Source organism: Rhopalosiphum padi, chromosome 4 (assembly GCF_020882245.1).
Source record: "Rhopalosiphum padi isolate XX-2018 chromosome 4, ASM2088224v1, whole genome shotgun sequence".
In the NCBI taxonomy this organism is placed as follows: Eukaryota; Metazoa; Arthropoda; class Insecta; order Hemiptera; family Aphididae; genus Rhopalosiphum; species Rhopalosiphum padi.
In genome coordinates, this window is record NC_083600.1 from 41130317 (window position 1) to 41583952 (window position 453636).

The 453636-nt window shown below is 26.0% G+C and overlaps 48 protein-coding genes and 1 long non-coding RNA gene across 87 annotated transcripts; 26 read left to right on the forward strand and 23 right to left on the reverse strand.

The window, feature by feature from the left end:
- The first annotated feature begins 1026 nt into the window (after positions 1 to 1026).
- On the forward strand, positions 1027 to 24550 carry LOC132929576 (diacylglycerol lipase-beta). The gene is made up of 15 exons (XM_060995024.1): positions 1027 to 1593; positions 13471 to 13554; positions 14971 to 15082; positions 20669 to 20881; positions 20952 to 21061; positions 21149 to 21376; positions 21461 to 21610; positions 21668 to 21836; positions 21897 to 22164; positions 22233 to 22344; positions 22430 to 22522; positions 22593 to 22747; positions 22961 to 23212; positions 23329 to 23432; positions 23536 to 24550. The coding sequence occupies exons 3-15, from the start codon at positions 14988 to 14990 to the stop codon at positions 23729 to 23731; spliced, it is 2145 nt and encodes a 714-aa protein (XP_060851007.1). The 5' UTR covers positions 1027 to 1593; positions 13471 to 13554; positions 14971 to 14987; the 3' UTR covers positions 23732 to 24550.
- A 130-nt stretch (positions 24551 to 24680) lies between these two features.
- On the forward strand, positions 24681 to 29102 carry LOC132929577 (tektin-1-like). The gene is made up of 4 exons (XM_060995025.1): positions 24681 to 25280; positions 25703 to 25975; positions 26846 to 27068; positions 28158 to 29102. The coding sequence occupies exons 1-4, from the start codon at positions 24910 to 24912 to the stop codon at positions 28512 to 28514; spliced, it is 1224 nt and encodes a 407-aa protein (XP_060851008.1). The 5' UTR covers positions 24681 to 24909; the 3' UTR covers positions 28515 to 29102.
- A 13908-nt stretch (positions 29103 to 43010) lies between these two features.
- Positions 43011 to 51048, forward strand: LOC132930257 (uncharacterized). Its single transcript, XM_060996023.1, has 9 exons — positions 43011 to 43958; positions 44036 to 44299; positions 44369 to 44556; positions 44636 to 44886; positions 44951 to 45214; positions 48814 to 49002; positions 49112 to 49153; positions 49221 to 49497; positions 50528 to 51048. The coding sequence occupies exons 1-9, from the start codon at positions 43708 to 43710 to the stop codon at positions 50740 to 50742; spliced, it is 1941 nt and encodes a 646-aa protein (XP_060852006.1). The 5' UTR covers positions 43011 to 43707; the 3' UTR covers positions 50743 to 51048.
- A 529-nt stretch (positions 51049 to 51577) lies between these two features.
- LOC132930258 (protein-L-isoaspartate O-methyltransferase domain-containing protein 1-like) lies at positions 51578 to 55444 on the reverse strand. 3 transcript variants are annotated; one of them, XM_060996024.1, is made up of 6 exons: positions 54915 to 55444; positions 54041 to 54396; positions 53806 to 53940; positions 53273 to 53373; positions 53051 to 53204; positions 51578 to 52992 (listed from the first exon to the last, which is right to left on the reverse strand). In XM_060996024.1, exons 2-6 carry the CDS (start codon positions 54354 to 54356, stop codon positions 52097 to 52099), a joined length of 1602 nt encoding a protein of 533 aa, XP_060852007.1. In that variant the 5' UTR covers positions 54357 to 54396; positions 54915 to 55444; the 3' UTR covers positions 51578 to 52096. The 3 variants fall into 3 exon arrangements, with proteins under 3 accessions (XP_060852007.1, XP_060852008.1, XP_060852009.1); XM_060996025.1 differs by lacking the exon at positions 54915 to 55444 and adding an exon at positions 54726 to 54847; XM_060996026.1 differs by lacking the exon at positions 54915 to 55444 and adding an exon at positions 54761 to 54781.
- Positions 55445 to 60185: 4741 nt separating this feature from the next.
- LOC132930256 (uncharacterized) lies at positions 60186 to 70626 on the forward strand. The gene is made up of 13 exons (XM_060996022.1): positions 60186 to 60435; positions 63356 to 64691; positions 64764 to 64936; positions 65011 to 65107; positions 65185 to 65654; positions 65718 to 65904; positions 66932 to 67155; positions 67625 to 67877; positions 67935 to 68246; positions 68517 to 68715; positions 68799 to 68909; positions 69881 to 70226; positions 70295 to 70626. The coding sequence occupies exons 2-13, from the start codon at positions 63386 to 63388 to the stop codon at positions 70448 to 70450; spliced, it is 3834 nt and encodes a 1277-aa protein (XP_060852005.1). The 5' UTR covers positions 60186 to 60435; positions 63356 to 63385; the 3' UTR covers positions 70451 to 70626.
- A 6349-nt stretch (positions 70627 to 76975) lies between these two features.
- LOC132929706 (exportin-6) lies at positions 76976 to 85722 on the forward strand. Of its 3 annotated transcripts, none has more exons than XM_060995233.1 (18): positions 76976 to 77272; positions 77364 to 77564; positions 77647 to 77844; positions 77913 to 78072; positions 78210 to 78361; positions 78420 to 78583; positions 78655 to 78861; positions 79386 to 79476; positions 81238 to 81327; positions 81410 to 81669; positions 81754 to 82033; positions 82089 to 82295; positions 82362 to 82546; positions 82629 to 82820; positions 82888 to 83101; positions 83174 to 83407; positions 83472 to 83554; positions 85592 to 85722. In XM_060995233.1, the coding sequence occupies exons 1-17, from the start codon at positions 77252 to 77254 to the stop codon at positions 83538 to 83540; spliced, it is 2925 nt and encodes a 974-aa protein (XP_060851216.1). In that variant the 5' UTR covers positions 76976 to 77251; the 3' UTR covers positions 83541 to 83554; positions 85592 to 85722. The 3 variants fall into 3 exon arrangements, with proteins under 3 accessions (XP_060851216.1, XP_060851215.1, XP_060851213.1); XM_060995232.1 differs by lacking the exon at positions 85592 to 85722 and adding an exon at positions 84030 to 84151; XM_060995230.1 differs by lacking the exon at positions 85592 to 85722 and having other exon boundaries at positions 83472 to 84007.
- Positions 85723 to 88486: 2764 nt separating this feature from the next.
- On the reverse strand, positions 88487 to 93121 carry LOC132930247 (tetraspanin-9-like). Of its 4 annotated transcripts, none has more exons than XM_060996010.1 (7): positions 92485 to 93117; positions 92319 to 92418; positions 92040 to 92228; positions 91792 to 91962; positions 91240 to 91470; positions 89182 to 89326; positions 88493 to 88840 (listed from the first exon to the last, which is right to left on the reverse strand). In XM_060996010.1, the coding sequence occupies exons 2-6, from the start codon at positions 92379 to 92381 to the stop codon at positions 89261 to 89263; spliced, it is 720 nt and encodes a 239-aa protein (XP_060851993.1). In that variant the 5' UTR covers positions 92382 to 92418; positions 92485 to 93117; the 3' UTR covers positions 88493 to 88840; positions 89182 to 89260. The 4 variants fall into 4 exon arrangements, with proteins under 4 accessions (XP_060851994.1, XP_060851993.1, XP_060851992.1 ...); XM_060996009.1 differs by having other exon boundaries at positions 88498 to 88840; positions 89178 to 89326; positions 92566 to 93116; XM_060996008.1 differs by having other exon boundaries at positions 88498 to 88840; positions 89178 to 89326; positions 92485 to 93116.
- A 4914-nt stretch (positions 93122 to 98035) lies between these two features.
- LOC132930246 (cytochrome P450 315a1, mitochondrial) lies at positions 98036 to 103730 on the reverse strand. Of its 3 annotated transcripts, none has more exons than XM_060996004.1 (8): positions 103577 to 103730; positions 102388 to 102803; positions 101990 to 102171; positions 101108 to 101311; positions 100717 to 100850; positions 100415 to 100630; positions 100132 to 100344; positions 98036 to 98475 (listed from the first exon to the last, which is right to left on the reverse strand). In XM_060996004.1, the coding sequence occupies exons 2-8, from the start codon at positions 102756 to 102758 to the stop codon at positions 98371 to 98373; spliced, it is 1425 nt and encodes a 474-aa protein (XP_060851987.1). In that variant the 5' UTR covers positions 102759 to 102803; positions 103577 to 103730; the 3' UTR covers positions 98036 to 98370. The 3 variants fall into 3 exon arrangements, with proteins under 3 accessions (XP_060851987.1, XP_060851990.1, XP_060851988.1); XM_060996007.1 differs by lacking the exon at positions 103577 to 103730 and adding an exon at positions 103349 to 103514; XM_060996005.1 differs by lacking the exon at positions 103577 to 103730 and adding an exon at positions 103345 to 103514.
- Positions 103731 to 103976: 246 nt separating this feature from the next.
- LOC132929627 (ubiquitin carboxyl-terminal hydrolase 30 homolog) lies at positions 103977 to 110576 on the forward strand. 2 transcript variants are annotated; one of them, XM_060995109.1, is made up of 9 exons: positions 103977 to 104250; positions 105579 to 105728; positions 105838 to 106010; positions 106089 to 106258; positions 106336 to 106450; positions 107847 to 108044; positions 108124 to 108305; positions 108665 to 108799; positions 110263 to 110576. In XM_060995109.1, the coding sequence occupies exons 1-9, from the start codon at positions 104136 to 104138 to the stop codon at positions 110360 to 110362; spliced, it is 1338 nt and encodes a 445-aa protein (XP_060851092.1). In that variant the 5' UTR covers positions 103977 to 104135; the 3' UTR covers positions 110363 to 110576. The 2 variants fall into 2 exon arrangements, with proteins under 2 accessions (XP_060851092.1, XP_060851093.1); XM_060995110.1 differs by having other exon boundaries at positions 108665 to 108784.
- Positions 110577 to 112851: 2275 nt separating this feature from the next.
- Positions 112852 to 116315, forward strand: LOC132929630 (ribonuclease P/MRP protein subunit POP5). Of its 2 annotated transcripts, none has more exons than XM_060995115.1 (4): positions 112852 to 113114; positions 114803 to 114948; positions 115459 to 115628; positions 116121 to 116315. In XM_060995115.1, exons 1-4 carry the CDS (start codon positions 113095 to 113097, stop codon positions 116214 to 116216), a joined length of 432 nt encoding a protein of 143 aa, XP_060851098.1. In that variant the 5' UTR covers positions 112852 to 113094; the 3' UTR covers positions 116217 to 116315. The 2 variants fall into 2 exon arrangements, with proteins under 2 accessions (XP_060851098.1, XP_060851099.1); XM_060995116.1 differs by lacking the exon at positions 112852 to 113114 and adding an exon at positions 113909 to 114430.
- A 1638-nt stretch (positions 116316 to 117953) lies between these two features.
- Positions 117954 to 123433, reverse strand: LOC132929625 (lysine-specific demethylase 5). Its single transcript, XM_060995106.1, has one exon. The coding sequence runs from the start codon at positions 121658 to 121660 to the stop codon at positions 119393 to 119395; it is 2268 nt and encodes a 755-aa protein (XP_060851089.1). The 5' UTR covers positions 121661 to 123433; the 3' UTR covers positions 117954 to 119392.
- A 197-nt stretch (positions 123434 to 123630) lies between these two features.
- LOC132929626 (CCR4-NOT transcription complex subunit 3) lies at positions 123631 to 130659 on the forward strand. Of its 2 annotated transcripts, none has more exons than XM_060995107.1 (11): positions 123631 to 123717; positions 125042 to 125274; positions 125337 to 125492; positions 125727 to 125906; positions 125970 to 126117; positions 126273 to 126529; positions 126603 to 126834; positions 127319 to 127588; positions 128430 to 128698; positions 128762 to 128971; positions 129027 to 130659. In XM_060995107.1, exons 1-11 carry the CDS (start codon positions 123687 to 123689, stop codon positions 129123 to 129125), a joined length of 2085 nt encoding a protein of 694 aa, XP_060851090.1. In that variant the 5' UTR covers positions 123631 to 123686; the 3' UTR covers positions 129126 to 130659. The 2 variants fall into 2 exon arrangements, with proteins under 2 accessions (XP_060851090.1, XP_060851091.1); XM_060995108.1 differs by lacking the exon at positions 123631 to 123717 and adding an exon at positions 124467 to 124674.
- Positions 130660 to 132482: 1823 nt separating this feature from the next.
- On the reverse strand, positions 132483 to 135106 carry LOC132929628 (cytoplasmic tRNA 2-thiolation protein 1). Of its 4 annotated transcripts, none has more exons than XM_060995114.1 (6): positions 134936 to 135106; positions 134708 to 134824; positions 134321 to 134552; positions 133693 to 134000; positions 132848 to 133052; positions 132483 to 132782 (listed from the first exon to the last, which is right to left on the reverse strand). In XM_060995114.1, exons 2-6 carry the CDS (start codon positions 134753 to 134755, stop codon positions 132574 to 132576), a joined length of 1002 nt encoding a protein of 333 aa, XP_060851097.1. In that variant the 5' UTR covers positions 134756 to 134824; positions 134936 to 135106; the 3' UTR covers positions 132483 to 132573. The 4 variants fall into 4 exon arrangements, with proteins under 4 accessions (XP_060851097.1, XP_060851096.1, XP_060851095.1 ...); XM_060995113.1 differs by having other exon boundaries at positions 134708 to 134827; XM_060995112.1 differs by having other exon boundaries at positions 134893 to 135106.
- A 72-nt stretch (positions 135107 to 135178) lies between these two features.
- LOC132930935 (Golgi reassembly-stacking protein 2) lies at positions 135179 to 141703 on the forward strand. 4 transcript variants are annotated; one of them, XM_060997056.1, is made up of 10 exons: positions 135179 to 135412; positions 135530 to 135610; positions 137666 to 137869; positions 137948 to 138165; positions 138231 to 138348; positions 138895 to 139356; positions 139426 to 139621; positions 140884 to 140946; positions 141244 to 141297; positions 141385 to 141703. In XM_060997056.1, the coding sequence occupies exons 1-10, from the start codon at positions 135350 to 135352 to the stop codon at positions 141525 to 141527; spliced, it is 1602 nt and encodes a 533-aa protein (XP_060853039.1). In that variant the 5' UTR covers positions 135179 to 135349; the 3' UTR covers positions 141528 to 141703. The 4 variants fall into 4 exon arrangements, with proteins under 4 accessions (XP_060853039.1, XP_060853041.1, XP_060853040.1 ...); XM_060997058.1 differs by having other exon boundaries at positions 139426 to 139507; XM_060997057.1 differs by having other exon boundaries at positions 138895 to 139507.
- LOC132930934 (FACT complex subunit spt16) lies at positions 141613 to 159327 on the reverse strand. 2 transcript variants are annotated; one of them, XM_060997053.1, is made up of 22 exons: positions 159081 to 159327; positions 158051 to 158155; positions 154811 to 154969; positions 154195 to 154347; positions 153970 to 154116; positions 153754 to 153908; positions 153581 to 153695; positions 153368 to 153516; positions 153104 to 153290; positions 152808 to 152981; positions 152543 to 152741; positions 150205 to 150400; positions 149902 to 150140; positions 149698 to 149840; positions 149445 to 149627; positions 149061 to 149362; positions 148304 to 148484; positions 146041 to 146122; positions 145784 to 145970; positions 143314 to 143400; positions 141939 to 142109; positions 141613 to 141871 (listed from the first exon to the last, which is right to left on the reverse strand). In XM_060997053.1, the coding sequence occupies exons 1-22, from the start codon at positions 159147 to 159149 to the stop codon at positions 141865 to 141867; spliced, it is 3390 nt and encodes a 1129-aa protein (XP_060853036.1). In that variant the 5' UTR covers positions 159150 to 159327; the 3' UTR covers positions 141613 to 141864. The 2 variants fall into 2 exon arrangements, with proteins under 2 accessions (XP_060853036.1, XP_060853037.1); XM_060997054.1 differs by lacking the exon at positions 143314 to 143400 and having other exon boundaries at positions 159081 to 159325.
- A 144-nt stretch (positions 159328 to 159471) lies between these two features.
- LOC132930938 (NADH dehydrogenase [ubiquinone] 1 beta subcomplex subunit 11, mitochondrial) lies at positions 159472 to 162500 on the forward strand. Of its 2 annotated transcripts, XM_060997061.1 has the most exons (3): positions 159472 to 159613; positions 160105 to 160267; positions 162041 to 162500. In XM_060997061.1, exons 2-3 carry the CDS (start codon positions 160130 to 160132, stop codon positions 162332 to 162334), a joined length of 432 nt encoding a protein of 143 aa, XP_060853044.1. In that variant the 5' UTR covers positions 159472 to 159613; positions 160105 to 160129; the 3' UTR covers positions 162335 to 162500. The 2 variants fall into 2 exon arrangements, with proteins under 2 accessions (XP_060853044.1, XP_060853043.1); XM_060997060.1 differs by lacking the exon at positions 159472 to 159613 and having other exon boundaries at positions 160019 to 160267.
- Positions 162423 to 163507, reverse strand: LOC132930937 (zinc finger protein 761-like). Its single transcript, XM_060997059.1, has 3 exons — positions 163143 to 163507; positions 162774 to 163079; positions 162423 to 162701 (listed from the first exon to the last, which is right to left on the reverse strand). The coding sequence occupies exons 1-3, from the start codon at positions 163190 to 163192 to the stop codon at positions 162488 to 162490; spliced, it is 570 nt and encodes a 189-aa protein (XP_060853042.1). The 5' UTR covers positions 163193 to 163507; the 3' UTR covers positions 162423 to 162487.
- A 4707-nt stretch (positions 163508 to 168214) lies between these two features.
- Positions 168215 to 175376, forward strand: LOC132928542 (hyccin 2). Its single transcript, XM_060993298.1, is given in 13 exon segments — positions 168215 to 168467; positions 168595 to 168733; positions 168860 to 169055; positions 169768 to 169902; positions 170247 to 170372; positions 170921 to 171144; positions 171220 to 171357; positions 171789 to 171919; positions 171978 to 172094; positions 172474 to 172634; positions 172636 to 172881; positions 173006 to 173084; positions 175100 to 175376. Coding segments are annotated over 10 exon segments (1470 nt in total). The 5' UTR covers positions 168215 to 168467; positions 168595 to 168733; positions 168860 to 168905; the 3' UTR covers positions 173048 to 173084; positions 175100 to 175376.
- Positions 175377 to 175892: 516 nt separating this feature from the next.
- Positions 175893 to 181503, reverse strand: LOC132928544 (protein ecdysoneless homolog). The gene is made up of 3 exons (XM_060993299.1): positions 181288 to 181503; positions 177822 to 178197; positions 175893 to 177608 (listed from the first exon to the last, which is right to left on the reverse strand). The coding sequence occupies exons 2-3, from the start codon at positions 178188 to 178190 to the stop codon at positions 177063 to 177065; spliced, it is 915 nt and encodes a 304-aa protein (XP_060849282.1). The 5' UTR covers positions 178191 to 178197; positions 181288 to 181503; the 3' UTR covers positions 175893 to 177062.
- Positions 180054 to 180626, reverse strand: LOC132930007 (methylosome subunit pICln-like). The gene has a single exon (XM_060995666.1). It carries the CDS (start codon positions 180624 to 180626, stop codon positions 180054 to 180056), a length of 573 nt encoding a protein of 190 aa, XP_060851649.1.
- A 4027-nt stretch (positions 181504 to 185530) lies between the features above and the next one.
- On the reverse strand, positions 185531 to 191130 carry LOC132930454 (sphingosine-1-phosphate lyase). The gene is made up of 11 exons (XM_060996337.1): positions 190543 to 191130; positions 190040 to 190211; positions 189063 to 189278; positions 188793 to 189001; positions 188490 to 188726; positions 187449 to 187658; positions 187219 to 187354; positions 187039 to 187141; positions 186190 to 186336; positions 185769 to 185889; positions 185531 to 185704 (listed from the first exon to the last, which is right to left on the reverse strand). Exons 2-11 carry the CDS (start codon positions 190185 to 190187, stop codon positions 185606 to 185608), a joined length of 1626 nt encoding a protein of 541 aa, XP_060852320.1. The 5' UTR covers positions 190188 to 190211; positions 190543 to 191130; the 3' UTR covers positions 185531 to 185605.
- Positions 191131 to 191902: 772 nt separating this feature from the next.
- On the forward strand, positions 191903 to 202976 carry LOC132930453 (protein flightless-1). Of its 2 annotated transcripts, none has more exons than XM_060996335.1 (22): positions 191903 to 192050; positions 192171 to 192400; positions 194745 to 194855; positions 195065 to 195315; positions 196507 to 196668; positions 197194 to 197414; positions 197914 to 198130; positions 198207 to 198448; positions 198522 to 198610; positions 199030 to 199100; positions 199167 to 199416; positions 199485 to 199670; positions 199747 to 199922; positions 199987 to 200125; positions 200300 to 200472; positions 200544 to 200793; positions 200872 to 201200; positions 201257 to 201496; positions 201561 to 201687; positions 201742 to 201924; positions 202123 to 202236; positions 202634 to 202976. In XM_060996335.1, exons 2-22 carry the CDS (start codon positions 192338 to 192340, stop codon positions 202766 to 202768), a joined length of 3729 nt encoding a protein of 1242 aa, XP_060852318.1. In that variant the 5' UTR covers positions 191903 to 192050; positions 192171 to 192337; the 3' UTR covers positions 202769 to 202976. The 2 variants fall into 2 exon arrangements, with proteins under 2 accessions (XP_060852318.1, XP_060852319.1); XM_060996336.1 differs by having other exon boundaries at positions 194745 to 194847.
- A 3736-nt stretch (positions 202977 to 206712) lies between these two features.
- On the reverse strand, positions 206713 to 210401 carry LOC132930455 (protein phosphatase PTC7 homolog). The gene is made up of 4 exons (XM_060996338.1): positions 209914 to 210401; positions 209524 to 209703; positions 207527 to 207982; positions 206713 to 207065 (listed from the first exon to the last, which is right to left on the reverse strand). Exons 1-4 carry the CDS (start codon positions 210140 to 210142, stop codon positions 207016 to 207018), a joined length of 915 nt encoding a protein of 304 aa, XP_060852321.1. The 5' UTR covers positions 210143 to 210401; the 3' UTR covers positions 206713 to 207015.
- Positions 210402 to 214543: 4142 nt separating this feature from the next.
- Positions 214544 to 215627, forward strand: LOC132929425 (exosome complex component RRP40). The gene has a single exon (XM_060994761.1). It carries the CDS (start codon positions 214848 to 214850, stop codon positions 215556 to 215558), a length of 711 nt encoding a protein of 236 aa, XP_060850744.1. The 5' UTR covers positions 214544 to 214847; the 3' UTR covers positions 215559 to 215627.
- Positions 215628 to 216176: 549 nt separating this feature from the next.
- On the reverse strand, positions 216177 to 222464 carry LOC132929424 (lissencephaly-1 homolog). 2 transcript variants are annotated; one of them, XM_060994759.1, is made up of 9 exons: positions 222266 to 222464; positions 221163 to 221254; positions 220552 to 220705; positions 220171 to 220474; positions 219931 to 220108; positions 219727 to 219862; positions 219501 to 219656; positions 217300 to 217495; positions 216177 to 217244 (listed from the first exon to the last, which is right to left on the reverse strand). In XM_060994759.1, exons 2-9 carry the CDS (start codon positions 221198 to 221200, stop codon positions 217171 to 217173), a joined length of 1236 nt encoding a protein of 411 aa, XP_060850742.1. In that variant the 5' UTR covers positions 221201 to 221254; positions 222266 to 222464; the 3' UTR covers positions 216177 to 217170. The 2 variants fall into 2 exon arrangements, with proteins under 2 accessions (XP_060850742.1, XP_060850743.1); XM_060994760.1 differs by lacking the exon at positions 222266 to 222464 and adding an exon at positions 222038 to 222187.
- Positions 222465 to 226236: 3772 nt separating this feature from the next.
- Positions 226237 to 239736, forward strand: LOC132929397 (ubiquitin conjugation factor E4 A). The gene is made up of 14 exons (XM_060994729.1): positions 226237 to 227264; positions 227486 to 227722; positions 228845 to 228988; positions 229048 to 229362; positions 229428 to 229768; positions 232178 to 232381; positions 232454 to 232745; positions 234757 to 234902; positions 235873 to 236022; positions 236760 to 236843; positions 236905 to 237064; positions 237314 to 237485; positions 238965 to 239172; positions 239243 to 239736. The coding sequence occupies exons 1-14, from the start codon at positions 226722 to 226724 to the stop codon at positions 239367 to 239369; spliced, it is 3123 nt and encodes a 1040-aa protein (XP_060850712.1). The 5' UTR covers positions 226237 to 226721; the 3' UTR covers positions 239370 to 239736.
- A 2466-nt stretch (positions 239737 to 242202) lies between these two features.
- LOC132929399 (thioredoxin reductase 1, mitochondrial) lies at positions 242203 to 247441 on the reverse strand. 2 transcript variants are annotated; one of them, XM_060994734.1, is made up of 9 exons: positions 247236 to 247441; positions 245561 to 245781; positions 245370 to 245494; positions 245062 to 245291; positions 244781 to 244998; positions 244545 to 244718; positions 243761 to 243949; positions 242595 to 242764; positions 242203 to 242515 (listed from the first exon to the last, which is right to left on the reverse strand). In XM_060994734.1, exons 1-9 carry the CDS (start codon positions 247252 to 247254, stop codon positions 242386 to 242388), a joined length of 1476 nt encoding a protein of 491 aa, XP_060850717.1. In that variant the 5' UTR covers positions 247255 to 247441; the 3' UTR covers positions 242203 to 242385. The 2 variants fall into 2 exon arrangements, with proteins under 2 accessions (XP_060850717.1, XP_060850716.1); XM_060994733.1 differs by lacking the exon at positions 247236 to 247441 and adding an exon at positions 246626 to 246780.
- Positions 246926 to 251349, forward strand: LOC132929400 (C-signal). Its single transcript, XM_060994735.1, has 5 exons — positions 246926 to 247212; positions 248968 to 249016; positions 250240 to 250430; positions 250500 to 250646; positions 250998 to 251349. Exons 1-5 carry the CDS (start codon positions 247084 to 247086, stop codon positions 251220 to 251222), a joined length of 741 nt encoding a protein of 246 aa, XP_060850718.1. The 5' UTR covers positions 246926 to 247083; the 3' UTR covers positions 251223 to 251349.
- Positions 251350 to 253690: 2341 nt separating this feature from the next.
- Positions 253691 to 272820, forward strand: LOC132929398 (matrix metalloproteinase-2-like). Of its 2 annotated transcripts, XM_060994730.1 has the most exons (11): positions 253692 to 253976; positions 254049 to 254195; positions 259563 to 259678; positions 262821 to 262982; positions 264698 to 264822; positions 264899 to 265054; positions 268328 to 268590; positions 269395 to 269548; positions 270051 to 270192; positions 271222 to 271343; positions 272632 to 272820. In XM_060994730.1, the coding sequence occupies exons 1-11, from the start codon at positions 253842 to 253844 to the stop codon at positions 272745 to 272747; spliced, it is 1638 nt and encodes a 545-aa protein (XP_060850713.1). In that variant the 5' UTR covers positions 253692 to 253841; the 3' UTR covers positions 272748 to 272820. The 2 variants fall into 2 exon arrangements, with proteins under 2 accessions (XP_060850715.1, XP_060850713.1); XM_060994732.1 differs by lacking the exon at positions 270051 to 270192 and having other exon boundaries at positions 253691 to 253976.
- LOC132929402 (uncharacterized) lies at positions 262989 to 264547 on the forward strand. 2 transcript variants are annotated; one of them, XR_009662097.1, is made up of 3 exons: positions 262989 to 263997; positions 264050 to 264252; positions 264338 to 264547. It is a non-coding gene; the product is annotated as an uncharacterized LOC132929402 (long non-coding RNA). The 2 variants fall into 2 exon arrangements; XR_009662096.1 differs by having other exon boundaries at positions 262989 to 264252.
- A 432-nt stretch (positions 272821 to 273252) lies between the features above and the next one.
- LOC132929401 (essential MCU regulator, mitochondrial) lies at positions 273253 to 274173 on the reverse strand. Its single transcript, XM_060994736.1, has one exon. The coding sequence runs from the start codon at positions 274028 to 274030 to the stop codon at positions 273779 to 273781; it is 252 nt and encodes an 83-aa protein (XP_060850719.1). The 5' UTR covers positions 274031 to 274173; the 3' UTR covers positions 273253 to 273778.
- Positions 274174 to 285135: 10962 nt separating this feature from the next.
- On the forward strand, positions 285136 to 296383 carry LOC132928471 (clustered mitochondria protein homolog). The gene is made up of 23 exons (XM_060993163.1): positions 285136 to 285419; positions 287229 to 287584; positions 287649 to 287810; positions 288662 to 288803; positions 288875 to 289005; positions 289354 to 289490; positions 289552 to 289781; positions 289890 to 290026; positions 290099 to 290293; positions 290370 to 290582; positions 290661 to 290835; positions 290901 to 291006; positions 291088 to 291193; positions 291250 to 291409; positions 291500 to 291708; positions 293918 to 294124; positions 294187 to 294494; positions 294594 to 294723; positions 294779 to 295051; positions 295114 to 295239; positions 295327 to 295542; positions 295604 to 295812; positions 296143 to 296383. The coding sequence occupies exons 1-23, from the start codon at positions 285362 to 285364 to the stop codon at positions 296237 to 296239; spliced, it is 4083 nt and encodes a 1360-aa protein (XP_060849146.1). The 5' UTR covers positions 285136 to 285361; the 3' UTR covers positions 296240 to 296383.
- Positions 296384 to 297909: 1526 nt separating this feature from the next.
- LOC132928472 (uncharacterized) lies at positions 297910 to 301587 on the reverse strand. 2 transcript variants are annotated; one of them, XM_060993165.1, is made up of 5 exons: positions 301182 to 301587; positions 300959 to 301113; positions 299508 to 299724; positions 298951 to 299424; positions 297910 to 298343 (listed from the first exon to the last, which is right to left on the reverse strand). In XM_060993165.1, the coding sequence occupies exons 2-5, from the start codon at positions 301103 to 301105 to the stop codon at positions 298246 to 298248; spliced, it is 936 nt and encodes a 311-aa protein (XP_060849148.1). In that variant the 5' UTR covers positions 301106 to 301113; positions 301182 to 301587; the 3' UTR covers positions 297910 to 298245. The 2 variants fall into 2 exon arrangements, with proteins under 2 accessions (XP_060849148.1, XP_060849147.1); XM_060993164.1 differs by having other exon boundaries at positions 300959 to 301181; positions 301266 to 301584.
- Positions 301588 to 305246: 3659 nt separating this feature from the next.
- LOC132929141 (protein spinster) lies at positions 305247 to 324256 on the forward strand. 3 transcript variants are annotated; one of them, XM_060994263.1, is made up of 9 exons: positions 305247 to 305647; positions 318492 to 318688; positions 318755 to 318906; positions 318984 to 319187; positions 319253 to 319387; positions 319502 to 319763; positions 320371 to 320469; positions 320801 to 321047; positions 321572 to 324256. In XM_060994263.1, exons 1-9 carry the CDS (start codon positions 305428 to 305430, stop codon positions 321589 to 321591), a joined length of 1536 nt encoding a protein of 511 aa, XP_060850246.1. In that variant the 5' UTR covers positions 305247 to 305427; the 3' UTR covers positions 321592 to 324256. The 3 variants fall into 3 exon arrangements, with proteins under 3 accessions (XP_060850246.1, XP_060850244.1, XP_060850245.1); XM_060994261.1 differs by having other exon boundaries at positions 323622 to 324256; XM_060994262.1 differs by having other exon boundaries at positions 323625 to 324256.
- A 6018-nt stretch (positions 324257 to 330274) lies between these two features.
- On the reverse strand, positions 330275 to 332233 carry LOC132929934 (probable nuclear transport factor 2). Its single transcript, XM_060995579.1, has 4 exons — positions 331976 to 332233; positions 331734 to 331805; positions 330545 to 330643; positions 330275 to 330483 (listed from the first exon to the last, which is right to left on the reverse strand). The coding sequence occupies exons 1-4, from the start codon at positions 332090 to 332092 to the stop codon at positions 330370 to 330372; spliced, it is 402 nt and encodes a 133-aa protein (XP_060851562.1). The 5' UTR covers positions 332093 to 332233; the 3' UTR covers positions 330275 to 330369.
- A 4328-nt stretch (positions 332234 to 336561) lies between these two features.
- On the forward strand, positions 336562 to 341642 carry LOC132929933 (uroporphyrinogen-III synthase-like). 2 transcript variants are annotated; one of them, XM_060995578.1, is made up of 5 exons: positions 336562 to 336911; positions 337169 to 337369; positions 337457 to 337704; positions 340794 to 340950; positions 341116 to 341642. In XM_060995578.1, exons 1-4 carry the CDS (start codon positions 336719 to 336721, stop codon positions 340914 to 340916), a joined length of 765 nt encoding a protein of 254 aa, XP_060851561.1. In that variant the 5' UTR covers positions 336562 to 336718; the 3' UTR covers positions 340917 to 340950; positions 341116 to 341642. The 2 variants fall into 2 exon arrangements, with proteins under 2 accessions (XP_060851561.1, XP_060851560.1); XM_060995577.1 differs by lacking the exon at positions 341116 to 341642 and having other exon boundaries at positions 340794 to 340999.
- LOC132929932 (zinc finger MYND domain-containing protein 10) lies at positions 340932 to 347629 on the reverse strand. The gene is made up of 11 exons (XM_060995576.1): positions 347474 to 347629; positions 347296 to 347404; positions 347100 to 347213; positions 346285 to 346418; positions 346053 to 346196; positions 345833 to 345954; positions 345587 to 345735; positions 345249 to 345386; positions 343894 to 343997; positions 341120 to 341239; positions 340932 to 341049 (listed from the first exon to the last, which is right to left on the reverse strand). Exons 1-11 carry the CDS (start codon positions 347557 to 347559, stop codon positions 341001 to 341003), a joined length of 1269 nt encoding a protein of 422 aa, XP_060851559.1. The 5' UTR covers positions 347560 to 347629; the 3' UTR covers positions 340932 to 341000.
- Positions 347630 to 353956: 6327 nt separating this feature from the next.
- LOC132928386 (hydroxymethylglutaryl-CoA synthase 2-like) lies at positions 353957 to 371316 on the reverse strand. Of its 3 annotated transcripts, XM_060993010.1 has the most exons (6): positions 371035 to 371316; positions 370777 to 370953; positions 358294 to 358459; positions 355113 to 355299; positions 354797 to 354939; positions 353957 to 354709 (listed from the first exon to the last, which is right to left on the reverse strand). In XM_060993010.1, exons 1-6 carry the CDS (start codon positions 371119 to 371121, stop codon positions 354507 to 354509), a joined length of 963 nt encoding a protein of 320 aa, XP_060848993.1. In that variant the 5' UTR covers positions 371122 to 371316; the 3' UTR covers positions 353957 to 354506. The 3 variants fall into 3 exon arrangements, with proteins under 3 accessions (XP_060848993.1, XP_060848991.1, XP_060848992.1); XM_060993008.1 differs by lacking the exons at positions 353957 to 354709; positions 354797 to 354939; positions 355113 to 355299; positions 358294 to 358459; positions 371035 to 371316 and adding an exon at positions 360292 to 363030 and having other exon boundaries at positions 370777 to 370915; XM_060993009.1 differs by lacking the exons at positions 353957 to 354709; positions 354797 to 354939; positions 355113 to 355299; ... (1 more) ...; positions 370777 to 370953; positions 371035 to 371316 and adding exons at positions 360292 to 363030; positions 364652 to 364806.
- A 4671-nt stretch (positions 371317 to 375987) lies between these two features.
- Positions 375988 to 384270, reverse strand: LOC132929910 (kinase suppressor of Ras 1). The gene is made up of 15 exons (XM_060995547.1): positions 383978 to 384270; positions 383767 to 383907; positions 383550 to 383694; positions 381513 to 381728; positions 380429 to 380635; positions 380243 to 380353; positions 380058 to 380182; positions 379394 to 379570; positions 379172 to 379312; positions 378058 to 378231; positions 377811 to 377996; positions 377611 to 377744; positions 377412 to 377549; positions 377069 to 377198; positions 375988 to 376996 (listed from the first exon to the last, which is right to left on the reverse strand). The coding sequence occupies exons 1-15, from the start codon at positions 384128 to 384130 to the stop codon at positions 376844 to 376846; spliced, it is 2331 nt and encodes a 776-aa protein (XP_060851530.1). The 5' UTR covers positions 384131 to 384270; the 3' UTR covers positions 375988 to 376843.
- Positions 384271 to 387120: 2850 nt separating this feature from the next.
- Positions 387121 to 388999, forward strand: LOC132930650 (NADH dehydrogenase [ubiquinone] 1 alpha subcomplex subunit 6). Its single transcript, XM_060996631.1, has 3 exons — positions 387121 to 387410; positions 387471 to 387586; positions 388742 to 388999. The coding sequence occupies exons 1-3, from the start codon at positions 387281 to 387283 to the stop codon at positions 388874 to 388876; spliced, it is 381 nt and encodes a 126-aa protein (XP_060852614.1). The 5' UTR covers positions 387121 to 387280; the 3' UTR covers positions 388877 to 388999.
- A 4316-nt stretch (positions 389000 to 393315) lies between these two features.
- Positions 393316 to 394558, forward strand: LOC132930653 (mediator of RNA polymerase II transcription subunit 30). The gene has a single exon (XM_060996635.1). The coding sequence runs from the start codon at positions 393487 to 393489 to the stop codon at positions 394153 to 394155; it is 669 nt and encodes a 222-aa protein (XP_060852618.1). The 5' UTR covers positions 393316 to 393486; the 3' UTR covers positions 394156 to 394558.
- Positions 394559 to 395286: 728 nt separating this feature from the next.
- Positions 395287 to 397134, reverse strand: LOC132930711 (uncharacterized). Its single transcript, XM_060996728.1, has 2 exons — positions 396736 to 397134; positions 395287 to 396494 (listed from the first exon to the last, which is right to left on the reverse strand). Exons 1-2 carry the CDS (start codon positions 396825 to 396827, stop codon positions 396077 to 396079), a joined length of 510 nt encoding a protein of 169 aa, XP_060852711.1. The 5' UTR covers positions 396828 to 397134; the 3' UTR covers positions 395287 to 396076.
- Positions 397135 to 400540: 3406 nt separating this feature from the next.
- LOC132929256 (serine/threonine-protein kinase Chk2-like) lies at positions 400541 to 405099 on the forward strand. 3 transcript variants are annotated; one of them, XM_060994468.1, is made up of 8 exons: positions 400541 to 400742; positions 401852 to 401995; positions 402100 to 402372; positions 402440 to 402564; positions 403791 to 403886; positions 403953 to 404156; positions 404239 to 404465; positions 404540 to 405099. In XM_060994468.1, exons 2-8 carry the CDS (start codon positions 401860 to 401862, stop codon positions 404892 to 404894), a joined length of 1416 nt encoding a protein of 471 aa, XP_060850451.1. In that variant the 5' UTR covers positions 400541 to 400742; positions 401852 to 401859; the 3' UTR covers positions 404895 to 405099. The 3 variants fall into 3 exon arrangements, with proteins under 3 accessions (XP_060850451.1, XP_060850453.1, XP_060850452.1); XM_060994470.1 differs by having other exon boundaries at positions 400546 to 400742; positions 403791 to 403880; XM_060994469.1 differs by lacking the exon at positions 400541 to 400742 and adding an exon at positions 401036 to 401533.
- Positions 405044 to 407446, reverse strand: LOC132929257 (DNA repair protein RAD51 homolog 4). 2 transcript variants are annotated; one of them, XM_060994472.1, is made up of 6 exons: positions 407239 to 407446; positions 406764 to 407038; positions 405998 to 406113; positions 405730 to 405943; positions 405506 to 405665; positions 405044 to 405446 (listed from the first exon to the last, which is right to left on the reverse strand). In XM_060994472.1, the coding sequence occupies exons 2-6, from the start codon at positions 406899 to 406901 to the stop codon at positions 405160 to 405162; spliced, it is 915 nt and encodes a 304-aa protein (XP_060850455.1). In that variant the 5' UTR covers positions 406902 to 407038; positions 407239 to 407446; the 3' UTR covers positions 405044 to 405159. The 2 variants fall into 2 exon arrangements, with proteins under 2 accessions (XP_060850455.1, XP_060850454.1); XM_060994471.1 differs by lacking the exon at positions 407239 to 407446 and having other exon boundaries at positions 406764 to 407232.
- A 48-nt stretch (positions 407447 to 407494) lies between these two features.
- Positions 407495 to 429172, forward strand: LOC132929255 (helicase domino). Of its 4 annotated transcripts, none has more exons than XM_060994467.1 (37): positions 407495 to 407758; positions 408693 to 408828; positions 409320 to 409479; positions 409553 to 409882; positions 410104 to 410219; positions 410298 to 410483; positions 410557 to 410697; positions 410796 to 410976; positions 411128 to 411321; positions 411385 to 411519; positions 412255 to 412434; positions 412508 to 412609; positions 412677 to 412854; positions 412942 to 413578; positions 413658 to 413844; positions 413919 to 414125; positions 414312 to 414405; positions 414476 to 414529; positions 414593 to 414745; positions 415702 to 415871; positions 415936 to 416619; positions 416679 to 416875; positions 416936 to 417050; positions 417223 to 417519; positions 417666 to 417902; positions 422683 to 422727; positions 422788 to 422941; positions 423145 to 423452; positions 423536 to 423672; positions 423786 to 423858; positions 423954 to 424427; positions 424499 to 424643; positions 424786 to 425282; positions 425356 to 425469; positions 426766 to 426924; positions 427374 to 427511; positions 427900 to 429172. In XM_060994467.1, exons 2-37 carry the CDS (start codon positions 408751 to 408753, stop codon positions 428071 to 428073), a joined length of 7431 nt encoding a protein of 2476 aa, XP_060850450.1. In that variant the 5' UTR covers positions 407495 to 407758; positions 408693 to 408750; the 3' UTR covers positions 428074 to 429172. The 4 variants fall into 4 exon arrangements, with proteins under 4 accessions (XP_060850450.1, XP_060850449.1, XP_060850446.1 ...); XM_060994466.1 differs by having other exon boundaries at positions 424789 to 425282; positions 425356 to 425475; XM_060994463.1 differs by having other exon boundaries at positions 407496 to 407758; positions 425356 to 425475.
- A 1424-nt stretch (positions 429173 to 430596) lies between these two features.
- On the reverse strand, positions 430597 to 433767 carry LOC132929501 (uncharacterized). The gene is made up of 4 exons (XM_060994886.1): positions 433385 to 433767; positions 431407 to 431526; positions 431153 to 431331; positions 430597 to 431059 (listed from the first exon to the last, which is right to left on the reverse strand). The coding sequence occupies exons 1-4, from the start codon at positions 433443 to 433445 to the stop codon at positions 430970 to 430972; spliced, it is 450 nt and encodes a 149-aa protein (XP_060850869.1). The 5' UTR covers positions 433446 to 433767; the 3' UTR covers positions 430597 to 430969.
- Positions 433768 to 434309: 542 nt separating this feature from the next.
- LOC132929500 (ARF GTPase-activating protein GIT2) lies at positions 434310 to 439869 on the forward strand. Of its 2 annotated transcripts, XM_060994883.1 has the most exons (13): positions 434313 to 434979; positions 435653 to 435783; positions 435882 to 435982; positions 436044 to 436218; positions 436276 to 436406; positions 436462 to 436654; positions 436711 to 436783; positions 436852 to 437028; positions 437086 to 437189; positions 437273 to 437497; positions 437554 to 437727; positions 437962 to 438132; positions 439295 to 439869. In XM_060994883.1, the coding sequence occupies exons 1-13, from the start codon at positions 434928 to 434930 to the stop codon at positions 439454 to 439456; spliced, it is 1869 nt and encodes a 622-aa protein (XP_060850866.1). In that variant the 5' UTR covers positions 434313 to 434927; the 3' UTR covers positions 439457 to 439869. The 2 variants fall into 2 exon arrangements, with proteins under 2 accessions (XP_060850868.1, XP_060850866.1); XM_060994885.1 differs by lacking the exon at positions 437273 to 437497 and having other exon boundaries at positions 434310 to 434979.
- Positions 439870 to 442337: 2468 nt separating this feature from the next.
- Positions 442338 to 444438, forward strand: LOC132928982 (derlin-2). The gene is made up of 6 exons (XM_060993974.1): positions 442338 to 442712; positions 442808 to 442873; positions 442940 to 443107; positions 443498 to 443620; positions 443754 to 443917; positions 444180 to 444438. Exons 1-6 carry the CDS (start codon positions 442620 to 442622, stop codon positions 444301 to 444303), a joined length of 738 nt encoding a protein of 245 aa, XP_060849957.1. The 5' UTR covers positions 442338 to 442619; the 3' UTR covers positions 444304 to 444438.
- Positions 444180 to 449444, reverse strand: LOC132928981 (palmitoyltransferase ZDHHC8). Its single transcript, XM_060993973.1, has 9 exons — positions 449012 to 449444; positions 448791 to 448909; positions 448548 to 448705; positions 448323 to 448495; positions 447736 to 447930; positions 447511 to 447682; positions 446670 to 446860; positions 446443 to 446592; positions 444180 to 445710 (listed from the first exon to the last, which is right to left on the reverse strand). The coding sequence occupies exons 1-9, from the start codon at positions 449101 to 449103 to the stop codon at positions 445149 to 445151; spliced, it is 1812 nt and encodes a 603-aa protein (XP_060849956.1). The 5' UTR covers positions 449104 to 449444; the 3' UTR covers positions 444180 to 445148.
- Between the last annotated feature and the right edge of the window lie 4192 nt (positions 449445 to 453636).

Genomic DNA, 453636 nt, shown 5'->3' on the forward strand with positions numbered 1-453636 from the left:
TTTTAATTCATCACTTTTTTTTGTAATTAAATATATAATGTCATCGTTTTTAATATTTAACAGCATATCTTTTTCAATGTGACAATGTTCATTAATAAAAATGTATTCAATTTCTCTTGACTTAACGTGTTTCGGAATCTATTGAAAACGTATTTCAGTTTTGAAAATGTTTCATATTTTACTTATGTAAACGAGTGTTAAAATAAATTTGTAGGACATAAACAAAGAAGAATATTTTAGCAAGCGACCCATGCATCATAATAATCTTGCGCCCATTCTGGGCCTGAATTAATTACCTATATATCATACATATATTATATATATATTACATAGATACCTAGATACTAAATATTAGTATAATATATAGTTAAATTATAATAATTATAAAATAAATCAGTTTTTTGCTAAAAAAAAAATTAGTGTCTTGCAGATAAACTTCATAAATATTTTCTTTTCGTTATTGAACGTCTATAGGTTATTCATTCATTCAATGGCCGAGTAACTAAACTCTGCAGAGGTTTATAGCTTTAAGAAAATTTATTGTGCATTGTATCATGGTCCACGGACTTATTTAATATATTATTACATAGTACTTATATAATTTATTAAATTATGTAATATATAAATTTGTATATAGTAGGTATACTAATTAATAACACATTTACTTTATAAATAACTCAAATTTCGAGCAGCGCTTTAAAAAAAAAATTCCAATTCCACTGTAATAGTCAATAGGTAATATTATGTAGGTAAACGTACAACTGTCGAAGAAGTACCTACACAAGAAGTAGTAGTCAGTAGTAGACGGTAGTCGATTATCTATATATGTGTATATATATATATATATAATATATATGTATATATATATTATGGTATGTTATACCTACTTATAGGCTAGTGACTACACTACTACAACAGCATATTATTATAGTACTGTAAGTTGTACTGCTATGTCGGAGTAACAACAATATGAGTATACGGTGAGTGGGGATTCTCTTTAAGGCGGCGGCCGTTCGTCGTAGCGGTCTGTCGCACTGCTGCCGCGAGTCGTGTATCTGTTACCTCCACCCCGGTGGTGTCGGGCCGTGCGCTGTTTCTCAGTTGCGTTTCATTTTTCACTTTTTTAGTCGCTCCGCAGTTCGCAATTGCGCGCGCAACAGTTGTCACGACGACGTTTTCGCCGATAGTTCGTTATCACTATCCGTCCGCGTTTTTATCAATCTCACAGTTACAAAAACGAAAAAATTTCTATTACCAGCGCTTCGAGCATTTGAATAATCGAAAACGGTTTTCACGCGGCTCGGTTGTCGTAAAAATTCTTGACCATTTTCCTGCTCATCGCCGTGGGCAGTTTGCGTGATCGGTTTCTGCACAATAAGTTAGCGGTTTTTTTTTGTCCGGTGAAATTTTGTGCAATAAATGAGTTTTTTTCTCGAAGTAGGTCGCATCGATACCTTTTTTTTTCTTTCGCGACATACTAATAGTGTTCAATATTCCGCGTAAGCTAATAAATAACTCCAAACGGCTTATCATTGTTAACTCGTTTTCCGCGTCTTTGACGGAGAACATTAAACAGTGGACCTATCTATTTCGGTGAGTAGGTAGTCTACACATTATAATTTCTTGGTAATCACTAATCATCATTACTGTATTTTACTACGATTGACTGTGTACAATTGTTGAGTTAATCAGTTAATGTTATTCACCTACCTACTTATATTTTATTATAAGCTAACAAACATACAAATAAAACCTTGTGCTAAAATAACGGTTTGACATGCATATCTTTGTAATTATACCAACTTTTTTAAATTTTATAGCTTAGAACCATGTACTAATGTCTAATGGACAGACACTAGGAATTTATGTATTACGATTGTACCTAGTACCTACTATTAATTTTAAATGTTTAAACGTGGTTTGGTTACAATATTTGTTCTACTTTATTGTTTTAATCTAATTAATCTACTATTATAGTACTACTGCTCTAAAGCTAAAATATAATACATATTTTATGTGTACCTATGTGTAAATAGTATATTTACTTAATTAAAATCAATTACTGAGGCATTTATTGATACAAATTATTGAGCTAAATATTAACACTATAATATTCATAAGTAATTATTTTACAAATAATATTCTGTGTTCTGATACCTAATTATACAAATATATAGATATATTTTATTGACAGCAAATTATACTGTAATGTGTATGCTACCTATGCATTTATAAAATAAAACAAATTATCAGCTTACATTTTTTTTAAAGTGTGAATCTATTTCTAATAACATATATTAGTTATTTCTTTTAATATTCATTACATAATTTAAATTTTCCAATTTTAAATTAATTATCTCAATTATTCTCATTGTTGAATTTCAGTAGTCAAATTTTTCAGTTTGTACAAAATTTGTATATTTTTTTTTCAATATAATACTAAACACCTCTTTTTTTAAATCTAAGTGTCAAGATGAACTGGACAGGTTATATAATGTACATTTCAAATGTATGTTTAAGATATATTTTATGATTCATTATCTTTTCTTAAATTAATAATTTATGAAACAAACTTACTTTTTAAATATAAAATCATTATAAAAAAAAAAAAATGTAAATAGCAAAATGATTTACCTAAGTTTAAAATTTGTACATGATATTTTTAGTTTGTATGTAATATAGATATACAATATTTTATTATCTTTTAACGTGATAGGTTATTAGAGAAATTTAGTTTTAGCTATTAAATAGTTTACTAATAATCATGCCAAATAACGTATTAAACCAAAATGTTTTGAGATAGAACTTTAAATTGAAAAAACTAAATATTAAAATATTAAAATCTAATCTTATTTTGATAATTTATTATACTACAGAATAAAATAATTATATATAAATATTGTAATTTGTAGGTACCATTAATTGCCATGTAAAATTTTTTTGTTATGATGTATCTTTCTAATATATTTTATAATATTTGTATACTTAGGTGAAAGCAATGTATTCTGTACTTATTTATACATTTTTAAGCTAATTACTTTTTATCTAAATTTAGATTCTAATGATACTATTATTAATAACTTATTACACCTCTAAACCTCTATGCTCTGCTTATAGAAAATCCTCAAGGAAAACTTATGCCAAAAACATTGTTAATTGACACAGATTATAACTATTAGCTTTCAATAGCATTGTACATTGTATATTTACATTTGAATCTCGATTTGAATATATTATGGCGTATTTATTAATTTATAATTTTTTTAATTTGAGTATAATTTTCTCACAGTATCTTAAATAATATATATTTAATCAAAGTTAAAGATTAATAATACATATTACCTAATTAATTTTATTTTTTATAAATAATTTGTCAAAAATTGAAATAGGTAATTACTGATTATAATGTGCCTAAGACAATTATGTAAATACCACCTTATATGATTATAAATAACACTGGACTATGACCCTAGATATAAATATAATAAAAGTTCTAAAAAAAAATTAACATTCACTTATCTATGTGACTAATAAAAGTGATGTATGATTCTAATTAATATTTTGTGGTTAATTTTAAATATTTTATTGTTACCTATATTTAATAGGTATTGTTTTAATGTTATGCGATTACAATACCTGATAGTTAAAAGAATAAAATTTATGGTTTTGCTATTCATAAAAAATAAAATATACTTAATTCAATTTATTAAGATTTGGTCTATGATGTATTCTTGCTAATTTTTGGGTATCATTTAACCTTTAAAATACCATAATTTCCAAAGGATTTATGGCATTGGCATTTTAGTCAGAGTCTAGTTGATCTGATAACAATTTTTGATTGATAGATAATTTTGGTGAAGTAAGTGTTGTCTAAATTATTAAAAAACAAAGATATTTAGTCAAAATAATATTTTTTATTATTAACCAAAATTTGATTGTTTTTAATCAGTGAGAACCAGATTAAATGTATAAACAGATTGTTATAAACATCTACTGTTTTCAACAGAATGTTATTGAATTTTTCATTAAGAGATCTATTTTTAATTTTTTTATGTTGTCTTATAAAGCTACAAGGGCAGGTTAAATAATGTTTATGAAATTTGCTTATATGTTATACATAACTTTAATGTCTTCATTGATTACATTGTGTAAAGATGGTATTTAATGATATAAAATTGTGAAGATCAGCTAATTAGAAATCGAACCACTGTATTAAATTTGAAAATGTCCCACTAAAGTAAAACATTTGTATATACAAAATCACGAATCATAGGGTTTGTAATTGAGATGATAAAATAGTAGATTATATCCTGTTAGAAAATGTTATGTATTTGATATTTTAATTTTATGTATAAGGCTGTTATATTAATTTTTAAATTGACAACTAATATTTTGTTCGAGATTTCATTGAACAATCTATAAAGTATTAAAAGTAAAAAAAAAAAACATTTTCATCAAAAAGTTTGTTTTTCATTTGTATCTATTTAAATGTTGACTATAGTTCCTATATTAAGGTTTTGATACTATTGAGCTATTGTTTTTTTTTTTTTGTAACTTACTAATGTAGGCTTATTATTGTATTTTTATTTTTATTTCTATAATATTATTATACTTGAAAAAAATATATTGTGAATCTCCAATTATTTTAAAAGTCAACATATTTCTTTATTATTTATAAATTGATAAAATTAAGTAAAACTATTACATTATTATCAATATAATTATACTAATTTTTAGAATTTATTTTGAATAGAATAAATAAATAATAAAAATATGTTTTGTAAATGAAAAAATTATTACCCTCCATATAATTTAAAATGTATTAATTATAAACTATAGTTAAACTTTTATGTTATTATTGTATAATTGTTATAATTATATATGGGTAAAATAAGTTACACAAACATTTACTATCTTAATTTAAGGTAAATCCATGTTTTGTAAAAAAAAAATAATTTAAAATCATATAAATTGTTGGATATGTGTAATTTTTTAATAAGTCTAAATATTTTGACAATTGAGTACAGGAATAATTATGCATTTTAATTTTTATGTTTAGAGTAAGTATATATATTATATAAATACATTATTTGCTAAAATCTTGATCTCAAAAGCTCAAGGAATAAAAATAAATTCAAGTCATAGTCAAAATAAAATATATTTATATTACAATTTATATGCCAACCGGCATTACTAATAAAAATAATATGCACAAATAAGTCAATGATGTTAATTTTTTTTGATTTATCAAGATTCTATACTATCAACTAAATTTGTATATAAAATCATAGATTATAAATTCTACTATAGTATTGTATAGAATCAATGAAAATATATTATTGTTAACATCATTATCATATAAAACAAATTAATAACCAATTAATATTAATGAGTTTTGAGCTGTAGATTGATTGTCTATTATTTTTGTAAATTTTGTTATAATAAAATTTTTACTTCCGTGTATTATTTTTAGGCTCATTCCATTGAAGATTCTAAATTGTATTTGTTAATTTAATTTAATTAAAGTAAAACGTATTGTAGTAAAAAAATATTTGGCTCATAGACAAATTTTACGACCATAAGTTATTTAAAACTTAATTAAATTTACATATTTAAATACATTTTATAGGTATGATTGAAAAATCTATTAAGATGAACAAGCCATCGCTATGTTGGTATGACGTGGCGAGAAAGTGGCCAACATAGCTATATTTTATTTATAAAATGTACAATAGTATTCTATATAATTATGAAATCCGTCATAATTAGTCACATTTATAATTTTGATTTATTTCTTTTTAATATCTATTAAATAATATTATTTATATGATTAGGTATATTCAATAATTTTCATTGTTATCATTACCTTTTCTTTTAATACTTTTTTTGTTGTGTACATATATTCATCTCGTATGTGCGTATGTAGAAGATCTGTGAGACCGCGTGTACTATGCGTGTCCTTTGGAGGTGAACACTGACTGAACAACTTTCACAGTAGCACACCCTTCTCTCGCGAACACGTGATGTAACTATGTCATCAACATACACATTACATGTATATATTGTTCTTTAATAACTGATCGATTTGTATATTATTATTGATGTTTCAACGTTAAAAGACTGTTTGACTTATGACAATTGCATATGTTAATACAATAATACGTTCAGTATTTTAGGAATATTTTACTTTAGAAAATCAATTACATCAATAAATAAGAAATGCATAAATTGTATTTGTCTTTTTAAGTATTAATACTCTAGTACCCAAAACACAAATTTTATAATATAATTTAAGTTAAATATATTTTTTTGCGAACAAAATTAAATGTCCCATGTCCAAGGTCAACTGGTTTTTACTTGCTATTATGTATTATTCGTGGTATCTACACATACATTCACAAATAAAATATCAAACACATCATTGTTAAAGCACTTAATAATTTATTTTTAGAGGATCTCGTTTAGTTGGATTTAGGTCCTAAAATATAGTTATTATAATTAAATAACTTGATATAGGTATACGAGTATGTATTGTATTTTATCCTTAGAGGATGTCAAATCAATGTGTGTTGTACTATATTGTCTCCGTCTTACGAGCATATACATACCAAATTTGTGCTTAGCAAAATCAAAAACTAATTCTGTGTGGTTATCTTTAATAGCAGAATACATTAATTTATTGTATAATTTAAAGGTAATTATCTATAGAATCTCATTGTTTTTTTAATTGATTTCTAAATTCGAAACCCAGTTATAAAAATGTTAATATTTTACATACCTATTATAACTCACGTTAAAATTAATGGTAAAATTAACAAGGCAATAATGAGCCTATAAGGTGCTATAAATTCTTACTTATAAGTGTAATAGTCAATAAAAAATATTCTGATATTAAAATTGACAACACAAAAACCTAACCGTATTACACTTAAACTGAAATACGCAGTGGTAATAGGAAAATGGAATTGTCGGACTAATAATTTTTTCCCGAGCGAAGTCGGGTAATAAGTACGTTGCTAGTTAATATATTATATTATATTTATATTTCAATAACTAAATTAATAATATACGCAATTATTTTATCAAAAATTAAAGTTTTATTACTGATACAATAATAATAAAATTACATATTATAGCAACTCCTTGTTATAAATATATTATAAAATATCCCTAGGTATAAATTAGTGGTTGACATAATATGGTCTCCGCTCATAATTGTTTTTCGTATACAATGATTTATCATTGAGTTAAAATTTAACATCCATTATAGTGACTACTTAATGACGAGGTGCATTCGACACCTACTATGCAACAAAACGTTTTTTATTTTATGATTGTTCATTTTTTCTTGAACGAAGATGAATAATATATAGATATTAGCTATATATTATAAAATATGCGAGTACCTTTACTAAAAAATACAAATTATAATAATTTTTTTGTGCAACAATATATTTTATGCAATATAATATATTAGTAACGACAAAATTATTTGATATGCAAATTATATTTTTCTCCATTATTAATTTATGTTTTATTTAAATTGTCAATAACCTTAAAAAAATTAAATATTTGTGTATTGTGCTATCAATTGTTATTTTACATTGTCTGTTAAAATTAAGTCATTTTAACTATTTGTTAAAATCATTGTAAAAACAAAAAATAAGATAAATATATACGTATATATCGTATAATATAAACAAATTTAAGTCGTACATTTTTATGGTCATTATTAATTTATGTAAAATGTATAGGTGTTATTATTACAATTAAGTTTATTATTTTTTCAATTTATTCAAAAACTAATGGACATTTTTAAAAATAAAATACTTTTAGTATACCTTAAACAGAATTTGATCCATTATGTCTTTTTTCGAATCTATTTGAATGTGTTTAAAAATTTTAACTGTTCACAAAAGTATTTTTTGAACAACTCATATTATAGTATAACTATAATTTAATAATATAAAATCATATTTTGCTAAAATAATTGTCTACCGTCTACGAATAATTTTAATTGCCACGACCTTGGGTCGATCTGACAGTGACCACTAACCATAAACAGTTTTATAAAGTCTAGTTTCCTTTCACTAAGTATCGTATGAGAATATTTTGATCATTAAGATCACTTTTAAACTAAGAAAGTAAGAAAGAATGCTAAAATAAGTTTTTGGTATTGATTTTACGCGGGAATTCAAAACTAATAAATTCTTCATGATCTTGAAAATTTGAAAATTATGTATAATATTTTAAGTTTGAACTTTTAGTATAAAGTTCCTTGTAAGTTTTTCTTACCTCAAAAATATCAAAAATACATTAATATGAATTTTTTTATAAACATTTAAAGAACTACATTTGATATTTAAATAAAGAATAACGATTTTAGTTATTTTATTATTTTATTCATCTTTATATCGCTTTTCTCTCCCGGCTCGAGTACGATCGCTTATACACCTCCAAAAAGCTCTATCCTATACACTTTTATTTTATTTACACCCAACATTTTCATGTATTTTTCCGATTTTTCTATTCATTTCTTCTTTAGTTTTCCTTTCAACATTTTTTCTATAGCGATTCTCAATAACTGGTGAGTCACCTCTCCTCATAATAAAATGACCAGACTTATTAATATAACCTATACTACCCTTAATGAATTAGTTTCTTATTTTTTCCTCTCTAATGCTCAATGCATTTATCTTAGCATTCTCCTAAACAAGACATCTCTGCACTCCGCTACACCTACTTTCTGCTACATTTATTAGCTACTACCACATTCCTAACCATATAACAGTATATACACCTCACAACTGTTATATACTATCAATCTTTTAATCACAGTGGCGGTGCCAGATATTTTGTATTGCGGGGGGGGGGATACTGGGCGAAATTTTTTTTTGTTTTGGGTATAATAATATAATATGTAATATTTCTAAATAAATAATCAAAAAAGATACCTATAGTTTATTATTATCACAAATGTACTACTCAAATTTCCTCTGTTTTCTTTCATTTGTATGTAGCAATAAAAAATCTTTTTATTTTTTTATGTATGAGATTTTAGAAAGTGAGCCGTTAATTCTATTAAGAATATTTGTTTCTAAATATGCAAAAAACAGCATATTTAATTTTAATATTACAGTAAAACTTAAAATAATATTACTAAGTCTAAAAACTCTTTAAAATAATTAATACTATTTTACATATTGATAATGATATACAATTTTTTTATTTCCTTACATATTTTTAACATTAAATTGTTGGGGGGTGCACTTGCTCACCCTGGCCCCCGTGTAGCGCCACCCCTGTTTAATCTCAATGACACACAAAATGCTTGACGTTTCTTTCCACTTTATCTATCTAAACATAGTGCACTTCTATTATCATTCTAAAAAACCGTTATTAATTTATACTACTGTGAACGATCATTAGTAATTTAACCTATTAATTTAATGCACTACATCATCCCCATCTTCATTGCATGCCTTCTCTAAACATTTAGAAATATACTGACCGTCTACTCTCAGAAGTTCGTACCTATGCAATGATTTATCATTGAATACAATTAAACACATCCACTATAGTTTGTCAACGACGAATACAACACTCAAAATAATAACGTTCATTCCATATCTTATATTATAAAGTGTATCGAGTTTCCAGTTTTATTTTTATTTATTACAGTTTGTCAACATTTATTATTATATTATATAATATTCGTACCTAATAATAGATGAGTTGTATTTGTAATACATCTTATACTAATAAAATAGACGATTTGTGCTGTAAATAATTAGTTATTACTCATTTTTCAAAGGCAATTTATAATAAATTATTACCTAAGTCATCATAGAACATGACTTAACCATATAGAGTTACATACACTTTGAACTACAATGTTAATTGTTGAGTAAATCTCATTGATATTTCAATGCTATCTCAGTTAAATAGTATATATTATAATATACTAAAATGCATCAAATACTCAATTATATATTTTAATGCCATAGTTATTCTCAAAGTCATACCAAAAATTAATGATATTCAATTTATTTAATCAGTTTTTTACACTGACTACTATAAGTTATCATACGTCACAATAATTGAACAAAATTTAATAAAAATAATTATGTAATTGTTATTGATTGCATTATATTAGTCATATTACTCATATTAGATATTTCGATGAATATATTAATATATTTTTTATGTAGCTTAATTTATATATAAAGTAAATAACAGTATCTACATTCTAAAGTATTTTAAGATAAATAAAAACTAATAAATAATCAATCAAAAACCTGGGAACTATCTTTTGCTGTATAATAGGTTTCGAATGTAGTACGTCATTGAGTAGCATTTCGTAATGGATGTGTCACATTTTAATTCAATGATAAATAATTGTATACCTACGAAAAACGATTTTGAGTGATAGAGATGAATAAATCAGCATCAGATTTAAACATTTTAAACAGCTTCTTATTTTATATTATTAATATTATTATTATTTGCATTTTGTTAATTGGATAGGTTGAACTAATTTTTGATAAAAAAATGGCGCAATATAAGCTATAGCCTATAAGTTATAAGGTAATACCAACATACCATAGAAATATAAACGATTTAATATAATTATTAATATGTCAAAGTATTTTGAAAATTTCAATGTGTATAAAAATAAATAATTTATACGTATGATGGAAAGTTTCAAAATCTTATAACGGGCTACGTTTATTATTTTTTATCACATCATCAATTATTAAAATTGATTCTGGAAAAATCATTAACCATTTTTGTCAATACTTAAATTTTAAGTATTTATAAAAAAAAAATTGCGATTGTATTTTCAATATTTTTAAATTTCTGTTTAAGTTGTGCATTTTTATAATTTTAAGGATCTAGAAACTTTATATTAAATAAACAAAAAAATTAATCGAAAAATAAAAATTGTATTATTATTAATCTAAAATTACAAGATTTTCAAATGTTAGAAAAGTGTCAAAATATTTTGAAATCTAACTAGGTATATCGTAGCTATAAAATAAAATTTTTTCAATTATTTACTAAAAATTTTAACTTTTTACGGTTTTTTTTCTGAATTATAACACAAAAATAAATTTGATTTTGTAAACCTATGGCGACATGTCGTATAATTCCTATTTTTCCGCTATTTTTGTTAGTTTTTAAAATTATTAATAAATACTTTAATTATACTATTTCAATTTTAGACTCTTTAAGAAAAACTAGATCAAATTTTCTAAAAACAACCCCAATATTAAAAATTGAAGCACGTTGTCTTCCAAGAAATCTACAGGTACATTCTTTACTTTGCACAAAGTAAAATAAAATTATTTTTGGATGAATATACTTCGTACTTTGTGTATTAATTTCTTGCTAGGTACTAAATTCAATTCATCGTTATATAATTTTAATGATTTTATGTGTAATTGTATTAATATAGTATTATTTGCAAATATTTTAATGACATGAGTTATTTAATAGTTAATAAGTATGATGACCACCGGGTATTACGATGCAATATTGATGGACTAAGCAATCGAATTCAACAATGAATACTAAACCCCCCCCCCCCCCCAATAACATATGGAATTTTTTTTAATTAATTTCTTCAAAGTTCAAATAAAATGTATTATACATCGAATCTTCGAATTTCATACACAGTGTCACATCATCTTTTGTAACCCTATTTCCGGTTTTAGCATAATTTAACTAAATCAACATTATTATCGAAATTATTAATATCTAAATTTCTTTTCGATTTCACTTCCATTATTCATCCCCTCCATTCTTTCCTTAGCACAGTCTTCAACAAAATGTACTTATCCGGTATAATAATCATAATACTTCGGTCTACATTACATTAAACGATTGCAGCATTAAAGTAACACAATTCGATTTTTATTGTCCATGCAACATGTACGATTAAATATACCAAGTACCAGCTAATCTAAACTACAGTTGTACACTTTTTCCATATTATTTTTAAAATTGTGATTTTGCAATATTGCACATAGTTAGATTATCAGAATAATTTTAAAAATTATAAAAAATGTGATTTGGTATTTAACTTGTCAGTTTATGCTCTGTTTACCTCGACGCCGCATACTGTAGGTATGTAATGATGTTGGAGTCTTATATACATCGGTGATCAATCGTCCCTACTCCCTATTGAAAAACATTTATTTTTATATTATTATTTAAACTCGTTTTATTTTGGGTTACATTTTAGTTCTTAAACTAATCAAAAATTGTAAAAATATTTAGTGTTTTTTTCTTATTTTTATGAAATGATGAATAATATATTTATACTTACATTCAGCCTTCAAAAAAAAAACTATTCATCATTATTATATTTATTTATCATATTAATATAATAAAAACCAATTACATTAAAAATACATAGATAGGTACAATGAATATTAATTATTCGAAAAAAGTATTATAAATATAAATTTTAAGTTGAATTTGAATAAGCTATAATGATATATTAATTATTCAAAAATAATAAATTATTTCCCTAATAATATTGGTATGATGTTAATTAATTCATATCAATTTTAATTGATTTATTTTTGGTAGTAACAAATTATAATTTATTTTGTCCATTGTAAGTAATATATTGTACATTGAAAACCAAACAAATTAATATTAAATCGAATATCTATAATGTATTCATCTTATTTAAGTCAATGATAAAAAAATAATACAAAATTTAGATTATTTTTTTTTTTATATTTTCGTTGATAATATAGTGTAAAAATTAAAAGCAATTTTTCTTGATTCTAAAATATGTTATAATTTTGGTACATTTATTGATTTTGCTAATCTAATAATTAAAAGTGTTATACAATTATTTCTAATATTTCTATATCATTAAAAAATTGTTTATAAATTTCTTATATTTGTTAACACAGTTTATTATGCCTATAATTTGAACTATATAATATTTTTTATTTAACTTTTTAATCTGGATTATTATACTATGATCAAATTTAGCACAACTATTAATTTATTTCTATTCGTTAATTACAATTGAAAAAACTTGTAAATGTTGAATGTTATATATATATCATTACACTAAATATGTCGGAAATGAATATAAATAATATTTTTCACGCGTTTGTAGAAAGTAAACATAGTTCAAGGAAGATTAGTTACGGAATTTATATTTTCCCTTTTATTGCACGTGCTTGAAAAATTATAGAAGTTTTTTATGTATATTTACTCATATTATACTATATTTCAATAATACATAAATGCTTATAAATTATAGACTATAGTGAAAAATAACAGATCTAATTTCGGTAATTTGCATGTATAAAAAATGTTAGTCAATTATGTTATGGACAATGGATCTAATAATCATTATATTGTTTATTATTTTTTTATAATAAATAAAAAATTTGCTAAAATAATATTTAAAAATTGCTCTTCATTTTAACTTGTTTCTAGATGCGGCCATTTCAAAAGATATACATCCGATAAAACCGCACAATATGTATTGTGACACTCCAAGCTAAAGTTCAACAACTAGAGGTAAATTATTAATTGTGTACTATTTATGTTAATATTATATAAACAACAACAAAACTTTTTCATTAAAAATAATTTATCAGTAATTATGATTATTATTTAACTAAAATATTCATAAATTATTTCTAACTTCAAGAATATATTGCTTTATTATATGATTTAAATTTAGATTAGTTATTATTAATCTAGTCTAATGATTTGCCAATTTTAATTTATTAGATTTGTTTTTGCTGATTTTGTGAAATAAAAATAATATGATATACAAACATAATTATGACTAAAGAGTGATTATTTTGAATTAGTTTTGTTTAATAAGTAGTTTTAATTTTTATAGTACTTTAGTTAACTCTGCCAGTTATTATATTTTCTTATGTATAACTTATTAATAAAATAATTACCAACATATGTGATACTATTTGTACTTGTTCAAATGTATCGTTAAATATTTTAAAAATAAAACATAAATATTTAGGTATGCAATTCATGATAACGAATAATGGTTAATTGTCCAACAACTTAAAAATTTAATCTATTCTGTGACTTAACCATCTAAGAATATTTTTGTAGCATAATGATTAATGACTAATCTTAAAATATATAAGATCTAACCATACGGTGTAATTAAATAATGTTTTTTAACTAAACACACACTCATTCACTGGGTATCGCCGATGACTCTGGACCCGGGATCCGGAGTCAAGGCCATCCGAGGTATCTTTAATCGCAAAACCTTACCCAACTTAAACTTTACTTGTTAAATAAATGTAAATGTAAACGCATTTGTTTTTTCTCTATTGATCATTATTACGTACATTCAACATAATATATTATATTATATATTACCTTCTAATAAGTATACACAAATAAAAACAAAACAAAAAGATAAAAACTCTTTTAGAATTTTAGATTATAGATGCTATTTATGTGTTCAAACCTATTTTTACTCTCATAAAATTGCTTATGTACCTGAATAAGTGCACGAATGCTATATGGATTGTTCTAACGACATTTATTTTGTTATCTCCGTCTTTCCGACGTGCGTTATACAAATGACCTTACTCTGCGTTACCATCATTACCTTATAAAAATAGATGAAACCTTTTTAGTTTAGAATACACATTTTAAAAACCTAATACTAACACTTTTCTAGTATGTATGATTATACGAATAAATTAAATTATCTATTTGGAATCCGCTATGAAGACTAACCCGAATAAATTCTCCAGCTTTATTAAATATTAAGCTAAAAAAATCAAAAATAACTGTAATCACTGCATTGTATAATGCATGGAGATGAAATTGATAAATTATTTAAGCAGTATAAGGTTTTCGAAAGAACTTGAAAAATGTATCCATTACAGTTATTTGTTGTGACTAAATAAAAATGTATTATTTATTTTTGTATGATTTAATTTTTAGGGCGTCGAACTACCACGATGCCGTCTATGCAAATGTTTGGACGTAGATGGCTTGCCGGTACAGACGACTTGGTGTTTCCAGGATTATTGGAACTTTTAATGCGGGGAATATGGTAAGTTATTGTTATATCCTTATCTATGTTTTTCTCTAAATAAAAAATTATTGTAAAAATATTAAATAATTTAGTATATATTATTTATCATTTAAAAATGTTTTTGAATGTTTTTGTAATAATAAATACATAATGTATGGCAGTATAAACTATCAATTTTTCCAAAAATGTATACATCCTTTTTTTAGTAACCTACTCCAATGTTATAAAAAGTACAATACGTTTTTACGTACCTATTTGTTTGAAATATATTTGGAGTAGGTGCTTAAAAAAAAGATCTATTTTTGAAATAATTTATACTTATAAGTTATATTATATGAGATTTTTAAATGAATATCAAGCTGGTGGAAAAATGTCTTTTCAAAATGGCACGATTGTCACTTGTCCAATCATTAGTGATGTACTGACATCGCGCTAAATGTTAGTACTTAACACTAATTGGTGAAAAACCACATACAATTTTACAGATTCTATACTTATACTATTTTAACATAAAAAAACCACCAGGCATTTAGGTAAAAATGTGTTAATTAGAAATCATCATATTATATGTAGAATAAATCCGATATTTGTATATATATACACTAATTATTATATAATAATAAATTCTGAGATTCTTTTGCTAAATAATCTTCTCTTCATTAACTTCCATGTCATTGTTTTTAATTGTCTGTTAACTATGTTAATAATTGTTTTATTCATAACAGATTGTAAATATATTTTAATATTTATAAGAATAATACGATAATAACGATCTAAATAAATACACGAACCGTCTATAATGATCTGAGTAAACAAGAAGTATCATTAAATCCTATAAAATATCCACACTTACTTAGCATTCGAATACCCTCCTTCTTCCTGTCAAATAACCATGTATCTAGTTTGTTATTAAGTTAAAAAAAGTTAACAGTGTTAAAAAGATTGGTGCAACTGGTCATTGGTCTGGCAAAAATCATCGGAATATTCTGGTAATAACACATAATATTATATAATCATAAATTAATTAACGAGCATACGAAAACATAATTTTTATACGCAAGCATAGCTACTAACCCACCAACGAATCTTATTTCAACGTTATAACAATTATTTACTCCCATAATCATATAAAAAACGATCTATAAAACGATGCCTGGTTAAGGTGTCATTCCTTCAATGAATCGAAACCAAAAATAAATGTTCTGATGCCGATACGCTAGCGGTTTTCTATATGATGGCTGGCTGTCTTAAGTATTACTATTATTATTATAATATATCTACTATATTATGTCTTTGATATTATGTATTTAGGCTATATATAAATAAATTTTATTCTTTAAATGTATTCCCTAAATCAATGGGTTTTATGCGCTTGTTATGTCACGAAACAAATAATTAATAAATTATTTACATAAAAACCACATAAAACCTATTGATTTATATGGAATTATTTGAATTAATTAACGATTTATTTATTTTCATTCATAGATGCGCCCATATGTTCATAATATAATGTATAAAAACGGCATTTATTGCGTTAAATATTTATGAAATGTTATACAATATGCACGCGTGTGTCGCGTTTGTAATACAATATACACAATTGCAGTTTAGGGTACAATCTTTCAACAAATTAATTCGCACATATTTATTGTACATTAGTACCTTTTGTGAAAATTATATGTTACCTTTTTAAAAATTACGTATTTATAAAATTATGTATTATATTTATTTAATTTATCATTTCTGACTTTATGTCTTATCCACCGGAAACTATACAAATATTTCAAGGTGGCCGTCTAATTTTTACTTTTGATAATATGCCTCTAGGTAGATACATATATTTAGATATAAAAAATGTTAGTATGTAACCAACGTAATTGCATCTAATTTTGATGGCAATCATATACTTACGTCTGTACTGTGTATACCTATTAAATATCCATAATGCCCGTAATAATAAACTGTATTATGTCAACAATAATTTTTTTTTTTACCAACATCACGCATATAAGAAAATAACGTCATGTATTATCCTTGTCCTTTTTAAAATGTCTGTACAAATATATATTAGTAAGTTGGTACATAATAATAATCATAATAACTATCACTATTGTGTTTTAGAATTTCTATATTAACCTCGAATAAATATTACTCATGTTTATGGTATAGAACACAGTTTCTTATAAACTGTACCAAACTTCATAAAGGAAACTCAAAATTTCCAACATCCTGTCTGAATCCCTTTTACAGTAGACAATAACAAATTATTTTGTTCATCAAACGGTTCTAATTTATAAATGAAAAATAGTAAAAATTATCTAAAACATTTTATTTAGTATTTTCTTTAAAAATGTTTTTAATTTTCTTTGAAACTATTAGGAAATTTGACAAATGCTACTTTCTGTTTATTACATTAGTTATAAATTATGTATCCTAATAAATTATGTGTAACGTATTTAATATCATTTCTAATAGGTAATAACTTCAGTATAAATAAACAGTGTTTATACTTCTATACTATAACAAAAATGTAATTTAAGCTGTGAATTCATGTCAGGTTCGTTTATCTATACAGAGGTTAAATTGTCATTGAAATTTTATTTGTATGCTAAATTTTTCCAAAAAATTTAAAATTTAAATTCTTGTTTTCTGTTACACATTATGTATAATTTAGAAATAAATTGTCAAACTACTACAAATAACTCTATAGAAGTACATTTATATTTTATACATATTACAAACCTATTAACTAATGCGTTGGTACTTATACAAATAATTAATTCAAATTGTTAAGGATAATAAATAATTTTTACATAACATTCCAACTTGATAGAATATTATTTACACTTATGACTTGTATTGAAATATAATAAAATCAACTAATGTTATCAATAAAGATGTGTATCAATGTACATATATTAAAGTATTAATGTATTATATACATTTGTTTGTATTTAAATATTTAAAACATTATGGCTTAAGATAGAATATTTAGATTAAATACTGCAGAGAGGGATGGCTAATGTATTGTAACATATCACACTTTCTATGGCCAGATTCAAACGATTGTTATATTTGACAACGTTTTTATGGTAGGGCCAACCACAAACCGAAACCGAAGTCGGAGTTTTCTGGATTGAATTATCATATAAAGTTTATATATTAGATATTTATATCTAGATAGGTAAGAAAATAAAATTCGAAATAAATAAAAATAAAACATGTTAGATAAGAATTGAAAATAAATTATTATAGTAATCTGGAATATATAATATAAACTTGAAGAAAATCCTCGTGGCATAAAATTTCGATAAATGGTATAATAATTAGAATAATGTAGGGTTATTTGACATTTCTTCATGTTTATGATCGGCAATGACAAAGAATGAAAGAACCATACTAATATTATATATCAATACGTGTTTAACGTTCGTTATTGATAATAATTATACTAATATAAAAGGATAAAAATCCTTATATATAAGGTGTTTCTCGAAACATTCAAAAACACGATAATATTTTTCGGGGCTTCAGGCCATAACATACGCGTACGACCATGATACCGAAAATAAGGAAAATGTGTGTGTTTATATAACCAATATGATCTTACGGCTGCAGCACACCATGGCTGCCACTTAACATAATAATTATAACGATATTGTATTTAAGAGATTATAATAATATGCACAAGTTAGAAGAAAAAGAAAGATAAATACTGGCCAAGGTGTGATTTTAATATAATTTTAATGCTGTACTTACATCATTCCTGAAAGTTCCATCTATAAGGAACTTTATAAATGTGACTATTTCATATGATCTTAACTAACCGGGAAAAGTCGTGTGAAGTTGGTTTTACACACGGGCCGGAACAAGAACGATAAAATATCGTCGTCGGGAGAAGACAGCGAACAATCAAGAGAAAAAAAGATAACAATAATAAATAGATAATTGGCCGGTATTTGACATAATATACGGTTAAATTAAAATAATCATTGCATCGATATATGCCGTTGTGTTATAGTCATGAAGCCTATTCAAACGCTACAGTATATTTTATATATTAGGATAGGTGCGTATATTTTTTATTTTAAAATCTAAATTAAATCCATGAAAATATATTATCATAGTTATGTTTGATTAGCGTATTTAATATAGGTAATAACTGCTAGAGTTTATCGGTTAATATAATGTACATTATTTTTATATTAACCTTAAAAACTGTTCTAAACTAACAATTTTTTTCCTCATACAACATTTTTCCACTAGTTTAACATCTTATCAAAACATTCGCAGATTGGGTTTTTCTGACTTTATGATGAGATAAAAAGTGAATAACAAAAATTCTCGACAGTAATAAGTGACCATTCATGTAATAAATATACGTTTAAAAAATATTTAAATTGATTGCTCTATTTTATTAAAATTAAAATTTATATTAGGTATGTAAATATCGACCTCGAAGTTTGCCTGGTGACAATTATATTTAAAATGCATAGTAATATTAATTAACTCGAACAATTCTAATAAGTTACTTACAACTTTATTGGTGCCTAATTGACCTTAAGTAACCCCGTTATAGGTAGTAATGAATTTGTCCGATTGAGAAAGAAAATTCTTCTTGAGGTTGTTACATTCCTATACCAATTTGTTTTTAATTATAGAATGTAGCAGGCGTCTTAAGAAAACAAGTGTTTTATAAAAAGTACACCAGAAAATACCATAAGTTAAGATATTTAAAGGAAAAGCGAAACGTGTAAATTTTATTATAAAATATAATTCATAATATTCATACAAGAAAGGAAATTCAAAAGTGTAAAATTAAAATCATATAATACTGTAGTTGCGCATACATTATTATAGAAAAGCAATGTGCGTTAGCGGACACGGTCAATCAACCGGAAGAAACGGTAGCGCACAATTTTAAACGACTCCGTCTAGTCCGTCTGGTTCCGGTATGCGTATTAACAAATATAGTGATAGCTAATATATATAGTGGAGGTATATTTTAATTTACAAACCTATGATGTGTCGAGTGGGAGGTGGGGAGTCTAGGTGATAGTAGAGAAAAGCTATTAAGTATTAACTATTTCACTATCAACGGGTGCGCTGAACAGTAAACACGTCTCTGAAAAAACGGTTGTGAGTTGTTCTCATACAATATTTCGATTGGAAACGATAGATTAAACAAACTGCGGTATTTAACGGTATTTCCACTGAATCGATTCGTCCATGAAAATTTGAATAGTTGAATTATTTATCGTGTCGACCTCAGAATAGTCGTTGCCGGAGTGCCGGACGTCGGCTTTGTAATGAAGTGATAGAGACAACAATAAGTCGAAATAATTATGATACGCACATCACGAAACGTTTCCTCGTTTAACCCAAAACTGCACACGTACCAAACAATAGTAACGCTGTTATAAAATTTAATATTATACAAAATACCTATTATTACCTATACCCAATAGCTAATATAGTTACCTACTAACGAATACATCATTATTATTTTAAGATTAAAAATATATTTATACCTTATTGCGTATACCCACTGTGTCTTAGCTATTAATAATTTACTGAATCTGTCTATTTTGTGATTTATAGGCTGACATTGATGAGTTGTGTATTGTGCCGCTACTACCAATGGACATTCAATTGTTTGACTGGTGGCCTGTTGGTCCGAGTTTACTTGATTGGGATAGTAGTAATGCATTCCATAATCATTTTGCTTGTAATGGTTTTAGTGAATCGGAGTGCTCAGGGTGCTATATACGATACAAAAGCTAGAAATATCGTTCCACATCTATTAGTTGCTAAGTATGAGTTATTAAGAACGGTTGATCAAACTTGTAGTTTTTATATATACATGTATATATTTTTTTTATAGGATTATTTTACTCTTACCTGAGATTGCATTAAATGTGCTCGGAACTATATGGACCTATACAAATTGTATACAATGTGATAATGAACATTTTACGAGTACCGTAGTGGAAAGTAAATATAATTCATTGTGTGTTGTTAATTTTGATTATAAAAAAATACTAATGTATTAATGATTAAAAAATGTATCGATTATTTTAGTTGGAGTACTATTCAATTGGGTTATGCTGGGAGGTTTGATATTCGTTCTAGCCATGGTGTTAGATCCAGTTGGGTCATTAAAACTTCAAGAAGGAGCCAATGGTAATGTAGATACAGATATGGTGTTACACCGAAAAGTCACCCGTATTTGGGTGAGGCGTTTCAGATGGTTCTTTTGTTGGTTGATTAGAGATGAACATTCGCATGAAGCGTTTTCTCAAGCCGCCGGTCAGTAATATGAACTTTGAATTTTACATTTCAATAAATAAGACATAACCAATTTAATTAAATTTTTTATCTAATTATTTTTAGGTTTGATGAGTTCTATGTTTAGAAATACAGATATTGTGCCATCCGACTTTATTGCTGGGTTTGTGTTATTGAGAGTAAAACAAAAGCGTGAATCCAGAGAACAAAGAAGACTTGCACTCTTAGCTGAGCAAAGATACAATTGTACCTCTAGTAAGTCAAAATAAAATAAAATAAAATAATTTAAACAATTTAATGTTTGTCTTTCAGTTGTAAATGAATGTTTTACTGGAAAACCAAATTGGATGTGTCTTAAAAAAGCTAGACATTACCTACAATTATCTGTTGCTATTTATGGTTGGCCATTCTTGATTTATCGTTATTGTATAACAGGGTTATTTAAAATGATGCCAAAGTTTTTTTGCTGCGCTTGCTTTAGGTAAATTATTCAATTTTATTTAAACTAGAGTAAATCGATCATGGTTAATTTTTTGCATAGAACTAAACCAACTGTGGTCAAAGAGGATAACTGCTGTCTATGTAACTTTGCAGCAATTCGATACATGTCAAAATTACATTCTAAAGATATTTTATTTGCTTCATTTGTCAATCATATATTTGAACTACCGTTTTTTGTAACTGTTGATCATGAAACCAGTAGTATAGTAATCGCTATAAGAGGATCATTGTCAATGCGAGATATATTTACTGATCTGACTGCGATAGTAGAAAAATTAGATGCTCATGGTGTTCCATCCGACAGCTATGTAATACTAATAAATTTTAAAAATAACTAGAGGCTAGTCTTATAAATATATGAATTGTTTCAATTTAGGCTCATAAAGGAATGTTATGCAGCGCAAAATATATTAAAAAAGAATTAGAAGATCATAATGTTATAGAAAAGGCTTACACCAATTTTCCAGAGTACAATCTTGTAATCACAGGTATGAACTCTACAATTTTAATCATGAATATATATAGCATTATTAACTTATCATTTATGGATAATATTTAACTTATGATACTCAGGACATAGCTTAGGTGCAGGTACTGCAGTACTCTTAGCATTTTATATGAGGCCGCTCTATCCTAATCTCAAAGTATATGCCTTTGCTACACCAGGTAAATAACCCAGTTATAGGATATATTTTACTAAAATTACATATTATAAAGTCTTTAACATTGATTTTAGCTGGATTGTTGAGTCGGGAAGCAGCGCGAATAGCTGAAGAGTTCACTCTGTCTGTAGGTGTTGGTGACGATATGGTTATGCATATGACAATCGACAATGTTGAAGATTTACGAACAAACATGTTACAAGTACTACAATCATGTAGATTGCCAAAAGTAAGGTTATTTTTAATATTTCATAATTAAATTATTACATTATTCCCATTAAGTACACATAGGATTTAATATAATTTATATATATTCTAAATGTTATATTAATATTTAATATTTTCAATATCTACTTTTAGGTCAACCTGATATCTATTTGATTTTAATCTATATACATTTTTGAATTTTTTTCTTAAATTATTTTATTATATTTTGTTTTAGTACCGAGTATTTCTAAATGGCTTTGGATATGCATTATTTGGCGTACCATCAAGGGATCTTGAATCAACATGGCGCCATCGGACTACTTCAGAAATGCGTAATTCTCCATTATTGTCTACGCATTCACCTGTTCTGTCTATGATTACACAGAATGATGGCTTTCCAACTGATACCATTAGTAACCATCATCTAGTCCCTACAACATCATCATATCCTAATGAACAACCAATTTCTATTTCATCTACTTATAATGTAATTATGCCCTTTAGTACACATTTAAAATTTATAAAAAAATATGTATTTTATTTGAAACTTTTTAGTTAATGTTAGTTAATAAAATAATGAAAACCTATTAATCTTACTCTTAGGAATTAGCAGCCAGAAGGTACTCGAAAATTCGTTTATATACTCCAGGGCATATACTCCACATAACTAAGAAAAAAAAAAGCAAAGAACAGAAAAAAGCAGATAAGTATGTTCATATACAGCTAGTGAAATTTTATTTTCACTTATCACAAATATTTAAAATACTATGATTGTACTGTACTATACATGTTTATTTTAATTATTCATAGAAAATCTGGAACAAACAGTAATGAATATAATTATGAAATGCGATGGGCCACACCTGAAGATTTTAAAGAACTAAGAGTAATGCCCCGTATGCTATTGGATCATTTACCAGAAAATGTTTTAAAAACTATTGACAATGTGCTCGAAGAACAAAGAACAGAAATCGGATTTGATTTAGCTCAATTAACTATGATCTAAGGACTAAAAAACAATTATTTACTTTAGAAAACTAGAGCTTTATTAAGTTCATGCTCAAATTCCTCTGTCCAATAATACACAAGTTTAGGTATTATTATATTATTAAGTATAGTAAACAACAAAATTGTAATTTATATTTATTTTAAGTATTAAATATTTTTGATAATATTTACTTAAAAGGGAGTGGGGCATAATATATTCCTACAAATATTGTACCTACAGTATTTTATGAATTTATGGTCTGATTACTGTGTGAAATATGGTTGTTTATCTTAATTTATTATTAGAATCTCCTTAAATATAGTCATAATTTATTTGATTATAAAAAATTCATATCAACAAGTCAATCTCTAAATGTCGAAAATAAAATTAAACTTCTATAGGTTTGTATAAAATCTAATAGTAAAGTTTTCGATTTAGATATAAGTATTATTATTATTATTATTTTTTTTTTTTTTACTATTTTTTATTTTCATTTTCATTTATAATTATTGTTAATATTATTATTATTTCATATATATATTTTATAACATTGTTTTGACCTCAATCCCTAATATATTTTTTTCAAATTGTATGTACCTCCTATACAATTTTATGATTTTTATTTCAAAAAATCTTGATAGTATTATTATTTATATGTATGTATACTGATGTACTTAAACTCATTGAATCCATTCAATTGAAATTTTATTCTGTTTGTTGCCAATATATGTATTGGTTAACAAAACTAATAATCTGTGATAACTTTTATGTTTTAAGAAAAAAATTTACTGATAAGCGTATGTATTTTGAATAAATTATTATATTTTTTATAACATATTCTGAGATTATATTTAATTTACAATGGCCTGAATTATATAAATATTATATATATTTTATTATAAAATAATAACAATATTTTTATAAATACAAAATGTTAAATGTTATTGTATTCTTATTCTATTTATACATTAAGAACAGATGTACATTTCTATATTTTTTACTTTCCTAATTCATATAATAAAATCAATATACTCCTTAGTTCTCATCCTTATAACCATAGTAACTATTGTAAACAAAGCAATATACTGTATCTGACATCAGCTTGTTTCACTTGAACAATAAAAGAAAAGAATAAAATAAAAAATATATCTATCTTATTTAATTAGTTTTTAAGTCATATCATCATCATTTTCAATATGAATTGTAATAATTATTACAATGTATATAATTTTAATTATCATACACCTACAGAGTGGCGATATAACAGTGAACAAGAAATCACAGCAGCGGAAGAACAACGAGAATTGGCCCAAAGGTTAACACTTGAAGCTGATCGGTTATTTGGCCAAGCTAAGGATTCTGTGACGAAAAATAAATTGGACATCGACTACCGGTCTAAGGTGATAATCAAGGACATAGAGTACAAATGTAAGGAAATCGAAAAACAAAAAAACGATTTGGATGAAGAAATTTGTTTGCTGTTGGGCTATCAGGTGCGCATTGACAATGCCAACAAATTGCTTGTCGGTGACGCGCTTGATGCCATTGCTGAGTGTCTTAGGTTAAGGTGAGAATGACATAAAAAAAACGCAATTTAAAATTACTTGATATGTATATGCTTATTGTCTGTAAAAGATTAGGGTGATCTATTAAACTAGCTACGCAATATTTAAGTTTTTTATTTTTTAAAAAAAATCTAATTTTTACTACCTTTTATCATAGTGGTTTTTTAATAGACATACAATTGTTGTGGTTTATTTTCCCTCATCCAAACTTTTAAAAGTTTTGAAGAAAAAATAACTATACAATTTTCGATATTTTATAATATAAACATCGATATTTTCTAAGTAGGTTTTGCTTGTAAACAGAAATTAAAAATATTGTAAAACCTAAAAATCCATTGATAAAGTATAGTAAATTTTTTATTTTTTATTTTCAAAAATACAAAAATTGATATCTCCGTATAATGTTATACGTTCCTACGCACAGAAATTATCGTCAGAGCATAGATTTGGTGTTTGACGATGTCGAGAAAGAACTGTTACGAGAACGCGAACTGATCTTGGGCATCAACGATCAACTTGAAGATTTACAAGATAAGGTCGTGCTACAGATCAGGAAACTGAGAAAATTCGTTTACAACTTAGCTGTGGATTTACATTGTAAGAAAAGTGCGTTAAAAATTGAAGAGCAAAACAAAAATCTTAACGAAAACACTATCAAGAAATCGATTTTGAACAATAAAAACATATTCAAACCTGCGTGAGTATTTTCCCGTTGCTATGAAGTTTGCCCCACCCGTGGAGGTTAGCAAAGATCTCACCAGGGTTATTCACAGAATGAGTACGTCATAACATCAGTGTTTGCACCGCGATTTTTTTTAAACTAAGATTTTTATTTTTTAACTATTTTATAAATAGTTATTATAAGAAGGATGATAAAGATGCCCTACCGATTTGTCACATATACCCAGGGTCCTGGTCTTTACTTCTTATTACCCACCCTCTAAACAAACATTTTACATTTATAGTATTACTGCAGTTTATTCGACGATAAATTTAATACGATGAAGTACATGACCTAGAATTTGATTTGGGTTGTTTTCCCTACATACCTATACTTATTATAGAAAATTTTTAATTTTTAACCCTTTTCCATGTTTGCGAAGCGAAACAAAAATTATAGAGTTGCAACACCGTTTTTTGAGCGTAAATTTAAACTAAGTATTTTGTTTTAATAATTAAAAAATTAATTGGTTAAAAACAAGTTAAAGTTTCAAATAATCATAATATTATATGAAATCACTCACTCACAATCAATTTTTTTAAAAAAAAAAAGCCTTTACTAGTAAAAAGAATGTAATTAAAAAACAATCTTCAAAATACTGTATTCTGAGAGCATGTGTGGAAAAAAAAGGTTGAAAATAAAATAATTATTAAGTCCGATAAATGATAATAGAGATAATCTTTATAAAGATGGAGTAAAAAAATATGAATCAAATTCAAGGTCACATCGTCGTGCATTTCAAATATTTCGTGTTACCTTTATATTATTGAAGACACTACAAATGTGAATATAATAATAATTATTAATATTTAATAAACATAATTATATTTCTCTATACCTATGCAGTACGATTTCGACCACGGAATGGGATCGATTCACATTAGACATAATTTCGGCAGCTAATAAAGTACTTGTGGATGGACGACCCATTCGTGCATTTTTTGACAAGTGTCTGAATAAAATGTTCGAGGACCTAGTAGGCCAATCGGCCGCAGTCGACTTAGCATTTAAACTGCGAGTGGAAGAATACCTTGAAGTGATTGAAAAATTGAACGAACAAAGAGTCGAAGTATGTTTCTGAATTTCTGATCTCACTATATTTATATACCTACCTATATATTCTAAATCGCGTATATTGCATGTGGATAATGATAATTACATTGTGTCATTATTATACAAAATATGAATACATATAATATGTTTCTTATTAGTTTTCCACTTATACTTATAAATTATAATTTATATAGTTATACACAAATACACGAATATGACATTGACATATCACGTATATAAAGTATTATACGCATATGAAATATAGGTTTTTCGTGGATAATGAATGAGTAATGATTTCCGCTTAATGTGCTCTTGTCTGTTTATATATTTATAATTTATAGTACCTACTATCTACTACAGACGTTCCGTTATCCGTTTACATTAACATTTTTCTGATATTGTTATGATTTTTAAAAGAAAAAAGCTATTAATTATTATAGTAATTGGATAAGAAATTAAGAAAGAGTAAGATATGGAATATCCGGATATCCGAATACAAAATTTAAAATACAAATTATCCGAATAATTCAAATGATCTTTGAACACTTTCTATTCTAAACTTACATTGCAAACACATATTAAAATCGTATATGTATGAGATAATATTATAATATTCTGATTATTTGGAGTTTATCCGTCATGTGATTAGGACTCGGATATCCGGATTATTCGAATAGTATTGGAATCCGGATATTAGTGACACCACTATGTGGAATACCACTCAAACGTTGTGAATCTAGATAGGTACACTTTATTTATCTACTCTGTTCATAAAAAAAAATATTTGTATAATATATAATATATTTTAATTTACTTAATACGATATTATACTAACACAATATACATCAATAATTTCTGCTTTCTGCGATTAGATAAAATCAAAAACATAGTAGGTTGTCTTTAAAAAATATATTAAAATATCGTTACCGATTAAATTTAATTAAATCGATTACAATCCAGTATTTATATATACCATAAGAAAAAACCATGTCCCTGTATAGTGCCGCCACTTCAATGTCCATGCCAATGTATAGGTATACAGTGTGCTTATATAAATGAAAACAAGCAGCAGTTATATATTATGTGTATGCGATTCGATTTACAGACGGTCAAAAATGTCGGAGAAGTACAAGAAACAATCGAAAAATTAAAAAGAGCTATTGACGACAGGGAGGCATGCTTAGCACTAGCTCACACGCGGCTGTTGAACCGGACGCGCAGAGAAGGCGTCGAACTGTGCCGGGATGAGCTGGAAGTGAGGCTGTTTGACGAGGTGGTTCAACTGGAAAACGACGTGAAAAGTCTGCAAAATATGATGGCCGAATCTGTGGAATGCCGTAGACGTCTTAAACAGTCCACCGCCCGTATCGATGTGCAGCTGCAAGTCAAACAGAATTCATTGCGTATCGATAACGAGCTGTGTACCGAGCAACGGAAACGCGTCAACTACCGAGCTTTTTAAAATACTCGTCGGACGCGGATCTATAGGTTGTTGTTTTTTTGTGTGTGAGGGGGGAATTAAATCGTATACTTAATTTTTTCTCCCCAATCCTACCTTTATTACATTTTAATTTACATATTTCATTAAAAAATTCTCAAATCATATATAAGTTTTGTCGTAGAATTATGATCATATGGGCGTTTTGTATAGACTACTTAAGGTACATCATTGTTGTCTATGCATTTTTTAGTTAAGCAATTTTATATCCTTCGAAAAATCCTATGTTGATACACAAATATCATATACTGGATATGAAATCTGGTAACGAAAATAGCACGTTAAACTTACATTACAATTAATAGGAGCAATATAAGGCACTACTTTTATCCGTTTCAATTACACAATTTACAGTCGAATTACTGCTACAGATTACAGGCTTTTACGAGCCATTAATTATACAGCGACATTATATTATAAAATACTAGCTGAATTACCTTTGCCACAATTTAAACAAATCTTTCTTTCGTTTTCCGTCTTATTTTAATTGAAATACATAACACAAATTACATTTATTACTTTATTACCTACAGTGATTAATTTTCTCATTTTCCACTTTTGGATCTTCCATTTTTCTGGGCATATTTTTCAACGATTGCTTAAAATTAGATACAAATTCAATATCATTAAGATTAGTATTCGTCCTAACGTATAAAAAGTATTTAAATCAAAAATATTTCCAAAGTTAAAAAATAAAATCATTGTAATTCATCATATTTCATTGAATACATTTATAAAAATTGTTTATATTATATTTCTATTAATTATAATAAATTATAATATAATCATTAATCTGTAAGCAATGGCAACCTATATAAATAAAGAAAATATATTCAGTTTTAGCGAGCCAAACTCGCCTCCCCCAATAAGTGAAATATGTATAATAAATTCTTGTATAGAATATTACATTTATATTTGGAATAAACATATATATACCATACATAAAAAAATTCTGCGTACATCACTGTTACTTAGTACGTGATGGTTGCATATGAGAGTGACATATTAGGAAAAACACAGCGTATAATATAAATTGTGTGCACACGTCATAATGGCAATATCAAGCATGCAGTGATGGTTAGTAGCGTGCCAGGAATTTTCATTAGGGAAAGAAAATATAATATAAACTCCAAAAAAACTAGCTAATTTTCCTAAAAAAAAAAAAAAAATTGATAATATAAGATCATCATTTTTTTCTATTATTGGTTTAATGTGTAAGTAGTACCTATATAAATTTAAAAAAAAGTCATTGGGGATCCATCCCCCATACCACCCCCCATGCTAAGCTAGATTTTTAAAGTATACATATGAGTGCTGAATTGATTAAATTATTAAGATTAATTTTCTGTTTTTACATAGAAGATATAGTGTGGTTAAAACTTAAGCTATTGCTTATTGGACTAAATAAAACATTCTAGATAATGCCATTACGAATATAATTATTTATTGGTCTTTATTACAGTATTTCCAAGTATTTGTTATTATATTAATTTTAAATTGTTTTCACTTTTCAATGATATACTTGTTTTGTATAGTGTATACGTAGCATGTTTCTAATGAGCGTAGTTTATATATTTAAGTAAGTAATATTAGTAAATTACTATTTACTAATAAATAAAATGTAATATACTAAATATTAGATTCGCAATTAAGGTACTTAAGTACACATCTATAGTATCAAATAATGTTGGTACGTTTGTTTTATTAATGATGTATAGACTTATTAAAACTTAGCTAAGCACAAGAGTCAACAATTTCATACAACAGATTATATAATGTGTGGTTATGACTTATTATCACGAATGTTTTACATAATATATTTAACATAAACCAAACTTTCAGTGAACGTGTCTGTGTTATTGATTACTTTGAGTACATGGCAATATAGCAAAGATGATAGGTACTATCGGGGTACGCAGCTGTAGAACATTATAGCTGCAGTCAAATCGATGGCACGTGTCATTTGTCCTCGGGGTATATCCACGCCAAACTCAGCTATACTGTACAGGGTGATTCATTAAATATGCTCACTCTTTATTTCTTCAATAATATATTTATTCAAAATAGGATTTTAGAATTTTTAACTATAGATTATAAGTAATCACCATATCTTTAAATTGTTTAGATTTTTTTACTACTTAATGAGTATCTTGCGAATATGACAATTTTATATCAACGTTTATAATTTTTATAAAAATGGGTAAAGTATAAAAATTATTATATCCAATATGAATTTTATTTTATATTATTATGTTTTTATAAAACCATTTTTAAGAATTATTATTCTTAATATAAACATTTTAATAACTGCAAAGAAACTACAATAAGTACTCATTAATTAATTTTTTCAAATAATTTACCCATTAAGGCATTAAATAATTTACATTAAAGGGAGGGAGTGGTGTATTCATTTGAAAAACAAAAATTTAAATCACCATAGAACATTGCTCAAGTACTATATAGGAACAACAACTCTACAGAATTTAAAAAAATAGTCTATAAATATACTTAAAAATTACAAAAATCAGAATTTAAATATATTCATTATTGAAGGAAAAAATAGGAATGAGCGTGCTCAGTGAATCAATCATTCTGTATAAACGTCTTACTGATACTAATTGTAGATGAAGATACGCAGGTCTCGGCGATCGATCGATACCTATTATAAATGGTTGCTGCGCAGCGATTGTTGCTCCCTCCCACATACAGAATGTACTATGAAGGTTAGACAGTTTTACATTGATTTACATTATGGTGAATGGTGATCAATGTCTTCGTGATCTGATGTAATTTTAATAATTGAATTTTTGTAATTTTCCTAACACCATGTCGTGTTTAATATAGATATACATTTCTTTTTAAAGCCGCAAGTAGTAGGACATACAATGGGACTTTCATCTGATATCCATATTCCATAATAAATAAAAACGTAATTTTATAGTTTTTTCAATTTAGTATCTATACCTAATTTCCAATTGTGTATCAGACATTTGTATACTAAATACATTATATTGGTAGCGTGTATTTTATATATTTTATTATTACCATTTTACAAATTACGTCATTTATAATATAATTCATATAATAGCTAAAAGGTATGAGGTATAAATTTATAATCTAACCATTATTTTTTTATTTCGAATATGTATTACAGATTATATAATGTATATGTTAAGGTGTATGACCTCATGGCAGTGAATGTTGACAGTCACCGGTGTATGTTGACATTTACCGATCATTTTAGTGAATGTTATCAATTTTTACAAATATCTTAGAATGTAGACTTTTACCAGTGTTTGTTGATAAACGCAATAGTTATTTACTGAATATTGACATGCCTGACAACATATATAATCAAATATATAGGTAATAAATTCATAAATAAATATACTCGTAGTTTAACAAATTAATTTTTTAACTTATAGATTAAGTAGTATTAATTTTTTAAGTTATATTTATTACAACACGGTTAACTATCGTGGCATTTAGTATTTACTGTTACAGAGTATTCCCCCATTCTTATACAGTTATATTTGTTTGTATTATATTTTTTTATAATATATTTTTGAATTGGTTCCGCAATTCGTTGATCATATGTTTTTATATGAACTTCGAGTAGTTCTTCGGTCTTTACATATAGTTTTAGTTTCAACGGGACGATTAGTCTATCCATAATATCATTCGGATTATTTCATGCCAATCATGCCATAACATTATACTAACGTTAAAACGTCTCCAACGCATATTGTGACTGGACAATAACGTCTTAATTCTATAAAATAATAATAAAATACCTTCTAGTATAGTGATTTACATCGTGCTTCATGTGTGGTCACTGGTCAACATTTGCCAACATTAATTATCGAAATTTGAACAATCACCGGTGTAAGAACGCGTTAAGACCATATGTCAACATTCACTACGATTTTTGGTAAATGTCGACATACACCGGTGACTGTCAACATTCACCTACTGCGGTCATACACCTTAACATATACAGTCATGCAGATCGTTTGTAATATAAATATAATAATTTCGATCGGCGCTATATCGAATTAAACCGATCGAGATGGCAAATCCGTTGGTGGCAGATTATATCCTATAAAACTTGGTATATTTTCTAACTTGGTTCAATGTTTTGACTCTAAAAAATGTCTTGATATCTCTAAGAACAATCTCTGACATTTTCATAGTAAAAATCAACAAAGTAATTTTTGAGTCTATAAGCAATTAACTACGACTAAAACAAGCGTAAGAATTAAGTCCATTCCATTTTACTATACATTTGAATAACAAACAAATAATTAATTATTATTATTCTTTATTATTATTTCTTAACCGTTGTCATAATTGACAATCCTATACATAAACAAAATAATTATTCGATGTTCGTTAGCTAAAACTAATTTCACAGGGGATTAGATGGATTAGTGTGAGCCATCCAATGCTACGTGAATTGAAAAATTAAGCTTAGAACACTATCCAACTTCAAGTTTTAAGGAATCTATTGATATTCATTTATAATTTAAATCGATCCAGTAGATTCTAAGATTATTAAATTTATTCAAGCATTCGTATTCTTCATCTTAATAATAATAGTGAAGATAAATAAACGTTAAAAAATAATCACTCCGCGCGTTTGGTACTAGCTGAAGTGATAAACACTATATCAACGCGTAGTGTCTACCTACATTTTAGGGGTGTTCCATCCCACTAGCTATTTAAACTTAAACCAAATCAATAAAAGGTGGCAAATAAATAATAATTATAGTAAGTATGCAATCAATGCCTTAGTGGTAGTCAACAACATGCTGTAGCCATGTTGGTTTCATAATTTTGTAGTTTCCCTGTAAAATGCAGTATTGAACATTTATTGAGTTTTGTGCTTCGATAATCTTTGTTATTAAGTCAATTATTTTTATACCGAAATATTTTTGTAAACCATATTTATATAATCACTGTTTGGTGTTTACATATTATATTATAGGTATTAGTAAATATTATTTAAATATACTACAATACGTGCCAACAATACTAAACAGTCGACGAATATTATGAAAACAAAATACTGCCTATGCAAATCGGAGTGCCTCTACTAAAACTAAATCGAATAAATAAATATAGGTATCTATATATAATAATACAGGTGTACATCAACATCTTTTGCAATACTAAAGAATCAGATAGGTAGAGTTAAGAGAAGGGAAAAATACAAAAATGTGAAAAAATATGTATACAAATCATAATGCACCTACCGTCATATCGATAATAAACAACTATACTAATAATATATCCATTCAAACAAGAATAATATCATTTAACTTTGAAGCTGTATGCTATAGTACTTACAACATAACGTTCAACATCAGTAAATATTTAAAAGATCGTGGCTTTATTTTTAAATAGTTGTAAAAAAAAATATATTACTTATGATAATATTTATAAACTATCAATTGTACAAGAAAATAATAAATACTATTTAAGTAGACACTCTATAACACTGTAGAACGTTAAAATGTTAAAAAACATATTCTTACACTATATTATACGTATTTTATAATTTATATAATATATTCAGCATGCACTAAATAATAAATATAAATACTATTATTTATAGGTACTTTTAAAGTTTTTATACATTTTGTAAATGGCTTATTATTATTGTTAATAATATATTATAATAATATGTACAGTATCTACGTAAGTAAATATTAGGGAAAATATGTGTACGTCAATACATCTAATCTCTTGCTCTGTGAATAATACATTAATACTTAAAATTTTATAAAACATATCGAAAATAATAATATGGTAATAAAGTATTAAAGTTCACAAGTAATTTCAAATCCTAACACAAAAGAATGTTTGAATTTATTCGATTTTAAAATTAATACTTACACCCTACACCAATGCATGTATTGCAACTTTTGTTTCAACAAATTTTGCAAAAATTTGACTAAAAGCCCTATAATCTATCCAATTCCTTATCGCTTCCTTCCAAAAATCTGAATTAAAATTTAATGTAAACTGAGGAAGGACTTAAGCTTGTGTGTGGGTTGATATCACTTCTTGAATGAAAAACGATGGTGATGCATGGTTCAAATTTCCCTATAAAATTATATTGTAATATAAAATAAGTTTAATATAAAGTACCTTAAGTACCTATATGGCTTTATAAGTATTTTACTGCTATACGATAAATTGTAAATGTTATTACCTTTTATCTTCATTCTTCTGCTTCACCAAATTCCTCTGGTATAGGTACTCTCCTAAATCTAAGTTTCGCATTATGACAATTGACTATATAGTTTCTGAGAAATATATATATAGTGTTGGTAACTTTACATACTGTAAACAGTTAATAGGATATCGATGATGTTGTGGGTAACCGACTACCGAGACTGTATGAATATTGATGGAGAAATAGTGATGTACACATGGCGGTGTCAACTGAGGTCGTGTGACTGTGTGAGAGTAAGATTCCAGAACTGTATCTTACATTCTTATGTACTACTACTTGTACTAGGTACTTCTATTGTACATTTTATAACATTTATGCACTAAGTACCTACTACAAATACTAAAATAGTTGTAGATAATTTTATAAATTTTATACATTTAGTAATTAGTATAGTAAATACTATATAGCAACAGTGGGTAAAATTATTTGGCGTCAAGTCAAACATTTTTTCCTCGACGTTTGGTGAACCCCGGGGGGTACATTTATCATCGATTTTATTTTCACTATTTGTCTATATAGTATTCGTATTGTTTTGTCTTTTTGTAAATTACTATGTTTCGCAGATGACATGAAACTTTTTATGGAAATAAACTCAGCTGCTGATTGAGCGAATCTTCAAAATAGTCTTGATTGTTTTGCTAGTTGGTGTTTTGAGATTTGTTTGTTTTGCATTCCCCATTTAGCTCACAATTATACTAATATCACTAATCTATTTGACCTACCTACCCTTGTAGAACGCAGAAGACTATTAAATATAAAAATTATTCGTAGTCTAATAACTAAACAAATTGATTCCCCATGTTTGCTATCCCAAATAAATTTTAAAGTCCCTTCCTATGCAACTCGTTCCCAAAAAACCTTCTATATTCCTAGCGCCAAGCCGCCAACACAAATCATTTACAAAATGAGCCTCTAAAACATATGATGTCACTCGCCAATGAGGACCTCTCATTTGATAATAATTTGTATTAATGTTTTTTTGTTTATAATTACTGTTAAAATGTACTGTTAATAAATTGTTTTATTAATTTAACTATATTAACTCAATATAATACTGTTTAATATTTTTACTTCTGTTACTGTATTAGTATTACATATAATATTAATAAGTTATTTTATGTCCTACTATTATTCTAATTGTTGTATTGTTACTTTAATGCTAAAGGGGAAACCCGTTTTATTTGTATAAAAATATAATTCTTTACAATATTGAATATGTACATTGTACAGTACCTATGTATAAAGTTTATGTTATATTAGGAATAAATGTGTGCACGTAATTACGTCCATCCTCTACTGAGATGTAGGTTAATGTAGACACCTCCTTCTCCTACTTTAGTTGATTATATTGTTATAAACAAATTATAAATTTGTTTTTGTTTTTTTTATCTTATAATATAGTGTATATTTTGCAAATATAAATACAAAGTACTGTATTATGTCCAATTGAGCTTCCCGTAAAATAAATAAATAAATATTTAAATTAGAATTATATAAAACGTATCGGAAATAATTATACGGGGATAAAGTTCACAACTGATTTAAATTCAAACACAAAAGTGTACCTATTAATGTAGTGTACTTTACATAAACAAATAAATATTATTTACATGCCAATTTTGTTTTAAATAATTTTATAACCTAGTGCCTTCGTCTTACACGTCCAATACTTTCAACTTGACTTTTCCATTTTTTTTATTACCTAACTTTACCTAACCTATGACTGAATATTAGCGTAAATAGGAAAAATGTTGTTATCGAGTACCTTTATAGCTCCGTTCGATTAAAATCTGTAGGTATTTTTCACAAACATTTCATCACAATTTAAATAATAATCTAACCACGAGTGTCGAGTATATAAGCAAACAATAATCGATAAGAATTATTATACATTTATACCTATCGCGAATCAATATAAGCTTACTCTCATGGCTTTACAACTTGTTATCATAATAAGGATGATTCACTATAGCACGCTTACTCTCATTTTAAATTCCACAAAATCCGACACCTATGTTGTACAACAGAGTAATTAGTAATCACTGATTACTTATTTCCATCTCAAATTACCTTAAAATAATGAATTTATTCAATTTCTGATTTTTAAAATTTTTAAATAATAAACTTAAATACCATATTTTTAAATTCTTGACAACTTTTGTATTACTTAAAGAGTATCCTATATCGCGTGGTAATACAAACTTCTGTTTTTTAAAAGAGAACCTTTTTTTTTTACTGTAAATTGTTTATGTAATAGATATTATTTTGTTGAAAATGTTTTCGTACTCGTGTCTAATTTAAAATTCAAACAAGTAGTTTTATCAGTTATTAAAATGTTTATATTAAGGATAATAGTCCTAAAAAATGATTTTACAAAAATATAAAATAAATAATAGATGTAATATTGAATTAAATATTTATTGTTCTTGGGCCATTTTTACAAATTATAAACGTTAATAGATTAATATTAATTACTACATTTTTAAAATTACCATAGCCTCCACATTTTCGAAGCCCATCATCATATACATTTTATCCTTAGTACACGAAGTTGAAAAACTCAAAAAAATGTCAGAAAATGTATTCGTTAAATAATAATGTATAAAAGAAAAGTGGAAGGAAGTTATTCACTTGAAAAACAAAAGTTATTTATCTTTCATAGACTCCTTTAGTATTACAAAAATTTTAAGTTTTAAAATTTGTTATTTAGCTAAATATATATCTAGGTATATTTAAAAATTCCAAAAATCAGATTTTGAATGACTGCATTATTGAAGAAAAAAGAAGTATCTAAAAACTGAGCATAATTAATGAATAATTCTGTAGTGTATACACTGTACATACGAGCTATTTTATTTTAGATACATATAACATATATATGATAATATGTCGATATGTCTATTAAAAAACACTAGTAAGTTATTTTCTATTTTACAGACACTATTTGAATTTCACTCTAGGATCTCCCTCATCGATAAATGTTTACGAGAACGCCCTATTTCAATAATGGTATTGCCCATTATCGTGTTTGATAATTTAGTACACTAGCTCAATAATTTTGAAAATGCTATTTCACCGTTTTTACTTTTTAATTGCATTTCCACGTGACGTACCACGCGTATAGGTACATATAATTATATCATGTTAAGCAAATTTTGCTGATAAAAACGAATAAATAAAAAACAGGCACAGAGTGGCAGACGGAAATTACTAGGCGGCTGTGTTGTCTGGACTCAATATTTATTATGTTATATTATACCGGTATACTGTATAGGCATAGACCAATGCTTTAATTCAGTGGTCGGCAACCTTTTTGGACTCTCGGGCCACATACAAAAGTTTGCGGGCCGGACAAAAATAAAAATTTTACATTCTTAAATTATTTACTATGAAAAAAAAATATTGCCTGAAACTTTAAAGTCATGAAATGTATAAAAAAAATTAGTCATTCTAAAATTTAAAGCGGCCCGTATACATTAGCGACGTGGGCTTAACACTGCATGTCTACATGCTTTAATCAGTGGCAGAGGGGGTTACCCCACATAAGTAAGACATGTATACTAATTTCTTTTATGGAATATTACATTTACATTTAGAAAAAACATTTTATATATATAAATTATATATGGTAACCTCCACCCACCCCCATAAACTAATTCTGCGTACGCCACTGGCTTTAATGTTAAAACATTTTCATTTTATTATAGTTATTCTGTATTTCTATGTTACCACTTACCACAATCTGTACTAAAACAAAATTTAAAGCAATGTTGATATGGTGGATACAATATCAAAGAGTAGTGTAGGTTGTATTTATACACGTATATACCTAATATATATTATTATATAGTATATTGTGACTACGATTTATTTATAAATTTATTAATAAGTAGGTAAGTATATACTATAAAGTATAATAAATAAATAATTATATAATACATATACGTATACACAATTCACTAAAAAATATAAAATATTAAAAATAAAAAAACTTAACGTTATAAAAACATGATAAAATACTGCATCAGGGAAATATTCAAATATAGCGTACCTACTTCACTTCTATCTATTTACAGAGAAGAGGACACTAAATAGTAGCCTATAGTAACTCTACATGCACGGCCGGTTTACAAATGTATATTACAGCTGGTAGATGGCATAATATTATAGTATTATAGTCATAACTCATAATCGATGAAATTAAACTATTATACCTATGTATCGAAAAAGATGTATAGTATCTTAAATAAGTATCTAACAAAGTAACAAAAGTATCAATGTATCTAACATGATTAAAATAACTTAACGCTTTATTGGTTTTTATACACGGCCAACAAGCAATATAACGTATTATCTGCACCAGCAAAACTGAAAAAAATCAATTTTCCGTCCAACTAGTAATCCGGTAATCGAGGTGAATATATTATGTATAGGTACATTTAAATTTGTAATTAATGATTAAAATGGGTATTAGAATTTATTTGTATTTATTTGTACCTTTATTATGCACATATTATTCATAGGTACATAATATATTAATATACATATGTATATATAAATATATAATATATATTATACATACATAAACAACGAAAAATTAAGATATAGTCTTAAAGATAAGTCCGTAGGTTTAATATAATTTTTATACTACCAATCCAAGACCAGTATTACAACTCTTTAACTCGACAACCATGATTTCAAATATATACTATATACTATATTTAATACAGTGACCATGAAAATCGAAGAGGAGAAATAAAATAAAATAAACTTTACTATAATATATCTATATGTTGATAAATGATAAGCATAATATTATGTTACCTAGCTGTGTTCCATGTGTATAACATAAATCATTATATAATATAAGTTATACTGGTTATAAGACTATATACAGGAAGAATAAAAAATAATAATATACATATAGTGGTGTATCAAGTATTCTAGTTTCAGGTAAATTCACGAGTTAATTTAAGTACTTTGAAGGTGGGGATAGCTATATTTCAGACCTAGTAAATAATAAGTAAAACTTTCTTGTTTTTATCTGGATAAAATTGCATGATAAATTATATAGCAGTTATCTTAAAGTGTAGTATACCATATAATAGCTAAAACACAATACCTATTATAAATTTGTATATTATAGGTATACCAGGAATGAACCGAAGCCCTCAATCGGGTGTAAGTCTCCCGCTCCCACAAACATACGGCAAGAATACTTACAGTCGGCCGGCAGTTGAAACTTGATCAATTTGTTCGACTTTTCAAAATCTAATCAGTGATTTAAAAGACTATCCTTCCCTGGTCCACTATAATATATTTAAAATTGTCCATGGAAATACTTGTATACCAAATAGCCAATAATGTATTGGTGTCGTAAAAAATCGTAAATATATGTTAATTTCATATAAATATATGTCCAAGCGTATATCATAATGCAACTGCAGTTTATTATTATAACTACGAGTCAATTGCTCGATTACTTATAATTCTACCTATACGGCTATACAACATATTAAGTCCATATAACACTAAACAGTATCTGCATCATATGACATATATCCATATGCTATTGAATGTACTTACCTCAGGCGCGTAGGTACACAAAAAACAATTGGGGGGGTGAATCCCCAAGCCCCCCTCCCCTGTATACGCGCCTGACTTACCTAATTGCTCAAGTTATACTGTATATCTTATTCAATATAATTATCATTATACACCGTCTATTCTATACTTATTATATCTAATATATCTATTATTGGATTACCGCTCCCAATTTTGAAACATATAGTCTATATAGAATAGGTATTACATATAATAATAGTTAAATTCCTACCTTTAATTTATTTGTCTAACATATTATTACTCAATAACGTCTTATACATTGTACTACTTACTCATTATTTATTTATTTCGATCTTTTTAGTCATTCACATTAAAAACATGTTATTATGGTATGTGATCTAAATTTAATCAATGTTGTTGTACAGATTACAGTTGCAATACATCGATTATATTTTAATATCTTAGCTTTCAAATAAATGATTAACTCATTCTAATAGCTACTATAAACATCACACTTAAATGCGGAAATGCAGCATTAACTTAATATTATAAAATAAATATATTATATTATATACCTATAGTTATTCCAAAAGTCTCTTATCACCCAATTATTTATTTCAAAAGTCTAGGTCAAATCAATATTAGTAACATTTAATTAATTTAAATATGTTTTTAATAGTCAATAATAATCTATAAAAGAAAATTTTTATTTGATAGATTACATTAAAAAAAAATTATAGGTACCTATTAATTAGTTTTATTATTAATTAATTATGATTTATTATATGGTAAAATACTAAAATGCACGAATGACTATTATTGTAGATATTCTTCACACAACGACACAGTGCAATAAAATACATATCTACCTATCATTAAATCATTTTATCAATATAATGATATAAGTAATATAACCTATATAATAAGTTGACCTAACCTACCAATATACGAGCCTTACTTTCTGAACGAGTTAAACGACCCTTGAATTTAAAAATTAGAGAATACGAGACGAAACTTAACGAAAGTATAGAAGTAGCTAGGTAGAATAAAAACATGTCTATAAAGTATAAACGGACAAATGGTTGTCTAAACACTATACGCCATTTGGCATTTATATTTTATAGTTTATACACTTAAATTTTTATTATATAATTTTATCGATTGCAACAAATAACAATTAGCAGTTATTTAATATATTAAATAGGTACTATCTTATCAGCTATTTATTATAATATAAACTTTATTTATAGAAATAATTAACCTACAGGACACAAGCACGTGCCACGTGGTCATGTATCTATTTAAAATTATTATAATAAGAAACTGCGTATTTACTGTAATAAATGACGACTATTAATCATTATATAAGATCCCGTTGGATGTCAGTGATGTCACTATTTTTGAGTAAATTATATTTTTTTAACAAATAAATGAAAACAAGAAGACTGGTGTCTGGTAAAGTGGTAAATAATAACTATAAAAAAAACCATGATATCGATTTTTCTCGGAAAATGCACTATGATTTATAACGATGAGGCATAATTTAAAGATTTGTTTAGAAATTGAATTAAACATAGGTATATATAACGTTCTAATATAGTTCTGCTCACATTTTAAGATTGTGATTTTTTTTTATATTTATCTCGTGATCAAATTGCTTTTGTACTTATTATAATATGCACTGCAAATGCCTGTAAATAATATATTTAGCACAATATAACGCTCCTCGAATATCATCGAAGACCTCGATAATAGATTTAAAAATTATAGTTAAACTTTTAAGTAATTTATCTTAATGTATTAGCTTTTTATGTTAGTAATAGTTATAATACTTTTGTAGTACTATATAACGTCTATAACCGTTTAGTACACCTACTAACCTACTCAGATTATAGAAATAACGAGACGGTGACAAATTCCTAACCAAAAATAATGATGAACTTTTTGTAAAATGTGAACATTTTTAAGCTATAGAAATTATAAATGTATTATTATATAGGTACTGTGTTTGTGTTAGCTTTATGCTTTATTTTTATGGCGTTGGCTGTCAGATTTGTTATTTATTTACATATTGTTAATAATAGATGTTTTTTTTGAACTTTAAACGTGTTATACTGCAAAGTCCACTAAGTCCAGTTATAATTAGTACGGGTGTAACTATAGACACTATGAAGTTAACATAATTCTAATTATTTCTTATCTAACTGGTCATATTTCATATTCATCATCATTATATTGACTGAATAATTTAAATTCAATTATTTGTTTACTAACTTCTTAGTTTTTTCTTAACACGAATTGACGCATCGAAGAATAACAAAAACATAACCCTACCAAATGTACCTATTCATATTTTTATTTTTTAAATAATAATTTTTAAACAGTTCAAAACCTAAATAAACGGTACATTTGCAATATTGTGTTAACATAATATTATAAAATCAAATATATAAGCAGTACTGCAGTAATAGGTACAATACAAAATAGAAAAATGAAAATTATTACTTGTGCTCGTACCATAGACGTATAATATACATATATATATTATTATCTATGACTGTGGCATGATCACTCGACGTTATCACTGATTAAATTTTTTCTTTATCAAATTTTCTTCTCAAGGAAGTCAACAGACAATAGACATATATAGATAATAAAGAAAAAAATCAACAACCGGAAATCCATCAGCTCACAAACAATACAAATAATACCTTTACCATATTTTTATAACACAATATATCACACTGATACACTACGAAATCGTATTCCGTGAAATGTACATCCGTGGCATTCAATTTCCGTACGTCTTGACTGTTTTTGAATAATATTAAGTTGTCTATAAGTTATATACTGTCTCGAGCAATATTCCTATCGCGGGCTCAAATATCCCGTAAGGTCTATATTTCTGCAAGTTGTAACTTGCCTACGTCGTTTGATTATTATTCGCATTTGTCGTTCGTCATGCTGTTTATTTACAATAATTGAGGAGGAACTTACTAGTTACTTGTTTTCAGTATTATTATTATTGTTGTTGTTGTTGTTTTCGTGTGTGAACCGTGAGTGCGCTTCGTTCGTGACCGAGGATCGCGTCTGCGACGACGCACTAACGACTTATCATCATCGCACTTACACTGTGAGTTGTGACGGCCGCCGCTCGGGGTTAATCGGAACTGCGCGGGCACTGACGCACTGCAATTTCAACAACCATTGGGGTCTTGTGCTCCGATTTTTGTCTGTGAAACGTTTCTCTCGGAGGAACGCAATAGGGCAGACTCTCGGAATACATACGGCGTAATTTTCGTTGTTGTGTGATCTATCTGAATGGAAATTTGAAGATCAAAATTCGGTACAATGACGACCAACCCTCTGAAACGACAACGCGAACCCGACGACGAGAACGTTGTCGCTGCTGCTGGCTCATCCGCCGAAACTGCTACTACCACAATCCTGGACTTGCCGACCGAATTGATTGAGTACATTTGCTGTTGCGACTCATTGAAATTGATTGACGTCTTTAATCTTGCTGTTTCGCATTCCAAACTCAACAATTGCTTGTTCCATGAACGAAACTCTTGCCTCTGGAAATCCAAATTCATACAAAAGTATATTATATTATAATATCTAGTTGTGTGTTGTACATTTTTTTACTTACTAATAATGGATATTTTATTTATGTAAGGTACGGTCCCTTAGACAATGATGAATATGAAGTTGTTATTGACGAACAAAATACTTGGAAGGACGAGATCATGTTGCGTATGAGTTTGGATAAAGCTGTACCTGCTGAAATTGTACAGATGCCATGCCGGTACATGAAGTTTAAAAATGTACCATATCATATGTATCCATTTAGTCAATATTTGAACTCAGAAAATGAAGGGCATAGATATTATATTCTATCAGCCATTGCAGCTTACTACAAACAACTTCAGACTAACGAATGGTATTTTTGTGGTTCAGAGTAAAATAGAACAATTTTTGACTTATCAACATTTATTTTTGTCACTTTCAGTCGCAATGAAAATTATGATTTATTGTACATGGCACATCAATTTCTCATTTACTCGTGCCAAGTCTATTTTGGTTACAAGTTAAGTCATTTCTTAAGTTTACCACCAGCAGAACAAATTGTTGAACGAGGATTTTACTTACTTGGACGTTGGTGGTGTCCTACTGTTAACATACCATATCGCGATATAAGTAAGTATACTAACAAAAAACAATTATAATACTTTTGTAATAGATGATAAATTTATTGTATTACTTTTATTTTTCGCAGACAAAAGCTTGAACAAAATAGCTATTGATGTGTGCAATCGCATTCGTTCAGCTAACCCAGCTCATCCACTATTTGAGTTTGAAGACTGTTTGAAACAAGTGGTTAAACGTGGAAAATTCAATCTTGATCATGATTTATTTGATGAAACCAGTACAATGTTTATACTTGACAACATAAGACAAATCATATTTTCTGAAGATCAACTGGTTTGTTATTGTAACCATGACTTAAATTGCTTTTTGTTGCAGCAGGTATATTTTTATCTCAATGATTTCATTATTTATAATTAATAATAGAACAATTGATTCAACCTAGGTTATTGATCGGAGAAAAGGTTCTGTATTTTTGTTGTGTGTGATATTTGAATCAGTTGCTAGACGATTAGGAGTAAAGGTTCGTTTAACTGCAACATCTGTTCACAATTTTGTATCTTGGTCTTCTTCATGGCCAGGAAACAAACGTAAAAATCCTACATGCTACTTGGTCGATATTGCTGGTGGTGGTATCATGCGTAAAGCTACAGTTTGTCCAGTCTCAAGAAAATTGCCTGAACATTATAATGGAAATTCTATACTTGATGTAAGTATTAACTCATAATTTATAAAAAAATATATTAAAACTCAAATTTGTAAATAATAACTTACATTCAATTTTATCAATTTTATGTAAATATTCATTGTATAAACAAACTGCTTTAGTACAATTGGAATTGTTTACACATATTCATAAAATAGTTTAAAATTTATATATATATATATTATATAGATAATTTTAAGATATTAAGTTATTTGTATATTATTATATATTTTTTTTAATACTCAATCTCCTAGCTAAGTATTTTTTTAAGGTGTTAACTAATAATTCATTAACCCTAAAGAAAATTTTTAAATTGATCTTTACTTTATTCAAGTTAAGGAGGCCAACTTGTGCAGGGACATGGTATTACTACATGGTTGGTGTACAAATAGTGTAACTCGGTAGGGAGTAACAAATGGATGTTGCCTTATGAAAATTGGTTATCGCAAAGTATTATTTTTAACTTGAATAGAGTATAGAAATTATTTATTAACAATTAAAGCTGTTTTTTATAAATTGTGGCAGCTTTAACATTTAAGTAAAGATGGATTCTTGAATTAAGAAATTTAAACTGTTCAAAATTAGAAAAAAATTTAATTTTGAATTTGAACTTCTCAAAAATTCAAATAGTTTGAGTAAAATCACTTGAAATATTCAAGTTAAGTATAAAAAGTTAATTGAAAATAATGTATGTTTTATTTCAATAAAAATTTTAAAGTGTAATTCAAGTTTGAAAAATGATGACCCATTCTTGTTTTTTTGTATTTGACTTCTGAAGCAATTACCTATATAATTGGATGCAACAATTTACTTTCTAATTGCAGTAGCACTATTCTCTGTACTTAAAACCATCTATAAATGTAAGTTTTAAATAATATAAGGAAGCGAGTGAATCAAATCAATGTATAAGACCATTACTATGAACTTCCATGATTATTACTGATAGTTCCTTATCAGGGCTGTTCCTAGGGCGGAATGAACAGTACCTTCAATCTATGATAACTGGTGATCGAATTTCTTATTTATAAAAAAAAAATTACATATTATGATTTTAATAAATGTATTTTAAGTATTCAGTACTTAAATATGTTCATAGGCAACATTGAGAAGGGTTGTTGAAGGAGCTTAGCCCCTCTAAAAAATTGTATTAAATTCTTCATTAATTATGTAATCTACATAATATAGTTAACATTGTTTGAAGAAATAATTTTTTAATATTTAAACAATAATTCATTATTTATGTATTTTCTATAGTAGAGATCAGATCCACACACAAACACAGAACATAGTACCTAGAGGTTTAATCATGGTTAACTACATTAAGCCATGAATTAAATAATAGCATTACAAATAACAATTCATTAATAATAACATTTTAATTTGTCTAGTGTAATTTTAATACTGGTTTTGGTTTTTACAACAGCCCCAATCATTACATTAAATATTTGTATTTCTATTCGACTATTCCCAATTTTGTTTATCATAAGTCATGGTGCTATTTCTTATGGTTTATGAATTAATAATTGGTTTATAAGTTAAACACAACCTGCAATTGAAAGATCTTTTAAATTTTAGTTTTGTGATATCATACAATTTTGTTATAGTTTATAAATTATAATATTTTCTTACCAATGTTAGCCCTGCAACATGTTGAACAACAAGAAAAATTTAAAATAGGCTTTGAACTTCCATGAATCAGGATAGATTTACTAATTTATCAACAATTTATACTGAACAGGATTTGTTGAATAAATAAATCATCCAATTAACTAATCTTGAATAAATTTACAATTTTGAATAAACGGTTATAATTATAAAATATATTTAAGTGCCTAAATATTGTTTTATTAAAATATTTTTCATTTTAGTAATAAATGTATTATAATATTATAAATGTATATTAAATGTAGGAAAATGAGTAAGAAAAAAAAATATTATGTTAAATAATATTACAAAAATTATTATATTTTATTCATTTATTGGTATTTGAACAAAGAGTATAGAAGACAGCCCACGAGCCTATTTCATTTAAAAATGTAAAACCCTTTCAAGTCATAAATTGAAAATACGCTATGAATAAGTTAATAATATATTTTAACCTTGAGTTGATACTGGCTAAGTTCTGGGTTTTGTAAATACTGTTTTGGATATATCAGAATTTATAATACAAATGTAGACATTTTATACATAAAGTTTTATGTTACTTAAATAGATATTAGTTTGAATAGTAACTTAGATAATTAAAAATAAGAATAAGTTAAATTTAGATGTACCATGCATTTTTAAATTATAAATTTTAATTTTACAAGTATTATGATTTAATGTAGAATATAACTTTTTTTAGAATTGTATTTATATTTCTTTAGAAATATTATTTAAAACATCTCAAAAACTGTTAATTAAAATTATCTTAAGCTAAAATATTTATGATATTTTTATAAATCTATTTATTTTGCCTTTAATTTATTTAACATAATTTTAAATCCAAATATATGATGCACATAATTTAAAATTATTTCATCCAATTTAGCTTGAATGATTTAAGTAATATACACAAAATACCAGCGCCGGATTGGGAAGAAATTACTTATCGGGCTGTCCAACTAGACCGGCCCAAGTCCCTAAACAATTTTTTTCTAAGCCTATACAAATTTTATTAGTACATAACACGATTTAATTTACCGACCCTTATTGTAAATACAAACACTACTACTACTTCTCTAATTTTAAATCAAACATTTAAACACTAGGTATTATAATTACGATTTATGAACAGCATGAGTAAAATTGTAATAGGTAGTTTATTTTTATTATTATGATTGTACGACAGTAGTGTCGCTATTTCTTTGTAGACCTGGGGCAGAAATAATTTGAGAGGCTTCCCAGACAACGATAAATTATAAACAACTGTTTTAAAAATAAAATCAAGGAAGAAATTAAATACAATTTATGAGCCATGAAACTATGAAAGGGACAAGTATTTAGGTAAATTTTTAAAAAGATAAAATAATACCTAATAAGCTAAGAAAAGTTATAATAATACCAAATAACATTTAATTTTTATAATTAAATTATATGTTTTAAATAGGTACTATAATTTCAAACAATTATCATTAATAATGATTCATTATATATCACAGAACTTATTAATTTACTAAGCTGACCATAAAAATAAAATAAAAATACGGGACACTCATGTTTTGATGCAACTGATAACGCCAATAAATATTTTTTCTCTTTTGTAATATGTTGTTATTTCTGAATGTCTATCATGTTTTATAGAAAATACCGATTGACATATTGTACAAAATATTTTTCGAACCTCATAAGTATCTTTTAAAAAGGGAAAATCTGATTATAAATTTGGAATAAGTCTTCTTTAAATTTTGAGAACAAATTATTATCGAATCTGCCCAAATCTTTCGAATTTTTAGCGGCCCACCAGGTTTTGCCCGGTAGCCCGCCAGCTCAATCCAGGCATGCAAAATGCCTATTTTTCACTGCTCACTTAACTACCTACTAAATTTCCAAATAATATGTTATAATATGAAAACAAAATAATTATATAGATGCCACAAAAAAATTAATTAAATTTTTTTTAGTTGTTTTGGACATTTAGTAAAACTGTGGAGCAACTCACAATTGAAAATATGGCTACATATAAATATGTATTGGATTTTCAAAAACTCTTAAAACCTGATGATTCTGAAGTTGAATTTAAATGTCAAAAATTTCATCAGTATTATGACTATTGTCGTTGTCCCTTGCTCAGAAATCCATCTAATCCTTATGTGAGTATTCTTCTATTCTGAAATATCTTACATTTAAATCATAAGTATCATATAGTTATCTAGTAGACATTTTTGATTTCTCAAATCATTATTATTTTACTATTTCCAGGCTCCAAACCATGCAGATGAGAAGAACATAATGTACACAGATGTAAGTCATAAAACTTATTATATTTAATAATTAAAATATTTAACATAAAACTTTTTTTAACCATCAGTGGGAAGAAATTTTCCCCTTAGTACCTAAAAAGCGTGGTGAGATTCATGATCCAAAATATTCAATTGGCATGATGATTGATACCATTGCAATGGGTAATAGCTCTTGTTCAAGTATAGTGACTAAACGTGGTGTTGTTGTTGGCTGGACAAGAGTTCCCAGTAATAACCCATTGCCAAATCCAACTGTGTACCATGTGCTCATCAGACCTGATCATTATTTCAGTACAGCTAAATATCAAAACCCTGTTATCAAAGCGATATGGGAAGGCAGATATGGTATGTTGGAATTTTTTTTGATTTAGCAGAAAAGGTTTTATCATATCAAATTTTTTGTCTTTTCTTATTCTTTTTTATTTTATTACTTTTGCATGACAATATTTTCTGAAAGGGCATATTGAAAAAAAATAAAATAGATTTTTTCTATGATTTAAGGCAAGGTGTCTTAAGTTTTCACCAAATATACAAATATATACCATGTAAGACTTCTACATTAATAAAAAACAATATTACATAATTAATCTATTGAAGCCATATTCGCATATGAGGTCCAATTGTTTTTGTTTTATTTTGGTAAAATGAAAAAAGCAATAAAAAAAAAAAAGATTCATGATACAATTAAGAGGCTCATTTACTAGATAATTAGTGAGACAGAAAGGAACACGGAAGAGGATGTATATTTATGGGCTGTATAACAGTGTACAAAGAGACTTTAAACTTGTTTGGGAATAGGAGAGAGGAGAATCACACAGGAGATGAAGTTTGAAAGATAAAAATATGTTACGGGAATAACAAAGATAAGCTAAAAAGGTAGATTAACGTTATTATGGACTGATGCATAATATAGAGTAGTAGGACACGGAATATTGAATTTCACCCGTAAGCATTATACGGTTTATAATATATATTAAACGATACTAATGATAATTAATAATATTCATTATTCAGAAACTTTTGATTCATTTCAAATTATTATAGCATTAGAATATAACTAATACAATCTAAAAAATTGTTTCTACATTGTTTATTAATATAATTTTATGCTTGGCTACTGAAAGTTATGATACAAGTATATTAATGTGACAAATATATTTTTTTATATTTTTTCAATAACTAATCTATTGTAAATAATGTTATGAGCCGAATTCAATTTGTATAATTATTTAATAATCCTTTTATAATCTCATTTTAAATGAGTTTATTTTCTGTTTATAACTATTTTTGTTTCATGCTATGTTGCAATTAAGTATAAATTATACACATTATCATTAGATATAATTTTGGAATTATCACAAAAATGTTGTTACAGAAAAATTGCAAAGACAACTGAAACCATACGATTACAATTTCAAGAACATTGGCAAGTTTTTCACTCATTACAGTCATGAGTTGTGCGCTTTCGTGCCCATTAATGATTTGGCACAACTTTATCCCGATGATCTATCATACACTATCAGTAAATCATTGAACATTGACTGCAAGGTTAAACAGTTCACAGGTCCACATGTTGTTCCTAAGTATTAATGTTTTTTTTTTATGTATAAATAATTTATTTTGTTTTGTTTTTCTCATTCAAACAAAACCTAAATAATAAATTTTAAATATATACCTAGCTATTAGTAAATAAAAACCTTTTTTGGTGGAGAAATGTTATAGGACTCTAATACGCACTACAACCTTGTTTGTCATTCACATACTATTTATTCTCTATTATCGGTGTTGCTTTACTTGTGTAAACTTAACGCATGAAAATGACAACATTATCCTACCCCAGTCCTGAAGACTTATAATTTATAAGTAATAAATGTTTTATTTTATCCTAACTGAAAATTATGACTAATTTATTTAATTTTTAACAAATTAATATTATGCACTTCAAAATGATTGACCACATAAGAGGATGTCATTCCCACATGTAATCAATTTTATGCTGTTAGCATTAATATTAGTCAATTTACTTATTATCAAACTTAAAGGTAATAATATTATCTAGGGCATCTCATAGCCTTTTATTGATATCTTAATTTTTAAGTGAGTTATAGTTATGTAAAATATTAAAATGCTCGTAACTCACTTAAAAATTAAGATATCAATAAAAGGCTATGAGATTCCCTAGATAATATTATTATTTATTACCTTTAAATTTGATAATAGGTAAATTGACTAATATTTTAAAACTAACAGCGTAAAATTTATTCTACTTAACGCAAATTTGGTATGTCTTATGTTTATGGAGACAACACATACAGGTATGATGTACGTCCTTTTAAGAGTACAATATTCACTGCTATAAAACTATAAAACATGGTTTAGAAAATAAATCTAAATAGTGAATATTTAAAAAAACATACACTGAAAATCACCTTGAAAACTTTCTTTTATTGACACTAACATTTATCACATTTGAATGATTATAAATTATAATTTATAAAAATGATCATTGCAACATTTACTTGTCAAATAATATTATGATATTCTGGTTATTTTAAAGGTAAATAAAATTATGTAAATTATTTAACAAAATTTCAAAAAATAAAACAACATAATAATAAAGCTTCAAATAAATCTTAATGCAACACAAAATAATATGTATATCTGTTTTCTTTTTTTACACATCTCAAAGAGTTTGGATGTTCTGCCTGTATTCCTAAAAAATAATTGTTGCTTTGTTTAAACGATAAATACTTAAAGAATTCCAAAATTAATATGTTTACAACTATTAGTTAATGTACAAATCATAATAAAGTTCTTATAATAACAACTAAACTAGAAAAATGTATAGTTTATAAATATATATTATATACATAAAAAATTTAAGAACTAAATAATCGAATGATAATATAATAAAAAAATGTTTTATAAACCACCAAAAACCAAATTATGTTTTTATATAATTTAGAAACAACTTGAGTAAAATTGGTATTGGTAACAGATCAATTTTAACCTTTAAAAGTTTGCTCAACTCATTATCTTTGCGTTCACTGAGAAAGCGGTATAATACCAAATCTCTAGCAGCTTCACTCTCAGAATCGCTTTCATGGCTACTATTATCATCACCATCAAATAAAGAATTATACATTCCACCAAAATGACGATTTCTCGTTCTGTTATCATCATTATCCTCAGTTGATAACCAACTTAAAGAATCGTCGTCACCATCATCAGACGATGAATCGCTAGACATAGTATCCCATAATAAATCACTAGTGCTATTGGAAGATTGGCTGTTATTGTGATTTTTGACTGTTGAAGATGTGTTCATTCTCATTCTTTTTGAGTTTTTTGGTCTTCCTGGCAATGTTCTATTTTGTTTAGAGCATCCAGCTTCTGATGATTTCCTTTTAGTATCTAATTTAACTTTCTTATGTAAAAATTTATCACGTTGTTCACTTGTATTTTTTTCTTCATTGTCATCATCATCTTCATCATCATCATCATCATCATCATCATCACTGTTGTTATCACCATCATTATCTTCTCTGTTAGCTTCAGTCTCTGATGTTGAACCCACATCTGATATAGCCTCATCTAAACCAGCAAACGTATCTACAATGTTCCGTAAACTAACCATTCCTTCTTCGGTGGCACCATATTGTAAGCGAACAAATTGACCCAAAGGATCATCAGTATTAAAAAATTTTTGATCATAACTTTTATCTGGCTTACACTTGGTTTGCATTTGCAATTCGGGAAAACTTTCATTCAGATTATCTCTTATGGATGCACGTATATTTGATCTGCATAATTCTTGTAAACTTAATGGTTCAACAGAAGCTAGAAAACAATAAAAGTTATAATTTATTTATTTGAAATTAATAATATATTAACTTACGAAATTTTGCAACTTTTAAAATATCGCATTTTTCTGGCACAACAAGATCTGTAAATGATACTTCCAAAACATCAATTGTTTTCCATGAATATTCACCTATCCTTATGATTTTCACGAGGAACCCTTCCAATGGCATAACTAATACACCACCAATCTAAATATAGACAAGAAAAGTTTGTTTAATTTTATCACTAAAGTTTTACTTTTGAATAAAAATAATACTTTAATAAGAGCTTTCATAAATGAAGATTCTGCTGGTGGTACTCCAGCTCCACAATAGACTCGATCATAGTAACCCACTGACAACAACTCGCATGCATTTCCTATACAATAATATTTTCAAAATATTCAGTTTAATTTTAAACTTCTATGGTACATTTGATATTGACTTATAAATTAATAAAATTATATAATTAAATAAAAAGAACATATTATATGCTACATTTTTGGTAAAAAGTAGTTCAATCTACTGTATTTCATGTAGAAAAACTATTAATAAAATCAAAACTAAAAGAGAATGCAACCTGATAACAGGTTGAAATAATAGTTACCTAGTATGCTATATCGAGAAAACCTTAACTATTATATAGCAAAACACCCATTTTTTAAAATTTGTACAACACATAATATTACAAATACTTTCAAGAGACAATTATAGTCCATTTTTTTAACAATTGATCAAATCTATTTTCATTTGATTCGATTTATTTATAAGTAGGTACTTATACAATTAATATGAATAAAATGTATTATACCTTCAATGAATATTGGTTCACAAAATTCAAAATAATCAATTGCAGCGGCATTTTGTTTAAATTCTTCCAACTTTGTATATGCAATATCTATTAGAGAATTATGAATTTCAATTCCATGATTAACTCCATTAACACCTATAAAAAATAAGGGACAATTTTGACAATCCATTTTGACTAGTGTTAAAAGTATAAATGGATAAGTAGTACAATAAATAAATATTATCATAAAACTTACCCAATAGAAGACCAGCTAGAGTACTAAAGTACCCTACTCCAGAACCAATGTTTAAAAACTTATGACCTTTGTGCAAATCCAAACATTCTAAAACAGTAGCATAAACACTCGGTGCAGACAAATGAATTTTATCATATTGCCAAGCAGTGTCTCTATAGGCATTTTGTTTATTATCACTCGTATAATATAAGCCACGGTCAACAGATCTGAACGCTTTTTCAACATTAATGGTGTGTATATACTCTCTCTTAATTAATGTATTAATAAGCTCATCATTGCTTTTGTCATTGCGATTTGAACTTATGAATTGACCCATCTTGATTGATTGTCAAACAAATAATATGTGTTGTAATCAACTGAAAACCAAAAAACAAATTCAAGTAAACACTAGGTAGTGAAAATTTTAAAAAATTTTAAATTCGAAAACATAATATAATATATTATATGCATATTGAAATATGTAATTTTCTGACATGCTTCACAATCTGCAAAAATGTAAGAAGCCATGGACAAAGAGGAGTTCAATGTGAGCACAATTAACATCATATTGCTATTTTTTGTAACAAGTCTAAGCAAAAACTATTGACAAATAGGTACACGACACAGAACATGTTCACTATGCGATCAGACCACATAGACCGTATAATAATAAATATTAAATACATATTTTTACAAATTTACATACATATACATCATTTGAAATTACCAGTTTACACGTACCAACAACCGTCGATGAAATCTTACAAGACGCGTAAACGAAACGATATAAAAATTAAACAACAACACTACCAGCCAGGCCAATAATAACAATATAGATAAAGTAATACTTATTCTAATCATATCATGTTAAACTATTAATAGCGAGATTTACTACCTTTTATATTTATACCGTGACGGCAAGTACGATGTCGTAGCGATATCGTTAGCGTTACCGTAGTAGTAGTCGTTACATATTATTGATATATTTCAACGTCGTTTGATGATGAATGCAAATCGTTTTCACACCATAACATTAATAATATAAAATAAAACAAACAAAACGGACTCCTATCAACTCTTACCGATTAAAAATTGAAGGTAGGACAATTAAATAATATACTATTTATAAAGAAATAAAACAGTGTTATTATACACACAATTACTAATAATATGCATCTACTATTGACACATTATGTCAGTGAACGCCAATCGGTAATTGTTGAGTATGAGAGTATGACTACTACGACTATTCAGACTATTGACTAGTATGAGACAAGACCAGTCGGCGCAGCATATGCAGCTGATCGATGACATGTCGTAGAAAAACGGCCGATAAACAGAAACAGACCTACATTCTACAAAACAGAAGAAATTGTATCGTCCTATCACAAGACTCCTTTACCAAAACAGTAAACACTAAACACATCCCCACATATTGTCAAGTTGGTCCCCGGGAAATCCGCTATGCGGACACGACTGTATAACAACTTTACTTATTACGAGCATTGCGCTGAACCAAAATATAAATATAATATTATTGTATACTGATTACTGATAATCTTTATACCGTGGTACAGCCTGCTCCAGCAGCTGTGTGAGTACAGGTAGATTGTCTCGGGGGGCTGGAGTGGTACCACTGTGAAAACAATAAAATCAGACGCACTCTAGTGGTTTAATTTCCAACCAAGGCTAAACTAGTTAATACCGGAGTACCGCACTGAGGTTAGTTGTTTTTTACTTTTTGCTCTTTTGCTTTTATTGCAGTTTGAAGTATAAATATTTTTCATTGTTATTATTTCCACAAAATTACACGTAAGTATTTATAGATATGTCATATGTATTGAAGTTTTTATTACTTATTATTGCTTTGTTATAGACTTATAGTTATTATTATCTTTATCTCATAAAATCATATAATAAACAAAAAACATCTAATATAATTATAAAAAAAATTTTATTATTTATTTTTGTAGAAATATATTCACAAAAAAAAATGTTAAACTACTTATTTAATTAATGGATGAGATGATAATTAAAATTTATTTAATTCATTTATAGACTTTGTGTAGTTACTAGTTATATCTATTATATTTTAGAAGAATAATGTCTAATATTATAATATTAAAAGCAGTTGTTGACAATCCAACATTAAAGAAACTATTTGAAATAACTTAGACCTAAAAGTATAAATAATATTCAGTGTTCCATCAAGCATGCTCAAGCATTTTTTCTTCAATAATGGAATTATTAAAAATATGGTTTTTGAAATTTTTAAATATATTTATACCATTTTATTTTTAACTTATTGAGTTTTTTTGTAGATGAATGTCTCGTAGAACAAGTATTTTTAGTTGTATCCAAGTGATGAAACCCTTCAAAGAATTGATTTATTTATCAACTAATTTAATAGGTCATGGCACCAACGTCTTTTGAAGTGTCGTGTTAGGTTGTCAGAAAAAGTCGTGTTTTAGGAATATCTAATATATCATGTATGTAATATATTAAATAAATCGGGTGATTAGTCACTTTCTTGAAAAACCATGGCAGTGATTGGGAAAATAGGAAGTATAGTCGGGGACACGAAAAATAAGCGCTGGTCATCATGCGCCAAGCGACAGTTTTTCGATAGTGGTTGTCAGAAATAGCCCGTGGTCATTTGGATTCGATGGTTACTTCCATAGACCTATTAACTAGTTAATAATTAATAGGTCTATAGTTAATTCATTAATTGGTTGCTGAAATCAATTGTTATATGGTTGGGACGATGGGGGACTAGAGACGAGCGCTCATTTTTCGTGTCGCCGACAATTCTAACAGGTAGTCTTGGAAATATTTGGGTAATCGAGATAACACGGAAGTATCCTTTGTAAGACAATATTATTAGATATTTCAGTGCTATAAAAAATAATTTTATTTAGTAAAAATGCCATTGTGCTGCCACTGTGGAATGATTGAACCACGTCCAGAAAGAATTCCAGGAAAGTTTTCCTTATTTTCAAATGAATTTTTAATTTGTCCAATAAGCCTATGTATTTAGTCTACCTCACGGACTAAGATATACTATCTCTATATCTTAGTCCGTGGTTTACCTATAGTGTTTAATGTTAATTATGTGTTTTAGTTCGTTTAGGCTTATGTTTTGCTGGGAGTGATCGACAATAGATTACTAAAGAAATTAGTTGTATCATCAGTGTTTAGATTTGAGTTAATATTTTTGAAAGACGATCTCCGAACGACAGCTTTATCTTAGTTTGAGAAAGCTTTTAGCTAACATTCAATTTGATCATAAATCGAGGTAATTTGCTTTTTGACATGAGTATATTTTTGGTGGTTTTCCACAACAGTCATTAAAATTTAATGATTGATATTTTACTTATGTTTTATTCATGTTTTAATTAAATTTGATAAATTATTTAACATTCAACATTCACTTATCAATATAAATGTTGAACACTTTTTTCCAATTAATTTTTGAATGTGAAAAGTTACATTTTGAATTTTTAGTTGTACTTGTTTGGTGCAGACTAACTGACAGAGGCGAGGCAGTGGCAGATCCAAGATTTAATTTTTTTTTTTTTTTTGGGGGGGGGCATCCTAAATGCAAATCTTAAATTTTTTCAGTAACTAACAAATACATACAAATAGACAATAATTTTAAATGTGTATTTAACTAATAAGGGGGCAGAGGCCCTTCGGCCCCCCCTTAAATCCGCCACTGGACAGAGGTCAGAATTTTCGGTTAATACAATCTTTTTTAATTACTATTGTAGTTTAAAAATTAAAGATAATTTATTAATATCATCCATTGAATCCAGGTATGAAAGCAATAATTACCTTATATTTTCAGCAATTTATATACTTTATTCAGAGAAAAAAAATTAGTTCACGGATTATTATGGAAGGAACAGCTGCCTAATAGACAATAGTAATACCCACTTTGTACCTTCCGTGAGCACTTCGTTAGTTATTGGTTTATCATGCTAGCTTATTTTTATTTTTTATTTATAATTATTATTTAAAATTTAATGATTTTATCAAAACTTTTCTGAATTAAGTTCACGATTAATGACAATTTATTAAATATATATTGTGATATATACCTACTAAATTAGTAGAAAACGTTATCTGAAACAACGCCTCTATCCATTGTTTTGTATGTTGTGCGATGAAAGTAATAACGTACTTATATAATACATTAAACATTTTTTAATTCTTTAGGTACCTGCAATAATAATTTTTGAATTTGCTTCTCTCCCCATTTCTCGACAAAATACAGGAGCGTTCAGCGTCACTAAAACGATGATGCGCCGGCGCATATAAATATTTCCTGAATGTTTGATAAAAATATGATTAATCATTTAAACTGAGAAGAAACATCTATCATAAGTTTAAAACTGATTCGTTAATTTTTCTACTATTTAAAGTATTGATTAAAATAAATTCATTATTTGCAAGTAAGTGTGTATTTAAATTTTAAAATTTTATAACAATTATGTTGTAGTTTACAATAAAGCAATAGATATTTTACACTTATCTTTTTAGTTTTGTTACGTAGTTTTCTACTTTAACTATATTTAAGGATCGTAATGATCCATAATAAAACAGATATAATTTAAGTAAGCTATTTATAACACCAACCAGGTATATTATGCATTTTATTTTCATTCAATCTGTGTTTATTTTATGAAATAAAAATAACTGTGATAAGGTGTTATGATAAAATAGTATCATTGATTTCAAAATTTAAATATCATTTATCATCGCTACTGGTCTGGTTTAAATATACTACAATTTAAAAATGTATAAAGACCATAGAAATTTAGAATTAATGTAGTTACGAGTTGATGAAATTTTAAACTAAATAAATATTTCTTGTAGTATTATGAATTAATTAATTATTTACCAAAATATAAGCACCTATATGAATACAATCAATGTATAGTTGAGGTTATGCCATTTTAAAGTCAATATTTCTGGTATAATATTATGAACAAATTAATTACCTACTTCGTTATATGTACAATTGTACATACAACTTTTTCTCTATTTTATTCGTTTTAATAAAAAGTAAATTACCTTTTACCACGATAATACGGTATGTCGATTGTCGGTATATATATATTACAAGTATACACATGTTTATTATATACTTGCATAGCTGCATTGGGCTCAAGAATGTTGGGTTAGGTGGGGGTTTGGGTTGGTGTTTATTGTACGGTCAAAATCTAGAGAATTTAGTGCCTACTTTTTTTTTCCAGTAGGCACTACCGTCTACCACCATGATTGTCAATTTTGTCATTCGCCGAGTCCTGATTCTCGACTCCTGAGTGCCCCTCATTTGGGATTGCCTAAGGCTTATCGAGATCAGTATTTACAATAAGCCTAAACTATGTCGAATCTGACCAGTGCTAACAAATAAAAATTAATCAAATTTTTCTTATAAGCAATTTTATGTTAGATAACGTTTTCTTAGTTTCTTCAAGGCACATTATAATACTATAATAATATAATACTTATATTTATATCCTCATCTCACCTAGGCATGCGTAAACATTTTTTTATAATTTTTTCTTCCCAGTCTCTCATAAGACCTAAACGAATACAACTAAGACATATGAATATTAAATAGAATAATACTAGGCATGAATACTATTGTTTTCTAAACAGACAAAAATAATTTATTTTGTCATGCATTTAGCCTACAATCAGTATCTGACACCTGTACTCGTGTATATACTGTGTAATATACTAATATGATATATCATCCATTATCGATGTAGTTATATCAATACTTAATGCTTATACTTAAGAACATTTTATTGTTTAGATTAGTTTATTTTATCTGTATAATATTTGTAGTGTGGTTGTAAGTCGTAACCACCAACTTAGTAACTTGTACTCCATAGTCGTTATTTCGTTAAACCCAATGTAAAATAGAATATAGATCTATTTTGTCACAGTTAAATCGTTGAATCATTCAGTTTTGCACGTCTTGTGTAATGTGCATCAGTTCAAAAAATATTAAATGGTCATTGTTTTTTACTCCATGACATTTTGTTCTGTGGGCTCCACTTGTGTTACCAACAACTACCAATACCAATAAATTATACTTTTTATCATTTAACTCGTCTTCGTCTATGGTTAATGTATATAGAATTTTCCAGTGACTTTATTTTTATTAGTTATTAGTTATATTAGTACACTAAATATTCAAATGAAAATATTAAAAATACATGATATTGAATACATAATACAGTCACTTTTAATTTGCTTTACTCGCTCTCATTTACGGTTTTTATATATTTATTTTATGAAACTAATTTGAAATTAAAAAAAAAACAGTGTACTTTAAAATTCTTTATTTTTATTGTGTCTAAAGTTTATGGAGACTTCTTAATGAATAATCTTGTTTACATGTAAGTTGAAGTATAACAGTTATAAATAAATAATAATAGTACCTTATAAATAAAGCAATGCAAATAAAAATAAATACATAAAAACTATTTTATTCTTAATTTTTGATATTTTTTAATTGTTTAGTATAACTAATAAATTTTTTTTTCTTCATAAACCTATTAAATTATGAACAATTCAATTCAATAAATATTATTTATTCTTCTTGTTATATCTTATACTTGAAGTTAAATCGGGGGATACATATTAAAATGTATTATGAAATCATTTATTATTGTCAGACATGAATATATTTATTTATAATTTATATCATTTAATAAAAATATTAATTATTTAAAATAGTTTTTATTTTAAAAACCCATCGTTTAATTTTTAATGTTTTTATATAAATTTTGTAAATTTAAAATGTTAAGAATCTTTGTAACCATTTAAAATGTATATGAGTTTTGAACTACACAATTAAATTTAGTATTAGCGTTTCAGAAATATTATTTATGCTTGTAAATTTAGCAAGGCTGGGCAAGTTAATGATTTTTTTTAACTCAGTTAAGTTAAGTTAATATACATCAATAAGAAAAAGTTAAAAGCTAAAAGTTAATAAAATTTTTGGTTAACTCAGTTAAGTTAAAAGTTAATACACATTTTTTTTAAACTTTTTATGAAGTTAAAAAAAAGTTTTTTTTTTTACATTCGCGTACTTTATTTCTTATCAACACACAACTAAATTATAGACTATAATGCTTATACTTCATACAACATACAATATTTCTATATAGTATGTGCAGTTTTATTTAATTTTTTTTCGTTTCATTTCTAAACAAATTCACAATAAAATATTTTTTGACATGAAAACGACTGAAATAGTGAATGTAAAAAAAAAAATTAATTAACTTAATTTATTTCTTAAAATGAAAAATAAATTCGTTAATTTCACGTTAATTAAAAAATAAATTTAGTAAGTTAATAGTTAAGTTAATGAAAATCCAAACATAACTAGTTAAGTTAATAAGTTAAAATTAACTTAACTTTTAACTTATTAACTTGTTAATGCCCAGCCTTGAAATTTAGGATGGTGTATATATTTTTTATTAACTATCATTAATTTAAAATTTACAATTTATTCAATATAATTATAAAGTTCCTATAAATATAAATAAAAACATTTGATATGAGGAATTATAATATATTTTTACTCATTAAAATATATCTAATGATAAATACGTTTTAAAGAGGCTACTAAACATTTAAAAATGTATTTAAATTTTAGCTCTTTAAAGTATTAAACAGAGAGACAAAATAATTATGATAATGATGTATTGATGTATATTCAGGTAAAAATTTTTAGATAGCTATCTTTATAAAGTTTTGTTTGAGATAAAATATTAAGTACCAGCTACTCAATGAGATTTAAAGACTATTTTTATGTTAGGTGCTAATTTAAATGCTTTAATATTAACTTAATATCTAGATACCGTCTCAATTAAAAATTTAGAAATCATTAAATATTATATTATGTTTTTTCAAGTTATTTAAAAATATATGTTTGTTTTTTTTCTAGTGGTTTAGAATATACATAACTTATATGCATACAATATGTTATATGTTAGAATGTTAATTAATTGGGCTGAAGCTTGGAAGATATAAAAAAAAGTATTGTGTAGTTTTACATTTTTCTAGATTAGTAGCAATTGATTGAGCTATTTTATTTATTTAGTGTATAAGTATAGTGTAATATGGATACTTGGGAAAACAGTAAAAAGTTAAAAGTTATTGGGCATTCATCAGAAAAATAAACACCTAAAATTTGCGGTACTAGTTTGTTACCCCACCACTCAGGTTTATTATATCTTTGGCATCCATAATAATAATAAACACATCTAATAATTTGACGTTATATTGATATTATAATTTAATGGAAATAACGTATCTATCATTTCTATTATTTATTGATATTTATTAATCTAATAATTCGAAGGAAAAACTGTCATAGGTAGTATTATAAATCAGGAGTGGCCAACCAGTCGATTGCAAGATGAATTTGAGTCAGTCGCGACACCCTTTCACATTTTCTTAAATTTTTGAATTTTTTTCAGAAAACAATTAAAATATTTTTTTTTTGTAAATTTGTACCTATATCTTTGTATATCCCACGAATATAAAAATTATATTTAGCAAAAAAGCAACGAGATTATACACAGCTATCGAATAAAAAAAGTGTAACTCGCATGTACATATAATATATGGTTTGTTTATTGACTACCTTTTTTTTTCTTTTTTTTTTTTTTTGGTCGATCGCAACAACCTAGAAAATCTCAGAGGACGAACACAAGTCTATTAATGTTGGCCACCCCTGTTATAAATGATCAAATATTCAAACAGATATACCATACAGTACATCTCAGTGCATATTTGTTTGTCGTAGAATTTTTTTTTAGACTCGTACCAGGCGGAATTTATGTGGCAATCAAAACTAAATAGTAGTGATCTGTTTGAAACAATTTTAAAATATTTTGTAGAATTTTGGTAATCACAGAAAGCATAACAATTTTTATTTTTTATTTATTTTTAGATTATAAAAAAATTATTAGATTCATAAATATCAATAAATAAACTCATTATTTTGTATTTATATGATGTGTTGGGGAGATAACAAACCTGAGCGACAGGGCTATAACAAACCAGTACCAAATTTGCTTCATTTTTAATAGCTATATTATTAAATCATTTCTGAAATATAGTTTTTTTAATTTGATTCTTATCTAACAAAATAAACTTAGGTAGGTGCATATTTTTTAGAAATGTAATGAATAATGATTCTGATAAAATTTGTAAATATTGCTGTATCCTAAATATTTTCTTATTAATACTACTGTAGAATAATAAAATATGTATTGACATTATTTTAATAACACATTTTTTCAGGGTTTATATGACAACTTTACTGAAAAAAACATGGAAAAATCTGATGAAAATATAGAAACTATTATGGATGTAGATTCATTCGAAGATCATGGTTCATTGTTATATACTGGTTATGACAATACAAGTGAAACTAATTTTCAGTGCGACTTATCTCAATACTCTTTGGATAATGAGTCAGTAATGGTAATTGATGATGATGATGATGATGATGATTCATTGAGTGATATCAGTAATAGTGAAATTATAGATGAGAAAAATGAATTAAATGTACCTACTTCAATTAAAATGCCAGAACAAAAAAATATTGTAAGTGATGATTTTGAAGATGATTCAGAAGATGATTCTGAAGATGATTTTGTAGATGATTCTGATACAGAAATATATGAGGAAACAGTTTCAATAAATAAAAATTTTTTATCTGCTGCTACTAAAAATACAAATGTAATTACAAAACAAAAAGAAAATGATTCTTTAAATGTAAAGAAATTATTTATTCCTAAAAATGACTCTTCTATTGCCAAATCAAATCCTTTGTTAAAATCTAATCAAATTAAATTAGCATCTAAAGCTGCAACTAACAGGCCAAAAACTACAACAATGAATTTACAGCCAGAGTCATCGAGTAAAAATAAATTTAGTCAAAAAGGTTTTTACAAACTTAAATCTTCAAAGGGTTCTTCATCAGATGTTTTTATAATCCCACACAATGGTATGAATTATATGATAACCAAAAAAAGTCCATCAATGAAGTCTAATCATTCTTTATCAACTACATTAAAAGCACCAAGTACTGTAGTTACACCAAATGAACAAAATAAACAAGTTATATCAAAAGCTGTATTAAGAGGTGAAAAAAAAGAGGAGTCTAACTTTGTTGCTCGGATACAACAACAACTTGGCAAAAAATATAAAGTGGTACCAGATCAAGGACAGGTACCTATTAATTTAGACCGTGTATTCAAACGAAACCCTAATTTTACTAAACAAAAAATGGCAACAAATTCTACTCCAAACAGACATAAAGTTGGTGATTTTTTTCGTCTAGGAAATTCATGTCAATTGGCAAATAATAAGGAAACTAGAAATGTTCAGCATAAAATAGTACCTACACCTGTTAAGTCTTCTTGGAGTAAAATGTCTAAAACAATTGATCTAACCAATGAGAATAAAAATAAAAAGTTTATTCCTCATACTATTACAAGTAAAGATGCAACAGAAAAGAATACAAGTTGTTTTGTTAAAAATGGCAATGTTTATCCCCAAAAAATAATTCCTACTCCAACTGAAATTATTGACCTATCTGATGATAGTCCACCTTTAAGTCCTACTAAATATGGTTTGTATAAATAATTATTTGAAATCTATTTTCGTTTTTTCTATTAATTACCTTTTGTTTGTTTCAATTCAGATAAAATAACTAACAATGATCATAAAACAATTCAGTCACCATCATTAGATTTTCTTAACAAATCAAAAACAAAATTGAAGTTTTTTGAAACGCTAAAAAACGGTGATAATGATTCAAATGGCTCTAGTGATGAAATATTAGAAGTAAATTGCAGTAAAACTGGTACATCAGAGGTATTGTTTGTTGTGATTTTTTTGAACTAAAGAAAATTCTGTTTACACATTTTTCATTTTTTTTTTTTTTTTAGAATTCAAATATTAGAAGAGCAGTTAAAAACAATTTGAATAAGAATAAAGTATTATTATCTGAAGAAATTATTAATTTAAGTGATTCTTCTAATGAAGGTAAAAATATATATATGTCTAATTTATATGATTGTGTAAATTTAAAAAAAATACATATTTAAAATGTTTATTTTCAGAAAATGATGATACATCTAATCAGTTTATTTCTTGCAAATATGAATATTGTGATACATTAGTGTATGAACCTGAATTGATTGATGATTTATATTGTAGTTTAACATGTAAAAATTTAGACATGAAAAAGATAGTAACTGAAGAAGAAAATGTTGTTGATGAAACTACAAATCTAACAAAAACATCTATAGTTGATCGAAAACATTTATTAACAAAATTGGAAAATAGAATAAATAAGAGGAAACAATTGCTAACAACTTCTTGTCCAAAGGACTCAGTTAAAGAAAATGATTTTGATCAACAGTTGATAAATTTTTTTAATAAACCATCATTAGAAGACAATCAATCTTCTTTAGAATTAAATAAAGATCTTAAAGGCAGATGTAATATTCCAGATGTAATTGATATTGATGATGATGATGATGATGATGATGATGATGATGATGATGATGATGAATATTTTGATCTTAAAGTATACTTTTATTAATAATAATTTAATTTTGTAATCATTTTTTGTATTTATATTTTGTTTTAGCCTTTCATAGAAGACAAAGATGTATTAAATTATATGGTTAGGATGCAATTTAAATCTGCCCCCAAAAAATTGTTTGATAGACCTTTTCCGTCTGAGAAGAACTTATTTGTTGTAGGACAAAAACTTGAAGGTATTGATCCCAAACATGAAGCATTATTCTGTGTAATGACTGTATCAGAAGTTTGTGGTAATAATTAATTCAATTTAATTTAGTACCGTAGATGCAAATAAGAAATTACTTTGAGGAGAGTTAAGCTCTACTATTTTTTAACTAAAAACATAATACACCAGGCTTGACTTCAAATATCACTATAATTAAAAAAAAATGTTTTTATTGTTATTTTTATACAGGGTGAATCTTTTATCATAAAACACTCATTATTTCAAAAAGTATTCATGGTTTTGAAAACATTTTTTTACATAGTTTCAAATTGTTACTTTTTTGAATGACAACATAGTTTTAATTTCATATTTCAAAGCAGAATAATTTTCTGAGTATTTTGATATATAAAATTTGAATTTAGGGCGAGTAGTTTATGAGTTATACTTTATACTTATTTAAAGTTTTGATGCGTGGAATGGAGTGGTAAACCTGTAAAATGTCCGCTTATCTAAACTTTGAATCTAAACATGAATACTTTTTGAAATAATGAGTGTTTTATGATAAAAGAATCACTCTGTGTACAATATTAAATGAACAAATTGTTGGACTTCAAAAAATATTTTATCATTGATTTTGTACCAATATTTATTGTATATTAATTTTAAGCAATCGTAAACTTCTAAACAGCTCTAATACCATTATCAATATAATCCATTTTTCAATTTTTGCATAGCAAAAAACTATCTTTTATAAGTGGCAAAATTGCCAAAATGTATTAACAAAGTTATTACTACATCAGAAAATGTTGAAAGACTTATTGAGAGTTATTAATTACACTAATTGTTTAATATATTAGTAATATTACTCATTATTTCAATTGGGTTATTGAAATTACTAATAACACTATCTAAAATAAAACAAAAAACAACATTTATATGTATAGAACTGAGTACACTATGTGCTGTTGAAAACAATAAATATACTGATAAATTATAGGGCTAACTCTCTCCTCAAGCTATTCATACTTGCATCTATGCTTGTCACCCTATTTTGGTAGAGAATTTTTACTTAATTTAATTTTTACTGTTTGATATGTTTATATTTTTATTAGGATATCGCATTAAATTACATTTTGATGGTTATCCGGATGATTATGATTTTTGGGTAAATGCGGATTGCCCAAATTTGTTTCATCCAGGATGGTGTGAAAAGAATTCGCGGATTCTACAACCACCACATAATTATGAAAACGAATTTAATTGGATTAGTTATCTTAGAGAGTGTCAAGCTTTACCAGCTCCAAAACACAATTTTATCTCTACTAAAAACATTAATGTAAGTGATAGAAAATTACAATTTTATACCTGTAAAGATGAGTGATCTTCAACTTATATAGTTTGCAACCCACTTGGTGACTTAAAATATATTTTAAATTGTGAAATGTAATTAAATTCAACCTTATATAAGGTACTTAAAAATCATCTCAATGGTTTTTACACAGAAAATCCTATATTGTTTCATTTATTCTGTCATAATTTTTGTGTACTTATTTTCCTGATAATTGGACATATTTTTGATACAAATTAACTGTTAAGAAGTATTGTTAAAATAGAAACAACTTTGTCTCCTAGTTTTGTAAATCTATATACATTGTGCACATTTTTCTAAGATGTTCAATTACATTGTTTTATTATGTGTATGATCATAATAATTATGTATAATTATACAAATGGTAGAGATAACATTAATTTTATATATAATTCCCATTATTTTATTAAATATATCATTTATTTTTTGTGTATAGAATTATAAAAATCAACATAAATTTCATATCGGAGATAAATTAGAAGCATTAGATAAATTAACCCGCACACTTCCAAAACAATTAATATGTGTTGCCACTGTTGCTGATATCTTGGGTAATCGCATTCGTATTCATTTTGATGGATGGACAGATGATTTTGATTATTGGACGGATATTACATCAACTAATATACATCCCATTAGATGGTGTGATAACAATGGTCGAATTTTGTCTCCTCCTAGTGGTTATAATGGTTAGTTTTTATTTTGAACATCACTAAAGTTACACTAAAATGTTACATTTTTTTTAGATATGAAAGGAAAGAAACCCTTTAATTGGACTCAATACTTAAAAGAGACAAATAGTAATCCTGTGCCTGAAGATGCATTTGTCCGTAGACCATTAAGAGACTTTTCTAATGAAATGATAATTGAAGTTATTGATCTTGTTGTTCCAAGACTGTTAAGAATTGCTAGGGTAGTAGATGTTAGAGGTGATGAACTAAAAATTGTTTATGATGGATTTAATGATAATTATGCATACTGGGTTGAAGACGATAGTCCAGATATTCATCCTGTTGGATGGTCAGCAAAGACTAACCATCCAATTGAACTACCTCCAGGTATAAAAATACCAATTATATAAATAAGTATAGATAAGTTAATACATTTAGTATCTAGTCTTATATTATGTTTAATTAATTATAAGCACATGACTAAAGTAAACAATAAATGAACACATTAAAAAGATTAAGTTTGCCCATTGATTATATATTTAATTATTAATTCTGTGTAATTTGTATTATCAACATTATAATATTTGTTATTTTATTTAAAGTGACTTAATCATTTTCCTTATATTGTTACTTATTTGTTTTTATGTACATTTTAAGCACCTAACACACTATGGAATTGCAGTATCTTTGGCTGTAAAGGTTATGGAAATTCATCAAATAGATTGAAAAATGATCATGTTGATTTAAATGATTGCCCATATGAAATGGATTCATGGAAAACAGCTGTAGCTGGGTTGGCAAAGATGCCTGATCGATTAAAAGCTAATAATGTTTTAATTACCACAACATTGACATGGTAGTATTAAATTTCTATTTTTAAATGTTTTTTTATTGATTTATACCCATCTTAAACAATTTAAATTATTCAATGTTTTATAGTTCAAAATCAAAAGGCAATATACATCAGGATAATGAAAATAATATAAAAAATAGAATAAGTACAGAAATCAAGAGTTTTTTTACGATCAAAGAAAAGATAAATGAAAAAAGGTAGGTTAACTTATATAGGTTATATACCTATAACTAGAGCTCAGAAGTTGATGACCTTAAAAACATTAAAAAATGATCTAAAAAATATACTTATATGACAAAAATGACAAAAAATGTCCTTAAAAATAAAATAAAAAAATTTCAATTATAGTAGACGTTTTAAGTAAGTTATCGGCATAATGGTCGACATGAAAAAATGACTTAAAAAGTAATTAACACTAAAAAATGAAAAATGCATCAACTTCTGAGCCCTATTTATAACTAGGGAGCAAATTTTAATTTAATATAAAATAAAAAATTGTTATTCTGAATTATCTAAGTATTCTTCATGAGGAAACCAGTTAGAAACGACATATAAGTTGAAATTTTCAAATTTAAAATGATGGCGTTTAGATCTTGGGATTGCTTTATAATAGCTGAATGACTACATAAACGGAAGTGTTTGGTTTATATTTCATACATGTTAATTCTTTTTGATTGTATTCTATTTCTGAATTATCTTTTGGAGCTTTGTAACATATCCCTTGTCGACAATTTAGAGCGAGTAGTTGACTTTATGAGTTATACTTATTTAAAGTTTAGACAAGTGGAGTAGTGGACAAACATTTTGCGGGGTAACCCCGTACCACTCCACTCCGCGCATCAAAACTTTAAATAAGTATAAAGTATAACTCGTACACTACTCGCCCTAAATTTGAATTTTATGTATCGAAATACTCAGAAAATTATTCTGCTATGGAATGTGATTAGTGATTACTATGTTGTCATTCAAAAAAGTAAAAAACTTAAAAAAATATAAGGATAAAAAATATTTTCAAAAACATGAATACTTTTTGAAATAATGAGTGTTTTATGATAAAAGAATCACTCTGTATACAAATATTTATTTAAATTAAAATCCATTCACTACTTATAACCATAAGTGTCATTATTTTAATTATAATTGATTATAATAAAAATTAATTTTTTAGATTAAATCTTATGTTGGATACAAATAATATCGAATCAGAACGTGATTCTGATAGTAGAAATTCATTTTGTAATAACATTCCAAGTAGTAAGAACGAAAAATTGCGCAGAGCAGTTGGTTTATCTCTTGTGGGATATAATTTGGGCTCAATATTTATGGAACAACAACGCAATGATTGGATCAGACATAATGCTCAACTAGGTATACCATTCTTCGATACAACTGATGCAATAAAATGGTCTGTTCATGATGTGGCCTCATATGTTAAAAAAGTGGTTGCAACTTATACCTCAAAAATTCATGATACCAATGAAGAAATCAGTATATCTGATCGGTTCATTGATCAAGTATAGATTTATTATTATACTTATTACCGTTTTACAAATTCTTTTTAACAAATGATTATTTTGTATAGGGAATTGATGGTGAGTCATTTTTAATGTTAAATCAAGATGATATAATGAATATATTAAAAGTTCCACTTGGTCACGCATTAAAAATAACTAATGCCATTATACTATTAAGACAACGGTCTTCTGGAGTTCATTTATTTGACCTTCCTCAACATTAAAATATTGACTATTACTAACAATATGAAATTTTATTTTATGCTTCAATCAACTAGTGTTATATTTTTATTTTTAACTTAAATTTTAAGTATTTTTTTGTAAGTATTTTTGTGTTCTACATGATAAATTATAGTTACCTTTGTATATTCATGTTTTGTAAATAAAACAACTGTTACAAAAAAAATGAATAGATTTATTATTTTTAATCATTCACTTTTCTTAGGTATATATTTGAAGTTTATTAGGTAAAGTTGATGGGCCAAGATTATGGATGTATTTTTAACAATTTAGTTTTTCTTTTTTATTATTTTATCACAAAAATTTAAAACTTGATGATTACAAAATCTACAACTATTTAATGTACTGCTATATTTAATAAGACTTGAATACATTTAGGTTAAATCCGATCAATGATTATTATAACTACAAGTATTTTGTTTGTCAATATTCTTATGTTTTGAGTCTATAAGCATTGATTATAGAATAGACTAAGTAAGGTAAAAATTTACAATTATACCCGACGTTATATTTTGTACGTGAAATTTCACAAAAAAAAAACATGTTTTTAATATTGAGTATGGTTTTGGTAAGAATTCGGATTAAGTTTTTAATTAGGAGTGTTAAAATCTAATTTTTTTGTTATTAAAAAATGTGTAATCAAATACTTAAATTTTAACCAAATATATTATATACTAGCTGTCCCCGTGCACTTCACCGTCCGTACAAAATGCACCCGCGTTAAGTTTGGTTGCCTTTAACTGTCCCGCCTATATAGAGTTGCATTTTTGCAATCGATTAACCGATTATGTATCATTTGTTAAAAATAATATATTATTCGAATAATCCATTAAATAATCGCACAGCCCTAAACATAATATATTGAGGTCATTAACCGGGATAAAAACTATCCTATCTAGTATCTTATGACGGATATAAAATTATACACATTGATCATAATTTCATCAAAATCGGTTGAGTAGTTTCGGAATGCATCGAGAACATATTATATATATATATGAATGGGCGTAAAATTATACATGAAGCTTAAATGTTAGCAAATATAATACATTTACACATATACTTATACTTATCGAATATTCTGATATATGGAATTACATTTTACATTATATAATTTTCTCTAAAATATAAGTAATACTTTAAAATATGTAAGGGGGCTAAGCTCCCCTAAGTCCCCCACCCAATTTACGCCTATGTGTATATGTACTAGTATATTTATAAGTATACGATTTATAAAATTAAACCCTTTAATAATACATGTTTCTTTAAGTAGATAACTCAGAGGATTTTTAATTTAGACAAATGCTATTGCGATAGAAACCTCCTCCGTGATATACTCTTTCGTTTAAAAAAAAAAAAATCAAGAAGATTCATAATATAATTAATATATTATTAGTTGGATTGAGTAATTTTAGTTTATAATTATTTATAGTTTCGGAGTTCATCCCGAGTAAACATTGTGACACATGATTTCTATATATGTATAAGAATATATTATGAAGATAGAAGATAGTATATAGTTAGATTGTCGAGATTTACTTCTCGGAACAATTCATCCCTACACGCTGCTGACGACAAAACATACACAAAAGAAAATAGGTCAGGTTACAGGTAGCTGGAAACCAGGTCGGTCACGGGAATATCCGAATACACCATGCAAATAAGCATGTAAATTTAAATTTAATATTAAAAAATTAATTCCGAACATTTTCATATTCTCTTACCTTTTCAACCTTCTCCACAAATAATTTAAGACCAAAATTCACTAAATCGGTCCAGCCGTTCTCGAGTTTTAGCGAGACTAATAAACATCATTAGATTTATATATATATATAGATTATCAATAATTTTCTTTACATGAGTGTCACTAGTAGGCGGCATCTCTACTATATTTTCTGGCAGCAACCTTCTTATAATATGATCACTAAGGCTGTAAATTGAATGCATTTGCATGTTTTTTTTTACTACACCGTACAAAAAAATGGATTTGGCCAAAATTTGTTTTGACTTGTTTGTAATTCAAATACCAAATCTTATTTTGCATATTTCATGGGTCCGGGGCATATAAATGCATGTTTCATGATTTTTTTGTACTATTTTATTTTTAGTCAGGTATTTAGCGTATATTATTGACTATTGTACTATTGAAGTCGAGATTAAATTAATTTAATGATATAATGTTTCTTATTCGCATTGATTTCTTTGAACACTGAACACTTAAATTTATACAAAAATTACAAAATATGTATAAATTGTTTTATCCAAATAAAGTACAAAAAAACTATATTTTCTAAACATAATCTGATTTTAAAAATATTTTAGCCATTTCAAGACGTTTAAAATGTTCTGCTTTTTAGATTCTGAGCAGCAGTGATGAATGTATTGATTTTACAATGATGTATGTTTTTTTTTCTGTTATCATCACTTTTTGGCCGCAGTGGCACAATTAGGAGAGGGGAGCTTAGCACCCCCAAAAATACCCTGTATTGTAAAATTGCATTTTAGGAATAATTATTGTCAATTGGAAAATAAGAAAGGAATATATAGTTAAAACATGGTTACGGTCAAGGTCAACTATGATACAAGAACGATTTTCAAATTTATCCACCATTCATATTGAGAGAGACATATCCAATAATATTGACAGAAAAGAAATTTTAAACATTTTTGCAAGTGCTAACGATACAGTGGCTTAAGTATAAAAAATCACCCCCAATGCGAAAAAGTTAGAGGGCCCCTTTGTTATTCGGTTTAAGTATAAAAGAATAAAACTAGGTGTATGCAGACATGCAGAATCTCTTTAATAGTGTATTTTAATAGTCTTTTTTTATAATTTTGTATACATACAATGATAACTTATTAACAAATAAGTAATAACAGTTACATACTTTTTACAGTTAAAATTTAAAATTTACGATTTTTTAAATTTGTAAAGTTATCAATAAGTTGCTAAACGTTCACGAGTTCTGCTTCTCCAGCCTCTATATTTAACTCGAATGATAATTAAATAACTTTATTATTGATTATATTTTTTTTTAATGATAAAAAAAATAATGGGTATTCTGGAAAAGATACAGTCAATCTACATCCGTGATTTCTACCCAAAAAAAAAAATAAATAAATAATTTAAAATATTTTTGAGAACCCAAAATCTAAATCCGAAAAATGTCAAATAGTAATGATTACTATGTATGTGTCTCACTCCGTTTCAAAGATATTAATCATAACCAATTATCCGTAATTCCGTATCTTATCTTACTCCTAATTATTTTTTGTAAACATTTGAACTAAAATTTTATTAGCAGTCCGTAGTTACTTTATATCACTCGGACACTCAATATTCTCCGGCATTCTAGATAATTTTTTATAATTTTTCGTTTACGTTGTCGCAGACCGAGACTGTGGTTTAAATTGACAGATTTTAATCATTTAAACCATAAGGGATTCTCAAAAAATATCTTAAATATTTTTTTTTTTTTTGGCGGAAAACGGTTACGACAAAAAAAATGTACAGAAACAAATTAAAGAATCTATAAATAAATATAAACATTTTTTTACAGACATTTTAAGATTAAATTTAGACAGAATTACATATTATTACATATTATATTTAAATGATAAATTATGATGTTTTTTATTTTATTATAATTTAAAAACATTTTTCTTGATGTATCCAAAATAATAAATATGTATAGGTTAATTACCTATTTATTTCATAAACCTATTCATACTATTGTATATGGTAGTTGGTAGAATATTAGGACTTCTTCCCGCGCCTTCCTCCGCGGATTTTAACGTAACTGGACGTTTCCTGGTTTCCTCCCTGGACTGCAGAGACATTTCCCCCCTAAATCAATATATTGTTATGTATTTTACACAAAATAGGTTGGAAAATAGGTTCTCTTGTTATATCCGAAATATACGGGCATCTGTCGACTATTATTCGTGTTCTATTTAGAACGTGTTTCAATTAATTAAAGCTGATATACTCGTAGGTAGAACAAAGAACATTTCAGAAATATGTAATAATAAATTTGCAACAATAGTGCAAATTAATGATCCAAATATTTAGCTTTTTATTGAAGCTCTACAGATGAGCAAATTATGTACACCAATATAGAGCAGGAGGTTTTCATAATAATTTGGCAAATGAAGACGGTTAAAAAAAGTTATTTAATAGTTTTTCAAATAATGATATATAAAAAATTTTAATTTTCGTTAGCTATATTACTAGAATAAAAATATTAGTTTGGTTTTTTTAATTTGTATTAATTAATTTTGTATTTTATCAATAGTGTATTTATTTGAATTTGTAAGTTTAATAATAATATTGCTTTGTATTTTTAACATTTACATCAGAAGATTTTAATGGAAATAGTGTTATTATGTCGAATTATTGAACTATATTTATATTTTAATATTTATATATATTAATTTAATATAATTGATATAATAAAATAAACATATACCAATAATTGTAAATTTATTGATTTACACTAATACCCTATATATTATTGCTTGATATTTTTACTTTTAATTTTTTGTCCGGGGAAATTGTTCCATTCGCTGTCGTAACGTCCAATAAATCAGGGGGGGGACGTCCTAGATTCATTTGGTAGTAACCCAAAATCTTATGACAAAGATATAACATGAATATTGTATAATAGTATAAATACTATAAATATATTATATGTATAATATATTATTATTAATTATTATTAATGTTTTAGGAAAAAGTAATCAACTTAGGTACCGTAATATTAATAGTAATATACTAAAATAAATTACTTTAAAAATGTAATGGCTCTATCAGTGAAAATATTATGAAATATATTTATGTAGACTTATGATTGTCTCCGCTCAGAATTGTTTTTGTATACAATGATAATCAGTTTGTCAGTCAGTCAATGATAATTAGTAGGATATATTATATTATTTATATTACCTTTATTTAAATTGTAATATATCGCGATTTCGTAAAAAATTAAATTTCATACGGTCATAAAGTTTTTTCTATATTAACGCTGGAATTAATTTTGACTACACTTACTTGAAGGAAAACTTATGGAAAACTAACCTTGTATTGGGTTTTAATCTTAGGTATAAATCACAAAAATTTTATACATTTTCAACTTCAAAATTCCTTACAAATTTTCGTGATTTTAATATATTTCGTAAACATTTGAACTTTAAATGCTTATAAACAAAAATTGTGACAAACGATTTTTAATTTTTTTTTACTAAGATAAGTACAACTTATAATAAACCTTGTATTAAATTTTAAAGATTTTTTGGAAAGCCAAATTTTTTTAATCGGCATTTCAAGAAAAAAAATTTAAAAAAATTTAAAATTTTAATGGTTTATAAATAGTTTAAAAAAAATCTAAATATTTTGAAAATTTAATCGTAAATATATAATGCTAATGTTAACATTTTGTGAAAATTTCAAGTATTTACAATGATTCGTTTTTGAGTTACAGCAAAATCAAAAAATTGATTTTGTCGAAAAGCGGTTATGCGTAAAAATTCCCGTTTTCCGTTATTTTTTCAGGGGTTTTTCCTGACTCCCCCCCCCCCCCCCCCCAAAAAAAAATACCAACTAAATTAATTTCCTTTTCAAAGAGGGGCTGAAGTTAAAAATCATGTGATATAACAGACACAAAAATAAAAAAAAAACACATCATCGTAGAATCAATACATTCATCACTCCGTTCAGAACCTAAAATGGATAACAAATAAAATAATTTTGCTAATTTGACTTAATAATAAAATATTATCAATGTTTATATTATATGTATGTAGTATGTACCTACATGGTTACATACCTATATTACAATGGAACAGATTAAAGTATTAATTGTTATTGGTCTCAACAGAGGTACAGTAAATTAGATGTTCAATGTGAGAGTTTCGATGTTACGAATTTACGATAAGTTATAAAAGATTTATAAAGAATTGTATTCAAACGATAAACTCAAACTCTTTAAACTTGCGCCGAATAAAAAAATGGTTACGCCTTACACTTTTTAATGGAACAAGATAGATTTTAAGATTTGTACAGTATTTTAGTAAAAAAAAAAAAATGTAATCGAATTATAAAGTAATATCATAAGGTAAGAAAATATGAACGGTGGTAGTGTGGGAGCAAAGCCCCTCATGGGTCTCCTTACCTTTAATATATTCAGCCCCCCCAAATCAAAAATATTTGGTAATAACCAAAAGGCAAATACTCGCCCAAATTTGAATTTACTAAGAAGTACATAATAATATAAGATATAAGATCATAAAAATAGATATTATGCCATGCATAAGATATTATAATATACCTATTAATCAATGGACAATATTGAATATAAATTATAATCATAGACTTATATTTATATATATATATATGTCTATGAATATAATAATTTAATATTATGCACATTTCAATGACAATAGCATATCACGTAGTCTTACGGTTGGTTACACTGATCTGATAGTAACCGAGATAACGTTCGAAAATGTTTTTAATTTTGTTAGAAAATTAAAAATACAATGTTACATTGTGCTTTCTGCTTACCACTTATTGCTTAATGATTTATTAAATAACGGTATGGTTTCCAAAGACTTGAGATCATGTAAATTGTAAATGATGTACTGTATTAAACTTCGCATCCTCGTCAATAATAATATATTTTGACGCCACCGGGCGATCGTCAAATGCACGGAAATCGTTGGCCAAACAAATTTTTTTCCTGATTTTTTGGAAGTTTGAACTGTCACCATTAATAATAACCATCATTATGAACGGTCAAGACGTGGTCGTAAGTATATGTCATTATGTTCTACATGTGACATATCAGGAGTGAGTGTACATATTATTATGATTGACGATTATTATCTCATGTTGTTTAGGTATACGAACACGAAATGAAAAACTACGAGATGATGTTGACAGAGTTCTATGATGCTAATTCCAGTAACGCCGTAAAGTTATGTATGCAAGAAGAATTCGACAAGTTTGGTGAGCGAGACAAATGTTGGGTACAGTGTTGCTACAACCTGGAGAACAGTAAAAACCAATATTTGTTAATGTTTAGTCTGAACATAATGGAGGTAAGATATTTAGTTTTTTTTTTTAACTAACCATGGGTGCAAAAGTATTAATTTATACTTTATGTAAATGTTTGATAAATAGATGATTATTAATAAAAAATGGGAAAAAATGACTTTCAAATCCCAAGAAACATTAAGGGAAGCAATTTTTAACCATATTGTAATGAAACACAATGAATATCCAAAATATATGATCAGTAAAATGATTAAATTATTAGTTGATATAGCTCGTAATGATTGGCCTTTACGGTATCCAAATTTTATTGATCATATTGCACAAGTAAGAGTTCTATTATTAAAATTCAAAAACAAATAAATAAGTTATTAATATATTTGTATTTCATATAGTTGCTTGTAAATCCTGATCAAGTTCTTTTGGGCTTATCATTTTTGCTTTTGTCATCTGAAGAATTTATTAGCCCCAAAGAAGATCTTTTAGGCAAAAGAAAACATGAATTAAAAGTAAATTTTTTGAAGCACATTCCTAAATTGTTTGAAATACTTTCAGGTAAAATATATTATAGTTATATTACTAAAGAAATGTTACTGTTATACTGGAAAAATTTAGTATTATTTATTTAATAACAATTATAACAGTTAGTACTTATTACAAATAGTTAATTATTAAAAATAAATTATTTATAGACATTTTAAAAAATGCCCATAAAACTTCAAATTCTGATGAAATATACGAAGCAGTTACAAAAGTATTTTCTGATATGTTTACATGGCTTCCATTTGAAAAGCATTTAACTCCAGATTTATTACATGTCTTGATGCCCTTAGGAAAAAAAGAGGTATATTTTGTATAATTTAATAAATTAATAATATTAAATCATTAATTTTATTGTCTAGAATGCTACATCTATTAACACTTTGACTATATTTAATGAAGTTCTTAGTAAATCATATACTCAGACAGAAGATAGATATTTCATTTTGTCAGAGTTATGTCTTTATACATTCCGTTTAGTTGAAAATATAATTTCTGTTCCTGAAATTGGTTTTGTAAGCGAGGCGTAAGTATATTATATAATATATTACTCAACTTTTAATAAACATTTGTCTAATAAACTTTATATTTTTTCAGTTACATGATTATAATAATTGAAATTCTTTCTGTAGTCATTAGAAAATATTGGAATTACCTTGATAATCATTTTAATAATGGTGAATTCTTAGAATTACTGTTACAATTTACATTCCGGCAAGATGTTTTAGATTGTTATTATCAATGTTTGGATATATGGAGTAGTATTTTTGAAGCATTATCTGATCGTCCTGAATGTATTGAAAAGTAATTATAAAATTTAATAATTATTTAAAACATTTAAATTAAATTAAATTAAATTTTAATATCTATTAATAATTTAGAATTATATCAATTTAATACATTTAAAATTTTAAACTTAATATAAAAATTAAATTAATGACTTGTTTAGTAATGGAAACTTCTACAATTCTTCATGAATTTTATATTAGATGAAAAACAATAGTTATTTTTAATTAATTTAATAATATATTCAACACTGGATTGGCAAGGTAGGTGTTCATCTACTGAGTAAAGATTTCTAACGTTTGATTACAGCTACAGCTACTGTAAGGTTTAATAATTTGATTCAATTATATTCTCTACTAATCTTTATACTAATTTCCCATTATTATATAAAAAAAAAAAAATTACGACCAAATACTCATAAACGGCCAATCAAGTTTTACTTGGTAACTCGCTCAGCCAATCTAGTCCTAAATATACTGACTTGATTTAATTATATTTTTAGTAAGTACTTTATTAATAATTAATACATTTATATATTCTAGGTATCGGCATTTATTTTTAGATCTTGTTGAAAGAGTGACACAAAAAATTAATACTTTTGGCAGTATAAATGATGAAACATATGATGATGATGTATGTATTAATATTGATATTGTAATTTACTAACATTCTCACATTGTTTGCGAGTCTATTTCTTATGTTTGACCATAAAGTGGACACCAATCCCGATATGTTGTCTCAGTCTTACAAAAAGTAACGATTATGAAATTAACTTGGTACTTTTCTATAAGTTCTAAACGTATATGCATAAATATGTCAGGCCCCAATACTCCTTCATTGTGTTTATAATTTTATATAATATTATAATATTGTATATTGTTTTATACATTTTTCCTTTCTAAATCTAGCAGATGACTTACTACTCCTCATAATTAACCAATTCTCAATAGGCCTTTTATTTTATTAATACTACTTAAATTAAATTAATTAATTATTTTGCTATATTTTAAGTTGTAAAATATAATCCAACAATACTTTATTGTTAAAATAATTAAAACTACATGGATATTTTAAGGAAGGACATTGTCTCCTTTTTATCCTCTGGGAAAACTATGACTGTTTACAAACGTAGAACATTACAAATCTGTATTTATCATATCCAATTTTGAGTTATTTGCTTTAATATAAAAATGAATTGACCTATAAGTCAAACTTAAAGGTAAGAAAATTATCTAAGGCATATCAAAGGCTTTTATTAATCTTTTAATTTTGCATTGAGTTATAAGAAATTTAAAATTGTAATATTTTATATAGTATGACTCACTTTTAAATTGAAATATTGAAATAGCTTGAAAGAGTTGTCCTAAATAATATTCTTATAATCTTACATTTAGGTTTATTGGTCAATTTAATTTAATATTATAGTAAACAACACAAAATTGGCTATGCAGAAATTAAATTGAGTAATGTTATACTGTTGTAAGATAAAGAAAATACATGTGGATTTGACATCCTCTTAAATATACAATTTTATTTATCAAACTAAATAAAATAAAGTAATAGTAAAATATATATTTATATTTTAAGTACAAAATCATAATGTACAATAACCATTTAACACGTTGACTGCCACATGGCTGCCGGCGGTCATTCAATTGGTATTTGTTTTATGCCAAGAATATTTTTCAAAGTATTCTAAATTTGTATACCCAAATATTTGAAAAAAATTGAAAAAAACGTATTATATAAAAAAAAAATTGTAATAATTCCCGCTACGCCACGGTCCTTATTTTAGTGCATTATTGTAGCGCCATAGAGAAATTAATAATATAAAACCAAATGCATTTATGGTTGCCGGCGGTCACAAATGCATAAAATTTGAGGATTACAGATGACCGCCGGCGGTCATGTGGCAGTCAACGTGTTAATATTATACTAGTATAGTATAAAAATTATTAGATTATCAAATTATTTTTTTATTTTAAAACTGATTTTTATTATTATGACATTTTAATCAAAATTAATTTGGTAATAACAGTAAATGTTATAGTGTTATACAGAAGTATTCATGCATACAATTAATTTATCTTTAAATGTCTGAATGAATATGGTTTATTAAAATTGCATACAATATAATTACTAATCATTAATTATTGTGGTATTTGCTTTCGAATTCATCTGTACGCTTAAGGTACTATTAAAGACTTAGCTAGCTTAGAATTTCTGTCAATTAGATTATAAAATTTAATATGAAAATAAAATTATACAAATATTTTAATTTAATATTTATCTATTAATATAATAACATTGCATATCATTTACAATTTAAAAAAAAAAAAATTCTCTACTATTGAATAGGATTTTTCATTGTTTTATTTATTTAAATTTTTACAGGGACAAACCGAATGCCAAATATTTTTGAATAAAAACATTGAAATCATATCAAATGTAGCACATCTTTATCCAGTTATTGCTGTGCCTGTGGTAAATAAAATATAAGGATTGTATTAAATTTTCTAATTTATTTACAATGTTTATTTCATTGAATTAATAATAATGGTTCTAGGTCGATAATTGGAAAGTCTACATAAATGATTATATAACTATACTAAACTCACCCATGTTATTGGAAAACTTTAAAGATTCCAAGTGCATGTTTTTAGTTCCATCTACTAGGACTTTAACAAGCCTGAGTGGATATTACGAAGATTCTATGAAAATTGCAATTACTAAAATGCTCAATGACATTGCAATTCAAGGGGTCGCTACTACTCCACTTTACCAATTACCTGTATCACAATCAACCACAAAAACTCTGATTCAAATGTAAAATATTTAAATTTTTATTTTACTAAAAAAATACTAAGTAACAAGAAGAAACTTATATTATTGTTATTTTTTTTACATTAGTCAGAGTGAAATACTCACGGCTTTATCAAGATGGATGCATTTATTAAACAACAACAAACAATTTTGTATGGAACAGAATCGAGAAAAACTTTTTTCCGTTTTGGTTACATCTTTACAGGATACGAGTCAACCCACTCAGATTCATGATGCTTGTGGAGTTCTATTACCAACAGTTACTGAACCTATGCTTGTTCATATTAGAGGGTACACATCATTACTAGAACAATTATTATCACCATTTTTAGATGGTTCTATTACACTTAATCATTTAAATAAAAAGGTAAAATTTGTACAAAATATTTATGTACTTGTGTTTATGACTTTTATACTTTTAGACTCGTCTGTCTGTAAGAGTAACATCATTAAAATTTCTTTTGACTTGTCCCAGTCAAGAAGAAGAAATCAAAGTATTGGTTCTTATGAATTATTTAAAGTCATTAGCACCATCTGGATTAAATGATTTAAAAATGTTAACTGATGTTCTTGTCAGCAGTGGACCTTACAAAATTTCTACTAGAAGAATTATTTATCGCGCTGTTGAAGTAACTATATTAGTCATAATTCTTTAACTTTAATAAACCTTTATTTTTTTTATCAAAATTTTATAGCCATGTTTGGTTGAAGCGGTTACTCACTTGAAAAATGATATGCAATCAGAGTCCTCATTGAATCCACAAATGGAAAAATGTGAACGAGTGATTACATTTTTGTCAGAAATGTATGAATTGTTGCATGATACTATGTCACCTCAATTTGTACAAATTCTTATGCAAACATTTGTTGACTTGGATATGTAAGTATCAATTTTAAAATTAAGTACATTAATAAAAATAAGCTAATTATTTTGTTTTTTATTTTTTTTTTATTTTATATAGGATATGGTCGGCTAGTACAATGTTGACAATTAAAATGCTTGAAGTACTATCATTAATTGTTAAACATTCTTCTAAATCAAATAAAGAGTTTACATCTGTAGTAATAAAATTAGCATTAGAGAAATTAATTCCTTTGGTAGCTTCTAACTGCTATCCACCAACAGTTTCTGCACTTTATAATTTGCTCTATTGGTAAAATTATTTTTATTTTAGATAATATTATTAAGACTCACAGACATTTTTTTGTTTGTTTTTTTAGTGTTTTGATGTTTAAATGGAGATATTTTTTTCCTGCTTCTCCATCTCTCTCTGTGCTGCATCCTACTAATGATAATAACATTGACAATTCTGAACAGTTCACTACAATATTGGAAGTAATAGGATACTCATTTATGACAAACGATATAAGTATTTTTTCACAAAATCTTAAAGCCATTGAAGAACTACACATGCAATGGAATTTATATGCAAAGGTATTAATTTAATTAGAATAAGTAATTTATATTAAAAGAGAATTATAATTACTTAATATTATTTTTCTTTAGGAATATTTCAAACATTATTTTCTTAGCAAATACATGACTGTATTATTGAATGTTATGGTTAATAAAAGCCACACAATACTATCAGACGAGATTTCAATAGCTATTTACAATATGGCTAGTGTTGACTTTGAATACTTCTTTTCTAAATTTTTACCTGATTATTTGAAACAAACAGATAATATACGTAACGATCAGCGTCAATTTTTGAGGCAAAAACGCATGCAACCAGTCAAAGTAGTTATTATCATATTAATATAGGTTTAAAAATGTATCTTATGTTTTAATTTTGTAATTGCAGGAACTTCCGACATTTATGATTAATCTCGCTCAGCTAACAAATGACATAAGATGTTCAAAACAAATTTGAACGAACTCAAAAAGGTAAAATGACTGATTTTTTTTACTTTGTCCATGTACTTCTCCCTTGAGTAAAAATTGATTTTTAGTCTTAAGGTTATTGTAACAATTAAGTATTGATAGTAAAATTATGATTATTTTTTATAAATATTTAATTAATTATTAAAAATAAATTGTTTCTAACATATAATATTATGTAAATGATTCAAAAAGTTATGTTTTTAATTTTGTAATAAATATTGTATAAAGTATTTTAATCATAAAAAAAAAAAAAAAAAGTCATCTTTAATTATAATTTATACTCTTACTGTGTAAAGAACGGTGTAGTTTACTGTGTAAGGTTAATGGAACAGGACTTAATAGATTAGATGTCTTATGATTTTTTTATTATTATTATTATTATTATTATTATAAATACGAGAATATGAATTATATAAATCTTGTAACACTTGTTAATAATAATTGTTTATTAATTAATTAATATATTTAATTTTTTTAGCGTATAACCATTCGTTTTGGATACATATCTTTTAACTAAGGATTATTCGTTTAGTATTTGGCAGTATTAAACCATTTTAATATATATAATGACAAAAATATATTATAATATTTATTATTTTAGTATTTGAGTTTTGTCAAGATCAAATATTTCCACCAAAAATCAGCTGATCAGGATGGTACTTTAATTTACATAGTCATATAATTAAACTTATATTTCAACATCATCCTAATCTAATTAAAACAACTATTGAATTACATCAATTTGTTAATAACTAATGCTTTACAATACCTGCATTAGGTAACAGTTTATTTTCAAATCGATAAATAGAATACTTAGTGATTTAATTTCGGTCAATAAACATGATATTGTGCTTAAATTATTCGATAATAGTTCTTTAAAGATTCTTACCAAAAATAATTGATAAACTAAATTCAAACTGAGATAGTTTTAAATAATTTATTGAGAAACAAAACTATGTTTGCTACATGGAAGGTAACTGTAGCTGCTAAAGTATTTAATACTTAGTAATGGGACATGTAGAAATTGCTACTCAATCATAATAGAAATAGTTTGGTATCATTTAATTAATTTCTTAATGCCAACTAGGTAAGGATTTTATAAAATTTGTATTTTAAAGAGGAACTTGTACAAGGATACGTTGTAATAAAAAAAATTAGTTTATAAAGGGTAGCTAATGGTCACCGGAAATAGAACAGTTATTATGATTGGACAAGTTTAAGAAAAGTATTTTATACTTGGTCAAATCTACTCATTTAATATTCACACTCAACACGTAGGCTTTATAAAAATTAATTTTTCTTTACCAATTTTATGGTTGACTGAGAAGCAAATAATTAAAATATATTAAACTTTATTGCGTAAATTTACACTTAAAAAGACTTTAATTTGAGTTACATCCAAAAGAAGTTGTTTATCGATTTTTTTCCTGGTCAACTCCGAAAAATTCAGCTCATAAATACAATTTTTTTTTAATAATTTGTGTGTTACCTATTTTAGTAACACGGATAAAAAAAAAACATTTATTAATTTTCATTAGAAATAAGTATTTAAGTTAATATATGTAAAGTAGATATGTCAAAAATATCATCTATAAACAAAAAAAAGAAACTAAAAATATAGTTTATTCATACGCGTTACATTGTAATTTGAAATTATATTGTCACAATATTATCATGTATGAATTAATTGTAACATAATTTAAATATTATTTAAAAATATGTTTTTAATAGTTAACAAATATACATTTATTGGTATCAGGTGATAATCAATGTAATATTTACATTATATATAAAATACATAATACTTATACAGTTATACCACATACTGTACATTCAACAATGATTTTAAAATGTTATATTTTCATTTTATTTTCAACGATTGTATACGCAGTATATGTGATAAATTCTACACTTCCAGTGCACATCATGAAACATTTGGAACTATATGTGCCACAACAAAGCACGCGCCTAACAATTTTTCGTATGATAGGATATTTACCATAGAGATCAACGTTTATAATTAGTAATTACCTGTTACAGGTAAGTTGTAGCTTTCTACGTCGAGTTCTGTTAGTCGTTTTGCTTTGGGTGGAACAACTGAAGAATGCGACGTCTTTATACCGGATTGTTACATCATAAGCAAGGCTGTGAATTTAATGCATTTGCATGTTTTTTTTTTTGCTACACGGTATAATAAAATGAATTCGGTTAAAATTTGTTTTGACTTATTTATATTTCAAATACCAAATCTTATTTGTTATATTTTTGCATACATCATGAGTTAGGGCATATTTTAATGATTTTTTTTCGTACTATTCAATTTTTAGTCAGGTATTTAACGTATATTATTGACTATTGCACTATTTAACTGATTGAAGTCGAGATTTAATTAATTTACTGATATCAACTTGTACATAATGGATGACAAAAATCGTTAGACAATTATTTTTAGTTTGGTGCGATTCATTGACCAACGTGCATTGTGCCTGTGTTCAATTTATTACAATATATAAAATGACAAGCGAGTAATTATTATTAAAAATGTAATACGGCGCTTCGGGTATGCAATATTGATACTTGCGCGTGTTTATTACAAAGATGCAAATATAGCATAACAATATAATATTACAACTTTTCTTAGATTGTTATCACAGCTAGCATAGAAGAAAAATATATCAAGTGTCACAAACACGATTGTGTTGTATTTAAACAATGTATTAGTTCAAGGTCATAGATAATTTTAGCCATTTTAGGAACGTTCAAAAAGTTAAAAATATAAAGTTTATTATAAACCGTTCAAAACGATAAACAAAGCCCAAAGGTGAATATAGAAAAAATATAATACTTAATTTTATTTAGTAGTGCATGTAATATTGTAATTTATTATAATATTATCCGCCTTGTCCTCAACACACCGCGAGTTGTAACAGAAAACTACTAAAGTCGCAAGAGCTGTCGCGGCATACACAGTAGTAGATGTTAAAAATCGTATTAAACCCTGCTACAATGAGGCCGATGATGCCATACGTGCTATCGACCTATCGTTGAGTCCTAAATAAAATAAATGGTGTGATAAGAGGTTGTGCCCAGTACGTAACCTGGTATATTTGACTATAACAGTGTGATTAATTTTTAGTGATTGGAAACATGATCGGGTAGGGATGTTTTAGATATTGATTTATAACCAGATGAATAGGATTCCGGGTGATTATACCATTCCAGTTTCCAGTGTTTGGATAAATCGGTGGTATATCGTATATGGGGACTATTTCGATATAAAGGCACAACTGAGGACCCGAGTGAGAGTAATTTGGTGGTCGAATCAAATAAAAGGTCACCATGCTCATTGCCATTGATACGTAAATTCCCGGGAGCCTGCAAGAAGAAGATGGTGAAAGACCTGATTTGAGATACAACAGAGAAGCACGGATTCTTAGGATAATAGGAAATCACTTAGAAAGGAAGTAGTTATTGGCAATTGCTAAGAGACTGGCCTGAGAATCTGAGGTAATATAAGAAAATTTCCGAGAGGAAAAAAACTAATACAGACAAGAGCTTCTAAAATAGCCCAGCATACAACCGTGAAAGAAGGGACTAATGAAGATAAGTTCGAATCAGACTGTATACGGAGTCCTTGATTGCGTGATCGAATCATTTGCGAAGACCAGAATGCTTGATTTAAAATTGTCAGCGATAATTTGCCAAAATAATCTATTGATAATATTTGGAAGCATTGAATGTAAATCGTTTGTGGTATAACACAGGAAGTTTGGAGCAGTTTGAGTAAGTGCATAGAAGAATATAACATAAAATCATTTATTATAGAATAGTCTATTCAATAATCAATGATAAAACAGTTGTTTTTGGAGTTAGTAAACATGCGTGAGAATTACTGTAACATAACTGAAAGTAATCTGCGAACGAATCTCCATTTGGTGTTAACCGAATTAAATATATCAATTATTGGAGAGATTTATTGGGATGCACATTTCATGACAAATTTGATTATAAGTCAACGATATGTGATGGTGATTGGAGGGCAGGAGGATGATTCTACATTCAGTATCTGTTGGGGGTTGGTTTTAGAGCCCCAAGCGCTGTGCGTAGCTGATCTGTAATGAAATTAGGAGCAACAGAGGCAGTTGCTTCGGGGTGCAAAATAACAAATAAATTAATATTGGTTTTGTAAATTTATTTTTATTTAATTTAAAACAAAATATTTAATGTGATATAATTATATAAGTGTGATTGGGTTATTAAATTGGCCACGGCAAAGTTTTAATGACAAAGATTAAAGAATCGAATTTATATTAGGTAGGACGAAAAATATATTTTGCCTCAGGTCACTAACGAGGGTAGTTACGCTACTGATGAATTTAGTCTTTTTTCCTTTAATTTAGATTTCATCAAATGTATTTGCTGACACATATGATATGTGACATATCGTAACAGTCGTAACATTATTCTGGTAGTTACCAGACCGTGTTCTACAGATGAATGTGCATAGTCTATCCGCCAGCATACCAGCAGCTAATAGCTATATATAACACCATAGATTACCATGTTGGTAATATAATAATAATTATTATTTATTAATATTAATATTTTTATATAAATAATAATACTTGAACATTAAACAAATTAAGATACTATTTGTTCCCGTTTTTTCTGTAAGTATTTACTTTCTAAAAAAACGGAAACATAATATCACTATGGCCCATTTTGTATATTATGTTTAGTGTATGAAACATACCTAATATTTTGATTTCAAAAGAAGTAAATTTTAATAAAGACTTATCTTCACATTTTATAAGTATATTGTATATAATATATAAATTTAGTACCTATATAAATGCATTTCTGCACTGTGAACAATAATATTAAACCTATTTTGATTTTATCAAATAGGTATTTCACTTGTGGCTTCATAAAAACCTTTTATTATAGATTTATAATATATAAAATTAAAATAAATTATGCATTTAACGAAAAAAAAATAATAATTTTAATCTCACGAGAAGAAACGAAGTCTAAATAAACAGTACAAAGGTATAAGATAATATTATATACAATTAAAAGTATTATAAAAAACGAATAATACATGAACACCCTTAAAATTTCATTTTTTTTCTTTGTTTTCTTAATGCATCTAATAAATTGTTTAATTGATCTTTACGGCTTAACGTGTCTCGTGAATACGTATTTTGGTTGTAGGATTTATTTAAATAATTTGTATCAAATCCTACGTCATCCTGCTGTCATCTGCTTTGAATAATACTATGTGAATTTCTAAAACATACAACATTAATTTAATATATATGTATAATAAAATTAAATATAGGTATAGACATAAAAAATAATGTAATTTAATTTAATTTTTAAGCTTGTTGGATGGTAAAATATGATAAACTATAAAAACTGTATGATATATTTAAAACTATAGTCTATAACTATATCTATTAGAACTAAATAATAAGATGATAATATTATTAATATATAACTACTTATTAATAATATAATTATTATAATAATATTATAAATATAATGTAGATGGATACTTAAAAAAATATACATTTTTATACATTAAATTCATACTTCATACAAAAATATTTTATATGGCACCTACCTACTTGTTTTATATACAAGTCGTATGATGAGTATATGTACAGCAATTTTACAACTTCTCATTTAAAATAAACTATAATTATCTTACTTGCTTCCTTGGCCATTTTTCAATAGATACGTATAAAAGCAAGCTAATACAATGCCAACCACCTAAAATATATCAAATTCTTAAGAATGTATAGGTAGTGGTGTAATTATTAAGAATTTATCCTGTAGCGGAGGGGGGAGGGTTGAATTTTTTTAAGTAGAAAACTGAAAACTTTATATCGTTTCCAAAAAAAAAAAAAACCTTAAACTGTACTAAAAAATACTTAATTTATCTATAATATTATAGTTGGATCACTTGGATTACTACTAAATTGTAAATAGGTATTGCAAAATATTAGTAAAATTAAGCTTTGGGGGATCTATCTTCCTAAGTTCCTAACCCCCCTTAATTACGCCCCTACCTATAAGACTATAAAGTATAAACAATAATTATGTTGCGGTACTATATATTGTAATTTGTAATAGTTAAATAGTATATTGTATATACACAATTGCATATTATAAAATATGAAAATAATAACATATTCTATTAAATCTCGTTTATAGATTTATTCAATCGTTATAAGCATTAGAAACTTAGTAAAAAAATTATAGATATACAGTGCATTTATATTTATTATAATGTATATTTATATTCTCTATACAGTATACATTTCATTTAATTTATTAAAATAGTTATGCTAATAGTTAAAAACGTCTTAGAAAAACCGGAATTTTCACGCTAAACCAGATTTTGACTAAATTGATTTCTTTACTTTATTACGACTCAAAATAAATAAATAAAATAACCACAAAAGCTTGAAATTTCCACAAAATATCTGAATTATCATTTTCTATGTATGATATACTTTTCAAAATATTTTGATTTTTCGAATTATTTATAGACAATAGAAATGTTCGATATTTTTTTAAGTTTTTATTTGTACAATCTATTACGCACAGAAACAATAAGTACAATAGATTATACAATAAAAAAAAAAGTGTCATAAATTATGGACTGTAAAGATTTTCTACCTTTCATTGAAAAAACTACGGCATGAATATTAATTAATTAAACGTGCAAGTCAAGACACTGCTGAAACATTTGTACAGCGAAGTTTGGCTATTTCAGTTATTATTTTGAGGTCGGTAGGTGTGGCTATAGTAATATTGAAGGGGGCTTTAAAAATTAAACGGAGTTAGTACTTTAGTTTGAAACCTTTGAATACGAGTAATATTAAAAAAGTTGGCACCTCTTGGCAAGAGCTGAATACCGTAGGTCCCACATAATAGGTTTTGATAGTTGTTTGTAGAGCCATAGAGAAAGGAGTTTAACAAGAAGTTTTAATTGGTTTGATGTAAGCATTAGACAAAGGAGTCGGAGTCGAGCGTTGAGTAGTCGGGTTTAGTGGTAACCAAGTAAGCTGACGGTCAATTATAAGATGTCAAGATAGCATAATTTTTTTTTTTTTGGTATTGAATCAGTTTTTGCTGTTTTACGGTATTTATGGAAAGATACAACTAAATCTCGAGTTGTATACATTCTTATAATATAATGGTATAAATGCATATTTTTATAATAATTAAATACTGCATTATCCAAGAAATTAGTAATTACTACATTATTCAAATTTACTACACCCATAGTAGCTTGACACCAAATGAACAGCAGAGTGGGTAACCCACTTGCCAATCTTTTTAGTTTTAATGAAGTAGGTAACCTATGAAGAATCTTGTTTTAAATTTTAAAGTTAAGTAAAATTAAAAATTAAAATTTCTTTATAAATGGACAAAGTCAAATAATATAAACTACGTCAACAATTATTTTTAATTTTCCTAAGTATTTTTAAAAGTACTGTGAATTTTAATTTTTATACTCATATAAGTAATAATGATCCAATAAATAGTTGAAAAATACAAAATTATTTTATCTTGGGTTTTTATAGTACAAGTAAATTATAATGGTGATAAATTCATAATCGAATATAAATTGTAGTATTTTTTATAAATTATAGCATTAAAAACATTTAAATTACCTGGAAAAGACCAAATGCCAAGGCAATATACATTATAATGGTTAATCTAGATTTCACTCGATTGTTTAATCCATTATAACATCCTCTTTGATAAATTATTCTTTCGTCAAATAAATTTCTGCACAGTGCACCTAATTCAACTGGTAAATTTTGACAACATGAAACAGGAACTAGATTTTCCGGAAATATAATAGACCAATCTCTAGGTGTATCAACTCCACAACATTCTAGCTATATTAAATTATAAGAAACTGAAATTACACATTTTTGTAATTTACTACCTATTCAGTTCAATTTAATAGTTTACCTTTATATTTATCGTACCTAGTTTAATTCAATTTATTATTTATTTTGATATATTACTTGATATTAAATTAATCTGATAAAATGTGGTTAAGTATGTAAAAGAAATGAAAATAATACATAAATTATATAAATTAACTAAATATTGAATTTCGTTTTAGTTTTGAATAAAAATTTTAATTTTCGTTTAAGATTCGCATCAAACCTTAAAGTGTGAAACATTACTATATTTAAAATGTATTAACATACTTTTCGTTGAACCGTAGACCACGACTGCCGATGAGTTTCATCAAACGAATATTTTCCCATGGACGTTTTTAGAGAAAATCTCAGATCATTATTAAAATTTTCTTTGGAAACAGAAGACATAATAGATAATAACACTTCAATTACTAAAACCGCTAGTAAAATTAATGTAAACTATAAACAAATATAACATTTAATTATTATTTATTTTTAATAAATATAACTATTATGATGATTCTTTATATGCCTACCATTATTGATAAATTGAAATTTTGTTTGTTAATACAATAAAATCCAAATATACTCGATATTATAATACATATACCTAATATAATAAACAATATTGGTGGTGCTATAATTGAAGCATTCAAATAATTTGAAAAACGTCCCAAATCTACAATAACAATGATGCCAATAACTATTAAAGCCACTCCTGTAATCTAAAAATATAAATAGGTATTTTAAATGTTGTAAATATTAGGAAATATATCTACATAGATTTAGTGATGGTATTTAAAATATTTATTTACCCCATATATCACATTAAAGATGTATAACAAATATTTTACCACATTAATACTTCCAGATTCCATTATATTATCTTCACAAATTGTGTATACTTATGTGTTTCTGAAATTGATTTACATAAACATTTTACATTTACATAATATATTATGTCTGTAAGAAAATACATACAATACTTTCAACTTAGTGTGTCTATGTGTGAACTACCATATAAAAAATAATGTGTAGTTCTATATGAATAATTTAAATTACCTTTAATAATGTATATAAAACCTTTAAATCATTTATAATTTTTAAAAGAATGTAAAAAAATCATTTATAATTATATATTATTTATGTAGGTATGGTTTGTTACTAAATTTAATAATACGAGTATGCCTAGTTCAAACGACACGATTCGAATAATATACAGACAAAAATAAATTCGAGGGAAGAAGAATATAAAGTGTACATCAACGTGTAGCTATAGTTATAAGGTGATTGACACATTTTTGATGTGTTAATATATGTATAACATATTATATAAGCCTATAGGCTGTATTAATCATTTATTATTCTTTTTTAACAGTAGTTGTCTAGGTGATAGTAACCATACACACGTATGTAACATAAATATCTACGTTAAAAAGAAAAAAAAGCAAGTCAATAATATTAAGTTGAATAATTTTGTTATGTTAAAAAAGGTCAACACTTGAAATTGTTTTCTTATTCAGTAAGTGCTCTAAAAGAATTGAATATCTTAAAATAAGTTATAACATGTTCAAAATATTATATAACATCATATTTGAGATGTAATGTTCATTATTGATTTTCGATAGGTATTATAAAACCACGCATACAGATGTATAATATATAGTCGATAATGCTTATATTATGTATATTAATTTAAATATTTTGTCATAATTTAGTGATAAATGGGAAAGCAGATTTAAAAACCAATAACAAGGCATTATAGTAATCAGTGAATACTGAATGTTGATGATAAACACAATTGAAAAATAGTCCTCGTGTACAGTATACGAAAATAGAAATGAGTATACCTAGGTCTAAATACGAAATGAAAAAAAATGTAAATTTCCACTTTGCTACATTATATTATAAATGCGTTCGAAGTTCACAAAGGATTTTTATTTAATTCCATCACCCCTTCAAGCAAACATTGCAAACCCACAACATATAAGTTTAATTATATGCAGTGGATAAATAAGAATACATGAGGTACGCATAAAAAAAAAAGAAGTGATTAACAATGCAAAAATAGTGAAGTATAAATTAATGATAACCTAGCAGCTTTTTTACATATAATAACCACATAGCTTGGTTTTTAAAAAAAATTTGCAATATAAAAATAATGGATCTCTATAAGTTATAAAATTTTAGCACCTCATAAACTTTACCTCTATAAACAAAATACGTAGTTACATATACCTTACATCGAGTCATCGAATGGTCCTTATACATTGCCAGTAATTTGCCATATCGACACTTGTTACAGTTTATACATAACATAAAATAATTCGTGGAAATAATAGGTGATGAGTAAAGACCGGATTTAATTGATATTGCAACTTATTTGTATCATCAAATAATTCGAATCTGATCAAATATGTACACGATTTGTATTAACTACAGTCTTTCTATTTAATTTTATGTTGCAATTTATTGCAATTTTTAATGTTTTTGCAATTTTGTATATTTTACGTAATTAAATGTACAAATCAATATATTTCTTAACTAATTTTATAATATAAAATAATAACATTATTATGGATTTTCATTATTGTTTAGATTATAATATGATCTAAGAAGTATAAAGGTGTAATATATGTATAGATATACGTGGCGATATGGACTTCTATGGGTTATAATTTATTATTATTTATTTATAAAATATTTTTATATATTTTTATAATTAATTTACGTAAACAATTACAGAAAAATGTATGTAAATGTTATTATTTAGGTTTGAGTATTGCTAATTTATAAATTAGTAAATTAGATGGAAACCCGGGAAAATCATATTTAATTTTATGTAAAGAACTAGTGGGTACCAATGAAACTATGTCAATTTGTAAATTCTTCTTTAAAAATATTTCCCGGTATTGAACAGAGTATTACTTTTTATAAGCGATTCTGGTACTTATATGGTGAAAGTAGCGAAAACATTAAAAACATTTTATCCAAAATTAATTCATATCCTGTGTTTGCCGCATGCAGTTAACAGAGTATTAGAAAAAAATTGTAAATTATATCCAGACATTAATAAATTAATTAACTATGGTATTAATTTATAAATGTTCACAATTTTGAACATTTTATTTATTTATTTTAGGAAAAAAAGCCTTCTTAAAAGCTCCATTTCAACAAATATAAAGAATTATAAATAAATAATATATTTTAATTATTGAATACCTCCAAGAACTTTTTTATTTTATAATTTGTAAATGTCTATCATAAGAAAATAAATAATAATTATACATTTTGTAATATTTCAAGAATACATTTTATAATGCAATTTGTACATTTTTTGAAGCAATTATATGATTTTATTGTATTATTTACATTGCAATTTTAGCATATTTTTAGTGTAATTAAATCCGGTCTTTAGTGATGAGTGATGACAGAAACGAAGAATATATAGGTACCTACCAGAATGAATAGAATAATCTGTTACAATCCTCGAATTCAATCAGTCTGAATTACGATGTAAAGAAGCGCATATATTATAGACTCTTATTGTAACCAAATAAAATTGCAATACAAATTTACGTACACTATATTGCACATAAAAAGTCTATTACTATCTTATTACCAGGTTATACAATAGCTGCAGATATCGAATAAGAAATATATACAATCGTTTACACTATATGAATATGTAAAATAGAAATAGTTTCAAGCATAATATAGTCAATTACCTTATCTTGAAATTAAATTTGTTATATCAAAATCTAAATTATATTTCAATCATTATTCATTGATTAAATATAATAGTATATTTAATCAATGGTTCAATCATAAAAAATGAAAATTAATATTTACCAATATCCCAGTATTCATTAGAAAACACATATTTGCATCCCAGGAGTTGTATTTTAATCTACAATGATATTGTGTATCTATAATTACTACATTCCTAGACTCCTATTACAATTTTGGTTAGAGCCCAGAGATTTATGACCATTACTTCCGGGAGGGCTATAAGGCTATAGCTACTAGATAAATGTGTAATATTATCATATATTATGATTTATTTTTAATATTTATACATAGTTACTAATAATATGGGCGATTGTAATTTGTAAGCTCTTCCGATTTTAATGACCTTAGACTTGTAAACTCTTAACTCTTCTTATGGTACTCTCCTGGGTCTACTTCAATACAATCTAAAAGTTAAGTAGGTACATGCAAACTCTCCTATAAGTCTACAATAATTTCATTTATTTACGTTAAAATTAATTGTTTATAATGATATGAACATACAATTTTTTTTTTTTAATTTAATATAAATATTAACTTAATTTAAAAAATAGTCAAATATATAAATTTTACTATTTTATTAGTAAATAATAATAATATGAAAAATTTAAATTTTAAATTTTAAAATAAAATGAGCATAAAGATTTAAAAAAATTTAGGGTGTCTTTTTGGTTTTTAGTCTATATTTTTTGTGATTTGCATTTTCTATAAATTTTTATAAAAGTTTTTATACTTAATTTAATTTATTTATTGTAATAATACATTCGGAAAATAAGGTTAGTGACATTGTGACCTTCGCGCAGCCTTGTGGTCGGTAAAGGTATTAATAATGTATGATCACCTAAGTTATTATATATGTAAACATCACATAATATAACGACCTTAAGACTTAAAATAGTATCCCTGCCAAACCAAGCAATGGAATGACCTATAACATTTTACATTGGTATTGGTGAATAATATAATGTCACTATATTTTTTCTTACTAGCCAAATCACTAAGATAAATGTATTAGGTATTTATTATTTTACCTTACGTGATTTTTGATAAAATAAAACTTCTAATATAAACGAAAGGAGACATCAAGAATTTCTCAGTACCTACGTAATAAATATATTGATAGTATAGGTAGAGCCCACTTATTAATACTTATACTTACTTATACATAGTTTCTGCATTTTTAAGCTTTGTATCCAATATACTATATATTTTAAGAGAATATTTAGAAAGAAATGAAAAAATTATGTAAATTAAGTAAGTGAACTGTTATCTTTTATTCATAACATGTATTATAAAAATTATTAACTCAAAATCTATTTATTTGAACTTCGATTTAAACGACTTAGAATATTTAAACTAAACATTAAAAAAAAAATTCTGTTAGTGACAGTAAATAATGTAATTTTAATTTGCAAAATAAATGCTTGTTAACCCATAAATATATAAACGTAAAAAAAAAGATGTCTTTAAAATAACTTAATAAAATTAATAATTATAAAATGCTAACAAATGCATATTATACCTATACTGGAAATAATCATACGATGCTCGGTGCTTTATCTTTATATAATATTGGTCGTCTAAAATGGATAGGTATCGGAATATGATATTTATAGTTTTTTCTACAATTTTACTAGCACTGGCGCTTAGTTAAAAAATAATGAAAATATTAGTCTATTTTTTTAGAATTTGACCCGACAGGTACCTGTTTTCTAATCAAGGAAAATAGAAATTACCCTAGCATTGATATTTCCACATTTTAAAACACATTTGTTACATTTATTTTTATTTTTTTTAAAACAAGTAATCATCGCAGTGCCTCCAAAACAAAAATATTTATGCAGGGTGTCCCACGAAAATCTGTCAAATTAAATAATTAAATAACTTTTGTTCTAATCAATATTTAAAAAAAAATTCTTTTAAATATAATTCAGACACTTGCGCTACATTTTTTATTTTTAATACCGAAAATAAAAACTTTAAAATTGATAAAAAATTTTTCCAAAATATTCAAAATAGCCAATTTGTAACTCTAATTTTTAGAAAAATTTAGATGGTAAAAATATTTATTTAAGTTAGATGGCTGAATATTCTTGTTAATTAAATTACATTATAATAGATACGTATAATAAATTAATACACCGTTTTTTTTTTCAAACGTTGAGGTGGATTTCCAGGAATTGTGTGAGTGGCTATATTAGATTTTATAAAAGTGGGTTATAATGGAAAGGAAGTTCATTATAAAACCATCAATAAAATATAAACATAAGAATAAGAATAATTTTTAAGTCTTTTTGACTGTGTAACGTAAAATTGGAAATGTATAATAGGACATTAATGATCGTGTATAAAACTTTTTTTTCTGATAGGGAGTGGTCGCGGCGATGAATAACTATTGAAATCTTAACCGTTTGAGAAGATTGGAATTGGGATTTACTTAAAGAGGCTTCAGAACACGGAGCAAAAATATATTTTATAAACAAAATTTAAAACTACAAGTAGGAATCTAGAAAGATTGAGTTTATACCTTTTTTTTGCCCCTTCTCATAAAAGCGTTTACGGACACTGAGCTTACCAAAATATGGTAGGGATTAAAAATAGATGTTGTTATTTATAAATGTAAAGTCATTATACGGAAAAAAGTTCCCGCGATACATAGTAATAACAAAAAAATGGATATATTTTGCAGATTAAAATTGAATTGAAAAAGAATCCAAATGAGCAGCTGAAGCCCAACAATCAAGAAAAATAAGCAAGATCTTTAATAATTTTATTTATCATCACACATTAAAATAAAATTCTAAAATATAACATTATTTTAAAATCAATAATTAAAGATAAATTTAAATATATGTATACTAACCAGTTGACAGTATATATTTTAAAGTAAAATTAAATAATGAAATGTAACTAAAAATAAGTTGTAATCATATAAAGTTATCACTTGGTATGTACAAATTACCAGTAGGTATACTTAATAGTTAATACTTAATATTATACATTTTAACAGATAGGTACCGATTGAAGATATTAGATATTATATTTGTATAAGCCAATATTAGTAAGTAAATTTAAAAATTATATCTTTTGTATTTTTATATTTATGTGATTATCTGGAACTGTAATTAAATCTAATGCAATTTTCGCTGGTTTCATTGTCTGCATCTTATATCTTTTGATGCACTACATTGAAAAATACACAGATTATTATATAGATTAAAATGAATCTATAATAAATAAAAATAAGAATATTTTGTAACGTGTTTTAAATATTTTGAATATAGGTAGAGATTATTTTCATTTTTATCGTATATAATATTTAATATACATTGTATAACTATGTTACATATTTATTTCACATTTTCACCACACAAATAATAAAAAAGTTGAACTATCTTATCAAAATATGTGTAATTCTTAATTTTCATACTGCCTAAGGTTATTCTAATAAAAAATATATTAATAAATAATATTTTATAGTTATCTCATACTGTAAAATTTGAAATTATAAACATAAACAAAAACCTATAATCACAGATAATGCATCATGTAGTAAAGATTGTTAAAAGTACATCACACCTGCATGTATGTCTTCGTCTTATGAACGTAAAACATAACAAATATGCGTTCAGTGAAATCTATTTTATGCTGTTAGCTTAATATTAAAGTAAATTTACATATTATCAAATTTTAAGGAAATAATATTATTTAGGGCATCTCATAGGCTTTTATTGACATTTTAATTTTAGTGTTAATATTAACTATCTCATTTAAAAATTAAATATCAATAAAAACCTATGAGATGCCCTAGATAATATTATTTCCTTTAAAGTTGATAATATGTAAATTAATTATAATATTAAGAGGACGCCATACCCGCATGTGTTGTCTCTGTCTTACTAACGTACATCATAACAAATTTTCGTTCATCAGAATATATTTTGTGATGTTAGCTTTAATACTAGAGTAAATTTACCTATTATCAAATATAAAGGTAAGAATATTATCTAGATAATGACATATGATTTTATTGATATTATCATTTTAAAGTGAATTATGAACATTTTAAAGTTGTAATATTTTACATAGCTATAACTCACTTTAAAATAATATCAATAAAAGCATATGTATGCCATTGTCTAGATAATATTCTTACCTTTAAATTTGATAATAGGTAAATTTACTCAAATATTAAAGCTAACATTAAAAAATGTATTCTGCTGAACGAAAATTTGTTATGATGTACGTTAGTAAGACAGAGACAACACATGTGGGTATGGCATCCTCTTAATTGGATAATAAATGTTACGAAACAATTATAATTTTTCTCGGGATAAAGTATTAATACTTATTAACTTGAAATATGCAAAGAACAAGTCATATCCATGATTTTTTTAGTATTAAACCGTTATCCAAACCCCATATCTCCAGTAGTAGTTTTATTAATGGACTAATTGAAGAAACTATTGATGCAACCTATTTGGTAGAACGACTCAACATTTATGTTCTTAGTTGCACTAGGTTTAAGGGATTATTTCGCCCACCAGTAAAGGTTACGGGTTATTCCGTTGACCAATTTCTATCTCATATTATAATTTTAAATTTAGGTATATTATCTGGTCAACTAATTATAATGTTAATTGTTTACGTAATTTGAATTAATTTTATTATATCTTATTTTTGTTATTTAATTTACAACTTATATGATTGTTAATTTTGTAAAATTAATATTATTCTCAATAGCCTGAACACAAATTTGCTGTTGAATTTTTGTTAAGACTAGATGGGCATCTTTTTAAAATGTTTTGTTAGCTTATATAGTTTTCAGTTTTGTTATACCTCTGCTAGTGTCAAACACATCTGAATATGTGCCATTTTTTGTCCAATGCACGATCTTGCACCAAATCCGTAAGGAAGGGTTGCAAATGGCTCATTTACACCATTATATTTATTACTTTTTAGACGATTCCAGCGATCTGGTCTAAATTCATCGGGGTTATTGAAATATTTTCCATTTCTACCACTTGTGAACATTGACATAACAACTAAACTCTATAACCAGTAGTAAAATTAAAATAGTTATTTAAATTTATAAAATAAAAGAATTTTTATATAAACATACATTTGCAGGTATTATGTGATCTGTTAAATAAATATCATTTGGAGAAATTCTTGCAATAAAAGGTGCCAATGGATACATTCTTAAAACTTCTTTTAAAATATTATTTAAATAATCACATTCCAAGAAATCTGTTTCTAATAAGCTATGTCTTAAATTATTTTGTATACTCTTGTGAAGCCCTAGAGTATATAAAGACCATTGAGTCGAATAAGCAGTCTTTAAAATACAAACATATAATCATACATTAATAATAATTAAACAGTTTATTAAAAAAATATAAATATATTTTTTTAAATTCTTACAGTATCACCAGCTGCGATTATAAAATCAATTATTAGCCTCTTAATCATATCAATAGGTATATCATGAACATTTAATATAGAATTTAATAAACCATCACTATCAAAACTCATTAATTTTGACACCAAATTATTTGCTACAAACAAAATATATATATTAGTAGTTAGTACTGACTGTCTTGAAAGTGATAAACTAATATTTTTTTAGTTGTAGTAGTTTTTTTTTATAATACTGTCATCAGCGCAATTAATATAATTAAATATTTGTAGAAATTCTTCATTATAAATTTCTTTAGATTTTAAGTTTTATATATCACATACAGATCCTTATGTAGTCTGTTTAAAGTAAGTTACAATATAAAAAACGTTTAGTTAAAAGTTAATAAAATCTTACCACTTTCAATAGAATTATCAACAGCAAGTACAAAATCATCCCAAATTTTCAGTTTTAATAATTTAGAAATTTTAGCAGGGATAACTGTAAATTTGGCAGTACACTGAAATACTTTTTGTACACATTGTGCTAAACAATTTACATCATTTGATATGTCATTTTTATAATTATCATAAAATCCTCCAACCAAATGTGCCACCATAACTGTAAACCATTCAACTAAATTATTTAATAATTTGTATATATTATAAACTATTAAAAATAGATTATGATTTAAATAATTAACTAATAAAAATATAATGTACTTTATAAAACTATAGTTTGGATAATAACATAATATATAACAGATCTTTTATATCTGAGTAACAAATACAGAAAACATTTTTCTCAAAAAAAAAAAAAAATAATAACTTATTTTATTCAAATATTGTTTGTTTAATAATGTATATTATTATTCTAATCTATGAATAATAAATATTAAATACACAAAGAGCGAGAAATAGTATTCAACCCAATGTAATTAAAAAGGTACATACATTAATAATACAAAGAGGTAACTATAGTCTGTCCAGCGAGAAAACGCGCCAATTCTGCGCATCCCCCCGTGATTTTGGTCGGTTTGAGGCGCGTTCTCTTGCTGGATAGAGTATAGTTATGTAATGTGTTGTTATTTAAATATTGTATACTTTACAAGGAACCCCAATTATATCAAATTTCTATCAGTAAAATGACACAACTTAAGTTTTAGAATTCATTCTGAAATATATAAAATGATTAGATATCAATGTTCTTTTAATTGTTATATTGTTATATTCACCTAATGAAGACAACAATTTAATATTTATTATTTATTAATTTAAAGTTAAACATTAAAAAGCTTACACGATATTGAAAGTTTGTATAAATCTCCTATAAGATTTGGAAGCACTTGTCCATCACTCAATTCCCATTCATTTAATAAATCATTAATTACAATTTTATAAGATTTGATAAAATTCACATTCAAATCTTTTAACATAATTTTATTAAATATTTGTCTATATTTCCACCATTCTTTTCCATCCCTAAAAACAAATAAATTATAATATTAAAATGAATAAAAGGATAAAGATTAGAAATGTTAAAAATAATATTTTTATTTATATGTAATATCTGTATATAAAATTATAGTAATTTAATAATGATGAAGTTGAGGATTATTTAATATTTATTAATTTTATAATAATTAATGATTATACCTATAATTTGTAATAAGAAATTATTAATATTATATAATTTACATGAAATAGAGTCCACGTTGTTGGCCATATGTGTCATTGTAAAGTAACCATGCTTCAGGTAAAATATGTTTGGGAAATTTTCCTTCTTGTGCAAATAATAATTTCATATCCAATGGGTTGCTAATCCAAATCGCATCAACAGGACCAAGTTTTTCTCTAAATACTGAACCATATTGTTGATGACGTTTATCAATATATTCATGTAATTTACGACCACCGCCAGCAGCCAAAATTGAAAACATTGTACCAACTACTGGTAAACCCTTAACAATAGGTATTTCTTTTTTGGATATAGTTCTTATATTTTTTAAATTTGAAGTGGACATAAATCTTGTTTTAGTAGAATTTACTAAAACTAATGAATTAGGCATTGTAAAAATACTTTTAAATGTTGTGGACTATGATACTGCTATAATCTATTAAATAAAAACAATTTTTAAATTAAATTAGTTGGAAAAAAATCAACATAACAAGACAACAAAAAGTGAGTGTATTGAAAATTTTTATCTTTAATTGATACTAATGAGAGCATATGATTTAAATCACCTAATTAAAAAATAGACATAATGAAATGTTAAAGTAAGAGGCAATGAGTTGAGGATAAAAAATAATCATGTAGAATGAAATAGTACAATGTGTTTTCATTAGGTAATGAATAATGACTAATAAACAGTTTAATATTACAAATAGTATGGTACATTCAATGATTATTGATTATAAACAATGTAAATAAATGTGATACCAATCTATTAAAATGTAGTAATAATGATCTGATTAGAAATTATCAAAGTCCATAAATTAAATATACTGTAACCACGGATATAGATACTAGTATCTATATCCGTGACTGTAACTGAAATGTCTATGATTATTAATAAAATGTTGTAAATGCAATATTTAGTAAATTTATTTACTTTAATTTTACTTTATTTACTAAACTGAAATATTTTAATTTACCTACTGGTTTTGTTGAAGATAGGGCATAATATGATGTTTAGTTTTTTTTTTTTATAATATTTATATTTTTACTTTTTAGATTTTGAACTCTCAAAGTCTCAACTCATCTTAATTAATTTATTATTATTAATAATAATTATATTAATAGTATCACTATATTTTAATTTACAATAGAACATTAATAAAATAGAAAATAATTAAGGAATAATTATCCATTCTTATTTAAGTTTACCATAGACTAGAGAGGCAAAAACCCATAGATAAGTACATATACCACGAGTGACGAGTACAAGAACGACTGTATTGAGTCTGAGTGACGAGTGAATTGTCTGTGTAGAATTCTATTGAAATTTGAAATTGAACAAACCACGGAAATAGATAATATTATCTATATCTGTAGAATGTGGTGTTTATAACCATAATCTTAGTTCATGTTTATAACCAAGGCCAAAATATCAACAAAAATCATAAATCATAATTAACAGTATAGTCAAAACGCAATAAAATGAATTATGTTAAAAAAATACCCACACTGTTTTTTTTTATCACATCATCATATGGTTAATTTTGCCAGGTGAGGAAAAATGGGTGTTATCTGATAATCATGTGATTGCTAACTATAATTTATAAGGTACAATTGTACAAAGTTCATTTGGGTTTTCAATTTTTTATTATACCTATTTTCTAACTTTATTTTTTTTAGAATAGTTGTGTTTTCTTTTTAATGTATAGTTATTGGTGAATGATGATTTATTTTTTACTATAACAACTATGAATTTATAAATTTTACAATGTTTAAGATAAATGGAAACCATTTAGCTTTTATTGGTGTTACTGGAGCTGGATTAGCATTAGTAGCTTATGTATTATTTGGTCCATCAAATAAACCAAAATCTTCAAGAAAAAGTTAGTTAACCTAAATTAACAACTTAAATATTCAATAAACTGAATGTATTTAAATATGAATTGAATGGAAATGTACCTAAAAACTATTATTGTTAGGTATTTTAAATATATAAAAAAAATTATTTTTTTTATTAATTTTAATCAATACATTTTTAACAGTAATTAAGAATTTACAAAATACAAACATTTTACCAGGTACTTTATACTAAAAATTAAATATCAATAAAGATTATTCCTACAAAAAAAAAACGAAAATAAATTATCTTCTTTATCATATCAATGAAGTTCTTATAAGCTTTAATTGTATTAGTTTAAATTATGCAAATACTTAACATTTAGTTTCTTTTTCATTAAAATTTTTATAAGGATATTAATTTTATAAATTGAATGCTATGTGATGGCTTCATTTGTCCGATGCTACAAAAAAATATTCACGTTTAAAAATAAATTTGATTATGACAGCCCACAGTTATACTGAGTAAAGATAATAACAATGTGTGACCGCTACCGTCCATAGAAATACTCTTTAAACTCTTCACACTAAGTGAATAGCTTTAAGACCATCAACGTAATAAAATCATTTAATACTCTTATTTCTATTTATTTTCTTTGTTTTATACTACATATAAACATAACTTGGTCAATAAGTATTCGATAAAATTCATATTATTTCTATATTTATAATCCGGTTTTGTTATTTTAAATATTGGAATAAATGCAGCTTAGTAGTAGCTATGCTCATTAAATTTTTTTTTAAATATATTTAAATATTTTACGGAGCTGAATCTGAAAATATTTGAAATAAATTTAACTCTTTATGAATAATCAATAACCTGACCTAACCATTGTTCTTAATTTTTAAGGTATAAATCACATATTCACTCTGCTTCCTAATCTCTTTCAGTTTTTTTTTTACTTATAATTTTTATTAAAAAAATTATTTTTATTTTAGTTGATTAGGTAATTTTAAGTTTTTTATTACATTAAATTGGACAAAAAATATTTGATCTGTAATTGACCGATTATCAAAGTTAAATATTAAAAATTTATTTATAGTTAGGAAATAATATTAGTAAGTAGTTTTATTTATTTTTAGTACATTATTGTTCTTCAAGTCAAATATTCCCACCATTAAACGTTTAATGATTAACTTAATTATTAAAAATAACTGAACTATAAGCATGAATCATCTATTATGTCTAACAAATAGTTTATAATATTATTAAATTTTGTGAACCTACGCAACTACGCAATGTAGTAAAAATACAGTTATTATATTAACTTAAAATTACATACAATTATATAAAATTAATGATTTCTGTTTACAGGTGGTTTTTGTGGATTACAAAATTTAGGATCTACTTGCTATTTAAATACTTTATTACAGTCACTTGCTTCTTGTCCTATGTTTGTCGAGTGGTTAAATCAACAACCAAAGTCTTCAACTGTGTCCTACACTTTGAATAAAACACTTAAATGTAAGATGTTTGAGAAAAAAAAACATTTGTATTACATTTATTCGTAATACCAGATTTATAAAAATATGTATATAAGTTATAATTATTATTATTTTTTTTTTTGATAAAGTTTTAACAGGAGCTAGGTACAATGATGATGGTATACTTTCTCCAATAGAATTAGTAACTATATTGACTAAAGTTGGATTTCATTTCAAACCAAACCTTCAAGCTGATGTTCATGAATTATTTATTCATTTATTTTCTGTGATTGAAGACGAAGCATACAAAACAAGTTGTAGTGTAAGTTTACTCTTTAATCAAAAATTTAATTTATATACATTGTGTTTAACAATATTTTATAATAAAACATTTTTTTAGTTGGCTGATTGTTTAGAAACTAATGGGAATTTAATAGAAAAAGGAAGCATTCAAAATCCAATAAAAATTGTAAATAATGTCGGTATTAATGTATACAATCCATCTAAAGCTGAAGGAAATTTATTAGAAAATACAGCTGTAATATCTAATAATATTCTTAATATATCTGGGTAATACAGTTATTTTAATTGTTATAAGTATTTTTTTATTTTATTCGATCAATTAATCTTTAACAATTATTTTATAGAAACATAGTCTTACAAAGTGACAGGAAATCATTGGACAAAAATCAAAATGTTAAACCAGCTCCATTTTTGGGTTATTTATCAAATAATATAGAATGTTCATTATGTCATCACAAAGTAAGTTTTTAATTAATAAGTAAGATATTATAACTTTTTTTCACGAGAAAACAGGATCATTTTCTGCATGTTGAATGATCTTTTGATGTGAATCTCTCCCATACAGTTGACATATAAACAAGACCATCCAGTGGCAAGGAATTCCAGAGTTTTACCTATGACATTAGACACCTCTACATAAAATTTTTACACTCGCCAAGGTTAGATTAATGTAAATTTATACACTCAATGACAAAAGTGATATCCTACCAGCTAAATTCACCTATGACAATTGTCATTGGTAAATATATATTTTGGCGCCACTGAGACTGTGTCAATATATGCTCGAGTACGTGATGTACCCAGTCCTCAGTATGATGAACTCGCACACGTCTTCATTTGCGCTCCATTGCGCATTTATCACAACTGTAAACCTTAATTTCTAATTAAAAATTCAAGTTATATTGGTGTTGAAGTAACCAGTTTTCATTCGTCAGTACATGGTACTGTTGTTTCGTAAAAAAGAATATAACTTGTTTACTAGCTAGAATTTCTACCCTTGTCACTAATTATTTTTCTAATAAAAACTTAGTACAAAATGAACAATTTTTATATAAGTAGATGTTAATATATTATACTTTCTCTCTTTAGGACATGTATAATATATCAAATTTGAGTTTAACAAAACAAATTTTGTGTTTTTAACTTTAAAATAAAAGAATGAATTGATTTGTTATCAAAAATAAAGATAAAAATATTGTCTGAGAATCGCTTAAACTTTTATGTTTATTTTAAAGTGTATTATAACTATGTAATTTTTATTAACATTTTTAAATGCCCATAATTCATCTTAAAATTAAAATATCAATACAAATGTATTATTATCATAATAATCTTACCTTTAAATTTAATAATATTTATTTAATTAAAATTATAACATCCCAAAAGGGTAGTAAATAGTTAATATGTTTACAAAAAACTAGGTATACATAAAGATATAAATAATACATATTTAAAAAGATGTCTAATAGATTAATTCACTAATATTAAAGCTAGGAACACAAAATCAATTTTAATGAATACAAATTTGTTATGTCACTCATGGGATAGAGAGAGAAAACAAATAATGCACTGACATTATCTTAACTAATCATACATATATTGTTCTAACTTGTTATGCTTGAGATTACTATGCTTTAGATACTACTGTTATCTTGGCATAATTTTTTTGTGCTCATTTGTATATAATCAATTTGTATTTTCAATAAAAAGAAGCCAAATGTTATTTGTTTATAAATAATTGAATATATTATAATTTAAAAAAATTAAATATTAGTGTGAAATTTTTCATATTTTAAAATTAATTTATGATTTTTTTATTGGAATAATTACTAATTTTATTTTTTAATTTTTTTAGTTATCCTTAAATTATGAAAAATTTTATGTTATATCATTGAATTTACCCGAATATCCTCAACTGAAAATTGAATTAACAGATATTTTAGAACAATATATCAAAAAGGAGAAGCTGGATAATTTACCATGTACAAATTGTGATAAAAATAATACCAAAACTGATGGCAAATCATACATAAAAAGTGTCAAATTTGGAAAAGTAACCTTTTTTTTTTATTTAACTAATTAAACAGTTATATATTATAATAATAAGTAATTATAATTAACAAATATTTTAGCTACCTTCATGCTTATGTCTACACTTAGTAAGAACTCAATATTCTAAAGATAGACCATTAAAAAGAAAAGATTTTGTGGAATTTCCAGAATATTTACACATGGATAAATATACCAGTGTTTATGACCAACTAAGCAAACTAAGACAATCTAGAGAAAGAAGTTCTTCTGAACCTTTAGAAAGGTAATAATTGTACATAATTAAAAGTTGTCTACATTTGAATTTGAAAATTTTCCATGTTGAAATTATCTAGCTTGAATACAAGAATATATTAACTGTTTTAAAATTCTCATAAAAATACTTCATTAATTTTTTTAACACAGTATTACTGAACAATTATAATTTTATCTTAAAATTTGAATTTTAAACTAAGATTATGTGTTTTCTCAGTGGATTTATTTTACCATTTATTTATTATAGTAATGGTTTGATGATAACACGGGCTATATATTTTTACTTTGTGTACCTTAGTATTATTCATTGCTATTTATTTTTCTTAGTTACCTTAGTTAATCTTATTTTTAATAAAATATATTGTTTAGGTTAAGAGGAAATAAGTACACATACAGATTAAAAGCTGTCGTTGTCCATGTTGGTGAGCATAATACTGGTCATTTCAGTACATACAGGAGAGGAACCAAAACAGATCATTCTAGACACAGGTGCAGTGAAACAAGGTATTTCAATATTTTGCATGCTCCCATTTTTAAATCCCCTATTAAAATCTGCATAATACATAATATATTAAAAAAAAATTACTTGCATTATTAGTATATTTTATTAACAAATTATATATTTTATAAACATACATTCTTTTGCATTTTTAACAGACCTTGCCAAGCAATATCAATTAAGTATACTTCAAATATTTTATGAAATTTTAAAAATTTAAATAATTTCATTTTTTTAGAAATTTTAATTTATTTAACAAAGCTGACCCATAGTTGATTATAAATGTTATAAATTAAGCTTATATAGTTATATCTATTTACTAGAAAAAATCTTATTTAAATCATATTTACAAATTGATCATTAATAACTGATGTTTTTTTTGCTACTTTATATTGTATGATAATGTTTGAGTTGGTTCATAATAGTCTACCTAGCTTGTATCAGTTGTATCTACTATCTATATCAGGGGTCACCAATCGTTTCAAACAAGTGAGCTACATTCAAAATTTAAAGTTCCTGGTGATCGAAATCTAGGAAAATTTAGGTTTTTGGAAGAGATATGTTTGATGAACAAAAAGGTTTAAGCTTCAACAATTATTAACCTATATTCCTTGAAAGATCAACCAGAAATGATTGGTTGGGGACATCTGTATTATACCGTGTACTATCATCATACTTCCTATAAAAACGTGCATAACTGTAATCTGTTTGAATAGTTAAATTATTAACTAATATTTTTAAATATTAAAATGAAACATATCTTTTATTTTTAAAGAATAAGGAACAAAGAGGTTAATATACAACAAAATTATTCTTTAAGTTATACGTTTTTCTGTGACTTTAATATCTAATTTATTTAACAGCTTTTTTAGAAAATATTGAGTGATTGACATGTATAAATACTAAATATAAAAATTGCTATGCAAATTAATTGAATTTAGGTTTGAAGAGAATTTAATATAAAAACAATGTATTGATGTTTAAATTATATGAAAAATTATTGATAATTACAAATTATGTTTCTCAATTAACATCTTAAGCTATCTAACAAATTAACTGCTTGAAGTCCTACCAACCAATTTAACATTGTCATTAGTCATAAAAAAAAGACAATACTTACTTAAAGTCTTAAGTAATCATGACTTTGTCTAAAAGTATTTGAACATTTTATCAATTTTCCCAAAGTCATTACAATAAATAAAAAATAGATTACAAATGATCTGAAAGATCTTTAAAGTAATACAAATGTAGGTATATTTATTAATTCTATCTATATAAATTCTGTACTGGTGAGCCCTGCCTGTTTATAATAAATAAACAATGAACAATTGGTTGGTGGGTATTTATTTTATGTAGTTGCTTCATAGAAACAAAAGTTCACACTAACACTTATCAATATGGATCAAGTTTTAGAAATATTTAACAAAATATACTAAAAAATAATGGAAAATATTAATATTATTTGTAGATGGTTTTTCACTTCTGATGCACACATCGAAGAAGTTACATTACAACAAGTTCTACAATCAGTTGTTTATATGTTGTTTTATGAAAAATGTGACACATAACAATTATACTAGTTTAGAAGCAAATTAAAAAATTAAAAATAGTATAATTTGTTTTTCAACTGAAGACTGCCTTTATTAAATATCAAGACTTACAATAGTTGTTTTCTTATGTACAGTAATACTGTTTTGTTATAATGTGCATGTGTATTAGATTATAATTTGTTTAGAAATTAAATGGTTGTATTATTGTATAATATAATTCTATTAATACCTATTTACAATTTATTGTTCTAACAATTGGTTACAACTATTTTATATGGTTGTGTGAACATTTTGGATACACTATTCATTTGTTTATATTATTCTATAAATATTTATGAAATTATATTATATTTATTATAAGAACTCTATAATTTACAACCTCATTTGATGTCATACAAGTACATAACAGCAAATATACGTTCAGCAGTTCATGTTTAGCTCCGTGAGCTTTAATAATGGTGTAAATCAACCTACTATCAAAATGATAAAAATTTGATCTGTGTTCATATACAGGTTTTTTTAGAATAATTCAATTTTTTATCGAGTAACATTTATTAAATAGTAGGGTTTAAAAATACTCATTTCACTTAAAAAACATTAAGCATTTGTAAAATGGAAACAAATAGCGTCCTCTTATTAATGTTAACATGAACAATAAACACATACTTATATTAAATATCTCAATACCACTTAAACCAGATATCAAATAAAACAAATAAATGAAAACAAATCAGTTATCAGTACAAGTAAATTTCACTCTCAACAAAACATACCTATACCAAACATGAAACCAATTATTTAGGAGTATTTTTGGACAAAAGATTAACCTGGGCCCAACATACAAAATTTAAAAGAAATCAGTCACCTACACACCTTTTCCGACCCATATTATTCTCATCAATGAGTCTAATAAATTAAATTTTAATATATGAGACAATTATAACTCCGCTCTAGTCATATGATATCCAAATCTGGGGCCTAGCCAAACCTTCAAATATAAGACCAATCCAAGCCTTTGAATCCATATACCTTAGACCAGTGGTCTCAAACATACAGATTGCGGGCCACATGTGGCCCGCAATAAAAATACATTTTGAACAAAAATATAAGAAAAAATTGTAAAAATGTTAATTTTTTTTTACGCATCATTAATACATTGAATGTTATTTTTATATTAATCGTCCAGAAATTCTATTATACTCGATAAAGTATTTGAAATGCGGTATAAATCTAATCTACAAAGATAAATATCATTTGTACTTCGGGTTAGGTGCTGTAATAATGGATAACTGTTTTGTTTTGTTCGTACTAGCATTGATTAAAATACAAAGTATTTATAATCAATGGCACTAGTAACTAGATGCTATTCAAGTGTAATTTTAAATTTCCGTTTATACCCGTAAATTGATAATATTTTATCTAAGTCATTTGAATATTTTAGATAAATGGATTTTATGTGTATCTTTGCCTTCATTTTGTCTTCAGTTTTTAGTGTTATGTGTATAAGTAAAAAAGAGGACACTTACAATTTGGCCCGTAACTTTTTTTGGAAAAATATATGGTCCGTAGATAATTTGAGTTTGAGAACACTGCCTTAGACAAATAACTGGGGCTTCGTGGTACACTGGGACATAACAAACAATACCCTACATAATGATCTACAAATCCTAACAGTTAACTAAGTAGCAATCTATCATTACAAAAAATTTCATACCTAACTCCACTCAAACCAAAACTCACTAATATCTTATATGTCATCAATCACCATTCCCAACAACCCTCCGAGGTCTTACCTACGGTGAGAGTTTTATATCAAGAACTAAATGAAGACTGTAAATAGTACATCATAAATTCATAACTACCCACAAAGGATATATACTAAATTGTTATTTTTATAATAAGTAAATATTATTATACACACCGTCAAATACTGTATATATATATATAAAGTATTTGACACCGTGCTTCAGGCCTAATCACATAACACGTCATTTGCGCGTCAACATTTAACTAATGATCACAGTAGGTATGTATAACATGTGTACTGTGTAGTACATACTACATATGTGTGTTCATGCTATTATCCTCAATATGAACAAAATACACAGCCTTACAAAAATCATTTTTTTTAAGACCAAAACAAGATTTTAAGGTTGCCATTAGAATAAATAAAAGCTGTAAAAGTCAAGTTGTTTGGTGGGTAGTGGGTACCATGACAAAATAGATCCATTTAAAAAATTCTAAGTCTATCTAATTGGTAGGTACTAGGTAAGTTACCTACCTTTACTCAAATATCAAATTTAAAGTTTAAATTTTAAATTAAAAGATACGTTATATTAAATTTCCTTTGAAATTGTTAACCAATGGAAATATATTGAACTACGCCATCTATAAGGATAATTCTGTACGATTGAAGTAGATATATATATTTTTTTATATTCAACATGTGATACCACATATAGCTACTATATCCATGATACCTACTATTGCATCTTGATCAGTAAAATTAAAATATGTGATAATGGTTTGAATTTAAAATAAAAATATTTTTATTTATTATTTAAATGTAAAATTTGAAATTAATCAAATTAAAAATTTTTTACGGAACGTCTGAATCATCTTTATCTTCACACAGAAAATATTAGTTTTTGAAGTTTTTTAAATTATAATAATTACGGAGATAATTTTATATAATTTTATTAAATTATTAACACAAGTATTATTTCTAATAATTCTTACCAAACTTGAGAATGGTACGATATAAAAACCGGTAAGTGTTTGAACAGTTATATATGATATTTATCTAATCCCTTTTTGCATTGTTAAAATAAACCAAGTGATAGCGTTTTATACTATAATTCTGTTGTTTTCTATGTAAATAAAAATCAATTGTTATCAAGCTATTTTTTTAAAACACACGGGATGCAGAAAATAAATAATTTCTTATTTAAATTAATTGAATTCAACAAAATTGAATACCACTATGCTAAAGGGTCTGAAATGGATAATAACCTATATTTAATCATCTCCGATATTAATGTAAAATCTTGGATCACAATTTTAAGTAATTATTCTATAACAAATAGGATTCATTGTTATATTCCTATTCATGAATCAAAATAACATGAATAGGTATGATAAAACTGTATTTTAGGTAAATTGCCATTGGTTAGGTTCATAGGCGTAATTTGGGTTAAATGTATGGGGGTGCTAAATTTATGTTGACCAGTCATCCGTGGAAGTTTTGCCCCCACACTCCCCTTACAACACCATACATTTATTCATTGTATTAACTTATTATCTATAATTAATAATAGTTTATACTAAGAAAACACTAATGTATTTTATTTTCATTTTCATTTAGTGAGATAGATATCTGTAACCAGAAAGCAGATCTTTTTGTTTTGGATCTTGTTAGATTCACATTGGCAAGGAGAAGTGCAATGAAGATTTTCAGAACTTTATCTTTTATAGTTAATTCACTACAGCTTCAAAAAAAATATTATTGGTCGTTTTTCAGCTCTATAGCTTTGTAGTGAGTTAACAATTAAAGATAAAATTCTGAAAATCTTCACTGCACTTCTCCTAACCAATGTGAATCTAACAAGACCCCAAACAACAAAATCCATTCTCCAGTTTTGGTAATCTAGCATGCTAAATAAAAATCTAGCATAAAATAACTATTTTTTTAACTGTGAAAAAATAAATAATTTTTTTGAAAATGTTTAATCTCATTTTTTGTATTTACTTGATAATCCCTTTTTAATGAGCTATCGATCAACTTTTTAGCTATAATAGTTTTGGAGAAAAGTTAAAAAAATAGAAATTTTGGGACTGTTCATGCCGACGTTTTTGTAGATACAAATCGTTATACCGCTTAGGTGTGATATCGGATCTTTCTTATTAATATTTTATGTTAAAGCTAGCTTAATTATCCTCCTACTCATTAAAACTGAGTTACATTTTTATCATTTTCCTATTTAACAAAAATTCTTAAAGTTTTAAAAATTCAGACTTTTTTCATTTCAATTACCATACTTACTTGATTAAAAATCAAAGTAAAAAAAAAAACATTTAAATGTACAGGTAAATATATTTTTTATTTTTATTTAAATATTATATTAAATATATACTTGTATGTCTTTGAGATATAGCAAAATGATTTATTATTTTATGTTTATCAATTTTATTGCTTAAAGCTCTCTCAATATTAATAACTGACAAATCTGTCAAAAATTTGACTATTCTATTGAAAATTTGAGGGTGCTAAGCACCCCTCAAATTGTGCCTATGGTTAGGTTATAAGTATTATAAATTATAATGTACATTAAAAAGTAGTATTGGTTACAGTAGATTGACTAATCTAATAGCTACACTTTATATTTCATTATGATATAAAGTACATTTTCCTTATATTTTGACTATATTTTTTATAAACTTAAAAAATTTAATTTTCAGTTACATGGTGATTCAATTAAGAACTTTGGAAGATGACAATTTAGATTTTAAAATTTCTGATAAAGAATTGCAAATAACAGTATTAAATATGATTAAATCATTACATGGAGATTTTGGAGCTGGAGCTATTAAAACATGTTTTAAAGGTAAAAACAATTTATTTTATTTCCTATTATAGTAATAGTTAGAACTAGAATAAAAAAAATAATAAGCTTTATGGTAAACCTTAGCCATAACGTAAAAGTAAAAATCAATATTGTGAAATTTTAAGACTATTTAGGTATGCTCTAATTTTTTCGATTAATTGATAATATGTCTAAAGGCTATTCTAATTATATAAAAAAAATTTATGAAGCAACTATTTCCTTTATTCCCAGTTGATAATTTAATGATTATAATTGTTTAGAAAATCTATACATTTTCTGTCGCATCTTTTAAATTTTCTAAGAAGAATATTTGAGTTATATGACAGTTATCATTAATTTTCCTAAGACTTTTAATAGTATATTTAGTAATTTTATTATTTACAATAAATATCCACGTGATTATCCAAATCATCAAATACATAAAAATTAATAATAATAATTAGTTAAGAATGTTTATTAAATATTTGCTATATTTATAATGATTCTCTTATTGTTTTAAATGTATTTCAGTTCGTTATTGTAATCCAACAACAAAAATTCTCATTTTTAAAACCAGACATGGTCCTCATCAATTTCTCTCTTCTGTTATACCATTTATTAACAAACTCCAGGAAAAACAAATTCAATTATCAACACTTTATACTGGTGCATCCATGTTTCAATGTTATAAATTTATTCAGGTAATTTTACTATACTATATTCTAGTACTATTTGATATAACATTATATCAAATTAATAATAATATTAATTAATATTAATTTTGTTTAACAATATCAAGTTTTATTATTCATATTTTAGAATGTCAAAAATGTAGTAGGGGACTTATTATAAATGTGAAATATCACATTAAAAAATTAATATAAGCAATATATTTGAAAGCACTATAGCTTATTTTTTTTTCAAATATATGTAATAGCACAACAAAAATTTATTTTAAGCGGCTATTTTAAAGCTGGAATAACTATTAATAAATTTTAAAAAACAGATGCTCTGCTAAGATTTTATCATCATCAATATGAAATTATTAACTTTAGACTACATTCTCCATTACATTAATTACTATCTTTAAAATAGGGTTTTGAAGAATTAATTAATTAAATATTATCTGTATTAGTAATAAATAATAATTAAATAAAATAAGTTGAAATTAATTCAATATAAATTTGTTTCAGAACTATCAAAAAGATCTTGTAAGAAAAATGACTGATATAATAAGTGAGAAAACCAAAGAAAAAATGTTAAATATCACTAATGTAGCAAATTTCTAATTTTAAAAAGTTTGTTTGAATTTTTATTTAAAACCCTATTTTTTTATGTACTAGGGAGTACAGATGATAAATAATAAATATTTACTCTTATACTTTAAATACTTATACATTTTTACAAAGTATAAACATAAGTGTGCACAGGGGGGAGACAGCTGCCAATATGTTCAAGTGTTCAATATTGGTATACTGGTACCTTGCTATTTGAAAATAGTAAATATTAAAATCCACAATTTGTGTGATATCACATAGGTTAGCAATCCTTATAAAAATTTCATTTTGGATCCAACTAACATAACTCATTTAAAATGCATGAAAAAGTAATAGACATTTTTAAAACATTAGACCCTACCGCTAAACGACATATATGAAAATGTTTTAATCGATGTTTTTACCCAGTTTTAAATGGAATCACTTTTAATAACTAGAACCCATACCATATATTTATGTAATATATTTGTACATATTATTTTTAATTATAACATTTCAGAACTAGTTTAGTTTATAATCAAAATGATTTAATAAAACAATAATTTCTACAAAATAATTCTTGTAATATATATACATTATTTGTATACATTCAAATTACCACCACCCTTTTGGACCGTTAGAATATATTTGTATATTTTATAGCTGTTATCATGCAGGTATTAGCTATGAACAATTAGTCCACAATTAACTATTGATGCTTAAATATTAATATAAACTAATATCTGGAAAAAAGTTAATTAGTACAATTAATAATTAGTTAGTTTTAACCAGAGCATGGCAAATGTAACTTATAATATAAATATAAATAATTCAATAAGAACTAGTAAAAAAAAAAAATTTTAAATCTAAACCTTAAAAAATGGCTGGTAACATTGATGATTAACCCACTTAACAATACAAAGTATAACAATTATAATAGTAAAATCAAAAAAATGTTGTTTTTTTTAACTAATTTTCTTTAGTGAAAATATTTTGAAAATGTTAATTACATTAATAGTTTGAAAACTTGAATCTGCGGCCTTTACAAATGTGAGTTTAAAATTATTCTTAGTTCAGAGTATTTTATAACCTGTGCTCATTAATGTAGGTCAATCGACAAAATAACAGATAGTTCTGCCTCATCTTAATATCTATACAACTCATTGAAATAAATTAAAATATTTCACAATACAGTACAATTTATAATTATGTCTATATTTATGTAAATTTACATGCTAGATAAAAAAAAATGTATGTACAATATATTACATAAAACATTAAAATCTCTGTTCTGAATTTTAATTTTACATAGTATTAGATAAATTAATACTTCTAAATATTATATGTCATCACCAAGGCTCATAAGTTAATGCATTTTCAAATTAATCTTGTTAAATTATATTAATGATAAGTCATAAAAATTTGTTTCAAATTAAAAGGATTTAGTCTAGGATATTTTATTTTTATTATTTTTTTTAAAGATCTATTAAATATTTGAATTATAATTTTCATTGCTACATTATAAAAACAAAATTTGTTTGGAAACTTTAAAAATACTATCCATGTATCAATAGATAGTTATATCAACCAAATTAATTGATGAAATATTTTTGTATATATAATATTTAAGGGATTTTTCTGTAGGAGGTTTCACTAAATATTTTGGTGCATGTTAGAGTATTTTTAAGAACATTTAGTGCATTAACTTACTACCCCTGGTTATTAAAATACTTTTTTCTAAGTAGGTAATGCAAAATGAGTAATGCATGATTTAGAGTTTCAAACAGTGTTTTAAGTATTTTTATTAATTAATCCTCAACAGTGATATAAACATTAAGTACACACAAATTAAAGTTAGTACAGTTAAATATTAACTATAACTACACTTAAAAGTAAAAATAAAATATTTTGTACTACATTGTAATCTATATTTATGAAGATGTGTATACTAATCATTAAATACACCTTACAAATTAAAGAAGTAAATTCAGTTGTTTTTCATTTAAAATATAATTCATTTTTTAATAATTAGTTTTTATAAAACAAATTACAATACACTCATTATATTGATTGTATTGTTAATTCGTTTTAAATAACTACAGCTCTATTTATTAGAAAAAATATAAATTTGTTCAAATTAATTTTAAATACTGTATATTATTTTAAAATTATAATGAAAGTAACGTAAATACATTCAATTTAACAAGATATAATATCAACTTGATCTTAATAATTTTTATAGAATTATATTTGCACAGAAAAATTATTTCTTATGTAAAAACCAAGATACAATTTATGAGATAAATATAATTAAAATTAAAATATACTAGGCATAAATAAATCAATCAAGTATGATACAAAATATGATCAAAATATATTCCATAAAAGAAAAAAAACTAAAATTAAAATCCAGGAAGATGACAGATTGATATAAAAAAGTTTAATATTTATATAGGAACTTAAAATTCTATCTTTGAAAAAAAAATCACACAATCAAACATAATTTAACATATTACACAAGTTTATATTATTGTAGAGATCAATTAATGGGCCAACTTGCATAATTTCATCAGCAGTTTGTGTAATAAAAATATAATATTTGGTGATGTCTGGCAATGATATTAATTATATATTTCTAGGTAATAAATTAAATATTCTATTAGGTTGTTAACATTTTTAATTGTTAAAGATACACCTTAATTAATATAATGATAATAATTAATAAGCATATATCAATATCAACATCAATACTATAATAATATTGAGATATAAATTTTTAATAATTAGAACCTATCTAGCACTTAAAAGATAATACTAAATTCATTCAAATATATATCAAATTACATCATTAGAAATGTTACATAAATAATTCAATAAGAAAAAGAGTTCTAACTATTTTAGTAGGTACATCAAAAACGTTAAGCTAATGTACAATATTAAATAATGAACATAATTTTTTTTTCATATTAAATTTTAAAATACATAGTCTTTAATATTTAGGTAAACAATTAACTTCTAAACTAAAAAGACTTAAATATATAATATAACTATGAGATGCAAAAATATAGTTTTTTAACATATATATTTTTATTAAATCAACCTAGTTTTATATTTGTTTCTTTATTTCATATTTTGGTTATATTTGTCAAAAACGGCTTAAATTATTTACAGCTATAAAAAAAAAATATTAATGTAAATATATTCAATCATCAAGCTTGTTCAGCTTTAGCTTTAACCTTTCGCAATAAAGGTGGAAACTCATCAAGGGTATACCTGTATTTGAACACGTGCATTTGTGCAGGACAGTCACAAAGTTGTTTAAAATGCCGAAGACATGCCAGTCTTTTTGGATCACATGAACAGGATACAGCAGACACATACAAAGTGGTATTACAAACCATACATTGTCTAAGGTCATCTACTTGATGTTCAAATTCAACAAAATCCGCTTCAGTAACACCCCAATCTAAAAGTGCTTTACGTTGAACTCTTTCAAACTTCACCATTTCATTCAAATCATCATACACAAGTTCAGCTGCTTTTGGTGTCAAGTCATCACAAGAGTTCACCATTTTACATATAAGTTCATCATGGGAAAATACACATATTCGTTTGAGAGAGGAATAATGATTAACACATTCACGACCTATTGAAATCCAATCAGCAGGAGCAAAATTCACAGCTTCAGCAAAATTATATCCTTGATTGAATCCAGTATGGTAAGATCTTGGAAAAGTAACAACAAATTCTCCAGCATTCTGATCAGTTCGATAGATTGGGACATTTGCTTTCATCAATATATTTGGATTCAGAATAGTAACCAACTGATGCAAGAGATCTGGCTGTGAATGAAATAATTCTGGTGTTGTCTCCTTCATAACTTCTTCAAAAGCTTCGGCAGAGGCTCCTGGAACTCCATACCACGTTTTTGGTTCACCCCAATGTAAATAGTTGATTGAGTAGCTCCAATGATCTTCATTATGCCAGCAAAATGTTGAAAAACACATGCCAACATACATCCATGGAATTTTCATACCAGATATATCAGCATTAATAAAACTAAGAACAGAGTCCTTAAGTATTGGTATATTATTTAAATTCCAATGATCTTCTATGTAGGACTTGTAAAAAGTATTATCTTCATTTCCACTAAGCGCAAGACCTGTAGGGAATCCTGACCCATGATCCATAGTATGTAAATCAGCACCATATTCTGCTATTACCGTGGAATCAATAGATGAAACAATTTTCCAATACTCCTGTTCAACTTTGTCTGTAGGCACAAGATGAACTGGCATATTAAAGTATTTAGATTTAAATTGGTCTGCCATTTCTCCAAATTGTTGAAGTGTGTATTCCCGCTGAGCTTGTTCAAATCCAAAAGCATCACTAGGTTTGATCACTTCATTAATTACACATTTATGACATCTCCATTCACCCTTTGGAACAGTAGTTAATGGTATGATTAAACATTGCATGTGGAAACTTAAATCACATCCATCACAAATTAAAATAGTTTCTTCAGATTTGCCACTTCCGCATTTTTGACAATAATATTTATCCAAATAATCTACAGCAGGTTTACTTCTTCTTTTAGACTTCTTAGATTCTTTTGACTTTAAATGTCCTATTCTACACTTGGAACTAAATCCGGCCATTTTAGGACCAGCACCAAAAAATTGTAATTTTCTTAATTCTTTATTTTCCATTAGATAAAATGGATCCTTAATATAATCATCAGATTCATTATCGTCATCAGGGCTAAGTCTAGCTCTTTTAGTAGGTGAATTTGAAACAGAAGAATTTTCTTCTTTAATATTTGGAACTTTACTCTCTCTTTTAATTGGTTTGTTATAAATTTCATCTTTAATGGTAGCATGAAAAAGTGAAAATGGATTAAGCCACCTTTCATGATGACTTTTTAACACTGTACCAGAAGATTTTTCACAAACATAACCCATACGACTAGCAACTTTTCCCCATTTCTTTTCTGCACATACTTCATCAAAACCTCCTTCAAATTCTACAATTTTATAAAGAGAATACAAATCTACAGCCCTTTGTTCTAATACTGGTATTTTAATACGGATCCCCTGTAAATGCCAGTACTTGGCAATTTTTTCCAAGAAATTGAGTTTAACTCTAGTACTTGCATCTAGTTCATTTAGTTTTTGAATCCTTGGTGTAAATTTAAAGTTATCAACATCAACACAAAATGGAGGATGCCAATTAGAAGGAGGTCTAATTTTACAAATTCCATGTTCTTGTGCTACACTTCTAATTTTAGCAATATATTTCAATGGATCTTTAAATTCTTCTGCTGTAGGTTCAAAAACTGGAGCTTCTGGTGGAACCTTGAAAACAAACTTGCCTTTTTCCATAAGACTAACAGGATCAATAAATTTTCCTTCAGGACATTCTTTTTGTTTTGGTTCATCAATTTCAAGTTTACACTTTATATCTCTTTTTACACTCATTTTAATGTAATATTATGGTATAAAGATAATATTATATACGTATATATAATATTTATATATATATATATATATAAAAAAAATTATAATTACTTACTTAAACAAAGATAAAAACACTTTCTAAAAAAATTTAAAACAACTTGATCGAAAAAAGTATCGTATGTACAACATAATGCTTATCGAACATTAGAAGTTGAAAATGTACGTTGCATTGTAGACTAAAGAGCCAAGGATTGCGTTTCGAACGATGGACGTCCATCCCGCATTTCTAAAATGTCACGTAGTCCACCACACTCCACGCCGCCACTACCACCACGCAACTGTGGGTGATCCGTTTAATGATTTTCAAAAAGGAAAGGAAATATATCTTCGATGTACCTCGAGCGAGTATTTTGATCAGTCAATGTTGCTCGGTTACGCCAAACCAGATCAAAACAAATTGAATATTTCGTAGGTATACGCACGGAAATAATTTAAAACTAATTTTTAAAGCCTTTTGTTTAAAAGTAGCAATTTCACTATGGAAGATAGAATGCAGCCAACATACACATTGCACACAAATAGAGACACGCACACACACACACACACACCCTAACACACGTATACACACGCACAAGACTTCGACACAGGCACGAAAGTGATGAGGTTCGCCGCTCACAGCATAGAAAATAATAATATATTATATAGCTGCTCGCACCACTACCAACTACGGGATATACGGACGCACGCACTCGCAGTAATATCGACACAATTATAATGCCGTACTACGTCCTACAGAACGTGTACTCGGCCACACGGGCAAAACACTACGACAGGAGAACTCCTCGAGTATGATATAATGTTAATATTAAATAAACCAGGACGTGGAAATATTACGACACTGTTCAATCACTTCGATCAATGATATTTTTCAATTTGTGTTGCAGTCTCCATACTAATTCACACTCCTCTGCAGAGCGCCGCTCGACCTACGTCCGTTGTTTGGGCCATTTTGTCTCATACTTAAGAATAACGGCGATCTTGCGAGTGTCAATGATTAATGATATTGAGTGCATGCCGTCACTCGTCGCTTAGTAAATTTATTTGATTCGCGAGTGACATCTCGAGAAACGAAGTACATCACGTTCGAACATCCGCATAATAGATAAATGGACGTAATAAATGTAAAAAATATCAGTACGTCTATGAAATATGGATACAGGATAGTTATATAGTTATATATCCAAACCGTCACTTGTTACTTATAATTTTCAATGTCTCATCGAATCGGTCACGGTCTTAGAAGACCTTAATTCCAACCATAAGGCATAAATTATTGTGATTTGCGATGAGAGTAAATCAAAGATACCTATTACCTACGTTACCGTTGTGCCGTACAACTCGCGTGAGTGAGTGTTGCATACGTAATACGTATCACAATCTAGAAAAAATATACCTACTTAATATTATGCGTCTATTTATACATAACTATTTATCTAACAAAAATAAAACTAATAATCCCTTAAGAGTCACGAATACAAACCATAATTTTTATACGAAGAATAACTATAATTTAATCAACTTAATTCCACGCATGTTAACGATACAAAATTACATAATTATAAATAAATTCGTTCTAAAATTGCAGTTATCAATTCTCCAGAACCATAAATGCTATTAATATTATCAAATTCCCAAAAAAAAATTAAAATAGAACTTACACTATGAAAAATATAACCGGAACAAGTTGTAAAAAGATATGAAATTCCCATGATATATTACAATCAAGAATTGTTAGCAGCAACCGTAAAATATAGTACCCATTAATAAATATTAGTTAATGAAATAATTAATTCGAAAATGTTGAATTAAAAAAATAACAATAGTACATAGAACCTCTTATAAAAAAAAATGTATATTAATATGTATTTCGCAATACTAATATATATGTACATACATGAAATATAAATAGTGATAGTTAATAGTTATCAATAAAACTTTTCGTTTCCGAAATCAAAGTAATCAAAAACGTGATAAATGATTCTAAACCATGTACAAATCAATAAAACACAATATGAAAGGTAGTATATTAATTATATAAAATTAAGTATTATTTAACACAGTATTATATTATCAAGTATATTACATGTACAAATTGTATAGCAAAGCTACCTATTAATTGTAAAATATTTACTAATATAATCTTTTTTGTATAATATTATTGATGGTTAGTTAAAAGTTACAATTATATATTTATTTTTAAACGAGTAGTTTTAAATTAACGTAGACCAACGTACTATGTAGAAGAATATTTATTTTGAGTAAATATTATTTACATAAATTATATTTTTTTCAACGTAATATGATTAATATTATAGAAACATACATACTATACCATACATATACTAAACTAATTCTTAAAGAAACTGAAAAATGAAAAATCTTCCAAGTATCTAATACCGAATATATAAATTATTGTATATTTAATACTTATTTTTGAGTAATTTTATTAATATTTTATACCTTCAAAGTCTCCTCTTCCTACATCTCATTGTTACATAATCTGTGGATTGTGATAATAGATAACGTCTTGAACAGCTGTTTTAATTAAATCCGTACATCAGCAAGATGTATTCAGTCAACAATATATTTAAAATACTCATAGCTAAGTTTATTAAAACATCTTTAGAAAAATGAATTATCTTAATTAATATAAATTTTAGTAGTTATTTCATTTAAAAATTATTATAAAATTCTAAAATACTAAATATAATTAAATTTTACCGTACACATTTAGTCGTTTATCCAATTTTGAATAACCTGAAAATTATCAGTAGCCATCTTGAACAAAGCGTTTACACACAAACACAAACAGTGGTAGTGGTGAAATTTGTATGATAAAAATTGTAATTTTTTTATTAATTTTTTAGTCCAAAATTGTGACAAATTTTTATATTGTATGTAGTTTAAATAATGTTATGTTGATATTCGTATTTGAAATGTTTCCTTAGTTATGGCTGCTTCTAGAAAACTTCAAGGTAAATATGATTTGTACACATTCTATTATTGTTCACTTTCATACTCGAAAACTGTTGAAAAGAACATTATTATAGGGGTATTTCCTATGACCAATATATGAGTGATGGTTTTTATTAAAGAAATTTTGTAATTAAATAACTGCTATTCTAAAATATAATTATTGTAGTTTATGATGTTAACATGTTTATTCATGCTTGTGTGATTAACAAATACATTTATGTCAAATAATTTTAAAAATCTTACATTGAAAATTTATTTATCTTGTATTAGCTATAAATGTAAAACATTAAATTGTAAATTCCTTTTTTTACACAAAAATGTTATTGCTTTAAAGTAATAGTCCAATTACTTGTATATAATTTTTAGGTGAAATTGATCGGTGCCTTAAGAAAGTTACCGAAGGTGTTGAAACATTTGAGGATATTTGGCAGAAAGTTCATAATGCTACAAATAGTAATCAAAAAGAAAAATATGAGGCTGACCTCAAAAAGGAAATCAAGAAATTGCAGAGGTTACGCGATCAAATCAAAAGCTGGATTGCGTCCGCAGAAATTAAGGATAAAAGTGCATTACTTGATTACCGCAAACTTATAGAAACCGTTAGTATATTTATACACTTAAATTAGTTTGTTTAAATGTTAAACTATATTTATTTTTGTAGCAAATGGAAAGGTTTAAAGTAGTCGAACGAGAAACAAAGACTAAAGCTTATTCTAAAGAAGGGTTGGGTGCTGCCCAAAAACTAGATCCTGCTCAAAAAGAAAGAGAAGAAATAAGTGCATGGTTAACACAATCAATTGAGTCGCTCAATATTCAAGTAACTACTTATCATGATTTAAGAAATAAGTAATCAGGTTAGGTTTTCAATTAGGTGCTTTTTTTTAATTTTATAATTATTTAAATCATATATTATGCATGGCTTCCTTAAGATCTTAGTTACTTTTATTATTGAAACTTTTCCCTTTCTAGTGTGATTTAATTATGAAAATTTTCTTATTTAGTTTATAGTTGTTTTGTGTTTAATAATTATTAATAAAATATCAAATGATAGATTGACCAATATGAATGTGAAATGGAGTCTTTACTTGTTGGAAAGAAAAAAAGATTGGACAAAGATAAACAAGAAAAACTAGATGAACTTAAAGCAAGAGTAGAACGACATAGGTTCCATATACGAAAATTAGAGACTGTGCTAAGAATGTTAGATAATATGTCAGTGGAAGTCAAAAAGGTATCATACAAAACTATAAATTATGTAATTCTTAAACAAATAATTTAATAAGCTTATTTATAGATTCGGTCGATAAAAGATGATGTAGAATATTATATTGAAGCATCACATGAAGAGGATTTTATGCATAATGATGATTTATATGATGAAATAATTGGGTTAGCTGAACTTGAATTAGGAGTTGCTGCAAATAATTCTGCAGAAGCAAATGGTAACAATATAGTGAATGTTAATATAATTATTATATTTTTGAGAAGTTTATTATAATAATACTTAAAAAGCTCAAATTTAACTTATTTTTTTTAGAACTTAATTTATATTCAATACATTTATTGTATTTTATGTATCAATGAATTATGATTATAGGATCACCCACTAGTCAGACTGCAAGTCTTAGTGGTTCTTGTCCGGCATCTCCTGCTCCAATGTCACACAATCATTCCATCGAAGAGCCAGTTTCAGTGACTGTAATAACAACTTCTACGCCAGTATCAATAACAACTATTGCTACAATCAGTGAATCAATTCCAATGATCTCTGCAGTATCTACAGTTGTAACTACTGCTACTTCAGCTTCTATTGTTGCAGCACCAGTTCGTAAAAAAAAAGAAGAAACTATTAAAGTGTGTACACCTCAATATTTTTATTAAAAAAAACAACAATTTACTATCAGTTTAAAGTTAATATTTAATTTAGAATGCAATTAAACCAACCCCTGTGAAAGCAAATCCTTCGAATAATGCTAATTCTACGGTGAACAGTAAGGGTCCAACTATAGCTGCTGTTGTTAAATCATCTGTTAGTAATCATACCACAACAACATCCAGTGTATCTACTGTGTCTCAATCTATAACTACTCAAACAAGTACTACTACTGTCGGCAATTTTGCAACTGTAGCAGCTTCAAATATTCACAATAAGCATGCACGTAAGTTTTAAGTATAAAAAACATAATTTATGGATTAAATTATATTTTTTTGATATTATTTTATAGTATGATAACAGTATTTTATCAAGTTATGCAATAACTATATATTATCACAATAAAATACTAATATCCAAATTTTACTTTTTACAGATTAAATTATGATTTTTAAAATAATGCTATATTATTTTAACTTCTAAATTATTAATATATGTGGCCTTCTCATTTAAAATGTTTCACTAGGTTAAAATTTGAATATTTTATGCATTAAAAAAAATATATGGAATCATTTTTATAATTTTTTATCAATAAATTATCTAGAAAATTTAATTTGTGAATATGGGATATAACTATTTATTAGAATGCTTATTTTAGATGACAATTAAAATATATGTGGACAGTAAATATGTCCTTAGTATGAAATCAGATTTTTAGTTTGCTATTATTATAACATTATTGTTTGATTTTTGAACTGTTATTTACATAGAAGCACAATCTGTTGAAAATACATCTGTTGTTACATCTATACCAACTTCTCCATCATCTTACCATACAAATGTGTCAACTGCACAAGGAAATGTGAATAATTCTGATAGTGTGGTAAATTGTGTGTCTACTACACCTTCGTCATTAAGTTCTACAACATCACCAGTACAAGTGGATTCTCATACAGCTCTGTCATCATTAAAGACTATTGCCCAAAAAGCTATTGATCAAGCTGGGATTGATATATCACAACAGTCTACTGATACTAAAAGTAATTATAAAATATTGTAATTTTTATTTATTTCTAATTCTTGATGAAGTTTTTAAAGTTATTTTAAATATAAAAAGGCTTCATTTTTCTTTCTATTAACACCTATGTACACATAAAAATAAAGTGTGTAGAAACTCCTAATACCCTTATACCTTCAATTGTTTAATTGCTAAAATAAAATTAACTATATATTTTTTTTAAATAACCATATAATCTAATTGGGGTATATTAAAATTATTTCATAAATAAGTATGCGCTCTATCGATACTATTACTTTTAAATTATGTTTTAACTATTTACTTGCATAAATTATAGTAACATTAATTTATAATTTTATTATCAACTACTTCCAGTGCAGCTCATAAATGAATCTTTTATTATATTGATACCATTAATTGTTTAATACTCCAAAGCATGTTTAGTTTATTATGTATGTCAAATAGATTTATAGTTAAAGCTGAATTAGGGTTTATGTGACAAATTAAATACAGCACCCAGTGTATTTTGGTTTGAGTGTACCTAAAATAGAGTGCAAATCAATTCAGGGGTATTTGCTCATAGTCAAATAGTATGTAAGTGTTTCTAAATGCATCTATGACAAATTCAAAAACAAAAAAGATGTATTACCCACCCTGCAATATAATGATTTTGGGATTCCGACTATTATAATTATCTTAGCTATTATTTCAATCTTAAGATTATATGATTAGTAAAGTATTTGTCTTATATTAACATTATATGTTTATAAATAGTATTGTCATTTTAAATAATCACTCTTGTAATCTTGTATATTTTAAAAAACAATTTAATGTAATTTAAATTTATAAATTTTATTTTGAAGGTTTGAGTTCAAATATAGTTCAAAATTCAAGTAGTCACCTAAGCTTACAGCAACAACCATCACAACAGCCACCTGTTTTGTTTGAAGCTAAGATTTCTCCTTTATTAGGAGTAGCTCCACTGGGTCCAGTGCCACTTTCTAAAGACCATCAATTTCAATTCACAATGCTTGAGTCTGCATTTGTACATTTACCTCATCCGTCAGATTCCGAACGAATAAAATTATATTTACCTCGAAATCCTTGTACAACGCCTCATTATTATAATCAAGTAATTAACTGATTATAATTGATTATAATAATATTTATTTATTTACACATTTTATGTTTATAGGGACCTCTACCCCATTCTGACAGTTTAGAATTTTTCCAAAGGCTTTCAACAGAATCCCTTTTTTTTATATTCTATTACATGGAGGGGTCTAAAGCACAGTATTTAGCTGCTAAAGCATTAAAAAAACAAAGTTGGAGATTCCATACAAAATATATGATGTGGTTTCAGCGACACGAAGAACCTAAATTAATTAATGAAGAATATGAACAGGTTTGATTACTAAATAAAACTTATTTTACGTTTTTAATTTTTATTATTCAAATAGGGCACCTACATTTATTTTGACTATGAAAAATGGGGTCAACGGAAAAAAGAAGGCTTCACGTTCGAGTATAAGTATCTGGAAGATAGAGAATTAAATTGAAATGAAAATAATGTGTTTTCACATAGTCATACACTAAAAAAAAAAATACTTAGAATATAGTCCATGAATACAAAAGGATTATTTGTGCCCTTACAACATGTGATATGATGTGAACATTTGGAGAAAAGGAATTTGGAGTATACTATTTTTATTTTTTAATTTTGAAAAAAAATAACTTAATATAGTCTTTGTTTATATGTATGTACATACTAACCAAATGTTGTACATATTAACAGACTGCTTCAATATTTTTTCTAAATTATTTATTCTCTAACCAAAAAGAAGTACTAAGGCTTACGTCCCATTTGCATTATTCCTTGAAAAATGACGTATTTTCAATAATTTTGTTTTTGTTTCAAGCATAAAACTTACGAATAGAAATATTATTAGCAACATAGTTAAATTTCTCATAGTTTAATTTAAATTTTTTCTGTATTGTACTTTTTGTACCTCAGATTTTTTGTCAAATTTGTTATTAAATCTGTGATACCAAAAAGTTAATTTTATTTGGTGTCATTCAAAAATTATGTAAATTACTTTTTCTTTTTTTTTATGTATAATTGTCCATTCCCTATCTCTTGAAATTAGTTTTTTTCTTGATTATAAAAGTATGTAAATAAAAATTTAATTAATAGCACTTTAATCAGGTATATACATTTTTTTAATTGAATGAATATAAATAAAATAAAACCATATATTTTTTTAATAATGAAATTGTATGAATTTATATGAGATCAATAGTTTTTATTAAGTTTTTAAATTGATTTATATATTAAATAATTTTTGAATGACCCTCTTTTATAAACTTAATTTTCCCGTTTCCTTAAAGTTCAATGAATGTATAACTTACATTATTGGTTGTAATTTATATTTTTGTCAAATTAAATTGAATAACTATAGAGCAAGCAACATAAATTAAATCTCCTACCTTGTACTTAATTCATTACTCACTAGAACAAAAATGTTAGCTACTATTTTTTATACTATTATGTATAATAACATTCAATAATTCTCACTTGTAAACAAATGATTTTTCAATGAGCGATTTAAAATTTGTATATTATAAGAGTCTTTCAAAAAATATAATTTATTCATATTTCATCAATAGAATTAAGTTTTTTATAATTATTTTTTTTGTTTTGTATAATTTTTTTAATCCATTGGTTAGGCACAATATTCTATCAATTGTTGATTATATATTCTAAAATGTTTAAATAATTTTTGACCGACTCTTATCTCCATTTATTAAAACCCAAACAACCTCACATTAATAATTAATTATTATTATAGACCAGGAAAGTATTATGTTTAAGTTACTTTTCCTTTTGTGATTTATGTTAGGGACAAAATGATCAATATTTTTTTTTATTATTATTGTTGGCTGTTAAGTATTAAGCTCTGATTGTGTTTAATGCATGGAAAACAATCTTGATGTTTTGTTCCTACAACATCATCTTAAAGCCAAACAAATGAATGATAGATGTACAAAAAGTAAGCTATTTAATAATAATAAAAATAAAACTGTTTGATATTATTATTATTATTATTATTTCGATCTCTTAATTTGACTAAAGTTAAGTTAATAATGAGTACAAAATTTGCAATTGTCTTATTTTCTTCATTAAGTATCAATATTCATCGTCACAATTACTAGTTTTGAAATAACTTGATTTATTTTTATAATAATATGTCAATAAAAATTGTTTATTATATGATTGTTTATTTCAACGTTCATCATTACAATTATTAATAAATCAATAATTTGGTGCTAGATAAATTGTATAAAATCTCAAGTTTAAATTAAACAAAATATATTTAAAAACGGGTTTCCGAGTTCTCATTCATCAATAATACATTTTTTTTAAACATTGCGAATGAAAATATTAACAATTTTGAGTGGCACCATTTGATGGTTATTGGTTACAACTTGCAGTGTGTACTTTAGTACCCTTTAATTTGTCAATGCCCTATTGCTTATTTGTTCCGATACAATTATTAACAAGTGTTGTACTTGTACCTAGGCAAGCTTACAAAATTAGCAAAATGTTCTAATCTATATAGACTGACAGATTGTAGTTCATTAACATTTAAAAGTCTGGTGTCATCAGCAGTGTATAATAATGAAATAATAGAGCAAATAAACTACTGAAAACTAATGTATGGTAGCACAAAAATATGGGGGAGGTAATTTACAAAAAAGTTTCAACCTAAATTGCCAAGTATCTCGCTGGTTTTTTTTATCATAAATTGAGGTGCTGATTGGACAATTTGCAAGTAGTAATGTCTGTAACAATGGTGAACTAAGTCGAACCAACTGGTGCAAAGGTACACAATCTGGTCGATGTAAAATCCACCGATGTTTGACGAGTTGTACAACAGCCATAAATTGGATCATCCATAAAAGCTTATATAAAAATAACAAAAAATAACGAAAAAGAAAAGTATATAAATACATAAGTGTTAATAATATAAATAAATGCATAAGTGATTAATATCCTAACAATAGTTGTAAACATTTAATATTTTTAATTTTGTTGTAGACAAATAATTTAAAACTGCAGGTTATATAACATTTTAGAATTTTAAGATCATTTTTCCAAAATTTTTACTGTAAAAATATGCATTGTACTATTATTTATTGTGTATACTTCACTGAATTTAGCATAGATATAGGGTTTAGTAAGTGAATAAAAATAATTTGTTTTTATTTTTATTGCCTGAAATATCAGACAAAATACTCTTTAACGTATTTAATAAAGCTACTTGATACACTACCTATACATTTTATGTATTGATACTCATATCTTGTATGTTAATGGTTGATAAATTATACATGCTATGATTAAATTAGAAACCTAGACATTTAGTTATTTAAACAATATGATATATGAAGTATAATCTTCATCAAATACATGATTTTATGACTTATAAAATATGTTTTTATATTAGTTATTTATTGAGCATATGTACTAAATAGAATAATACATAGATCCAGCCAACCAGTGGCATGTTGAATTACTTTTACATAAGGAGTGAAGATTCTTACATATGTACCATCCACCCACCCGTTCTATTAAATATCTCTACATACCAAAACTGCTCACTTTACTAAAATTCATTATAAAAAACATATTAACCACCCACCCTTAAAATATTGATGAAGCGGCCGCTGCTAAAAAAACATTGTCAAAACGTTACTGCAGCCAACCTTTACCCAATATCCAATTACACATTAATTCAACAGTCTTATGAAAAATCTTTTACATACAGATAATCAACATTTAAAAAATAGGTGAGAAATGCATTGTAAATAATATAACAAATGCAAATATGTGAAAAATTATAAAATAATACAGATTTACAAAAATATTTATATTTACAATTCTCTAATTATAATAAAGATTGTAAAACAAACAAAATTTAACTTTTCGCAAAATAAATTAATATTTTAAAAATGTAGTAGTCTTGGGTCTGGTAATGATGCCAATGCCTTATTAGCTTTGCTGCTTTTGCCAATTCCAAGTTTAGGTAATCCTCGATTTAATCCCTCTAACAACATACAAGCTTTACAAATGTCTTGACTTGACACAAATCCACATTTGGTACAAACACCAATGTCCGGCAATTTTATATTCTTTTTAATACACATTGTCTCGCCTTAAAAATTTTAAAAATATTAACAATTATTAGAGGGAAAAATATATTTATTATATAAATAATACCAGAATGAATTATATCCATAATAGATGATGGTTTTAATCTTTCTAAATCTTTTAAAAATGTCCTAGCATATCCTCTGTATGCATTTGGTGCAAAAATACATTCAGTTGAAAAATAATTCAATTTCTTGAAATATGCATACATTACTATTTCTTTTTCATATGTGTATTTTAAAGGTTTACATCGAGGAATAGTGCCTTCTGTAATCTAATAATTAATGCATGTTGATAAAATTAAATATCTTTACAATAATTATTTATAGTAATAGTAGTAATAGTTCAATACAATAATTTACAGTAGAATAAGGTATGGTGGATTAGTTGGTTGGTTTGGTTTTTGGAACATGTGTTCCCATATATCAGAGGTCACCAACTGACGGCCCGCAAACACTTTTTTTACGGACCCTTATCCGTGGAGTAGATTTTAAAATTGTTATAACGTAAATAAATAAAAATTATAAGTGTGTCATATAAAATTTATATTACGACAAAAAATTAAATTAATCTGTATTTATTAACACGTGTAAATTATTAAGACTGTTAGGGACTGCGGCCAGTATGGTAAGTTTCAAAACAGACCTGCATAAAAATTAATTGGTGACCCCTGCCATATATAGTATATATCTTCGGAGAGGTAGCGATACCGAAAGTGCTAGACCATCATTTAGTTACTAGGCCATATTATTCCCCATTATTTTAATTATTTAAAGTAATGTAATAACAATGGTTTATATTTTAAACATGATAACTGTATAATATGGAAAATGTTCATATTCAGAAAAAATATTATAAAAGTATATTAATCCTCTGCTGGCTCACTCAAGTATATTATCTTTTGTTATACTTACGGTAATGATATTAACACATCTTTGTAATCTTGCAACATCTCCTCTTAAAATATTCATCAATACAGTTTCTGCAATATCATCAGCATTGTGTCCAGTAGCAATACAGTTCACATTTAATAGCATTGCACCTCTATCTAAAGCTTGTCTTCTGAATACACCACAGAACGTACAATTATTCTTACGACCAACTTCAGCAACTATTTTGTCCATTGACCAACCATATAACTCTTCGTATGATAATATTTTTAAAGGCATCTGATATTCATCTTTATTTTCTTGTACTGTTTTTAGACTATCATCCCTATAACCTATTAAAATAGCATGCAATATATAATAATTTAAATAACTGATATAAATTATAATAATTTTTTTAGTAATAATTAAAATCTCTTAAAAAATCCAGTAGCAAGTTAGCAAGTAATAATAGTTCAGTCATGAGCAAAGAATTAAAATATATAACAATTATTTTTATGTTCTCCTTATATCTATAATTAACAAAAAGTTTAGTATCCAATTTGACTTTATTGTACAACATGAGTTAACGAGAAAAATAATTAACATATCTTAGTTCTCAAAAAATTTCCAAGACTTTAGTAATTTAAATTTAATAAAATATTTATAACATTACCAGTAATTCCTTCATCGATAGACAATAATACTAATTTTAGTTCATAATTATAGCGTTCATTTAAGGTCTTAAGAACTTGTGCTAGTACTGTTGAGTCTTTTCCACCTGAAGCTGCAATTGCTACAACGTCACCCTTTTTGAATAGTTTTCCATTTGTGATGGTGCTATGAATTTCAAGTTCAAAAGCCCAATAAAAACATTCTTTACATAATGTATCTCCAGTTTTTGGGCGCTAAAATATAAATTTATTTTATATGTCAGTTATAATATTAATATTATAAAAAAAATTATATTAATAAATGGACAAGTTTAAGTTGATAATAATCATTATTTGTTTAAACATAATATGTAATAAATAATATAATTATTTATCATTATTAATTTTACCTTTAACACTGCGTATTTACCACATTTTGCAGAACATAAGATAGGCATTTTAACTTTAAAAAAACTAAGAACTACAACAAGTGTCTATAACAGCAATAATGAACACCTGCCAAGTACCTACTAACAAGTAACAGTAAATACAAAAGTAATTAAGTATTAAAAGAACATAATAAATAATAAATTACAGTTCATAAAGTTAGAAGTTTAATCATAGTAAGTATCACACACCATGTCTTGACTAATACATCAGTTTGAATTGTATGAACTTCTGAAGATTCTGTAATTTGTGACTTCAGTCTTTTAAATATATGTATAAGTATAACACTAAGCAATTATATGCTACAATACTATTGTAACAATAGTATGCAACAATATATTAAAACCAATATTTTTAAAATACACATGGCATATTTTTAGATGATAATATGTTATCTTAGATATAATCATATTTATTGATAAGAGATAACACATTGTAGTTACACGTCATTTGCTACAACTAGTAAGTGAAAATTTAATAGAAACAAAATTTCCACAATTAAAATTAATTACGGTTGTTGTATTCAATATTTCAATGTACTATGCGAAGACATTTCCAATACTTAAATTAAATTAAACGTTATTAGTGTTATAATATACATTAAAATGGGATCTGCCAATAGTACTCAAATTCCGGGTGGAGGAACAGAAGGATATCATGTTTTAAAAGTAATGAAAAGTTTTATTAGAATTTATTTTTGTGAATAATTTATAATTATTTTAATTAATATATATAGAAGTATATTAAAAATCTTATCCAAATAATTCTATTCAATTATTATTTAGGTTCAAGACAATTCACCAGGTCAAGCAGCAGGTTTAGAAGCTTTTTTTGATTTTATATTGGCTATTAATAACACACGACTTGTAAGTTATATTAAGTTAATTTAGTGTTAAAACTTTAAAACTTACTATAAATGTCTAGATAGTTTAATAATAATAATAATAATTTCAATTACTAAGAAGTAGGAATTTATTTGCTTTGTATGTAATCAATATTTGATCAAAGATTTATTTTTAATTTGCTTTTTTTAATAACCTTTTTATTAAAATGTATTTAAAATTTTTTTTTATTCAAAATTTACAATAATAATATCAGTAGTAACCTTGACATATTATTAAACAATATTTAAATAAATTTTTAATATTATACAAAGTATGTTAAAAATGTGTTTGATCTTTATTAATTTCACAAAATCTAATAATAGATAGTATATTTTAGTTTAGGTCAAAATTTTGATTAATACAATATTAATATTATTACTAAAGACTATATCATAATAATAAATATTATTTGTCCATAAACTTTTTAATAATATACCGTTTTAATAGACAAAAATAATTTGGTGATCTAGAACTTGGCTTAATATAATAATCCTACATATTGTATCTGTATTACTCATTAAGTTGATCTAGGATTTTTTTTTTTCTGAGGGGGGATTAAAAGTTTTCATATTATTATATTCATAACATAGTTAACACAATGTATAGGATTTTATTTTAGGTCTTACATGCATAATATAACCTCTCGGCTCTCGCTCCCATCCCCCCTTGAATCTGTCACGGCTACATATGATTTTTGTTTGTTCATTAAACTAAAATTGTAATTGAAAACTATCCGACTTAACTCTTATGAAGGATATGATGGCCCCTATTTCCACAAACAAAATTCAATGATGCTTTTGATATTAAGATATCAAAAGATATCCTAAAAGTTTTGTACTTTTTCTAAAAATTCGGATAGTTTTTGAACACATTTTATATATTTTATTATATATACATAAGTACTCAATTAGTCAGTATAAGTAGAAAGTATATGATTAGTAGGGTTCAGAAATTTTAGAAGTTGTATATTGTTCTATTTGCTCTCAATTTTTGCAAGTTCATACTAGAAATCTAATCTATACAATAATGAGTTTAATAGTTGAAAATTTATTTTGCATATGTCATTAATTGTAAGGATAAAGTACATATTTAAGTAATATTCAAACACAAATTATACAATCAATCTATGTTTTGAAGAATATTAAAATTAAAACTCAATATTATTTAACATAGCTATTTATTATCATTGTTGCAGTTGAATATTAATTAAACAACAACATTGTGATACACTGATGTCCATTTAATTTCTATTGCGTTAATATTCCTCATTAATATCTTATTGTCATTATGTTATTAACTTAACTAATCTTTTTGTGTATTTGTTAGTAAAGTTGTTATACGGGTTTGATATTTGACAATATTTTTTTCAACTATTTGTACAGTTTATTATAAGATGTAAAAATTCCAACCAGTTTTCCACCATATTTTACATTTATTTTTGGTGCAGATGATGCTTAACAATATTAGATGTTTTTTTCTTTCGGAACTTTGAACATTTTTTCATGCATATTTCACAGTTTTCTTCTTGTATAATTTGGTTTTTTTAGCTCCTAAAACTTCTGATCTGTAATCATTAGGCTTTTTTAATCCCTAACAAGTTCAATTTATGGAACTTTTAAAATGATACAACTGAAAATTAATATATTTTTACATATTAATTTTTTTTACTGGGATATTTCAGAGTTTATTTTTTTCCGTGTTAATAATTATTGTTTTACTAATATAATTATAAGTTATAAACTTATAACCTTTATGACACATTATGTAATGTTATTTAAATTATCTACTTAACATGGACACTCATTTATGAACAAGCAATAAAAAGCAACTAATATTTTAACTCATGCACTCCATGTTATACGTCTAATAAAATAGGTCTTAATTTATTTAGTTTTAATATACTAATAACTAATATGTAAATTTAAAATTATTTTATTTTATTAATTTACAAATACAATGGATTTAATCATAAAAAATTATGTATTTATTGATTGATATAGTGGGAATTTATATTTATTGTACTATAATTTTTTTAAGGATAAAGACAATGATACTCTTAAAGAAATGTTAAAGAATGGAGATGGCAATGAAATTATATTAGCTGTATACAGCAGCAAGACACAAATAGTTAGAGAAGTCAAAATTGTACCAAATAGTAATTGGGGTGGTCAAGGATTGTTGGGTGTGAGCATACGATTTTGTTCTTTTGCTGGAGCCAATGAAAACGTCTGGCATATTCTTGTTAGTAAATAATCAAATAGTACTTAATAGTTTTGATTGTATGTTTATTTACATTTTTTTAAATATACAAATGTTTAGGATGTTCATCCAAATTCTCCCGCTGATAAAGCTGGCCTTAGGTCACATACAGATTATATAATTGGATCTGATTCTATAATGCATGAAAGTGAAGATTTGTTTATGCTAATTGAAGCACACGAAGGCAGGCCATTAAAATTATACGTCTATAACGTTGAAATGGATACATGTAGAGAAGTTTCAATTACACCAGATACTGCATGGCCTGGTGAAGGAAGGTAATTTTATCTGGCGCTTAATTTGTTTAAATAATATTAATTCTTAAAATTGTTTATTTTTAAAGCTTGGGCTGTGGAATAGGTTATGGGTACCTACATAGAATACCTGTTAGACAAGTATATCAAAATAAGGATATTCCAGCACCACCTGTTATAAAACCAGCTGTTGTCAACAATGTGATGGTAAGCTAATTTTTTATTAGTACGGTAGAGCATCAATTATTTGCTCAAATTGGGACCGAGAGGGTATAGATAAACAAATAACCATTTGATATAAGGTTAAAAACAAATTTACTGAGTGTATAATATACCTATAATATGATACATTAGACTCATTAGAGTGAGCCATAGTAGATAATAAAATAATTTTGTATTTCATAATATGTAAACGATAAAACAAACATAATGAATGATAAAATAAAATAAAATTTAACTAAAAATAAATTCATACAACAATTTTGTAGTGTGGATAATTGATGTGCGGATACTCAATGCTCTAATGTGTATAAAATTATCTTAATAATTAGGTTTGGGAACACTTGTTTCATTCTACCTTCTATATGCCTGTTATGGAGTGGAGCAAGGCTAGGTGTAACCCAAGCCCTATATATAATTAGGCTGCTGAGTATGTTTCATAATTAGAATAGAATATTATTATACAATTTAACGAAAGACTAATATCTTGTTTATTTTCATAAAATAATTTAGCTAATTTATTTCATTTTATAGGCATCTGCTGCTCAAGTACCACAAGTAATTAATCCACCAGTTCTGACACCACAACCACCTATTATTTCTGATCTTCCAGTGACTGTTAATAATTCAACTATTGAAGCAGAACAATTTAAGGAACAGCTACCATTGAATGAAAGCATTCAAACTACATCAATACCATTTATCAACAATACAAAATCTGAAATGCCTGCAATCACGCCAACAGATCAACAAATACCTTATTCAAGCAATTCAGCGCCTTTACCTTATTTTCCTCCACAAATAACTACATTTCAAAATCCTAATATTCCCACATTCCAAGTTTTAAATTCTCAGTATAGCCCCCAACAACCAGGTTCTACTTCTGAAACAATAAAACCTTATGTATTGACACCCCAAGTAACAAAATTACCACCATTTACATCACAAGAGTCTACCACTGTTTCTGCATCTGAAGAACAATCATCCATAACACCCGTGAGCCTCTCCGAAACTGCTACAATTCAAGAATTGAATAACCAGTCATCAAATGTATTTTCTCCACAGAGTAGTTATTCCCCCCAATCCCATCCTACTGATATTGGAGGTACTACAACGGTAGCTGATGTACAGAGTTCTAAAGACATAAGTAATTACTTCACACAGTTTCAAACTCAAGTCAGCCAATCAAATAGTTCAAGTACTATACCTATGTTTTCTGTGAAGAATTTTCCACAGATGTCACCTTTAGCACAACCTCTTGGTATATTTAATTTTTAGTTTAAGAGTACATCGCACCCACATATGTTGCCTTCGTCTTATACACGTATGACATAATACATTTTTGTTCACCAATTTCAATAGTGTGCTTTTAGTTTTGATATTAGAGTGAACTGACCTATTATAAAACTCTTAGGTAAGAACATTATTTGTGTTCTCTCACTTGATTTTACGATATTTTAATTTTTAAGTTAATTTTGAGCATTTTTAAATACTTATATTTTTCAAATATTGTAAAAAACCAAAGATATAACACAGATAATTTTTTTCCCTAAAAGTTTGATAATAGGTCAATTCACTTTAATATCAAAACTAAAAGCACACTATTGAAACTGGTAAACAAAAATTTACTATGTTGTACGTATGTAAGACAAAGACACGTGCGGGTGCAGCGTCCTCTTAATATTCAATATTCAATTATTCATGCTATTGACTTTTTTGAATCAAACTGAACTGTGAAAATTGCAAATATTTTATTTAAATTAAATTACCAATAATTTGATTTGAAAATTTATATGAACTTTAATCTAATTTGATAATTTATTAAAACTACTTACTTAATATTGTAAAAGAAGTTTTAGTGTTAAAGTTTATTTTAGGCATCAAATACAATTTAAATAGTTCAGTTCATTAAAAATTTGTTAATAAAAAAATTAGTAGTTTGGTTTTGTCTTTAGCATGAGTTTCTTACATCACTAATAATATCACCACAAAAAAATAAGTTTGCCATAATTAGGAATCTAGCATAACATGGATCAAAAATGAATTCATTATTACAATAAATATTGTTAGTTCTTAAATCATCACAAGTAATAGAATATTAATACAAATCTTAAGGAAGCATTATGAAGAATTCCTTTGCTGTTATCAGTTCTAAAGAGAAAAATAAGGAATATAACATAAAATTATTTTATTTTTAATCAAGTTATAAATTACATTGTGATAATTCCAATATTATTGATTTATTAACGTTTTATACAATACTTAAAAATATATTATATTATTTTATTTATTTGACATTTAGGTCTTTTTTTAAATTACATTAATTTGTGATTAATGGTAGACTGATACTAACAATTACAAAAATAATAATAATAAATAAAAAATAAAATATTTTAGTTATCTAAACTTAGCATCTTTAATTTTAGATAAATATACATTTTTCTAGACTATTTTGATAAATTAAATAAATCATATTATGGCAAAATTGTATGTATTTTATTTAAAGATCAATGATTTTTTCAGGAAATAATTATTTGAAAATGTCTGATCCTCAAACACAACCAGTAACTCCACAGCCTCAACCAGGTAATCAAAAATAACTGTGAACTCTACAGTGTGTGTTATGTATAAAATATTTAAACTAGTAACTTACCTTTATATTTATAATTTAAAATTACAAGCATTTAATTTAATGATCTAGACTATCCTGTGTATATGGAAATAATATTTTTGAATTTTTTACCCCCAATAAAAATAAGTTTAGAATCTATTCTAAATGTATAGAAATATGACAATACAAATCGGGATGAAAATAAAATAAATCCATATATTTTAACACTATTTTAATAATAATCATTAAACTATGGTTTATTTATTTTCCAGGAATCAATTATTCGGATCAATTTCAACCTTTGCAGCCATTACAATACCAACCAAGTAATTTATAACCATAATAACTCAGCTTTTTATTATTATAATTTAAATTGATATCACAAAAAAATCTAAAAATTAAATATGTTACAGATGTTTACTCAGGAATGCCACTTACAACTCCAATATCTTTACCTGGCATGCCACCAATAACTGTTAGCGCAACTTTACCTTATTCAGCTATAGAGAGCTTACAAATTGATCAGAAGAAAAATATTTTAAATAGTAATAGTTAAACACTTTTTATTTAGGTCATTTCTACTTGTTTAATTAAAATTAAATATTATATTTTTATCTTAATTATTCAAATTAAACCACAAATTGTAATATAAGAAAAAAATATTCAAATATTTATTTATTTATTTATAGTTATATAAGGACATTAAAATAAAAATTACACAAATTTTGGGTCTATGAATGTTTTTTTTGAAAATGCAGAAAATTAAAATGTACTTAAATCTAAGAAATATTGTATAAAAAATATATAAGAAAACAAATCATAAATTGGTAATGCTAAATTTATTTATCTTGATAAGCTTTATTAGTTAGTGTTCCCCATGTCAAGTTCTATAATTATTTTCTGAAAAAAATATATATATAGTTGATAAATATTATATAGTTAGAACTTAAAAAAAGAAATTACTTACCTGTGTTTTTTAGAAGAATGACGATCACCACTATCATCATGGCGACGTTTTTCACCTCCCGAAGAACGTTTTCCATGGCTTCCGCTGCTACTACTGTGGCGATTACTACTGCTATGATGATTACTGTTGCTATTTGATTTATGATGAGATGATGATTTATTTTTAGACGGACTAAAATAATAAAAAAAAATAATAATAAATAATAAAATATTTATATAATTATATATACTGGAACTCTAGCAATAAACATCATCAAGAGGTTTAAAAAGTTTTGAGTTGCTATAACAAACTGTAATGATAAAATTCATAAAAAATATTAGCATACTTTTTTTTAAAATTAAACTATAGAAATTATAACTTAAGTAAGTTATCCAGCATTGTCCAAGAGATAAAAATTTATTTACCTATTTAATTTCATATATAATATTATAATATAAATTTTAACAACTTATAAATAAATCTTAATGTATGGCACATAAACTATTAAAAAGTCAAGATTTTTTACTGAAAAACAAAATTAATGCCCAAAATTTCTCTAAAAAAAATGAGAAAAAAGTGATATTTGAGATTGATTTTGTGGTGAATCTTAGAAGAAATCAATTTACGATAAAAGAGGAATTTCGTCAAAATTAAAAATCAACTATTGCACCGACATTTAGAAGGGTTAATTAAAAATAAATTCAAAAAGTATTTATTGGCTTAAGAAAATTGGATCAAAAAACATCCATAACATTTAACAAGAAATAAGTTATATTATATTTGAAATAAAATAAAAATTTCTCCACAACAAATAAAAACTAATAACTAAATTAAATAGTTTACTTAATATCTAGTAATAATTTCCATCTTCACAAAAAAAAAATATAAACATAGAAAAATATGTTTTTATAAACTACTAAGAACAAACAAAACTATGCTATTTTTTTAAAAAATGTTTAATTGAATAACTAAAATACAATGATTAATATCATCATTTCTAAATACTTAAAAAAATAAAATAGCTATCAAATTTACCGATTTACATTAAACATACATATTTTTTCTTTCAAAGTAGTGATATTTTATTTGTAAATATATAAGCATTTTAAATGACAGATTTAATTTTGCTATGGTTAGAAAAAAAATTGCAGGCCCAATTTGATAATAGAGCTATGACCTATGACAAAATATTATATAACAAAAGAAAACGCTATAAATAAATTTAAAACATAAATTCAGCCATGAAGAATAATACAAATTATTCAAAATAATTTATTCACATATGAAGAAACTACCAACATACTATATGTGATTTAAAATACTCAAATACTTTTATTATTTAAATGCAGTCAAAATAATATAAAACATTATTTAACTGATCTAAATAATACTATACCTTGAATGACTGCTAGAATAAGATTTGCTTTTTTGAAATAAATTCTTTGGACCATTATTTGATTTTGAATTTGATAAAGAAAAATTTCTAAAATGTAGATATAATGCTATCATATTATCATGAAATACCTTAGATACAATCTTGATTTAAAAAACAAGTTCTTTATTAAAATACCTCTATATATAAAGAAAACAAAAATGTAACTTATATTTATTATTAAATATAATAATTTTATATTCTAATTTTTGCAACCATAAATTGTTCAAAATGTTAACATCAATTACATAATTTTGTACTCAATAATTTTTTTTTAAGTTAAAAATAAAAAAAAAACAGATTTACTTAATTGGAAATTAAAACTCCTTAAAATTCAAAAGAATCCTCAATTTAGAATATTATACAACATAAAACTACATTACTATCTGCGATAGTCTTATGCCAAACTTTAAATTTATTTAATGAAGTTTTATTGAACCGTTAAATATTTTTACAGACGTGTTTGGGTAGCACAAATTGTACAATAAAAATATAGTGGTATTAAACATGATAACAAGATTTGTGTAGAAACTTATCACAGAAAAAGTACTATAAGGTCTATTGTGACAATTTACTTCTGACACATACATGTGATAACTGAAGGATTATCGAATGATTCAACTTTAAAGAGCCGAAATCGACCTATCAGTGTTTAATGAGCTGGTAACTTATATTTTAATGGCTCGATAAAACTATTGAACATTTAAAAATTATTTAACGAATTAATACAATTTTAATCATTCATTAAGGCGCTAACGTTTAGTGAACGTTCATGCAACCCGGTAATAGTAATGATTTTTTAGAAAACAATTAATAACTTTTAACATTTTTATAAAAACATGGCTATTGTTAAATAAACAATCTATCTTTACCAAGTCAATAAATTATTTTTCCTCACATAATTCTCTAGTAACAAAACTGATCATGTAGCTTTATAATGCTGTCAGAGAAAATTATAATATTTACTTGGAAGATAGGTAAAAAATGTAATTCAAATAAACATTTTAATTAGAGCTTAAAAGGTTGTTGAAAATAAGCCAACGACTAATGTTAGTTTTTATCATTTTTTAACCAAAATCATAACCAAAACTGATAAAATATCTACTTATTATTTTGGTTAATTAACAAGAACAATTTTAGGTTTAGTTTTTATTTATATTGAAAAATTAATTACAGATTTGTATTATTCTATTAAACTTAACATAAACACTTCAATAGTTAGATGAGATTTTATGATCCTACAGAAACAAATATATTCTTATTCATTTCTTTCAAAATTCTATAAACTTAATTTCTAAATAATAAACTTGTATACTCTGCATACAGAAAAATTATACTCTCAGAAATTCACTTAAAAATTACTAATATTTTATAAAATAATTTATAAATAATACAGTGCCCAATATTATCAAGTGTTGCAACAGTAGGATAGTCAAAGATATTTTTTACATGAAACCATTGAAAATAAAACTACTATACTAGACTATTAGAGTATTATTTTTTAAGCACTTATACATTGCTATAACAATAGTAATAAACATACACCAACTTTTGAAATTATAGCTATGATAGTACTTGTTCTCAAATATATTGATCGGTAATTTTAGAAACAAATAATCAAAATATATTGGTAAACACATTGTAATGGTATTAGATATATACAGAAGTTAGGACTAGAATATGGAGCAATATAAAATTCACAATAATACAAATATTTCCATACCACTATTTGACGTAAATTTTGCTAATTTTATGAGGCAATAAGTTCTACTTAATGAAATCACTTAACTATAGAATCTTTAAAGAATCCATAACTTATTAGAATTAAAAATAAATACCTAAATGATACCAAAAAATCATATTATTTATAATGTTAAAATTACCTTATATTACAGCATATCAGAGATAATTTATTTATTTTAAGAACACTTAAAATCAATTTTAAAATTATTAAGTAAGAATTAAGCTTTAATAGTCAAAATTAGATCAGTGTATTAAATAATAATATATATCAGAAGTGGCCAACTTTAATAGACTTGCGATCGACCTCCGAGATTTTCTAGGTTGTCGCGATCAACCAAAAAAAAAGATTGTCAATGTGTGTTAGTTCTTTTATTCGATATCTGTGTATAATCTCGTTTTATTTATTGCTTTTTTCTAAATATAATTTTTATATTCCTGAGATATACAAAAATATATAAATTTACAAAAAAAAAAAAAATATTTTAATTGTTTTCTGAAAAAAATTCAAAATTCTATGAAAATGGGAAAAGGTGTCGCGATCGACTCAAATTCATCTCGCGATCGACTGGTTGTCCACCCCTGATATATATAATAGGTACCTAAAGTTTTGTATATACTATATGTTAATATTTTATTATAGATATAAATGAATTTAATTTTTAAAATTATTAATATTAATTATGATCTGTACCTGTGCTTATCACTGCTTGACTTTTTATGTGATGAGGAACTGTTGTAACGACTTCCACTACTACTACCCATTTTCTTTTTTGAATATTCGTCTTGAAAATCATTTCTATCACGATCTTCCTCAGCTGCTTCTCTTTCTAAATCTGACCAATCCTTTCCAGATTCATCAGAAGAACCAAGTTCTTCCTCTGTAAGTTACAATTATTTATTTCCAAATCAATAAGTTTATATATATCAATAATTTGTAAAATATAATACCATCACTATCTGAATCTTCTGAAGCTTCTGAATATTCAGATCCATCATCATCTGACTCTTCAAATGATTCTACATCAGATGGCTATAAAATAATACAAAAATGTTTAAGCGGAATGATATTCAACAATATTTTTAGACATTGAAACAGAGCAATGAATTAATTGATTATACAATGGTGTGTTTATTTTTTATATCAATCTTTGAAATTTGAAGCAGTAAAAATTATTACTACTAAGAACTTAGGGTGGTGGTTTCTAACAGCAAAATGTATCTAGTTGGCATTATAAGGAATTAAAAGTAAAAATTCTAGTACTTTTCTTATAAATTAAAAAAAAAAGTGGGTATTGCACTGCTGTATAGTAGATATGGAGAGTAGGTCACTATAATGGATATTTGAATGCAATGACAGGTATTATTATACACGAAAAACGATTCTAAAAAGATGATTTGTCAATCTAGGATAATTAGTAGGATATATTATATGACTACCTATATTTAAATTGTAACAAATCGTTATTTTACTCGATTTCATAAAAATATTAATTTTATATGCTCTTACATTTTTTTCTATATTGACGCTGGAGTTTTTTTTACAGTTATTTGAAGAAAAAGTTATGGAGAACATTGTGTTGGGTTTTTAACCTTAGATATAAATTACAAAAATTTTATGAATTTTCAACTTCAAAATTCCTTGCGTAATTACGTAATTTTGACATACATTGTAAGCATTTGAATTTTTAATGCTTATAAACAAAAATTGTGAATGATTTTTGTTTTTTTGTTTACTACAATAAGAACAATTTATAATAAACCTTAAATTAAATTTTAAAGATTTTTTTGAAAGCCAAATTATTTTATCAGCATTTCAAGAAATAAGATTTAGAAAAATCGAAAACTTCAATGGTCTATAAATAGTTTAAATGTAAACATTTTGTGAAAAATTCAAGTATTTACAATGATTCGTTATTGAGTCACAGCAAAATCAAAAAATCAATTTTGTCGAAAAATGGTTATGCATAAAAACTCCTGTTTTCCTGTTACTTTTTCAGGGTTTTTCCTGACATTTTAGAAAACTACTGGAATTTTTTTACTTTGATCTCCCAAAGTACCAAATAAATTCAATTTCCTTTTCAAAGAGGGCTGTAGTCAAAAAATAAATCCCTATTATTACTCCAAAACGTAATGATACACAAAAATAAAAATAATAAAATAAACACATCATTGAAAAACCAATACATTCATCCCTCTGTTCAGAATCTAAAAAAATAATAAAGAGTATATTTATGCGGAAGCAGTTTTTGAAAAAAACTATTTTTGTATAGACATTTTATATCATATTAGGACGAAATAATATATAAAAATGAAGAATAACATTATATATTATTTGGTTATAATTTAGTAATTATTCATGTTTTAAATATAAGTTTTGGGATTGATTGATGTCCAAACAGTATAATACCAATTAAATAAAATTTTTTTTTTTTTTTATAGTACTATACTGTGGAATTTAAATTACAATTTTGGTAAAAATATTTATCAAATTTACTTATCCAATAAAAAAATTACAGATTGTAAATATTTCTTTTTTATTAAAAATATATATATATTTACTCATACATAATTTTTGAAGAAAATATCTGTCAGTAAAAAGTATTGGACATGTATGCCTGCGATAACAAATATCCAATAGATATAACTGGCTATATTGATACCAAAGCTAATTATAAATATAATTAGAAAATTAAAATTAAGAAAGAAAATTACATTTAAAGTAACTTTCTATCCTAACGAGTTGAATACAATGCATAAAATAATCTAAAAACAAAGTAACTAGTTTTTTTCTTAATAGTATTTTTATTACAAAAACGTATATTATTTGGTTATAACTTATAATTTAGAAATTATTCATGGGGGATAATTTTTTTTTGTATATATTGAATAATAATTAAATAGTTAAATAATAATAAAATAAAAAGTACAATGTTTTTTGGAAAAATGGATTTAACCTGCTGTTATATGAATAGTAAAACAAATTACTTTAATAGTAATATCAAAAAACACAATACTTAGTTGTATAATAGATCTTCTCTACTCAGAATTGTTTTTTGTATACTAGATATATCATTGAATAAATTTATCAATACTTTCATTACAGTGGTCAGTAACCCACTCAACATCTACAATATCATACAGTGGTACCCACTTTCCTATATTTTTTCGTAGATTTTTATTGAAGGTCTTAAGATAAGATGAATATAATTACCTCATATGGTTCATCTTCTTCTTCTTCTTCATCTGCTGCTCCTTCTTCTTCATCAGATTCAGGATCAAGGAAAGTCCAACCTCCATTTTCAAAAAAGCCCTCTGGATCATCAGTAATTGTTTTCATAATTTTGGTCCAATTTAATGACTGAATACCTTCAGAATATCGAATGTCACATGAACTATTAAAAAAACCGAGCAATTAATTATATGTAGAAAATTATGTATAATTTCTTATAACTTAACTGCAAAACAATAATGTTTATTTTCTGAGGTAATTTCATTGGTTAAAAAGTATTTCATAGTTTTATTTAATATGTACAATATTATCTAATCTGGACAAGTTAATATATAATATATAATATTATGATAAAAAAATAACTATTGATACTAATATAATAAGTTACAGCAAACCAGCCCATACCTTACACAACACTTGTATTTCTTTGTATAAATTATATTTTAAGTTTTTAAACATTAATAGTCTTACAATTTTTTTTTCATATCATTGTATAGTAGTATGTTTACCCTAGGTAAATACACTAATTTGTAAAATTTAACACTCAAGTTTGAACATTTTTTAACTAGCAAAAAAAAAATAAATGAAAATTGTTTTCAAAAAAATAATCTATCTAAATCTATAAAAACAAATTAATTCTTAGTTTAAACACACAGTATACAATGTGTCCCAGAAATTCTATATCACTATTAGTATTATTGTAGAAAATCAATTTTAATATAAATTAGTAATAACATACTTAAGCCATTCTTTAACATGATCCAACATATTCATTGGTATAGCATTAACCATGACAACTTTTTTTTGGTAATCTTTAAAAACAAAAATCATGTCAAAGTTTTTTAAATGGAATTGAACTCTTTCAAAATGAACCAGTTCAACATCTTCCAAAGTAATAACAAATGGTGGCCACTCGGTAAAATTAACTAGACACCCACTAGTAGGTTGCAAAAGAACTGTGCTTCTGAATGGTGCACCAGGAAAACCTAAATCTCTAAATGGAGTATCAAATTCTATTTCTTGTTTTGTTACAGTTTCCACCTAAAACCATTGCAATATGTATGATTATACATAAAAAAGTTGTAAAAAACTATAATTATTCAATAAATATAAGTAAAATTACTTTTTCACAGAAACTTTTAAATGCAGTTTTTAATTTCACACGCAATTCACGCTCTGATTGTTCGGCAGCTAAATCATCTCTATCGTGCATATGTTGGTGTTTACCCAAGTCTGTGGTTATTTCTCCAACTTCGGTATAGAATTGTACATCTAAATGCTTTTTCTTACCAAACATGATAGCATGCTATCAAAAAAAAAAATAAATAATATTATAAATGTATTTTTTATATAATATATTTAATGTAATGATTTACTTTCAAATGGAAATGTAACAATATAATCATTTCACCATCACAAGGTTGGAAGAATGCATTTTTAATATTGTTGTATAAAATGTCAACTTTATCACCTCTTACTGAATTATATCTAAATCCATTAGAATGGGCTTCCAAAGTACCTAAATTAAAAATATTAATTTAGTTATATGATTAAGCAGTTATTTTAATGATATATGTTACCAGTCATCCTTTTGTTTACAATATTTGGTCTTATGTACAAGTCTTTCAACTTAGGATTACCCTTGTTAACAGATAATACCAATGTATCTTGTTTTACTAAATCTTCCTTCTCTTTTTCTTCAGCTTCTCTAGTTTTAAATTTCTTTTGTACTTCTTTTATTATACGATAGGCATTCATTAAATTTGTAGAAGCTGTTATTTGTTCACCAGGTTCTCTTGTATTAGAACTTCGATAAGTTCTAAAAAAAATAAAAAAAAATTCATAAATGTAAATTTTTTAAATTGAATATTTCCATTACTTACAGTTCTTTAACAAACATTGCTTCAGGATTTTGAAAATAACTTTCACCCCTTGCCAAGGCAGCTCCAGGATGGAAAAAGTTAATTCTTAAATAAGTATAATCGCCTTCAACACTCTGAGAAATATTTTTGATAGTAAATATATGAAAAGGAACAGAAATACCAAATACTGGAAGTATAACGGTTTCATATTTTTTGTCTAAAATCAAAATTTATACAATATTTAATTAAAACTAAAAGGTATGATACTAAATAACTATGTTATTGCGTTTAAAAACTAACAATTATAAATCTAAAATTATATATTATTTATCCTATTTCTGTACTTGTTATTTGTTACTAATCTACTTGTTCTTATGCACACATCAATTGATAATGAAAACTGATGTTTTAGACAGCACACTACATGCATACACTATTGACCACATTCTGTATATATAGACCTGCCATTTTATGGATTTGCCTAATAAATAACTCCGGAAACTAAGTCCCCGAAAAAAAACCCTATGGTAAAAATCCATAGTGTTTCTAACTAATTATAAATGTGCAATACAATGTCAATAATTTATAAATATAAAACAAATAGTCAATGTTTTCAATCACGGTAAATTTGTTTAAAACAGTGGTGGCCAACTACGGCCCGCGGGCCAAATCCGGCCCGCCATCATTTAATATCTGGCCCGCGAAAGAAATATAAAAAAAAATTTAATATAAACTCAAAAATGTCTGAACTAAATCTATCTCCACCAATTGGAATTCACTGCATTGTTCACCAACAAGCACTATGTGGGAAAGTTTTAGATTTAGAAAATGTTATGTCTATTGTAGTACAAATTATTAATTTTATAAGATCACATGAATTGAATCATCGCCAATTTCAAAATTTTCTTTCAGAAATAGAGTCTGAGTATAAAGATGTTTTATATCACAGTAATGTACGTTGGCTAAGTAGAGGAAAAATTTTGAAAAGATTTTTTTTCCTGCGCCATGAAATCGAAATTTTTTTAATTGAAAAAAATAAACAATATACACAATTAAATGATGGTGAATGGCTATGGGATTTAGCAATATTAACTGATATAACACATCATCTGAATTTGTTAAATCTAAAACTACAAGGAAAAGAAAAACTCGTAAGTACATTGTTCGGTTCAGTAAAAGCTTTCCAAAATAAATTATCTTTATTTCTAAATCAAATTGAAGAATTAAATTTCTCCCATTTTGAATGTTGTGCTACTTTAAAAACAGAAGATTGTGGTATATTTCCAAAACAAAGGTGCATCAAAATTATTAACACACTTATTCGTGAATTTGAAAATCGTTTTAAAGACATTCGAACTAAAGAACCAATTATAAATCTATTTGAAAATCCATTTAATATAAATCCGGAAATTGTCGAAGCTTCTTTACAATTAGAAATTATAGAACTCCAATCTAATAATTCTTTAAGAACAACATTTAATAATTTGACAAGCTCTCAAAATCTTGTTCAGTTTTATTCAAATTTGTCTGAAGAAAATTTTCCAAATGTTCGGAAGTTTGCTGCTAAGATGTCTTGTATATTTGGTTCAACATATATTTGTGAGCAAGTATTTTCAACGATGAAAATTAACAAAAGTAAAACTCGATCTCGCATCACAAATGAACATCTACACGCCGTTCTCCGAGTAAATTCTACCAAATTAGAACCTAATATTAATTTCCTCTGTCAACAGAAACAAGCTCACAGTTCACATTAACAAATTAATACATTTTAAAATATGTTTTGTAAATATAAAACGATATTTTGTATAGTTTATATTTATTTTTATATGTGTTTTAATAATTTATTTAAAAATCATTTTTAAAATTGAAGCTGATTTAATTTTGGCCCGCGGTAAAATTTTTTTTTTTTTTTATGGCCCGAGTTAAAAAAAGTTTGGCCACCACTGGTTTAAAATATCAATAATATATAAATAAATAAAAATTCATAATAAATATATAATACAATTTCATTAATAAAATAATTTTAAACAAATAGTCAATTTTTTCACCTCACGGTAAGTGTCTGTACTTATTGTATATCTAATCGATATGACAGACAGAACTTGGCACTGTGCTCCAAATCATTTTTTGTAAGTATACAATGATTTATTATTGAATCCAAATTTAACATTATTTATGGGGACATAAAAATTGTACGTACGCATGTTATAAATTGTATTATACGCAATGACATAATACTAATATGTATTTAGATTAATTTGCAAAATCTTATACAAAACCTCATATGGGGTTATTTTTTTGTGGTACCTATTTAGTGGGATAACAGAGTGCCCCTTATTTGATACTATCAACTTACCAACATAAATTTTAAGGTCTTTTACTTCTTTTTCTTGTGGCATTTGGTTACGATTTTTATAAGAGACATTAGACTTTCTTATTTTTTGAGCTTGCTTGCCACTTGATTGTTCAGCTAAACGTTGTTTTGCAGCTTCATTTAAAGCAACAGCCAATTCTTTTTGATGTAATTTACGTTTTTCTTCACTTGAAGAATCCATCTAATATTTTAAATTAAAAACATTTATGTTAATACCTTTCAGATAAAACTTGAAGATGTAAATTACTCTAAGTTTTGATTCTAGAACTGCTGTTCTCTTTCCTCGACTGACAATTGGCTCTTGTTTTGGTTCATTTTCTTTTTCATCATCTTCTTCATCATCTTCATCATCATCATTTAAATAAATAGCAATATTCTTAATCTTTTTTTTAGATGGAGTTAATAAGGTTGCTGCGGTGTCCTAAATAAGTTTATGTTTAAAAATAGAATACTGAAATATTTAGCAATATTTTGTATTCACTGATTGTTTTGATATAATTGTTTCATGCAGATTTAATTAAAAAAAAATTGAATAATGCTTACTTCATTTACTAAAACTGTATCTCCAACATATAAAGCATACACTTTGCTTTCTTTATCAGCTCCATCCTTGTTTGTTAATCCAGATAAACCAACACATAAATTATAAACTTGACCTTTTTTAACACAAGCAGTAGTCTTAGGAGCTATCATTAGAGAACTTTCACGAAATTCAATACCCATTACAAATCTAAAATTATATATTAAAATATTTAATACAATTTTGAAATTGAGTTATTAAATTATTTATATAATAAAAACTAATACCCAAAATTTTTTGTTAGTAAGTCTACAAGTTTTGGTTTTTCCTTTTTAGCAAATTCTATTCCAGAATTATAAACATCACATAACTTATTACCAGATTTTAATTTTGACATTAAGATTTCTTCCAAACTTACTAAAAACTCATAATTTGACTAAAAATAAGAAGACAAAATAGTTACAATAGTTATAGTTTAAAGAAAAATATTTAATATTTACTCGTATTTCTTCAGTAGGATTGACAATCATTGTCCTTATGAGATTTGAACAATACGATTTGTATCGAGTTCCTAAACTGCATATTATTACTCCAAAATGTAAAATATTTTTATCGCTGTAAAAATAATGAAAAAATATGATAAAATTCATAAGACAATCAGGATTTAATATACCTAGTTGCAGAAAATTTTAAACTATAATTTCCTCCACTTTGAATAATAGGAGGATAACAAAATTCTAATTGAGATGGATCAACATTTGCTGGCAAATATTTTTTGTCTGTCAGTGCTCCTTCTAATCCTTCAACTAGTTTTGTATGTTTAACTTTCTAAACTTATAAACATATAAATTAATAAAAAATTTAGAGAATTAAAGATAGATGTTATTACCTTGTCAGCATCGATTATTTCCATGATTTGTTCTTTAAGGTACTTAGTAAACATATCAACTGAACTTAAACTAGCTTTTTTTATCAGTGTGATTTCATTTTCAGATTTTATACTTAAAATATAACCAATCACAGAACTTATATCCACCTTTATATAATATAAAATGAAACAATTATATTAATAATAAAAACCCTATTTAAAATATAAAATATAAAAACAACATACATTATTAAAGTTTTCTTTATCAAATTCTGTTCTCCATGCATCCATAAATGTACCTGGATATTTTTCTTTCCCAAAAATACCAACAGATTTACCATTTTTACTGTTTTTAATAGCTTTAATAAGTTTTTCAATGCTATCTTTATCATTCCCACCCTGAAAATAATAACAAAATTAAAAATATACACAAATACTATTCATAAACTCTTGATGGTAATTTGTGAATCGATAATATTGGGTAATAGATATTATGCTTTCAGAATTAAAGCAATCTACTCTTTATAATGTATAATTATTTAAAAAAAATAACAATAGATTTTCTAATCTTTAATAATAAACTGATTATTTTAATTATGTTAACTATTAACTTATATTTTTTACATTAAATTAAAATTAAAATGAATTACTTTTTAGCTTGCAATGTTCACAAGCAAGCACTAAAAATTATTTTAAAATACTTTAAACAAAATTGTATCAAGTACAATAATATTTAAAATATTACCTGTCAAAAAATACTTAACATGAGGAAAATATAAATAAAATGCATTAATAATATTAAACAATTGTAAAATTATTTTATAGGTATACAAACTAAGGTTCTTATTTTTACTAAACTTACTTTTTCTCTCGTAATAAGTTTGACAGAAGGACAATCAGCATCTTTAACATTTTCTGCTGGTTTTAAGAACTCAACTTTTTTTTTACTAGCTATGATATGCACTCCTTCTGATGTAAAAACTGATACAGTGTCAGTTAGTTCATAACCAAATAACCAAATCTGAAAATAAAAAGTAGTAAGTTAAAGTTATTATGTTAAAAGTGAATTTATAATACTAATTTTATAAATTATTTAATAACTTTTAATACAAAGATGAGCCAGATACAAACTGCTACCACTCAAATATGCAATTAAATAAAATAAATTAACAAGAAAAATACATATTTGTAAACAATTTATTTTATCGCATATTGAATATATTTTAAATATTTGGTAAACAATATATTAACTCATAATAATAAGTATTTAACTATTTTGCAAAATTATATTATAGTTATATATTCCAATTAAAAATGAATTCCATCATAATAAAAATAAACACAAATTTAACTATTTAAAATTAATGTATTGAATAACAATATTTTTGAAAAGAAATTGTTTTTTTCTGTGATAACATTTTTTGAACTTTAGGGGAGTTTTTGATAGAAAATTACACTTGTTCATTCTTAGAGCAGGAAAATTTACATACTATCAAATTTCAACAAATTTGATTTCACAGTGATTCAAAAAGGAAAACTTTAGAAACATATGCTACACATATTATTTTAGTTTATTCGTGTTATTAATACAAAGCATGTATTTCTTATAATTATTTAAAAAAATTAGAAAATATGAATGCATAATGTTTTAAATATAAGTTTTGGGATTGACTGATGTCCAAACAGTATAATACCAATTAAATAAATTTTTTTTTTTTTTTATAGTACCATACTGTGGAATTTAAATTACAATTCTGGTAAAAATATTTATCAAATTTACTTATCCAATAAAAAAATTACAGTTTGTAAATATTTCTTTTTTATTAAAAATATATATATATTTACACATATATAATTTTTGAAGAAAATATCTGTCAGTAAAAAGTATTGGACATGTATGCCTGCGATAACAAATATCCAATAGATATAACTGGCTATATTGATACCAAAGCTAATTATAAATATAATTATAAAATTAAAATTAAGAAAGAAAATTATATTTAAAGTAACTTTCTATCCTAACGAGTTGAATACAATGCATAAAATAATCTAAAAACAAAGTAACTAGTTTTTTTCTTAATAGTATTTTTATTACAAAAACGTCTATGATCTGTAAAACGTAAAGCTTCTGAGTAACAATTGAATTTAGAATTTTTCAATAATAGTTTGGTACATTTCTTATATTATTTTCTATAAATTCTTTGTATTTATTGTAATGCACAGTTTAAACATGGCTATATATTACATAATTTATAAACCTAATAAATATCTAATTATTCATTTAACAAAAATACTTTACACTTGAACAAACCGGTTTAAACTTTAAAATAAATAAATAATTTCTAACCTCGTAAGTTTTTTGTTATTTTGTTTCAAAGTTTAACTAGTTAAAATAAATGTCTAACCTCTCCAACTAAGTTGATACGCTATAATAAAGTGCAATATAATTTGCCACAAGAATAATATTGACATTTAAATAATAGGTATACTAAAACTGTATTTTCATTTTTTGTTTCTATTTTGTCACTATTCTAATTTTTGGCTTAACATTTTAAGGCTTTAGTATGTTTCACATCAAATGTGACTTAAGACAACCTGGGTGATGGTTTATACTTAAATCAATGATTTGTACATTTATAATACTAAATAATAGTTGTATATATATAATAATTTTTAATTTCCCATTTTAATTATGAGTTACTAGAGTGATCCTACCAACGAGAAATTGTCTCTCGGTGCTCTATGACTGAGTCGAATTTGATGTCAAACATATTAGTGTTTAAATGTATTTTTTTTATTTTATTTCCTTTTATAAATTTTGTCATTCAAACTACTTGACTCACATTGATTACAGTAGAATCCGCTTAATTGGGACACATTGGGCGGTGACATATTTGTCCCCATTATACAACTGTCCCGATTAACCAAATAACTAATAAACCGATACATTCGTTCAGAACTATGCAATCTGTCCCTATAAAGCGGTTGTCCCTTTTATGTGGTGTCCCAAATAAGCGGATTCTAGTGTATATAATCATTTTTTTATTTTTAGCTAGACACGATTTAATTTTCAGTGAACATTTAAACAAAAATGTAAAAGTGCTATGAATTCATTTAAAATACAAACAAAAATACAAGCTTACATGAAAAATAACTATTCATTATTGTCTCAAGTCTCTTTCATTTAATGATAGGGTTGAAAAGTACTGGTATTAAAATTAATATATATTTTATTATTTTATGTTTCAAATAAATCCTAGTCCTATTGACTATACTTTTGATCAAAATTTCAACAGTGGAAAAAAAGATTTGTGACGATGTTTCCCTCTTCATAACTCATTTATGTACACTGTTAAATTTTAGTAAAATCTAGTATCAAAAAAAAATATATCTAATTGATAAATTAACGTTTACTTTTTAAATAATATTTTTGGTACTGGTTTGTTATCTCCCCACCATCCATAATAATAATAAACACATCATATAAATACAAAATAATGAGTTTATTTATTAATATTTATGAATCTAATAATTTTCTAATAATCTAATAATAAATTAAAAAATGTATAAAAATGTTTATGTTTTCTGTGTTTTCTAAAATTCTGCTACATCTTTTAAAATTGTTTCAAACGTATCACTTTTATTTAATTTTGATCACCACATAAATTCAGCCATGTACAAGACTAAAAAAATGTCGAACAAATATGTACTGTGTGGTATATCAGTTTGAATGTTTGATCATTTGTAATACACATCTATGACAGTTTTTTTCTTCAAACTTTTTGATTAATAAATCAATAAATAATAAAAATGGTAGGAATGTTTTTTCGTTAAATTATAATATCAATATAACGTCAAATTATTAGACGTATTTATTATTATTATGGATAGTGGGGAGATAACAAACCTGAATAGCTATTGGTAATAGCCTATTACAAATCAGTACCATATTTTCAGCTATTTTGTACTTTATACCGATAGATTTTTAGACAAACATTAAAAGATAAGTATATTGATTTTTTTTTTTAATTCCATAAACTATAATTCAACTATTTTTTTAGTATTGATTGTTCAAGTAGTTTCTATTACATAGTATATTTACCTGCAGAGATGATGATTTACTATACATAGTATAGTCATCAACTCCTACGGCACATGTAAAAGCATCTACATCACTTAAAGCTCGTACGTTTTCATCTTTACTATTCTGAAACATAAAATATTAGCAAATTATAAAATGTTTAAAAATACCATAAAACCTATAAGTTATAATTTTTTAATAATTGTTAGTGAATATAAATATATTCACTAACAATTATTATTATTATTTTTATTCTAAATAGAATATAAAATTGGTTTTATTAGGTGATTAAAATTAATGTTGGTTTATAAGAAAAATTTTATTATTCATTAAAAATAAAAATATAAATTTTGATATATTATAGATTATTTACTTAAAGAAAGTATAAAATAATACCCCTTAACCATAATATTTAATCCAGACTTATATGTTTGGAGTATAAACAATTTCACTATGTTTGCGTAAAAATAGAATAAGTAAAAAAATTAATATACTAAATTTTGGTGTTATCATGATCAAAAAATTAAAATATAGAAAATAACCATAGGGTCCCAGTGTGAGTAACGGTACCTCAGACTTCAAATAATTATAAACCTACATTTTAAAATATACTATATGCATTTATTAAAGGATTATTAGATAATTGTGAGCTAACTAAACAAAAAATTATATTTTGCTTTGATAATTATTGTTTATTCAAATAAATGTAAGATTGACAATGTTTTTTTTTCCTATACTATAATCCTTTAAGGCTAATTATTTTATTAGTAGCATCAATATGTTTAAAACAAACTGTTATTGATAATTAGCAAATATCTATTTCATTTATGGGTAATGAAAATATATTTATATTTTTAAAAAAAATGCAAGTAATCATAAAAGATACTTGGAATAATTTTATTATTTTATTTTTTATAGATTCTCTCTATACCAGCACAAATTAACGAAAGTGACAACTAAGAACGCTCCAACGGCATACATCTTCAAACTAATGCCGTATCAGTAATATTAGGAATAATAAAATAACGTTTATAAACATAATTATAATTACCTTCCAATAATCGTATAGATGTTTTAACCGCCTAAAAAATGTTTCTTTATCTAACGCTAATGACGGCATTGCTGAAACACATTCAAACTTAAAGTAACTTCAATTTTTTTAATAACAAGATACCAGAAATTATACTAATGACAAACACGTCAAGTTGACGACAGTATTAAGTTATAGCGTGTCTGCGTAAGACATCGACATTTCCCTCTAAAAAACCTATGTATTCTTTAACCTATCCTATGCTCGAACATCAAGTACTAACCAGAAATTTTATTTACTGGTTAAAATATCAACAAAACAAAATAACGTGATAACGCTTACAAATAGTTGTTTGTTGTAGATGTCGCTTATTTTATGTTCAACTTTACAGTGATCCCAACCTCAATATAATATTTAAATATGGCGATCTGATCTAACCAAACAGTCATTAGGGGATTTGTGGAGCTCTCGGATCACTCCAATTTCCCAACCACGATTGTTTTAGAAGACCGTGGGTCCGTGGAATTACCTAATCAGAAAAAAACAGAATATAAGTATGTACATCATACAACTAGAGCTATTATTAATTATTATTATTATAATTAATAATGACCACAGCCATTGAGTAGTTCAGAAGATGACAATATAGTCAATATAGATTATCTTCTTTACATCATGGCTCTAAGCTCCAACATAATGTAATATTGTCATTTGTCAACTATTATAGATTACAACTACTAGTGTGGTAGTGTATTGTTATTTGTTCTTACTTAGAACACGATTTCACGATTTCACGATTTCACTATTAATTAAATTAAAAATTTATGGTTTGATACTGTGGTGACCTTCAAAATGCTATAGATGAAAATAATTATTATCTATAGACATGTACTAGCTATCCCACAGCTGTTATTTTTCATATCAACTGAAAAAGTGATCATGATTATGATACCATCATATTCATTATTAATAAACCTATCATATTGTACTTCTTGACCGTCGTTTTTTTTTTAGTTGTCTTTAAATTTTCTCAATTTTTTTCAAGCTTTCAAGTGTCCAAATCGACCAAAATGAGTTCTTTAGTTAGACTTGCTCAAGTTACAAAGAGAATCGTTCGGCCGATTCCATTAATTCAACGTCATATATCAACCTCTAAAAAAAATCAAGAAGTGTGCGTTACCAATACCGAACTAACTGAACATGAACCAGTAATATTTTAAATAAATATAAAAATTTAAATGTATTTTAGTCTTATCGATGCCATTACAACAAAGGTCTATACTGTAAATATATATATATACGTATTTGTTAAAGGTTATTTTCATAAAATACTATTTATTTTTTCATAATTTTTTTCTTTATCTTTAATCGCCATTTCTATTTCAATTTAATAAATTTAGAAAATTAATTAACACAATTACTTAATTTTTCAAATTATATAGCCTTATAATTTATTATAAGAGTTTATATTGTATTTTAATTAATGCAATATTTATAACAATGGTCTGGATTTCAACAAAGTGCATTTTTTTGGGTAGTTTTCTAAATAATTCATAAGTACATTATTTGTTTTATGTATCAGATGCTTCAAAATCAAATTTTTGCTTTAATTAGTTGTAAATTATTCTTCATATAAACTAATTTTAAATTTGTTTTGAAAATCTTGATACAACTTAAAGAATTAATAATATATTTATGATTAATTTTAACTGGCATTATTGCAGTTATAAATTTATAATCAAAAATTTATAGCTGTGTAATTACCTTACAATGGTTACATTTAAGAGAATTTTTTGATTATTTTTGTCATTTAAACCTGGGTTCAAATTATACTATTTTTATCTGTTTAAACTCTTAAACTCCGTCAATAATTTTTTATTGCAAACTAAAAAGTATACACTTAAAATTTAAATTATATCTTTTTATCAATTATTTATTATAAGAGAATTAATATTGTACTTAAAAAAAAAAACGTAAGTCTTAAAATATATTAAAATGAAATTTAAAAATAATTATTTAATTAATAAATTAAAATTTCAAAAAAAGATGAGAATCTAGGAAAAAAAGCTCTGTACCAACTAAATACATTATTCATTATTTTATTATGATTTACATAATTAAATACAATCATTACATTTATCTATGTATAATTGTCATTTGTATATAATATAAAACAATTTTTAGCTAAAAATTTAAAATAATTAATCTCTTTTATTTTAAATGTATAAATTATACCTGTAATTTAAAATATTTGGTGTATAGTGTTATGTATTTAGTGGGTACGTGGCTCTTTTTTAAATTTTTAGCTTAAAATTGTTCTATATTATAAACAAATAACAACTATACATAGATAAATGTAATGATAACAATTAATTATGTAAATCATAATAAAATAACAAATAATGTATTTAGTTGGTATGACACTTTTTTTGTCCTATGATAGGGTTTTTTTTCCGAATACCCAAGATGATAGGTACAGAATATTTTTAAGTATAAAAAGAAATAATTATTAATGTCCTTTTTAAAAATAATTAGTAAATTATAATAGTTATAACTATTTATTTTATTATTATTTGTCTATAGAAGACCAAAGACCAGGGTAATCAAATGTAATTTTTGGGTTTTTAGTTTTCAGGCATTTTAAATAATAACAATTTAAAATTTATTGTATATTATGCATACATATTTTTTCATGGATTAATATGCTGTTCAAGTTTCCAAATTAGTTAATCAAGGTTTTATTGTAGTTATTTTTTATTAAAGTTTTATTTATCTTAATTTATTGATATATATTGTTTGTTTACAACAAAAACTGTAACAATGGTATATTAAATTAGTTATTTACACCATATTATGGAGTTTTTGTTTCAAGCCAGAGATATTTTAATAATAAAATATATACACCTAGTTGAATATATAAGTTATATTATTTGATATAATTATGCTATAATATAATAATTTTTAATTTATTATTTTTTTAGCAAAAACGCAACTGGCAATCATATGGCTTTGAAAAGGATAATGAAACAGAAGACTTGAATGCTATGCACGCAACTGGTTTTTTTTCAGTCACTTTATGTATAGTAGGTGGTATATTTATGTTTGCATATATGCCAGATTACAACTATAAGAATTGGGCAGAAAGAGAAGCTTTTCTTGAACTGAGAAGAAGAGAAGACCAAGGCTTACCACTCATTGACCCTAATTACATACACCCAAGTTTGATTCAACTACCCACCGAAGAAGAATTAGGTGATACAGAAATAGTGATTTAATATTATTGGTATCATAATGTTATAAAATTACCAATTTTCATGTTTAGAGAATAAAATAAGATAATTTTCAATAAAAAGAAACCAAATGTTTCATTGTATAATAAATGTATTTATTTCCCAAGTCTATAGAGTATAGACAAATAAATTGTTTTATTATTCATTAAAATGATACTTTTTTTTATGTTTTATCATGTGATACATTTCTGTAAAAACTAATCCACAAATTCCACATGTAACCAATTCATTTATGTTGTGTAATTCTCGATGTTGTTTTAAAGTAGCTAATTCGTTGAATATATTATCACATAATACACATTTAAATAGTTTTTCTCCTCTGTGAGCTCTGAAATGAATATCTAAAGCACATCTAAAATTTTTATAAATTTAAATTAACAATTAATAAATAAATATTATATTTTTAAATAATACACTAAATTACCTAGTGCGAAATTGACCTAAACACACACCACACATAAATCTCATTGGAATATCATAACTTTTAAACTCATTAAAGCATTCTGGATCATCTACAAAATCTAATTCTGGTTCCCACATCATTCCAATAATATCATTATCTGCAGAAGCTGAGTTATCAATTTTAAAATGTTCATGTATTTTTGTTGGGCTATTTTGGTTATTATTAACTTGAACTGCAAAATCTATGTGTGTAATCGGTTTAGATTCACCTTGCTTTATTCCATATTCTTTATGCAGTGATTTCATTATAGCTGCATCTATTTTAGCTCTATAAATATAAATATTATTTACTTATTATTAATAAAAATTAAACGTTTATGTAGATACTTGCCCATAATCTAAAATGCACTCGCGATTATCAACTTTATCTATGTTCATCATAGTTTGAAAAAATTTGATCAATATACAAGTTGCATGTTCCTGTACTAGTTAACAAATGAATAAGAAATGTATCAGAAACAAGATTTTTTTTCTATTCTCGTAAAAGGTGTATTTGAATCACAATAGGGGTAAAATTACAGGCTCAACCGTGACAAATTTTATAGTTTTGAAGAGGGTAATCTTTTTTTTCATGAACCATAAAATGTTTCTTGGGGATATTTTACAATGTCCAACGGTCAGCTGAACAATTTAAAACGAGGTCAACTTATTTTGTTGTATATATAAACTAATAAAACTAGTCGAAAAGGGTTATTTGTGAGTTGTTTTGTTCGCGGTCAATATCAATAATGAATAATGTCGGTTAACGAAAATAATACAAATAAAATAATAATACTAGGTGTTTATAAATATATAATCCAATAAATAAACATGTTTGAATTGGGAAAAAATTCGATAACACAGTTTATTTTTAGTTAATATAAATACTTGGTATATTAATATAATAATATTATATTATAATATACAAGGTGTGACAGGACTATTTAACAAATAAAGTAACATTTGTTATGGAAGTTTATTAAATAGTCTTGTTACACCTTATGGCTTATATATCAAACATAGAGTGTTACATCATTTTAACTGTTATTATTTATTTTAAAATAAAATATAAAATTGTACAATATACATACAAATACAACAAATAGTTTAGGTACCTTCTAACAACTAAAAACTAAGAATAACATAAATTATAAAAAAAAGGGGAGAAGTCAATTTTTTTACATGTCAAATATAATAGTATCACGAAAAATAACCACCAAAATTAAGTCCCTGAACAAATAAAACCCTATAGGAGATGTTGCAAAATTAAAAAAAAAATGGAGACAAGTGGGTATACAATGATTACTATTTAATTATTATAATAGTATTTTTTTAAATAATTAATTAAAAATATAAAATATTCTTGGTGCTGACTGTGCTGAGGAGTTATTTAAATATTTTGAAGAAACCTACGTGAGTGGAACTATACATCGATTACATAAATAAAATACTACATTTAACTATTCGACGTTTATCAATAATGTTTCTTCCTAGTTCCGAAAACATGAAATGTCCATCAGACTATTACAGGATTTAATAATGGAAAAATGTACTTTAAATTGAAGACAAGGGCGGATAAGAAAAATTTTTCGGCCCGGGAAAATGATGTAAACTGGCCCTCTATATTACCTATAATATCTTATATTATACATAAAAACGAATATTAGGCACTAGTGTTTTTTTAAGGCAATAGGTGGTTTAACTCCCCCCTCCCCCCATGTACAATTTTATTTATTGACTTATATTTATTAAAATAAAATTTGCACATAAATAATATAGCAAAACACTTTAATATGAACTCTTTATGGAATGCACTTTTTTTTTAAAAAGATTGATAAATCCAATTCCTTTTCACTTAATTTTTCATAATATGTATTTTAACATAAATATTTATATTTCAATAAATAAAAAGTTGAGATCAAAATAACAAATAACATAAGCAAACTTAATATATGTACAATTTGTCAATGCAATAACATGATATAAAAAAAAACTTATGTTTTTATATTATATCTTATTATTATTATTTTTTGTTAATTTGTTATTCCTACTTACAATATAGTTAACTTATAGTTCCTTTATTATAGCCCGATTCGCGGTTACAACGTTATTATTATATGTAGGCATATTATACACGTATAATCACCGTAACCTTGATAAGAAGTCAGAAATCACGAACTAAGATATACTTTTAACTAATATTATATATTAAAGACCTGCAAGGACCGGTAAAACTTTTCGGGCCGGACTCAAAATATTTAAACCAAGGATGGACTGGGCTTTTTTTTAGTAGAACTTTTTGGGCCGGGCCGTGCTGGACTTAAACCAAGGTTGGATCAAGCTTTTTAAGAATTGTTTATATCTTGCCTGGCATTTTTTGGTTTTTTTTATGACAAATAATCATTATTTAAAACTTAAATGATAAGTTTACAATTCGATGTTGAATAATCACGAATATTTTATTGGATTGGACCGGACTGGGCTTTTTTTATCAAAAAATAATTTGAACCGGATCGGACCGGGCTTATAAAATAATATCCTTGGACTGAAACGGGCTTTTTAAGAGTTTAGGGTGATTTGCAGGGCTTTTTTTACACAACATTTCTTGGACCGGATCGAGCTGCAGGGCTTTAGAAAAAATCTATAGGACCGGGCGGGCCGTAAGTCTATGGCCCTTGCAAGTTGCAGTTCTATACTAGATAATATAGTATATCTTAGTCTGTGTCAGAAATTAAAATAATTATAATGTGATAAATTAGTAGATAATAAATATTAATAAATGTAAAAAAAAAATTCATGCAATTTATGGCAAATAAAAACCGTTTGCGCCGTTTGCCGTCATGCAGCCCCCTGCAAGCATACCGGCCCACCAGGAAGTTTCCCGGTATCCCGATGGGCCAACTGGCCCTGATTGAAGAAATATTAATATTATATCATTTATTACATTATTTTGATACAACATACGTAAATGGCAATTATATAGGCAAGTTAGAAATTAAAATAATAAAATATTTTTGAGAAATTTCCCACCTACTTTTCCACGATATTTATGGAACGTACACGAATCAACTTTAAATTACTTATTTACATCAATGACGAAGAACGTACAAATAATTCAACTGAAGGATGGAAATGATGGAATCATAGGTTTTGTAAATTAGTATTACAAACACTACAAACACATCCAATGATTTGGACTACTATAATTACTATAGTCTATAACTAAAATAAGGTTAGAAGTGGCAGCTGATGAAACAAAGCTAGCCCAAATTTACACGATAAAAAACTTTGCACAAAAAAATACAAATCCGGTTAAAAAAATACACGCGAATCGCGATATTGAAGACTTTTTAATGGCCATTTATCATTTCTTATGCAATAAGATATCGATAATTTTATTTTTTTTGAACCTATTTCATTTTTTTGAACAACCGATTGATTTATTAATTTATTTAAATTCTAACGGATCGTAAGATCCAAGTACAATATATATAATAGACAATAGTACAATATTGAAAATAATATTAATAATACAAATAATAATAACAATAATAATAATAATAATAATACAAAATACATTAAAAACATAAAAATCTTTTTACATAATTATTAATCATTAATGTGGGCAAACAGGGCTGATCCCAACGTGCCCAATGAAGTGGAATTCACTATACCTTTATCGGCTATAGCATTAGTAGTTGATGGTTGATTAATTAACGTATTACGCATATCATTTATATCAATTTTGTTTATAGTCGTTTTAGGTACCTACCTAATATACCTAACTTATTTATGTAAAACTAATATTAAAGTACCTACCTAACATGAAACAATTAAATTTTTCATAAATAGTAGAATGGAATTGTGGAAAAAAGTCTGTTATCCTTATACAAAATAAATCTATAAATCATTTATTTAAAAAAAGAAAATAATAATTATTATTAATTATTAGATCGTATTACATAAAAAATCGAATTAATTATTTATACAAAAAAATAATATAATATGGCTATATAGGTATATGGCTGTTGTTTTTTTAAACTAATAAACTATAATAATATATCGTATTAATTGTTGAGCTATCATTGTATATACAAAAGGCTAATTAAAAAAAATTAAAAAAATATATGACTGTTACCTGTTTGTTATACAAGCATATTATAAAAGTATAAAACTTGACAAACGAGATAATTTGTTAAAAGCAATTATTATTCAATATTACGTGGTCCCCAATAGCTGATTAGTGGTGTTCAGTCCAAACTCCAATGACAGTAGTTATATACTTATATATATACAATATATACAATATACTTATATCAATAACAAGTTGTAATATTGCCAATGTTAAATAGTATTATAGGTGTTTACAAATTGTAAATTGTTATTATTAATTTTTAATTTCGTCGGGTAATTTATTTAATTACCATTTATATTCAGTAGTTTAACACTTATTGGTATATTGATATCACATATTTCCCATAGACATATAATAGAATAATAGAATTCTATTATATGTCTATGATATTTCCATTTACCTATAGATACCTTGTTATTATACAAGACTATTTATGCTTCAGTCTTTTTTACTACAGGCTTATTTACTCGAATTTTTTTCAAGGGCTTTTAAACTCAAGACTGGTAGTCTACCATTGTCCACTAAAATGTACTATCTTCTATCATCATTGATTAAAATCACGGACTACTACATATTGTAGTTGTTCGTGATTAAAACTTAATTTAATAATTTATAAAGGTAATAATTTGGTATTATTTAGATGGGTAGTAGGTACGTGCTGCTATAGTAGCTTGTACAGTTGTTTCTATTATCTGCTATATATTCAGACATTCAGTAATTTTAAATATTGGTTTAGATTTTTACCTATAAGGCTAAAATTAGTAGGTATAAGTAGGTACATCATACTTTACAATAAATTGGCAAATCGAGACATCAAATAATAAGTATACGAAAACAAAATGGTAAAAAAAACCATATTATATAACATTTAAAAGTAGGTAATGAACATCAATATATCGAAATATAAGTCAAATGCAATTTAGTAGTAAGTTAAAATATATATATATATAAATTTATAATACAATTAGTAAACTGACTCAATTCTGTAGATCAAAATCCCACAATTTATTTTTTATTGATTTGTTCTCGCTACGAAAAAAATGGATATTAAAATATAAAATATAGGCAGTGTACAATAAAATACGTAATAAGTAATAACTAATAAGTAAAAATATAATTATACAAAAACATAACATGGTATTTTCGAAATAATGTTAAAACCTAATATCGATATCAACATAATCGAGGTCAATATTAATGACCTCGATGTTTGACAAAAATGTATTGTATAATACTATATCAGTAATCACTAATCACGGTATAGGTTATTCTAATATTCTGTGATATTGCTATAATCATCAAGTATTCAAGTATCATTATATCATTTATCAATCGTTGGAGAGTTTCGTGAAGAACCACAACTGGCACAACTTTACCAATTGCAGTACTAAAACACATAACAGTATAAGTGAATTACTTATTTACCAGTCATACTGATTACAGACCTAGTGAGAGTGAATGTGTTAGTGGTCACTATTCGGGTTATCGGTGTATGGTCGAGTTAAGACTATATACTTTCAGATTTTTTGGTGAGATATGTAGGTAGGTACCTAGATTTTTATAAAACATATTACTTTTTGCAGTTACAATTTACAGTTATAAGTTAAAGCTTTTGGAAGTTATGATACTGAATTATTAAAATTAAATCAATTTTTTAATTTAATTATAGTGCATAACAATGATTATACATGAAAATATTGGAATAATGTTTATTCACTTCCTGTACATGACATTTATTTAATATTCAATATTTCAGTCATATCAATTTGGGTTAAGCTGTAAACTAAAATTCTGGAATTTTAAATAAAGTAAGTGAGAATTAATAGTGAAGTATTATTTTTTTACTTATTACAAATGTATTTTTTTTAAATATTATGATATAAAATTAAATGTTTATTATTCATGTTAATCCTGAGAAATATTTTTAACTTTAGTTTAGTCAAAGTGTAATTTAATATTTGAATGTAATGAGATGAAAACATGGTGGAGAACACAGTAAAAGAATGGTTATCAGAGTTCGCCTCATTGGAAAAAGACGACTGGGCTACATTTGCTATAACAACATCGCAAAATAAGACACTTATAGAATCAATATTTGCTGTACTTGATGATATTCATAAATATTCCAAGGTAAATTTAATAACAAGGAAATATCTTATTTAAGTATAACTTATTTATAGACAATAATTCCATAGGTAGTATGAAAATATTTTTCCTATGTTAATAATAATTTTAAATGATGTAATTAAGAACTACTAATTACTATATCTATTATAAAGTTGTGATTTTTAGACTTACAAACTTTTTGTTTATTAAAATCATAGTACATACTTATAAATTTTACTTACTCCTATGGATTATGGATTTTCTATTTTTTTTTATTTATAATTTAAATTAAGATTAAATTTGTGATTTACCTACCAAAATTACATCAATGCTCTAAAATAAAAAAAATTGTACTATTAATAATATTTGACATTCAGTTAACAAAATTACATTCAACCATCAACTCAAATAATATAATGGCCTTAACATTACATTATACTATGACATTTTTTGAATAAGAAATAATATTAATCTACATAAGTAATATTCAGTTATAAGTGAATTATAATAAAATTACAAAAAAATTAATTTTTTCATATTAAATTAAAATTAATATGTAAATTAGTACATATAAATTAGGTAATATATTCTAGCTTACTCAATTCATATTTATTTTTCAAGTATTGCATTTTATATTGTACTCAAAACAATAATGATATATTTAAAGGAACATTTTAAAAATATTTTATATTATACCTATGTTTAACAACAATTAATTCTTTCATTATTTTTGCAGTTAATTGATCGTATTTGTGGTGCACTTTTTAATTGTTATCGAACTGAAGAAACCGATTTACATTTATTTGTACTACTTTTTATACCACACTTGACATATAGTTATCTTAATTCTATTGCTCATGTTGACAAGCAAGTAAGTAATATTTTATATTTAATACTTTATAAATTATAAATATTTTTTTGTTAAATTCTCCATAATATATATTATAATGTTCTTAAGAATATACTATATTTTTTTTCTATAGTAATTTATTTTTGAAACAAGTTAATTTTTCTTACAAAAAAAAAAAGACAATTTTGTTTTATTATTTGAAATTTGAAAGCAATGGTATCTAGTTAATAGTCTTATGCATATGAAAATAATTAAATAGGAGTTCTTATGAATTTTTGAAGAATGTATTTAGTATATAGTTTTTTAAAACATTATATTTTGAGTATTTGTTATTTATTAATTAATTTTTGTTATATTATTATTAGAGCTGCCGTAGTATTGAAGCATTACTAATTGGAATTTACAATCTTGAAGCTGTAGATGAAAATAATACACCTAGATTTATATCATTTCGTTTGCCGTCATTAGCTCAGCCGTCTATTTACCATGAAGTATGTATTTAAACTATTAAGATGACGTCATACCCGCATGGTGTTATCTCCGTTTTACAAATGTAAAATATAGCAAATTTGCGTTCAGCAGAATCAATTTTATGTTATTAAACTTAAAGGTAATGATATTATCTAGGGAATCTCATAGGCTTTTATTGATATCTTAATTTTTAAGTGAGTTATAGTTATGAAAAATATTAAAACTTTAAAATGCTCATAACTCGCTTAAAAATTAAAATATCAATAAAAGCCTATGAGATGCCCTAAATAATATTATTATCACTAAGTTTGATAATAGGTAAATTGATTAATATTAAAGCTAACAGCATAAAATTGATTCTGCTGAACGCAAATTTGCCATGTCATACGTTTGTAAGATAGAGACAACACATGTGAGTTTGACGTCCTTTTAAATGGAAATTAAATATAGGTATTTTTATAATTTTCTTTATTTTTTAAAGAAAAGAAGTACCAATAACAATTTGACTAACCTATGATTATTTATTTTATTAAAATTAATTCACCTATTTTGTTTATAAATATTAAAGCCTAGTAGTTTGGCACCAACTTCATTAACAGAGACTGCCATTCGTCGTTTAGAACAAAGAGACACACACCCAGTTCGCCGAGGTCCATTTAATCAAATTGAAAGACTATCTGCATCTAACAGAATGGAAGTTCTTAGTAATTTATATTTCATATACTACAAGAACTTAAATCTTCTGCCAGAAATTTATAATCCATTTGATCGCTTTTATAGAGTTACATCTAAGTAATTATATTCATTGTTTAATATTATATTATTACATAAAAATTTCTCATTTTTGTCTTACTATTATTATTATAGAATGGTTACTCAGGGTTATTTTAATAAGCGTTCAACATCATTCAGTAATTCTGATATATCAACATCGACAACATTACCACGTATCCCACTTTCTCCAAAATTCTTAATTCATCTACTCTATTGCTTGTATATCTCAATGTAAGTATCTGTATTAAAATGTTCCAATATTTCTGCTGCTTTTTGTTGGTTATTATTTATTTAAAAGACTAGTATTGACCTAAAAGAAAAATCATTGAAAAATTAAATAAATTTATAGGTTCACTGATTGAACCAATATGTTTTTTTTTATATTATTGGGTTTGATGACTTATAGTTTAGGAGAACTAAAAATACTTACAGACTTAGCTATGTAAAATAGTATAATACTATTTTGGACTTTTATAACCACATATACAGTTTTTCTTATCTAAGTTTTATTTCTAATTTTATATTTAAAATGTTAAAATTAAAGAAATTTGTAAATTTTAATTGATTATCTGATTATAAATCTTCAAACTCAGCATTGTATCTATCACAAACATTGAAAAATGATAATTTAATATTAATTTTTATCATGATTATTTTTAAAGATTTAACTGTGGAAAAGCTGAAGCGTTTCAAACTTTAGAAGATATTTATTACCGTGCATGTTACAGTTGTTATTGTGAAGTGATATTATTAGCTAATGCAATTAAAAATTCTTGTCAAGGATTTTTTGAAGGTCAGTTAAAGTAAACAATAATTTTGTTTTGAACTTTATGTGTAATAAATATATTTAGGTGGACAATCACCTAATGTGACATCAGTGGGTACACCTGTAAGCAGTAATACTTGTAGCACACCAGTATCTAAATCAATGATTACAAATGCATCATTTAGAACTAAAAAGTTACCAGGTAATAAAATAAATAAATATTTTCCTAAAATTGTATTTAACAAAAAATTAAATGGTCGTTTATTTAACTTATGGAAATGTTTGATTTTATTATGCAAAAAAAAGAATGTTGTTAATTGTTTAGTTGGTTTAAAAAAATTGTTATGTTTTTAAATTGTTAATTAAGGCAGAAAACTCTTAATTCTGTTTATAGATAAATATTTTAATAATAGTTTTTTAAGTTTTTTAGTATTTAGTTTTAGTTTTGTTCTCTTCTCAGTCAATTTTATACTGAGTTTGTATTTTTGAGAATTTGTCTGCATCTTTCAATATATTTAGGATATTACAAGATGCTCTATACTAATAGGCAATCATTTTAATTTCAAACTTTTTAATTTTAGACGACATTCCAATTCAAAATCTTCAAGGAACATTTGATGAAAGTGCTGATGCTGTTGCAAATTTATCATCAATAACAGAGGAAACTAATGATTTAAAAGATCCAAGTGCTGAATCGGTGCCAGTTAAACGGAGTTTACCTAAAATTGCTGCTAATTTTGGCAAAAAAAACTGCTGAAAAAATAGCAACTGCTGTCAAAAATTCAGGAAATATGAAAACTTCAAAGTTAAACACTCAAAACGGTTCAGACATTTATGAAACTGATGAAAGTGGTATTGATTTAGCTGGGTCTGACATATCTGATAGTAAAACTGGTTTAGGACATGATGACAGAACCACTATGACACCTTTATTAAATAGGAGAAATCCCAGTATGTCTGTTGAATTAGATTCTTCTAGATCAATTCAGGTAATTATTTTGTATTAATTTTTTATTTTTATTTTAGTTTACTAAATATTGTTTAACCTACCTAATGACATTTTACTTGAAAAACATTGTTACATGTACAATATTTTTTAATACATATTTTCAGATGGGTGTAAACGTTAAGTGTTACAAAGAAAGATTCCATTAACTTATGTTATAACCCTCATTCTTCACTATTCATATTGGTAATACTATTAATGTCGCATAAAAATTAATGTTCTAATCACATTCGCTATTATTTTACATGCGTATAAGTTGTTGTAGTGCTTAAAGTACAATTGAATACTTCACCCTTAGTTGCATGAATATTTTTAGTAGTTACATATTTACTACTGTGCAATATTGTTCCTTAAATTTAAATTTTTATTTTTATTATAAACTTCAATATTTTTATCTACTATGATTTTAATTTTTATTATAAATATTCAATATTTATCGTTGTTTAAAACTAAATAATACTAGTATAATCAAAATAAACTAGTGAGTAGTTATTTTTTTCTAGATCATTGGGAAAAAAAATAATTTACTACTTTATTTTTACTACTACTAAATTATTTATACCAGGAATCAGGAACCTGTGGCTCTTTAGAAAATTCATCAATACATCAATACATCGAGACCAGTAAAATATAAACTATATTATACTTGTGTTATTATAGTATTTCTGAATTAAATTTGTATAAACAATAATAATAATAATGAATCAATTAAGGTTTTTCTATATTTTCTAAATTTAAGACGTATTATTATGTTTATAATGCCTACCAATCTCTTAATGAAATAAAATACTATATTTATTCTTATAATCTATAATCTATACTAACAAATACAAAAAAAAAAAAAAAGTTGTCCAAACCTTGTGTGGCTCTCTGGACATCATGATGGCTTTGAAATTTTCTGAAAAAATGGCTCTTTCCTACGAAAAGGTTCCCGACCCCTGATTTAAACTGACCAACTGATTAATTAAATAGTTTAGGGTTCAGTTCATTATTTAATATTTAATATTGTTTTGTTATGGCACTCTTATTTTGTAAAAATTAATGTTGTAGTTTTATTGTTATCTAACATGTAACAAAAGTTATATCTATATATTGGAATTGTTATTTCTAGGCAGTGGCTTATTTAAATTTTTTTTCTGATAGGAGGTGGGTAAAGATGTATCACATTTAATTGACTTATGAAACTGAGGGTTAATGGTATTAAGGGTTATTTACTATACGGCTAACAGTCAACAGTTGAATCTGATATCTTACAGGAACATAAGATTTATATTTTGCCATATAGTGGTGGCCACTGGGCATCGTATCAACCGATCATTAAATTAAATTTAGACTGTTGGGAACAATGTTTTATATGTACATATTTGGTATTAATAATATTATAAATCTATTTTTTATTATATAAAATTATACTGGGGGGTAGTTAAACCTCTAAACTGTATATGCCACTGTTTGTGAGAGGCACATTAAATAAAACTTTACAATTTGTAAATTTAATAATAGAACTCTTTGTAACCCCTATATTTATTTTGTTATACATTTATTATTAAATTATCATATTTTTTATTTTCCCGTGGAAAATTATTTGCTTAACTATTATTACTTAAACTAACCTTAAGTTACATACTAATCAGTAAATAATTGACCATTTTTTTGTTATAACCATACTTTACGGTTATGTTGAGTGTAATATATATATAACTGCCAATAATCAAATAAAAAAAAGTTATAAGATTCAAATATATAAAGCATTTATACAATCTTAAATTAGAATTAAATGACCAAGGTCGTAAGAAACATGCAATTTTAATTTAGGGCATATTTATTTAAAATATATTAAACAACCAATTTCTTTTAATTATATAACTTATCATTGGCAAAAAAAATTTAGTTAGTAATAATAATAATAATAATAATTAAATATGTTAATCAAAATATTTATTTTTATGAATTTGATGACATTTTTTAATTATAAAATCCATATTTAGGTTTTTAATGATACATGAACGACCTTTCTATAATCATACAATAATAATCTTAATAAAGCATCACAGTGTCTTATAATAATTTACATTTTTAAAGCTTAATTTTTATTATATAACATGTGGTGTTATTTTTTAGTAAGTACTCTGGTTTCTGATGTCAAAATTTAGTAATGTATAAAATGGATTTAAAATTCAACTAAATTCTTCATGTTACAGATGGAGAGTACAGCGTTATGACTTGCAATCAAATTATTTATTATATTGGGCTTATGGACAAGGAAGTTTGGTTTGGTGTGATTTTTCTTAAAATGTATCAAAATTATTTAATAGACATAGAATTTTGTTGTGATAATCAAGATTGAATGTTTTTATTATTTTATCTTATACTGTATGTACTTAATTAATTTTAATCTTGTAATTTAAATTGTTATATTATTTATGAATAACAAATGTTATTTAAATTAAAATCTTCAAAAATTTAAAACAAAAATAATTTAGTTGTTTTTATAGTCAAAAATATTAAAAAGTTAGTTTTATCTAACACCGCAATAACTACTTTAAAATATAATTTCAGACCATTTTCATGAATACTACTGTAGAAAAATTAACAGAGTTCCCACGAGTGTTCGAAGATTTAAACAACTTCTTAAGGATTACAAGCACAGAAACAGTTAGTTTCAGTGGAAAATTAAAAAAATTAATCCTAATTTTTAGGAGTAATACTAAAAATGTATTACATTATTAGCCGTATAACTTAAATTCAATAATTCAATAATTATATAGTATAATATTATAATCAGGCACATTTACAAAAAAACATTTAATATTATATATATTATATAATTTTATATACAAAATATAGCAACACAAATTGTGCTGCAACATAATAAAACAATTTTTTTCGCTACTCAAAATTATTTCGAGGGGAGTGGGGGTGAACCCCTCCACCCATTGTATATGTGCCTGACTATAATTAATTAATAATAAAAATAATAATAATCAATGAAAATATTTCTAATACTTTTATTTGTATCTATATTATATTGTATACAAGGGTTTATAAATAAATATTAATAAAATACGCAGCTAACTAAAAAACTTATCTAACATGTATTATTTCTTCTAATCATTCTTCTTAAATACTATACTGTGAATTTGTAACAAGATATACAACATCAAAGGGGGACATTGTTATCGCACAAGGTTTTATCGACTACAACATAAAAAGAAAAATATTCTAAAATCGTGTTGATGTACATAAAAAAATATTCTAAATTATTAAGTAGTATTATTCCTTATTTGAATACTTATAATTAATAAACACATGAAAAATAACTGGTAGTATACATCAAAATAAACTTAATTACAAAAATGAGAGATGATTTTCTTTTTCATTTATTTGTTTTTAACTTTAAAATTATAACTAAATAATTTTAAATAAATCAATTGTCAATACAATTTATATTGTAAATACCATATATAGTTAAAATAAAATTTTACATATTTTAATTTTTGTAAACCTTATAAGTTCTGTAATAACTTTCTATAACTAATAAATTTCAACTTCCAAACAATTTACTTAATATGATATAGTACTAATATTTCTGCCGAAATAAACACTAGGCACATAATTTATGGATAGTTACAAAATATTCATATCAATTCTGCTAAGGTTATTTAAAAATAATAATAATAATGAATTACAATATAAATAACCGCCTTGACCAATAAACAATAACATAATTAAAAAGTAAATATAGTAAAAATTATGTTTTGGCATATAGATATATGTTGATTTTCAAATAATACTTATTGTGATTTAACATAAATGTATTAACAATTATTAATATTTAACCAGTTTAGAACATAATACTGCATTTAAATATGTAAGAAAAAAATATTAAATGGAACAAATTTTGTTCTTTGATATGTTAAAAAAAATTACTTCTTAAGTAATTTCAAACACTAAATATGTTAAACACAAATGATAATTTGGAACATTATAAATGGTCATAAAATAAAAATAGTAATAAAAAAAAATCAAATTTAGGCCATGTTTTATTTTTGACTAATTCAGTCAATAAAGCTAAAATATTCAATGTATTATTTAACTAATATGAACATACACTTCTTTAAAACAAGAATATTGCAATAATTAATTTATACCTTTTTGCTTCAATTACATTATGTTACAGAATTTTTGTGTATTTTCATTTGTTGAGGTATCCACATTTTCTCCATCTGCCTCAGAATTATTTTGAGTGTTTTTTTCTTCAGTTTTTACACTATCACTATTGTCCTCACTAACAGCTGTCTCAGGTTCTAAGGAATTCTCTTTTTCAACTATGGCTTCAGCTATAGAAATATTTGGTTCATCTTCACTTATTGAAGTACCATAAGTTATTTTTTGAAAAGGATATTTCATTAAGTTCCACAGTTTAAGTATCTTAGTAGCCTTCTGTTCTTGTTCTGGTAAGTCTTCAAATTTTCGCTTTCGTTCGCTAATTAATACTTCTTCATCCAGTAATAGTATATCGTCTTCTAATGTAGTGTCTAAATCCTTGGTAGAATGTAATGGTGCCCTTGAAGATATATTAAAGTAAGATGCAGGTGACCTAATATTATTTAATTCTAAATCATCATCTTCCAAATCATGTGAATACTCATTATCATCTAAAGAATCACTTGGAGAATATGGAATATTTAGACATTTGATTGAATTTACCTGAAAAATTGAATAATTTTTAAACTGAAAACTGAAATATACACGAGTAACATAAAAGTAAATCATAATGTTAGGGCCAGTTGTACCGTCTTTAATTAAACGTAATAGGACTTTAATCAGAGACGGTACAACTGACCCTTAATGTTTTGTGCCATTACTCAAATTTAACAAAAAATTATTAAGCTAAATAATTACAATGTAATTTAAACTTACTTGAATATCTTTTTCACCATTTTTTGTGTCTGCTTCATTTGAATTTTCATTAGAGATATCAATAGTTTCTGATTCTCGATCTTCTTGGGTGCAAATTGAACCAATAGTAATATTACGATCTGTATCACTATCCATTTCTAAATTTGGTTCTAATGAAGATGTATTATCAACATCAAAATTTATACTATCAGTTTTATTGTGGTTTCCATTTAATTCACTGCCATTAGTTTCTACAGATTTATTAAGTTTTTGTTTCTCATCATCTTTGTCTGCTTTTTTAGATACAACTTTTTTTAGAGTCAATAAATCATCACCATTGTTAATGAATAAACAACGCGTATCTTTTCCACTCACCACGGCTTCAGTCATTTTTTTTCTAAAATCAGAAAACAATAATTTATTATAATAAGATTATGGAAATATTTCTCATTTCAAAATGAATTAGCTGGAAGACTTAGCACCATTTCCATACAATAACTGGTCCCCTATTTACTATGACACACTCTTATAACATCAGTTATGAGTATGTTAAGTTAAAAAAACAAATTTCTTAACATTTAATTTGACTCAATTTTACAATAGTTTCTATTCCAAAGACTTGCATAAACTAAAAGTCTGAACTTGAACTTGTGTAGTAATGCAACAGGTATTTTAGATCACATGCAATGCAATTTTTAATGCACATTACAAAAATGTAATAAAGATAATATTAAAAAATTAATACATAATAGCCTAATGAAAATTAGGCATATATATGCCAGATTAAACTAACACTAGGTACAATTATTTAAATTATAGTTCCATTAATTACATTATTTAAACTCGGTAATTTATGTGTTTGTACAATGTTTATTAAATGACTTTATTTTGAATATAAAAAAAATGTTAATATGTATAATTTTTTTTTTAAATTTATTCTGTTAGGTTGATTTTCTTTTTAAATGGATAACATTTAAAAATATTATTTCAACAAGTTTCAAAGGAATTAATTTTTCTAAAAATGTTCATATTTCATGTCAAAAACACATTAAAAAATATGTTATGTAACATCTTGAAAATAAACATAGACAAAACAGATCAGTCTTTACAATTATAATACACTCATAATCATTAAGGGGATTGGAAGCAATGATTTTATGTCTTTGTCTAACACACACGCAACATAAGATTATAGACATTTTCTATTTCCAACGTATCAATTGATATAATGAAGCGATAAGAATTCGTCATCAAGTCTTCTTGAGATTGACTTTCCCACATTTTTGATTTTTACTACTCCAAAAATTGAAATATGTCAATTTCTTAGTATAACGTTTTTTGGATTTTGGGAGGATAAAATCAAAATTGTGGGAAAGTCTATCTCAAGAAGACTTGATGATGAATTCTTATCGCTTCATTATATCAATTGATACGTTGGAAATAGAAAACGTCTATAATACCATGTTGCGTGTCTGTTAGATTAAGACAGGAAATCATTGCTTCCAATCCCCTTAAGTGTGATTTATATGTCAACAGGTTTATTATCCATTAACAAAGATTTAAACATCATTAAAAATTGTAATGTTTTTCTTTAAGCTTGTGATCCTCAACTATATTTTATATAAAACAAATCACCATTAATAACATTTGAAATAAATCACTTCACATAATATTTTCTTGTTCAATGAAGAACTTCAATATAAAATTTTAATCAAAAATGTATATGCCCATGATAATTAAACATATTCATTATTTATTAACAATGTTAATAGAAAAATTGGAAAATAATTTATAAAAAGAATATTAATTGGGTATTAAATGGTATCAAATAACTTTTAATCATGCAAGTACAAAGTATTTCCTTTACTTTAAATTACTTTTATATTTAAAAAAAAAAAAAATACAGTAAAAACATGATTTTAAATAAAATTGTAATTATGAACTTAATTAAAAATATATGTGTAAAGTAAACTGAATCATACTACAAAACTTGTACAAATTAAAACTATTGATATCCTTTGGATGCTAATCAAATAAACATTTATAATATTATTAAATACATTTATTGTATAAAACATTATGAAATATATTCTATAATCTCAATGAAAAAGATAAATGATAATAAGTTATAATAAATAACAAATTATAAATAAAAATGTTATTTTATTATTGTGTGAAAATATTATTATAACATAAGAGGCCTAAGAGAATATAAATACTAAATAAATGCACGAAATGTTAATTAAGAAAACTTTAATTTCTCAATATTTGTTCAGCATCATCTTCATCATAGTCTTCAAATTCATCATTTTCATTATAATAAAAATCATCTTCTTCTTCGGCTTCTTCTTCACTGTCTGCATCATTACTATTATGTAATGGCTGGACACGTGTAAATGCTTCATATATTTCATTTAGACATTCTGGACTATCAGGAACTAGTTTTATTTTAGATTTCATTTCTTCTTCTTCCTCGTCTTCATTATCTTCTTCAGAATTGTCATCTTCATTACTATGATTGTCACCATTTAAGATTTGTCCATTTTCAGGTTGTATACTATCAGAAGGTTTATAAGCAAAATCAACAATTATTTGCAAACAAGGCTTTTCATGTACCACTGGATGATTACATGTACCAAATACACACATCGATTTGTAATCAATACTAACTACTTGATTAGTAGCACCATTCTTCCAATAAAGTTTACTTTCAGCGACATACAGAGTGCCTTTTCCAAATGTAACCTCATCAACTATAAGTGTAATATTAGATTCACAACGCTGAATTGATTCATCTTCTTCATTAAAACTAGCAAGTGTATCCATTTTTATTTTATGTTTATATAATTATTTATTATTTTTATGTGGAAACTATATAATTAATAATATAGGTATCGGCTCGACACTGAAAAACACAAAACAAATAGCCTAAGCCTAAATAGAAAGAAACAATTAAAAACTAAACATTTTAACACTACTCATACAAAAAGCTTGAAACCTTATAATTCCTTATGTTTAATAAAAATTCAGTTATAATAATAAATTAGTAAATAAAAGTAATCAATATTCATATTTAAATTTGATATTCTTGAATAACGAGATCTATAAATTGTTAGCTAAATTCAAAATATGAAACTGCTTTACTTGACTCAAAGAAATAAAGAAAACTATGGGTAAGTATTTTAATCAAGTATAATATTGTTTATTTTTTTTATATGGTAGTTAAATAAAAAAAAATTCAACAAATAACAATCATAATTTATTAATAAAATTATAATATAATAATTATTAATTAGTAAATATATGCACCATGCAGTATGACCTAATGAGAAACGTCTTATAAACAAACAAATTACATTAAGTATAATGAACTGTTTATTTAGGCGGCATAGCAAAATTATGGCTATGGCGGTATTTTTAAGAGCCACGTTTATTACTAAGTCCAATGTGGACTTAATACATTTAGATAGCAACTGTAGTGTCTTACCTTAAGAGATAATAATGCGAAACGTTCAAATCTGTAAAATGTAGTAAAATGCGGATAAAATATTTATAACGAAAAAAGAACGGACCAGACACAATTTACTAAAACAAAATCAAGTTCAAGTGCAATGTGACGGATAACAAGTAATTTAATTCTTAAAAACATTAAATAAGAAATCGGAATTCAGAATACCAAATACCACTATTCCAGACATCGGCATAAGCAATAAGGTTGGTTCATAACTTGTTTACACTCGAGACAGTTTGACCAAATGGAGAATTATAACAAATAATTTCAATGTTCAGTTTGGTACAGGTTTCTTTCTTTTCTTTAATTGAGTTGAGAATGATGATTGATGAGATTATAATACATTATTATACTTATACATTATATTACTAATATTAGTATTTACCACAATTAAAGATATACTTAGTAGTTAGTATAAGTATACTTTAGTATACTTTATAGTTTAGTTAGTATATCTTTAATCGTGTCAATCGTGGTATTTACTATTTTTATTTGATTATGTAGGTATATAAAAATAATTTATAATTATTAATAAATAATAAAATATATAAAATGTAACTGGAATTTAATTATACATAATATTATAAATTACTACTCTAGTTGTCTAGTCTAATTATTAGCCTCTAACCATCCGTCTGTCTACGTATTTTACATATTATCTACCAAGTCCGCGGCATCGACATCAAAAGTAGCCAATTATGAACCTATCGGTAAATTTCCATCATTGTGTACTGTGTGTCATGAATTTAAAAATAATTTTTCACATATTATTAAATTTAGTATATTATATTAAATTATAATTATATGAATCATAAAAGTTTTTTTTTTTTTAATCTGCAGTAGGTACAACACAATTTTATTTACTTCAATACATAAACAACGCAGAATAATTTGAGAAACCATGTATACAGAATACAGACGTTATGTTGAATGTATCGACCACTTTTTGTGTCAGGAACTAGCTAGTAAATTTATTAAAAATCTCTGTAATAAATAATAATAGTTACTTATTTTACTATTAATAAACATTAAACTATAGGTTAAATTGTTTTTACAGAAAACATTGTATAAAATATATAATAATATACTCATAAAGTTATAAGTTTAGCCCCTGCAAATCATTTTTTTATTACAAATTTAAACTTAAAATGTCGATTTAAAATATTTGTGTTTAAAAATGGATTTTTTGGATACAGCATAAACTTAACTTTCTTGTGGGAAACCTTGCTTTAAATTGTTAATCCTTAGCTGTAAAAATGTAACATTTTATATATTTTCAAATAGCTATATATAATAATAATTTATAATGAATTGAGGAATATTATACTAAATTTTCAAATCGATTGAACTAGCAAATATTTCTTTATGGACATTTTAAAGAATATGTCTATAAATAGGTACTTAGTTTAAGATTCAAAGTATTTTGAATGATGCTTATACAAACATTTATTGAAATTCTCAAGTATGTTATTTGTGTTTTAGTAACATCAATGACTCAAATCTCAATGTTAACATTGCTAACTAACCCTAAACTTGCTACGCTCATTTACAAAAAACAATATAAAACTTTCATTACTTATACCTTTCTTATTATCGATTAATGCTTATCATTTATCCAAACAAATTCCTGGCAAAGTGGCAACTCAATCAGGCTCCTTAAAAGGAACTGGCGTAGGGACCTACTCTCTCTTTAAAAACATATTCCACAGGATGTTGCCAATGGGTGACTTCCTCTTCCTGTCATTCGAAAATCATTTTATTTATTCATTTTGTAACTAGATAGGTACCAATGGTGGCTTGTGGTGTTAAAAATAGATGGTACATAAAATAATAATTAACAACTATATTGATATGATGTAACTCGTTTTTATTGTTCTAAATGAATAATGTATCTTATTAATATGTAAATTATTTTATTATTTTATTATATTATTATTTAATAATTGCATTAATGACTTCATTATAATTTTAAAAAAAGGTTGAAAATGCCTCAAAATTAACGTAAATAAAGTTTATTTTAAAAATCTGTTCGCAGTAGTTCAGTGAGTTCATATAGTAAGTTTTGTCTTCACTCTTCAGCACACCAAGTTGCATTGTATTTTGCGATCCCCCACTCATCAATCTTATGTATTTTATACTGGCGTACGGTTGCGGTGCTGTCAAGGTGTTACGAACTGATTGGTGTGTGCATATTGCATAACTCTTTTTACTTTAGGAAGCAATGATATGGTCACGAAATCACGACGTATAAGTAGACAGTAGTTCTTTACCAAAAAATATTTTTGAATAATTTTTTTTTTAGTACTCCGATATTTTTAATGAACAATTTATAACGATCAAGTTCTAAAAAAATAAAAATATTATTTTGATAAAACGGCATGTGGTGTGCTTGCACCTGTTCACGTGCATTACGCACGAGCTGCCACTGCTACAGATACAGAATGTAAATAAATAAAAAAAATTGTCTTAAGGGGTCACCAGTATTTGTTTTCTCTGTCTATATCGCATTAATATAGCACATTATAACAAAGATATTCCATATTTCCACGATTACGATTCTTGAGTTTAGGTCAGTGGTTCCCAACATTTTCTATATTCTACGCCGCTTTGTAGATTTTCAAAAATCTTGCTCCCCCCACCTATAAATTGAAAAAAATCGATCATCTTTTTTTGTGTACTTTGAAAATAAACTAATATTTGGAATGACTACTTTTTTATTGATTATAATAATAGTAAATAATAAAATATAACAATCAATTAAGGTGATATAGTAATAAAAAAATATAAAATGAAATTAATAATTAATGTTATTAATGCTGACAACACTTTTCTTGGGACAGTTTCGTAATAACTGCTTGCGCCTCCCCAACAATGTGTACACGCCTCCCGATTTGGTAAACAATGATTTAGGCCTTAGGGTAAAGCCGCAAAGGTACCTAAGTATTCTGTATATTTTAAAGAAAAATATTTCTTGTGCATTGACTTTGACCGAATTGATTTTTAATATTTTCATTTTTGAATAAGTTTATTACCTATTAATGGTTAAAAATAATCGAAATTAATTTAAATTAAATATGTTTGATGTATTTATAAAAAATTAAAAATATCCAGTTATTTCACAGGAAATATTTATCTTTATGAAATATATAGTAGGTGCCTTTATGGCTCTACCCTAATCCTAAACCTAACCGGAGAATCGTAATCGTGAAAATACGAAATATCTTTGTCCTGTACGTATTATGCTGAAGATAGACAAAGAAAACTTAGAAAACAAATGTTGATGTTATGGCCTCTAATATAGAAATAAATATAGGTACAGGCTGATTCTTCTACCATTAAACACTCATTATTTCATCAAAGTATATTTTTTCAAAATATTTTGTTTCATGCTTTTCTCAAACTATGAAATTTTTTTCATCCTTTTACGTTGACTGCCACATGGCCGCTGGCGGTCATTCAATTGGTATTTGTTTTACGCCAAGAATATTTTTCAATGAATTCTAAATTTGTATACCCAAATATTTGAAAAAATAGAAAAATAGAAAAAAAACGTATTATATCAAAAAAAAATTGTAATAATTCCCGCTACGCCACGGTCCTTATTTTAGTGCATTATTGTAGCGCCATAGAAAAGTTAATAATATAAAACCAAATGCATTTATGGTCGCCGGCGGTCATATGGCGTGGTAGTAATGATGAACTATGGGCGCCAGCGGTCACAAATGCATAAAATTTGAGAATTACAGATGACCGCCGGCGGCCATGTGGCAGTCAACGTGTTAATAGTAAAACCACTATCAACCTTTAAATGGTAACCTATATATTTTAAAATGTATGAAAGGACTATTTTTCATTGAACTTTTAGCGAAATATAGCTTTTCAAAGTTAGGCGGTTTTTGAATTTTTATAATACTTCTTATTTCATATGTCATGTCCGATATGAAAATAATAAATCATTAAAATATGCTCTTATAATCATAAATATGACCCTTAAACCAAAAAATGTCCAAATATGCACTAAAAACTTTGAGTATTTCATCATAAACGTTATGAAATGTATTTTGTACTTAACAAGCATACAATAAAGTTAACCAGAAAAAATATGCAAATGCATGAAAGTCCTTTCTCTACAGTCATGTGTAATAAACTTGTTATGTACTATCGACGCAGTAATGAACTTTGTACCTTTTTCGTTTACCTTTTAAATAAGTTCAACATATTTAATTCTAATTATTGAAGATTATATTCAATTACAGAAATAATTTATTACACTTATACCAACATATAAAACATATTATTTTGGAGTGTAATACATAGCATCTATAAAATATCTTGTGATGTCACCAACTATAGTTCTATCTGGCAATGTGGCAGACATTCCATACATAGCCATCTATAAAATCAAAACACTCAAAATTAAAAAAAAAAAATCTTGTTTAATTAATTAACTAATTTACCTTTCCAGTCAGTTGAACATTTGGAGTTTTTAATATTTCAATTAATTCTAGTCTTAAATCTTCAATAAATAATGAAGCTACACCAGGTTTTGTATGTAAATGTGTAATGCAAATATGTATCCTAAAAATATGTTATTACACAGTATGATCATTATTTCAAGTAACATCTAAGTTTTTGGACGGATTACATTGGGCTAAATTGATAATTTTCCCATAGGATTAAATACTAGAATTTTTCAAATAATTATTTATTTAGGTACGACTAGTTTGTATAAAAAAGCCCAAATTAGATTCAATATAATCTGTCCAAAAATTAGTGCTCCCAATAAAATTATCATACTATATTTATATACATTATTCTTTAAACTTTTATATATTTTAATATTTAAACATTATGATTATTGTAATTAATTATCCTTACCCAATTGGAAATTGTAAAGTATTTAAATTCCAACCTCTTGCATTTAATGCATCAGATAATCGATAAATATTAAAATCATTTGAACCTATTGCTATCACAGATGTAGTAGGTTTTCCAAATATGAAAATACCTTTCATACTACGTAATCTATAAATAACAAAAATAATTTAATATTTTCAGTAACTCATGATAATAAATTATAAAAATCTAAAAATGTAAAACTCATTTAATCATTGTAATTATAACTACATAATAATTTTTAATGTGATGAATAATGACCTATGTAATTTATCACTAAGTCTTTAAGCAGGTACTCAAAATTATAAATTAAAATTTAATTAATCTAAAATTTTAAAATTATTGTAAAACAACATTATTATAATATTTTAAGTTGTAAACCTAATAATAGAAATGCTGTAAAATTAAATTATATCAAAATATCAAATTACTATAATTTAATCTCAATTCAAAATTTTAATTTGTGCAACATAAAATATTCACCAACAGTTTTTAAGTTAAATAAAAAATATATAATTAAATTTTTTGCATCGTAAATACTAAAAGAAATTAGATAATAATGTATTGGAGCCTAGAGTAATATAAGTAAATAAAAATATAATGCAAATGCAGTATTTTGTGGATGACATAGTAGCAAGTAATCTAGTAATACTCTATTAGCTTTAGGTAATAAGTATACTATGACCAAAAAAATTTACTATAAAAGGATATCACATAGATATCAATAATAAAAAATTTCTAAACTGTGATTATTAATCCAATTGATAAAATGATTTATTTATTTTTATTAAACAATAAAAAAACTGAATTAAATATTAATTTTTAACTTACTGTTCTTCGATAAATATTTTAGTGTCCATGATTTCCTTTGTTGAAGTAATATAGCCATTCATACCAAAGTACATTAGAGTGGCCCAACATGCAGCAATTATACCTAATAAATTATAGTACTATATTATACAATTTAGATACAAAGTTAAGCAAGTTTTTAATTTAAATAAATATAATTACCTCCAGACCTTGATCCACTAATAGTTGGTGAACCATAATGACCTCCGGGCCATTCTGTGCACACATAATATTGATTGTGTCTATATTTTTTATCAGAATACAATATTACTGAAGAACCTTTAGGTGCATATCCATACTTATGTGTGATTAAGGGAAATAAAATTTAAAATAAGATTATTTAGTACATTATTTTTATTTTGAAATAAATAATTATAACTTTAAAAAAGTACCTTATGTGTATCGGCAGATATACTTGTAACGCCAGGTAAAATAAAATCAAATGGAGGTAGTGGAAAACCTGCTTGTGGCATAAATGCTGCGATGAAACCACCTAAACAACAATCAACGTGGACTGGGATATTATATTTAAGACCTAAAGCTGATATTGCTTCTATATCATCTGATGTTCCATATGGGAAATTAGGAAATGACCCAACTAGCTGTAAGTATAGTATATAATTAAGTATAATAAATAACAATATATTTTATGTATTGTATCTTTATTTAACAAAAAAATGTATTAAAATTAAAATATTTTTTAAATCTAACATTTTTTGTGCTAAATATTAGATTTACTAAAAATAATCGTATTTTAAAGAAACAAAAATCAATAAGGTAATCTATTAAATTTAATTTTATATAATAAGAATAATTGGCATTTATAATATTTATATATAACGATTAATAAATCTTTCACAACTCATTACAACTTCAGCAGAGCTGTAATTAGGGTGAGGTGATCAAGGCGCATGTTGCTGGGGAGAGTAAAAATATAATATGATTAACTTAAGAAGAAGCATGTGTTGTCTCTGTCTTACTAATGTACATCAATAGAAATTTGCGTTCAGTAAAACACATTTTGTGATGTTAGCTTTAATATTAGAGTAATTTACCAATTATCAAATTTAAAGGTAATAATATTATCTAGAAAATGAGATATGCTTTTATTGATATTATCATTTTAAAGTGAATTATGAGCATTTTAAAGTTGTAATATTTTACATAGCTATAACTCAAACGTACAATCAGTATTGCCTAATCTGGTTGCTTCATATGTTTAACAGAATATAATAAATGGTAATACGACTATTTTTATGGGTACATTTTAAATTCTATTCTCACTACGCCCACCCCTCCTATGATAGGGCCTAGTTAATAACACCCCATCAGTAAAGTTAATTTTAAACAGCTATTTCATTTTTTTAAATTTATTTGTTAACATTTTTAGTATTGCTATGTTTAAAATATGTAATAAGACATAATTAGCTTACCATCAATGTATTCTTAGTTATTGCATTTTCCATTTTTTTTAAATTGACTGTATAAGTATCAGGATGCAAGTCAATGTGTATAATTTTAATACCAAAATAAGAAGCAGCTTTATCAAATGCAGGATGCACTGATCGTGGAACTATTATTTCACCTTTTTTGATACCACTTTCATTTTTTCCAAAATCTCTATAAGCTTTACATGCCATTATAATTGATTCTGTTCCGCCACTAGTCATCTTAAGTAAATAAGATAATAAAATTAATAATCATTTATCTATTTTATTATTTTCATAATATCATACTGTTCCACAAGCATTTGAATCTCCATGAAATAGATTTGCAACTAAACGTACAACTTCTGCTTCCATTTTACAAATTCCTGGAAATATATCTGAGTGTAAAGGATTTGTATAAGAAGCATAACCATATACTTTCGTAAGCAATTTTATTAATTCTTCATCATAATAATATATAGCACCAGAAATAAACCCTTCTTTCCAATTGTATTTACCTAAAAAACGGTATTTTTTATAAATAATATATATTAATTTAGAAAAAAAATTATTTCTTACCAAGATTTAAATATCTATTTACAGTTTTAATTAATTCATCTTGAGGAATTCCTTGCAATGGAAGTTCAACAATGTATTTTTCACTCTTGGTATTTTCAATTACTTCATTTTCAAATAAGTCAGAAACTTTTTTAGTTTCTTCTTCTACTTGTTTTTTGAATTTTGGTATTTTCTTAATTTGTGTAAATGTAAATTTTTTAAATCTGTTATACAAACCTAAAAATTTAGTCAAAAAATTGTTATGATTATTCAATGAGTAAAGAAATGTATTATAAATAGATTTTACTAAAATATTAGAAATATTTTTGTCAATTATTTAGAATAAAATAGTGGTATAACAACTAATACAAATACAATATACAATATTAAATAAACAAAGAACTTCTGTGAACATTAACATTGTTTTATTATATGTTTATAAAAATAGTATACTTTAATACAACAAAGTTATAATATTTTATTAAATCACCTTTTAATTTTGTACCTGTATATAAATTATATTCTTTTTAGTACAATGGATCAATTCCAAAAAATTCAAAACATAGATAAAATACCTACAATATTTAAAATATAAGATCTAATAAGGATAAAATAAAATAATACTACAGTAGGAAATGGAATACTATAAATAGTTAAATAAAAAAATGTATTTGTATTACCACTAGTTATTATCTAGTTAGGAAACATTCTGTAAAGTCATAGATATTTTCTAAGACTATAATATTACAATTAGATATTTGTATTATTATTTTTGAATAAGTACTAAAAAAAATTATATTTTTTTAATAAGTTTAGATTTGACAGTTAATTTTATTAGGTATAAACCATCTATGAATTGTAAAATAGTTTTTGGATTAGAATTCAGAAAGTGAGAAAATGTTATGAAATTATTCTTGCAACACATTTTCTAGGTTAGGTATTACTTTTTTAGTATGATTTGTATTTTAATTGTCTAATTTGCAATAAAATAAACTTGCTTTCATCTTGACATAAAAAATTCCATAGCCAATAAGATGTTAATATACTGGAAGCTGTGATAGAAGCAACTTGCCAAGGTTCACGTTGTCCAAACAAATTATTAACCGAATTTTTGGTTAACAAAATGCCATTGTTAACAAAATCCATACTTAATTCGGTAAATAGAATGATCTAAAAAAAAATATTTAAAAAATGGATAGACAATATTAACTTGTTAAAATTACAAAATAAGTATTTTTTATTTAATTCCTTTAGTCAACAACTTTGGTTAATTTATTATTCATCAATTCCAAAACATAATAGTATAATACTATATAATCTTACTAGTAGTATAGTAAAATGACAAGGTATTTATAGTAGGCAATTAGGTAGGTACTATATTATAAAGTATTTGAACATAAAAACGTGATAAGATCTTATACATTTTACAAAATGTCATGATTAAGCATTTTATTTGAAAAAAGATGTATACATTGAACGTTAAGAAACTAAAAATACTCACTTCGATATATTATATTTGATGACGGTATTTTAACAAGGTAATTGTTACCAAATTATTTTAAACGAGAGTAAAACAAATCGTCATTGAATCATGTAATAATATATATTACGATATACAGCACAGACGTTGCACAATGTTTGTTTTTGTATAATTATTATTGTAATTTTTTAAATTTTATAATCACTAAACATTCAAATTCATACGCAACGGGTAATTTATGGCATTTCCTCGACTATCGTCGTAATACATTAACATAATATTACGAAGTGCACGTCGCTACATGTCGACCACTGACCAGTCGTGGATGTGCGTTATATGCGTGCGTGAACCGTTAATAGCCATGTACTGAGGTGCACTGTTAGTACTGTACGCGCGGGGATCCACGCGTACAAGCATCAGGCTTCGAACCTAGGTACGAAAATCGAAGAGGGAAGGAATCAGGGGGAAAGCGACAGGAAATAGCCTGTAGACTGCCGCAGTAGTGCAGATGTGTAGTGCGGGTGTACCGTGGTACTACACTACACACGGCACTTAACGGCGAGTCGATCGAGGTGTGCTGAGGTGACTCACGATCTGTTCACTTGTTCACGTTTTACCGTGCACAGTGTTACTATAACGTGTATTACGCACACTACTAAAGAGCCTTGACGGGAAAAAATCAAGGCTCTCTAGTTGTGGCTGTATTTTCACATAATGATGTACACATATTGCATGGACGGAGCATGTATAGTGTATACATACGATAATAAATTATCATTAGCTAATAGAACACTTAAAGGCTAAGCCACAATAGTATGGTCTGTCGTCTGTCCGCAGTCTACCTATGCGGACGACAGACAACTCGGCACAACCAGTAGTAATTACACGTAGTGACTAGAGCACACTGCACTAGTGACTAAGTGACAATATAACTGACGAGTGACGAGTAAACAAGTTAATCGAGTCATACTGATTGATACTGTTACAATAGGTAATAGATTGGTTACAAGTCACAACGTTTGTCCGCGACCCGCGTTGCACACTTACACATAACCACATCAATTCACTATTCAGTACACGACCCCACCGCATGCAGACAACAACATGTCAACATAACATATTGTAAATTGTATACCCAAGTATTACCCATAGAGTATGGTGTTACCACAGAACAATATTACCCGGGCAGTTTTCGGCGTTTGAACCTGATCCTATGAGAGTAAAATATGACCTTGAAAAGGTAATACGCCAGTGTGGCCACTAGTCGTATCTTGCATCCCCTCGTAATCATATTACCCATTTATGGGTTATCAATACTCGGGAATAAGTCATGATATCAGGTAAAAATCAGGACATAGTAATAATAAATAAATAAATATTGAATAGTAGTATAGTACTATAATAATACTATAATAGCTGATGTTATTATGTTAAAGTTAAAGAGCTAAATTGTTGAGTAGTGAGTAATGGAAATGTTCTCTGCTAATGATTTTTAATAAATTAATAATGAGTGTACTGTGTAGTAACTAGTAAGTACTAAGTGTTTTCAATATTGAAAATTATTGAATAATATACATAACTAAACGATTATATTATTTTATTGTTATTCACCCAACAATAAATTTAATCTCAGTATTGTAATATTTCAGTTCGCTCAAAATTTTAGTCTATTAGTTGGAGATTAATCAATTAGCAAAGATTTTTCTTTTTATTATTATAAATAAATATATAAATTATGTGAAGTAAATTTATGTAGAACATTAAATACAGTTTTGTATTACTGTTTATCTTACCAACAACATCACACAATATTATAATGGCCAATACTGGAGTATTACCTTTTGTACGAGGTATAGATTTCAGTAACAATGATTTTAAAGTAAGTATTTACTATTTTTTTGATCTATTATTGATATTTATTTATAAAGACTTTTATATCAATCATCGGTCATGCATGTAGTTAATCTTGAATAAGAAATGCTTCATAAAGTATATCAATTAGTTATAAACAACAATTATTTAATATTATAGTTATATTCTATAATACAATCCTAATAAATTTAAATGTATATAGCATACTTATATAGTAAAAAATGAGTAAAAGTAGAAATCATTTGAATATATTTTCACTATTACATGACATATTCTAAATTTATTTGAATGAAATCTAAGTACGAATTTAACTTAACTATGCTAACAGCTTACTAGGACAAACTTAGATTTTAGGGGGTACTGCAAGGTTAGACTGAGTAGCTTATTTATATTGTAAAATGTATTGATTATTATGTTAGAACATTTTTTTTATTTATAAAAACCACTATGTTTAAAAAAGAACCACTCAAAATACATTGATTAGTTGTACTGTTGTACATTTTTTTATATTTTTCTTATCATTAATAAAAAATAGAAAAGGAAAAAGTAGATAATTGCTGATTTGTATAGCAGGTGTCGACTATATCTCATCAATTAGTCAATCATTGTGATGGAAATTACATTTTAATTCAAAATTAATCAATTTTTCCAAGTATATTTGTATTGCCATTAAAGTAGTTTATTTTATAATTGTCAATTAATAAATTGGAAGGTTGAATTAAGTTTTGAATAAATGATCGATTTTGTATAAATTAAAATTTTAGTTGTCCATAAAAATATATATTTGTGGAATTACTCATTTTTTTTCATTTCAAACATAAATAAATATCGTGACTATTGATTATTACTATTATATATTTTGAATATTTTTAAATTGGTACATATGAATAATGTATGAGGAACCTTGTATTTAAGTTTTTATCCACATTTAAAGAAAAAAATCTAAAATGTAAAAGTGTCTTTAAATAACTCATAGAGCATCAAAATATTTCAGTTATGACAAAAAACAAAGTTGATTTTATTGAATACCGGTTTAAAAAAATAATTCACATTTTTGCAACCTTATATGTTTTTGACCTTGTATACACTTTTATTTATCTATATTTATAGAATCGAAAATGTAAAGTATCCATTTATAGCTCAAAAAATGTCAAAATATTTGAGTTAAACAACAAAAAAATAGGGTTGCCATACGTTCTGGTTTTCCGGGACTTAGTGTACCGGTGTCCCGAAAATTAACTTCGGGGGACGCCTATGTGTCCCAGTTTTAGGAAAAAATTATTGTTTAATTTCAACTACTTTTTCAAATGATTTAGTATAAAAATTTCCCTAATTATTTTGAAAAATACTCAGGGGTTTTGACATATAAAAGTACAAATCAGTTTTATCTAATTTGTTTTTAAAAAGTACCCTCAAATAAATTCAAACTATTTTTCCTACTGTAAATTTTGTACGCAAAAAAACAATATATTTCATAGTTGAATTGAATCAATAGAATTTGATGAATATTTCTTTCAGAATCTAAAATGTTAATTTAGTTTGAAAAACAAAAAAATAACGAATTTTTAACCAATGCATAATAACTTTTTGTTTTATTATTCAAAAAAAATAAGCAAATTACTTTACTATGATCATTGGCTGTAGCATAAATTTTTTATTTTTATGCTAAACCTTAACTTGAAATTCTTTTTAAAATGTGGCAATAATCAACAATGATACCATTGTTTACATAGTTATTTCAAATTAGTATATAAAGATATTTAAATTTTTAACTTTTTATATTTTATCCAAAATTGCTTTAAAAAGTAAGTTTGTGGCATCTAATTAAGAGGACGTCACACCCACGTACTTTGTCTCTGTTTACACACATACTATATTTTTGTTCACCAGTTTCAATAGTGTACTTTTAGTCTTGATATTAGAGTGAATTAACCTATTATCAAACTTTTAGGTAAGAACATCATCTGTGTTTTCTTGTTGGTTTTTACGATATTTTAATTTTTAAGTGAGTTATGAGTATGAAAAATATCAAATATTTTAAAATATTAATTTTTCACCTAAAAATTAAAATATCATAAAAAACTAATAAGAAAACAGAGATAATGTTCTTACGTAAAAGTTTGAGAATAGGTCAATTCGTTAATATCAAAACTAAAAGCACACTATTGAAATTGGTGAATGAAAATTTATTATGTACGTCTGTAAGACGGAAACAACATTTGTGGATGCAACTTCCAAGTATTTTTCTACCACTTAATAATTTGCTTATTTCAACTCTAAAAAAATTACAGTAAATCTTTTTTTAATTGTACTAGTTTTATTTACTCTGACTAAAAATTAACTGTTTTTAGACATCAAAATTTCCTTCAGCTGTTATGTCAATGTCAAGTGTTCAATGGCTGAATTTAAATAGGGTAAAATTACATGAAATTCCAGAAGAAATTGGAAAACTTGGTAAATTAGTATGTATCTATTATATTAATATATTTTTGTTTACTTAGCCTCTGAGTAAAACATGTTTAGTGTTTAGCTTAAGTAATAAATAAAATGTTTTTGTTTGACACTATATATTGATTATATTTGTAGTTATTAAATTTGTAACTTATTTTTATTGCACTTATAATCATAATATTTAATATTAAGTAATTTATTTGTATTTAATTTAATTTAGGAGCATTTATCAATTGCACATAATAATATTGAAAGATTGTATGGAGAACTTACAGAACTATGTTCATTAAGGTCATTAATTGCTCGTCATAATTGCATTAAGAGTTCTGGTATACCTCAAGAACTTTTTTGCAATAATCAAACAACAACTGAATTGACAACTTTGGATTTAAGCCACAACCGATTAACTAGAATACCAGATGGTTTAGAATCATCTTCAAGTCTGCTAGTGCTAAATCTATCTCATAATAGGTAATATACAAAATATAAACTATAATACCTAATCTAGACCTACTTATACAAACACTATATATAACTATAAGACTATTTTAAAATATCTTTCGTTATTGTATAATATTTTCCTCAATTTTAAGTAACTTTATTTTATAGATTTTTTTTTTTAATATTCAAATTGATACATTAAGTAATGATTTTAATTGCAGAAAATATATCTTTGTACAAATATTAAATTAATGAAGCTTATATTGTAGAAACATATATATAGAGTGGGAACAGGTTATGGATAAAATAGAGAAACTTAGAAGGTATAGATCAGTAGTTTTCAACCTTTTTAACCATGCGGCACACTTCATCACTTACAACATTTTTGTTGCACACTAATCCATATAATATGTGAAGCATATTTTATATATAGGATGATTCATTTATCATAAAACACTCTTTATTTCAAAAAGTATTCTTGTTTTTGAAAACATTTTTTTTACATAGTTTCAAGTTGTTAAAAACAACATTTTTATTAAAAAAATTATATTTAGACAAGCGGATTTGTGAACAAACCTTTTGCGGGGTAACCCCGTACCACTCCACTCAGCACATCTAAACTTTAATACTTATAACTCATAAACTACTCGCTTTAAATTCGATGTATATGTATCAAAATACTCTGTGTGATAAAAGAATCACCCTGTATATACCTATATATACATATAAATACATACTAATAAAACTATTAATAGCGCACAACGCCGTGGCTCAACGGTTGAAAACCACTGGTATAGATTGTAGACATTTGAATGAAAAACTGTAGATAATGTAGATATAGGAAGTTAGTAGAATTTAGATATAGTGCCATTCTATTATACTGACTAAGTATTCACTTTAATTGAGTTGTTGGGTTCAATAAACGTTAATACATTAAATTTTAAATTGGCAAATAAAAAAATTAGAGCAAAAATAATAATCATTTATATAAGTTTAATGAACAATTTTACCTTGGCGGTAATTTTTTATCATCCCTAAGCTGGGTCTATGTAACCCCGAGACACTATGAAAATCACTGTGTTAAGACACTATGTCAGAAATGGAATATCTTTTGGATAGTGTAGAAAAAAACATCTATTGGCCCCAATGAAAGGGTATATTTTATGTTTGTGTATAGTTAACAATAATTTTTATTATTATTATTATTATTTTTTTTTTTAGGATAAGTTCCATTCCTAATCAATTATTTGTTCATCTGACAGATTTATTGTCATTAGATTTAAGCAATAATGAACTACAAACACTCCCGCCACAAATGAGAAGATTAACAAATTTGCAGACATTAATGCTAAATCATAATCCATTAGACCATTTTCAATTAAGGTAAATATTTATCATTTCTATTATTATAATAATAACATTTTTGAAAGAATATATTTCAATTAAGAACAATTATTAGTTAGGTAGTTTCAAGTATTAAATTTTTGGAATACATAAAAGTTAATATAATTATTGCGAATAGTACATCTCAAAATTGATTTATTTTTTTAAATATTAACCTGAAAATTGATTTGTTTTCTATTAAATATTTTTTTTTTGTTTTTAATAAGTAAATCAAATTGCTTGGTGATTGGAAACATAATAAATACAATTTTATCTGAAAATATTTTAATATTCTTTTGAATCACCTCAAAACAAATTTTTGTTTAAAATAATTCTGTTAACAACATGAAGAATAAAATATAATTTTACAAAAAATGATATCATTAAAAATTATTTGGAGATTTTACTAAATAATTTTGATTATTTTTGCTGCATACTATTGTTAAATATGCATTTATTGGAGTTGTAGTAAATTATGAAGAAAAGAATGTATTTTAAATCATATATTTTTATATTATATTTTAGACAATTACCATCTATGAAAAACTTAACAACGCTACATATGCGCAATACTCACCGGAATTTAACTAATATGCCTCCAAGTCTTGAAACGTTGACATCTCTAACAGATTTGGATTTGAGCTGTAATCAACTACCAAAAGTACCAGATGCACTTTACACATTGACTAATTTAAAAAGATTAAACTTGTCATCAAACGTTATCATAGAGCTTTCATTGGCACTAGGTATATTTTTCTAAGCATTAAGTATATGTATTCAATTTTAGTAATTAGTTTAAATATAAGTAGCAAATAATAAATGTATTTAATGTTTTCATTGTGTATTGCTGAGGCATATTGCATATAATTTTAAATAGATAAATATATTTTTTAAATTTTTTTCAAGTTGAATATCTTATATTTTGCCGCTAACAGATTGGAAATAAAGTTTAAATATTAAAAATGTGTTGTTGTAAATGAACATTTTTTGACAATATATTTAGTTTAATTTTTACAAATCACCAAGTTATAGTAATAAAATTGCATATTTTCTTAAAACCAATCTTTATTTACAAAAGTTATTTGTTATATTTTAAGAAAATGTATTTGTATTTATTAGATAATTATTAGTTTTTTTTTCGAAGAGTACTTTTGCTAAAAATCAACAAATCTATTTTATACTTTTAACTTTATCTCTAATCATAGATTTTTAGGAATATTCTAATTTTATTACTATTTTTTTTAGAGGTTTGGCAGGAACTTGAAGTTCTTCAACTTTCAGACAATGAATTGACATTTTTACCAGCTTCACTTTGTAAGCTATCTTCGCTCAAACGGTTGTATGTAAACTATAATAAACTCGATTTTGATGGTATTCCTTCTGGAATTGGCAAATTATCTGCAATGGAAGTCTTTTCTGCATGTGGAAATTTGTTAGAAATGATTCCAGAAGGTTTATGTAGGTAAGTAATTAGTGTTTCTTTCTCGATATAAAGTAATATAGCTATATAAAACAATGATTATCTATTTTTTTTTTAGGTGTGGTAGCTTAAAAAAACTCTTACTTGGCTCTAATAAATTAATTACTTTACCTGATACAATTCACTTATTAAAAGACATAGAAGTCCTTGATTTAAGTAATAATCCAAACTTAATAATGCCACCAAAACCTACTTGTACTGCAACTGATGGATTACAATTTTATAATATTGATTTTTCTCTACAAAACCAATTAAGACTTGCTGGAGCTGTAGTTCCAAATTCTATACAGCCATCTCAAGGTAAGTTTTTTAAACTGGTGTAATTAATATTTAATATTAAACATTTTGTTAACTTATGATTTTTATTTTCAAGCTTCTAGTCGTGATCCAATTGCTCGTAAATTAAGATTACGGAGAAGTAAAAGGGATCATGAAGAAGAAAAACAAGCAAAAATTCTCAAAGTCTTGAATATATATATTAATTACTATTTAATATAACTTCTATGATCGTCAGTGGTGTATTTATGGTGGGGGAGTACCCCCCCCCATGAATTGATGATTTAGTAAATAAGAACAGGAAGCTTAATTTGACTATATTTATACATATAATATTTAATATAATAAACTTTTAACCCCTCACCGAAAAAAATCAAACCAAAATAAGTTCTAAATACACCACTGATAATCAAAGTAGTCTTTTGACTTTTGCATTTACTAATTATTTGAAATTGTATTATTAATTTTGTGAAATTGGCAATTTAAAATCATTCTATTTAATACTAATTTTTTGGATTTGTATCTTTAAAAAAAATTATATTTTTGAATGATATTTACAATACACATTTTAGTGTGAAACATGGTTAATAGTTTATATCTTATAGGGTATGCAAGACATAGCAAATGATAAAAACAATGAAACTTTTGATGATTGTATAAAAGCAGAATCATTAAAGTAATTTTAAATATTTAAAATCAATTGTGTTTTATAGTTAATTATATTCTTATAAATATCTTTCAGACCTAAAAGATGGGATGAAGGATTAGAAAAGCCTGCAGTTGATTATGGTGAATTATTTGAAGAAGGAACTGGTAGACTTCCTGGTCTTAGTGTTTGGGAGATAGAAAATTTTTTGCCAAACTTGGTTGATGAAGTAGCTTATGGAAAACTGTATAGAGGAGATTGTTATATTGTTCTGCACACAACTATTAATACTACATCAGATAGTTTATGTTGGAAAATTTTTTTCTGGATTGGAGATAATGCTTCTGTAAATAAAATTTTAAATATTGAAATAAGGTATAATATTAAATTTATTTTTCAAATTGTTATGTACAGCTTGATAAAAGAGCATGTGCTGCTATACATGCTGTTAATTTAAGAAACTTTTTGGGAGCTGAATGTAGAACTATACGTGAAGAATTAGGTGAAGAATCAGAAGAATTTTTATCATTATTTGATTCACCATTGGTTTACATTGATGGCGGTCGTACTGCTAGTGGATTTTATACAGTTGAAGATATTGTATGTTTTTTTATAATAATTAACTAGTAATTTAAATATGTAATACAATTTGATTCTTTATATTATTTATTTGTAGACTTATTTTACACGCATGTTTAGAGTACACGCTCATGGTACTTCTGTTCATTTAGAACCAGTCAAGTTATGTTATACCTCTTTGGATATTGGATATGTATTCATTTTGGATGCTGGTTTATCAATTTTTCTATGGCAAGGTACTAAAGCAAAGAACACGCTCAAATCAAAAGCAAGGTAAAAATCAGCTTAAATTTTAAATTGTTAAATTACATCCAAAGTAAAATAATTATTTTTAAAGACTATTGGCTGAAAAAATAAACAAAAATGAAAGAAAAAATAGTGCAGAAATATTTATTGAAGAATTTGGCGAAGAAAGTAAAGAATTTCGTGATTTGTTAGAAATGGATGATACATTTGACTCTTCTGTTGATATACAAGCAAGTAGTATTAGTTTTATAAAATCTTAGTTAATATTGCAGTTATTTTAGTGACATTGTAATTTATTTTTTACTATAACTTTGTGTTAAAACCTTAAGTATTATATATTTTTATGTTTTAGTGATATATTATATATTATTATATTTAAAATATTTTATTTTAATTTGTATTAGGATAATGTGGACGAAAATTTTGAACCACCATGTCCTCGTTTATATCAAGTAAAATTGGGTATGGGCTACTTAGAACTACCTCAAGTTGAGATATTACATAATACTTTAGAACATTCACTTTTAAATTCTAAAAATGTGTATATACTCGATTCCTCTACTGACTTATATGTTTGGTAACATAATCAAATTAATTTAAGTACATTTAATTAGATAAATTAAAGTTATTTGTTATGTTTAATTGAAGGTTTGGAAAAAAGTCAACACGGTTAGTTAGAGCAGCTGCTGTTAAGCTCTCTCAAGAATTATTTGCTATGATTGAACGTCCAGATTATGCATTAACAATGCGAATTCAAGAAGGAAATGAACCTCAAATTTTCAAAATAAGATTTGTTGGGTGGGAAGAAGTTATTGCAGTAGACTTTACTCGAACTGCAGAATCTGTTCAAAAAACTGGTGCAGACCTAACTAAATGGGCTATGAAACAAGAAACTAAAGTAATCATTACAAATAGTAATTTGTATTTTTCAATATTTTTATAAAAATGTATTATTGTTTTATGTTATTTTTATAAGCATGATTTAGCAGCATTATTTACTCCACGTCAGCCACCAATGTTGTTTAACGAAGCATTACAACTGATGCAAGATTGGAATGATGATTTAGATCAAATGGAGTCTTTTGTTTTAGAAGGGAAAAAATTTGTGAGATTACCTGAAGATGAACTAGGACAATTTTATAGCAAAGATTGTTATGTGTTTTTATGCCGTTATTGGGTACCTGTTGATGATGAAGAAGGAAATGAAGATATATCAGATGGTCAACCAGAAGATTTCCAATGTGTTGTATATTTCTGGCAAGGACGAGATGCATCAAATATGGGCTGGCTGACATTTACTTTTAGGTAATTTAAATATTTTACTTTAAACTTTCCTTTTAATATTAATTTTATTACTTTAGCTTGGAGAAACAATTTAAAGCTATGCTTGGTGAAAAACTAGAAGTAATTCGTACTCATCAACAACAAGAAAATATTAAATTTTTGTCTCATTTTAAAAGAAAATTCGTAATACATTCTGGTAAAAGAAAAGTAAAACCACCACCAGTTCAACTTTATCATTTAAGGTCTAATGGTAGCGCACTCTATTCAAGGCTTATTGAAATCAAACCAGATGCGAGAAACTTAAATTCAGCGTTTTGGTAATTTTATTTACAATTATATCTGTGTATTATATCAATTGATATTTTTATTATTAATTTTTAGTTATATTTTAAAAGTTAAATTCGATCAAGAAGATACTAATGGAATTGTATATTTGTGGGTTGGATCGAAAACTGATCCAGAAGATATAAAATTAGCTGAAGAAATTGCTGATGATATGTTTAATGATGTATGTATTACAAAAATAAATAATGAATGAATATTAAATTATTTTAATTATTAGGCATGGACTAGTTTACAAGTAATAAATGAAGGAGAAGAACCCAATAATTTTTTCTGGGTAGCATTAGGTGGTGAAAAGCCTTATGAGCAAGATGCTGAATACATGAAATTTACTAGACTATTTCGATGTTCTAATGAAAAGGGATATTTTACAATATCAGAAAAATGTTCAGATTTTTGTCAGGTTAGTGTTAACATTTTTATATGATTGAAAGGTCATCTACCCCTCCTTATAACTATTTTTTTTGTTAATGGTTTGAAGATAAACTTTTCACTTTTTTTAAATGCTTACAGATAATAAATATTATTTTATTAGAATATAATAATGATTTTAAACCATTATTTACTTTTTCTATTTTTTAATATTTGTCATTAATTTTAGGATGATTTAGCTGATGATGATATAATGGTGCTTGACAATGGAGAGCAAGTATTTTTATGGCTTGGTGCTAGAAGCAGTGAAGTAGAAATAAAATTAGCTTATAAATCTGCTCAGGTAAGATATTTAATATAAATAAGATATTATAATATACTTAAATGATAAACTCCAATATACCGACATAAAGCTTACCTCAGTGGTGAGTTGAGTCTAACTATTTTGTATTTTATTAATATTTCTTTTGTAATATTGTAAAATATGTAATGTAATTAACTGATTTTATTTTTGTCTCTTTTTGGTCAACAAATTAGTATCTTGTCTTATCTTTTTATAAACTACTAATAACTAACGAGTTATCAATAATATTCAATAAAATAATGGATCATAGGTTTTTTTTAAATATAATTTAATTATCTGATTTAATGACACAAAATGTTTAATGTATTTATATAAAAATAAACTTATACCACTTTATAGTTTCATTTAAACAATTATAAATTCAATTTTTTTACAGGTATATATACAACATCTAAGAGTTAAACAACCAGAAAAACCACGGAAATTAATGTTAGCATTGAAAAATAAGGAATCACGTAGATTTACAAAATGTTTCCATGGCTGGAGCTCTCATAAAAAAACACCAGAATAGTTACAGAACTTTATTGTTATATAAATTAAACACTTCTAGATTGTAAAAGAATTTTTAATACCCTTCAGACACTTTTCCCATGTATATGATTATTGATGTATACATAGTAAATTAATATTTTATTTATACGTGAATTTAAATGTATAATTTGTTAAGCATAATATTATGCATTATATAAATATTAATAAGCCCTGTCTTGTGTCTCGAATTTGGTTTTCAAAAATTAAATCCTATTAAATATTAACTTTCCTCAATATCATGTGAAGTCAAAACTACATTAATGTATTAATTTTATTAAGATTTTTTTTTTTTTTGTAGTTTTGATGATATATAGTTGAAAATTTGTTTTGATTTTTAACTATAAGAGTGATGTTTGATAGAATATTGGATCTAGTTTGTACTTTAAATAGGCCAACATAAAAAAATTTCCAGTATTTTTTAACATGCTGGGAATAATAAAAAAAAAATTAGGAATTATTACTCAAAATCTATTTTATTTTATTGTAATTTAAAAACATTAACTGTAGTCTATAGATGATTGAAATTTTTACCAAATATTTATGTGAGCCTTTCTCATACATAGTAATATAATACTAAATTTTGAATACTATTACAACAGTGATCGTGCAATTAACTAGTAATAATTAACACTTAATTATTATTCACTATTCACTATTAATATTATCATCGATTTATCAATGATATTACTCTACTCTAGTGTTTCCCAACTGGTGTTCCGCAGAACCTAAGAGTTCTGTCAGCTGGTACCAAGGGTCCCATGAGAAATTTGGGAAAATATAAATAAATTAATAATATTTTTTATTTGAATTATGATTCTAACATAGAATAGCTCCAAAAATTATAAGGGAGTTCCACAAAATGTTCAAGCTCCTGCAATGGTTCCACGAGTAAAAGAAGTTGGGAAACACTGTTCTACTCGATAGTCATTACAATTCACATCAAGGGAGCTTGGAAAACTTTACATGTTACACAGATGACTACTTGCTAAGGACAACTATCTTTAGAGACACTACTTTAATATACAGTACTTAAAAGTCAACATACAGGTGCAGCCTTTCTAGACGTAGCCCAAGCCTTTGATCGGGTTTGGCATGACGGACTCTTATATAAACTAAAAATGTTAAACACCCCAAATGCTATTTACAATCTAATTAAATCCTACCTCACTGCTCGCTGTTTTAAAGTCAAAATAAACGACACTACTTCACAAATAAAAATTATAAATGCAGGTGTACCTCAAGGTTCAAAAATTTCTTCATTACTTTTTAACCTATATGTTTCGGACTTTCCTACATCAATTAATACGGAAATAGCACTTTATGCCGACGACAGCGCAATATATTCAAGCTCTGCAGACGTTGAAACAGTGACAAAAAATATCCAAGACCGCCTGAATGACATTCAAAAATGGGGAGATAAATGGAAAATAAAACTGAACCCTCAAAAAAGCACATCAGTCCTTTTCACTAATCGTCGCCCCAAAACTCCCGGCAATTTAATACTGTACGGCAATAACATTCCCTGGTCACCTAGCATCAAATATCTCGGCGTAATATTAGACAGGAAACTAACTTGGAACCCACACATCACCTCTAAACTTCAACAAGGCTACCAGAGACTAAAGATACTTTACCCATTGTTAAACCGACAATCATCGCTAAGCTGGAAATGTTCTATATTGCTATACAAACAAATTTTACGACCACTACTTTTATACGCAGTCCCTGTGTGGGGAAATTGTGCTAAGACCCATATACCCAAGATACAAATATTTCAATCTAAAGTCCTCAGGACAATATCTAACGCCCCGTGGTTTATACGTAATGCTGCACTGCACACGGACTTCCAGCTACCATCTATAACTGATTATATAAAGAAATTAACAATCAACTTCTTCAACCACTTACAGTCTGCTAGCAGCGCTAAATACTACAACCTAAGTGTCCCTCCTCCAATACGCTGTCTCAAGCGTGGACGTCCACATGACGTTTATTTTTTTAATTTGATTTACAAGCTAATTGTCTATTGTATTATTGGTTTCTCATATAATAATAATAATAATTATATTAATAATTCTTAATTAAATCTTAATTGTACATACCTATTAATGTTGTAAAAATATAGTTAGATCTAAGCTCATAAAACATTGTAAACTCTAATTTATCAATTCTTACTGATTTTGTAATTTTTTTTTTTTTTTATGTTAACCTTTTTCAAAATGTCAAATATTATATTCTTTTAGCCTTAAGTTTAGATGACCAATTGTCAGGAAAACTTTATAAATAAAATATAAAAAAAAAAAACTTAAAAGTTAAAACCCCTTACCATAAAAATTAAACATTTAATTTAATTTACAAAACATTTTGACTCTTAAGCTATTAATTAGCATTTAAAGTTCTACATTTTATTAAAAATGTCCATAAAATAATTTGTTCATTCATCAATTACTAGCTAGTCGAAGCCTACTTTGACTCATTTAAACCAACGTTTTCTTTATGTAGTTATTATAAAACCAATTTGGACTTATGGTATTTAATTGTGGGATAGTGCCAGTAAGTCTGACATCTAGGTAATACAATGCTGTCAATACCAATATTGACCTTCGAATTATCACTGCAGCTGAGACAACGTGATTCACCGTTATATGATGCTGCCTATAATAGCAGATGAAATCCAAAGATTTCCTCGTAAGCACAAGACAAGGCTAGATCACTATATCAATCCATTGACCATTCAATTTACATATATATTTAGTTATAAGATAAATTATCGATTACGACGTAAACTTCAAATATACCTCAATAACTTCGGCTGACGTCGAACGTTCATTCTCAGTCTTTAAAAATATGTTAATCGATAAACGACACAGCTTTACAGAAGAAAAACTTGAAGTGCATATGATTATTCATCTTAATAATAAATAAAATTTTAAAAATAAATTAAGTTCAGAAAATTCCCTAAATTTTTTTTATTAAGTATTTAAATAATTAATTATTATAAGTTTTATTGTAAATTTTAAATAAATAAAAAATTCTTGCATATTTTTTACATATTTCATGATTTTTACTGCATATTATATGGCATATTTCGATACTTTTAAGTGCATAAAAATCCACGCTCTACTTATAAGTTCTAGATATTTAAAGTTTAGCTGAGAGTGTTGGAATTACAAAAAATTGGCTTCATTGTAATATAAGCATAGTAGAAACAAATGTGTAATACATAGTGAATTACAAATGTAATTTATTAAATTTAAGTTTATACTCATTTTTTGTATTTATAAATATATATACACAATTTTTTTTGCAGAATTTTAATATTTATTTAATTCATTAATACCCAATTTTTGTTCTTAGAAAAAAATAAAATGACTTAATGTAATCTTATATTTAAGTTCATTTTTAGGGGGTATTTTTTAGTACTTTTAACTCAAATGCATTTTCTAAAAAGGCATTTAAATCCAAGCTCTACTCATAAGCTACTTGTCTGGAATTAGATGTATACATATTAAATTACTCAGAATTAATTTCTGCTGACAATTACCTATGTCAGTAGTTGGCAACCTGTTTGCTTTTGAGCCACATTCATGAATTAAAGAGCACAGACCAAACAAAAATAAAAATTTTATATTCTTAAATTATTAACTATGAAAAGAAAAATATTGTCTAAAACTTTAAAATAATGAAATGTATAAAAAAAATGTTGTTCTAAACTTTAAAGTGGACCGTAATAATGGCAACACGAGTCGCGGTTTCAGGCCACTAACCTATGTAAAAAAATGTTTTCAAAAACGTGAAATTGTGACACTGTGTATACTTTAAAAACAGAGGACAAAAATAAAAATTTAATGTTTAATTATAAAAATAATTTTTTCAGTATATACTATATACATTATATATAATATAATGTAGTTTATTATTAAGTAAAAATTATAAAAATAATTTTTATTTCAATTTATATTATTTATATTATATACAATCATATTTACATATAATCTGATAAACATTGTTTTTGTTTTTTTTTTTTTAATTAAAAATTGTTTATGTATAACAAAATTGCAAATCACATTGTAATAAGCAACACACATTTTGTTAAATATATAGTTTCTAAATAATTTTTACACTAAAACAACTCATTGGCTGTATACATATTATTTAAAAAAAAAAGCTAGCTGCTTACTAACAAGTATAATTTCAATCTAGTTTTAATTTTTTTTTCATACTCATTCACATAGCAATGGTTGCTAGAAGCACGGTGATGTCATCTGGCTTTCCACCTTTGAAAAATAAAAAAATTATTAAAATAAAATCAATTAGTTTAGTAACTAATGACTGATAATTAATAAAATGAAAATTCAACATAAAAATTATTTTAAAAATCTTAGATCTTTATAACACAATGTACATATGTATACACTATAATATTATATGGGTAACAAACAAAGTGCTAAATACCAAGTGAGTTAGCAAAATCAGTAATTTAAATGTAATTTATATTATAATTATTAAAAATGTATTTAATACAAAAAATTAAAATTACATTCCTATGAAGTAGGTACTCAAATTTAAAAGAGAAAGATTTTCCCAAATTAATATTAGGTTTTAACTCATGAACGCAAACAAAGGGCAAATATAAGACTTACTCAAGGACCACGATCTACAGACACATAGTTATTAACTCAATTCCAGGTTCTAGCTTAATATATTATACAAATACTATTTAATAATATTAACATACCGACAGTATTGATCCCATTAGCTTGAGCAGAAAGTGCAAACGGTGATAAGAAAGACCTATCAAATGCTAATATTCTAGCCATCCATGCAATTGTGTTAGCAGCACATTGCAATTTTGTAGGATCACGAACACCTTCAACTTTACTTAATTCTTTTAACAACAAATGGTCAGGAACATTATCAAAAACTCCATCAGTGGCTAAAAGAATGACATCTCCATTTTCAACAGCAAAATCTGAAGTATCAGCCGAGTCTGGACTGTCACTTAGTACTTGGCCACTATGATCAGGAGGTGGAACTGATAATTGATAAGGAGTGTTAAAATAGTGTTGTTGTTCTTCAGAACGATGAACAACGTGTCCTCCACGAACTACCATAAAACCACTATCACCAATATTGGCTGTATAAATACTGGAGGTTTCTTTATTGAGCACCACTACACATGCTGTACTACTTCCTGTAAATTATAAAAATGAAAAGTTGTAATAATGAACAATTTGACAATTAGTGAAGTATATAAATGTTTTATTGTTTTGTAATTTTGGTTGTTAGATTAATTTTAAAATATTAATGAATACTGTTTTTACAGTTGATATTTTTATTTTTCATTGACTATAATACAAATAATGAAAAAAAGTGGTATTCTAATAAACTGCATTATGTGTGAAACACATACTTCCACAGCCAAAAAAGCCTGAGGCTAGGAATAAGGCTGGATTCAGACATTTAGTGGCCCAACAAAAATATATTACCTGCCTTTAATATATAAATGATCATTGGAACAACTAGGTCTACAATATTAGGGTGGCTATAGCCCCACAAATAAATACCTAATTTAATTTACTTACTTTCATGCTTTCCAAAAAACTAGGATTGTCTGGGTTATTTTCATTTTCAATAGTTACAACTGTACGAGTATGATTGAATACTTTATTTTTGATATATTAAAAATACTAAAATTTTTTTTTTTTATTCATTTTTAATCACCTAAATAAGATTAAAAATATTGGACAGTGATCGCTGCAATGCCGCTGGCCGCTGCCGTGTGCACGCTTAATACTTATTGGATAAAATATTATTAAATTATATATTGCAAAATAAACTTTAAAATTTTATATTTATACAATTTACTTTTGAATAATTCTGTAACAATGTTGTATACATGTAACTACATCATATTGCCTAGGATGTATCTTACCAGGGGCGTATATAAGAGGAGGTCAAACCCCTCCCACCACAAAAAAAAATCATATCGAGTAACGAGGAAAAAATTGTTTTATTATGTTGCGGCACAATTAATATTGCTATATTTTGTAACCCTCCTCCGAATTTTTATTTTGTATATCTGCCTGTATCTTACTATATTATGCTTAAATTATTATTAAATCTTAAATAATCAAAAAAATTGGGGATCTAAAATACATTTGGAGGGGGTTAAGCCCCCTTAGTTGCGCCAATGCAAATGATACTTTATATACAATAAACATAAATAATATATGTAGTATATATTATTTATGTTTATTAGTATATAATATACTGTACAATTATTAGTCTTTTTCCATGGCTTTTCTTTTGCCATGATTTTGAAAATATTATTATTTTATAAGTATTCCAACATTTTATTTATTTTATCTAATTACTATATATATTTATAATAAATTAAGTCAAGTGCTGCTAATGTATGACTTCTTAATCAACCCTTTTCATGTCTGTACTTAATCTTAATATATAATTTTATTGCATACATTTTTATAAATTATTTATTTAAGAAAAATTTAAAGAATAAACAATTGTATTATTTTATAATTTGGAATTGCTCATTTGTTATACTGTGTTATGCCTACCATAACTATAATAACTATACTAAATATGAAAATTATAAAACTTTAAATATTATCTTCAGATAAAAAAATATAAAATACAATTGATTTAGTCCTTAATTGAAAACTGTCCCAGATAAAAAAAATTATTATAACTATATAACACAAACTTTCTTACCTAAAATTGGTTGTTTATTTTCAAGTAACTCGTAATAACTTTGAGCTAATAATTTATTTGGTTCATTTGGTTTAACTTTTCCTAAAGATACAAGTCTTTCACATGTTGTCATGAGAAAACTTGAAAATTCGCCTGGATCTATGCCATAATGGCGCCAACCTCCAACACCATCAGCTACACCTATTAAATAATATAAAAATAATCAAATATTTAGTGTATTAAAATGTGCTAGGAAGCAATAACAGTATGTTAAATTTTAAAATACACTTTATTTCTTCATTCTTGAAAACATTATTTTTATGCTATAATCCAAATGGTAACATAAAATTGCTAATTGCTAATAGACAATAGTACATAATAGTATGTTTCAGTAAAAAAAAAAATATATACCTAGTACATCAGTTGCTTTTCCTTTAGCAGAAAACCAAGCATCATCTCCAAATTTTCCTTTAATTGGTGGATGTTTACGTGAAGATTCTTTAGGAAAACCACACACAGCATATAGGAATGAAGGCTCACGTTTCTTATTTACGTGTTCAGAATTTGAAGGTGCCAAATTTGTGAAGCCATTCCATAAAGCACGAGAAATCAGTCTACCAGTAGTAACTATTTGCTGCATTATTTATTCAAACTAAAATTGTCATTGTGCTCACTGATTTTAAGACACAAATACAATTACGGTGCGAAATTTTTAACACAATAAAATTGGATAGTTGAACATTTGTTTATATAGTTAAGATGTATTTAAACTTGAACTAAATAATATGTTTATCATGTATAATAACTTTAAAAAAAAAAAAAAAAACATTCGGCTACTTAGCCTTAATTATTATATTGAGAAATGTCTGAAAAGACCTGCGATTCACCATTTACTTAATGTTATCAATTTTTAAGTCTTATCATTTGAGTTTTTATTAAAATGAACTATAGACCTTAGACCATAGGCTATAGATAATAATATTATGATCGAGGAACAGCCTATGCCCCATGTAATATTATATTGTCATAGAATTATGCATTGAGTACGAATATGCTGCTTTTAAAATAGTATAGTATAATTAATAAATTAAATTAAATCAAATTAATATGGGTACTGGGTAGTATTATAGACCTTAATAATTTCTTATACTATAACAGTACATATCTATAGCTATAGTTAATACCTACTTATTATTGTTTATAAATTCATTGTCCTGCTAAACCCTCAAACATCAGACCAATTCAGGCGTTTCAATCAATTGCGCTGAGGCTACTAACCCACGCATCCCATACCCCGTAATACGTATCAAACCATGCTCTACACAACAACTTAAAAATAAGTACTACCACCGAATTAACTAAAATAACGTACAAATGCTTCCACCAAAATTTAAGCATATAGGTATAGTTAGATGATATATGTTATGATCAGTGCCGTATTTAGACATTTTGCGCCCGGATGCAAAAAAAATTGGTGCTCCCTTAACAGGCCTATCTACAGCCTACCCAATAATAAAATTATATTTTAAATTATAACTCAATGTTTTGGTAAATAGGGAAATAAACAAATGAGACGTTTCTAAGTCACACAACTCACACTATTAGTTCATACCTAAATAATAAATATAATATTACTAAAATACTTGGGTTATTTGTTTGTAATTTGTATCATTATATTGTACATTTGTACCTATACTAATTACTTGATTGATAATACAATTCTAATACAAATTCAATTTTAATTTATCTACACATATTTTATCAAGTTTTTATTTTTAGTTGGTTTATTATAGTTTAAGGTTTTAAACATTTTCAGCGTCGTGGAAGTAAATGCGTAAGCGGTCCCCACGACGTCGTCGATTTTTACTGGAAAATAAAAAGGTTTTAAATATTTTAAACTATTTATTTTTGCACATTTTATTATTTTTAGCTTTATAGTGTAAAGTTAAGAGGTGTGATTAATACATAGGTATATATTGTAAGTTGTTAGTAAAATGTATGTTACATAGTATACTTATATATTGACTTTCAACTGTTGAGAGTTTTTACGAAACAAGTCTTGATTTTTTTTTACATTTGTTAATAACACAATTATTTCATCAAAGTTTGCTTCCAATTTTGACAACCACTCGATAACACACGGTACCTACCCAATAGTAACACCCTATAAAATGACAGTAATATAACAATGAAAAATTTAAAAAATTGAAAAGTGTTACTTGGTAGCGACGCCCAGTACTTATTCTGCTCACCTACTAAAGAAGAAGATCTCTATACCATTGTCTTTTTAGTCTAAGGGGTGGGTTATCAGGGAGTGTGTTCGTTGATAATTTATAAGGATTAGTGGATTTGTGTGTGGTTGAAGTTTATTTTGAAATCTGGTGTATAATAATTTGGAGATTTTGGACTTTAAGATCTTTACAGAGATTGTTATTGGTTAAGTACCGAGGTGCATATGAAACTAGGTGAACTAGGCGAAGGCATATTGACTGAAACGCTTGGATTGTACGGGTGTTAGAAGGTTAACGGCGCCCCATAATATTGAACGCCGTAGGTCCATATAGTGGCCCGAGTATAGACTACAGAGTAAGGACTTGTAAATTAATAGTTTGGTATTTTTATTCATTTTAGATTTCAGTAGTGGACTAAGGAAGTGTAGACGGGTATTAAGGGCTTTTAGTTTTGCTTTTAGGTGAGGATTCCAGGTCAATTTATTGTCGAGGATGAGACCCGGCGCATCCCAAACGGTTCCCGTCCATTATTTGCTTATTTCAAAACGGTTCCTGTCGAAAAAAAATTTAAATACAGGTAAATTCCTAAATTACTAACGGTAATACCGGTATACCAATTTGAGCTCCTCTAAGTCACTAGTATGAGTAAACGAATTAATTTTACGATTTTTTATATCAAAAACAACAATTATTAATTTTGTTATCTATTTAGTACCTATATATTGAATAAATTATGCATGTTGATTATTATTATTTTTTTATTTTTTACCGTAACACGTAGGACGTATTACTATCGAGCACTGCATACCGGTATATCGTATTTTTAAATTTAAAATGTACAAAATTAAATACCAAAAATATAAGATATATTGATAATATTGAAAATACCGAAATTATATATTATACATACTCGTGTTCGACAAAAATATTCGTATGAAGTATATAAAAAACTTGTGCCAAAAAAATTTACCTATAATTTAAATTTTTGATTTTTATTAAATATTTTTGTATATACATATATGCTTTACATTTTTTTAACTTTTAAATTGAATTCACAATAATACGATAGTATATGCTTTTTATATAATTTTTATGATTAACTTAGTGTTTACCAACACATTTTTAACCATAATACCTCTTTTGAGACAGTCTGCAGTATAAAGTGATGTTTTTAACTGGAGCTGTTTGGAAATTTTCCTTGCCCTAAAACCTTTTTCGAAGGGAGCCGTTATTTGAGTATTTACTTTTTTGTGTAACGGAAGCCGTTTAGGAAAACGGGAGCCAAATATGTTCCTTACATTCGTTAATTTTAATTTTCCATCTTTTTGTCCAGAGGTCAATTATGTTGTGGTGTCTTTGTAACATACTAGAAACAATGATTGGGTTTTCATTGGAAGCCACAATTGCCGTGTCAGCCGTGTAGGATTCGAGTTTGTTAAAGGAAGTTTTAGGAATGTCGTGTGTAAAGATATTGTATAGAAAGGGAGCAATATTGCTGCCTTGGGGAACTCCGGCTAAGATGTTGAAGTAGTTGTAGAGTGGCTCGAGTTCTGGCGTACGACGAAAGTGCGGTCGCTGAAATACGATTTTACCAATAGGATGTAGCGCGCAGTAATCGGTCAATAAGTCCGGGGACAAAAAGTCCGTTTTAAAAAAGTTGGACTAAAAGTCCGGATTCAGTTTTTATAGTCGGACAAAAAGTCCAAGCGCATTTTAGTGTTGGACAAAAAGTCCGAAAGTACAAAATATTTTATATAATATAATATTTATTTAAAATTTTTAAAATTTTTGTAGACATTATATATGTATTATTACTTATTATATTTTTTTTCGATTTTCTTATTTATATAATTGGCTTGGAGTAACTCTCGAAAATTGACTCACGTGGCGGCCTTACATTTCAACCATAGTCCAACAGGTATACCAGCGCATTCCAGTGCTTTATATCATTCTGAACAAAAATTCAACTACCTATACAGGCTAAATGCTCTCTCCTAATTTACAAACAAATTGCCCACTTCTCATCTACGCATTCCCGATCGATTTGGGGTAATTCTGCATTCTCGCATATCAAAAAAATGCAAATTGTCTAAAACAAGTCCTGAGAATAACTGCAAAGGTCCCGTTTTTTTGGTGGAATTTTTTTACGTGGGTTTCTTTTTCGGGATTCCATAGTAAATATGTAAAAAAAATTATGTCTTGACTCGATTATAATGATAGGGAGGATATATAAAAAACCCATATCACCACTTTAGTTACGCCTACCACAGAATATTCTGTGCGCCTACGGTCTTCGATTATTGCACAGAAGACAGAAACAATACAAAATACAAATTAATGTTCTGTGTTAATAATTATTAAATCATTATTATTCATGGTAAGATCTTAGTCCGTGGTATTTACCAACTATTATAAGTAGACCACTGATAACAGTTTGTTTTGAACCATCCATTTTATCCTCTCCCAGACTCCCAAGGTTTATTTACATATATAAACCTTGCCAGTGGCCGGTGTTGAGTGTTTTTTATTTTATCAGGTATCACAAAGTTACAAGACAACAAGACTCATGACCATGAACTATGAAGTCATGCTCATGACATATTCCACGGTCTTAGAAGATCTTCTAAGACCGTGACATATTCTGTGACAAAGCCATAGATAATAAAGAAATGGATAGGACAAGCATATGTTAAATATATTTGAGGCCGCGTGCCTGGAGGAGAGATTATAAATTATAATCTATAAACCTTGTATGATAACCATAGACTTATAAGTCTACGATGATAACAACACAATACATTATTATTATTCTGTGATAACAATAACAATTTAATTTTTTCATGTTTATTTGATTATTTCATCGCGTGCCCTGTTACAGTATAAGTGAGTAAATTGTTTTTAAACTTTTTAAGTCATATGCCATAGTGCTCATATTTTCTATGATCAGTGTTACTTTATGATATTTCAATATCGGTATTTGAGTGTTTCACGATTTTATATTATAGTAACACTAGTAACTAATAAAGTAATAAGTAATTACTAGTTAAATACGTGGAATCTGTGGTTCTTTGGAGTGTGTTTACTTGTCTTGGAATTTTATACTTTTACTAAACAATGACTTTGGTGGATTTTAATGATGTTGTATTACCAGGCAATGACGTCTCCGATATAGTTCTTAAAGGAGATACTTTTAAAAGAAGTGAAAAAACCATTGGTCCTGGATTGAAGAGTGTCAACAACAAAATAATCGTATGTAATAGTGGAGTATTGAGAAGTAAAGATGACAAATATTTTTGGATAGAATATTTTAAAAAAAAATACTCACCAGCTAAGGATGATGTTGTAGTGGGAATAGTGGCTGCTAAAACATCTGAAATGTATAAAGTCGATATTGGAGCTTCTGAACTAGCTACTCTTCCATACTTAGCATTTACAAATGCTACCAAAAAAAATAGACCTGATATTAAAGTAGGGAATGTTGTAGCTGCTAAGGTTAAAGTGGCAACACCATTTATGGAATCTGAGATCAGTTGTGTAGAATATGCCAATAGCATTATATTAGGTCAGTTAGAAAACGGTTTTTTGTTAAATGTTAGTTTAAATTATGCATTGAGACTAAGGAAATCAAATTCAAAATTACTTTACCATCTTGGACTGATGGTTCCCTATGAAATTGTCATTGGAGCAAATGGAAAAATTTGGATCAATAGTGCGTCAATACGTACAACCATTGCTATAGGAAATGCTATACTGAAGGCAGAACATCTAGAAGAAGAAGATATTCCACAGTTAGTGAAAAATTTTAATAAAAGTTTAAATGTTTAAAAATGTATTTGTCTACTATTTTTCATTGTAAATTAACAATTTGATCAATAAAAGATTTTTTTTAAAAGATTTAAGAGCTATTTATATAATAGGAAAAATCTGAAGACTTGTAAACAATTTGATATTTATTGAATTCAAGAATATTATACTGTGTATAAAATTTTAAATTATTAAGGTAAATTACTAGAATCTAATTTAAAAAAACACATTTTTTTTTACGTATAATATGATATAATGTGATTGGAGTTAGTCTTAAAATAAAATTATTTTTGTAATGTTTGACTTAAAAACCATATATTGTTGTTTTGTGTGTATGGAATATTGGAAAACAATATTGCTATCGAAATCATTGGCTTGAGTGTATCTAAAGTTTAATCAATGTAAAAAAAATATAACTTAAAAACTATCAAAGTTACCAAACCTACAAACTAATTTGTCAGTTTTTAACTTATTTCTTTTTGTTCTACTTTTATTACATTTTTTATAGTTTAAAATTTTAATATAGTATCAATTATTTATAATTATTTAAAAATACTCTCAGTCAAATAAAATATAATAATAGTCATGTTCTATTTTTATGTTATTAAGATAGGTATTTAAAGAAAAAAAAACAATAAATCCAATCACTAAATTTAATACAGTAAATTATAAATTAAATTGATTATGAAAAAGCTTAATTGTATACAAAAGTTATGCATTTAAGAAATTATAATAATTCCACTATAATTAATGGCACTGGACCTGTTCTGGTAAATAGGTTTTGGTAGTTTAATTGCCTATAAACCATTTGCAGTGGCTTTGTAAAAGGGGATAAGTTTTTTAAGGTATGTTAAGTGGATAATGGGTAATAATTTAGTATTTAATACAAACAGTTAAAAATATGACAGTAAATGCCTTTATCAAGTTTTAGGTGCATTGGTGAATAATCATATTAGACTAGCTTTTGAAATATTTTAAATTTGTCAAGCCACTGATCAAAATATAAATATGATACAAAAAGTTTAATGTTATTTAAGAGACATATAATTTTCATATGGTATAACACAAATGAAAGAAAACATATTTTTAATGAACAAAATAAAAGATGCTTAATTACTTAGATGCAATGACTCTTAATATATTAATATAATAACTTAATATGCCAATATATTAATGGTTTTGTAATTATAAAAGAAACATATTAATAGTAATATAATAAAAAAAACATTTCAATTAAGCTGAATTTGGTTATATCTAAGTTAAGCATTATACAAAAAATAATTATAATTTAAAATGCTTAATTAAAATAAGAGTATTCTAATAAAATTATACATCGTCATAAACGAAAAGCAAGTATTCAAATAAAATAATATTTTATTTTTAACCTATAACTTTATTAAAAACTAGTAATGAGAAAAATAATAAAAATTACACATACCTACAATACATAAAGAATAGAGCATTTCTTTATAAATAAAAAATGCAGTGCTACATTTATACAAATAAAACTTGGGAAATAAACTACCTACACTTCTATGATAGACTAGAAAATTAAAACTTCTTTGTGGAGATACTGTTTAAAATTAGCAAAGAATAATGAACATTATATAAATTTATTGACCAAACAAAAATATTAACGGCAGTCCCAAACTTTTATTGTCTTGTCTACACTACCTGTTATTACAAATGGTTGTGATCTATGGAAATCTAGAAAAAAAAAAAAAATTAACTGTGAGAAAAAGTAATTGATTATATAACTTACCAACTGTGGTACAAAAGTGTCCATGAGCCAATAGTGTTTTCATATTACGTTTATTAGCCAAATCCCAAATTCTAAGTGTTTTATCATCGCTTGCTGATATAACATATTTACCACCAGGATGAAAAACTAAACCACGCACCCAATTATCATGTCCAATCATAGTAAATAAACATGAACGTGATGCAACATCCCACATCTAATACAAAATAAATTTAAGACACATGTCATTTTATACAGTAAGTAATAGTACCGTACTATTACTCTACATTAATTATGTACAAATATATATTTCTAAAGTAAAAATGACGATGCAATATGAGTTTAAGATTTCATAGAAAGATATAGTAATTTTATGTTTGGGAAAACCTCAAACCTAATAAATTCATACATTATGAATACATTAGAATCAGTACAACTAAGTAGGGTACTTACAATAAGTAATAACTTATTGAAAATTTGGAGAGTACGGGAGGGGGGGGGGGGGTAAAAGTGAAAAATATACTGCACTTTTCAAAATGTTAGTGAAAATGGCAATATTTATATAAAATTGGTTTTTGAAAAAATTTATATTGTTCTTTTGTCTAAATTCAAAAACAAATAATCGTTAACACCTAAAATATTTTATATAGATATGATTTTCAAAATATTTTAGCTCTTAGAGATTTAGGAGATATAGAAATTTGAAATTCTTTACTTTTTTAGTTTTTTATCTGTTAACATGAAAATTTGTAAGTTTTAATGACAGCAATTAAATAATATTAAAATACAATTATTATTATTTTTGTAGATTCTGAACAGAGTGATGAATGTATTGATTTTACAATGTGTTTTTTTTTATTTTATTTTTTTATTTTTGTGTCTGTCAATAAAAAGTTTGTTTTGGAGTTGTAATAATGTTTTGATTTTTTTCTTTAAATAACTATAAAAAAAAACAGCGCCAATATAGAAGACATTTTATGAGCGTATGAAATTAATTTTTTTACGAAATCGAGTAAAATAAAGATACATTACAATTTTAATATAGGTAATAATTAGAGTTAGGATGTTTATGACCTTAAAAACACTAAAATATGCACAATAAATATCAAAATATGCCCTAAAAAAAAATTAAATATATCTTTTTAAAATTAGTTTATCATTAATCCAAAATATATTCTTAATTAATTTACAACTTTTTAATAATTTTAAACTTAAATACAAATTTAATATATACAAATATAAGATCCTACTAATTATCCTAGACTGACAAATCATCTCTGTTCAGAATCGTTTTTTCGTATACAATGATACCTGTCATTGCATTAAAATTTAAGGATCAACGTATAATCCGGGAATTTATAAATCTGGACCGTATAAATCCGGACTGTACATATCAGGAACGTATAAATGTGAACCATACATTTCTAAACTCTAGGGTTCTGGACATACATACCTGGAGCGTATAAACCTGGACCCTACAGTCCAGATTTGTATGATCCACATTTATATGGTCTAAATACGTACGTTCTAGAAATGTATGTCCAGAACCCTACAGTCCAGGTTTATAAATTCTAGGTTTATATGCGCCCCTAAATTTAACACATCCATTAGTGACCTACTCATCTCCATCTCTACTATACAGCAGAGTGATATCCACTTGAACACTTTTTTTTATCATAAACTTTTGATGTTCTAATTTTGGCAAAATTGAATATTTATCAAAAATATACAATTTTAGATATTGTTAAAATTTAAAACCATAAAAAGACGAGGAATACAAATGCAGATCTAAATATAATTCCATAAACCATCAATTAAGTTATTTAAATTTTGTTAAGTAATGAATCCTATTTTTGTTAATGTTAAGATAACCTTAAAATAACTATAAAATATCTTTGGAAGTAGAGGTTGAAGCACAGCCTTTGAATAGAATTGTTAATTGCTATTTGTATGCAATACTTTAACATTGCATTGAAATTAAACATTCTTCTTATCTTCTATTTTTTACAGTGGCTTACTAAAGAACTTGCACACTTTGAATCTATTACACAATAGAACAAGTTCCCGTTTTTATTTTATTTATTAAGTGTTTTAATTCATTAATTCTAATTTGAAAACCACGGGGTTATACTTTTTTTTAACTATAACACAATTATGATCTAAATTGCATATTTTTGTGAGGAGAAACAGACTGAATTAAAACAGAATTATGTATCACATACCTTAATTGATTTATCTCTTGATCCAGATATAATAAAAGGACCTTCATAACCATTTTTTTTCTGATCTACTCCAGCTCCTTCATTAATTGCTGATGAAGACGCAGCTGGTGCCCAAGCTATACATTCAACTACATGTTCATGTCCTCGTAAATCAGCCTGTTTTAATGTTTATAACAATTTTTTTTTAAGTTTAATTATATATTATTTGTAAACACTTTAAACTTACTTTACACTGAGTAGCAGAAATTATCCAAACTTTAACAGTATGGTCGTTAGAACATGAAGCTAAAAATTGACCACAGGGGGAAACTTTGACTTTTCTGACCCATTCACGATGACCAGTAAATGTTTTAACACAGTATCTAGAAATGGTATAATATAAGGATATAACTAAAAATACACATTATTAATAATATATTAATATACATACCCTGTATTTACTTCCCACATTTTAATTGTTTTATCTCTTGAAGAAGAAACTATGAAATCTCCTCCTTTAAGAAAACATACTCCAGACACACTATGTTCATGACCATGCATCGAACGGATACATTCATATGTTTGACTGAAATCCCAAAGTTTTATGGTCATATCAGCACTACAGGAAACTGAAAATAAATTTAAACTAAAATAAAAACATGCTAACAATATATTTTTATTATTAAATAACCTAATAGTTTGCCACTTTCATCAAATGCAATATCTTGAATAGCTTCTGTATGACCTTTTAAAGTTCTCTCATACTCGCCAGTCTCATAATCCCAACTTTTTATAGTAGCGTCTTCACTTGCAGACACAAGAATATTAAAAACAGGATGAAATATAACTTTGATGACAGTCTCTCTATGACCAGTTAAACAGTGCGTTTCAGGGGCTCTTGGTATCCAATCACTTGGAGAACGCAATGCTCTTTTTGGAGCTCCGGAATTAATTTCTTTTTCATACTCAGAAAGTTTGGATTCAAGCTCGCTTACCTAAATATCAATAGGGTAATCACATTTTTATGTAAGTAATAATGAATATTTAAAATACTATTTGGAGTATTAATCACCTTCTTTTGCAGTCTAATTACAGATGTCCATTTTTTCTCAAGTAAACCACCATATTTATTTTCTACTTCACCAGGCATATCTGCATCTTTTTTTAATCCTTCCAAGGCATTGTGATAACTATTGCTACTAAGATAATCAGCAATTGCTTTATTTCTAAAAAATAATAATAATATCTAGTTTAAAACATATAATACTATAACTTATAAGATTAATTTAAATCTGAAGTGTTATATAACTTTTATATGATTCTATCTAAAAATAAGTTAACATTATTACACAAATAAATATATTACAAGCTAAATATGCATACAGGTTTAGACAAAAGGTTTGCAGAGTTCAACCAAACTCCTCCATCCCTATAATGTATTATATAATTACATTGTATTGATATTACATGCCTGTCTTCATTGTTGTAAATATAAATAATATAAGGTTTTATAATCTAAAGAGTCGAGACATTTTAAAACCATCTTAAAATAAAAAAATAATTTGTTTAACATTTTATGTACTTCCATTTTTAATAATTTTGTTATTAAAATAAATGTGCATAAATTGTCATTATTTTTTAAAGAATTCTCAATTATAATACATTTATAATAAAATAACTTACAATTCTTCACGTTGTCTTTGTGACAGCACCATTTTCATGACTGTCTAAAAATTTGATTTATTTGTAACTATTTAAATTATATTTTCTTCAACCTAAAAAAAGAAAAGATTAATTAAATTATATAAGTAATTTAATTATAATTATATAGTAAAAAGAGAAAACTTTTAACAATAAATTATATTATTAATAAAATAGTGTAATATAAAAAAATATTATTTAATATTTAAGATGAAATTAAAAAGCTAATTACTTTTAAGCTTTGAATATATATTATTCCGTACATTACATTTTATCTATTTTATTTTATATATATTATTTGAACTGAAACATATTCATAATTTGATGTTACACATATTTTAAAACAGTTTCTATACATTTATAAACATGACAATTCTTATACTTATGTAACTTAACGTATTGATGGGCAGTGAGAATTATTAATATTATAAAAATCATGTTTAAATTAATCAATGTTCAAGTAGTTTTTACATTTTACAGTTATATAGTTTATATGTTCTAATACTGATTTAATATGTTGATTATTATCAATAATATTTCATACAATAAATACTATATAATTAGCAATATAAATGACATTATAACATAATTATTTTAAATATATATTGTCAATACTCAATTTTACAAAATGGGAGCAATAAGATATAGTATTTTATATAATACCACTGCAGCTACTATAGAAGTAGTATCCATTTTAGTTGCTTTTTTAAAGTACATACTGATAGCAATACAATTCAAATGTACCCTGGCGTCATTTATCAACAATACTGCTATCGCTTATATATGATTACATATTCATGACTGACCATCAATGTGTTAAGTCAATGTATAGAACAAAAAGTTTGTATTATAATTACCTGTATTGTAAATAATAAAACTATAGAATAGTTACTAATATACCACAAACAGTATTTATTATTTATATACTAAATTAGATAATTCAGTTGGTGGAGATTATAAATTATTTAGGTTAAATTATTTTAACAACTAACTTTATAAACATTTTTAAGTTAAAATAAAAATATTGAATGCAATAGATTATCTAAAACTAAAGAACTCATTATCATTTAATATTAAAAACTCACCTGTTCCAGATGGTAAATGACGAAAATTATTGTCATATAACAATATTATATTCTATGACAGAATAATTACAAATGATTTATCACTTGAAAAAACCTTAAATATTTTATTCAAAATAGTTATTTAACTACAATTATTTAATTAAGAGAATTTCATTTCAAGAAAACGATATTTTTCACTTTATTTAATGTTTGTTGTATTTTGTCATTTTGTGATATAAAACAATATGGCGTCCTCTAGTGTAGATATGAATACTGATTTATATTGAGAAAAAAATCGTAGTGATAAGGAAATTGATATGAAATCATATTTAATAAAATTATATATATAATTAAAAATATATTATATTGTAATTTGTAATATTGTTCGTAGCTTTATGACCTATGTTTAAAATCTATGAATTATGATACATACAAAAAAACACCGTCTACCCCCGATTTTATCTGCATGATTTGAAAGAGACTATGCATAAAAAATATTAAAATGACGAAAATGTAATTATTAAATGAATACCTACCTATATATAAAATATATAATATAATATATAAAAAATAATCATCTAATAATTACTTATAAAACTTTTATTTTGAAATATAATACAAATTTTTCATATTATTATACTTATGTATCAATGCAACTGCCAACACTATACATAAACATTTTCATAAATTATAGGACTGTATCATTCCAAATAGCTATCAAGTGCACTTCGTCATAGAGTAGATAAATGTAATGTATACCTATAGAGCCGGATCTTAAACTCTGAGGGACCTGGTGCAAAACAAAATTTAGAGGCCCCAATAAAAACAAATTTACGTACAGTATTTTACTTTTGTATTTTTACTACAAATAAAATTGCATTATAAATTTATAAGTTATAACCATATTTTAACATACCTACCTATGTGGTAATAATATAATATAATATTTAATAAATTATTTATTTAACATAATTATTATTCATCACATAAATATCTATAGGAATGCTATACAAAGCAAATAGCTTACATAATATTATCTAGATATAATAAATATAACACGTATACACTGAATATGTTTTAAAATATATTAAATAAAGCAAATAAATTGTTTTCCTTGATTTTGCGTTGGCAAAATTGTCAAATATCTTCTCAATATTTAGAGTTATGGTTCGTTCTTTTATATATTTAAAATTACTATACTAGATAAACGTTCTTGTTGACATGAGTTTCTTTTTTTTTTCTTTATCGCCAAAACCTTAACCTAAAGCTAATAAAGCCCATCTCGGGGCACTACTTATTGGCAAAAAAAATTGAACACAGTTTGAACGGTTTAAAAAAAAAATTGTATTTTATTGTGACACTGCTGCATCCGAAATAACTAGAATACTAGATTTAAATTATCGCTACTGCAGTCAGCAATTGACATACTTGGCTGATGGAACAATGTGTCTTATCCTTGTTTGCACCCCTGAATGTGTTCCACTCATCACAGAAGCTCTGTCTTATCAGTGGCCTCGTCATTTTTTAATATCTAAATCAAGTTTCATTAAAAATTTAAAACGTCTTGGGTAAGGTCCACATAGGTAATCTACTACTGATAGGAATAACTTAAGAATAGTTTCAAACCAAAACCCAATACATCAATTGAAAAAAAAAAACAAATTTCACCAAGGGCAAGTATCTATTTTTATACATGGTATTTTGATGTTTGAATGTTTGATATACATAATGTCGGGGCCCTGGGCGGCTGCAGGGCCCCCCTAATATTTCAAAAACTTGCACTCGCGGTTTATCAGGCACTGAATAGTGAAAGTATATGTTAAATTTGAATTCACGGTCACTGTCCAAATGTTTCAATCAATAACCTATCTAACCCCTCAATACTATGCTGTCTCCGATTTAACCCTCACAATTTATTTAAAACTGGTTTTGAGTAAATATTACTGTTTATGTTTTTTCGTGACATTTCTAACCAATTTACTGCGATTAAATGATAATATTGACTATTATATTAGTTTAAGATTATTATAAATTATTGAAATTGTATATTTGTATTACCTACATATTTATTATGAATTTTTATTTTTTTTATATATTATTGATATTTCAAACAAATTTACCGTGATTGAAAAAAATTGACTATTTGTTTTTTATTTATAAATTATTGACATTGTATTTATTATTAAATAGAAAGACAATAGTTTTTATTATAGGGTTATTTTTTCAGGGACTTAGTTTCCGGGGTTATTTATTAGCTGCAGCCCTGCAGGGATGGGCAAGATACTCAAAAATCACGAATGGATCTTCGCAGGAAAAAATTTTTTGTGTCCGTATATAATATTGCCTATGTTTGGCCCCTTTTCTGCGGCTAATATAATGTGATAAGGATAATATTGATAATAGTAAATTTAAATTATAATAGTTAAATATATATAATACGATCGTCATTTAATAAAATATAATAATACACAATACGCAAATTCACATAATATAAGTAATATACAATTCAATAATAATATTTAGAAATTCATTTTTTATTAACACTTCACTGTAACATCGCGTGTATTATTTAGTAAAGATTTTCTTATTATATTACCTTCACACGTAGTACACGTAAACATGATTAAACACAGTTAGGAAAAAATCAGAAAATGTGTATAGTTACAACAAACTGAATAAACAGAATGAAATTGTTGCTGTTTATTCCGGATCAAATTAAATTATATAATAATCAAATTTAAATGTTAGAAGCTGGATATATGACTATATATATCCATATGACTATGTGCTGGCTTTATATAGAATGGTAGAAAAGTATAGAACCATTAGAACCAAAAGTAATAATAAAGATAACACTTTTATTATTTTCACATCTTTCTATACTTCAAAGATCAAGTTCAAGATTCCATATTATAGTCTTTATTAAACAAGAAGGACAATAAATTAATTGTCAGATACAGCAATACTCATTTATGGCACCAAAATTAAATTGGAAAATTTAGGTTAGTTAAGCTGATAGAGCACAATTGGCAGGTAGCAATATTATTTTATTTTACTACCATACTATAGTACCATCTATACTAGTTCCTATTCAAAGGGTATTAAAATATGTTCAATATTCTGTGGATGTAACAGCATTGAAACCATAGGCATGACCTGTGATATTTGATCTAACTTAAATTTATTATAAATTGTGGTGTATAATATAACCTTATTTTTTTTTTCATTTTCTGATTTCATATATTTTTTTTTTAATTTTTATCATATGGACTTGTAGCGTTTATAAATATAAGACTATAAAAATTGATAATTCTAGTACAATAACCCCATCCTCCTAGATATGCCACTGTTGTGTGTGACCTGCGAATGAGGCCTAAACACGCCTATGATTGAAACATTTACATTATGGGCTTAACAATTAATAAAATGGTCTAAATAATTATTAGTTACTATGATATAAATATATAATACATTTTAATAAAGTAAAAATAAATAATAAAAGTAAATTAATATTATTATTTTTTTTTTTTAAAGTTTGACAACCAATACACAGAAAACTCAGATAGAAAACTGTAAATACTAAGCAGAAAGAATCACTGTTTTTGATATTATGATAAATCAATATCTTAATTAATTGTGGTAAGAACACGGTTTTAGTGAAGTCAGAATTGTGCAATCTGGCTTAGTTTTACTACTGATTTTCAGCTAATTTAAGAAAGGATTTATTATGAATTTTGAAAATGGTGTTTGTCAATGTTTTCGTGTAAAAACTTCAAAAGTAAGTGTGTTAGGTAAGTTTTGATTTCACCAATCTATTAAGCGTTAAAAACCACACATTAAAAAATGCGCGTAATGAAAAAATTAAGTTTTTCATCGATAACTTCAAAACGAAGTTTGAGCGGGCTTTTTTCTTACATTCTTATAAAGCACCCTAAAACAATTTTAAAAATCGATAGGTTTTATATAAATATCTTTAATCGTGGTTATAACCATGTTACAATATATGATTACCATGGTTATCAATTAATGTTAACTGATAACGATATAAATAATGACAAGAACATTTCCATGTCATTACGATAAAACAATATTTTCAATCCACGCAGTAACACAGTATTGTATAATATTGTTATCCTATTTTCTTGTTTTGTATACGTCTTGTCTATGAATCCACGTCCTTGTTTAGTTGTCTTTAAGATTTCAACCATAATTTATACTTGTTTATGATTTAACTATCTATAAATCCGTGATCTGGTGTCAGGTGATAATTAACACTAGCAAATACTAAACCATAATTATACTATACACTATACAACTTATTTGGCGTGATCAATAAATTTATATTCGTTATCGGAATAATTATTAAGTTAAGTGTAATATGCTTGTGTTTAATTCTCTGGGAATTATAAAACTTGTTTAACTTTGTTGGTTGTATACTGTTGATTTGTTATTTTACTTATACGCGTAAAAACTAAAAATGTCGGGTAACGAATTTTCTATATTTCAAAAAAATAATCTTGACAATTCGTGTAAATCCACGGATAACACAGGAGGCTCTAATTCTAAAATTGTAATAATAAAGAATGGCATTGATGAAACTTTTAACAAACTTGTTGAAAATGTATTTCATTTTACGATGATACCTATCCTGGATAAAGAATACAACTCTCCAGTTATTTATTTACCAGAATTATTAGAAATATTAAAGTCTAATGTCAATACTGGGACAGAATTAGAAATTCTCGAACAAGGAATTTTTGAAAGAACACTATTGGCTGATCCAGAAATATATTTGCTGAAGACTAAACACAATATATCAATTTCTTCAAATACTACTGAAAAGGAGTGCATTGTGTATTTATTTCAATGTTTCATTGAATTGACTTTAGCTAAACAAGAAAATCGTTATCCAACGATCAAAGAAGATATTTACTCAAAAATATTTGGTTTTTTGTGTACAAATGTATCTACAGCACTTAAACAACCTGATCTATATAGCCCTCAAAACATTAATGATCAGGTACATTTTAATTATTTGGAACATGTAAAATTAATTCATTAATATTAATATTTTAACTATAACTTAAATCTAAGATGCAATTTTAATACAAAATTCAATATTATTACCAATAAAATGGTATTTTTTTAAAAATATTTACTAAATTATGACCGAATTATAAACAAACTATAGTCATTCTAAAATTAAATGTTACTCGTGCTTAAAACTAATTTTATTTTTAGGTTTTAAAAATTTTTGAAACTAATATGGCATCTTTTGAAGATTATGTAAAATTTTTCACTTCTGTTAATGAACAAATTATTTTGGATGAAGATGACGGAGAGTCACAAATTAAATCTATATACCAACCAATACTAAAGAAAGTAAAGGAAAAAATATTACAATCAACAATTATATTTTTACCACATTGTGAGATTGCATTATTACAAGTATTTTCTGCAGAACCATTATTAGCTAATGTAAGTATCAAAAAAGATTGTTAGTTATTTTAGTTTTATAGCTAGAAACATAGATTGTGGTTGTTTTATAAAAATTATTGTTGCTATTAATGTTAATTTTTTCAAAAGAGCAATTGTGTATATTGTCGGTTGTATGTGGTTTTTACACTTTTAATATAGCTTATTATAACATATACGTAGACTTATCATTCGTCCTGGTACCCAGCCAGTCATTAAGTTTGTCCCGGTTAATAGAATCTGAGAGAAAATTACTAATATTTGTATTATTTAGTATTAAAACATTGAATAATATTGTAAACTTTATCATTATAGGTTATTTAAAAATTTTGGTAATTTCCATATCCAACAACCCTAATAATGTATGTCAAGTAAACAGGACATTTTTATTTAAAAATAATATTTACATAATTATAAGTTATTACATTAGGCATTCAGCAGTACTACTGGCCTTGAATTTTTTTCCTTAGTAAGTCTTTAAGCTAATATCCTTTCAGTTTTCTATGTACATTACTGGTAAGGAAGATAAAGCATAATTGTTTAATTCCTAAACTATTATGAATTATGGAGTACTATAATTTAGCTAATTGATTCAGAGTTGGAATATATAGGTTTTTATGAAGATTTTTGTTGATAAAATACCAAAGAGAGAAATGGGAATATGTTATTTATTGCAAGCAGATAGATTGAAATGTTGTTATAATGTTAGAGTGCTTTATAGAATCCCATAACCTATTACTATATCTCCATACTGGTCAAATTATTAATTGTTATATAGTAAGTTTATTAAATAGAAAAAGTTTGGATTTCAAATGAGGAGTTAGGAGGCAAAGTTTAGAGTTTTAAATAGTGTTAGAAAAATCTCATTTTATTTTTTTATATTTAAATATAATTTATTATTTAACTTATTGTGGACAATATAATATCATAGATATAGCTCATTTTTTAGTTGGTGAGAATTTTTTAAATGGTTCTTTTAGTAACAAGTATATAGGATTTATAAATTTCAAGACATTATAATTATTATTTAAGATATTTGAATTTGTTTTAATATATTCTAAACATACATTTTAAATTACCTTTAACATATAACTTACAATATATATTTATTATTTTTTTTTATAGATGTTGATTGATGATTGTTATGTACCAGATACATCACCTGGTTTCCATTATACAAATACAGTGCTTGGAGCTATTTTTGCAATATCAGGTTTACCGCAAACACCTGAAGGTAGATTTGAATATTTCCTAAAACCTATGGAAGAAGTTAGTATTTTCTATATTCTTCAAATTATTACATGTCTTTAAATATTTATTTTTAACAGTTATCAGGTCCATTGGAAAGTAATATTTGGTCTGGTTTGGAGATATTACATGTTCAATTACATAAAATATTTTTGTACCTCCTAAAAGCTGGACCTGAAGTAAAACACAAAACATTATCTTGGTTGGGAAGTTGCTTAGAAAAAAATATGGGACGTTGTAAATTGTGGAATATTGAAATGTCTATGTTAGGATTTATTTCAGATGGTTTTGCATTAAACTTAAGTGCGGTTCTTTTAAAGCTGTGTCAACCATTTATATCTAATACAGATAATCCAAAATTATTAAAAATTGATCCTACATATTGTGCAGCAAAAGTAATAAGCTAGAAATGTTAATAATCTGACGACAAGTTTTTATTCTAATATATATATGTGTTTAGGTTCATAATAATGAAGAAAGTAGACAACTTGGAGTGCATCTATTAAAATTAAATGAAAACACTATGCTTTTACCAACTGATGTTGAAGGTTGTAGGGAAGATGATAATTCTTCAGATAATAGACCTGTAGCTAAAGGACAGTTCAATTTTATTACGGAATGTTTTTACATGACACAAAAGTCTTTAGAGATAGGTTTTGCTCAAGTACAAGAAAAAATGACAAATATTAATCAAGAGTTAGCAAGGATGCAACAAACTTTCGTAGATGCTCAACAATCTGGTTCAGCTACATCTGAAGTAATGAAACTTATTAATGATCGAATGGAAGGTGAAATGACCAAGTAAGTAAATTTAATTGAATTATTCAAATAAATATTTAGCAATTATTGTTTTAAAAATAAAGTATTTACTGGTATGAATTATAAATTGTTTTAGTGTTTATCTGATTCAAACATCCTAAAATATTTGATATTTTTTATAAGTTTAAAGAAAATAAATTCAAGGTCTTACTACTTTTACTACTATCAAGTGGTAGAATTCAAATCTTCTATACTAATTGTCTAAATTATTTTATTTTGTTTTTTAAATCTTGAATTAACAGTTTATTTACTTCATTTTAATTTCACAAACTTCTTTAATATGATAAAGAAAGATGATTTTACTTTTGACTGTATTGCATTTTAATTAACAAATTAAAAAAATAAAACAAATTCTCTTCAACTCTAATTATTAGGACTAGGATTTATATGCAAAAGTATGTTTTTTCCAACTTCTGATTATTATTTTTTTTATTAATATCCTTGAATCATCTCATAATGAGTTTAATGGGGGTGTTTTTATTTTGCATATTTTATTTTGTAAAAATGCATATTATTGCATATTTTGAATAAAATGAATATGTAATAATATTTTGACTATAAAAATGCGACAATAATATTAATATGCGAACATAATATTAAGGTCTAGCAGAAGATATATTTATTGTTAATTTTAACAGACTAATGCCCAATATAATTATAAAGCATATACACAGTTATAATATGGTTAGTTAATAAACAGTTGAATAAAATAACAACTAAATAATAAATAACACTGCATTTTAGTAAATATAATTATAAACATAATTTACGAATAATAACTAATTATATATTTAAAAAAATCTTCAATAGAATTAAAATAAAATGTATCAATTTTGGTATCATTTGCTAATCATATGGTTCTAATTAAAAGAGCATTCTAAACATAGTTTTTTCTATATAATTGTTTATTTAAAAAGTAAATCTAGTTTGATGTTGATGAGGGACATAAAAATTTATAAAATTAAGTAGTTCTGAACTGTTCGTTTAATAATTATGTTCATTATCATTTTCAAAATATGATGTAATTTTAACTCGTTTTCAGCTAATTATAGGCATAACTGATTTTTCATTTTATTATTTATCTACTTCTAAGGTTATCAATAAAAAATTATTAGCTGGATCAAAATTCTAGAAAATTTAATAAATGATACCACTTAAGTTGTATTTGTATACAAATATTGAAAATATATAGACACTATTTTTGTATAATTGCATTTAAAGTAAGAATTTTGATGAGATTTGTCAAAATCATAACAAATTACAAACTATTTTGTTGTAAGAAATTCATAAAAAATTATCATTTTATATTTAAGTTTAGGAAATTTAATATAAGATTCTTCATAAGTAGTTCATATTGAAACTAAAAAATCTAAAAAATATATGAAGACAATTATATTTTATAAAGTATAGACATTTTAAGTTCAAATTTGGTCAAAATTACTTATTTAAACAATAAATAATAATGTTAATTATTTTATTATAATTTTAAAATATTATTGAAACCTGGAGGGAACTTAAAATTTTAACATGTATCATATTATTGTGAATTTTACTATTCATAATGTAGTTTTGGATTTATTTTAGGATATTATCTATTTATACTATAAATATATTTTTATCGTTTTATGGTATTTATTAAAAGATTTTATTAAACTTTATCTTATATATGTTGATATAGTATAGCAGGGATGGTGAACCTATGTCAATTTAAATATAATTCATAATTTTTACTTCACTTTCCAAAAGAAATTACTGATAATTTGAAATTATTTTTAACTTATTATTGTAATATATCGTAAGATATTATTAACGTAATGTCGTAATCGACGTAATCCGTACTTTCCATTTCCTAATCTCGTAAAATTAAATACGTACAACAAATAAAATCATGTTTAATTTAATTAATTATTTTTTAAGCAATAAAAAGGTCTGAAAAGTTTCTGATGCAAGGTAAATAAAATTAAACCAAACATTTTGATTTGACACGTAGTTATCAAAAGGTTTGCCATCCCTGTAGTATAGCATTAATGCATATTATTTTAATAATTAAATACTAATAATGATATAATGAATGCAGTATTTTTGGAAAAAATTATATCAACCTACCGTAATACTATTGATTATAAAATAGTTTATTCTATAATAAATTAAATGGTAATATTAAAAGTAAAATAAATTACTTTAATAGCTATATTAAAAAACGTATTACGAAATAAATTTAGTGATATAGGCTGACACTTTATAGATCATCTCCACTTAGAATCTTTGTATTCTCTTACCTACCTTTTTTTTTTGTTATCTTCAAATTTAACTATTTATGTTATAGAAAGTTGTGTTATACATGATATTATTGGTACTAATTTTTTATTAAAGTGTATACTGTTGTTTTAGATACCTTTCAATGAAAGCTGCTCTTTTAGAACCATCAACATTACATCTGTTGAGTCAATTTCAAAAAGCAACATGTGTTTGGCTTACTCAAGTTGTATTGGATGTAGACAAAGATTTTAAATCAAATGACCTTCAATCTTATTGTCCAAATAAATTTTTAGTTATTGAATTTCCATTGCCAAGTATTGTTCCTCCTACATTAAAGTAAAGTTACTATTTTATTGTAAATTATATATACCTTACTAAAAAAATAAAAATAATTATTTATGTTTTTAGATGCATTCCAGAATTTTTATTAGAAAATATTTGGCGATATTTAACACTAGTGCGTCGTTTTCATTCACGGTCTTTAGAAGAACCTGGTTTTTCATTAGTTAGTGAATTATTAAATGCTGTTTTAATCTTTATGACATCTAATAGTCGAGTGCGAAATCCACATTTGCGAGCTCGTCTAGCTGAATGTTTAGATTGCTTATTACCACATAAGGACGAAGATAGCTCTGTAACAAATTCAATAGGATCATTTTATAGAGAGTTGTTATTTATACGTCATCCACATCGTAAACAAGTAACTTATTAATAAAATCAAATTCTGCTATAATATAAGTTAGGTTTATTAAATTTTTTTTTTATTTTCACACATTGCGGATTAAATTATAAATCTGTTTAATATAATGTAGGAACAGTTATTTACAGTTTTTTTTTATGGCTTCCGGGCCCTGGTAATAACTAATTAGTAATAAAATAACTATCTAGTTTCCTACTGATTTTAAATTCCCTGTTTAAATTAAATTCTTTGTTGAGCTTTCCATTTTTAAATTTATAAAGTAATAAGTAAAAATTATGCATGTTCTTCTAAAAAATGAACATAGTTCCAATATATCACTTCACATGAAAAAGGAACTATGTTCCTGAAAATTGAACAAAATCATTGGAACAACTTCTTTCCAAGCACTGTATTATATATGGGGTGTACCACGGAGATCTAACAAATTAAATAACTTTTGTTCTAATCAATATTTAAAAAAAATGCTTTTAAATTTAATTCATATACACTTGCGCTACATTTTTAGTTTACATTTTTATTTTATTTTTTAATGCTGAAAATAAAAAACTAAAAAATTTATAAAAATTTTTCCAAAATATTCAAAATAGCCAATTTGTGAATCTAATTTAAAAAAAATTTAGATGGTAAAAACATTTATTTAAGTCAAGTGGCTGATTTTTTTATAATTTTTTTAAATATCAATATTCTCGTTAAATAAATTACGATCTAGTTTATTTAAAACAATAAAAAAATAGTTGGATTTTAACATGCACCTATTTAAAAATGTTCATATAAAATATTTTTTTAAAAAATTATAATGTTTCTAACATAAACTAGATTGTAATTTACATAACGAGAATATTGATATTTAAAAAAATTGTAAAAAATCAGCCACTTGACTTAAATAAATGTTTTTACCATATAATTTTTTTTTTTTAATTAAATTTACAAATTGGCTATTTTGAATATTTTGGAAATTTTTTTAATCAATTTTTAAGTTTTTTATTTTCGGTATGAAAAAATAAAAAATGTATACTAAAAATGTAGCGCAAGTGTATGAATTATATTTAAAAGACATTTTATAAAAATATTGATTAGAACAAAATTGATTTCATTATTTTATTTGACAGATCTCCTTGGGACACCTGTAAATAATATTACTAATATTGTTATAACAAATGCAAAGCATAGATTTAAAACATTGTTTTTATTAATAATCCGATAAAAATATATTTTATATTCTGAACAAATAAAAAATAATACAATTTTATCATATATATTAGATTCCTTTAAACTCACTTATTATATTATATCAGTCTTAAATAATAATGTGATATATAAAATTTAAATTTGTGTTGTCAGCTTTAATATTAGAGTGAATCAATCTATTATTAAATTTAAAGCTATGAATGTTATTATTTAATAATATATTATCTAGGTATCTAAATGGATAATACTTTAAATGGCATTTTAATTTTAATCTGTTTTATAACTATATAAAAATATTAAAAATTTAAAATGCTCATAACTTATATATAAATTCAATTATCTTTAAATACCTATGAGAAGCTAAGAAGCCTTGATTAGGGATGGCAAATCAGGGTCCAAGGTGAAATTTACAAATTAAAATACACTAAGTAAATTAATAAATACATTTAAAGTAATAAATTTTTTCTTATTTTTCTAAAAATATTTTTCATAATTTAATGGCACACAGGAAAAATATAAAAAAATCAGGTAATTTTTGACATATGACGTTAGAAAAATTTGTCATCACCGCCTTGATAATATTCTAACTTTTAAAATTCTTTAATAAATAAATTAATTGTAATATTTAATTTATTAACAACAAATTGGTTATCCTAAACACATTTATTGAGCTGTTGTAAACACATACCTTTGCTTAAGAGTACTTTAATATTGCTAGGTAGATTTTTTTGTATTTTTTTTGTATTTTAAGTCATTCTAGCACTTATTATAGCAAATGTGTAACATATATTATTATTTTTACTAAAATATAATATTTTTTAAGATTGTTCATGCATTATTGGATGTGTTTGTGGGTATTGAAATGACTGGCCAAAGCGTGGAATTTGAACAAAAATTTAATTATCGCAGACCTATGTATGTTGTAATGGATTATTTGTGGAAAATAGAAGAACATAGAGAAGTTTTTAAGTAATAAATTTATATATTATTATTAATATATTTGATGTGGATGATATTAATTGTTGTCATTTAGAAATTTAGTATTGAATCTATAATTTTATTTACAAGATGACCATAATGCTAAAAAGCATTAACTTTGTCAGCATTAAAATTTAACCATTTATAGTTTCTTTTTCTATAAATATTATTTCTATATTTTTATTCTTAAACCAATTTTATTTTAATAATATACAAATAATATAATCCGTTATAAATGTGTTAACAATTTTTATACAGGTGATTCTTTTATCATAAAACACTCATATTTTAAAAAGTGTTAACTTTTATCAATTTTTAGTTTCATGCTTTTTTTATACATTATAACATTTTTATTTTTTTTACCCTTATATTTAATAGTTATATCACTGTCAACTTTTGATTTTTAAATGGCAACCTATATTTAAAATGTCATAATATAGTAGGGCTATTTTTTTTTATAAATTTTAATGTTAAAATTATTATTTTTCATTTAACCGTTAGTGAGTTAAAGCTGCTCAAAGTTGGGTGTTTTGAAATTTTTAAGTGTTTGTCTATAAGTTTTTTTTAGCTATGTGGTGTTGGCAACTACAGGTACAAAGTTCATCACTGCGTCGATAACTTAATAAGTAGTATTATAAAAACCGAAAACCGAATTCATAAAAATAATAGTTCTATTAATTTAGCGTACTTTAAATATAGGTTGCTATTTAAAAATCAAAAGTTGATAGTGGTTTTACTATTGAATAAATGGGTGAAAAAAATAAAAATTTTATATAGTTAGAAAAAAGCATGAAACAAAATATATTGAAAAGAAAAATGAAAAAAGTCAATACTCGACGAAATAATGAGTGTTTAATGATAAAAGAATCACCTTGTATATATATATAATATTATATATATTAACATAATTAATATTATTATTTCATCTAAATATAAATTGTTATAATTCACTTTTTTTAAGATTATTGGCCAAAGATGCAGAAAATAATATGGAAGCAGCTTCTCCACCATTATTTTTAAGATTTATTAATTTGTTAATGAATGATGCTGTGTTCTTATTAGATGAAGCATTAACAAATATGGCTCAGTTAAGACAAATGCAAACTGCTCAGTAAGTAAATATATTTATTACTATTTAACATGATAAACAATTGTATTATTAATACTCGTAATAAATTAATTTATCAAATTATTAAAGAAGTTTAAGCTGGAAGATGATCAAGTAGAATTAATAATGTAAAAATATCTTTATTATTTTACTAAAAAGTTTACCATAGCGTTACATTTTTAATTTAATTTTATATTTTTAATCCCGAAGAGAATGTAGCCATTCTCCATTTATTTTATAATTATATAACATGGAAATTTTGTATTCTGTAGGACTAATTTTATGTTCTTAGGCTTATATTAATGCATTTTATCAAATATTGTCAAAAATATTATATTTGTTTTCCCATTAATTTTGTTAATAATACTATGTAGTGTATTTTTCAATTTTAATATTTTACAGTCATAATTTTTATAACAATTTGAATACTATTAAAACCAATTTACAAAGAAGATAATATTCTTATCTTTTTATTTAATTTGATTGAAATCATTATATTTTATAGTCAAGCTAACGAAACAGGTATACTAAGTTGTACAATTGTATAAATTGAAACAACACATGGTGTTTTCTTAATCAAGAAAACTTTTAAAAAGTTATAGAATTTATTTTGAATAGTTATATAAATACAATAATGCTTTTAACTATATAATACATTTAAAAAATTTTAGCCTAATTTTTTGATACTTGTAATTCAAAATTTAAAGAAAATATGTAACCTATGTTCTATTTAATAATAGTGAATCAGGTGAATGGAATAATTTATCTCAAAGAGAAAGAGCACAAAATATGTCATTATTGCAACACATCGGAATGATTGCTAGGTAAACAGATAATATTTTAAATTTGCTAATTTTTGTTGATATTAATTCATGGTATTAACAGGTTTGATAATATTCTCGGAAAAGAAACGATTAATACATTTAAGTATCTTACATCAGAAATAAAATCAATATTTTGTCATCCAACAATGGTTGATAGAGTAGCAGCTATGTTAAACTATTTTTTATGTCATTTAGTTGGACCAAAAAAAAAAAATTTTAAAGTGAGTACAATTTTATTTATTTGTAATAATTATAGGTATTGTTGTAAATTTTTTTTTATATAACATTTGTATTAATTGAGTAATAATATTTGGATTAATCATATTCAATTTAAATACTGTTTATGACAATTTTAATTTTTAATATTTTAAATTCGACATAAGTACCACCGGTACTTTATTATTTTTTACCTTATTAGGTAATCATTAATAAATTAGAAAAATAAAATTTATACTTACATTTTTATTTAGGTTAAAGATATGAAGGAATACAAATTTGAACCAGCCGAAATAGTTTTGAATATTTGTATGATATATGTACATTTAGGGGCTAGCAAAAATGGTGAAGCATTTTGTTTAGCGGTTTCCAAAGACGGACGATCATATAATCAATTACTATTCAAACAGGCTGAAGATGTCTTAGGTATTATCTATCTTAAAGTATTATTGTGCTTTTTTCATAATCTTAACTCAATTTAGTTTGATAAATGACCATATAAATTTTTTTTAAATTTAATCATTAATCAATTACAGTTATAAAAATATTCATTCTTACAAAAAGCAAGTTTTTATTAAAAAATGATCAAACCTATTTCATAACTATTACCATTAACCTTATATTTGAACTAAATATTCTTAGTTTTACATATTTATTAAACTTTTTATTTGTCAATTTTGCCATTACTATCAGGACTAAGAAATTCATGCTTTTAAAATTTCTTAGAAAGCTGTACAGTGATGTATTGAATTATTTTTACTGAAGAAGCAAAGATTTGAACATACCACCCATTCAGTTTTTATTTAAATCTACTTACCTACCAAAACCGTTCATTTCGCTTAGTCATAGATAATAATCTTGCAGCACAATGTTTATATACGTTCATGTTCATTACAGAATCATAGAACATATTTATACATTTTAGGTGTTAAGTAGTTATGTTTAAACTTATGTAAATTAATCATGTTATTATTATAATATCACAATGTTAAATTTGTCTCTAGTCTCTTTAGTCTTAGCAAAACAGTACTATTAAAGTGTAATGTATGTATCATAATTCATAATATGCTATCGGTTACTCGGTTTGTCCGAAAATTATACTGGTTATTATCTGTATAAATATATAAGACAGAGTCCGGCAAAATAACCTCCCTTATTTAGAAATAGCGCTGTGTGAGTTGTGGTGGTGGTACAACAGTGGAGAGGGTATCGATGGATAGTGGCATACGACATACGTGCCATTTTTAGTAGATGTAATGGCAAGGAATAAAGGAATAAAAAAAAAACGAAATACAAACCTTTTTAATAAAAATAAAACGTGATTTTAAAAAAAATTTCTAAATTTAAATTTTTTAACGTGATCACCCTGTGATTTTGTTCTTTGGGGATATTTAAAGGCACAGTGTACAATCATTGTATCCCAATAAGCACTGAAGGAGCCAATAACCTGGCATTGGCCTCCATTACACCAGCAATGACACGAAGAGTTATGGTAAATTAAATATAAAATCTTCATGAATGTGTTAACAATGGAGGACACCACTTAACCGATATAATGTTTAAAATAAATAATTAAAAATGGCATAATATTTATCAGTAAAAAATAAAAGAATTTTTTCTATTTCTTTGTTTATTTATTTGCAACTGCCTCTTAAAATATGGGAGGTTTTTTTGCCGGACCCAACCTACTGTTGTGCGTTAATAATTATAATGATCAATAAAGCAGTCGTACTTTGTTAATGCGTGTGTTCGGCGCTCTCATACACCTGGTAGTAAATAATGTGTAACATTTAATACACCTAGTAATCGATACTATATAATTATGTAATAACATAACTAATTACATATTATTTGTAAGAAAATATTTAGCTTAATTTTTTTTGTTTTTGTTTTAATGGGTTTTAGCGAGAATTGGTGGAGCATCATTAATTGTTGGAATAACTAATATAGCACAAAGAGTATCACAACTTGCAATACAACAAAGTAATGATGAAGAGTTATTACTTACAGAAGCCCCTGAAAACTTCTTGGATCCTATCATGTCTACTCTTATGATAGACCCTGTCATTTTGCCTTCAAGTAAAATGAACGTCGACCGATCGACAATAGCAAGGTATATATTATATGCATTTTGCTTTTTATACTAAAAACTGTTAGGTTATACTCCTATCTTTTTTTTTTAGGCATTTGTTAAGTGATCAAACTGATCCATTTAATCGTTCTCATTTGACTATGGATATGGTTATAACAAATAATGAATTGAAAAATCAAATTGACGAATGGATTAAAATCAAAAAATCTCAAAAATGATAACTAAAAATTACTATTTTCAATAATATATTTTTTAACCTAAAAAAATATAAATTAATCTATTGTTTAAATGTTTACAATATCAGATTCTTCATTATATATAATATGTAAAACTAAGATTATATAACTGAGGATACTTCTTTAAAAGAAAAATGTTATTGTTAGATTTTCATATAATTACAATGTATTTTTGTGAATTATAACTGTTAAATATATAGACTATTGGTGTATGAAATATTTCATTTAAAGTATATTGTATACTTTTATTATTAATAAACTCTATTTTTTTTTTTGTTATCTGGATATGTTTTAATAGTCACATTATATTATATATTATATATATATATCAATAAAACAATACATATTATTTTGTATTTTTATAGTTAACTATAAGGGTATATACTTACCTTTTATTTAAATTAATGAACATATTTTTATTTACTTATTGAAATATTTATTAGGTATACGGTATATATTTGGACCCAATTATGAATTAATTTAATAAAAACATGTAAAATATAAATAATATTATAGGTATATTAATTTATATACATAAATAGATTAGTGGAATCATGATTTTTAAGCGAATGAAAGAAAATATAACAAAACGGATCAATGTTAAAAATATTTGCAGAGTTCACGATTCTTAAGAGTGGTACATTAGTAACATAATTAGTAGTTTAAATTAAATAAATTTGTTGATCGGGTGTGAGCTGAGGAAACTTTGTAAGATCAACGGCTTAAGAAGTTAGGACAGTTGATCAGTTGATATAGCTATTTAACACGTTGAGTGCCATGCGTGTCCGTATAAAAATGATTATTGATAATTTTTAGACCGCCGGCTGCCGCACCATATCATTCGTAGGAAGCCATACGGCCGCAGGCTGCTGTAAATTAATTTAGTTTTATATTATTAACTTTTCTGTGGCGCTAAAATAATGATCTAGAAAATGCGCTGTGGCGTAGCGGGAATAATTGCAATTTTTTTGATATAATAAACATAATTTTAACATTTTTTTTTGTATTTTTAATTTTTTTCAAACTCAATAGTATATATCCGAGTACAAATTTATAATGACACTGAAAATTGTCCTTGGCGTACCCATGATAAATATTCTTGTGGCCGCATGGCAGTCAACGTGTTAATAATTAATATATAAAATAAATCCTGATTCTATATTATTCCAGCCTCCAAGGATTCAAAATGTAATTAAATAAAGGGTGGTAAGATGTATTCCAATTTTGTATATATTACACTTGAAAACTACAAAAACCATAAGAACTTACTTTGAACTTACTTGAGAGTATTAATCAAATATTATTAAATGGCAACCAGATAATATAACCATATTCTAAAATTGAGCATATTGCATAAAAAAAAAAAAATATATTTTTACCATTGAAGTTGTTGACACCGCTTCTGTAAATAAACCAAAGCAGTTTTAGACCTTTCTCTTTTATGTAACAATTAATATGAGCATTAAATATTAATTTAGGTTCAAAGTGTATATTAAGATAACATCAATATTAAAAAAAGAGGTACACAATTGATATTATAATCGAAAAAAGTATTGGAACATAAATGGAAGAAAGTCATTATTTCATATTTTTTTAGATTAAGCGTAATACAATTTATTTTTTGCACAACCTTAAGATGATCAAGTTTAAATCAGATTGTTATAATAGAGCATCCTTTTTTTTCTTCATGTTTGAACGACGGCGTCGTGGGAACTGCTTTCGCATTACTTCCACGAATAGAGTATCCTTATAACAATTTACAATACCGTAAAATGTAATATCATCAGCAAAATTAAGCATTGAATTAAAATTACTTGATCGAGATGGAGTAAAATTGTGTTGATCAATAATAATTTTGTCTAGTAACTGCCAACTAGCTAGGTATAAAATGGGGCTAAGGACCATACTTTTAACTATCATTTATAGCATTAAAAACTTTGATGATGGTAATTTAACAAGAAAATAAAGGCATTTTAGGCATTTTTAGGTAAGTTATTTGGAGTGTCTACACTTAGATTAATATCAGACTTATCATAATGTTAATAAACAGTAGCAAAATGTTAAGTAAAAGCTTCAACGATAGAATTCAAGGAGTTAAAATTGTAATTATTTAATACATCCAGTTAGGTAGAAATGTTTTTTGCATTTTACATTGATAAATTTCCAAAATTTGGAGATTTGATGAGATTGAATATTTTAGTGATTTGGAATCAATTAGATAGAATATTTAGAGCACATTATCTAAAGGTTTGATGTATAACCAAAAAAAAAATTAAAAACAATAGAAAACAAAAACACAGACTTCAACAAACGCTATCAAAAGATTTATAGTCTAATGATTCCAAAAGTACCTATATAAAAATTAATTCAAGTAATATTTCACACAATTTTGTTTTTCAGAAATGTCAACATAATTTTTTAAAAGGATGTAATACTTGATGGTATAACAATTTTAGTTATCTAAGGATCCTTATCTCATATCCAGTAAGCGAGTAAGCGTATGGTTCATTATACACTTTTACAACCAGCCATTTAAAACAGTTATTATTTATTAAATTGTGATAAAACAATAATATGAACTTTCTTACACATAGTTGCTATTTTTATTTTACAAAAATTGCATACGTATTTACGTAATTAACCAAGGACATTAATTATAAATTGGAAAATTAGTATAAAATGCATTTAGGATATTCCAATCTTAAATTAACAATTAAATAAATCATATTTTTTTTACAAATACTCATTATTTATTGTACTGCTATTTTATTATTCAACTTATATGTTTTTAAAGAACATCGAAAAGCATATTAAATTACCAATTAAAAAAATTATTAATATTTAATTCCAAAGTAACATTTAATTGGTACAATACTCGTACAAATATGTATACTATAATTAATAATTAATACCTTTACACCACATGAATAAATTGGATGAGTAATTATTATATTTAAAATAATTATTGTATATTTTTAATTCTATAAAATAAATTAATTTAACTACAACAACTTTGAGGAGTTGGATCATCACCTGATCGTTTAGTGATACCCACTCTAGTAAATTCTTCAGATATTGTAGGATGAATCCCAACAGTATCCTTTAAATGTTGAAAAGTTAATCCAGCCCTATTAAAACAAATATGTAATTATTAAAAAAATCACTAGTAAGATTGGTAAAAAAATAAACTAATAAATGTGTATTTACTTAATAGCAGCAGCATATCCTTGGATTACTTCGCCGGCTTGAGGCCCAATAAAATGCATACCTAATACTTGTTGTGGTGCTTCTAAAAGAGTTATAACTTTTAAATAACAATGTTTGACATTTTTTTGAGGGATAAAAAACTCTGTAGGCTTATAATATGCATGATACACCTAAAAAATAAAATTATGTAATTAACATAATTATAAATTTTACAGATTAAAAAAAAAACAATACTCGATCAAAATTCAATAGTGATCGTGAATTGGTTATGTTGAAGGTATATTCAATATATTAAAAATATCAAAACCATTTTGATATTTATTTTAATTATTTATACAATTAAATTGATAGAATTTTTAGATAAAAAATATATTGTATATTGTGGAGCTAGCAACACTTTTGTCAAGGTATAGCGAGACAATGAGAGCATGCGAGTGTAGTTGGTTCACTCAAATTGCCTCGCCTCTACTCTGAGTTGGTATTTTGTTCGTGAATCGTGGCGCTAACTAAATCTTGTGCAAATCACAAAGCGATCACGCAAGAGGAGCTAGCCTAAAAAAAATGGATAGCATTGTAAAAATAAAATATATAACAATTACTAATAATAAATTACCATATAATGTATCATTCACGAGTATCAAATATAAATATTATTAAACAACTTAAGTTAATAAGTATATGTATTTCAAATAGAAGCTGTTTGTTTTTTCATTGGTTGGTAGAAACATTATATGATATAATAATCTTGTTTTATTTAAGATTAGTTTTTGGAAACCTCAGAATTATTTAATATACAATTTAATATCTGAGCATTATAATACAAAAAAGATAAAACTTAAAGGAATAATGATTAAAATAGTCAGAATTATTATTATACATAATAAAATAAGTAAGTAATAGATGATGTATAGATAAACTGGAATCCAGAATCAATGAATTACTGTGATAACAGAAAGCAAAAATAATAATAATAATAATTATCTTTCAGATAGATTATAGATCTGTATGAAATAATTGAACAAGCATTTCATAATAAAATAATAATTTTAAAATTATTGATGTTTGTACAAAATGGTGTTTTAACTATTTAAATGAAACTTTAATAACTACTATATCAATTGATATAATATGTATTATTCATCACTACAAGGCCTAATGCTACTTACTTCAATTTTATCTTCAGTAAATCTATTAATCGCTTCTTCTTCTGTGAGACCAACACAACCATACTCAAGAGGCGAGAAGATGGTTGTAGCAACATTATCATAATCCATTTGTTCTTGGATGCCATTATATAATCGTCCAGCCAATAATTTACCAGCTTGAATTGCTACTGGCGTTAATTCTGGTCTTCCCTAAAATTTTAACAAATTAAATAATTAGCTTAAATATTAATTTGGATTAGGCAGTTGTAGTATTTTGCATACATTTTTGATAAGTTTAAAGTATAGCCAAATGAGAGTTTCACTTACTGCAGATTAAAAATATGCCAATTATATTTTATTATTTCAAGATTTTTAAGTTATATTATTGAGTTTATTTGTAAAAATACCTAATACAGTAAGTATGTCAATTTATTATAGGTATTTTTTTATTATTATTATTTTAATAATTCATTCTTGTGTTCATTTTTTTGTTGACTATGGTCATCATATATTATATCCATGGATTTTGTTTTTTTATTATAAATTCATAACCTGAAGAGTATATTTTGAAGTTTTTGCAGCATAACCAGCTGCAAACCATGTTTAAGGGCATATTTCATAGTTTTTTATTACATATAGTTTTAACCCTAATAATAATAAACTAATCAGAGACGTGTTTAACTTTTTTTATTGTACTGCACTTATTTTGAATACATCAATAATAATTATAATTGCAAATTTTAAATGAAAAAAATGATTTTATTTAAAAAAAAAAATACTGTTTTGTTTGATAAATTATACTTACGTGTAATACATCACCAACTGCATATATATTTGGAATATTGGTCTGTTCAGCAACAGTAATAAATTTACCGGACTCTGGATGAATTTCTAATCCAGCAGCAGATGGATTTAGTTCTTCTGATAAAGCTTTACGTCCTACAGCTACAAGAACTGTATCAAATTCCCCTTGCCCATTCTAAAATGAAAAAAATACTAGAATTTTTCAAGTATAAATTGAATAGTATAAGTACTGCTTACTTCATCACCTTCCCATTCAACTAATAATTTGCCGTTTGGCTGCTTTGATACTCTGGAAGGTATTTTTCCAATAAGAAATTTCACACCTTTATCTTCCATTTCAGCTTGAACTAAATTCACCATATCCCTATCAAAACCTCTAAGAAGCATAGATCGAACCATAACAGTCGCTTCATATCCCAATCCTTTTAAAAATCCTGCACATTCTAATCCAATATCTAAAAAATTAATTTAATAAGTAAATTAAATTATTTAATAACATAATACTGTATTTGGCTTACATCCAGCACCAATAACCAAAGTATTTCCTGGTGCAGTAGGTAATGAAAAAAGGTCATCACTAGTAATACAATATTCTTTACACCCTGGGAATTCTGGATAGCGTGGACGTCCACCAACAGCTATTAAAATATCCTTTGCTGTTATTCTTCGTTCTTTACCATTTTTCATCTTTGCTATAATCGTATGAGCATCTTCAAATACACCATGACCATTAACATACTCTATTTTTCTTCAAAAATTATTTTAAAATTTAAATTATATTTTAATAATAAAATAATATTATAAAAATAATAAAACATATAAATACTTGTCTCTTAATTGTACTCTTGTAACCCAATTAACAGATTTAATATGATTTTGGACCGCTTCTACTAAAGATTCCCAATTAAATGAAATAGGATCTGGAATGTTCCATCCATAACTTCGAGCTTCCTAATTTAGCAATAACTAGATTAAGTTTAGTAAAAATAAATAGTTTAAATATATTAATTGTTATACATGAATTGATTCGCCTAACAACGAAGCTTGATGCATTAGTTTTTTAGGTATACAACCAACATTAACACATGTACCACCTATTCCCCAAGTGGTACCTTTCTCTGATGGAATAACAAAATCTAAAACTACTACTTGTTTTCCAAAGCTTGATGCTTCTTTAGCACATGCTAAACCACCAGATCCTCCGCCTATTACTAAAAGATCAAAATCATACTGTCCACCTAAAAATAAAAAAATTCATTAACATTTAAGAATACAGACATTTAGGCAAGCTATTATATTATATACGGTCTATTAAAAAACTTAATTTATTTATGTTTCACAATGGAAATCATTAAAATGAATTAATGAAGTCAATACTAGGACTCATGTAAAATAAAATAAAAGAGCCTTCAAAAATTATTTAATACTTTTATTTTAAAATTACTAATTTAATCAACTATTGAAAATTATTAAAAATAGTAAAACAACATATTATGCAGACCTAAAAGGTGCTTGATACTACAAATCCGTTTATCCATACTTTTGATAATAATTTTTAAATTCATTGAAAACAGGATAGAGATAATTAGATCTAATTAAATGTTTAGTTGTTATTACCAAAATTTGTGTAGTAATGATACTTACTATTTGACGTGTACATAGGCAAGTCAAATATAATCTAATACAACGGTAAGCAACCGGCAGCCCGTGCTGCTATTGTACACAGCCCACTTTAAATTTTAAAACTACAATATTTTTTTTTATATATTTCATTATTTTAAAGTTTTAGTCAGTATTTTTTTTATTATAATAAATAATTTAGAATATAAAATTTTTATTTTTGTCCAGCCTGCAAACTTTTTAATTCACAAATGTGGCTTGATAGTCCAAAAAAATTACAGGTTACTGACCACTATCTAATAGGTAATATATAATTTGAAAGAAACTAATGACAATAATTATATATATAGGTATAATATATATATTTAATTTAACAAAAACAGTAAAAATACAAGTTAACTTTTTTACTAGAAACCATATACAATATAAAAGCTTATAAAAGTTATAGGTTTAATTATTTACACGAACTAATTTTTCTTAAAAATCTTTTATTGCTGTTAGTAAATGCTTTACAAACATTTTGATTTTTTTGAAAAATTTTTGAAGATAAGGACCGAATGAAAAACATTTCAATAAAATAAAATATTTTATTTTATTTATATTTTGATATTGAACTGAAAATATTTGTAAACTAGTAAAAACTAAAATTATAAATTAATTATTATGTAATTCAATGATTCATTATTATATATTGCGTAATATGTGTTAAGTTATACATGTATAGTTATAAAATGACGGAAATATGGAGAAGTCTGATAAGAAACAAGATTCATCAGTGTTGTGGCATGTTTGGTTTCAAAAATAAAAAGTTAAACTCATTATCTGTTAACACGATTCAGAATGGTCTTCAATGTTCCAATTCTATGGTTATACTTAAAAAGTTAAAGTGCGCAACTTAGTTTGATCGACTTAAAAACAAAATGTGTTCCATATTAGTAACTGGTGCAAATAGAGGAATAGGACTAGGATTGGTGAAACATTTATTATCAAATCAAGCGTTTAATGTGGAGAACGTATTTGCGACATGTAGAGATATGGGAAAAGCTAAGGTAATTAATAATCATATACTCACTAGGTACGATGGGAGCCATTTTAAAATTATTGTTTTTTTAAGTATTAAAAATTAAGATAAAATTTACGTTTTACTGTAAATAACAGTTAATACAAATACACTACAAACAACCTATTAGTAAATATTAACTATAGTTAGTAGTTACTAGCCCAATGATCGAACTTAGAATGATCATTACTCATTAACACAAATTCACATTTATGAATAAGGAAATATTATAATGTAATGTACCATAAACCTGATAATAAATGGACGGCCCCTCCACCCTTTCTTTCATGTCTTTTGACCAACATCACGTCACTCAGTGGATAAAATATCATGGAAAAATATATTTTTTCTTTTTTGAAGACCCGGATTATTTTGAAATATTTTAATCAAGGAAATAGTAAAATACTTTTAAAAAATGTTTTAATTACAATTTATATAATTTATCAGATTAATAAGATGTTTTTGGTTGTCGAATAACATATAATATTTAAAATAAAAATTAACCAATACTATATATAAATATGTATTAAATATATCTAATATTTCATAGTTTAGAATCTGTTTTATTAAACATTCATTTGGTGTCTAAAATTAATAACTTTTGTAAAGTTGATTGGCTTAAAATATTAATCTGTTTTAAGAATAAGTTGTATTAAACGTTGTGAATGATTATTTATAGAAATTCCAGATGAAATATAGGTAGGTATTTAGGTTTTTAAAATAACTATGAGTATTAATTATTTATGCTTAAGCAAGTTTTGATATTAAGAAAATCGACTGGATTTTTAATTTTTAATTTTAAATTAAATGTTTTCTTGTTAAAAACTGTTTTAGCTATTTTAGATAAAGAATAATTTCTTTTAAGAACAATGTTGTTAATAAAGTATTTTGATTTAAATCAATTTATTTGAGAGAACAATAATTATATGTTGTAGTCTATTTATTATTTAAGTATACTGTGGTTTATTATGGGATTAGGTGATATGAATTATATTTTGAAACTAATCTTTAAAATCATCACTAACATCACACACAACAAATAGTTACAATATAATCATAAATCCTCGCATAAAAATATAATATATGTGATTTAAAGATTTATCAAACTTGTAATAACATTTTACATTTTAAAACAAATTGAATTAAAAAAAATATTCTTTCAGTTATTTTTATTTAAAAACACATAATATGTGACATCTTGAGTTTATGGCATATGGTGTTTACTGTTTATATTTTTTGTATATTTAATGCTAGTATTTTAATTGAAATAATTTATTTATGATCTGAGATTTTTATTTTTAAATAATCTTGGTCATTATGATAGATGGTTTTTTTAAAGCTTACATAATATTTAATATCAATATTCTTAATTTAGTATTTTGATAATTTTGAGTTAATTTATTTTTGATCTAAGATTTCCTTTAATTTTGTGTGATCCTCTTATTTTATATTATATAACATACATTTATTTCCTATTCAGGCTATTCATATTATTGTAAATGTTGTAACATACTAACATGTTTTTATTAAGGTTTTTATAATTTGAATATCAGTAAAAAATTGTTAAAATTATATGACTGATTTTAATTAATTTATTTTAATAGATTTCATTTGTCAACTTTTTGTATTAAGTAATAAAGTACCTAGTTATTAAAATTTATATTTTTCTTAAATTTTTAATACAAGGTTATAATTGTTTTCAATAAATGATACAAAATGTAATTTGTATTTTGTAATTTTTCAGGAATTAATGGAATTGAAAAAGAATCCACAACTTCATATCCTGGAAGCAGGTAATTAATTAAATTATATTTTCTTTTTATATTTTAAATTTTAACTATCTAAGTCAAGTTTTCTAAAATTTTGAATGTAATTCCTTAAATTGTAAAAAAATTATAGTCACAAAATAAAAAAGATGATAAATTTAAAAATTGTAATAATTAAATTAAATTTTTTTAAAACTTGAAATGAAAAAATAAGCGTTAGTGTAGATCTTCAAAAAATTTTTATTAACCAAGTGTTATTTCAATATTTGTTAGATAATAGTCAAGAGTATTTGAACAATTAATTATGTCATATGGACAATTTTATAAGCTAAAGCTTGCTGTAACTTTTTAAATTCTAAAGAACATTCCGTAACTCAAAAAATCAATCATCAAAAAAAATTAAAAAAAAGGGTTTTTCTAAAAACCTGGCAATTACGAACAATTAAAAAAAAATTTGAGCCAAATCGGCCCAGTCTTTCTCAATTGATGAATTGCTATACATTTTTGGCTCCATTTTTATATATATACATAGATTCATTTACATAATGTTGGTAGGAAGGGGGTCGAATTATCAAAATAAATAATTTTAGGGGACGTGAATCAAAAAAGGTTACGTACTACTTCTCTAATCTGTAGGTGGTACTATTTTCGTTAGTGCTTTGATATATCTTTTGGTTTAGTTTTTCTTTCTCGCTGGTTTTCAGTTTTCCTTCTGAGTTTGTTTACTTAGCGCTAGTAGGTGGACTAGATCTTGGCGGCCTTAACTAGTTTTAGTAAAAGCCGGTTTTAAAACCTCTTAGCACTGACCCACTGAAGGGCCAGTGAGCTTCACAGTTTCAAGGGACTTTACAACACCTTGTTGTCATATAATTTTTTTTATAGAGGTTAGATTTTTTTCTACTGATCTTGGTCTCCCATACAACCATATAAAACATATATACAATACTCACCACTGTGCACATAATAAACCTATTCCTATTAATTATTTATAAATATATAAAAAGGTCTATTGCCCATGGTACAGATATTACAATTGTAACATATATTTTTTCAAGTAATTGATTCTCAAACTTTACTTTTATACCTTTAAAATTATATTTTTGTAATTGGGTAGGATAATACTATTAATATTAGTATGTAGAATGTAGATGTATAAATGTCATAAACTCGTAATATTATACAAATAACTTTTAGTATCTATTGATTACCTACATGTTTCTGTATTATACATTTATATTTTATACTTGTAGATCTAATTGATCATGGATCATTCTTCAATTTGGCTTCTCAAGTTTCAAATGTTGTCAAAGACAAAGGTCTTAATGTCCTAATTAACAATGCTGGAATATCGTCAAAATTTACTAGGATTGGCTTAGTAAAATCTGAAGATTTATTAAACCATTTCAAAATAAATACTATTGGTCCTATAATGTTAACACAGGTAAACTAATAATTTATAATTTTTGTTTAAATTAAAATGTTTAAATTATCTTATTACTAATTTTTTCAGGCATTATTACCATTATTAAAAATGGCATCAGATAAAAATAAATCTGCTACTGGAGTAAATAAAGCTGTAATTGTTAATATAAGTTCAATTTTAGGTTCCATCACTAAAAATGATCAAGGAGGTTTTTATCCATATAGAACAAGCAAGGTAATGTATCACTGTTATTCCATACTACTAATTTCCATTGGCATGCTAAGACTCATAAGTCATAATTTTATGTGGCCTAGTCTTGTTTGATACCTTTATTTCCATCTTAATTTCATATTTTTTTATATTTATTATTATTTGTTTACTTTATTTATTCAATTAATTATTAGTAAATGTAGTTTACTTACCATGATACATATAAACTTTAGACACGTTAGACATAATTTTTACCTTTGTTCGACATACTACTGCTAATTCCTATACATCCTAGTTTGTAATTTTGCATCTTCTGTATGCATATTTATCATTAAATTTATACAATTATTTGGTACCATATTTATTTTGTTTTAGACTGCTATAAATGTCGTTACAAAATCGTTAAGTATTGATCTTAAAAATAATGGAATATTAGCTGTAAGCGTTCATCCTGGATGGGTTAAAACTGCTATGGGCGGTACAAGTGCACCACTAGAAGTTGAACAGTCTGTTACAGGAATCTGCAACTTCTTGAAGAACATTGATCAATCACACAATGGCGGATTTTATGATTTTGAAGGGAAAGTACTTCCTTGGTAAAAATAAATATCAATTACAATTCTAAAATGTTTAAATTGTATTATTAGTATTAATACACATACTTTAGTACTGTTCAAAACATTTCTTAGTTAATCATTAAATAAATATAAAATATTTTTTAATTAAACATTTGAATCCCCTAATTGTTCCATAACTTGTTTTTTTACAGAATAATACATCTCTGATAATTCAATTCCTTTTTAACTTCAGGATAAAAACAATTAAAGAAATTATTTTTTAATTTTTAATTTTAAATAATTTTTTTTTTGTTGCTTCATGTTAAATAATTACTATTATATTACAACTATATTAGTAACAATTTTATGTTGTTATTTTTAATATTGGAGTGAATTTATCCATTATCAAACTTAGACCTAAGAATTTTATCAATGTTTGCACATAGGTTTTTTTAAATACATTTTAGTGATTTTACTACTATAAATTACTGATTAAAAGTGGCACTGTGAAATTTTATGACATTATTGCTTTCATTTAAAAATGTTGTTCATTAATACAAGTTGCAATGTTGTTATTTTAATGTTCACAGTCTTTTTTAAATTACATTTAACAAATATTAAAGGCCCCTAAAATTATATTGCCCCAGGCCCATATTTTCTAAATTGGATTCTGAATTACCCACATAAAAAAACCTTTATACACACAAAAATAATAAAGTATTTTTCTTTGAGTTTGATGCTATGTGCAATTCAGTCATGACTAGGGCCCAGATTTAAATGCTCTTAAAACCATACAAATATGCTCTAGAAAATAGCCAAAAATGCCCTTAAAAAATGCATTTTACCACAAAAATGACCTTAAAATTCCATTTATTTTTTTATTCATTTTGTAATTTATAAATAAGCTATAATTATTATTTATTATTTTATTAAAAAAAAAAAAAAACTGAAAATTTGAAATGATGATTTGATGCTGACACGCACATGTTTTGGGGAAATATTATTCATTCTAAACATACCAAAATATGTATATATAAAAATGTATGTAAAATTAAAATTCTAAGTAAGCCTATTGTACTTACTAAATTTTGATCATTGCATTAAACAATAATATATTATTTAATATGTTCAAACACCAAAGATCTTCTATTATCCGAAAGAATATTTTTGTACGTTGAAAAGCTCCTTTCGACGTCCACGGATGTAATAGCAAATTTCATGTGACAAATATCATTTGTAGTTAATTCTTCTGATATTTTTGTAAGATTTATTTTTAGATAATATTTTGAATAGGCTAAATTTGATTGTATATTGAAAAAATGTACACAACCAATAAAATGACCCAATAATGCTAAAAATGCTTCTAAAAATGAAAAAACGACGAAATATGCAAAAAAATATAAAATAAAATTTGTAGCTTTGAAACCTTCGTTACATGAAACAAATTATGTACTTAGAAAGCATTGTGTAAGATCAACCAAAAAATATGCACTTTGTATTGAAATCCAAGCCCTAGTCATGACTTATGAAGATTAACAACCAAATTTTTTTTATAGCACTGTAATTTCTAAGTATGTATTAGATAGTAAGTTACAAAATTTTTCATTTAAAGAAAAAGACAATTATTAAGATCAAGTATGTTGCAAAACTGTTACTCTTGTCTCTTATCCTTATATATATAAAAAAACAGGTGTTTCTTATGTTTTCAATTTTGTGACAACACATTTTAACTTTTTTCCAATTTTTTTTTCACTGAGTTGTTCCAAATACCCTCCTGAGTGTTATCATGTCACCCGATTTTTCATTATTTTTTTATTTAAGAGAAAGGAGAGGGGATTTTTATTTAAAGATTACGGTTTTTTAGTGTGTTATTTAATTAGTTTAATGTTTTTTTTTTCACAACGGTGTACCAATGAGCCTACGAATAAATCACTCTTATTATTTTAAATTAAATTTTTTTTGTCATCTCAGTTATAAATATCATAAATTAAGTTAAATTATAAAAAATATTATCTATTACATGGCTAGGCTTTAAATATTTTAATTATAATAAAAAATCAATTTATATAAGAATTGATTATTTAACACACAAGCGAAGCCGGTTATTCAGTAAATAAATATTATTATAGATTTAATTTTAAGACAACTCTTACAAATATATATACTCAATAGAAGGGTGTGTAGGACATTTTTTATGTAGATTAATAATAAAATAATATAAGCCCCTCCTCAAAAAAAAAAAATTTTTGGTCCAAATTATGAATTAAGCTACAGGTATAAAATATCTAACTAATTATTGTAAGTATGTAAATAAAAATTGAGTAGACTATAATTTTTTATATAGGTAATCTATTTTAATTTTAATTATGTTTTTATCAATATTTTCAATTAATTAATGATTTATATCAGAACGCAAACTTATCGGTTTGACCCCAAGATATATTATGTACAGTAATTTTAATATGGATATTATTTTCTAACCTATAAACAAGGTACATATTTACGTTTTAATATTATTTCTCATAACAACCTTATTATAAGTTTGACTTACTATCAAATTAAATTAATTCAACTAGATTATTGTGTACATTTATATATATTATTTTTATTTGGTTAAGCTTTTTCTCTATAGTTTACAGTAAGTATACATTTTTAACTAATAATGCATTATAAACTACCATATATATGCATTTGGACCATCTGGTGGCTTACCGTAACTATTACTTGTTTACCTTTATTACAAAATCAAGAAATTATAGAGAACCATAATAATAAAATGCATCTTAATCAAGATATGGTAAATTATAGTATACCTCATAAAAAAATTCAAATTGTTACTATTTATATTTTACTTTATTTAAATATATAGATAAAATTTATGCAAAAATTTGGATATTTGGATCAAGATGGTCCTCAAGCTTTAACTGCCAAAGATGAATTAGTGACTGCTTTGAAATTAGTTCAAAAGTTTGGTGGATTAAATCAAACGGGAATATTTGATGATGATACATTAAAGGCTTGTATATAACTATATTTACTATTTTTCATTCTAGATTACATACAGTGATTTATGTAATTTTAAAATGTTACAAACTTTTTACTTCAGTTTTGAAATGGTGTAATATCATACCTACCCTATTTTTAATACATATTATCCCTAAATTGCTTATGGAAGTATTATAGATTTATAAATTATAGATACCTAGCAACTAGGTACATTGTATAAAAATGAAAATGAATTATGAAAAGTGCCTACATTAACTATTAATATTTCTGAAACTAATAACAGTAAAAACTCAATTAACTCGCAAGTAGGTAGATATTACCTAATACCTTCATATTATAACTTATAAGCAATAATAAAAATGTTAACAAAACGACATTAACTAGGTGCTCCCAAATATTTGTTTAGGGGTTAATATAACATATTACATTGTCATTGAGTAGCATAATCTTTGAAAATAACCCGTACTCATAATGGATTATTGGGAAAAAAAGCCCCGTATCAACTAAATACATTATTTGTTATTTTATTATGATTTACATAATTAAATATAACTATTACATTTATCTATGTAACACTTTTTTAACATATTTATAAGTATAGCTGCAATCTGCATTTAACATTGTCAATAATTGTAATTTGTCGTTTGTACCTACATAATTTAAAAAATGTTTAAGGTTAAAAATTTAAAATAATTAAAAAATATAAATTAATTGTCATTTGTATATAATTAAAATAATTTATTTAACATTTTTAGATTCTGAACACTAGTGATGAATGTATTGATTTTACAATGATGTGTGTTTTTTTTTTTTTTTTGTGTCTCATCACGTTTTGGAGTAGTAATAATGCTTCGATTTTCGAAAATTCATATAGTTGGCACTTTAGGGGGTCAAAAATCAAAATTTCCAGTAGTTTTCAAAGGCGTCACGAAAAACCCTGAAAAAATAACGGAAAAACGGAATTTTTACACATAACCACTTTTCGACAAAATCGATTTTTTAATTTTGCTGTAACTCAAAAACGAATCATTGTAAATACTTGAAATTTTCACCAAATGTTTATATTATGGTTATTTATTTAGGATTAAATTTTCAAAATATTTTGACCTTTTTTAAGCTACTTACAGACAATTGAAATTTTCGACTTTTCTAAGTTTTTTTTTAAAATGCCGACAAAAAAAAATTTGGCTATCCAAAAAATCTTTAAAATTTAATACAAGGTTTATTATAAGTTTTACTTATCGTAGTAAAATAAAATCAAAAATCGTTGGTCACAATTATTGTTTATAAGCATTTAAAGTTTAAATATTTACGAAATATATCAAAATCGCGAAAATTTGCAAGGAATTTTAAAGTTGAAAATTCATAAAATTGTTGTGATTTATACCTAAGGTTAAAAAAACCAATACAAGGTTAACCATAAGTTTTCCTTCAAGTAACAATAAAAAAAAATTCCAGCGTCAATATAGAAAAAATTTTATGAGCGTATGAAATTTAATTTTTTACGAAATCGCGTAAAATAACGATATATTATACAATTTAAATACCTATAGGTTATAATATAATACCTATATCCTACTAATTATTATTAACTGACAAATCATCTCCGTTCAGAATCGTTTTTCGTATACAATGATACCTGCCATTGCATTCAATTTTAATAGATCCATTATAATAGTTACCAGTGACCTCTACTATACAGCAGAGCGATACCCACTTGCCCCCTTTCTTTTTGCTTATTAAGTTATTATCAATGTGTAACAATAATAATTTATTAGCCATCTTAAACGTCATTTACTCAATTCGAAAAAAAAATACATATAACTTCAAATCTTAAAAATGTTTTGTTTTTTTCCCTATGGCCTTATAACAAATACCTATTATTGGTACAATAATAATTGTCGTTTATTATTATATATGGCACGTTTCCATGGCTTGGGTGGTTTTTATAATTAATCTGTACACTACTGTCACTATTATAAGAAAGGTGAAAGCTAATAAACATGCATCAATCATTCATTTCTTGACTACTAGATATTGTTATTATAATGAGCCTCATAGTGACACAGTACACAGTGGTGATTATTGTTTATGTGTGTGAATATGTGATGAATACTGGTATTATTCCTTGAAAATTAAGTATTTTATATTGATAGACAAATGACAATGATGGATTTAGAATATAAAACTCGATCGAGTGTCCCAAATTCCATAAGATATATTTTATAGGCTTTATAGGCTTGTTATAATGTAATAAAAGGTGTTGATATTCATTTTTTGGGCGTGTCCACGGTTCCACTTTCCTCCAAAAACGAGATACCGTTTTCCTCCAATAAATAAAATAATAAAATCGTAGTCATTCATTGTCAGAATTTTAAATTAAAAATAAAAGAACAAATTAAATATTTCAAGTATAATTATATAATATAAAATATACAGTATACGCGCTGAACTTGGCGTCAAAAGATGCATCAATCAATAAATAAAATAATAATAAACAAATAAATAATAATTAATAATAAGTGGTTGATGATAATGCAACCAGACAATATGTAAAATATAAAATATAGTAAAATCATTTTTTTATTTATTTGTTTTTATTAAAGACCTTTGGCGGCTTATATTGCTTAAGAGGACGCCATACCCGCATGTGTTGTCTCTGTCATACTAACGTACATCATAACAAATTTTCGTTCAGTAGAATACATTTTATGACGTTAGCTTTAATATTAGAGTAAATTTACCTATAATAAAATGTAAAGGTAAGAATATTATCTAGACAATGACCTATGATTTTATTGATATTATCATTTTAAAGTGAGTTATGAACATTTTAAAGTTGTAATATTTTACATAGCTATAATAACTCACTTTAAAATGATAATATCATTAAAAGCATATGTCATTGTCTAGATAATATTCTTACCTTTAAATTTTTTAATAGGTAAATTTACTCTAATATTAAAGCTAACGTCACAAAATGTATTCTACTGAACGAAAATTTGTTATGATGTACGTTAGTAAGACAGAGACAACACATGCGGGTATGGCGTCCTCTTAACCTAAAAATTATAATTAAACCATTCATATTTTATTAAACAAATTGGATTTTTTTAAGAACATTAAAAGATTTTGTGTTGACTTTGGCTCCAGACTGAGGATTTTATATATGATGTGTGAAGCTATAGATGTGTGGAGCGTAGTATGCCTTCACGGTAACTCTGGAAATTGCGGTATTCGGTGAGGATGTGCTTGACGCCTTGACGGTAATTTGAACACCACGGCCACGGGAGAGATATTTGGGAGGCTCTTCTTTAGTCATTAGGTGTTGATGAGTCATTAATGTATGTCCTATTCTAAAGCGATTTTAGGTTTCTTGTCTTCTGGAACTATCTAAGGGAAGAGGCCATCATGAGGACATGAGAGTATTGACATGGTTTGTAGTAAAATCATTATAGTATATAATAATATATTTTTTTTATAATTATAGGACATTTTAAGCAACAAATGAATACCTGTTTAAAGAAAATAAAAATTAGACATAATATAAATAATTATTTTACTTTTTGTAATTATACATACCTAGAAATTAAACGACCAGAATGGCAGAATTTAATCAACAGATACGCACAAAATATGATCCTATATAACCATATTCTATCTTTATAATTCGGAACGCAACACTAAAATATTGGAGGAAAATAGACATAATTTTAGCTAAAAATAATGTGGAGGAAAATGGATAATGGATGAAAACGGTATCTCGTTTTTGGAGGAAAAAGGCAATCTCAAGGGTTCCGCCAGATGTATGTGATTATTGAGAAAATTGTTTAATATTATATTTGGATTATTTATATTATTAAAAATTATTGTTTTATATTATTTAAAATAAGGGGGTTCCACGAAACATAAACTATTTCTTAAGGTTTCCGTGATCGTAAGTTTGGGAATCGCTGGTCTAAACACAAAATGTGAATGTGTCATCTTACATTCATTCTATATTATCACAGGACACAGAGTCCCACTTTCCATTATATAGGTATCTATACCTATATATACTATATAATTTTTTATTTTATTGGTTCAATTTTATTTGTTTCGAGATATTTCATTTTTTTACAAGACGAATTTTACAATTTACTATAGTGTACAATTTAAGTAGGTAATGATAATAGTTTTTTTTTTATTAGCTACACAATTGTTATAGTTCAATAATTAAAGTGGTAATAAATAGTTAGTTACAATAATATAAGTACTATAAGTAACTTAATACTTAATACTATTAAGTACATTAAAAAAGAAGAAGGTTATAAAAAGATGTCTTACGAGTCATGGTAGGCGTAATTTTAGTTTTGGATTGGTAGCTATATCATAATATAATAGATAAAAATAAAACTAAATTGCCTCATTTTAAAGTAGTGCTCCTTTCTGTTTTGTTGAATCTTTCGTGGAATTGGTAATATTCATGTTGAAAGGTAGTATATATATTATATAGTGTATTCGATTTGCCTAATAAATAACCACGGAAGAAATAACCCTATAATAAAAATGATTGTGTTTCTACCTAATTATATCAATTATTTCAATATTTTAAAAATATAAAACAAATATCTAGTCAATATTTCCAATCACGGTAAATTAGTTTGAAATGTTAATAATATATAAATAAATAAAAATTTACATTGAATCCAAATTTAATATTATTTGTGGAATGTTGGGACATAAAAATTGTACGTATATGTATGTTATAAATTGTATTATACGCAATAACATAATACTAATATTTAGATTAATTTGCAAAATCGTTTAAAATCACATATGGGGTTATTTTTTTGCGGTATACCACTGTATTCCTATGTCATTATTTAATTATTGTTTATTTTCCATGAACCAAGAGGCTTTGAGTGTTATTCTTAGGAATTTATTTTGAAGAGTATAATTTTTGTTAGGGATCAACTATTTTTTGATTACTTAATAAAATTAATAATACAGTCTTTCGGTCTGCTACATATTAGCGTCGAAGCAGTCTCGTTTCATCGTTTGTTGTATCTAATCCTATCAACTCATCGTCAAAGTAAAACATATTATTAGCATTTTGTTTCGATATACGTTTAATTTATTGTACTCAGTGTAACTTGGTGTTGTCTAATATTTTTTTTATCTAAAACCGGTCATATTCCCCCATTTGGTATTAATCTGTCTCTTCTTAGTTCTTACCTAATAGGTATAGTAGTAGTATCCATTACATTTTTTTGATATGTACAGGTTATAAATTATAAACCCCTTTGATTTTATTTTTTATGCTTAAAATATCGATTAGTTATCGATTACTGATGAATAAGAAGGTATAATAAATTGAGTTATTAAAATGTTTTAGTTGGTGAAGTCAAAACGTTGTGGTGTACCTGATATATCCTTAAAACAAAAGATTACCAAAAATAAAAGATTTGTTATACCTTCAAATGGTTGGAATAAACGAACTCTTACTTATTTGTAAGTATTCTAATATAAGAAATAAATATTTGTTGTGGGAGGGGTCTAGGGAGTTATGGGAACCACGATGGACTTTCTTGAAGTTATATTATTGTCATTTTGAGTTATTTCGCAATTTTTTGTATAATAAATTTGGTTCATAGAATAAAATTGTACAGAACCCCTCCCCTCATTTATAAGAAAAAAAATCTCCAAAATAAAATATTATGTTTGCTATACCTAATCTATAGATTATACAAAATTATCGTTAGGTCCTTAGGTAACGTTGGAAAATACAATAAAAATACTACTTATCAAACTTAGAAAAATTAAGACGATGACGGAAAAAAGATTAAATTTACTTTGAACCAGATTTATTAGTGGTAAAATAAATATTTTTTGGGGTTTCTCATTGGGGACAGGAATTTTTATTCCCCAATTCAATAATACATAATATTAGGTACACAATAATATACCGTGTGACATAAAAAAATTATTTATATTTTTCTTATTAAACCCAGTTGTTATTAAAGTCTTTCTCCGTTTTCGGATCTAAAGTTTCGTAAATAAACCTCTGAAGTAAAATATATATACTGCAGAGGAGCGTCGATTATTATGGCACGTCAACTATCTGCATTGCGGACTTAAAATATACTTATTTATTTTATATTTTTAAATTTTTAATTAAAATTAATTATATCACCGTACTTTTTAACAATAATACATACATTTTTATTTCATTATATTTATATAATATTATACGTACTTCCATCAGAGGCGTATTTAGAAATGTCTTATGTGGGGGGGGGCATTAAAAAATGTATTATATCTCATATAATAAAAATAAGTATAAAATACGGTGAATGGGGAAGGGTACGGGTCCCGTGGGCCTCTCCCTTAAATATGCCCCTGACTTCCATGTTATACATACAGCACATATTTTGTCTTATTTTTATTTATTTATATAAAAATATTAAATTCATTATATTATATTTTTATTCGTTGTTTGAATACGCTGCACACGAATTGCGTCCCAACGTAAAAACATTATTTTCTTTCTATTTTACATAGACATAGGAGTATAGGACTGTCAATAGCTAATTATAACTATCGGTAAGTTAAAAATATTGATTTTTGTCGTTGTTATGCAAATAGAAGTAAGTAAAATGAAAGTGTATATAGGATTAAATTATAGGAGTGTAATATAATAATTAAAATAAAAAACTGATAAAAACTTAAATGAAAATTTATTATCCTTTTTTCATTTTTATATTCTTGAATCAAACTTTAAACGGCTTAAACCAACCGTTTAAATTTTCCTCCGCCAACTTTGACCTAAATGAAACCTGCATCCTGTATTAGAACCATAGGCTAACCTAACCATTGGGGGTGCTTAGAAAAAAATCGAAAGTCCCAAAATTAATGAAAATGTTTCAAAGTATTAAATAGGTATATATTTTGCAACAATATTGCCAAGTATTGCCAAGCCCCCCCCCCCTAAAGTTCGATCAAATCTCCATATTATTAGAACGGATGACTACAAGATTAATAATGATGAATTAATTTTTTACAATAATTGGCAAGTATTTTTTTAAAGTAAAAATTGGTATTATTATTTAGAGATTCAGATTTGAGATGGGTAAATGCTTTAGTATAAGTATCTATATTTTTACTAGGAAGTAAAAAAAAAATATATCAGTGGTATATAAATATAATTATTATTTTTCAAGCCAAATAGATTGTAAAAAATTGTGTCAACAATTTTAGGCAACTTTTAAAAGTTCCATCCACGAATATATTTTGAATCAACTTCACTAAAATATTTTAAAGCCGGACGCAATTCTTGTAGTTGTTTAATTATCTGTACAAAACGATTATTCACAATCCCTATTTCCCAATTGATGCGGATAATCGATGTGTACGCTCTATACTATAGAGTCTACAGTCTATACTCTATTGTATCATTTTATAATTTATACGCGTTTATCTATTTAAATAAAAATAATTATGAATATTGGACAGCCAGGAAGAATTATTAACGTATCATTTGTTTATAATATGACCCAATCTATTTTATATAAATTTATTATTCCAAAGTTCATACGACCATACCTAGTATATATACTTCGACCTACGCACCATGTACCAAATTTATAAAATACCCAATCTTGTGTAGTTAGCTTTAATTTTTGAGTTAATTGACCTATTATAAAACTTAAAGATTTAAACACAGAGAGAACTCAAAGAGACGAACCATTTTCAAAAAAAAAATAACATGAACACTTAGATATATCACATATAATTACATTATATTAAAACTTATTGTACCATATTAATTATCTTATATGTATTTTTTTTTTGTTTATTTTTTATAATAATTCGTAAAAATAATAAAATGTAATATGTTATTTCAGAAACGCCAATAACCCTAGTAGTTGAGGCGTATTTAAAAAAAAAACTTTTAAAGTTTAGAACATATATGTGTTTATACGTTAGCTTATTATAACTATAATTTTCTGCGATATATGATCATTTTTCAATTGAAATATTTTATATTTTATTTATATGTTTGTATGTTAACTATACAAAATTCATGTTTTGTAAAAAAACCAACCCACAAATATAGATAATGTTATACATTATAAGTTTGATATTAATTATAATTAATAATAGGTCAATTCATTCTAACATTCTAAACGGAAGATTTTTTCGACTGAACGCAATATGCGTTGCGTTTGCTATGTTGTTCATTTGTGTAGTTGTGTGTGTAAGTCAGAAAAATAAAACAATTTTATTTTGATTTTATCCTCGTTTATAAAAAAACATTTGAAATATACGGTGTCTCTACGGAATCACGCGCGGTTATGTACTATTTACTAACAACCGTGATCAAAATTGTGGGCGATGGGCCGCATAGTGGTCATGTATCCACGAGATCGTACATACAATACAACATACACATAATTGGATTATTATAAAAGTATTTGTACCACTATTTTAAATTTTATCAAAATTCATAACTATTAATTTTTTTGATAAAATAAATAAATATTTATGGACTTTATTAGATTTAATACTTCTATAATATCAATATAGCAAATTTTATCATTATTGAGTAGGTATTACATTTTATTAATCTATAAATGTTTTATATTTAAACTAGCATATCTAATTTTACTCCAAAATTATCACGTAGTGGTATAACAAATGCAATTCAGAGAGCATTTACAAAGTGGAGTCGGTATAGTCGAATTATTTTTACAGAAGTATATAATGCTAATGCAGATATTTTAATTTCATTTGGTGTTTCCAATCACGGAGATCAGTAAGTATGAAGTAGTCAAGTATATTATAGGGACCTATAAGGGCGCCCACAGAAATTTTTACCAGGAAGTGGGAGTTAGGCGTCCCTATATTATATATACATATAACATATTTATATAATATATAGCCATGACATATTATATAGTAAAATATAGTATTTTATACTTTTTTTTAATTTTATAATTTTTTTTATTTAGTGTATAACTTATTACAAACTTCGTAAAAAAACGTATGATATATCATAATATGATTAATTGTATATTTTCATCAAAATATTATGACATCAAGAGCACTAAAAAAAATCTTATAACTCATTTACTCATTATTTATATTATATTATTATATTGTTAATTAACTAATTTTATAAAATATTAAGATAATTATAGTCATTATATAAAAATTGCATGCTCCATACCAAATAATTTTATTGTTTCATCTGTTACTTGATTTTTGAATTTGCACATACGTTTTGTAGTCCAATTAAATTAGCAAAAAGTTCGGTACTAATTCCCCGAAAGTTGAATTTTGGTATATATAAGTAGTTTATACCTCACTTATAAACATACCTACTAAAAGTCCTTGACACCTACCCCTTGTGCGTAGTCTATTCAAAGGATGACAGCCGCTTTCACTGTTTTCGATTATAACTCGTCAGCTTTTCAAGTTACAATAAAAATTTATGACCAAAATTAAAGACCATATTAATATAATATAAATTTACCATAGAATAAACTTACTTTTTATATAAGTATTTATGTTGCGGTAAGTATTATATTTAAAAAAAAAAAAACCGCTGCTTCTAACAAAAAGCAAGTACAATTAGCTCGACTTCCTTCAACCATACCTATTACCTATAGATGTAGCAAAAGAACATTTCTACAGAATATATTTACAAATACAGTTGTGGCATGGTAATAAATCAAATCCATAGAATTGAGAATGGAAAAGATACAATAGAAAATTAAGTCCAGTTTTCACAAAAGAATCACCAGCACCGTGTACCTACTCTTTTAAAAGTAATTAGTTCATAAGTTGTGCTTGCACCAAAACTGTTAACAAAATTTGTAGCTGTCGAAAAGCGGGATTGCTATGTTTTTGGTGATATGCAAACATTGTCAAGAGGGATCCTGTTTGAATCAGCAAATAGCAATAACCTATAATTGATGACGAAGACGAGCATAAATATTTATTTGTGTATAAGAGAGGAGAAATAAACCATAAACCATCATTACGGAAAATGAGATCCACGCATAATTTAATGAATTAGCTAGGTAGGTACAGTATTATTTTAATATTTAAATAAATAATATAATATAAATATGAAAATATTAAGTAAATGAATTATTTTTATTTCAGGACCTACAATACAACACAAGAATCATTTTTAAAATTGAATTTAATAATATATAGTACTCTGAATATTTTTTAAAAAATGTACAATTTTTATTTTTTTCTTATTTATTTTATAAATTGTAACTAATATTTATTTCATAATTATTATTTTTTTATATTCCAATTTTATAAATAATATATATGACAAATAAAATAATGTATTGTTATAGTAAATTTGATGGTCTTTAATTTTTGTCATAGATATTTTAATTTTAACTCGAACAGCTGACGGGTTATAAGTGAAACAGTGAAAGGGACGCATGAATACGTATAATTATATAATTATATATAGTCTTCAAAAAATGATAATTAATAAAATGATAGGTATCCATTTGATGGTCCTGGTAATGTCCTTGCGCATGCTTTTTATCCAACAGAACTAGGATTTTTGGGCGGAGATATACATTTTGACGATAGTGAAGACTGGACATTAGATAACTCTTACAATGGTATAATATGTATTATTTTTACATTATAATTTATAACTTGTATTACCGTCATACAGATGTGTTTATTGTACTTTAGGTGTTGATTTCTATTCTGTGGCTATTCATGAAATGGGCCATAGTTTAGGATTGGGACATTCATCAGAACCTAATTCTATTATGAATCCCTATTACACAGGTCCACAACCTCAAGATATTGGATATGATGATATATTAGGAATGCATTCATTATATAGTAAGAATATTTAACAATAATAATATATCTTAAAAATTAAAAAAAAATAATATTTTTGATTATAATTATTAAGTAATAAGTAGAAACAAAAATAGATAAAATATCTTATGCCATGCTTCTATGCTGTTAATTTATTATACATTGCCAAGGGTTTACAGGCATCTTCCGTGATTTGAACGCTCTATAAATTATTAAATTTATTGTTTCAAGAGAACTTAATTTTTTTGAAACTATAATAAAAACTGTAATAATATACTTGATCTGCTTTAGTTTTATAGACTCAAGTTTTTATATTGAATAGACATACTAATATAATAATCATTCAATTTTTGTGGTAGTGAATAAAGTGATATCGTCATTGCCATTAAGTCTAATAATTTACAAACCTTACACCTTCCTCTTGTATTAAAAAATCTTAACAAGACTATGAATTGTATATGATTTGTTTATAAAAAGTTGTATTGAAATACTGACCTTGTTGAAAGGAAGTTAATTAAGTATCCAAAAAACACTATATACTTAATAAAACAATTTATAATTTTTAAATAAAATGTTGAGACCGTTACCTGTATACATTGTTCTGATACTCTATGTATGAAAATTGTATAATTATATATAATTACTACCACACCCAAGAAAGGAATCTATCAAGTCTGATTTTATGCTTCCCTTACAATACCTATATGGCTATATGTATATAAATCTACAATATGTGCTATTATTGTTTATATTATACAGGGTGTTAGGTATAACTAATTAAAATTTAATATTCCAACACACTTAGAAATTAAATATTATGAGATCATAATAGAATACTCCATATACTTACTATAGGTTAATTTTTCAGCTGATGACCTTGGCTTTACTAGTTAAAATGTGGTTTTAAATGTTTGAACGTGTGATATCACCTAACATTTCTATCATAATTGGATATTCATTCTGCTATTTTAACCTTAATACTGTTATTTTGATATTTTAGTATAAATATTATTATTAAAAACTTTTTATCGCACTAAATTATCTAAATCCATTGCCTGATACCCACCCACCCATTTTAGTATTGAGGCAACTATCTCAAAAAAACTTACTTTGATACGCCACTGGTCATACGAATATTCATACACGATATATAATATTTTCATACTAAGAAGTACTATGATCTTGGATTATAATGTGGGTTATGGGAGGTAAACGTCCGAAAAGAGTTACGAGTTACATATGTACATTATGAGAAAATTTTTAATTTTAAATTATTCCAGTTCGTGCTTACGATCAACAATTTTTCTAAATAGTAACGTTAATTTTGTTTTAAAGATTCAAAAGTTTTAAAACAATTTCTGTACATAACTAATTTTTCTTTTTACATAAGACAGCTTTTTTGTTTTTAAATTTAAATGAAATTTGTCTATGTTCCTTTTAAACTGAAGATATTGTCTCGATATTGTATAATTACAAGGTCATACAGAAGACATAAATAAACACTAATGTACCTTAAATTATTTATCTTATGCAGTTATGTATTATATTTTATCTTATAAGTATGAATGAGTAAAATTATTAAAATAAACTACAATAACAAAATTCAGTGTTAAAAAACATTTGTAAATATAAATTTAAACTTACCAACTAACTGCCTAACTTAATGAATTTTATAATTAAAAAAATCTTTTTGTACGAAAATTAATTACTTTATTATAGAATTGTTAATCTTATTGCTACCTCCATTGAAATGAAAAATATATTGTTCAGCTGTATTTATTGACGTGGCTGAAGTATTCAACTCGGTTTGACACATCGGTTTGTTATAGAAATTAAAAAAATATGAATCCCGCTTCTTATTACCTTTTACATAAGTCATACATTGTACATCGAAAAAAGGTCTTTCAAAATCAATATTGAGACATACTTGCCAGCATATCGCAAGGAAGGAACATTACTTCTTTCTTATACATCAACTTTACAACTGGCATATCCGTCTCCGAAAATACTCTAATCGGAACTTATGTTGTTGGTACTGCACTACTGCCAAACTAGCTACTCCCAATCAATTAATCTGCAGTCACCTTATTAAAAGTCATCTCAACGTGCTAGTATCTCACTATTTCATTGATGCAAGCCCGGATAATAAAAATAAAAGAACTGAAATTTACTTACATTAGGTACATTTATCCTTAGACCAAAGGATTGCCCGGAAATTACTTTTAACTACTCCGTAATCCCCAATTAAAGGAAAACAAAATACCTTTATAGATTACTTGATAAGAGATTTACCTTGTGACTTCATTTTTGAAGCAAAGAAAACACTCGTCTACTCCTAATAAGACCACTCATTAAGTCCAACATAAATATCTCAAATCTGAAATCGTTTACTTTTATATAAAAATCTCCTTTAATCAATTTGGTCAATTTCTTAAATCTCAGGACAGTACATGCTATCCAATTAATTTGTTTCTGTATGGTCACTAAAGCGCCATGGTACATCACAAATATCTCTTTACACGAAGGTCGAAGACCTTACAATTTCCTCTATCAAAAATAATACAGCCATTTTCTATCGAAGACTTCACTCCTACATGAAATTTCTATAAAATCATCTTATATACCAACTGTACTGTCTGTACTATTAAAATCGCTTCTAGGCAATCCAATCGAACGCCTCATTCAGAACTGGAAGATCTTTTCAACTTCTTATAACTTTTATTAAATTCATGTACAATTAGCATTACTGCGAGCTTCCTCTTCACCGCCCTGCCATTCAGAGGCGTGCTTACGATCTTAGATCGCTATGTGAAAAAATATATTATTGACGCCCTTTTTTCCCCTATAAAAAACTTTAACCCTAAAAAATTAACTTCTAGAGCGGCGCCCCTTTAATAGACTTATAGATTTGCGTCTACTGGGCGATTTCCCTCCCCCTTCATCCCCTCTTAAATACACCTGTGCTGCCATTCTCTTCTCAACTTTACTCAATGTACAAATAGAATAGATAAATAAATATAAATATATCAATAATCGCCATAATATATGTATTGTTATTTGTTAGTTTCATCAAGGATTTAAAGTTTAAAACATTAATATTTTCTCAAATGAGTATTTTTGTGTATTATTCCCTGTTTATTATATTATTATATGCCGATAACATTTAGTTTTTTTGTCACACTATAATTTTTTTAATGGGTTCTTCATTTGGACTAATGTATATTAATGTATTATTAATTTATATATGTTTAGTAATAAATAAAAGTGTAAAAATAAATAATAATTGAATTTTAGTTTCTAGAACTTTGCCTGAAGATCATGTGCATTTTGTACAAAGTACTATTCAACCACAGCCTAGTATACCTAACAAACCACATGTACATTGGTCTTTATTTAGTCATGAATCATGTACAGATGATAACATTGTAACACCAGAGTCAGTGACTACTTATAAGCCTGAAATCTCAACTCAAAAAAATGATAAAATAAATGAATGCCAAGGCAATTTTGACGCTATTTCATGTTTCCGTGGAGAAATTTTTGTGTTCAAAAACACCGTAAGTTTAAAAATTGATAATACAAAATAATATTTTACATGTATTGATTTAGACTATTAAGTAGAATTTAGCATAAACCATAATTATATATTATTATTTGATATATGAACATAATTTTAAAATCGAAACTTTTTTTTTACTATTATATGTTAATAAAAAAGTTTAAAAATTAACTCGCATTCAAAACCATTACATTCATCAATTCACTCTGACTTCTGAGTTTAAAGGTACTTTACAATATATTCGGTAAAAACAATAAATATATAGCGAAAGAACTGTTTTATTCTGGAAATTTTATAATTTTTTATATTGCAATTAAAAAAATTGACGTATATTTTATAAATATTTTGTCTTAATTATTTATAGATATTGGAAATAGTTACCTTTTTTTTTGATTTATGTTGTTTGAAATTTAATTATAAAAACTTGAAAATATAATTAGAGGTTCACCATAATTTATTTTTGAATCAATTAAATCATACCAATATGTTTTTATTTGTATATTATGTCAAAGTTAAACAGAATAAAAAAACTTGTTGAACATTGAAAATTTGTAGGTAATATTGGCAGTCAATCTGTAGTAATTAATAATAATATGTAAATGTTGTGAATTAATAAGTAAATTTAATAAATTGACTTAGAAAAATAATTTAGGTGATACGGATAAATTATTTTATATCAATCACTGAATATAACACATATTTTTTAAAAATCTAAAACCAACAAGCTTATTTTTATTAAATGTAAGAAAAAGTGATTAATATCTAATTAAAATGTTTTTACTTTAATTTTATTCATAATAAGCTATTATGGAGATTAAACAACCCAGGGTCCATACTACCACGTTATCCGGTTCAATTATTGAGGTTCTTTCAAGTATTGGCAGATTCCAACCAAACTATTGTCAAAATTGATGCAGCATACGAAAGGCCAGATTCCAATATTGTATTATTTCATGGTAGGTAAAAATATTATTTTAACCAAAAGATTTATTTTATTTAGTAATGTAGTGGTTATTATTATTCTACAAGCCTAAATAATATGTAGGTAGTAAAATATTATTATAATCAAATCATAAAACCGGTATTCAATCAACAATATTAACATTACCGTAGTTGAAAACCAATCATTTATAATTGGTTGTATTGAAACTATATTAACTACATAGTAAATATACATAGTGCTACATATTTAAATCAGTTAACATAGTTTAATCATAATATAACGTTATAAACTTATAACTTTTAATTTAGTATACTTGGAATAATATTAGAATAGTTCTGGAAAAACAAAGAATTTTATCTTATTATTTTTTTTTTCAAAGATTAAAATTTAAAATTAAGATCTATATTTGTACTTATATATAAGTCTATTTTTTATGTAAAATTGTTTAAGCAAAATTGTATAACCACATGTTAATTATTATAATATTTTATTACCTTACCTATATAATTTTTTAGGTAAAAGTTTTTATGTTTTCAATGGAAATCATTTAATAGAAAATAGTCCAAGATCTATCATGGATTATGGATTTCCAAATTTTGTTAATAAAGTTGATGCAGTTATGATATATGGAATACCACAAATAACTTATCTTTTTAGGTATGTAACCAAGTAAAAATTATATATTTAATATAAACCCATTGCAGTAAAATTTGATGTTTTGAATGATATTACTGAACATAAAATAAAACGTATAAGGCAAATAGTTTGAAAATCAGTTTTAGTTTTACAAAAAAATGAATGACTAAAGTAATTACCTGGAGTTACACAAAGATCACTTAAGGGTTCTACGAAACTCAAGTGGTTTTTTTTCAAAATATTCAAAAAAATTATTTTGAAAAATCTATTATTTATTTATAAAATATTAATATATTTTAATTTTACATTTACATTTAGTTAATTACAGTATGGAATGTACGTTAAATAATAGTATATATATAGTAAATATTATTTTGTACTAATACAATATAAGAAAGGTCAATATTATAATAATAATAGTTATTATAATTATAATAAAAGTAAAATATTATATTACCTTTGAATGTTATGATACCTCCTAAATAAATAATTTTATTACATTTTGCTGTGTTTAGTATATTAGATATATTATCATTGTTTCCGTTTATTGTCATGTTTAGTAGTATCCTCCTTTTTGAAGATAATTTTGATAGGAGTTCCACATTAAAAAAATATTGTTGTTTGGTGTTCCATGATTTCAAAAGGTTTAAGAAATACATCTGATGTAGTGATGTATAAGTTATAAATAATTATCTGAATATTTTTACATTGTAAAAAAGATAAGCTAAACATTTAATAAAAAACATAGCAACAGAATTCTCAAATAATGTTTTGTAATGTTATATAAATTGATTTTTGATATTATACAAAAATATAAAACTTACAAATTGGATATAAATGATATAAAATAGCCTTTGTTAGTTTTTTTTATAGCTTTTGTTTAAAATATCTTAACTAAATTATTAAAAAACACTTTTTAAAGTTTAAAAACCAATATTAACATATATCTATGGCAAGACAGATTGAATAATAATTATATGGACAATTGGAAAACATCTTTTACTTTTGAAAATGTAATCTTTAAATATAATATTAAAATTATTTGTTTAGTGGAGAATACTTTTGGGTGTATGATGATCAACATAAATTATTATTACAAAGGCATAGATCAATTAAAGAACATTTCAAAGGTGTAAAAACTCCAATAGATGATGTTCTCACATGGAAATCTGGTAAATATCCTAATATACCTATTATTTATTTTATTGTTCACTAGATTTTTGAATAGATTTAAAATTATTTATATTAAAATTGTTTTTATAATATTTGTATAGCCATAATTAGTAGTGTGTCTTTTCAATATATGGCATTAACAATTTTGATATCATAAAGACATGATATATTATATGTATACTGTATAACAATTTAAAAGGTGGTTTCTTACCATATAAACTATCAAATAAATGACAATCAAAACCACGGATATAGATACTATGGTTGCACAACGAGCACGGATATGACGGCTCAGAATGTTCCTATTAAGAATGAATAGAAAGTCGCGTCATACTAGCGCTCTCTATAGCCTCTATTATTGTTATTAGTTATGGTAACATCACAAACTAAATGTAGTCTGTGGTAACATGGTACAAGATTTCTATAATAATGACTGTAGAAGGCACTAGTAGTACGCGACTTTTTGGCAGATTTGATAAGAACATTCTGCGCCGCGATCCAATATAGGCTGTCGTGCAACCATAGTATCTATATCCGTGATCAAAACCCAAAAGTAATCAATGATAAGAAAACTTGTCTTGTAAATTTTGAAGTAAATAATATGTAATTAACAAAAATGTTGAATATAAAATCATTGGTTTACATGTACATGTGTGCTGCCGCTCTGCCAGAGTAAACAGATAATAGATAAAAAATCTTCTTTCTGTTTTAACAAATCTACTAATTTGCTAAAAAAAGTTCTTTATAATTATTTTCTAAAAAATTTCATTTATAACCTTTTCTAAAAAGTATGCTGACATGCTGTACAATTTAGAAAAGTTGACAATTTTTTTTTATAATTAAATATTTGATTTTGTAAACATTTTTAGGTTTCTGAATGAAACTGAAGTAATTAGTGACAACAATTTCTAATAGGCTTCTATATATTTTTATATACATTCCAATACTAACATGGGCGTTTCCAGATATTTTTCTAGGGGGAGAGGGGCATAATTAATTTTATACTTACATTTTATTAGTACATTATTACAATTAGGTACTTTGGAAAACAAATTTAAAATTTGAGGGGGGCAAGTGACCTGTCTTGGCCCCCTGGGTACGCTCATGAATACTAACATAATTATTTATAAATAAAAGTACTGTTTAAGCATATTATCATAATTATCATACAAAATAACTATTTTTAAATTTTTATCATTTATGTATTCTAATTATTTATCTAACAATTTTTTTAAAACTTACAATTTTTAATGATTAAAAATAACTTAATGTGAATGATTTTTTTAGGAGATACTTATTTCTTTACTGGAAATCAGTACTGGAAGTTTAATCATAAGCACAATACGACAGAAAATGGATACCCAAAAAATGCTGCAGAATTCTTACTTGGATGTAATTCATAATTTATAATAATTTTTATTGACATTTTAAGTTTATAACTTATTAATTAGTAAATATAAATTAACATAAATGAGAGCCCTTCATAACATAATCAAACCATCCCAACCTTTTCTCCCATATCTATTCCTAATGAATTAGTTTCTTGTTCTATCCTCGCTTGTCACTCCACAGATTGATCTTAGTTCTCATTTTTGCTAAACTAAATTACTTTTCTTTTTTATTAATTATAATTGGATAGTTACATACTATTTTTATCAATTAAATTGCCTTATAAACATGAAAAAAATTCCATCTTCTATTGCCTTCTATTATTTAACAAAAAGATAATAATACAAATCATAAAGTTAAACCTATACAATATTGAATATATACATCCTTCACTTCAAAACAATTTATTCTTATTTACCTTCAGTATTTACAATAAGAATTAATGTATTAATGTATTATACTTAAGGATATTAAAATTGAATAAACACTGTTTATTGATGTTTAAATAATCAAATATAATTGCATTTTAATAGTAGCATGTATTTATCACACAAGAAAATTGAGAATTTTATTAAGTTATGTATTACAAAAGATTTATAACTGTTTAAGTAAAAATCTAGACATTTTAAATGACAACAATTATTTATGTATACAACTTATATAAAACATAATTCCTAACTGTGATAAATGATAAACTATATAAACTAATTAAGTGAATATTTTAAATATATATTTTCATTAAGTTATAATGATAGGTATATAGGTAGGTATATGCACACTAAAATAATAAAATATAAACATTTTTAACAAACAATTGATAATATAAACAATTAAATGACTAGAGAATTATATTAAAATAGTTATAACTATTCATTATAATTATACTATGTATACCTTTAATAAACAATAAATAATTTTTTCGGGTAGCTATAAATACAATTAAGTAGTTCAATAACATTAAGGCAAAAGAATTTAAGGGCTAGATAAAAATGTAAACAACAATCATCTCAAGATAAAATACAATATGTACTATTGTTAAATACTTTTAATCGTCGTCGTCGTCATCATCTGATGGAACAAACAATTCGTTTTCTTCTAGAAAATTAGCCATATATTTACTAATGGTGGCTCCAATTAATAACCCCGGCACAACTGTAAAAATTATACCCACTAGCCCAAATGGAATTTTTTGTGGTTCAGGCAATAATGCTCCAGTAGACGATGTGGTGGCTGTACGTACATAATATGGTCGCATGATTCTTGCCATTTTCACGAAACTTGATATCTTTGTTTTCATTGTATAGGAATATAACAATAAATAGAATTAATGAGGAATAATATTTTAATTTAATTAACTAATAGAATTTAGAAATTTAGAATAGATTTAATTAGTTTATAGAATTAGAATAATAATAAATAATATATAAATTTTAATATCATATAAACTTTATCAAAGTGATAATTCCGGAATTTAACAATTCTTCCTCCATATTTTAACAGTGCTACCAGAAATTGTAATAATATTACTAATAAATATTGGTATAACTTCATATGATCTGGGAACGAATGAAGTTTAGCTCCAAAGCGATTTTATGGAAATTTTTTTTCAAAATATATGTTTTTGTATGCTTAATTTGATGGCACTTTCAAAAAAAGCCGATCGAACTTATTTTGGAAGTTATGGTCAAAAGACTTCAAAATGCTCAATTTTTCAAAAATCGTGTTTTTGAATTTAAAATACCTACAAAAAATTTAAGTTTTTAGATTGTTTTTAGAAATGTTTGTATTTATATGCAATATGCTCAACATTTTGGTGGAATCAAAATTTGTATTTACTTTTTTTGTTATTGTTAATAAACCACATAAAACTGAATTATAAAGTTATTTCAAATATTTGCATATTTGAAAAACTCAAAATTGATTTTTTTGACCTTTTTGTTTTTCAGTCAATGAGTATAATAACATAAATGAGTTTTTGGTGAAATTAAACATTGAAACATTATTATTTATTTACTAATTATTATTCAGAGTTCACAGCTATCATAAAGCCTCTCAAGTCTCTTCGAATGAATTTATTAAGTAAAGGTCAATTGTAATTATCTTAACCGTTAAACATTTTATCCACAATATTGTTATTGTTTCATTTTCATTTCAATAAGCAACTATGCAAGTTAACAACATTAATTTTATAATTTTATATTCTTATCTTAATTATCTTTATTTTATATAATAATATGAACCTATACCTACCACTTTATAAATATCTCTATATTGACATATTGTGTTTATATAATTAATTGTTACAAGCTGTATATTTTTCTTGTTGTTTTAATGTGTTATTTAATTGTTGAACTATAATAGCTAATAAAAAAATGTTTAAGTTTTAATAAATTTTCAAATTAATTAGTTGTTAAAAATATATAAGAAAACAATATTTTATCTTAGTAAATTACTTTTGTTTTGTATAGTAATTCAAATATGTTGTTCATAAATAACTAATAAATATAAAAAAAAAAACTATTTTTATATTTTTTTTTAAAAATGTAGGCTGGTCGTGAGATTTCTACAAATAGACTAAAATGTATAAGGAACATGGGCGGATAGGCCTACTGGGAAACTGGACCTTTCCCGGGGGCACCCCTTCGTATTTCGGTAATGGACCCCTTTTTAAAACTTCCCGGTAGACCAAAAATGGCCTTTCCGCCCATGTATCTAAAGGAACTAAGGAACGTCGCCCTGACTTATAAAACATTAATTCATTTCTGATGGTGAAAAAATTTGGTAGTCCTATTTTAAAACTGAATTGGTGTCCCTGGCATACCTTTTAAAACTATAATGAAATGACGCCCCTGAGTAAATCTGTTTTTACTTAAATAGTAATTGTTAATAAATATGTTATAATACATATCTGCTATAATAGCAAAGAACAAAAGTATTATGTGCAAGCTACATTATGGTGACCAATTATAAATTTTAGCACTTATTCTAACATTTGTCATAAAAGTAATATGTTATTGATATTACCGTAATATTGGCTAAAGTTGGCCACTAATGACTAATACCAACATTTCTTAACTCGAAATAGGTATAAATCTGAAGTTACAAACAGATTTTAGTTATTTTTTTTTAAATTCCTCATTAAATTTACGAAATCTTACACATAAGGCATTTTTATTTCTCTTCACTAATAATTTAATTTGTTTTCATTTCATAATATCATTAATATCCTTGAAAAAATATAGTCAACTATAATGATATGTGTCCGGTTAAATTTAATGAATGACATTTAATTGTAGTAAATACTCAAATAAAAGTATCTAAACAATATGGTAACTGGTAAGCTTTAATATCTGATGAAAGATAAAGTTCAAATAATGTCAAAACTAGGAACTTATTATAATCATTTTTAAATCTATGTCGAGTTGGCCGCTTTTCTATACAAACTTAGCCGCCTTATGTATAGTATCAACAATTTTTATACATTTATACAGTATACACTCATATTGGTGGTGATAATGTTGTAGCCAGGATTTTTTTCGGTGGCGGGGGGGGGGGGTAATTTTTGATGGCCAATTATGACAACAAATTAAGTTTTCACTGTATTTCTGACAATATAATTCATATAATTATACATATTATCAAATCAAGATCAATTAATAAGTGTGATAAGAGCGGCATTGATTCATCTCCACAAACGGTAATTAAATTAATAAAATTAATGTTGTGTCTGACATTTCGAGGGGGGGGGGGTGAGACCAAACATATTTTGAAATTTAAAATTAAGGAAAAGTCTAATCTACATAAATCATAGAATTTAATGTCCTCTTAAACAAAAGTAAAACCCAAATAAAGCAAGATTTAAGTTTGCTTGGTTTGATTCTGTTATAATAGGTTTAAGAATTGATTTAAAATTATAAATTTGTTATTTTATTTTCAATTTTTTAATTCAAACAGGCAAAGCCTAGTAACCGATTTAATTTTAAATCAACATTATAACAAAATAATTTAACAGGTAGAAAGAAAAAGTGAACAGAGTGAGATACTGAGATAAATAAATATTAAGTATACAAAATAGCAAATAAATAATTAAGATTAATAGTAACTGCAGTAATTAACATAAATATTAAATAAGGTTTATAATATTAATAAATAATTCACATGAGCAAAAAACAAAGTAGGTCCAAAAATAATGATTAGTGTCTAGTGATAAATGATAATCTCGCTTTACACTTTTAACGTTGTCTCCATATTTCCTCATTCTAAAATCTTATCTCGAAGACCGATATTATTCACTGTTAAACATAATAATCTTACTCTCCTTACTATAAAATTAAAGCGGAAGTACCCCAAGAAAGTGACTTATCACATCTACTCTATAATATTTACACATCAGATATCCCCAAAATAAACTATACAACTCTAGCGACATATGCAGACGATACCGCTATACTAGCATCAAACAAAGACCCTTGCCACCTACAATATACAATATAATTTAAATCAAATTTCCAACAGGACTCAAAAATGGAAAATTAAGATAAATGAATTTAAATCGGTTCAAATAAATTTCTCTCTTTGTAAAAACGAATGCTCACAACTGTCGCTCAATTATGTACCAATTCCTATCCAAAATGCAACTAAATACCTAGGAGTTCATCTAGACAAAAGACTTACTTGGGCCCAACACACTAAACACAAAAGAAAACAATCAAACTCACGCCTACATCTCCTTCGTCCTTTATTGTCTCCTTCAATAAGCTTAAAAAACAAAATATTAATATACAAGACAATTATTATCCCCCTTTGGTCATATGGCATTCAAATCTGGGGCCAAGCCAAACCACCTAACATAAGACCCATTCAAGCATTCCAGTCTATATGTCTTAGACAAATAACTGGAACCCCGTGGTATATGACCAACGACGCACTTCACAAGGATCTTCAAATGCCAACAGTAAATGAAATAGCAACTCGACACTACAAAAAATTCCATTCCAAACTCTATTCAAACCAAAACCCTCTTATTTCCCGCATGTCCTCTAAAACCATCCCCAGCAACCCTCCAAGGAGATTAAAAAGAAAATGGCCGAGAGACGCCCTTACTTAACAAAATTTGTTATTAAAAAAAAAAAAAGGCTCTCCACGAACCCATCAAATTAAATAGGAGGTACTGTTGATGGACGGTTTCCCCCTCAATTCATTCATGATATGTTACTAATTTTATTATAAAATTTATTTATTTTGCTTTTTTTTGTATAGATTGTAAATATAGCTTTTATAAAAAAAAAAAAAAAACGTTGTCATGGATCTTTGTTGTAAAAACGAAGTAAACATTATCTGCCTAAGATTGTTGTGATATTTGTGTAATATTATATTGTATGTATTATTTTGTTATCGCTTATCGATAGTTGTATGTATCCCGCCGACCCAGGTGAAAATTATGGCATCATATTTGGGCAGTTTACCACAATTTAATGTCGATGTCGATAGCTGGAAAATATATCAGGAACAGTTGGAGCAATTTATGGAAATTGATAAAATTATGAACGACTTAAAAAAATCTATGTTTTTGAGTAGTATTGGTCATGATGCGTACAAATTGTTACGGTATTTGTGCACACCACAGCTACCAAAAGAAAAAAATTTCGAAGAATTGTGTACGTTGATGGAAAATCATTTTACTCCGAAAATAAACGTTTTCCGGGAGCGAAATAATTTTTATGCGGCTAGTCAGCAGGATGGTAAATCAATTGCGGATTTCACGGCTAGACTTAGAAATTTATCAACAAATTGCAATTTTGGTGACAAACTTGAAGGTATTTAATTCGATAAATTTGTTTTCTCATATTTGAGAATATGAACATAAATATATACATATTTAGTATATATTTGTTTATATTCGCTCTTTAAAATTGGTACTAACGGACTTCCCCACTCGCTCGACTCTACTCGGGAAATTACACCTAATTTTTCCAATCTGCATAACTGCTCTTCCACCTGATCCTTGAATACGAAAAAAATGTGTCTCGGCTTAAAAAATATAGGTATAGCATTGTCCTTCAACCTAATTTTAAATTTTTCATACACATAATCGCCTATGTCATCATTAAACAATTTCGAATGCTTATTTTTTAATTGTTCAAAATTAGGCTCGGTATAATCCAACATATTAATATTAGTTAATTTTATGCTAAATTTTTCCATAAAATCTCTACCTAACAAATTTGGGCCTCCATTCTCAACTACAAAAATTTTAAAAAGTTCGCATATTCTATCTTTGAAACCAACATCCGCTAAGAAAAAACCTAAAATGTTAATTTTTTCATTCGTATATAACCACTAACATTTTTAAAAACCTTTTTTAAAATCGTATTTTTATTAAATAATTCATAATAGAATGTTTTTTCAGAAATTACTGTTAAGCCTGAACCCGAATCTAATTGAGCCTTTAACTTAATATTATTGATTTTTACGTCTAAAATAATAGGTTTTAAATAATTAGTTTCTATGTTATAAATTAAACTCTCACGTGTACCGTCATCTACCGACTCACATTCAAAAAATGTGTACTTTTAGATTTATTACACATCTTAGCTAAATGTCCTATTGTACCACATAAATTACAACGATAATTTTTATATTTACCATTTTGAATACCCGTATGCCGCTTACCGTAAACCCGACAAATGTTGTTCTCCGGTACCGTGTTGATTCCTCGATTCTCGCACTTGAAATTTTTGCTGCTTCCCTTAGATTGAAAATGCCCGTGCTTCTGCGCTCCGTGGTCACCAGTATCGTTTGCCTCTTTGTCTCCGTGAACTGCGTGCCTCGAACCAGAACTTTTGTACTCCGCCGGCGACGTATAGTATTTTTTATGATCATGTTGCCCTTTTTTGTTTCTGATCCAATTGACTTGGTCTGCCTCGTTAAATAAATATGTTTCTTTTGCCAGTGCAATTTCAACAATTTGGGAAAAGGTTGTTACAACGGTTGATTTTTCCTCACATATTCTGTCCTTAATCTTCCCCTGTAATCAGATTTTAAACGAGTTACACAGTACACATTTAGGTATAGTTAAAATGAAGGCAGTCGCGAGATCATATGTTTGGTAGCCCAATATAGACGTACAAATAGAAAATGTAGTCAAATCGTGCGATTACTGTATGCAATTAAGACAAAACCCTAAAAAGTCAGAGTTGATACCATGGAGTAGACCGAGCGGTGTATGGCAGAGAGTGCATATAGATTTTTTCGGACCTTTTCATAATAGTTATTTTTTAGTAGTCTTAGACGCTTATTCAAAGTGGTTGGAGGTAAAGGAAAGACAAGAATAACAACGGATAATACTATTGTAGAGCTGCGTGAGATATTTGGTAGATGGGGGTTACCTTAAATATTAGTTTCGGATAACGGTGCTCAATTAACATCACATGAATTTACCACGTTTTTAAAAAGTGATGGTATAGTTCATCTACAAACGGCGCGGCTGAAAATGCGATTAAAACAACCAAGCATACTTTATCGGCAGCTTTAGCGGATTGTAAAAATAAAAATATACCCAAGTCAGTCATATTAAATAAATTTTTATTAGGTTATAGAAATGCACCACATTCTACTACGGGGGAATCACCGTCAGTGTTAATGTTGGGTAGGAAACTACGTTGTAACTGGATTTACTTTATAAATCTGACGAGGAAGTGGTGCGGGAGAAGCAAGAGAGTTCGATACAAAATTATAATGGTAGTAAAAATAAAATGTTTAAAGAAGGTGATGAGGTGATGATTAAATACTATAAACCAGGCCACCAGGGAGTAAGGAATCGTGGATACGAGCAAAGATCAAGAAAGTGCTAGGTACTAAAAGATATGATTGCGTTTCGAAGGATGACAAAACTTACATTAGGCACGTTGATCAAATAATAAATGCGAAAATAAAATAGAAACACAAACACACGAGAGCGTAAGCCGTGCAGTTAATGTTACAGATAGGTTAGATAACAAGGAAAAGAGAATTAAAAAAGTTCCTAGTAAATTACAATTAATTATTAGTTAAACTGTATTCGTTAATTATACCTATGTAAAATGTTGTATTTTCTTTTTCTGTAGATTATAATGTAAATTGTAAAATATATATATATATATAAAAATGTAATTTCAATATGTATGTATGAATAATTTATTATTATTATTATTATAATTTTTTTTTTTGATTTTGATGTACACATATAGTTCAGTTTTAATGGGGAGGTATGATATTTGTGTAATATTATATTGTATGTATTATTTTGTTATCGATTATCGATAGTGGTATGTATCGCGCCGACCCAGGTGAATTTATATTTATTATAACGTATCAGTTAGTGTTCGTTGCGAAGTTGTGTCGCGAACTACCATGTCTTATTACTATTCAATAAATAGACCATGTTAATCACGTTATGAGTGCTTATTATTCTATACGAATATTACAATTGTTTTCTTAAGATGCTAAATAGTTTAAGATTTTTAATTTATTTTATTGTTGCTAACCAACATTTACCAAAGTTATACAGATTTGAGATTGTTTTATTTTTGTTATTACCTAAATAATATAACAATATGTTCGTTTTTGTTTAAAAAGATTTTTTTCTTAAGATGTTAAATGATTTTGTTATAATACAATTTTAAGTATTTAATTCCATATTTTTTACTGAACAATTTGGTTCTTTTAAAATTCTTAGATCATAAAAGGGTGCGAATGATTTTCAATATTTTTTAAAAAATACTCACAGTCACCAACTTTATATAAATATCGATAAAATCAGCTTTTAGTATGTTAAAAATTGAATGGCCCATTTTTAATAGTTTCTTGGTGAAATTGGTCGTCAATATTTTAATTATTTTTTTTCAATAATTTTTTAAATATGTAAATATTAAACTACACCTCAAGACACTAGCATTAATATAAGCTGAATCCTGAATGTGTTTCAGTTAAAATAATAACAATATAATATTAGCCATCGAATATGAAAAGTGACCTGCTTCGGCCAATACTATACCTACGGTATTTATTTTTGTATAGGTGCAGTATAATCTATACACAACTGTGCAGAGCCGTGCCGTTAAGATTTGGCGCCCAGGGCAATATTAAAAATATTTACCCCCTATTTTATTTATCATTATGCATTTCAATTTTTTTGGCGCCCCTTTAAACCATGCGCCCGTTGCGCATGCCCTAGCCCCCCCCCCCCACGGCACGGCTCTGCAACTGTGTATACATAGTATATTAGTATTTACTACCTATGATGGTTCATCTTCATTCGTTTACTAGTTTACCTACTATTGTTGATAGTAAATAGTATATGCAATAATGTGTTAGGTCGAAGAAATGGCACTAGCAATGAGGATGCTTGGGTTTCGAAACTCCCTTCCTTAAACTGTATTTATAGAAATTACATTCAAGCAGGCCAATGCAGGGCAGGATTTCTTCATGGAAGGGGTTATGAAAATAGTATTGTATTATATTTATTTTATATTTACTTTTTATGTATACTATATACTTAGGTATAAGAAGTTTTTACTAAAATTTCTGTTAGTTAAAGTGTTTTGATATTACATTATACTTCAGGAGTCTTTTAGAAGTAAACTTTCTTTTGGTTCAATAAAACAAATAGCTGTTAATGACTTACATGCAAAAAAATAAATTATTGTGGGGAGGGTTAAATTCCCCAATCACTGATCACAAGCCTGCAATCAATGACCATTGCAAACAATTATGCGGAAATCACCTATATCAGTGGAGGTGTGTGATATAATAAAAAACTTTAAGTTGGTCTAAAATTTAAATATTTTAAAATTTCAATGCTGCGCATAGAAAATATATAAGCAACCCCATTTATTAGTAAATATAACTATATTATTTGATTCCTAGTTCCTACAATTAAGTAGTTTTAATAGTTTTATTAAAATTGCAATTAAATATAAAGTTGAAACAGCTAAATATTCTTGACTGGGCCAATTTAGTATTTATTACTACTCTTATAAACTATCCTTAATTCTTAAATTAACCTGAAAATACGATTAAAATAACCATTTAAATAATTGGGTTAAACCTTTGTTTTTTTCCGTGATAATATACCGTGGTCAATATCAAATTTTTGTGATCAATACTTTAGAATTATAACCAGGGCCGTCCCGATGATTTGCGAGGCTTGGGGCAAAGTAAAATTGTTTGGGCCAACAAAGAGGTCAGTCTTATCTGATTTATTATTATTATTATTATTATTGGACAGTAAAATAACAGTATATTGTACAACTGTACAAGTGTATACAATTTAACATATAACGGTGTGAGTAATGGCCAATGGGAATATAAATTTACCACTTTAACTATAACTTATATATATATACAGGATGATTCTTTTACCATTAAACACTTATTATTTCAAAAAGTGTTAATTTTTTTCAATTTTTTTTTTCAAAATTTTTAGTTTCATGCTTTTCTATAACTATATATCATTTTCATTTTTTTCGCCCTTATATTTAATGAAATCATTATCAAATTTTGATTTCTAAATAGCAATCTTATATTTAAAATGTCATAAAATAGTATAGGTTTATTTTTTATAAATGTTAACATTAAAATTATTATTTTGCATTTAACCGTGAGTTATAATTACTCAAAGTTGGGTGGTGCGAGGTTGTTAGGTGTTTGTCCTACAGATTATTACGGCTGTGAGCGGGGCCGGTGAGAACTTTGGTGGGCCCCAGGGGCCAGGGCCCAGGACTGGTCAATTCCGGGCCCTTTTACTTATATATAGGTACTTATTTTATACCTAACCGGGCCCCCCCTGTAGAGGTCCGGACTCCGGGGCTCAAGCCCCTCAACCCCACTCTCTCGCCGACCCTGGCTGTGAGCATTCGTAACTGTAGGTACAAACGAGTTTATTACATATGAGATATAAAACAGTAAGTATTATAAAAACCGAAAACCACCCAACTTTGAAAAACTATATCTCGTTAAAAAATTAACGAAAAATAATAATTTGAAAGTTAAAATTCAAAAAAAAAATAGCACTAATATTAATTTAGTACATTTTAAATGTAGGTTGCCATTTGAAAATAAAAGGTTGATAGTGGTTTACCTATTAAATAAAAGGGTGAAAAAAATATAAATTTCATTCAGTTTGAGAAAAGCATGAAACAAACTACAGTGTTTTGGAAAAAAAAAACAAAAAAGTCAATACTTGACAAAATAATGAGTGTTTAATGATAAAATAATTACCCTGTATAGTTCCCCAAATTTAAAACTCAAATGTGCGCAAATAGTCTTAACAAATATAGTACCTTGCACTGCAAAATTTTTGGTGGGTGGCCTGGATAAATTTTAATTTCCCGGCCTGGATTTTGTTCCCGCTCCGCCCCTGCCTTCTGCACCGACAACAATATGAATAAGTAAATAAATTAATAATGTCAACATGTAATAGGTCAATATAAAAAATGTATTAAAAATTAACTAATAAATATTAGTTTACCTATTAAATATTTGTAATAAATAAGGATCAATCTATACTTCTACGGATAAAAGTATACAACGAAATACATCAGAAAATGTTGCCACCCAGATAGAGCGTATTCTTGAATTTCTAATTAGAAATCCTTAAAAGACTCAAAAGTATAAATAATGTTGATTGTTCATTTAGAACTATTAAGTATTATTGTATTAACATATTAATAATTATATTATATAATGTCTACGTATTACTGAACTATTACTGTAAATATAGACAATATAGTTTAGTGTTAATAGTATTAACTATTAAGTGTTTTAGGCTTTTAGCTGATCTACAACGACTGCAACTGTCTAATGTCTAAATGTACAGTCGTTCAGATAATAAAGCAAATTGCACCTTAATAATCTATAATATCTAATATCCCCATATGTGTTTGACTAAAGGTCTACCAACAGCATATATAATTATAGAATAATTAGTAACAGATAATTTATTTATTATCCAACGACCATCACGGCATCACGGTCTACTTTTAAGCTATAATCATTGACCAGTAATAACTAATTAGTTAATAGTTATTAATTATTATCTATATTTGTAGGTGCATGTATTTGTAAGTACAACAATGTAGTTAGTTTAAAATAGTTGGTTTTATATGTATTCTGTATTTCTGTGGCACATATTCCGTAATCCATGGTCCATGATAATAACTGATAATCATATGAACAATTTGTATACATGATAAAACCATAGATAATATAGAATATATTAAAATTATATATATATATATGTATATGTTTTGATAAGGATGACTAAACATTGGGGATAAAAAATACATTTTGTGTATTTGCCTACACTGATCCGGTTAAATGTTACCATTTCTCCTGACCACTTCTACAAATTAATTTGTCTTCATTTTCTTCTTGTAAAATATCATCACGATGTTTTTAATTTTTGTAGTCACGTTTTAAAAAATATTTGTATTTTGAACTAAAATTATTTAAATTTTTGATTCCTTTTATTTTATGTTATTTCCTTTTATAATTTGTTAGCGAATTTGTTATAAATCTTTATTGCTGGGTAATTTTCCCGGCCGAATAATTTAATTTAATTTAAAGAGTAGATCAGAAGCCATTTGCAATGACACTAGAAGTCAAGGAGGGAAACTTGACTAATTCAAATAATCATCAATTAAATGGTATGTTAAATAATAAGTAGAACACTAATATTTGAATCTATGTTATAAAAATGTATGCAAATATCAATTTATTGATAATTTAATATAGGATGTATTCTTAGCTTATAAAATTAGGTAAGTAGGTACATATTATAATTATTATCTGAATAAAAAAAAAAAAAATACTTAAAGGTCGAATTGTAAGTACCTATCTATTTTATTTTTGAATCATCAATTAAAAAATAATATGTAAATGAAGTGGTAGAATTCAATTAACATTTTGCAGTCATATATTTATATACATAAATATGACATATTTGAAGAACCTATTTGTAGGATTTTATTTAAGTATATTATTAATTTGTTAGAAAATGTGATTTTTATTTTATGTACTAACAACAATTTAATGAATCTTAATCAATTGATGTTATTGTAATGAATAGTAAGTGGATAGTAAGACTAACTTAATAATTTTAGATTGGTTCTTTACAATAATTTTAATTCTATTTCCAAATTATAATTTAATACCTATGATTATTATTTTCATAATGTATTTTTTTAAAGATAGAGTTGAAAATTAATTTTATTATAAAAAATATAACATTGCGTCTATTAGTTTTAATATTTTCATGTAGGTATATTTCATTATTTCTGTCAAAAGATAATAATGAAATATTTTTTTTATCAGGGATACCTATTAAAATTTATGTTTATATATAGTTAAGAGTTAAGCAATTAATCTGTATCTTTGATAGATTGTTCACCGATTAATGGTTATTTAATTTTTTTAAACTAAAAATACAAGTTGTACCTAAATATTTTAGTTGTTTAAAATAATTTAAATACCTTTAAATAAAAATTATTGTTACAACAATAGCATTTTAAAATAAATGTCACAATAATTGAATGTCAAAATGATTTGTAAAATCTTGTCTGAAAATTGTATTTTATTCCAAATTTAATTTAAAAATCAGGTTTATCATGAATTATTAAAGTTCCATTAATTAACAATATTTTACCTAGATCACTGACGCTCACTTTATTACCTTAATTGTATTATAGAAAAAATTGGCGTTTGGCATTTAATAATTAAATAAATCAATATTCATATTACCTTTTTAATATACATTATTTTGTTGGTACTGAATTATAGTTGTAACCTATATTTAGTAATATAACTTAATAATAAATAAGATTTTTTGTTATAGAAATGATTGGTAATACTTAAATTGATAAAGCTGTTGTTTCTCGCTATACACATACTAAACTCCAACCTTTGGAAACCTTTTACTTTAGATTTTAAAGACTAATTCAAATATAATATATTTAGATATGAATTATTATTAAAAAAACATTTAAATATTTTTTTGTATTATTATTACTCACACTTAAAATAAGTAGAGATTTAAGGTGAACATATTAATAATTTAATATTAGATACAAATTAATCAATAAAAAAATATTAAAATTAATATTTTTCATTTGAGTATAGTTATTATCCCAGTTAATACTAATTTTATCATTTTGTTTTTTTAAATAATTTGACATTCAAATTCTTCAATATACTAACAAGAAACATTTAAATTTAAAAAATCTCATTTTTGTTGTATTAGTTAATTTAATTTTTCATATAAAAAGATGATTTTATGCAGTTTTTACAATATTTAAAATATAAAAATAAACAATTGTGCATAAAATATAAAAAAGTATAATCAAACTAAAGCCTCTTTACCTATAGCATTTGTTGTTAGTTTAAAAAATATTAAATTTTAAATTTATTAATTAAAATGTGATTATGACTTACTAAATAATAATTGTGTTATATTGTAGGGAACATAGAAATAGTTTGTAATGATCATAAGACACCAAGTGTAGATCATGTTGTTAATGGAATTAGTAGTCAAGAAGTTAATTCTGAAAGTACTACAGTTAATCACGTAGATGTTGTCAACAATAATGAATCCCATAATGTTGGGAAAAAACAATTAAAGAAAAATACCAAGAAAGATAAAGATGTTGACAAAACAATTACAGATCCAAACATTAACAACATTTCTCATAGTGATGATAGTTCTGAGGAGAGTACTGATAATGAAAAAAAACAAGGTACTGAGATAATTTTTATTCAAGATCTTGGATTCAATGTTAAAATAGTTTGTCCTGGAACTGAAGCTTTTGAAATTCAAGTTAGTTAATAAAAATTATTTAATTTACAATTTTTTGCTATAACTTATGTGTTATTTAATGTAGGTATCTAGCATGGAATTAGTTCAAGAGATTCACCAATTACTAATGGATCGAGAGGACACATGTCACCGTACTTGTTTTTCACTACAGCTGAATGGTGTAACATTGGATAATTTTTCAGAATTGAAAACTATTGATGGCCTTAAAGAAGGATCTATTATAAAAGTATGTTTTAGTTTTAGATAGTTGTTTTTAAAATAGTGTTTAACAATATGATTGCAATATGATTTAACTATATATATTTATCATTATTATTTTTATGACTGATATTTTTGTATTAACATATTGCTCATTGATCTTTCATATAATTTTTGAGATTTAATTCTATTTACTTGTACATAAAAATGTGTTTTACTCTAACTTTATGATGGTTAGTTTTAATTTATGAAATCCTTATCCTGTGTCACAAAAAAACTTAAACTTGTTTTATTATCTACTTGCAATATTCTATTATTTGATCAAAAATAAGCAAAAACATTATTAAAATTAGATATTAAGATACAATATCTAAATAAATATAGTTTAAATGGTTCATCACACTGACTATCTAATGTTGTTATCATTAATTATTTTCTGATTGATTTTATAAAAAAAAATTTTTATTCAATGTACATATAATATAGATTTTGTTGCAGTTTAAGTGCTCTCTGTTTATATAGAACAATGTTACATCTTATTAATAATTTTGGTCTAGTGTAATTATTATCTAAACTGATAGGTACAGTCAAAGAATATAATTTTAGGAATACAGCTTCATAATTAGTTAATAAATAAATAAACTTGTTAAAATTTAAGATGCTAGAATCTAGTACTAAACTATGAACCCAAAAGTCCCACTAGAATATGGTAAATAATTTCTGAGACAAATTGTTACCCTAGTTACTACATTAAATTCAAAATTAATATTTAAATCATTTATTGTTAACTAATAGAAATTAAAATATTTCAGTTCTAATTTATATTTTCTAATATTTTTAAAAATGTTTAGTATTCTATTTTTAATATAATACTTACAGGTTGTAGAAGAGCCGTACACTATGCGTGAAGCTAGAATTCATGTTCGCCACGTCAGAGACATATTAAAATCATTAGAAATGGCAGATGCTTACAATGGTGTTGATTGTAATTCATTATCATTTTTAAATGTTGTTACTCAAGGTATTAAACTTAGTATGGCTTTTAATTGTCGTAAGTGATAGTAATAAAAACATTCTTATTTTTAAAAACAGAAAAGAAAAAAACTCGTTCTGAAAGCGTTGACTGTACTCCTCCAGACTATACAATGCCAAACAATAAAGATCGACCATTACTTCCCCTGCATCCAACATCAAAAGACTTAAAAGGACCTTTATGCATAAAGGTAACAATAATATTTTTTATTTTAATTATAATATTTATACTATATTTTGAGGAAATGTTTATTGCTTATTGTATATTAAGTATTTCTTATTTTAGATTCGGTTTGAAGTAAATAAATATTAAAGTTCTTTTACTGTGGTTGGATTTTTACAAAGAATTATTTTATTAGTTATTTCCTTATAATTTTTTTATTTAAAGTTTGAAGACATTTAAGAGCAGTTGAATTCAAGTTTTTCTCACAATTTATTTTAATTATTAGTCTTTCCTTTTAATATAAGTGTCACTACATAAATAGAACATGCAACTACTTTCAATACTACCAATATTATAGTGCTTTTTATGATTTTAGGTACTTACTACTTCTGCATGGAATCCTCCACCTGGTTTTCGAAAAATGCATGGAGATTTGATGTATATGTATGTCATTACATTAGAGGAAAAACATTTCCACATTACTGCTTGTACCAAAGGATTTTTCATTAACCAGTAATTATAATTTAAAAAAAATTCTTACCTTTTTTTTTATAATAATTTTTATTATGACTAGGTCTACTAATGAAGAATTTAATCCTAAACCTGCTGCGCCAAATCATTTATGTCACTCTTTAATCGAATTGCTTAGTCAAGTAAGTCCAGCTTTCAAACGAAATTTTGCAGCATTGCAAAAAAAGAGAACTGCTCGTCATCCTTTTGAACGTGTTGCAACACCTTATCAAGTATATAGTTGGGCTTCTCCATTACTTGAGCATACTTTAGATGCCATCAGAGCTGAAGACAGTGTGTATTATTTTAGTCAAATTTTTTTTTTTTAGAAATATGGTTTTTAAACAAAATTAAATTATGTAATTGCAAAAAATGTATATGAATTATTTTTGTGTATTTAAGCTTTTTCATCAAAACTTGGATATGAAGAACATATTCCTGGTCAAACCCGAGATTGGAATGAAGAATTACAAACAACTAGAGAACTTCCTCGTAAAAATCTTCCGGAACGTTTATTGAGAGAAAGAGCCATTTTCAAAGTATGTATAACAAATATTTTAAATTATTTAAAATAAAAGTGTCATGTTGATTTAAAAACTCACATTTAATAGGTGCATGGTGATTTTGTAGCTGCTGCTACCCGAGGTGCTATGGCAGTAATTGATGGTAATGTAATGGCTATTAATCCTGGTGAAGAAGCTAAAATGCAAATGTTTATATGGAATAATATTTTTTTCTCACTGGGTTTTGATGTTAGAGATCATTATAAAGAATTAGGAGGAGATGCTGCTGCTTTTGTTGCTCCTGTATGTATTTAATTATTATCTCTTTTATTAACTTACAATTAAGTTTTCAATTTTAATATAACATGTGTTATTTTAGCGAAATGATTTGCAAGGTGTTCGAGTATATAGTGCAGTAGACTTGCCTGGATTATATACGTTAGGCACAGTTGTTGTTGATTATAGAGGATACAGAGTAACAGCTCAATCTATTATTCCTGGCATTTTGGAAAGAGAACAAGAACAATCTGTTGTGTATGGATCTGTGGATTTTGGTAAAACCGTGACTACCAATCCAAAATACATTGAATTAGTATGTGACGATGTATTTTATTATGTATATTTAAATTAACTTGATAATTTAACTTAATCAATAATATACTTATTATAGCTTAGTCAAGCAGCACAGCAGTTAAAAATAATGCCACATAAAGTAATCAGTGAAAAAAGTGAAGAAATTGAATTATGTTCATCTGTAGAGTGTAAAGGCATCATTGGAAATGATAGCCGTTATTATATTTTGGATCTACTTAGAACTTTTCCTCCTGATGTCAATTTCCTTTTACGTAAATATTATTTGGACTTAATTTAAATTTAATTAATTAACTAATTATTATATTATTTGTTATAGTTGATGAAGATATACTTAGTAAAGAAGTAAAATCTTTGGGATTTCCTATTCAACATAGACATAAATTATGTTGTCTTAGACAGGAGTTGATTGATTCATTCATTGAGTAAGAATTTTTAATTTTAAGTAAAATTATATTCTTTTTTAAACATGTCTAATTTAATATTGAAACTATAATTTTTTATAGAACACGTTATATGATGTTTATTAAGTATGCAGCATTCCATTTACAGCATTTAAATTTATGGAAAAATCAAAAAAATGTGGACAGCGTTATTGACAATAGTGCACTGGTATGTTTAAACTACCGCATAAATTGATTAAATCTAAGTATTTATATATTTATTAGATTAAAGAAAAAGGAATTCAAAATAGTGATGAAAATAGTAAACATGAAGTAGCTGATGTTAAAAAAATTGATAATAAGGGTGATGAAAACACTTTGGAAGAGTCATTAGAGACTAAGAAAAAGATTGTGGAAACAATTACTGAAAGTGTCGTAAAAGATAGTAAGTTAATCTTTTTTAGTTTCAATTGCTATTTGCTAGCTTCTTTATCATAATAAAGAATAATAAATTATAAAACATATATTGTAATAGGTGATGATAATAGTACTAAAGAAGTTGTTAAAAAAGCTGCTCAAAAGGTTGGCTCACTGAAAGAAACAGAATTTGATATAAGATTCAATCCAGATGTGTTTTCACCAGGTGTAAAGCATTTTAACCCCGAATCAGATCAATTTAAATTAGAAAAACAATTGGTTGTAGATGCAGCTGAATATCTACTGTTATCTCAAATTCCATTGTTTGTATGTTTTTATAATTTCTATTATTTAATGTTAATCAGTAAAGGTCTTCTACTGTATTGTAAATTATTTTTCAAACAAACTATACAATTATATTATTAAATTGTAGGATAAATGGATATATATTTATTATAATCCATATAAAAATACACAATTTTATGGCCTATGAATTTTTTTAACTTAATTAGGTATGCATAGTACATTTTTTTTTTTCTAATGGCAAACATCTATTTTAACTACCTATTATTTTTTGCCTATTTTTTAATGATTTTTGGTAGTTAAAATTACTTTCTAATTCTTAAATTACTGAGTTACAGCAATCAACCAAAAAACCTCAAAATGTGCACGATTTTTAGTTTTTTGACTGTTACTCCAAAAAAAATTATTCTAGAATTTGTTTAATATTTTTCTTGTGAAATATTTACCCCTATTTATTAAGGTGATATTAAATGTTATTATAATTCTAATTATTGTATAGTTTTCACTTTAATTTTTGTATAAATTATAACTTAACACAAGACAAATCTTTTTTTTTAAATTATGATTTTCGTCTAAACTGGTCATCGTTTTATTTTGTATCAAATTGTCATACAGATAAATGTTTACTTCAAGATAAATACCTAATGTTTAATTTTATAATTCCAAATAAAATATGATAAGTATAAGATTATGTTTCTATTCCAATTTAAGATAGCATAGTTAATTAATTTGGACAACAATTTATACGTTAAATTAATTAAAAACTAAATAAACTTATAACTTAAATAATAATTAAATTTAATATTAATTATTACTAAATTTCAATAGATCCATTGACGTAACAAAAAAAAAAAATAACATACTTATTTACATTAAAATTAAAGTGAAAATTATACAGTATACTCGCCGCAGAATAAGAACTACCTGGGCAGCGGACAGGTAGTTCTTATTCTAAACAGGTTCACCGTGCGCAGGTCGTATCTAATTGGCTAACAAAAACAAAGTGGAATAGATGTATACAGCCCAACTATAACAAGGTTGCGTTGGAGAATTAGGCCGCCTGCGCTACGGGGTACGTTCTTATTCTGCGGCGAGTATAGTTAAAATTATAATATTTAAATATCATCTTTATTAATAGGGAAATAGGAGTGAAAATTTATAATATCAAGCCTAAACAATCCTACAATAATTATTTTTAGAGTTACAGTCAAAAAACAAAAAATTGCAAACATTTTGAGGTTTTTGGTTGTATTGCTGTAACTAGGTCAATTTTGGACTTAGAAAGTTGGTTAAACTATCAAAAATCATTAAAAAAAAATAGGCAAATATAATAAGTGGTTGCCACTTAAGAAAAAAAAGTTGTACTACGCATGCGTATCTAATTAAGTTAAAAAAAAACATATACATGTCATATCAACCAACTAAAAAAGCAGAATTCAAATTGGAGGGAGCTACGCAGAGATATTGATTATTCTCTTTAGCGTTTACACTCTGTATATATACTTTATTCAAATTTAGAAGCGATCAGATTTTGTTGGTGGCGCACAGGTCACACCCATAACTGTTTTCTCTTCTTAATCAATCACTTATAATATAAACATAGAACCAGTGCTTAAATTGGGAAAAATTAAGTAGAGAAGCTCAATCAAATGATTTAAAAACTACATTCCAAATGCACTATTACTAAACACAGGCCTGTGGGGGACTTCGCCCCCACACTCCCCTTGACATCCTTAATTATATATTAAATACCACTTTTCTACTACATAAATATTTTAATTCTACCTTCATACTAGTCCATCAAATAGATATGTTCAATAAATTATAGGCAAAAAACAGTATGATATAATTATTAATAAGCAACTACAAAAAAAATATATTGGACCATAGAAGTGATACTGATAATAATAAATTAATAAACTATTATCAAAAATAATTTTGATACTAAAAATTGTAAAATTTGTCATATTTTAAATTGAAATCCACATTTTAATAAAAATTATTTTGGACATAAGTTTGTGCCGTCCCTTTATTCCTGTGAAAAAATAAAGTTGTGGTACACAAAAAAATTAAATAGTAGGGGAGCTCCGTCCCTCTATGCACCCCCCCCCCCCCAATTCAAGCACTGCTTAGAACAATACCATGTCCATGTGCAAAAGTCGGCCGCCTGGGTCACTTCTAAATGTGAATAGAGAATAGTGTATACTGACAAAAGTACAATTAATTCTTATAGATTAGAGACTGTATGGATCATTCTTCTGCTCCAATGGATGGACAAATATTATCTGAAAATTTACATACCAGAGGTATCAATATTCGTTATTTGGGGAAAATCGCTGAAAAACTTTCAAAAATCAAACAACTTGAATATTTGTACAGTATTACTGTTGCAGAATTAATTACTAGGGCAGCAAAACACATATTCAATACTTACATACAAGTAAGAAGAATTATATTCTATCACTGTTTTATATACTTTAAATTTAAATTGTTTATTTTTAGTCAGCCGAGTTGATGAGTCTAGCTAATGCAGTTAGTCATTTTTTGAATTGTTTTTTGTCATCATGTTCAACACCACATCCTCAGAATACATTAGACGATGTAAAACCAATAAAAAAGCGTAACAAGCGCAAAGGGAGATTAAACAGATTATTAACTGTAGATAATAAAGATTGGGCTAATCTTACTCGGCATGGTCTTTGGTCTCAAATTCGAGCAGAAATAAAATCATATTATGCTTGGGAATTGGTTTCTGAAACGATTGAATCTATTTGTGAACACTATGGCACTCAAAAAATATCATTATTGAGGTATATTTATCAGCATTACTTTATGTTAAGCTTTTATATAGAAATATTGTGTTTTGTTATTAATAACTTAAACAGAATATTTTTATTCTTTATTAATAGGTCATTTTGTTTAAAAACTGGAATTCAGATACTTTTAAGAGAATATTCATTTGATTCTAAAAATCGGTTTACATTCTTTGAAGAAGATATTGTGAATATGTTTCCTGTTGTTAAACACATCAATCCTAGGGTAAAATAAGTAGTTTTATTCCATTTTCTTTTATAATATATGTTGATGATTACAGGCAACTGATGCGTTTAATTTTTATACCACTGGCCAAACAAAAATCCAACAAGGGCTTTTAAAAGAAGGATATGATTTAATTATGGAAGCTTTAACCCTTTTAAATAATGTATATGGTGCAATGCATCCTGAAATCGCTCAATGTTTACGAATGCTTGCCAGATTAAGTTATATAATGGGTGATTATGGTGAAGCCATGGCATATCAACAGAAAGCTGTATTTATGTCAGAACGAGTTAATGGAATTGATCATCCATATACCATTACAGAATATGTAATTTTAGAAGAAAAATTTACTTTTATGAATATTACATGTTTTGTTTTATTTAATTTCAGATTCATTTAGCTTTGTATTGTTATGCAAATAATCAAATAACTACTGCTTTAAAGTTATTGTATCGAGCTCGTTATTTGGCAGTTTTGATTTGTGGAGAAAATCACCCTGAAATAGCTCTATTAGATGTGTGTATATCTAAGATAATTATTCATTTTTATTCTTTGTAATATTTATATTGTATTTTATTTTTATTTTTATATATACATTTATAGAGTAATATTAGTCTTATATTGCATGCAGTTCAAGAATATGATCTTTCACTAAGATTTTTGGAGAAAGCGTTAGCTTTAAATATAAAATTTTATGGCCCTAAATCTTTAAAAGTAGCAGTGAGTTATCATCTAGTTGCTCGTACTCAAAGTTGTATGGGAGATTTCCGTTCAGCATTGAGCAATGAAAGAGAAACATATGCAATTTATAAACAACAGGTACTAATATACCAACAAAATATTAAAAACTAATTTCAATTAAATGTGTTTTATTTTTAAGTTTGGTGAAAAACATGAAAAAACACAAGAGTCATCAGATTGTTTGAAACACCTAACACATCAAGCAGTAGTATTACAAAAAAAAATGAATGAAATCTATACAGGCAAAACTGGTGCTACATTACCTCCAATACAAATACACCCACCTTCTATGGGTAGTGTACTAGATATGCTCAATGTCATCAATGGCATTCTGTATGTACAAATTAGGTATGTTATTAGCATTAAATCACATAAACATATTTAAAATGTTTACTATGTTAAATTGTTTTTAGTAATTTAATAGACCTGATTAATTCAAACCTATGGAAAACTTCTTAGTTATTGTGGCTATTCGTCCTGGTTTTTAATTATTTTGTGCAGATTAAAATATAATAACCACAGAGACTTGAAACTTTTTGACATTACCAATATTATTTTCTTTAAATAAAAACTTTATTCAATTATAATTGTTTATCCTAATAATTATAAAGCAATTAAATTTATTTTTCAAGAGTTGTAAATAATATTTTTTGTTTAAATTTTATATTATTTGTTTAGTCAGCAAGATTTAGAAAATTTTAAAGCAGAGGTGGAAAAACGTTCGGAAACACTAGACTTGGTGAAACCATCAACAGAGCAGGAATGCACCAGTTGAGTATTTCCGAAACATGTAGTAAGCTTGTCTTATGCTTTCAGAGGTTTATCGATTGCTGTAAGACAACTTAAGTAGTCATTTTGATGCTCATTTTTGTTTTGTATTGTTTATTTAGTTAATATAACCTTCTGTTTTGTTACTGGATATATAATACATCATTATACATTCTTAATTTATATAAATGTATATATATATATATATATATATTTATACACATACATACACACTCTGTAGTGCCATTTATCTAGTATCTGTTAATTAGTTCATATTTAGTCATTGTAATCGTTATACAAATTGTAAAGTTCTTATACTATATACATATTTGTGTGTATGTAATTATGTATACATAGACATATATATATATATATATATACATATAGAACTGAAAACATGAGCTACTGGAAAAAATTAAAATGAAAAAAAACTACTTTTTTTCTGATTTTTATCAGCTATTAATATAGTAAAAGTTGAAAGTTTAACTTCTTTATAATTAGTCAAAGTGTCCGAAAGGTATTAATAATGCCAAAGCTCTTAAAGTTTAAATTCCTATTTACTTTTAGCAGTTAAGTATAAAATATAATATCATATTTGTGTTATTTAAACCAATCTCGTACAAAAAAATTAGACTAACAAAATAAAATAGCAATAATTTGTATTTAATTATAAAATATTTAAAAAAAATTAAAGAACAAATTTAATCTTTATGTTTTTGTTATATATATATATATATATATATAAATGTATATATATATATTCTGTTGTTATTATTATTATTATTATTAAATCATATGTTTAGAATTTTGAAATCATCGAAAAACTTTTAGACTGCGATAATATTAGACTGGTAACAAGACAGTAGATTTATTTTAGAAAGTTTGTTGATTTTTTATACAAACCATTATTGTAGTTGGAAATTATACAAATAAAGTTTTTTTTACAAAACAAGTGTTTATTTTATTTATGTGTTTTAAGTTTACTTTTATAACTTATTCCTAGAACACAAGACTATTATGTTAATTCAATTTGTAAATTTAAAACTAATTAGTTCAGAAGTGTGGACGATTCCATTTCTGTATAATTCAATATTTTTTATTCATAAAACTTTAATTTAGTGTTAGGACCACTGTGGTCCCTTACCGCAGTTAAAATACCAATTTCTTCCACTTTTCCCTATAATAATATGCATAGTTAAATCACAGATCTGTCATGTTTAAGATAAGTGACAAACAGCTTATTTTTGGTTCTTTCAGACAATAGAATCTTGACCACAACTTTGTTTTAATATGTCTATGGTTTTGACTTGGGTACAAGATATATAACATAGCAATGATATCCATTGTCAGCTTTCAGATGAAGCTTAATTTTATTATACGTACAGTCCTTGATATCTATGTTTATCCTGAAGTATTTAAAATCATGTACGTTTTGAAAGAATTGTCTATCAATTCTAAATATCATCTATACCATCTGTATGTTATGTATATGCATATCTTTTTTTTTTGGTCGTTTAAAATCTATTGGTAATTACAATAAAATTGCATACTGGCAGCCACAGAATAATTTTTAAAGAAAAGACTGATGTAACTTATAATTACAGATTAGTTTCAAATTGCCTTAACTGTAGTTTTTTTAATTAGTTTATTTACCTTATGAATGATAAATAAAATCAATTAAAGTGAGGAGATAGAATCTATTTAATCTTCTTTAGTTTTAATAGTTAACAATATTAAATGAAAATAGAAATTTTTAAACCATTAACGGTTTTTAATAATAATAGTACAATTCATAATCACATAAAATAATTATATACAAAGTATATGTAATAGAAAAAAATAACTATGTAGGTAGTATGCATTGCTTTCATATCAAGTCTAATATATAATGCATACTATTAATAATTAAATGATAAAAATTACAACCTTAGTAACAAAAAAAATATATAAATGAGAAACTTTCTAATACACTAAAATCATAATTGTATAAAAACTTAAATATAATATGTAAATTTATTTCAATTTTGTTTTTTGTTTCTTAGCATTGAGCATCATTATTTGAAAAGCATTGAGCTTCTTTTGTTCGTGAGGTACTATTGTAATGTCAGGATCTAAAAATATATATATATATATATAAACAATATGGGTTTTATATGTTGATAAATTTTTGATTTTTAAGTTCAACTAACTTAATAATAAAAAAAAAGTCCACATGATATATTATCCATTTCATTCATTTACATCTTTGATTTAGATACTTCGAGTGTTTTAGTTTGTTTGAAAAAAATATGTACTTTTATTTTTTGTGATAAAATTTTATTTATTTAAGTAAATGAACTTATAATATATTATAATATATTAACTTGAAAGACTGTGTTTAAACTATACTTATTTTTATTTGTAGTAACATATAAAAGAAAATACATTTTCTATATTATTATTTAAAATTGTCGGTTTTGTAAAAAAAATTTCATAATAATACAGGGTAACATATTAATTGCATAAATAATAATTTAGTTGATATCCTGTATGATAGATTTATATATAAGCTACAAACATTTAGGTATTTATAAATTATATTTAGCAATTTTTTTTTAGTTCTTGATCAGATATATTGGTTTTCAAAAATAAAATAAAAATAAAGCTGAAAATTGTTCATTATTAAGTTTGGCTTTTTATATTACTGTTTAATTTTTAACTTTAAATAAAATATTATACCTGTAGTGGTACTCCTATTTAGCACATCACTTGACATTAATTTTGGTTTCTTTGGAAAATGGTTGTCAATTAAAGTTTCAGAATTATGCTTTTGAAGATCTATATTAGTTTTTTGTAGTAAATTATTTAAAGTCATATTATGCTCTATACTTTTTTCCATAACTTCTTTTTTCTGCTTATTTTGTTGAACAAGATTTTGGATAGAATGATTCACTTCTGATTTAACTGATACTGTTGGAACTATATTTTCAATGCCCAAAACTCTATTCTTGTCATAGGTAAATAGTTGTTGCATACTATTATTACTTAAAGTATCATTAACTAAAATATTTTTCTCATACTCTTTAATGTAATAATTAATTTTATCCATAACTTTATTACATTTAAATTTGATATGATCATCAGGAACTAAAATTGATATTTTCAAAAAAATACGTTCCAAACCGACAATCAAATTTTTAACAAAATCGATATCTGAAAAATAACACATACATTATTCATAACATAATTAATATTGTTTGTTAAATTAATTGTCTTATACATTTTTATTTATTTACTTGAAATTTTATAATTTTTGAATAAATTATCCCAAATTTTTACTAAATCTTTAAAAAGTTTTATCTTTGAAGTTTCTGTGTTAAGGTATTTATGAAATACAGTATGAAACTCTGGAGAAGATAATCCACAGCCTATGTAATCTGTTACTAAATAAAATATAAGTATTCTTTCCATAGTTAATTCATTATGATTAGACCATTTATCCAATTCATATTTCTGTAATAATTCAAAATTAAATATTAATATACCATATTCAAGTAGTTTTATTTAAATTAGGTATATAATCACCCAATCAAAATAAGTACAATACCAAACTAAAGAGTTAAGTTGTTTTGGAGTAAATATTATTTTATATTATATTCAATATTATTTTGCTCAAGGTTAGATCATACTTATAAATGTTGTTAACTTTAATATACTAGTGAATTGACTTTATTTCAAATTTAATGGTAAGAATATTTTTAAGGAATTTTTTAATACTTTTTAATGTATATAATGTATATAAGGGGGTTTTAGTTGTTCAAACCCCCCTGAAATGTATGGTTGGTATGGGCATTGAATTTGATTGTATAATTAATTGGAATTTAAGAATGGAAATTTTTTTTAAACACCCCCTGAAATTAATTTCTATATATAAATGCTCAAAAATTGCTTTTAATAATTAAACATGTATCAATAAAAGCCAAAAAATATTCTTTAGATAATATTTTTACTTTTAAACTTGATAATGGTCAATTTATTCTTATATTATGAAAACTAACAACAAAAAGTGGGTATACCATCATAAAAGCACACCATTGTTGTGGAAATCATGTTTATAAATAATTTAACAAATATTAAGTAGCTATAATATAAGTGTGGTATTCCCATTAATTTTTTTGAGAGTATACTATATCATCAAATATAAACATTTAATACAATAAGAATATTTTTCTTATGTCTATAGGAGTAAAGCCGGTAAAGTGTGTCAATAATATGGAAAAAAATTGAGATTGAGAGCATACACAGTATACCCATAATATTGAAAAAAATCTTGAGAGTATACAGTGTATATGCAGTATACCCTATGGGAACACCCCTGAATATAACTAATAATATTAATAACTGAATGCTATATTATAACACAATTTATAGGTAATACATCAACAATTTTTTGGTACTACTGTACTAGAGAATATTATTAGAAGTATATAATATGAAAACATCAAAAATTTCACAGTAAATAGAATTTAAATTATTTTTACCAATGAATCTAATGTATGACAATTATATTAGACCATAGAAATAAATTGTTTTATCCTGAGACAAAGATGATGGTACTTTCAATAGATTAGTTAATTACATTTAATTATAACTCACAAGACACCTTTTTTAAATAAATAGTTGGAAGGCTTAAATGTATGAATTTGTCAGAATTTCCAATGTATAATAATATAATAAAAATACTCACCATCAATTTAAGGCAATCTGTTGACGTTAGTTGAATGAGAGAACTGCATACTGGTATTTCAATTTCACGGACACTCTTTAAAGCTAATACTTCGGCAAAATTGTATATACTATCGAAATGTGTTATCAACTCCGATTCATTAAACATTTTGAAAACTGAATCAAAATACAACCACGTGAAATGGGATGATGATTAGACGATATTTGCGTACCACCTCGTTTACCTAATCACAACGGCTTCAATTTATTCATTAATATTTTATGTAGGCAGTTGAAAATTTGGAATGTATAATATTTGTTCAACATACAAAAACGTAATCCTTTATTCGCTATACTATAACGGTTGTAGAAAACAGTCTATAATATACATGTATTTGTGTCGAAAACTTGAATAACCATTTATCAAATAATGAAAAGGAATACCGAACAAAAAGATACACAAATCAAAAATAATACAATAATATTATGAGTAGGTATTACGGTTATTACGTATTATTATGCTATTGTGGAGGGAACCAAATGTAAAAAAGGCGCCAAAAATTGATATCATATTATGTTCAAATTGATTATGATCACGGACTAGAGATAATAAACTTGATAATAATAGCATTGAGTCCACGGTCTTAGACTCTTAGACTTCTATGGTTCTTAGAAACTTCTAACAAGGAGGTAGCCAGTATTTTATTTCAAGGTAGGGGGGGGGGGTCAAGTCAAAAAAAAAATAATAAAATAATAATACTAAGTAATTGTAACCATTCTTAATAATTAAGCAAAAATTAAATTCGTAATTACCTACAGGCTACAGCCTACAGAATGCTATATTATGTACATATTGTAAAAAAAACACTTGCCAAATCAGAGATCGGTAGATATGTACATTTTCTTGATTTTAAATTTTTAGAAATTTATTATTTGTATGCAATATGTATGTATAATGTATTTTATTTTCATTTTCATTTAGTGAGATAGATCTCTGAAACCAGAGAGCGGATTTTGTTGTTTGGGGTCTTGTTAGATTCACATTGGCTAGGAGTATTGCAATTTGCAGTGAACTTGCAGTCAGAACTTTATCTTTTATAGTTAATTCACTACAGAGCTTCGAAAAAAAATTAAAACACATTTTATTGGGCACATATTTATAATAACATTATATTGTGTTTTTCGGCTTTATAGCTTTGTAGTGAGTTAACGATTGAAGATAAAGTTCTGAAAATCTTTACAGCACTTCTCCTAGCCAATGTGAATCTAAAAAGACCCCAAATAACAAAATCCGTTCTCCAGTTTCGGTAATCTACCACGCTAAATGAAAATCTAGCAAAAAATAACTAATTTTTTAACTGTGAAAAATTAAATATTTTTTTTTGAAAATGTTTAATCTAACATTTTGTATCTACTTGATTATCCCTTTTTAATGAGCTATTGACCAATTTTTTAGCTATAATAGTTTTGGAGAAAAGTTAAAAAATAGAAATTTTGGCACTGTTCACAATGACGTTTTTGTGGATTCAAATCGTTATACCGTTTGGGTGTGATATCGGATCTCTCATTAATATTTTATGTTAAAGCTAGCTTAATTATCCATCAACTCATTACAACTGAGTTACATTTTTATCATCTATCAACTACCTATTTAACGAAAATTCTTGAAGTTTTAAAAATTCAGACTTTTTTTTATTTCAATTACCAATATTACCATACTTGATTAAAAATCAAGAAAGTAAAAAATTATAAAAAATAATTTTGTAATTCAATAGGTGAAGTATATAAATAATAATTATGAAGTAATAATTATTGTATTATAATAAATGAAAATATCGTATAAATAAAAAAAAATGTAAAACGAAGTAAAATTTACCGTATGTACCTACGTTTATATGAAAACGAGTATGCTATAATATATTTTGCTTTAAATTGTATACTTACGTGATAGGATTAATAACAATAAAAGATAAAATTTACGATTTAGACAGTTGATAAAGGACAAATACAAGATCATGATTATTATTTATTAATTATTATATTACAAATCTATCTTAACTTAGGTAGGTATCTACTAATTAGTACTGTGCCATTTCTTATCAGCATGGTTATTATGGGGTTTAGTTTATACGAGGGTCTATCGCATAGAGTAAGTCTATCGTCTATGTATATTGTATATTTGTATATTTATATATTTTCCTCATACCCAGCTATATATGGTATACTTTACGAGTACCTAAAAAAAAAATTCGTCGATGACATTTCGGGAGGGGGAGTACCATGACTCCATGGACACCCCCCTCTGGCTACGGCCCTGTCTTCTAAGACCGTGATTGAGTCCATAGACCTTTTGATTGATCCAACTCAGCCAAGCTTGTATTGTGCAATATTTTTTTCATGTATTAATGATAATAGATATAATCGCAAACATCCAAATATTCCAAATCTGCTCAAAACGTGACTAACTTACCCTTACCCATATCATAGATTACCGTGAAACCTGTATATAACGGATAGTCACGGGACCAAAATGATTGTCCGTTTTAGATAGGTTTCAGTGTTTTTTAAGTAAAATTAGAAATATGTCTGTTTAAGGAAAAATGAAAATTTTATACGTATATAAATATTGTACACATTATTATAATCTTTATCATTATTATTATATTATTATATTTTACATATAGGTACGTAATAAATTTAATTTTAATGATTATCACCAAGTTTACGAATAGACTAACTGCTAGACTCTTTAAAACGAATAATGTTCACCTTTGTGGCTTTGTTTTAACTTGAAAGATTTATACGCGGTACGGTAAGACGTGCCATTGTTAAGAAAAATATGTAAACCCTGACTACGAACCGATAGAAACTGAATAATGCCTCGAATACACGAGGCTAGTTTTTCAAGCTAGGATAACAAGGTAATATTTGTAAGCTAGAAAACTAGTAATTTTAGCTTCGTGTAAACAGAGCTAGCTTTGTTTTTAAGCTAGCAAGCTAGTGAATATTCTAGTAAGCTAGCATGTCAAGCCAGGCTAGTTTAATAGGATTGTGTTCAATTTTTTTGAGCTAGCTTCTTCGAAATCAGGATAGGCGCTGGGAATAGGTAGATTCGTAGATTGCTATCCTAGCTTGAAAAACTAACCTGGTGTTTTTCGGGCAGAAAAACCATTAGAATTACTTATGGTTTTCTTTTATACGTAAAATTATTACAATTTATTTCTGTTTAATTGTGTATTTGTATCTTAACTTCATAAATGCAATAGGTACTTTGCTATTAACGTTATCGAAATCGGCGATAATGCAATCGGTCGTAATCTGTGTTTTCACGTGTACTTAATTGGTCTCAGTATTTACGCTGTTTCGTAATTGTATTTACAATATACATATGATATTGCATTTAGATTTGAAGTTTGAACTAGGATTTTTGTCCGTTATGAAATCACCGGTGTAAACTGTAAAATATTAGTGTCCGTGTCCGTAATACAAAGAGCCAATTATAGACAGGTCGAAATACATTGGAATACCTATCATTTTGACAATCAGGTTTCACTGTATATCAAAAAGTATAAAAGATTTCATCGTGCCCAATGGCCATAAACAATGCTTCGTTACGCACCTGCCACCTACTGAAGAATTTGAGTCAAAAAGTCCAGATCATGCTTCGTTGAAAGTGTTGAAACCTACAGAGCACAGACATATTATAAAATACTAATATATTATATGTCTATGGAATTTATCTTTAAATATTAAATGCTCTTGGCTTTTCATGTAATGAGAACTATACGTCTATACGTCTATACAGTATTACAGTATACTGCTACCATATAAATTTTTAATTGTTTTGTAATTGTAATTATTTATTAATACTTGTACAGTTGTACAAATAATAGTAATAAACAATAATATTTTAGTCAGTAACATATTATCTAAAGCCGTGGTTTGTGTGACCCTTCACAATTTATAGTATTGATAGTAAATTAGTTACATATTTCTGTGATAGTAATTACTAATTATTGATTATGGTAATCCCATATATAGATGTATAATGTTTTATACACATTTTATAGGTTTTTTACACGAATATATTATTATTAATGTATTTTAATTCGTGGTTTTTTAATGATTTGTGCAAGCCTTCAAGACGGATATCTTGTTTTTGTCCCTCCATTTATAACGATAACGAACACGAATTATATTATATTTAATTCGTGATAACGAATAACAACTTTCGGTTAAGGGTGGTCAGCCTGTCAGAAATGTAATCGGGTCACAGGTGACGTTGCACGTTTCACAACAAACAGGCATGGGTTGTCGAATCGTCATCATTCGTGTACGAGTCATTGCCGCTAGTTCGACGTCAGTTGTTATCCATTTCGCGTCTGTGGTAGTCGTTATTCGATTGCAATGACTTTTGAGTGGTATTGTGGATCTGTTGCCCGGCGACGACCGTAGTGGCGTAGTATCATCGGGAGTAGTTCCGTCGATGTGATGCCGACACAAGTGCTCCACAGCAACAGAACCGTAAAAACCGTACTGCAGATAATGAACGCCGAACCATCGTCGGCGCCCAACAACAATTCTCAACAGCATCTGATGAATGACGAGACGGTAGGTGGTCGTTCACCGATCACTAGTAAACAGAAGATAACAGTTGTTATACTATGCTTTGTGAACTTGATCAATTACATGGACCGGTACACAATTGCAGGTAACAAAAAGTATTTTTTATTTACTCTCCTGACGTGGAGAAAAGTTCGACGACGGATTTCCCACAATAGCTTATAATATATATTTCTCATTGATTGTTGATTTTTATTTAACTATCTAGTTAGTAAAAATCGCTAAGTAATGGTATAATCTATCCATGTCCAGCCACTTGCTCGAAAGTTTTTAATAGAATGCTCATTTGACAAACACTAATAATTCTTAGTCATTATTTACTCTTTTACCTATCTTATTAACAGTATACAATTTATTTCACTGAAATTACAAAAGGAAAATAATTTTGATTATAGATATACTAAAATGTTAATGAGATATTGAGATATGGATACACACATAAATTTAGAATAACTTTGAACAGCTATGGAATTATATTTATTTCTATAAAAATGCGTGTAGTGGCATAACAATCAAGATTTCAATACATTACAACTTAACAATTTAATTACATTTAAACTTGTTTTATTGCCATCATCTTTATTACCTCTCACTTGTTCATAAATATTTCATGCATTGAACATCCCTATTTACATATTTTATGTTTTAAAACATTATAACCTGTTTACAACTAGACCTTAAAATTACATAATATTGCCAAAATACTTATTATTTTATAGGTTTATTTTTTCATCAACTAATAATGAAAAAATTTTAACTTAATATTAATAATATTAACTTATAAAAAAAAACATAATTATTACAAACACTACAATCCAATATTCGAACTGAGATTTAAAAATATTTATTTAACATTTATTGATTATTAATACCAATTGATGAATTTGTATTACCTACCAAATATACAACAATTTAAAAAGTCCTAAGTTAATTTGTTGCAGAAAATTTTTAAATAGGTATGTATTTATAAATATGGAAATTAAGTTGTAAAATATAGGTACCTAGTATCGTGTATAAAATGTATATACTAACATTCATATTTTGATAATGTCACTTATTTTGCGATTATAATTATCTACTCTAATCTTTAAAACTTAAAGAAATAGATAGAAGTACACTGATTATCCTTATACCTGTATCATTATTTGTTAAACCATTGAATTATAATAATACTACCAAAAAAGGTTAGATATAGTTATTTTTTATTAGTTGACTTATTTTATTTTACTCAAACCGGGTAAAACATTGATGTATAATTTTCTTGAAAAAAATCTATTATTACCACTCCTTCACTATGAACCAACAATTAAAAATTTTTTTTTGTTGTTACTGAAATATTGCACACAATCATCTGCTCTGGAATACTTCTATAAAGTAAAAACAAATTCCATATTACAAATAAGGATCAATAATCGACAAAATAATGTGTCAATACAAAATTATATTATTCACGTGAGAACTTCCCTTTATATATATAATTAGCTTTATGAATCGAAAATCATGATATGATATGAGCAAAATTATGTCTGTGTTCCTTTTATAGAAACAAAATGCTTTAATATTGAACTTTAAAAATTATTTTCTGGTGAAAAATTGGATGGATCCAGTACTTATCAAAAAAGGAGAAAATGGGAATTCCGAATTACTATATAAAACTAGTTTCCGATCAAATTAATTTTTTTTTTTTAATTTAAACATAATTATTGTGTTTTTCATAAAATATTTATATATATTATAATATTCTAGATATGCTATAATTTTCAAGATATTTTACCAATTTTTGCACTAATTTTTTTTTTTCATAAATATTGTTGAATATTTTTCACCAATCAAGAACCTTTACCCACCCTCCCCTCATAGGTATATAGGATTAAAAATATTATAAAATTTGTGTATATAGATATTTGAGTATGTTATGGTGTGTCAAAATGTTTTTTTTTAAACTACAATTTAATAATCTTTATTTTTATTATATGATCAAAAATATCCAACCAATATTATTTTAATTTTAAACATTCATAAAAGACTAATGTTGCTATATGCTGAAATTTAATCAAGTATGATGAATTTTATATTAAATTTTTAAGTTTGAGCTATAAACATTTGAATTTATTTTTTTTTATTTACTAAAAAATAATTTTGAGGAATTTCATCAACATTTAGGCTATATTTTTCATTTTATTTAATAAAACTGTACAAAAAATGAAAAAACTAATATTTAACATTACTATACACTATATATTTTAATGATGAAAATAATAAAATATTTTTGGAATTATTTTTACTATATAAACTAATTTATACTACACTAATTTTTAAAAAAAAATCGCACCCTCCCTTTTAGATTCTGAACGGAATGATGGATGTATTGATTCTACAATGATGTGATTTTTTTTATATATTTTTTTTATTTTTTTATTATTTTGTCTTTTATCACGTTTTGGAGTAGTAATAGTTCTTTGATTTTTGACTTCAGCCCTTCTTTGAAAAGGAAATCGAATCTAGTTGGCTGTTTAGGGGGTTAAAAATCAAAATTTCTAGTAGTTTTCAAAGGCGTCGGGAAAAACCCTGAAAAAATAACGGAAAAACGGAATTTTTACGCATAACCACTTTTCGACAAAATCGATTTTTTAATTTTGCTGTAACTCAAAAACGAATCATTGTAAATACTTGAAATTTTCACCAAATGTTTATATTATGGTTATTTATTTAGGATTAAATTTTCAAAATATTTTGACCTTTTTAGGTACTTACTTCAGACAATTGAAATTTTCGACTTTTCTAAGTTTTTTTTTTAAATGCTGATAAAAAAAAATTTGGCTATCCAAAAATTTTTTAAAATTTAATACAAGGTTTATTATAAGTTGTTCTTATTGTAGTGAAAAAAAATAAAAAAATCGTCATTCAAAATTATTGTTTTTAAGCATTAAAAATTCAAATGTTTACAAAATATGTCATACAATTTTTGTGATTTATATCTAAGGTTAAAACTTAGGTAAAAAAACTCAACACAAGGTTCTCCATAAATTTTTCTTCAAATAACTGTAAAAAAAAACTCCAGCGTCAATATAGAAATAAATGTATTTTTTTACGAAATCGAGTAAAATAACGATATATTAGGTACAATTTAAATATAGGTTATAATATAATATAATATCCTACAAATTATCCTTGACTGAAAAATCATCTCCGTTCAGAATCGTTTTTCGTATACCTGTCGGCTGTCATTGCATTCAAATTTAACACATCCATTATAGTGACCTACTCATCTCCATATCTACTATGCGGCAGAACGATTTCCTTTTGACCACCTTTTTAAATTTAAATGTAATTAATTTTTATAACAACTTTTTTGTATCTCAAAAATTAAATTATTCAGTGCCACGGTTACATGTTGGGGGGACCGTGTGCTAGAGTATAACAGAGGGTCTTTAACCAAACCAAGTCATTAATAATTTATTAATTAACTCTTCGTTTATACATAATATTATATAATTTACAGTACCGATTATTTTTATTAAAAATACTAAAAATCTTAATTATATAAAATGAAATCCCTTATAATCCAACAGTCATAAACTATGAAAATAAATTGTTATCATATTTTTATTTCAATAATTCAATAATTTTACTAATTAATTATTAGGTAACTGGTAACTAAACAATTTTTTATACTAGTTTTTTGGTATAGGACTTATCTATTAACCGTAATTGGAGAAGTATCAATAAGCCAAAAATTGATTTTTTACAATTTTTCTAAAAAATAAAAAACTAATAAAATCGTAAATTTTAAATGATATTTCCGTTAAAAGACAATATATTAATTTAAAATTGTTTAACCTAATATTAATAATTAAATAATTACAAATGAAAAGTATTAGGTTTCTATTTCTTAGGTAACACATCGTGATAATAATATTCAATTTGAATATTTGATAATGACAAGGAGTTTATACCACCTAATAAATTTATTCTGTGTTTAAACTTAATAGATCAATTACTCTAATACCATGATATTGAAAATAATCGCGGTTTGTGATTAAACATTTAAAATTATGATAATACAATTTTATCTTTGCAGAATACTTCTGCTTCTTAAAAAACTCAACTGCCAATTACTGTCAACAAATTTTATTAAAATTATGAATAATAATATTCATTTCTCTAATTCTCTTAATAATAAAGACACAGTAAATTGACAATAGGTACCACAAAATTAACAAAAAAGTACCTATACAGTTTAACAAACAGAGGGGCTTTTTTAAAACTTGGTGGCCCGTGTCCGTGTATGGTACACGCCTCGCATACCCGGTAGTCGCGGCATTTGACTTATTGAGACTTTGAGTTTCGATTTACGCATATTGTATTTATTGTTAATTCGTAATTTTTAACAGTTTATCTACACTTTTATAAAATTTTATGTAATTTCGTATTTTTTTTTTTTTGGAAAACAGGTGTATCGTAAGTAAAAAATTACGTTCATAAACAATAGCAAATAAACAAAATTAATTTTTTCAAAAACTATTGTTACTCTAATATATTCCTTTTTCTCTGTAATTTTTTTTATGATTCTCTTTCTCAAGTAAAATCTAGATCCATTTTTCTACCAGATGCCTTCTGAATATTTAAAAATCAACGATAGAAAGTGTCTAGATTCTTCGGACACTAAAAATATGAAAATAAAACTCACTTCATTGGAAAATCAGAAGTCTTCACTGCTTATCATCTGAAATAATAGTATTTATCTTGAGTACCACTATATAAAATGTTAAACCAACCACAACATTTTAAATTTTATGCATTTGTATCAATTAATAACTTTAATAACTAGATTTTTTCCAAAACTTTTTTTTTGCTTTAAATGGTGGTAACTTAAAACGGGTTTCATTTCGTCAACTATAATTTCTTATTTGCTCGTATTGATACGCACAATATTAAATCTTTAGTCCTCATGATAACTAATAAAATAATATAAACATTATAAACAATTCAATTTATTTCAAATTCCATTACAAAAATTCAATCCTTTTATATTTAATATATTCTATAAATAGTATTCAATACTACATTTTCTACCTTAATAATATCAAAAATATTATATTGTTTGTAGATTCACTAGAATCTAATTTATTAATTGATCAGAGTATATTGTGGCTGACGGCTTTGTTTCACTTTTTATATCTAATGAATAATGATATATTCAATATACGTAAATTGATAAATTGAAACAATTTTGTTAAAATATGTACTCACTGCTCAGTGATTTATTTTTACGATTTTAATGTTAAAGATGACGCCAAAGTCACTCAAATAGTCACATATTATATTATATTCTACCCTTCTGTCCTGCATGTATATGTACAACGTATCATGTTTATGGATAAAGAGAACCAATTTTCTTTGGTTACTTTTAATATATGAGAGTGAGTTGACCTATTATCAAATTTGTACATTAAATGGTACGTTGGTTTTCATGATGTTTGAATTTTTGTCAAATTATAATTGGTTTAATTGAACTATCTTTAAATTATATATTTTAATACATTTTACGATCTCATTACTAGCTTAAAAATTTAAATCTCCCCAAAATAGATAAACATCTTACTTTAAAGTTAGGTAATATTAAAAAAAAAACCAAAAATGTTTGCTGTATGACGTATGTAATATAATAGTGCTGTATACCTATTACCTGTCGATTTCGGGAGGGTGTGGCGTTCTCTCAATTATCTTTAGCTATTAGTCATTAATGTTCAATTTCTAATTTCTAAAAGTGCTTCTTGAAACTTCTTACATTTTTAAATTCTTCAAAATTTCTTTAAAATAAATACACCATAAAATTAATAGTTCACCTTTACATTGCTTTAAATGTAAAATTGTAATGCTATTAAAATAATTTGGTTTAAAGTAATCTCCGTAGTTTGTATATTATAATATTGTATAGGTAATTAAATATCATATTAATATTATATAATGTTTTGAACAGGGACATAGGGTGGCTAATTTTTTTTAAATTTTTAATGTTTTTATCCACATGACACTCCATTTAAATATTTATTATTTATTTCCTATACATTTAATATTTTGAGATTTGTTTTTTGTTACCTTCTTAATTTATAATTTAATTATTTTCGTATGTTTTTAATCTATTGTCGAGAATTCAAGATTTTAGTTAGTTGATAACTAATCGATAACAAATCATTTTGTGATAAATATATAGTACTTATATGTGATTTTAGATAATACACATACGGAGTTAGTTAAAACGTAACATCATAATTGTGTAACCCTTTTTATTCTAATTACAATGTTAGAACTATTAATTATTGTATAATTAGATGATTTTTTTTAGACACTGCGGAAAATTCCTAAATAAAGCCATGTTATTATGTTAATATATCTATTATATCTGCTACTCCAAATTGTGACCTTTCTTATCAGTTATCACGATTTACATTCGAAACCAACAATTACAGCAAAGTGGCTTTTCCATTTTTTTTTTTTGTAATCAATAAGATTTACTTAAAATAATAATAACTGCTTTCATTTTACCTATTATACTAAGATAATGTTAAATACATTTGTTGTTATTATATAGTGACAAACATAACAATTTTATTTTACATTATGAAATTCTGTAACATACCTAATTAAAACAATAATTAGAGAAAATAGTTTTGTACAACTTGGTAACAGTTGTTCATATAAATTATAAAATATAATAATCAAGTGTAATTAGGTTAGTCAGAGATGAATTTTTGTTAAAAACTTTTAATTAAAATGTATTAATTACTTATTATGCGTCCATTAATTGCTTATAAAACGAATTGCGTTTATTATAAGTTATAACATTTTTCAATAGAAATTCAAAAATCTATACTATTTATTGAAATGTACAATAAATAATATAAAGGTAGTTATTAAATAATAATATTAATTGACGAAATTATAATAGTATAATAAAATTTAAATAAAAAATAAAAATAGATATTATAATATTTGGAAATTCTTAGAATGTCTTGATGCATCTAATAATTGATAAATTATGCAAAAATAAACAGTAACTGTTGAAGTGTAAGTTAAAAAATGTGTTATAGAAAATAAAATGGTTGTATTATTAGGGTTTTGAATCGTTCTATTTACCAATTAGTTATCACCACGGTTACCACGAACTATTCTTCAAATATTTACTTATCATTGGCATTCATTTAAAAATAATAATAATTATTATATGATACTATACTGTTGATCCGCAGTCTAAAGAATGTCCTGTTTTCATTCCTAAAATTCCAGAAATAAGTTAATTGTTAACCTTGCATGTAACCATTTTAAGATAGAAATAATCATTATAATTATATACCTGTAATAAATTGTAAGTATAGTGTGTAGTTTACTTTATGTCCTTATACTTATTTGTGAAAACGGTAGTATAATTTTTTATTTTAGATATTATTTAACTGATTGGTTATTTATGTTTAAAATATTTTAATATAAGTACTTACATAATAATAATATGTAATACTTAATTATCAAACCGTAAAAATACATTAAATTATATATTGATTTGTATTTCATATTTATAACAACTTTAAGTGGTAAACTATATTGAATAATAATATATATTATTTTTTTACAATTTCCCGGTTTTAATAATATAACAATAAATAAGTACTTTTTCATACTATTGAATTAAAATTAGATTTTGATAATTAATAAATTTCTAATAAATAGTTATTATTCAATAACTTATGTAAAACTAAATGTACCAAAATGTAAACGAAATATTGAATACACTTATGAATAGCATACGTGATACGTGTGTCCAATATTTCGTTGTCATGCCAACATACAATTGGGACATCATAGTTAACTCTTAACTATATAACTTTAAGTTTTAAGCATTGTATGAGGTATGTACAATTTACAATCGAAAGTATTGACAAATAATACATTTTTATATACCTACCATTTACCGGAACTTAAATACAAATGTATAGTTATAAATAATATTACAATAGTCAAACTGTCAAATTGTTATATTTTCACGTCTTTACGATAAAAACTATAAAACCAAACTTCTGTTGTTTATAATATATTTTTGTAGGTAGTAGGTACATGTGTATTTTTTATTTGTTATTGTTTAGTGGGAAAATTATGCCTAAATCTATTTTAGTTATTTGAAAATTTGAATAAGCTGGAGTAGATGAATAAAAAATAATTGTGAATTTTAATTTAATATTATAGGAGTGGTCAACATGAATATTTCTGCAAGCCATATGATTAAACATAATCATACCAAGAGCCAAAATGTATATAAAAATATTTTATATAATTTGATAAACTTTTATAAATATATAAAAAAACAAAATTGAAATTCATAATAATAATAAGTACATTTTTATTTTATAAGTAAGACTGTAGCCACATCTAATGATTTCGAGAACTGTAAATTATGCACTTCTGTAATATTATATTTAATTTAATTTATGTGGGTTGTGAAATACATTTATAATAGCCAATAGGGGCTGTTAATTTGTAGGAAAGTCCATTTTTTTTTTGTCGATTGTGAAATGTAGCTCTGTAAAAAGCTTATATTATATAAGCTTTAATAGCTTTATATAATTTAAATCATATATAACAACAAATTCACTTACAAAACTTTTATTTTGCATTTTATGACGTTTTTAATTTTTTAGATTTTTTTTTTTGCCTTTTTGGGTCTTATTTTCCTTTTTTAGTTCATTTTTTTGTATTTTTAATTAAATTCCATTAATTAACATTTTAAAAAATTTAAAAAATGTTTTAGGCAAATAGCATTATTAAAAAATCAATAAACTTAAAAAAATCAAATTAAATCAACTTTTTATTAAATAAATATATTTTTATGCATATAATATTAGTATCAATATAAATTTAAAAATTAATTAAAACCCTTTTAAGTGCATTTAATTCATAGCTCTATTTATAATGAAAAAAATATATTTTATATTTTACTATATCTATTTATAAACGTCTCTTATTTAATGAACTGTTTTTTTAAACTAATGATAGGCTGTAGTGATGTACCCTACATTACAAAAAATTAAGATTATTGATTAAAAATTAATTAATGAGGTAAAAATCCAGAGGATAGGTATTGTTTCGGTAGCAATGAATATAAACTAGACCGCAGCTTTCAGTTGGAGGACTCGTAGCGGTTAGATGATACGAACAAAGTTATAATCTATGTAATTATATTGTAATATAAGTATTATTATTTATCTTACAATAATTTATTTATTCAAATTCAATATTCACTATTTTTTAATTATAACGAAATATAATTTTAGGAAATTATAAAATAAAATAAAAAACCATTTTCAAAATTTGCCAAATTTTTAAATGTATTTATTGAAAATAAAAGGTTTTAATAAGTATTTTAAGTTATATTTTTTATTTTGTTCGTTCAATAATTGTTAATTCATTTAAAAGCATAAAAGAAAACATTTCGAATGTATTTTTATATACGTGTATAAATGCCAAAGTTCATTAGTATTGTTGGAACGAGTACAATGTTCTTTTTTAAAATAATCGTAACATTGAACACCTATTCAAATTTAAGTCGACATGTCTGAGTTGATACATTCTATAGGTAGGTATATAATATTTTTTTCTTTGTATAAAATGACATTTCGTGTACAAAGATTGGCGATTGCTTTTTATTTATTTTACTATCAGTAAAAGTTAAATATTATAGGTTATTTATTAATTATTATTATTAGTAGAATATATCTTATATAATATATAATATAGTTACCTATACTATAACGACAATTACGATATAACTTGTGTAAAATACCATTATTTTTATTTTATAGGTTCAGCAGCAATCATTAATCGTTTGATATTGTTATTATTATAATATAATATAATGATTAGGTAATCTCAAATAAAAGCTGTTAATATTTGCATGTAGCATATATGCAATGCGAATATCATCGTAATATATTATATAAGTAGTTTTAATTTGAACTAAAAATAGTTGTTTGTATAATTATAATTTATTATACAGCCATAATAATGTTGTTCATATTTATCTATATTAATAAAAGGCAATGTTTGTGTGAGTAAACGATCTACAGTCAAGTCTAACGCACACTGCATGATTCTGAAATTCGGTACATAGCTAACTTATACCCAAGATTCAAGAATATGCACCTCAAAACCAAATTATTAAATTTTGCATTTTAAAAAGTTGCTCACACAGAGATTCGCCTTACGAATAATGAATATTTTTTTGTTTGTATATGGGTTATAATATTGGTTGCTATTATAGTTACATAAAGTAAAATATTTATTATAATTAGTATAATTGGATATCATTTTAGACTTATATTTAATATTTAGTCAAAACCACCGAGATGATTGTTAAAAAAATATGCGTAGCTTACATTTAACAGAGTTAATGACAAGGTAAATCGACTGACATTATTTAATTTGTCACGGGCAATGCCGAGTAGAGGATTAGCTATAATTTATAAATATATCTAGGCACTATATAAAATAAAAAGTATAAAAAAATAACCCTTATACAAATCCAATTTAACCAAATTGTATAAAAGTATTGTCAATATCAACAAGATCCGTAGTTTCATTAACTACCTTTTATTACTTACTTTTTACTTTTCAATACATACAATGTACATGTTAAAATTACTTGACTCACGAAAAATTAACTATTGCCATTGGTTACCGAAAATAAAATAGTGACGATTTGATATAATTTTAGACCTGTATTTTATATTTGTCCAAAACAATCCAAATAACGGAGTTGTATAAGGGGTAAATTCACAGGTATTTAATTTACCTCGGTTAACATCACCGTATACAGAATCAGTTAGTTTAAAATATAAAATAATACTAATGAGGACAATTTGATTTTTTACTTTCCTATATACGGTTCTATAAAATATTACATTGAGGTATAATAATTCGTAAAAGGAAACAATTCATAACAGCTTGTTAGTTCACTTGATGAGAAATAGGCTCAAAATAGTATTAAGTTTAATGTTTTGTGTTAGGAAACGCCAGAAAATTTATATTTTACATTATACAAAACATCAATACATAAAAAATAACTTTTCTTTTTCGGTTTTAATAGTGTATAGAATAGTGAGTGTAAAATATTGTCATAAATCATAATAATTACGTTAGGTATCATCTTTAGCAAATGTTGAATTCTATATTTATAAGTTTATAACCTAAAATTATTTACGCACAAGTTTACGTAATGCAAATATTTTTAAGGTCATACTTATGGATTTAATATTTTTTTCGTACGTAATTTGATAAACTTATTTCACCTATTATATATTTCTTTGTTAAGTTCTTAATTTTCTTTTCCCATCAAAACATTAACATTCCTTACTTTATTTTACTTCATAATATCCATTAATTATTCTGTATTTATAGTAGGTTAAGTTTAGTAAAGTATGTGGCAAAGAAATTATTATATATCATGTTTCTGTAAACTTAACGTTAACGGTAAAAAGAGGTGAGTAAATGTAAAAAGCCCATAGTGTCTATCCATCTTCATCAGCTCTATACTATAATAATAATATTTCATACACGAATATATACAAAAAAAAAATTACAATGAAACGTTAGGTTATTAGTATTACGAGGTTATTACAGGGTTATAATAATATATTTTAACATTACGTCGCCAGATAAATACTCTATCGGTCGTACAAACTAAGTATTATTTAAATTATAAATGTATTATAACATTATTTATACTATATAAAATACTATAATAATAGTCGTCTTTATTGTATGCGCATTATTACGATGACCGGGCTGCAACAATTCGTGTTTGTTTAGGCTTCATCCGTCCAGAAAAAAATTACATTGTGCTTATTATACAAGTTTCCTTATTGTTAATGTTATATCCTAATAACGTATTTAATAATATATCATAAATCACTATGCCTGCCAGGGCCATCTGTTCTTCACAACTGTTGCACGTGAGGAAAATGTTATTGTACGTACCGTGTCTCTTTTGCTGGAGAATCTTCGGAAGTGTCCGACGTTATACACACTCGTGTGTCTATCTATACGACGATAATAAATAAAATAACGCCACGACCATATGCCACCGGTGTAGAATATGGGCAAGAAGATAAAATTGAGTGATTCCTAGGCTCGAACATGCTAAGAAAGCAGTAGCTCTGTTCGTATACACGTATAGTTTATCTCTCACTCTCGTGAATATCTCTGATCGCCCTTCTATATTATAACCGTACAATTTATTTTATTAACCATGAATGCTGTAAGATATTATGCCTATATACAAACTGTATTTTCGGGTCATAGAACTTTATCGTGTCTCTTAGTGTCTTGGTCGTATTATTTAATTGTTCGTCGCACCCTTTTCAAAGGGCCCACCCATAATATATTATACAATAATTTAAAATACCATCTCGAAATAATTTATACTACGATTGTCTCGGGTTTATGGACGTAGGTCATATACATACCAATAGCAGTTTCAACATTAGGTATAATGATTAATTAATTACATTATGCTAGACTGCTAGAGTGTTAGTCACATAATTGATTACTAATTACGCGTTAATGTATATCAAATCGATATCACCCATAACTAGATTACGAATCCCAATGTACATACCTCCGTTTTGAGTATTGAATGTTTTAAAAAATTTGTATTCTAAACACCATAAAACCATTAAGTATAATTACGTTTTTGTTTTTTAAATTATATTAATAATTATCGTGTTTTTATTGTAACTCGTATAAAACATAGACACAAAAATAGTAAATTTTAAAAGGTAGATCGATCATATTGTTGCAATAGACGAAAATACGCAATGCATATTTTTTACTTATTTAATCCAATAATATATATGTATATATTTTTTTTACTATATTTCTAGGTATTCTAGCTGATATTCAACACCAATTTAAAATTGGAGATGACAAAGGTGGCTTATTGCAAACCGCATTCGTCATAAGTTACATGATATGCGCTCCGGTTTTTGGATATCTAGGAGATAGATACAACAGAAAATTTATAATGGCTTTTGGTGTATTTCTATGGTCATTAACTACGATTGTTGGTTCTTATATGAACGTAAGTTATACTTATTTTATTGACTTTTTATTTTCAAATTATTTTTATAACAAAATTTATTCACAGGAATACTATTTATTTTTATTCTTCCGGAGTTTGGTGGGTGTCGGTGAAGCTAGTTATTCGACTATTGCGCCTACAATTATAAGCGATATGTTCGTTAAAGATGTGAGGTCGAAAATGTTGGCTTTATTTTATTTTGCCATACCCGTGGGAAGGTATATTAACTGGCCGCACAATACTCTAATTCTGGTTGAATAAAACTTAATTCGTGATTTTTATTTTTTCATTTTAGCGGTTTGGGCTATATTGTTGGCTCGGAAACTGCTAGGATCCTCGGTTCTTGGCACTGGGGATTACGCGTCACGCCAGTGCTCGGCATGTTGGCCGTCCTCTTGATTATGTTCGTTATGGAAGAACCCGAACGAGGTCAGAGCGAAGGGTATTCTCACTTAACTACTACGTCTTGGTCCGAGGACATACAATTATTGTGTCGGAAGTAAGTGTTTTTATACACTAAATTATTTATATTTGTGTATCTATATCACTTAATAATTTTACCAGTCGGAGTTTTATGTTATCCACTGCGGGATTCACTTGCGTGGCCTTTGTCACTGGATCTTTGGCCTGGTGGGGTCCCCAAATTATGTGGTCAGGACTAAAAATGCAAGAAGGTTACGAAAATGTTACGATAAACAGGTATTATTATGTGGTGATGGGTTATGATAACCATTTTATTATTGGCGTACTCAAGTATTTTATCTTTATTTTGTAAAATATTAACTAAGTTTTTATTTGTCATTATATTTTTAGCGTATCGCTGAACTTTGGAATAATAGCCATGGCGGCTGGTCTTATTGGCGTGCCTTTAGGCTCATACTTGGCTCAACGGCTGAAAGTGCACTATCCCAAAGCAGACCCGTTGATCTGTGCTGGTGGTCTTCTAATATCGGCTCCATTACTGTTTCTGGGACTAGCGCTTGCAGACAAATACAATTATTTCGTGTTGGTTCTGATATTCTTTGGTCAAGTATCACTGAATCTTAATTGGTCGATCGTAGCCGATATACTTTTAGTAAGTGTTTTGAAATCACCAAACGAAATTATTGTAGCTATAAGCTAGGTTCAAGTGAATGAAGTGAAAGCCTAACAGTTCAATCATATTAGTTAATATAATGTGTACTTATATATTTTTAGTATAAAATTTATATAAATAATATATATATATTATTTAGCATACATCATTTTAAAATGATATATTGTAGTCTAATAGGTCACTGTTGGCATGAATTACAGATACATTGCAAAATTTGCAAGTCAAAACTTAACTTAAATGTATTTATTTCTTATTCGTTTGCATTGTTAGCAGTTGTTATCGTCTTAATATGCATTGGTGTAATAGCATGTCAATATTTTAAATTACAAACAATTTTAAATAGCTTATCTAATAATTTACATAAAGACATTGAAAATAGCTATCATCAATATAGTAAAAATAGAATCTCGATAATCCAAATCAAAGCCCAACTAGACAAAACAAAACAATACGATTATAGAGTTATTGAAAACAAATAACGCGTATTTAAATGATAAATAAAAGTTATCGATTATTTACTATATGAATAATTTTAAGTTCAAATTTGTGATTTTTTAAAAAAATGTTGTGTTGTTTTTAATTTTAGTACGTTGTCAATCCTACTAGAAGATCAACAGCTGAAGCTTTTCAAATTTTGTTTTCACATGCATTTGGAGATGCTGGTAGCCCATATCTTATTGGAGTGGTAAAATTTATAAATCATTTTAACTTACTTAAACTAAATAGGTACAAATTAGATGTCAATGTAATGACAAGCCAAATCTCAATTTTATAAGAACATCAAGAATCTAACTTAATAAGAAATGTTGACTTGTTATTGCATTGACGCTTTAAATTAATGAGACCTAGAAAGATAGGAGCAAGCCTCTTAAGAAATTATTTACCAATAAACTGATAAAAATTTATATTTATACAATTAAAGAATCTCAAGCGCCATAAGCCCGTTCCAAAATTGCTTAACATATTGCACCTATGCTTAGCCATGTAATGTTTAATAAATTGTGTTTAATTGTCAGATTTCAGAAATTTTAAAAAAACTCTTTGCAAAAGGGACCATACCACTACTTTTGGCATCTGTGTCATTAGCCAATAATAATTTACAAGCCACCAATGGTGACAAGCAAGATAACATTAGCAACTTTCATAGTCTTCAATATGCATTGTTCATTACAAGTTTTGTTGAAGTGTTAGGAGCAATGTTTTTCTTCTTTACTGCTTCCTATATTGTCAAGGACAAGGAATTAGCTGAAACAGAGACTCCAGGTTGGCCAACCTACACTCCTATTGTAAATTAGTATATATATATATATATATATATATATATATGTATTTAAAGTCTCAATTATTTATAAGTAAAAGTGGCTAATTCAGCCTAATCACTAGTCTAAAAACATACATGACACAATTATTTTTAACATTTTTACAATGGCTACAATTATTGTGTTCTTATTATTTATTTATTTTTAATCAAACTTTTATGGATGTTGGTTAATTTTGTGCATTATTATTATTTTAATTTATTTTTGTTTTTGTTTTTTGGTTTGCATTAATGCTTGCTCACATCTATTTCCTATCCTTGTGTTTTCTTTCTATAAAACTCAACATCATGAGCTTGATAATTTATATTTGTATGTATATTCTTGTCTAATACAATACAATAATATGTGGCTTTGGTATTTATGTGTTTGTAATATATAATGTATTATTGTGATATATTTTGATATATTTTAATATTGTTCTAATAATTATAATTATTAATACATTTTTTATCATTCAATAAAAACTAGGTAATATCAAACAGACATGAAGGATTTTTATAAGTGACATAATGAAATAGCCAATAGGAACATATTGAACTTTTTGTTCATTTGACTGATTATATAAAATAAATGTGACTCAGTTTTATAATATTAAAATAAAATATTAAAATACAAATAAAATTGTCCTATATCATTCATCTGTTATATCAGAATATTCTTGGTTTCTGATTTTACTAGACAAAACTCAAAAATATTATTAAAGAATATTATATTTCATTCATTTGTATAAATAATCCCTGAATTTTATATATCATATTATAATATGACTCATGCTGTAGTATTGCATATATTAATATTTTTTTTATTTGTCAATTATTTTTTGAAATGAGTCATTGGAAACATGCATATTTTATTAATATCATTGAGTATTATACACTATATGATAAAATATAATATAGTCAATGTTAATATTTAAGAAAAATGGTGACCAATCAAAATATATTTTAATACCAAAAATCGTTATTTGTAAATGATTAGTCGAATCTAAGTATTATTTACGATACCAATAATACTCATACAACTCCTAAATGTTAAGACAATAAATGAGAAACAACCTTTTTTGTTTATCTGATCGTTTTTGTCTTTTTGTTTATAATTTTATAATCAATAGAATTATTATTTTTAGAAATACCATATGTCAATTCACATTTAACTTTTATACAAAAAAACTATAAGATTTCTGACTCGTTTAGCCCTTAAACCATATGAACATAGACGATATAATATGGTTTATTGTTCGTAAATTGATTGTATCTTTTAACTTATTGTTATTACCATATTGGCATGTTTATTTGTAATGAATAATGATTATATTGATATTGATGTATCAGCTATTTCATTTATTCATTTCATTTTTGATCAATATCTTCGTAAAAAATGTAGGCAAACAAAACAATATATTGACTCGTAATTTTAGCCGAAAACTTAAATTATTTATAGATTCCCGTATGACATAGAACACAGGACAATAGAACCTTGTGTGTTGTATCTTGGATCATATTACAAATATTAAACATGTTTTAGAATTAATGTGTCGTTCTTTAGAAACTCTCTAGCCATCACGACTACTATTAGAGCTTTATGAGTTGTTAACCACGCCACCCTAATACGTATATTCTGACCTGTGGTATTGCTTTTACGATTTCTATACAGAGGGATGTGGTAAAAAGGGTAATAGAAGGATTGTTGATAGGTGGGTGGACAATGGCGAATGGGTAATAATTTAGTATTTATTATGACGAGGTAGTAAAGATATGACAATAAACCAGTAATTGCCTCATTGGATTTTGGGTGAGTGGATTACCTATTTGCCTTAGACAAATTTTGAGTCACGCCATAGTTTGGCATGTAACTCATTTCTATTGCTGTCAACTGTATGCAATTTAACAACAATACCATTTACAACTGTATAATTAATTAATGAATAAACATATTAATCTTTTTATGCCTATGAAAGACGAATGTCACGTAATTTTTATTCCAACTTATCTATCTATCGTTGCACTATACGCTATAAGAACGCTTTGCGTACGTTTTTAACCATATCTACCTATGCATGAAATATATTTATATTTTATACCTATTTCAAATTTTCAAATCTAATCAAATGATTAAAATAAACATTTACACTCTGTAACAAATAATGTATTAAAACGGTAAATTAATAACTTATTGTTTTTACATAGTACAACAACTACTACTAATAGTACCTACTTGATACCTAAATTCATATATTATTGTCTTCGTTATCATAAATACGTCATTGTGCTATATTATATATAAACAGTCTTGTAAATACAAGTAAATAGTAGTTAAATATTATTGATTTCAACATAACATTATTGGTGATTGCTATTATTTGTGTGGTATGAACGTGTGGTCTTACATAATATTATCTTCGCTTAACTACTGGTTGTTTTAAATACGCTTTGTTGGGTTTTCATTGTTTTCGGCACACAAATTTTTCTTACGATATCATTGTCATTTTGTTTTTTTAAACAACATGAATTAATTTCAGCAGATAATGGACCAGATACTGTTCAAAACAGGTATCCCGTGGACGAAACACGTTTGCACGGTCATTCCAATCCCCGTTTTGTAGCCTAAAATCAATGAAAAATTAAAAATAAAATGACAATAAATTTGATTTTGTGTAAATTTCACTTGCGGAACGCTTGAGTTGTTGTTACGTTAAAATATTGCAATTGTATGTTTCACTGTATTACACTGTCGTTTGACGCATTCGTCTTACATACTTACCTTATAATAATGATATTCACTTTATATCTATCTGTGATACTTAAAATATCGTTAAATAATACAAAATCATAGTAATATACATTATTTATTACAAATCTAATTATGTATAGAACTTAAAAATGATTAAACCCACTTTTATGAAATATTTATCTGAAAAAACTGCCCTTGTTAATCTGTTATAATAGTAATGATGTTGATGTTTTTTGTATTATTGCCATAATTTTGTATTCACACACTGATAAATTCATTATAGTATTAATATTTATAATAAAATTAATTTATTTTGTGAAATAATTGTAAGAAATTTTTTTATAAGTTTGTACAGAAATTATGTTTTTTTTATATTATATATATAAATATTAAATAAATAAAATGTCTGGAATATGGACTAAACATTATGTATATACCTATAATAGGTACCTATTGTTCTTGGTAAACATTCACGTCTTACGTTATGAAATTGGATTGAATTTTAAACAGATGTACGGGTATCTATATGAACAAATAAGGGAATTGGGATGATTCTGATTTTATTATAATAATATTTAAGTTCACAAATGTGAATGTTTGTTTAATTGAGTTATCATTTCAATCCTCAGTAGTTTACTAAGTTATGCTTTATGCTTAATTAAGATTTTGGTCTATTAATTTGAATTACTTACTATAATCATTGGCGTGCTCAAAGAATAAGGTGCCCAGGCCCCAGATTACGTTTTTTTTGTGTTACTGTAAATTCAATACGATTTGAGTTTTAAAAACGACAAAAAATGTACTTAAAAGTTGAATTTTGTAAACTTAGCTAGATCAAAAAATCTATAATAAAAATATTTTTTGTAACACTTAAAATACATTTTCCACTTACGAAACTATATAAACTTATATTCAAAAAATGAAATTACATTAAAATCTCAAGGCACCGTAGTAATATTAAGAAAAGAGGCTTTAATAAAATATTTTCAGCTACCTATTAGTGTAAACATCTTGGAAATCACTTATACTACTATACTAGGTTTCGACTCAATGGGCGTAATTAAGAATTTTCCTTGGGGGAGGGGGGGGGAATAAAAATTTTGTAGAAAATTGATAGCTAAATTTACTAGCTTTATAACTCGCATTCACGCGGTAATATCAACATAAAATTTAATACCTAATATGATGCTATGTTATTATTATTAATAATTTTATAATAGTTATATATATGTGTATTACAGTTTTAGTGTACCTAACTTTGACAACTAATATTAAACTGTTATAAGAGGAACCTATCTGTAGCGGATTGTATGTATATAGTACTTGGACACTTGGTAGGTATATCGTATATATTCGAACATGGTACAAAATACTCTAAAATTTTCGTCAAAATCATTCAAGTAATTTTAAGTCTATATGTACATTGTACAATAAGGTACAAATATACGAATATTACCTTTTAATCCACATTTTGGTCACAGCTATCCTCCTCCGGTAGGTACACGTAAACAACAAACATGAGCAGTTAAACACTTTCACAAAACAAAATTAAACAAACGACACAACACTTTCAAACCCATCCTTGGTAAGTGTTCAAAACTTTCCCTCAAAACCAAAATTCCCATTTATAATCTTCTTAAGCCCATCTGGTTATACATTATACCGCTCTGGGGTACTGCCAAAATACCAAATTTACAAAAATTACAAGTGTTTCAAATTTCCAATAGAAAATCCTCACTCATAACTAATGCTTCTCCTTATATATCAAACCACACTCTTTACATAAATCTCTGCATTTCTTAAATCACTAAAACAGACAAGCTATATTACTTAAATTCAGAAATCGCCTTTAAAATCACACCAACCCTCACATTAAAAACTATCTCCATCCCTGGAGCAGTGGAGACTATAACTTAGAGGGCGCAGCCTCGGGTCCCTGTTGGTAATTAAATATTAAAATGGCAATGTGAAAATTTATGATATTATTGCTTTCGTTAGACATTTACGAAACAAAGTTACAAAGCTAATAGAATTTAGGATTATTATTTAATCAAAAAAATAAGCTATTCACTTTTAAGATAAAGTTGGCCAAAATACAATTTAAGATAGGTATACTTAAATCATTGCTAAACGCACTTTATCATTATTTCGTTTTCTTATGGAAGTTATGTGGATAGTGATATTGTATCGTGGTTTAACAGTGTTAGTAAATATTCATTATTCATTAATAATTAATATACCCTAAATATACCTTCAAAAACCGAGAAGATATTAGTTAACAGCTGTAAATTTATTTAAAGGATTATAAACTTGTGTTAGTTTATTAAAGGAGGAGTTTCAAAGTTTGTAAATTTTGAAAACAAAGCAAAGGAATTATCAACAAATATTTTACCTTGTGGAGAAGAAAGTGTAAGAAAAAAAAATTCTCAATTGATACAATTGAAGCAAATTCTAACTTTTACGAAATAAGGAAGTTAGAGGTTGATACTTTTTACGTTATTATTAATCGCTTAGTTACTGAACTGTCTGAACTTGATAAAAGATTAAACGCTTATGATAATGTTTGTAATATTGATGATTTTTTTCTGAACCCCTCCTTCCACAATACAAAAATGTAGGTATGTACATACACCATACACCATGTACGCCATAGCAGCATAACTAACTCTATTGCCTATGCATTTGAAAAAAAAACTATACTGTTCTATGACCTACCTTTTTATTAGTTAAACATTTCCCAAGTATTCGACAAGGTGTGGCACTCTAGGCTTTTATTTAAACTAAAAAAAACTTCATCCTCCTTCTTAAATTTAGATAATCGTAAAACAGGTAAGTTTAAACTTATCTCCTATCTTAGCTGGTGTCTCCCTATGTGCAATATCGGCTTCGGTTCTATACAATATATACTGCAGACCAACCTACCCAGGGGGGGGGGCTCAGTAGGCTCACCACTGTCACCGAATTTGCGACAAAATTGAAAATAGTAACCTTTACTTCACATGACATCCTGAAAACTGCCTCCCGACGTCTATAAAACCATCTAAATGAGATGGAATTGTCTTCGCATATTACTTTTAGTCTTTAATAAAATATTATACCTAGTTCCTATTATATCCCAGTATTCTTGAACAATAAAATCATCAAACCTCCAATGTCCAATATTTAGAGCTGATACTAGACAAACGATTAACGTGAGCAGAATACATCAAACAAAAACGGACTCTATTAACACCAGACTACGTAAGTATATATATTCTATTTACACGTTACCTATGCCTATGCGACCTTTTATGAAAACATTTAAAAATTAGCATAAAAACAAACTTTTGCTATATAAAACATTTATTAAAGCCAATGTGGTATTTTATAATATCGAATCATGGGTAGTTGCAGCTAAGAAAATAAACAAATAAAATTCAAACCTTCCAATCAATAACATTACGTATGATTACCAAGTACCAACAGCGCCTATCTACGTATCAAACCACAGCAAGCTCCACTTAGATTTAAATCTTCAATCTCAGAGATAGCAATATCGTACTATAAGCAATAAGTAAATAAGCTATTTTGTTCTCGTGTGGCAAACCATTCAAACTCCCTATTTTAGGAAACTCATCGAAAAAGCTAAAGACTAAATAGAAACTAGTAAAAAGGCCTACTAAGAATATAAATTAAAACAAATTAATAATTGATTTATTCTAAAACATAATAATATGATATGCGGTCTTAAAATAAAATTTTGTATGTTCAAAAATATATATATTATATACAAGGTGATTCTTTTACCATAAAACACTCATTATTTCAAAAAGTATTCATGTTGTTGAAAATATTTTTTTACATAGTTTCAAGTTTTTAAAAAAACGTTTTTATTAAAAAAATATATTTTTAAATTTTTTACTTTTTTGAATGACAACAGAGTTTTAATTTCATATTCCAAAGCAAAATAATTTTTTGAGTATTTTGATACTTAAAAATCAAATTTAGAGCGAGTTGTTTATGAGTTATAAGTATTATAAGTATTTAAAGTTTCGAATCGTGGAGTGGAGTGGTACGGGGTTACCCTGCAAAATGTTAGTCCACTACTCCTCTTGTCTAAACTTTAAAAAGTATAACTCATAAACTACTTGCCTTAAATTTGAATTTTATGTATCAAAATACTCAGAAAATTATTTTGCTTTGGAATATGAAATTAAAACTTGTCATTCAAAAAAGTAAAAAACTTAAAAAAATATAATTTTTTAATAAAAACGTTGTTTTTTTAAAAACTTGAAACTATGTGAAAAAATATTTTAAAAAACATGAATACTATTTGAAATAATGAGTGTTTTATTGTAAAAGAAACACTCTGTATGTATACATAATACATATATGCTCCTTGCTTCACATATGTTTATTATTGTCAGGACCAGCGCTTGTGGGACCCTGGGCAAAACTTATTTATTAGGTATACAATAAAATGATAAGAATTTTTTTCTCACAATATTGAATATAGGTTATTCCTATTTATAATATTTTTGGCATGTAGTGTTCAAATAATTTGCCACCCCTGCAATAGGAGTAATAGGACTTAGCCACATAGGTGATAGGTTTAATTAAAGGTGCGAAGCCCTGGACAAATGCCCCGCTTTACTCCCTAACGCTGACCTTTCTTATTGTAAAAAAACTTTACACTGATTGTATAGGTATTTTCAAATAAATATTAATAAAAATATGTACTCCATATATGTCAGGAATCTGTATCGACTTTATCAACTCCAGTCTCGTAGTCTTGCCTAAGTAAGTACAAGCCTGACCCAATTGCTATAAGAATTTATGAAATAAGTTGAAGATTGAAACATTTTTAGAGTTCCCAAAGGGGGTAAGATAAAAAAAACCACATACATTTTCCTAGTTTAAAAAAATACATTCCTTCCCTCTACCCAATTGTATTTATATTGAATAGTAGAATACCATGATAAATAAGCTCTGTGGTTATGCAAAAAACTAAGTTCTATAGATCTACTCTATAATAAAATAAGAAAGATGATTCAGTAAATAAGTCGTGAAGAAAAACTTAATGGGGAAATCTAAGTAAGTAAACTCACCGAAGTTTTTATCAGAAGGCAGAAAGCTGTTCATTGTTTGGTACACAAAATACAGTCATCAATCTTCCACCTTTCTAATCCAGTGACCAGTAGTATGTGTCTTTATAAAATCAAATTCAACGAAGAAGCTTAATTTTAGGTTTCAAAAAGATTAGTTAAATTCACAATAATACCATTTTTATAACTGCATTAAAAAGCTTACAACAATTAATACACCATGTAGAATTGATGTATGAATGTATGATGATGATTCAATCAAATAGTTAATACATTTATTTTTCATTTTTTGAATAAATATTTTTTCAAATCATTAAATAATACTATAAAATATAAATATATACCAAACTTGTAATAACATATAACAATGGCACTAATCTCGGTTTCAAATAATATTGCATAAAAATAAAATCTGAAATAGAAAGTACTAAAAACAGTGAATATTTTACACTAAAATAAGGAAAAAATTATATACTTATATCCAAATATTTATAAGTTATATACCTATATCTTATGAACTACTTCTACTTCTGCTACTGTACTATCTATTTAATTTAGATATTGAATACCAGAATAAACATTACTTATACCCAGTGACAGATCCAGAGGGGGGGGGGGGCTAAGGGCCCAGGCCTTCCAGACATTATTTTTCACTATTAAAATCCAAACTTCTTTTATCATATTGTCACTTTATATATTAAATAACCAATCATTTATTTATTACATTGATTACCTATACCTACTATCATGACAAAATGTTTAAATTATGAATAAAGTACCTATATTATATTACAATTGAATTTGTTGTAAAAAAATTGTTGGGTCCCCCTTCAGATCTTTGCTCTGGATCTGTGCCTATTTGTACCATAGAATATAATAATATAAGTTCCATGCTTATACATAGTGCTCCATTAACATATTAAAATGTATCCAAAATAAAAAAATTATATAATATGGAAGAACTTGATAAGGAACAAATAAAAAATACAAAATTAGTAATAGTTGTATTTATAGGTTATACAAAAATACATCATATTATTTTTAATATATTCCATAATTAACTTAAATGTAATTTAAAATGATTCTAATTTTTTTTTTTTTTAGTTGTTTAATGGACACTCAAAATAAATAACTATTAACAATTTTAATTCTATGTATTTGTGTAAGTAGACAGATAATTAATAAAACCAAAAACATAAAATCTGATCAGTTTTAATCTACATTAAAATTATAATTAGTTAACATGGTACTAAAAATAAACTTTCAAGTAAAATTTTTTCAGCAAATCAAACTTTTTATGAGATAAAATTAATTAAATTGAGGATACAATTGTTTTTTGAAAAACTATACACATTCATGCTTAAAAAATTGTTTTTATAATCATTAGTTACCAAAACTGATTTATTGACAACACTTAAGTGACATTAAACACAATATAATAGTTACAATGTTTTACATAGTATCATGAATTCCTAAACGAAAAATGTCATGGGCACAATAGAAAGTAGTACCTACAGATTTTAATACAAACACTTGATTGAATGGATGAGGTGGATCTTCATCACACTGAAATACAAAAAAATCAATTAAAAATATTTCTTATAAATATAAATAAATCATTTTTTACCTGTAAACGACCTAATACATTAATTAATATACCACCATCAAACATTGGCTGAGAGTCCACTGATGTTACAACTCTATTGATTTTTTGAAAAGTTAAACTCTAAAAAAAAAATATAACTTAGAACACTATTATATACATATTTTAAACTATAAAGATACAAGTTATAATAATCAAATAACCAATGAAGTAAGTCATGAAAAAGAAATACTTGTATTATATGTTTATGTTTTTTAATTAAATGAAAAACTATTGAGAGCTACCTTATCAATCGTATTTATTTGATTTTAAGATTGTATTATTAATGCCAACAACACAAACCAAGAGTAAATTTTAACTTTAAGCTAATTAAAAATAATTGTCGTCTAAAACAGTTTATGTTTGTATTGTAAAAAAAAGATGTAATAATAAATAGTTAAGAATTGATTAATATATTAGCGAATTTTTCAAATCAATTTGATAAAATTATTATATATTAAATATACAGATTATGTATTTAATTGTTTTATTCTTTATAATAATAATGTTATACCAGTAATATTTGTGTTTTTGTAAGAAAAACATTTTTATAATAATATACAGGTGCTGCATATTCAATATAAAAGTATCTACTTTTTATTTTTATAGTTTTATATAAGTAATAAAATAAAATATTTGAAAAAAAATGAAGGCGAAAAAAATTATAATACAACTGAAAATTATTAATATTATATTAAATTTTACAACACCAATGTTCATATTAGAATATTTCAAAGACTTAGTAACTTTATATTTCAAAATTTAAATACATTTTATGTAATAATTCTAAAAAAATTAATTAATTAATAAATTTACTGTTACAAGTATGGCAGGTAGAGTTAATAAATATAAGTAATAGGTATTTTCCTAAGATTAAAACTGACAACTGTATAACATGTATGATATCAAAAGTTACTACTAAATCCAATGATTAACATTGTAGTCACATGGTTATTGATTATGCATAAATAAGTAACTATAAAATACTAAGTACATTATTACTTTACCTATTTAAAATCATAAGATAAGTATGTACGTAAATTAGTTATTTTTCTACAAGACAAGTAGTGTTTTATATTTTTTGATAGAATTTAGAAATATTTTGGAAAAAGAATTTGTATGATTATTAAGTACAACGAAATGGGTTGAATATTATTTTTTTTAATATACTCACATTTAATTTTTCCATTATTTTAACTGTACCCTGTAGTTGAACACCTTCAAAAGTCATAAAAGACGTTTCCGGCTGTAACAAAAACAAATATGTTCATGATCTAAATATTTAAACTTCAAATGCCGCAAAATTTAATTTTTCACTCGATTTATACTATAATAGTAATTAATAAATAATAATCAATAAGTTAATAAGTAACAAGTAGTAGGTAGATATCACACTATGTTAAAAAAAACACTCACGTTATACATTGCGGCCAACGAAGGCCTCTGGGACGGGTCGTCAAATAGCACGTAATATTGTTGTACGAACCCTTTTCCAATAGCTTCGTAAGCTGGATTCAATTGATTCATAGCCATATTGTGAGCGTAATTAAACGACAGAGGTTATTTTTGAGTCCGACGAGAAATAATGTGTAATATAACAGTTTAACATTCATTCGCGAATCGTTTTATAAGCAGTAAGTACAAGCATAGCCGCATACTGCATAGGCCACAGAATACAGATAGACGTTAATTTTTTTCTACTACCAGGGTTGTGGTTAACAGATAACATTTGATAAGTGAAAACGGTAAGCGTAAAAAGCGGGAAGATTTGATTTGCCTTTTATTGTGGGTGTGTGAAATTTTTTTTATTCATATTTCAATTTTCAATTATTTATTTACATGTTTCCATCCACATTGACGCAAGTTCACAATTACTCAATTATGAAGTACGAAATATGAATTTTAGATGAAACATTGAGAATCATATCAGTTTGAGGTAAGATTGTAATAATTATAGTGAATTATGTAACAATTAAAAATTATTTTCTATTATGTGATGTGTAAACTAAGCCCCGGATTTTCAAAGTAAATAACAGGTCTAAATTATTTTTGTTTTTAATCTCCATTATTTAACATATTATATATAAATCATTATTATTTTGCATATGGGTATTTAAATTAATTGATTAATTGTTGACTAATTTAAATTAACATATTTTATTATAATATATATATTATATATATCATGTATAATTTTGCAATATATTATGTTATAATATAACACATATTGTATAGCAATAAACAGTGGTGGTTTCAAGGAGTGGCCCGAGGCCCCGCTTTACAGTTATTTTATATTAATATTTGTAAGACCTTACATCAAATCTTAAGTATTACGCAGTGTGTAAAAGCTAATTGAGAACGAGAAGATTCAATATTTCTGCGTAAAGCCCTGCAATTTGAATTCTGTTTGATTTTACAATAATGTGTGTTTTTTTTTGTTTCTCTCATCACGTTTTGGAGTAGTAATAGTGCTTTTATTTTTGACTTCAGCCCATCTTTGAAAAGGAAATTGAATCTGGTTGGTACTTTGGGGAGACAAAAGTAAAATATTTCTAGTAGTTATCAAAAGCGACAGGAAAAATCCTGAAAAAGTAACGGAAAAAAGGGAATTTTTACGCATAGATAACCACTTTTCGACGATATCGATTTTTTTTATTTTGCTGTAACTCTTAAACGAATAATTGAAAATACTTGAAATTTTCACCAATTGTTATATTAGCGTTATCTATTTACGATTACATTTTTAATATATTTAGAATTTTTTAAGCTGCTTATAGACAATTGAAATTTTCGATTTTTCTAAGTTTTTTTTCTTAAAATGCCGATAAAAAAAATTTGGCTATCCAAAAAATCTTTAAAATTTAATACAAAGTTTATTATAAGTTGTACTTGTCATCATAAAAAAAAAATAATAATAAATCGTGAGTCACAATTTTTGTTTATAAGCATTTAAAAACCAAATGTTTACAAAATATATGAAAATCGCAAAAATTTGCAAGGAATTTTGAAGTTGAAAATTCTTAAAGTTTTCGTGATTTATACCTAAGGTTAAAAACTCAAATACCCAATACAAGGTAATAGTAATACAACTTACATCGTAAGTTTTCATTTCGTTTTCCTAATTTTTAACCAAAACAACTTAAAATTTGGATATACCTAATTATTTGGTACTTTCCTGTTATACGAGACTACGGCTATTTTCGCGACTACCTCCCAAGACTACCTCCGTTATAAAAGACTACCGCGGTTGTTTTGTGAAACACCACAATCCCGTTATCTAAGACTACCAAAATTTGCACACTTTCCTATTATCACAGACTACCTTAGTTTTATTTAAAATTTATATTTGTACAGTGCACCTCCATATTTAATACTTTGATATTTTTTTAATCAGTAGGTATTATTGGGATTGCTATATTCGAATTATATATATAAAAAAAGGATTTAAATACCCAGTAATCATTTGTAATGTATTACACAACACACGCTACATATGTGGCGTACGGTCACTAAAAACAATAAAATAATAATTATAATAAATACAAAAATAATAGTGGTAAAAAATGGTAAATCCACAAATAAAATAATAAACAATGATGGCTACATTTACGAATTATATATATAAAAAAAATGTAATAATATTAGTGTCGTATACTTTAGATGTTTCTACATCAAAAAACTTTTGTATCATAAATTGTTCTCTATTTTGAATATCGATGTGTTAAAATGGCTGTAACATAAATTTTGAATCACCCTGTATAAATATATAATAATATAATATTAATATAACAATTGTAAATTGCTACGCTAGAACGCAGTGCGTGGATATCGTACAGCTAATTGTGGTAGTCGCGATAAAGGAGGTAGTCTACCCAAGACCACCCCTACCACCCAGGTAGCCGCGAAAACCATTTTAGTAGTCTTAAATAACAGGATTGTGATGTTGTCAAAAATCATGATAGTCTCGTATAACAGGAAAGTACCAATTATTTTTACTATTCCCGAAGGAAATGATAGGCACACCAAGAAGGTAGAAAAAAAACCACTTCATTTTAAAACCAATATATTCCTCGGCTCCTCGCTCCGTTTCAAGTCTACAACTAAAATGTATGTAATTAGGACTTTTATTTTTTAGAGGCAAAGCTTAAAATAATAAAATATTAAGTAATACACAAAAATAAAGTAATTAAGTATTCTGTAGAAAGTTACTATAAAATGGTTTTGTTTTATTACCGGAAAAAGTATGCTAGTAAATAGTAATATAGTTGATAGTTTCCATATTAATGGATATAGGTTAGGTACGATTACTACGAATGTCTTAGCATGGTAAAGTATTTGAGTATCGGAGTTGAAGATGTAAGTAATTAGAACAAAAGATGTTTTTGATAATTTTTTCTAAGAAATTTTGTTTTATTTTCTCATGGTGGATTTGGAAGGGAGTAGTACAGGATAGATACTTAAATTTACAACAAAACTAATACTTTTACAAAATTAATATCCCCTCAAATCAAGGTTGCCACGAAAATCCCCAGCTCGAAAAACCCGGGCAAGCATGCTTTTCTGGACAAAATAAAAATTCACTTTCATTTTTTTTAACTTGTGTTATTTTTCAGAAAAATTAAAGTGTTAAACTGATTTTAAAAAAATTTAGTAGGTTATTATTTTTTTAATTAGTTAGGTACAATTGAAAGTATAAAATGGAAAAAATTACACATCAACGGTCAATAAAAATGTTAACAATCTTTTATTTTTAATAAAGTATCAGCATTAATTAAGTTTATATTTACTTTTCTTGTAAATATACTTCACGAATAATCCAAACAAAAATATTATAACTATGTCAATTAAAAAAAAATTCTGATTTTTTTCGGATGAGATTTTTAGAAAAAGCCCGATAAAACCGCCAATATTACTTTTACAATAAGAACCACTGAGTTTTGGCGTTTTTGGGCCTTTATTTAAATAAACCGGGTTGGATTTATTCAATAAAGCCCGGATTTTTGTCAACCCTGCTTCAAATAGATATATTTTATGATAAAAACTGTACTTAATTTATATTTACATAACTGTAATGTTTTTATAATTTTCAAAAATATGAAGGTATAAAATGTAAATATTCAATATGTGTAATTACCGATATTTAGTAGGTAAAATAAATAAATAAAATGAGGATTATAGTTACCTACTAAAAAATATAGTTGGGGGAACTGTGTTAAAATATAATAATAATATCAATTATTAGTCTTGATTTTTTTATTTTTATTTCAAGCTGCCCATATAACTCAGTGTAACTGGTGTCAGTGAATATCCTAGGTCGGAGACACGACTACGGAGAAATTCTAGTAATCACAAATTTGGTTTTGTGATTTAGTGGGTGATGATGAATAATGATGATTTAATGACTCAATATTTTGGGGGTCTTGGTTTGAATTCGTAAAAGTTGAATTTGAATGTCTAGGTGACTAGGTGTCATACCTATAGTATACGAATAATCTATTCGATGAGATATAGAATACCGACGCCCTTTACGCGACACCAAACGTCACAATACATAATATGTTCGACAGTTGAGATTTAAAACGTAGAAACGTCATGACCTCACGCCGTAATAGAATATGACAACAGTACAACACGTATATAAAGATAAACACGTTTTATCCGACGTAGTATGGGCATCCATTGGAATTTAGATAAAAATCAAGTATTAATGATTTCATTAATCGTTTGATCGCGATTTAAAAAATGCCACCGACGAAACTAGTAAACCACCGAGGTGGCATCTGACAACTTGCGAACGAAGCTGTGAGAAATTTTCAAAAAGACCGCCATGGGAACTCTTATAGTGAAGTGAAGAGTGAAGTGATTATCTATGGATTGTGATAACTAAGGACATGCCTTGATTTGATAATTCTTATATCTTAGTTGATACTTGATAACATATTCAGATTTTCAGTTATTTGTTATAATGTTATTCATAATTGCATCAATGACTACGTAATAAATATTAATTATATATGTTCAAGTTCAATAATAAAAATAAACATTATACTACTTGTGCATGTATATTGTATAGTGTATACATTTATGTTAAAAAATTTTTAATTATAAAATATTGCTTTACAACTAAAGCTGAGTTTTATTTTACCATATATTTAAGTTATGACTCATTCTAAATCTAATACAACTTTCATTATTTTTAAAGCTTATTCAGAAGAAAATGACCCAATAGATCCATATATAAACATTTTAAAAAATGAAGGATATGAAGCTAATTTAGTACCTACTTTAGAATTTGAATATCATAACTTTGATGTGCTTAATCACAAACTACAAAAGCCACAAGATTATTCTGGTTTGTATGATTTGTTATTATTTAACTTCACTATGTATTATTATGCTGAGGTGTTTAAATTATTTTATGTTTTAATAATTGTAAACTATTTTAATATACATCTCTAAATTGTATTAGATAAATCAAGAATAATTAATTTAAATTAATTCTATAATTATTTTTACAAATATTTAAAAGTAAATTTGTTTAAAAAAAATTACCTATATAATTATTGATCATAGTAATTTACTATTAATATTTTTAATTGTTTAATTTAGGTATGGTTATAACAAGTCCAAGATGTGTACGCGGAATTGTTAAGTGTTTGGCCGATAGTAAGCTAGATGAAAATTGGCATAAGAAACCTATGTTTGTAGTTGGAGAAACAACATCTCGGCTAGTAAACAAAGAACTTGGTTTTGAGCCAATTGGAGCTGATAGTGGCAATGCCATGGCTTTGATACCTATTATTTTAAAATGTACAGTAATGGAAAAGGATAACAATTACCTACTATAAGATATAAGAAGTATTTTTGTTTTTATTAATGCATTTTTTTAATTTTTAGATGAATTAAGTAAACCATTATTAGCTCCATGTGGAAATCTAAATCTAAATATACTATCAGATAATATAAAAACTGTTAAATTTGAGAATATAGAAGTTTACCGGACTATACCACATAATAATTTAAAGACAAATTTAAATATGTTATTGAGTCAAATTAAAAACCAAATAGGAGTTATTTTTTTTAGTCCTTCTGGCTTTCGTGCAATATTAGATTTGATGCCAAAACAATTATTTAGTCAATTACATGTAAGTATAACAGTTAATAGAATAAAATATTCGAATACTAGGTACAAGTAATTACTTTATCTCATTATAACATTTAGTTATAAATATTAGGTAAATATTAATGCTTAATAATTTTGAACATTCAGATTATATAATGTATTTACACCAATTAGCAATTTTGTAGGTAAACACAAAATGTACAACAAATTTATATAACTGTAACAGAACTAAATTTAAGAAAGTAACATCATAGTATTTTAAGATTAAAGATTTATCACTAAGTCTGAAAATGTGAAGGTGCATTATTTAAAAAAACATAGTATTCGATGCCAAATGTAACAATGAGAAGTGAATGTGGAGGAATTTTTTTTAAAAGCGTATGTTTTCTAGTTTTCTAGAACTTTAAAGAGTGAACATAGTTTTATATCAGATCAAATTTCAAGAACATACATTGCGCTATTGAGAATAGATGAGATAAATTTGAGGTCAGCACTAACACAATTACTGAGAGCAGGGATGGCCTGGGAGATAAATTCAGGCCAGGAAAATTAATTATCCAGGCCACATATCAATGTTTACCTGATAGGTGTTACTTTAGTGGTAGGGGATGGCTAAGCTTATGTTCTACCCATTCCCCACCAACACTACTCAATTTATTTTATAATTATTTATTTATCTAATATTTTAGTTATTATTATATGAAAGAGGATATAAAAAAAATAGACATTAAATCAGTATCAATATTTTAGTGAGACTGTTCATCTAAATTCAATTTGAAGCCTGAAAGCCTAGTTACACTTATGTCTATGTATTCTCTTTAAACAATTGAACAAAAAGTTCAATTAGCCACTATATGCTTGAATTTTTTATTACAAATTATATTTTATAAACACTAATAAATAAACCAAAAAGAATATGTATTAAATTAAGCTTTTATAATTAATTTTATATTTTAAATATGAATAATAAGTTATGAAATTTTAAAGACATGTTGAAAGAAGCTACTTTGTTATGATAATAAGCCAATTATTTGATCATTATCAAAATTTATTTTTCAACTAACATTAACATAAACGCTTCAGCATTTTCATTACAAATTTTACTTCTCAACCTTTTTTTTTATATACCTACTTTAATGTAGAAAATGATGGTTCAAAGGCAACTTGGGTAACAGGAAGACACAATAAATACTTATAAGCAACTGTTAATACTTGATAAGCATTACTGTATAAATTGTATTTTATCAATAATTTGCAACAACACAGTGTACAGTTTCTACAACTATTACACATAACTTGACTTATTTTCTCAGTCAACATCCAAATCATCCTCATCATTATATTAATCTCCCAATTCATTATTTCATAGTCATCTGCAATCGATATTTTTAAAAATGCCTAGTTATTTGAAAAACGTATTTATACTCCGACGAAACTACACAATAATAATAATGCTTTTATGCATCCCAAAATACCCATATTAAATGAGCAATTCTAGTTATTATCTATTAGTAATAGGTAGCCTAAAAACTACCACTAATAACTTATTATACTATAATTTACTTTACGGGCTACGGTCGTTCGAATCGGGATTTTTATACTGTAGTATAGTAGTTTACAAATATTAATAATATATTTTTTTAGTATAAAGAAATTATAAACTACCTACTTATTTATAAATAATTTGGTTATTGTTTGCAATTACAGCAAAAAATAAATTATTTACTATATCACCTAGCGCTAAATTAGTAGTTTTGGTGATTCATTTAAATCATCTTTATAATTGGGTTAGTAGTGATATTGATTGGTCAATAATGTTGGGTAAATTACTTAAGTAATAAAATTACATTACTCATTATATTACATTTGCATTATCTAACATTATTTTTATCATGTCACATTACTTTTTCTTTTTAAAATCAGGGCGTTAAAAATAATGTTACTTTTTTCTTATTTATTGATAAAATGTGTCAATATTTTTTTACCATAAAATATGTTACACATTATACACCTATTTAAATTGTATAGGTATAAAATTGATGTTGTGCATTGGTAATTTTATAAATAAACAGGATGTATAAATTATATGATATATTGTTTGCCCATAAATAGATAGGAATATCAAATAATAATATTATTTCAGAATAATTGTAATTTTTCTTGAATATTGTAATCCTTTTACACTTGTTATAAATTATTCTACTTCATTTTAATAATGTAAAAAAAAAACACTTTTCTCTGTTTAGAAATTATTTTTAATAAGTAATTTGGTTACAGTAATTTGTAATTTTTGTTACCCAACACTGTAATGGTCAATAACAGATCTGTATGGGTTTATAAAATATATAGGCAGTTTATGACTATTAAGATAGTCTTACTAAAGTTATAGTGTTTGTCAAACAAATTTTCATACAGTAGTTCTGATTTAGCTTTGTTAGTTAAAATATTAGAGCGAAATAGTCTTATTATTAAACTTAGGATAAACTATAATATTTAGTAAAGTTTATTCAAATTGTGTTGATACTTTTACTATGAAATAAGTTATAAGTGTAAAATATCACAATTTGAAAATGTTCATAACTCTTTAAAATTAGATTATTTAAAAACCATAGAAAATATTGTTACTATTAAAAACAAATAGTGGGTTAACTTACATCCCGAAACTAATAAAACTAAATAAAAACTGTTAATTGTAAATTTCCTATTTAAGGAAACAATACATAAGACCATATGAATGGGACGTCCTATGAAAAACATTAAATTAATTTAATGTTTAACAATAAGAAAAATTGAGAAGATTCAAATATTCTTATTTCATCTTATTATGAATAGGCAACACTAATTTAATTAATTAATTAAAAATTCCTTTAAAAATTTAATATTAGTATCATAGTTAACAAAAAAAAACTCAATTTTCCAATATAAATAGGGTTATCTAAATTTTTTTTATAACACAGACTGTTTTGTTTTAATTATAATATATGGATTCTTTATGATAGTAAAGTAGTTCAGCATTTATAAAATAATTGTTTTTTTAATAATGTCTAAGGTCTAACTATATTTAATCTATATTAAATTATACATCATAAATATTAAATTTATTTTTTACAGATATTTGCTATTGGTCCTACTACAGGTGCTGCTATTAAGGAAGCTGGTTTTATTTTAACTGGGGCATGTGAAAAACCAAAACCAGAGTCTATGTTAGAGATGATACAGTCATTTATTAAATAATTTACTGACTTATCTAAATTAATATGTAACTAAGGTTTATAAAATATAAAATATATCCTATATTATATAGAACATATATTTCAGTTACTGACAGATGATTTTATGTTTATCCCAATTGGTTACTTGGCATTTCCTGAAAATATAACAGTAATTTATTTTAAAATTTAAACTTATTATAAATTATATTTGTTTTTGTTAGTTACCGGCTACAATACCATTGCTTTTTACACTTGGAGCACCTATTTTTTGCTGGTTGTCTACAATGAGCGCAAATATTTTCCTTGGCTTCAAAATCATCAATATGTTCATATGTTTCACTCAGTCTAGAAAAAAAATAAAACAGTGATATCTCTCAGCTATATTATTTTCAAGTCCTGAGAAATGTGATAGGTGTATACAATTTGATTTCAATGATTAATTATTGTATGAATAACAATTCTAAGCAAACTGTCTAGAATATATAAATTGTCAGTGTACATAGGTATTTCAAAATAATTTGCAATTTTAACAAATTTTGTGAACATTTAAAAGTTTATAACTTATAAAACAGTGGTGACCAATCCATTATTAACCAGCCCGTCAAAGTGATTAAAATTAAAAAATATATATATTCTAAAAATGTAATGTTTATAAAATATTTCCTGTCTTATTGTATTATTGTCAATTACATATATTTATATTTTATTTTATTACAAGCAATATATAATAAATAATTAAATTTATTAATATACCTATATTGAGATGTGCCTAAAATAAAATATACATTCAATTATTTCAATTCAAAAAAAAAGTTTAAATTCTTGGCCCACCAAGAATTTTTTTATTTTTTTATGGCCCTCGTTAAAAAAAGGTTGGTCATTACTTTTAGATAATGATTTAGAGTGATTTTACTCTTTTAAATTTGATAATGGACGATGGACCTTGTATTGGGTTTTTTAATCTTAGGTATAAATCACAAAAACTTTAAAAAATTTCATATTCAAAATTCCTTGCAAATCTTTGCGATTTTAACATATTTCGTAAACATTTTATTTTTAAATGCTTATATAAATAAATATTGTGACTAAAACTAAAAGTTTATCGAAAACTGGTTATGCGTAAAAATTCCCATTTTGCCGTTACTTTTTTAGGATTTTTCTTGACGCTTTTGAAAACTACGGGACATTTTTTACTAATGACCAACTAGTTTCATTTTCCTTTTCAAAGATGAGCTGAAGTAAAAAATGAAAGCACTATTACTACAAAACGTGATGACAGACACAAAAAAAAACACATCATTGTAAAATCATAGGTACCTACATTTATCATTATCACTCTATTCAGAATCTAAAACGGGTATTTAAGTTTTTGAAAAAATTGAATATTTTATTATATTATAATTCAAAAACAAATAGGTGATTTTAGAATTTTAGATACTTTAAATTTCTACTAACTGATTATATTATAATTGTGTGTATACGGTATAATCTTTAAAATATTTTTGAGTCATCAATAAACGATATGAAATTGTTGAAACTTTTTAATATTTTTTTTAAAATATCAATATATTTTTTTTTCAGTCAAATTAACTTAAAATTGAATACAAGATAGTACATTATTGGTGCTTATATCATCATAATAATATTAAAGTATATTGGAACAATTTTAGATTCTGAACGAAGTGAGGAATGTATTGATTTTACAATGATGTATGTGGTATGTCTATTTTATTTTAATTTTTTTATTTTTGTGTCTGTCATCACGTTTTGGAGTGAAAATAATGCTTTGATTTTTGACTTCAGTCCCTCTTTGAAAAGGAAAATGAATCTAGTTGGTCAAAAGTAAAAAATTGCCCGTAGTTTTCAAAAACGTAACGGTAAAACGGGAATTTTTACGCATACCGCTTTTCGACAATATCGATTTTTTTATTTTGATGTAACTCGAAATCAAATCATTGTAAATACTTGAAATTTTCACCAAATGTTTATATAAGCGTTATCTATTTACGATTAAATTTTTAAAATATTTAAAAAAAATTTAAGCTATTTATAAATTTTCGATTTTTCTAAGTTTTTTTTTTGAAATGACTATAAAAAAAAATTAGCTCCAAAAAATCTTTAAAATTTAATACCAGGTTTATTATAAGTTGTACTTATCGTAATAAAAAAATTATTAAAAATTGTGAGTAACAGTATTGTTTATAAGCATTTAAAGTTCAAATGTTTACGAAATATATCAAAATCACTAAGATTTGCAAGGAATTTTTAAGTTGAAAATTCGTAAAATTTTTGTGATTTATACGTATGGTTAAAAAACCCAATACAAGGTTATCCATAAGTTTTCTTTCAAGTAACTGTAAAAACAAACTAGCGTCAATTTAGAAAAAAATTTAAGAGCGTATGAGATTTAATTTTTTACGAAATCGCGTAAAATATAACGATATATTACATTTAAATAACTCTGTTAGTTAGCATTATTTTGTGTTTAAAAGTCAATAAATATGTAGTATTTTTGTAATTTGAATTCTAATTATTAAAAAACAACTGCAGGGAAGGATATTTCAGTCTTGGTAGATTTTTGGGCGTAATTTTAATATTTCCCCCGGGCGTAAAAAATCGAAGTTCCGTCTCTGATTAATATATACTTTATGTATATGATAGTACAGTGTCCGCATTCTGTAATCTAAAATTTTACTTAACTGTATAAATAGTGTTCGCGTTATGCAGTTTAAACAATGGACCATATACAAAGTGACCGTTTACCGTAGTATCTTTATGGATATAAATATAAACATATTTGGTAGAGGGGTTGGTGCGCTAAAAATGATTATTAACACTGGGCATCAATAATGCATAGGCACTACAGCACTGCTATAAGGTGAAAAAATCCATATACAACTAATATTTGTTATATAGTTGTTTTTTTATATTACTATAATTAGTATAATTTAATTAAATCATAATTCCCTACATTAAATGAGATTTAATGATATACTTACGATTTAGCTACATCATATGAGTCATTTCCAAACAAATAAACTACTTGAGTTCTTGCAATTTTTTTCCATTGTTTAGTATAAGTATTTAAAATAGTAGGCCTAATCTAGTTAAAAGAAATATAATTTTAAAATTAATAATACGATTAATAATATTGGTTTTTATGTATTATTTTATTGAAAATTATCTGCATGGCTCATACACTAAATATAAATTTGCCAAGTGGTTTTAATTTTTTAAATACTTTAAGTAGGTACTACTGGTACTAGGTACCATTTATAGAAATTTGTTATTCTGTGATTTTATGATACAATATATGAAATTTATGCATATCTTTTTATCTATAATTTCAAGGTTTTCGGCATATTTGATCTAATTACTCAAATTTTTTTAATTAATGTTAACAGTTTTTATGTAAGAAAATTATAATATTTATTTTTAAAATCAAAAATTTTTATAGTAGCCACTGGTCAGTAGGTACCTACATAATATAATCCAACACAATTACATAATTTTGCTACCTATATAGTATATACCAACGAACACGCTTGAATTGTTGAATATAATAGACGCCTGCCAACTTCGATTAAAAAAAACTATGAACAAGCGCATGAAAAAATGTATTTATTCATATATAAAAAAATACAAGTTAAAATTAAATTTATTAAAATTAATAAGAGCTGATTTGGCTGGGCCCCCTAATTTGGATATTATATGACTATATTGATCTAATGACTGATTTGCATAGGAGTAATTTATTTTTAAAACTCAAGTTTGATTCAAAAATAGGTCTAAGTAGGTGGCGGCAAAAATGTATTTGTTAACCTTTTTGATTAGTGTGATTTAACCGTGTAAACATTTTATGAAGAGTACCGAAGTATTAAGTTAACTGGTAAAGTGGAAAATTTATTGAGCATAGATGAAAGGTCATCATTATTAGGGAACTCCGGCCCGCTTTTATGTTCTGAACAATTGAATTATTCAATTATTATTGTTTTTTTGTTGAACTGAAAAATACCGGTTTTCTATAGATATGATTTGATTATTAAAAAATAACGCGAAGGTAGAAATTATAACGTAATTGATTTATTTTTATTTTGACCTTTGTTGCAGCTTGTAGATAAAATTTGTTTATGCTTTTCATTTCATTATAAAAGAGAAAGAATGATTTTTTACATATGGTTTTTAATGTATAAGTATAATTAAAGGTATTTTTACAGTGTATTTTAACGTTTTTTAGAGTATAGTATTTAGTTTTATACATATTAATATATTCAAACATTTTTTACTGCATGAACTTAAGTTCACAACCTTTAGGTTTTACAAACCTTGCTATTTATAATATTTAATATCTTACTTCAGCATTTAATTCCATAATAAGAGTGCGTTTAAATCTCGTTGAAACTTCTGTTAAACTCAACTGATACAAACATTGTCTAAAGTGTATTAATGGGGGAATTTGATCCAAAACACTATCATTCAGTAAATGTTGTAACTATTCAATATGAAATAAAAATAAGTCGTTATATTATAAATAATAGATAAAAACAAATATAATATACTAGGTTAATATTTTATTACCTATTTTAAATTTTGTATAAAGTTTATAAGTTATTTTTATTCGCAATAAAACATATATAAAATAAATCTGTTTGCATAAAAATATTTATTAGGTACCTCTTTTATTACATTTACCTGCATAAGATTTTTTTTCCGAAATTGAGTTATTTCATAACTTTTACGTAGCTGTTCTGATGTGAAAAATTCATGTAGACTTAACCATAAATGAGCTTCTTGTTTTGGTATAATATTATTTGTTTCGTTCATTATTTTCCATGAATTCTCTGTTCATAATGCACTCCGAGTAAATAAAAATTTTACTAGTTTATAACAGTTTTGTTTGGAAAGTACTTATTGTAGGTACCTAATTTAAATATCTACCTTGAAAAATATATTTTTTTTTGTTTTCCAACTTTATCCAAGGCTTTACATTTAATAATTGACATATTAACATTGGGACATCATTATTGGTTGTCATTCTTGTAGTAACAGATAAGGATAAGCTATGATATACATAATATATATACATTTATTGGTTATATAATATTGTATTTAAAACTATTTTAATTTAAATTCATGCATAGATATATTATAGTTTTACTTTTTTATGTGTAGTAACATATTAAACATTATGCCAATGCAACAAATTCCCACTTCAAATTGTATTTTATGTTTATGTTCAATTATTTCATCTTCTACTGGCATATCAGTTATTTTTGAACAGATTTGAAAATTATTTGTGTTTCTAAATTCATTATTAAAAAGAAGGAAAAATAATTGTATACATATAAATAAATTAGTTGTTAATATTAAATATTATTAATCAACAGTACCCAATAGCTATATGTGTGATTGCAAATATGATATGGTCAAACAGATCTAAAGCATAATTTCCTAATGATTGAACACCTTCTTCGTGAAATAGTATCTTTTGTAACAGTCCAACCGCCACAGTTTCATGAAATAACTAAAATCGTAATTAAGAATTCGAATCGTAAATATACAATTATACAAATACAGCGACATATTAAGAGTTAAAGACGCCAGAGACAAAATCAATTTTCCAAATAAAAGATTATTGGCACTAAAAATAGTTGACGCCGTCAAGTACTTAAAAATGTATATAAACAAATGTAAATATAAAAACAAAATGATAATAACAAATAAGCTTTAGGTACACTAAAAAAAAATATAAAACATAAAATAAATTTAATATAGCTAATGAAATATATTCAAATATTATAAATTGGTTAAAACTTCAAAACAATTTTCCCAAAATACGAATATAATGAATATATACTATAAAAACATTTATTAAACCGTTAAATGCTGCACTTTAATCTAAAATATGCAAAATAAAAATGTTGTTTAAAATAGTTACGTCTTATGTCTTAAATAAGATATGCATCTTATTTATTTTAAATTTAAAATGAAATTCTTTGATATGTAAAATAAATTATAAAACTAATGAATCATAACCCTAGTTAGTGGTTATAATATTATTGTATAATATTATACTATATTTTAATTTATAATGTGTATACCTACTATGAATAGAATAAATAATTATATATTTTACTTTAAATAAATTAAATATAACTGTATTAATTTAATAAAAAATTGTAATAATAATATAATAAAAACTTACGATAAAATATAGTGTAAATGATTGTGTAGGGTTTGGAATAATACACAGTAATTCTGGAAGTACTTTTTCTCTCCATATAGCTACACAAATAGCTTCATGTACAATAATAGAAACCTTAAAAGTACAAATTTATTTTAAGATTAAAATGTCATTAGATATTTAGACACAATTGTTGTGGTGATAGTTGTTTAATTACTTTTCCGTAACTGATGAGCTGATCCTTAATATATTCTTCTCCGCCTTTAGAAGCATCCAATGTAGCTTGTTGGTTGAGTTTTTGCAAACGATCATGATTATCGTACCATCTGCAATACACGTTATTTTTGTACATCTATATTATTAATTTATCAATATTTAAAAATGAATTGAATTACATTTTTGATCCAAGTTCATTAAGTTTTGATTCTTTAATATGTTCAATGAAAAAATCAACTTCATTTTGTGATATAATATCCATCATAATATATTTTATAACTTAAATGATTATTTTATTATAAATAATAATATAACTAGTTAAGTTTATCGAATTTTACTTCAGTTCTAAGAAGTTTGGTCGATATTTTTACCAATTGTATTTCCTTAGTAACCAGTCCATTGACCATTATAATATATTCAAATTGTAATTATTAACGTGTTTGTTTGTACAAACAGTGATAAATGTGGCATATGTATACAACTTATCCAAGACAACCGAATAAGGTACCTAATTATCATGTATTATGTATATATTATAATTTATAAGTATTGTTTACCTAATACCTATAGGCTATAGCTATACATTTATCTATGTTCGTTTTTTGCCAATTCCAATATGAAAAGTATTTTATAAGTTAATATAAAATATAATAAATTATATAAACTTATCTCTATTCTACATTTCTGCTGTTGTCAAATAATTTTAACTTGAAAATTAAAAAGTAATCAAGTATATAAAAATTAAAAACGCGGTATTCGTTTAATATATGACCTACCGAGCGAAAATCGAGTTTAGTATATGATCTACCAAAACGATTATTTATATTATTATTATAGGTACGGACAAATTGATGACGGACAACCTATGCTTGCTTATCTGTATAATTTTATTATATTAATATTATATAATATAACTACCGCTCTATTAACAGGCAAGATACAATTTTTTTTAAATTTTTAAGTGATATGCAAAAAGCGTGTATTGCTAAAAATAATTTAATATTTATAATACAATAATTTTATGACTGACGAATGAAAAATCACGTAACTATCACGATTGTTATATTATTATTATGACTATGATTACTATCTGTTATCTTTATTTTGTAAAGTATTCGAATACAAGTATTTCTAATATTTTTTAAAAGTATTTTTCAAAAAAATTTGACAAAAATATTAAAAAAAAATGATATATCCTATTTTATAAGTGTCGGTATTGGTATTGTTTTTAAGAAATATTTATAATAAAATAATTTTATGACATTTTTTTACACTTGACATTTTGTTGACTGATTGAATGTAATCCGTAATCTGTAATAATAAAATAACTTAATTTTATGATGTTTAATATGACTGTTTTTCAATTATTTATTATTTAATTATTGGTCGGGTAGGTCATGCATATATACTAAACGAATACCCTATACAGTAGGTCACATACTAAATGAATACCAGAAACGCTCTGCTGATAGGTTAGGTTTTTCTTAGAATCTAAGACTGTAAAAAAAAAAGCGTTTGATTTGTTGAAAAAATTAAAATATTGTGGTCTGAGAGGAAAAATGTATGATTTATGTTCATACCTAACAAATAGAACGCAAGTAGTTAGGGTTAATATAATTCTTTAAGTGTGCCATTAGATAGGTACAATGTGCACATGGTGACCTCAACCTCAAGTTACGGTTCTGCGGACTGCGACATATTCTTTTTATTACAGGTAAACTGAATCTAAGCCACAGATATAGATACTATCGTATACTATGGTATCTACCTATATCCGTGATCTAAACATAAATGCGGACAATATTTGCTATGCGATGATACTGCTACTTTGATTCAAGACAAATTAGTTGATTCACTTTTTTTGAATTCAAATATCATTATAAATAAAATTAAGGCTTAGCTAGATAATAATATATTAGAAATAAATCTAGACAAATCAAATTATATTTATTTTTACATAAATCTTGAAAATATTGATGAAAAAAATATAGAATACTTGTTGGTTCATCAAGGAATCATAATATAGGCAATATAGCCAATAATAATTATTCTGCTTTGCTTTCTGTTAATAAAATTAAATACTTAGGTATATAACATGGAAAAATAAATAAATCATTTAAATTCTTTAACCAATACAATAGGTAGGTACGTAAGTTATTTTAGGTAGGTATATCTTTAATGATGTTAAAAATATATTTAATAAACAAATAAAAAGACTAATTTAAATATCGCTTGTTCGATCAATATTGAATTATGCGATGGAATTAATGAATAATTGTGCGGTGTCAGGCACTCAGGCATATGACTTATAAAGAATTTTTTTTAAATTAACTGTAAATAGCCTAATTAAAATCTTGTTAAATAAACCAATATATACCAATAATGAATATGTGCACCAAAAACTAAATGAATATAATAATATCAAAGGTTTATATTTAAAAAATATTTTAATTGCTTTTTATAAATGTAACCATGATTCTATATTACCATCAACCATGAATATTGTAATAGTTACAGAAAAGTTATTAATAAAAAAATGCCTAAATTTTTTAAAAATGTTGGTTCAAAAAATTCTATCCTGTTGCTATACAACTATATAGGATTCTTAAAATTAATATAGGTATTTGACTTTCATAATTTAAGACATTTTAAGCTGTAATTAAAACTTGTAAATTTAAATGAAATTGAAATTGCAGTATAAACTTTATGACTAATCATTGTTATTTGTTGTATACTTAGTGTTTTTGTCTTTTTGAAAAAACTCCTCTACCACAACCTTGTTTTAGCTTATCGGAGAGGGTTGCAAATATTTACTAACTCATATTAGCATTTATCTTTAGTATTTTATTCATTGTAATTTATTATATTCTGTAAAATATGTTCTATGTGCTAAGAGAATTTATTTTCAAAATCAATAAAAAAAATATTATTTTTTATTGTTTTTTCTTTATCACTAATCATATTGTTTTATATGTGTATTTTCGTTTGTATTTTATGTTTATTGATTGTTATTATTGTTAAATATATTATAGTCTCTGTTTCATTACAATATATTTTAGAATCTGAGTGGAGCAATAAATATATTGATTTTATCACGATGGATTATATTTATTTATTTTTTTGGCGTATGAGTACGATAAGTTGCGGATAAAATGATTAGATTTTCAAACATGGGGACAGTTGTGTACGGAAGTTCGGTTTGGGTCGACACCGTCCGTTTAGTCAGTCATCAGTTCTGGTTTATTTCCGGATTTGACAACGTTTTAATTATTATTTTTTAAAGTTCGCACTTAAAGATTATTCAACACAAAACAAAATGTTTATAAAGTTTACTTATTCATTTATTTATATACTAAAATACCGTTATAAACTGATAAGTATTACGTACGTTCAACTTAACGGAGTCGCTGGTTCTTCATGACTGTTTTACAAATTGCATATATTAACCAAGGAGGCAGGGATAGAAATGATAGAATATAGGTAATATCTTTTTAATTCGTCCATTTCTTTTTTTGTTATATAAGTATTATCTACTATTAAGGTAAAAATGTATAACAAACATTTTTTATAAAAATTAATTTACTATTTAGTTTATTATTTTTGTATTTGTTCATTTCTGTTTCTCTATATTTAGCAATTTCACATGCAAAGCTGAACAAGTTAGTCATTTTTTTCAACTAGTTAAAGTTGAGTTACTTTTTTACAAAAACTAACTAAATTAGAATAGAAATCGGTTTCTGAAATTTACCTAATTTCGAACTTGTTAGTTAGGAGTTAGTTTGGTGAAAATACTAACTTAAGTTAGAGGAGAAGTTAGAAGTTAGTTTTTTTTTAGTTTATAATTTACATTATATATTACTATTATATATATTACTTATAAGTTATAAATAGGGATAAAAAGTTATAGGAGGAAAAATTATCAAAATATGCATGAAAATATGTACAAAAAAAAGAAAATAAGCCAAAAAAAATCGAAAATATGCATATACAATTTTAAATTATATATAAAAATGAAAAAAAAATAAAAAAATAAAAATAATATAATATAATACAACGTTATAAACAACGTCAAAATTTCAGCATCTAATCGACGACTTCTTGTTTCAACGTCTGTTCATCTAAAAAAAATTATAAACTTTTGTGAATATTCTGACACTCACATTTAAATTTTATTTATTTTTCATATCTGTACATTTTTTGCATTTACAACTAGACAACTAGAGCTTTTTTAAGATTGTCAACGTGTAATCGACGACGATTGCCTTAGAGGATATTTGATATTTTTATATTTTTATTTAATTATAATATTTGATAATATTAACTAAATATGCATTTTTATGCACGAAAAAAAGTTTAATATGTTATTCTTAAAAAATGTATCCAAATATGAAAAAAAAAACAACGAAAATTAAAAAGCTAGGTTATGAAACGGATTTATAGCTCACCTATAGCAATAAATAGAAGGCATAGACAAACACATGCAACTATGCAAGTCTTATAACAGTTATAAGTTATCATCCCTAATTATTAATATTTATTATTAATTATATATAATGAGCAACCCTTTTTATATAAGAGTATACCCCGGTACAAATGTATGATGGAGGATTTGGACTATTCCTAAAAAAAATAATCGCCCCTCACAAAATGAGGTTCAAGATACGTGCGACGTGCCTGTAGGTAATGAAAGGATATATTATGCGTTGTAGTTATAAATTGTGTAACGTGGAAGTAATGCGAAAGCAGTTTCCACGGCGCTGTCGGTTCAAACATGAAAAAAAATAAAAATAATTATTATAAATCGTGTATTTCAAGAAATACTAATGTGTAAAGAACTGATAAGAAATAATGACAAAAAAATATTTTTGTCATACAATTAAAAATTGAAAATACCTCGTAAAATACTCAATATTCAATAATAATCATATTTATTAATACATTATTATCTGAAAAAAAAATATAAAAATAACTAGTTATTTATTGGTTTTAATTAGTTAGATGAGATTATTAAATTATTTTACATATTAAACTCAACTAGTTACTTAGTGACATTTACAAAGTGAATTTACATTGAAAGTTTGAAACTAACTAGTTACTTAAAAGATAACTTTAACTTTCTAACTAGTTAGTGCCCAGCATAATTACATAGGTGTGTTTCAATTTGGATTTCTTTTGATACATTCATGATTAGAAAGATGTTTGGATGTCCAGAATAGAAGCAATTGTTGAACTTGCTGTGAAATTATTCACAGAAATTAGTTGTTCGTTCTATACTACTGGCATTGATTACATATTATTTAAATATATTTAATCAATGCTACTGGTATATTTAGCAATTTAGACCACATTTATTGGTTAGTGGAAATGAGCTATATTTTTAATATAATTTTTACTTATAAAGATAGGAAATATGTTATAAGTTATAACAATATTAAATTGTATTTCGCCTTTTTCAAGTGTTTATCGAGAATCAATTCTGATGTGGGTCGGCTACTTCAAATATTGGGAACCAATTAGGATGTCAATTTCCATTTTCCAGGTATGGGAACCATTTCGGATGCCGCCGTTTTTAGAGAACAATTTTTATAGGATTTTATTTTTGATGGATACAAAAATTTACTGACCAATAAATAATAGAATAATAGTATTGCGAATTGCAATACAAATAGCAAAAGAGGAAATAAAACAAACAAAAAAAAAGGAAATTTTTTATAACAAAATACATCTTTATATATTAATTTATATATACCATTACAAATTCGAGTAATTTAACAATATATTAGAATACGTATTAGATTAAACAAGAAAATCGTACAAAATATTTAAAATAATTTAACTGTATAATACTATAATATCATAATTTTATGTCTACATAAAAACAGATATTGTATTTATAAGAAATACACTTTAGTAACAATTCATGAAAATAACATATTATGTTGAGGTTTAGTAATATTTACTGCTCTCAAATTAAATTAATGATAAGTATAGATAGGTATAGTTAACTTATAAATACATCATTATTATAATTTGATTATCACTTTTCATTCATGTTAAAATCATAAATATAAATTGTATAGAAATATGTATTATTAACAATTGGAATTGACATATTTAAGTAGTGTTTCAGAAAATGTTCACATCAAATATATCTGAATAAATACACAACTTAATATATCAGCACTCTAAGGGCTTATTGAATAATAAATCAAACGAAATGGAAATAAAAATACACCTACAATACACCACTAATCAGTCGTATATTGGGTTTATTCAGGTTTCTTTAGTCGACTGCTCTCTGGTATTTAAAATTTAAAATATAGATTTTGTGTTAAAATCCTAAATAAATATATAATATAATAAAATAAAATCTATAAGAAAATATATTTCCTTTTCCTATATAGACACTCTTGTAATATAGAGAAGATGTAAGTAAAACTACTATTGTCTCCTTTAAGATATTTTTTATCCTTTTTTATAGTTTATTAAAGTATGTTACAGAAACTAAAACAAAACTGTTTTTCATACTTCTAATTTTGAAGTCTAACGTCTTACAAAAGGCAAGCATCATACCCTTTTAAACCTTTTAGTAAGAAAATGTAAATGCAGTTGGTCTGCATATACTATAAAGGTTTTCTGTAATTAATAAAATATAAAAAAAATTATTAGTACCCCTTATTTTGGTTGACTATATTTGAAAAATAAAACATTAATTAAAACTTACATACGGCTTTAGATTTATATACTTTTTTAAAAATTTTCTTATAGGTTATGTTTAGGTACCTACTAAATTAAACAGTTTGGCTAAAAATTGAGAAATGCAAAAATAAATTTCGCTACAAATTGACCATGGAAATAACAAATGTTAAACTGACATTGTCTTAAACGATGTATAGATTGTTTCATATTTGATGTTTGTAGATTAAAAAAAAAAATACATTGAAGTAACTGGTATTATAAATAATTATAAAAGGTCATTGTATAATAATATAGATAACCTCATGTAAAACTATTAACTTACAATAGTGAGTAATAACAGTTTGAAAAATAAAGGGTTTATACATTTTTATATTATGCATAAATGATTACCTACCTAAAACATGAATAATAAATTCATGAATCACGAGTCGTGTTAAAAGAAAACCGAAATAAATATTAATATTTTCATAACATTAATATTATAATTTAATAATTAAAATGAAAAACAGTTTTTCAGAAAAGCTTTCCTCTTAATTTTTGTCTATCTTCGTCGTCTTTTATCTTCAATGCTTCGTTAATTTGACAAAGTAATCGGTTGACCGAAACTTGCATACTAGGATCCAGAGTCGAAAGATGTTTTAAATCTTCTCTGGCTTCGTTCATTTTCCACACGGATATATTTGCTTTTCCACGTCTGAATAATGCTTTGACGTTATCTGAAAGAAAATAAACTTTCATTGCAATATGTTTAAGAGATATCTACAGTAATTATAAAAGATATTAATACAATAATACGTATGTACCAGGATCGTCTTCTAAAATTGATGTACAGTGTTCTATGACTTGGTAATAATCCTTGGAAATAAGCTTGCATTGAGCCAAATTTAGTAACAGTGGAGTCTTTATTTTGTTTAATTCGTCCCATTCTTTTTCACGCGGTTTAAGTCTTTAAGATAATAATATCAATAATGCAAATTATTAATTATTTGTATATTTATATAAGTAGGTACAAAATATTTAAATTACAAGTATTAAAAAAAATAATGTATAATCAATTTCTGGAAAAACAGTTTTGATTAAAATTATTATATTATAGCCTATAGGTAATCAAGTAATTACTTCATCATGATTTGTTCCAAGAATCCGAGAGCCAACATGTATTTTTCTTCGGCTTCTTTGTATTTACCTTTGTGGTATAATTCGTTACCGGCTTCTTTAAGTTCGGGTATTGTGTTTCGTTTTTCATTTTCATCCAGTAGCCAAGTCTCCTTTTCGAATGAACCAGGAACCTCGATCTTCAACAAATCTATTTGTACGTTAAATTGAATATCATCAGTACTAAAGAAGTTCCTCATATAGTGGTTAAAAAAAAGGAACTAGTATTCTGTCAGTATTCATATTATATTTTAGTATTATGTAAACGAATTTGTCAGAACTCAATTTAGCCTTAATTTTCATTACTAGACGTAGCAGTTGTCAAAAATAATATTAAATGGACATACATTTTAATTCAAATATTTTCGTAAATCGTAATTCCATATAATACTATCAATAGATAATATAAAAGACACATTTAAGTGTTATAAGATGAAGTTTGCTAATTTTCATTATTATATAGATTTTTTGTTTCTGTGTAATGTGTAAATATTTCCTAGTGGGTATGTTTAATTACACATATGTATTATTTATAATTATAATACAAGTATTTTTATTTGATTTAATAATTTCCTTCTTAAAAACCTACTCTAAATCTGTAGCACTGAATTACTGTCTTACTGAAACACTGAAGAATGGTGATAAACAGTACTTGAATTGGGGGGGGGGGGGAGTCTCCCTTCTTTTTAAAATTTTTTTTAGCATACCCCTTCTATTTATTTGAAATGAAACGCTGGGAACTCAACATTTACTATTTGTACATTTGTATCGGCTATGAAAAAAAAATTGATTGTTAAAATTCCTTACCGTAAAATCTAAGAAAGTATTATGCTCACAGAAGTATAAACATATATATCTGTGATTATTTCATAAATAATAAATATTGTATTTTATGGATTATATCTTTATAAATCGTAATATAAATTATAATGTCATTGGATGATGTAATAAATATAAATAAGTGTTTCTTTCTTTTAAAATATTTTTACATAATAAATTTAATGACTTTTAGGCTTATGGATGTCTGAAAGGGGGTGTAGGGGGCTTTACCCCCCATGGTAATGTGACAGTAAATTTTGTGTGGAACGCTCGTTTATCCAACATCCACTGAGTCCCCACTCCCCCTTCAAGTTTTTTTCCAATTCAAGCACTGGAGATAAATGTACTGAAATTATATTACATAAAAGTTTATATCTTAACCTTAGAAAGGGTCTCAGTGAATTTCATCAGTGCAATGTCAATAAATATCATATAAATTAAATTTAAATAGCATAATATTTTTAAATAAAAAACATACAGTAAAACCTCTTTACAATGGATTTCTTATAAGATGGGAATCTCCTTCACAATGAAAAACAACAATAATTTTGTATAATATATATTTGGTATATTTTTGTTTTTCTATAACGGAAAAATCACTTGATCCTAAGCGAATCCGTTATAAGGAGGTTTTACTGATTTACTGTATCTTGAAATCAATTGAATTTATGTCCTACACTTAGATTGTGTATGTATACAAGATGAATATTTTGAAATGTAAATTAGTTAAATTTTAAATATACCTATACTTATTTCAAAAGATATTATTAAATTTTAAATTTTAATAGTCAGTTTCGTTATCTTGCATTTGCACAGGTCAAATATAATAAGTCATATGTTAATATATTATATACTTGTTGCACATATATGAAAAATTTTTTTTAGTTATTAACTACCAATAATATTTTTTATTAATTGTAACTTATGTTGGGCTAAAAAAAAATCATTTATTTAAGATTATACATATTTGACTAAATAACTGTATAATTAATAATATACTTATTAAATAGTATACGTAAATAAGTTGCAGGTTTTGTTTCTTGAGGTTTTTTTCCCTAGATTCTCTTAATGGTATACAATTATTTAACTCCTAAGGGTAATAATTACCTATCTCACTACTACTCCTCACCGAAAGTTATCAAATACAAACATCCTACTTAAAAAATAATAATATATATAAATATTATATATGATATATATTAATCTATATCCTGAACGGGACACCTTAGTTGCATCCCATAAAAAAGGTAACACGAATTGCGTCCCTCTATTTTGGTTAGGTAGCAGAACTTTTATTTCGTTTTCAAGGGTGATGTATTAATTATAAGCCAGCCTGGGCTCTGATATTATGTTTTGATGATAAAATAAATTACGATAATGGATGAATTTTGTTACCGATTTCTTATTGATAATTAATAAAATAAGTAAGTTTGTTTATTGTCATCGTGAACAATAAAAGACGACCTCTATTTTGCCTATACTATATCGGTAAAGCTTTGTAACATATTCATGTGTAAATACTAAATACCATTTAGTTTTGCAATGTTCTAGATTTACCAAGCTGATATAAAATACTTGATTAGGTATAGTATCTACTGTTAATAATTGTTGAGTGTAGTATATCTTTTACTGCAGTTCAGTCTTCGTTCTTACTCAGTTTTTACTTTTTCATATACTTACGTGAGCTGTGATAACTGTTTAGTTTTTATATGTTTAGAATGGAAGTGCAAAATATTATAGGTTGAAAACAAAAGCATTTGAAAATAATTGAGGAGTATAAGTTCTATTTTCATAAATGATTGGCTAATAATATACAACGTTGGAAATGTACCTCGAAAACGTGTACAGCATATTTAAAAATTAACGAATATGATGATATTTTACTTAACGTGAGTGACACTGAGCACAACCACGATGCACTATCTAAATCGGCAAATTGTAAGTAATTATCTTAAATGAAAATGTACATAAGGGTTATATGAAAGACCAGCTAAACGAATGCATCGAAATTTAAAAGAAAGTATTGATGTCAGTGTTAAAAATACATTAACAATTATAGATTTGTAATTATATTTATAATTATTATTTATTTATTTTTGTTAGTTGTTTAAGAACCGCTGATTAAAATACACTAATTGTGTCCTGGATTTTTTGGGACGCAATTTGTGTATACCTCTTTTACGGGACGCAACTCATATGCTCCCATCCAGAATAATATATCGATCGAGGAATTATAAAACTAGTATACCTAACACCAGTTACCTACAGGCTATAGGTAACTGTTGTTAGATATTTAGGTATCATTGTTTCAATAATTTTTAAAAACCTATAGTGAATTCCAAATCCGCTGGATCTGCTAGTAAATCGTTGAGGTCATCATAACCGGTGCCGTTCTTTTGAAGTTGTGCTGTGCAACAATGACTGGTGCTGGGAATTGACGTGCGACCAGCATCCCGCAACGTCTTGGAAATGAACGGATAAGACGCTACCAACTGTTAACAAATATTTAATTCTTATTTGTTAATTTATTCAACTCGTATCATGCACTTATAAATTGCATTATTACAACTGGCGGTCCACGTTCATTTTAAACTATAATTCAGTTTATATAGATGTATACATGATGATTCAAAATATATGCTTCACCCATTTATCATATTACTCAAAATGTTTAATAAGAAAGTTTCATATAAAATTACTAGTATTTTATATATAATTTTTTTTTTGGGAGGGGGGGGGGGGTTGAGATCAATTTTAAAAATTTAAATAGGAACCTATTATTATTTTTTAGACTCATTATGTGTGGAGAAATTTGTTCAGAGTATGTCGATACTTACATAAAAATCGAAATCCAGACGTGTATATTTTATGAGTTATAATAGTATTTGATGAAGTTTAGATGAGTAGTGGGATACTCTGCAAAATTGTTGTCTGCTAGGTAGGTACTCCGCTCGCCTAATTTTTAAACATTTATATACCTAACTTATAGACTAATCCGAATTTAGATTTTTATGTATCAAAATACTCCAAAAAAATTTTTTTTTTTTTGAATTTTTAAAGTTGATCCACAAACTTTGGTTTGACAAAGCCACCCTCAAAATGTTTTTTTTTTCAATTTTTTAAGAATTTTACTGCTGTGCTTAACACGCAAAAACTATATTGTATAAAGGACTTATATATTTATAGTTCTTTGATTTGAATACTTAAAATACTAAAGACCAAAGTAAAATTTGTATATCAATAGTATATTATAATATAGTATACTCTGCTCAACGATAGAACAAGTGGATTTTACAAGACTACAAATCGCCACGCGACACCCCATCGAGGCTGGCTCAACTATTGCAGTATCGCGTGCGATTGTGCGGAAATTGTTCGTCAAGTCAAGGTTTGTTTTTCGCTGAACAATTTACATGCATTCTATAAGGTTAATGTATGTTGTACTATTGTAGCATAGACTAAAATCTAAAAATGGTAGTCAATAATTCCAAATCCTCAGTAATCAAAAGATTACATTAATTTCCAATTAATAATATGTCCGTGATTTGTGATTGTGAGGTACCAATTAGAATAGGGCACTTGTGTTTCATCAGTAGTAATCACTCATCGTGATGATCTATATGTGTGATCATATTTAGATGAAACATTGAAACCATTTTTTTCTGCAAAGTAATCGGGAAATCAATTTCAAGCATATATCTATAACACAAGTACCTAATTGGTATACAGATTTAAATGTTTCTTGGTTTCGTTGAAAATATTCATCAATACTAAAATTTTGAATACTTATCAACAGTGGCGTACATAGGGGGGTTTTTTGGGTTCAAACCCCCCACCTGAAATGTATGGTTGGTACGGGCATTGATTTTGATTGTATAATTAATTGGAATTTAAGAATGGAAATTTTTTTTTAACCCCCCTGAAATTAATTTCTATATACACCACTGCCTATCAATAATAACAAAATGAGTCTTAAGTTTAGTCATTCTACTCGGTGATGTGTATGGATTTTAAAAACAAATACAATAGATTTCCTTCAATATTTTAAATTAAAATAACAAAGTATAGAGACATAACTATAATATTTTCGTATGAAATTTTTTTGCAATAATTACTTACAATTTAATTTAATTCTATATGATGTACTTACATACATTTTATCAATAGAACCTATGCCTACTAAACTAAATATTGCAATCAAATACTACACATAATAGTATTTTACAGTTTACAATATATATTTTCATTATCATAATATAATTATATTTGGCAGACATTTTATCCATATAGGATTTTTTTTTAAATCAAAATATCAACAACAATCTTGAAAAAAATGTGTTTTATTTTAAAGTACTATTAATACACAAATCAATGTATAGTTCAATATTATATTATGGCACAAAACATAATGGCTAGTGGTGGATCTAAAATTGTTTTGGAGTGGACATTCCGACATTATTCATATTATTATAAATCATAAGTATTATATAATTTTATAAACACGATATTTAGGATTTTATATTATGCCTTACAAATATAACTCTCCCCTTGAATTCGCCACTGATCATGAAATACTTTTTTGTTTCTAGTGTTTCCAAAAAAAAAAAAACAATAATATAACGCTGATGTAATAAAATATTAAAACCAGCAATGTCCTCCACGATGTTTTTAATCAAAAAAAAGTTTAATATTTGTTTGGCAATTTAAAATTATAGTTGTAAATCTACTTACTTATGATTTATGGCCAATAAGTATAAGTATTTACAGATTTAGTAGTTGTCCCATTATTTATAGTTTTACATCTATTAAACATCGAAAAAAAATTATATTTCTCAATTAATTACATATTATACATATTATTGCATAATATGCAATAAATCATAATATATATTAATACGATGTAACTCAAAGTTTTTAATTTTATTTATTCAACGAAATCTTTTTAGTCAAGTTTTACCTATTATTTGAACACACTGTACTATAATTTATTGTTAGGTACCCATGGTATACACTTAATTGAAATATAGGTAATAGGTATATATTTTCATAACTAAACCGGTTCATTTAAAAATCATGTTTATTAATTTTTTTACGGAATTATAAAGGCAAGAAAAACCGTGATTAATACAATTTTAAAATCAAAATACCCACTAAAATATATTTATTTAAAATTTTGAAGAAAATGTATAAATGCATTTGATTTTTAAAACCTGAAGTGGATAATCTATTAAATAAGGCATGATTTAAAAATTACAATATTAAAAAAAAAAAAATTAAATTTGTCATGTCTGTAGTTTAAAAAAAAATTAACAATCATCAGCACCACTTCATTAACGACTTAATATTATAATTATTGTCAATAAAACCCACACACCAAGAGTATGATAATATTAATGGAAAATACCATGTTAATGAAAAATAAATACATAACTCTATATATAATAGGTATATACATGCATATTATGTATATAAAAAAAATGTATAAACCAATACTATAACTAAACAAGTACAAAGATTTTTGCTTAAAATTAACAATGCATTTTAAAAAGAACCAACACTAATTATTATTTGCTTGATGTACAGGGAATAACGCGATTTACATATTTATCGGCCATCGATAAATAATACTTTTCCACTGGGGTTATATAAATACGTATTCTATTATAAAGATGTTTTACGAGGCCCTATTCTTTTCTTTCGTAATACCGTCGGTGCATTTCGTCTATTCTGGACAAGTACCACGTGCCTGGGAACAGTTGGTCCTTGTCGCTGACTGGCACATACGGCGCTCGGTGCAAAGACTTCTGCCGGACTTCCAACACTTCCGTAAATTGTTCGGGCGTAAGGCGTATCCGCTCCTCCAGACGGTCGATGCCCTTCTTCAGGTTACCGATCAGACTCGACAAATTGTTGTCGACGACCCTGATCGAGTACATAGACGAAGCCAAACCAGACCCGTAAGAGAACACGCCGATTTTCTTGCCGGGCAGGTGTTCAGGCGGCAACGACACCAGGTATGAGACCAATCCGCTGTACACGGATGCCGTGTACATGTTACCAACGCGCGACGCCAACAACAGCGATGGTTTGGTCTTGTCCTCGTAAACGGTCTTGCTGCGCTCCATGAACGTCTTTTCGATATCCCGATCGAAAAATGTGGACGGTAGGTGCACGTCCTTGTATCGGTCTAGCCCCGGGTAGTCCTCGTCCTTGGCGCCACTATTCACGAAATCGTTCAGGTACAACCGAGCCAGGGACTTCTGTACCAGTTTACAGTACGGTGTGTGGAACACGAAGGAATCGAACCCATTCAGATTGACGTTGGTACCGTCTCCGCATTTGCTTAGATAGGACTTGTAGCACTGGTCCAGGGCGTTCAGGTAACACTCGATGGACAGTTTACCGTCCACCACCGGGTACTCGGATGTCAGATCGGGCTTGAAGAAATCGTACGCGTGATTCATGTACGTGCCTCTCAGGCCTCTCTCGATCACCAATGAGGCGTTCGGGCCGATCAGCATTGCAACGGCGCCGGCACCTCCCGTCGGACGCGCGTTACCCTTGGCGTAAATCGCGATGTCGGCCGCGACTACCACGGCCAGCCTACCGTCCCACGAGCTCGACTCCATCCACGACAGAGCATTGAATAGGGCCGCCGTACCACCGTAACAGGCGTTTGTCGTATCGATACCCTCGACGTGGAAATTACCACTGGGCTCGAATAGCTTCATCAAAACTGTTTTCACACTTTTCGACTTATCGATTATGGTCTCGGTGCCCACCTCTAGGCGACCTATATCCGCATAATTAATGCCGTTGTTCTCGACAAGCTGACTGACTGCTGTCAGGCACAGCGAGTTCACGTCTTCGAGGTCTGTGCAGAACCCCATTTGCTTTTGGCCCAGACCAACGGTATATTTTCCTTCTGACACTTGGTCGTATTGTTCCAAATCAGTTTGATCGACATACAACGACGGTATGACGAAATGAATAGCGCGTATTCCAACATCTTTTGGCCAATGATCCATGATAAAAAAAAAAATCGTTTGGAATCTTAATTTACCTGTTAATTAAAACAAAACAAAACAAAAATAAACTTTAATAAGAACAATCACTACAAACACTGCAGATCACTTATTTGAAAAAAGAAAACCACTTTAAAGACATTTTAATAGGTGTACACAAACTTCACAATCAATGTAGTTATAAATTTCAATTCGTAAGTTTAAAGCAAACATCTCGGTATTCTTAATATTTAAAATATTCAAACCTTACTATATACGCAATAATACAGGAATGTGTTTCTTTTCTCATGTAAAATATGATTTATTGTATTATTAGATAGGTACACCATTATGTATATTGTATAATTTATAGAACCAGAATCAATAGTAAATTTCAACAGTAACAAAACACGATCACAATACATTAAATGTATGTTAATATTATTTAGTATTCACTGATAAACTTATTTCGATTTTAAACTTATAAATAGAAGAATATACTTAAAAATGAATAAAAACTAATTTTAATAGGTTTGATAAATATAAAATAAAATACAAGTTTAGAATTACCTAAGACTTTAAATTAGTATTTAGACTATTAATAAAAAAATATTGTATAAAATAATAGGACAAAAATATCAAACAATGCCAGAAAGTTAAAACATTAATAAATATAAAAGGTGCATTAATGAATGATTCATTCAATCAAAAAAATAATGTACACTTATGTCGTGTAAATCGTTTTTTTTTTTTTAATTATCAATTTTTCTTATTATGTCATCTTAAAATTGTAAATACTTTTTAGAACTAGAATATTATCATCCATAAATTGACATTATCTTTATTTATAGGAATATTTTATGAATAATTCAACACTTAATAATTACAGTATATTTTCTATTTTTTAAAGTCAAGTTAATAATTCGAGAAAGTTAAATAAATAAATTATAGAATAAAAATTTACTCTAAATTATATCGAAAAAAAAAATATTAAAATTATGTATAAGGTATTAATATACATTTTAATATTGTACATAATTGTTTATCATTCACTACAACTTAGAAAACTGTATATTTATGAAAAATTAAAAGTATAATATTATGTATAGTATATTTTGGATGGTTTGGATAATTTCTGAAGAAATGACCTCGAACTATTAACTCACTCTCTGTTTTATCAATAATTATATATAATTATAGTTATGATAAATAAAAATAATAAATTTAAAATTTAAAAATAATTCAAGCATTTAATAAAAATTAGTTAATATTTTCAATTTTTTAAAACGAAAGTTATATATTTTGTATTATAGTTTAAAGTGCATAATACATTAATAATATTATTTAAAGATCTTAATAGTTAATTATAAACTTACGATGGATATATATTTTAATGGTATAATTAAGTACTTATTTAACTAAAGTATAATAGGTTAATTTTTTAACTAGTTAAAAGATTTAACGATTTTGTCTTGCTTAGCAATTATTCTCTAGATATCAAACTTGGAAAAAATATTGAATATAATTATTTTCTATGGATAGAATTATTATTGCTGCTATATATGTAACTTATTATATTAATATATATATAATTTATTTATATTTTAAAAAATATACTTGATTATTTTTATATCGTTTTATTATTTTTAAAAAACTATTAAATTTATAATGCAAACATACTTGATTATTTAGTTAAGTTCTTTATTTGACAAATAAATTGTTGAGGAACTGAAAACTCACTAAAGAAAATAAGATATGTTTACGGTTTGAACTTTAGATGTTAAGTGCACGAAAAAATGAATCGCGAGTAGAAGAAGACAGTATACAATAATAAATTCTATGATCATATACATATTTTAGTAGATACACTACAATTAAGCTGCGGCTACACTGAAGTAAATTTATATATTTATATCAAACTTGTATAAAACAAGAGTACACCATTTAATTACGCTACAAAATATATAGGATGGTTCATTTTTAAACTACATTAATTTTGTCGATGAGTTAAGTATATTAAGTCTTATTCAGTATCAGTTTCTTTTTGAAATTTAAAAAAATTTTAAATACCTTAACATAATTGTTTAATAGTTTCAACATTTAACTGTCTTACAAATTTTAAAGGCACAGTAAAACAACATTTTATTTTGATAATCAAATGCATCAATTATTGTTCTTAATATACATTTTGACGTTTTATAAGTTTATAATATATAGGTACCAATGTTTCGTGAAATTAATTTAGAATTGTATATTTATTATTTATATAGACATAAATATTTTTTATGAATAAAACATAGAATCTATTATTTAATAACAGAAAATATATAATAACAAAGATAAATAATTGAATTTTGTACATAAAAATAATTCTGAACGGAGATATTCTGTTAGCCTATATCTCTAAAGACATTTTAATATACACCTATATATTGCATATAGTACCTATAGCTTGGTCTATTTTTTTCAAAACATAGATAAAATATATAATGTTATAAAATAATTATTATGAGTCAATACTGACGTACCGTATCGGTATGAATATATTCATGGTATAAATAACTTACAATTAATCTAAATATATTGAACATTTTATTGTATTGTGTATAATATATAATAATAAACATAATGGAGTAAATTAAGATATAAATTTAAAATTGCTAAAATTTTTGAATTATAACATAACTAAATTTAAATTTTGAAATTAAAATATAATAAAAATATATATTTTATTTATAAATATTCAATTGCACCAATATTGAATTTTTAAATCTTCATCAAATTTTAATATGGGTTCGTAAAAAACTTTTTTATGTAACTCTTAGAAGAAAATCTTATAAGAAAAACATGTATTATATTTTCAATTAATAAAAAAAATGAATATTAAAATTAAATACCTCAAAATAATAGAAATATTTTGTAGATAATTTCTAATTTGTTTTTAACTTCTCTAAAAACCACATAAAAGCTCTTTGTATTATATTTTCAAACTTTTTACTAAGAACAAAAATAGTAACATACAATAATCGGTAAAAAAATTTTACCGAGTAGAAAAATGTCAAAATATTTATAAAAAAACCCCAAAAAACTTCACAAAAATGTAAATTTTTAAACAGGCCAAAAAGAGTTATTTTTTTAAAAATTATATTATGTTTATAAAATACTGGTACAAGTGACTTGTCGGTGAATATTTCGAAAATTAATTTTTTACTTTCTACAGTTTAACATACCCAGTATGCGCTACTAGAAATTATCATCAAATTTTAAGAATAAAGCATTTTTACTAAATTATCATAAATGTGATATCAGAAATGGATCACAAATATATACCAATATTATCTTAGATATTTAAAAAAAGGTTTTTTATATTATAATAATATGTCTATACGTATATTTTATAGACATTTGGGTCCCAATATGAACTACATAATTATGAGGTACCTTAAGAGGAACTTAGTTAAAAAATTTGAACAATTAATGCATTTTTAAATATAAACTTGTTTACTAATTTTCGTGATTTTGGCAAATTCTGTAAAAATTTGAACTTTAAATGCTCATACAAAAAACGTGCCTATGTATTTTTTTTTACCTATAAAAATAACTTATAATAAGCCTTATATTATATTAAAATTAAAAAACAAATATCACTAAAATCAATACATTTATCGCTCCGTTCAAAATCTAAAATGAATGAAAAATAAAAATAAATCGTTATAAGCTAATATAATGCAGCCAATTTTTTTAAGTTATCTAGTATACTGCGTTCATAAAATAATTGATCAAGTTGTCGATAATTTACGATGAAATTATACTATATTTACTATATATTATTGCAGAAGTTGGTACTTATACCATAATTACATTAAATACGCTCAACACTTACTCATCAATGAATAATAATCAATTTCCTCGAGGAATAACCTTTAAGTAATGGTTCTCGCAACCTTAAGATAAACTTTAAGGTTAACATTTTTTCCAAATATATTTATTTAAGATTTTTTTGGAATGTTTGCCTTTTTTGTTAGATTATAACTATACTAGCGGCTGGTGTGCCTCGATTAACTACAGTGAGAAATACCCACAAAATCCATGCGCAGAAATTCAATTCTTTTACATTTTTAATCAATTCTACACATATATACAGTTTCTAATATTTTGTCTATTAATAACAATAATGTTAGACTACCGGAAAATTTTTGCAAATATTTTAATTACATATTATATAACCACATAATCCAATATAGTTACATATAGATACATAATCGATAAAAGTCGACCTTTAGGATTTGTTGACCTCGTAGATGTTCTATAACTTATTACCATAATAAAATGTAAATATTATGTTATACCTATGAAATTTATAGAGTATATTAAGAGGTCTTTAAAAACCACCAAAATTGTGAAAAACTATTTTTCATAATAAACAAGTGAAACTCAAATAGGTACATTTATTAGCTTTTAAAGTCTAGAAACAATACTATTTTTTCTAATACTTGTATTATATTTATATTTATAGACTTACAAATTTTTCCAGCCATAATCAATTATGTTGTTGATTTGTGAACATTACATAAATAGATATTCATTGTGCATAAAGGTCGGTTACTATTTAAGATGTAATAGGCAAAGTGGTCAAAATTGAAAATAAAGTATGTTAAGTAAAACAATATTTAAAGACTCTGTAAACTGTATGCGCACGTGTTTCAATACTAGTAGTTTTTGTGACAGCTAGGTAAGAAATTATACATAAATGGCATAGAGATCATACAATTAGGTTTTTTGGAAAATTACGAAAAACGTTACAGTTTGTTCAAAACCTTTTTCACTACTTTTTTTGTATCTACTCTAAAGTTTACTTAAAATGTATAATTGAATGTAATTATTTATTAGGTAATATAAAGGGAGTGGAATCAGTTGATTATGCATCTTTGTTCAACTTAACATTTCTACAATTTAAAACTATTGAATATTAATTTTTATACTTACAATATTTATAATTTGTATTTTTTTTTTAGTACCAGTATTAGATTATTAAAAGACATTCCTCCTCCCATAACATACAAGTTGACAACATTAACTATGGTTAGTAAGTATATCTTTGTCTGAAAGTATCGATAGGTGTCATAATTGCTTCAAAATGAAATAACAACTACTTATTCAAAAGCCCAAACAATACAATTCATAATTTTAAGTAGCTAATAATACATGAAAATAATAAATTTGATACATCACACTCTCATTGTTAATTTCCTTCAAATGGACAACATACTAAACTTGTGTTCAGCAGTTTCTGCCTCTTAGTAAGAACATTATCTATATTCTATTGTAAGGTTTATACAATATTATATCATATTATATTTATACATTTATAATTTTCAAGCAATTTATAAGCATTTAAAAAATGTTATGTTAAAAATATAAGTAAGAGCACACAGATAATGTCCTTGCCTACAAGTTTGTTAAAAATTAAATTAATATATTTAACAATACTAAAATTGAAACAGCTGAATATTAATTTAGGTATTGTTATATGTGTTAATAATATATATAATCTATAAGACGTAATATTATTAACTGCTAACAAGTCATTAGTATATAGGACAATGAAACAAATGTTGAGGCAACAATAATTTTAATATAATTTAAAAGGTAAAACAGCAGCAATGGTAAAATTTATTGTCACCAAATTAAAGTAGAGTTATGTTCCATCAATCTGGGATAACTATTGCATATAATTATATTTTATTAATTAAGGTTTTTTAAATAATATTGTCAATCCTACTTATCAAATTACAATACTTTATGGTTTACAGTGAGTTTGATCTACAGCCAGTTAATTCATGGTCTTTGAGGTTAAAAGATAAATACTTAATATAGTAGAGCAGTCTTATTAACTATTGAGAACCCAGAAATAGTAACGTACTAAATAATTTTCAGACCTGATGCAAACTACCAATTAACCACCCATACACCTACAGCTTTTAATCAAAATTTTTTTTTTAGTTACTAGTTTAAATACTATTATTAAAAACGTAATCATACTAAATCCATTGCACAGTACCTATCCACCCATTTTGGTCTTGAGACAATTTCCTCAAAAAAGCCTACTTCAGTTCAAGACTGCCAAAAGGTATATGACTGAAAATTCCGTTAGAATTAATAAGATAACACATGCATATACGACAACCTCTTAAATGTAGAAATTAAGAAATCGTATTACATAAATAATTTACATTTTACATAAAATATAATATTTTAATATACAAAACAAATATTAATTTATAATATAATTATGAATTTAAGTATTTCAATACAATATTACATTTAAATGCCTACCAACTATTATAATGTAATTTCTAAAGATCTATATTACATAATAATTAAATTTGTAATAGCACCTATCATTACTATACTAACATTAATTATTTTGATTTATTATATAACATGAAATATATATTTATTTGTTTATAACACAATTAAATACTACAATTTAATTGAACTATGGCCATAATAACCATTTAATTATAAATTATGATATATTACATAATATTTCATATTACATAAAAATATGAACCTATATATACATAAATGATTCATTAATAATAAAAACTGAATAATGTATGATTACATTAAATAAAATTTAATAGGTAACAGTTCTAATAACAATAAATATAAGTAATCAGTAAGTTTAAGGCATAATCAAACCAAATTTAATAGATTAATCAGTAGTTGTAAAGAGAAATCGCAATACACCAATATATTTATTTTCATTATGCATGCTATTCAGTAATTAATATCTGATATTAATCACAATTTTTACATTGATATAATTAATAATATTAAAATAAATTTGCTTATTATTTATTTAAAAAATGAGAAAAGTAGTCTCATATTACTTTAATATTAAATTCCATTTTTGGATCAATTTGAATAACATTACTTACCATAAAAAAAAGAATAAAAAATAAAATTAAGTTCAGTACTTTAGAAGTACTAGGTTTAAGTTTAATTTACTACATCAGTAAATAGAAAAGTAAAAATTAAAAATATAAAGTATATATTCAAAGATTATTTATTTATTTCCATAAGGTATTGCAAGTTTTTAATGAATTGTCCTCCATTTTAAGTAGTTTAATTTTCATGAGAAGCACCAATTATACTTAACTACATATGGCCTTTTTTTTCTCGAGTATAATTATTATTTAAAAGTAAATAAAGTAAATATTAAAATAAATGTCATTAAAGCTTAAACATTTTAATAACTAAGTAGTGGATATCTTTAAAGATTGAATAATAAATATTAAATAGGGAAATACTATTAAAAGGCACTATTATATTACATTTGGATAGGATAAAAGAGCATTTATCAAATTAATTATGTATTAGTTTATTACCATAAGTATAGTTCTAAATGTATAATAAATTATTATTTAAAAACATATTTAATTCAATAATCCACAGTATAATTGAATAGTAAAAGTCAGTTTTTTTAATAATTCAATTATAATTATTTAAGTTTTCCGAAACTAATAAGAAACATAAAAAACATTAAATAGGTAATTGGTATAGTTGGTATAAATCAAAATATGTTTTCATGTGTTGAAATTAATATATTTATGTTAATAAAAATGCAATATAATAGGTTATAATTTAAAGTTACTTATTTAATTTCTATTTTTACTATACATTAATATTGTTCTGAATTAACCATATGTAACATGCAACAAAATGAACTGCACACGCAATTTAAATAAAAAATAATTGGTAATAATTGTAATAAATGCTTAAAAAAATTGTATACTCACACTTTTATGAACAATAAATTTTGAAATTTCTCCTTCACGCATTGACTTCAAAATAGTTTCCCAGACTTCTAATTTGAATTTTTTTCCCAAAACGATTTCCATGTGCTTGGGCCATTTGTAACTATCGTCTACCACAATGTTACTGCCAACAATTCGCGTTACAAAATGAAACGATACCTACAAAAAAAAAAAATTAATAAATGTGTGCACTTCAAAGAACCCGAAACAGGAAAATGATTTCTTTTTATTTCGACTTACTTTTGTTCCGTTGGAGAAAGTAGGCTGACCACCAATGCCCGGTGTCACGAGTGTCTTCTGTATTTTATCGCCGTTAATACTTTCCATACTACTTTTACCACGTACGAAAATTAGTCAATCATGAGGTCATAAGAAGAAAAACCTTGACCTTAGAACACAATAACCTTTCACGACTCACGAGAGACGTTCCGGCAATTGAATTTTTTGGGCCAAAACCAAATCATTATCATTTAATCTATTCCACGGTAAACACGTCACAATCGTGCGGTCACAGAAAACAATGCAGTTAGCAGCGGTCGATGATAAGCGTTCATGATGATAAGATATAATAATCATGGTCACAAGAATAGATAATTAAATTATTGTCGTATTGATTAATGATTAATGATTATTGACATTTCATAAGTAATGTCATGAAGTATTTAAATTCTATCATCTATGATCACGTTTCACAGTTTTTTAATCAAAGTCTGGTCTATCCTTGATGTTTGGTGATCAATGACCAAAATTAATAGTTAAGATGGTAATGATAACTTTTATATGCTACAACTACGGATAATTATTATTATTATTTAATACGTAAATGTTTCTTATGACTAATGTCCAATATCATGGTGGAATGTGGATAAATCCAACTTTTCATGTTATTGATATGAAAGAATTAAACAAAACGATTCTGAGCTGGAAGAGCGTATCAATCTGGTTGATTTCTAATATTATTTTATATTTTTATATTATAAAATGTATGATTTATATTACCTGCTAAGTAGAAAATACTGATAGTAATTTAGTTTCCTGTTAATTCTTACAATAATATAAATTACAAGTACACTATGCATAGAGTAATATTTCTCTATAAATAGTACGGTACATATTAAACTTATGTTTGCCAAAAATAACGCATGAACTAACTACACATAATACCACTGATTAGGTACCTACCAATTATTTTAATAATATTAATATATATTTTTCATTAATCATTTATTTATTATCCATGGCTAAATGTGTATTTAGCCATGTTATTATCCTACTACGGTGCAAATAATTTCGTGGTAAAAATAATAAGAAAACTATAGTCTGTACCGTAGTAGGAAGACTCATTAGCGCCCTTGACAATCTTAGAAAAAAAGCGCCTTTTTATCAATTAAAAAAAAAAAAATGATAAATTTATGGAATGTACAATATTAACGTACAACGTTAATAACAATAAAATGATGGAACTATTTAAGATTTTCATAATTTCGTCGTTACATTTAAACGTAGAAACTAGAAACGTAGTGGGTATAAATAAACAAAATCATACACATTTCAAAATGTATAATGAAAAAAATATATTGTTTTGAAGGTAGAATAAAAATACTACTCTTTTAAAGCAGAATTTTGCACCCCTAGTTACGCCACTGAAAATAGTAAGTAATTTTCAACCTTTTTTTGATCACGACACTACAACTATTAATAATTAGATTATGTATGAAAAATGAATGTTAAAAATACTATTATTTTTAAAAATTTCATTGTATATTGGCATATTAAAAAAAATAAATTAGTTACCTTTATAAAAACCTATTTAATCTACTGTCAAAAAAAAAAAAAATTCCTTACTATTAATATTTTTTTGAATCACGATTACTTTAAATATAAGATGAAAAACTATTATTTTTAGAATGTTCAATTTTTGATATATTACGTATTAAATTTATAAATAACTTCAATCTTTAATCTTGCATTCAATTTTTAAGCTGTTGGATCGAGAAAATACTAATAAATAGAAAATTAAAGTGTTGCTACAACTGGCTTGAGAATTTTTTAATAATATTCCGAACTTATTACATCAAATAACGTGTTATGTTATTACTACTACTCCTATGTACTATTCACTAAAATTCTATATAAATTATTATTAATTGTTGAAATTGTTACAATGTGCTACTTCAAAAATATTGTTTGAGACGTAAGATTACTTGAAGTTCAAAATCTATACTAATATAATAAAGCTGAAGAGTTTGTTTTTTGTTTAAACGCACTAATCTTTGGAGTCTAGACTAACCAGTCGGATTTGAAAAATTTATTTTTGTATTTGATAACACAATTCTTGAGAAATGTTATTTGCTATTTGACTTCAGTCTATTACTCTTAGGAGCCAAGCAAAAAAAGAAAAGTTAGAAAGAACGTTAATCGTAAACAAAGTAATAGCGTGAGTCGCAGGCTAATATATGCAATGTCATATACAGTATCAGTTATGAATTTTATGATGAAATAGTTTTTAAAAAGTTGGTGTAGTTTTATTCGTCAATTATTATTCATCTATCTTAGATCGAGATGTTACCTTAACTGAGTTAATAAAGCGGGAATAAAAAATAGGAAACGAAGATGTTTAGGTAGGTATCTATGATAAAAGTGGATTAGAATCTACACTAATATAATAAAGTTAAAGATGAATTTGTTCGTGTTTTTTGTTTGAATTTTGATCGATTTGAATCATAAGAGTCAGACATAATATAAGAAGTACACGAGAAGTTATTTATAAACGTACACATTTACATACAAATGACTTTAAGTATCACTAAGGTCTAAATTATAATTGATAGGTACACAATTACTCTAGTCTGTAGGTGGATATTGGCATATAAACCGAGTTTTCTTAGTATGGAATAATGTGCAATGACACCCATTTTTATGCAGTGCTCGAGTAAATTGCTTTGTGTAAATTTAATCTTTTTTTCTTCTTTCTTAAGAGGACGTCTTACCCGCATGTGTTGTCTCCATCTTACACACGTACGACAGTAAATTTTCGTTCACCAGTTTCAATAATGTGCTTTAAGTTTTAATATTAGAGTGAATTCACCTATTATCAAACTTTTAGGTAAGAACATTATCTGTGTTCTCTCGTTGGCTTTTTACGATATTTTAAGGTATTCTTGTCGTATGCGGTCTACCTAACGTTTCTGTTTGTCATATGCGGTCTACCGCACACTTGTCGTTTACCATACATGTTTCTATACGTCATATCAGTGGCGTAACTAAAAAATTTTGGCTTCCTCGCAAAAATAAAAAATGGGCCCCAAAAATATTGTTATACCAAATATAACCCTATAACCAAAGGCCCCAAATTACTATGGGCTCCCATGCGTCATATGCGGTCTATAACATAATTTTTATACGTAATTAAATTATGGTAGAATTATATTATATTTAATTTAATGACACACAATATGTATTAAAAATAATTCAATAAAACAATACACGTCACGATCTAATCCTAAATTAGGTTAAGGTAGGTACAAACAAAATAGGTATAGAAACATAATTATAAAAATAAATAAAATAATATAATATGTCAATGTATCAAAAAATACTATAATCTATGTATAATCTTCATTTCTATTATTTAAATTAGGTACAATATAACTTTACGTCTCTTAAAAAACATTCAAATATATCATCATTGCTGTTTCTTAGACGCCACCATTGTTCCGCTAAATACGAGGGTAGCAATGATGGTGATGTACCATGCATAGAAATTACATCGTTAAGATAAAGCTTAATCGTCATGGCCGTTGAATCGTTGAAAATGATCTTTAGTAGATGACAAGTGTGCGGTAGACCGCATACGACAAGAATACCTATTTTAATTTTTAGGTGAGTTATGAGTATGAAATTATTAAATATTTAAAAATGATCATAATTCACTTAAAAATTAAAATATCGTAAAAAGATAACGAGAGAACACATATAATGTTCTTACCTAAAAGTTTGATAATAGGTCAATTCACTCTAATATTTAAACTAAAAGCACACTATTGAAACTGGTGAACAAAAATTTACTGTTGTACATGTTTAAGACGGAGACGACACATGCGGGTGATACATCCTCTTGAAAGAAGAAAAAAATATTAAATTTACTCAAAATAGATTTTAACAAATTTTAACTGTTTTAGTTACTTTATTGTATTTCAAAAACATTCATGTTCTTGAAATTTTGACTTATAAGTAAATTATTGATTATTGTATGATCAATTTTATAAGTTTTAAACTGTTGGATTGAGTTCTTCTATTTAATTTTTCCCAAAAAATACGACGAGCACTACTAATAGTAAAATAAATTTGCTTTAATAGCAATATAAATATACTTAATAATATAGGCTGACAAACTGTCTCATCTTTGAATCATTTTTTTATGAGCCATGATTTATAGTTGAATTTAAATATATCACATCCATCCAGCATTCAATATAACTATACAAGCTTACAACTGAGCAGTTTTCTACTTGTTCACTTTTTTATTCCCCGTTATTTAGCATTATAATTTTTTACTTTTAATCCCTTTCTAAGCCCTCAAGTACTTATTAGACCCAATTTGAATGTTTCATAAGGCTCAATAAACTTTACAGTTGATCTATTAAGAACTATTCATTGTATAAATTCTATCATTACTGATTTGGTGCCAATTAGCCTATTATATTTTATACTTTGATAATAATAACACAGACTTTAAGAAAATATTTCATAATGTAATCAGTGCTAATAACTTATAACATTTATATTTAACTTAAAGAAGCTGTCAAAATTAAAAAATTGAATGTTTTTTTCATTTTCCAATCAATGATTCAATGATGGTCAATAGAATAATTCATTTATTTTTCTTATTTCAATTAATTTGTATTGAATATCATAATGTAGTAAATAAGTACGTAAATTCAAATTAATTATACACCACTAAACAAATGTAAATAACTGTGAACATAATATAATGCATAATATGTGTTTTAGGTATTCATTTATACATTATACATATTCACAGTATAATTTGTATAATTATTTACAACTTTTATTCAATTAATTATATATTTCAATATTTGTTTATGTAAATAATCTTCGGTTAGAAGTTAAATAGTTGATTGGTATTTTATTATATAAATTAACAGTAATTTTGCAAAAAACCAAAAAATATTAAAATTAAAATTACTTTATATTTTAAAGTAATAAATTATTATCTCCAATAATACTATCCGCTTGTAATTTGTGCCAGTCAAAACTGATGTTATTCACAACTCCAAAATTTGACAAGAATTTCATTAATCATACATTTTACAAAAATTCTTACAATATTTGAACAAACTATACTAGGATACTAGGATATTGTCTTAACTCATAAGTCATAAGTATATATTGTTTATATGATTTGCATAATTATAACAAAATATGTATTCAAGCATAATAACTGTTTTTAATCATGGTAACAAAATTGAATATTATTCATGCATATTTTTGTTTCTAAAATAAATAATACATTAAAAATAAATTAAATAATCAATTGTTTGATAGTTGTACATAGTATTTAATAATTATAGTTTAAAGCATACTTTTTAAATAGTGCAAACAGCTATTGTTATTAGTGCTTCTTAAATAAATTGATGATAAATTACTTAATTTGATTTTTACTAGATAGATTATAGTAATTACTGTTTTATATCATAAAGTTGTGTGTGTATAATGTATATCACATTTACATGAATTTAAATAAATTTGACTGCTAACACAATATAAACAGAATATACTATACAGTCCATAAATAGATAACAATAGAACTATAATACACAATTAACAAATATAATAATAATAATAATAATAATAATAGTAATAATAATAATAATGGAAAATACATAATTGCATTACATAAAGCGCTTTAATCAAGATTACCTGTATAACTGAGCTCTGTAAGTTGTTTTATTACAAATAGTTATTATACCATATAAATAAGTAAGGTCATTGGTATAGCCACGTTATAATACTGTTGAACTATTTCTTAAAATATAGATTCTGCTGATCTTGATAAATGAATTGGATGTGATGGACTACGAGCTAAACGTTTACGCGGCAATCGTTCAAGAGTTTTAAGCATTTGAGCAAAATCTGGTCTTTTTTCAGGGTTAAACGACCAACAAGTCATTAATATATCCTAAATTTTTTTTTTATCAATAAATATTGTAAATAATAATCTAATAATCTAAATTTAAATAAGAATCTTTACTTTGACATCGCCAGATGCTTCTAAATTGGCTAATCTTTGTTTCATACCACGTCCAATGTTCCAAATAATAACTTCTGGACTAGCTGATTTGAATGGCCATTCACCACATAATAGTTCATACCAAACAGTTCTATTAAATAAGCATATTTATAGTACAAATAAACATAATAAATAGGTATAATATATTATTTTGAAATTAAATATCAATTTTATAAAAACAGTTTTACCGTTAGTATTTGACAAATCTATTATTATTAATTGCATACACAAAGAATTACTAATTAACTTTATACTATATAACTACTTGTTATTTTTTATTATAAGTTAAAAATATAGTAATTACCCAAAAGCATAAACATCTGATGCTTTACTAAATGGCAAATCTTCTTCCTCAGGTCTTTGGTGAACACGCAAGTTACGGACTAGTTCTGGTGCCAAATAACATAACCAGCCTGGCGGCACAATTAGGCCATCTTGGGTTCTATAACCATTGAATTAGTAGATTCTAGTATTTTTTCAACATTTTAACTATTTATAATTACCTGTTGCGAAAACATAATCTAGTAACACTGAATAAACCAAAATCAGTAATTATAACTTTCCCATTTTCTAAGAATATATTTTTACTTCTAAGGTCTTTATGTATAATACCTTTTGCATGTAAATATCCCATACCCTATAGAGCAAAAAAAAATAAAATGTTTTATTAGTTTGAATAAAGGAATTAATTATATCAACTTGCCTGTGATATTTGTTGAGCAACCATTGTGGTGCGACTCATATTAAATTTATCTTTGAGCACATGAATATGTCTATACAATGTCATACCATTTGCAAGACTTGTTACAATAGCTAATCTAGGAAGCTTCATACAGGCACCCATAAATAAAATAAGATTTTCATGACGAGTTTTACGAAAGGTAGCCACCTAAAATTGTTTCTGTGTTTAGAATTTCAATTTAATACGAAAAAAAGTTTCAAGTACTTACTTCAGCTTTGAATGCTTCTAATGTTTTTTCATAATCTAAGTAGTCCATATTTATTACTTTGATAGCAACTGGCCCGTGCCAATTTCCACTATATACAGTACCAAAATGTCCTTCTCCTAATTTGTCACACATATTTAATTCGTCCCAAGGTATGTCCCATTCTTGAAGAGATAACTACAAAAATTTTTAATTTTTTAATTTTTTCAAACGCAAAACAATTTTTAATTCTTTTCTATTCAACAGTTAATAACTAAATTATTTATTTCTCAAATAGGAAGTATAAGAGCCACATGTGTTATCACCATCCAACAAATATACACCATACCAAATTTGCTATCAGTAGAAAATTTGTTCTATTAACTTTAATTAAGAGCAAATTTACACATTATCTATCTTAAATATCAGAATATAATCTAGGGCATCTCATAGGCTTTTATTGTCATTATCATTTTAAAGTGAGTTATAGATTTGTAAAATATTACAACTTTAAAATGCTTATGCTTTGCATTATACATCTCACTGAAAGTGTCCATGACCTTCAACATTTACTTTTTCATTGCCCGTCCCTAAACCCTACATGTCTAATTTTACTCAACTCCCTCAACTTCATCCATTTTCAATAGTTTTTCAGTTTTGGAAACTGATTTTGTGATCTATAAATCTTGTTTTTTCTATTGTATTGTTTGTTTAATTGTATCTTAGTGTTTAGTTAAGTAAATTATGCAATTGTCTAGCTAAATAGTTTTGTACTGAAAGCTAATAAAAAAAATAATGCTTATAACTCATTTTAAAACTATGATACTAATAAAACCACAAAACCCCAGATTATATTCTTACCTTCAAGTTTGAAAATAGGTAAATTTACTCTAATATATAAGCTAACAGCATAAAATGGATTCTGATAAATGCAAATTTGTAATGATTTATGTAATTAAAATGGAGACAAAATATTATGCCGGTTAGGTTTTTTTAAATTTTTCTGCATAGCTTCACAAAATATTTAATTATCAAATTTATAAAAGAAAAATAAATTATACAGTATACATTTAAATTACTTTTTTTGTCTGCAAACAACAACAATCATTAGATAATATTTTGTTAAAAATTAACTCACGCTATTTTGTCTTGGCCAACCTCTTGTTTCCATTTCATCGGTATCCCAATTTTGAGCTTCGGAAGAATCCATTCTAATTGATGTTTGTTCTGAATCTGTACTTCCACACCTTGATGATTCAGTAAATCTAGATTGGTTTTTCTAAAATCATTAATTAAAACAATACTTATTAGTAATATAATAAATAAAAATAATAAATAAAACATTAAGCTTTAAAAATACCTGTAATTCTTGTGAATAAATGGGTGTGTCAGGATAGTTGAATTTTTCATTAGTAATAGCTGGTGTTGGTAAAGAAGAAACATGTATTTGTCTGGGATTGTTTAGAGCAGGACTTGAAGGTGTTGAACTATTTGTACTAGATGGGGCAGAACTCGATTCAGCTCCACCACTTTTAGACTAAAAACAAAATCAGAAACAAAAAAATATACATCTAGATATTGACAGATTGATATTTTTATTATGTTTTCTATATAATTATCTATACAGCAGAGCCTCGATTTTCCGGAAGAATTCAGACCGAGCATCCGGATTACCGGAGGTTATTTAAGATTACCTACTCAAATGACTAAGATTTTTATTTTTATTTCTGCTACTTTTATATTTATTGCACTTTAGGTAAAGTTAGGTAAGGTGACCTAACCTAACCTGTAGGTAATAAAAATTACAACATTGTTTTTGTCAATAACAATATTTTATAGATTAATTGGGTTACGTGATTTCCAAATAAACTACTTAAGTTCATTTCATTTACGAACAAATAGATTTATATGTTGTCGGATTACCGCATTCACCTGATTATTGGGGGTTTGGACTATCTAGGCTCTACTGTATTTCATTAATATATAGAAATATATATCCGGGTTATATAACCCATTCTACTTACAGAAACTGGAATTGAATTTATAGATGGTATTCTGGTTTTTCTCTTTGATAATAATGAAGAAGAAGTCTTGTGTGAAGTAGGGCGATTAAAATTAGGAGAGTGATTAGCTGATGAACTAATTAGCTCTGTACAACATAAAAAGATTATAGAACATGTACAAATTGGTTAAGTATAGTATAATTTACCATCAAAAGTTGATTCATTGTCATCTGTTGCAGCATTTTTTGTACAATGTAATGGAACTTTTGACAAACAGCCCTTATGATATCGAAATTTACAAATTTTACACTTAACACCTAAGATAGATTTATGTAAATAAAATTAAATAAGTTAATTTCAGGTAAAAAAAAAAAAAAAAAAAAAAAACGTACCCACAAATACTCGTACAGAACATTGTTCACAATAACCTAGCATAGGGAGTAAATTTGAAAAATTGTGACCAGTTTTAACACAAATATCAGGAACTAAAGGTTTTGGAGACTGTGGTGTTGTTAATCCATTAGAAAAAACTACATCAGGATTTAAATTCCGTCGACTTTTTGGTGATGTTAAAATAGAAATAGGACTATCACTGGTTCCTATAAATAAAACATAATTAATTTTAGTATTAATAATAAAATATTTTTATATTACATTAAGCATTTGTAAATTACAGAATTTAAATCTGTTTAGTATTTTAATATCCATATTATTGAATAGTTATAATATGTTAAAAATAATAACTATTTTTATAATAGAATACCAAAAATCAATATAAAATTCTTTTGATAAAAAGGTCAGTCAATACTGGTGAACATTTAATGAGGTTAAAATATAAATATTTAAATATTTGCATTTTTCAAATATATTTATAATTTTATATAAAGTAAAATATTCTGAAATTTCAATCTGGAATATTACATTAAGTTATGTTGATGGCATAGCATAAGCATTAAACATTTTCAGAACTGTTTTAAGAAGACGGAAGTAAGTCAAAGTCATAGAAAAAGTTACTGTAGATATGAATGGTTTGTTTATATAGAAGAAACCTGATAATAAACATATATTTAAATAATAAGTTATTAAATTTAAAACATAATTAGAACTCAAGTTTGAAAGTTAGATTGATTCTCGTGGAAAGTTATAATTATTGAGTTAAGTCCCTATACAATTGAGGTGGCAGAAAGTGCTCATGAAGAGAAATAATTTAAAATTAATGTGACTAACAATAATTTCTGTTTTGAATGATTTAAAATTATTCAAATATTTTAGTAGTTATCTAAATTGAAATTAATTGTATTAAAAATGATAAAAATAAATAAATCTAAAGTAAAATAATATTAACCAAAGGAATAATTGATCAATAACAGATATTGGATCCCTAATAATAAAAAATAAACATATAAAAGAAATTTCTTATTTATGTACCATTAGAAATAATAATTTATAATATATAATATAATATTATTTACTCACTATGATTATGATTAAATAAAGTAGGGGTTATAGGTGGAGTGTAATGATTTAAATGAGCATTTCTAGGGCGACAAGATGAAGAAGGAGAATGACCTTGGACAGATGATGGAGAATGTCCAGCTTGTTCACAACGAACTTCATATTGTCGATACCAAGAATCCCAATACAATGTAATTTTACATTTTTCTCGAGTTCTGTTTCCAACCCTTATAGTTTCTAAAACACAAAAGAGAAACAAAAAAAAAAATGCAATTGCATTAAATGTAATGACATTAATAACATTATAATATATCATATGACATTTGAGTTTATTGAATATTTAATTTTGAATAATAATATAAACTAAATTATCATTATTTTCCAAAAATAGGTAACTTATGTATAGTATTTCTTCTAAAAATTAAATCTGACGTTCTTTCAGTATTTGTACCCAGTGACACTAAACTTGGGGTACTGAACTTGGGGTTGAAGTCTGGTTATGACCAGACCAAATTTTTAGAGGTGGTAGGTGTGGTATACGAGTAACAAATTAATTTATCCTTTAAAGTATAAATCATAATAATATCATTAATATTGGGGTGAGGTGGATTGCAACATTTAAATAGGGTGGCTGTTGACCAGACCATTCAAAATGTTGTTCTGTGCCACTGTTTGAACCTTGACAACTAACTACTTAAAAGTCTTACAATTACTTATTGCTTAAAAAAATAATTAAATTGAGAAGACAATTGTCACAAGATTCATCTTATATCATAATTTATTAATATTTTCTGATTATTATATGAACAGTAATTTGAGTTTATATTATCAGTAACTTCAAAACCAATTTATCTATCTGTAATTTACTTTCAGTCCTTAGGCCTAATTTTAATTATAGCTATTCGCTAATTTAGAAGAAAAACCATTAAGATTTACATATTTTAGGTAAGGTAATTTTGTATAGGGTATTAGTTTTATTTATCAGTATTCTTAAATCTTCATTGACAGATCTAAAGGGTTAAAATGCGTAAGTCAGTCAAGTTTTTTCCTGAAGATGTTAAAATAAATATAACAGTTATGTAAATATTACAGTTAAATTAAATGTTTCCAACACCATTTCTGAAAATTAGAAAAAAAACTTTTTATGTAGATAAAAAATAAAAAATTAGAAAAATATATTTTAGCAAAATGTATTAATGTTTTTATATATTTAAAAATCAAATAAACTTTTCCTTAGCCCTTGGGTAACTTTTTTTTGGATAAGATAATTCTAACATTAAATCATTAGCTAAATCTTTATAAATTAAAAATTATTAAAAGATTTTATGCTAAGTAATATTATACAAATTATATTACAAAAAAATAATTAATATTTGTAGATTAATCCAATAAACCAATATCAAAGTACAAATAAAAATAAGTATTAACTTGAATCGAACAAAAACAATTTTATTCTATGTTAGAAAAGATACTTAGAGATTATGAAACACAACAGACTAAGGTACAATATTATATATAGAGTATATTTATTATGTTTTTTCTTTATACAAAGTAATATACATTTAAAAATTAATTTAATGTAAAAATTAAAATAATTGTACTTCTTCAATTAAATTTGTTAAAATAATTATCTTTAGTAATATTAGTTGTGGTAAAAAAAAAATTTGTTTGAGTAATATATTAATACATACGTATCTAGTAGTATCAGCTAATATGAACCAATATCATAATATATCTTTGTAAATTGTAATTATAGTTTGGTTGATGATCATTTTTACTGTATGAGTAATTGCAGAAGTACATCAAAAAACAAATTGTATTTAGTCAAAAGTAAAAAAAGCAAGTTTCTCTGACAATTATTGATATATTTTCTAAGCTATTTATCTAATATAAGTTATCTATAAACACATAATAAATATTAACTTTTAGGTTTATGTATATATTAAATTAATAGTATTTCAAAAATAAAATTAATTAATTTTAAAAATATTATAAACATTTAAAAATTATGTCTATGTTTGAAATATGACTAATATTATAATTAAAGAGATCACATACCACTATATTTTTTCAAATTATAAGATGCTCTAGTTAATCTTCTAAGTTCTTCATCTTTGAGAGAGTATTCTGGAAGAATTGATTTCAATTCATTCTCAGACTTTAACAATAATGCTTCAATAGAATTAATATTTTCAGATATTCTCTAAAAAAATATAATTATAAGTTAATAAGTTTGTAATTATTGTTTGACATTAAAAGTGAATTTGATACATACTTGAACAGAAAGTGTACTAAGTCCTACAACTTCCAGCCATTGATTTATAGAAGGGGAGTTTCTTAGTTTTTGACAATCAAACCGCCCTGGATTTTTATGCCTATTATTCAACTGCACTGAAAACAACTTCACTAATTTACCCTAGATGAAGATTGAGAACATATAAATAAACAAATTTTGTATTAAAAATAAATAGGGTGCCATTGCTTACTTCTAGAGTTCTAATTTCATGTTGAGTAAGTTCTGCGCGAGTCTCGCATAGATTCCTTAAGCTGATCAACATTTGTGATGAAATGTCGATGACTTTTTGTATCACTTCGGGTTCATCGCACATCAACTGCCTATCAAACTCCTCTTCCGCCATTCCATCATACGGTTATTGCACAATATACATCCTGGGATCTACGTGAATTTCCTTCACTCAGCGTCTAGTCGTAATTTACTAAGAACAAAAAATGTACACAAGAGAAGAGCTGGATCGCTATCACGGAAACAGGTCAGAAAAGTCAGATAAAACATTTTTTTTTTCGGTATCTTCATCATAATTCAAGGACATTTCATTATTTAGGTTACCGCGGTTATGACAATAAACCAAACTTTATTCGTCAGTAATTATTATTATTATTACTATTACTATTGTTTACTATTATTATTACTAGTTTATTACTATCATTTACTAATATTATTATTATTATAAAAATCATAGACCATAATATTTATGTATACGAAATGTTGAAGTACAACTGTACAAATTATACCTGATTGCTTTACTCTAATCTATAGGCCTACAACCCAGCGCCCCTGTATATAATATATCTGATATCATAACTTCATAACATATAACAATTTGTGAAAGGTGTGCATAGAACATGTACAATTTTCATTCAAAATTAGAAAGTCGATTAAATAGTCCAGGAAACTAAATTTGAAAAAATCAGTACTAGGAATAATATTATTTTTAAGAAATACAGAATATTGATAAACATAATATTATACATCTATACATCAATATCAAATATATACATGTGTATTATTATATAAAAGTGTTATCGTTAATCGTGGGAACACTACGAACTATAAACCATTGTAAAATGTAAGGGTGTTTGGTTGACTTACAGGTATTTAGTATTTACTGTTTAAGCTATTTAGCCCGCTAAAAATGTCACGTTTGATGAGCATACGGGGTGTCCCACGGACTTTTAGTTTACATTTAAAAAAAAAAAAAAAAAAAAAAACATATATTTAAGTTGAGTGGCTGATTTTTTACATTTTTTTTAAATGTCTATATTCTCGTTAAGTAAATTACAATTTAGTTTATGTAAAACAATAAAAAAAATAGTTAGATTTTACCATGCACCTATCTAAAAATGTTCATATAAAATATTTTAAAATTATAATGTTTCTAACATAAAACTAGATCGTAATTTACATTAATTTATATTATTATTTATATTTAATTTATATTGATTTTTGAATATTTTGGAAATTCTTTTAATCAATTTTTAAGTTTTTATTTTCGGTATTAAAAAATAAGAAATAAAAACTGTATACTAAAAATCCAATGCAAGTGCCTATGAATTATATTTAAAAGAAATTTTATAAAAATATTTAGTTTATGGTATACTTTAATACTTAGTATACCATTGTCCATTATACAGCTAAACTGCGAAACAATAGTGTACTACTGTCAATGGAGTAGAAATCTTTTGGTTTACAATGGTTTTATTCTCAAACGAGAGAAACATGGGATAAAAAATAGTATGCAATGAACAAAAAATTATACTGATCAAGCTCATACAATCCAAGATAAAATTATTAATCTCTAACCATTATGTAAGTAGTATTAGCCATTAGTAGGACTTAGTTAACTCAAAAAATCGGAAATTCTTAGGACTGAGAAAAAAGTTTGGGATATCGACGATTTTGAGTTAATTTAAGTTCGTTGTATAATAATTCAGTCTTGTAACGTATTCGAAATGTACCTATTCAAAATAAACACTCACTATGCGATATTCATATTATAATTTAATATTAATTATTGAGATTAAACGTAAAATAACAAAAATTAGTACGAAAAATAATATATTCTAAAAGTGATAATTGAATAATTTTTTAAATTTAATACTCATAACATCATGGTATTGCCACTATATTTTACTTTTTATAAATAATTAATATTTTAAGTGTGGCAATTGTCATGTACCTACTTGTTATACATATTAAATATACAGATACGTACCTATACAAAACAAATTTCGGTGGGGGGGCTTACAAAATATATAGGTAGCAATAGAAATTATGCCACCACATAATAAAATAATTTTTCCTTGTTACTCGAAATTATTTTGGGAGGAGGCGGGGAGGTTGAACCCCAATCCCCAAGTATACGTGCCTGTATATGTATATATATATATATATTAATTTATAATAATTAATTTCAATTTTAAAGAAAATATACCAATAACCAATATAATTACTAAATATTGAATTTTATAATAAATTGTTAATATATTAATTGTATGCAATAAATAATTGACGCGTGACCAAATGTAAAATGCTTCGAAATTACACTGGATGAGCATATGAGATGCCCTACGTGTCTAATTGTCGACTTGTCGTGCGTCCAAATTACCGCGATGAACCAACAGTATGCGATAAAATGACGTATATCCGCTAATTTTATATTTCGCACCGGGTAAAAAATATAGGTACTAGATGCACCACTGCAGGTAACTTGTAATGATCAATTAAAAATGAAAAACCAACAAAATTAAATTTATTTCTTGAGGGGTGAGGGCCTCTAGAATATTTTTTTGGAAGAAGGGTAAAAAGGGTTAGCCAGTAAGGCTAGCCTCCCCCAATTTACGCCGCTGTTTTATAGAAATGTTGATCAAATTAATTATACAATTGATTTTTCTACAATTTAAGATATATTTAATAATTAATACATATTTAAGTCTTAAGATATATTTAAAATTCGTAGACTTTTTTATAGTCAATTCTACCTATAGGCATAATCCTATAATCAATAGTAATAATATAATATCGAAGCAGAAAATAAAAAAATCTATGGTATAATTTTGTAGCAAATAGCAATGTGTCGCCAATATAACAGTAGTATTAATAGTATTATCATATAAAGGCACTATCTTAGATCATATACTACTATATGATCTAAGGGCACTATATAAAGGTGTCACATCTCTATATAGTTGTTCTGTGCTAGTGCTTTAGTGTTGCTTTACTCTAAGGTGTTACCATGTGATATTTACTTATTTTTAACATATGACTGATAATCCATGTTTTTATCAAAACTCAAAATATTCCAAGACCGTGCTTAAAAGGTTACCGATGTTTGATAAGACAGAAATCATAAATTTTATTTTAAAGTTCAGGCTATTTCATGATATGATTCCTTCATCCTTGTAGCTATTTCGCTGTTTGCTATATTCAATTATTTCAATTTATATATAATTACATTTTATTGACATACATTAATAATTTTCTTTTTAAAATGGCTGCTCGAGAAGCCTCTAAATGTGCAACTAAGGTAGTTAGACCATTGTTATCATCAAATAAATCAGAAGCCAAAAAAAGAGTTTTAAACTTATATAAAACATATTACAGGCAAATTCCTTTGATATGTAAGTAAACAGTTTTAATTTAATTTTAAATCATTTTTACAAAATAAATGATTATTTTAGTGTTTGATCGTCATTTACCTGTTACAAAAGAAGAATGTCAAAAAAAGTTGAAAGAAGAATTCTTAAAAAATAAACATATAACTGATGTTAGAATCATTGATATGTTAGTTATTAAGGTATGTATAAACATATAAATATTGCTATAAATCACTAGGTGAGGTATACTTTATGGTATCATGACCATAATTGCCTAGAGTCAAATATCACAAACATATTTTCATTCAATTTCTATTTGTAATAAATATGTTACATTATAATATGTTGATTTCATTCAATATTGTACATACTATAAATACCATAAATTAATACCATACATATCTAGAATAAGCTATGAAAATCAACAAGGATTCAAAAATATTGTGGTAGAAAATCCAAGAACAAAAGTTCCTGGTTTTAAGTTACCAAGATAAATTTACTAAGAAAAATTGCATTTGCATTATAGATTTAACAAACTTATTCATACATTTTTAATCTATTCTTAACATTTACTTACCCTATTCTTGTATTTATTATCCATATATTTATTTAATTATGTTATTAATTTTTCAATCAATTCAAGATCATTATTTCTCCGTGAAGTTTGGTTATTATTTAATTTTTTTATACAATAATACAAATATTGACAATATTAATTAAAAATATAATGTTTGCATATTTACATTTGATAAAAAGTAGTGGGTACAATAACTAATAGTTTGGGTCTGTTATAGAACTTATTTCAGTAATGGAGTGTTTAATTACAAAAATTAATTATACTTTGAACAGTTGACAAAAATATAAATCCAAATAAGATTTGATACAATTTGCCAATAGTTAACTAGTTAATAATTTCTAACTAGGTGTAGTATTCAGGATAAAAGGAATCTGTTTTCATGCATGTAGATTAAACAGCTAAATACTGTGATCCTCATAAATAAGTAGAGTATAACATTCTGGTCCACCAGATTTTCTGGTGGTCATTGCCATTAACTGTTATTTCTGACCCCATTTTGCATACATAGTGGGATGCTTTTATTGGTAGAATGCACAATTATAATTAGTTTATAGGCTGAGTAATTCATTAATATGAATGTGTAATGTTACATACAAGCAAATATAATTTAAAATGAAATTTAATACATAAATAATAAACTAATATATATAATTATAAACTAATTTATTCAAATGAATCAACTCTTATAATATAATGTGTACTTTTTTATTAATTTTTTTTTTTAATATTTAAAGATCATTTTTGAATATATAATTATTTTTCCAATGTTTATTTGCAGGGTCAGATGCTGTTACAAGAAATTGTTACCAAATGGGCTCAAGACTGTCATGTAATGACATTATTTAAAGATACTGTTGAGCCAAAGCCAAATGATTTTTTGTCAAAATTTGTCAATAGTAATGACTCTCAATAGAAATATTAACACAGCTTATCTATTTGTTAATAGTTGATTCAAAGAATTACATATACTCTTAGGAATATGAAACACAAATTGTGTACTATGTTGTAACATACAATATAAAAAATTAGATTACAATTAATAGTGTTTTCTTTAATTTCAAAAACATTCATAATCTAACAGTAAAACTAATTTTAGTATAAACATTTGTTTATATAAAATATGAATGCATAATATATCACATTGTAAGTTTAATAATAATCCATTTTACTATGTTGTTTTTATTATTATATTAAGTAAATTAACCTACCTAGTACCTATTATCAAATGTAAAGGTAATAATTTTGAAGTAAATACAAATATTTACAATTCATGTATTATGTTGTCCATTGCATATTTCAAATTAAATAGAATGCTATATGATATTCATAGAATGGAAGATTCAGATCAAATGATTTTAATTTTTAAGATTAATTCATAATTATAATAAATGTAATTTTATTACATTAGTACCATTAAAAAAAAAAATATGTAAGTTCAGTAAATATCCAAAACACAGTAATTATCAATGCATTCAACAATAAGAGACCATAGATTGATTAGAGTATCCTCTAATAATATCTACTTTTAACCTTCGGCGCCTTCAAAGTCGTTGAGTGAAAATTGTTTGACCGAAAATTTGGTAGGGAATGGTGATCGAGTATCTAGAAATTGGTCACTAAAAATGTGATAAGGTTGATTACCGTATTAGTGTGGTTCAGTTTTGCTCTTCCTACTTCTACTCTTGGGCGGTTAAGGTTTTCCTTCAGTTCGTATTTCAGGTTCCTTCCTGGGGGCAGGTTTTCTATTGTTCTTTTCCATATCGGTTCATCTGATTTGCACTTATCTTTGAATACGTTCATCGGTTTTCGATTTTAGCCTTTTAGGGTCCCATCAGAATCCCAGTAAGGCAGTAGTACTGTGTAAAAAACTGAGCATCGACTTTAATCTACTATTTTGTGTTATATATCCGTATAGAGGATGCTTTCAGTTGGAATTGCATTTGTACCTTTTTTTTCTACTACTACTCGTCATCTAATATCTAGTGGACTTATACAGCTGAGTATTTATATTTTATTGGTGCTTGTCGGTTTCAGACAGCCAGTGTTAACATGCACTTTTCATTTATTACCACATCTACTTTTTTAGCATGGGTCGATTGGGTCAATGACAATCCAGACTGGGCAGGCATATTCCAGTATTCCACGGCTATCTTTGCCTCCCCTATGCCTTTGCGTATTCAGTCACTCAGTAATGATTTATTAATAATATTATTAATTATTAAATGTATTAATATTTAATAAATCATTACGTACAAAAAAACTATCCTGAATTAAAACGATTTTTCAACCTATAAATTACTAATTTTGTTTTATGATCTATTTATACATTTTTACTAAATACATTCCATTTGCAAATATTATTATGTGTATAAAGTATAATTAATAATATATAGGTATATTAAAATTTTCAAGTATCTACGAATAAAATTTTTAAATTACAACAAAATAACTACCTACCTTATTAATATTGATATTCTTATATAAAATATCTTATAATTTGTTCAAATCTTAACTCAGAATGACTAAGCAATTTTAATTATTTTTTTAGATTCTGTCATGCATCGACTACATTTGTATAAAAATAATAATTTTTCATTAAATTTTTTTTCCTGTTATTTTAAAAAACACTTGAAATTTTTTTCTTAATCTCTCAAAGGCTCAAACTATTAACTAAATCTAAATCGCTACCAGGAACCACTAAAAATTATTAATATCTCAAAACTCAAAAAGTGATTACAAATATAAAAACAACATAAGTACATTGTACTTTCATTGCTTCACGTATAATCAAGAGCTGATTTTTGTGTTTATCAGCGCTAGTTTGAAAAATATTTAAATATTATATATATTTTATAAACTTTCGGACTAAATATTATATGTTGAAATAATTGTGAGTATAATACAATACACATACACATTTTCAAAAAAAAAAAAAATCGATGATAATCTATTAATTTATATTTAAGGTTGTATAATATAATATACTTATATTGCCAGATGTTGTAATTACCCATAGGCGCAACTAGAGCTCTATTTCTGGGTAGGCTAAATTGATATTAGCAACCCGTGGGGGCTTTGCCCCTACATCACTAGTATTGTTAACATATAAAATTAGGTGGGCTACAGACAAAACTGGGTGGGCTTAGCCCACCCAAGACCCCCCCCCCCATTAGTTGCGCCTATGTAATTACCAAATACCAAACCGAGACACCATGACCCTATTGAATATCTCTCAGCTTCTATTAATCCAGACAAACTTAATTTCCGTCCAGGACACCGAGACATGTTGTAAAAATCGTGGGAGGAATACGTTTGGGCGCATTTACCCAAAACAGAACACTTTGAAGCCTAAATCCATTTGTTTGGGCGTAATATTTTGTTTCATAGTTCATAATAGCACATTTGGCCATTTGGGCACGTATATTTTTGCATAATATAAATATATTACTATAATAGTATATTTTATTAAATCTGAGCTTAAATTAGTTATACACAGAAGACACTGTGAGTAGGTTGGCTCAATAGTCTTCTAAAAATATTCTGATTGAAAGTCCTTGAGAAAGTCCTGATTGAATTTTTGTATATACTAGTTTAGTAATATTTATTAATATTATTTTATATTATGATCTTTAATTCCGAAAACCGTCATATGATTCACTTTATTGTGTTTGTTCGAACAACAAAGTGGTATACCTAAGTAATAAACAGATGAATTAAAAAGTATTTCCACCTTGCTTTATCTCTTTTCATATAATATATAGGTATCAGGGATGGCCACTGGCGGCCCGCGTACCATTTATAACTGGCTCGATGGCCCGTGCTACATTTCAAATTACTTTATAAAAATATATAATGTTAGGATGTTTTTCTATTTTATTTTATTATATTTATAAAACCGACATAATTTTTATTGTAAAACATATTTATAAATTTTTATCTAGTAGCTATGTCCTATTGAACTATAAATGTAAATTATAAATTGAATTGATTTTTTTTTTTCGCTTTCTATGTTCTCTGGCCCGTTAGATTTCCACCTTCAGAAAATTAGCCCTTTAGTTTTTTTTTTTTTTTTTTTTTTTTATTCGTGTCAGGCGCATAGTGTAACAGTAATAATAATAATGATATAAGTTGTTAGAAAAATTAAAAACAAATAGATAAATAAAATTAACTTTAAAATAAACATTTCACAATATTAATAAATAAGGTAAAATAGAAAGGTACGTTAATGGTGGATTTATATTATTTCTGCCCAGATGCGGTCTACGTTAATTCCTTGGCTTGTGCCTTTGTGAATGTCTTCTGGGGTGCAGGTTTGGGAGCAAGCTGTGCATGTGATAATGTGTTGCATTGTCTGTACTTCTCCACAAGGAAGAAACCTCTACGCGGTGTCCCTTAGTAACGGTGATTTCCAAACACCGGCTAATTCTTCCAAACCCAGGCGCAACCTATCTCTCAGCCCTTTAGTACTATTAGTAGTATTGAGTTTCCCATCCCTGATATATATTATGTACTTATAATAATGGTAATGACCACGATTAAAGATATCTTAAATCGTGGTAATAACTAATCATGATTATATTCAATTTCTTAACTAAGAAAATAATTGAAATAAATTAGGAATTATGAACGAAAATAGTCATAATTATACGTCCATCGTACCTATGTAAAAATAAAATGTTTTTGCTCTTCGATGATAGGGTTAACGTCAAACGCGATGGCTCATTTTTATGGCCGAGTCCGTGTTCCAGTCACGGATATAGATACTATGGTTGCACAACAGCCTATATTGGATCACGGCGTTGAGCAGCGCAGAATGTTCTTATCAAATCTGCCAAAAAGTCGTGTACTATTAGTGCCCTCTACAGTCATTATTATAGAAATCTTGTACCATGTTACCACAGACTACATTTAGTTTGTGATGTTACCATAACTAATAACAATAATAGAGGCTATAGAGAGCGCTAGTATGACGCGACTTTCTATTCATTCTTAATAGGAACATTCTGAGCCGTCATATCCGTGCTCGTTGTGCAACCATAGTATCTATATCCGTGGTTCCAGTATATATTCCAAGATGTATTAATTGATGTCTGATTAATAATACACCATGATATTATCTATATCTGTGATAATGGCATTTCTATAGATGTTATCATGCATCACTGAGATATTGTTATCTATCTAGTAATATTATCACAGAATTAATTATTCTGTGATATTATCACCACGGATATCTATATCCGTGATTACCACCAAGGCTGATATCCATCTTGATTTCAACCACGGTCTTAGAAGATATCTTCTAAGACCGTGATTTCAACAATCCATTTAAATTTATCTGATAACAGTGATAACAATTACACTCCATTACTCCAAACTGATAGCATATTAGCATCATTGTAAAAATATATTTAAATTTCAGATTTCAAAACTTTTTCAGTTTATTTAAAGTTTTATGTATAAAAAAACTTAAATATTATTTAAAATTAAGTATTATATAATATCTGCATATCAATATTCAATATGCAGTCGTCTCAGACTGGCATGGTCGGTCAACCAAGCTTTAATGTAGGGCCAGGTTTACAATCGAATATACAGACACAGGTTCCTGGTCAACACAATGTATTGGTACCACAAGTTCCTCTCAATCAAAATCCCGTAGGTGTTGGTTCTGTTTCTCAGCCACCAGTACCACCTTCCAACCCAAATCAGTCAGCATCTGGTCATCAATTTAACACTGCATCTTTGTGTCGATTTGGACAAGAAACAGTACAAGAGATAGTATCTCGCACACACGAAGTGTTCCAAATACTTAAGGTTCTAATGCCACCAAATGGTACTCCAACTGGTGCTAATATGAGTAATGAAAGACGTATTAAAATGCAAGATCAATTGAGAAACATAAAATTACTATTCAAACGACTAAGAATTATTTATGAAAAATGTAACGACAGTTGTCAATTACAAGGTATGGAGTATATGCATATAGAAGGACTAATTCCACTCCAAGAAGAATGGGATATGAAGTCTGAAGAAAGGAAAACTAGTGAAACTTACCGTGTTGCTAGCGATGAAATGAAAGAAGTAGCAGAACAATTAAGTAATAAGAATAGACATTTAAAAGAAATAATTGATCACCTTCGACGAATTATATGGGAAATAAATACTATGTTAGCAATGAGGAGGTCTTAATATACTTATTTAATTAAGATGGTGTACTTAATTTTCAAATAAAATATATTAATAATCTTCCATATTTATACATACTTCTTATTTATAAGATAATTTTAAGATAAAGTAAAATGCATGTGAATAGTTTGATCTATAACATTTATATATTATATATTTAATTAGAATCAGTTCATGTATTTTTTTTTTTTATAATAATTATAAAAGACACAATTTTTATAACTTAATTTAATAACCAATAGGCAAATTAGTAAATATGAATTATTTTATGATTCAAACAACAATATTAATCTTTGAATGCTTAATTTTAAAATGTATATTTTATATTTTTATTGGTATTTTTTTCATGTGAAAAATAAATGTGTGTATAATATTAATAAAAATAAAGAAATTGTAAATATTGAAATCTTGATTAGATTATATATATTGTTCGGTCAACATTACCATACACATATCATATTAGTCTTGATATAAAATTGGACATGTGTAATACAGGATTAAATATATAAAATTATTTTTGTTATGTATAAATATCCGCGTATGAAGGATAAAATATTACTTTATATAGTATTTTCAAATACCACAAAAAAAAAAAAATATAGTTTTAACCATAAGTCTATGACATAATATTTTGTCATGTTTTTAACTTAATAGTTATGTCATATAACAATATAACATAATAGTTACTGGATACTGAAACAATGATAATATTTTAAAAATAATTTACAATTATTGTAAATATCGTCTATTAATACTTTTAAATTTTTAATACCAAAAATATAAAATGCCACAACTTATATAACAAATTTTCAATATTTTATATTTGCAGTTCTATCAACAATAGGTTTGATACTAGTTATTTTTTTTTACTTAGTCTAGATAAAATGTGTCCATCCCTATAATTAGATTATTTTTCAATTTAGGCAATTATGTCACCTATATATGCTTTAAATAGGCCCTGCCAACCAATACAAAATTTAAATTATTTATAATAAATAAATATTTAAGAAAATATAGATTACATTTTTATTCTAGCATATTCCAAGTTTAAAAACATTTTATCAAGTATAGGAAATGGTTTTACCAGTCGATTAAAGTATATAATTTTTATTTAAAATAAAATAAACTGCTTGCTAATTTTTAAAATTTTTTTCTTTTATTAAATTGTTTAATTTACAAACCATATTGATATTTTACATATAAATAAAACTGTGCTAGAGTTTTCTGTACTAAAATAACAAAAATGATAAAATGACATGACACAGTATATAAACCAATATATTTTACTCTTTGTAATTTACCTAGATAAACTTTGTAAATCAATAGACTTTTTTTTATCATATATACAATAATATTAAGTGCTAGACTTAAATTATTTTCTAAAACCACAATAATGTATAAAAAAAAGGAGTATGTCAGCCATATATCAGTATCTCTTAACCCAGAACCAAGTAATGTCCGATTAACTTTTGATTTCTTAATAAAATCAATATTCTCAAAACAGTATAAAGTAGATACTAATTTTAAGACATAATCTGATCTTTTGTAGGTGAGTAATACATATATTGTAAAAATGTAAATTAAAATCTTTGCAAATAATGTGTTGTCCAATTCCCATTGATGTCATAAATTTTATTTCAATAAAATAAATAAAAAAATAAAAACAAAATGTTTTAATAATTCATGAATATTATACTAAACAAGTATAAAATAAAAAGTAATTTAATGAATTAAGAATCTAATGTGAAAAAATATGGAAATAATGACTAGATAATTCTGTAAATTTAAAATTCAATAATTACATTTATTATTCTTATGTACTTGAAATATATACATAACTTCAATACCATATCATCAACTATCATTGATATCAATGGTAATATATTAAGATTAAAAAAACAGTATAAAATATAAAAGTAATATTTTATGAATGTATATTAGACATTTCTGTTTTTTTAAATATTTTAAGTATTTTTTTTCCAGGTATTAAAGTTTGTGATAATCCAGGTCTTTTCTTTTTATTATTCAATTTAAAACTCTCCTTGTTTGATTTGTCTTCATCTATTATATTCGGACCATTGAATAATTCTGAATCGTGAGCAAATTTACATTTATTACCAAAACGACAACGACCTTTTTTGTTCATCCAACATATATTTTTTCCATTGACTTTTGTAAGATGATCTTTAGCAGGGACCATTTTAACATGTTTTTCTAATACGGCACTTTTGGCTCGTTCTGCTTCCAAATAAGGATTTCTGAAGACAGATTCACTGATAATACCAGTTTCTTTAAATTTTGGTGCAGGAAGTTTATTTTCAGATTTAAATTCATCAACTGTCCTAAAATAAAAATTAAACGGGTAATAATAGGGTCTTATAATAATTGTCTTATAACAGATAAACCTGATCAATATTTTAATTTTATACATTTGCAATGAAATAACAATTTTAACAATTGAGATTATATATTGAAATTTTAAAATAGTGTTTAAATTCACTCAATGATTGTCTCATGAAATAACTACCAAAATTTGTTCAATGTATTATAAAAAAATCAGGTATGGTAATTGATCAAAATTACTTTAAGTCCTTAGTGTTTTCATCTAGATGTTGATCACTATCCAATGAATCTGTGTCTGTTTCATCTCCATAATCGGCTACTAATGAATTCATTTTAGTTTATTAACTATGAATATGACTCAACGTCAAGAAGATATATCACAAATTTAATGTATCAAAAAATGTTGAAACTCAATGTGGTATCTAGTTATAGTTTCATAGACTATAGTAGGTACCTACAATTTTTAAATTGCCGTATTAAATGAGTAAAAGATCTTAATAAGTATTAATATGATTAAATAATAATATATAATAGTATATTACTTATTAGTTATTAGTATCAATATATATCTAAGTACTACAGTGTTATCTGAATCAGATATCTATTTGGAACACAGAATTTTATACATCTGTGACAAGGACTAATATTCTGTGATAGGTATACAGGACTAGCACGAGCCACGATATGAATATTATGGTTACGAAATGGTATACAACCGGTATTGTGCAGGGGGTATTTTCCTTTAGAAATACTAGCGCCGTCTTTGTGGATACTTATGGAACTAGATCAGTAAAAACCATCTTATTGGATCTAGTTCCAAAAGTATCCACTAAGACGGCGCTAGTAATGCTAAAAGAAAAATACCCCTTGTACTACGCCTGTTGTATAACATTTCGTGATCAACCCCCACACCTTCCAACCATGACATGACCAGTTCTGTATATCTTAATTTCTTAGTCGGTGATCTGTGATTTGGAATAAAAATATAACTTTCTGTCACAGATATCAGCTATACTACACTATATAGTGTTATAGTATAGATATCTGTGCTTTGTGTACAAAGGTTGTGAACCAGTCTATAGTAATAACCATAACTAAATAAGTCATGAAAATAACAAAGTATCACAAATTAAAATATACTATTTAATTCGTATATTTTAATTCGTGCGGAGTACATTAATCCATTCATCAAGAAAACATAAACGTCATAATTTCCATTTTAAATACTATTCCGTAAAAACATTGAAAACAGCTTTTCATTAATCTCCTGATTTTTAATATTTTTTATTAGTTTCGAGAAACTGCGAATTATTTAAAATCATAGTGGTCTAGCGGAGTCATTGATTATAAATACCTACTATAATAGTATTATTAATTATAATATAACCGTATTTAAGGCGATTGGAAGCAGTGCGGCTTCTAGTGTGGCGCCCATTTAAGCGACTTACAATTCTGGTCTGGGCAATTGCCCCCCTCCACCTCATAAATACGCTCCACTGATACTAAGTATAACAAAGATGTTTAATATTGAAATTATGAACAATAGTTATTTATTTTTATTTAAAATTTCAACAATGTTGATGAATAAAATATTATGTTTATTGAGTTTATCGCGAGCCACATGTTTGATACAATATCACTCGTACTAAATAATTCGCAGCTTTTTTCATAACAAGAAAAAATATTAAAAATCAGAATATTAATGAAATTAAAATGTCGAAATGTCAATATTTTCAAAATATTAACTACAAAAGGGCTATTTTCATTTTTTTTTTTGAAAATAATTAAATAAAACATGTATTTTTTAACTTTTTTATCAAAACATTAAAATAAACTAAAACATGAAATATTTTTAGTTCTTGTCCCTTTGAATCTTATTAAAAATAACACTGTATATATATAAAAAGTATTGACGATAAATGATACATTTTTATTTTATTTGGAACTAAAAACGAAACTCGTTAATTTTTCATAGGAACGAATTCTTTTTTTCTAAGGAACAAGGAACGGAACAAATTCCCTTTTATAAGGAACTTGCCAAACACCAGGCACAACTTAATAATCAAATTCGAAACGTGTCACAAACAATTTTTCATCCACTTTTATTTTATTTTTAATTATCATTTTATCCTAATTCAACCAATACGTATGGATTATGGAATAATTAACAGAAATATTTATAAAAATGATGTTTAATTACCTGCAACAATCAAACAAATTACTCGAGTTAATTGTTCAACGAAAACGTCGAAAACATTGATATTTAATACCAATAAATACCTCAATGGGCAATAATACTTTATAATTTGTGATCCTATTTATATTATTTTTTATAATCCTCCTAAGAACTCACCTGTCCTCAAGCCAAATGCGTGAATACATAAGTATGGCAGTTATTATACATAAACATGGACTTCGGTGCCACTGATTTAATAGTATTATGTATTCCTAAATATTGCTAACTAGAAACATGATTTAAGATAATACTATATTATCTTAAATCATACTAGAAAGCATAACCATATCCATTTTTATTAAAATAAAATTGAACATACCAACCATCTGTATGTCATTATCATTTATCAAGTACCTATTTTTTCATAGTTATATTATACATTTATACTTTATACATTAAAAGTAACAAATAATATTTAAAACTTGAGTATTTGACAACAGTTTATAGTATAATAGTTAAATGGTAGTTGTATAAACTTTATATAACTACCATTTAACACTAATCAGTAATCATAATTTTATAATAATTATATAATAATAAATTTTCGATATTCGATTAAATACGGAGAAGTGATAGGTACGTAGTAAATAGCTATATTAATATTTAATAAAATAATAAAATATACTATAACTATTTACACGAATAAGGTATTATTACTCTATGATTTAGGTATAGAAATTATAAGTAAATAATAAATAGAATAGGTTTCCGACTCATAAGTGGGGTTTTCCGTGTTATTGGGATTTTAGAATTAGTTCATTTCAAATAATTACCACATAATACATTAATATTAAATAAATAAATGACTGCAATTTTAAATTTTTAGTCTATGCCTAAAAAAAATTCTGGATACGCCACTGTATTGTTGTTATTTATTAGTGTCATAACTCGTTGGCAACCTAACTACCCAACGTTGTCACGACATTATCTTGTAATTTGTACTATAGTCATAGTATACAGTATACTAGTATTCAGTAGTATACAAAATGTTACATTTCTAAGAAGTAATAATTTCATAGCGGAATAATTCGAAAACTTTTCAAAAACAACTCAAAGTAATAGATTTATTATTTAGAATTTTGTTGTAATGGTTTACAATTACAAACGTCTATGTTACGCCTTCACGTATATTATACTATTATTAGTATACATTATAATATTATACCATTGGTAATTAATACTATTTATAATCAATGATTATACGAATTATGCACCTACGTTTTTGAAAACAAAGGAAGTGCACTATTTAAGATTTTATTTGTATATTTATTAACTTATCATTTATAACTGGGAAATAACTATATAAACATTAAACATTATAAACATGGATGTTATTGGCTAATAAAATTACCTATTGGTTTTTCACTTGATAGTTGACAATTTTTTTTTTTTTATTAACGGCACAGTCATGGTAATTATTTTTAATGTTAATTATTTTATGTCTAAGGAGTATTGGAATTAATACAAATTAAAAATTGTTAAACCTAATTGCCTAAAGGTTAAAATATATTATATAACACACTTACTTACATAGTAGACACGGTACAAAAGATTACTAATTTGTCTTTTATACCGTGCAATAAGTACACGTCTGGTAATTGTAGGTTTAATTCTAAAAATAATGGAAGAACAAAATAAATATCAAGGATAGAATGTATTATTAGTAGAAATTGGTGCGAGGGTGTCACAGGTGCGGTGATTATAATACGTATCTATATTGGCACTGGGGTGGAATTATACCCAGATTCTTGACCATTGGCTAAACGGCAAAAGAATAGATAATAAAATGATTGCCGGCGCCGGCAGGTTTGTGTCAAACGCTCGACGTTCAGCTCATCGGCTGTTGCCACTTGCCACTTTGCCAGTGCCCAGTTGTACAAGTGATTCAGTTGCAGGTGGACGTCTCTCGCTGATTGCCGACTGACAATTTGATCTATCACATCGCTTTTTATCATGTGAATATTTGAAAATACAGAAGTAAAAATTAAAAATTATTTTGATTATTGATACGGTACGTTTAACAGTAGTCAAGTATTTAAGAGAACAACACTTATGATTGATAATTATAACATATATATTATATACATATTTAAAAATAACGTTATTAGTGCTTAAAGAATAAATTTAATAATTCATTCCATTCTGTGTTTGTAACTCGAAAACAAATAAAATAAAATAATCTATAAAATAATTTATTTTGAATTAATGTAAATGTTTAAATTTTAAATATTTGTAATTGCTTAATATTAGAAAATATTATGGTTTGTATTTGTCAGTTGGTTATACATAGTCGGTATCTGGTATATAGTTGTAATTGCCAATTGGATTATTTTGTAATGATTACATGTTTACAATAATATGTTTGGACATTTGGTTATAAATGAATTAACTATAATAATATAATATTAGTATCTTTATCCGTATTAGATTCTAACAATAAAATTCGGTATATATAGATTTCTGATTTTTATGGATACCAACAACTTGTAGCTTGTAGTTGATAAGAAGTTAAAATTACATTATTCAATGTGACATGTTGTCCCACATTGGTCTTCAATTTAAATTGGCGTGTTCATTTATTTCATTGTGACCTGTCCGCCAGTCTTTGCTTACCGTTTTTTAAGTTCTGAATTTTTTTTAGCAATTTCCAGTACGATATTTAATCTTTTTTTATACCAATAGGCATTAGGCACTCGGTAGTGTCAATAGTTACTAAATAGTAGTGTTTTTTTTTTTAAATTTATGTAATCGCAATTATTATTGCGAGTACCATAGAAAGTTATTCTCTTAATGAATACATAGGTAATTTATTGTTAAATTAATAGTGTAAATGATTAAAATTTTTATGTTCTTATAATTATTAGTTCGAATTTGTGTCTTTTATGGTTCAATTTAATTAAATTTTTCTAAACCCTTGTTGTTATTATTTTCATTCTTTTAATTATTTATATATTATAAGACCTATTGTTTATTTATTATAAAAGAATGCAAACCTATCTTTTAGTAAATTAATAAAATTGATAATGCATATTCTATACTCATATAAAATTTGATTTAAAAAATCTGTTCTTTAATTATTAAATAATGTTAAGGTATTATGAATTTGATATTATTTTGAAGGAGCAATTATGGGCGATTTAGAAGTGCTGACTCCACTGATAAATAGTCAAGATTCACTGTGTAGTCAGGATCAAATATCTATAGCAGAGCATTTAAATGTATGGGGGCGTTTGTATCCGGAGAACGAATGTTTAAAAATTGAAGGTTTGTTTTAACTATTTTACACATAAATAATTTATTATATTTTTGACACTAATATGCATACATATATGCATTAAAAATAATTCTCAATATTTAATTTATTTTAGACTTAGTGAAGGATAATTATAATGCAGGTCGTCAAACTAATGATGTTGACTTTCAATTTACAAAAGAATGCTTTAGTTTAAAAGTTATGAATCATATAAGCAAGATTCATTTCACTATAAACCGCGAAAAGATTGGGACATTAGATCATGTAGTGTTTATTACAGACACAAGTGCAAATGGTACATTTTTAAATGGCGAAAAAATTGGAAAAGATAATCGTTGGATTTTATCAAATAATGACAAAATTTCCGTTGTTTCCAAAGCTAATTATGGTAATTTAATATAACATAAATAAATTATTATGATTTTACTATAAATATTTTTTATTAATTTTTGTAGTATATACATTTACTGATAAACGTTCAGATTATTTAAATTATCCACAAAAAGTTAGAAAACAATTTGCTGTTTATGGAATATTGGGACGAGGAACTTTTGGTGAAGTCAGATTAGCTTTTGAAAAAGTAAGTTTTGTGAAATTAAAAAAGTAAAAAGCCTTGATAAAACAGTTTATACTTGAACTTATATTATTTATATTATATTAATATTGAATATTAGGGAACATTCTAATTTTTATTTCTACACATTTATATAATATTCTTTTAGAATATTAATCCATAATAATCGTATTGAATAATTATATTTTTTATAATATTTAGTTAATGTAGTATTTTTATGTTTCAAATTATTATTTTTTTTTTTTTACTAAAGGATATCAAGGTAATATATGTATAATTTATATAGTTTTAACATTTCCAATAATTTGAATTAAATAATATTCAAGTTTTACCATCTATTTTTAGTTTACTAGTAAGTTACTTTGTTCTGTGAAACATGTCTTTCTTCATTATAAATTTAAAATTCATTAAGGATGTTTGAAAATATCTTAAGCTCTATTGGCTTAAAACGATAAAAGGGCAAGTGTAATGCTTTGCTGTACATTAGACATTGAGTGGTTCACTAAATATTATGGGTGTATTAAATTTGTATTCAATGATATGTAAATTATTGTTACAAAAACAATTCTGAGTGAAACTAAGTTGTTTTTTTATTTTATTCTTATATATTTTTTTTCATTCTATTTAATTAATAATATACAAAGAGTTTAAGGTAACGATGGTTATAAAATAATAATATTGGATTTGTGTAAAAAATCCTGTTTTCCCTGAATTTTTTGTTTGTTTATCCTGATTATTAAGAAAAATACTTTGAATTTTTTAGTTGCCAAAGTAAAAAACAGAATCTCAATTTTACTGCCTCAAAACTTGATCTCAAACACAAAAAAAAAACATAAAATGAATACATTCCTCCCTCTGCTCAGAATGTTTTAATACAACATAACATTCATTTTTTGTGTATGTAAAATCGCATCTAATTAAAGTCATAAGAATTTCTAAAAAAAATATCTAAGAAAGCTGCAATATCATAATTATATTATACATTTTTTTAACGAACTTTAATTGAAAAAAACTAAATTCAATAACTACTATCAAATAATTAGTTGTTTAATAAAAATAAATAATCGTAATATTTAACAAAAATATGTATTATTATTATTTTTTTTATTAAAAATATACAGTTTAAAATGCATTAATCCTTATCATGTAAAAGAGACTCATGTTATATTAATTTAACATGTAATCATAAAAATATGTAGATTGTGGTTTACTAATTATTTTTTTGGTTTTAGAAAACTTCAAAATGCTTTGCATTGAAAAAAGTGAACAGAGAGAGTTGTATTGTGTTAAGAGAACCTGATATTTTATCAAGCTTATCACATGTAATTGTAAACAATTTTGTTTAATTATAATTTTTTGCTAACTGTTACTATTTTCAAAACTTTTATGTCTAGCCAAATATTGTGAATATGGAAAATTTTATTGATACTACTGATGCGATTTACATTACTTTGGAATACATGCCTGGAGGAACTTTAAAGCAACTAATAGAAAATACAAAACGTTTAAAAGAATCAGAATCCAAAATAATTTTATATCAAGTTGCTCGAGCCGTTCAGTACTTACACAATAGGTCAATTGCTCACAGAGATCTTAAAGTAAATTTATATATTTAATTTTTGAAATGAAATTATTGTAAAAAAATTAGTATTTAATGCAACTGATAATTTTAAATTTTAGCCAGGAAACATTTTACTCTCCGATAAGTCTCCTTTAAGTGTTGTAAAATTGGCTGATTTTGGGCTGTCTAAGAAAATAACTGAAAACACACATTTGAAAACATTTTGTGGTTCATTAGCATACCTTGCTCCAGAAGTGTTTTCAAATCGAAAAATTATAACTCAATCATGTATTAAATATACTAATAAGGTAGATTCATGGAGTTTTGGTGTTATTTTATATGAATGGTAAAAACGGGTTTATTTAATTTTAGTTAATTCTCAAGAACTTTGAATGCAATTAAATAATTTTATTTTTACAGTTTAAGTGGTTATAAACCTTTTGTTGGTGATCATATAGAAGAAAAGATTATTAAAGGAGTATACAATTTATCTAAACTTAAATGCTTTAACACTACGAATGTCGCACAAGATATTATCAAGCAGTTATTAACAACTGATTACAATATGAGGTTTGATTTTGATAAAATATTGAAACATATTTGGTTTGAAAAAGATATGCTTATGAAGGAGAAAGTTGTTAATCTCATTGCTGAATTTTCAAATAGCACAAAGCCTAGTAATAATTTTTCATCTAATAAAGAAAATGTTACAAAAAAAATTAAGTTTTGTTCCTGCCTTGCACAAGATACTTGTTCTGAATCTCTACGTACCTGAATAGATTTAAGTATGTACTTATAAGTTATACAAGAACTATACATTTTTTTTATATTACCATGAATTATTAGAAAATAATGTTAAGTTTATTTTAAATTGAATCATTTTTTTTTTTTTTGTTATTGACTGTTTAAAGTGTTAAAATCAAATTCCTTATTATTTATTATGTTTATTGTATTAATTATTAAAATGCTGACATAATTTATACTTTCTTGCTTTAACAATTTTTATTCTTATAGAATTGTAATATTAACATTAGATGTATTTATGAAACACCAAAATTATCAATGTTTAATATACATTTTTCATTTAAAGGTATATATACACTTTTTGTAATATTTATATACATTTGTTGTTGTTGTTGTTGTGGATTTATTATTGTTGTGATCATTAATCTTGTGTTTGGTATATGAAACCAATATTTTCCAATAGCAGGCTTAAAATCATTACTTAAATCACAATTTTTTACAGCCAAGTTTGTTACCATAATTGTTGCATTTTTATTGCATAAGTATTTTAAAATTGAATATATATGATTTATATAGCATAGACCTAAAAAATCAATAAAAAATCAAATTTTATTGTTATAAACTGAAATATTATTAACTTACCTTCATTCTTATCAAATCCTATAAATGATAGGTAAAGCGCTGGCAGAGAGTCAATGATTATAATGGGTTCAAATTTTTCTTTGAGACCATGTAAACAAGTTATTAAATTGTATATGTTTAAAACAGAGTACACTTGAATTTTGTTTAATATTTCACTGATCTGTAAAAAGACTAATGAATTAGTTTAACTAATAATTCTTAAATGTTACTTTAAACATTTATACTTCATTATTTGTCTTGCATCTGTTTTTCAACATAAGTTTGATTCTTTTCACAGAAAATTTGTTTTTAGTATCTATATATACTATATTCTTTTTTGTAGATATTATTAAATTAATAAGGATGCTAAGACATAATTGAGTTTTTCCACAAGCAGATGGGCCGCAGAGTTCATAGAGGTTACCAGCAAATAACCCTCCATGAAGTATGTTATCCAATCTAAACAAAATGTAGTTTTATTTGTTGATATATTTACAAACATTTCTTAATTACTTTGTGATTTTAGTTTGAACAAAAGATGATACAGTTCTATTTAAGTAAAGCTCGTATACATTTGTGAATGGAGATGAACACTTTACCGTCATACTATCTTTTAGTTTTGTTATTTCCTAAAACAAAATAAATTAAAATTTAGAATACCAATGTTGGAAACATTAAAGCTGAAATATGAACAATATAATTACAATGAACCATAGACATATTAATAATGTTAATATACGTTAATATGTCTATGCAATGAACTATATAACATGTTTGATAGTTTGATACCCAATAAACATTAATTTAACCAATATTATTTAATTAACCACTTAAGTAAGAATTGATATTTGAATAATAACAAACACTGTTAATGAAAATAATAAATTAAAGTTATGTGTTACATCTTACCATTAAGACAAATAAACATTATTAAGATAATGTTGAAAAAAGTAGTCTTGTAATTAGTTAATGTCTAGTGAAAGCTTTTAAATATCAAATGAAGTGTGTCTAAAATAATAGAGCATATCTTTGTTACACTGAATTAAGATTGGTTTTTAAAATGATTTATAATAATATGAGCATCATTTAATACTTAAAATTACTGATTATTTGGACGTGGAATGGAAAATGAAGTATACAACTATATCAGTACCAATCAATATGGAGAATCTACAAATATACATATTAAAGGATAAACTAGTCTGCATAGTTCATAAAATACATATTAAATAATGATACAATTGATAATTTTTAAGTCTATTATATATCAATAGATTACCTTGCATTGTAAGCCGCATACACTTTGCAAATTAGAAGTTTTCTTTTGGAGAAAGTCGTTCACTGTATAAATATTTTTATCAAACAAATTTTTGAGAATGTTTTCATCAGGTACTAGAGGAACATTTAATCGAATCATTTTATAAGGATTATAATAAATAATGCAATTAGAAGCACATAATAGATTTATTCTATTTTGTGTTCAAAGTATATAGACATCGCAAATCATGGACCATGGTTGATCATTAGCAGTCGAGTATTGCACTTCACAAATCACTAAAAAAAAACAACAATTAACACTATAGACTATAGTTGATGTATTTTAACAACTTCGTAGTTAGTTATCCTTTAACGTATTTATACAATAATTAAGCTCTACGGTCCACGAATTAAAATATAGTAATATAATAATAAATAATAATATTAAATTTTATTTATGTTAAAACGATATAAAGTTATAATTATATTATGTATACTTTAAACTGTGATAATCCACTTGTAATTTGTGATATGCTGCAAGAAAAAATATATTATCCATACATAACCTAATACATTGAGTTTTAAATGTGCCCGGGAAATGAATGGCGCAGCGGTATTTTCCGTTGTTTACGTCTAGGTTGAATGTATTGGCAACACTGTGACTTATGTTATTGTTCCGGGCCTTGATCGGCGGGGGGACGCGCCGCCGCCGTGAAGTTTTTGTTTTGTTTTGCTGTTGGGCGCTCACTCTCGATCGGCCCGTACTAGCTGCGCCCACTAAACAGCGAATTCTCGTAGTCGATCGCCGCCGGACGCCATATTGTCGTGCGTCTCTTTACGTGAAATTTGTCCGGGGAATCGGTCAGTACGTTTTTTCGATCCCGTGTGTTGCTATTATGAAATTCATTGTGCGCACCGTGTCATGTTCTAGTATTGTGCGTGCAAAATGTGCGGTAATCGTCTGAACAGACTCGTGTGATGGCTTGCGACCGATGGAGGGTAATCGCTTCGATCTTGGTAAGCATCTCGGTGGCTGTCTCATCCGGCGCGCACAAAATGGCCGACCCGCCATTTCCTTCCGTTATGTTTTTTCATCGCGTTATTGTTTTTCTGGTGCCTTTGGTAGTTAATACGCTCATCTAAGTTGTAGGAATAACACTTTGTGTACTATTTTTTCACCGGATTGTCGAAAATCTAGTCGGCGATACATTTTTATCAAATATTAATTTATCCCGCCTATTATTATTATTTGTGTTATTATTGAATTTCTGTTTTCAAAACATAACCTCTAATCTCTAGATAATGTTAAATTTTGTTAATTTATTATTAAAAGGATTAATTGTCTATTAACTTTGTTGTCAACTCTATCATTTACTGTACTTCTAGTTTACAAAATTGATGTAGGATCGTAAAAAACTCACCCTTATTCCTATTAGCTTTACCCTATTTGGAGGGTAAATCAACATGTGCTTGTTATTTCTGTTAAAAAAGAATATATACTTGTATATATTTTTAAAATTTGGTTAAATATTGGTTCTATTAATATTCAAATATTACAATTAAAATGTAAAATAATTTAACTAATCCTATTGAGCAATAAGTACAATGGTTCTTTTAAATAATTTAATAACATACTCTAATTAATATGATTTAATGCATATAATTAATTATTACCCCAATATAAACTCCGATTCATTTATATTAGGTGTTTTAAGTATTTTACTATGATTTTTTAATACATTTATTCAAAACAAATTGAATTAAAATTTAATTAACTAGAATTTTTTTTTTTTTTTTTAAATCTCAAGTTTTGTTCTGCGCTTCCTTAAATAATACTATAATGTTGATGTCTACCAAGAATCATACAAACGTTAAAAATTCAATTTTATATAAATAATTGTTATAACATTTCATTGTATTGAATTAATCTATTGTTTTGCTTTTGCCTTAGATAAACTAAATGGATAACCCAAAAGCGATTAATAATTGTTCAGAACCTAAAATCATTTATGGCCACTGCTTCCCAACTGGGAGCTGGGACCATTGATTGTCACAAACATAATAAATATGATGGGAATGGCCATCAGGTAAATAATTTTTAATTTTGTATTCATAGTGTTAATATTAGTATTCTTTTTTTTTTTTTAAGTAAATATTTAAAAGAGATTCCTATCACTTAATTAAAATAACATTTTAAACCTATCTTAATATTGTCTTTCAATCATTCAAAAGGTTTATAACAGTTATTGTATGTTCGTATTTGTGTTAAATCACTGTTTACTTAGTTTTGATAAGATATGTAATCAGTTAAATTCATCAATAAATTGAATCACATAACTTTTACGATAAGAAAATTATATAACATCATTACTCACAATTTTTGTTATTTAATTTAAATAAAAACTAAATTTAAGATTTATAATGTTTAAAATATTGATTAATGAGGTATACTTTTAAAATATTGTTTTCTAAATTATAAAATAAATTGTTATTATTATTTTCTATTTGATTTAAAATTTTTATGTTCTGTTTATATCTTATTGGTACATGATTATGTATTATTTATCTTATTTTTTAGGTGACATCTGGTGTAAATTTTATACCAAGTAATTGTGATAATCTAATTGGTGTAAATGGCTCAACAAATGATGTTGAAAACACCAGCTACAACTCTGACCATGATGATTCTTTGGATAGTCAAAATCAGAGTACAAGAAAGCGTAAATACTCAACGGAATGTATGTTTTTAATTTTTATAGCTATTTAACTTAACCTGCGGACATCGTTATTATTAATTTTTTTTTCTGGTAGCAGCCAAAGAGTTTGAAGCTTTGGAAATGTGCACTTCAGCAAAGATTAAACGTACTTGTGAAATGGTGTTTGAACAATTGGAAACTGTACGTGCAAAACTCGCTCAATCCCAACGAGAATTGGACGAAGTACAGTCGTTGTCGAAAATTCATGATTTCATCCCCGAAAAAGTTGAACAGGTATTCAATGATCAGCATGTATGGTCTATGGCGAATGTTAAATGTGATGACGAACCTCTATTCAATGGTGATCCATTTGCCGACCTTAAACTGTGGCTGGACAAACAAGCGTCCGAACCACAGGAAACACATGTTCCAATTTCGGACACTAGTAAGTAAAAATTTAACTATAATCAAAGTATGTTATATTAAAAATAAATGCATTGTTATATATAAAAATTATTTTCTTGTACAACTAAACCTTTTGTTGCTCTTACTTTTTTGAAAATGTTATGTTATCTCTGATTAGAATAAGAAACATTTTTGATATATTATTCTTTATTATGGTTATTTAAATTTTTAAATTGTTATGTTGAATAATTAAATTTTTAGAATCCAATAAATTAATATCTCCTAATTCACCTGCTGAAGAACTTCCTAATTCGTCTCATACACCTCGGCAGTCTAATGAAAATCAACCTGATCAAGTATTTGAAAGAGTGAAATGGGTTAGTTGCATTATAAAGGTTTTTTGATGTTTAATTTGTATTTATTTATTTATTTTTTTTATTCAATATTTTATTTAGGAAGCACAAATTATTCAAAAAATCAATCAACTACAGCGTGATGGTTTGTGGAGTGAAAAAAGACTGCCTAAAATTTATGAACCTCCAAGGAATAAAGCACACCATGACTATCTTTTGGAAGAAATGCAATGGCTCGCTACTGATTTTGCCCAAGAACGCAAATGGAAGAAAAAAGCAGCTAAACAAGTATTATTTTACATTTCAAATTATTGGATTTACAACAATTTTTCAAACTTTTATACTTAAATGTACTCTCTAGTGTGCTAAAATGGTTATGAAGCATTTCCATGAAAAAAAAATCGAAGCTCAAAAAGCAGCTAAAGCATCTGAAATGCATCAAAAGCGAATAACTGGATTTATTGCTAAAATGATAAAAACATTTTGGAGTAATGTTGAAAAGGTAAGTATTTTAAAATAAATTAAATTAAAAATCAATAACCTATGATATTAAAGAAAAAAATATTTTTATAAACTAATACAATTTTTGTTTTTGTTTAGCTACTTCTGTTCAAGCAATCAACTAAATTGGAGGAACAAAGAAAAATTGCATTAGATGAACATTTAAATTTTATTGTTGATCAAACTGAAAAAATGTCAACATTGGTTGCTGAAAGTTTAATGAAATCTGCAAATAGTTCTTTAATTACCACAACGCAAAATTCACCTATGGTTTATGATGGTACAATAAAATTATTAACTTATTATAATATATTAAAACTATTATTTTATTAAGCAATTTTTTTTTTTAAATACAATTTAGTGTTGAAAAAAAAATTATAGTTATAATTGTTTTTATTGCTGTAATACTTGACAATAATCATTTTTGTTAGGTAAAATAAATACTTTTCATTCGTCTTCTGATGATGATACTACTACTATAGATCAAGACAAAATACCAAATGCCACAATTGAGTGTAAAAATAATATTGATATGATAAAACAAGAATCTAAATTATCAATTGATGGAATCGATGAAGAAATACCAAAAGCTTTAGAAACAAAAGAAAATGAAGCAGTTGATGAGGTTTGTGAATATTTTTATTTATTTTTTTGCTTAATAATTTAATATACTTGTGTTTCATTGTAGATACCAAGTGATAAAAGTGAAGATGAGGACTTTGAAGCCTCAAATTCCAGTTGGAGTGATGACGAAGAAACTTTACAGCTTGCAGAAAAAGAAGATGGTCGAGTTGATCATTCTATGGAAATTGCTGAATTAGAGGTACTTTTAAACACTTAAAAGTCTTATAAATTTTTTATCTAGCGTTTTCAATTGTTTGATCTTTTTTTGTCAAGTTACATTAATTGTACTCTACTTGCCGACTAATGTTTTTAGCAAATTAGTTCTTCTTTGTATCATTACTTAGGATAGTTTCTTAGTTTCGTGATTTTTGGTCTATTTATTTATTCATATTTAATTCTCTTGTCCTACTGATTTATCATTAAATATTGGGTTCAAATACAACAATTTGGAATTCTTTTATTATGTTTATAATATAATTCTCATAATAATCTGTTATTTTTTATGTGATTGTACTATACTCCGTTTCACGAGAGAAGGTACACGAGTCGCGCATCCGACTGCCGCCGTCAAACAGCGCGGAGGCCAAATTTCCCCCACTTTTTACTGCCCGGCGGCTAGCCAAATCGATTATACACCCCGATAACATTCGGTGTAACGTTTAGTTGCCGTTTAAATTTTGTTATGTACGTTAGCAGCGCTAACTACGTATGCGAACGAGTCGTTGCCGACCGCAGCCGGAACATTTTACGATCGTGAACGAACGGGCGACATTGGTGGGAGATGCGCATCGACGGACGAAAAAACGTGTACCTTCTCTCTTGAAACGGAGTATATACTCCAGGCTAAATGTGCTGATTATCTTTGTTAAGCCTTCTTTATTTACCTATATATTTTTACTGTTCTATTTAATCTTTTGTTTTATTTGTAAAATAGGCTGAAAATGAAATGACTATTGAACAACTTTTGGCAAAGTACAAAGTTCAGTTACCAAATAACAAAGATCAGTCTGATGATGCTGAGGAAAGTAGTCAATCCGACCACAGTACTAAAGAAGAAATCAATTCTACCGATATTAGTATAAAATATTTATTGCGTAAATCTCCTAATAAAATGGTAAATTTTTAAATTTTAAAATATCATTGTTAAATTTATGACATACTAATAATTAAATTTTTAAATATAACAGCTCAATGGTACAAGTGACTGTAATGCGGACAAAGAAATAAATGATGTGACAGCATTAGCTGAAAGTATCCAACCAAAAGGAAATACATTATCTTCTACAAGTGTAAGCTTAAAAATCGAAATAATCTTTATATTATATTATTTTATATTATTTTATCAACAACTTTTAGGTGGTTACTAAAGTTCCATTTTTACTAAGAAATACACTTAGAGAATACCAACACATAGGCCTTGACTGGTTAGTTACAATGTATGAACAAAATCTAAATGGTATTTTAGCTGACGAAATGGGTCTTGGTAAGACTATTCAAACCATTGCTTTACTAGCTCATTTGGCTTGTGAAAAAGGTATGTATTGTGCAATGTTTTTAAGTTTTATAAATATGTAAATTTATTATAATATTATTTGTTATTTTTACATTTTATTTTTTACAGAAGATTGGGGTCCTCATTTAATTGTAGTTCCTACATCTGTAATGCTTAATTGGGAAATGGAAATAAAAAAATGGTGTCCTAGTTTTAAAATTTTAACTTATTATGGTTCTGTTAAAGAACGAAAAAATAAGAGAGTTGGTTGGACTAAACCAAATACATTCCATATTTGTATAACATCATATAAATTAGTAATAACTGATCATCAGAGTTTTCGAAGAAAGAAATGGAAATATTTAATTCTTGATGAGGCTCAAAACATAAAAAATTTCAAATCTCAGCGTTGGCAGCTCTTATTAAATTTTCAATCTGAAAGAAGACTGCTTTTAACAGGAACACCTTTGCAGAACAATTTAATGGAGTTATGGTCCTTAATGCATTTTTTAATGCCAAATTTGTTTGCATCTCATCGAGAATTCAAAGAGTGGTTTTCAAACCCTGTTACTGGGATGATTGAAGGAAATGCAGAATATAATGAAAACATTATAAAAAAATTGCATAAAGTTTTGAGACCTTTTATTCTCCGGAGATTGAAATGTGAAGTTGAAAAACAGTTGCCTAAAAAGTATGAGCATATCATTATGTGTAGATTATCTAAACGTCAACGCTATCTGTATGATGACTTCATGTCAAGAGCTAAGTATGTTTTATAGTTTTGTATTATTGTTTTTTTTTTTTATTTTAGACTTGAAAGTGTATTGACTTTTCTTATTTTGTAGGACGAAAGAAACCCTTGCAAGTGGTAATATGTTAAGTGTTATCAATGTTCTAATGCAACTTAGGAAAGTTTGCAATCATCCTAATTTGTTTGAACCTCGTCCAACTATTTCTCCATTTCAAATGGAAGCTCTCACATATACAGTCCCTCGTTCTATATTTAATATAATGGAATATGATCCCTATAATGTAAGCAATTCCATATTATATTATAATGAATTTATAAAATGTATCATAACAACTTTATTAATACATTGTTGTAGGAGATTGATTTAAGTTCTGTTAATTTACTATTTACAAACTTAGAACGATTAATGAGTGCGTGGGCAGCTCATCGTTTAAAACGTTATCAGTTACCAAATTGTGCATATGAACAATTTGAAACTTTACCTGATACGCCCATAAGACTTCCTAAAATTAAAATGAATTTTAACATGAAGCTGCCTAAAAACTTAAATATCATCTCTAAGGTAATTATTATTATTATATTATGTATTAAAGTTAGTTGTTCGTCCTTTGTTTGAATTGCAAAGAGTTAGTTATTTCAAGAAATATACTTTATATGAAATTTAAACCTTAGAATGAGCAAGGTAATAATTTTATTAATGAAACTATTGATATTAACAAAACCTAAATATGTATGATATATTTTTTAGATTAATTTATGCAATCCACAAAATAAATTAGTTAATGTCAGACTTAAACATAATTTACCAATCGTAAAATTTTTAGCAGAAAAAGGAATAAGAGGTGAGTTTACATTAATTGTGTGATTTAACTATAATCCTTTTCTTAATTCCTTGAATTTTTTTTTTTAAAGATTTAAAACTAAGATCAATTGATAGTAATATATCAAGACTTCCAGCATATACGAGTATGTAGTTTTATTTACAACTTATTTATTTATTATTAAACTTAATGGAATTAATTATTTTAGATATATTATCATTAACTCCTAAATTAAATCAAATCAAACAATATATTAATGAAAACAAATACTGTGATCCTATTGTGGTAAATAATCGAACAAAACATGTGCCAAGTCAAGAACTATTAACTTCTATTCCTAAATGTAATGGTTCAATACAAGGTTAGTTATAAAGTAATCTTATTAAAAAAAAATCAGAAATATTTAAGTTATTTGACAAATAAATTATATTTCATTTTTGTTCCTCTGATGCTAATAAGATAATAAGTATCAAGCTTATGATATTGAATTTTATGTTGCAATATTATCTTTCAATAGTTCTCATTGTGTATAGCCTACTATAACTGCCCAAATTCACTTTTGCGCTAGCCATATGTAAAGTAACACATTCTCTTAGTGAAATACATACATATTTTCAAACCTACTCCTATTACTGAATGCATTGTAGATCAATTTTTATTCTTATGAATACTAATTTTTGCACCAATGCTATATTATTATGCTAATGTTTACATTTACATCGTCATTTATTTATAATTGTTGATGATATTCGGTATTTAGCAGATAGATTAAATTAACTTAATTTTTAATGATTATTCACCATATTTGATTTATTTTAAAATTTGCTAAAAAAAAAACCATACTATTGTAAGGAACCTATTATTATATAAAGTATAGGAGCTCCTGTGTCATCCTTACAGTTCTTGGTCTACGCCACCTAAAAATATAACAATAAACAAAAAACTTTTAGCTTTTGTTAGTTATGAAATAAATATTATGTGATCACCATAGATTTTCCTGTATACATGAAGGGTATGGTGTGAATAAATGATTTTGTTACTTGTACTCTTATTTTTCAGCACTGTATATTTTTGTACAGCTTTTATGAATGACAGATTTTAAATTATGTATTCAGTGTCTGTAAGCAATAAAATTTTTCTACCCGTCATAAGAACTGCTTTATTATAGAAATTTTTGTCTAGAGTGATGTTTTAGAAATGTTATAATGTATACATTTTATTAATCTTTTATTTTGACAGTACACCTGCTTCTAAAATAAAAACATTAATATATATAAATTATGTCATTATAATATTTATGTTTTTTTACTTTTTAAGGTAAATCAAATTCATATAAATGTATTAATGTTGCAAATGAAAGTGTAACAAGTGTACGTAATAAGAATGACGTTTTAAACAACTCGTTTTCAAAAAGTTCATCAATATCTAAACCTGCGCCTTTAATAGAATCTAATAAAGAACTTACCGATAACATTATTTTCCATGATGTAAGTTTTGTTATATTCATTGGTTTATCGTTTAACACTAAAATATTTGGGTTTAATTTTTCAGCCAAATTTAGAAGAAAAACGAATTTTGAGGAGAAAATTAAAAATAAATAATTTATTATTTATAAATAACAAAAGAATAGATGGTGCTACAAATGTAGTGTATGGTCAAGATTTAAGAGACTTTATAAGATTTGATGCATCTTCTGGTCATGTTGGTTGTTCAGATTCAGTAGAAAGAAATCCTTGGCTTTGGCTTGGTTCTAATAATGTATTATCTGTTGTTGCTCAGTATTCTGCTCATATACAACGTATGTCTTATATGACTGCAGTTGCTTTGTCCGAATCAGTAAAAACATTAGATAGTAGAATGAAAGAATTACATGATTCTTTTGAACAATTTATTGTTTATGTGCCTGCTGTTCAAGGAAGAACTCCAAAAACTGAATTTCAATTTCTTCAAAATGATTCATCGTTATTAGAAAAAGACATAAAACCAACTTTAAATGCATTGCATCCCATTATTTCCGCCATGAGTGTTTTATTTCCTGATCAAAGGCTAATCCAATATGACTGTGGTAAATTGCAGTCACTTGATTATTTGCTACGTGAATTAAAAATGGGTCACCACCGAGTACTTATATTCACTCAAATGACAAAAATGTTAGATATCCTAGAAGCATTCCTCAATTTTCATGGGTATATATATTTACGGTTAGATGGTACAACGAAGGTTGAAACTCGACAGGTAAATTTTTAATAAATTTATTGTCTTTTTTTTTTTATTAAGTAATAAATTGATTATAGCTTTTGATGGAGAGATTTAATGCGGACAAGAGGTATTTTTGTTTTATTTTATCAACGCGATCTGGCGGTGTCGGCATTAATCTCACTGGAGCGGATACTGTAATATTTTATGATAGTGATTGGAATCCTACGATGGATGCTCAGGCTCAAGATCGCTGTCATCGTATAGGTCAAACTAGAGATGTTCACATTTATAGGTATAATTGTCTTTTTTTTTTCTTAATATAATCTATTAAATTTGCATTGTTTTTCTTTAGGTTAATTAGTGAAAAAACTATTGAAGAGAATATTCTTAAAAAAGCTAACCAAAAGAGATTGTTAGGAGATTTAGCCATAGAAGGTGGTAATTTTACTGCTTCCTTCTTCAAATCTGTAAGTATACATTTTTTGTACTTCCTTTATTTATTTATTTAAATTGTTAAAATTATCAATCTTAATTTATTCACTTATTAAGCTACATATTTTTTTTTAAAACATCTTAGTCTGTTTCATTTATTGATTATCGTGGTGTTTAAAGTTCCTATTTTATTACTATTATTTTTAGACTACAATCCAAGATCTTTTTCAAGTCAACACTACTGATGAACAACGAAGTGTTCACATATTGGAATCGGAATTTTCTCATTCTCATAGTACAAGTGATGGTGATAGAAATGCTATTAATGTATTTGAAACGGCTCTTGCAGCTGCAGAAGATGAGACTGATGTTGCGGCAGCTAAAACTGCCAAAGAGGAAGCAGTTGCAGATTTGGCTGAATTTGATGAAGCTATCCCTATAGTAGAACAAACTGATGTTAAATTAAGTAAAGCAGATATGGAAGTTCAAGCATTAGAAAAACAGGTATAAATGAGAAACAATTTTTAAAATTAATTATGCTTAATAAATTATAATATACTGTCTCATAATTATATTTATTTTGTTTTTCAGTTGAATATATTTTTAAATATTTATGATACTAATCATTTTAAATTATTTGGTTTTCTCAGTTATCGTGTATTGAAAAATGGGCTATAAGACTAATGGAGAATAATGAGATGGATTGGGCAACTAAGCAAGTAGCTGCTGCTGAAGCAGAATTAGAACAACAAAAACAAGAATGGAAAGTAGAACAACAACAAGCAGCTAAACGTACAGAAGAAAGAATGAATCAGAAACGTAAACTCCCGGATTCTGAGGATGGAGAAGATGATTCTGTGGATTTGACATTCATCAATAAATTTCAGGTTAACAAACGACATAGTATTAGAACTAAAAACATAGGTAGTAGTAGGAAGAAAAAAAATAAAAATTCTACTACTAAGAATACAGAGAAATGGCACTTAGAAACAAAACCGAAGAAGTCAAGCAGTTATGGTCTTAGACATCAACGATTATAAACTACTATTTTTAGATTTAATGTTTTTAACTTGTTTTGTTCTCTCCCAATAGAGAAGTTTTTTTTATCTTAACAAATTATGGTTATTAACATACAAGACAAGTTAGTTTTCATTTTGTAAACAACTGTACATTTTTATATAAAATTAAAAATATATTTAATTTCATGTGTTATGGTTGTTTTTCTTTTTATGTTTCTTGATAGCTTCTCCACAAGGTTGGGCTCTGTTTTGGTGTCCCTCATTAGAAGCAAACTCTTCTCTAGCTCTCGCAGTGCGTTGATTTAGAATCTTATTTTTATCTAAGTTTTTAAATATAATCTTATACTGAAACTAGTATTTCATTAAAAAAAAAAGAATACAATTTTACTAAAATTGGAAATCTTAAGCCGATCGTTTTTTTGTTTGGTCTGGCATAGAGGTTGTCACCAAAACACAAGCCCCTCCTTGCCAGTCCAAACAGGACTGGCAAATGAGACTATCCGAAACAAATAAAGAAAAACATCGTATCGCACAGAGAGCAAGAGAAGACGACTTCTGATGATATGATGATGCTGACAACAATTATTAAATAAAAGGTAATAAATTGTTCAGCAAATAAATAAAATGTGTAGCATTTAAGTTAATGTATGAATGCATCATAGCACAATTGTGCTAATAAATAAAACTAAACCTTTGTTGTGGATTTTGGTCATCTTGTCAAATTTTGATGGCGACTTCTTTCAACATTTTGATACAAATAAAATATTAATATGATCACAGTCATCATCAATCATACAAAGTCTGAACTTATGCTTCTCTCACTTATATTAAAGTCAAAGTTGCCTAATAGTATTTAAAGAAAAAACAAGCAGTTATGGTATAGATATTTTTGTCACTCATCATAATGTTCTTCGAAAAAAAAAAAAAGGGTTTGAGTATTCTTTAAAACAATATTTATCTAATTATCTAATGAACATCAAATTAATATATCACTATATATTTATTTTAAGTATCTTCATATTGTGATTAATGTTTTAAATTATTGAATTATTCATTAACTCTTAATTTTTTAAATGTATTTACAAATTCACAAATTTTTTTTTTGTGTGTGTGCTGCATTTTTACTTGCAAAATTGAGTTTTGGTTAGTGTTGTGTATTTTCAATTACATAAAATGTTTGAACCATTAATTACACAATATTGGCCCCATGACATTAGTTTTGCCAAACTAATGTAGTAGGATGCCATTCGGCCCCCAAATTATTTTCAATAATTCTACATAAAATTATGATCCTTGTTAACAACAATAAAATAAAATTATATCGTAATCATACCCTGCTTAAATTAGAAATGTTGTCAGCGGCCAAGTAGTTTTAAGGGCTTGTCTTCACTTTTTATGACTTACTTGTGTTTCACTTACAAGGGATTGACAAATAATTGCGTGTTGTCTTTTCGCCATCAATATATTTAGTAAGAGGATTGGAAGCGGTGATTTTCTGTCTTGTCGTCTTACACACGTGGAATATGAAAAAATAGCTATACGCGCCTGACAAAAATTAAGGTACTTCTAGTTGTTAGATTTAAAATATGTAAAGATGTTTGATTTGGTAAACAAGTTTACTTTGCATCGGTCACAGCATATTTTTAATATATTTAATAATAAAAATTGACAAGTTTATAAAATTTAAAGTAATAAAATAATTGAAAAAGTGCTTTGACCGAACCAAAGTAAACTTGTGTACCAATTAAAACATCTTTACATATTTAATCAAACAACTAGAAGTATCTTAATTTTTGTCAGGTGTATAGCTATGTTCCACGTGTGTTAGACAAAGACAGAAAATCACTGCTTCCAATCCCCTTTTCTTGAATTAAGTGTAAATAAACAGTTATCCACAACAGTATGAAATTTTAAAAATATATTAACTTCTGGAAGTTTCAATGATTTAATATGTGGTTCAATACTGGTTACTTGTACGTGCGTTTTGGTTAAATGATACAGTGAAAGATAGATTTTATAAGGTGTTGATATTCCAAAGAAGTTTTTAAAAGTTAAATTTGATGAAATTAAAATATTACAGACCATACATTTTGATTCAGAATAATGTAACAGATACAGAACATGCTTATTTTTGAAATAGTACATAAGTCTTATTATATCTGAAATAAACAAATCTTTAATTGCTTAGTCAAAAACATCATTACACAATTCCTATGCTTATTAAAGAATACATAAAACACTCTTTTTCTCACAAACACTTTTGTATAAAAAGCTGCCCCCATCCCCCCAAAATTTTTTTCTGCGTTCTCACATTTAATTGAAAAACATTAATTAATTTAAATTTTTCTTAGATTGTTTGTTTTACTAAACAAATTATTTTTTGATAAGTTTATTTATTAGAAAATTCCAGTTCTTTAACACCATATTATCTGGTTAAATTTTTTTGCCAGTATAAGTCTGAACTCTTTAATTACTAATAATTTGAATAGGTTTTTACCCCTTATTAATCTAGCTTATTGTTAAACCCTAATACATGGACTTACAAAGGTTTTTGGTTGTGGAATAATGGAAATTCAAAACTAGTATTGATATTTTTTTTTATAAATCATAGTTTCTAAATAACAAAGTAATGGGGAATTTAGTGCATAAAATTAAGATAAAATGTTTTATTTTCCTTGATATTTAGAATTTTACCGTGATGTGTTATATTCAAGGCGTTCTTTAATTAAATAAAATATTTATTACTCACCAGTGGCATATTTACTAATTTGTAGTGGGAGGGGATTGGGGTCCCCTCTTAGGGATTATCATCAATTAATGATTTAACATATAAGAACAGAAAGCTTGATTTCATTTACATACATTTAAATATATAATGTAATAGACTTTTCATACACCCCTCCCCCTTCCCCTCCAATAAAAAAAGGTAAATATGCCACAGCTACTCGCAATATTTAATTTCCTTAATTAAATTTTTTTAAACATAATCTATAATTACTGTTTTCTTAGATATTTGGATACAATTTTAGATGTTTTTATGTTATGAGGTATATGGTTAATTTGAATCAAATCTATGGTTTTTTCATATCGTACTTATACCTATATTTTAGTTAACACATAATTTATATGTTTAGTTTAATACTTATAAATGGATACTGGGTAGATACTTTTTGATAAGGCCTTGTAAATTCTTCAATATTAAGTATTTGAGTTTAAATGTAACTATGCTCCAAAATCTCAATAATATGCGATATAAGTCCTTAGTTGAAAAATTATCCCTAGCATAACATTTATAAATACAATTTCATTCTAATATTTTTGATAACAAACTTTTTTTATTTAAATACATTGTTTTTGCGTTTGTTTTATAATTTTTTTGTATGACTCTTGAGGAATGATTAAAAATATGTCAGACAGGGTTGGCCTGGGTACCCGAGGGCCCTACCAGGAATTATTTTCTGAGGCCCAATAATTTTATATTGTATTTTTGGGTAACACAGTATAAGGGCCTAGGCAGAAATCCTGGCCCTCCGATCCAGATCATAGAAGTTAGTAGCCCAATAAAATTTTATATTGGTATTATAGTAAAGTAATAGTATTATTAAAGTTTTAAACACATTTTGTTTTTAATGGTATAATTTTGTAAATAGTATAGAAAATGTTCAATAAATATACGATAATTATATCGAACTGTTAGTGATACAATATTTTTTTTTAATTTTTAACTTAAAACATTTAATAAATATATAAATAAATTAAAAATGTAATATTTTTTTGTGTAGCTGTTAATGTAAATGTTAATACATTTCAATGTCAATTTTCATTAGTATATTTTTCATAAATCCAACTTTTTCAGAATAGATTTAGTTGTTAATTATTATTATTATTTTATAAACTTATAAATCGCTATCATGAACTGATGATAATGCAGATTGATCATTTCTCTAAGTTTGATAATAATTCATTTCATTCTAATATTTAAACAAAACACAAAATTGGTTCCGCCGAACCAAAATTTACTATATTGTCGTTTATAAAACACATGACATGTATATCTGGCATAATCTTAAGAACTTTTATATATTTAAACTCGTCTATTAATTCATTTTAGTTGGCTGTTTGTTTTTTAAATAATTTTTTATAAATTTAATACTTCTCCATCAAGCATCAACAACTTTACAATAAATTATTTTTAAGTATAATAACAATAAATGCATAGATAACTTATATTCATTATGATTTCATTTCTACTATTATGTACTTTAATCCCTTTCTCACATCAAAAAAAAATACTGGTTAATGATAATAGTTATAATAATTAAGATTAAGTTAAAACCTCAGAAAATTAGGTTTATTTATAAAATCATACAATTTACAACATATTAAAGATTTGATATGAACATTGAAATAATTGAACATCATATGTTGTGACATGGGATATACAGTATTTTTTGTGTAGAATTATGTTACTTTGTTGTATGTTAATACTTGTGTTTATTGAATTAATATTTATAATCAATTAGTTTTCTATTTAATCCTGTACATTTTATAGATAAATTTAAAAATTATGTAATTAAATACAATACTATTTAAATAATGTTCATCTGATCTTAAATTAATTCTTGAGTATTATTTTTTATTTTTGCAGATTGTTTATCCTAATCTTGGCTCAAAAAAATCTGATGTACCAAAGGTTAGTTGACTTAATTATATTTACATGGGAAAAAATGTACTCATTTTAATCCATTTTAAGAATTTAATCCTTGGACCATGGTCAGGAGAAAATGAAATCTATCATGACCCATTATACTTCAGTCAGTATTCTTATATACCAATGACAGAAGCTCAACTACCTCCCATGCCATCTGCTCGAAAACGACCAAGAACTGATGTCACATTTATAAACAGTATGTAATCATTTTCTACATTTTGTAACTACTATAGTTACTATTGTATTATCTTATTATTACTATTTGAGTTAACTCACTGTAACTATTAAAAAATATTGATATTTTATAACCAACCATTCCCTATTAACTAAATTTATTGTGTATCTTTGTTATTTAACTTTTTCTTAACACAAATTATATTACTAATTTTATTTTTATAGATCGTTCAAGTTTACCTGTGTCATTGTCCTCAAGCACTAAATCAGTGTATGGAACACGCGATAATAATGCTGGTGAATGGAGACCTAATGAAAATATTTTTCCACACTTACCTCGATCAATGTTTGACCGTGCTTCTAGTGCATTGCTCAAGATGCGTAATGATATACGTATTCAGCGATATCGTGGTATTAATAGGCCCATGACCATGACTTTAGCGAGTTTAAAACCACCTTTACCAGCTCGACCTGTTCCAGAACCACCTCATGTACCAGACTGGCTTATACATGAAGATTATGCACTTCTGCAAGTATGTCTCATTGTAATTGTTTGGTATTATTTTTGATTATTTGTAATTTCTATTATACGCTTTATATTTTGTTCGTTATTAAGGCTGTTCAAAGAGTGCAAGAAATGACATTGAATTTAGTAATATTATGCCCAGCCCATACGCCTAATTGGGACCTTGTATCTGAGCTAGTTAATATGATGTCGCGAGTCTATAGATCTCCTAAACAATGTAAAAATAGGTAAACAATTATTATATTCTCCAATGAAAAATTTGTTAAAAATAATTTTATTTTTCAATATTTTTGTGATTAATTAATTCAATTTTAATTTCTATTTCTTTTATTATTATTAGGTACGAGTCAGTGATAGTAGCTCGAGAAGAAGGTCGTATGCTACAGGAACAATTACTCAAAAAACAGAAAAAAGTAACATATGTTATTAATTATAATATAATTTTTTACAGTTATTGTATTAGTAAAATAGCAGTTGTATTTATAAATCATTTTCTTTATTATTTTAGAAAATTAATCGAGGATTACGTACGTCACAGATATATTCAACAGATGGGAACCGTACACACACTCAGCTACTAATATCCCGTTTTAATGGCTTATTGTCTGTTGCTGCTAAACGACAACCTCTATGTCGAACCAACAGTCAATATGTACCCAGCCAATCGGCAAATACGCCCTTAATTCCAAATGCTAGTCACATCGCAATATTAAAAGAAAATTATGATGTAGACTATAATGTACCTTTGGGTCCAATGCAAGTAATAAGCCGTCGTACTGATCGTATGATTAGGGAAAAACAACAGCAACAGCATACTGAACCAACAGCAGTTAGAGTGCAACCACAGCCACAAAATGTAAAATCTATTCAGCTGCCTAATTCTTTACCTCCAGCTCAAACTGTTAGTCCTGCACCAGTTAGACCCTCTCCTACGACTCAACATCGAATTATTATGAGTTCCCCGTCACCTTCCATTGTTCAAGTAACTAGTTTTATCTCATTATATTCACATTATGTGGATTTTGCTTCATGATTTCTTTGTTTTATTATTAGGAAGCAAATATACAAAATATACCTCAGACTAGTCCTAAAGTGGTTCCAATTCCAATGTCTGTACATTATTCAGCTGCGGTTCAACGAGCACTCAATTTCACTCAGGCTTCCATTGTAACTCAAGCATCTTCAACTACCGGAAAAGGTATTATTAGATTTGTCAATAAATATAAAAATGAGAACTCTTTCTAAAAATCTTGATTTTTATTCTCTTACTCTGAATGATGACTATGTTTTACTTCACTTATTTGTTAATTACATATGTTTTTTTGTTTATTAATTTTCAGTAGTCACTACTATGAACAAAACTATTACCCAATCTCAGATCCAAATGTATCGTCAACAACAACAAAACATAGCTAGACAACAACAAGTTAAAATGGTTAGTGCTCGTGCTACTAAAACGTCTACTGCCAACATCATACCCGTCCAAACATCTCAAACACCAACTACTATTAATGTTCGACCCAAAAACACATTAAATACTAGGAATATAACTGACACTGATGTTACAAATTTTATTAAAAGACATCAATTATTACAACAAAAACAAGCACAAACTGTTACTGTTCAATCACCTATTGCGACCGCAGGACCGTCAATAGTTAAAACATCTGTACAAAGTCTGATGCTTTCAGCCGGTGCCAAAAATGCTATAAGTGTTGCTACTGCTACAAAAAACATGAATCCTCAACAACAATTTCGACATCTTACTCTTCAACAGCCCATGTTAACTCAGAGAAAAATTCCTGCCCAAAAAGTTACTCAATTAAGTCAAGTTGTGGTAAATATTTAATGAATGAAAAATAAATTGGTTTTCTTTATTTTTCATAAACTAATTTCATTATTTATAAAAGGTGGCCGGTAAGACTGGAGTTCCAACACAATTAATTGTTCAATCAAAGGGTGTACCAAGTACAATGACCATGCAACAATTACAGACTATGATGAAACAACAAAATATCCAAAATGTTAGTGTAAGTATTTACAGAATAAAATTTTAAAGTTAATTTATAAAAATAGATATTTTAAATTTTGAACTGTATATATGATATACAACTATATTCACTGCATTAATTTATTTTATCTAATAGTTTATTGCACTATTAATAGTTGACTAAAATTATAACTTTGATGACTCCACACTTATGTGTGTTGTCTCTGTTTTTCTGATGTATAACAAAGCACAATAAATTTATGATCACAATAATTCATTTTACTCTGTTATATATAGAATTAGTATAAATTGATCTAAATTAAAATTGATTGGTAACAATATTGTATAGGGCATTTCGGACACTTAATTATGAAGCATGTCATGATCATAACAAAAAAAATATTACAATTGTGGGATGGGGTGGGGGGGCGACATTTTAATGATATTACAAAAGACTGTCGCTACAGTTTTTTGGGATATTAAAAAAATTCTGAACACATCTAATCTGGTATATTTGAGCTAATTTTGAAAGTAAGAAATCTGAATTTTTATATTTGATAATTTACGGATATTAATAACGTAATTTTATCTTAATCTAAAATGCGGAGAAGAATTGTCAAAGTTATTGACGATTATTGCCTTTGAGGAGTATTATTAAATCAACTTCTGACTTCTGACTTTTCCCTTCCATTTACAATACCTGCATTAAATATAATTAGGACTCAATTCACATTATAGTAAAATATAGTTGGGACTCAATTCACAAGTTATTAATAATAATATGAAACACGATTAACTTAATTCACAAAAACCAAGATGTGTGAAGAGTATTGGCAGTATTATTTTTATATTGTAATATTTGTCTATTCATAACTTATTTAAACATAGAAATATTATTAAAATCAACATTTAAAAGAAGATAGATGAATTTCAAATGAAGGCTAACATCAAAAAAGTTGTATAGCTTAAACATTATGTGAAATAACTGATAGCTGTCTAAAACTGAGACAAGTCACAAGACACTGCATGAATGGCATCCTTTTAATGCATTTAAGCAGTGGTTTGTTTAGCCTATTAAAACAACAGTTTTTGACTCTTAAAGCTTACTATAATTTTTGTTAAAAATTTTGCTATTTTTAAGGTATTTTTATGTGGAAAAATTAAGTTCTGATTTCATAATCTTTAAAATATCAATCAAAATATTGTTTATTTGTAAAACATATTCATTTTTATTTTGTGATACTGTATTTAATTCAATATATTGCTGTTTTAAAATTGTTTTATTTTATTGCATAATTAATCATTTTTTCCATGTAATATATATTTATAGGTTTCTGGTGCTAATATAACTGCAATGCAATCAAATTCAAATGCAGGTCAAGTCATATCTCATGTCATTGCAAAAAGTCATGGACAATCTTCTGGTATTGGACTAACGAGAGTACTACCAGTAGTTACAACTCAAACTTCATTAAAACAAGCAATTCAGGTATTATTACTGTTATAAATTAAAGTGTTAGTTTAATACTAAATATTATATTACCATGTTAATTCATTTATAATTCATGTTACTGGTGTTATGCGTCTTTGGGTGCTATTTATGCAATTGCTATTTTCCTTTCAATAATTGCTCAGTAACTTTTACCCATTATATATTAATACAATTTATTTTTTTAAATACTAACTTTCTTAATGATACAGAAATATTTCTGAAAAGATTTTCTAATTTCTTATTTTTATCTTAATTTTAGAACCAAAATAACCTATTGAACTAGTATATTATTTAGGAGTATTTTTAAATGATTCTATAATAAATTATAAATAAAAAATATTTTCTTAAAAGTTAATTTACATCCAAATATGAGTCAGCTGATGGAAATAAACCTAAATGCTAAATTCTACGATTTTCTAACTTTAAAAGTATTCTTAATATTTTAGGTGGTTAATCCAGTTCAAACATTAAGAACATCTGGTGTCGGAATTGAAACAGCTCGTTCAACATTACAACCATGTTCTTTGACTAATGTATTTAAAACTACTGGAAATCCTGGCCATTCTTCTAACATACTATCTCAGGTTTGAAAATGCAATGTTTATTATTTTAACAGTGAATAATGATTATTTTGAATTACCTATATCTATGTTTATAAAAATTTATTTTTATATAATTTGCAACTTAATAATTAGCTTTATTTTTATTTTTTATAATTAAAATAACAATTTTGAAAAATGTTTTATGTTTTATGACAACTTAATATTTATAATTTCATATTTATAATTACATAAATGTATTCTACTTCACCTTACAAAATTTAATTTATATCCTATTTCTTTCAAAACAGTAAAAAATTAATTTTTTTTCAATAATAATATTTATGAATTACAATTATGTAAAAATTTATTTTCAAAAAGTTAATATTGTTCGTTCAAGTATGTTTTGCATTTATAAATTAATATTTTGCAGGTTGTATTTCAACAAGGTCAGCAAATGTCTGTACGTCAAGGTCAATTACGTGTACAAAGTTCATCAGGCCAAACTGGTTCTATAGTTGCTGTATCTATGGCTCCTCAACAACAGCAACCTACCGTATTGACCATACCTTCTTCACCTAATTCACATACACCACGCACAACTTAAATAACGTAAACAAATATGATTTTAGATAAATTATTTTTATTTGGGTTTTGGTTCACATAACCTATTGTTTTTTTTTTTTTTTTTTTACCATTAACAGACTAATTTTGAGCATTTTTTTTAACCTTTATAAAAATTGTTTCAAAAAGAAAATTATTGTTTTCAGTTGTATGTCAAAGAATAACAATTTTTAACTTTTTATGGTGTTGATTTAAATTTTTTATTTTCTTTGTAGATCACATTGATTATTTAATAAATGTTGTTAAATTTCTACGTACAATTTCATAAATGTCCTACGTAATTTTATATTTATGTTTATACATACTTATTATGTATTATATAAAAATCTGTAATAAAATTAGATATAGGCTGTTACCATTATCGACTTAAATAATAGCTGATGTTAAAAGTACCTTATAACAAAAGATAATTTAAAATAGTATTAAGAAAAAATGTTAATTTTAAATTTTAATGGTCTTTTTTTATGTTTTTTTTTTCATAAAAAAGATAATTCACTCTAGATATTGTTTCAAGTGAAGTTGTGACTGTTACGCTTATTTTTTTCCTTCATAGAAAATACTCTGTATAAATTTAATAATAAAAATGTTGAGGTGCAATTAATGATAAATCATAATGTGTATTTGTATCGATTGAACTTGATAAATTAACATAAAAATGAATGTATATAAGATGTAAATTGCACCAAAATGAATGTTGTACAATTTTAGGCTCTTGTATATAATTTTGTTGTATATTGTAATTTTAATCAATTTTTTTTTAATTTGCAATTGTAATCGTAAAATTGATGTTGTACATGGTCATTTTAATTAACATTCGTGATATATAAACTGTATATAATTAATATAGAATTTTTTTTTATATAACTTGTTTACTTTAGTTTTGCTTTTATTCCTATATAGCAGGGATGGCCAAACCGCGACTCACGTCATAGATTTTTGCGGCTCGCATCTTATCGTAACATTTTTACAAAAAAAATTTTTTAATATGAATTTATGTATATTTTTTTTTTTACATTTTGACTCTTCCATATTTATTAATATATTTGGTGGCTCGCGAGTTGTCGCTGGCCACCCCTGCTATATATCAGGTGTATTCTACCGTTTCCTTACTTTAAATAATTTACCTGTAGGTTCAGAGTAGACATTGACAATTCTAATTTTCTCATGTAAACTATATAGTATATAGTATTATTTACAATACTTATAATACTTCTAAATTGATCATAAATAATGTATGTATATCATTTCAAATTTGTATAAATGAAGCTATTGGTTAATGAAAACCAATAGAAAATTAGCGAAAACAAAAACAGTGGAAGTACATTTGAATTATCAACTAAAGAACTTATCATAAAATCTCAAAAAAATTTCTGACAAGCTACAAAGTAAGTATACTAATCTAAAATTATCTCAACAACCTATATATTATAGTACTATACTACTATAGTATCTATAGCAGTGGTTAGCTTGTGGAAATTTGGCACCTACAATTTTATTCATACATCCTCTCACCACAAAGAACTTCTAAATAAGCCACTGCATCAATTTTGATATTTACATTTTTTATGAATTCTTAAAAAAATGTTTTAATTTAAAATTATTTTTAACCATTAATAGCTTATTAAAAATCTATTCGGTCAATGCACAGAGAATATTCTTTATAAAATATAATAGGTACTTATGCCTTAAAGTGAACCAGAGATAAATAATAGTTAAAATACGGAATATATTTAACGCTATATCATGTAGAATAGAAAAATGTTGATGTCAACTCCTTAATAGAGAATATTTTGTATTAAGAAAGTTCAGATAATCAAGGTATCAGTGGTGTATTTATGGAAGGGGGGTGAATGTTTCAAAATTATTTATAATTTGTTGTGTTAACTATAAACTATGAGCACTAAATTTATACTCACAAACGAGTCCATCAAAAATAATATTAAGACTTAAGAGGCCGTAACATTGTCATGTGTTGTCTCTGTGTTACACATTTAAAACATAGATAAAACGTGTTTATGAAATCTAAGTAGAACTCGACAATTTTGGTTCTAGAGCAAATATATCTATTATAAAATTTAAGATGACAATATTTTGGAGAGCAATACGATGAGTTTTTTCCATTATGTCCAATATAATGTATGTTCAGTATCATTTAGAATTTTAGAAATAGCAAAAATTTTAATTAATATTTAAAAAAAAAACTCATCATCTTACCCTCCAAAATATTGTTCTATTTTAATTTTATATTAGGTATATTTACTTTAGAACCAAAATTAAACGATTTCTACTCAGACTGCGTAAACACGTTTTGTCTATGTCATGCGTGTGTAAGACTGAGACAACACATGCAGGTGTGACGTGCTCTTAAAGTATGCTTTAGTAGTTAGAATGGATTTTTTGAAAAGTAGTCCATGACACTGTTGAAAAAAATAAAATATGTATAGCAAGTTAAAATAGTTAAATAAATTATTATACTTTATAACAATTAAAAAAAAAAAAAAGAGTATTAAAAAGTTCAAAAATATAAATTATTTAATTTTACATTCATTTTTAACATGTTCATACAAAATTTATTTTAAATTCTAAGTATAAAAGATTATAATAATATATTATACAATATTTTAGACGTAAATAAATACAAGTTTGTATCAACAAATCAATATTTGGACGGAACTTTTTACTTATGATTAAAAATAATACTGTTAATATTTGTAAATATACTTATTTAAATGCTTATATAATTAAAAAAAGAAACTAAAAACTAAATGACCTATAGTTAAACTAAATTCTTTTTTTAGTAATAAATAATTACAAAAAAAAATGGTAAATTGTATATAAAAATATCTCCTTAAAGCTAATAAACAACCCTTTGGAATAAACTATATGGTTTTGGTAGCATGGAATCCAATCAATATGGCAATGCATCCCAATAATACAATCAAATTGGATTTTACTGCACTACTGCCCATCTGCAATACCAGAAAATATGAATACTTTAGTTTATTCTAATTGTTATAAACATTAATTATCATTAAAAATATATCTATACAATAGTTTCTTACAGTTATGTAGAAATTACAACGGTCGCCTAAACAACATTCGGCACATTTCCAATCTTGATACCATAGGTAAGTGCAAAAGGGCATTGTTTTTGCTTTTACAGCATCACATGTAGCTCTTGTGGCACATCTCTTTGATACATAATATTGTTTAATTCCTCCTTCTACCCAATATGGAGGAGCTGCAATAATAAACATATTTGTATGAAATAAAATTTTAAGTCATTATGGTCACAAATTATAAAATATATTCTTACATCCCCAACTGATTTCTGATAAACACATATCTTCTTCAGGTTCGCATGTCTTAATTGTATTCAAACATTTTTCATGGTTTTGATCTTGGTTTGTACAAACATAACATTCCAAGGACTCACCTAAAACACAATGAAGGTTAGATTATGTGCCAACAACCAATAATGTTTTAGTAAATTACAGTATTATATTATTACATTTTTTTCAAATAATCTTAACCTAAGAACATATAATTAAAATCACACTTTTAATTTTAATTTATAAGTTTATAAATGTAAGAAACTAAAATTATAATAAAAGTCATTAATATTATTTAGTTACTTTATTTAATTGAATGAAATACATGATTATAAATTTTGACCAATATGAAGTTAGCTGTAATATTAAATTTTCAGATACTGTATAATGGAAATAGTTTATTGAATCATCTGGTTGTCATTCACAATATAATTATAAACCAAACCGCACCTCACCGGCGCAGGTTCGGGGGAGGGGGGGGTGCTATGGGTGATCGGGCTTTCCCTGCTGTCTAAGGCACAAACAAAATAAAGTTATATTATAAATTATATCATTTATTTTTTTTAAATAAAAAAATTAATATCGGTGCTTTCCGCTATTGTTGTACATCTATTGGTACCTAGTTGGTTATCGATATTCGATACTTATTATTATTAGATCGCTATTCATGATTACATTTTATATTACTATTTTATTCAAATTTATAAGAAATTAATGTTATTTTTAAGTTAATATTTAATAAATTAAAAAGAAAGTTAGCTTCAATAAATTAAATAGAAAGTAGAAAGGTGTAAAATTTTTTTTTTTGAGCACCCCTTTTAAAATTTTCTGGTTCCGCGCCTGCCATGCAATACTTACAAAATGCAATATATTGTTGGACCAACTGAAACAATAAATGAAAACACAAGTAGATTGTTAAATTTTTGAGCAAGATATATTGTTATGCAGGGTCTTAACAAGAAAATAGGATGGTACTATTGTTTTTTACTCTGTTAATCTTATTGATACAATGATACCAATACAGACATTATTTCCATGGACTGTTGGGTTATATTTAGGAGTTAACTGTTTAGAGGCAATAAAAGAATCAGCCGATTATAAAAAGAAAATAATAAGTATTATAATTTTTTTTGTGGTTGTTACACGGAAACAATCATACTTAATATATTTTTTTTTAGGTTAGATCACTTGATTTTTAACAGAAATGTAGGACTTATACTATAACCATAAATTGAGGTAACAATTTACATTACAATGTAATTTTAACTGTGAGAAATATGTCAACGAGTAATGAGAAGATTAAAAAAATGGACATTTTAAAATAATGAATTGCCCCTTCAAAATAAATGAACCCTGTGAACAGCATAATTAATACCACTGCTCTCAGTTTCAAAAAATAATACATTATAAGTATTGTAGTTTTTTGTTGATTACTAAAATTGATTAATTTCTCATTATAATTTAAATAGATAAAAAAAATGTTAAAAGTTAATTTAATTTATAATGTATAGCAAGTCTTGCTTATTAATTATTAGTAAACACTGAACAAGTAGAAAAAATGTCTAAAAATTAAATACAAACCACATAAACCTATCCGTCTAAACCATACTGAATACTTAGAAATACCTACCTTTTCGACACACCTATTAATTTAAATTATTTTTAAAAGATTAAATTTAATTGTGTACAATCAATGCCGGAGCTAGGGGAGGACAAATGGGATAAATGTCCAGGGCACCGTGATTTTTAATTATCATCTTAATACCGTGAGACACATTGACATTTTACATAATTATAATTTAAATTAACAAATTATAAGTCTATAAATGTATTATTCTATACTACACATCACACATGTATAATATTAGAATGGGGTACCTAATGGCTAATACCTTGTCCGGGGCACCGCAATACCTAGCACCGGCACTGTGTACAATATACACAATTACATACAATACTTACTCAAGTTTATAATAACTGTGATTAATGCAAGAACCAATAGAAAATTATTAAAGAAAATCATATTTTCAATAGTTTACTTTTCAAAAATCTTTTTAGACACAACTATTAATCGATGGAGTATAGACACTATTATTTAAAAGAACGAAAATTAAATTATTCAATCTTAAGGATAAATCGTATAAGACATTTCACGAACAAATCAAAAGGTTTACTGAATAATTACCAATTACCTATTTAAATTTCGTTATCGTAAATCGTTACAATATTCAGTAGTAAATAAATATTTATGTTTGGTTGTCTGTTTCGGGCGTGCCACAGTGACTCACAAATAAGTTACAGGTTGTTGTTTTCATCTTTTTTTCTATGGTTGTTATTCTTTTAAAATGATAATGAGTGACCTCGCAACCGTAAACAAAATTGTTATCTAATTATATTGGATAATATTAGATAACAACAATAAATTGAAAATAACTTAAATAATATAACATTATATATTTATAAATAAGGTGGATTTATACACTGTGAATCTCAATAATTATAAGAATTGAAACCAACAAACAATCATAGATTAGATGAAATAGATAATGAGATGTGAGTCACATCATTACTAATGCTATAATTTCTTCTTTTCTGTCTAAGATTCGGTGTGTGTAGGTGATAAATGATAATTTTTAATATGCACAGCATAGAGTAATACTAGTAATAGGCACTTATAGCCACGATTTAAGATCTCATACGTCACACAGGAGAGCTCAACAGCGCGATATTATTCTCATAACATATTACTTTCTTACAAAATGGTATTATCAATAGTCCCGTCCATATCACTACGGTGTACAGACTGCAAAAGTGTAAAACATCAACTACTGAATACTGATGTTACAGTCGTTAATGTTATAGGAAAGACGACCGTGGTAACCGTACAGTTACATCTTGCATAATCGTACTTGTATCAACACTTTCAGAACCCATGTTTAATGTTTATGAATCATGTTTTTATACTACCTACTATACAAAGTTACAATAATTAACTATCGTGGGTTATACTATAACTATAGCATCATCGAATAAATTATCCATAGAATATGTATTATTATTATTATATGTATCTGTATTATCTTGATCTAATAGTATTTTATTTGTGATAGTAAACGTTGTGATAAAGCGAGTGCCGACTGCCGAGTTTTCTCAGTTCACGACTTGTGTCTTGTGGGGTCATCCCGTGTCTTGTGTGTCAAATGCCAATAGTTGTCAATCCTTAATAGCGTATTAGCGTTATCTATGCGTATACTTTTGTGTCTATACTCTATTATCCCTATACCTATAGTTGTACCTTTCGAGTTGTGGTGATTAAACATTTGAACGGTTGAATTTCCCTGTGTTCGTCCATGTTCTGTGCTCTAACGATTGTTTTGACGTTTATGTGTATTTTTTTAAAATCGAATTTGTTCTTCCGTCCACTCTCTCCGAGCGTCTGGATACATTGTATACATTATCTTATTATACAAGCTGAATTTTATCGTCAAACACGTTCGCCACCGTTATGTCTAATAAGTATAAAAACTATGATGCATGCGCCGATTGCAGTGCTCCAGGTATTTTCTGAAAATATTATACTTTATTTTAACTTTAAAAATATTGTATAGTATACAACATTAATTTAGGGAATAATTTATTGAAATTAGTTTATTTTTTTGCTCTTTAAAAAAAAAAAAGTTCAAACAACCACCGAATGTAAATTTTAATTTTAAATTGACAACAAATTAGTCTCTTCCATGTGTCCCTGAATTATAGCCTTCCTTAATCCGAGCCTGCTTCTATACTTTTATTTTTATTATTTGATCTATCAAGGTTATATGTTACATGCAGTTCTTATTATAATTTAGGTAAACATAACTTCTGTTTAATACTATCCTAATTTCTGATAATTTTGTCTGAAATATCAAATAAAAACTTAAGAACTGTTAAGTATGTAAGTATAAGTTTAATAGAAAATTGAATGTTGTTATTGTACTATTGAAAGATAATGAGTTTTAACTTTTAAGCTCAAATGTTAGTGATGAATTTTCACTGATATGTAATCATTGTATAATTAGGATTTTTTTTTTTAATTTTAGTAATATATTGAGCAAAACGTATACATTATATCTAGTATATACTTATGAAATTTGTAGTCAATTATTAAAATAAATGGATCATTTACCTTAAATACGATAAATGTATTAACAATTTGTTAAATAAATTCAACTAATTTAATGTTATGTCTAGATTCAGATTGGGTAGTTGTAAATCGCGGATTGTATATTTGTGACGAATGTTGTAGTATTCATCGTAGTATTGGGCGACATATATCACAGATCAAAAGTTTAAGTGCCGACTGGTGTCCAATAACATTAAATGTAAATATTTTATAAATGCTAAGTATATAATGAATTTTGCTGTGTTACTAAATTGTTAAAATATTTAATAATAATACCTATAATTTATTTGTATTTAGATGGTGAGGACTTTACATCAAGCTAATGTTAATACACTTTGGGAACATGCTTTAAGCGATAATAAGAATCACAGAAAAAAACCTACTCCTAAGGATCCACTGTAAATGAAATATTTTATAATTTCTTCCTGTTCATCATTACTTATAAAATAAAAATTTTAGACCATTAAAAGAAGATTTTATACGTGCTAAACATAGACAGCAGTTGTTCATATTAAAAAGTAGTGATACCAGAGAAGATTTAAATCAACAATTACATTCTAGTGTCAGAACATCAAATCTAGAAACAAGCTTGAGAATCTTAGCTCAAGGAGCTGATTCTAATTATTATCATCCTGTAAGTATACACTTTGTTATTTATCTTAAAAATATTTTATTTCTCTCATTATTGTAGGAAAAAGGAAATTATCCATTACATGTGGCAGCTAAAGCAGGGCAAATTTTACAGGCTGAACTGCTACTTACTTATGGAGCTGATCCACGTGCCATTGATAGCAATGGAAATACTCCCGCAATTTGTGCCAAGTAATTAATTTGGCTATTTTTTTTTTCTTTAAATATTATACTCAACATTTTCTAGGCTATCTGGTCATAAAGATATTAGTGATAGATTAAATGATAGTATGTATGAAGTATTAGATGTTCTTTCAATGTATGTATTTGGACGCAAAGCAGAACATAAAAATGATGTCCATATGATACCATTTGATCCAAATGACGAATGTATCAAACAAGAAGGTGATCAACAAGAAGCTATACAAAAGATGCAGCAGGTAAATTTAATGTTATATCTTTTACTTGTTTACTAATCTAAAATATTTTTTTGTAGTTACCTAATTACTTGTTTGAAGATTTAGTATTGGATGTTTTTGATGAAATTGATCGAAGAGAAACTGAAAAAAGTAATTTCTATATTTAAATAACTATTTTCTATGTCTCAATAAAAAATGCTACATGGTTTTATATACAGTTTGGCAACAAAAAAATTCACATGCTCATATTATGTCAGTACCATTTTTACCAGTAAATCCTGATTTATCATCAATGAAAAATCAAGGACGACAAAAATTAGCTTGTTATGGTCAAAAAGAATTTAAAAATCTTGTCAAGCAAATTTTGATTGAAATAAACAGAAGGACTCAACCAGGTATATTTACTTATAAGAAAACAGTTTCAGTTTCAATTAAAAATTTCTACATTTTAGTGAATAAAGTTATTTCAAAATTAAAATATGATGATGATGAACCACTTTATGACCATGTTGCTTCTGATGAAGACTATGCAACACCTGAACAAATTGCTGCAATGGTAATTTTTATTTTTATTGATGTGTTATTTACATGAGTTTTTAAAATAACATTAAGATTTATTGTTAATCTTTTATTTTAAAGATGACAATACAAATTAAACCACCTATTAATTTAAACAGTAAAGAGAATAGTCTTCAAATAGAAAAAAATGCTATCGAAGAAACCGTAGATTCAAATAAAATGAGTATGAATCACGCAGTGCCTAATTTGCCATTGTTTAATGGTAAGGCCTTCGAAACAAAATTATCTGAGTCTGAGGCCAAAATTTCCAAATTGATTTCAGAAATTGATTTACTGAAAAAAAAAGTTAGTTTAATTAGTACATAAATAATAAAAGATTTTATTATGAAATTGTATATAAGGTAGAAGAAGTTACTAAAGAAAATTTAGAATTAAAATGTGAAATGTTACGACAAAAACAACCAACACTGGCAATCAATGAAAACGAGTGTGGTGATGTTAAACAACCGATAAGACCTGTGTCAATGTATGAAACTCGGGAAGGAATAAAATGTGATATGAATCGAAGTACACAAGTAAGAAATTATTTAATTCGACCATACTAAAGATGTATTACAAAATTGGAGAAAATAATAGTTCTATGCAAACCTTCTCAGTTTTGTAACACTATAATTGAATTGTCATGTATGTATGAATATTTAACCAAAATTACCGAGAAACTTCAAAATATATTTTTGAAACAATTTTTATATTACCAATTAGGTATTTGCTAAAATAATAAATTATTAATATTTCACCTAATCTATTAGACAGGTAGTTTACCATTATATGAAGATGTTGTTCGTCACACTGCTCAAGTTACTAAGGGTATACAAGAACTATGGACTAACATAAGATCATCAGAAGCTTGTAAAGCATTTGTTCCTGGCACTGAAAAAATTAGGACTGCTGTAGTTGAACTTACTGCAATATTTCCACATGTAAGCAAATAATATTTATTCTATTATTAGTAAGGTTATCCACTGATTATAGATTAAACAATAATTTAACTTTTAAATGATGATTGTAAGGTAGGTTCAAAGGCGGATTTCCCATTAGGCAGAGTAAAGAGCTGGTTTGGGTGGTAAATTTTGTAGTGCTTTATATAAAATTACATAATTTAAATAATAATAATAAAAAGATATCTATAAAATTCCTTATTTTATAATAATGTAAATATTAAATAATGTATTATTTGATTCATTATAATATATAGTCATACTAAATTTGTTAGAATAATCCATAAGTCTTATGTGCATTGTATAAAAAACAGTTTTTGATATTAATAAGTATACAAATATAATATGTGATCCACTAAACCAAGATACTGGAGGTCAACCATCTTAGGTATAATATTTAAGAATGAATTCTTGTTTAAATTTAATCCTGGTGGTATTGCTGTTATCATGAATTGCCTTGTCCAAAGTAAGGCAGTTCTAACTATTTAATCAAATCTTTTGTTTCATTATCGTATGAAGATATAAAAATTTATTCGTTTATCAAGAAACAAAATATTAATTTCTAAAATTAAAATAGGTAAGTTAAGAATTGTTACGTAAAATTTTTCAAACAATAGTTTTTATTTTTTTTATGAATGGATGGTTCATAAAAATTATCATTGTAGATTTTCATTAAAGTTTGGTATCCATTGAAATTTTCCAATGTAGGTCAAATAACTAAAAGCAAAAAAAATAGTCTAAACATTTAGGTACTATAAATTTAATATTTAGAAGGGGTATTTTAAGAAGTTTACATATACTAGAGATGGCAAATTGTTGGTGCCTTAGTCATAAAAGTTAAATTGCACTAAAGGACCTTACAATTGCCTCTGGGTATGTTGTTTTAAAACTGAATAATTGCAATAATTTTGATCATCTATTAGTATACAAGAGGTAACAGGACTATTTAACAAATATAGTAACATTTGTAATGGAAGTTTGTCTTATAGTCTTGTTACGCCTTAAATAGTATAAACCACAATTAAGCTACCTTAGCTTTGTATTAAAATATTAAGTAGAAAGAAAAATTAGCAAAATAATATAGTACCCTAATTATTTTAATTATTAACAATTGTATTAAATTAAATTTGAAATTTGTATTTAGAGTATTAATGATGATGTTCTAAAATCGGCATTATGGTCATTGAATACAAATACTACTCAACTACAACTTGAATGTGCATGTTTGGAAGCTGGTGTTGAAAGAGTGCGGGATTGCTCATTCAATATTGCAAAAGCTACTAAACAGCTTTTGACAAGGTTTTGACTATAATCAATGATACTAAACTAATAAATATTTTTAAAATTTATAAATATATATTTAAATTTAAATCTTTTACTAAGTTCCTTTTAATTATTTATTAATATAAATATATAGATACAGGGTAATATTTGTATTATAATTTAAGTTTAATTAATACAATTTAAATTAAAATAATATTGAGCTTAATAACTTTGTCTATTGGTCTAGTATTTTATTGTAAACTTGGCACCTAATATCACTAATAATCTATTATATTGTATTTGCAATACATTTATAATTTATATCATCAGGTTATATTTATCTATACAATTCAGTTAATTTTTGTATTTAAAATAATTTATGATGTTTAAACAAATCAAAAGTTTATATTTACTTATCATAAGTCTTATATTTAAATATATTAAATTATGGTGAAATTGTGTTGAAATACTCTCTTTTATCCCACTGTTAAAACAAAAGATAAAGATCTTTAGACTAATTAAAAATATATCTGTATGACTGTCTCAACTTAAAGAAAATTTGATACATATAGAGATTTGGCAATAGACTATTCTTAATTTAGTATTTATAAATACTATTTAATATATGAATTGTCTCAAAAAAATAATAACAAATATTGGTGATGATAGTGACTGTGGCTATTATTCTGTTTGTCACCCAAAAAAATTTTCAAATAATACAGGTTTTTTACAGTTTTACCAGACACTGGGAATTTTAGATATCACATATATTTGGCTTTTGTTGAGAACCAATAGATTATAGCAATGAAAAATAGCTATAGAGGTACCAAAAATCCTGCTTGGCTAGCTTTATAGTTATTATTATTTATAAATATACAATGGAACAGAATTATATGTCAATACTAGGTTTTGTCAAAATTTAAACATAAAATATCAATAAAAAAAATCAACTATATATTTTTTTGATTTTATTGGTTTCAATAATATGAATAGCATATGAATATTATATCAATTTTTCAACCATCAGTTATAAACACCACATTTTTAATTTCAAAAATAATTGCAAACTTTTGGGATTTTAACTAGTTTTGTCAACATTTGAATTTGAATTTCTTAAATAAAAAATAGTATCTATGTATTTTCAATATTTTTTTAGTCGTAATATGGAAAACATAAATAATTTTGTAATACATTTATAAAGTTTTTAACTAAGAGAAAATTTTAAATGTCTACATAGTTAGAAAAGCTTCAAAATATTATGAAAATTGTATTATGTAAAAGTATGGTATGAAAAATAATGTCCTATTCACATGATGTTTGAAGAAATATTTGACTGTGAACATGCTTTAGTATGTAAACTGTGGTCGAAAATTCAAGTATTTAAGATTATACATTTTTATGTTACCCCAAAAAAACAAAATTGGTTTTGTCAAAAACTAGTTTTCCCGATTATCTGAAAAAATACTAATGAATTTCATTTTTTAATAGATCCAATTTTCTATTTTCTAATTTTCTACCATAAATAATTTTTTTTTTTTTACTATCTAGTGTATTGTAGTGTATACACCAAAAACACATTGTAAAATAAATAAATTCATCCAAAGAGACAAATCTAAAAAAGATTATATTGGTATGCAGTATAAATAGTATAATACTTTAATGTGTACACTAGTTCACTGGATCAATATTCTAATTTTTATATAGCTGATGATCATAGTTTAAAGTTTAAACTGTTTATAGATATCCAGAAGATTTGTATAATGGTCTGTTTGTGACTGATTGGCGTTCGTTACAATAACGAAAATATAAAATATATTTATTCCAAGTTGGTGTTACTGCTCACCGCATGTGAAACAGTAATTTATCTTGTTATAATATGGTATATTTGTATAGGTATTACATTATATTATATTTGTTAGAGGCAGTTTCAAGTTAATAATAAATAATAATTACTCTGTCTACAGGATGAAGCATGAAATATAGGGGTAGAAAATTGAGTCACTTATCATTGGTGAGTGGTGACTATATTATACATTTATATGTATCACAGAATATAACAATTTATTTACTATATACATTAGTGTCGTACACCCATATTCCATAGAACAATGAACATAATGTTTAATGGTACAACCATTGTCATAATATAAGAATAATAACATAATATACTATGTCAATGGGTACACCGACTACACAACCGTACACGTACACCTTTGTAGACTCGAAGATACTATAGGCACCACAAACTAAGATATGCGATATATAGATATATTAGTTCATGATAGACACGACCACGGTCTTAGATTTTCCAAGACCGTGGGTACAACTATAGATAATAGACATGCCCGTGCTAATGGTAGAGAGCCTAGATCAAGGTGGATATACAGAATAATATATACAGTGGCACAACTAGGGGGGTGTCAAAAGGTATTTGGCACCGCCAAGTTAAAATTTAGCACCCCTTGTTTTTTTACCTAACAATTATTATTTAAGTGAAATACCACCAATTGGTAAACTGTCAACAATTTAGAGGTTTTAGAGGTCTAGTTGCGCCTAGGGATATATTACCTTGGCCTAGATAATATATTATCTAGGCTCTCTAGGTAAAGGCATTTATTTTATAGTAATCTACACCACGAATTACGTAGGTGTACAGTCTACACTATTCTATAATCAATGCCCAATGGTAAAGGGCATGGTCTTAGATCATAAACATCATAATTAACTAATTTGACTTTACTAATAATCATGATAAACAATACATTTATTAATTGTCTTAGATACATAAGCAACACACACACAACCTATTCACATGCAGTCTATCATGGCGCAGAACTATACAATCCCATTCTACCGCGGTTGTTACTAAATATTTTTTATCAGCAACCAAAACACGTTATCATGACAAATGACAATAATAATATATTTTAATATATTATTACATACGTACGTATGTTGTATGTAAACACGAATTTTTTAAGTAAAAAATAGTGTGTATGTGGTTGATTTGCATTCGTTTTTCCCAAGAATGTCACATAAATTTCATGTGAATTATTCTTGAACAGTATTCTACTGTCGTCTTGATACTGTTTTAATGCTGCTGACGATACTGCGTTTAGCTATCTCGTCAACACACTGGACCACTGTTTGCATTTAGTGTGCAAATTGAACGAACTCAGTCGAATACGATTTTTCTTTGGAAAGCCATGGCGTACCATACGCTACGACACGAATACATGCAAATGCCACCAGTCACTAGAGCGTACACGACAGCTTGTGTAATCACCACCCTAGCAGTGGTAAGTTAAAGTAGTTTTAAGTTTTACTTTTCGATTAGAATCAGGACATACTTGATTACACTAGATTGAATGGGTATCCATCATTTCATTTACAGCAGTTAGATGTTGTCTCCCCATTCCAGTTGTACTTCAATCCATTGCTGATAGTAAAACAATTTCAAGTACGTAAAATATTTACAAATGAGCAATATCTAATGTAACTAAATCTAAAATTAAATTTATTCCAGGTATGGAGATTGATCACCACTTTTCTGTTTTTCGGAAACATTGGTTTCAATTTTCTATTTAACATGATATTCACATATCGTTATTGTCGCATGCTCGAAGAAGGATCATTTCGTTCAAGAACAGCAGACTTTGTAATGATGTTTTTGTTTGGTGCCGTATTAATGATTGTATCCTTTTTAATAGTTTTTCATTTAGCAATAAGTCTTGACTCTTGAGTAAGTAAAGTATTTTAAAATTTAAAATGTTTACATACTAAGTTTAAGAAAAAATGTTTAATTTGACTGATTTTTGGTTGATGGTTTTTAATTATACCTGTAATTTTCACAATGAAAACCTTAAAATAAAAAATTTTTACCCCTCCAGGTTTTGAAATTTTATATTTTATAATAATAATTTATTTTTACCATTAAGAATGTAATCATTAAATCATGAATATTTAAAAATTGATTATTAAATTTTTTTTCATACAAGTTTATTAAATAGATAATTAATCACAAACTAAATTGGATAAACATTAAGTTGATATACTTTTAATTGGACTTAACTAATATTATAAGTTTTGGGCATTTTTTATCAACTTATTATTCTTAGGACAAGCACTAACAATAATGTTAGTATATATTTGGTCACGAAGAAACCCGTACATTAGAATGAACTTCTTTGGTGTACTAAACTTTCAGGTAATTTTTTAAATTGGCCTTGTATAATATAATTATAATCTCAATAAATAAATATACTTTTTAATAACATGCAATTTCTTTTGACTTACTTCAATTATTTAATATTAATCGACATATATCTTGATTAAAATAGGCTCCATACTTGCCATGGGTGTTGCTTGGTTTTTCAATTCTGTTGGGGAACACACCATGGGTAGATTTGATGGGAATTGCTGTTGGCCATTGTTATTACTATTTAGAAGACGTGCTTCCTCAACATAGGGCCAATCTTAAGATTCTTAGAACACCACTTTTCTTGTGAGTATTCCAATTGTATACATTTTTTAAATTAATTGCACAATCATAACTTGCCATGTACATATGTAAAACTACTGCATGAATGAAAACATTTACAATATCTCAACATTTTTAATTTAATATAACTTTATTACTAATTATAAGATTTTAGGTAATAGTATAATAGTTGTTAGTTATTCATAATGTGATGTGTATAGTAATTACTAGTAAACCAATTATATTAAGATTCAAGTAAAAAAAATATGTTTACTTTTCTTGATAGAAAACACCTTCTTGATCCAGCACCAGAAGAGGATCATGTACCTCCACCAGAGTTTCGTCCGGGAGGATTTAATTGGGGAGGGAATGCAGCTGAAATTCCACCTGAAGCACGTCAAAATGAATAAGTCAGTGTTTATATCCTAAATTGTTGTGTTGAACTGTTAATTGAGAACTGTATATAATTATTTAAATTTTAATAAAAATTGAATTAACCTATTATTTTATAGGTAATTCATATACATATTTATTTGAAAACCAAACTATGAGTAAAATGCCTATAATCATTTTAATTATTTTTTTTTTTTTTTAAATACAAATTTTGAGAAAATCAATTAAGTATAAACAAAAGTCACAACATTAGTAAAAACTATAAAAACAGTACAGGGTGCTTATAGAAATATGTATGCCAAAAAAAGAAAAGAAAAAATACCACGCTTACTGATCATGGTATTTGATAATAGTAAACAAAATATCCATGTATTACAACTATACATGTCACAAAGTTATTGGGTTTTTTTGTAAACAAAATGTATATATTTTATAAATATTATTTACATACAATAAATTATGATACATACATATTTCTTTAAATATTTAAGTTTTATATAAAAAATGTTTAAGCTAATATACAATGTAATATTTCAAAAATTATGACTAGATTTTATAATTAATTGTTCTACCATTAAAATTAACAAATAAGTAATTGATAATGACAATAAGGTTTAAGTTTAAATGGCTTATCTTCAAATAAACATAATTATTCACTATTTTTAACATAATATCCTACAACACCCTGTAACACACAACTTTTTTAAGTAATATATTTGCTTTTAATGGGCCTTAAAAAAAAATATATATATTATATTTACAACAGTTAATTTCAATCTATACAGAAAATGCACATGACAATAATTTAACACAACATAAAAAATTTTTTGGAAAGTTAAAAAGAAAGCTATCAACAATACATTTAAACAGATATTTCATAGTTTTTGTCATAAGCACTTTTACGATCAGGACTTCCGTTGTCGGTGCTGTTTCCTCTACTAATTGACATCTCCATTGCGTCGTGGTCTAATGCCCTGGCAAAAGACATAGGTCTCCTAGTCTGTACAGGAGGAGGTTTTTTCTTGCCTACAGGTGATGGTTGAGGTGGATAAACAGGAACCCCTCCACGAACTGGATAATATGTTTTTGTAGTTGGACTAGTTGGATTAGATCTATAATCATTATGTGCTGCACAATAGTTGAATGTAGGTGCTTGTCGAGGGACATAGTAAGAACCAGTTGTCCCAGGAGTGTCTTTCCATGTATAAACACCCCTCTGTGGTGATCCGGCTAATTCTTGAATATTGTCAACTGTATTATTTATACGCGGATATGAAGGTGGACGTTCGTGTTCACGTAATATGTCACCTTCAGACAAAAAACGTCGTTGTGGACTACGTTCTTGATATTCATAATGTTTAGTAGAAGTCCCAACTCCTATGAAGTCTGGCCGTTTTACTTGAGTAGGAGTTCCAGGGTTTGATCTAATATACAAACATAAAAAATAAATAAAATGCTAGAGAACAAAATTTAATCTTTCAGTAGAGTAATAATTATTTAATTTAATTTATTATTATATATCTAGTGGTCACAGTTGTCTTTATATTTTTATTAACATTTATTTGATAATCATTCGCCAAACTAGAGCGGGTCCCCAAGAATAGTTAAAATAAGAGAAACCATTTTGTCAATAACTACACATGTTGTGAACAGTCGAGGGCTAGATTGGTAAGGCAAGCTACTGAGAAAATCTCAGTGGATTGGTCATGTAAGAGTAGGCAAAAATAAATAAATGAGTAAAATATGATTAGCTACTTATTAATGAATGATAATCAATTATAAACTCAACTATTGGAAAAATTAACTAACTTTAGGATATGTAAATACCATTTACTAAATAGATTACTTAAAAATTAAAATCTTGGTACACCAATACAAATCAATCTGGCACTGGGCCAGTCTGTTATTGTTTAAAAACGCCTTGGTTAGTAGTCATATTTTTTTTACTGATTAAGTTTGTTATGTGATATTAAACATAATTATATAATGTTACATATAAAGTTTATGTATACCTTATTATCATTATATGTATACATAGTATTTTAATAATTCAATAACTTTCTATTTTTACTATTTTATGTCATGTAACTCAACATCTTTAGATGAATACAAAATAATTATTTAAATTATTTAGTGAATTTAAATATGATACTTGCCGCCTTAATGGACTAGACAGTGCCAAAGCTGTAGGTACTCCGATAACTTTCATTCTCTGCTGCATAGTTGGACTTTGCATAATGATGTTGGATTGACGATTTGAATCTAACATGGTTTCTCTTGACAAACTGTTGCCCATTTCGTTCATTCTTTTTTTTGTGTTATAATAAACATTAATCAATATAAACATTAAAATTATAACTGAATAGTCTTTAAAATTATATACCTAGGTCGTGATGGGTGTGGTGCTGTCCGTGTGACATAAGACATCCTGGCACTGTCAGTTGTATCATAGGAGGGCAAGTAAAAATTGTTTTTTGAGCCTTGACGCTGTAATGGCGGTGTAGGTTCACAATCTTGTGACTGCGAAGCAGTTAATTCAATATCAAGCTCTAAACACTCTCTTCCTGGTGACATCTGGAAAGTTATAAAGTTGAATTTCAAATTAGACAAGTATATTTTGATCAATAAAATTAAGAAAGTCAATTTAACAAAAAATTATAATTTACTAAGAGTTTTAAGTTAAAACAATTATTAGTAATACCATAAAAACATATGGTTCAAAATAAGAAGCGACATTGGTGGCTAGTATCTAAGTAATGGGCGTGGCATAGAACACAGTCTGTTTAGCATAATAAAAGAAACGGTAAGTACAAGACTTGACCGATGCTGACAAAAAATGGTCGCTTTTTATTTTGAATTAAGTATAGTAAAATAGGTAATAGTAGTCCAAAAAACAGTAATAATAAAATCTAAATTTAAAAGCTAAAAATTATAAATATTAAAAGTTACAATTTACATTCCATAATACTATATTCATATAATACAAATATTAAAAATCAAATGCCAATAAAATGTATGAATATTATATGGGTTGGGAACTATAAGCTAAAAAATATTTAAGGGCGTCATAAATGAATAATGTAAATATTAAAAAAAATGTGTACCATGATAAAAATTTGACCATCCATGCACTAGTTGTTAATTTTTATTTTCAAACAAACATACATTTGAATTAAAATCCCTCATTATTAATTTAAGAACAGAAAAATAACATTATATCTAACCTTATTATAATTATTTGAAGAATGGTGTAAGCCATTGCTATTATCCAAATAAGTTTTAGCGACAGGTGGCCCACAATTATCTTCTTTTGTTAACAATGGCGGAGGTACATTAAAACTGTTCTGAATTTGTTTTTTATGTTTTTGATATTTTGAAGTTTTCACTTTTAACAAACTAAAATACAAAATTATTATTATAAGGTTAAAAAAGATGTGATAAAATTTTACCTAGGAAACTGAGGTCCAAATAAAATAATTATACAGTTTAGACGGCAGCCATGTGAAAATGGATTGTAACCACCTTTGAACTTTCCAGTGACTTGTTCATTAGTTGTACGACCACGAGCTACTAATACAGCATGAAAACCAGTCAAACCAAATATTGGTATGAATAAAATAATTACTAAGCCACATAATGTTAATCTGATAAAATTATTAAAATAAAGGAAAATTAAAAAATTTAGTTGCAAAAGGTAACAATATATTATTAATATTTTATACTTATTTGTATTTTTGTTATTTACTATTACATAATTAAAAATATTTAAATGCATTCAGTTTATAATTCATACATTTTATATTATATATCTTAAAAAATATTTTAAGTTAAAGATGAAATAAATCTGTTAATATTATAATATTCTCCTAGATAATTTAAACATATATTAATTTTTATTTTAATAAAATATACTATATATGTACAAATGTTGAATTACCTGATTGCATTCTTGACAATTTTATTATTAGATTTGTTAGATAACACATTTTTGCAAAACTTATTAAATAAAATAGAATTATTTAAATATAAAGGATACGATACTAAAGTATCAATGTCTCCGATTTTATCTTTATGATATAAAATATACCAACAACAAACACCAAATATAGACGCCATGTGTATACTAAGTGATATAAGAAAAAAGAAGAAATAGCGATAGTTGCGGCGACCAATACAATTGTTAACCCATGGGCAATGATGATCGAACGTCTAAAAAGTGTTATGATTAGAATGTTGTAAAAAAGACATGTTTAATTATTACTTCTATACAACAGTTGCAAACACTACAATGAGAGCATCTTGGTGGCCTGTAAAATCTACATGTTGAACACCATTTCATTCTCACTTGAATTGTATTCACTTCGGTTGACTTATATAAAGGTGACTGGAAGTCATCACCAGTGTCTTCATCTTCTGGTGCTGAAATTTAAATTACATATTATACATTACAAAAAATGACAAATAATAATATATATATATTGCACAAATATACAGTTTAATTTACCTTTTGGTATTACACCTGGATCCATAAATGTGGCTAATGTGAAGTTTGCTATAACAAAAAACGTCACTATGCCATGAACGACTGGTACCCATGGATAAAATTGAGCAAAAAATCGACATCTATAAAAAAATTAAAATTAAACCAAAAGTGGGTTGCCAAATGTCACATTGATAGAATTTACAAAAGTAATTGACTGCAACACTACTAAGTAGAGAACTTACGGATAATAAAAAAAAGCCCCAGTCGTCCCTAGTAGCAGTATCCATGCAAAAGTCGCTGGCAAATATTTCGTGTGCAATCCGCATTTTGGCATTGTGTGGTTTTCTTCTGGTCACTCGAAAACTACTACTGCACCACAGGTGTGGATTTTAAGCGTCATTCTTTTTCGGGTTGGACGGCGAGAGACCCAGTGCAAGAAGTAGCGAACAGAAATAGTGCAGTGGTAGGTGTGCACGAAAATCGAGTTTTCTCATGTTGTTCGCAGTCAGTCGATTGCGATCAAAAGGGTACGTACAGAACTTTCACGTCAGGACTGCGAAGCGTAATCGGCCCGCGCGTAAAATATCCAATCATCGACAGACAACCGAGAGTGACCGAAATAAATTCAAAATTTCACGTAAAGCATTAAAAATAAAAATAAAATTGAAAATTTACACTTCTGTGATAATGTGGTTTGATGAGGCAGTGTTGCCAGAAGGTGTGGGATAAAAGCCATTAACTTTATAGGTTGGTAAAAGCACTAATGGAAAGTATGGAGATTAAATAAATGTTAGAATAGCTACATCCATAGTATTTGATCTAAGATTTAGATACACACTTTATCATACTGTGTTTGTTAAGCATCGGTTTAATCTTTAGTCAAACATTCAAGAAGTTACAATAATTTATTTACGGTACACTAGTAAGTAGTAGTACCAATTCGTATTGGAAAAATATGTTCAAAAGTAAATTCGTTCAGATTAAATCAATTTCTAAAATATACATTTTTTCCAAGGAAATAATATATAATATTTTCCGACTACGATGTAGAGAAGATTAAAGATATGATAGTCCTTGGCAATGGCCGGCTTTAACTCATTCAGCGCTAAGTGCTAGAATTATTTTGGCACCCCTCCCTCTTTTCAAATTCTAATTTTGACACCTTTCACGTGCCCTTCTGATTTTGGCGCCATGTGCCGTCGCATGCATTGATCGTATGTAAAGCCGGCTTGGCAGTGTTGTGGTTTTAAATTATATTAGTTCTAGTCTTACTTTTTAAAAAATTAACAACATAAACTTTACGTTGTGATTATATTAAATAACTTTAATAATCGTTATATTGACTATAATGTATTATAATATAGGCGGGGGTATAAATTAATACTTTCTAATACATATAAAAAATAAAAAAATATCAAGTCATGTAGGTAATTTCATTTATATTTTTGGTTCATTATTATTGAAATGATTTAGGTTAAGCTCAAAATCAAGGTTCGTCAATACTTAACTTAAGTTTTTAAATTTGAAGTATGCCAACTGTGATTTACAATCTTTAACTTTTGGGGAAATTGAGATGGCTAAGGTTAGTTGTTACTACGATTAGATAAAATTGTATATAATATCGAAAAGACGAAAATGAAGGAAACATAATATAAACAACATACAATTACAATTAAATATTCATATTGAAATATGAATTGAAAACCAGCAAGTTATTGAAATAATATATTTGTATTTTGTATAGGTATTCATAATTGTATTATATTTTTTTTTTTATTAATGATGAGGGTGTAATAGTACTGTAGTCTCATAACTCCTTCCCTCTGTTACCTAAACATTTTATAATTATGAGCGAGACTTTTCAATTTAATTTATTATGACCATAATCTCGATCGTGAACATTGAACATACCTATTATATAAATACCTATATACTGATATTGATATATCGAAGTGATTATTCAATAAATTTACACAATTCATGAAAACCTCTGACATTTTCCAATATTGAAAAAATCCCCAGGACGTTTTTATTTAAGCTTAAAAAGAGGACATATCCGGGGAAAAGAGGACGTCTGGTAACCATTAATTTCTACACGCATCAACTTGTCTTATTTGTTTATTATTTATTATTTATTTGTTATATAATAATATATATTGTGAGCATATCATAACAGTTTTAAATAAATTATAATGTAATAATAAGTAGTTACTACTTTACTAGTTTACTATACTAATTTCTAATATATTTCTTATTTAGAGTGTTCATTCTTCATCAAATTTAATAATTACCTACTTAAAAGTTAAAAGTTAAATTTATTATAGTATTACTACTCGCTATATACTCACTATAATCACATATGCATCACGTATTACCAATACGTATATTTAACTATTATAATTTTGTTTACTATATAATAACATATACAATTATATAAATACTATAAAGTATTAGATACCTATGTATCTAACTAAAAATAATAAATGCCAATTAGTACCTTATAATTTAATTATTAGGTAGAGCTATTTTTCCGTGTATGGTATTTGCTATAGTGATTAGTGGCTAATATACTAAGATAAAAATATGAAAAAATATTTTATTTTATGTTGCATTTGAGTGTTTATATTTCTCCTATTCCTATGTAAATTTTACATAACACTTTTTTAGAAGTAAACAATCTATACGTACAATATTAGCAAAATAAGTTATTATACCTAGATGTATAATGTATTTTATTATCATTTTCATTTAGTAAGATAGATATCTGAAACCGGAGAGCGGATTTTGTTGCTTGGGGTCTTGTTAGATTCACATATTTTGCTAGGAGAAAGGCAGTGAAAATTTTCAGAACTTTATCTTTTAAAGTTAATTTATTACAGAGTTTGAAAAAAAATTAAAACACATTTTATTGGGCGTTTTTTATGTTTTTCAGCTTTATAGCTTTGTAGTGAGTTAACGATTGAAGATAAAGATCTGAAAATTTTCACAGCACTTCTCCTAGCCAATGTGAATCTAACGAGACCCTAAATAACAAAATCCGTTTTACAGTTTCAGTAATCTACCACGATAAATGAAAATCTAGCAAAAAATAACTATTTTTTTAATTGTGAAAAATTGAATATTCTTTTTTGAAAATTTATCATTATTTAAATAATGATAATTCCTTTTTATTTTTTAACGAGCTATCAACCAACTTTTTAGTTATAATAGTTTTGGAGAAAAGTTAAAAAAATAGAAATTTTGGGATTGCTCACGCCGACGTTTTTGTGAATTCAAATCGTTATACCGCTTGGGTGTGAATGGTGTGATATCGGATTAGTCTCATTAATATTTAACGTTAAAGCTAGCTTAATTATCCACCTACTCATTATAACTGAGTTACATTTTTATCATTTATCAACTATTTAACGAAGTTTCTTGAAGTTTTAAAAATTCAGACTTTTTTCATTTCAATTACCATTATACCTAACTTATTATACTTGATTAAAAATCAAGAAAGTAAAATTAAGAAAAAACAGAAATTCATATGTATCTATGTATGAAGTTATATTTATTCTAAAACGAATAACAGCAGAAGCTAACATGCAATTTTAAAATTAATAATGTATCTAATTACAAAATAATGTATAAATAATCTCTTTTAAAACAGGTTTTTACAATTTATTTTTAATTTATATTTCCTATACATTATGGTAATTTTATCCGTCGGGTATTTTAGGACAGGATTGTCCCAATACGGCAATACCATTAGACAAGGGTAGAATTATATGTAGCTTTTTATATATTTTATGAAAGAATTTTTGAAATTGGTTAAGTACACACAATTTTATCTTTCTATAATACGGCTTATACGAGTAATTAATATAGTTAATACTTAGTATTTTATAATGAGCCAGAAGAAAACTCATAATACTATTATCTTTTAAATAAAATTTTCATATAATGGTAACGGGCTCAATATACACTGTACACAATGATTAATAACAACGAAAGAGATCTTTAAATATGAAATAATTGATTTGTATACAAAAGTGTTGCCCGGGGTGTAGTATAGGCAAAATAGGTACATTACTGCATTGTTGAATAATTTTCAATTACATTTTAGTGCGTTATAAATTTGATCGGCAATATATAGTGTAGTAAAGCACAAACTAAAATGCTCCGTTTTTAGTCGAAAATACCAAAATATCCACTTCTTAGCACTAATCTAACCTTGGGAACCACATCTGTTGTAATTAAAAAACTGATTAGGATGTCGATATGTCGCAACAATGGAATAACGTATACAAATAATACATAAGGTCCGTCAGCCTGACACCTCAAAAGTCAAAAGTGAAAATTTTTCCGGATCCATTGACCCACCGACCGGTTACGGGCGTAAATTTACATATAATTATTATAATAATTATTTCTACATAAGTTATAAAAACTAATTGTTAAAACTATGATTTAATTTGTTATGTACTCATTATATATACAAACTACATACAAATAAAAATACATTCATCACTCCATTCAGAATCTAAAATAAAAATCGTTCTAATATTAAATTTTCAAAATAATTTTTAATTTATACAGGTATAGTACTACCTGTAGTATATTATAAGTAAAATAACTAAAATAGATTTATATATTTGTAGGACAAATTTGCAACCTTATTATGGGTCATAATCAGGGCTCGGAAAGTTGCTTATTTTTATGAATTGACTTAAAATGTAGTAGTGCTATGGAAGTGTATGTCATGTTACAACACGTTCAATTATAAAATTTGAAAGTGCTTTTTTCAACAATTTTTCAAAAAGATGCTTATTTCAGTTTTTCTAATTATTTTTGCTTTTTTTACCAGGTTTTCTACTTTCTATATTTT

Bases quoted from the DNA above. Each gene is read 5' to 3' on its own strand.
- LOC132929397 (XM_060994729.1), top strand. From the start codon at position 226,722: ATGTCGGGTAACGAATTTTCTATATTTCAAAAAAATAATCTTGACAAT. The intron at 236,023-236,759 runs GTAAGTAAATAT...ATTTAATAATAG, and splicing joins AGACAAATGCAAACTGCTCA to TGAATCAGGTGAATGGAATA. The intron at 239,173-239,242 runs GTATATATTATA...TTTTTTTTTTAG, and splicing joins GACCGATCGACAATAGCAAG to GCATTTGTTAAGTGATCAAA.
- LOC132930653 (XM_060996635.1), top strand. From the start codon at position 393,487: ATGCAGTCGTCTCAGACTGGCATGGTCGGTCAACCAAGCTTTAATGTA.
- LOC132929424 (XM_060994759.1), bottom strand. From the start codon at position 221,200: ATGAAAATGGTGCTGTCACAAAGACAACGTGAAGAATT. The intron at 220,706-221,162 runs GTAAGTTATTTT...ATTATTTTTTAG, and splicing joins CAAAGACAACGTGAAGAATT to AAATAAAGCAATTGCTGATT. The intron at 217,245-217,299 runs GTAAGTTATATA...TTTTTTTTCTAG, and splicing joins ACACTTTTGTACCACAGTTG to ATTTCCATAGATCACAACCA.
- LOC132930711 (XM_060996728.1), bottom strand. From the start codon at position 396,827: ATGAATTCATTAGTAGCCGATTATGGAGATGAAACAGACACAGATTCA. The intron at 396,495-396,735 runs GTAATTTTGATC...TTTTTATTTTAG, and splicing joins GAAAACACTAAGGACTTAAA to GACAGTTGATGAATTTAAAT.
- LOC132930258 (XM_060996024.1), bottom strand. From the start codon at position 54,356: ATGGGTCAATTCATAAGTTCAAATCGCAATGACAAAAGCAATGATGAG. The intron at 53,941-54,040 runs GTAAGTTTTATG...TATTTTTTATAG, and splicing joins TCTAGCTGGTCTTCTATTGG to GTGTTAATGGAGTTAATCAT. The intron at 52,993-53,050 runs GTAAGTTAATAT...ATTGTTTTCTAG, and splicing joins TTTAAAAGTTGCAAAATTTC to CTTCTGTTGAACCATTAAGT.
- LOC132929577 (XM_060995025.1), top strand. From the start codon at position 24,910: ATGAATTGTAATAATTATTACAATGTATATAATTTTAATTATCATACA. The intron at 25,281-25,702 runs GTGAGAATGACA...TCCTACGCACAG, and splicing joins GCTGAGTGTCTTAGGTTAAG to AAATTATCGTCAGAGCATAG. The intron at 25,976-26,845 runs GTGAGTATTTTC...ATACCTATGCAG, and splicing joins AAAAACATATTCAAACCTGC to TACGATTTCGACCACGGAAT.
- LOC132929255 (XM_060994463.1), top strand. From the start codon at position 408,751: ATGGCCACTGCTTCCCAACTGGGAGCTGGGACCATTGATTGTCACAAA. The intron at 413,845-413,918 runs GTAAGCAATTCC...ACATTGTTGTAG, and splicing joins TGGAATATGATCCCTATAAT to GAGATTGATTTAAGTTCTGT. The intron at 417,520-417,665 runs GTATAAATGAGA...TGGTTTTCTCAG, and splicing joins TTCAAGCATTAGAAAAACAG to TTATCGTGTATTGAAAAATG.
- LOC132929256 (XM_060994468.1), top strand. From the start codon at position 401,860: ATGGGCGATTTAGAAGTGCTGACTCCACTGATAAATAGTCAAGATTCA. The intron at 401,996-402,099 runs GTTTGTTTTAAC...AATTTATTTTAG, and splicing joins CGAATGTTTAAAAATTGAAG to ACTTAGTGAAGGATAATTAT. The intron at 404,157-404,238 runs GTAAATTTATAT...TTTAAATTTTAG, and splicing joins TTGCTCACAGAGATCTTAAA to CCAGGAAACATTTTACTCTC.
- LOC132930247 (XM_060996010.1), bottom strand. From the start codon at position 92,381: ATGGAATCTGGAAGTATTAATGTGGTAAAATATTTGTTATACATCTTT. The intron at 92,229-92,318 runs GTAAATAAATAT...TTATATTTTTAG, and splicing joins TCTTTAATGTGATATATGGG to ATTACAGGAGTGGCTTTAAT. The intron at 91,471-91,791 runs GTATGTTAATAC...AATTTAATATAG, and splicing joins GGTCTACGGTTCAACGAAAA to CTAGAATGTTGTGGAGTTGA.
- LOC132929398 (XM_060994730.1), top strand. From the start codon at position 253,842: ATGCATTATAAACTACCATATATATGCATTTGGACCATCTGGTGGCTT. The intron at 253,977-254,048 runs GTAAATTATAGT...TTAAATATATAG, and splicing joins TGCATCTTAATCAAGATATG to ATAAAATTTATGCAAAAATT. The intron at 269,549-270,050 runs GTAGGTAAAAAT...ATAATTTTTTAG, and splicing joins CAATATTGTATTATTTCATG to GTAAAAGTTTTTATGTTTTC.
- LOC132930938 (XM_060997061.1), top strand. From the start codon at position 160,130: ATGAGTTCTTTAGTTAGACTTGCTCAAGTTACAAAGAGAATCGTTCGG. The intron at 160,268-162,040 runs GTAATATTTTAA...TTATTTTTTTAG, and splicing joins AACTAACTGAACATGAACCA to CAAAAACGCAACTGGCAATC.
- LOC132929257 (XM_060994472.1), bottom strand. From the start codon at position 406,901: ATGATTCGATTAAATGTTCCTCTAGTACCTGATGAAAACATTCTCAAA. The intron at 406,114-406,763 runs GTAATCTATTGA...ATTTTGTTTTAG, and splicing joins TATGCGGCTTACAATGCAAG to GAAATAACAAAACTAAAAGA. The intron at 405,944-405,997 runs GTAATTAAGAAA...CATTTTGTTTAG, and splicing joins GTTCAAACTAAAATCACAAA to ATTGGATAACATACTTCATG.
- LOC132929706 (XM_060995233.1), top strand. From the start codon at position 77,252: ATGAACGGTCAAGACGTGGTC. The intron at 77,565-77,646 runs GTAAGATATTTA...TTTGATAAATAG, and splicing joins TTAGTCTGAACATAATGGAG to ATGATTATTAATAAAAAATG. The intron at 78,584-78,654 runs GTAAGTATATTA...ATATTTTTTCAG, and splicing joins ATTGGTTTTGTAAGCGAGGC to TTACATGATTATAATAATTG.
- LOC132929625 (XM_060995106.1), bottom strand. From the start codon at position 121,660: ATGAGTGTAAAAAGAGATATAAAGTGTAAACTTGAAATTGATGAACCA.
- LOC132929576 (XM_060995024.1), top strand. From the start codon at position 14,988: ATGCCGTCTATGCAAATGTTTGGACGTAGATGGCTTGCCGGTACAGAC. The intron at 15,083-20,668 runs GTAAGTTATTGT...TGTGATTTATAG, and splicing joins CTTTTAATGCGGGGAATATG to GCTGACATTGATGAGTTGTG. The intron at 20,882-20,951 runs GTATGAGTTATT...TTTTTTTTATAG, and splicing joins CCACATCTATTAGTTGCTAA to GATTATTTTACTCTTACCTG.
- LOC132929501 (XM_060994886.1), bottom strand. From the start codon at position 433,445: ATGATTTTCTTTAATAATTTTCTATTGGTTCTTGCATTAATCACAGTT. The intron at 431,332-431,406 runs GTAAGAATATAT...TTATTATTGCAG, and splicing joins ATCAGAAATCAGTTGGGGAT to CTCCTCCATATTGGGTAGAA. The intron at 431,060-431,152 runs GTAAGAAACTAT...CTGGTATTGCAG, and splicing joins GTTGTAATTTCTACATAACT to ATGGGCAGTAGTGCAGTAAA.
- LOC132929399 (XM_060994733.1), bottom strand. From the start codon at position 246,731: ATGTTTTTCATTCGGTCCTTATCTTCAAAAATTTTTCAAAAAAATCAA. The intron at 245,782-246,625 runs GTAAATAATTAA...TTTTATTTTTAG, and splicing joins TTTAAGAAAAATTAGTTCGT to GTGGACAGTATGATTTTGAT. The intron at 244,999-245,061 runs GTAAGCCAAATA...TTAATTTTTTAG, and splicing joins TTTGGTTATTGGTGCTGGAT to ATATTGGATTAGAATGTGCA.
- LOC132929627 (XM_060995109.1), top strand. From the start codon at position 104,136: ATGTTTAAGATAAATGGAAACCATTTAGCTTTTATTGGTGTTACTGGA. The intron at 105,729-105,837 runs GTAAGATGTTTG...TTTTTGATAAAG, and splicing joins TTTGAATAAAACACTTAAAT to TTTTAACAGGAGCTAGGTAC. The intron at 106,451-107,846 runs GTAAGTTTTTAA...TAATTTTTTTAG, and splicing joins GTTCATTATGTCATCACAAA to TTATCCTTAAATTATGAAAA.
- LOC132929141 (XM_060994261.1), top strand. From the start codon at position 305,428: ATGCCGACACAAGTGCTCCACAGCAACAGAACCGTAAAAACCGTACTG. The intron at 305,648-318,491 runs GTAACAAAAAGT...CTATATTTCTAG, and splicing joins GGACCGGTACACAATTGCAG to GTATTCTAGCTGATATTCAA. The intron at 320,470-320,800 runs GTAAAATTTATA...TTTAATTGTCAG, and splicing joins GCCCATATCTTATTGGAGTG to ATTTCAGAAATTTTAAAAAA.
- LOC132928981 (XM_060993973.1), bottom strand. From the start codon at position 449,103: ATGCCAAAATGCGGATTGCACACGAAATATTTGCCAGCGACTTTTGCA. The intron at 447,931-448,322 runs GTATCCTTTATA...TAATTTTATCAG, and splicing joins GACATTGATACTTTAGTATC to ATTAACATTATGTGGCTTAG. The intron at 445,711-446,442 runs GCAAGTATCATA...TTTGTATATTAG, and splicing joins CTGTCTAGTCCATTAAGGCG to ATCAAACCCTGGAACTCCTA.
- LOC132929401 (XM_060994736.1), bottom strand. From the start codon at position 274,030: ATGAAAACAAAGATATCAAGTTTCGTGAAAATGGCAAGAATCATGCGA.
- LOC132930007 (XM_060995666.1), bottom strand. From the start codon at position 180,626: ATGGATACACTTGCTAGTTTTAATGAAGAAGATGAATCAATTCAGCGT.
- LOC132929500 (XM_060994883.1), top strand. From the start codon at position 434,928: ATGTCTAATAAGTATAAAAACTATGATGCATGCGCCGATTGCAGTGCT. The intron at 436,655-436,710 runs GTAAATTTAATG...ATTTTTTTGTAG, and splicing joins CTATACAAAAGATGCAGCAG to TTACCTAATTACTTGTTTGA. The intron at 437,190-437,272 runs GTAATTTTTATT...TTTATTTTAAAG, and splicing joins CTGAACAAATTGCTGCAATG to ATGACAATACAAATTAAACC.
- LOC132929630 (XM_060995115.1), top strand. From the start codon at position 113,095: ATGGTACGATATAAAAACCG. The intron at 113,115-114,802 runs GTAAGTGTTTGA...TTTAATTTTCAG, and splicing joins ATGGTACGATATAAAAACCG to TTACATGGTGATTCAATTAA. The intron at 115,629-116,120 runs GTAATTTTACTA...AATTTGTTTCAG, and splicing joins AATGTTATAAATTTATTCAG to AACTATCAAAAAGATCTTGT.
- LOC132930937 (XM_060997059.1), bottom strand. From the start codon at position 163,192: ATGATGAACATAGATAAAGTTGATAATCGCGAGTGCATTTTAGATTAT. The intron at 163,080-163,142 runs GCAAGTATCTAC...TTATATTTATAG, and splicing joins GAGTGCATTTTAGATTATGG to AGCTAAAATAGATGCAGCTA. The intron at 162,702-162,773 runs GTAATTTAGTGT...TAAAAATTTTAG, and splicing joins TTAGGTCAATTTCGCACTAG to ATGTGCTTTAGATATTCATT.
- LOC132929910 (XM_060995547.1), bottom strand. From the start codon at position 384,130: ATGGCGGAAGAGGAGTTTGATAGGCAGTTGATGTGCGATGAACCCGAA. The intron at 380,183-380,242 runs GTAAATTATACT...TATGTTGTACAG, and splicing joins CAATGAATCAACTTTTGATG to AGCTAATTAGTTCATCAGCT. The intron at 376,997-377,068 runs GTAAAGATTCTT...AAAAAAATTTAG, and splicing joins AAGCATCTGGCGATGTCAAA to GATATATTAATGACTTGTTG.
- LOC132930246 (XM_060996004.1), bottom strand. From the start codon at position 102,758: ATGCCTAATTCATTAGTTTTAGTAAATTCTACTAAAACAAGATTTATG. The intron at 100,851-101,107 runs GTAAGATTTTAT...TTTTGTTTGTAG, and splicing joins TGATAATTCTATTGAAAGTG to CAAATAATTTGGTGTCAAAA. The intron at 100,345-100,414 runs GTATGTTTATAT...TACTGGTTATAG, and splicing joins ATCACATAATACCTGCAAAT to AGTTTAGTTGTTATGTCAAT.
- LOC132929628 (XM_060995114.1), bottom strand. From the start codon at position 134,755: ATGCCTATCTTATGTTCTGCAAAATGTGGTAAATACGCAGTGTTAAAG. The intron at 134,001-134,320 runs GTAATGTTATAA...CTATTTTAATAG, and splicing joins TATCGATGAAGGAATTACTG to GTTATAGGGATGATAGTCTA. The intron at 133,053-133,692 runs GTAAGTATAACA...ATTAATTATTAG, and splicing joins GATGTGTTAATATCATTACC to ATTACAGAAGGCACTATTCC.
- LOC132929934 (XM_060995579.1), bottom strand. From the start codon at position 332,092: ATGGCTATGAATCAATTGAATCCAGCTTACGAAGCTATTGGAAAAGGG. The intron at 330,644-331,733 runs GTGAGTATATTA...TTTTTTTTTTAG, and splicing joins AAATAATGGAAAAATTAAAT to AGTTTAACTTTTCAAAAAAT. The intron at 330,484-330,544 runs GTAAAAAATGAT...TTTGTATTTCAG, and splicing joins ATGTATTAGGTCGTTTACAG to TGTGATGAAGATCCACCTCA.
- LOC132928472 (XM_060993165.1), bottom strand. From the start codon at position 301,105: ATGTTTAATGAATCGGAGTTGATAACACATTTCGATAGTATATACAAT. The intron at 299,725-300,958 runs GTGAGTATTTTT...GAATTATTACAG, and splicing joins CAGATTGCCTTAAATTGATG to AAATATGAATTGGATAAATG. The intron at 299,425-299,507 runs GTAAATAAATAA...GTTATTTTTCAG, and splicing joins CAAAAATTATAAAATTTCAA to ATATCGATTTTGTTAAAAAT.
- LOC132930455 (XM_060996338.1), bottom strand. From the start codon at position 210,142: ATGCAGCAAATAGTTACTACTGGTAGACTGATTTCTCGTGCTTTATGG. The intron at 209,704-209,913 runs GTATATATTTTT...ATTATTTAATAG, and splicing joins AAAAGCAACTGATGTACTAG to GTGTAGCTGATGGTGTTGGA. The intron at 207,066-207,526 runs GTATGTTAATAT...TATTTTTCAAAG, and splicing joins TAATGGGATCAATACTGTCG to GTGGAAAGCCAGATGACATC.
- LOC132929933 (XM_060995578.1), top strand. From the start codon at position 336,719: ATGACTCATTCTAAATCTAATACAACTTTCATTATTTTTAAAGCTTAT. The intron at 337,370-337,456 runs GTACAGTAATGG...TTTAATTTTTAG, and splicing joins GATACCTATTATTTTAAAAT to ATGAATTAAGTAAACCATTA. The intron at 337,705-340,793 runs GTAAGTATAACA...TATTTTTTACAG, and splicing joins AATTATTTAGTCAATTACAT to ATATTTGCTATTGGTCCTAC.
- LOC132929932 (XM_060995576.1), bottom strand. From the start codon at position 347,559: ATGATGGATATTATATCACAAAATGAAGTTGATTTTTTCATTGAACAT. The intron at 345,736-345,832 runs GTAGATATTTAA...CATTATGAACAG, and splicing joins AAAAAAATATATTTTTCAAG to AGAATTCATGGAAAATAATG. The intron at 343,998-345,248 runs GTAAGATATTAA...TCTTTTAACTAG, and splicing joins TTATGGAATTAAATGCTGAA to ATTAGGCCTACTATTTTAAA.
- LOC132928386 (XM_060993008.1), bottom strand. From the start codon at position 362,995: ATGGATCATTGGCCAAAAGATGTTGGAATACGCGCTATTCATTTCGTC.
- LOC132930257 (XM_060996023.1), top strand. From the start codon at position 43,708: ATGACGACCAACCCTCTGAAACGACAACGCGAACCCGACGACGAGAAC. The intron at 44,887-44,950 runs GTATATTTTTAT...GATTCAACCTAG, and splicing joins ATTGCTTTTTGTTGCAGCAG to GTTATTGATCGGAGAAAAGG. The intron at 49,498-50,527 runs GTATGTTGGAAT...ATGTTGTTACAG, and splicing joins GATATGGGAAGGCAGATATG to AAAAATTGCAAAGACAACTG.
- LOC132928471 (XM_060993163.1), top strand. From the start codon at position 285,362: ATGACACTAGAAGTCAAGGAGGGAAACTTGACTAATTCAAATAATCAT. The intron at 289,491-289,551 runs GTAATTATAATT...TATTATGACTAG, and splicing joins AAAGGATTTTTCATTAACCA to GTCTACTAATGAAGAATTTA. The intron at 289,782-289,889 runs GTGTGTATTATT...TGTGTATTTAAG, and splicing joins TGCCATCAGAGCTGAAGACA to CTTTTTCATCAAAACTTGGA.
- LOC132930256 (XM_060996022.1), top strand. From the start codon at position 63,386: ATGGAAAAATCTGATGAAAATATAGAAACTATTATGGATGTAGATTCA. The intron at 68,910-69,880 runs GTAGGTTAACTT...TTAATTTTTTAG, and splicing joins GAAAAGATAAATGAAAAAAG to ATTAAATCTTATGTTGGATA. The intron at 70,227-70,294 runs GTATAGATTTAT...TATTTTGTATAG, and splicing joins CTGATCGGTTCATTGATCAA to GGAATTGATGGTGAGTCATT.
- LOC132930453 (XM_060996335.1), top strand. From the start codon at position 192,338: ATGGCCAATACTGGAGTATTACCTTTTGTACGAGGTATAGATTTCAGT. The intron at 200,126-200,299 runs GCAAGTAGTATT...AATTTGTATTAG, and splicing joins ACTCTTCTGTTGATATACAA to GATAATGTGGACGAAAATTT. The intron at 201,925-202,122 runs GTTAGTGTTAAC...CATTAATTTTAG, and splicing joins AATGTTCAGATTTTTGTCAG to GATGATTTAGCTGATGATGA.
- LOC132930934 (XM_060997053.1), bottom strand. From the start codon at position 159,149: ATGCCGTCATTAGCGTTAGATAAAGAAACATTTTTTAGGCGGTTAAAA. The intron at 158,156-159,080 runs GTAATTATAATT...TTTATGTTTCAG, and splicing joins ATCTATACGATTATTGGAAG to AATAGTAAAGATGAAAACGT. The intron at 152,742-152,807 runs GTAATTTACATC...TTAAAATATTAG, and splicing joins TTCTAGAATCAAAACTTAGA to ATGGATTCTTCAAGTGAAGA.
- LOC132930454 (XM_060996337.1), bottom strand. From the start codon at position 190,187: ATGGATTTTGTTAACAATGGCATTTTGTTAACCAAAAATTCGGTTAAT. The intron at 187,142-187,218 runs GTAATTATATTT...ATAATTTATTAG, and splicing joins TAGTGGATCAAGGTCTGGAG to GTATAATTGCTGCATGTTGG. The intron at 185,890-186,189 runs GTAAGGATAATT...ACATATTTTTAG, and splicing joins ACTTTACAATTTCCAATTGG to GATACATATTTGCATTACAC.
- LOC132930935 (XM_060997055.1), top strand. From the start codon at position 135,350: ATGGGATCTGCCAATAGTACTCAAATTCCGGGTGGAGGAACAGAAGGA. The intron at 138,166-138,230 runs GTAATTTTATCT...TTATTTTTAAAG, and splicing joins GCATGGCCTGGTGAAGGAAG to CTTGGGCTGTGGAATAGGTT. The intron at 139,622-140,883 runs GTATATTTAATT...TGATTTTTTCAG, and splicing joins ACCTTTAGCACAACCTCTTG to GAAATAATTATTTGAAAATG.
- LOC132929626 (XM_060995107.1), top strand. From the start codon at position 123,687: ATGTACAAATCAATAAAACACAATATGAAAG. The intron at 126,118-126,272 runs GTAACAATATAG...TTATGATTATAG, and splicing joins TAATTCTGCAGAAGCAAATG to GATCACCCACTAGTCAGACT. The intron at 128,699-128,761 runs GTAATTAACTGA...TTATGTTTATAG, and splicing joins CGCCTCATTATTATAATCAA to GGACCTCTACCCCATTCTGA.
- LOC132930650 (XM_060996631.1), top strand. From the start codon at position 387,281: ATGGCTGCTCGAGAAGCCTCTAAATGTGCAACTAAGGTAGTTAGACCA. The intron at 387,411-387,470 runs GTAAGTAAACAG...TGATTATTTTAG, and splicing joins CAGGCAAATTCCTTTGATAT to TGTTTGATCGTCATTTACCT. The intron at 387,587-388,741 runs GTATGTATAAAC...GTTTATTTGCAG, and splicing joins TTGATATGTTAGTTATTAAG to GGTCAGATGCTGTTACAAGA.
- LOC132929425 (XM_060994761.1), top strand. From the start codon at position 214,848: ATGACTTTGGTGGATTTTAATGATGTTGTATTACCAGGCAATGACGTC.
- LOC132929400 (XM_060994735.1), top strand. From the start codon at position 247,084: ATGTGTTCCATATTAGTAACTGGTGCAAATAGAGGAATAGGACTAGGA. The intron at 249,017-250,239 runs GTAATTAATTAA...TTATACTTGTAG, and splicing joins ACTTCATATCCTGGAAGCAG to ATCTAATTGATCATGGATCA. The intron at 250,431-250,499 runs GTAAACTAATAA...TAATTTTTTCAG, and splicing joins GTCCTATAATGTTAACACAG to GCATTATTACCATTATTAAA.
- LOC132928982 (XM_060993974.1), top strand. From the start codon at position 442,620: ATGGCGTACCATACGCTACGACACGAATACATGCAAATGCCACCAGTC. The intron at 443,108-443,497 runs GTATCCTTTTTA...TAATATTATAAG, and splicing joins TTGGTGCCGTATTAATGATT to TTTTGGGCATTTTTTATCAA. The intron at 443,918-444,179 runs GTGAGTATTCCA...TTTTCTTGATAG, and splicing joins CTTAGAACACCACTTTTCTT to AAAACACCTTCTTGATCCAG.
- LOC132928544 (XM_060993299.1), bottom strand. From the start codon at position 178,190: ATGACTGAAGCCGTGGTGAGTGGAAAAGATACGCGTTGTTTATTCATT. The intron at 177,609-177,821 runs GTAAGTTTAAAT...TCAATTTTTCAG, and splicing joins ATGGTGAAAAAGATATTCAA to GTAAATTCAATCAAATGTCT.